The sequence below is a fragment of the Pleurodeles waltl genome, chromosome 7 (assembly GCF_031143425.1).
Source record: "Pleurodeles waltl isolate 20211129_DDA chromosome 7, aPleWal1.hap1.20221129, whole genome shotgun sequence".
In the NCBI taxonomy this organism is placed as follows: Eukaryota; Metazoa; Chordata; class Amphibia; order Caudata; family Salamandridae; genus Pleurodeles; species Pleurodeles waltl.
The window spans coordinates 1,153,031,918-1,153,532,737 of record NC_090446.1 but is presented as its reverse complement, the minus strand read 5'-3'; the positions used below and the strand labels follow the sequence as shown (position 1 = coordinate 1,153,532,737).

The 500,820-nt window shown below is 45.0% G+C and overlaps 3 protein-coding genes across 7 annotated transcripts; 2 read left to right on the top strand and 1 right to left on the bottom strand.

Annotated features, from left to right (window-relative positions):
• The first annotated feature begins 80,080 nt into the window (after positions 1 to 80,080).
• SRSF2 (serine and arginine rich splicing factor 2) lies at positions 80,081 to 83,693 on the top strand. Of its 4 annotated transcripts, none has more exons than XR_011194218.1 (4): positions 80,081 to 80,648; positions 81,187 to 81,491; positions 82,600 to 82,705; positions 83,100 to 83,693. XR_011194218.1 is itself a non-coding variant. In XM_069200243.1 (3 exons), the coding sequence occupies exons 1-2, from the start codon at positions 80,281 to 80,283 to the stop codon at positions 81,482 to 81,484; spliced, it is 666 nt and encodes a 221-aa protein (XP_069056344.1). In that variant the 5' UTR covers positions 80,081 to 80,280; the 3' UTR covers positions 81,485 to 81,491; positions 82,600 to 83,693. The 4 variants fall into 4 exon arrangements, 1 of the variants encoding a protein (XP_069056344.1); XR_011194219.1 differs by having other exon boundaries at positions 81,187 to 81,844; XR_011194217.1 differs by having other exon boundaries at positions 81,187 to 81,844; positions 82,600 to 83,693.
• A 114,367-nt stretch (positions 83,694 to 198,060) lies between these two features.
• Positions 198,061 to 416,421, bottom strand: METTL23 (methyltransferase 23, arginine). Of its 2 annotated transcripts, XM_069200242.1 has the most exons (6): positions 416,212 to 416,421; positions 274,874 to 274,978; positions 244,713 to 244,950; positions 199,468 to 199,552; positions 198,683 to 198,729; positions 198,061 to 198,329 (listed from the first exon to the last, which is right to left on the bottom strand). In XM_069200242.1, exons 1-6 carry the CDS (start codon positions 416,308 to 416,310, stop codon positions 198,313 to 198,315), a joined length of 591 nt encoding a protein of 196 aa, XP_069056343.1. In that variant the 5' UTR covers positions 416,311 to 416,421; the 3' UTR covers positions 198,061 to 198,312. The 2 variants fall into 2 exon arrangements, with proteins under 2 accessions (XP_069056343.1, XP_069056342.1); XM_069200241.1 differs by lacking the exon at positions 198,683 to 198,729 and having other exon boundaries at positions 416,212 to 416,418.
• A 511-nt stretch (positions 416,422 to 416,932) lies between these two features.
• On the top strand, positions 416,933 to 484,947 carry JMJD6 (jumonji domain containing 6, arginine demethylase and lysine hydroxylase). The gene is made up of 6 exons (XM_069200240.1): positions 416,933 to 417,380; positions 417,634 to 418,022; positions 423,668 to 423,954; positions 445,898 to 446,033; positions 481,100 to 481,238; positions 481,454 to 484,947. Exons 1-6 carry the CDS (start codon positions 417,252 to 417,254, stop codon positions 481,574 to 481,576), a joined length of 1,203 nt encoding a protein of 400 aa, XP_069056341.1. The 5' UTR covers positions 416,933 to 417,251; the 3' UTR covers positions 481,577 to 484,947.
• Positions 484,948 to 500,820: the final 15,873 nt, after the last annotated feature.

Here is a 500,820-nt window from a genome sequence, read left to right as displayed (position 1 = left end):
ATGTCATTTATTTTCCTCAAGTCCTGCACTATTCGGACCTTTCCACTCGGCTTTATTAATCCCATGATTGGTGAATTACATGGACTGCTTAACACTTCTTTCAGTACTCCCTGTTTTACAAACTCGTCAATGAGTTGGGCGACTTTCATGAGGGTGTCTTGTGCCATGTGGTATTGTGGGGTCTGGGGAAAGATTACATTGGGTTTTACAGTCACTCTCACTGGTTCCACTCCTTTCATCAATCCCACCTCTTTTCCTGTCATATCCCACACTTCCTTTCCGACTGTTTCTCGTAATTCAGCTGGAATATCTTCTTCAGTTATCATTGGAAAAAGGTTAATCAGAGGATATTTTTCATCGACAGTTTCCATCTCATCCCCTTCTACACTGTCCTCTTCTTCCCCATCACTGCTCGTCTGAATTCTAATTCCATCGTTCGAACACATAATCGAACATCCCAATTTGCACAATAGGTCTCTCCCTAACAGTGCTATCGGGCTTGAGTCACATACCACAAATTTATGTGACCCTTGATAGTTACCAATTGTGACTGGTACTGGATCTGTGATTGGGTTCGTCAGGTGCCTGTTTGCTACTCCCACCACTTGGACTGTTCTCCCTGAGAGTGGCAAATTTGGTACTTCAATACTCCTAACAGTTGAACGTGTGGCTCCTGTGTCGACCAAGAATGAAACGCTATGACCCATAACTCTTCCCTCCACATATGGACCCTTTTGATCAACTTCCAAGGATGCTGCAAGCACACAATTTCCCTCCTCATCTGAACTTTCACTCTCCCATACATTGTTTATTCCATTCTCACTGTGTAATGGGAACTGTTGTACAGTGCCATTTGTGCTCATCACCTGACTCGAGACCTGTGGAGGAACCATCACTTGCTGCTGATTCACTGGTGCCAAAGGTATTTGCATTTGCTGATTAGGTACCATGGGAAACTGCTCTTGCATTGGCTGCATTTGCGTCATCTGCATACGGGGCATCTGCATCTGCTGCGGCTGCATGGGCTGTAATCCCTGCAGCTGATTTATGGTCTGAAAATTTGGGTTTGGACCTCTCATTTTCGGTCCCCTCATTGTCTGGAATGCATTGACATCATTGTTTTGCTGACCAACACCTGCACCTTCCTGCACCACCATCGGGCACTCACGTTTCCAATGACCGACGATTCCGCACACGTGACACGGCATCACCCTTTTCATTGCCTGCACACCATTCGGAATTACAACAGTGTTCAAATCCGGACCATTACTCCCAAAACCTCCTCTGCCTCTGCCTCTTGCCTGTGGCTGAAACACCATATTTCCCTGCGGCTGCGGTATCTGCTGTTGGAACCCTTGCAACCCTTGCAGACCTGTCTGAGCTGCTTTAAGTTGCATCATCATCACTTTCTCCTTCAACCTTTTCTGTTTCACTTCAATTTCGTCGCTACAGTATTTCGCGTAATTCAACACCTCATCAATAGGTTTCGACTGCCAACAAATCAAATGCGTCTTTATCATCTGACTTATCTCTGGTCTCAGCCCTTCCACAAATCTAAACACAAAATGAAGCATGTCCTTCGCCTCTATTGTTTCCGTGCCACTGTAGTTCTTGAACGCCTTCAACAACCTCTCATAGTAACCATGAATCGACTCTTTAGCCTCTTGGGCAGTTCGATCAATCTTCTGCCAATCCACATTTTTCGAAGCAACTTTCGTCTTCAAATGCTCAATCACCTTATAGTACAAGCTCATCACCATAGGTGATGGTGCACCCGTATCCCTGTCTCTCTCTGGTTCACTTGTCGGCCAACCTACAGCCCTTTTGCAGTCTTCCCACAAATCTGCCGGAACCACAATCTCAAAGAGGGTGTTCAGGTCTTCCCAGAGACATTTTGCAAGCTTCACAAACCTATCAGTCTGTTGATACCATTCTATCGGTTTCTCTCTCAGTTTGGGAAAATCATCCGTAAAAGACTGAGGGGGTCATTCTGACCCAGGCGGTCTTAGACCGCCGGGGCCAGGGTCGGCGGGAGCACCGCCGACAGGCCGGCGGTGCCCCGCAGGGCATTCTGACCGCAGCGGTAAAGCCGCGGTCGGACCGGCAACACTGGCGGTCTCCCGCCAGTGTACCGCCGCCCTTTTGAATCCTCCAAGGCGGCGCAGCTAGATTCCGACCCCCCCTACCGCTATCCAGTTCCCGGCGGCATGGGCACTGCAGGGGCCCCCGTAAGAGGGCCCCTACAAGTATTTCACTGTCTGCTTGGCAGACAGTGAAATACGCGACGGGTGCAACAGCACCCGTCGCACCTTCCCACTCCGCCGGCTCGATTACGAGCCGGCATCCTCGTGGGAAGGGAGTTTTTCCCTGGGCTGGCGGGCGGTCTTTTGGCGACCGCCCGCCAGCCCAGGGAAAAACTTAGAATACCCTCTGCGGTCTTTCGACTGCGGAGCGGTATTTCGGAGGGGGGAACTCTGGCGGGCGGCCTCCGCCGCCCGTCAGGGTCAGAATGACCCCCTGAATGTCGCTCCTGTGCCACGGTACATGTATTAATTTTCCCCCTGCTGTCTCCCTCATTGGTAACATGGTTATTGCATCACTACTCTGTGGTCTTTTCTCGTTATGCTCTGGGACACTGTCTTTCCTCTTTTCCTTTCTCTTTGCCCACCTGCTTTCCCATTTGTCTAAACACCTCCACACTTGCGCACTCTGCAGCAATTCTCTAAGGTGCGTTTTCATGCCTGCTGACCTCATGTGTTCAAAGTCTGTGGTCCCGAAATCCAATCTATAGCTCCTGCTCAAGTGTTTTGTCTTGTCTATCTCAACCCCGTTTTTGTCAGCTATTTCTTGCAACCTTCTATGTACCTTGTTAACTTCTCTCGTAATCCTGGGACATAGATACCTCAGCTCTTCTTCCGAGTAGGACTCTAACCTATTCACCCCCATAGTCCCTTCCACCAATTCTTCTGCTTCCATGTTCAACCTGACCCTATTCAGATAGTCTTCTCCCTTCCCACTGTCTGAGCTTTGTGTGGAATTCAGACTGTTGAACCACTGTGTCAGCTGTTGCGCATTCAACCCCATCAGTGTAGCATTCACATTGACTGCCATTGATGGTTGCGGCAACTTTTCAGTGTTCGATGATAGCGGTATCATCAGTGGGGGACTCGACCTCACCATTGTTGACTGAGCACATATGGGACTAAACTCCATCAAGGACCCAGATCCAGTTGGCAGAGCCGCTATCGGAGTTGTCCCTGGAGTGTTTTGTATGCACCTCCTTTCCATCCCACTCTGCACCATTGATCCTTGACCGCTCATACCTGAGTTAGGCTGAATGTACAAAGGTACCGGTGGACCTACAGTAATGGGTAGGGATATCGCATCTACGTTCTGTCCATTCCCCATGTTCTGAGGCATGTTCATTCCCACACTATGGGTCATCATTGCCGGCATGCCCATCTGACTCCCCGTCATCTGAGCATGTGCGGTTCCCCCCCGCATCTGCTTTTGAGGCATCAAAAACTGAGTTGATTCAGCTTGTGCCAATGTTGGGTTGCGACCATTCTGTACTCCCATTACGGTTGGATCTAGGGTCATTCCCGTACTGTTGTCACTGCTGTAGTACCCTGGGACCTGCGGCTGATAATTTTCTGCTGTTTTCAGTATAGGCACATCTGGATATATTCTCCTAACCTGCGGTATCTGCGGGGTGAACAGTAAACTCGGGTCCTTAGATCTCGATGGCGTTCCTGAACTCGGGGTTTCATTATTCTGTACCAGTGCCTGAGGGGCAGAACTGGTACTTGGACCTCGTCCACTCTCTGCATAAGGTGGTGGACGGTCGTTCAGCAATTGCATGATTAACTCCTCATCCTCTAACTCCTCTTCTCTCCTTAACTTTTCCTCGTCCTCTCTATCTTTGGAACACCTCCTGTTTGTCTTACAGGTAACTTTCTTGCCTGTCGCCTCTTCTTCCTTAGTAATTGCGGGAAACAATTTTATCCCCTGCAATACATCTGACCTCCACACCTTCTGTGCATTATCCCACCTAGCGTCCGCTAGTGTCTTTTCTACCTTTCTTATCCTGGTCTCGAACTTATTTTGCTGTTGCTGTCTAGCCATTAGTTCCCAAATCGCTAGAGCCTCAAACTGTGCTGGCCTTGGAGGTACCTTCATGTCGTACATTGCAAATCTCAAATTCTCTAGGATCCTTATATTGAATGTCCCATGGATCGGGAACGCTACGCTCCCATGTTTCTCTGTCAGCTTGTGCCATTGTTTTAGCCAAAGGCACGGAGCTACCCCTTTTTCCTCCATTACAATGTAAGCCGGTGTACCTTCGGGCGGCGTCTCCTCTCCTACGCTCGCTTTAATGTAAGACTCCCCCTTCATCGCACTCTTTAATGCTTTAAAAAATTTCATTTTCTCGTCTTTTATTTCACAAAGTTTGTAATCAATAAGTGACTTTAATTCCCGGAATACTCTTCGCTTGCCTTTCCCCTTCCAATCGAGCCCCACGGACTGCGTCCAATCCGTGCACGACCCTTCTCTGCAACCAACCTATCCCAGCGCGGCTCCTAGTGACGTCACACTCACACACACTGCGGCTGACAAAGCCTCGCGGTTTGTCCTCCTTCACTCAGCTCCTCTCGTAACAACTTCTGGCATGTATCGCGAGCAACCAAAAAAATAATAATAAAACAGATCTGTCGGTTTACTACAGGAAGGGTAACACAATCGCTTCAGGACCTTAGGGATTTTTCACTAGCCTCGGCAGTTATTCCATCTTTCTCGGTCCCCACTTTCGCAAGCAAATCTGACCCGCAGACTCTGCTCTCAACTTGTCAATGATCTATTCTAGTGCACTTAGAATTTGTCAAAGCCCGAAGTCGAAGTTTTCTTTCACTCCCTTAACACACGTACCGACTCGTTGACCACGCCCGGTCAACCTACTAAACCGACCAGACCACAACATAAAACAAGTGTCTCATACACTTTTCAACATACTCCGGAGTCTCTTGACCTCGCAGGGCCCGTCTCAACAACAACAACCACGTGGACCTTTTTCTGCACAAAGCGCCACATGCACATGAAGTTCGACGACTTCCCTACTCTCACACTCGGAGTCGCACCTCCGCTATTCTCTAAAATCCTCGGAGTCGCACCTCCGCTATTCTCTAAAATCCTCGCAACCTTTTCAAACAATCTGCGGCAATAAGCTGTGCAAGCGCAAAACCCTGACTTCACTCATACCGTCACTAGTACCGCCAACGCCGATTTCACACCTCCATTTCCTCCATTCGCAAGCTCCGAGATCCCGGGAAAGTCGCGGGGGACTTAGCCCATCATCATTCTCTCAATCTGTTTTATCCAAGAAAAATCTAATTCAACACCATATACCTCTCGAGTGGGGTCTCAAAGTCTAAACCATCCTCTGCTACCATCTACTGATAGAGCGTTCCTCCCTAATAATTTACCTGTGTTTGGACGCTCTTCGGGTCGATGAATCTTTTGACTAAGTGGGACTCTCTTCACCCGAGATCAATCAATTTAATCTAATCAATAATCAATAACGAACATAAGCAATACCCTGATCAACATAACACTTAACAATTAATCCAGAAAACATTTCGGCGAACCATGACCTTTCGGCCATGAATAACCACACCAGTTTATTCAAAGTTAATGAATTTATTTCCCTATATTAACAAAGCTAGCACAATATAAATGTGTCTCAACACCAATTGATATATGTAAATGAACATTAATAGCTGTCCATAACGGCGGAAAAGATGCAATCTATGCAGTATTTGAATAACAATGCATTCGATAATAGCAACGCAAACCACTAAAACTATAATCTGTAATGAGCTAATTGAATACATTAGTCAGCATAACAAGGTCTCAAATTGCATCGTGCACCAATGATTCCTCATCTAACCTCGAATTAGCATCTGCATGTGGGACTTCATGCAAAAACAATTTAGCAACATTAATTTAGAAAACTCCTAGCTAGGGCTCTTATCAAAATCAGCAGTTGGTTACCTAAAAGAAACACAATGCAATTGTACAATTTCCTTTCATATTTACCAATTACAATCAGCATTCAAGGAAGTCTTCGTCTCACAGGTACCGGTTTCTCGATCAGCATGGGACGGGGCAAAGGGGCAAGGTGGACGGGGCAATTGCCTCACAGCGGCAAGATAAAAGGACAAAACTACTACTTCATGCAAAGGGGCAGTTCAAAGTTAAAGTCTCTAGGGCAAGAATTTCTTAAGTCTCTTTCTCTCGATTAGAGAAAGCATCAAAGTCTCATTCAAAATTGCATCGGACATCAATTGGCATCGTAGAAGATGGCAAAATGACGAAGTCGGCAAGATGGGCCATAATGGCTGCAATGTCCTGCAAAATGGCGGGTATCAGGCTAATGGCAAATGTCTAATGGCTAAAATAGCTATAATGTCCGATGGGTAATGGCTGCAAAAATGGCTGGTAATGGCTGCTTTCTTCTCGTGCACCGGGTTTAAATAAACAACAGTTCAAATCATGTAGGGTCTTCCATTGGAGGGTTCATAGGTTGGCTTCAAATTGTCCAATCAAAAACTACAGTTCTCAAGCTTCTACCTAGGCATACATTATCCTTGGAGACAGGTACGTAAGTTGCAACATATTATACCAATTAACTCACTTTCAGAGCGTCCATTGTCTGCACCTGCAGATTGACCTTGGAGCAAAGAAGAAGATGCCAGGCTGGCACGAAACCTTAAAGATAAGCATGTGAACCGATCTCACTGGAAAAGTACAGCTTCAAGCAAGAATACACGTTTTACTAGCACATTGGAAAAACACGAGCATCTAAACCGTGAGACAAGGCAACTAGGCCAAAGCCTCCACTAAAGTTATGCTAAGCTAAAGCATTTCAAACAAGCAAATCATGGCACACGTTTACGATTATGGCAAATTCGTACAATTCTAATACATCACGTTATATAAAGCACGCTTATAAATGTTGGCAAACTACTCTGAGGGCACATTTGTCCCCGTACAATCTTTATTGTTTCGATTAAAGTCACACTTGATTATTGCAGCACTACGTTTATGCGCTAATAAATGTAAAACCTTCATTTCCGCGTCATCAATGGTCTTCATAGATATCACAGGCTTCCATAAGTGATGGCACTTTCCAGCACATAAATGGCTGACGTAATATTGGCACACAAAAAAATATTCTTGTCGTATGAAATACCAGAAACCAAGAAGTCGGTCAGTGGCATCCTTATTCAATGGCTATAAATGTGCAGACGTAACGAACAATGTAGGTTTCCAGTATTATAAATGTGGAATTATCCATGTAACGGGCGATGGCCGAGGCGGTAACAAACCCTCCCCAAGGAGGGACAAACGTAAACCATTTACCAATGTCATCAAAGGCTCAACCTAATAACACTGTTGTGGCCACAAAAAAATGGCACTCTAAAATGAATCACAGCCACTTTGAAAAAGATCACATAAATTGCCAAGATGACATCACAATTTATCACAAAAGTGCTTTGCCAGTCATTCAGGAATTACTGCAAAACACTTTGTGTGAATGCCATGTCACCGACAGAACTGTTTCTGAAGAACAAGATTCACACCACTATTCTTTAAGAAATAGGCCCTCATTCTGACCCTGGCGGTCTTTGACCGCCAGGGCGGAGGACCGCGGGAGCACCGCCGACAAGCCGGCGGTGCTCCAATGGGGATTCCGACCGCGGCGGTAAAGCCGCGGTCGGACCGGCACCACTGGCGGGGTCCCGCCAGTGTACCGCGGCCCCATTGAATCCTCCGCGGCGGCGCAGCTTGCTGCACCGCCGCGGGGATTCCGACCCCCCCTACCGCCATCCAGATCCCGGCGGTCGGACCGCCGAGATCCGGATGGCGGTAGGGGGGGTCGCGGGGCCCCTGGGGGCCCCTGCAGTGCCCATGCCACTGGCATGGGCATTGCAGGGGCCCCCGTAAGAGGGCCCCTACATGTATTTCACTGTCTGCTGCGCAGACAGTGAAATACGCGACGGGTGCAACTGCACCCGTCGCACAGCTTCCACTCCGCCGGCTCGATTCCGAGCCGGCTTCATCGTGGAAGCCTCTTTCCCGCTGGGCTGGCTGGCGGTCTGAAGGAGACCGCCCGCCAGCCCAGCGGGAAAGTCAGAATTACCGCCGCGGTCTTTCGACCGCGGAACGGTAACCTGACGGCGGGACTTTGGCGGGCGGCCTCCGCCGCCCGCCAAGGTCAGAATGAGGGCCATAGTGTCCTACATCTTCCAGGGTGGTATGGTAAAAGCTGAAATCCTAACTAATACATTTTCATTGATTAATAGTTAAGAATTTACATGTATGAGGCTAACATAGAGAAAATTTAGGCCCTCATTACGACCCCGGCGGTGGGTGGAACACTGGCGGTAACAGCACCAACAGGCTGGCGGTGGTCCGCCAGTGTATTATGACCATGGCGCATTTGCCACGGTCATACTGCCGGTCCCTCCAATATACCGCAAGGCCTCTGGATTATGAGTCCTCAACCGCCAGCCTGTCGATGGCAGTAAACACCGCCATGTAAAGGCTGGCGGTAAGGGGGACTCGGGGTACTCCTGGGGGCCCCTGCACTGCCCAGTGCTGGCGGTATGCTTGGCCCCCTATTATGACATTTCCGCTGTTTCCATCCGCTGGCCCAGCGCAAAAGTCACATCAACATTGCAGCCAGCTCGTAATCGAGCCGGCTGCAATGTTGATGTGCAGCGGGTGCAACAGCACCCGTCACGCATTTCACGAGCAGTGAAATGCGTGACGGGTGCTGTTGCACCCGCTGCACATCAACATTGCAGCCGGCTCGATTACGAGCTGGCTGCAATGTTGATGTGACTTTTGCGCTGGGCCAGCGGATGGAAACAGCGGAAATGTCATAATAGGGGGCCAAGCATACCGCCAGCACTGGGCAGTATGTTGGCTCCCGTGGCTTTGGCGGTCTTTTTCCAAGACGGCCGAGGTCGTAATGAGGGCCTTAGTGTCTTGGAAAATGTGCCCACCATGACGTGTACAACATTAACAAAGAATTTACATTATTAGTTTAAATAATGTGCACATGTAGAAGTAAAATGTATTAATGGATCATACTAATGTATTAATGTTATGTATTTGCTTAAATGTATTAGGCATTGAATAATTATGAGATTGTGAGCCTAGTCAACAGAGCCTCTTGTTAAGCTTCATGGCCTAAATAAATGTTCGTAAGTGTTTTTTGTAAAAGCAGAGAATTAACACTTGTTCATTGTTCACGCAGAGCTGACCAAATAGATTTGTAACCTTGCAATGTTAAACCAATTGAAGTCTTAAACTTTCTTGTGAGAACCATGAGCTGTAATACCGTGTCCTAACTGAAGGCACACTTGTATCTTTTGTGCATGAGAAGCTAATGTTCTCAGGCTTTAACAAAGAATTAACTGACTGGAGCTATGATTGCAACTAAAAAGTTACTTGACGAAACTGGTGATGGGAAAAGGAGCAGAGGAGCCAATCATCGATGTGTGAGAGACTAGTTAAATCACTGATTTAGAAATCAATGTTTATTGGTTCTACCATGAACACACACTATTCCAACCATTGGCGACATAAGAAAGTATTTTATGGATTTAGTTTAACCCTGGCTACATGGAGAGGAAAAAGCAGTTGCTGTTTTTAGTTCTTTCCTATCCTGTCGATGTTTCAGTCCCATGGAGGAGCCCAGCAGTTCCTGATGCCCTTTTCCTAACTTTAGCCTATAGCTTTATTGTAAATGATATTGATGTTGTTTCTTAGCTTGATGCCCTTTCCTAGTTGGTTCAGTTAACTTAGAGCCCAACCGTGGCTGAGCCATTCCCTTTCACTGTCCTTTGTTGAAGCTGACCAGATGGATGCCCAACTGATGAAGAAATCACAGCTTGCTGATCCGTTCAGGAGACGCATAACAGAATGCTATTGTTTCTGTTATAGATTTTTGTTCTTTTCTTTTAGGTATCAACCACTATTTTGATAGAGCCCTAGATAGATGTTTTCCAAATTAACTTTTGTGACTAAAAATATTTTTTCATGAAGCCCAAACATGCCATTATAATTGGAGGGTTAGTTAAAATGCCACGTGTTAACAAATATCATTAACAGGGAATTGATATTGCTCACCCGTTGAATCTAGATGTATGCCATTTCTATTGCTCAGTTATTGTAGTTATTGATTTGTATGGTAACTCTTGAATGTTTAATGATAAATGCTTTGGTTAGATTGAGATTCTTTTGCAAATTTGGTCAGCCTGTGTTGTTTGTATATGTCTATCATTTGGTATTGAGATTAATTTATTTAGCATTGTTAATCTAGGGAAATAAACTTTCTAACTTTACTAAAAGGTGTGGTTATTCATGGCCACATGGGTCATAGTGCGTGAAGATTACTGACTAAAGGTTTCTGATAATTGATTTGTTGAACATGTTATATTGTTGCAGGTTAAATTATGAGTAAAGGTTGTGTACATGGTGGAATCACTCTAAGCGTAATCAAAAGGTCCATCGAACCTCTAACGCCTCCCTTTATATATAAATTACCAGAAACCAAATATGGCCAGATGTGCTCACAGTAGTCAAGAACTTCAACTGCCACACAGAAAATGACTTCATGGAATATCCATGCAAGAAAAGAAGGGCCACAACATCCTGCGTTGATTAACAGGATCTGGTGCTAGCCATGGCAAAAGATTCATGTAACAATAACTCATTTGTCAATCATTCGCTTTACGCCTTGACCAACGATCAAGGTTCCATGGTCATTGCAAGAAGTCAAAACCATGACCTGATGCAAATGTTGCCAGTTTTCAGACTGCAAAATAGGAGCCCCCAAAGATGTTTAATCTAAAAGTGAAGATACTCATTGTAATTGGATACCGGGTAAAGGACTTCCAGAACTGGACTCATAATAGGTAAAAACATTTTCCATAAGTAAGTGGGGGATGCAGCATTTTGAAGACAACATGTCTCAGATGGACTAGTGATGACACCTGTTATGGTGCACACATTCTCAGAATGCAAAAATGGAAATAGGCCTGGGTGGAACTTGTGGAGTTTCAGGCCATATGTACCAACGCATTTTCCCATAGACACAGAATGGGTAAAATCCTTTGATACATCTGGCCCTTCACTCCATAGATTCTGCAGAGTTACACAGAAACTCTGCAAGATTCAGCAGAATTGCACAAGTGGGTGGAATTGAGCACGTTGTGTTGCTCATTCTGATTTGTAGCAGCAGGAGTTTCTTCCACACTATAAAATCAGTGCAAACGGCACCACAAGGCGCACCAGAGAGCACTGCTTTTTTCTGACACTGGAGTAGATTTTCTACTCGAGCAGCAGCTTTCTCAATGCAAACAGTTGTGGCAGGTCACGACCGTCCATGTTGAGAAATCTCGCCAGGAGGCGTTTTAGCACCTGAAAATCGGGCTAAGGGTTGCAAATTCTTGCTCTCCAACTTAATATTGGCAAGCCACGAGTGAGAAATTACTCTGCCAAGAGGCAGTTGGAGTTTTGCTAGAACTCCGCGCTCAAAGCAGAATGGGCAAAACTCCATAAACTCTGTCGGCGGAGCATCATTTTTCTCCCACCCCTAATGGAAATGTGGGGGAAGAGCAGATGCTTGATGCTCGAAGCTGAAAGAGAGAGAAAGACCCACCACCATACTGCAAAAAGAAATGCTGTAATCAAGTTAGCACTGTGGTGGGGCGTGGAGGTGATACGGAGGACTCCGAGACTGATTAAGGGGAAGTATTTACTTTATTATAGAAGTTTAAGCAATAGGTGAGCAAAACAAAGCAAATAATGAGATTTGGTAGGTTCCTTCCACCAGGCTTCTCTCTTTACGGGCGTTTTCTCCTTTGTCTTTTATAGGTGCTTCTTTGTTTGGTGTAGAATCACACGGGTTCTCGGGTACACCAGAAAACAAGAAAAACAAAGGAGTGGAAAAAAGAAAAGGTAAGTTGGGTGAAGGGACGTTATTTACGCACACAAAACAAACAAACAAAAAAAAACAGGGAAGAGAGGAAGAGAGAACCAGAGAGAGAGAGAGACCGACCTCCGTGTATGAGGGGAACAGTAGGAACACGTGTGTTTGTCAAAACCTCTACTAGTGCTTTCCCATAGATCCTGTAGGCTTTTAGGCTGGTCTCCCTGATGGTTCCCGTCAAACCCCCTCCTCAAACCCTTTCTCTCCCGTCCCACTCCCCTCCTCCCTGTACCCTGTTAATTCTAAGTAGTTACGGCGTCCTTGAAACAAGGACCGTACCTTGTTAAGCAACGTCCCTCCAGGGCCGTGGCGGAAAATGCTTGTTTCTCGGGCTTTGGCTGGCTTGGCAGGCTCCCATCAGGTCCCGGTATTCTCTTGGTATTCGGCCGCGTCGTCTCCTCTGGTTCTCCGTCCTTTGCTCTCCTGTCTGTTGTCGTGCTCTCATTCCGAGGATGCTGAAGGGAACTCCTCCTCCCTTTCACTGAGTCCATCCTCCCTTTTCATGCCCGGGACCCGGAAATCCCAGGCGTCTGTAGGCATTCCCACGTTGCCGTGGGAACGCGATACTTCCCCGACCGAGGCGCGGGGAAGACGCCAGTCGGAGGAGTTAACAGACGAGGTGGATGACACCTGCCTACACTCCCCATCCCATGATCGGGACTGGTAGAGGACCGAAGAATCGGGAAACCGTGAGAGGAAGTCGGCAGGACCCTGCTGAGCCCCCGGAATATGCCGGACCTGGAAGGTAAAAGGTTGAAGTTCCAGAAACCAACGTAACACCCTAGCATTTGAGTCCTTATGGGAGGATAACCAGGTCAACGGTGCATGGTCCGTAAACAATATGAAGGGACCGCCCAACAGGTAATATTGTAAATTCTCAACAGCCCACTTGATAGCCAGACACTCCTTCTCAATAGTCGGATAGTTGCATTCCCGGGGAAGTAGTTTCCTACTAATATATACTATGGGGTGTTCCAAACCCTCACCATCGGGCTGAGTGAGGACAGCACCCAAACCCACATTGGAAGCGTCAGTATATAAGTGAAAGGCCTTAGAAAAATCGGGGCACCTAAGAATGGGCTCGGTTGTGGGGGACCTTTTCAGGCGGTGGAAGCTAGCGAACTGGGAGTCGGAAAACATGGGTAATTTAGAGGGCTGGTGCTTTTTCAATAGGTCAGTCAAGGGAGAGGCAATAGTGGAGTATTGTGGAATAAATCTGCGGTAATATCCTACCAAACCTACAAAGGAGCGAAGTTCCTTCTTGGTTTTAGGCACGGGCACCTGTAAAATAGCCTCAACCTTATTTTTTTGGGGTTGTAGAAACCCATTACCTATAAAGTAGCCGAGATACGTTATGTGTGTGTTTCCTAATACACATTTTTTGGGGTTGGCCGTGAGGCCGGCCTCGTATAAGGTGTGGAATATCTTATGGAGATGTTGTAAATGGTCTACCCAGAAGTCACTGAAGATTACTGTCATCTAAGTATGCTGCGGCAAACGCTTGGAAGGGTTTTAATAGTTGATCCATCAAGCGTTGAAATGTGGCTGGAGCACCATGAAGGCCAAAGGGGAGCACAGTAAACTGATAAAGGCCTGACTGGGTAGAAAAGGCAGTTTTCTCTTTGTCGGAAGGGGCAAGTGGAATTTGACAGTAACCCTTCGTTAGGTCCAGGGTGGACATATATCGGGCATTTCCCAATCGCTCCAGTAAATCGTCTACTCGTGGAATAGGGTATGTGTCAAAGAGAGAGATGTCGTTTAGTTTACGAAAGTCGATACAGAACCTGACAGAACCATCTGGTTTAGGGACCAGAACCACCGGAGAGCACCAGGGACTTGTAGATGGTTCAATAACTTTTAGGGCTAGCATTTTCTCTACCTCATCTTCAATAAGATGTTTCCGTGCCTCAGGAATTCGATAGGATCGTAAGCGAATGGTTTGTCCCTCCGGTGTTCTAATGTGGTGTTGAATTAGCGTAGTTCTACCCGGTATCCCAGTAAAAAAAACATGAATGGGTTTTTAGAAGGGCAGTGAGTTGGGCTTTCTTGGTTTCTTTCAGAGAGCTGTTTATACAGGGGCCTTCCCCTTGTTCTTCTCTAATGGTGGGATATAGATCCATCCCTAAAGCAGTGGTCGGGGTGACTAAAAACCCGGTAGCAGTATTAGAGGTAGTCTCTTCTGGTTCCTCCCACTTTTTCAGTAGGTTAACATGATATATTTGAGTCTTTTTTGGGTGTTGAGTCATTTCGATTAGATATGTAACTGGTGAGACTGATTTTATAACCCTATAGGGTCCTTGCCATCTGGCCAGGAGCTTGTTCTCGGAGGAGGGTTGCATTATTAGAACTCGATCATTGGGCTGGAAGGATCGTAGTTTGGTCCCTTGATCATAATAAGCCTTTTGACTCCCCTGAGCCTTCTCTAAATGTTCCCGGACATCCTCCCACACCACTTGTAGTTGGTTTTTTAACCTATGGACATATTCTAACAGGGGTTTTTCTTCCTCCCCTTCTTCTTCCCACAGTTCTGCGGCCATGTTGAGTAAATTACGGGTCTGCCTTCCAAACACTAATTCGAAAGGACTATGGGGGTTATTACAACTTTGGAGGAGGTGTTAATCCGTCCCAAAAGTGACGGTAAAGTGACGGATATACCACCAGCCGTATTACGAGTCCATTATATCCTATGGAACACGTAATACGCCTGGTGGTATATCCGTCACTTTTCCGTCACTTTTGGGACGGATTAACACCTCCTCCAAAGTTGTAATAACCCCCTCTGTCCCGTGGAGGCTTGTTCATGGGTTCGAATGGCATATAAAACTAATGGTAGTTTCTGGTCCCAGTCTCTCCCTGAATCCTCAACCGTTTTCTTTAGTAAGGTCTTTATGGTGCGGTTATATCGTTCGACTAAACCGTCAGTTTGGGGGTGATATACTGAGGTTTTCAACTGTTTGATTCCTAGGACTTTGCAGATCTGTTTCATGAGGGCCGACATAAAGGGTGTCCCTTGATCTGTTAGAATCTCCTGAGGGAACCCTACTCTAGAGAAGAAGGTTATCATGGCTTGGGCGACTGACTTCGTGGTCATGCTAGGTAAAGGAATGGCTTCTGGGTATCTAGTAGCATAGTCTACCAATACTAATATATAAGTATGCCCCTTTGTAGAGGGTAAGAGTGGTCCGACCAGATCCATACCTACCCGACAAAAGGGTATATCAATGATAGGTAGTGGCTGTAAGGGGGCTTTCCTTAGAGCTCCTGGGTCTACTAGCTGACAGCGGGGACACTGTGCGCAGTATTTCCTAATTTGTGCATAGACCCCCGGCCAATAGAATCGCCTTCATAGATATTCCTCTGTCTTTTCCCGACCATAATGACCACCCCACCGGTTGGTTATGGGCCCAAAACAGGACTTGATTGCGGTAGGGCTCAGGTACTACCAGTTGTTTCTTCTCCCCTCTTGTGGACGTGGTGATCCTATAGAGTAGGTTTCTATGTATTAAGAAATAAGGACCCACCTCCTCTGTAGGTTCGGTTTTGGCATTTTTCCAAGCGTGACACAGAGTGGGATCCTCTCGTTGTCTAGCCCGGAAGGAAACAGTGGGAGCGCTTATACTGGCTACCAATTTTCCAGGATTCTGTCCCGAACATGAGGTTCGATAATTCTGTTTTTCTTGTTTTTTCTCCCTTCTAGACAATTGTACTCGAGCGGGGACTTCCTCAATATGGCTATTTGAAAAAGGTGCTTCAGACCACCAGTCTGGGGACAGAACGGGGAATCTTGCTTTATCTAATAAGTCTGAGAATCTTACATAGTCCGTACCTATGACACAGTCTTCTACCAGACGATCCATGATTCCCACAAGAAGAAAGTCCTCATAGTCCTCCAATTCTAATCTAATCTGACCCAGTGGATAATTAGCTTTGTCCCCATGGATACAACAGATAGTAACCCATTGGTTTGGGGAATAGTCCATTTGGCTTAACAGGTCTCCACGTATTACCGACTGACTACACCCTGAGTCTATTAGTGCTTGTATGTTGGTCCCATTTATTTTAACAGATTGTTTGAACTTAGGGTGTCCCTTGCCGGTACACAGTACCCTACCCCTGGTAACCCCGATTTCCATGGGTTCTACCCTGTTGGTTTTCCGTGGGCACATCCTAGCGATGTGGCCCCACTCTCCGCAGCTAAAACACTGGGGCTGTTGCATGGGATTTATTTCACTGGTCCTATGGTTTCCAGGGTCTTCTTGAGGTCGACGTGGGGGATATTTGGGGGGGGGGGAGTCGTACGGGAAGTTTGGTATTACTTTTAATTCCCAGGTTTTTGAATTCAGTAGACCTGTGATAGGCGCAGGCCAAGTATATCGCCAGTTCAGTGTCTATTTTGGGATGTTGTCTTATCCAACTCCTCGTACTGCCTGGGAGGGAATCCAAGTATTGCTCTAAGATAACTGCCTTAATGATGTCTTCACGTTCTGTTCCTAGCGGGCCCAGCCATTTTAACCCTAGATCTTTTACTTTGAAGTAAAAGGTACGGGGATCCTCGCTCTGTCCCCACATCACTTTCCGGAATTTCATCCTATAGTATTCTGAGTCATGGCCCACCCTTTCCAAGATACTGCTCTTAATATCTTTGTATGGGGTCGTACCCCCGGGATTGGCTGCTTGGTAGGCAGTCTGTATGAAACCTGTTAAGAGAGGAGCAATGTATTGACCCCAGCGTTCTTCCGGCCATTGTGCTGAGGAGTCTACACATTCGAAGTTTGTGAAGAACGCGTCAGGGTCTTCACGTTCTTGGAATTTTTGCAGGACAGAACTCGGTACATTCGGATGTACTTTGCTGGCCGCGATGGTGTCCGTTAATTTCTGGAGTGCAGTTTCATGGACAAGTTGATTATTTGCCATGATAGTAGCTTGGCTTTTTAGTGCTGTTTGTAAGGCCTCTCGGTCCTCTTTTGCCTCCCTTTGATGAGCCTCCCACACTAACTGGAGGTGTCGCTGCCCTTCAGCGAGCTGCTGGATCATATCCTCCAGCGTAGGTTTATCCCCCATTCTGGTCTCGCCTTTCCGTACCACCTATGTGCACATCCCACTTCTGACACCACTGTGGCGGGGCGTGGATGTGATACGGAGGACTCCGAGACTGATTAAGGGGAAGTATTTACTTTATTATAGAAGTTTAAGCAATAGGTGAGCAAAACAAAGCAAATAATGAGATTTGGTAGGTTCCTTCCACCAGGCTTCTCTCTTTACGGGCGTTTTCTCCTTTGTCTCTTATAGGTGCTTCTTTGTTTGGCGTAGAATCACACGGGTTCTCGGGTACACCGGAAAACAAGAAAAACAAAGGAGTGGAAAAAAGAAAAGGTAAGTTGGGTGAAGGGACGTTATTAACGCACACAAACAAACGAACAAAAAAAAAAACAGGAAAGAGAGGAAGAGAGAACCAGAGAGAGAGAGAGAGAGAGAGAGAGACCAACCTCCGTGTATGAGGGGAACAGTAGGAACACGTGTGTTTGTCAAAACCTCTACTAGTGCTTTCCCATAGATCCTGTAGGCTTTTAGGCTGGTCTCCCTGATGGTTCCCGTCAAACCCCCTCCTCAAACCCTTTCTCTCCTGTCCCACTCCTCTCCTCCCTGTACCCTGTTAATTCTAAGGAGTTACGGCGTCCTTGAAACAAGGACCGTACCTTGTTAAGCCACGTCCCTCCAGGGTCGTGGGTGAAAATGCTTGTTTCTCTGGCTTTGGCTGGCTCAGCAGGCTCCCCGCGGGTCCTGGTATTCTCTTGGTATTCGGCCGCGTCGTCTCCTCCGGTTCTCCGTCCTTTGCTCTCCTGTCTGTTGTCGTGCTCTCGTTCCGAGGATGCTGAAGGGAACTCCTCCTCCCTTTCACTGAGTCCGTCCTCCCTTTTCATGCCCGGGACCCGGAAATCCGAGTCCCAGGAGTCTGTAGGCGTTCCCACGTTGCTGTGGGAACGCAATACTTCCCTGACCGAGGCGCGGGGAAGACGCCAGTTGGAGGAGTTAACAGGTGAGGTGGATGACACCCGCCTACAAGCACATTACTCATTTTTATAAATAAGAACGTTTTGGGCTCCTGCTTCCTAAAAGCGTTAGTATAATTTATCAGTAAAGTACTGTGGATTCTTATATGGTGGTACTTTTCACTAAAAGGGGACTAGCTTCCTGATTCCACAGGTCCATTCGTGCATGTTTTACAACTTTCAGAGCAGGTAGAAATGCCAGGCCAATGTCCCAGTGCTAACAGGTTCTGAAGCAAAGAATAGCTTGCCCACTTGAAAATGCAAATACTACTTACTGCACCATCAGGACACCTTATGGTACTGCAAATGCACTTTACTTTAAGCCTACTGACATTCCAGACAAAGAGCCACCCTGAGTCAGAGTGTCTCCCACTTGGTAAAGGTGGGTGGGCTAGAGCCTGGCTCTGCCTAAAAGTTGGCTCTGGCTCAGCTGTAGGTGTCTAGGAATGCAGAGTCAAATTAAAGATGAAGCAACATCACTGTCCTTGCTTTCTCTTCCTCCCATAATGCAAGTTTGAAAAGAAAAGCAGTTCAGCGCGCTGTGAAAGACAGCTGGATCACGTGCTGTTCAAGGGCATAACATCACTTTGAGAAAAGAGTGTTTCTGTGTGAACTTCTTCCACTGTGAAAGTAGTTTAAATGCAGACAAGTCTATCTGAGGACTGTAGCTACACAGGTTGTCTGAGTACAAAGTTTCGGGAACTTCTGAGGTCTCCTTGTTTTGCTAATCTATTCTTTTGCTTTTTTTGAGATGTGTGGTTCCTCTTTTCTGCATACAAAATGCATCCTGACATTACTACACAAAATAATATTTATGCACTTTTAGTTAATGGTGGAACTGCCAGTGCTTGCACAGGAGGCTTCCACAATTAAGAAACAAGCATTGTCACAGCCAATATGTCTACCGTTGTCTGTCAGCATTTTGGCAATTCTTGTTTTGTTTTTTTACATGGTTTTTGCAAAACATTATAGCTTGGGAAGCTGCCGGGCATTTGTCAATCTAAACAAAAAGAAAATTGACAAAAAGCAAAAATGGTCTTAAAAAATAACACATTACTATAGTACTCCCTGACACTAAAGATAACTGCTTTGTGACTGGATGTGCTACTTGTGAAAGGGCAGAATGCTGTAACTCACATGGAAGTCAGCCAATGGCTACAGTGGGGTGACACAATGCCACCTGATGCATGTTGAAGTGGGTTGGAGAAAAAAATGTATTAACATAACCATGGACAAATTAACAAAGTGTAGCTAAAAATCCATATAAGTAACTAGGTCATATACATAATTTTAAGGTTTTGGCTAACACAGACCTTAAAAAGCCAATCGTTCTGCCAGTGGCTGCCAGACTAGTGCCCTGAAGAAAGAAAAAAAGAACCAAAGAAACAAAGCAATAACAAAAGAAAGAAAGAAAGAAAGAAAGAAGGAACGAAAGAAAGAAAGAAGGAAAGATGATGGAAGGAAGGAAATAAAGAAGCAAAGCAAGAAAGAATAAATCAAAGAAAGAGAGAATCAAATAATAAATACATGAAAGAAAAAGGGAGGAAAGAAGGAAAGAAAAATAACAAGGAAAGAAAGAAAAAACAAAAAAGAAAGGCAGGAAGTGCTGCAAATAATTACAATAAAGGAAGTTCGTTTTTTCCTGGGCAAAGTTTATTAAAGCACCATTGGTGAAACAGAGGCCAGAACAGTGTCAGTTTCTTCTCGGGGGGGAGGAGCATCGTTCCCCCTGCCCGCTGCGAGCACGCAGGAAAAAATAAAATGCCACTGAAAAGATTTAATTGGTATAATATTTTTATAGGTATGAGCAGTGCACACCGCAGCAGCACCAGCCCCGAGCCCAGAGACATGCTGGGCATGTTCTCTACTGTCGGAGGGCAGCAGAATACTGAAGCAGGGCTGACTGGATGCTCCAAAGTGAACATGTCACTTTGGCCAGCTGTTTTGCGCCGGCCAAAGTGACATGCACACTTTAAAGATCTCCAACAAGCTGTCCTAAAACAGCTGGATGAAGACCGAGCACAGGCCTCCAGGGCTTGAAGGAGCGTCCAGCCAGCCCTCTCCATCCTATCCAGGTGTTTCTCTCATGCTGGTTTACACTACGAGAGCAGCGTCTGGATTGGTTAGGGGCGCTCTTCATGCTTCGGAGAAGGAAAAAAAAAACGAGAAGGACACACAGCCCATGGGTAAGTGCCGAATATTTTAATTTTATTTGATATGTGTAATGCATGTTAGTGTAGTGGTTGTGTTTTATTTTGTAGTTAGTGTTATATTTTTATTTGAGCTTTTGGAGGGAGAGGGTATTTTATTTTGGGCTTTGGAGGGAGGGGTGGTTTACTTTGGTGTTTTGGAGGGAGGGGGTGTTTTATTTTGCTTTTTTTTTGGGAAGTGGTGGGGCACTTCACTCGCCGCACCACTTTCAAAGGGTACCAGTCGCTCCTTGTCCAGAACCAACCTGTTCTGAAGAATTGTCAGATCAGAAATTCACATGTATAATATGGAAGTTACAGAACAGTTTCAAACAGACACAATTTGTTCTGCTGTGAAGTCAGAAAGGACACTCCAAAAGGAATTTACAACAGCATTGGCAGGGGACAGTAACTGATGAAGTGTGGAATGTGACCTGTGATCACATTGGTCATAAAGCATACTGCTTTCACATTAGGCTCCAAACAGGTGACACTAAAGCAGTTATAAGGCAAAAAGAAAAGCACTGGCACTGAAGCAGGGGCTTCATGAACCCCTCGCTTTATCAGTTACAGTGGGAGAGGTGTTCTTGATGGGCCTCGTCTGTCTGCAATTCAGCAGATAAATGCTCATAAATAACATGAAAGAGTGGGTGAGTGAGCGTGTGAGTGAAAGTATGGGTGGATGGATGGGTGTCTCAGTGAAAGGATGGATGGGTATGTGAGTGAAATGGGGGGTGAATGAGTAAAAGTGTGGGTGGACAGATGGATGATGAAAGGATGAAAGAATGAGTGAAACGATGGATGGGTGAGTTAACGGAACATGGATGTATGGATGGGTGGAGGATGGATGGATGAATGGATGGCTGAAATGATGGATGTGAGAGTGAAAGGACGGATCGATGAGTGAAAGGATGCATGGAAGGATGGATGGGTGAAAGAATGGATGATGAGTGAAAAGGTGGATGGATGAGTAAAAGGGAGGATGATGGCTGGATGAATGAAAGGATGAATTGATGAGGGAAAGGATGGATGAATGAGTGAAGGGATGGATGTAAGGATGGGAGAGTGAAATAATGGAAGGATGATTGAATGAAGGGTGGATGAATGGATGGATGAAAGGGTGGATGGATGATTAAAGGGTAAATTGGTGGATGGATGAGTGAAAGGATGGACAGATGAGTGAAAGGATAGATGGATGGGTGAAAGGATGGATGGAAGGGTGGATGGATGAGTGAAAGGATGGATGGCTGAGTGGAAGGATGGATGGATGAGTGACAGGGAGGATGAATGCATGGATAGGGTGAAAGGGTGGATGGCTGGAGTGAAAGGGTGGATAAACTGGTGAGCGAAAGGATGGATGGATGGATGGATAGATAGGTGAAAGGGTGGCTGGATGAGTGAAAGGATGGATTGGTTTGATGAGTATGTTTGGAGATGGATGGACAGGTTTGGATATGGTTGGGCAGATGGATGGACAGAGGAACAGAATGTTGAAAGACTAAAATATGGATGAAAGAATTAATGGATGATTATGTAAATGTGAAATGGAAGATACTAACTGGTGCATGGAAGGATGAAAGGATGAAAGGATGATTGGATTGATGTTTAGATGGAAGATACGAGAGTTCTTCTGGCGAGGGTGAGGATGACTTGCTTTGAGCACTTGGTTGCCATAAGTGTTTTGGTTCAAAGTGGGTGGTATTTTCATTTTCTGGCGACTCCTTTGCACTGACTGGAAGTACCTTGTGTGCAAATGTCAGAACTGAGAGAGTAAAACGCAGTCACTCAAAGGGAACTTAAGCAGTGGTTAAAGTAGGCTTACCCACTGCACAATGCTGTATACTGTAGTGGCTGGAAGCAAAAAGTGAGTTACACAGCAAGAGACTAACGTATGAAGAGAGGTGGCTGAAAGTCCATTTCAATAAGCATATTGTACATATAATTTAGTAAAATCAGATGGTCTTGGCTAACGGCAGAAGTGAAAAACATGAGTCAATGCGGAATTGCTTTGGTTCAGCCCCTATCCCCCTTCTTTGCTTCCTGCTCCTATCAATGACATCAGTGTGATAGATTCACCCACCAAACGATATGAATGTCAGCAGTAGGTAAGATGTGCTCCCCACATTCAGTGGGATTTTATCCCACATCCAGTGGGATTTCTCCCGCAGTGGGCTTCTTTATTTTTGAGAGAGGCATAGCTAGAAAGGGGATAGTCTGTTTTTGGAGAATCCTCTCTCAGAAGGATTCCTGTTCATGGAGCGCGACACCAACAGGAAGCCCCACTAGACAGTAGGGGCGTTTGTTTCTGCGGGGGTATTGGCCCTGTGGTACGGGTCTGCCCTTCAGAGGGCATAAATAAATGTTTGGCATTTTCCCTTCCCCAGGGGTGGCAACTTGGCCACTGAGACGCAATTGAGTTACTGCCGCCCCAAGGAATGGAAAATAATGGTGATCATTTTGTTTTTGGGTGTACCTGCCTGGGGCCTCTGGGTAGCTCTGGTCCACCCCCAGGCAGGAACCTTGACACATAGGGAACCACAGGAAGGGGGAACCTCCACTTTGCAATGGTGCCCCTTTGACATAAAGTTCTCTGCTCAGAGATTGTGGCAGAGACTGCAATCCATGACCAGGAATCCCATTAGACACCAAGTCATTTTTTGGGAGCAAGGGGAACAGGACCTCCCTGAATGGGTCGATCCACCCGTGGGTCACTTTATAATTTGGTTTGCCCCCTGCAGCATGGGCCCATGTGTCAGCCCACATCAACCATTGGCTAACTACACTATAAGTGCCATCAGTCATCTGTTTCATACGGACCATATCATCACACAAAATAGTTCCCTTGAGTGCCAGAGACTACTGTGGCAATGTGCACCCCCAAATTTATTTTTTGCTTAGCAATATTTGCTTCTAGGTCTTGTGTTAAACACCTTTTAATTTAACTAAAATTATATGTATAATGTATTTCCTTACTCAATGGTGTTCGCTACCTGGTTATTCATCTGGCACACACCAAACAAAACCTTTAAGAGCTGAACATCGGCAGAGTAGTGGAAGGGCTGCGTGCATCCATCTGGTTTTGGAGGGATCTCTCTCTGTCTCTTATTGGCAGAATCACCGTCCTAAAAATTATTATTATTCCTGGGTGTCTTTATGCACTCCAGGGCACTTTCTACTCGATCCCGCAACACTATTTGAAACAGCTTGACAGTCTCATCGTAGATCTTCTATAGACAAACAAATGGAAGTGAGTGGCGTTATCTACTTTAAAGTGATCCTAGAGCCTTGGGGGTCTGGACAGGGCTGGCTTTAGCACTGGCGGCACCACATGTGACTATCTTTTTTTGCACCCATGACCACCTTCTTGGATACCCTAACTACCACCCAGAAAATATGCCCCTCGTCTCTCCATAGCCCCCTTTTCACATACATTCAAATTTTTTTTTTTTATAAACAAATTTTATTGTTTTCAAAGAATTATGGCAACAACCTCTTAGCATAGGTACAACCAGACATTTCAGTGTTATGCATTTGTTATGTATATGGACTTCCCCTTCCTCTTGGGGGAGGGCATGTGTATTACCCTGCTCTCGCTCGGTGGGGAGGGAGACATTCCGGTCTAGTCTATGACAGTGTTCCGAGCCAAGGGCCCCATATCTTTTCATATTTACGGGGGCATCCTCTTGATTCATATATTTGTTTCTCTTGGGCTGCGCACCAGTCTACTCCCTTTCTCCATTTCTGCAGGGATGGGCCGGCAGACGAGGTCCATGCTGCAGCTATGTCTCTTTTGGTCACCAACAGGGCCGTCCCGATGAAAGCTCGGTTGGTCCGTGATCTCAGCCCCCCCTCCATGATCCCCAGTAGCACCATGGTGGCGGAGAGTTGGAGTTCTGTCCCTATTGTCTCATTTAACTCATTTAGTACCTTTCCCCAGTAGATCTGTAGAATCGGACAAGACCAGACCATATGGAAGAAGTCTACGCGTTCTATGTCGCAACGGGGGAAGCGGCTGTTCGGCCATAGTCTGGCTCGTGAAAGCCTATTAGGTGCCAAATATGCTTTATGTAGGTAGTAAAATTGTACGGTGCGTAGGTTTGCCGATATGGCTAGTGTTTTAGGGGCTTCTAGTGCTTCTGCCCATTCAGAGTCTTCCAAAGCCCCGGTCCAAGTCTCCCACCCAGTCCTCATCGAGTTCGCATCTCCTGGCGTATTGTTAATCAGCATTCTATAAAGTTGTGAAACCCCTTTCCCTCCCATATTTCCCATTAGTGTTTTGGCCTCAAGGGGGCTAAATTCCGGTAGCGGATTCTTGGGGAGTTTTGTTCCTATGGCATGTCTGAGTTGAAGATATCTAAACAATTGTGTTCGGGATAGTTGGAACTCTGTCTGTAGTTCCTGAAAGGATTTTAACATTTCCCCCTTCCATACGTCTCCCACCAATGAGATCCCCAATATGTCCCACTCTGCAAATCCCTCTAGCGCGGCGGTGGCCCTCATCCATTTCCCTCTCCACAGCGGGGTCTGCAGGGTGATTATTGCATTCCATTGGGTGTGTCTCAGCACAGCTCGCCACTCTAGGAGAGCAGTTCTGGTTGTCTCTCCCATACAATGGGGAAGAGGTGCCCCGTATAGCGCATCTAGGATGCGTGGGAAGCCTAGAGTGTTCAGTTCCAATTGGTATGCTGGGTCTGACCATCCTCCGTTAAACCAGTCATGTACTGTTAGAATCTGTGTCGCCAGGTAGTATAAGTATGGGTCAGACATCCCCAGGCCTCCCTCGTGTGTTCCCCTCTTAAAGTACTTTGCGGCTACACGATGTCTGGTTCCGCCCCAAAGAAATTGTATTGTCGCTGTTTCTAGGTTTCGAAACCATGAGCGCGGGATGGGGAGGGGGAAGTTCTGAAAGGCATATAATAGTGTAGGTAGGATCATCATTTTATACAGGGCCGCCCGCCCAATTATGTTCAGTGGTAGTGTCTGCCATTTTTGTAGGTCTGTCTTGACTCGTGTTAACAGCGAGTCTAGGTTTTTGGCCCAGGTCAGTTCTGGCAGGAGGGTCACCCAGATATTTAAAGCTCAGTCTGCAGAGGGGTATTGTGTCCTGCCAGTCGAAGCAGTCTCGGGTATTTACTAAAGGGACCAGGACCGATTTGGCAGGATTCATCTTCAGGCCTGAAGCCGTTGCAAAGCTCTCAAGGAGTTGGAGGCTGCGTGGGCCAGACGTGCTAGGGGTGCCCATATAAAATAACACGTCGTCTGCATAAAGGGCTATTCTATCTTCTGTAGCGTGTTTCCATTTCCAGCCACAATATTTCGGATCTGTCCGGAACATCTGGGCCAGGGGTTCTATAGTTAGGGCAAAGAGGAGGGGGGACAGCGGACATCCCTGTCTTGTTCCCCTTCTGACTTCAAAGTGTGATGATAGAGTTCTGTTAATTTGTACCCGGGCTGAGGGGTCTGCATACAACGCTCGGGTAAGTTGGCAGAAACTCGGTCCCAGTCCCGCCCTCTGCAACACCATGAATAGGAAGTTCCAGTCTACGGAGTCAAACGCCTTCTCAAAACCAATGAAGAGCAGTGCTAAATCTCGGGGTAGTGTGTGTCTCCCGTTGAGGGCCACATGAAGGCGGCGGATACAGTGACGGGTGCTGCGGGCTGCCATGAATCCACATTGATCTGCATGGATCAGCTGTGGCAACACTCTTTTGAGACGCATTGCGAGTATATTTGCTAGGATCTTGACCTCGCAATTGATCAATGAGATCGGTCTATAGGCTGCATAGTACGGTGATGGGGGATTAGATTTAGGAATAACTACTATGGTGGCTTCATCCAGCCCTTTCGGGAAGCGCCCTTGCTGTTCTACTTCTATGAAAAGGGCCATCAGATGTGGCATTAGCTCCTTCCTGTATCTCTTGTAATATTCTGCTGGGAAGCCATCGGGGCCTGGAGTTTTCCCGGCTCTCAGTCCTGAGATGGCATTGTTTATCTCTTCCTCTTTCAAAGGCTCGTCTAGAATCTGGATCTCTGGAGGAGGCAGTCAGGGAAGGGGGATTGTGTCTAGTAGTCTGCGGCCGTGGGCTGGGTCGACAGAGTCTGAGGCCTTATATAATGTTTTGTAATAGCGGGCACAGGCCTCTGCTATATCTTGGTGTTTCTCGACCTTGCCCTGTTCTCCGTCCCATATTTCGGAGATAATGGCTGAAGCTCTGTGATAGGAGATCAGCCAGTGTAGTTACTTCCCTGTTTTGTCCCCCCACCCATATATTCTTGCTGTGCTTGCTCGCCAGAGAGCTTTTGCTGCCTCTAGGGATAGGTCTCTGATTTCTTCCTGTATCAGGGATAACCGTCTTGCCCCCCTCTCGTTGGGGTTCACTTCTTGTGCTTGTTCTTTCTCTGCTGCTTGCTTCTCTAGTGATTCAATATTTTGAGGTTTTAGACGCTCTAGCTTTCTTATCAGGCCTCTGGCTGACACTCGTAGGACAGCCTTGCCCGCGGCCCACAAGATGCCAGGCGAAGACACTGATCCCTCGTTTAGGCCAAAGTAGTCATTTTGTGCCTTTTGTAGCTGTTCTACAAATTCGTCTTGTAAGTATCAAGCGTTTAGCCTCCACTTGGGTCGGTTCGTCCGTCGGGCCTGACCTAGAACCAAGCGCAGTGGTGCGTGATCGGATATACCTCTTGCCAGTATTTCAATATGTGATAAGGCACTACAGTCTGCACTGGGTAATAGTATCAAGTCTATTCGGGATTGTGAACTGTGTGCTGCCGAGGTGTGAGTGTATTGTTTGTGTCGTGGGTGTCGCAGTCGCCATATGTCACTGAGTCCCATTGCTGTAATCCAATGCATAAGGCCCATCGTCATGTCCCTTCTGTGTGTGGTTATTGGGCCTTCCACGTCTAGTTTAGGATTTGGGACTGCGTTAAAGTCGCCTCCTATCACTGTCAGCCCTGAAGGTAGATCCAGGAGGAGTCAGGTTAGTTCTTTAATGGTTCCTCGTTGTAGGGTTGGGGGAATATATATACTAACTACATTGATTGTCATTCCCTCTATTGTTCCCGTGATGGCCACAAATCGGCCTTGCTTGTCTTTCCAGGTCTGTATCACCTTCAGGGGGAAGGACCGGTGCAAAAGGATCGCTACCCCTCTCGAGCCCCGCATGAACCCGGCGTGATAGACTCTGTCAAATCCCCTTCTCGCTAGGAAGGGGCAGAGCTCTCTGGTAAGGTGTGTTTCCTGCAGGAGGAGTATTTCAGCCCTGTGCCTATGGATGAAAGTAAATACTGCTGTGCGTTTAATCTTATCTAACAGCCCATTTACATTCCATGAGATGGCTTGTGTTGGGTACATCAAGGTTTGTGTGTCCAATTGTCTTGGCTTTACCCTGCGGGCGTGGTCGTTTTAGGTTTAGGGTGTTTCCCTCCCCGGTCTCCCAACGTGCCTTCGAGAGCTGCGCTGCATTATTACTGTTTGTCTGTTGGTTGTCCTGTATTTTAGCCATATTTAGAATCAGTAAACATGTCAACGTGACATTAAGCAATATCTTACCCTTTGCTAATAGTTGTAACGTTTGAAACCCCCCAACTCCCTCCCCACCCCATACTTCCCCCCAGAAGCATCTGTCACCCTTACCCCTGAACATCGGCGCCTTGAACCCGGCGAGATGATACCCTAAACTAAAACTAACTAACTGGTTGGTTGAGCAGTGGCGGACCCCTCCATAGTGTCGGATCAGTGAATTGAAGGCGTTTGCTGGTAGTTATTTGTCCGCGATATTAGTACTTTAGCATGTTTTGCCTTTCTCCCTCTCCTCTCTCCCATCCAAAAGATCCCTACCGAGCTCCCTGTTATATTATTGGGCTTCAGGACAGGTCCGTGGTTCCCGGCGAGTCGGCCTCGGCTCGGGATGGACTCCACTGTTTCAAGTCTCTTTCATTCTGTTCAGCTGTCTGTGGCGATCTCTGGCCTTTCGGATTGGTAGATATGGGAGCCGCATTCATCAGTGGGGAGTTCGAGCGGGAGCTCTGTCACCCCCGCAGCGTCTTGATCTCGTACGGTGTCCCTTGGTGAGTGTTCGTTTTGGCCGGTGGTTGGGTTTGCTTTTGTTCAGTGACCATTCAGTTTGTTCACCGGCCTGTCTGAGTGGCAGTTCTTCTGTTAGCCATGTCCATGCCGCGGTTGGTTGTTCGAAGAAGTGTGTTTTGTTCCCATGGACTACCCTCAGCTTCGCAGGGAATAGTAGTCGGTATTGGATGTTCATTGCTCTTAGTTTTTGCTTGACTTCTAGGAAAGAGCGCCTCATTTGTTGTATGTCCCGTGTGTAGTCAGGGAAGAGGAGGATTTTATCTCCATTGCAGAGGAGGTCTCCCCTGGCGCGGGCTTCTTGCAGAATCATGTCTCTGTCCTTGAAATTGAAGAGGCAGAGGATTACTGGTCTCAGCGGGGATCCCGGCAGAGGTCTCATCTGGAGGGTCTGTAAGCTCGTTCAATGGCGAACCACGGGGTGAGACGGCCCTTCGGAATCCAGGAGCTAAACCATTCTTCCAGGAATGTGGTGAGGGACGCTGTGGCTGTGTCTTCCGGGAGCCCAACCACTCTGAGGTTGTTGCGTCTTGACCTGTTTTCGGCGTCTTCGGCTCTTCGGTGCAGCTCTGACATTTGAGATGTGAGTATGGCCACTTATGTTCTTAGGGTCTTTACTTCGTCCTCCACCGTGGATATTCTAGCCTCTGCCTCTGTGATTCGAGCCGTAGCATTGTGTAGGTCTTGGCGCACCAGAGTCACCTCCTCTCTGACCTCCCCGACCCTGGCCTCCACCGCGGTCTGGGATTTGTGGATGGCTTGAAGAATTGTTTCTAGGTCTCTGGAGGTTGGTGCTTGGTTTTCTCTTTCACCCGAGGTATGGGCCTCTGTTCGGGGCCCGTTGCGTTTGTGGCATACTGTTCTATCTTTGTCTGGGCTGTCGATTGTCTTGACGTTTTGTCTTTGCCCATGGTTTTATTATGTTGTTCGGGTCGGGGTCAAGAATAGCCCTTGTCTAGGTTCTTGTCGTCCCTGTATAGCAGATTATGGCGGATTTCCACCTCAATCTCCCGCTGCCTCCGGCTGTTCGTTGTCTGGGCTCAGGATGGGTCCGCTTTTGCCAGGTCTCTCACCAGCACCGTCTCGGGGGTATCCGGCCCCCCACCTCCAGCCCCTCGTGCAGTGTGTGTCCAGGCGATCTGTGTTGTGGGAGTTGGCGGTTGGTTCTGTATCGCTTCCCTGTCGTGACCCCGGTCCATAAAACATGGGTCACGAGTCCAGGAGCCAGTGGGGCGGACCCCCATCCCAATCCTCCGCCGCCTCCGGGTGGGTCTGGTCCCGCCAGACCTCACATCTGCTCCGTCTTAAGGGCCTCCGGCCTCTCACCCTCAGCCCCTCGCGCAGTGAGTGCTCAAGCGATCTTTTGTTGCAGGGGTTGGTGGTAGGCTCTATGCCATCTTCCGGCCGTGGCCTCAGTTTGCCAAGCGCGGGCCACGGGCATGAGAGCCAAAAGGGCAGCTCCCGGTGTCTGACATTTCTCCCCCGGGGGGGGAGGTAAGAGGATGTAGGGACAGTGGCGGGACAAAAGCAGTGGGGGGCGGAGGGGTTGTGTATCAAGAAGAGGAGGGCCTCTTCATCAGGGTGTCTGTGATCTTCCCTCCGCCCCTTTTCCAGTCACGATGGGGGCCCCCCAGCCCCAGTACCTCTGCCTGTAGTTATTCCGGTGATGGGTCGTTCCTCTCCGTTCCTTCGGCCCCCTCCTCCCGCGGTCGCGGTCGGGCCGATCTCCGCCCCGCTGAGCGTCCCAGCTCCGGGTCTCATCTCTTTCGATGTGGACTCTGGGTCGCTGGAAAGGGGGGCGGCAGGGGCGAGGGCAAGGGGCAAAGGGCCGGAGATGGCTCCCGTCCCTCTCCCCGGATCCGCTTCAGTGGGCTCCACCCTCATACGGGGCCTTTGCGCCCCTGGCATTCTCAGTCCTTCCTCGCGGCCGTCCGTAGGCCGCGATTTCCCAGGTCTGTCCAAGCCCTCGGATCGGGTCCCGTTTTCACCTCTCGTCCCGGGGCAGGGTGTTTTGGCGTCCTCTCGACGGGAGGAAGCCACTTATGGGGGAGTAGGATTCCGGGCGGATTCAAGGCGGATGACGGAGGGGTCCGGAGCACTATGAAAGTGCATCCGCCATCTTGACGCCTTGGCCATGCCCCTCACATTCATTTGTTTTAAAGCGCTGGTAAAGGCTGGCTTTACTAATCCTCTCAGTTATCCACATAAAATATAGATCTCTTCTTTGCAGACGGCATCTTAACCCTCTACGCTACTTTATGGAGAGTCAAAGCTGCCACTAGACAAAAGCTCTCTCTCTAGCAGGAACATTAATCACAAGAGGTATCTTGACATTTTAATTGTTTCCTGAACGCTGGACGCACCAGGAACGTTTCGGCAGGTGCTTTTAAATCACAGGTTTCTAAGTTATTGCTAAACATAGTGCCCCCTTAAGGTCAGCACCCCCAATCCAGGTCAGCACCCGGTGCGGCCGCATCACTTGCACCACCCTAAAGCCAGCCCTGGGTCTGAAGGTCCCCTACCTGGAGCTCTATGACATGGTGGCATACTTGCAATATGCAGTACATTGGCTGGATGAAGAGGAAACATGAGAAAAGGCCCTGTTGAAGGGCTTTCACATGGGATACACAGTGCCTGTTTTACTGATCAGTGGATCTCAGGTTCCAGCAAACACACCCTACATCATCCGACAAGTGGCTGGGGTGTGGGAGAGGGCTGTCAGGGGGGTCCTGCATCAGGCAGCCTATACCCCATATATGCCGCTGTGGGCCTTCCGGCACTTCAACAAATAGCAAAATCCATGTCAGTGCAGAGGTGGAAACATGGAGGATGCCAAACCCTGGGCAACTTATATCCAGGGAAATGATTTGTCACACGGTAGAAGGCTGTCGAATCTTTTGCTTTTGAAGAGGGTCAGTATCTACACTATGCCAAGATCTGTGCCACAGCACGGGAGCTATGGCCAACCTTTCCAGAGACCCCCACGAATTCCAGCACCCTGGTGCCACTGTTGGGACTGGCAGGGGATCATAGATTGATCTCCCACATCTACCAGGTATTCTGGGAAGATCTTCTGGGATCACCTCATTCCATCCATGTTAAATGGGAGGACATAGTAACCGAACCTGGCATTGGGGAGGGACTGATAGCGGGTGAACGAGGAAGTGTGGACGGTTAGTTCCAACACCAGGTTCAAATTGATCCAATATAATTTTATTCACCATGCATTTCTCTCCCCTAACACCTTATACACTTTATACCCTTCACATTCAGATGCCTACCCCTGGTGTGGTACTTCACCAACAGATTTTCTGTATATGGTGTGGTGCTGCGTGAAGGTATCCTTCTACTGGCAGATGGTGTTAGTTTCCCTTAATAGGGCGGCTGGTGGCACATACTGCTAGAGATACAGCAGGTGTTGCTGGGCTTCATTTCCTCCCCCTCCAACCGGAAACGCAATAGGAAGTTTGGCATGTTTGATTTAGTGTTGACAAAACACAGGATTGTGGTAAAGTGGCTGAGTGTGGGGGCCCTAGGTTACGAGGACTTCCTCAGATGTTGCTGAATGGGCGGCTGTGGAGGAAATCAGGATGAAGCATGTCCACAGAGATAACAAGCTGGAAGAAGATTTAAGTGCCTTACAGGGGGTACCCAGATCGAGTGGGTAGGGTTAACTACACAGTTCATTGGAATGCTATGCCTCGCTGTTGCGATTAGTTAGGGCGTTTTGCAACTATGGATCGTTCAACTGTCTTTATAGCTTGGAATAATGTACTTCCTTATAGGGGCTTTCAGCCAGTCCTCTTCATCAATTGGTCTGTTATTGTGTTATTCAAATTTTCTTCTGCCCATTGCAGCATACAGAGTGAAGCAAGGCGTCAGTTCACTTCAGCCACTGCCTAACTTTATTATTAATCATTTTCTGTGTCCTATTGCAGCATTGGGCTGTAGTATGGTTAGTTTTAAGTATTCATTGTGCTTTAGCTTCAGGCTTTAGGCCTTTGTGCATTTTGCCCTGAATATATTTTATTCATTTGCTAATAGCTTAGAGCCTCTGTGCACTTTGCTCTACATGCTTTTTATTAGGCTTCGTACTGTTATTTTTCAAATAGCCAGTTCTACGGTGTTGTTTTTTATTCATATCACACTGTTTTGCCTACTTCAGCACTGGAGTTCTCCATAACATATTTACTCTGTGCTTCAGTCAAGGATACAGTCTGGTACATTGCCGATAGACGTGGTAAGAGTTTAGACTCGGCATTCCTGCGTAGGGACATTTTGTGATCACGCTGACATGTTAGTTATAAAATCACTTCCTTGTCCCAGTACACGCAAGAGGGAGATTCCGACCAGGGAACCACAACTTGACGCTGACTGCCTCGTTGCAGATGCTGAACCAAGATCACAGGTCTTTGCTCAGGTATGAGGGCTGATATCCCCATAGTGATTCTAATAGGCAAGCTAGAAGCTTAACATGCTGTGCTCTAGATAGAACAAGCAGAGGGAGAGTAGAAACTGTTTGACAATATGATAGCTTTGTTTTTATGTTTTTCTCTCCTGGTAACTATTACAATCCTACTGTGTTGTATCGTTCTGGTTATCGCGGCTCACGCCTTAATATCTAAAATACAGTCGTTTTATTAAAACATTATATAAAACTTATACTGTCTTTGTCATTTGTATATGAGATCATATTGGAAATAAGAGAGTTGGTTTGGATCTGAGTAACCACGACTTCCCTGAGAAGTTCCAAAGATGTCATGCGCTCGGCTGCCAAATCATTCCTTCCACATGGGAGAAATGAGGCACTGCTAGTTAGCCGGAGCAAAAACCGGATTTAGGGTGACAGAGTTCTTTACACGTGGGTCAGACTCAGTCCCCCACACCGTTATAGATCCTGCTACCTAGAAATCCAGTAGTCTCATTTAGAATAATGAGAGCCCACGCGACAGGGCAGTGGGTCAGCCCAGTTCAATCACTGGCTAACTTCAAACTGAATAATCGCATTCTGCCCTTTCACAAGGAGCATATCTGCATGCAAAGTAGTACTTTTCAGTGCCACTGATTACTATGGAAATATGTGTTTTTTGATTTCCTTCACAAATAATGCATTTTAGTTTGCGTATTGCCTTATTGTGTATATTGAAAGATGAAGTATTTATATTGAAGTACACTGGTAATAAAGTGTATGGACAGTCAAGCTGTTTCATATATTCATTGTTTCTGTTGTTTTTCCTGTCTCTATTACTTCCTTGATTTAAGCTCATATCCCCCTTCTGTCTCTCTCTCTCTCTTTCTCTCTCTCTCTCTCAGACACACACACACACCCACACACAGAGTCCTTGAGGAAAAAAGTTGTAGTTAGTTAGCAGATATGGTGTTTCACTGGATGACTTCTGCCTAACCCCTAGCTAAAATAAAGACAGAGAGCTCTGAGACTGGTTCTGATACTGAGACGGCAGCTAAGAAAAAGGGCCATGGATCAGAATCTAAAAGTGTTTTTTTCAGTAGGTGAAGTACCATTTGATGTCTTGTTTTCCAGTGAAACTGAAGAACATAACCACAGCAGTTATCATGTCCCTTTGCAACTACAATATGCACAGCTCTAAGACGGGGACAGTGTACTCCAATCCAGAGCACAGGCAGGTATTACACAGAGCGCAGTGTTCGTTTCACAGCAGTTGGTATTTGTTTAAAATAAAAATAAGTCACACCCATCACAGAAGGTCCCTTCCATTTCAGGGCTCTCCAGGGGCTAAAGGCAGTTAATCTCAGAAGGGGGCGTCTACTTTCAGCATTGCTCTACATCTCTCCATATACAAGAAATGAATTTGTTTGGTAGCCCTTCCATGTGGAGGTATGCAAAAGAAAAACATGGTTTGGGCTATGCATCATATATTATACTGTAGCTTAACACAGAAGCATCGTGTGCAGGGGCAGGTATGATGAGCTGACCATGGGAGGGAAGTGGTCTGTAGAGGAACGTCAACTGTATAAAAATTACTTATAGCTGCTTGCATGGGTTTTGGGATAAAATGTTCATGAAACACACAGCTGACTCTTGTAATCTTTGTGGATAAACAATAATTTTGAATTATGATATATGAACATCACCAAGAGTGTTCTGTCACTATTGTGTAGACAACAGGATGGTGATTAAGGCCTAAAAAGTGGTTTCCATTGTGTGGTGTCTGGAAGTCAATGTTCTTGCAGGACGCAAGTAATCAGGGAATGTTTGCCTCGGACTACAAACTTTGGGTTCCGCTTCATAAAGAGCATACTTTACACCACCTTAATGCAAATCTGAGTGTTTCTGGATATCCAGGCTGTCACTCTGGATATGTTTCTTCAGCTATGATTAGAAATATTGGGATATGTTGTTCCCTCTTTTTCAATGATTCTCAGTTTCAAGAGCAGAGAAGAAGCTTGCCCAAATAGATTATAAGAAGCTATGAGAAGCTTACCTGCCCACTAATCTTGATAAAATTGAGAAGGCATAGGCGAGGAATGAGTTTAAAATTCAGATTTGTAGAAACCTGTTTTGATGTGCTCACAATGACACTGCTGTTCTTCTTTTGTGGGAACATAAACACAATGAATTTACAATACATTGGATAATGTCTGCCAGTCCAGGAGTGAAGGCCGAATGTTGAGTAAAAAGTGGGAACTTGACTTTGTTGTGGAGTGATATAAATCAGTCAGCAAAATACGGAAGAAGAGTTATATCAAATGCAGATGTATGATCCGGGAGTCTATGAGGCACACAGAATGTAGGTGCTCTCGGTTTTATGGGATGATAACGAAGGGACCACCAAGTAAATGTGACCAGGCTAAGTTATTGCTAGTTCATTTTGTAGGGTATAAATTGGATAATTTTATTTATGTATTTTAAAAGCAACTCCAATATATCCTAATTCACACAGCATGCTGGCAGCACATACGGATGAGATGCACTATAGTTGAGGTGACTGGTTGTGGTGGTGGGACAGGGAATGAAGAGCATCTGTCTAACAACCCTGCTACAAGATCACACAAACACATTTGTTTTTTATTTTGTCTCTTCTATGTTGACCCAAGTCATTTGTGGGCATCAGAAAATAACAGTGACAGACTCTGGAGAAGGGTCCTTCAGAGTGGAGCGCAGGTGCAGTCCCACCACACAGGCAGTCCATGCCTAGCTCTAGCACTGGATGAAGAATAACCGTTTGCTAAATCACTTCATACCGCTTCATCTTGGTGGGGATTGTTTAGGCAGACTGGGTTCGAAAGATCCAGTGATTTCTTATAATTTGATGAGACCGGAAGTGATTGTTTCTACTCCTTCCTTTTGTCCACACCTTAGTGTTTTATGAACCATTTAAGGCTGTTTGCTTCATTTTTCTAAACTCAAGATGTTCTTCTGACAGTTTATTTAGAGACACTGGAGCTTATTTATGGGGAATATGACTATAAATAGGGCAGGAATGCACTGTATCTATGCAATACTGTGAATTATTGTCCTTTCCCCCTGCACTGGTGCACAATTAGTTGCCTAGCGCCAACACAGGCATCCTTGCACCATGGTGTAGGGTGTCTGCGTAGCATGCAGGCTTTTGTTTGTGCAGGAAGGTGCACCTTTCTGCACAAAGCAAGCCCAAGAGGCATTTTCCCTTGTTCTATCTGTGCTGCAGAATGAAAAAAGAGGAAAAAATAAGAAATAAAAATATTTCTCCTTGCTACTCCTGCCCTGGGAAGGGGTAAGGTTTTGGAGCTTCCACAGGTTTGCGTGATGAAGTAAATCTGAGGCAGCGCCAAAATCCATGGGTGTTGCGTGGGAAAACTCACTGCAACACCCATGGAATGCTTCCCTGGCGCAGAGTAAGGCAACGCAGTGACTTGCGCTACTTTGCCTTACTCAATCTCTATGAGGTCATTCAAAGACACAAAAAGTGGGTTTGCGTGGCCTCATAGATATGGTTGAGAGGTTTGCGCTGCTGGAATGTAAAAAAAAGTGACCATCCAGCGGTGCAAGCCTCTCATAAATATGTCCCAATATTTCCAGATTTCAAGATCAGTCCCGCTCGAAAGAGCAATTTAAGGTGAGCATCCTTCAGAGCCTAGCATTTATGAGACAAATGGAAACATCTAAAATGGTTCCAAGACAGAGTTCGGAAATTTTAGACTCTTGGACAGACATAGGGGGTCATTCTGACTCCCGCCGGGCGCGGTCACCGCGCGCCCGGCGGGAGCCGCCAAAATACCGTACCGCGGTCAGAAGACCGCGGTACGGTATTTTGAGTTTTCCCCTGGGCTGGCGGGCGGCCTCCAAAAGGCCGCCCGCCAGCCCAGGGGAAAACGACCTTCCCACCATGAAGCCGGCTCGTAATCGAGCCGGCGGAGTGGGAAGGTGCGACGGGTGCTACTGCACCCGTCGCGTATTTCACTGTCTGCTATGCAGACAGTGAAATACAAGCGGGGCCCTCTTACGGGGGCCCCTGCAGTGCCCATGCCATTGGCATGGGCACTGCAGGGGCCCCCAGGGGCCCCGTGACACCCCCTACCGCCATCCTGTTCCTGGCGGGCGAACCGCCAGGAACAGGATGGCGGTAGGGGGTGTCAGAATCCCCAAGGCAGCGCAGCATGCTGCGCCGCCTTGGAGGATTCTGACGGGCAGCGGAAAACCGGCGGGAGACCTCCGGTTTTCCTGCACTGACCGCGGCCAAAGCGCCGCGGTCAGAATGCCCTTCGGGGCACCGCCGGTCTGTCGGCGGTGCTCCCGCCGACCCTGGCCCCGGCGGTCTGAGACCGCCGGGGTCAGAATGACCCCCATAATGTAGTCTGTTCTCTAGTTTTGAGCAGAAGAGATAAAAAGCATAAGAGAGAGGTTGTAGATGTGAGGAATGTGATAACAGTGATAGGTCACAGCATAGAGGCAAGAAATATTTACAGGTGTGAACCACTAGTGATCCATTCACTGCTTTAAGGCTTCCTAGTTACACAAAGAGTAAAAAAGGAATATCTTGTCAGTAAAGGTGTCAAGGAGGACTCCTATGCATTTGAGTTGTTAGTAAGGTGAGAGATGGGATTTTTTTCAGATTCAACAGGAGACCATTCGATTGTGGGTGGATGCACACTTGCTAAGCTTGAGGGACGTGCACTAACCAATTGTCAAGGTAAGGATGGATACAAACGAACAGGATGATCTGTGGGAGGTATGGTCTCTTATAACCTCCCTTACAGACAGGCATAAAAAGGGTTTCTCTATTAGGGCTTATAGGTGCCTGTCTCAGGACTCGGTCACACCTCAGCACTAAGGGCCGGGACGAGGATGAGTACAACTCAGTGTAATGAAGATTACCTGGAAGTAATCAGAGTTTTACCACTTATATATCCTCAACAAGGAAGAATTTTTATGAAAACGGTTCAGCGAAAGAGGTGCTGTTGGAAGGCAAGAAATCATAGAACATGCACTATTTCATATATGTAGTATTGTGTAAGATGCATTACATCTGGTCAGGGGTGGTGTAAAAATATTTTAGAAACAAAATGGAACATAAACAATGCAGCTGAGTTTAGTTATATTTTGCGAGAGGCACAGCATTCCATAAAAAGTCCACTTTTAGATCCTAAAATGAAGCTGCAAGTGAGAAACCTCATTTACGATAAGCCTTGGTTACCAGAAGGGTCCTAAAGATGACTAATCCAGTTTGGTGAATTTATGTGTTTGCTGCCTCCTGTGTTCCATAGCAAGCTTAAAGCACTTTTGTGCACAGGCAGTGGTGTCTCTGACTCGACTCTAGCTTGATTTTTTATGGTCTGCTCACCTCTATTTAGCACAGTAGCACATTAGTACACTTGTGTAAATGTAGAACCCCAGCCTCACCGCTCAGCGCCACTCATTATGCAATCAAGCTGGCTCTGAAAGAATGCTCCATCTTGTTGTTGATGAATGATATATTCCCATATATAAACAACTGAAAAGGCAGTCAGAGCAGAAGAACTCACATGGGAGTTATGTGCTCCTTTCTAGGTCAAGGCATTGTTCTAAAAAAGACATGCACATTATTGGTCAAATTGGATGTCTAGGTAAAGAATCTGATTCGGTCTTCGCTCTGACTGTCTATTCTATGTCATTGAGAACCCCTTGGTGAAAATTATAAATTCCAAACAGAGGCTTTCTCATTGCACTGCTAGCAAATTCATAATCAACTATAGCTACCCTATCTGTATTCCACCATTTCTCCCTCTGCAAACACACTAAGTTGGGCACTTGCTCCATCACCTCGTCAGACCCAAACTTAAACTACCCCTTTGATTTCCTCGCAGAAGTTATGGACATCATCTTATCAGCACATGGACTCTCCACTACATCTGCTTACTCTGTACATTGGTCCTGTTGTGTTATATGGCGTGTGCTGTGGAGTAGGGTGACGCCCTCAAAGTGCATCTTTTAGATGGTTCGCACTTCGCAGTGGGCAAGTTAAAATGCTATTTTCTGCTCTTCCTTTGTTTTCCTGTTCAGTTTGTCATCTAAATCCCCCACTGCTATGTGGTTCCTTACATGACTGACACATGTTCCCTCATTCATCTTTCATAATAGCTCAGTGAGACATTCATTTGGAGCTCACTTTTTTGACAAGATCACTGTTCAAGCAGATGCGTAGCTGCACATTACATTTGTTGACAACAGGTTTCCTGATTGCCATTATCTTAGCTCATTGTCAGCAAGCTGCAGACCTTATGTGTCTATCCTCCATTCACATCTTTCTGTGTGGACAAGTTGTTTCTGAGAACAAAGGACTCTTTCCTTCCAAATGGTGGGCAGTCTATTACTCTGCCTGCCTTTAATCTGTAGATACAAAGCCACTTCAACCTCTTGGTGGACCTCTTACCCCCCACAAGGAGGAGGAAAGGCCGGCTACTGCCCACAGGGCCATTAGATTCTATGGGGATAGGACCGGGGAACTCAAGATTGATGATCAGTTGTTCACTGAATATATTGGTGCCAAAAACTGCAGCCCTATGCAGAAGAGAACACATTTGAGTTGGATTGTGTTGTGCATTAAGATCAGCTACTCTCTTACTAAGAAGGAGCCTCCGAGGGCATCTGGGCCCATTTCGCGAAGGCTATTTCTTTTGTGTTGTCCACAGGTGTTCCTATTCTGAACATCTGTCCTGCTGCAAAATGGGCTTCGATCCACACTTTCACCAGGCATTAGTGCTTTGACTCTGCAGTCTGCAGTGATGGTCACTTTGCCATATTCTTCTGGTGTATACTCTATCCTCCTGCTGATTCCTTGCAGATTATCAGTCTAGTTAACCTCATCTATGTATCTTTGGGTGTGGAAAAATGGAGAAGGAGTAGATGTTGCTGCAATATGGTGGTGCTCATATGGCTCGAGTGATGTCGTGTCTGGGTGGTGCCCGACTTTGAGATGGGAGTTGAACACCATCTGTTGATTCATGAAAGCGGCTGCAATTTTCACTGATTAAGGCCCTCATTCCGAGTGTGGTGGTTTCAAGACCGCCATTTTTGCAATGGCGGTCGGACCACCCTATTATGACCATGGCAGATGGGCCACGTTCTGGCCGCCGGCACCGCCAGGTTGCCACCTGTCGACAGCCTGGCGGTCTCGGCGGTCGCAATCCACCAGGGCAGCACTGCAAGCAGAGCTGCCCTGGGGATTACGAGTCCCCTTGCTGCCAGCCTTTGCATGGTGGTTTCACTGTCATACAAAGACTAACAGAAAGGGGGCATTGGGGGCCTCATGGGGGCCTCTCCACTGCCCATGCGCTTGGCATGGGCAGTGGTGGGGACCCATGGACAGCCCCATCGTGCATTTCACTACCTTAATTATGGGTAGTGAAATGAGCGACGGGTGCTGTCACACCCAACGCACCACAACATTGCCACCAGCTTGATTACGAGTCGGCGTCAATGTTGTGGTGAGTTTTCCACTGGGCCAGCGGGCGGTAACGGTGTTTGAGCCCACTGGCCCAGCGGAAAGCTCCTAATAGGGCGGGCAGCATACCACCAGCACTGGCGGTATGCTGGCTGCAGCGGCTTTGGCGGTCTTTGAAAAATACCCCAAAGTCTTAATAAGGGCCTCTGTCTGGTGCATGGGAGATTCAAAAAGTGAGGAGTCTGTAGGTAGAATTAGCCATCAGAAAAAATGCACCATTTCGATAGTTATAAATTCACATCCATTTGAGACTCATCTTGCTGCCTATCTACTAACTGCATCTTTCTCACATACACAAACAGTATGCTCCACAGTAGATTTTACTTTCCTACCTGATCTGAGTACCATCCCCAAAAGTCTTTGGACAACCATTTTATAATATCCTGCTATTTATGTGCTTCACATACCTTCCCATGTATGTTTTCCCCCTAACTCTCTTCATGCTTTTAACAGTACAATGAGACCTATTTTGACCCCAGTAACAGGAACGTGGGATAATGTTTGGATCGATGAGTGGTCTTGACAGCCATACTTACTCAAATGTTTTTATTAGAGATAACAGGTATGTGATTAATGAATAAATTCAAAACAATTTCACCTGCTATAACCTCAGCTATGGGATTGCTACAAGATGTATTGTCAAAAAGCACACATTTGTGGCACACACTCAATCATGTTTATCATGATAACCTGCAACTCACATCCCCCAGAGAATATATTTAACTTTTTTTGGTACTTGCCCACAAACCCCTAGCAAAATAACCCATCAATCCTCAACTGCTGCATTTCTCTTTTAATGCAGGACAGAATTTGGAATGTGCATATGTCTTGTTGACCCATGCCATAGCACTCCTTACTCAGATTTACATTAGAATCTTGATTGAATGGTATTTTTTAACCTCAAGCCTTCTTAAAATATTGAGGAATCTGAATCACACAAACAGGTTTTCCTCCATTATTCTTGAGAACCTTCAGTTCTTTCACTGACTTCTCCTTGCTTGTCGCAATCCTAACTGCATCCAGGAGTATGGATGTAGCTTTATAAGAGATTTGCTGGCAAGGCCGCTCAGGCCGTAACAAGAGGGGGGGCTGCTTTTGGTACAGGAGAGGGTGAAGCCCACTAGACACCAGGGAATAATTCTTTAAAGGGGAGTGACCTCGTGGGAGGCATTTTTTTAAAATTCCGCCCTCCCACTAGATACCAGAGATTATGGGCCTCATTATGACTTTGACGGTCGGACGAGCTGACCGCCAAAGCCATGGTGAGGAGGTGGCCATCATACTGGTGGCCTCCCCAGGAGTCATACTATGATGTTTCCACTGGGCGGACCGAAAGACAAATCATACTATGATGTTTCCTCCGGTCAGACCAGCGGAAACAGTGCCACGGCATTGGCCTCGGCTCCCATGAGGGGACCCCTCCATCAAAAGGTTAGCGGAAACAGGACTCGTGATCAACATTCCAGCGCTGAACTCAGCACTGCTGTGGCTGAGACTGACTCTGACCGCTGCCAACCCATCAGAATCCATGATCCTGGAGTCGGTCCTCTGGCAGTCGGACCTCCAGGGTCATAGTGTACCAGTGAGACCACCTGGCGTGTGGTAGTCCCACCGCCACTGTGGGTTTGGCAGTCCTTGGACAGCCAAACTCATAATGAGGCCCTATGTTTGGAAAGGGGAGCTCCTCTTGGGGTGGCCATATTGTTTTTTTTTTTTTTTAGTGGTTGGGCCATGTGGGGGGTAACAATTGAGTCACCCGGGAATAAGGTTATGTATGTAGTGAGAGTTCAGCTTCTGGGGTGAGGTTACTTCAATCTGTTGGTGTCTTTTTTTTTGCCTTTGTCATGCCTCCTTTTGGGGGAACATAAGTGTCTTTCGATTAATATTTTATTAACATTTTTATTTGTGTTGTAATTTTCTTTTCTTTTTTATTGTAGAGCCAATTGTATCCTTTATCTTGTTGGTGAATCCTGTTTGCGGTTACAGGTCTGACAGATCTACAGTTTGTGGATTTGTGGGTAATAAACAACTCATTTTGTAATCTTTTCATCTAATGTGTATCCTTGGCCTGTTTGTATAATTTTTTTGACTGCTGTTTTAATGTTGGAATAGTTAGCTTTTTATGAGATTGTCTTTCAAAGTAACGTATTGGTTTGTGCACGTTTTTTACTACCTTGAGATATGTATAATGTTTTTTTTACTTTCCAGTGTGTGGACTGGCACTTGGCTGGCAGTGTGCGTGGACTAGCACTTGGCTGGCAGGTGTGCGTTGACTGGCATTTGGCTGATGCTGTGTGTGGCTGGCGGTATGTGTGGACTAGCACTTGGTTGATGGTGTTTGTAGACTGACGCTTGGCCTATGGTGTGCATGGACTGGTGTTTGGCTGGCGGTGTGCATGGACTGGATGTGTGCTGGTAGCTGGTAGCCAGTATGTGCATTAACTTGAATGAGGTGTGTTTTTCAGTTGTCTGGTTTTTGGGTGCTTGATGATGTGATTGGTGTGTTAGTCCTGTTGGAGTATGAGAGTGATGGGACCTTGAATGGCGTTGTGTGTAACGCATGAAAGGCACAGTGAATGGACTGTAAAGTGGTTAGTGCCTTACCGTGGCTTTACAGGTCACGGGCTGTAAGTCAGTGGTTCTTTGTCCTAATGTTGCAATTATTAACAATGACGTTTAAGGACTCTATTTTGTAAAGTCGTTGCTGTGTAAAATTTTCAAACTCACATGCAACAGCCAACATCTTGAGTGCTGCCACATACGTCATTAGCCTCCCTTGCAATGTTTCTCCTTTTAAAAGAATGCCTGCCTCTTTACTGATAAGCTTTTCGGCACATGAAAGTGATTCACAAGATGCTTCACAGATTCCTCATATTCGCAAAGTTCTTCCCCACTAATGGTTCACACATCAGCTTGGATCCAAACGTAATCGGCACGTGGTTACCTAAGCAATGATCTAGGATGCACTTCTCCCTAGTTGGCCAAAAACGGATCCAATCAATTGCCTGAAGATAAATGTTAAAAGCTCTAAACCAATTCTTCCAACCAATCTGTGGTTCCCTTGGTTGTAAAGAGATGGAAGGGTGCAGTAATTATCTCCCACAGACAAGTAAGTCAGCAGCCATTTTGACACAACAACTTTACACATCACATTTGGAAATCTACACTTGGTGATAATGCAATATTCGTTGCTGTTGTCTACCACCAGTTTTCGCAGGTATTTTGTGCATTTATGTGAGTATTATTTATTTTGAAGTTATTTGTGACATCTTGCAGCAGCTCCTCCAACTTATCTCTCTGCCACATCAGCAGTTTGACAAATTAATAGGACCCCGTCTCATCAGTTTGTACAACCACAGCAGTTTCTTCGGCATCCTGGTAAACAACAAAATAAATGGAGGCAATGACGGAGATTTTTTAAACATATCTTTGAAGCCATTGAGGCCACAAACTATTTACCTGCACGCAAACTATCACTGTTATGTGGTAGTCTTTGCCATGGTGCTCAGGAGGTTTTTGACAATTTATCAGTCGTAGCTGCTGCTCATGGAGAGTCAGGTGATGGCAACTGAAATCAATACAAGGAAGCCATTGAGAGATTACTTAGACAATATTCTGAGGAACCCATTATTATTTTGGAGAGATATAATTTTTTTCAAATGCAAGCAACATGCTGAGGGAAGTGTTGATGAATATGTATCAGCAGTAAATGTGTTTGCAGCAACCTGTGATTTTGGAGCAAATGTTGATCTATACATTCGTGAACAGTTTGTGTTCAACTGTTAATCGAGGAAGATTACTGGCTTGTCGCAATCCCACTCTTCTGGAAGTCATTGACTTAGCCAAAGGGACTAAATGATGCATGATTTCTTCAAAGGCATTAAATGCAGATGGTCCAGTGAATATGTTATTTACAACTGGTCCTCATACTGGCAATTAATCTATTTGTGAAGTAAACACGTGTAGCAAAAGTGGAAAAAATGTAGCAAAAATTTCCACTTATGCTTGTTACAGGTGTGGATCTAAAAATCACCTCAGTAATAATCCTTCTTGCCCAACTACTAGAAAACGTTGTGTGTTATGCAAAAACACTTCTAAATATTATGAAGAAGCAACAAAAGTCCAGTACAAATCAGTAGTGTTGAAGTGGCTAAGACTGACATATCTGACACTTGTTCTGAGAAAATCGAAATTCTTTATTGAGAAACTGAAGCAACATCTTACAAAATGCAATGAAGCTAGCTCATCTCACTGTAACACCTACATCAATAAACATCAGTGGATAAATACATCGCCACATATTACCACAAGAAAAGAAGAAGAAGAAGAAGAAAAAGAAGAAGAAGAAGGAGAAGAAGAAGAGCATGATTATGAATCCGGGGATCTACTCCTAACAAGCGGGGAGCCTGGCACCAGGAATTCAACATGGCTAGTATCATTGGGTTGGCAGGTCGGAGCAAGGTAACTCCAGTGCCGTAGAGCATACTGAGTCCTTGTGAGGATTATGCCTGCGTGCGTTCAGTCTCTACCCACAGCGGTGAATCTAGCACTCCCGGGAGCATATAGGCAAATTGGGAAAGATGTAGAGCCAATGCATAGTCCATTCACGATGAGCTATGAGTTTAGCTCTACATATCCATGGTCTCATCAATCCCCATAGGAAAGCGTGTATGCATCCATCCACCGCTCTGAGCATAGGTAGAGGGACTTGTAGTGGTAACATCCCAAGGACATATGTATATCGTAGTAAAGTCACCATATGGACCGCCTGTACCCTCCCCCACAGGAAGAGACCCAGGTGGAACCATTTTTCAAAATCCAGCTTTTTGTGGGTAAGCAGTGGTTCCAGGTTGTCTGTCACCATCTGTTCCAGGCCTCTATTAATGTAGATTTCCAGGTACTTAAGGCGTGACTGTTTCCAATGAATCAGTAATTCTGTTAAAGTAGTGCTTGTGGTCACAGGGGACAGAGGAAGCCCTTTACTTTTATCCCAATTTATTTTCTATCCCGACAGTGCTTCAAATTCGGCCAAGATAGATCGTAATGCTGGGAGTGAGTAGGTGAGCTCCGTGAGTGTGAGCAATATGTTGTTGGTGTATAGGTAGATAGTGGAGTGGCCGCCAGGGATGGGAATGCCGGCAATGAGGGATGACCGTTGAATAGAAGCTGCCAGGGGCTCGACAGCTAGAAGAAACAGCAATGGCGACAGTGGGCACCCTTGCCGAGTTCCCCGTTTAATGGAAAATCCATTTGAAAGGAATCACCCACAGTTGACCTGTGCCATGGGTGAGTCATATAACCAATGGACTTTGTTTATGAACCCATCTCCCAATCCGAAACGTTTCAGGGTCTTAAAAAGATAGCACCACCCTATCCTGTTGAATGCTTTCCCAGCATCCAGGGAGAGGGCCAAGTCTTCGTCTCGTAAGTCCCTGGCTGTCCAAGGAGCATGTGCCAGGATACAGAGGTGGTTCCTGGAAGACCGACCGGGTACAAATCCCACTTAAGTATTATGGATAAGGGACAGTATAACTTTCTTAAGGCCGGGCACCAGGACTCCAGCCAGTATCTTGATATGCCGCTAAGGAGGGAAATTGGATAATAGCTGCCTTGTAGTAGACGGTCCTTCCCGGGTTTCGGGGATGCCTCGGAAGGCCTCATACATTGAGTCCACCGTCTCTGCTCTCGACCATTAGTAGAATTTCGCCTGGGAGTCCGTCCTTTCATGGAGCCTTATCATAAGGGAGTTTGGATTTTGCCTGCAATATCTCCTCCTTGCTTATTTCCCCCTCTAACAGTCCTCTGCCCTCATCGGTGAGACTAACAATGCGAACACTCTCGAAAAACGCTGTGAATCTAGTGTGATCCACCTCTATTTCGGGTGTGTATAGGGTCTGATAGAAATGCCCAAACTCACAAGCTATTGCCTGGGGCTGAGTAAGGATCGTGCCATCTGTGGCCCGTATGGTCGATAAGGCTAGTGATGCTTCCTGCTGACCTAACTGGGCTGCCAAGGGGCGGCCTGCCTTTTCCCTTTGTTCATAGTGACGTAACTTCATCCTCTGCAGTGCATATTCTACCTGGGAAGTATACAGGGCATTGAGTTCCATTTTGGTCTTTTTGAGGTGGCAGCGTGTGAGAGGGGAGGGGGGTCACAGTGTATTTGCGGGTGCATGTCGCTATTGATTCCTCCAGTCGGCGAGAGTCTTTGGGCATTGGCAATGGTGGCGTCTCTCATGAGCTGACACCTTATTGTCGCCTTCGCTGCTGTCCACAAAACCTGGAGGGAGGATACTGATCCTTATTTGTTGGCTACATAGTCAGAAGCTTGGCAGCGTAATTGGTCAATACCCTGTGGCGTGCAGTATCGCAAGGAATTCAGGCGACATGGCTTGTGCCCTGGGGTGTCAAGGCCCAAGTCTAGTGCCCATGGAAAAGAAGAGTGGTCTGACAAAGCGGCCTCTAGAATCTGGGTCTCCCTGACCAGGGGAACCATTCTGTGGGTAGTGAGAAAATAATCCAACCTAGATTGTGTCCATGGACCGGCGATACAAAAGTGCATTCTTGGTCGTGCGGGTGTAAAAGACGCCAGTGGTCTACCAGCCCATGGTCCAATAGTATGTCCCCCAGTAATGCTCTAGCCGCATTGTTGCCTATGTCTAACCTGCCTGTTTGGTCAAGAACTGCATCACAGGCCAAATTCCAGGCTCCGCCTAGTAGATCTTGGGAGGGTCCAATCTCCGTCAGGAGAAGACTGAAAAGGAGGAAGAAGAGGCATTTGGAGCCCATGGGGGCATTTAAGGAGCCAATGCATATTGTGCAATCCCCGAGTCTGAGTTTGGCGAGGATATAATAACCTTCTGAGTCAGACCACGTCTTGAGTACTTTGAATTGTAAGGATCTGCGGAGGAGAATCGCAACCCCGCATTTTTGTGCTGAGCCAGAACCCCCTGACAACGTCGGTAGGCCGCCACTATCGCGGTGCAGTTTTCTCCAATTCCAGAGAGGAAAGGTGTGTTTCATGCAGTAGGGCAATGTCTACTTGTTTGGATTGCAAATAGGACAAGACCTTTTTTCTTTTACTATAGTGCATGAGGCCATTAACATTCCATGATATGGTGTTCAATGGGAGTGTAGTCACCATTCCTATATAGGGCATGTGAGCATGCAGAGGGAGAGTAACCGCTCCCGGGTCAAGGGCGCGAAGTGGTGGCAAACGCAATCAAGGACATTATAAGGAGGGGAAAGGGTTCGAGGGGTGGGAATGGAAATCCCACGGTTGCGCAAGGAAAGAGTCAGACCAGATAGAGAGAAAGAAAGAGGGATAGAAGGAGAGGAAAAAAGGAAGCAGAAGAGGGGAGAGAGAGGAATGGAACTTGCAAAAAAAAGAAAAGTATTCTGGAGTCGGTTTGAAACTGAGGGAGATACCTCATGTGACCTAGATACTGTTGATCTGTGGGTCTAATCCTGCGTAGCCCACGAGCCGGGTGCGTCCAGGGGGGAGGCAGAGAGCTGACAAAGAGAGTAGCTGGGACAAATCAGGGCCAGCTTTGAGAGGGGGCTGAGGAGGGGCATATGAAAGGGATAAGGGGGAGTATTGGTGGAGAGGGGGGCAGCTATCCACAATCATCAGGGTGAGGAGAGGGTAGGGGTGCCCCAGGGGAGTGTAAAGTATCCGAGCCCGCATTAGGACACCAAGGACACCAAAGGAAGAGATGACATGGGCAAGCGGCGTGCTTGTGATGGCCAAGTATACCAAGAAACTGTACATCCTGGCCAAGGGCCCAAGAGGGAAGGGGTATATAGTGTTAACATCAACAGGGGTCTAAGGGGCTAGGGGGATCTTCGTTACTAAGAAGCCTAGTGGAGGAGCCACCATCGGAGTCGCCTAGGTGTTTCTGGGTGTCCATTAAAGGTAGTCAGTTACGGGTAGGCGTGGGTGTTGAGATGGGCTCAGGCAGGAATGGCAAGCTTGGATGAGGGTCGGGATAGGGGCAGGTGTGAAGTAAATGAGAGTGGGAGGAGGCGGTTGTAAAAGGGGAAACGTGCGATGATGATGAGTGAGGGTGGATAAGTGGGGGGGGAGAAAAAGGGCATACTGCAGCTGTCATGCGAGCCCCTGTGTCTCAGTGGTAGAGGACTTATGCCAGTCTAATGGGTGGTGATGAAAGATATACATAAGAGGGCTCTTTGTAACACCCAGTCGGGCAGGGCAGAGAAACAGGAAGTCCAGTATTGGATAATAAACATCTAGCAATACAAAATTACAGAAACAAACATATAGCAGACATGGTATATCAATACTTTAAGCGTTATTCAGTAAGCAGTAATAGGACTGCCACGAAAAGGCCCTAGGCAAATATAGAAACCAAAGAAAAGGGATCATGCAATAAGTCAACTGCAATAACAATATCAGTGAAAAGGTACAGGCGGGATACTTAGCCATTCGGCGTGTGAGCATCCTGAGTGTCCTCAAGCGGTTCATCAATGGTCCCCTAGTTTGCGTGCAAGTCAATCAGCAGGGGGAGGAGGTCTCAAGGGAGATCGCGATTAGTCCCTGTGCAGGTCCTGCGTAAGGGCCACTACAGTTTGTAGGGCATCGTCTCTACCATCTTAAGACCTTGGTGGTCGTTCAAAAGTCCTGCCTCTTTTCGGTGATACTGAGTTGCTGTGATGATCACCGAGGGCGGCTTGTGAGGGAGAGCCACCTACTACTGAGGAACAATTCTGTGGGTGTGTAATCCATGGGCTGGGCAAGGAGGCCATCCAGGAATGAACACAGTTCGGTCGGGTCGAAGAAATCCCTGGACCTGCCATCCTTTGTTATCCACATTCGGGCCGGCTCAAAGAGACCAAATTCAATATCTGAGTTTCTCAGTTGAGGTTGGAGGACTAGGAATGCTTTCCGCTTCTCATTTGTTTCTTGCAAGCAATCTGTAGCCATGCGGATTACATGTCCCTCGTAGGTGTATGGGCCATGGTCTCTTGCAGCAGTTAGCAACTGCCGCACTTGTTCGTGCCTAAGGAAGCATGCTATGATGGGGTGTGGTTTCCCAGAGCTGTCATTATGGGAGTGGGCGATCCTGTAGGTCCGTTGGAATTCCAGTATGGGGGAGAAGACAAGGCCTGTGAGTTCTGAGAGGAGGTCCCTGAGGAAAGCTCTGACGTCTATGCCCTCTTTTTGTTCCAGTATTCCAAAAAAGCGGACATTATCTCCAAGGCTCCTATCTTCTAGTCCGTTAGTTTGTTTAGGAGAAACTGCAGTTCTTTTCCCTGTCTGGCAGGACTTCTAGTCTGCCTTCAACATCAGTGAGGCGATAGTCGAGCTCCGTGACCTTGTCCTGGAAGCCAGCTATGTCTGCCCAGATCGATTTGGAGTCCGTGGACAAGTCCGTAATCTTGAAGTCCATGGCTTCCAGACGGCAGCCCACTGCAGCAATTTCCTGTAGTATGCGCTCCATGGCAGTATCTGAGCGTGTACCTACTGAGACGTCTATGGAGCCTGAGCCAATAGGAGCTGGCCATGGGTCGTGACTGCAAAATAGCTTCTGAAAAAAGCAGCTGTCGAGTAGATTTACCTGTTACTTTGCCGGTGGACATCGCTGTGCAGGAGAAGGCCACTGCCGATCCACCAGGGGGGACACTGGAGTTGGGTAACCCAATTCCCCCCCATATTAGGGAGGGTGGGGAGTGGCAATCCCCTGGTCTGGGCAGAACCAGGGGTGTTTTACTGCCTGGTCAGCCAGCCAGGTGGAAGGTGAAATTCTGCTTCGTGTTCTGTGGCCCCACTATCCACTGTTGTGCAGGGGCTGGAGGTCACTCCTCTTGGTGGTGTGTCCAGGGCTATGGTGGTCAAGCCTAGTCCAAGCGGGTGGTCGAGCAGACCATCAAGCCCCCCCCAGCACCTTCTCTGTAGACATTGTTGACTGGATGCTGACAAATCGAGCACACGGTTTCACACTATGCCGCAGGCACAAATGTTGGATCCTGGGTGACGTGGTCCCCTCCAGTGATCCTCACCGATGCGTGAGGGTTCAGTGTGTGGTCTTCTGGGGAGGGGGAGGAGGAGGAGGAGGAAGGTGTGCCCACAGTCATTCCGTGACAGTGGGCCCTCAGTGGCTGCATGCGACGGAGCGCTGAGATGAGAACCACTCCTGCAGCTCCACACTATGCCACAGGCCCCTATTTAGGCTCTCGGGCGGCGGTGTTCATTCTGGTGGCCACCCGCGCGGGCTCAGTTCAGTCGTCCCGGGCGTGGTGGGTGGGTTGGGGGGTGAGGAGGAATGAGGTGTGCCTCCAATCACCTATTGGCTCTGCCAGCCATCAGGCCACTCCGTGGGGTCCTCGTCAGCCATGGGTGGAGGAATGCTGATGATCGGACTCGTGGCTCCACACAATGCCCCAGGCCCAGATAGCTGCTCCTGAGTTTCGGGGTCTGCTCTTATGGCCCTCCCCGTCTGGTGAAGGTGCAGTCCGGGGGGGGGGGGTTGAATGGGGAAGGATGAGTGCCCTTAGCTATATGACAGCTGCCTGCCAGGCTGCTCCGACAGACCCTCCATGGTTGCATGCGTTCAGTCGTCCAAAATTGAGCCTGCTGCTCCTCGCTGTGCCGTAGGCCGCAGAACCGCTACAGCACCCCGGTGTCCTCGGTGATCTCCCCAGTCTCTCAAGGGCTCGCTCGGAAGGGTGGGGGAGAAGAAAATGTACCCCTAGTAGCTCATTGGCTCCACCGTTGTCTCACGGCGAACACTGGCGCATGGAGCACTTCAATCAGGCGGCCATTCTTCCCGTGGCCAGACCACACCCTGCAACCCATGATTCTTAAAGTTTGTCCAATTCATTTTAGCATTAGGGATGAACTTAAGTCCAAAAATCACTATGGTTGGAGGGCATTATTACGCCCACAGAGTCTTCACAATGGATTTCTCCATAGCAGTGTGCTAACTTATGCACCTTGAAGAAAAACATACTGGTTTACTGGTTGATTGCCATCCCCTTCCTAAAACACATGATCTATTAGCTAATTTGGGAGGGGTAAAAGTATTTTCCTTAATTGACTTGTGTTTGGAGTAACATCAAATTGCTCTAACACCCGAGTTGCAAAAGCTGATGACTTCCATAATCCCTTTTGGTGCATACAAGTATCTTAGACTTTGCTTATACATGTTGCAGGGGGCTATGTATGAGATACGAAGAAATGTTTTCCAGGAACTTGATTGCCTATTGGTGGAACTCCTGTGGGCTGGCAAACATCGTAGGGTGAGCCTTAAAACCCTCCAGAGGGAATGGGACAAAGGGGGGATGGAACTGTACTACCTAGCAGCTCACCTGCAACATGCATTACACTAGCTAGATGGAGCACCTAACTGGCAAAGAGCATTTTTGGAGGGAACTGTAAAGGCCACCAACCTGGGGTGCTATTGATGCGTGGAGGAATAATGTCAGATGTGTTCCCACACTTGATCTGGCAGATGGGCCGGTTGTGGGAGAAAGCAGTACGATGAGTATTAGGTAGAGCATTATATGCCCTTGAACTAGACATGTGAATAGTGCGCCCCTTTGAACAAATGTCCTTAGTGATTACAGTGGACCGATGGCAGAAAGGCAGATGTATTATGTTGTGGGATCTATACCCAACGGACCACTTTATAACCCTGGCAGATGCAATGAAAACATTTGGTCTGGGGAAAGGTCACTTTCTCCGATATGCTAAAATAGTGCCATGGCAAGACAGTTTTGGCGGACGTACCTCGAGGCCCCTGATCCCACACAAACACTGGTCACACTACTCTCAATGGTGGGGGGATGCAAATTCAGAACACATGTCAACCGAGCGATACGTGTGGATAGGAAACTTGCACCACTCCGCATAGAGGAACAATGGCAACGCGATAGCCGGGAAGCCTTTACAGCTAGGGACTGGTTCAAGATACACACAGATGTTTGCAAGGTCTCCATTAGTGCAAGATTTATTGTATTGTATTGTAATTGGATTGTAATCGTATTTATATAGCGCTAACTACCCCTGACGAGGCATCAAAGCTCTTTTCGGTGAGTAGCACGCTACTCTGGAACCCAACAAGAATTAGTGATGGATTACTATCGGGAAATAATGAGTACAGTTTTAGTATTAGTATGAGTTAATTTGAGCCGCGGATATGAGAGTTTGTTAGTTAGACTGACTGGAGTAATGGAGGGGTGGAGGAGGAAAGAAGTCCAGCAGTGTTAATTGGGAGTATATCCTTCATTTACTCAACCCAAAGGCTTGGGATAAGTAAAGGGGGTTGGAGGAGGGAAGAGTATGTGGAAGGGTTAGGGAGAGCATAGTAGCAGGGTGAGATAAATGCGGGAGAATTTAGTAGGGTTGTGTGGGAGGTCACGGTAGTAGAGTGAGGTTTGGTGAGTTAGATGTGGAAGCGGAGGGAAGAGCTTAGGCAGAGTTATTTAGGAGATGAAAGTAGTAGAAAGGATTTGGGATGAGTCAGAGTGAGAATGGAGGATAGGTTGATAGAGACATGACATATGATGATGGGTAGATAAGCGTGATAAGATGAGAGCAGGAATTTATAGATATCTAGTATAACAACCCACCCAGGAGCCATGCAATGACCCACGAACAAGCCAAGCACAGAAAACAACATATACACATACATACATACATATATATATATATACGTACACACACACACATGAATACACACACATATGCACATACAATACATAATTAGAACCATGGGTAAAATATACTTAGTCAAACAGGTTTAAAGAGTGTGTGTGTATTTTATTGTTATGAAATAGTAGCAATACATATTTCCTAAAGAACTATACATAACTAGAAATATACACATAATCAGAAAAAAATATTTATCAACATAGGCATATGCAGTCCATAGTTGTTTGAATATGGTGGTTATGAAGGAAAGAGCCAACTCTTGAGTAGTTTTCTGAAGACAAGAAAGTTATCTGTGGCTCTTATTTTTGGGGGTAATGAATTCCATAGTTTGGCTGCTTGAACGGAGAAGGATGTACCACCTATAGTCTTTTTCTTGTATGGTGGTGTTCTAAGGCAGGGTGCCAATCTTGAGCGAAGGTTTCTTCGTTGGATGTATTTGGTTATTTTGTTTCTGATAAAAAGCGGTCCTGTTCCATGTATAGCTTTGTGGGTGATACAAAGCAGCTTGAAAGTGCATCTTCTGGCAACGGGTAACCAGTGTAGTGCTCTCAAGGCAGGGGAGATGTGGGCTTGCAGCTTTACATGTAATAGTAGCCTGGCTGCGGAATTCTGGATACGTTGTAGTTTTTTCATAATAGATAGAGATGATCCATGGTAGAGGCCATTGGCATAATCCAGTTTGGATAGTACAAGCAAGATAGTAGCTTGCACCTTGTGTGGAAATCCGAGGTGGGGGAAGATGCGTCGTAAAGTCTTCAAGGTGATGAAGCTTGTTCGTGCTAATTTGTCCACTTGGGCATTCATAGTTAACTTGGAATCCATGGTGATTCCTAGGTTTTTAACTTCCTTGGATAATTGAGGAGGTGGTCCGAGATCGTCAGGCCAGACGCAGAGAGGGTCATAATTTTTCCAGTCACCACATATGAGTATTTCTGTTTTGGAATATATATATTATAGATCTATATATATATATCTATATATATATATATATATATATATATATATATATATATATATATATATATATATATATATATATATATATATATAGATATATATAGATATATATATTATTTTTTATTTCCACTGAAAAAAACAAAGGTACAGGGACGTTGTAGTTAGGTACTCAATTTACAGGCATAAACCCATAGAAATTCAGCAGTTATAGTTATCTTAAGTGACTATAACTCGTGCCTTAAGGTAACTTTAACTTGCACCCGCCTGGGTGCCCTGGCAACACCCAGGGCACCCAGTTTAAACTGATGGAGACAGTGGGGGGAGCCTCAAAGCCCCCTAAGTCCCGGCCTGTTCCCTGCCTCCTGCAGGAGCTGGCATTGCTCTGGCACACAGAGAGCTGCTAAATAAGCAGCTCCTGCGTATGGGAACAATCTTTCATCTGTTTCCCTGTCCGCATACCAGCAGGCTGGGAAACAGATGAAAACACTGTTCCAAGGGAGCGGGAGCAGTTTGACAGATCCGGCTAGCTTGGAGCAGGTTTAGTGTTTGCTATCGCTTGGCGGGGGAAGTCACAGCTCCCACCAAGTAAAAGCAAACAGTTATCTCCCAAGGGTGGGCACCTCAGGAGATAGCAGGAGATAGCCCTGGGAGGGGTGGTGTTTCCCAGGGCGATTAATGACTCCAGGAGGGTGGCTGTGCTGCCCCACTTCTTTAAATAGCATGGGACGGCCCCAGGAAGGTCGTGGTCCATAGAGCCGTATGAGGCCCGGGAGGTTGGGCCGCACAGCCCCTGTTCCATTTTTAATATGTATCTGTCTCATGGGAGATAGAGACTCTCAGGGGTCCGCACGACTCCCTGCACTAGTGTTTATTTAGCCCCAGGTAGGTGGTGGTTCCTGGGGCATATCAAAGCTCCAGGAGTTTGTCTGAGCGCCCCACTCCTTATTAAACAAAAGTCCCCAGGAGGTCCCCGGGCCTCAGTGATCCCAATGGAAGGGGATCCGCACGGACCCCCATTTCTTAATAAAGCCCCCGGGAGGTGGTGGTCCAGAGGCTAAAAAGAGCCCTTGGAGGGATGTCCTGTGCGCCCCCCTCCAACATTTTTAGAATTACCTCATGCCCCCGGGACTTGGCCCACTCAGGGGTGTTTCTGTATACAAGCGCAAGAGACCACGCTTGTTTTTTTTTGCCGCAGATTCACAAATCTGCCACAATTTTGTGGCAAACATTATTTTTAAAATGCTTTTTTGCCCTGGCAGAGTCCCTAGGGACACCAGAAAAAGGCTAGAGGTTCAGGATATTCCTACCCTGCCCCTTTTCTTTTTTTTAAATCTTTTTGTTTGGGACTCAGCTGAGTCCGAGTCCCAAAATGGCTGGCAATACTTCCTGGTTGAAGAGTTGGCAGCCAGCCAGATCTCTGCACAAGATCTGGAGGATTTGTGAAGCGTTTGTGCCTCTAGATATAAAAATTTAGTTTTCTTTTAGTATCTCAAAAACTACTGAACTGATTTAGAAAAAAAGGGTGCTTTCTGGACCAAAAGCTGCCTTTCTGCCAAATCTGTTGTAATGTATTAAGGAACGTAAAAACTCACCCGATGCCAGGTTCAGGCTGTAGTCATGTCTAAAATCCCTATGGGAAATTGCATTGGAAAAAATCATTTTGTGATCCCTCTTTATCTCGGCGCCCGCTTCACGAATCACCCTGAAACTTTCAAGACAGCAGCTGAACTGAGCATTGCACTACTTTGGAACATTTTGTGAAGATTTCTCAAACAGCGCCTAAGTTAATGGCAAAACAAAAAACATCTTTCCTATGGAAACTAGGTCCAAACTATAACTACCTACTGGCGACGACCAGTAGCTAATAAATATATATATATATATATATATATATATATATATATATATATATATATATATATATGTATATATACACACACACACACAAATACAATAACACTTTAAAATGCAAGCGATGACCTAGCACCTCGACTGAGACCTCGCACCCCCAGTGCCCAGATATCCCCAGGGGTGACAGTGCTGCACTTTGAGAATGATTGATAGAGCGAAAACTACATAAAATCCCTTGGAACTATTTTTTATTCAGTACATTTTTGGGGTGAATAGCATTTTAAATACCGTATACATAGAAAAGAAAACAAACCCTATTTAATTCACCTAACTTTCAAATAACCCATTCCAACATATTCTCCCCAGAATTAGACAAAACACCAATCTTACTATTACATAGCTCATTCATCATCTCTTCATATACCGGGCTGACCCTACATCTATGTTTATGAACATAAAACAGAACACTTCTTTCACTTAAAAAGTCTAATCAAAATCATATTTAAAAGCAAGTATTTATTGAAAAACAAATCAAGAAAGCTGCTCGCTATGGATTAATGACTTACATCAGCAGGTCTTTAACTTTCTGCGTCCTAATAAGCAAGCTATATCATCAGGGATCACCATTAAGTGGCCACTATCAGTCAAGGCACTTCTGGTATATTTATGCAATGGCAAGCCAGCTGTAGGACAATAAAGAATATCCCGAGTTAATGTTTCCAAATTCAAGTCGGACGGATCGACAAGTAGGACACATTCGGAATTCAATAAAAAGAGCCTTTACATCTAATTAGAACCACGTTTCTAGGTGCTTTCTAGATGCTCTCAATGTAGCACTTTTCACACGCAGCGAATCTTCCCCAAATTATCTCAGGCACTCCACGGTGATTTACTAATAGCTTGCGGTATAGACGAAAACTGCCTTTCTGGAGGAGGTAGGTTCCCTGGGACCACAATTGAGCATATTAAGGAACGTAAAAACTCACCCGATGAAAGAAAATCATCCCCCCAGCCTGTGCCGCTCTTTCTGCATGATTTCATTGAACTTTTCAGCCAAGCAGCTTGGATTATGACCTCTCCGAACATTGTGGCCAAGCGGCCTCCCCGTCAGGCAAGGACTTGAACTGCAGAGGTCAATTACAATACTCATTTTTCACACTCTTCATGAATTTACATGCCTGAAATGGAGCTTGTGGGTGTTACCTAGCTACATCACCCAGCTGTTCATCGACTTCAAGGACATTTGTTTTAGACGAGTAACATTACTAACGGTAGTAACTTGTTTTTAAGCAGACTGTGTTGCCGATACTGTAGTTTCATCATGGTATGAATAAAGTTGATCTCAGATTAGGCACATGAAAGGCTGAATCAGCGCCACCAAACTTTAAAATCTGTGTCTTACCGGCCGCGCACAATTTAATGAGCAGACGCCCCAATCCTCTGGCCGATCCATCGTGATGCCAGTAGTGAGAGATACCTCGAAGATTCACTTGGCACGTTTAAACTTTAATGGCGCTCATCACAGATAAATAGCTCATGTAAAGTAACAGAAGCCAGAATGTGACCACATCATAATGCAGCTTTATGAACCACGGCACTACAAGGCTCTCCCTGTGTTCTTGTTGCTATGCACCTGGCAAATACAGATTATAAATAAGGATCCCTGTTCTGTACAGACAGAAAACAAAGTTTTCATGGTTGTATTTATTTTTAAAATGAAAAAATACAGAAAAGTCTGTTTCTTTTGAGAGACTTTCCATACTGTTTTCATTAGCTCCGAGCCAACCGCTAAGCAGATATATGGCATGGAGAGTTAAAAACAAGATGAGATTTGCTTATATTGCAACATGTGTCAACATGCATTTGTAGTATAATGCTAATATTTAGCTACGGGTGGATGGATATGTTAAATTTGGCTGCTTAATTTGCTAAAACACAGCAGGCGTCACAGTATAAGTGCACGTTTATTAGTTAAAAAGATGTGGAAATATACAATTTTACACCTTAATTTATTCACAGAACACCAAATAAATATGGATAAATACTGATAAGACGGCCCAAAAATAAATGTGGAAAAAATACAGACGGAAATGTTAAATAAAAAAAATACCAAAAAACCAGGGGCCCTAATTATAAATCCTTGGAGAGGATTAGGAATTTTTGCACTGCTTTATCAATCTAGGTAGGCGTGAATAATCATGTCAGACCCCATTCGGGATGCTAGAGGGCAGACAGAGACTAGAGGGCCTCAATCATGGAGGATGAGGTAGTTTGCCACTGATATCCTGTGCCTTCCCTACTACAGCTTTCCTACAACAGGAATAACAGAAAGGTCAAGGCATTTGCAGCCTGGACTGGGCTTTTCCTGGTTGTTACCATGAATGTGGGAGACCAGGAGACAAGCACTGACATTGGCTCTCAGACTGTCAGCTTTCTCTACATGCTCCTCCAGCCAGGAACACACTGGCTTTCACTTTCTGGACAGTCTCTCACCCTGCAGTGTCAGAAAGACTCCTTTCCTCTCTCAGGAGGCAGTCAAGCCTCAAGGCTGTACACAGAACCTCAGCCCTTACAAACTGGCTTTCTGATGGATACATTTAACTGCAGATTCCTCACCTTGTGAATACACTCCAGGCGTCAAAACGGATCTGGAGAGTTAGCTCAGCAATTCCCTCACACAGGTATGTGACATTGACACTGTCCCACCCTGGAAATGATGCTGCAGCCAAATATAGCTGCCAGCCCTGTGTTGAAGCAGATATGATGATTAGAAATATTAATGAATGTTTATGCGTTTTGATTAACAAGAAGTTAATAGAAAATTAATTGTAGAAAAATTAATGTGCACGTTTGAAAAATGTGCCCACGGAGAGTGACAGCCAGTTATACGAACTTGTATTAAAATGATTAAAAATGTGTGGAATAATGAAAATATTTAATAATAATGTAGTACTATGTCATATTAAGATGTATAACCTATATTTTGCATTATATTGTAGAAGTTAACTTAGCCAAAGTTGTGGCCTCGTTGACAGGCCTCATGCAGAAGCTGAATTATTAGAGCACACTGGAGGAAAGCAAACATGTTGAACTAACCTTGACCACCTGTGTTAATAAAATCTGCTTTGCTAGAGTTTTCTGCAATGTACCAACGGACAGGAGACGAGGGAACTAAATATGTTACAATATGGTGTAAGACAGACTCAATGTACTTTCCCAGGACTCAAACAATAGAGACACTGACTGGAGAAGAAGATGCAACATTTTCGCTACCTGATGAGCCGGATGATGACGACATCGTACAGTGAACCAATTAATGAACTGAGAACGGAGAAATATTAGAATTTATAGATTTGCAAAATTAATATTATAGGATAGAGCCATAACTGCTGAATAATTGACCAATTGGGAATTAGAGGGATGGACTGAAAAACTCTAATAAAAAGTCATGACAGAGGGCAAAAACTTCAGATGAAATGCGAGATGTGAGGGGAGAATTGATGACGTCAGAGACGCGGTTCGAGATTCTGTCATTGGGCTCATGCTCTTGAGAGCCTGATGCGTTGTTGATCGATTGATGACCTGAAGACGAAGACTGACTTTGTTGCTGATCCATTTGGTCAGTAGTTCCCAAACTTGTTTGACCTGTGGCTCCCTTGACCTATTGGCCATTGGCCGTGGCTCACCATTATCTTATGGTTTTTTGGCAGGTGGGGGATGTAAGCCTGGCTTTGGGTGTGCTTCCATTTTCCTCCCTGAAAATAGTTGGGATGAAGACGGTGAAAGTATTATAATCATTATGCACTGCAACATCATTGAGGCAGTTCGGTTTCCCCCCCCACCTGTGAAGGATTGCAGAACACAGTGGCCTTATTAAGGCATATTTTGGAGAAACCTGCAGTTTTTGTTTCAATTTTGCCAGACTACACATTTTAAAACGCCCACCTTCTTTTTCTGAAATAAATGTCTGATGCCTCTGAAATCACCCTTCAAAAAAAGCCCTTCAAGTGGAGGAAAGAAGCTTGGTAGGATGAAGAGAGAGAGAAAGGGAGGGGGAGAGAGAAGGGGGAGAAAGAGGTAGACAGGGGAAAAGAGAGAGAGAGATTGTGTGTGAGCGTATGTTTCATCTGTCTTCTAGGTTCCCAAACCATCATGAAGCATAAAAATTGCTTAGTGACGCCATATGGGTGCATTGGTGCCAAGGTGTCAGCCTGCTTATGTGTGACATTTTGGGGTTTTTAGTGTGTGTGTGAGTGACATTCTACTGTCAAATGGTTGACACTTAGAGTGGCATTTTCTTTCAAGTAAATCAAAGCAGTAAGTAGTACTCAAGTGCTCTCTGTGAATTTTCTATACTTGTATCTAGACATATTCCAAAAGTGTACACATGCTTGAAACAAGTCAGACCTATTGGCACTGCTAACCCTACACGCTTGAAACAAGTCAGACCTATTGGCACTGCTAACCCTTGATAACAGTAGCAACTATGTGAATCAAATAATAACATTTGAAAATATTTAGAGCATGAAAAGATGTAAATGTGATTCAACATTCCTAGGATTTGTGAAAGGGCTAGTGGTCTTCGGAGTTTCTCAATCCGATCACTCCTGTGGTCTCTTTAAAATACTCACATCCGCTATGTTTCACTGTTAGCCACTTACACCCTGTTTTTCCTTGCATCTGAAATCATCTTCTGCACACCTTAGATGTTGTCTCTTTCCTCTTCATCACTGTTTTTTTACTGTGTCCTAAATAACTATTTTGGGCGGCCCCCTTCACCACACAACCACCCACCCTCTCTCCTCACCTGTAAACATACCATTTTCTTTTCATACTGCCAGTATTTCAACATCTATGTATTACTACTTGAGACACTTTCATATAAAAATAAAGGTTGCTATTGCCACATATGTGAACATCACTCTGCAGAAAGGCCGAAGGGTGGACAGGCTGATCACCTCTTTGTTATCCACGGACAGGCACTGTGAGAAGCTCTGGCCATAAGCTTTAACTGACCCAGACACTATAAATACTCAAAAAAATACAACATTGTCTGGAAAATTCAAATGCTTTTAGGGTGCGTTAGTGAAGGTTTTTTAAGGTTTGGATTTCCTGATAATGCATCAGCAATGGAACCGCCTGAAACCTAGGTGAAAAAAACTTGCAGAGTGCGACAGGTTCATTTCTCTATCAGACCAACCCACCTTGGGGAGTGGCCCAAATACCTCGAGTCAAATCATGGGGGTTATTCTAACTTTGGAGGAGTGTTAATCCGTCCCAAAAGTGACGGTAAAGTGACGGATATACCACCAGCCGTATTACGAGTTCCATAGGATATAATGGACTCGTAATACGGCTGGTGGTAAATCCGTCACTTTTCCGTCACTTTTGGGACGGATTAACACCTCCTCCAAAGTTAGAATAACCCCCCATGTGTCTTATCATGATTCTCTGCCATGATAAGAGGTTTCCACAGCATCTTCCGTGCAAGATAAGATCTGCCTTAGTGGAGATAGTGCAGCGCACCCTGCTATACACATACACTAGCAGCCGCCCTACAGGATCATGCAGCTGATCACGAACAGCATGAAAAAAAACCAGAAGTAATATTACCTAAAACATGTGAATATGGAGCGCAAGATAACATTAAAAAATGGTTTTATTGCTGAGTTACATCACTAGAGGCTGCTGCTGCCAGTTTCAATTTCGTTTTGGAGCTGAATGCAAATATTTGTCTTTGACCTGCTCTCTCATCGGAAATTCACCGGGTGTGAGAGGGGACCCGAGAGGCACTGACCAGGAACACTTATATAAAATAATTGCAGTAGAGCTGGAACCATCATCTGAGACTGGGCTTACGCTTGATATTAGTTTATCTAACTCTGTCACAGTTTAGCCACCCCTCAGTCCGGTGCACTTGGTGCCTCCGAGGGGTTGAGCCGCCAGAGCACAAATTATTTTTGCCGCACAACATAACACAGCAACTGCTGCACAGGCTGCTTTCATTCAGCCTGGAAGCTCCTCTTGTGATCCTCCTCTGCCTTGAGGAGCTGTTAGGCCAGTGGTTGTTAAACTGTGTGCGGCGCCCCTGGCTAGTTGTGATGGCGCACCAGGGTGCCGCGGCGCACAGATTGGGAACCACTGCATTTGGTGGATAGGTAGCTATGACAATGTGACTGATTAACTTTGTGCCTTTCTTCTAGGTACCAACTGCACTGTTTTTATAGTTTATCTTCTAGTTAATGTTTTCCAAAATTCATGTTCTAAATTATTTTTCGCATGAAATCCCACATGCTAATGCTAATTTGGGTTAGGCAAGGTTCCCTTGGGTGACTTGACAGTAACAAATGATTGAAAAACTGATTGCTGAAATCCGCTATTAATGTCCATATATTCATCTTTGTTAGTTTATGCTGAAGCCTTGGGGCATATGCTTTCTCAAGTTGTGATTAGATTATGTTATTGGTGGTTGCTAATAAACTAATCCTGAGCTGATTGAATAAAGTTTGAATTAACCGATGCCATTAGAATTGTAACTAATAGGGAAATAAAAATTGTTAAACGTTTATTGAGTTGTGGTTATTCCTGAAATGGTGATATATTGTCTAATGATCAATGATTCTCTTAGTGATTGTTGATTGGTTATAGTGCATATTATTAACACTGGTCACTACATGGCTAGGATACTCCATGCGATCCAAAAGATTCATCGGCCTATACATGTCCCCTTGTAAGTTTACTTACTCAGGACCAGGCGCGCTAGCTTTTTTTGGTAGCAGCTTGATGGTTAGTTTCCTTGGAGAACTAGTTATATGGTGATTAGTGGTTATGATGGTAGTGTAAATCAGGGTTAGTTGTTCATTTTTATGAGAGTTTAATTTTGTTTTTCTGAAATGGCAATTGTAGCAAAGGTGATGTCCCCTTAAGCCCAGAAATTATTTTCCCAGATACTGGTTCCCGCTAGTAGAGTTGGGTATGTTCTTGGCGTATTTGTGATAGTGTGAAAGTGGTAGGTTGTGCTTGCAAAGGATTATGCAAATCGCAGATGAATTGTGATGTGTGAGATGGAAGTAGTGAGTCTGCGTATTCCAGTTGAGGTTTAGTAGGAGTGTGCATACTCCACAGTATGAGAGTAGGGAAGTAGTCGAACTTCACATGTGTGTCGCACTTTGTGCTAAAAAAATTGTCCACTTTGTTGTTGGTGATGTACGGACCCTGCGTGGTCTAAGATTCTGGAGTATATTAACAAGTGTAGGAGACACTTGGTTATATGTTGTAATCTGTCTGGTTTAGTAGGTTGATCGGGCACGGTCAACAAGTTGGTGTGTGAGTTAAAGAGTGTAAGAGAAAATTTCGACTAAGATTTGGCGAGTCCTATGCTCACCAGGACAGACCAATTGATCAGTTGAGAGTGAAATTTGCGGGTCGAATTTTACTTGCGAATGTGGGAGACTGAGGAAGAGGAATGGCTGCATGAGCGAAAGGGCCATCAGTGAAAATCCGTAAGGTCTCTGAAGTGACTGTGTACCTTCCTGTAGTAAACCGGCTGATTTATTTTGGTTATTGGGTTTTGGTTAGTGCTCGCAATATATTGCATTAGGTTTGTGGAACTGAAGATTAGGAGGACAAGCCGCAAGACTTTGTCAGCCGCAGTGTGCGAGTGTGACGTCAGAGTGAGCCGCGCTGGGATAGGTTGGTTAGTGAGAAGAGTAGCGAGTGGATTGGCAGTCGTCCGTAACAGGCAATTAGTTGAGAAAGAGGGTGAAGGGAATCTTGGGAGTGAAAGTCATTTCCTTATTGAATCGAATAAAAACAACAAAGAAAGATGACGTTTTTCAAAGCGTTTAGGAGTGCCATGAAGGGCGATACATACATTAAGGCAAGAGTGAGGGAGCCGACCCCACCGGACAATTCTCCTGCATTTATTGTAATGGAGGAGAGAGGTGTCGCGCCATGTCTTTGGTTAAAGCAATGGTGCAAATTGACCGAGAAACAGGGAACTTTGGCGTTTCCAGAGCATGGAACGTTTAATTTGAGAATTTTGGATTAGTTACAAATGACACTATATGAGACTAAACCACTTCCAAGACCAGCACAGTTTGAGGTTTTAGCAGTTTTGGAGCTCATAGCAAGACAACAGCAAGAAATGGAATTCCAGAGGAGAATAAGGAAGGTAGAGAAGTCCTTAGAAGAGGCAAGATGGGATTCGGAACATAAAAATTGGAGAATGACGACATTGCAGGACGTTAAGTTGTTTCCTGCTATCACAGAGGAAGATGAGTCAGAAGAGAAAGAGGATACTAGCAAGAGTGATAAGAGTTCGTAAGAAGAAGAAAAAGACTTATGTGGAAGAGAAGATTCAGATATTGAGGATCTCATTACGCAGGTGTTGAGGGACCGAACTCCGCCACATGCGACGCATGAAGAGGGTCCGAGTACTAGTTCTGTTTCAACCGCCCCAGGTCAAATGTCAGGGACAGTGGGACCAGTGCAGACAGATAATGGACAGTGCAGACAGATAATGGTACCATGGGTGCAGACAGATAATGGGTAGTGCAGAGTACTCCTAATGCAGTGACTACTTCGGTGGACCAAGCGCAGATGCACCCACCACTGGTACAGAGAATTTATCCAGAAGTACTAATTCTTGAGACAACTTCAAACTTAGTGGTGCCTACGGAGCAAGTGGTTCCGAGGCCAATGCTAGTCCAGACTGAGCCGACTCCAATGTTGTTGCCTCAGGCACAGCCACAGGGTTTGCCAAAGTTCACACAGATGACAGGGACACCATCAGATGTGACACCAGTGATGAATCAAAGTATGGGAGTAGCCCACCACAAAATGTGAATGTCAGAGCAGCACCAGATGCAATATCGCTGCTGATTACTGTTGGTCCAGCTGTACCATTATTTGCACAAAAGAAGTCAATTACAGGAGAACAGGGTGAAATGTCACAGAGCTTCGTGAGGTGGGGAGTAAGAGATCATGTGAAGGTGATATCGTCTATGGGTCAGACCTTTGATGGATCTAGACCGTTAATGGATTTTAGTCCACTTGTTGCACTTCCAGACGCAGTAAATGGCCAGAGTGTAAGTCAGAGCTTGAAGCTTTTGACTCCAAACTCCAGGTGCAGTGGTACAACAGGTGCCATTTCCAAATGCAAGTGACATCTCATTACAGGGATTGACAGCAATTGAATGAGTGGTTAGATAGTCTGAATTCCCCATGAAATACATCTATGGGTGAAGAGCAGATGAATCGCGTAAGGTTAGCTACTGAAATAACTGAGCTAATTGAAGGAACGATGGGAGTGAATAGGTTAGAATCCTATACAGAAGAAGAGCTGAGATACTTGTGTCCGAGGATTACAAGAGAAGTGGGCAAGATACATCAGAAATTGGCAGATCTGGCAGACAAACATGACATAGAGATTGAGAGAACAAAACACTTGAAAAGGAGTTACAGGTTACACTTTGAAGCAAAGGATTTTGAACACATGAGGTCAGCAGGGATGAAAGTGCACCTTAGAGAATTATCGCAGAGTGCTCAGATCTGGGGAGCATTAGAAACATGGGAAGGAAGATGGGCAAAGAAGAAGGATAAACGAAAACAAGATTCACAAGAAGGGTCTGAAGGTGTTCAGAAAGAAAAGCATCCAGTAAAGATTTTACCTATGAGGGAAATTCCAGGAGGGCAATTTGTTCACGCATAGGAGTTATATTTTGTCATTCACAAATGATTATCCAAAATAGAGAGATAAACCAGTGGAGTGGTACCAGCAGACAGATTTGTGAAGCTTTCAAAATGCCTATGGAAAGACCTGAATTTTCTATTGGAGATAGTGGTTCCAGCTGATTTGTGGGTTGAGTGCAAGAGAGCAGTGGATTGGCCGACGAGTGAACCAGAAAGAGATAGAGTTATAGGTGCACCATCACCTGAACTAATGAAACATTATTATAAGGTGATTGAGTTCCTGAAGACGAGAATTTTGCCTAAAAATATTGATTGGCAGACGATTGACAGGACAGTGCAGGAAGTAAAGGAGTCGATACATACCTATTATGAGAGATTGCCTAAAGCGTTCAAGGAGTACAGTGGTGAAGAAGGGATTGAGCCGAAAGACATGTTGCACTTTGTGTTCAGGTGCGTGGAAGGATTGAGACCTGAAGTAGGTCAGATGATTAAGAGTCATTTGATTTGCTGGCAAGCAAAGCCACTTGATGAGGTATTGCAGTATGTGATATATTGTAGTGATGAGATTGAATTGAAGCAGAAAAAGTTTAAAGAGAAAGCAATGGTGATGCAAATTAAGGCAGCTCAAAATGGAGTGCAGGGAGCCTTAGTGCAACAGATGCTGCAACAGCAGGAAACTATCATGTTCCAACCTCAGGTGAGAGGAAGAGGTTGTGGAGTCAATATGAATTGTGGTCAGGATTTGAGTACTGTGGTGGTCCAGAATGATGTGCAAGGGATGAAAAAGATGTTACTGTGTTATCTGTGCGGAAACGTGGGACACTGGAAGCAGGTCCCCCCATCCATGAATGTCCACCAGGGGTGGGCGAGGGTGTCCCTGGGTGCGTTCAAGGACAAGAGGGAATTGATGTCAGAAGAAGATAATACATGTACAAGTTTTGCATTGAAAGTGATTGATACTCTGTAAGAGTTGAAAACATTGCAAAGTAATGCTGATAAAGAAGAGAAATGTCTCTGGTCCAAATTAAAATGTGTCCAACGTCCTGATGAGATTTTGGTTTGTGAGGAGGGTCAGGTGGTCCTGCCGAATAGTTTATTGTTACAAATGGCCCGTAACTACGATGGTCAGGCACACATTGGGAGGGATGCCATGGTTCGATTGTTCAAGATTGACTGGTTTAATACCAAGTTTGGGCAGGCAGCAGAGGCAGCATGCCATCGCTGTATAATTTGTCAGCAGCTAAACGTGGGAAAAGGGACAGTGGTGAATGTGAGCCACATTGGAAGAGGAGGAGGTCCATTCAGCAGAATGCAATTAGATTTCATTGAGATGCCTGCGTGTTGAGGTTTGAAGTACGTGTTGGTGACAGTGTGTGTTTTTAGTCACTGGAGTGAGGCAATCCCTACAAGAAGGAAAGACAGTCTCATAGTAGCAAAGCTGTTACTTAGGGAGTTGATACCACGTTTTGGGTTTCCGATCTCTTTAGATTCAGATAGGGGAACTCACTTCAATAACAAGGTGATTAAACTCTTATGTGCAGCATTAAACATTAAGCAGAAGTTGCATTGTAGTTACCGCCCTGAAGCATTAGGACTGCTGGAACAGATGAATGGTACTTTGAAATCAAGAATTGCAAAGATGTGTGCAGCTACAAATTTGAAATGGCCAGATGCATTGCCTTTGGTGTTGATGAGAAATACACCTGACAGGAAGACAGGGCTGTCGCCCCACGAGATCCTCATGGGCAGGGCAATGAGATTCCCAGCAGTTCCAGCCAATGCACTTGTAAACATTACAGATGATATGGTGTTGGACTACTGCAAGGGTCTGGCTGATGTGGTTCGCTCTTTCTCTCAGCAGGTGCCGGCCGCCACCCTGCCACCCATCCAGGGCACAATCTGTGAGCCGATGACTAGGTCGTTGTCAGAAAGCATGTTCGCAAGACCTGTTTGGAGCTGTGTTGAAGAGGTCCTTATCAGGCGGTCTTAACAACTACGACAGCTGTGAAGTGTGTAGGACTTCCAAACTGGATACACGCGAGCCATACCAAGAGAGTGGTATGTCCACAGGATCATGAAGAGGTGTTGTTGCAAGCACCAACAACAGCGAAACAGGTCACAGCACCTGAACCAGAAAAAGAGTCAATAGAGCCTGAAGTTGAACCAGAGCTTGTGGAAGATGGTTTTATTACCCCTGTAAGAGATGAGAGTGAAGAATTACAGGAGGGTGTGGATGATTAAATCTCGACGGATGCAGCAGGAGAGCCTAGCTCAGCAGAGTTTCTCCCAGAAGCAGACGGTACTGAAAAGCAGACAGGGAAAGTGACAGACCAAGAGGGGGAAAGAGTTCAGACGGATCAAAGTCAAAGTGATCCGACTCCTCCTGAGCCTGTTGCAGGTCCATCAAGAGAAAACACCATAGAGAAAAAGAAAGAAAAGAGTCCAATCCTGAGAAGAATATTGACAAAAGGATCAAGAAAAGGAGATAATTGACCTGAGTCACAGATAGGGAAGAAAAAGGAACTGGTCATAAACGAGACAATAGAGGAAGAAGGGGATACTACTAGAAAAGAAGAATTGAGTGAAGGAGAACTAAGTGGTGACCGAAGGTTGAAAAGAAAGAGTAGCAAGTCGGCGCTACGCAGGTCCTGAATGGGCGTATGCCACTACAAATGAATGGCAACACAAGTTTATATCTTTTTGTTTTGATAGAGAAGTCCTTAGTCAGTACTTTGATGTAACCTGAAAGTGATCAAGAAGCTGAATAGTTGAACTAATCTGAAAAACCTAAAAGTAGACTGTTGAAAATAAAACTGAAAGAGACATTGATAAACTGATTTGACCTTAAAAACCAGATGTGACAAGCTGCTACTCGATTTTGACAAGGAAAAAGGTTCCTGAGTGGAGAGAAGAAATTTTCTTTTGATTTACTGCATTTTATAGAAGAGTTACTTCTGCTTTCTGATTCTTTACAGATCATGGCTGAGCTAAATAATCAAGATAAAAATGCTAGGGGCTGTAGATACCTGAGTATTGGATTGTCAGTTATGTGTGGAATCTTGTTTATAGTGATGATTGTGGGAATGTCTGTTCATGATATGAGAAGAGCCACTTTTACTTCTGCTCCTGAAACTACTACACTAACTGCTTTAGAGAGGTTTAAATTAGATGATAAATACTTGCATGATTATACTAATGCACAAGGAGAGCTTTCTTCTAATGTCTTCTATCGCTTTTTGAGTATGTTGAAACAATGGATGCAAAGAGGTGTCTTGTGTGTACGCAAATTCCTTCATCAGTAGAGGAAGGAGTTAGGTATCACAGCTTACCTTTAACATGGAATAAGCTGTAGCTTGCTACTAACAAGGTTCTATAACCCAGAGTACATACAGTATTTTTATTCAAACCATGATGTTGTGTTTTCATTTGTTCCTATTATTAGATATCTGAGTAAAATAGCTAGAGAGCATGATATAGTATTAGTTAGAGGATTCTTTGAGCCAACATTAACATTTGGAACTGCCTACGCGCATAGGAACAACCTAACATGCTTGCCTACAACTTTAGAGAAGAGCTTCATAGGGCATACTAATGATAGGAGAAAAGCATTAAAAGAAAAATTTGAAAAAGGTTTAGAGAAAAGAACTTACAAGAATGATTATGCTTACACTGCTATTAAGATGCAAGGGAAGTTAGCATTAAATGCATTACACATAGGGAAGCTTTGTATACATAGGCCACAATGACGCACTGACACTTTATTTGTGGGAACAAGTGAATGTAGGCATGTGTTTTTGTTTCAGAGTAAGTGGGTTTTATTGCTGAATGGTCAGGACCCTGCAATTCCTGGGACTTATTATATTTGTGGACTTAATGCTTATTACCGTCTTCCAAGAGGATGATATGGGACATGTTATTTGGGGATAGTTTTCCCTAAAATGTATCAGATAGATGACTTAAAGAAGTTTCCAAAATTGACTGAATTACATCATAAGCGACAGAGGAGGGAAACCTCTTCTGCAATTGTGGAAGATATCTTTGGTGCAGTGATTCCTTCAGTGGGAGTCATCCTAAATTCAATCAAGATACGAAAGTTGTCTACTATTGTGGATAACATGCTGACAAATTTTACAGGAGCAATACCCCTGATAAATACTGAATTAGCCGCGGATAGAGCTATGACGCTTCAAAATAGGCTTGCTTTAGACATTCTTTTAGCGAAAAATGGCGGACTTCGTAAAATGATTAGTGCTAGGCATTGTTGTTCATATATTCCGGACAATGATAGTGAGATAAGAGATTGTCTCACTAACCTGACTAACTCAAGTAAGGATTTGAAAGAATTGAAGGAACCAGGTGTTTGGGAAAGGGTTGGAAAAGGATTTGCTTCAGTGGGAAATTGGCTTAGTCAAATTTGGAATAGGGTATTATTAAAAATCATACAGAGAATATTAATTGTGATTGCTTGCATATTAGGAATATGGGGTTCATGTAAATTATGTCAAAAGATAAAATTGAAAAGATCTAAAAATAATCAGAGGAGGGAAGAACGAAACAGAGAAAGAATTTATAGAGAAGATTTGAGAAGGAGACAAAATACAGCAGAAACCGAATTGTGAAATGATGGTGAAGGAAGGTGTGATGACATATTTAGTCATCAGAGGAGGGACTGTTGAAGCAGATATGCTAATTAGAAATTATTAATGAATGTTTATGTGTTTTGATTAACAAGAAGTTAATAGAAAATTAATTGTAGAAAAATGTATTGCACGTTTGAAAATTGTGCCCACGGAGAGTGAGAGCCAGTTATACGAACTTGTACTAAAATGATTAAAAATGTGTGGAATAATGAAAATATATAATAATAATGTAGTAATATGTAATATTAAAATGTATAACCTATGTTTGACATTATATTGTAGAAGTTAACTTAGCCGAAGTTGTGGCCTAGTTGCCAGGCCTCATGCAGAAGCTGAATTATTAGAGCACACAGAACCTCAGCCCTTACAAACTGGCTTTCTGATGGATACATTTAACTGCAGATTCCTCACCTTGTGAATACATTCCAGGCTTCGAAACAGATCTGGAGAGTTAGCTCAGCAATTCCCTCATGCAGGTATGTGACATTGACACTGTCCCACCCTGGAATTGATGCTGCATCAAAATATAGCTGCCACCCCTGCATGTCGATGTCAGTTCCTTTCTTTCTGCACCTTTGGTCATGGTTCCGGAGTTAGCGCTCTCATTTTTTGTCACTGATGGGAACATTTTTTTAAACTGTATACAGTGTGCAAGGGCTATATCTCCCCATGAAACTACAGGAATTTATTCTTGCACGGACTGTCACAAACTGTTCATGACAGACCCACACCAAGTTTCTCTCCGGTGCCTGGGTTCAGCGCGCGACTCCAAGTTGGGTAAGGCTCTTGACAGGATGAACCAGAAGGCTATATATTGCTGACCATCACTGTAAGGGCTGAAAGGGCCGATATTGCTTAAAGCCACGGACACATTCCCACTCTCTAATACATCCTCAAGAAAGGCTTTCTTTCCATTCCAAGTTTTCAGATAAGTCAAAATCCAAGAAAAACACAAGAAGTTGAAACTGACTCCCCTTCATCATGCCACTCTTGTCAGGAGAAGCCGCATGGATGTCAAGATGCCTCCCGATCTTAATCCCGATCCCCTACCAAGGAACTGATCCCCCAGCTCATGCCAATCTAACCCAAATTTACAGGTCCATATGCATCTCTGTATCAGGTTGAAGCCTTCAAAGAGCCCAAGATGTGCATACTTGGCACTCTTCAGGCTCTCTTTGGTGCACCAACAGGCCTCCAGGATCCAAGGTGACCTCCAGCAGATCTGTTCCTGATGCCATCTGTGTCTCTTGGCAGCAACTACAGGGCCCACCCTGACTCCGGGCCAACACCCACCTCTGCTTTGAACCCAGGGCCAAGATCCTTCTGGATTCCTGCTCGTCACTGCAGGCATTGACACTACCATCAATTGTCCTTTCAGGCTCAGAAGTGAATTCTCCATGACCTTGGTCAAAGTCACTCCAGGTTCAATCTCAGGCACAACCGATTCAACCCCATTCGTACTCAGATGCCCGCTACTTTTGCCTAGATACATGCATTTGCCTTTCGGACTCTGAAGTGAATCCACCATGACCTTGGTCGAAATCAAATCCGACTCGACCTCAGGCACAACCGATCCAACCCCTTTCAGATTCAGATGCCACATAACCTTTGCCTAAACAGTAAATCAATAAATGTAACTGTTGTAAATGGTCATTTTTGCAGGGTTATCCCCAAACTTTTCACCTTCTTCCTTATATTTTTTAGGGGCCGTTTTTGCTGGTTTATTGTCTCTGCGCACTTTACCACTGCTAATCAGTGCTAAATTGCAAATTCTCCCCATATAAATTGTACTGTGGATTGGTTTATCCCTGATTAGCATATTTGATTTACTAATAAGTCCCTAGTAAAGTGCACTAGATGTGCCCAGGGCCTGTTAATCAAATGCTGCAGCACTGGTTGTGCCACCCACATTAATAGCCCTGTAAACATGACTCAGGCCTGCCACTGCAGTGTCTGTGTGTGCAGTTTTAAACTGCCAATTCGACTTGGCAGTTTACCCATTTACCAGGCCTAAACCTTCCCTTTTACTACATGTAAGGCACCCCTAAGGCAGGCCTTGGGTAGCTCCATGGGCAGGGTGCAGTGTATGTTTAAGGTAGGACATATTTTAGTGTGTTTTTATGTCCTAACAGTGACATACTGCCAAATTCGGTTTCCACTGTGCAAGGCCTATCTCTCTCATAGGTTAACATGGAGGCTGCCTTTAAATATCCTTAAAGTGCAGATTCCCTTTAAGAGCAGGTGCAAATTTGGAGTTTAGGGTCTCTGAACGCACAAATGCCACTTTTAGAACCTAGGCATTTTCTTGCTTAAACCATTCTGTGACTCTGCCTGTTTGTGGATTGTCTGTCTGGGTCAGTTTGACAGTTGGGCTGTTTGCACCTCTCTAGACAGTGACACAAAAGGGGGTGGGGGTGTAGCCTGCATATCCTAATGAGCCATCTGAGCTAGAGGGGAGGGAAGAGTGGTCGTTCACACCTGAAATGGCTGTGCCTGCCCTCACACAATGCAGTGTCCGACCCCCTGGTGTGCGTCTGGGGACTAGCCTGGACAAGGAAGGATCTTGCAATCACTTGAGACTTTGCTTTGAAGTTTGCCAACTTTAAAGGCAGAACAGGGTATAAGAAGAAGACCCAAACCCCCGAATTTAAGAATCTTTCTGGAATCCAGAGAAACCTCTACCTATGAGAAGAGATGAAGAGCTGAAGGAGGAGTACTGTCCCTTTGCTGTGTTGCTTTGCTGGACTGACCTGCAGTTGCTGCTTCTGCTTGAAAAGAGTGCAAAGGGTGAACTTTGCTGTGTGTCCTGCTTGAGAAAGTTCTCCAAGGACACAAGTAGAGCTTGCCTCCTGTTGAAAGTCTCAGGGACACCAAAGACTTCAGTTTCCTCAACCTGCAGCACTGCAAACTGTGTGTTTTGTGCTGTTCAAGAGGAGAAACCACTGCGACGCCACCAACGAAGCCGCTGGCCGCCCGTGACATGCCGCCGCCGCACGGAGCCGCACTGCCCCGCTTCGCACTGCGACCCTGGTCTCACTGATGCCATCATCAGACGACTTCACCGAGCCACTGCTCGCACAGCGACCTCCGGGCCCCGCACTCCGGCATTGCCTGCTCACACCGCAGCTTGCGCCTCGCTGCCGCTCCTACTGACACCGGTGCCGCTGCCTGCACTGTGGCCACCACTCGTGAGGTACACGAAGCACCATCCCGTCCCACACCGCAGCCCCGGTCCACCGATGCCAGTGTCGTCACCAGGCATCCCTGCTTGCACCGTGGCCTGTGGACACCGTTTGTGAGGGTCACGAAGCACCGTCCCGCACCGTTGGCATGGGCCTACCGATGACAGCGCTTCAGCAACGACGACGATGCTGCCTGCACCGTGACCTATGGACACTGCATGTTGCACCGCCTGCTTCACACAGCAGCCCTGGTCACACCAATGCCGCTGGACGCCGTCACCGAGCCACTGCCTGCACCGTGACCTATGGGCACTGCACGTAGCATCGTCCTGCTTTGCACCGCAGCCCCGGCGCCATCAACGCCGGTGCACCTGACTTCATCAACCCGGAGTTCGATCCGCAAGGCGTGTGACTTCAAGGGCCCAACGACTGCTGCACCAACTCCAGAACCGACACCGCAGCGCTGCTCTCTGGAGCTCACCGCGAGGATCACGAAGCGCTGCAATTCAAAAGATATTGTTTGCGGGTCTTCCCAACACTGTAGCTGGCCCGCGACGCTGTGGCTGGTCTAAACTGTTGGTTTTGTTGATCATGATTGCCCCAGGTGGAGCTATTGAATTCAAGGAACTGTATTTTTGAGTAAATCTTGCAGAATTCATATTTTTTTTTTCTGTATGTTGGATTTTTATCATTTTGGTCTTGTTTGATATAGATAAAAATTTGCTATTTTTCTGGAACTGGTGTGGTGTCCTTTTGTAGTGTTTTCACTTATTACTGTGTGCTATGTGCAAATGCTTTACACATTGCTTCTGAGATAAGCCTGGCTGCTTGTGCCAAGCTACCAAGGGGGTGAGCAGGGGTTATCAGAGCGGGTATCTCCCTTATCCTGACTAGAGTGAGGGTCCCTACTTGGACAGGGTGCAAACCGACTGCCAACTAGAGACCCCATTTCTAACAATCAGATTAATTAAACCAAAAGCATAATACAGAACACTTCATCCATATATCATTGTTCCTTGAAAGGGACGTGAGTTCCACGAAAATGACAAACCAGTAGAAAAGAAAAGGCCTCATGCATTCACCGAGTCCAAAGCTGTTCGTATTGTAAAGACATGTACAAGTAAAGATGTGAAACCAAGAGATCTTGTTCTATAGCCTATGAAAGCGGGTACTATCTTAGAAAATAACTCATTTTACAGCTCATTTGGTGTGTTTTACAGCCTGTTTTGCAGCTGCTTTGTATTCAAATGCAACAAACTAATTAGGCGGGCAAGGTCTCAAACGATAAAGTGACGTAAATGCAATATAGGCATATTGCAGCAAAGACTAGCCACTTTACAACTTGCATCCAGCAGTTTTTGTAGTTGATAAATGAATTTTCCAAATCTAGCTAGGTCAGTAGGTTCTTTCATATTAAAAACCAAGTTTATTGCTGGAGTGCACGTTCTTAAGCCTTGGCTTAGAAAGAAAGGTTTGAGCAAAGTGCAACGTGCAGTCCTCAGTGCTGGGAAACAGCAAAGAAGATGGCTAAATGATTCAAATTTATACCCGCAAAGCCTGCAATTGGTGATCATAGAAAGGGAGTGCCATTTTACGTTCATCTCTTAAATCCTCAGGGCCATCAGCCTTGCAGCAATGATTTGCGACGAGCAGGCTTTTCCAACCACACCCTTTAAGTATGGCTGCTCTGTCAGCGGATGCGGGCAAGACTCATAAGATCAGGGCCACTACCACTGGAGAAGTATTTAATTTAGCCAGATCTGTTGTCATTAAATTAGATCTGATCTGTTTCTTCAGAGTTGCTTTGAGGGCCGATTGCGTGAGAAGCAGCGAGTCTAAAGCTGATTAGTTAATTTGTAAGGCTTGAAATGCAGTGCGTAGAACGTTCGACCAGGGATTACCATTTAGGGCGAAGATGGAGTGGATTGCTGATTTCAATGTATCAGGCTTAGCTGTGGCAACTCTGTAATAATATTTTAGAGAAGCACTCATATGGGCCCAATTCTGGCTTTCTAGTCCCAGCTCTAGTCTTACTAGGCAACCTCTTATGTACTTTGGAAGCTTAAACACCCTTTTATAGGTTTTAATTTGGAGTTGGTCCACTCAATTAATAAACTGCTCTGGAAACACTTAGGGCCTGATTCAGACCTTGGTGGACGGCGGAGGCCGTCCGCCAAGGTTCCGCCGCCGAATGACCGCACCACGGTCAAAAGACCGCGGCGGCCATTCAGACATTTCCGCTGGGCCGGCGGGCGCTCTCCAAAAGAGCGCCCGCCGGCCCAGCAGAAATGCCCCTGCAACGAGGACGCCGGCTCAGAATTGAGCCGGCGTAGTTGCAGGGGTGCGACGGGTGCAGTTGCACCCGTCGCGTATTTCAGGGTCTGCAAAGCAGACACTGAAATACTTTGCGGGCCCTCTTACGGGGCCCCGCGGCACCCCCTACCGCCATCCTGTTCCTGGCGGGTTTCCCGCCAGGAACAGGATGGCGGTAGGGGGTGTCAGAATCCCCCATGGCGGCGCAGCAAGCTGTACCGCCATGGGGGATTCTAAGGGCAGCGGTAAACCGGCGGGAGACCGCCGGTTTGCCTCTTCTGACCGCGGCCGAACCGCCGCGGTCAGAATGCCCTGCGGGGCACCGCCGGCCTGTCGGCGGTGCTCCCGTCGACCCTGGCCCCGGCGGTCTTAGACCGCCGGGGTCAGAATGACCCCCTTAGTGGCCATAGTTTAATGCTGGCAGGAGGGCAGCTGCAAGCACTCGTCGAATAGTAACTGAGGAAGGACTCTCAATCAGATTTTTGAGCTGGCACACTCTTGCAATTATCAAGTCAGCCTTAGTTTTAAGATGGCAAAGATTAACTTTAGCCCTCAAGTTTCCTGTCAGTCACACCCCTAAGTAGTTGTATGACTTTGCCCCAATAATCTTCAAGGGGCCCATAGACCAATAACGGCTCAGATTTTAAAAGGCTTTCCCGAAGGCAACTACCTTTGTTTTGGAGACATTCGCCCTCATCTTATTCATATTGTTACAGTTATGACGAGCAGATAATGCTTTTTGAAGTCCTACTCGAGTGATCTAGCAAGACAATTTTGTCACTGTACTGAAGAAGTGTTATTCTTTAATTCCCAATTCTGGGTGGGATCAAGTTAGTGCTTTTTAGAGCTGACATGTCTGCTGTATACAAAATTAAAAAGGAGCGGGGCAAGAACACATCCTTGCTTCAAGTCATTGTCCATGATGATCTTCCTGCTTAAGGCAGTTGCAGACAGCATGACTCTTATCCAAGTCTCTGTGTAAAGTAGCTCTAGCGACTTTAGCAGATTACTGGGTAAACCCCAACCTTGGAGTTTTGGCCACAGATGGTTTCTATAAACAGAATCAAATGCTGCGGAATAGGCCACAAAGCAAGAATAGTGTGGGGGTGGGGGAGCTTTTTACTAGATGCTTGATGGATTAAGTAGGAAAAGGCCACTATATTATCTGTTTTCTCTGCTTTTGCCCTGAAACCTGTTTGTCAATTAGGGATTATATTATTAGCTTCTGCCCAGCTTTCTAGCTCTTTTAACAGCATAGAGGAAAAGACTTTAGCCTCAATATCAATAAGGGTGATGAGGGGGTAATTTGTCAGGTCTTGTCTATCCCCTTTCTTATAAATCGGGTGTAAGATGGAACCCCTCCAGCTGTTTGGGATCACAAGCAGGCACTGTACAGAGTGTGGATGACCACAAGTTGATAATGTATTTAAACAACTGGGCCCAGAGGCACCTGACGCCCTTATTTTTTGCAGAAAAGTTGAGAAGTCTCTGACCTTAGGAGCAGGAGCGAGAGGTTGTTGCTGTGCTTGTTGACTACCCTGGTACCCTGGGCTAGCATAGCAGGGGAAGAGGTGTTAGTTACATACAACTTGCTTACATGGTGCATCCAATTTTCCTCATTGATCGTGTTAGATCGCAGGCCTCTTGACTCATCTTGCTTTTAATAAACCTCCATAGTTCTGCTTGATTACGCTTGCCCAGAAGAGAGTAAATGTGGAGCCACTTGTTTTTCGTCTGTGTGCGTTTAAAAGACCAGACCAATTTCTTATGTTGTTTCCTAAGGGCTGGAAGTTGTGCCAGGAGTTCAGAATTAAACTGCAGATTTTTCCTTTAATGGCATAGACTTTGTAGCCTACGAATACACTGTTTACTGTCCCTTATCAAAGGTGATTAAAAGGCACGAGGTATCACTCTTTGAGGTGGAAGAGTAGAGCCTAAGTTGTGCAGCAGATCTTTGACTATTTCTGACCAGTTATTCAGCAGATTCCCACCCGACTGTAGCAGAAGTGAGGGACCCTTGACCAGTTTCCAGATATGCAACTTTTCCAGGTAGAATGGCCCCCATTTATGCGACGTGTGACCTGTAAGTGAGAGTCCAACGGTCAGCAAGGTGCCTAGCAGAGTCGGACATACACAACTTAACTTAAGAGTTGCAACAAGTTAGAATGGTTCAAGATATCGTGGCTGCCTTCAGTTTTATTTTGTGGCAATTTGACAGGCACTGAGTGATCAACAGTTTTGCTGAACCGCTCAACCTTTCGTTGACTATTACTGGATTGCCAGTTATTTGAATGCACTGAGCTGTTCCTGCTGGCGGTCACAAGTAGTTGAGCCTGCGTAGTGGGAGGCTCTGGCATATAGAAATTTGCTTGAAGGCTTATGGGATTGGGAAGTGTGAGCTGTGAATTCGCCAGCTCTTCAGCTATCGTATTTAGCATTGGCAAATTGCAGTGATTTTGTTGCGTCCAGCCCTGAGCTATGTCAAGATGTTCACCAGGCGAGAGGCAAGTTACTTGCTTATGCAAGATTGGTTGCGTCCGAACCTGAGATGAGGCAGACTTTGAAGGGGCAATAGCCATATTAAGGACCCTTATCGTTAAGCATTGAAGAAAGCTGAAGGAGGGGTGGAACAGAAGAAATCATATGGTCCGTATCTTTTTATCACTCTTCCTGTCCTTAAAGATGGAATACACATCTGTTGAATTAGATGGAACAATGTTTTGCACCTTCAACGTCTGAGCTTGCAGCTGTTTTGCGGCTTTTTTTTTTTTTTTTTGCCTTTTTCAGTCTTTTTTTGCCTTTCCTTGAAATAGCACATGACCAATACCGAATCCTGACCAGGGTCAAGGTGTTGATCTAGGGACCATTTAGGCCCAGTCTGCACTTGTTGGACAATACCAGCAGCTTCGATGGAAGGCCTGGCCCCGAAGGGTTGGAAAAATTGAGATGTTGTGATTTTATAACCTTCTGAGGCTGAAACCCCGCAGATATAACTTGCTTTACTGGGGCCTGGTGCTCCAAATGAATGTTAAGTGCAGACTCGGTGTGCATGTTTGACAAGGCAGTAAGTGCTAATTTAGGAAGGTGCTGCTTTGCCAAGAGGGCTTTGTAGAACGCTAGCTTCCAGTCTGACATCATGAAGGTAAGGATCTCAGGCAGAGTTGAGAGTTTATCCACTATCCATACCTCAGTTCGCTATCCATTGTCGTTGCGGTGTGTGTTCCACTCGAGCAGCCACCACCCAACAGACTCCTCCGCCTGCTTGTTGGTGGGTGCCTGAGCTGTCCAGGCTTCGGCAAGGAATTGACTGCCACGCAGTCTGTGCCTCTCCTCTACAACCCTGCCTTCCGACCTCTCACAGACCTATCACTGATAGTGACAATGATCTGTAGGTAGTTAATATAATATTTAACTATTGTGATAGATAAATAAAAAACAGACTCGTGCATCTAATCAACTAACTTATATAGAAACTATGCAATATTATGTACAATGTACTACTAAACCAAATGTTCTTCGGTGGATTACTGGTATTTTTTTTAAGATGTACTGGGTTTTTAACATTTTACATCTCATACTAACATACCAGTATTTAAACAAAGTTCCGAATACTCCTCCCCACCTCACGGCAACCAGTTGTTTTTATGACTGTGTAAGACCAAAGTTTAGTAGCAAAAATTAAACTCATGCCACGCGATACATTCACTCTCAAAACTATGAACGTGCCTCACTTACACATAAGATGTTCTCTGTAATTGTGGTATCTTAACCATCTGAGAGAGTGACTACTTCGATAAACGATGAACTATTCCTCGGTCCCAATTTTACCTACTGGTAGACTGCCTTATATACACTACCTGCTTCGCATCACATCAGCCAGTTGTGTTTTTTTTAACATGGAACGAATAAAACTCAACAATTATGTGCCATCGTGTGGTACAATCCCGCCAGCGAGGCGGACGCTACTTCGTTATCTTCCGGGGCAGGAGGGACAGCCTCAGACCGGCCACCAGCGCCTCTCCCACCCAGCACACCTCAGTTACCGATGGAAACACAAAACCACAACAGGATGATGTTCGGCCATTATACGAGGAGTTAAAACAATAGATGTTGGTTATCACGTTAGTGAATATAACCATTGTTCAAAATGTGTACCGAAAAATGTAAATGGCCAGAAACGCTTTAATCGATAATATATGTAGCTCTAAACGTTAAATGTCGGTGTACATTTCGATTAAGTTTGTAGTCTCATGTGCAAAAATATACTGCGTTTTAATATCACACAGAATATTAACGAAGGCGGGCAAGCGCCTACTTTCGAACACTGTCTCCACCTCTACCCTCCAGCGCCCTTCTCACTGGTTCTTAGAGATGAGAGGCGTGGTTGTCCGCCATTTTGAATCCACCCGAGGAGTTAAGTAGAGAGTGCGCGCGCCATTACCCGCGCATTTCCCATCCAACCGTCATCTTCGAGGCAGACGTTCTTGTGGAGACAGCTTAGCGCCATACGTCTCCGACCGCAGCGCCCTATTTTTTGACTGAACTAACTTTGGCTGAAGCTCCAGTCAGCGTGAGCGCCCACGCCTAGAGGCCACCGATTTATTTAGGTTGTCCACTCGTCCTTTCCGACGGGTTCCCCAGAGATGAGTTACGGAAGACCGCCGCCTGACGTGGAAGGCATGACGTCCTTGAAGGTGGATAATCTCACCTACAGGACGTCGCCTGAAACATTGCGAAGGGTTTTCGAGAAGTATGGACGAGTAGGAGACGTCTATATACCCCGTGACCGCTATACGAAGGAGAGTCGCGGTTTTGCCTTTGTACGATTCCATGACAAACGTGATGCCGAAGATGCGATGGATGCCATGGACGGAGCAGTTTTAGATGGGCGCGAACTTAGGGTGCAGATGGCGCGTTACGGAAGGCCACCAGACTCGCACCATAGCCGCAGGGGACCACCACCCCGAAGATATGGAGGCAGCGGAGGAAGTTATGGACGCCGGAGTCGCAGGTGAGGCATATTTTTGAAATAACTAAAATGGCGCTGGGAGGAGATATGGGTGGGGACGAAATCCCCTTACCCGAGGTTTGCGTGTGCTCTACATTTGTAGAGCACTTCACTTAAATTTACAGTCTTGGTGTACTTCTGACTGGTACTATCTGTCGGTGCGTGTAGTAAACGTTTGTGTTATGTTCCGTAAGTTTAAATAAGGCCTGATTTTGTTCTGTAAGCAGTTGAGAACAAGAACAATGGGCCCACTCACACGTGCCACTCCCGCAAGATGGCCGCCATCTGTACCCTGCGCGTGGTTTTCAAAATGGCTGCCTTGGACTAATGAGCAAGCGCCGGAGGCAGTTAATGATACGCCGCTTAATAGCTTTCCCGATAGTATTCTTTAAATGTTATGCAATTACTTATGTGATGCACGGTATTGTTGCCACGCAGTACTTTATGTCGGGCCTATTTTCAGGAGTTAATTTTGATTAAAACAGCGTTCGGTAAACTCTGAATACACCGTTTAGTTAACATCTTGTGTCTATATTTTCAGTCCCAGGAGGCGTCGTCGGTCGAGATCACGCAGTCGAAGCCGTTCCAGGTCCCGCAGCAGGAGTCGCTATAGCCGCTCCAAATCCAGGTCTCGCACACGCTCAAGGTCTCGTTCCTCATCGAAGTCGAAGTCCCGATCAGTCCGAAGATCGAAGTCTAAGTCTTCCACCGTCTCCAGGTCCCGATCGAGATCCCGTTCAAGACTGACGCCGCCGCCTACCAAGAAAAACTCACCGTCCAGATCGCGCTCTGCGACTCCTCCAAAATCACCAGAAGAAGAGGGAGCAGTGTCTTCGTAGTACCACGGTAAATGCAACGCTTCTAGTGGCGGAAAGGGCGCAGTTATGACGCTGTGAGACTTATGCTTTAGCAACAGTTAGTCCAACCAGTTGTTGGTTGCCTAAGCTTAGGGCTGCAAGGTGAGATATTAACAGTGCCTGAATGTCCTTGCCATTGTTTATTTTACGCTGACTAACTTTTAAAATCCAATGCTATTTTACTGTTTTTACCCAACATCTGCATTTTCCCCCTTTAAAGCTGCGGGTCTCCTGTTTGCGGGTCTCCTGTTTGCTAACAGAATATTGGCCAGTATTGCAGATTTTAAACTGATTTGACCTGATCTTCCAGGGACCAGTTTCTGTGGGCGTATATTGGAGCAGGTTTGTGTTCACATGTTAAAGATGCACTATCCTTCGTTTTCAGAAGTTAGGCGATTGTTGAGCAGCAAGTATTGACTAATACGACGGTCACTTGGGGAATGTAGTGAGGGGCCTCTCCTAAGTAGGTGCACAGTGAGATAGGGAAAGGATAGTGCGTCTTAACATACCTCAAATTTTTTGGTATACGTACATGTACCCGGTTGAGTACAGATAACCTTCCTGTAGGTACTGCCGTCTAAACCGAGGTAACGGTTTTAGAACTGACTTTAAGGGCAGCTAACAAAGGTGTGGTCGAGCCACACGTTCGCTTCAATACAAATCGAGTGGGATTTACAAGACTACATTAAATTTGGGACACAAATGACTGGTCTTTGACGGGGTTATCCTTATTCTCGGATCACGCTGTTGTATATTCGACGTGTAACAAAATATGGCTGTATTGGTCATTACGCGTCTATAAACTTTTAAAACTTTTATTTCGCACCCTTTCTCATGGATATCGCATGGATTAGTTATTTGTGCCCCGAATTGCCACCTTAGTCTTGATTGTCACCCAGTTTGTGACAGTATTTTCGCGTACATACACGCGTATTTTTCCACGGATATGCGTGTGTGATCGCCTTGGTCACTTGCTCCATCACGATGTATTGGCTTAGTGCTGGAGGTCATTAGTTGTCCCAAAACACACCATATAGGCTGCATGTGGCACGCTTTATTATGTATTAATAACTAACGTTCTTCCTCTTCCACTTTAGATTCAACAATGAAAGACACGTCTACTTAATGGACATTGGGGAGAAAACGATAACAGGACCGATCAGTCAGTTCTAAAGCCCCTGGCACAAGTAACCTGTTGAAAAGGTGGTTATTTGTAACATTTTGCTAATAGTTCTGTTTATCTTTTTACTTGTTTAAATTTGAGCCTCAAGTGATAGACATTGTTTTTCATGTGCCATTGTCGCTGTTATTCCAATTTTTTGTAATTTAGTGAAGTGAACGTCTACAGATATCTCTATTGGCTTGGATATTTGAGGTAACATTCAACTTTGTTTATACACCGAGTTCTGGTAGATGGAATAGCTGTTGGCCCTAAATCACTGACATTCTCCCTCGGTTTACAAAAATCCAAGTTTAATTTCAAATGTCATTTTCAATCCAGTGGTACGAGCTCACTGTTCTAAATGTTTCAAGTAAACTTGTACAGGAATTGTGGTCCGGAATCTAATCTCTTCTCTTGTGTATTTTTGTGCACTAGGCGCAGTTGTGTAGCAGTTGAGTAATGCTGGTTAGCTGTTAAGGTGGCGTGTTGCAGTGCAGAGTGCTTGGCTGTTTCCTGTTTTCTCCTGATTGCTCCTCTGTAAACGGTGCATTGGCGTGCAGAAACAAATGGCGGTCCTGCTAATTTAAGTGCCCGACCTACTGCATTTCCAGTCACAGCCGGGCCCTGCCTAAAACGGAGCATACAGTGAGCATCTGTATCTGGTGAAATTACACCCCAATATATTTTTTTCCAGGATGATTCTGAATCCAAAGTAACCTTGCTGTATAAATGTTATAGCAAACGATCCATTCCCTTTGTAAGTATCCATGCCGTGCTTAAGACATTCTGTACGAAAACCACTTCCTGTAGTCTTTACACATTTTTCTTGATGAAACATTTCCTCAATTTTAATGTCAACTTTTTTTAATTGCTTGTTAGTCTTGGTGTGAATGTCAAAGCTGCAAGTCATGTTCACAATGTTGCTACTTGGAAGACTTGCACATAAAATGGGATAAAGATGGCCTGTGCATCAAAGCAGACTGGAATATTTCGGATACTGTACATTGTTAATAAAAAAGTGTATTGCTATATTCACGTAAGTTGCATTTCTTTGTGTCGTGTTTATATTCTCTACATGTGCTTTGTCTATCATGTGAGTGTTGGGGGTTCAATAAGGCAGGCTTGCTGGCAATTCGCCTTCTACCATGTTTGGCATGGTGACGGTACGTTTTTGTTTTTCCTCTCCGCGCTGATTTCGCTGCATACTGTACAATTCAAAAGTCGCATCTTGATTGGGTGCACCTTGTTGCTTACCTGTAGACAAGCAAGTAGGAGTCTGTTTATCGTATCCCTAAAGAGGGTATTGCACGTTGGGTTGTGAAATTATTCTAATTGGCTGTGTTGAAGCCAAATTAACTGTGGCAACACTTCCACGTTCTACTAAAGATGCATCGATGGCTTGCTTAATACCATACCTTAAGCTGATTTTTAAAGCAGCTACTTGGGCAAATCCACACCACATTTTGTTCACTGAACACTACTGCGTGGATGTCTAGGCAAGGCAGCAAACTCGTAACAGTACTACAGCTGTTATTTCAGGTATCCGCGCACTTTGATGCCTGGGGGCACTGTGTGAAGAGTAGTGCTTTAAACTATGGCTAGTATGTGTATCTGCAGCAAACGCATGCTACTAATGTATGGCACATGTTTTGTAAGCATTTCGTGCGTACTGGTGCAGATTCACATGCACCCTCTTAAGCAGGCATTCACCGGTCAGTTGTATTATACATACACAAACTTTTACATGTTTTTAGTTTTACACACGTTCATACTTTTGTTACCATGCAAAATCATGACTCCAAGTCTGCGTCACCCCTGAAGCATGCCTGAGCTCTAAAGGCAGGGTAGGGTGCACCGTTGCACCTTTTTATTGTGTTAACGGTAACGAGCACTGGCAAATACATGTCTTGCCTATGCAAGAGCTGTTGACTTTGCCAATATGTTTTAGCCATGGTGCTCCATGGCTAAAATGTTTGTGGCATAGTGGAGTGTCATGGAAAGGTTAGAATGTTAAGTGGAAAGGCGTAGAGTTGTGGAGTGGCAGAGTGGAGTAGTATTGGCATGGTCTTAAGTAGTATTGTAGGATGCATTGGTAGTTAAGTATTGCAGATTGTATTGGCATAAAGTAAAGCTAAGTGGTGCAGTATAGAATACAGAGGCGTAAAATAAGGTGGTGATATGCAGAATAGTTGTGGAGTTCAGTGGCGAAGAGTGCAATCTTGCACAAATGTCAAGTGCAGTGGTGTAGAATACATTGGCATAGATGACCGTAGAGAGCAGTGCAGAGCAGCCTAGTTTTGACCTAGACCGGAATGGTGTAGAGTGCAGAAATGCAGTGGATTGATGTAGTGCAGCAGAGTGGGTGCAAAGTAGAAGAGTGACAGTGGCATAGATTATAATGTTTCGGAGTAGTGAAATCGTGCAGAGTAGCCTAGACTGGAGTGGCGTATGGTTGTAGGGTGGGGCAGAGTTAAGTGCAGCAGTGCTTAAGAATGAAAAGAATTCAGTGATGGAGGAGAGTAGACTAGAGGAGAGTTCTTTGACAGTATAATGGTGTAAAGTGCAGTGGTGTAGTGTTGGTTTTGAGTAAAGTGTAGTGCATCGGTGTAGTGGTGTGCAGTGCATTGGAACAGACTGCATTGTCGTCTAGATTATAGTAGTGTAGAGTGCATTGGAATTTGTAAACGGTTCCACTGATAAAAGTATCCAGCACACATTGTGCAGGAAGGTAATCACTTAAAGTATCGATTAGATTTGTTTCCACCACACTTCATAAATATGAAAGTGTGCTTCATTTTTGCTTTCGTAATTCAGATATATTCGCATAGTTGGACATTTTAGATTGTATGCATTAGGAAATAAACCCTGTACAGCTGTCCAGCTTTCTTGCAGGACACCCTTGGTATCCAGCATGATAGTCAAATAAGGCAATTAACTTTGAAGTTGGAGAAAAAAGTGAACACCAAGCGGTCTCAGAAGACAGCCTGATATTTGACTTCTGTCTTTTAGTGCATAGCAGATCTTGTAAAAGGAATATTTGAATTCTGTTTGCAGAAAGGGGGAACTCGGGATGCAGTAAAATGTGAGTTGGGCCACAAAGCCAATGGGTGGAATGTGTTTCCAGGGAAGCTTTTGAATATCTTAAGCAAACCAGACCGCTGTGCTGTCTGCTAGGAGTCAACTTAAAAACCACTAATGTTTTTACTGTTAATAGGGTAGTATCCCAATTGGCAAGTGTGGAGTTGTAAGCTGGCATCTCAGCTCTACTTAATTCTGAATGGAGGGCTGAAGTTGGTTCTTCAGGGTATTGAAAGGTTTCTAGTGACGGTTTACAGTAGTATACAAAGTTTTCTCCTATAGACTGGCGTCCTGGGGAGAATTGTAAATGCCTCCCAGAAAAGCCTACACAGGATCTGCCAAGGAGAGATGTTACCGCCTCTAGACAGGAAAAACCGTACATGGTTGGTAGTGTATTATATAGTGATGTCTCACAGCCACACCATATAATGCGCCCAGTTTCCCACGCAGGACAACAGCAGTAAGGCAATTAGGAGTGACTATTCAGGACTGGGAAAGGAGTGGGGAGCAAGAAAGATGGGGGTAGAAGGGTGTATGCAACAAGGACGGGAGACCGCACCACAGAGAAGGGGTGGGTGGTAGAGTAAGCAGCATCAGTTAAAAAAAATCTTTAATCTCACAGTATGTACAACGGGAAGAAGGTAGAATCAATCTGTGCTATCTATGCGCCAGAGAAGAAATATAAATGGTGATGCCTGGCCTGTGTTGTCCAATTAGAGGCATGGTTAACATGGCAGTCATGGTTTTATCACAGCAAGCTTAGACTCTATGGTCCTTGGTGGTCTGGCCACAGCAGCTATCTTCCGATTTTATGAACTGCCCAAACGATTTGTCCTACATGCGCAGTGCTTCAAAGCCATGTTGCTGCTTCACAAAGCTATGTGGAGAATGCCATTGGCTTTGCAAACATCTTTTAGCCATGGCTTTGCTGTACTAAATTTCAAAAAGTAAAGTCTGGAAAACAAAGTGCTATAACGCGACCAGCAGTGGCTTTGTAATATGGCATTAAAAATAATGAAATGTCTTGGGCCCTAGATTCATGGCCTTATCATTCATGACACCACGTTGATTTCTGAACAATGAATGTGAAAATGTTGAGGTAATGTAGGTGGACTATTTAGTTCATGTGTTTTTTCCCCCTCGGGTTTTACTTAACTTTGTATTGCCTAAGAGTTGGCTATTTCCACAATGTTTGCGTGTATTTTTTGCTTCTTTCTACTCTTTGCAGCGATTGAGAGCTCTGCAATGCAGATGAAGTGCCTACCTGAAAAGCATACAGAACAATGGTCACATACTCCTATTTACAATGGACATTTTGTGCAGATGTGTGTGAAGTGGGTATGCAGTTGTCAAAATAATGACCGGGCAAAAAAAGTGCATACATGTTAGTGGGTGCAGTGTACGTTTGGTGGGTTGTGAAGTGACAGATGTGAGGAAATGCATTCAGGAGAAAATAAAGAGGATGCTGAAGGGGAAAGATGTTTAAGGTATGCAGCTGGATGAGATGTGGATAGAAAAAGGGCAAAATAAATGTCTTACAAAGTGCACATAATTGAAGACCAATCCAGATTTGCCAATATTCAAATTTTTCTCAGGGGAGAACCCCCTCGAGCCCATGGGGAAGATTACATTGACACCACGCATTCAATATTGTAATAAAGATAGCGATTCGACACCACAGCATTGCAATGCACGTTGTTGAGGAAGAAAGGGACTCGACTGAATTGTAAAGACTCGGTCAGGACCTGGGTAGTTGCACCTTCTATTCAGAAGAAATGCAAGCCCTTTCCCAAGTAACCTCTTTACATCAGGAGACAGGTTCCAGAAGACTCCTGTGGATCACATTTCCAAAAAGGGAGCAGGACAGGTCACAGGGCCACAAAGGGATAAAGAGAGCAAGTGAACAGGTGTGGAGGCACGCGGGAAGTGCTACTATACAGTACATAGTTACTTTTGCCCTGTGCTAGAATCCATTGGGTGGAAATCTCCCTGAGGCCAACGTGAGCGGGGTGAGGAGCTTGTAGAGGGTGTCCGCTTGTTAATTGATCGTGCTTCTTACAAATGTTTTCTTCTGAAACGGGCCATGGTATTAAAAAGTTTCTTTATCGTTGCTAATTCGAGGAGTGACGGGACTCCACCTTGTGTCCACTATTATGCATAATGTAATAACTACAATCTGAGTTTGGAGAAGTGGTGGCACACCCCTGGTCAGATGTTGTCTGAGTGAGAGCAAGATAATTGTTTCGAAATTCAGTGATGTTGGGAAACTGGGGGCTAGAAAGCTGTGTAGAAAAGGTCCGAGAGGGAGATAAATCCTTGAACTTTAAAAATGTTCTGGTAGATGCTTATTGACGTGATAGGTGAGTGAACTTCCTCATTCAGAAAGGGGCTCGGGATTCCGGGGCAGGTGCCCTGAAACTGGGCTCTAATGAAGTTTCACTTTTTGTGGCACTAGATTTGATTTTTAGATATGAGTGACCGTAGATTGATGAGGCACTTATACAGAGCCATTACCCTTGTAAATAGTCTCTGGGATGTTGACAGACCAAAGGGAAGGGCTCTGAATTAACAATAACACCACTGCAATGCAAACCCCGAGATAGGCATCTTGAATGCCCAGTCATCAATTAACCCCAATAAAGAATTCACCTATTAAAGTGTTGTCATTCTGAAGGAGTTTTCAGAATAAACCGTTTAAACACTTTGGTGCCTATTTAAAGCCTCGTGCCGCCGGTGTCACTTTTCCTCGCACAGGGTCTTGTAAATAAGTCCCTTTATGTATTTCTGTATGATCTGGGTACGAGGAGCAAGATTGAATAAACTCCCTACTTTCTTTGTGTAATAGGAATCTCCACTGCTGCTCCTTTTGTGAGCTCTTCCTACCGCTTTCAGCATGTTTTTTTTTTTTTTAAACTGGATCCTTTTCCCGAAACTAAGGATGTGGTTCTGTTTCCATTCGATGGAATACAATTTTTTTTTACTATAGCAAGAACCCACTTGTCTGCGATTTAACCACCCCTTTAAATTGTCCAGGTAGCTGGAAAGGCTAACATTCTCTCTGCTAGTCAGAATTTTGGATTGTGGTTTTGTCACCTATGGTCAGGATTTCTTGCCCTGCCCGCAAAAGGGTCGTCGAGCAGCAACTGTGGCACCTTTTTTTTATATAAAAAAAAAGGATAAAGAATCCTTCTCATTGAAAGACTTAAAGGGTTTGAGGATTTTCTTCTCCGTCTTCGTGACAAGGTCGTTTAGACCTGATCCAAAACGTTTCTGACCCGTGAAGGGGAGAGGATGACTGGATGATTTCTGATTTGCATCCAGTTTCTACACCTTGAGTCATAAAATCGTTCTGGCTGCAACAGATGCCCAAGCTGCTGTCTGATAACACACTTAATCAAATGTGTCCCCGACAAGAACTATGCTAGGAGATACATATTATGCTGGATTTCATTAGGATTGTCCCCTCCAGCGATTAACAATGATTGATTTGCAGCATAAGTTGAATACGGGCTGGGTTTCATAGCAAAGTTAAATGCTTCATAGGCTCATTTGGGAGTACTATTGGGACAGAAATCTTTTTTAAAAAAAGGGGCGGGGCAAAGCAAGTTAGGTGGTATGCAAGTCACATCAGGACACGCAATATCACAGTGCATGACATAGTGTGGCATCACAACCCATGACCTCACAGGAACTGACATGACGAGAATTGTCATGGGTTCATTGAACACCTTGCTTGGGCACATATATTTTAGCTTAGCTTAAACCTGTGCCCTTTCACCTACATATGTGCTCTGATTTAATTTATACATTTTAGTTAGCCTGCTTTTCAGCAGAGATGTTTTTAGTTTTCCCAATTTAGCTGTGATTCTGCAAATGCATTATTTCTGTGCATGACATTTCACCATGTACCTCTGTCTAAGGCTGACGAACAGTACATGATAATCCAGCTAGCATTGTCAACACAAGTATGTAAACAGTCCGCCACTTAAGCACATGCCCACGTCAGGCCTTTTTCACAGAACAGAAATATGTTTCTTATAAAAACACTACAGGTCAAGGGACCACATGGAGGTCATTCCGGCCAGGATATCCATCCAAGCTGCATGCCATTTCACTGCTGACCTCAGCACTGTTTCTACAACCAGCCAATGAGATAGCGGGCAAACCCCTATTTTCCAGGTAATAGAGGGTAGGTGCTCCTCTCATGGACTAAGTACAGGCAGATTGGGCTATCACCACTATGCTCTCGCTTAGGTAGCATTCATATATGTATTTTATTCCAATATTCTGGGGTTGTTTATTTTCTTCTCATTGGTCACAACAATCTTAATCCTTTTATGTCTCATTGCAGCTCATATATTTTATCGGAGATTACATCTTTTGTTTGGAGTATGTGTGTATACAAGACCTTTGCTAACAAGAGAAAGTGGTGATATTAGTCAACCACAACTTCTCCTGAGAAGTCACGGAGTGTCGTGTCAGACTGCCACAAATCACATTTTCCTCGATGTTTTCATGAGGTGCTGCTAGCTAGTCGAAAAGGGTTGAGCTGGCAGCTGCCAACACTGGGATAGACAGTTACTCACAGGAGAGTCCTACAGCAGAATTGACATCAGATCTTAAAGACCTCAAACATGTTTATCAGGTCTATCATGAGTGCATTTGAGCGCATTACAATATGTAACAAATTAGACTTTGCATCGGGGTTGTTGCCAAAAAAAAGTGAGACAACCACTATTGGGTCTCAACTTTTACATTTATTTCATAAAACTCTGCCACAAAGATATTGGCAACAAGGGAAACATGGCAGTAAATCTGTTCTGCTTAATTTGATGCAAAGTCTGCATTTTAAAATATCTTATTGGGTTATGGTACCTGTTGAATATATCTTTGTGTGAAAGCGAAATCTCTGGGAATAATAATAATGGGTAAGGTAACTCTGGAAAATAATATTTGCTGTAGAGACCTGTGTTTTTTTCTAGTCCTAGTTTTGAATCAAAGTAGCATGTAGGGTTAATTTGTCTCCTGCAAAGCACATCATGTAACTCGCAGATAACAGGTTTTTATTTTAGGCGACTGGGTGAGTGAGTTACTGCTTTTAACACAAATATCCCTTTGTTACTTGTAGTTCATAATTTGTATTCTTCTAATATAGCACAGTGAGCTGTAAAGTACATTTATTTCCTACAGCTTGTAACTCTTACTGTCTTATGTAACACATCCTGTACATTGATTTACATACACATAATTTATTGTAGCTGTGATGTAAAGCACTCTGACACCCTGCACTGGGATGAGTAGCACTATAAAGGAAATAAACAAAACAGTGGTGTTTAAATTGTTATTTGGGTAAATACTGGTACAGACCAACACATCTGACATTCTTACAGTGCACAGGGACTAAACAAAGTCAGAAGCATGTCTCTTGTAAGTACCTGTCAAGTGATAAAATGTGTGCCGTTATCTCCACCCCCCCATTGCATTTAGGTGCAAGGCTTCTGATCGCTCCAAGCCAGGATACTTCAACAAAATGGGGCCTGATTGCCCCATAACTTTGGCCTTTGCTGCTCGGAATGAAAGCAGACAATGTGCAGGCTCTGCTGAATGTGTTTCAGTGCTTGAAAATTACACTGGGACAGACTTGGGATATTTCTCTAGGGCCCAAACTTAATGGCAGTGTATATGGCATCCACCCTGTGCAAATAGTGGGTAGATGTCATCTACCTGTGTGTACCCGCAAATCGTGCACTGGGTACTATTCACTTTTGTGTCACAAGGATCACACAGGAAAGCCTCTTTTCATGCCAGAGGAGGATGAAGCCATGCTGGACAAAATTGACTTGACCTTTGCAATCTGTGCAAAGTCACTATCAAATTTCTGCACACAATACCTTTTCCCAAAGTCCTAGGGAAACCAGTTTTGTCAATGTCTTTCCATCACCATATTGCTTAAGACATTGTGCAAAGTGGCAGATTTTGTTATTGTACATAGAAACCTTTCAGTGCCTCCTGTGCTGAAGAATCAATTCCCTGCACCTCATATTTACCAGCATCTGTTGGAAATGTGTTCTCTGAACATTTTTTGGCCAAAGGACCAGTCACCTGTTGATCCTCTTTAGAACATGCTATTAGTTTATTTTTTGTTATTGTTGCAAGCTTATTGAAGGCTGAAGCCAGAGCTTCTTGTTTTTTATTTTATTTAAAGACTAAGCTAGCGGGGGTGACAGTGTCCTACTCCTCCTCCTTCATATGATGCTTTTTTGAGTCTTCTTTGCAGACTCCATACAGCTTCTATTTTACAACACTAGAGCAGTGGCTTAATGTTTGATGAGGGTTTCTATAGCAACCAAGGGGCATATTTATACTTTGTGACGCACAACTGCACCAGCGCAGCTGTGCGTTCAACATTTTACCTCCGGCTAACCCCATTCCAACGCGCCATGCAGGTGCCTTATTTAAGGAATGACGTTAGCCGGTGCTGCGGACTGGCCTGAGTAAAAAAAAAAAAATGACTCTCACCAGGCAGCACCGGCGTAGGGGAAAATGGGGGTTGAGCGTCAAAAAATGGTGCAAGTCAGGTCTGAGGCAAAAATCATGCCTCAAAACCGGACTTGCACCATTTTTTTTTACGCACAATCCCCATTGACATAACTCCTGTCTTAGCAAAGACAGGAGTCATGACCCCTTGCCCAATGGCCATGCCCAGGGTACTTCTGTCCCCTGGGCATGGCCATTGGGCATAGTGGCATGTAGGGGGGCCCAAATTAGGCCCCCATATGCCACTTTAAAAAATCTTTAAAAAAAATACTTATCTGAACTTACCTGGGATGGGTCCCCCCATCCATGGGTGTCCTCCAGGGGTGGGCGAGGGTGGCCGGGGGTGGCACCTCTGGACTCCTTTCGAGCCCACAGATCCCTTCCCTGACCCAGGTGTTAAAAAACGGCGCACAACAGGCTGTGCGCCGTTTTTTAAGGCTCACCGCATCCTGTGCGTCAAAATGACGCCGGGGTATAAATAAGGCACACCGCCTTAAAGTCTTTTTTGGGGCGCAGGCGGTGGAATTTTGACGTCCAAGGGGTCGGACATCGGTGTTTAAATATGGGGCAAGGTTTGCACCGAATGTGCGGCAAACATTTTGACGCACATTCGGCGCAAACAGAGTATAAATATGCCCCTAAGTATCTTGTCACAAGACTGCTGTTATAGAACCCCTTAACAAGGTGCCCAGACTCCCTGCCTCTCGCGCACAACAATGTACAGATCACCACATACGGGGAGAGAGCCGACCTTACCAACCCTTCTACTTTTCTTCCCGCGCCCCAGCTCAGCACATGGCCGTGGGGCGCAGACGGGAATTTGTGGCTATTTTCATCTTGATTGTTAAGTCAAAGCAATACCACAGTAAGTGAACTTTCAATTTACTCAGTGAATCCTTTAATGGCCACATTTCAATATATAAATAAATAAAAAAGAAGCAACAAAAGCGTGCTTCCCAGTCTGCATTGTGCCAAGGAAAATACAAAGGAAAGACTCCTATGCGTAAAGGACTGTTGGCCAAACAGGAGCTCCTCTTAAGGTAACGACTGTGAAAGGGAGGACAGGCTTTAGGGTAATGGCATTCCAACAGCTTTTGCCTCTTTTTCAGTCCACTTGCAAATTACTAGTAACAACTAAAATGGCAATGCTGGTTATGATGCTATCATTTATAGTAATTGCCCAACATGCCAGATTACATGTGCCCCTTGCAGCATTTCCTCACCAATCAGTGGTCACAAGCAGAGTGTCTAGTGTTGATAAAGGCCAGCACTCAGTGCTCTCTGCAGTGGTGGAACACCAACAACCTGTTGTTAGGCAGGCCATTCTTGGATTTGCTTCCGCAAGATACCATTACTACCAACGCATTGTTCATAGAGTGAGGTGCCCATCTGGGCCATACCTCTTGAGCAGACAAATAAACTACCTGGAGTTAGTAGCCATTTGCCTAGCACTCAACACCTTTAACACAACTGTCTCAGTGGCAAGGTAGTCCTTATAAAGAAAGGCACATGACAATATAATACATAGAGAAACTGGGGGCATGTGCTCCCCTCATACTAACTACCCCAGATGAGCCTGCTAAGCAGGGCGCACGTCCATGATGGGAAAATCCACCCTCAAGTCCTAAAACAGTATTTTTACAGGTGATGGACCTCTTTGAAACTCATGAAAACACAAATATGCCCAAACTTTGCCTCCAGTTACCCATACCTACAGTCCATCTGCAATTCCCTATGGATGAGCTGGTCAGTGATATTTGTATGTGCTTTACACCTCTCCCACTGATCCCACATGTGGTATGATGAGGCACCTGCCCATACCCTCATTCTTGTGACACCAGCCTAGGCCAGGTAACCATGGTAGTCAGTGCTGCTATCTACCCCGTGAGAACCTGCACCAGAGGCTGAAATTCTCACACATCAGGGACACTTAGGCACCAAATAGCTAAATGTAGCTTTTTGGGGTCCAAGTTGTTAGAGTCAAAGTTTTACTACTAGACTGTATGGTTGTTTTGCATGAGGCGTGAGGACCTAATGCAGCCAAGTGGAAGCGATTTGCCAACTAAAGCATTGTGAATCAGCTTCATCCCTGTACAGGATATCCTTTCCTACTGCTTACATCTTTAAAAGTCAGAGTTGGCACCCTTGGTTTTGCATTTTCTAATTTGCAATTCCCTAATAAGGAAAAACATTTGCCTGAAGGCCCACAGGGACGAATGGAGTTGCATTTCTTAATAGCGATTCCCTAACTGCGATTCTGTTGGAAATCATTATTTTCATACATACCATTTTGCATTTCTTAACTAGTGATTTCTTAAAATTTGATATTTAAGAAATGTAAAACAGTACTTTGATAGAACTGGCCCTTAATCTTTAAAAATTCATATCTTGACTTCTACTTATTGGAGTTTTGTCGTTTTGGTCTCGTTTTACTCAGATAAATATTCTCTGTTTTTCAAACTGGTGTGGATTTGTTTTGGGGTGTCTTTCTATGTGTTACTGTAATTAAGTGTTGCCTCTTAAGTTAAGCCTGCCTGCTTTGCGGCAAGAGGGTGAGCACTGTTTAATTTAACTTGGACATGGTGCATACCTCTGCCAACCTTCTAACAATGATATTAAAGAGTGTGATTCTATGTCAAAAGCGTTCTCTCCTGGCTGCCTGCTTAGTGGTAGCATTGATGTTGTGTACATTTTGCTCTCCTGCTGGTTGTCGAACACCACTGAGAACACTCCTGTATGGCAATTAGGTAGGACTAGGACTGTAGCCACGTGGGAATTATTAATGAGTCGTCCTTTAATGCACAAAAAACAAGTTACCTGTACACTGTTCTTCTCCAGTATTGATATCTTTCATGGATTCACATGCTTGAATCTTTCTTGTCGTCATGGTGGGAGCCTCACAGTATTTAGAAAACAAGCAGTACCATGTAACTACATTAATAAACTTAGAGAAAGCAATTGACATTGTTAACCAATTCACATTGCTTTAATAGACCAAAACTTCAGCCCAGCAGGGACAAGACCCTGAACCCCTCTTCCCCTGCAAAGCCACCAGACCTCAGATTTTGTGCATGAGTGTAATAATTTATATATATATATCAATGAGGTATAAAAGTGGTGAGCCTAAACGGAGAGGTGGGGGGATGGGGGAAAGAGGGGTATTGGATTGCGTGTGAATCTATGAAAGATATACTGGAGAACAACAGCAGTGACTAAAGCTAGGTCATCAGTTTAAGGCCATATTCCCACATAAAGATGACAATGGTGATAGATCTGATGGATTTCCTTGCTGAGTCCTTAAAATCATACAGAAACCATTCTGTTTGCTTCACTGGGAAACGCACATCAGACTTCTTGGAAGCACGATCCAGTAGTTTGTGGAACCCGCCTATGTCTTCAGGAAGAGAACTTGCTGGCGAAGTTGAAGGGGCAATGTAATCATCCCACTCCTGACGCTAAGTAGCTGGGCCTCCAAGTAGTTCTCCTTCCTCAGGTTGATCAATGGATTGCTATGTAATCATCTCTGATTGTGATTGGAGGTAATGGTGTTCTATCTTCCTGCGTGCAAACAGGTAATGGACTCCTAGGCTAGGATGTCATGCCAGGAGCATCTGAGTGACCTGAGTGATAGGTGTTGGCGCATTTGCTTCTGAGAAGCGCGTGTAATAGTCATTAAGCACGTGTCTCAAGTTGTTGACCAAAGAGATAGACACCGAGATCCCTGGTGTTCCTCAAAGGGCTCTTCATCCAGGTAGTGCTCTTGGAAAGAGTCATAACACTGGGACACAGCCTGTTAGTGTGAAGTGAAAGAATAGTCTCCTTTTAGGTAGGTGGAAGTGTCCCTATTAGTATTTGTCTGTCTCCTGGCACTTTACCCTTAGTTGAGAAGGGCTGCATGCTGGACCGAAAATTCCCTAATCTCCTGACTTTGCTATGTCAAGAAGATTCGTTGGAGGCAACGTGGAGACCTTACTTGGTGATGTCAAGTCTGGTCGTAGTTGTAGCAGAGAGTGCAGCTTGACAGGCTCATCGACAATGGCCCCGGCGACATAGAGGTGATCTTTTTAATTGTTATGGCCATCGATGAAGGTCTCAATGACCGAGATTTAAAAACAGAAATTGAAACAATAGTCGTTAACAATGTCATCGATGAAGTGGTCAACGTCACTGATGCCGTTGACGAAGCTGTTGTTGTTATTGACATTATTTGAGTGACTGTCATCACCATAGAGAATGGAAGTGACAGGGAACCATTGGCGAAGATCTCATTGATGCAGCTGCCGTCAATGAAGGGTGCATCGATGATCTAAATTTCGGCGATGATGACTTTCTGAGGAGTGACAGACACAGAAGAAGAGATAGAAGATCTCTGTGGAACCTGAAAAAAAAACCTTAGTGACTGATTTTCCAGTAGCTTTTGGACTTTTAGGGTCCTTGATACATGAGGTAGGGCCCTCATTTTTGCTTTTACGCTCAGGTGGTGAGCAATGTGGATCCTCCTCACAATCAGATTCCGTTCTGGATTTTTTCTTCTGGAGCGATAAAAGTAGACTGGCTTACCTGTTCTTCGGTGTATTGGCAGAAAAGGTTCTGCAGTATCTACATTCTTTAGGCTTGCGATGTTGTTGTAAAGAGTACAGACATTCTTCATGGGGATTCTTTGAGAAAAGTCTTGGCTTTCTGCAAGACTTGCATGTTCTGAAAAGCCTTTTCTTCAATCCCTCTGACACAATGGAAAAATACTGAATAACAGTACCTCACAGCAGTCCTATGTTTCCTTCTTTGAGGGAAGAGAAAGGTCAAAAGTTGACAAAACTGTAACAACTGAGCAGAGCTCGGCATGACTTCCTCACTCACAATGTGCGGTTACAAATCTGAGGTATGGTGGCTCTGCAGGCTAAGAGTGGTTCAGGGTCTGGTCTCTGATTGGCTGATGTTTGGGTCAGTTAAAACAATGTGAATTGGTCAACCTTGCTGATTGCTTTCTTTACTTCTTTTAATGTACTTACATGGTACTGCTTGTTTTCTAAATACTGTGAGGCTCCTACCATGATGATGGGGAAGATTCAAGAATGTTAATCTATGAAAGATTCAATACTGTACTTAAGTCTTATAGAAGCTTTAGCCCATGCTGTCAAAGTAAGAATGCCCGCGCCCCCAAAAACCTGCATGTACTTTCTAAAGTACCGTATTTTCCTGCGTATAAGATGACTTTTTAACCCCTGAAAATCTCCTCAAAAGTCGGGGGTCGTCTTATACGCCGGTATGCGGCGTGCCGAAACTTCAGGGACAGGCGCCCTGTAGCTGAACCACCGTACGCTGCATTTGGAAATGAATTCCAAGCGTACGATGGGTTCCGCGTCCTCGCTGGCAGTTGTCTGGGCAGACGCGTGTTCCTGCGCGTGCCCCAGGCTATTCAAAGCGCGCTATTACGGTACCATAGAAACAACATTTGTTTTCTGTTTCTTTCTTCTCGCGCATGGCACATGTTAGGAGATTACCATATAGTAACGGCCATTATGGATTGGGATATGACAATATTATGAAAAAATATATATTTTGACCGCATTTAACTTTGGTTGTACTGCAGTTTCAACAATCTTAAATGTAATATTCATTCTCCGTGATTGGCTGGTTGTTGTATTGGTGGTGATTCTGAGGGAAGGCAATCTGGTGAGCAGATACATGTGGTGGTGAATACAGTGCAGCACAGCACCAGTACCAGTACCAGTATCTACCAGTTCAAACTGTACAGCACCAGTACATACAGTATACAAATGGCTAACAGACAAGAAGCCAGTTTCAAACTTAAAGTTGTAAACTTTGCCATGGAACATAATAACTGTGCTGCTGCAAGACAATATGGAGTAACAGAAAAGATGGTTCGGGACTGGAAAGCAAATGAAAAAGCATTAAGGAGTATGCCAAGGGGTAAGTGTGCATTAAGAAGAGGCACCCCACATTGGCCAGAACTCGAAAAACATGTAGCAGACATGGTGAATGAGCATCGCCAAAGTGGTTATATAGTGACACGAAATCAAATACGTTTGTTTGCCCTTCAGTGGGCCAAATCTAACCCAGATCACAGCAACAGATTTAAAGCCACTGTATCCTGGTGTACTAGATTCTTTGAAAGGCATAATCTGGTACTGAGGCAAAAGACGAAAATTGCACAAAAACTACCTGCAGATCTTGAAGCCAAAGTAAATAGTTTCCATCGATATGTGATACAACAGCGCAATAAACATGGCTATGCGTTAAGTAGTATCGGAAATATGGATGAAACTCCAATGAATTTTGATATGGTTGGAAATAGAACTGTCCATCCAAAAGGTGCAAAAACAATTTTAATTAAAACAACAGGACATGAGAAGTCCAGTTTTACAGTGGTACTAGCATGCACAGCTGATGGTGCCAAACTGAGACCAATGATTATTTTTAAAAGAAAAACAATGCCGAAACTCAAGTTTCCTGTTGGTTGTTTTGTACATGTACATGAAAAAGGCTGGATGGATGAAGAAGGGGTGAAGCTATGGCTTGATAATGTATGGAGCAGGCGGCCAGGTGGACTTATTCAAAAACGTAGTCTACTGGTGTGGGATATGTTCAGGGCTCATTTAACTCCCAGCACCAAGCAAAGGCTGGCAAGAATAAACACAGATGCGGCAGTTATTCCTGCAGGATTGACATCGTTGGTACAGCCACTGGATGTGTGCCTAAACAAGCCATTTAAAGATCGCATTCGAGAACAGTGGAATGAGTGGATGGTTAGCGGCGAAAAGTCATTCACAAAAGGAGGAAACATGCGTGCTCCACAGTTGGATGTTTTGTGCAAGTTTGTCATAAAAGCCTGGAATGATATAGATGCAGAAACAGTAATCAAGTCTTTCAAGAAGTGTGGCATATCAAATTCATTAGATGGTATGGAGGACGACTACTTGTGGCAAGATGAAGAGAAAGCCGAAGATGAGACCACACCATCTGATACGGAATTAGATCCATACGATGACTGCCTTACAAATGTACCACAAGATGTAATTGATTTACTTATGATATCAGATGACGAACAGGAGGATTGTGAAGGCTTTTAAAGAGAAACTGTCAAGCCAGCAAGTCCTGTAAAAATAGCTTGGAGTTATGATGGGCGTTGCTGACTCCCCAGGATCTTGCCCGGCACTTGCTCTCTCTCTCTGTTTGTTTGTTATCTTCCTCCTATCATCTTCAGTTCCAGTGTGGTTGACAGCTTAGAAAACAAACAGCATGGCAGTTCCCATGGGTTTATTGTCTTATCCTTCCTTTCAGCTTTAGAGTGAATTAGGAAAAGTTTAATCCACTTGCACTGTTTTATGTTTACATGTTTGATGACAAACAGCCTTATGTTTATAAGTGACAGTTTTCCTACTACGTACCTGCATGTCAGAAGCATTTGAATTAAAATTACCATATTAAAATCAAATCTGATGTTTTTTTATTTTTATTTGGTGTGCGTTGGAAGAGGGGTAGTCTTATACGGCGAGTATAGCCCAAACCCTATATTTTAACAGGAAAAGTAGGGGGTCGTCTTATACGCCCAGTCGTCTTATACGCCGGAAAATACGGTAGTCCTTTTTTTAGAGATACACATTATACTGCCCACTGGGTCCAGTGTCCACTGCAGATATATCTGCATGTCATATAAATCTAAAGTATAAATCCCTACATGGACAATGTAGGTTTTTATCATTGAGGGGTTAAACATATATATTGTGAATTATGCAATTATGGCAGCCACTGTTCAAAATTCCAAGAGGTCATTCATTTTGTGGTGTATGCTACAGAAATGCTGTAATCAAGGTTCAGCAAGGAAGAAGTGAGAAAACTGCTCATGAAAGCAAGCAAGATCACACATTGGACTGCTCTTACTGCTACTAAATGTTGTGTTCCAACATCCGTTCAGCACAAAGAAATGTATGCAATTGACTAGAGGACATTTAAAACCAGGCATTTCTCTGTAAAATATTTACACAAACTCTGAAAGTGCATGAATGTTTGAACACTTTAAGCAAAATTTCATAGTTGTGATATAGAAAGAATGGAATGGCATAAGCAAACCTATGTACAATAGAAGCACATGCATCTTGCCAGCACACAAGTATGCAAACAAGTTCGTACATAAGCGCAAGTTAATACACTCAAAAGCAGATACATTGTCAGCAAGAAACTAAGGCAAGAAAAAAATTAGGCCAGTTCAGTGCATGATAAATTATTTTATTTAATTTTTGGTAAAATAAATGTTTGACATAAATAACACATGCATTTAATGTTGCATTATAAAATGCATATTCAATAAAATTATATGACAAAAACGATGCTTCAGGAGTGTTCAGCCATATTAAATCAGAAGTCCAGGTAAGGGGCTTCCTAGACATCAGATGCACTGTGAAATAATTCATATATCTAATGCTCATCGCTGCTTTCCTACGCTGATGTTGAAAAAAGAGCCTGAATGTAAACACTCCTGCTATTGACTGAACAACTAAATGATGCTCCCATACTTCTTTTGACCAGAGCACACACATGGAGAGAAGATTACTAGAAATGTGGGTCCTCGTTAGTGTGAGGTAGGATTTGTGTGAGAAGTATTTGGGATTATGTGGAGATTTGGTTAGGAAACTCAAGCTAGAATGAATTTACTTATCCTGTAAATATCGGTGTGTAGTGTATAATGCAGTAGATTCATGTGTCTTATAGTCCTGTCTTTTAGTGTTGAGTCCAGACATTACAAGTGTTTTTTCTTCAAAGTAGCTTTGAGTCACAGGAAGTAGTGATTTAATCCACGATGCACATAGCCACTAATTCCGCCCTTAGAATGTTTTCCACACAGTAGGGAAAAGGTGAAAATGAATTGAAGCCTATTAGTAAGTATATGCATCCTGTGCATTGTAGGCAGTTCAATAAATCATGCAGTCAGTGCCCACTTTCAGGGAAAATGTAGTGTGCATGTGAATCTACAGCACTGCACACTATGAACATATACTTCTCTCGTAGGGGATTTCCATGTATAGTCATAAGCTTAGAATAATTCCCCGCCCGCCTGCGGGGACCCTGGAGCACTTTTTCCAATATCATTTCTTAAGTGTCGCTGTTCGCCTCCCTTCAGGAAGGCCTGTCAAGACACTTAAGAATGTTCCCATGCAGCCTATAGGAAGGGCTACAGTGTTCAAGCTCCTGCATTCAGATTGTCCTGGAAGTAAAAATATTAAATATTTGTCAAATAAAAGCCATTTTCCGGACCAGCTACTTCCAAAAACCTCTTTTATTTCACAAACCCCTATAAAGGAGTGCAGAACAGTGTAGTCCATAGGCTGCCACTAGAAATGAAGAAAAAGGGATACTGTGCCTTTAAGAACAGCCAGTCCTCCAGTATCCCATCATGCCTAGAGAGAGGCTGTTACCTCAGTTCTTTTTTCCGGCACCTGCTGACAGGACCCTGGAGCATTGAACTCGACCTTTTAAAGTTTTTTTCCTTCAAAATTTCAGTCAAAAGTTCAGGAAAAAGGCTTCATTTTACGTCTTTTGTCTTTCTCTACTACATTTTGAAGTTTTCTGACAGAACTTTAAGACTTTTTTCAACAAAACGCCTTCCTTGTTTGACAAGTGCCCTAAATGTGGCAGAAAAAAGGCTAAAACAGACCCTCATGAGCTCTGTATTATTTGTCTACCCTGGTCTCACATTCCTGCCTCCTGCAGCATCTGCAAGACGTTCTCCAGGCGCACTTTATGTGACAGAGAGAAAATTCGCCTTCAAGGGAGAGCAGAAAGAAGAAGACAAGGAACCAGTGGGACCTCTGAGCGAAGGGAAGGTCAGTCTCCCACCAGGGCTCATAACTCAGCCTCCAGTGGTCGGGGGAGGTCTGAGAAGCGCTCGTCAGGGCGAAGACAACATCGGAGAAGGTCGACGTCGAGAGGGGGTACAGCGCCGACATGTTCGCTGTCGAAGTCCGGTTCGACGTCGTTCAGAGGCCACCAGTCGGCGTCGAGGCATCGCACGACGTCAAAGACCCCGGGACGCACGACGTTGAGGAGCAGTTCGGCATCGTCAGGGTCGACGTCAAGGGTTCGACGTAGGCATGGTTCATCGCCACACAGAGCGTCGACGTTGAGATGGAGAGGCAGATTAACGTCAAGGTCGACGTTGAGAGGTCACAAGAGGCAGATAATTTATTCCTCATCGGAGCGCTCTTCCTCAGTAGTGCTGCTGCCTTCATCTCCTTCTTCTCGTCCGTCTCCGCCTCGGTTCCCTCCTACAGAGCTTCCGGCAACGCCGCCTCAGCCAACTGGCCAGGAGGCGCCGCAACCAACGTCACTCCCGGCGCCTCAAGATCCAGTTAGTGTACTGTCTAGACCGAGCTCTGCATCGCACCATCGTTCACGCCGTGAACGGGACTCCTCCAGATCAAGATCACACCGCTGATCGAGGCGTACATCAAGTTCAAGGGAGCGTGACAGAAACTCTTGGTCCTCCACCGGAGACTATTTACCTACACTGTCAGACTCGCCTCCTCCTCGGTCCTCTCCGGTGGATGATATTAATACCTTTCACAAGGTTCTAGTCCGAGGAGCGTCGAAACTAAGTATACCGATGGCAGCTCCTACGCCATCGACATCGATAATTTTTGAGACGCTTCAACAGCAGTCAGGAGCCAGGCCATTGCTACCTCTAGTGCCAGGCCTCCTGGAGCCCGCTATGGAGGTCTTCCTCTCACCGGCAGTGACAACACCTGCACCGTCCAGGCTGCAAAAGAAGTATCGCCCTCTGGAGCAAGATCCGCTCTTCTTGCATTCTGATCCGCCACTGGACTCAGCCGTTATTTTGGCAGCACGCAAGGCCCACGCAACTTCTCCATCCTCCACTTCTCCTCCAGATAAGGAGAGTAGGCGACTGGGCTCGACAGGTCGTAAGGTCTGTGGCTCGGCAGCGCCCACAATGAAAATGGCGAGTGCCACAGCCCTTTTGGGCAGGTACGATCGCTCCTTGTGGGACTCCATCTTGCAGTTTGCAGATCATCTCCCAAGAGACCACAGAGAGGACCTTTTAGAAGTTGCCAAGGAGGGCGCTGTGGCCTCCAACCAAATAATAAGCGCGGCAGCGGATGCTTTGCTGCTTTCAGCACATGCGTCCTGCCATGGTGTAACTCTCAGGAGGCACTCATGGCTGCGACCCACGTCGTTAAAACCAGATGCGCAGCAAAGATTTTTAAATCTGCCATTTTCAGGATCCACGTTATTATCGCACGTAGACGACAAAATGGCACGAATGAAAGCGGAGGTGGACACATTAAAGGCAGTAGGATTAGACAAGCCTAAGGAACAACGCAAGTCCTTCCGTTCTTTTCATCGCTGTTACACCACGCTGAGGGTTCAAGCCCCTCAATGGGCCTCTACGAGGCCTCACCAGCAGCCCTACCAGCAACAGCGTAAGGCGCAGAGGGGGCGATCAGCCCAGCAGTCCACTCAAAGCACCCGACAGCCCACCACCTCAAAGCCCTGAGGATTTCCTCCCCCCCAACTTCGTTATCCCCTCCGGTGGGGGGAAGCTTTACCAATTGCCTGGTAGAGTGGCAAAAGATTACAACAGACGCTTGAGTCTTAGACATTGTACAGAATGGATATTGTCTCAGATTTTCTTCACCACCTCTGGCCATCCCGCCAAAGCAGACGACTGCAAACCTCGATTTCCTAAAGGCGGGCGTTTCCATCCTCCTCGAAAATAGAGCAGTGGAATCTGTTCCCCTCACCCAACAGGGGAAGTGTATCTACTCAAAATACTTTCTCATCCCAAAAAAGGACAAAAACGAAGTCAGACCCATTTTAGACCTCAAAACGGCCAACAAATGGATCCGAAAAGAGAAGTTCAGGATGCTATCCTTGGACCAGATATATCCTCAGATTCGGCAAGGAGATTGGCTTTGCTCAGTGGATCTACACGATGCGTATTTCCACATCCCCATTGCAAAGAAACATCGGAAGTTCCTGAGGTTTTGGTAGGTCAAGATCACTTCCAGTACACTGTCCTGCCATTCGGTCTCAAATCTGCTCCCAGGACCAAGTGCATGGCGGTGGTGGCAGCTCACCTCCGGAGGAAACGGATCTTTGTCTATCCGTATCTTGACGACTGGTTGATCAAAGCATCCACGTATGCAGAAGCAAAACGGCATTTCCAGCTGACCTGCGACCTGCTGTACTGGTTAGGTCTTCATATCAACTTTCAAAAGTCAACAATAGTACCAGTCCAGAGGCTACATTACTTAGGAGCTATCATAGACACACTGCAGGCAAAAGTGTGTCCTTCAGAGGAACAACGCTTATCTATTCTCCAGAAGTGTCGGAATCTCTAGACAACGAGTCACCCAATAGTACGGACAGTCTCCTCACTCCTCGGATCCATGGCATCCTGCATTTACCTGACACCCAATGCTCGCCTCCACATGCGTCCACTTCAGGAATGCCTGGAGGACACGGGGATCAGTGGTCGGGGAGCTGGGAAGATCGCATTCGCCTCACCACTCATACAATCAGATCTCTAACATGGTGGTGATGTCCATCCAACATCCTAAAGAAGATGCCACTCCAGGCGCGGCCTCCGACGCAGACTATTGTGACAGATGCCTCTTTCCTCGGATGGGGAGCTCATATGGATCACCTGCAAATTCAGGGCTGATGGACACAGAAGGAATCGTTATACCACATCAATCTTCTAGAGCTACGAGCGGTACACCTAGCTCTCAAGGCGTTCCTACCCTCAATCACGGCAGACAACTTGCTGGTGCAGACGGACAATACCACCACTACCCATCTACCAGGGGTTCAGAACAGTCAAGCGGATGCCCTCAGCAGAGCTCTGGAAGAGAACCACGAGTGGGTGCTCAACGAAGACGTCACTCGAGACATTTTCCGTTTGTGGGGTACACCTTCTATCGATCTATTCGCCACAGAAGAAAACAGGAAATGCCGTGACTTCGCTGCCAGATTTTATCATCCACAGTCGTAGGGCAATGCTCTGTAGATAGACTGGTCCAACAAATTTCTGTATGCCTTTCCACCGATTCCGCTGATCCCAGCAGTCCTCCTCAAACTGTCAATGACATCAGCCACAAGGTTCTTCATTGCACCGGAGTGGCCGAGACAGTGGTGGTTCCCAGAGCTTCTTCAGAGATCACTCCAGCCACATCTCAGGCTACCCTGCAGGCCGGACCTCCTAAGTTCGGCGGACAATTGAGGCATCCCAATCTCTCATCTTTGAATTTGGCGGCATGGCTCCTGAGCTAGTCCAGTATGGTCATCTCAACCTGCCACAGGATTGTATGGACATTTTTAAGGAGGCGAAGAGGCCATCTACGCGTTCAGCGTATTCCTTTAAGTGGAAACGATTCTGCATTTGGTGTTCCTCAAGAGGGATAGATCCTACATCTTGCAAAGAAGATGTTATTCTGCCATGTTGCATCTAGCACGATCGGCCCTCCAGCTTTCCTTCATTAAAGTGCATTTAGCAGCATTAACTGCTTATAGAAAGACTCCTTCACAGACCTCTTTCTTCAGAATCCCAGTGATAAAAGATTTTCTAGAAGGGTTAAAGAAGGTCTTTCCCCCAATTAGACGCCCCTCATCACCATGGGAACTTAATGTGGTCCTTTCACGTTTAATGCAGGCCCCATTTGAACCCATACATAAGGCATCCCTCCAACACCTCACTTGGAAGAGAGCGTTTCTAGTAGCGATCACTTCAGCACGAAGGGTCAGCGAAATCCAGGCCCTCTGTGCTCATGAACCTTACACAATATTTAATTCTTCCAAAGTAGTCTTACGGACACATCCAAACTTTCTACCTAAGGTCATATCCGACTTCCACATTAACCAGTCGATTGCCTTGCCCACGTTCTTCCCAAACCCTTCCACTCCAGCTGAGAGAGCTCTCCATTCCCTAGATGTTAAGAGAGTATTGAAATTTTATCTAGATAAGACTACTCCTGTACGGAGAACTACACAACTGTTTGTTAATTACGGACCTGTACGAACTGGCTTAGCCACCTCCAAACAATCAATAGCGAGATGGATTGTCTCTTGTATTTTATTGTGTTATCAACTAGCTAAGAAAACCTTACAGGGTAGGCCTAGAGCCCATTCCACCAGAGGGAAAGCGGCTACCACTGCTCTATTGCACAATGTTCCTTTAGCAGAAATTTGTAAAGCTGCGACTTGGAAGTCAGTTCACACATTTACTAAACAATATTGTTTAGATTCGGACGCTAGAGCAGATGCTCGAGTAGGCCAGGCTTCGCTGAGAAACCTTTGTGCTTGAGTACACATGAATGGTTTACTCTAACTGCTCCTCCGCTGATGGTGGGGATGGGCTTGGTATTCTATTCTAAGCTTATCACTATACATGGAAATCCCCTACGAGAGAAGGTATAGTTCATTACCTGTAACTCCAGTCTCTCGTAGAGGTATTTCCATGATAGTCATAAGCAACCCTCCCTCCTCCCCGGGAGAGCAGTTAGATGTCTTCATATGTTTATTCTGATTGTCAGCCGGTAACTACCTGCAAAAAGAACTGAGGTAACAGCCTCTCTCTAGGCATGATGGGATACTGGAGGACTGGCTGTTCTTAAAGGCACAGTATCCCTTTTTCTTCATTTCTAATGGCAGCCTATGGACTACACTGTTCTGCACTCCTTTATAGGGGTTTGTGAAATAAAAGAGGTTTTTGGAAGTAGCTGGTCTGGAAAATGGCTTTTATTTGACAAATATTTCATATTTTTACTTCCAGGAGAATGCAGGAGCTTGAACACTGTAGCCCTTCCTATAGGCTGCATGGGAACATTCTTAAGTGTCTTGACAGGTCTTCCTGAAGGGAGGCGAACAGGGACACATAAGAAGTGATATTGGAAAAAGTGCTCCGGGGTCCCTGCAGGCAGGCGGGGAATTATTCTAAGCTTATGACTATCATGGAAATACCCCTACGAGAGAACTGGAGTTCCAGGTAAGGAACTATACCTTACAGGGTAATATATTACATTTGTAGCATGTGCAGCTGTAGATACACATGCTTTGCATCAACTATAAAGCATTTTCATTTGAGCTCTGGCTAGCAGGCAGATGCCCGAAATAGTTCTAAAAACAGTTTGGCCAACCATAGCTTGCTGCTGGGGTAATATGTCTACACAGTAATGATTTGTGAATGTGTGTGGTGTTGACCCTTTTGGTGCCTCGTATATATCAGCTATGGGGATGTTACTCAGGAATGCCATGGTAGCTCCATCCTTATGTGTAGAGTGTGCTTTAGGGGATATTAAGGCATCCTGACTGCACCTTAGGATCAATCGTGGAGTACCTGCATTACAAATTGCCCCGTCTTTGTATGGTTTTGCTTAAGCCACAAATGCTGTGTAGTGGTAAAAAAAGATGTTGTCCTATCAATATAACACATGAGTGTTTATGCCTCTGTGTGTGTGGGTGGGTGTGTGTAAAGCTGTCTGTGCAACAGAATCAGGTTGTGGGAAGATGAACAGTTCCTTAGTATGATTCAGATGGAAAGGAGAGACTACCTCAGGTAAGATACCACCTCAGGTAAGATTTTCAAATTAACTGAACCAGCAGTTGTATGTGGCAACTGCTGCTAGTTGGAGGGATGCAGTATGTATTTTTGAAAATTGCACATGGTTACCACCAACTTGGAGTTGGTGGTAATTGCATTTCCTAAATGCTCAGTTCGCATTTAGGAAATGCTTGATACATGTGCATAGGAAATTGCAAATAGCAATTCTCTATTTGCGATTTCCTATTTAGGGGATCGCAAATTGCAATTCCCTATTCAGAGTCCCAATTTTAGGGAATCACAAAAAATTGTGATTCCCTAAAATTGCACTACGATTCCTTTCATACATTGTGAAAGGCTGCTGGAAAATGGATTATTGGTAAGGCCAGGTAAGTACCTACACTTAGCAATAGGCCACTTACCTCCACTTAGGTCCAGTTAGGTCTGAATAAATTAAACCCAGCTCAACCCTTGGTAGCTTGGCAACGAGCGACAAGGCTTAACTTAGGAGACAATTCTGTAAAGCATTTAAAAATCACAAAACAGTGAGTGAGTAAAAGACAATAAAAACCACCACCAATTTATAAAAATAGATTATATTTTTATCTTTAAAATGACACCAAAACTAATAAAATCAGATAAGGGGAACAGGAGATATGACTTATTAAAGAATTAATGCTTTTGAGCACTTAGAAATGAATAGCGCCAATCTGGTCGCACCTTGACCAGGGCAAAGTCAAAGTTTAAGGCCGACCATGATGGAGCCCTGCTCGGCTACAGCCCACTGGAGACCTCGGCCAAAAGTTTACCTTCAGACTTAGTCATTTTCCTGAAGATTTTCTTCAGCTGGACCAATCTGAACTGGAACGGTTGAGGCAAGCCGGCTAAAGTTGCCACGGTGGGTCGGTCCCTTTATGGAGCGTTTTTCCAAAAGTTCTCCAGACTTCTGGATCTTCTCCCAGATGTTCTTTTATGCCTCTTTTGAGGTCCACAGCTCCCCCCAAAGGTTCCAGAAGCTCTGAGATGCTCCTTGAGGGTGAAGACTATAACTCCCAGAATGCAACCGGCCCAAACTTCAAAACGGCCACTGGACAGTGGTCAGCTAGTCAGTTTCTTCAGGGGTTGGTGCAGGGGACTCTTTGGTTAGCAATTTTTCACCTGTAGCAAACAGGGAGTCCCTCCTTGAACCAGTTGAAGACAGGCAAAAGTCCTTCTTGTGATGAAGCCCAAGTGTGCATCTGGTGCAGCCCTCCAGAGTGCAGTGTCCAGGTGCAGGTCAGGGGTCAAGCAGGGCAGTCCTTTTCCTCTTATAGTTCTTCCTTGTTGGAATCTGGTAGGGATCTGAGGTGTGGGTGCAGGTCTGCCAGTTTTATCCCTGCTCCTGGGTGAAACATGGGGGGTCCTGGTTCTCCAATCAGGTACAGGGTCCTTCCCCCTATGATTACCACTTTGAAGTGTGGCAAAAATCAATCCCAGAGAGCAACATTCCTCAAAAATCCATCATGGCTGAAAGTGATTATTGGAGATTACATCTGGCTGTTGCTAAAAATCTTAAACACACCCTTCTGCACTCTTCTAATCTAATCAGGGGGGCACCTAATTGTCTGGGTTTGCAGGACGTGAGGGAGGTGCTGGGTTGCTCCAGATGTCCTTTTCTGCCTCTGAAGACTAGTTTGGCAGCCCGTCCCCTTCCCCTTCCTGCCTCTCCATGTGCTGAAGGAAGTTCTCCTCCCCAGGCACATTCCTTTGTGCTGAGCCCAGGCTACTTCACACCTCATCAATGCAGCCTGGCCAGGCTTCCAGAGGCTGGCCAATCAGAGCGCAGCACTACAAGCCTGAAGTTGGCAACTTTTTAGGTAGAGTTTAAAACTCTTTATCTGCACAAGTTATATTAAATCCAACAATTGTAAGTTGTGGGATTTATTATATCAATTAATTTGATACCAAACGTAAAGTATGTGACACTTAAGGGGACGTTATAAATTCAAATAAAGTCTCCCCATTCTAGCCTATGGAGGCCATTCACTACAATGAGGGTAAAACGAATTTGGCTGTTTTACTTCACCAGTGCTTATAAAATGATTTTATATGGTCCCTGCTTATAGTTACATGGCACCCAGCCCTAGGGGCACATAGGGCACACCTTATGGGTGACTTATATGTAAAAATAAGGTAGTTTAAGACTTTGGAACTACTTTTAATTCTAAAGTCGAATTTGCATGTAACTTTCATTTAAAAGCAGCCAGCAAAGCAGGCCTGCCTTTAAAATGGCACTGGGCCTCTCAGCAGTGCACCTATGGGTGCACCACCTATGCTGTGGTCCCTAAACCTACATGCCCTACCTTATACTAGGGACTTATAGCTAGGTTGACTTAGCCAATTATAATTAGCCTAATTTGCATACTCATTTTATACAGAGCACATGCCCTGGGACTGGTTAGCAGTACCCAGGGCACCATTAGTCAGGAAAACACCTGCAACAAGTGAAAAATGGGGGCAAAACGTTAGGTGGCCTTTGCAATCAGCCCAGTTTTCTCACAAAGGCTATATTTAGCATTCACAAAGTATTCAACCTTGCAATTTGCAACACTTGCGATTGCAAAATGTCTTGATACATCGAGCCCTAAATGTAAAAACAGTGCTTAGAAGTCACTTGTGTTTGTAAGCAGTGCTTGAAATGGAAAAATTAAAGTGCAGGTACTCTGTGCCAGAGTACCTGCTTGTTTCTGAGAAGTGCCGGTACTCTCCAATTAAAAGTATTACGGGTTTCTTGAGATGTGCCGGTACTATCCCTCTCAAAATAAAAAGGTGCCAGTACTCAGTACCGGACAGTACCGGCCCATTTAAAGCACTGTTTGTAAGGTTACTTGAGGTTGCGAGGGGCCGATGCAAATCCAAAGTTCGGACTGACTGCAATGGAGAGTATGCAGGATACAGAACTCAAGCAGGGTCCGCTGAAACAGTACCTTTGATGGAGCACAGCTCTGACTTCAAGGGCTCAATGCGGCAGTATTTTCCACGCAGTTGGGTCATTGCTTCATAGTTGTGCTCTAATGAAGTGAATGTGATGCGTTGTCGTCGAGCTGCACAGAGCATCATTATTAGGCCACACAGGCTGTGAATCTGCTCTCATCGAACAGCTGCTGCATTCACGTCGAAGGACAGATGCAGTGGAATTTCTCACACACTTGAGGCGATATGTCCATTTTTGCAGGGATCAGATGCAGAACCCACTTCTGAGGACCAGGACTGGAGAGGGGCACCTAAGACAAGGATAGAACTCAGAGATGGCAGAGTGCAGCAGCACCCGGAGAGTTGCAGGCAGTCTTTGATGTTCCTGAGACTGCAGGAGAACAGGGACAAGTCAACAAGCCCTTGGAGAATCCCGGGTCAAGGATGCAGAGAACAGGTCCAGTCCATCTGACTCCGGACCAACACAGCAAAGCAAGGAGCAAAGTGCCTGTCCCTCCTACAGCACAGCACATAATAAGCAGTAGGCCAACACAACAATGCAGTTGAAGAGTGGCAGCCCCTCCTGGCACCACAGCAGTCCTTCCTGGCATAATGTCCTTGGTTCCAGAAGAGTTCTGATTTGGTGAGGTTTGGGGTCCAGTACTTATACCCAGTTGAGCCTTTGAGGTGGGGAGACTTCTCAGAGAGGCCTTTGAAGAGCACATGGTCCCTGCCCTTCCCTCCCTGGCTCCAGACACTCTGCAAGGGGTTGTGCAGCCCTGTGGGGAGAGGCACAGTCCTACTCGGGTGTAAGTGTCAGCTCCACCTTCCAATCTAGCCCAGGAAGATCCATCAGCCTGGTGATGGGCCATCGGTATACAAATGTCACACACCAGCTCCCTTTTGTTTGTAGATGAAATGCACAAAGCCCAAGTGTCACATGTCCCAGACATGTTTTCAGAGAAAGGCTTAGGCACAGAATGGTTAAGGTAAGAAAATGCTAACTTTCTAAAAGTGGCATTTTTAGACTTGCAATTTACACTCAATCAATCAATCAAAGGCATTTGTATAGCGCACTGCTCACCCGGAGGGTCTCAAGGCGCTGGGGGGGGGGAACGCTACTGCTCGAACAGCCAGGTCTTGAGTTGCTTCCTGAAGGCGAGATGGTCTTGCGTTGTCCGGAGGTGGATGGGGAGGGAGTTCCATGTCTTGGCTGCCAGGTAGGAGAAGGATCTTCCTCCGGCGGTGGCTCTGCGGATGCGGGGGACGGTGGCGAGAGCGAGGCTGGCGGAGCGGAGCTGGCGGGTGGGCTTGTGGAAGGTCAGGCGGCTGTTGAGGAACTTGGGGCCCAGGTCGTGGAGGGCCTTGTGTGCGTGGGTGAGGAGTCGGAACGTGATTCTTTTGTTGATGGGGAGCCAGTGCAGGTCTCTCAGGTGTCCGGAGATGTGGCTGTGTCGGGGGATGTCCAGGATGAGTCGTGCTGAGGCGTTCTGGATCCGTTGGAGTTTCTTCTGGAGTTTGGCGGCGGTGCCGGCGTAGAGGGCGTTCCCGTAGTCCAGCCGACTGGTGACGAGGGCCTGGGTGACCGTCTTCCTGGTCTCGGTGGGGATCCACCGGAAGATCTTTCGAAGCATGCGCAGGGTGTTGAAGCATGAAGATGAGACGGCGTTGACTTGTCTGGTCATCGAGAGGGAGGAGTCCAGGATGAAGCCTAGGTTGCGAGCGTGGTCCGTTGGCTTGGGGGTGGCTCCCAGAGCGGGGGGCCACCAGGAGTCGTCCCAGGTGGAGGGTGATGATCCCAGGATGAGGACCTCCGTCTTGTCTGAGTTCAGTTTCAGGCGGCTGTTCTTCATCCATTCAGCGACGTCTTTCATCCCTTCGTGTAGGCTGGCTCTGGCGGCGTCCGGGTCGCTGGTGAGGGAGAGGATCAGCTGGGTGTCGTCGGCGTAGGTGATGATCTTAAGGTTGTGTTGATGTGCGATGGTTGCGAGGGGGCTCATGTAGACGTTGAAGAGGGTGGGGCTGAGCGATGACCCTTGTGGAATGCCGCAGATGACTTCGGTGGCCACTGACCGGAACGGGGGGAGGCGGACTCTCTGGGTTCTTCCGGCGAGGAATGAGGTGATCCACTCCAGGGCCTTCTCCTGGATGCCGGTGTTGTTCAGGCGCTGTACCAGGGTGCGGTGGCAGACAGTGTCAAACGCTGCGGAGAGGTCCAGGAGGATGAGGGTCGCAGTTTCCCCATTGTCCATTAGGGATCTGATGTCGTCTGTGGCTGCGATGAGGGCGGTCTCCGTGCTGTGGTTGGCTCGGAAGCCGGATTGCGAGTGGTCGAGGGATCCGTTGGTCTCGAGGAAGGCGGCTAGCTGTCTGTTGACGGTCTTCTCGATGACTTTGGCAGGAAACGGGAGGAGCGAGATGGGGCGGTAGTTCTTGAGGTCGGAGGGGTCTGCAGTTGGTTTCTTCAGCAGGGCACTGATCTCGGCGTGTTTCCAGCACTCCGGGAAGGTGGCGGTGCTGAAGGAGGTGTTGACGATGTCGCGGAGGTGGGGTGCGATGATGTGGTCGGCCGTGTTGAAGATGTGTTGTGGGCAGGGGTCCGTAGGGGATCCGGAGTGGATGGTGTTCATTGTGCGTGTTGTGTCTTCGGTGCTGACTGGGGTGCAGGTGCGGAGGGTGGCGGTGGGGGGCATCGGTTCGGTGGTGGGGTTCGTGGTTGGTGGGCCGAAGCTGTTGTGAATGTTGGCGATCTTGTCGTGGAAGAAGGCTGCGAGGGAGTCGCAGAGGTCTTGCGAGGGAGTGATGTCATTGTTTCCGGCGTCGGGGTTGGAGAGCTCTTTGACGATGCTGAAGAGTTCCTTGCTGTTGTGGGTGTTGTTGTCCAGTCGTTCCTTGAAGGCTGTCTTCTTTGTGGCGCGGATCAGTTGGTGGTGTTTGCGGGTGGCGTGTTTGAGGGCCGTCATGTTGTCTGTGGTCTGGTTGGTGCGCCAGGTGTTCTCCAGGGAGCGGCAGTTCTTCTTGGAGGTGATGAGCTCGTCGGTGAACCAGTGAACCAACTCAACTTCATCATAAGTTGTGATTTTAAATTGTGAGTGTGAGTCCAGAGACACCAAACTCAACATTTCTGTCTTTTCCCAATTGGAAGTTACCTTTAAATGTTGCCTCAAGGTAACCCCAATGCTAACCTATTGGAGAGATAGGCCACGCAGTGTTAAGAAACACATTTACTAGTTTTTCACTACAGGACATGTTAAACTTAAAGTACATGTCCAGTATTTTAAATATACTGCACCATGCCCTTCAGGCTAACCACAGCCTACCTTAGAGGTGACTTATGTATACTAAAAAGGAAGTTTTGGGCCTGTCAAGCGGGTACAGTTGCCAGGTTGAAATGGCAGTTTTAGGCTGCATACACAGGCTCTGCAGCGGCAGGCCTGAGACATGCTTAAAGGGCTACTGTAATGGATGGCACAATCAGTGCTGCAGGCCCACCAGTATCATTTAATATAGAGGCCCTAGGCACATATACCAGGGACTTACAAGTAAATTAACTATGACAATTATGGATAGACAAATATCACCATGTTTAGAGTAAAGAGTACCTGAATTTAAGCACTGGTCACCAGTGGTAAAGTGCACAGAATCCTAAAGCCAGCAAAAATAAAGTAAGAAAAACATGAGGTCAGAGGGCAAAAGGTTAGGGGAAACCAGAATAAGGATGCCAGGTCTAACAATCATCATATTGCCTAGTACAGCAGACACATTCCCAGTCTTTAGCTTTAGTTCCTAGAAAGTGGGGGTCATGGAGTAACATGCCAACTCTCCTCAAACAGGTTGAAACACAGACAAATTCCCCACTCCAACCTGTGCATATTATTTATTTCCTGAGTAGTCATTTTCTAACTTATACTGTTGAACAGCCACAACTCACTCAGTTCTGTGTTCATTCCTCCTTCCCCCTTAAGGGTGGTGTTAGCTGTACAAAAAGCAAATGAAGAAAACAACAAGCATTGGCAAAGCCAATAGGCCTAGGCAAGTGCTACTGTCTTTGCCAATGTGTTTTAGCCATGTTGTACCCTATGGTGGCTGCCGTTGAGGATGGATAAAAGTTAGTGATGTAGAGGAGAGTGGCATGGAGTAGAGTGTTGTAGGGTGGAGTAGACTTCTGTAGAGTGGAGTGGCATAGAGTGTTTTAGAGTGGAGTAGCAAAGACAAATGCAGTAGAGTGAAGTAGAGTGTTATAGAGTTGATTGGGGTGGGCTGTCGTAGAGCACAGTGGAGTAGGATATCGTGGTGTGGCATGGAGTAGAGCGCCATAGAGCATAGTGTAGTAGAGTGGAGTGGCTCACAGAGGAGGAGAGTGTCAGAGACTGGAATGGAGTAAACTGTCAGAGTCAAGTGTCATACTGGAATATCATAAAGTGCAATAGTGTAGAGTGGATAGTCATAAAGTATTAGAGTAGAGTGTCAGAGTGAAGTGTATAGTGGCATACAGTGGAGCAGAGTGGCATTGAGTGGAGTGGCGCAGAGTGATTTAGAGTAGTGTGGAGTATCAAAGAGTGGAGTGAAGTGTCCTAGAGTGGCCCAGAGTGAAGTAAAGTGGCATAGAGTTGAACAGTGTAGAGTGTCGTAGTCAGGTGGGGTAGAGTGGAATAGAGTGGCACAGAGCAGAGTGTTGTGGAGTGGCATACAGTGGAGGGGAGTGGCGCAGAGTGAAGTGGCATAGAGTGATGTAAAGTGGAGGGGCATATAGTGGAGTGGGTTATAGTGGTGTAAAGTGGCTTGGAGTGGTGTAGAGTGCAGTGGCATAGAATGGACTGGTGTAGAGTGAAAAGGCATAGCATTTCAGAGAATGGAGTGTTAGAGTAGAGTACAGCGGCGTAGGGTGGAGTGGAGTGGTGTAGAGCAGAGTGAAGTGTCATTGAGGGAAGTGGCCTGAAGTGAAGTGTCAGAGTAGAGTGGAGTAAAGCAGCATGGAGTGTCAAAGAGTGGGGTGGTGTAGAGTGGAGTGGCATAGATTAGAGTAGAGTGGATTGGCGTAGAGTAGAAAAGTGTAGAGTGTCGCAGAGTGGAGTAGAGCGGCGCAGAGTGGAATGTCGTGGAGCGGCATAGAGTGAAACGTCATGGATAGAAGTGACGTGAAGTGAAGTGGCATAGAGTAGAACAGAGGGTAGTAGAGTGGAGGGGTATAGCATGGCAGAGTGGAGTAGTGTTGTAGAGTGGAGTCATGAAGACTGGAGAAAAGTGGTGTAGAGTGGAGTAGCACAGAGTGGAATGAATCAGAGTGGATATCGTAGAGTGAAGTGGTGCAGAGGGAGTGGTACAGAGTAGAGTGGAGTAGATACTGAAAAGTGGAGATGCACAGAGAGGAGTGGAGTGATGCAGACTGGTACAGTGGACAGGAGTATAGTTCAGTAGAGTGTTGTAGGGTGGAGCTGTGCAAAGTGGCGTGTCTGAAAGAGGAGTGTTGTAGAGTGGAGGGACATTGAGTAGAGTGGAGTATTGTCAAGTGGCATAGACTGGAGTATAGTGGAGTAAAGTGGTCTTGTGTAGAGTGGAGTGACATACAGTGGAGTAGAGTGTTGTGGTGTAGTGTCAGAATGGAGTATTATGGAATGCCATAGAATGGAGTCTTGTGGAGTGGAGTTTAATAGATGGGAGTAGAGTGCCAGAGTGGAGGGAAGAAGAGTAGCAGAGTGAAGTAGTGTTGTAGAGAGGAGTAAAGTGTCATGGAGTGGCGTAGAGAGGAGTGGAGTAGAGAGGGGTGGCATAGTGTATAGTAGCATGGAGTGGTGTAGAGTGGAGTGATATAAAGTGGAGTGACGGAGAGTGGGTAGATTGTTGCAGAATAGAGATGCATAAAGTGGAGTACAGTGTCAGAGTGGAGTAGAGTGCAGCATCGTAGAGTGGAATATAGTGGCATGGAGTAGAGAGTGGTAAAGTGGAGTGGCGCATAGTGGAGTGGTGGAAAGTGGAGCTGCATAGAGTCAAGTGGCTTAGAATGGAGCAGAGAGGCGTAGAGTGGAGTGGCATACAGTACTGTAAAACTCACAGGAGGTCTTTTTGTCACAGGAGAGACAACGGTTGCAAACACTGCACCTGGATCTGAGGTGGATTCCAATGGAGTTCCAGTAATGGATCCTTCACAGTGGCAACCACTCAATTCGACTACAAACCAACACCTATCCCTCCTCCAGATCTCGCCTCATCCCAGGATCTGACCCTGCCTTTGGCGTTGACTCCACTGGCTTGGAGATCAGCACCATGCCTGGTTACATCTAGGCAGTCGAAACAGATGCCAGATCCAACAGTTTTGTGGTTCCGGAAAAGAATCCAAGCAGACACTCAAAACCAGAAAATACTACACAAGATGATTAAAGTGATGTTTTTCACAATGATGGAAACATTTTTGAAGACCTACAGAACACCAGTGGTATGGACACCTCCCCAGACATTGGTCTTTTCTTCCCAAACCGGCCATAGCTATAGAGGATTCTGCCACATTTTCCACAGTGATTAGAAGAGTGGCAAAATCATTCCTAGACTGAATTCAGCTAACAACATAAATCAAAACTAATGTTCTCATCGAAGTCCTCTACTCTGCATATACAAACCAACAACCCCTCCTACCTTTCAATGAGGCATTGACGGATGTGCTGGAAGGCACCTGGGCAAAGCCAGGATCTTGCCCGCCCCCCAGTTAGCAGACAAATGAAAAGGCAGCACAGACCTACTTATGGGGTTCCAGATTTTCTATTTCAGCATCCCACCCCAGAGAGCTTAGTGTTGTAAGCTCCACCAGCTGACCAAACCTGGATGCCTTCAAAACAACCCCCTCTGATAGTCAAAGCAAATGGAAACATTCACAAAATGTTTTGCCTTGCCCTAGAATCAGTGAATACATTTTGCCTCCTGGAAGGGTATGTGCATGCAATGTGAGACAAAGTGGCAGAGTTTTGCCTGCTGTACCCAATGACATCTGAGTCACATTGCAACAACTAATCTTGGACGGTCAGGATGCAGTGAAACATGCCATCAGGTATGGCCTGGACACAACCGCCTACGTAGAGCAGTCGCCAAAGGCTTTTCTTCAGATATCTAGCAATCACTTATGGACATGCCATTAGCCTGTTCACACCTGTTTGGAGCAAAGGCAAACTCTGCCTTGGAATGTCCTTGGAATGTTTCAAAGAAAGTAAGGCCACAGCTCGCTCTTTGGGCCTAGCTCAGCCTGCAAATCAGTTTCCTAACACTACTTACCATTTTTTAAACAGTAAACCTCCCAATACTTTCAAGGTAAATGCAAGGGAACATGCCACCCTCAGGGACAATGCTTTACCCAAACCTCTTTTTGCTACAGCAGCTGCAGGAAAACTGCTTTTATTTGCCCTTGTCAGCATGCGTCCTGCAGGAGGCCACATCACCTCTCACTTTCCCGGATGGAGAAGCATTGCATCTGACCAATGGGTGCTCAACATCGTAGCTATTCTCTAGTTATTCCCTACATTCCTCTCTGTCCCTCCAGATACACCACCCACACCACAAAACCTCCTAGGGGTCCACCTGTCCATACGCCAAGGAAATGTTCTGGCTTTCATGGCCAAGGGAGCAGAAGGGAGGGTGCCGACATCAGAGATAAGGACTGGTCGCTACTCCTGTTATTTTATTGTGCTAAAAAAGGACAGCGGCCTCCTTCTCATCCGAGATCTTTGCCCTCTGAACATCCTTCAGAAGAACAAGTCGAAGATGAGCACCCTGGCCCAAGTTCTGTCTGCCCACCCTGGCCCAAGTTCTGTCTGCCCTGGACCGTGGCCCTTGACGTGCAGGATGCTTATCTTCACATCGCCCTCCTACAGTCCTGTAGAAATTATCTGCAGTTTCAGGTAGGTCACACGCTTTTCTAGTTCCTGGTGTTCTGTTTTCGCCTGACCAGTGCCCCCCTCAGATGTTCACAGAAATCATGATTGAGGCTCATCTGCAGAGGTTAGGAATACCAGTCTTCCCATACCTCAACAACTAGTTGCTGAAGGTGGGCTTGACTTAAACAGTCGTAAACCACAGATGATGGTCAACCTGTGGATATCAGTTTTTCACACCTGATTCATTCACAGCCGCTCCCCTTCATCGGAGCCATTGTGGATAAAGAGTTTTTCTCAGCCATACATAAGCCTCAACGAGTCTAGAACATTCAGGCTATGATCCCTATGTTTTGATCTGCAACCTAGATTTCAATTATATCAGCTCGAAGGCTTAACTTTGAGGCAATGTGTAAAGTACTTATGCAGCACACAAACAGTAGTAAAGTAAAAACACAGCACAAAAAACTCAAATTTATTTTTAGAAAAACACAGTGACATTTAGTAAATTATTTGACATTAAAATGACAACAATCCACTCAGTAGAACTGGAAATATTTTGAAGATTTCACAGAAATATAGCGCCTCAAAGCAAAACGCGCCACTCACGGTTACCTAGTTGTGTGAGATTGGGTTAAAATTCACATGTTCAGGCCGACATCGAAGGAGCACAGGAGGATACAGGGAACAAATTAGACCAGCTGAAAACGTTGCCTTCTAAAGTCCAGCAAAAAGAGTTCCATTTGTGGTGGAGGACACTGCAAGGAATAGGGAGATTGTTGGGGGTCACAGAAGGCTGTTGATGCTGTAGCACAAAGTGCAGTTCTCACATTGCCAGTCGTCGATGGTTGTCGCTCTAGCACAAAGAGTCAGGTTCACTGGAGCTTTGCATCAGTGTAGGTGGCAAGGAATCTACGCAAACTGGCTCATCCATGGTCACGAAGAGCCCAAAACCTCATGATTTCTTCTTTTCTTCAAGAAGGAGCTCAAATGATGCCAGACCAAGGGTCCAGGTATTGGAGGCACCTTTTGGGAATCAGAAACTCACTCCAATAGGGCTCAGGCAAGTTCAGTTACAAGTCAATTGGGCAGTTGCAGACAGACATCTAAAGCTTGTTGTGTCCCTGTAACTCAGAATAGGAGGTCAGTCAGCTGATCCTTGGAGTCACTGCAGCATGGGCTATCTACTCAGACAGTAGAAAAGGCAGAAAGCAGCAGGGTAGTCCTCTGGCAGCAGGACAGTCCACACTCAGTAGTATTAACAGGTCCATAAGTCTACTCAAGAGTGGGACCAAGGGTCCCATTTTTATACCTGGCGCCCCCTTTGAAGTGGGAGAAGCTTCTGAATTTTTCCTCAAAAAAATGTGCCTAGAATTTCCTGATGCTGTATCCAGGTCCCTGTCTGTCTGTCTGGGGGCACAATGGGCTAGTGCAAAATCCTTTGTGTATGAGCTGAGCAATTTTGAAACACAAGTGTGACAGGTGAAAGCTTAGCCCCTATCACCGAGTCAGGAAGACCTAGTCATGTGACCATGGAAAAAGGCTGAAGGCATAAAATGGTTAGGACAAGATAAAGCCACCTTTTTAGAAGTGGCATTTTTGGAATTGTGACTTAATATCGGAGTTTGCAATTAAAGAGGGTTTTAAATTACAACTCCTCAGACACCAACCATGAAATTACTACCTGCTCCTGAACAAAATTATCATTTAATAAATGTAATAAGGTAAAATGATGGTAGCCTATGAGAGAGGTAGGCCTTGCAAAAACTAAAAATGAATTTGAGAGTTTTTCACTACCAGAACTTAAAAATGCCTGTCCAACTTTTTAAATACAACACTCCCTGCCCTATTGATGGTTTAGGGACTATATTATATGAATTATATATATTAAAGAGGAAGGTTCATGTCTGGCAAAAGTTGATTTTGCCAGGTTGAAATGGCAGTTTAAAACTCCACACACTGGCAGTAAGGCAGGCCTGAGACACACAAGGTGCAGGAGACCCTCTAGTACTATGTAATGTACATGACCTGAGTACATTTAGTACCACTTTATTAGGGTCTTATAAGTAAGTTAAATGTGTCAATTGGATGCAAGCCGCTTTTACCATGTTTAAAGAAAAGAGCAGACAGGTTAGCACTGGTTAGCAGTGGTAACATACACAGAGTCATTAAAGCCACCAAAAAATGAATTCAGCAAAACAGGAAGGGTGAAGGCAAAAAGTTTAGGGGGGACCCGGCAGAGAGGGCCAGGTCCAACAATCGGCCAGATGAGTGATTAACTGCAGGCATTGTCTGGGGTACCTTTGTATACTTTATTCTTCCCAGACAAAGGGACAGTCATTCCCTTTCACGTAGGGGAATCCAATACCTTACCTGCTTCCTGTGCACTGCCTCATTCCCTCAAAGAGGAAGAACAGCCCCACCCTTCTTGACCCAAAAAGAGCCTTTAGCTTCTACTTTGGTTGTTCACAGGAATACTTAGCAGAATTACCAACTTTTTGTTCACTTCGTTTTTTAAAACAAACTTCATTGGAGTTTTTATCAGGTAATAGTCACATTATGACATGTACAACAACATTCACAATTGTAACATATAAAATTACAGTTTAGCGCTATCATCAACTTATACAGAGAAGGGTAGTTGTCATCTTGTACATTAAATTGTTGTCATGTTCAAGAAGGTATCCAGTATGTTGCATTATAATACACATTAGAATCAAAACAATATGTTGTGCAATAACGGTAACAATCCCCCCTCCCTAACCCCAACTAAATAACTGTTGTGTGCGGTTGAACTTTATATGTGGATATTATAACAATGTCTAAAGAAGAGGTTGGGGGTAAGGGTGGAGGGTGAGGAGCTAACAAAGAAAAAGCGGTGCAAAAAAGAAGTATCTCTCGACAGATTGTACTACGCCTCAAGATCTGCTATGGACTGGCCAAGAAACAACTGCCTAAAGGCTGCTACCAGTGTGCTGGCGCACAGTGTGCCAGTCTTGGACATCTGCCAGGTTGCTATTTGGACATCCACCCATATGTTCGCTAAGCATTACTACCTGGATAGCCAGGTCAATTGGGAGGCACATTTTTGCTGATCTCTCCTGCTTGATTTCCTGGTCTGAGCTATTTCGTAGGCGCACCATCTGTGGAGGTACTGCTTTGGTATCAATTCACAAGGTGAGAAATCTGCAGTCAGAAGTCTATCAAAACAACAAGTTATCTACCCAATGCAACACCATTTCTGGCACAGACTCTAACTGCAGATCCTTTACCGACCCAGCCTCCTATCCGTTCTGTAGAATGGACTCAGATAGTCTACTTATAAGATTCTAGCAACTGAAAATATCTGCACACTGTCACATGTTGATTGCTATTGACCCTGTCCTTTGACCTGGACAGAGTTCAGAAATTGATGTCAGTGCAAGGATGTGGCACATATATAGGAGCTGGACACTATATCCCGAGCGGGACGAATCTGTTGTGGAGCCACATGATGCCACCTACCAAAATGCGAGAGAATTGCTAGGAAACTTTGCGGATCCCATCTGACACTTGGAAATATTCGCATGGTGAGGAATCTGCAGTTTAACAGAGTCTCTACCAGAAAAGGTGTTGCTTAAGGTAAGTAAGTTGTTCTTTATTAACCAATTCACTATTTTCTCTACTTTCTGCTTTAATTGCTTTGGCACATTGCTTTGATTACTCTGTTTTTTTACAGTGTCCTGTTACAATGACCCACAACTTATCTGTTGAACTTCTGCACTACTGGTTTGCATGTAGGACTGCTTTCTAATCATTCAGACTCCCAAATCTACATGTTAAAAGTATAACTCGCACACCCTGATTATGAGCAGCCTGTTAATTGGTGTGATATTTGTTGCATCTCATAAAATCTGTCTGGTGGAGTTGAAATGTAATTTACCGGGTGTGATAAATACCATCCAATTATGAGTTTTTGATGCATCCAAATCTGCATGTTCTGATGGATACAACTACCTGTGGATTCCTCACCTCATGAATACTCCCATGGCGCCAGCATTCGACGGAAATCTTCTTACTAGTCTCTGCACGTCGACGAGGACGTCACTGTCTCGCACGCGACGCCGTCTGACGTCATACAGGCAATAAGAGGTCCTCGATGACGTGCAGACGTCAGTTCCCTTTTTTCCGTGCATTCGAAACGGTTATCTTCGAGGGAGCAACTGTTACTCTTGCGGTTACAGTGTATATCTTGCTGCGTACTCTTTCTCTGTGGAAATAATGTCGCAGAGAAAGTCTGGATTTAAGCCTTGTCGTGAGTGTGGAGGCAAGATGTCGGTGACGGATCCTCATTCCAATTGCCTTTGGTGTTTGAGCTCCGACCACGACGTCTCGACTTGTGATTCATGTCAGCACATGAATCCGAAGGCCCTTAAAGAACGCGAGGCGAAGCTGTTTATGGCCAAGTCAAAGGAGAAGCATCACAAGAAAAAGTCTTCTCCAAGACATCGGCGTCATCGAGACTCCCGGCGCCGTAGAGAATCTCGGCGTCATTCAAGGGAGGCTCGTTCCAGGTCTCCGGATCGGCGCCGAAGAACATGGGAGGTCAGCCCCACGGTGACGCCGCATCCTTCGACGCCGTTGCCCTCTCCGGCGTCTCCAACTTCGCCTGGACAGGCGTCGGTGATTGAGGTATTGGAGCCTCAAGTGTTTTCTCCGGCGCAGACGCTGAGGCCGGCGTCGGGGTCGCCTCCGAGTCAGGCACCCCAGTATCCGGCTTTTCCCACCCCTGGAGCCGATAGTTCCGCATTCTTGAATGCGATGTATGCCATCTTCCAACAGATGGCTCCAGGGGGTGCTCCGGCTGGGCCTTTGGCCTTTTCTTTGGGTGATCCTGCGCCTCTTCGGCCGGCACCCTTTATGCCCTTTCTCCAGTTTGGGAACGTGGGCTCGGCGCCAGTGTCGGCGCCGGTGGCCGCTCCGGTGGCTTCGGAGGGATTGGCCCCAGGGATTTCCATCCCGTCGACGTCGAGATTTCGGCCTGTGACTCCGGTGGGTCCATCCGTTTCAACTGCTCTTCAGTCGGCGCCGAAGTTACCTATGGCGCCGGATGCGGCGTCGGTGGCTTCGGAAGATCGGCGCCGATCTCCGACTTCGGCGGAGGTATTGTCGACTCCGCGGATTGAGCAACGACTGCATTCAAGGAGGCGTGCTCTCCGGGTACTAGAAGAGCAGGAGTACCAACGAGCCCTAGAGGAAGGAGAGCTAGAGGACTCGGGTGATGGGCTGCGTGGACTGGAGTCGGCCAGTGGGCTGGACACTTCCTCTGAGTGGGACCTTTCGTCCCCGGGGGAATATACCGAGGAAGCTGCTTCCTTTCATACAGTGGTACGGAAGGCATCTAGTTTTTTGGACCTGCCTTTGCCGGTGGTGGAGGCGAAACAAAACCTTTTGACAGAGGTGTTGCATCCGGCCTCAGCCGCGGCGGAGCCTCTATTACCTTTTAATGACGCTCTGCTGGATCCGGTTTTAGAGGTGTGGAAGAAGCCGGCATCTTCCCCAGCAGTTCACAGAGCCGTGGCCAGGAGGTATCGGACGGCTCCAACTGATCCTGGTTTCCTATCTAGGCACCCTACGCCGGAGAGCTTGGTTGTGCAGGCCTCCTGTTCGTCCAAGTCAGCGCCTGGTTCTTTTCCGACGGTGCCTGGGGACAGAGATTCAAAAAAGCTGGAGGCGCAGTCGAAGAAGATTTTTTCGTCCTGCAATCTGGCATTAAAAGCCACCAATGCAACCTGTATCCTGGGGAGGTATATTCATGCTCTGATGGATGACATCTCCTCTTCGTTTACAGAGCTTCCCCAGGGTCTTTTGGATCTTGTCTCTGATGCCCAGGCTGCTGCGACCCAAATTATCCAGACGGGACTGGATACCACCGACTCGGTAGCCAGAGCAATGTGCACAACTGTGGTGGAAAGGAGACAGGCCTGGCTCCGTAACTCGGGCTTTTCGGCAGATGTACAGTCCACATTGTTGGATCTCCCGTTTGATGGGGACAAACTGTTTGGGGCTAAGGCTGATTCGGCCTTGGAACGGTTTAAGGAGAGCAGGGCCACGGCTAAGTCGTTGGGACTCCAAGCTCCTTCTTCCACGGCCTCTTCCAGATTCTTCAGGAGGTTTTGTGGATTTGGGCGTGGCTCTTCCTCCTCTTCCTTTCGGGGAAGATATCAGCAACCTGCCTCTTCCCATCCCTATAGATCTTTTAGGGGGAGGGGTAGGGTCCGCACCAGGGGAGCTTCTCAGCAGCACTCTGCCTCTTCCTCATCCTCTGGCGGGGTGCAGCAGGGGAAGCAGCCTTAGGCTTCCACCATTTCCCACTCACTCCTCTCCTGTAGGGGGAAGATTACAGCATTTTCTCACCAAATGGGAGACTGTTACGTCGGACACTTGGGTTCTCAGTGTTGTGGGAAAAGGCTACACCCTTCCCTTTCGGGAGTTTCCGCCCCTCATCCCGCCCCGCCCTTCGTATTGTTCACAAGAACACCTCCTGTTGCTAGAACAGGAGGTAGAAGTCCTCCTTTTAAAGGGCGCGGTGGAGTTGGTCCCGGAGCAGGAAAGGGGTCAAGGAGTTTACTCAAGGTATTTCCTGATTCCCAAGAAGGATGGTCGTTTGAGACCAATTCTGGACCTGAGGATCTTGAATTGGTTCCTCAAGCAGGAAAAGTTCAAGATGCTGACCCTAGCACAGGTGCTTTTGGCGTTGAACATGGAAGACTGGATGGTGTCTGTCGACTTGCAGGATGCTTACTTTCATATCCCGATACTCAAGTCACACAGGAAGTATCTCCGGTTTGTGGTGGGATCGCAACACTACCAGTTTGCGGTCCTTCCGTTTGGTCTTACTTCAGCACCTCGAGTCTTCACGAAGGTGATGTCGGTGGTTGCGGCAGAGCTCAGAAGGAAGGGGATAGCAGTATTCCCTTACTTGGACGATTGGTTGATCAAAGCCAAGTCCCCGGAGCTTGTGTTGCGTCATCTGCAGTCAACAACCCAGTTGTTGTTCGACCTGGGCTTTTCGGTGAACGAGCCCAAATCTCACCTAGAGCCCTCTCAGCGCCTCCTGTTCATAGGGGCAGTACTGGATACAACATTGGGTCGGGCCTTTCCTCCGCCTCAGCGGATTCAAGATATTCAGGATTTGGTTCCAATGTTTCGAAATGGAGCGGTAGTTCCAGTCCTCAAGGTCCTTCGTCTGCTCGGTCTTTTTGCCTCCTGCATTCTGTTGGTCACGCATGCTCGCTGGCACATGAGGGCTCTTCAGTGGTGCCTCCGAAGGCAGTGGTCTCAACACAGAGGGGATCTAGAGGGTACTGTCAAGATCTCCAGAGATGCTGCTGTGGATTTGAAGTGGTGGATTGCAAGCAACAATCTTTCACAAGGAAAGCCGTTCCAGCAGTCGCCACCAGTGGCCACAGTCATAACGGATGCTTCCACTCTAGGGTGGGGAGCTCATCTGGGGGATCTGGAGATCAAAGGTCTTTGGTCTCCAGAGGAACAGATTTTTCACATCAATCTGTTAGAGTTACAGGCTGTACGTCTGGCTCTCAAGGCCTTCCTCCCTTCCCTTCGTGGTCAGTCGGAACAGGTCCTAACGGACAATACTACCACGATGTGGTACATAAACAAGCAGGGAGGAGTGGGGTCGTACCTTCTCTGCAGAGAAGCTCTTCGACTATGGTCCTGGGCAAAGGACCATCGGATTTGCTTGATAGCAAACCATCTGGCCGGAGTTTTGAACGTGCGTGCGGACAGTCTCAGTCGCCACTTCTCGGCAGACCACGAGTGGCGTCTCCATCCAGATCAAGTCCGTTTAATCTTCCAGAAGTGGGGGTTTCCTCGGGTAGATCTGTTCGCCACTCGAGAGAACGCGCATTGTCCGTTGTTCTGCAGCCTTCAGTATCCGATGCAGGAAGCGTTGGGGGACGCGTTTCAAATGACCTGGTGCGGCCAGTTGCTTTACGCGTTTCCTCCCATACCCTTGATTCCTCGAGTATTGAGGAAGATTCGCCAAGACCGGGCTCTAGTAATCTTAATAGCTCCGGATTGGCCAAGGAGGGTGTGGTACTCCGACCTTCTCCAACTCTCAACGTGCCCGCCGCTCCGTCTCCCTTTCAGGGCAGACCTCCTCTCACAGTCGCAGGGGCAGGTTCTACACCCCAACCTCCAGAGTCTGCACCTACATGCCTGGAGATTGAACGGGGCAACCTGAGTTCCTTCTCTCTCCCGCCTGAGGTAGTGGATGTTATATTAGCGGCCAGGCGACACTCCACTAAATCTATCTACGCTAATAGGTGGTCTAAATTTGTTGCGTGGTGTGGAGAGAGGCAGATTGATCCTTTACATGCTCATCTATCGGACGTTTTGTCTTTTGCTCTATCTCTGGCGCAGAAAGGTTGTGCAGTGGCTACCATTAAAGGTTATTTATCGGCCTTGTCAGCCTTCATATGTCTTCCAGACCAACCATCTTTATTTAAATCCCCTATTGTTATCAGATTCTTGAAAGGTCTTCTAAATCAATATCCTCCAAAGCCATTCGTTATGCCGCAATGGGATTTGTCCTTAGTCCTGACTTTCCTTATGGGGTCCCCTTTTGAACCTATGCATTCTTGCCCCTTGAGGTATTTGGTTTTAAAAACAGTCTTCCTGATAGCTATAACATCAGCAAGGAGAGTGAGTGAGTTGCAGGCCTTATCAGTAAAACCCCCTTATACAACTTTTTATGGGGATAAGGTGGTGTTGAGGACCAAGGCTGCTTTCCTCCCGAAGGTTGTTTCACCCTTCCATTTGGCTCAGGCAATTACTTTGTCCACGTTCTATCCTCCGCCTCATCCTTCCAAAGAGGAAGAAAGACTGCACCGTCTGGACCCAAAGAGAGCGTTGAGCTTCTTTATCGATAGAACAAGGGATTTCAGGCTGGAGGATCAGCTGTTTATTGGATACGTGGGCAAGAGGAGAGGAAAGGCAGTCCACAAGAGAACACTATCCAGGTGGGTTGTTCTTTGCATTAAAATATGTTACTCTTTGGCAAAGAAGGATCCTCCTGAGGGCATTAGAGCTCATTCCACCAGAGCTAAGTCGGCCACTTCGGCCTTAGCCAGAGGTGTTCCTGTGGTCGACATCTGCAAGGCCGCAACTTGGTCGTCCCTTCACACTTTTGCAAAACATTACTGTTTAGATTCTGAGGTTAGAAGGGACGGACATTTTGCACGGTCAGTGCTGCAGGATTTCTTGGTTTGACCATTTAGGCACCCACCGCCAGGCGTGGTACTGCTTTGGGACTCTATTCATGAGGTGAGGAATCCACAGGTAGTTGTATCCATCAGAAGAACGAGTTACTTACCTTCGGTAACGACTTTTCTGGTGGATACATTAGCTACCTGTGGATTCCTCACGGTCCCACCCGCCTCCCCGTTGCCTTTATGGTCTTGCCAAGTAATCCTTGAGTGCGCTCCTCTTGGTCTTTGAGGGTGCAATAGATGTATATATAATATATTTATATATATATATATATGTATATGTGTATATATCTTTATGTATATACTTGGTGTGTGTATATATTTTAAAAGAGAGAGTTTTATATATATATATATATATATGTACATAAAAAGATTTACAGTTATTCATACAATGTGGTGTATTTTTACAATATAATGGATGTTGCCTTGCTCTTTCATTGCATTGCCTGGTTGTTCTCATGCACGTAAAAAATGATTGGTACTGACGTCTGCACGTCGTCGAGGACCTCTTATTGCCTGTATGACGTCAGACGGCGTCGCATGCGAGACAGTGACGTCCTCGTCGACGTGCAGAGACTAGTAAGAAGATTTCCGTCGAATGCTGGCGCCATGGGAGTATTCATGAGGTGAGGAATCCACAGGTAGCTAATGTATCCACCAGAAAAGTCGTTACCGAAGGTAAGTAACTCGTTCTTTCGGTAAATAGCAAGCATTTTCCATGATAAATATCTGCCAATTTCACCTACTGATATTTATCTCAAAAACCTTAATTGTGATATGTGTGGTAACAGACATATCCCAATTAACTGGTCCATAGTTGTCAATCATTTCATCCTTCCCTTGTTTCCGGTTGGATAATTTATAATAGGTAATTGGAACACAGCTTCAGTACATAGTATATGTCAAAATTTGATGTGGCACTCAAACAATTTCCTTTCTCTAGCCCACCTTTCCCTTTTGGACCTTTGTACACTCTCTGGCATCATAGGGTCAAAGAGTATAGAATTACCTATTGTCTGGTGACATTTGTTAATGTATACGCATTGCTAATTCCAAAAGTAATCTTGCCATTTCTTCCTTGGCATACTAAAATCTCTTTCTGTGGGAAGGAACTGCTGCGCAGTGTTAAATGCCACACTTTGCATATTCATATGCTGAATTAGTAACTGTGGTCCTGTGAGTGGAACAATGTTCTAGTAGGCATAAGGATGTACACCTCCTTGCTAAACTATACAGTACTAATGCTGAGACTCTTTCTCACCACCTGCTACTGTATAACGACTAACACAACGGAATTATGTCCAGGTGAATCGAAGTCTACATGCACTGGATGAATTACAGGAAATCACCTCCAAAAGTCTACTGAGGGGAATACATTTTCTGAATATTTAAACTATAGAATATGTCATTAGGTCAGCAATTACAGAACTTTAGAGAGTGATTCTGCGGTTACCTATGTCCAGAGAGGAGAAGAGCAGCATGCTAGCATTCATTATCTTAAATAAACAGACTATGCTTGTTTCTCCTTAACAGCTGGGTCTCCCCTCCTCCCCTTTTTGGCTGTTCAGGGTAGTTCGTGCTTATGCTACCATAACTTTTTTCCATATAGGGCATCCATTCCAAATTGGCATTATTTTTTCCATCATCCTGGGGATTCTAAAGGTACCCAGGGTTTGTGGATTCCCCTAGAGCAAATGAGAAAACAGGCAAACTAGGAAAAAAGTGCTCCGGTTAAAAGTAGCTGTTTTCCCCCCTAAAATGCCATCTTCTTGCTGTGCTAAAGTCACCATCTTCCCAGCTTTCAGGAACATGCAGAACTGAATAAAAATATTTTTTACCACAGTTTTGGTATTGTTCAAAGAGGTAGGCCACTTTTCCTATTTTTGTGCTCTCAACCTACTTCCAGTTTGTGGTGAAAACCAGTGAAACCCACTGGTGATACAGGAAAGCTACAGATTTCTAAAAAGTATACAATATTCCGAATTCAGTAAGGGGTCACATGTACAGATCCCTCAAGGTTTTCCCCAAGAAACTAACTGTTGAAATAAAGAAATATTGAAATTGAGTAGGAAAAACAGACATTTGTGACAACGCTAGACCCTTCTGGTTGTGAGGTTATATAGGGTTTGTAGGTTCTTCAAGAACCCAAGGTACTTAGAGCCATCAACAGACCTGCATTGTACAATGGTTTTTCATTGTGTACTGAGTATAGACCAACTGACATAGTGAAATATGTAGAGTGAAAAATAGGTATCAAGGAAACCTATGTATTTTTTAAATAAACACAAGATACAGAGTTTAGTAGCAGTGGGTATTTGTACATCTCTGGATTTGAGGTTACTCACACTAGCATATGATTTAGAGTGTATTTTTCAAAATGTCTTCTTTCTTACACACTGGCTTACATTTGGAAGGGACAACTGCAGCAAAGTCCAATAGGTAATAACTAATGTTCTGCTATTCTTTGCTCCCACAAGCATCCTGATCCAAATGGTACCTCACCTGTGTGGGTAGGACCAGTGCCCGAGACAGGAAACTGGCCAAAACACAACATTAGCACCCTTATTTCCAGTGTAGGTGGCTGTGGAATTTCGACAAATGCAAAAACAACAAGTGATGGACGGAATGCTGAACATTGTCAAACATTCACCCCCAGTCACAGATCTGGGTTTAATCCATCGTTTTTTTGCTGCCCATGCCCTTCCAGTTTGGACCCAGCCATATGCAAATCAGTCCTGACCCTGTTCCCCATGGGAACAGTCCAGCCCGAACTGCTAGGCCAGGTCTTCCCTGGACTAGAAACAAGCATCCTGGGACCGGTTTCGGGGTTTCACCCCTCATCAGCCAGGCTAGCTTGAATCCAGTGGCATGGGAAGCATGGGACCCACGTCTGGGCATACCCTTCCCACTTAGGGCGACAAATGCAAAAACAACAAGTGATGGACGGAATGCTGAACATTGTCAAACATTCACCCCCAGTCACAGATCTGGGTTTAATCCATAGTTTTTTTGCTGCCCATGCCATTCCAGTTTGGACCCAGCCATATGCAAATCAGTCTTGACCCTGTTCCCCATGGGAACAGTCCAGCCCGAACTGCTAGGCCAGGTCTTCCCTGGACTAGAAACAAGCATCCTGGGACCGGTTTCGGGGTTTCACCCCTCATCAGCCAGGCTAGCTTGAATCCAGTGGCATGGGAAGCATGGGACCCACGTCTGGGCATACCCTTCCCACTTAGGGCGACAGTGATGGACGGAATGCTGAACATTGTCAAACATTCACCCCCAGTCACAGATCTGGGTTTAATCCATCGTTTTTTTGCTGCCCATGCCATTCCAGTTTGGACCCAGCCATATGCAAATCAGTCTTGACCCTGTTCCCCATGGGAACAGTCCAGCCCGAACTGCTAGGCCAGGTCTTCCCTGGACTGGAAACAAGCATCCTGGGACCGGTTTCGGGGTTTCACCCCTCATCAGCCAGGCTAGCTTGAATCCAGTGGCATGGGAAGCATGGGACCCACGTCTGGGCATACCCTTCCCACTTAGGGCGACAAATGCAAAAACAACAAGTGATGGACGGAATGCTGAACATTGTCAAACATTCACCCCCAGTCACAGATCTGGGTTTAATCCATCGTTTTTTTGCTGCCCATGCCATTCCAGTTTGGACCCAGCCATATGCAAATCAGTCATGACCCTGTTCCCCATGGGAACAGTCCAGCCCGAACTGCTAGGCCAGGTCTTCCCTGGACTGGAAACAAGCATCCTGGGACCGGTTTCGGGGTTTCACCCCTCATCAGCCAGGCTAGCTTGAATCCAGTGGCATGGGAAGCATGGGACCCACGTCTGGGCATACCCTTCCCACTTAGGGCGACAAATGCAAAAACAACAAGTGATGGACGGAATGCTGAACATTGTCAAACATTCACCCCCAGTCACAGATCTGGGTTTAATCCAGCGTTTTTTTGCTGCCCATGCCATTCCAGTTTGGACCCAGCCATATGCAAATCAGTCTTGACCCTGTTCCCCATGGGAACAGTCCAGCCCGAACTGCTAGGCCAGGTCTTCCCTGGATTGGAAACAAGCATCCTGGGACCGGTTTTGGGGTTTCACCCCTCATCAGCCAGGCTAGCTTGAATCCAGTGGCATGGGAAGCATGGGACCCACGTCTGGGCATTCCCTTCCCACTTAGGGCGACAAATGCAAAAACAACAAGTGATGGACGGAATGCTGAACATTGTCAAACATTCACCCCCCAGTCACAGATCTGGGTTTAATCCATCGTTTTTTTGCTGCCCATGCCATTCCAGTTTGGACTCAGCCATATGCAAATCAGTCTTGACCCTGTTCCACATGGGAACAGTCCAGCCCGAACTGCTAGGCCAGGTCTTCCCTGGACTGGAAACAAGCATCCTGGGACCGGTTTCGGGGTTTCACCCCTCATCAGCCAGGCTAGCTTGAATCCAGTGGCATGGGAAGCATGGGACCCACGTCTGGGCATACCCTTCCCACTTAGGGCGACAAATGCAAAAACAACAAGTGATGGACGGAATGCTGAACATTGTCAAACATTCACCCCCAGTCACAGATCTGGGTTTAATCCATAGTTTTTTTGCTGCCCATGCCATTCCAGTTTGGACCCAGCCATATGCAAATCAGTCTTGACCCTGTTCGGCCATTGCTCAGCATGCACCTAAGGAAACCTAACAAACCTGTACAATGTTAAAAACTAAACACCTAGGGGAATCCAAGGTGGAGTGACATGCGTGACTCTCGTTGTGACTCATTTTTTACTGAGAATCCCTTACAAACCTTAAAAAATGACTAAGCCACAAACTATCTTCCACCCAGCATTCCCCCAAGTGTCCTAGTAAAAGTTGTAGCTCATTTGTGTGGGTAAGCCTAGTGCCCTGGCCAGTAAACGGGCCAAAATACAACATGGATACATCACATTTTCCCACTCACCTTTTTTTTTTTTTGGGCAAAGTGTTTGGCTGTGGATATTAGGCCCTCAGCCAGCATGTAGGGAAACCTAGCAGACTTGCACATTTTTCTAAAACTAGACCCCTGGACGAATCCAGGGTGGAATGACTGAGTGGCTCTCACCAGGTTGTTTTTATACACAGTGCTGCTTGCAAACCTCAAAGTTTTACCAATAAACACATTTTCCTCATATTTCTGTGGTTGAAAGCTCTGGAATCAGAAGGTAGCCACAAACCTCCTTCCCTCTAGCAGTCCCCCCCAAGTCTCCTGATAGAAAAGGTACCTACCTTGTGTGGGTAGACCTTGTGCCCGCAGAAGGAAACGGCCTAAAACGCAACATTGATATTACATTTTTACACTAAAAAATGTTTGCAAAGTAGGTGGCTTTGGATTTTGGGCCCTATCTCAGCCAGCACATAGGGAAAACTAGCAAACTGGCACACTTTTGAAAACTGGACATCTGGAGGAATCCAGGGTGGGATGATTTGTGTGGCTCGTACCAGGTTTTTTTATACACAGATTTGCCTGCAAACCTCAAACATTTACTGAAAAAATATATTTTCCACAAATATCTGTGATGGAAAGTTCTGGATTCTGTTAGGAGACACAAACATCCTACCACCCTGCATTCCCCAAAGTGTCCCAATGACACCTCACTTGTGTGGGCATAGTGCCTAGGACAGCAAACGACCCAAAATGCAACATTTTCCCACCGAAAACTTATCCTTTTTTTGCAAAGCAGGTAACTGTGGACTTTGGTTCTTGGCTTAGCATGTATCTATAGAAACTTGCACAATTTGTAAAACTAGAAAACCAGGATAGTCCAGAGGTGCACAACTTGTGTGGCTCTTACCAGGTCAGTTTACCCAGAAGCCTTTGCAAAACTTAACATTCTACAAAAAACACACATTTTCCATAAATTCTTGTGTGGCAAACTTGTGAAATCTGCTGGGAGCCTAACATTCCTACAACCTAGCATTCCCCTAATTCTTCTGATGCAAATGCTACTTCATGTGTGTAGCTAAGCCAAGTGTCCGTGACAGAAAAGGGCCAAAAACACAACAGACATCATTTTTACACTGAAAAAAAACAACATTTTTGCAATTTGGGTAACTGTGAATTTCGGGCCCTAGCTCAACCAGCACCTACGTAAGTCTAGTATTCCTACACATTTTTGATAACTACACAACCAGGGGATTCTAGCGGTGCTGGACTTGTGTGGCTATCACCAGGTAATTTTACCTAGAAGCCTTTGCAAACAACAAACTTTGGTAAGAAACCCACATTTTCCTTACATTTCTGTGATGGAAAGTCAGGGGTGTAGCTTGACCATTAGGATTGGGGGGTGTGAGCTCCAAATTTCACATAGGCATATGAAAAATGCATTATTTGAGAAGTACAACATGAGAGGGCTTACAGGTCAGTGGTAAGGGATAGCAGTGTGGATTGTTAGGGTTACATAAAAGAAAATATGTTGTAAATTAACAGTTCAAAACAGAAAGGATAGAGAGAGTATGTTTTTGACTGTGTGCATGTAAAAATCTACAGCCACCTTGCCATACCTGGCTGAAATCATCTGTACCAAACTATTTACTAGAGAACACATTTATTATGCAGTGGTAACACACAAAACATACCACCTCCCTAAACCTATGCACCTGCTAAAAGTTCTGGAATCTGTGGGGATTCCCTGAGTTTCCACACGTCTCCTGATATGAATGGTACCCCAGTTGTGTGAGTCACGACACAAAAGACCCTATAGCGCTACGTTGAGAGATCAGCAATAGGGGTAGCTGCTGTATTTGGGGCCGTGCTGCCCATGCAGATATACACATCACAGATATTTTTGACACCTAGACAACCAGGGGAATCCAGGGAGGTGTGCCTTGCTTTGATACCACAAGGGTTTCTTACCCACAGTGACCTGCAGCTACTCTCAAACATTGCCTGAAGCAATACACTTTCCTTACTGTTGGACCTGGCCCTTTCTACAAGGTCATCCCCAAACTTTGTGCCTACTTTTTGCTGAATTCGTTTTTGTTGGCCTTATAACTCTGTGCACTTTACCACTGCTAACCAGTGCTAAAGTGCTTGTGCTCTCGCTTTAAAACATGGTAGAATTGGATCATACTTAATTGGCACAGTTAATGTACTTGGTCCCTGGTAGAGTGCACTACAAGCACCTAGGGCCTGTAACGTAAATGCTAGTAGAGGGCCTGCAGCACTGATTGTGCCCCCAATGCAGTAGCCCTCTAAACATGTCTCAGGCCTACCACTGCAGAGTCTGTTTATGCAGTTAAAAACTTCCATGTTGACCTAGCAAAATAAACATTTGCGAGGCTCAAACCTTCCTCTTTAATACATATATCAGTCTACGGTACGCCCTGGACAGCCCAGACGGCAAGGCGCAATGTATTTAAAAAGTGGAACAAGTACTTTTAAATTTTACATCGCCTGGCGGTGCAAAACTCTTAATTTGTTTTTCACTGTTGCAAGGATTCCCATAGGATAACATTGGAGTTTCCTTATTACATTTTATAAGTGTAAATGGGAAGAGATAACCCCTTCAAGTATGATATTTCTGGAGTCCTACTTTAAAATCCCAACTTATGGTGAAGTCTGATTTTAAATTACAATTCTGAAAATGCCACTTTTAGAAAGTAAGCATTTTCTTGCCTTAGCCATTTGGTGCCTGGGTCACATGACTGGGCAATAGTTGGCAGCTGGGCTTTGTGTATTCCTCCTAGACAGCCTCACACAACGGGAGCTTAGGTGTGACTGAATGGGCCATCACTGGCAAAATGAGAGGGAGGAGCTGGGCCTAGCCTCACTTACACCCGAATAGTCTGTTTTCTGTCTCCATACAAAGGGCCTAATGACCCTGCACTGTCACTTCAGCCAGATTGTAGGCAGGGGACCCAAGACTGCTGTAGACTTCAAAAGCATGCCCCTAGAAGCTTCTTGCCACTTCAAAGGCACACTTGTGTATAAAAGAAGGGCCTTAGACACAAGCAGGACTGCCACTCTGCTGGACTGCTGCTCTACAAGGAACTGCTCCCATGCTCTGCTGACGTGGTGCCTCTTGCCTGGGAAAAAAGAACTGGTCCTGCAACTCCATCTTGAACCCAGGAACTCACAATGACTCAAATGAATAGTCTGCTAGCCCCCTGATCTGAGCCTCAGGGATGAAACAGGCTCCTCAACTACTCCGGGACCCATATTCAGCAAGTTCCTTACCTCCAAGAGGCATATCTCAGGTCCTGGGTCCTTGGTGTGGCTCTTGAGCGCTTACATTCAATCATCTGGGTTACTGGTGACCAGGAATAGGCCCATTTGCACAGGAACCATGCAGCTCGCACAGAGAACTAGTGTGAGCCACCGCAAGTGCATCTGTTCGCACAGCACCAATCGCCTGCATGGACCACAACACAAGGCTCCAGCCTTCCCGTCCACAGTGCTCAGCTGGCTCCTCGCTCCACGCTGAACATCACCAGCAACAGTCTTGTTGTCCCTGGCAAACTTCTTCCACACAAACATAGCTCTTGGCACAAAACTTGAGAAGGTAAACCTTCAGCAGGACTAATTTGGGACTGTATCTGACCCACATTCTATCGCAGTTGGCTTGATCCGGTCCAGCACAACCAGATAGCCGTGGTTGCACTTTATGCTTTTAGGCACTATATTGCAGTTTCTTTTTAAAAATTCATCTGGTTCTACTGATTGGATTTTTGTCATTTTAGTCTTGCTGTCTTTATTAAAGATTGCTCTGTGGGACTCTTTTTGTGTGGTGTTTTCACTGTTTTACTGTTTGAAGTGTTGCACAAATACTTTACACATTGCCTCTAATAAGTTAAGTTTGACTGCTCTGTGCCAAACTGCCACGGGGTTGAGCTGTGGTTAATTTGGGATTTGCTTGTGCCCCACCCAATTTCTAGCACTGACATTTCTGTGATGGAAACTTCTGGAGACCGCAGGAATCTACAAAATTCCTACCACCTAGCATTACCCCACTTGTGCCAATACAAATGCTGCCCCACTTGTGTGGATGGGCCGCTACAGAAATAGATCAAACCAGGGTCAATGGGAGGTCTCTGGTGCATCTGGCTGCTTAAATGTGATGTGTCTAAGTTGCAATTTTTGCATTTTCCAATCATGGGCGCAAGGCCACCCACAAAAATTGGGCTACATTTTTATTTGGAAACACATGGGAACGCTGGTTGCTTGTCAATTTGTGGATCTCAACAGATTACAAAAATTTCCAACATAATGTAAATAAATCAGTCATCTTAGTCATATATGCACTTTCACATTTTGTACGGCATTATGGGAACATGGACAGACTCAATACAAGTTACACCACGCTGGTCACTTCTGAGTGGTTAAATTACAAAAAAAAAAGAGGAGTTCTTAGTAAGGGCCAGATTTACATATTTGCATTTTGGTGGACACAGAAGACTCTGTCGCCCTGGAAGGGGACTTAACGTTTGCCATGCTGAGACTACTCTGCTCAGCACATTTAGAAATAACAGCCAAGCTGGTAGTCAATTCAAAACATTGGCAGGATCTGCCATCACAGCTTTTTCTGTCCACACCTTTTTTTATGTTTAACACATTACGCAATCAACATGACAGACTGTCCATCATTTTTGTTTTAATTTTCAGAAACAAAATCCTGAAGCCAGACTTTCTCTTTGAAAAAAATGACTCTCTCACTATGGGAGTTATCTCCCAATGCAAGGGAGCATTAGGCAGTTTTCTCTGCCACTTACCACCATGGTTTTCAGGCCTGTATGTTCGCACATCTAAATTAGGAGGGCAGACATAGAGGTGAACTGCAGATGGCTGTTACTCAGTCAGGACGTAGGAGGGGGCAACCATGACAGAGATGGAGTAGTCTTCCCCAGGGATACACCAATGGTCTGTCCCCATACATATTGGGAGGGGAGGCCATTAGCTTCACAGTAAGGATACTCTGTTGCCATTGCGATGGAGTATCCTTACCTCCACAGATATAAATCTGGTACTAATTTTTTTAAAGTTAATCCACCACTTACACTGGCTAGTTTTAGCACCTCCAGAAATGCTAGCTTCAAAGTAAAAATACTTATCACAGTATCTGAATATTGAAACCAAGACTACTGAAGATAAGCCATAAAGCGAAGTCAAAGCACCAACTGCTTTATGGTCAGTTTACATGCCATTCAAGCACCACACACAAGACAGATCTGTGCACTCACATCAACATTCTGCTGCCATTCAAGGGTCCATCACATTCATAAACCACAAGACTGAATCCCCATTCAAGACAACCTCTCAACCAGTCATCAACCAAACTGCACACAAACACACCACAAACGACCTCTAGAAACACATATGTCCAGACATATTGTTGGCTGGTGCATCCACAACCTTCACAAATAAATAAACATTTTGAAAATATATTTCTACCATGCGTCAAATACCAGCCTCTATTCTGAACATTACTGAACGCATGCCTGATCAACCTTTACTAATGGCTCCTATGACATCCACATGAGGCTCAGGAAGACATGTCTTATATGTGTCTTTAACACACTCACTGTGGTAAATCTAACTCCTTCCAGTATGTGGATGCAAGTTGGGGGTGTCTGAGAAAACCTACATTCCTTGAAAGGAGTGAGCATATCTATCTTTGAAACTAAGGCATACATGCTGGGGAATACTGCCTAGGTTCCCTAAAGAGAATGTCAAACTACAAAGAATGTTAGTTTTTGACACACATGGTAGTTAGTGAGAATGTAGCATGTGACCCATCCACCATTATGTGGAGTGCTGTGACTGTAATGCATTTGTCATACAGCAAACTGAACATCTACTAAATTCTGATGGAGGATAAACGGCAAGTAGAACAAACATTTTACCCACACATGTAGCATTAGGTGAAGATTTCTTTGTAATGTTATGATTTTTTTGTAAAGCGCATTTCCACCCGGGAGGGCATCTGGTCGCCAAAGCATGAACAATTAGGGCTGATCCATGGAGCAGTTCATTCTGCCCTTTTGGACTCAATTAGGAGAAATCACTTCTCCTTGTTCTGGTGCTGTGTATGCATGGAGTGTGTGTGAGTACGAGTCCAGCTGAGTAAAGGGGTCTGGAAGGTTTCTGAAATCTGAGGTAGTATTGAGGTATACTGGACCAGCGCTTTGTAGGGCTTTGAATGTGTTTGTCAGGATTTTGAAAAGAGCTCTGATTGTGGAGTCAGTTTGAAGAAGAGAGGGCGTGCGTAATAGGATGTTGGGGGAGGAAGCTGCCTCCTGTGTTCTGTATGGCTTGGGGTAATCTGCTTAGTTGAGTAATGGAGTAATTCAGTATTTCGTGAGGGCAACACCAATGGGTTTGAGTCCGTAGGTGAAGATGAAGTGATGGCATGTGTATTTGTGCTACCCTGACTATCTGCCTTCTTCGTGATATCCCTGGGAAAACACACTATTCTAAGCTTTTCCTTCCTGATTATGTCTGTCCTCATAAATGTCCTGACTAATCCCATATACTTGCAAAATATACCTATACTAACACCTTTTGTCGCTAGCTACTCGAAGCTCAATAGAACCTGTCTTTCATGCTCGTACAGCGCACTCACTGTGCTAAATCCAACTCCTCGCAGTTTGTAGATGCAAGTTGGGGATGTCTGAGGATACCTTCAGAGGCTTACATTCCTCAAACTGAGTGAGCATATCTACCTTTGAAACTTAGGAGAGCATGCTGAGGAAAACTGCTAAGTTCCATAAAGTAATAACCCAAACAAATGTCCCTTGGGACTCATTCACTGACACTTCTACTTTTGCTTTGGAAGTGTGAAAACTCAATTAGCTACATGTAACATAATCAATGTTATTGAAAAATGGTACAGTGCACGATAGCTTGTATGATGACGATTTTCAGATTTTTTGTATAGGGACAATATCCATTTCATTATGTATCAACGTTTGTGCAGACAACACACTGCTCATAACAGTGAACAAATATATATACAACAACATAGACACTAAACAGATGCCAAGGTTGCATAGGATTTTATATCAAACAAAACATAGGCGAAGAGCCTGACTGTTCATATATGGTACCTCTTGGCGAATCGTAACATGTTTTGAAAGCAACTTAAGAAGGGGATGCCAACGTTTTGACCCCTAGTTACTTTTCAGATCTCATTAGGACAAAAGTTTTCTTACTAAAGTTCCCTACAAACATTCACTTTTCACTTTAGGTAAAGTTATATCAAATGCACTAAAAATGGGAGTGTACAAAAGACATCAACATAAGCCACAGTAAGACGGCACTCACTTTTACTTTCATTTCAGGTTTTTGTTTGCTAAATATTCCTGAGTTGTGTAAATTTTAATTCTACCTAATCTTTTGTGGCTCATAGATCGAGGGGGCTGTTTTTAATAGAACAAAATGGGCTGAACTGTTTTGGGTGATATAGTTTTTAACTTACTGGAACTGCTACTGAAATGTTACACTTGGAGACCATTTTCACTCTTTGAAGTACTGGCATTTTTGGTTGGCAGGGATCTAGTTCTTGGGTTTGAAGGGGATGCACACTCACCTTATAACCAGAACTGTAGCATGGATGTGCTCGTAAGACGGCATTCACTTTTACTTTCACTGCAGGGTTTTTACATGCTAAATTTGCCTCAGTTATGCAAATCTGAATCCTACCTAATCTTGTGTGGGTCGTACAAGGAGAGGGCTGTTTTTAATAGAAAAAAGTGTCTGTACTATATTGAGTGATATGAACTACCGGGTTTTTAACTTATTGTGATTGCCGCATAAAAGATATATTTGGCAGCCATTATTACTCTTTGAAGTACCAACATTTTTGATTGTCAGTACTTTAGTTGTTTTGGAGGGGATGCACGCACCTTATAACGAGAACTGTAGTACGGATGTGCAGTGGGTGCATCACTGGTGCGCCAAACGTGCACCAAAGGTAAGCCCGTCTGTGCCAGTCCACATCTGGCCCACATCCTGTGCTAAGCTGGCCATTTTGATACTCACCCTAAACCTAGACCTTAGTGCTGGCACAAGAGCTATGTAACTTGAAGCCTCGGAGGACGTTCAAGTGTGAGATGCAAGTAGATCCATATCCTTTGCCCTGAGTCTGCATCTTATTTGCCTTGGGTCAATCCTAAAATGGGGAGGTCACTGGAAATTAGTCAACAAACAAAACTCAGAACAGATCGCCGGGAGACACATACAATTCTGTTCAATGTTCCGCTGTTTTACAAGAATACTTTGTATTTTATATGAACTGCTTAGTAAGGAGTAGGTTGATTTATTATTCCTAACAGATGTGAATTTACAAAAGGCTAATGACATATAGGCCCTCATTATGACATTGGCGGTAAATCCCACTTACTGCACGCTGACGGCCACCAACATACCACCGCGGTGGCGAATATCCGTTCGCCATATTATGACACACACCAATCTGACAGAATACTGCCACATACACAAATCTGCCAGCCCAAAGGTCAGTGCAAAAGTGGTGGTCCCAACACCCATACCATTACGCCAACAAAACAACGCCCATCACATTATGACCCACGAATCACCACGGGTGACATTCAACAGGGGTAAACCATTGGTGGTAAATACCGCCGTGCACTGAATGGACACCCACATACAAAACAACACTACATTGGTCAATACTAAAAATACACACATGACACTCATATACACACACCACACCCACACCAGTATAAAACACCCACCCACATTAACCACAACCATTTACGAATACAAATCATTGCCACCAGACTGACACCAAGACCACTGTGACAACTAGACACACACCACTTACACCCATACATCCCTCAATCACCCCACATCACACACACCACTACATTACTCAACACACTCTCATCAACACACACCACACAACACCCATGTCCCCACAAAGGCACCCCCCTTTCACTGATGAGGGGTTAAGGGTCATGGTGGAGGAAATTGTCAGGGTAGAGCCACAGCTGTTTGGAGCACAGGTACAGCTGATATCCATTGCAAGGAAGATGGAGCTATGATGGAGAATCATGGACAGGGTGAACACCATGGGACAGCATCCAAGAACAAGGGACGACATCAGGAAGAGGTGGAACGACCTACGGGGGAAGGTACGTTCCATAGCAGCAAGGCACCAGATCGCCATCCAGAGGACTGGCGGAGGACCCCCACCTCCTCCCCTACAGCTAACAGCATGGGAGGAGAAAGTCTTGGCATTACTGCATCCTGAGTGACTCGCTGGAGTAGCCGGAGGCCTGGACACTTGTAAGTCAACATTTACCACTTATCACCCCCATACCTGCATGCCATCACACTCCCTCACCCTCACTCCCATCACTCCACTCCATCCCACACACTGCACCTACACATCTGACTAACCCCAATGCCAAACCCTGCATGCCATACCAATGCATGGACAGTCCTCCCAGCCCTGCATGGACACACATCACTAAAACATGCACAGCATAGGGAAACGAACAATCCCACAATACATCACCATACACAGGCAAAAGGTGGTAGGGCAACACCATCGATAGAGGGGAAGCCAGGGATGTATGATATGTCATACACATGAAGCATAATATATCACTTACATCCCCACAGGTACCCCAGCCAATGTCAGTGGAGAGGAGGTGCCATGACTATCCAGTCCCCCAACAAAAGATGCCCCCAGTGATGACCATAACTCTGGACTTCTGGATCTGGATGACCTACCTGGCCCATCAGGGACCACTGGACAGCTGGTCATCCAAACCCACTCACAGACCACCACAGAGCCTCCCCCTTCAGTATCCAACACCACAGCACCAACCCAGCGTACCCACACCTCTGTCCCCAGGACAATTCAATCAGCAGTGTGCCCACCTGTACAGGGACCCCAGGCCATACTTCACCCCCAAGACAATCAGTGACCTCGGGTCAGTGGCAGTGGGCACACCGTTCAGGGAACAGAGGCACAGGCCAACAGGGACACTGGGAGGACTGCTGTGCGCCAAGGGGAGGACAGGACCAGGGAACCAACTCTCCAGAAGGCACTCTCTGAGGCCCTGGGATCCTACCAACATTCCCAGGACACAATGGGCCAGATCCTTGACAATGTGCAGAAGAACAGGCGGCTGCAATAGGGACAGTATCAGGGGATCAGGGAGGACTTGCAGGCCCTTAACACCACCCTGATCTCCATTGCAGGGGTGCTGGCAAACATGGTCAACATCATGAGGGAGGCAACAGCACAGCAGCCCCTACCACTAGCCAGTCCATTGACCAGCCCTCCCACTTATGCTGCCGCTAGTGGGCAGGAGGCCCCACCACAGGATCCACAGGCCACCAGCATCCCTCCCCCTGCAGAAGGTGAACCACCCCGCAAACGTTCCCTGCGACCCAGACAGAAGCCAGAGACACTTGCCAAGACCCCCGCCAGGAAATGAGACTCTCCTGATTGTCCCCCTTGTGTCCCACTCAGTCACCTTGTCCACTTTGAACTGCCGTTGCTCCCCTTCCAATGGCCCCTTGGACACTGCACCTGTGCCACAAACAGACTGGAACAATACCCTGGAATTTCCTCCATCATCACCCCATTCCATTGCACTTTACCCTCAATTTCTTAGCACTACAATAAACACCCTTGAACACAACTTGACTACTAGTATTTTATGTGTTGAAAATGTGTATTTATGGAAACAGTGACATCCATTGCAAATGAACTGTACACTGTGAGAGCATAGAGATAATGACCTGTAGCTGGCTGTGGTCAGCACTTCAGTACACAGTTGTTATATCACCAACATCTGTAAAATGACAAACCATAGGTGACAGTGAAGATGAAAGGAAGTTAATGCCATCATGCTACAGCCACACAGAATACACCAATAGTCATAGAAATGTGCAGTTGCACTGTCTCACCTGTGTGTCATTGGACGTACTGACAGATAACTGATGTTCTGTTGTCCTCATCCTCAGCCTCTTCATTCTCGCTGTCCTCAAGGTCTACTGCTGCCACAGGCGCATCCCGTCTCCTCCTCCTGCAGAAATCGGTAAATGGCGTCTGAGGGCCAGGTTGTGCAACATGCAGCAAGCCACTACTATCTGGCAGACCTTCTCGGTGAGTAGGACAGGGATCCACCTGTACGATGGAGGCACCTGAACCTGGCCTTCAGGAGGCCGAAAGTCCTTTCGATGAGCCGTCTGGTTCGCCCACGTGTCTCATTATAACGTTCCTCTGCCCCTGTCCTGGCATTCCTCACAGGGGTTAGCAGCAACAACAGAGTCCCCTGCAAGTATTGAGGGAGCACATTTAGCCTCACACAATCCTATGGGGTTAACACCGGAGGCATACACTAACATACAGTGGGTGGGGACCAAGGCTCACCTATTAGCCACACCCTGTGCCTCTGTAGCTGGGCCACCACATTTAGGATGCTGCTATTCCTCAGAACAAAGGCATCATGCATCGACCCAGGATACTTAGCATTGACGTGGGAGATGTACTGGCTCGCCAGGCACACCATCTGCACATTCATTGAGTGGAAACTCTTCTGATTCCTGATCACCTGTTCATTCTGCCGGGGTAGGAGGGACAAACACAGTATGTGTACTGTCAGTCGACACAATAATATTGGGGATATGTCCCACTGTATAGAATCCGGCCATCACAGTGGCCAAATCTTCCACCTGGGGGAAAGCAATGAAGCTGCACGTGTTTTACCAGGGAAGACAACACTCTTGCCAGCAAAAATGATAACATTGGTTGTGACATTCCTGCTGCCAAGCCCACTGTCACTTGGAAAGAACCTGTTGCCAGGAAGTGGGGCACTGATAGAACTTGCACAAGAGGAGGTTCCCAGATGGATGATGGATAGATGAGATCAGGTCTGGCTCCAATTGTGCACACAGCTCTGTGAATGTGGCCCTGTCCAGACTATAGGGGAGTATAATATGCCTGTCCTCCAGTGTAGCTAAGTCCACCAGGGGTCTATACATGGGGGTATGTCTCCACCCCCTATTCATCCGCATTGGAACAATGAAACCACAATTGCAGTCCACATGTACCGGGACAATGTTAATGGCGAGGTATGTGCCAATCTAATCTGTAACGCAGTTATTGTCAATATTACTGTTCCCCTCCACCCCGAAATGGCGACCGCCTGTCCTGTATGTAGGGATAGGTGGAAGTGAGGTAATTCCACCGACGTTGGGCATCGTGGCGGAAGGCGGTCTTGCACCACCGTGCAATTCCTCATTGGATAATATAGGGGTCTATGGAGTACAGTGGTCAATGGGGATCTGTGGTGACGGTGTACGCCGCCACGGATGTGACCGCCATTTTCTATCTGATTCCTCACGTGTTTCCTGACCTTCAACAAGAAAACACCTACACTGCATGTGCTGCTGTGACCTGTTCCTGGAACCCACCATGGCTGGTGTGACCTGGGAAAGGGCCCCTGCCTTCACTTCAGAGGAGTTGGAACAACTGGTGGATGGGGTCCTACAGTACGGACGGCTGTATGGGTCTCCAATCCACCAGGTGCAATTTGGGTAACTGTGAATTTCGGGCCCTAGCTCAACCAGCACCTACGTAAGTCTAGTATTCCTACACATTTCTGATAACTACACAACCAGGGGAGTCTAGCGGTGCTGGACTTGTGTGGCTATCACCAGGTAATTTTACCTAGAAGCCTTTGCAAACAACAAACTTTGGTAAGAAACCCACATTTTCCTTACATTTCTGTGATGGAAAGTCAGGGGTGTAGCTTGACCATTAGGATTGGGGGGTGTGAGCTCCAAATTTCACATAGGCATATGAAAAATGCATTATTTGAGAAGTACAACATGAGAGGTCTTACAGGTCAGTGGTAAGGGATAGCAGTGTGGATTGTTAGGGTTACATAAAAGAAAATATGTTGTAAATTAACAGTTCAAAACAGAAAGGATAGAGAGAGTATGTTTTTGACTGTGTGCATGTAAAAATCTACAGCCACCTTGCCATACCTGGCTGAAATCATCTGTACCAAACTATTTACTAGAGAACACATTTATTATGCAGTTGTAACACAAAAAACATACCACCTCCCTAAACCTATGCACCTGCTAAAAGTTCTGGAATCTGTGGGGATTCCCTGAGTTTCCACACGTCTCCTGATATGAATGGTACCCCACTTGTGTGAGTCACGACACAAAAGACCCTATAGCGCTACGTTGAGAGATCAGCAATAGGGGTAGCTGCTGTATTTGGGGCCGTGCTGTGGTGCTGCCCATGCAGATATACACATCACAGATATTGTTGACACCTAGACAACCAGGGGAATCCAGGGAGGTGTGCCTTGCTTTGATACCACAAGGGTTTCTTACCCACAGTGACCTGCAGCTACTCTCAAACATTGCCTGAAGCAACACACTTTCCTTACTGTTGGACCTGGCCCTTTCTACAAGGTCATCCCCAAACTTTGTGCCTACTTTTTGCTGAATTCGTTTTTGTTGGCCTTATAACTCTGTGCACTTTACCACTGCTAACCAGTGCTAAAGTGCTTGTGCTCTCGCCTTAAAACATGGTAGAATTGGATCATACTTAATTGGCACAGTTAATGTACTTGGTCCCTGGTAGAGTGCACTACAAGCACCTAGGGCCTGTAACGTAAATGCTAGTAGAGGGCCTGCAGCACTGATTGTGCCCCCAATGCAGTAGCCCTCTAAACATGTCTCAGGCCTACCACTGCAGAGTCTGTTTGTGCAGTTAAAAACTTCCATGTTGACCTAGCAAAATAAACATTTGCGAGGCTCAAACCTTCCTCTTTAATACATATATCAGTCTACGGTACGCCCTGGACAGCCCAGACGGCAAGGCGCAATGTATTTAAAAAGTGGAACAAGTACTTTTAAATTTTACATCGCCTGGCGGTGCAAAACTCTTAATTTGTTTTTCACTGTTGCAAGGATTCCCATAGGATAACATTGGAGTTTCCTTATTACATTTTATAAGTGTAAATGGGAAGAGATAACCCCTTCAAGTATGATATTTCTGGAGTCCTACTTTAAAATCCCAACTTATGGTGAAGTCTGATTTTAAATTACAATTCTGAAAATGCCACTTTTAGAAAGTAAGCATTTTCTTGCCTTAGCCATTTGGTGCCTGGGTCACATGACTGGGCAATAGTTGGCAGCTGGGCTTTGTGTATTCCTCCTAGACAGCCTCACACAACGGGAGCTTAGGTGTGACTGAATGGGCCATCACTGGCAAAATGAGAGGGAGGAGCTGGGCCTAGCCTCACTTACACCCGAATAGTCTGTTTTCTGTCTCCATACAAAGGGCCTAATGACCCTGCACTGTCACTTCAGCCAGATTGTAGGCAGGGGACCCAAGACTGCTGTAGACTTCAAAAGCATGCCCCTAGAAGCTTCTTGCCACTTCAAAGGCACACTTGTGTATAAAAGAAGGGCCTTAGACACAAGCAGGACTGCCACTCTGCTGGACTGCTGCTCTACAAGGAACTGCTCCCATGCTCTGCTGACGTGGTGCCTCTTGCCTGGGAAAAAAGAACTGGTCCTGCAACTCCATCTTGAACCCAGGAACTCACAATGACTCAAATGAATAGTCTGCTAGCCCCCTGATCTGAGCCTCAGGGATGAAACAGGCTCCTCAACTACTCCGGGACCCATATTCAGCAAGTTCCTTACCTCCAAGAGGCATATCTCAGGTCCTGGGTCCTTGGTGTGGCTCTTGAGCGCTTACATTCAATCATCTGGGTTACTGGTGACAAGGAATAGGCCCATTTGCACAGGAACCATGCAGCTCGCACAGAGAACCAGTGTGAGCCACCGCAAGTGCATCTGTTCGCACAGCACCAATCGCCTGCATGGACAACAACACAAGGCTCCAGCCTTCCCGTCCACAGTGCTCAGCTGGCTCCTCGCTCCACTCTGAACATCACCAGCAACAGTCTTGTTGTACCTGGCAAACTTCTTCCACACAAACATAGCTCTTGGCACAAAACTTGAGAAGGTAAACCTTCAGCAGGACTAATTTGGGACTGTATCTGACCCACATTCTATCGCAGTTGGCTTGACCCGGTCCAGCACAACCAGATAGCCGTGGTTGCACTTTATGCTTTTAGGCACTATATTGCAGTTTCTTTTTAAAAATTCATCTGGTTCTACTGATTGGATTTTTGTCATTTTAGTCTTGCTGTCTTTATTAAAGATTGCTCTGTGGGACTCTTTTTGTGTGGTGTTTTCACTGTTTAACTGTTTGAAGTGTTGCACAAATACTTTACACATTGCCTCTAATAAGTTAAGTTTGACTGCTCTGTGCCAAACTGCCACGGGGTTGAGCTGTGGTTAATTTGGGATTTGCTTGTGCCCCACCCAATTTCTAGCACTGACATTTCTGTGATGGAAACTTCTGGAGTCCGCAGGAATCTACAAAATTCCTACCACCTAGCATTACCCCACTTGTGCCAATACAAATGCTGCCCCACTTGTGTGGATGGGCCGCTACAGAAATAGATCAAACCAGGGTCAATGGGAGGTCTCTGGTGCATCTGGCTGCTTAAATGTGATGTGTCTAAGTTGCAATTTTTGCATTTTCCAATCATGGGCGCAAGGCCACCCACAAAAATTGGGCTACATTTTTATTTGGAAACACATGGGAACGCTGGTTGCTTGTCAATTTGTGGATCTCAACAGATTACAAAAATTTCCAACACAAAATGTAAATAAATTAGTCATCTTAGTCATATATGCACTTTCACATTTTGTACGGCATTATGGGAACATGGACAGACTCAATACAAGTTACACCACGCTGGTCACTTCTGAGTGGTTAAATTACAAAAAAAAGAGGAGTTCTTACTAAGGGCCAGATTTACATATTTGCATTTTGGTGGACACAGAAGACTCTGTCGCCCTGGCAAGGGGACTTAACGTTTGCCATGCTGAGACTACTCTGCTCAGCACATTTAGAAATAACAGCCAAGCTGGTAGTCAATTCAAAACATTGGCAGGATCTGCCATCACAGCCTTTTCTGTCAACACCTTTTTTTATGTTTAACACATTGCGCAATCAACATGACAGACTGTCCATCATTTTTGTTTTAATTTTCAGAAACAAAATCCTGAAGCCAGACTTTCTCTTTGAAAAAAATGACTCTCTCACTATGGGAGTTATCTCCCAATGCAAGGGAGCATTAGGCAGTTTTCTCTGCCACTTACCACCATGGTTTTCAGGCCTGTATGTTCGCACATCTAAATTAGGAGGGCAGACATAGAGGTGAACTGCAGATGGCTGTTACTCAGTCAGGACGTAGGAGGGGGCAACCATGACAGAGATGGAGTAGTCTTCCCCAGGGATACACCAATGGTCTGTCCCCATATATATTGGGAGGGGAGGCCATTAGCTTCACAGTAAGGATACTCTGTTGCCATTGCGATGGAGTATCCTTACCTCCACAGATATAAATCTGGTACTAATTTTTTTAAAGTTAATCCACCACTTACACTGGCTAGTTTTAGCACCTCCAGAAATGCTAGCTTCAAAGTAAAAATACTTATCACAGTATCTGAATATTGAAACCAAGACTACTGAAGATAAGCCATAAAGCGAAGTCAAAGCACCAACTGCTTTATGGTCAGTTTACATGCCATTCAAGCACCACACACAAGACAGATCTGTGCACTCACATCAACATTCTGCTGCCATTCAAGGGTCCATCACATTCATAAACCACAAGATGGAATCCCCATTCAAGACAACCTCTCAACCAGTCATCAACCAAACTGCACACAAACACACCACAAACGACCTCTAGAAACACATATGTCCAGACATATTGTTGGCTGGTGCATCCACAACCTTCACAAATAAATAAACATTTTGAAAATATATTTCTACCATGCGTCAAATACCAGCCTCTATTCTGAACATTACTGAACGCATGCCTGATCAACCTTTACTAATGGCTCCTATGACAGCCACATGAGGCTCAGGAAGACATGTCTTATATGTGTCTTTAACACACTCACTGTGGTAAATGTAACTCCTTCCAGTATGTGGATGCAAGTTGGGGGTGTCTGAGAAAACCTACATTCCTTGAAAGGAGTGAGCATATCTATCTTTGAAACTAAGGCATACATGCTGGGGAATACTGCCTAGGTTCCCTAAAGAGAATGTCAAACTACAAAGAATGTTAGTTTTTGACACACATGGTAGTTAGTGAGAATGTAGCATGTGACCCATCCACCATTATGTGGAGTGCTGTGACTGTAATACATTTGTCATACAGCAAACTGAACATCTACTAAATTCTGATGGAGGATAAACGGCAAGCAGAACAAACATTTTACCCACACATGTAGCATTAGGTGAAGATTTCTTTGTAATGTTATGATTTTTTTGTAAAGCGCATTTCCACCCGGGAGGGCATCTGGTCGCCAAAGCAGGAACAATTAGGGCTGATCCATGGAGCAGTTCATTCTGCCCTTTTGGACTCAATTAGGAGAAGTCACTTCTCCTTGTTCTGGTGCTGTGTATGCATGGAGTGTGTGTGAGTACGAGTCCAGCTGAGTAAAGGGGTCTGGAAGGTTTCTGAAATCTGAGGTAGTATTGAGGTATACTGGACCAGCGCTGTGTAGGGCTTTGAATGTGTTTGTCAGGATTTTGAAAAGAGCTCTGATTGTGGAGTCAGTTTGAAGAAGAGAGGGCGTGCGTAATAGGATGTTGGGGGAGGAAGCTGCCTCCTGTGTTCTGTATGGCTTGGGGTAATCTGCTTAGTTGAGTAATGGAGTAATTCAGTATTTGGTGAGGGCAACACCAATGGGTTTGAGTCCGTAGGTGAAGATGAAGTGATGGCATGAGTATTTGTGCTACCCTGACTATCTGCCTTCTTCGTGATATCCCTGGGAAAACACACTATTCTAAGCTTTTCCTTCCTGATTATGTCTGTCCTCATAAATGTCCTGACTAATCCCATATACTTGCAAAATATACCTATACTAACACCTTTTGTCACTAGCTACTCGAAGCTCAATAGAACCTGTCTTTCATGCTCGTACAGCGCACTCACTGTGCTAAATCCAACTCCTCGCAGTTTGTAGATGCAAGTTGTGGATGTCTGAGGATACCTTCAGAGGCTTACATTCCTCAAACTGAGTGAGCATATCTACCTTTGAAACTTAGGAGAGCATGCTGAGGAAAACTGCTAAGTTCCATAAAGTAATAACCCAAACAAATTTCCCTTGGGACTCATTCACTGACACTTCTACTTTTGCTTTGGAAGTGTGAAAACTCAATTAGCTACATGTAACATAATCAATGTTATTGAAAAATGGTACAGTGCACGATAGCTTGTATGATGACGATTTTCAAATTTTTTGTATAGGGACAATATCCATTTCATTATGTATCAACGTTTGTGCAGACAACACACTGCTCATAACAGTGAACAAATATATATACAACATAGACACTAAACAGATGCCAAGGTTGCATAGGATTTTATATCAAACAAAACATAGGCAAAGAGCCTGACTGTTCATATATGGTACCTCTTGGCGAATCGTAACATGTTTTGAAAGCAACTTAAGAAGGGGATGCCAACGTTTTGACCCCTAGTTACTTTTCAGATCTCATTAGGACAAAAGTTTTCTTACTAAAGTTCCCTACAAACATTCACTTTTCACTTTAGGTAAAGTTATATCAAATGCACTAAAAATGGGAGTGTACAAAAGACATCAACATAAGCCACAGTAAGACGGCACTCACTTTTACTTTCATTTCAGGTTTTTGTTTGCTAAATATTCCTGAGTTGTGTAAATTTTAATTCTACCTAATCTTTTGTGGCTCATAGATCGAGGGGGCTGTTTTTAATAGAACAAAATGGGCTGAACTGTTTTGGGTGATATAGTTTTTAACTTACTGGAACTGCTACTGAAATGTTACACTTGGAGACCATTTTCACTCTTTGAAGTACTGGCATTTTTGGTTGGCAGGGATCTAGTTCTTGGGTTTGAAGGGGATGCACACTCACCTTATAACCAGAACTGTAGCATGGATGTGCTCGTAAGACGGCATTCACTTTTACTTTCACTGCAGGGTTTTTACATGCTAAATTTGCCTCAGTTATGCAAATCTGAATCCTACCTAATCTTGTGTGGGTCATACAAGGAGAGGGCTGTTTTTAATAGAAAAAAGTGTCTGTACTATATTGAGTGATATGAACTACCGGGTTTTTAACTTATTGTGATTGCCGCATAAAAGATATATTTGGCAGCCATTATTACTCTTTGAAGTACCAACATTTTTGATTGTCAGTACTTTAGTTGTTTTGGAGGGGATGCACGCTCCTTATAACGAGAACTGTAGTACGGATGTGCAGTGGGTGCATCACTGGTGCGCCAAACGTGCACCAAAGGTAAGCCCGTCTGTGCCAGTCCACATCTGGCCCACATCCTGTGCTAAGCTGGCCATTTTGATACTCACCCTAAACCTAGACCTTAGTGCTGGCACAAGAGCTATGTAACTTGAAGCCTCGGAGGATGTTCAAGTGTGAGATGCAAGTAGATCCATATCCTTTGCCCTGAGTCTGCATCTTATTTGCCTTGTGTCAATCCTAAAATGGGGAGGTCACTGGAAATTAGTCAACAAACAAAACTGAGAACAGATCGCCGGGAGACACATACAATTCTGTTCAATGTTCCGCTGTTTTACAAGAATACTTTGTATTTTATATGAACTGCTTAGTAAGGAGTAGGTTGATTTATTATTCCTAACATGTGAATTTACAAAAGGCTAATGACATATAGGCCCTCATTATGACATTGGCGGTAAATCCCGCTTACTGCACGCTGACGGCCACCAACATACCACCGCGGTGGCGAATATCCGTTCGCCATATTATGACACACACCAATCTGACAGAATACTGCCACATACACAAATCTGCCAGCCCAAAGGTCAGTGCAAAAGTGGTGGTCCCAACACCCATACCATTACGCCAACAAAACAACGCCCATCACATTATGACCCACGAATCACCACGGGTGACATTCAACAGGGGTAAACCATTGGTGGTAAATACCGCCGCACACTGAATGGACACCCACATACAAAACAACACTACATTGGTCAATACTAAAAATACACACATGACACTCATATACACACACCACACCCACACCAGTATAAAACACCCACCCACATTACCCACAACCATTTACAAATACAAATCATTGCCACCAGACTGACACCAAGACCACTGTGACAACTAGACACACACCACTTACACCCATACATCCCTCAATCACCCCACATCACACACACCACTACATTACTCAACACACTCTCATCAACACACACCACACAACACCCATGTCCCCACAAAGGCACCCCCCCTTTCACTGATGAGGGGTTAAGGGTCATGGTGGAGGAAATTGTCAGGGTAGAGCCACAGCTGTTTGGAGCACAGGTACAGCTGATATCCATTGCAAGGAAGATGGAGCTATGATGGAGAATCATGGACAGGGTGAACACCATGGGACAGCATCCAAGAACAAGGGACGACATCAGGAAGAGGTGGAACGACCTACGGGGGAAGGTACGTTCCATAGCAGCAAGGCACCAGATCGCCATCCAGAGGACTGGCGGAGGACCCCCACCTCCTCCCCTACAGCTAACAGCATGGGAGGAGAAAGTCTTGGCATTACTGCATCCTGAGTGACTCGCTGGAGTAGCCGGAGGCCTGGACACTTGTAAGTCAACATTTACCACTTATCACCCCCATACCTGCATGCCATCACACTCCCTCACCCTCACTCCCATCACTCCACTCCATCCCACACACTGCACCTACACATCTGACTAACCCCAATGCCAAACCCTGCATGCCATACCAATGCATGGACAGTCCTCCCAGCCCTGCATGGACACACATCACTAAAACATGCACAGCATAGGGAAACGAACAATCCCACAATACATCACCATACACAGGCAAAAGGTGGTAGGGCAACACCATCGATAGAGGGGAAGCCAGGGATGTATGATATGTCATACACATGAAGCATAATATATCACTTACATCCCCACAGGTACCCCAGCCAATGTCAGTGGAGAGGAGGTGCCATGACTATCCAGTCCCCCAACAAAAGATGCCCCCAGTGATGACCATAACTCTGGACTTCTGGATCTGGATGACCTACCTGGCCCATCAGGGACCACTGGACAGCTGGTCATCCAAACCCACTCACAGACCACCACAGAGCCTCCCCCTTCAGTATCCAACACCACAGCACCAACCCAGCGTACCCACACCTCTGTCCCCAGGACAATTCAATCAGCAGTGTGCCCACCTGTACAGGGACCCCAGGCCATACTTCACCCCCAAGACAATCAGTGACCTCGGGTCAGTGGCAGTGGGCACACCGTTCAGGGAACAGAGGCACAGGCCAACAGGGACACTGGGAGGACTGCTGTGCGCCAAGGGGAGGACAGGACCAGGGAACCAACTCTCCAGAAGGCACTCTCTGAGGCCCTGGGATCCTACCAACATTCCCAGGACACAATGGGCCAGATCCTTGACAATGTGCAGGAGAACAGGCGGCTGCAATAGGGACAGTATCAGGGGATCAGGGAGGACTTGCAGGCCCTTAACACCACCCTGATCTCCATTGCAGGGGTGCTGGCAAACATGGTCAACATCATGAGGGAGGCAACAGCACAGCAGCCCCTACCACTAGCCAGTCCATTGACCAGCCCTCCCACTTATGCTGCCGCTAGTGGGCAGGAGGCCCCGCCACAGGATCCACAGGCCACCAGCATCCCTCCCCCTGCAGAAGGTGAACCACCCCGCAAACGTTCCCTGCGACCCAGACAGAAGCCAGAGACACTTGCCAAGACCCCCGCCAGGAAATGAGACTCTCCTGATAGTCCCCCTTGTGTCCCACTCAGTCACCTTGTCCACTTTGAACTGCCGTTGCTCCCCTTCCAATGGCCCCTTGGACACTGCACCTGTGCCACAAACAGACTGGAACAATACCCTGGAATTTCCTCCATCATCACCCCATTCCATTGCACTTTACCCTCAATTTCTTAGCACTACAATAAACACCCTTGAACACAACTTGACTACTAGTATTTTATGTGTTGAAAATGTGTATTTATGGAAACAGTGACATCCATTGCAAATGAACTGTACACTGTGAGAGCATAGAGATAATGACCTGTAGCTGGCTGTGGTCAGCACTTCAGTACACAGTTGTTATATCACCAACATCTGTAAAATGACAAACCATAGGTGACAGTGAAGATGAAAGGAAGTTAATGCCATCATGCTACAGCCACACAGAATACACCAATAGTCATAGAAATGTGCAGTTGCACTGTCTCACCTGTGTGTCATTGGACGTACTGACAGATAACTGATGTTCTGTTGTCCTCATCCTCAGCCTCTTCATTCTCGCTGTCCTCAAGGTCTACTGCTGCCACAGGCGCATCCCGTCTCCTCCTCCTGCAGAAATCGGTAAATGGCGTCTGAGGGCCAGGTTGTGCAACATGCAGCAAGCCACTACTATCTGGCAGACCTTCTCGGGTGAGTAGGACAGGGATCCACCTGTACGATGGAGGCACCTGAACCTGGCCTTCAGGAGGCCGAAAGTCCTTTCGATGAGCCGTCTGGTTCGCCCACGTGTCTCATTATAACGTTCCTCTGCCCCTGTCCTGGCATTCCTCACAGGGGTTAGCAGCAACAACAGAGTCCCCTGCAAGTATTGAGGGAGCACATTTAGCCTCACACAATCCTATGGGGTTAACACCGGAGGCATACACTAACATACAGTGGGTGGGGACCAAGGCTCACCTATTAGCCACACCCTGTGCCTCTGTAGCTGGGCCACCACATTTAGGATGCTGCTATTCCTCAGAACAAAGGCATCATGCATCGACCCAGGATACTTAGCATTGACGTGGGAGATGTACTGGCCCGCCAGGCACACCATCTGCACATTCATTGAGTGGAAACTCTTCTGATTCCTGATCACCTGTTCATTCTGCCGGGGTGGGAGGGACAAACACAGTATGTGTACTGTCAGTCGCCACAATAATATTGGGGATATGTCCCACTGTATAGAATCCGGCCATCACAGTGGCCACATCTTCCACCTGGGGGAAAGCAATGAAGCTGCACGTGTTTTACCAGGGAAGACAACACTCTTGCCAGCAAAAATGATAACATTGGTTGTGACATTCCTGCTGCCAAGCCCACTGTCACTTGGAAAGAACCTGTTGCCAGGAAGTGGGGCACTGATAGAACTTGCACAAGAGGAGGTTCCCAGATGGATGATGGATAGATGAGATCAGGTCTGGCTCCAATTGTGCACACAGCTCTGTGAATGTGGCCCTGTCCAGACTATAGGGGAGTATAATATGCCTGTCCTCCAGTGTAGCTAAGTCCACCAGGGGTCTATACATGGGGGTATGTCTCCACCCCCTATTCATCCGCATTGGAACAATGAAACCACAATTGCAGTCCACATGTACCGGGACAATGTTAATGGCGAGGTATGTGCCAATCTAATCTGTGACGCAGTTATTGTCAATATTACTGTTCCCCTCCACCCCGAAATGGCGACCGCCTGTCCTGTATGTAGGGATAGGTGGAAGTGAGGTAATTCCACCGACGTTGGGCATCGTGGCGGAAGGCGGTCTTGCACCACCGTGCAATTCCTCATTGGATAATATAGGGTACAGTGGTCAATGGGGATCTGTGGTGACGGTGTACGCCGCCACGGATGTGACCGCCATTTTCTATCTGATTCCTCACTTGTTTCCTGACCTTCAACAAGAAAACACCTACACTGCATGTGCTGCTGTGACCTGTTCCTGGAACCCACCATGGCTGGTGTGACCTGGGAAAGGGCCCCTGCCTTCACTTCAGAGGAGTTGGAACAACTGGTGGATGGGGTCCTACAGTACGGACGGCTGTATGGGTCTCCAGACCACCAGGTGAGTAAACTTTGGGCACGATGCATGTGGGAAGGACGTATGGAGATGTGTGTGCAAGCATTGTGAAAGGGAATGGAAGGGGTGAGGTGAATGTCTTGTGGTGGTGTACTTGGTGTGCTCTGGGCGATGTGTGTACCCATGGTGATGGAAACGGGTATGGTGGGCCAATTGTGTGACAGGCTGGACTGTTTGTTTAATGGTGTTCTCCTGTCTGTATTGCCTCAGCAGGTCAGCGCCGATCAAGAGTAGGGAATATGGCGTGCCATAGCCAAGGACGTACGGATCCTGGGGCTCTATGGCAAGTGGAGCATCCACTGTCGGAAACGGTGGGAGGACCTGAGACGCTGGGCACGAAAGACCGCGGAGGCCCAGCTAAGGATGGCCTCCCAACGAGGAAGGGGTGCCCACCGGACTCTGAACCCCTTGATTTGCCCGCATATTGGCGGTGGCCTACCCTGAGCTGGAAGGGAGCTTGAGGGAATCACAGCAGCCACAAGGGGGTGAGTACAGTGGGTATCATTACATATTTTGGCAGGTGAGGTGGTATCCGGGTGGTGGATGTGTGTTAGTGGGTGCCCCTAAGGCCAGGCCAGACATTGCAGCGTGGGCCATCTGAAGGGTAATGGGTGTATGGCAAATACAGGTAACCTAGCTAGTTAGCAGTCCATTTCAGACAGGGCATCGTGGGTCCCAGGAGTGCTGCAGTTGGTGGTGTTTGGTCCTCATCTTGCCTTAGTAACTAGCTATATCACTGGTAGTGCAATGCATAGTGCTTAAGCCTGTTCCCTGTGTGTGACGGTGATGTGTATGCCAATAGTGGTATTGGTGCAGTCATTGACCCAGTGTATCCTTTGTCTCTCTCCCCCCCTTTTTTGTTTTGTCATCCTGTCCTTGTGTGCATTAGCATCAACTGGGGAGGAGCAGGAGCACCAACGACAGAGGGAGCTGCATCCCACAGGACCCAGGAGGCAGAGACCACCGACGCCTAGGGAACCAGTGGGACGGAGGGCGAGGGGAGCACCACGGTGGAGACAGGAGGTGACAACACCGACTCTTATACTTCCTCCGATGGAAGCTCGCTGGTGGTGGTGGACACCTCTGTGGACCACCCGAGCTGCATATACAGCTGCCACCCCATACCAGCACTGTAGCCCCTCAGTGAGTTGCCTGTGCCCGCTCACCCAGGAGGGTGGGCATCTCCTTCGCCCCAGGCACCTCAAGCCCTGCCCCAGTGAGCCCTGCTGCCCTGAGTGAGGGGGGCTCTTGACCTCCTGAGATCCATCTCTGTAGGGCAGTCAACCATTGTGAATGCAATCCAGGCATTCCCAGATGCAGCAATGCAATGCATTCCTGGAGGGCATTCACGGTGGATCGGTGGCCCAACAGAGATTGATTCAGGCTCTGGCCTCCTCTCTGATGGCAGCCATTGTCCCTGTTTCTACCATCCCCCCTCCAATTACCACTTCCCTGTCCCATTCTCCACAACACCAACCCATCCCAGGCACTCTTACAGACGAGCATGCACACAAGACCACACCCAAGGGTGGCAAAGGCAAACACAAGCACTCACGCAAACACCATACAGTTGCAGACACAACAACATCCACTGCCTCCAGTGTCTCCCCCTCCTCCTCCTTCTCCACCTCACTCCCAGTCATGTCCACACTCACACCCGCATGCACTGCATCAACATCCACCACCAGCATCACCACACCAAGCAGCACATACACCTCACTAGCAGACACCTCCACAACAGCCATGCACGTGTCCCCTCTTTCCTTTCCCACCCTGCCTGTCCCCCCTCCTAAAGGACACAAACGCAAGCACTCACACACCCAACAGCCATCCACCTCACATCAGCATACAGCCCATGCACCTGCACCGAAATCCAGCAGACATACACCTCCTACAACCACTCCCTCTGCCTTCACTCCCATCACTCCTCCCTGATCCCACCCCACCATCCTTAAAAAGCTTTTCCTTGCCCAACTGACCTCTTACCTCCGCCTCCCCACCGTCCTACCCGTATGAGCAGGGTACCAAAGGCCCAGCCCAGCACCCCAGCCAAACAATCCACAAGGACAGTGGTGGCACCACCTACTAATGGTGGTAAGGATACCAGACCTCCAGGCAAGAAGGGGAAGGAGCCTGCCATCGAAGAAGGGGAAGGAGCCTGCACCGCCATCCAAGAAGGGGAAGGAGCGTGCATCTCCATCCAAGAAGGGGAAGGAGCCTGCACCTCCATGCAAGAAGGAGAAGGAGCCTGCACCTCCATCCAAGAAGGGGAAGAAGCCATCCACCCCTGCCAGGAAGGGTAAGGAATCCACGCCCCATGTAATGGTGGAGGCAAAGCCCTCTACTCCAGTGGAGGCTGTAAGGGTGATACCTCCACCACTACCAGCTGTCACGGGGCCCCCACTGCCAGATGAGGAATTGCAGCCATCACCAGCTGCAAAGGCTGCACAGGAGGCACCTCCATCCACCACCACACTGCAGCCATCACCACGAGCGGACCCCATGTAGGCAACCCTCTGGGGGCTGCTGTACAAGGGGCCCCCTCCAGAACCAGTGGGAAAGTCACCCACCTGAGAGACTGTGGCCTTGCACTCCCCAGGACGAAGCAATGGGTATGTTGCCCTCTTCAGAACCAGTGGGAAAATCACCCCCCTGAGAGACTGTGGCCTTGCACTCCCCAGGACGGAGCAATGGGCATGTTGCCCTCTCCAGAAACAGTGGGAAAGTCACCCACCTGAGAGACTGTGGACTTGCACTCCCAAGGACAGAGCAATGGGCATGGAGCCCCATCTAGAACCAGTGGGCAAGTCACCCACCTGAGAGACTGTGGCCTTGCACTCCCCAGGACAGAGCAATGGGCATGTTGCCCCATCCAGAACGAGTGGGGAAAGTCATCCACCTGAAAGACTGTGGCCTTGCACTCCCCAGGACAGAGCAATGGGCATGTTGCCCCATCCAGAACCAGTGGACAATTCACCCACCTGAGAGACTGTGGCCTTGCACTCCCCAGGACAGAGCAATGGGCATGGAGCCCCATCCAGAACCATTGGGCTTGTTCCTGCATCCGGCTGAGGTGCTCCCCCCTCCCCCCTGAGGTGCCTGCCCGCTTGCAAACTGATGCCCCTGCAGAGTTCTATCCGGATAGACTCAGGATTCGAGTTGGGCCTTAGACTGTGCCCTGTGGCCATGTGGGCCCTTTGAACATTGGACTGGGCAGTGTCCGTTTGTGTACATGGGTACATATCTGTTTCATTGACAAATCGATAATTGTTTTAGATGTTGAGTTGAATACAATCACTTTCATCCATTCCTGTTGTCCTTGCATTATTCTGCTGTGTATCGGGGCAAATTGTTTTTCGTGTGCAGCTGGTTGCGTGTATGGTGTGTGTGTCTGTGTGTGTGTGTGTGTGTGTGTGTCGTGCATGTGTGTGTCCCTCTTGTTTTCCTCCCTTGTGTGCTAGGCAGCTGTACTCACTGTCGTCGTCTTCGTCAACGTTGGTGTTCCAGGTGGAGCATAACATAGAAGATCATCAGGAAAACTTGCAGTTCGGGTTCCATGGCAGCATTCTTCTTTCCTGTGTCTCCGATGGTGAGTCGGTTCTCTTCAGTGATGTGTTTCTGCCAGGCTTTTGATGGCATTGGTACCGCCCCAGAAAAGGTGGAGGTTTGCAGTGTCTTAATATGGTGGGCGGTACTTTGTCTCAAGCCTGGCTGTTGGCGGCTACCTCCGTGGTGAGGGTTGCTTCCGCCCTGGCGGTTAGTGTGGTACATTGGCTGTCTATGGGAGTTATCACCGCCATGGTCTTAATTTGCCGGTAATTACCGCCAGCCTGTTGGCGGTATTACCGCCACTTTATCACTCACCGCCTGGGTCGTAATGAGGGCCATAGTGTTCAGCTGCTTTTATATGCCACCACACAGAAAATGGAAGTGGACGGCAATTCTTATGCACCAGCTTTTCTAAAGCATGTGATGAAACAATACACCTTTTTTACATGCTGTTTAAAATCCTTATACATTGTTTTTTTAAAGAAGTGGATATGTGATTTGCAAGTCTGAAATCAAGACAGAGAAATACGTTTTATAGTTAAATGAATGTGGACGCCTAATAAGATATACCTCAGTATGTATCATAGGTGCACAGCGTCTTATGTTGGTGTCTACATAAGTATACTCTATTTTTTTATTTTTTTTATTTGATGTGACTTTGCCCAAAGTAAAACTTGGATAAGTTATACTTCTGCTTATATCATAGATATTGATAAAGTGTATATATTCACATATGTTGACAATCTAGTAAACCTAATTTTCCAATTAATTTCTATGTGATGTCATTCAAAGTGAAAAGCAAGATTGTTACTCTTGTTCCTTTCGCAGACAACAGACAATTCATTTTATGTGCATGATTTTTAATTTTATTGTAGAAAATATCATATAAGTTTTCTTTTTTACATTTACGTAGTTTTATTTTATCTAACCTACAGCCCAAAAGACGTTCTGTAAGAAAGTGTAACGAAACACGTTGGCTGTTTTTGTCGTATGGAATAAAAATAAAGAAAGAAAAGAATACCGAGATTAGATTGTTACATTTTTTAACTAAACACATAAAAGAGGGTGTTCTATCCTATTGTGAATTTGGAGTCCTCTGCGAAAATCTCTTGCAGTGGTACTTTTGGCAGCTAGGTACTGAGTGAATGAGCATTTACATAGAGGACTAACTGCAGAGAGTAACTACAGGAAGTAACCTTAGTGAGTGCTGGCTTCTTTGTTTCTTCCTTTGTTCTTTTTGCTTCCTTGGCCACAGCTGCCAACTGTGTCCAGGTGGGCCGCTGGACTCTGTGATGACCTTGTCACGTAGCCCAGAAGTTATCAAGCAGAGGCACATGCTTATGCCAGTTTCTATCCTGTCTTTCACACCCTCAGATGCAGAGCAATTTTGACAAATTAGAGATGACAGTGAGCTGAAAACCTAACTGGAGACCTTTTTAGCAGGGGTAATAGTCCACTCAACAGAACTGGGAAGTGTTAAGGTAGCGAGGAAACAAGTTAGATGAGTATCCACCACAAAGAGCCTTATCGAATATAAGAAACATGCTCTTCTGAACGATCCTTTTAACTGCAGATCCCACACCTTTAGAATAGATCCCAAAGCAGTACTTACCCACAGGTAGTGTGTCTGAGGAGTGAATTGAAAACTAACATTCCAGCAGCTCTGAGTGGACAAAATGTCTCTCTCTGCTGACCTGGCTGTCAAAGCAGTTATGCTTTGTGTGCATGGATGCCCATGTTGGAGTTTGACAGATATCAAGGACAGGAACACTGCCTTCTAATGCTGTTGTAGTGGTGGGATAGGCCAGTAGACCCCTGGGGATGAAAAGGGTCGGAGAAGCTGGACAGGAGATTGAGGGGAGGAGCTCCATTTTGGGCAACCAATATCATGGCCCTCATTGGCTGTACCACCCTCCTATTTTTGGCAAAAGTCACAAAACCCTGGCCATCAACACAGTACTCCTTCAAAAGCATAAAGTTCTCTTGAGATCCAGCTGATGGAACCTCTCCTTCGCTCTTGAGAGATGTGGCTGAAAGGAAAATGCTGGAAGGGTAATGAATTGACCCACAAGGAAAGGAGATGCTTCCTTAAGTAGGACAAATATAAGCAACAGGGACAGCCTGTGTAGACCAACTCCAACCATGGGCAAAAGACATTTTACTAAACAGCCGTTTCTAGTGGACTAGGACATAACATTAACACCTTATTTATAATTTAGAGCAGTGCTTCTTAACCTTTTGACTTCTGTGGACCCCCACATAATGATTACTGGAATCCAGATTGCGCCCCTCCACCCACTGAGTCCGTGTTGCAATCTGGGGACCCACACTGAGTCATTACTGGAAGCCAGAGACCCAGTCTATGCATTTTCAATTATATGAACAGCAAAATAATGCACAACAAATACAGAGACAGGCATTCATCAATACACACATGATAAAACATTTTATTTAAGTAACAAACAAATACAAACAAATCTACATTTTGATTTTGATAGGAAGGTTGGAGCTTTTCTGAAACTAAATTGAGGCCGCTCATTGTCCATACTATATTCTGCTTGACGCACTTGCACTGCTCTCACCAATCAATAAGAGGACTTTAATTCAATGTTTAGTCTCTAATTTCAAATGTCCTCACATTTACAGAATGTTAAAAAAATTCCAGTTGTACATTTTACTTCTTTCTTTATATACTCTTTATTAATCTGTTAATATTATTTAATTTTCTAAGAAGTTGTGGGCCCTCTGAATAGGCTTTGCAGATAGAGGTCCCCAGACCACAGGTTAAGAACCACTGATATACAACATAGGGATAAATCAAATGAATGCCTTCAGCCCATCTCTGCATATTGGAGTTTCCTTCTCTTGTTCATTCTTATTGAGAGGCTGATTTTGCCTCCTAATATCTCTTAATTTGAACTTGACTATTCGCAGGAAACTTTGACACTGCTATACACATAGGAGTTTTGTCAGAATTGTTTTCCCTTGGCTCCTGTTCATGTCACCACCACACAATTGTTTGGCAGGATCTGGCAGTTGTGTTACATTGTCTAAAAACTTGGTGTTGCCGCTTTCTGTTCAGTTTCTGCAGCGTTCACAATGTAAGCATGTAGGTGTGGATTAATTTCCTTAATTCTACTGAATGCAGTTTTTGGAGGAGTACTTTCCCAGTCATCACCTCATTCTGAATCATGTCTGGCCTGATACTGGACAGCAGCACTGCCCACGGAAACTATTGTGCTATAGTGAGGTAGATGAAAATATTGCTCCCCTCATCAATGACTACTATCCTGATGATGGCCCTCAAATCACAATAGGTAGAAACAAAGTTAACTTCTATTTGGACAGTGGACTACACTCATCTTTCACTGACTGTGCTGTATTAATGCAAAGGACTGTTCCCTTTTAAGGGACTAAGTATAGCAACGAAAATGTTTGTGTACCAGTGCCTTATCTGTACTCTACACACACACACACACCAAGATTCTGTTTGCACTTTTTCTTCTGCGCTGTGTGATCACTTGAGCACTTATTATGAACAGTTATTTTGCATTCTGTACATCAATATTGCTAAGTCTAAATGTTCTTGTGTTGATGATTAATTCACTTGATTTATTCCTATGGTCTATATTGTAAATAAGGTGTTAACCTTATGTCCTAATCTACTAGGAAGCACTGTTTATTGAATACCTTAAATAGGAGGGGCAGCCCAGGCCTTTGGCATCAACTTGCCCAGAAAGAAGGTGGTATGTGGAGGCTGTACTGACAACTCCTGCAGTTAGCTAGCGTAAGAAATAGCATCTTACTAGTAAGGAGCCACAGGAAACAACTGCTTAGTTGCAACCACAATAAACTGAGGACCAAGTTAAGGCTTCATTAAAGCATGATGAAGGGTTTCGGAGGAAACATGTCAAAAGATTCAGAAATCATATCCCAAAAGGTGATTTTAAGAAGGGAAGCTTGGTCAGGCAGACATATAACCTTTACCTGTACCCAACTTAAAGGGTTACTAGCCAAAGGCACAACAAACAATAAATCATTTGACAACTTGACCTGCAAGAGGTCAACATCACAGCCCCTCCACCAGGCCATAAACCTTTGCTTGAATATATGGATTTGGCTGAATTCCCTCTGGCTGCAAGGATGAAACTCACCACTTAATAAGGCAAGTCAAAACTGCTCAGTTGTCACTGTTCAATATACACACATGGGAGTGTAGAAAATACAGACCCAGGTATCAGATTGGAGAGACAGGAAGTCTTCCCTGAAATATTAGTTGAAACGGAGAGCAAATGATTGTATTCAAGAGATCAGGGTGTCTCACTCTCCTGGCCCAATTCAGAGCAAACAAGACGACTTGTATATGGTCCTTCCTGACCTTTGTTAGAACTTGTGAAAAGGCAGGAGTGGAAATGCATGCAAGAGGCATGTGGTGCATTGCAGGCATAATGCATCCCCTTGCGACTTTCCTGGAGGAGGCGCCTGTATGCAGAGGTCTCGACACTGCATGTTCACAGTGGTAGTAAAAGGATCCAGCCAGAGCATGCCTCATAGGTCAAAGATCTGCTAGACCACCGAGGGACAATGACACCGTTCGTGATCCGTCAGTCGATGCCTGCTACATTTGTCTACTCAGCTGTTCAGAGACCCTGGCAGGCGGTTGACTACTAGAAAGATCCCTTGTTGATCCAAGCACTTATAAAGGTGAAGAGCTTCTGACACGAGGTTCAGATCCCAATTAGGCCTCATTTGTTGCAGTATCACAATGCAGTGGCATTGTCCATAGAAATCTGCATGAGTCTTCCTTTGAAGGTTGGTAAAATGTCTTTACAATGCTCTAGCAGGTTGATGTGAAGCCGATGCTCTGTTGGTCACTATGGACCCCTGAACTCCATCTCTCACAGGGGACCTCCCCAATCCCAAGACTATGCATCTGTCACTAATATGAGCTCTGGGTGAGACAGGGAGAGGAGAGCAGCCGTGCGCAAGACAGATTGTTGTCCACTTGCCACTACTGAATGTACTGACCTATCTCCTCAGAGCTACAAACAGTGTCAGTCAGACTGCTCCCATGTTGCAGCCCGTGGAAAAGGAGCTTTCACTGCAGGGCATGCAGATGCCATTTGTCATAAAGGAGAAGGAGGATGTGGCGTAACGGCCTGAGCTTCCGACTTCGGAGCTAGGGGAACCAGGTTAGAGTCTCAGCGTCAGTGTCTTGCTTAGCATCCTGTGATTCTGGGCAAATCACTTAATTTCCCTGTGCCTACAATGTAGAAAGAACTTCCACACTTTACTCGTACCAAACGTCCTCATTCAGAGTTGCTTCCAGACCGGACACAAATTGGAGTAGCTTTTCACTGTGTATAAGAGCAGGCAAGAGAACGTATGTCACCAGGGACAATGCAGATCACCAAGGGCCAGATGTAGGTAGGAAAAAAATAGCGACTCGCAAATTGCGATCATGTGCGACTCGCAATTTGCGAGTCGCTAACTGCAATTCAGGTAGAAAGTGCGCGGACAATTTGCGACTCACACCCGGAGTCGCACCGCAGATAGCGAGTCCGCTGTTTGGGAGGTCGCTTTATGCGACGGCGCAAAAAACGGACTCGCAATTTGCGAGTGGGTGTCGCAAATTGCGACTGTGCTGAAAATTGAAAGCAGGTGCTGCAGAACACTCTAGAAATCACTTCAGAACACTCAGGAAAACACTTCCTGGCACATGATGATGACATCACAGCCAGGAAGTTTAGAAATACACCTGGGAGGAGGGAGGACCACACCCTTTTTAACTGCAGCACAGCTAACAGAGCACCAGCAACCATGGCTGACACTCCCAGGAAAAGAAAGCTCAAGTTTGCTGAGAAGGAGTTGGAGGTGCTAACAGATGAGTGCTGTCAGCACCATGATGAGCTGTTTGGCAAGGCAGCCCTCACTGTGCCAGATGCAGAAAAAAAACGAATTTGGCAGGATATCCAGGACAAGGTAAACTCCCTGGGGGTCAGCCACCGGAGTGTGGAAGAACTAAAGAAGAGGTGGTACGACCTCCGCTCCCGGACCAAGGAGAGGGTGGCAGAACGGCTCCGGGAGATGAGAGGCACAGGAGGGGGACCATCTACCATACCACCACCCACACCCCTGGAGGAAAGGGTTGAGGAGACCCATGAGCTGGAGGCTGTCACTGGAATTGGAGAACTGGACACCTCTGAGCCCGGACCCTCAACCGGTGAGTACCATGTGATATGCTTGTACCCCCATCAATGCCATACCCCCACCCACCATGTACACAGAGGCATGCACAACCAAGATAGCTCCATTTCAGAGTAGCAAACACTAGAATGATGCATTATGGGCAATGTAGTCAAGTAGGCATTTCATAGGCAATTGTTTATTAGGAAGTTTTTAACTGATAGTAGACACTGACAGTGTGTTCCCCATGTCCCACAGGTCTCAGCCCAAACAGCCAGGTGCCAATGGTCAGCCAGCACAGAGAGGAGACAACAGGACCAGCCACCACTCCCACCTGCACCACCAACACCATCCCTTCTCTGGAAACACCTGTTGCAACTGTGGTGTTGGAGCCTGCAGCAGGTACAAGCCAGAGTGCCACATCAGACATTACAGGGCCTCCACCGCTGCGCAGGCGATGCAGGATGACAACAGCAGAGCAGCAGGCAGAGTCAGGGCTTCCCTCCACAACACCAACGGAGGCCCAACTGCTACGGGGTCAGCGCCTGCAAAACCAACAGTTAAGGAGGATTAGTGGGGTATTGCAGCGCTTTGAGAGGAACCATGCCAACAGCATGCAGCAGGTGCATTCAGAACTGCAGGTCATTGGGAACAACACAGGTGACCTTGAACTGTCTATGCGCGAACTGGTGGCTGGACTGCTAACGCAGAGTGACAGTGCACGGCGCAGGGACCGCCAGCTGCTGCAACGCCTGGACAGGATGGCCTCCTCTATCGTTAGGCTGGCAGTTAACACAACTGGGCTGTCTAGGAGAACAGTCAGCCTCCAGGTTGACATGGGCCACTTTGCGGGTGATGTGGCACGGGGACTGGGCCAGATCACCCATGCAATAGACCTAATGGAGGCACGGCAGGTGTCCAGGGGCACAGGTGACACCCCACAAGACAGTGAGGAGGGCTCCACTGTCAGCAGTGTCTCTGCCGGTGACACCAGGGTGCTACGTAGTGGGAGCACAAGGCAGAGCACTGCTGACCCACCTAGTACCAGCCAGGCTGGCCGAGCCCGCCATAGGGTGTGAGCTAAACACTGTCCCTGGGGTTGGGGCACATGATGGCAATGTGTCCCATGCCAGGTGGACTATTGAAGGCCCTGAACTGTTTTTTCTTGTATATAGTTTGGTTATTTGCACTTATTAAATCATTTGTTCTTTCCACTTAACAAATGGACTGTTTGTTCTATTGGTGAGTATGGTAGAAGTTGGCATGTACCTTCCAAAGTATTGGTTTGCAATGTGTTCCCGTCTCAGTCTGCCTTGATTTGCGATGCTCCTATCCCCATGATGGCGATGTGGTTGCTCTTGCTCTTCATCCTCCGAATCTGGGTCTTCAGGGGTGAGAGGTAGCCCACGTCGGGTGGCAATGTTGTGCAGGATAGCGCATGCGACAACTATTTTGAATGCCATTATTGGGGTATACTGGAGGGCACCTCCACTTCGGTGGAGGCATCTGAACCTTGCTTTCAGCAGTCCGAAGGTTCTTTCGGTGATGTTCCTGGTCCTCTTATGTGCACTGTTGTATCGCCTCTCGCATTCATTGCTGCGTGTTAAGTACGGAGTCAGTATCCATGGACGTAGTGCATATGCACTGTCACCTGTTGGGCACAAAACGTACACTGTTAGCAAGGCATGGGTGGTTTGCACATTGATCTGTGTGCATGTCTTCAAGGTGTATTCAGCTCTACCTAGGAGGTATCCGTCTCCAAACTCCCCACGTTCCAGGCGTTGGTGTATCCCATTGTGCCTAAAAATGTAGGAGTCATGAGTACTGCCTGGAAACTTAGCAACCATGTCAGTGATGACATAATGGGCGTCACATACCACCTGAATATTGAGTGAGTGGGTACACTTCCTATTGCGGAACAGATATTCCAGGTTTGCAGGAGGGCATATTTGAATATGTGTCCCGTCTACACACCCTATGCCATGGGGGAAGTTGGCAATCCGGTAAAAGTCCAACTTGCTGCTGTTAATTTCTGCATCATTCCTGGGTAGGTATATGTATCGGGACATGTGTGTGAGTATGGCATCTAGGAATGCGCTGAAGAACCTTGATAGTGCACTTTGGGATACCCCACCTGCCACAGCAATGACCCCCTGATAGCTACCCGAGGCCAAGAGGTGCAGTGAGCATAGCACTTGCACATGCGTAGGGATGGCGCAACCACGCACAGTCTGGCGTTCTAGCTGTGGTTTGAGTAAATCTATTAAATCTAGTATAGCTGCGCTGCTAAGTCTATATTTGTCATATATTTCCTCCTCAGTTTGCTGGAAGAGTGTCAGCCTTGTTCTGTAAATCTTCTCCTGTCTCTGGCTCCTCCTTCTCTGCTGGGCTGCGTGGGCTCTCCTCCTCACTGCTATCAGGTATATCTCCGCCATCTTGAGTAACCCAGATTCCTTCTGGGTCTCCTTTTATACTTTGGTAATGGTTACCACCTGCTCTGAGTTAGTGGTAAATTGGAAGTGCAAAATGGGACTAGTCGCAATTTGCGAGTTGCTATTGCATATGGTTTGCGACTCGCAAATTGCGACTTCCTATTTGCGGGTCGCAAAATGGGGTCGCAAATTTTGCGAGTCAGTACTGGCTCGCATCGCATTTTGTGAGTCGGAAATTGGATTTTTGCATCCCATTTCTGATTTTGCGGGGTCGCAAATTGCGATTCGGGCCATTTGCGACTCGCAAAAGTTTGCTACATCTGGCCCCAAATCACCAAATTCTCCCCATCATGAATGTCACTGCTCACCAAATCACTTCTTCAAACACATTCAGTCATGCCTGGGGATGACTTGACTCCATAATTCTCAAGGGTGATTTTAAAATAATGAAGACCACTCCTCATAATAAAGGTGTGTAATCTTCGACATCCTGCATCAACGTTCTGCAGTATCAATAAAGTAAAGTGCAAAAGTTCCTCCTAAAAATTTAGATTCGGGTATCCAAACATCATGGAATTTTAATTCAATTTTTTTTAAGAAAGATATATATGATTTTATCTTAAATCTCCACTGGCATTCAATGGCAGATTGGCAAAGAGATGAAACGTAATTCCTGAGCCACTTTGCTGCCAGAGATATTTTAAGGCATGGGCGAAGTGGCCTCGGGCCCAGGGCTTCAGACTTTCAGTGGGTCCCTTAGCAGAGTCTTCTCAGCTATTCACAGAAATATCTCTTATTCTGACAGTCCCGCCAGGATAACCTGAATTTGTGCTTAAACATAAATGTCTTACAATACCATTTCTTTTAATTTATAAATATAGTAAGGGGAGACTGGGTGATGTGGGAGTTCATTATAGAAGTTTTCAATATATGTGTTTTTATCCCCTCGTAACATTCATAAAAACATTTATTTAAAGCTAAACAATGTCTTTCATGAATAGTGTGCAGGTACAACTGAGAACTTTTCTTATAACACTAGTAAGTTGCAGTTTTATCACAGTACTGAAAACTTAAATGATACTGTTTTGCCTGATGGAACATGAATTTGAACATTATGGCCCAGATTTACTAACACTATAAGCCTGGTTTGCATTACTTGTTTAACACAAACTGAATCTAAAGCACTGTGGTGGTATTTAAATTCAAAATAAATCAGGAATGAAAATGGAAAGTTGGAGCCAAAGTAACGCAAAGTTTTTTTATGTGCTACTTTGTATCAAGGAAATGTACTATGGGTGTTCCCATGCAGCCACCCTTGGGTTTTGATGCTAATCCCTAACTGCTAACAATGTTAGATGGTGATTTGTGCCAAAAACTTACACCTCCTCGAGGAAGGAATAACAGAGGAGAAATGTTTTAATTTCTTCATACTTCTTGAGGTTTACATGTGTGCTACATTGGACTGCATTCACACACAAAGTGGAAAAAGTATTAAACCATAATGTTTGCACTGTAAGGGTCTCTTTCCAGTACAAAACCTAAGCTTGAATGAACTCGCACATTTTTTGCTCAATGGTGAAAGGGTGTGTGAGTTGGCACATGGTAGCCTAAGGTGTTTCAGCGCTAAGGGAGAGAAAACAGCACCATATCTTAGTAGATTTGATGCTGTTTTTCACTCCCCATTTGACGAAACTCACAGAAGTAACATTGGTTGCTTTTCTGCATTGTGTCACACTTAAGTACGTTTTCCCATATATATAAACATATTTGAAACACAGAGAGATGTAGGACAACAGTTCTATTTGTTTTTCTATAGTACTCCTCACATTCTTCATGTTTCACATTTATTTATAAATTGGCATACGGCGCGCTCATTACAAGAGCTTCGTGAACAAGAGCACCTTTTCTACAAGGAAAGAAAAACACATTCAGGGCCCAATTCACAACGGGAGTCCGCACTCATGGCTTTGCCCCGCACTTGTGGCAGAGGTCCCGCACTTGTGGCATTACCTCCGTTGTGCATTTACAAATTGTGGAGGTCACTCCACGAGTGCGGGGCCTCCGCCACAAAGGCAGCCCTTTGTGAATTTGCCCCTCAGCCTTTATTCTACCTGCAAGAGTGGTGCATAGGTGGTCTACTCTATTTGCTCATACTTTGCCACTTTGTATGAAGGATGCTTGCTAGATGTCTGTGCATATGTAGAACTAGCACTGCCTGTGAAGCCAGTTTGCAGTAGTGCGGCTTGTGATGTATCCCCTCTATGTGTGAGAGAGGGTTGCATTTGTGGCTGCCTGTTCTGTGTGAAGGATGCTTGAACTTCATGTTTGGGGAACGATGGTAAAGCTGCTGACCACATTGGTATTCTGTGCATGTGCCTGTGAAAGAGCCTTACAATCTTGATACTTACTCTGTTCCACCAATTATGTATCTGGGAAACCTGCACTGGTGATACCCCTTCTGTGTCTGATGTACCCTTTCACTATTACCTCCTGTTCATTTCTGTGAGTGATGTTTGCACTAATATCTGGGCTTTTAAGTGACCTTTCCTCTGCTGTTGCTTGCACTATGCCTGTACTGTTTATTCAGGAAGATTACAAAGCTGCTGCTTTATTGTGTCTTCATCATAAAAGGGTAGAATCCAGTTTTCCTAGTGGTAAAACATGTCAAGGAAAAATATGTGTCCCCTTTTAAAGGCTGCTTAAAACATTTGGCCAACAATTGTTTTTTCTTGTTAATATTGTTTGAGGTTTTTGGAACATTAAAAAAGTTTACCATTTATAATAGTTTGTCATAATCTCTTCTTTAGAGGTAGCAGATGTGTGAGTATGTTTATGTCCCACTGGGATAGGTATTTTCCCAAGTTAGGACTTAAAGGTAAGATATGCCTTCAAAAGTATCCCTGTAACCTGAGGAACAGTGCTTCTTACAGATGCAACTTGTGTTAGATACAGGTAACAAAAAGCACTGATTTCCTATCAGTGTCCCGGCACTGATATCTGTTTAAGACAGATATTCATATCTTGAAGTATAGCTGTGTGTTTTTTTATTTTTAGATGTCGGAGCCTGCAAAACCGTGCAGGAAATGACAACTCGGGTCCTATATAGGTGCCACCCCGGCGCGCTGACATCAGTTTCTTTTGCAGACTTTCCATGCCAGAACCACAGAGCCATGAAGAACACTGACTACTGGTGCATCAAAACTAAGGCCCTGAAAGAGGAGTCCATCAGTACACAGAGTGTTGAGGATGGGTGGGTGTCTGCAACTAGAATATGTCTCTACCAGATAAGGTGTTACCGAAGGTAAGCAACTAGTTTATGTGACAGAGACTTCTAGTTGCAGATAACTTACCTTTGAATAGATATCCAAGCAATACCATCACCGGAAGCGGGTCTGTGAACCAAGATCATACTAAAAAAATCCAACAGGGCTGAACCAGCAATCTACCTGTCCCTACGGACCTAACTGTCCAGGCAGTAGTGTTTGGTGGGCGTGTGCAAGGATGCCCATGTTGCCGCCTGACAGATGGCAAGGACTGGAACTCCACATGCTAATGCAGTGGTCATGGCCGTAGGTCGGGTAGATTGAGCACGCAAATCTTCAGGTAGTTGCTTTTTGGTAACTGCGTAGCAGATTTTAATGCAGAGCACGGCCCATCTGGAGATGGCCCACCTTTGCACTACCCGACCTTTCTTCGCACCCACGTAACCATTAAAGAGTTGATCATCCACCCAGAACTCTTTTGTACGATCAAGGTAGAATGCCAACGCTCTTTTTGGGTCCAGGTGGTGGAGTCTCTCCTCTTCCTTAGAAGGATATGTGGGGGTGCATAAAAAGTAGACAAGGTGATGGATTGGCCGACATGAAAGTGTGTAACGACTTTTGGTAGAAATGAGGCCCTAGTGTGGAGCACCATTTAGTCTGGGTAGATGGAAAAGTAAGGCGGCTTAGATGACAATGCCTGCAACCCAATCTCCCGGCCGGCAGATGTAATGGCCACAAGGAAGACAGTTTTCAAAGTGAGAAGACTGAGAGGGCAATTGTGGAGAGGCTCAAAAGGAGAGCACATCAGAAAGGTCAAAACTAAATTCAAATCCCATTGGGGCATAACGAACAGGGATGGAGGAAACATGTGTAAAGCCTGTAAGGAATCTAAACAAAGAAGGTTGATCAGGCAACGTCAAAAATGCAGAAACTGCAGACAAATAACATTTGAGGGTGCCCTTGGCAGAGCCCTGCTGGGCCAAAGAAAGTATAAACAACAAAATCCCTGAGAGAGGGGCAGAAAGGGGGTCAATAGACTTGTCTGTGCAGCATGCCACAGATTTCTTCCAACTGCAGGTATATCCCGTTTTGGTGGAGAGACACCTGACTGCCAAGATAAAGTTACGAACTTCAGCCAGAAGGTCAAAAGCGGTCAACTGCTGCTGCTCAATCTCTATGCAAGAAGGCAGAGAATGAACAGGTTTGGGAGCAGAACCCTCCCATGCTGTGTGACAGAAGATCCTCCCACAGGGGCGGTCTGATTGGAGGATCGATGGACATGCTCAACAGTTCGGGCTACCAGACTTCCCGTGCCCAGTCTAGAACCAAAAGGATTACTTGGGTCCAGTCGTTCTTGATCTTCTTGAGAACTCTGGGCAGAAGCGGTATGGACAGAAAGGCATACAGGAGGCCTGAGTTCCACTCAAGACAAAAAGTGTCTCAGAGAGATTCCCCTCTTGGAAACTCCAATACACAAAACTGCTGACGTGCATTCTCTGCGGAGGCAAACAGATCTAACCAAGGCTCTCTTCCCTGTTGCAAGAGACCTTGAGCTACCTCTGGATGGAGATGCCATTTGTGATATAGTAGGCATTTTCGGCTGAGTTTGTCTGCTGTGGTGTTGAGAGAGCCCGACAGATGTTGAACTACCAGGGATATGCCAGTAGAGCCTCTTGACAAAGTGTCCATAACTCTACCCCGACATGCCTGTTGCAGTACCACATGGCAGTAGTGTTGTCTATGAACACCTGCACCATCTTCCCCTTGACAGTGGGAAGAAATGCCTTCAATGCTAACTGGATTGCATGGAGCTCCAACAGGTTGATGTGGAGTCCGGACCAGATGCCTCTGAGCTCCATTTCTGTCAGAGGGCCACCCCATCCCAAGAGTAATACATATATCACTACTGTCAGATCTGGTTGGGGAAGGGGGAGGGATCTGCCTCTGACCCAATGGCAGTTTGTTATCCACCACTGCAGATCTTGTGCAGTTCCCTCCGAGATCTGGACCTTGTCGCGGGATTCCACTGGAATTTCAGGTCCCACTGCAGAACCTGCATATGCCTTCTGGTCATGAGACCTAGCAGCCTCAGAGTCATTCTCACCAATGTTCAAGATAGAGACTGAAACATCTGTATCATTGCCTGAATATCCCGGACTCGCTGCTCAGGAGGATAACCCTGAAACTGCACTGTGTCCAGAACAACTCCAATGAAAGGAAGGATCGGAAAGGGAGTCAGGTGTGACTGTGGTACGTTTATAGTAAACCCCAGCAAATGTAGGAGGTCTACCGTAGTCTGGAAGTGGGAGATGACTGCCTTTAACAGTCAGTCGTTGAGATATGAGAAGATTGAAACCCCTGATCTGCACAGATGAGCTGGAACCACCATCACCTTGGTGAACACCCAAGGGGCGCTGGCAAGGCCAAAGGGGAGCACGGTGAACTGAAAGTGCTCATGGCCTACCATGAACTGCAAGTGACATCCGTGGGCAGGCAGGACAGGAATATAAAAATAAGCAACCTGCAAGTCCAATGCTACCATCCAGTCCCCTGGGTCCAGGGCAGATAAAACCTGAGCCAGAGTGAGCATTTTGAACTTCTCCTTCTTGGCTTGGGAAGAGATTGAGGGATTGAAGGTCCAGGACAGGGTGAGGCCCTGGTCCTTTTTGGGCACTAGAAAGTAGCAGGAATAGCAGCCACGACCTACTTCTGGCATGGGAATCCTTTCTATGGTTCCCTTGGCCAAGAGAGCTGTAACTTCCTCACAGAGAAGGGACAGGTGATCGCCCGTCATCTGATCGTATGATGGTGGAATGGATGGAAGAGTAGTCTCAAAGAGGAGGGAGTAGCCCCTTCAGACTATCTGCAAAACCTACCTGTCTGACGTTATGAATTGCCAGTGGAGCATATGATGGTGAATCCTGACTCTGACTGGCCCTTCGTGGGGAGTCAGACTAGGAAGGCTTAGAGAATGCTGCAGAGGGGGCGGGAAACTGGCCAGACCGCTGGCGCCCTGATCCAGGAGGTTGCTGGATCCCACACCCTCAGTCACAAAGAGGCTGGTGCAGCATGCACTGCACAGTGGCTTGCTGAGAATGGGCATGGCTGGAGTCCCTTCCGCAGCCACAAGAGGTGCAAAAGGCAGACTTGGGGGGATGAGGTGCCGCCACGAGGCCAAGGGACCTGGCCGTAGCATGAAAATCCTTGAAGTGCACAAGTGCAGAGTATGCCTTGTTTCCGAAGAGGTAGGTGCCATCAAAAGGCATGGCCATCAAAGTAGTCTGGACATTCCACAAAAAGCCAGATGATCTCAACCAGGCGTGGCACCTCAGGGCCACTGTCACAAAACCTCTCTGCCCAGTAAGTTGGCTGTGTCCTGTCCTCAATCGATAGTGAACTTTCCTGCATCTCTCCAATCGGTGACTGCCTGAGAGAGTACAGCCTGGGCCTCCTCCAGGACCTGTGGCAGCACGTGTGCAACCATATCCCACAGAATAACGGCCCACAAGGCATGCGATACTCACAAACCGCAGCACTAGGTTGGAGGAAAAAAATGTGTATCCAATCTTTTGGATTTCTGATACGGGGTGCGGAATGGAATGCAACCTGGGAAGAAGATGATTGGATGACCAAGCTCTCAGGGGTGGGGTATTGCGCCAGAAACCTTGGGTTTCCCAGAGCGGAGCAATGGCAGCGGGAAATTGTCCTGTGCTGGGTTTGGAGCAGGTACCCAGTAGGACATCTGTAAGGGCTTCTCTGAAGGAGAACACGGGTTCCAAAGGCAACTCAAGTTCCAAGGCCTAAGCTGCTCTTCTCACCATAACTGAGTGGTCACTGTAGGAGGGGAAAGCATGCCAGTATCTGGAGAAGTATCCAGTCTGCTAGCCTCACTCAGGTCTGCACGTCAGCCCATACGGTCCTGGAGCTGGTATTCTAAAGGGTCCAGCAACCCCTCCCATTCCTCACTGTAACCTAGCCCATAACAAAGGGGATTAAGATCTGACATAGGAGGCAAGGCTCCTGCTGGTGTTGTACGACACCCATCTGGCTCCGTGTCCGAGTCAGCAATGAGAATGGGGATGGCGCTGCCCATGGGCGTGGGAGGCACCAGGAGCATCGGGACCGGTGTCTAGAAAGGTCGAGGTCGTCTGACCTACGCTGGTCCGGATCCAGGACCAGATCCATGGGTGCCCCCCGGCGCTGAGACAAAAGCTGTTGGACAAGAACCCGAAGAGTCCCCTTCCGACTACGCGGGGCCAGACGGCACTCTAGTGGAGTAGGGCTGCCCAAAAAAGGAGGCACATGGCCTCATAAAACTCTTGAAGTTGGGTAGGGGTCGCTCTGGTTCCTTGGGGAGGCACAGAGTCGGCCCAGGCAAAGGTTCCTCAGAACGAGGCCTAGAGCGCCAACACACTCTCGTCTCATCGGCCGACAGACAAGGAGAAGTCGAAGAATACTTCAGCTTCTTGCTGTTCTTCGTGTGCCTCGAATTTACCCATTTGTTCCGAGAACTTGGAGTGGAACGGTGGAGGGCTTCGCAACTTCTCCCAGGACTTTCCTCTCAACTGGGACCTCGACTTGAGCAGAGTTGAGCATCAGGCTGCCAACAGCTTTGGAAACCAATCCCTTCAAAGACTTTGGATGCATGGCTTGACACTCGGAGCACAACTGGTGGTTGAGCTCCAGGCACCAAAAACACACAAGGTGCAGATTTGTCACCGACATTGCCCAATGACACGACCCGCAGGGCTTAAACCGAGCCTTCCTTACTGACATCCTGGACACAAAGGGTAGAAGGCTCAAGGAATCTTTGACAAAAAGTAAAAAAAAAAAAAGACCAGTCTAAAAGTGACTGACGGATAGCTGTCTTTGGATCGTGGCTAGCTTGCGAAGAAAAAAAGAAGTGACCTAGGCGAACCTGGTTAGCACCTATAAAGGACACGCAATATAATTTCTGACACGCACGGCGCTGACGACGGACGTGGAGCTGATCAACGCCACCAAACGTCACACAGGGGAACTGCTCAGAAAATTCATCAGATCAAGCTGACGCCTGGGGGAATTCAAAGATGAGGAATCTGCAAAAGTAACAAATCTGCAACTAGAAGTCTCTATCAGATCTGAGAGATAATTTTGCTTTCAGATACTTTAATGTGTATTATCAACATAACCTGAAAGCAACCCTGCTGTAAGAGGGTTCAGTGTCTAAGATCTTTATAATTAGAGGAATTTTGATGATGTCAGACATCTAAGCTTGAAAGATAGCTGCAGCCTAAGAGACAGAACTGATGTCTGAGTTTGAGTCTGTAACATCTCTGTAACATGTGCAATAGGTTTGCCTTCTGAGGGTCTGAATTTGCACAATTGTAATCGGACGGATGGCTTAGAGGCTCGAGTTTAGAAGATGTATGCAACCTGAGGAGTTCCTACCAAGGCCTATGAAGCATATTAAAACTACAGTATAACATTCTTATGTTACCATGAGCCTGTATTGAAATCTGTGTAAATGGAAACAGATCTGTGTAACTGGAGACATTGTTTTTCTGACAAAGCTATAACATGTATGATCCGTCTTATATAAACAAAGCTTAGTGTTGGACCTGGCCCTTTTTACAGGGTCATCCCCAAACTTTTTTCCTCCTTCCTCCTATTTTTCATGACCTGTTTTTGTTGGCTTTTGAACTCTTAGCACTTTACCACTGCTAACAATTGCTAAAGTGCATATGCTCTCTGTGTAAATTGTACTGTTAATTGGTTTATCCGTGATTGGCATATTTGGTTTACTAGTAAGTCCCTAGTAAAGTGCAGTAGAGGTGCCCAGGCCCTGTAAATCAAATGCTACTAGCGGGCCTGCAGCACTGGTTGTGCCACCCACATGAGTAGCCCTGTAATCATGTCTTAGACCTGCCACTGCAGTGTCTGTGTATGCAGTTTTAAACAACTCTAAATTCAACTTGCAAAGTGTACCCACTTACCAGGCCTAACCCTTCCTTTTTCCTACATGTAAGTCACCACTCAGGTAGGCCCTAGGTAGCCCCATGGGCAGGGTGCAGTGTATGGTTAAGGTAGGACATATACTAATGTGTTTTATATGTCCTGACAGTGAAATCCTGCCAAATTCGGTTTTCACTGTTGCAAGGCCTATCTCTCTCATAAGTTAAACTGGGGGCTACCTTTAAACATGATTAAAGCGTAGCTTCCCTTTGGAAGCAGATAGACATGTGGAGTTTGGGACCTCTGAACTCACAATTTACAAATACATCTTTTAGTAAAGTTGGTTTTAAGATTATGTGTTTGAAAATGCCACTTTTAGAAAGTGGGCATTTTCTTTCTTGAACCGTTTTCGTGTCTCTGCCTGTTTGTGGGTTCCCTGTCTAGGTTCGTTTGACAGTTGGGCTGTTAGCACCTCTCTCCAGACAGTGACACAAAGGGGACTGTGGTGTAGCCTGCATATTCTGATGAGCCATTTGTACTATGGGGGAGGAGTGGTCACTCGCACCTGAAAGGGCTGTGCCTGACCTCACACAGTGCAGACTCCAACGCCCTGGTGTGTGTCTGAGGCCTTGCCTGGGCAAGGCAGGATTTCACAAACAACTGAGACTTTCCTTTGAAGTAAGCCTACTTCAAAGGCCAACATGGATATAAGAAGAGGACCCAAATCACAGGCTTTAAACACTTCTTGAGGTAGACACTCTACTGCACAGACACATCTGGACAAGAAACCTGCTGGTGAAGAATCGCTGAACCAGACCTGCCAAGAGGAACTGCCTGGCTGCCCAAAGGACTCACTGGGACTTCTTTTCTGATAAGGACTGCTGCCTTGCTATTGCCCTACTGCCTTGCTGCTCCCTGGCTGTGCTGAAAAGTGCTCCCCAATGGTTTGGAGAGAGTTTGCCTCCTGTTCCCTGAAGTCTCAGGACCAAAAAGACTTCACTCCTACAACTGGACTCTTTGTGCAGTGAAAATTTGACACACAGCCTGCTAAAAATGCCTCACAGCCTTCCTCGCAGTGACAAATTCACTGCATGCTGAACTGGAATGACGCAGCCCAACTTCGCAAGGAGAAGATCGACAATGCGACTGGAATTTCGACGCACGGCCCACCGGATCGACACACAGCGACCCGGAACGACGCAGCCCGACTTCCAGAGAGGAATCGACGCAGCGCCTGCCGTGCAGGAGAAATTTCTACGCAATGCCCACTGGGTCTACGCAGCACTTGTGACTTTGCTCCGCAAGCCCAGGATTCCACGCACAGTCACAGGGGAGCCAGAAAACCCTGCAACCCGAAGAGGAACCAAGTCCGTGCGCCGGAAATCAGCGCAAAGCCTTCCCCTGCGTGGAAAATAACAACACAAGTCAGTGTGCGAAGGAGCGAAACTGACACACATCTCCCCGTTTTCCCCGTATCGCCTCCTCTGTGGTTCCTTGCAGAGACTTTGAACGCAAACCTGGTACTTTGTGCTTGCAAAAGACCTTTATTGTTTTTAAGACATTTATTTGGTTTGCAAAGACTTAAGACACTTTATATCACTTTTACAGTGATATCTCATCATCTACTTATTGCATTTTAATTGTTTTGACCTACATCTTATCAGATAAATATTACATATTTTTCTAAACACTGTGTGGTGTATTTTTGTGGTGCTATATGGTGTTGTGGTATGATTTATTGCACAAATACATTACACATTGCCTTCTAAGTTAAGCCTGACTGCTCAGTGCCAAACTACTAGAGGGTGGGAACAGGATAATTTGGATTGTGTGTGACTTACCCTGACTAGAGTGAGGGTTCTTTCTTGGACAGAGGGTAACCTGACTGCCAACCAAAGACCCCATTTCTAACACTTAGGCCCTCATTACAACTTCAGCGGTTTTCCAAAAAGACCGGCGAAGCTGTGGGAGCCACTATACCACCAGTGCTGGAGGTACTTGTGGCACCCTATTATAACTTTTCCGCTGGGCCAGCGGACGCAAACAACGTTTCCGTCCGCTGGCCCAGCGGAAAAGTCACATCCACATTGCAGCCGGGTCATAACAGAGCCGGAGACAATGTTGATGTGCAGCAGCACATTCTGGCGGTGAAATGCGCGATGGGGCTTTGCCTGGTGGCCCCTGCACTGCCCATGCCAAGTGCATGGGCAGTGCAGGGGCCCCCAGAGTCACCCCGAGTCCCCCTTACCGCCAGCCTTTCCATGGCGGTGTTTACTGCCATGGACAGGCTGGTGGTTGGGGATTATGACTGCCAGGCGGAAGCCTGGCGGTATGTTGGAGGGGCCGGCAGTATGGCTGTGGCTAATGCGCCACAGTCATAATCCACTGACGGATTACCGCTGGCTGCCAGGGTGGTAATGAGGCCTTTAGTTTTTAAAATCCAGACTCAGTGACATTTATGTTGGCCCCAACTAGCTATATTTCAAAAAGGTGTCGAGTAACTGGAGGTTTAAGAAACATGTGCAGTTAGCATGAAATGTTCCTGAAAATACTGCAATAAACCCCACATCTATCTTAAACAAATTACATTTTTTAAAACAAAATCCTTAATGACTTTCTTAGTTTTAAGTCTACTGACGTTTAAGTCTCTCTCCTTTGATGACCTTTAACTGTAGTTCTTGTAATTCAATGACTTTTGAAAATTGTAGTTCTTCTTGCGTAACCAGGAATTGGTATGGGTCTTAGCATTTTGGAAATGTGTGATTATTAAGTATAAAGGGCCTCATTGTGACATTGGCAGTAAATGCCACCTACCACCACGGTGACGGACACCAACATACTGTTGCCGTGGCTACCAGCTGGCAAACACATTATGACCGTAGACGGAATACAGCCAGAAGGCTGGCGGTAATACCGCCAGAAGGCTGGCAGTATTCCGTTGACAGTCATGGCGGTGGACTGCGGTAAGGTGGCAGCAGCGCCATGCCAGCAAAACACCGCCTACCGTATCATGGGCCATGATACGGCCTGGCGGTGTTTTGCTGGCGGACGCTGCTGCTGGCAGCAGCGCCGCATCCAGTCTCCTGCCAGAGGACCCCCCGACAGGAGAAGAGGGTGGGGGGTGTTGTGTGGTTCTGTGGGGGGTGTTGCGTGTGTATGTGTGGGTGGATGTTTGTCTGTTTTGTATGCATGCATGCAGGTGTGAGTCGCGTGGAATGCGCGCGCGCGTGAATGAATGAATGTGAGTGTACGTGTATGTTGTGTGTTGTGAATGCGTGTGTACTACAAGGTATGCTAGTGTGTGTTGCAGGGTGTGGGTATGTATGCGTGCGTGCGTGGGTGGATGTGGGTATGCGTGTGTTTGAGTGTGTATGTGTGTGCATGTGGGTGTGTGAATGTCGGGGGGGTCGGGAGAGGGAGGGAGAGACCCCTATCAGTGCCAGGGAAAGAATTCCCTGGCACTGATAGTGCCTACCGCCATGGTTTTCGGGCAGTAGATTTGCCACGAAAACCATGGCGGTAGGCGGGGTCATAATCCCGAGGGTGGGATTGCGACGGCCGCCTGGCTGGAGACCAAAGTCTCCAGGTCGGAGGCTGTTACCACCCTGGCAGATGGAGTGGTACAATGACGGTTTGGCTTGAGCCAAACCGCCAATGTAATAATTTGGGAAATGGTACTGGCAGTACCTTTTCCCAAATTACCACCGTCCGCCAGGGTGGTAATGACCCCCAAATTGTTTAAACAGGGGTCCCCAAAATATGTTGCTGAGCAGTGCCTCAATAATTCATCAGATGGCATTGCCTGTGAACCGTCGTACGAGAGTGTGAGTGCGCTGAAAATGGATAATAAATTTAAAGTTGTTCTGAACAGGAGGTTCCTCAATAAATTTGGCCCAAAATCCTTAAAATGTCCTTCCTTATTAGGGGGGGCCATGATTGGCCTGCAGAGCATGGCAGCATCTAAAAAGTGGCATAGCTCTGGCACATCACGCCACTGTGAGGGAAGAATATCCTGATTAAAATACACCTGAGCTGGCTCAGGACTCTCGTTTGGAAGGGGGCCGTCACGCCAAACATGGAAGGAAAGCACCCCTCTGCAGGCGGTGAGAGTGGAGAGTTTGGTGAGGCATCACCACCGTGACCTGGCTTCTCAAAATGGTGCAAATGCCTCAGAACGAAAAGACTGAGAAAATCTATGCTGTGGTGACAGGCTGCAGCTTGGGTGCTCGATCAGAGCGGGACTGAAAACCAAGACCTGACTGCTACAGGCTGACAAGCAACTTTGTGGCCTCCATACATCCCCTACCTAAGATGTACATTAAGGCCTATGTTAAAGAGAAATTGCCCAGGGATTGAAGGACGGCAACAGTAATTGCTATTCTGAAGCCAGTGAAACTGGCGGATAGATGGGATTCATTAGACTGATATCGTTGCTGAATGTGGATGCAAAGATATTGGCAAAGGCACTGATGAACAGACTAAGGGGAGTGATCTTAGATCTAATACACCAGACCAAAACGCCTTTATGCCGCATCGTTCTACTTGCTTTAATCTTAGATTATACAATAATATGGCGGCAGCGGCAAGGCTGCAAGTAACACTGGTGGTGGCCTCCCTATATGCTCATAAAGCATTTGATTCAGTGGAATGGCCCTATATGTTTACAATTGTAAAACTAATTGGATTTGGCCCGAAATTCCTAAAATTGATTCATTTATTATACACCGCAGCGCAAGCGAGAGTGAAGATGAATGGCATTCTATCCAATAGATTCCTGATAAAGAGGGGAACGCACCAGGGATGTCCTCTACTGCTGTTACTATTTGCATTAACCATAGAAATACTGGCAGAAAGGGTGCAATGTGACGCACAAATTGAAGGCTGGAGGTGGGATTCTTCCTGGGAAAAATGAATATCCTTATTTGCGGATGACCTACTGCTAGATTTGGCTGATCCTGATTAATATTTCAATTTAAAAAAGGCAATAATTGGTATAGCGTGGCACATATCCCCACAAGTGGCAACAATAGTAGGACTACCATACAGTTGTGCTCAAACGCTACTTGCACATCTGTTGCCAAAGTATGAATCATAGATCAGGAATAAATAGTCATAAAGGCTGTGTGGCGGAGCACTGCATATTATCAAAAGCAGTTATGTTGATAGCCTCTTGAATCAAATACAATGTAAGTTTCTTAACAATATAAAAAAAATCAAAGAGGCAAAGTAGTCCCAATCTTTGTGTATGGGTCATATAAATGTTTTACTTCTATATGAGAGGTTATACCAATCAACATACAACGTTTATAAAGAACTCATCACAGTAAATGTCTTCGGCTTGATTCCATGAAATGTCCATGTTGCAAAAATTTAAAACAATACTCTTTATGAAGGAAATGTCAGCCGACATGCGTTTCATTCCCTTCATGGGACTTTCTCAAGGTTGATAAAGTTAATGGCGATTGGAAACGAAGAAGGAAACAGAAATTGTAAATGTGATCATTCTTTTGCATCATTTTCTTAAAAAATTGTGCAACCCATCACTGATCTAATCCAATGGGGAAAATTTGTGGAAGGGGAAAAGAGGTGTAAATCCTCATCATGGACCATCCAAGTAACCAAATAGTCCATGCCTGATCAAGGATTATTTTATATAAAATTTTCTATTATGGCACTGGTCTTCAAACTTTCTGGAGTCTCTGATAGGTAGTCACAAGTGTAATGCAAACAGTGTTTTAACCAATGCGAAGAAAAATAAAAAAATACGAAATAATAACAAATAATGGAGGAAAATTATGTGGCCATCTGGTCTGGCCAATAGCGTAAATAACTAACAAGAAAGGCTAGATGGCACCAATTAAGTAAAGGTATGTCCAAATTCACCTTCGTTCTAAAAATACATTGTGTCTCATAGTATTGTGATTCGGAAGGTTTGTGAATATTGTTTCACAGCTTGCTCTTTGGATTTATCATGGTCTGAAGAAGAGGGACTACTCACTCGGTGATACAGATACCTTCTGAATCAATTGTTAAGAAACTTACGTTGTATTTCTGAAGTTGTATTTGACTCAGGAGGCTACTGATGTAACTCATTTTGATAATATGCAGTGCTTTGCCACACAACCTTTATGACTGATAAATAGACCGGATTAGAGAAATGTTTGAGATTTATGGGGAATATTCCAGTCTTCATAATAACTGGGATAAATCCTTGATTTTTCTAATAGGCACCTTGGAGGCGAAAACACCTCTATCATTGCCACTCAGGATCGAAAGAATACATTTTAAATACCTGGGCCTTTGGAGATCCAAGTCCCCTACTATGCATTATGATGACAATATAGCACCCCTAGGCAGGGATGTTAAGCATTGAAAAGGGCTGCCTCCTTCCCTAATCGGGAGGGTGGCAGTATTTTAAATGGTGGCACTTCCCAGGTTTATTATTATATTACAAAATACCCCTTATAAGTGACCTAAACATTTTTTTACTGAGGTAGATACACTTCTGCGGGCTCTCCTCTGGCAGGGAGGAGCCCCACGAATAGCACTGGCCAACCTACAGCGCTCTACATATGAAGGAGGGACAATCCTACCTTATGTGAAAAGATATTATGAAGCAGTGATATTGGGGAACACCCTATGGAGTCCTCTCCATTAGAATATTGATTATCAGATGGTCCATTAAACAAGAAAATGTTATTGCTCACAAACCATCTGCATGAGAAATATTCAGAAAGACTTAGTTACACTAAGAAATAAATGGCAAATTGACATTGGATAGATGGAAGAAAATGACTGGACAGAGGCGCTACAAGTAGCATTAAATCTTGTTATAAATTAATACAACTAAAAATCCTTTGCAGGGTCTACTACACTAAAACACACTTGCACACAATCAGGAAAATATCGGATTCCTCCTGTTTACGACAGTGTGGGCAATCATAGACCTTCCTCAACACGCTTTGGGACTGCCTGGTATTGACAGTTGTCTGGGAAAAGAACACCATAGGCTAGCGATGGCCACTGGAGTTGGACATGAGAGGGAGGCGCCACAGGCCCTACTGGGATTATGGACTGATTCTGATGCAACTTCAGACAAACAAACATTTATTAGTCTGGGGTTCCTTCTAGCCAAGAGGGAGATAGCTCACATATTGGGAGCTGCAGGGACTCCAAAGACAGAAGATTGGGAAAGGGAATGGCTCCGAGTTATATGCAGGAAAAAGCATTATATAAAAGCAGGGTATGTCCCATGAAGTTTGAAAAATATGGAGAGGATGGAATTGCGATATGTGAACAGTTAGGTTATCGGCAACCTGGGGTGGGTTGAGAGTGGGGAAGGGGTGAGAAAGGGAAAGTTGGTTTTGATTTATGTCTGTATGTTATATCGTTTAAAACCTATTAAAATGCTTTACCAAAATAATACATTAAAAAAATATGTCCTTATTTGCTTCAGCCATCTGAATATCACTTTTCCTCGGGATCCTACATGCACTTTAACATTACATTCTGTTGTGGCCTCTTTCTATCTTATGCATTCTCCCTACTACCTTAATGTTCCCTGCTGCTCAGCCAGGGAGTGAGGTCATAGTATGGTTGGAATGTTGACCGTGTTTGTGCTCGGATGAGTGGACAGTTGGAGTGAGAAGGGCTGAGCTGCAGGATGCTGCTCCTGGTGGGGCTTTATCTGTAACCTTCAACTAAGTTAATAAACCTACTTCTGTTATATTCTACGAGCATCCATCTTTGATTACAACACTGGTGACGATTTAAGGAAGAACCAACGCGAGAAGAGAGATTGAAAACCTGAGAGAAAAATGGAAAACAAAAGAGACTGAAGTGAAGAAGAATGCCCTGGAAGCCCCACCAGTGTCTTTTCTACCAGACAGCCTGTACTCAACAGAAGTTAGAGGGCGAGTGACCTGTTTAACTTCAAGGCAAGCTGTTTAGTCTACTAGGTATGCAGCAAACAGGGAGTGCAGTGGCCTGAAGATTGAGAAGGTGGGCTGCTCAGCTGTGCATGAAGCCAGACCTGTTGTACCTGCTTGTATGGACTGGGCATATTGAGGAAATGGTCTGCTGAACTGCCTGTGTACAGAGCTAAAAATGTACGGCACTAAAAATTTGGTAACCTAGTAGAAAGTCAGATGGAGGAACAACTGGTGTCAGCATTTAAACACTATCTGAAGAGTGATCAGTGAACCTGCGCAGCAGCCGCTTGAAGCACTGTCCTTAGGGCACACATTGTGAGTAACAGTTACAGTCTACCTGTTGACTGGGTTGCTGAGTTTCCCCATCTCCTATTCTACAAGAGAGATCATTGGGTACCTGATCTGTTTCCAGGAAGCTTTCTGAGAGGAAGACTACAGCGCCGACCTGGCACATGGGAACAGCTCATGTGTAGTGAAGAACATGTGTGTCAATTTTTCGTATGAGGATAAAGAACTGTGCGTTCATTTAAATGGGATAAACTGTACAGTGGCAATGTAGTCGGGTGAGAAGTCGCTCACCGGCGTGGAGTATTTGAATATTTTCCTGGAATAATTTAACTTTAGGTTTACTGTCATGTGCATTTTACTCAATACCATACATTGCTTGAGTGTATTTTTCAGTACTGCTACCCTCTATTTTAAAGATGCATTGGGTTGAATTGAGTAATGTTATGTTTATGCTGACTTTGTTTGCTCCTGCTGAAATTCATTTTTATTGCTGTGCTGAATTGAGAAATGTTATGCCGTTACTGACATGTTTTAAAGTTGCTGAGTCGTGGCATGTATGTTACGCATGGGAGGTGCACCCTAATGCTATTTTAGCATGACATTTTGCTTACCATATTTTGCGTGTGCATATTGGCCTGAAGTTTTAAAGCCATGCTTGATTTTAGAGATGTATAATTTGAGGTTGGATGCTAGAGTCACGTGCAGAGTGACATTCTTATGTTGTGATATTAGTATTTTGATCCATATTTGGGATTGTGTTTTTGACCATCCTTCCTAAGGGGTTAAGGATGTGGGGGCAGTGTGTTAAGCCCAATGTTAAGGGGGATACACCCCAGTGATATGTGTCAATCCTTCCTATGGGGTTAAGGATGTGGGGGCAGTGTGTTAAGCCCAATGTTAAGGGAGGTACACCCCAGTGATGCGTGTCAATCCTTCCTATGGGGTTAAGGATGTGGGGGCAGTGTGTTAAGCCCAATATCAAGGGGGGGGTACACTCCAGTGATATTTGTCAATCCTTCCTATGGGGCTAAGGATGCTGGCAGTGTTTTAGGCCCAATGTTAAGGGGTTATGTAGTTACATCCCAATGCAGTAGAGGGTAGGTGAAACCCTGGTCCTGTTCGAGTATAGGGTGATGGGAGTATGTGATTACACCCCAGTGCAGTAGAGGGTAGGTTAAACCCTGGTTCTGTTTAAGTGAATGGTGATAGGGGTACATGTTTAAACCCCAATGCAGTGGAGGGTAGGTGAGACCCTGGTTCTCTTTAAGTGAATGGTGATGGGGTAGGTGGTTACACTCCAATGCAGTAGAGGTGAAATAAACTCTAGTCCTGTTGAGTGGTGAGTTGTGGAAGGCAACAGGTTGGTCCTGTTATAGTGTGCATGATGTGGAGGGGAACAGGTAGTGTTCTCTGTTGGGTGAGCAGGGAAGTTTTGTGTTATTTGTACACTTGTATTGTAAATTTGTGGAACGTATTGATTATCTGTTTTTTACCTTCTTACATCCCATTGGAGTATTGAAGTTATGCAGAGTGAGCGTTTGTTAACCTGTACTGTTTATTTCGATGGGGTGGTACTCAGTTTTGGAGGAAGGTTGATGAAGGGTGTTTTGACGTTTTCCGTTCTGTTGACTATTTCATTGTTTTGTTAAGGGGGAGATGTTTTGTGGCCTCTTTCTATCTTATGCATTCTCCCTACTACCTTAATGTTCCCTGCTGATCAGCCAGGGAGTGAGGTCATAGTATGGTTGGAATGTTGACCGTGTTTGTGCTTGGATGAGTGGACAGTTGGAGTGAGAAGGGCTGAGCTGCAGGATGCTGCTCCTGGTGGGGCTTTATCTGTAACATTCAACTAAGTTAATAAACCTACTTCTGTTATAATCTACGATCATCCATCTTTGATTACAACACATTCCCTTCTGCCAAACCTCAATGGAGCCGGCATATAAGCAACAGGCTTAAATGAATGACACGTACAGCTAATTGGGTTCACACCCACTTTGTGTAGTTCTTTCTTCTTTGACCACGTCTCATATACATTTAGTGATAAAATCATCCACCACTTCCTAGGGTCAAACCATAACATCCACTTCTTTCCCATTGATCTTAATCATCTAATGAATAAAGTAGTGCCTGGTGAAATCCTAGTCTACGTTTACAAAAATATCACTTATGTACCGAAACATACTGCCTAGATATTACAAAAGGTAACATAATTAAGTGGCCACCATTACCTAGATGGTTAACTGTGGGAACAGGAGGGCCAAAAATGATTGTCGCACTGGGCGCCACTAGCACTAAAGGCTGTGATAATGTGTTTGTGGCAAGGTAAAGTAATAGTGTGTCTTTTTTGTTTATTTCAGTGTCTTTAGAGAACCGGCTAACTTGAATGAAGAAGCGAAGGTAAGGTGACTGACATTTATTGTTGCACACATCACACACACACGCCCAACCAGCAATTAGGCTGACACGATATCTGCGTTCTACCTAGGCTAGTGTTTTAGAGGGACAGTTTAGGCAGTAGCTGGCATGGGGTCTCGTTGGATGACTGCTGCTGAAGCAGTAACTTGGGTTATGGCGGACAGCTCTGAGGCAGGATCAGAGACTGAGATAGCAGATACTGAGACAGCATCTGAGGGACAGAATAATGGAGCAGAATCTGGGAGTGCTTTTTCAGTGGGTGGAGTCCAATCCGACGACACCTCTTCCAGTGATTCTGAGGGAGACGATGAGGACAGTCATGCTGTCCCTTTGCAAGCACAGTCTGTGCACTGGGACAATAGCAAGTCAGACCAACCCAGAGAGCAGGTGCATGCAGCGGCAAGCATAGACAGAGTGCTCTCTTGGCAGGCACCCAATTGCATTCAGTCCCATATTCCACCTTTTGTGGGTGATGCTGGATGTAAAGTCAATACGGCCAAATTTTTGCCAGTCGACTACGTCCATCTCTTTGTGGATGTTCACACCCTTCAGCAAATTGTGCAGCAAACAAATTTATGTGCAGAACAATTTCTGAGAGAGCATGGAGGCACTCTAGGGCACGCCAGTGTACTCCCTCTTCACTGGCTAAGTTGAAGTTATTTTTGGGCCTTATGCTCAAAATGGGGTTAGTGCAGAAACTCACCTTGCAGTCCTACTGGACAACTTGCACGGTTTGGGTAATCCCCATCTTCACACCGTACATGAGCAGATATTGTTTTTTGCTATTGCAGCACATGCTGCATTTCAATGACAATTCTGCTGCACTGCCCCGGGACCTTTCAGACCACGACAGGTTGTTCAAAATTCGGCCTGTTGTGGAACATTTGTCTGCCAGCTTTCCAGAGATCTATAGTCCTGGAAAGAATATAGCAGTCAATGAGTCTTGATCCTGAAAAAAGGGCTGCTGCTGTTCAGACAGTGCGTTGCAAGCAAAAGAGCTCGCTATGGCATCAAGGTGTACATACTGTGTGAGACCTCTTCTGGCTATGTGTACAGCTTGGAAGTGTATACAGGGAAGGACTCCACGCTAAACCCTATAGGTTGCCCTCCACGTTAGGATTCACAGGGAAGATTGTATGGAAGCTTGTTCAGTCCCTCCTTCACAAAGGTTATAACGTTTATGTGGACAATTTCTATACAGGAGTAGAGCTGTTCAGTGAGGTCTACAAAGCTGGCACTGTGGTCTGCAGTACAGTTCATTGTAGCCGCAAAGGATTCCCGCAGGAGCTTGATTGCAAGAAGTTAGAGAAATCCCAGACTACTGCGTTGCATTCTAAAGAACTACTTGCACTCAAGTTCTCGGATAGGCATGATGTATACATGCTCACTACAATTCATGATGAGAGCACTTCCTCCATCACGGTTTGGGGTCAGATGGCAGATGGCCGAAGTCCACAAGCCCACCTGTATACTTGATTACAATAAGTTTATGGGTGGAGTGGACAAGCACGACCAAGTTCTTCAACCATACAATGCACGTCATAAAACTTGCATTTGGTACAAGGAACTGTTTACCCCCCTGATCCAGATGGCAACATACAATGCATATGTTGCTTATTGTCAGACAAACACACAGGAAGACTCATGTCTTTCCTCGACTTCCAGTTGTCTGTAATTGAATGCCTCACTGCTGCTACAGAAGCAGCAGCCTCCACTTCATATGTTCTGGAGGATGAGGTAAGGCTGCAAGAGCGACACTTTGCCGATCGCATTCCTAAAACAATCCAAAAAGGATTGTCCATGTCGTCAATGCAGTGTGCTCCAAGCATGGAAAGTGTTAGGAGAGTAGGTATTACTATCCCCAGTGCGCATCTCAGCCAGGCATCTGCTTCCCTACTCGCTTTACGTTGTATACTAAAGCAAAGTTCTGGGAAATCGACTTATGTGGAACTGCAGTTGGGTAAACCTTTCACTGGCTGTGCATGGACACCTAACATCCATCGGCCACTGGTTTGTTAGACAAGCAGCCACAGAATTTTAGTTAATCTACTTCAGAAAATCATGGACTTCTATATGGCCTGCTTGACACCTTTATCCACTGTCGAAACGTGGTAGTGCATTATAGTTCCCACACTGCACATAATAGTGGACAGAATATATGCCACATTGTCACAGAGTACCCTGGGTGGCAAAATGTTAAAGGAGTGACTGAATTTGAAAGTGCTTATTAGAGAACTTATGTATGATACACAAGGACCACCACGATTGCCAACGAGAACCAGAGTAAGTGAAATAAGTCAAGAAAATGTCCTGTGGGACATATTCACTAACACTTCTAATTGTTTGGAAGTGTGCAAAGTCAATGTGTAGCTTCACTTTCAAAGCAAAATTAGAAGTGTTGGTGAGTGAGTCCCACAAGATATTTGTTTGACTTTTTACTTTATAGACATTAGAATGTATTCACTATCATGTCTATCTTACTTTTAACGCTAGATATGCTTGCTCAATTTGAGGAATAGGCCTCCCAAGGCATACTCGGACACCCCCAACTTGCATCCACAAACTGGAAGGAGTTGGATTTAGCACATTAAGTGCGCTGATAACTCATGAAAGACATGTTTTCTTGAGCTTCAAGTAGCTAATAGCGGAAACCATTAGTAGAGATTCACTTGGCAATCATGCAGGATTAGTCAGGACTCTGATGAGGACAGAGACATGAGCGGTTAACAATAGCTTATGGTAGGTGTGCTTTCCCAGGCATATTGCACAGGTAGAAGGGAGATAGTAAAGGTAGTACAGATGCACATCATCTACACCAATGGATTCAAACCCACTGGTGCCACCCTGGCACTGAAGGACAATGACACATATGGGTCAGTGTTTGACCTGCTTGCCATGTTCATTCTCCATTAGAACATTGTAGATATTCAATTTGCTGTATGATAAGTTCATTACAGTCACAGCACCGCACATAATGGTAACTGGGACATATGCTACATTCTCACGGACTACCCTGTATGCCAAACACTACCCTTCTTCATAGTTTATGACGTTCTCTTTAGGGAACTTCGAGAAAATTCCCCAGCATGTCTGCCTTAGTTTCAAAGGTAGATATGCTTACCTCACAAGGCATACTCAGAAACCCCCAACTTGCATCGACAAACTGGAAGGAGCTGGATTTAGCACAGTGAGTGCACTAAAGGCGCATGAAAAACATGTCTTCCTGAGCCTCGTGTGGCTGTCATAGGAAACATTATTTAAAGTTCCTTACGCATGCCTTAAGGTAATGATCAGGGAGAAGGAGGCAGCTACTTGATAGGTGATAAAATGTAATCAAACTTATTCCGTCCTGTGGTGTATAAATGTGATGGGCCCTTGTCTGGCAGCGGTAAGTTGATGTGAGTGCAGTGATTTGTTGGATTTGGCCCGTGGCCAGAGGTATGAAAGTGTTGTGTGTTGTGCATGAATGGCGTGTGAATGTACCATAAAGTGGATGGTGCCTTTATGGCTCACCTTCAAAAGGCTTGGTTTCAATATTCAGATACTTTGATAAGTATTCATGCTTTGAAACCATAATTTCTGGAGGTGCTAAAGCCAATCAGTGTGAGTGGTGGATTAACTTTAACATACTACTACCAGGGGAGTCCAAGGGTGCAGGATGTGCGTGGCTCTCACCAGTTTTCCTTCTCCCAGAATCACCTTGAAATAACAAACCTTGCTTAAAAAAAAAACACATGTTCCTTGCATTTCCATGAGGGAAAGTCCTGGAATCTGCAGGCAGCCACAAATCTTCTACCACCCAGCGTTCCCCTAAGTCTCCAGAAAAAAGTGTTGCCTCACTTGGGTGGGTGGGCAAGTGACCATAACAGGGAAGTGCCCAAAACATATTGTGGAGACATCAAAATGACCTATCACAAAACAGCCTGGTTTTGTAAGACGGTCACCTATGTATTTGGTCCTGGGCTCGGTAGCCATATAAGGAAACCTACCAAACCCAGACATTTCTGGAAACTAGACACTCGGGCAGTCCACGAAAGTGTGGCGTGTGTGGATTCCACAAAATGTTTTTACCCAGAATACCCTGCAAAGCTGAAATGTTGATTAAAAACACTATTTTCCTTCCTTTTCCATCATGTAAACTATAGGAATGTGCAGTGATCCACAAAATTCCTACCAACCAGTGTTTCCCCACTTGTCCTGATAAAAACACAACCCCATTTGTGTGCCTGTGCCTAGTGCCCACGTCAGGAATGGATCACTCCAGGGGTCAATAGTAGCCCTCATGCAAGGACTACCATTCACCTTTGGGTGATCCATTCCTGTCATGGGCATTAGGCCCAGGCATACCAGTAGGGTAGCATTTTTGTCAGGACAAGTTGGGGAACGCTAGATGGTAAGATGCTTGTGGATCCATGCATATTCCTGTAGTTTACTTCACAGAAATGCAAGGAAAAATACTGTTTTCATTCAACGTTTCACCTTTGCAGGGTATTCTGAGTAAAAAAACTTTGGGAAATCCACACAAGCCACACCTCTGTGGACTCCCCTGGATGTCTCTTTTTTTATTTGTTTTAGAAATGTCTGGGTTTGGTAGGTTTCCCTAAATGGTTATAGATCCCAGGACTAATTAGTATGCTTGTTGTGTAGCCATTTTAGTTATAGCTCCATGCATGTTATTTTAACATACTAGGCCTGCCGCTGTGCACTTTAACATAGAAGTATTTTATTCGGCTTTGCTTTATTATTGTTACAGTAGCCACTTTTACGGTCTTGTTTTATTTTCTCTCTATCTGACTGTTTTTGCCAAGGCCAGCACTCTGTTCTCCAACAAGACATTCTTGCTCACTCTGTGCTTCTTTCAAGGCTACAGCAAAATAGGTTGCCGGTGAACGTGTTATAAGTTTAGTCTCTGACATTCATAGAAAATGCACATTCTTAGGTAGGGACATTTTCTTAGAACACCAGCTGTTTTATTATAAAAACACTTCCCTGTCCCTTACACGTTAGAGGGAGATTCCAGCCAGAGAGCCACAACTGTATGATGATTGCAGAATGCTTCGCTACAGCTGTTTTGAAGACTTCAGGCCTTTGCTCTTTGCTCAGGTATGGGGGATGATGTCTTCCCAGGGGAACCTGAAGGGCAGCATTAGGGCTTAACACGCTGTGCTCTAGCATATCCTAGGTTGGAATTAGTCTGTTGACTCTAGTGATAATATGGTAGCATTATTTTTATGTTTGTTTTAGTCTCCTTGTCACAATTTTAATCTTGTCATGCTGTATAGTCCTGGTTATTGCAGTCCACTCTTTGCTATCTAAGATGCAGTCGCTTTATTAAAGCATTATTGAAATATACACTGCCTCTGTTTGTCATTGTGTATGTGAGACTAATGTAACTGAGAGAAACGGATGAGACCTGAGTGACCACGGCTTCCTTGAGAAACCAGTTATGTCATGCGCTGCCCTTGGGTAGAGATGAGGCACTGCTAGTTAGCTGGAGCAGATCACGGATTGGAGAGACAGGTGTCACCTGTAGTGGGTTAGACTCAGTCTCTCACACCGCAAGCGATTCTGCCACTCAAAATCCAGTAGTCTCATTAGAATAATGAAAACCTACGCGGCACACTCACCTCAGTTATCATTATCACCACAGGACGTTTTGGGCCCTTCCCTGTGGCAGGCACTTGGCCTACTCAAACAAGTGAGATACTATTTTTATCGGGAGACTTGGGGGGAGTGCTGGCTGGAAGGAAGTTTGTGGCTTCCCCCATATTCCAGAACTTTGCATCGTTGAAATCTGAGGAAAATTTGTTTTTTTAGACGATTTTTTAGGTATGCAAAGGATAATGGGTGACAGAACCTGGTGAGAGCACCACAAGTCACCCCATTCTGGATTTCCCCTGTGTGTCTAGTTTTCAAACACATATAGGTTTGTTAGGTTTCCCAAGGTGCCAGCTGAGCTAGAACCCAAAATCCAACACGTCAGTTTTCTTTGGATAAATGTGATGTGTCCACGTTGTGTTTTGTGGCGTTTCCTATCATGGGCACTAGGACTAACCACACAAGTGAGGTACTATTTTTAATCGGGAGACTTGAGGGAGTGCTGGGTGAAGGAAAATGTGCCTTCCCTCAGATTACAGAATTTAGGATCGTAGATATGTGAGGAAAATGTGTTGTTTTAGCCAAATTTTGAGATTTGCGGAGGATTATGGGTAACAGAACCTGGTGAGAGCCCCAGAATCAGCCCATTTTGAATTCCCCTATGTGTCTTGTTTTCAAAGACGTATAGGTTTGCTAGGTTTCTTTAGGAGCTGGCTGCGCTAGAGCACAAAATCCACAGCTAGGCACTTTGGAAAAAACACATCAGTTTTCTTTAGAAAAATGTGCTGTGTCCACTTTGTGTTTTGGGGGATTTCCTGTCATGGGCACTAGGCCTACCCACACAAGTGAGGTATGATTTTTATCAGGAGACTTGGGGGAATGTTGGGTAGAAGGAAGTTTGTGGGTCCCCTCAGAGTCCAGAACTTTGCATCATTGAAATGTGAGTAAAATGTGTTTTTTTCAGCCACATTTTGATGTTTGTAAAGAATTCTGGTGAGAGCCTCACAAGTCACACCTTTCTGGATTCCACTAGGTGTTTAGTTTTCAAAGACATATTATAGGTTTGCTAGGTTTCCCTAGGTATCGATGGAGCTAGAGACCAAAACTGACAGCCAGGCACTTTGCAAAAAACGTGTCCGTTATCTTTGGAAAAATGTGATGTGTACATGTTGTGTTTTTGGGGCGTTTCCTACCGCGGGTACTAGGCCTACCCACAAAAGTGAGGTACCATTTTTTTGGGGAGACTTGGGGGAATGCTAAGTGGAAGGAAGTTTGTGGCTCCCCTCAGATTCCAGAACTTTGCATTGTTAAAATGTGAGGAAAATGTGTTTTTTTAGACAAATGTTGAGGTTTGCAAAGAATTCTGGGTGACAGAACCTGGTGTGAGCACCACAAGTCACCCCAGTGTCGGTTCCCCTGGGTGTCTCGTTTTCAAAGACATATAGGTTTGCGAGGTTTCCCTTGGTGCCGGCTGAGCTAGAGCCCACAATCTACAGCTAGGCAGTTTGCAAAAAAATACGTCTATTTTCTTTAGAAAAAATGTGATGTGTCCACGTTGTGTTTTGGGGCATTTCCTATTGTAGGCACTAGGCCTACCCACACAAGTCAGGTACCATTTTTAACCGGGAGACTTGGGGGAATGCTGGTGGAAGGAAGTTTGTGGCTCCTCTCAGATTCCAGAACTTTGCATCACTGAAATGTGAAGAAATCTTTTTTTTTTAGCCCAATTGTGAGGTTTGCAAAGAATTGTGGGTGACGTAACCTGGTGAGAGGACCACAAGTCACCCCTCTCTGGATTCCACGTTGGTTTTTTTGGGGCGTTTCCTGCCGTGGGTACTAGGCCTACCCACACAAGTCAGGTACCATTTTTATGGGGGGACTTGGAGGAACACAGAATGGAAGAACAAGTATTATTGCCAATTGTGTTTCTTTACATTTGTGCCTTCCAAATGAAAGACAGTGTGTAAGAAATGTCATTTTGAGAAATGCCTTGTAATTCACATGCTAGTATGGGTACCCCCTAATTCAGAGATGTGCAAATAACCACTGCTTTTTAACTCCATATGTTATGCCCATTTAGGAAATACATAGGTTTCCTTGATATTGATTTTTCACTCTTTATAGTTTACCAAATGATTTGCTGTATACCAGGTACACAATGAAAACCTATTGCAAGGTGTTGCTCATTTTTTGGCTCTGGGTACCTTGGTTTCTTGATGAACCTCCAAGCCCTATATATCCCTGCAACCAGAAGGGTTCAGCAGACGTAACGGTATATTGCTTTAAAAAATCTTCCAGAAATGGAAAAAGTTATAGAAGAAAATGTAGAAAGAAATTACTGTTTTTTTCCAACTCAATTTCAATATTTTCTTATTTCAACTGTTATTTTCAATAGGAATTCCTTGAAGGATCTGCACAAATGACCCCTTGCTGAACTCAGAATTTTATCCACTTTGCAGAAATGTTTAGCTGTCTAGGATCCACCAATGGTTTCACACCTATTTCGGCCACTAAGCGGAAGGAAGCTAAAAGCACAAAAAATAGTACAAATGGGGTATGTCCCAGCAAAATTTGGTTTTCTGATTCAAGTCTGTTTGTCTGTCTGTGGGGAGGTGGTGATTTTAGCAGCACAAACCCTTTGTTGATCCCATTTACAGGGGAAAAAAACCGATGCTTTGTTCTGCTGCACTTTTTCCAATTTTTCCCCAAAAGAACATATTTTAGCTGTATTTTGGCTAATTTCTCAGTTTCCTCCAGGGAAACCCACAAACACCACTGGGTACCTTTAGAGTCCCCAGGATGTTAGAAAAAAAGGACGTGAATTTGGAGTGGATAGCTTATGTGGACAAAAGGTTATAGGGGCCTAAGCGCGAACTACCCCAAATAACCCAAAAAGGGCTCAGCAATGGGTGGGGAATGGATTGCGGGGGGTTAACACTGGAGTGCGCCACCTGTTCCGATTCTTTGCACTCACTGCAGGAGATTGACTGATATTTTGGTTACATTTAGATTTATTAAGCAAGATTATAGAAGAAAATGCTGTACAGCCACTCTCCAAAGGAAATACATTATCAAAATAACTTATTTCACTTACTCCTAGGTTTCACTTATAGTCTGCAAGTGACCATTAAAAAGCTAAGCACAATAGTCACAATTTCCTTTTTCTAAATTCTGAATTTGGTAGCGGCAGAGATAATCTGGTTTGTAATTAGCCACCCAATTATCAAACCCCTGGCTTCTGCTAGAAGCCCATCAACCACTTTTGGCACAGTTCAGTCAATAAAAATGCAGGAGGCAAATAAAAAGGTAACTGTTGTTTTCTTAGATGCACGAAGAAAATCAGTCCTTCTGTCGGGCAAGAGACTGACACAACCATTTTATGCTCCCTTCTCTTTCCACTGACATATTTTAAATATTCCGCTCAGTAACACACATCCAGCACTCAAAATATTCACATAAGATCAAACCCTAATTACGATAGTAGGTATGTCTGTTTCCTGCAACATATACTGATACATTTTTATTTCACATTTGTTAGGTCAAGTTTGTAAATACACTGCATCTGAATCAGAAATGTGTCCATACTTATCGAAAACAGTTCATATAGGTGGGTCTGAACTATTGGACGAAGTTAACACGATCATTTCAACAGTGTGCCTTCCTGGAAGATCGGAGCCAGCCAAGTTAGCACTGTCAGCACCAAAGGACTTCAGTGGAATGTGGACGCACTTCAAATCCCATCTGTGAAGTAAATCCTCTATTGACCAGTCAGCGCTAAGGGTAAAGAATACAAACGTTTTCCTTAAAAACATTTTTTTTTTTTATTCAAAGACGCTGTACAGCTTTTGAAATGGAAAGGCGCCTCTATATTCCATTACCTGTATAGATGCATGCGTGTGCTACCACGGTCACAGAAAGATAAATATTAATGTTAATTGTTGCCAATAGTTGTACAGTTAAACTGCTTTTCCGAGAACACCGCACAGCAGCAGGGACCTTTTTTTGCCAAGCTCTCTATTACTATTAGCAACAACGTTTTAAGAGTCTCCATTTAGTCCACAATCTATCAAAGCCACACAACTCTCATGCATCACTTTATGTTCAAGAGAGAAAGGAAGTGAACCTACTTCTGGTGCGGTAGATAGGAGTGGTCTGGATGGATGGACAGAGAAGACTGGAATGGAAAGAAATAGTGGGATAGGAGTGCTAGCGTATGTATAGTAGACATGATTGTGGCTTTCTTTAGTAAAAAAAAAAAAAAAAGTAGTGCTAGATAACAATGATTTATCTTTTACTTTTATTCTTTATTAAATTGTATGGTTTGCAGAAGCCCACCCTAAAATTAATTAATAGCTAACGTGTTTCGCGACATGCATAATAATTATACTGCTTCATCAGGGCTTACAACTAGCAAACATATTTTCTACAAGAGAAGCCGTTCACATAGCATCTTTTGAATGTTCAAGTCTAATTTGTGTTATTCCATATGGTAACATTTATCAGTGCATTATAGACATGATAACCTTCAGATCATTCGCTCAGCACTATGGATAATTGTTTTGCATTAATCGACAAAGGCTTTGGTTGAGTGCGCATGTGACCAAACAGTATATATGCTAAAAAGAGCACTAGAAAATTATTCAGTGACTAAAATGTAATGCCTTACTACTTTTACTTTTCTCTCCAATTTTTTGGATGCTGGAACGGAAATCATGGTCACACAATCTGAATATCTGAACATTCACTCAGAACTTCAGCAATCTAAATCTCCTGTGTGTGAAAATTAAGAACATCATCCGCAGAGTATAACAGACATACAAGGATGTACATTTTCTGTCTGCCTTGAAATGGTTGGTATGCCTTGGGACTATAGTTACTGGACAACTGGGAGAAGACGCCTACATATATTTACCTTCTGACTTGGTAAGACGTCCAGAACTGTGCACAGGGATTCTTTTCTAACAGGAAGCTCACAGTTGTTAGAATATCTTCAAAGTCTAATAAGAAGAATAACATTCTTAATTTCACAAGGAACTGTCCCCCCAAATAAAAATATGACAAATAAAAAAAAATATTAAATACATTAATTGAAACTGAATTAAGTTACACAAGGGGATCATGACAAGTTTGAGTAAATGGCATAAACGTAGCTTATTATATGTCCTCTAACAATATGTCTGTGGTGTTTTAGAAACCAAAATAACAGAAAGATAGACTCCAATTGTCAGACACTGCTGATACTCGATGTGCTTCCATCAGTATTTCCTCTCAGTCCAAACTGCAGGACTTTCAGAGCTCTAACCGGCACTTGACTAATATGGGGAGGATCTTGATAAAACTCATGAGGGAGAGAACCATTTTAAATGCATAAAATAAATATCCTCACCGGCCAGTAATTAATCATGATTACTGAATTCAACAACATCTAGACCTTTTTCAAAGTGATGCACATAGGTTTTTCAATGATTTGTCAGTGTTCAATATCAGCACAAACTGACATGCACCAATTAAAGTAACACATGTAAACAACTGACTTTCAGACAGTAAGTTTTGTGAGTACTTGACTCTTAGACAAATGATCTTGCAATGTCAACATATACCATATACAAAAAATACATTTGAAAAAGCATAAACAACAACTAATTGGAGTCCCATACGAAGACTAAATGATGATGCCTGAAACTGGGATAAGGTCATCACAAATGTTCCATTGTCCCAGATACTTAAAATTGCTCCTCGTGTGCCTTGCGAACCTGTTTCGACTTCTCTACATAGAGGATAAACTTAATTGTGGTTTTCAGGGCCTATGCTGGATTGTATGGCTAGGGCACTGATTACAAGAAATTGTTGTAAGTACCTGTAATATTAGAATATTAGAAGTTACTATAAAACTTTGACTAATGAAAAGAATTGACATAACAACCATAATTTGAAGTATCCAAAAATTCCAGGTGAATCTACCTAAGCCCCTCGTGACGTCACTAGAGCCATAAAGTGCCGCTATTAGCATACTGACATAAGTTCAATCCATTTTTTAGCATGCCTTCGAGGTGAAAGGATGAAACCAATATCTTAATCAGATAACTGGAGTTTTCAGTTATATCAAGATCAATAGTACATAACAGGATTATTGGTATATACAGCCACACAATATGGAGGTAGGTGGGACAATGGGGAATCTGCAGGTAGACAGAGTATCCACCAGCAAAAGCATTACCTGAGGTAAGTAACTTATTCATCTGATGGATACTTCTACCTGCAGATTCCTCACCCTTTGAACAGATTCCCAAAGCAGCCTTAGGGGCTCATTATGAACCCCGGTGACTCAGACCGCCATGCCAGCGAAAAAGACCGCCACCGGCATGGCGGTCTGAACCGCCATATAATAAACACAGGGTGGCGGCCCTCCGCCACCGCCAGGCTACCACTGCCAGGCAGCCTGACGATGGCGGATTACATTATCCGAAAGGGCAGCGCTGCAGATAATGTACCCTGTGTCCCTCAGCCTTTCCCATGAGGGAAAGGCTGGCGGAAGGGGTGCTCTGAGGCCCCCGTGCAGTGCCCCGTCGCACAGGTCGGGCAGTGATCTGCGTGACGGGTGCTGCTGCAGCCGCCACACTGAGGCATTGCCGACGGCTCCATGTGGATCCATCAGCAATGTCCTGGCCCAGCAGAATGTTCTTCATGCAGCTGGTGGGGTCTCAAGGGGGCTGGCAGTCTATAGAAAGACCGCCAGCATGAACACGGCGGTGTTTACCATGTTCATAATGACCCCCATAGACCCAGAGGTGGGTGCACGGCTGGCTATTACAAAAAAAATCCTGCAGAACTCAGGGAGCAAAGTGACCATCCCTCCTCACTTTGGAATCCAAACAGCAGTATTTTGCAAAAGCCTGACGGGACAACAAGGTTGCAGATATTCACCAGAGGCACTCCCCTCTCCACTGCTGACGTAGAAGAGTTGCCTCTGATAAAATGAGCTCTAATACCTTCTGAAGGATTCTTGTGTGCCATGGTGTAGCAAATCTTGATGCACTGGACTATTATGACAGAGTTCGTTTGTGGGCTGCTTTGCCTTTCATATTTCCAAAATATGCCCAAAAAATGATTATTCAGACTGAACTTGTGTGTCCTATCCAAGTAAAAGCTGGCTGCTCTGTTGAGATCAAGACAATGGAGTCAGTCCTCCTCTTTATTTCGATGAGGAGGAGGAGGATAGTAGGTGAAAAGAGTAATAGATTGTTCTATGTGGGAAGGAGTGACCACTTAAGCCAGGAAGGCAGCCCTAGCACTCAACATCAGCTTGTCAGGGTTAGTAGGAGGACGAGGAAGGTTTTCTACTCAAGGCTTGTAATACACTTACTTTCCCTGCTGAAATGCCAGCAATGAAGAAAACAGTCTTAAATGTCAGTTAACTTAAGGGACAACTGTGTTCAGAAGGGGAGCACATTAGGTAAGTAATAACCAAACTGAGATTCCACTGCAGCATAATAAAGGGAGTGGGGAATACTTGTTTGTGAGACCTTTGAGGAATCTTACAACAACTGGAGATTTAGAGAGAGATGGTTGATCTGGAAGGCATAAGAAAGCCGATATGACTGATAAATAACCTTTAACAGTTGAAACTGTGAAGCCCTGCTATGCTAGTGAGATGGCAAAACAGAGAACATTTCAGGCAGATGAGCACGAAGCGGATCTATGGATTTGTCTGTACACCATTAAAAAATGGCCGTCTTCCAGAATAGACTGTTTGGGTTGAGTGTCCTCTAAAACACCAAATTACATCCACCACTTCAGGGTGTAAAGAAAATACACTTAATATCCTCTGCTCCATCTCCAGACATCTAGGTGAGGCTCAGGATGCCAGTATATAGAACCTGCCTCGGCGTCTGCAAAAAGAGGTCTACCCTGTGAGGCAGAAAGAGCAGCTGGCACAGGGTAAGATGAATAAGGGGAAGATGAATAAGATATGCATACCACACCCTTTGTGGTCAGTCCAATCAAATTACTTAGGCCCAGTCAAGGTGAATCATCTTAAAATATGAGGAATTTTAAGGGTAGGGGAGGAAATAGGTAATGAAGTGTTATGTTCCAGTTCAAGTGAAATGTGACCCACCCCAATCCTCCAAGCATCGGATACTAGAGGGCAGTAAACATTATCTTGAGTTGCAAACATGTCTATCTGAGGAATCTCCCATAGCTGGAAGATGTTCTGAACCACAGTTGAATGAAGACGCCACTTTTAATTGCAAGATGGCACCGGCTGAGATTGTCCTCTCTCATGTTGAGCACTCTAGCCGTGTGATTTGCCAAATGTGATGGTCCACAGCCCAAGACCAGTCATAGAGCTTCTCTGCAGAGAAGATGCAACCCCCCATTCCCATGGCTGGTTGATGTACTACATTGTGGTCGTATTGTCCAGAAAGATCTGGAGTGATTGACAGTGAATGGAAGAGAAGAAGACTTTGAGAGCCAGATGTATCACCTACAACTCCAACAGATTTATCTGCACCTTCGGTTCATCTGGTGACCAGAGGCCTCTGATCTCCAGTTCCTCCAGCTGAGCTCCTCACCCTACAGCGGAGGCATCTGTGGTCACTGTTGCCACCAGAAGAAGAGGGTGAAACAGCTTTCCTTAAAAAATCTTGTTGCTTACAATCCACAATTGTAGATCCACTGTAGTGTCCCTGCAGATCTTGATACAGGCTTGTAGAGCTCAACTGTGTTGGAACCAGTGCCTGCGGAGGCAGCACTAGAGGGTTATCATGTGCCAGAGTGCATGGGACACCAACAGAATGCTAGAGGATAGCAGACTAAGCAGGCTTAAGGCCATCAGGACTGGAATGATCGAAACATCCTGAAATATTTGAATCATAGCCTGAATGTCTTGAATCCTCTGAGAGGAAAGGAAGGCTCAACTCGCTGCAGTATCCAGTACTGCCCCTGTGAACAGGATATTGCAAGAGGGCACTAAGTTAGATTTGGGCTTGGTAATCGAAAGACCACATCGAACAATAGCTGTGTTGTTGTCTGCAAGTGGCGAGACACCATCTCTGGAGATCTGGCCTCGATGAATCAGTCATCTAGGTAAGGTAAGAATCTTCACCCATCGGAGATCGGCTGCAACCACTGCCATCACCTTTGTGAGGACATGAGGTATGGAAGTGAGGCCACACAGAAGGAGCACAAACTGATAATGTTCAAATCTCACTATGAAGTGAAGGAACCTCCTGTGGGACTACAGGATAGGGATGTGCAAGTAAGTATTCTACAATTTGACAGGCACAATTCTGTCTTCTGCTTCGAGCACAAATAGAACCTGAGCCAGGGAGGGCATTTTGAACATCACTATATGCACCTGAGAGATCAACAGTTACATGATGGTTTCCTTCTTTTCTGAGTTGCATCTGACCAGGCTGTGTTGATGAGCTCAAGAGCCTGTTCTGAAAGTCCTGCACTTGCTACAGTGTCCAGAACTCCACACTACTAATCTCAGGTGGTGATGAGTGACCAGTGAATGAAGGCTGTCTAGAGGGTCTGAGAGTAGTTTCGGCAATTGAGGAAAAATGATAGGAAGATTGCATGAGATTGCCAGAAGACTAAATCAAATTTGTGTTCTCCATAATGGCACGATTAAGATCAGTTCTGGTAGTTGTGGCTGGACTACGAGGGCTACTCTTAGGATCATGGAAAAGGGTGGGAAGACATCATTCAGTCTGTACAATTCTGTTCCATAGTCATTGCCGAGAGGATCTGGTCACCAGCTGTAGAACAAGGGTAACTGGAAAGTCAGCCAAGCTGCAACAAGGTCTACATGATAAGGGTCCCATTTTGCCATTTCCTTGGAGGATAAAGTCGAGTACAACTTCCATTCGCTGGAATCCCTGAGGAAGCAAGAGCTCCAGTCTGCCACAGAATTTTGTTTGCTCTGGAGATGCATGGCCATTACTGAGAACTTATGGGTCGCAGACAGAAATGCAGTGACAGAAGTCCTTGGCAATCTCTTCTAAAAGATGGAACCTCATTCCTCCAAGGTGGTTGATATATTGGACCACTGAGATGTTGACCATTTAAAAAAAAATACAACAGCTGGTCCACTGAGGGAAGAATTACCAGATCATGAAAGAGTGTTCAAGACACTTGACGTGCAGGAAGAATTTTCGTCTTTGGACCACCTACCCTCAATGGATAGATTTCCGCATCTTGCAGCCCAGCTGTGGCAGCTCACATACAACTGCATCACTAGGTTTGGAACGAGACGGAAAATGGCCCTCTCGTTCCAAGCATGTATGTGATTGAGTCACCACTGTAGTTCCTGTAGAACCTCTGTGGTTGGACTCAGCCTGAGTAAGAAAGATCCTTCTGTAAATGCCAATTACGATAAGGCAGTGGGTCTGGGAAGATTGACTGAAAGTAAGAGGCCAGGAGAACTACCAGTCTGGCATACCAGGGAAGAATGAAGGAGCCCTTGGCTCTCAAAAACTCTGTTACTGGATTGAGCAACTTGGTGAAGCACCGAGGGACTAAAGTGCGAGAAATTCATAGGTAGTTTGTCACCAATGACATTGGAGAAAGCAGCGATGAAATGAAAATGGAAACCATCAGGTAAGTGCCCTTCAGGTCTAACTTGACCATGAACGTCCATTATCTTAAGAGGTCTCTCAACACATTTTGAAGTGCCTGTAAAGGATGCAGGCATTAAACTCATTCATGCGGATAACCAGACGAGATCCCCTTCCTTTTTTGCCCATGAGAAATGCATTAAACAGAAAACCCCGAGGATAGGGATAATAGGGAAATATGGCACGTTTTTGGTGTAGAGATGAGCTATCTATGAGCTGTCTTCTGTCTCTAGGCTGAGATAAAAATATGAATGGGGGTATGTCTGAATGGGGGTTGTGTAAACCTTTAGGTGAAACACCCTGACCGTCTGAAGCATCAAAGTGTCTTGTATGATTTGTTCCCAATCGTGAAAGGTGTTACAGATTCCCCCCTCTTTCCTGTTTTAGACAGGAAGGAGGGGAATGATTCCACTTAACAGGATGTGTTTACAGGTGAGACACGGAAGCCTCCGCACAGGAAATGGCCTCAAAAGCCCATGGCTCTTGAAGGGAAAAAGGAGGTTCCCCTCTGGTTGTCATTTCAGGTGGATCAGTATCAAGAATTGTTAGATTGAGCCCGATAGACAAAGGGACCCCTGACCCTGCCAGTTATGGAGAAAAGGTATGGCTGGAAGACTTTCTTTAAAGCTGACTGTGCTTTGCCTCGGGACGTAAAAGTGTTTACGAATTGTACTACCTCCTTAACAAAGGGATTGATAAAAAAAGCCTCTCTACTGCTGGCCAGCTTTGTTGATCACATAGTTTGAGATCAAAAGTAGTATGATGCAGTAGTGACGTTCTAAAGATAAGTCTCAATACTGGTACAAGTAATACATATATTAAGGATAGTAAATATATTTGCCCTGTAGTGGATCTCAGATATCAATGATTGCTGCAGCCCTTTCAGAAAGTATAACGTGTCTGTAAATTTATTATTATTGCACCCCTGCAGAAGGGCGTCAATTTAAGCAGACTAAAGCTGGTGGAAGTAAAGGGCTATAGGGATGTGAGAATGCACCACCTGTAACAGCAAAGCCATTCCCAATAGAGTGGACTTTAAGGTTGTAAATATAGAGGAACACTGCAGCAGGAGGCTTGCTGGGGACAAGCTGAAGCTGGGTTCAGGTTCTAGGAGACGAGCTCCTGAGGAAAGGGAAGCAATTCACATCTAAGGTAGGTGCGGAATTCTGGCAAAAGAAAGGCAAGAAAAATTCACAATACATTAGGCAAATTGAGCACAAGTGCAGGAGCTCTGCAACCACCGTCAGATCCAGGGGTGGCTCCTCCACAATGGCGGAGGAGCATCGCCTTCCTGGCCAAGAGCCAGGGGATGAAAAATAAAACGATAATTCCACTATTGTTTTATTTTTTATCTGCTGGCTCAGGTACGCAGTACAGGGAGGGGTGCGGCTGGGCCACGGGAAGTGGGAATGGGGAGGAGGGGAGAGTGCACTTAAGTGCGCATGTGTGTCTGGCCGGCCATCTGAGGCCAGCCAAACACACATGCGCACTTAGGTTTTTCCAGGCCAGCTGTGTGTAACAGCCAGGCTGGCGAAACTGCAGAGACCTCAGGGCTTTGTCTGAGTCACTGCCGCTCAGACCAATCCTGACGCTGCTTTCATGCTAGCTTTTGCATGAAAGCAGTCCCAGGATTGCTGGGGAGCCTGTGGTGGTGTATCAGTGAATGCTTGGACACCAGAAGTGGTGAAAGGCAGCAGGAGGTAGGTTTAAAAAAAAAAAAAGTTTTTTTTGTTTACTCCCCTTTCTAACCTCCCCCCCCCCCCCCACCCACCCTTGACATTTGTGGTGGCCACTGTTGGCCGAATCTCCAAGAAGTGGAGGTCAAAATGGCAATGGCACGTGACAGACACAAGCATGTCTGCGAGTGCTTTAAGGCAAATCACCTGTACTAACAAGGGGACAAAGATGAAGAGCCTCCGAAGAACAGAATGTAAGTGTGGTAAAGGAGGCTGAAAAGCAATTTTTTTTTTTGTAATCAACACAATTTTAATGGGACAACATGAACAGAATATTCAGGACTAGGGCGCGGCAACAGCAGCGTGGCCAGCTTCCCAGGACCCCGTGCCTGCTCACATCCACGTGGCCTCACACCAGTGCACCACCTATTAAAAGACATGGTTACAAGACCAAGCCAGCAGCATGGGGCACCGGTAGGAAGCACAAATGAGTGGGGATGAGGCCCTCTACTCTGGGCCTTGCAGTCATGGTCTGAAAGGGCTCAGGTATCAGACTGCTGCATCTACATGAGAACAGCCAGGGCCTTTCCTAGCATTTGTGGGGCCCTGGGCAGAATGGGGACATGTGAGGCCCCTCTAATTTGCATGAGATGTAATATCATGGGACATGATATCCCAGGAAATAACATCAATTGCCCATTAATTATCTGGCATTGTTGAAACAGCTTTGCAAGAAGCTCCTTATTTAGCGTGGCTATCTGTAAAATGGCTACAAATACAAATATTAAACTTTATTAAAGCTCTGTTATGTGGAAATATAACACATTAATCAAATTGGATGGAAAACCTAGGCCTGGGTCACTCTAAAACTGATAGGTTTACCATGATGTATTAATTGTTTCCAGACAGACTGTCCCAGAACTACACAATGGGTCTGCAAGGGAATCACCAACCTTTCCATTACGCCAGTGAAGTTGGACGATAAGGCATATGGTTATCAGCATTCATGGGGGAATCAACACAAAGGGATACATGCTGGTTTGGGTGACTGACCTGGAAGTGCTGCAGCAAACAACAGAAAGAACAGACTGAGGAAGAAAAGAGGACGAGATGGCATGGATGAAACACACAGGTGGGGTGGGTAATAGGCTGGCAGGCAGGAGCACCAAAGGCTGGCTCTCACATGCACATTGATCACATAAACACAGCAATTACTCCCAAACTCCACTAGTAAGAAATGCAAACAGCTGATGTAACAAAGATATAAAAAAAGAGGTGGCTAAAAGGTGCAGCAATTTATATCCAGGGAAAAAACTGCCAAAAGCTACATTGGAAGCTAATCACTAGGGGAATTATAGCAGACTCAGTGAATTAGTCCCTTATAAGGAAATTATATCTTGCTACATGGAATAAAGGAATGTAATGGGAAGAGGTACTTGACTTTAAAAATAAGGAGATAATCCCAGAAATTTGGGGTTTTAAAAATGTTAAGTCACGTCCCTAATATCTGAGAAGGCACACCAAGGTTTCAGACCTAAGTCGCTCAGCTCATATTTAGCTTAGGAAGTAATAACCACATTGCTCTTGTCCTCAGGTAAATCCACTGGATCTTGATTAAAGAGATAATTGGAAGCAAGACCCTTGCAAGACCATTTCCATCATCCACAAGTCGCTTCTGTCATGTCCCAGGCCACCTAACCTAACACATTTGGTTCTTCAAACCTCCAAATATATGCTTTGCTTCCCTGAAAGTTACTGGCGTCCAACTGACATAGGCTCAGTGACTTGCTGATCACTCCTTGTGCATAGATGTACTCTATGGAATGTCTCTGAGTCAGCCCCATGCCACAGCTTCCCTTTTCTGTACACTCACACTTCTCCTCACCTCCCAAACAAGGCCAATTTCCCCAGGCCTCACTGTCACATCCTAAGATTTGTGATAATGATCCAATTGACTTTGTGGGCATGGCCAGACTGACTCTGTGAATCAACCTTTTGGGTTGTGCATCAGCAGCCCAGTCAGGGGACCAGTATATCCACAGTAATAAAAAAATCACCTCATCAGCTGAAGCTACCCACAGGGCTGTTAGTCAACTGTTGATTCTCTGCCTTGCCTATGCAAAATTTGACACTGGAAGACTTTACCAGGTGATTTTGAGACTATTAGTCAGAGAATGCATTTTTGGGTTTCTCATTACATAACTACCTTCTCTAAATCTATGACAACGCCTTCTATGCCGGAACCTCCAAGAAGAACCTGAACAAGCTGCAACAAATTCAGAACGTCGCCGCCAGACTCGTCTTAAACATGCCCCACCAAGAACACAACACAGAACACCTGAAAAAACTCCACTGGCTCACCGTCAAGAAGAGGTTGGACTTTAAACTCCTCATACATGCCTACAGAGCCCTCCACAACAACGGAACCAGCTACCTCAACCACTGCATCACCTGGTACTCCCCTTCCAGACCTCTCAGCTCATCCCAGCAGTGTCTCGCCAACGTTCCCCGCATAAAGAAGTCCTCGGCTGGAGGAAGATCTTTATCATACCTGGCAGCAAAAGGTTGGAACATCTTACCTCCTCACCTCAGACTGTCACCATCGCTGCCTCAGTTCAGGAAGGACCTTAAGACTTGGTTCTTCACCTGATCTCTGAGGACACACCCCTCAGCACCTTGGGACCCTATGGGTGAGATGTGTGCTCTAAAAATATATGATTAATTAATTGAGTGACTGAAATCAGACCCTAATGAAAGACATACTAGGCTTGAGGGATAAGGTGCATTCCGAGTATCATTCATGTGACATATTGTATTTGAGTTCCAATACCTTTACCATCCCCCCGTAGTAAGCCTTGACAGCTCGCTATTGCCATCTTCAATGAGACAAGATTCCAAAATGAATAATTCTTAGTCTTATTGAAAAGCAATCAGATAGTTTTAAGTTCTGCAACAGCAATCGTACACAAAGGTTTCTACCACAGATGCTGCCACTTAACCATCTATTGCCCCTGACTCAAAGTAAAGGTATCACAATATACTTCTGCCTTTTTCCTATTGCATAACGGTATTGGTGCAGCTTAAAAACATGCCCAATACAAATAGCGAGTGCAGTAAAAATAAAAGTAAGTTGAAAGGACCTCTAACAAGATGGGCAATTCATTGGAGTGGGCAAACATCACCAATAGATGTGGCGGAGTGGTACATTTTGACCATAGAACTTAGAGGCTTTACAAATAATCTTAGCTTTACCACCTTACCCAAATATGCTTTAAAACCTTACACTCCTTACCCAAATATAAGAAGAATGTATTATAAAAGGGAAATTGACCAAGCACATGGTAACAGTTCCATTGGAAGGGTAGTTTCTTGGCCCTGCCAGCAGAATTACTGTCACTCCAATTGTGGTCCAGGAAACATGGTTTGTAATCTCAGCCTTCCCATGTGGCCAAACTGTGTGCTGTTTGGCAAACACTTTTTGTTCTTATTTTTCTGCTTGTATTTTGTACCAGGAATGGGCATCTTTATAACAGTGTAAAATCTAGTAAGTGTATGTGGTGTACAAAAACAACTGGGCTGAATATTACTTTGGAGTTTCATCAGTGCCCAATCTCATTATCTGTTCAAGAGAAATATGTAACAGGGCGATACAAGTAGAGCTTTTGGAGCCTGCTGCAGGACTGCATTGCAGTCTCAGGGACTCCTTTTTAAATATATTTAACTTTTAATAGAAACAGAAACACATGCTGGATGTCCCACCAGTATTCCCAATTGTATAAAATCAACAGATATTGGTCAAAGAGTCAACACAACATGTAGCCCAAAGACAAGCAGAGCAAGAAGTACACTTTAAAAGTGAATCTAACCAGACACAGATACTGTGAGCAATAAACAAACATCAAGCTCTGAATAGTAAACAGTGAACAGTAAACCTTTTCTTCCTCACTTCCTCACCTTCCCTCTGGTTCAGCAGGGATAGCACATGACAGCCCCCCAGGCCCAAGCCACTCATGTGGGCAGACAAGACCCCAATTCCCACTTTCGTTGTGTTCTCCCCTATGGTCATAAAGGCTAACGCGGTCGGAAACCTAGCCTCCACCCCCAGGAAGGTCATCCAGACCCTGTTTTCGATTTCTAAGTTTTTACTAAGCTCTGGCCGAGGCAAGGGGTTCCCAGATCTGATCATAAAACCTGATCTGGTCACTCATCCTATAAATTATTCTTTCACATACAGCTATTTTGGACATCTCCAACAACCAGAATACCTTATCTGAAGCCATCTGTTTACTCCAAAACTTCAGGATGCATAACTTCACTCCAACAGGTTATGAAGTACCGCCAAGCTAATAAAGGGGACAAGTGTAATGTAGTCAGGTTCCATAAGCAAAGTCCATATGTAGGAAGTTGGCTCTGTATGTGCTATTTCAAAGTAAGGAATAGCATGCACAGAGTCCAAGGGTTCCCCTTAGAGGTAAAATAGTGGTAAAAATAGATAATACTAATGCTCTATTTTGTGGTAGTGTGGTCGAGCAGTAGGCTTATCCAAGGAGTAGTGTTAAGCATTTGTTGTACATACACATAGACAATAAATGAGGTACACACACTCAGAGACAAATCCAGCCAATAGGTTTTGTTATAGAAAAATATCTTTTCTTAGTTTATTTTAAGAACCACAGGTTCAAATTTAACATGTAATATCTTGTTTGAAAGGTATTGCAGGTAAGTACATTAGGAACTTTGAATTATTTCAATTGCATGTATACTTTTCAAGTTATTCACAAATAGCTATTTCAAAAGTGGACACTTAGTGCAATTTTCACAGTTCCTGGGGGAGGTAAGTTTTTGTTAGTTTTACCAGGTAAGTAAGACGCTTACAGGGTTCAGTTCTTGGTCCAAGGTAGCCCACCGTTGGGGGTTCAGAGCAACCCCAAAGTTACCACACCAGCAGCTCAGGGCCGGTCAGGTGCAGAGTTCAAAGTGGTGCCCAAAACGCATAGGCTAGAATGGAGAGAAGGGGGTGCCCCGGTTCCGGTCTGCTTGCAGGTAAGTACCCGCGTCTTCGGAGGGCAGACCAGGGGGGTTTTGTAGGGCACCGGGGGGGACACAAGCCCACACAGAAATTTCACCCTCAGCGGCGCGGGGGCGGCCGGGTGCAGTGTTAGAACAAGCGTCGGGTTCGCGATGTAAGTCAATGAGAGATCAAGGGATCTCTTCAGCGCTGCAGGCAGGCAAGGGGGGCTTCCTCGGGGAAACCTCCACTTGGGCAAGGGAGAGGGACACCTGGGGGTCACTTCTGCAGTGAAAGTCCGGTCCTTCAGGTTCTGGGGGCTGCGGGTGCAGGGTCTTTTCCAGGCGTCGGGACTTAGGTTTCAGAGAGTCGCGGTCAGGGGAAGCCTCGGGATTCCCCCTGCAGGCGGCGCTGTGGGGGCTCAGGGGGGACAGGTTTTGGTACTCACAGTCGTAGAGTATTCCGGGGGTCCTCCCTGAGGTGTTGGTTCTCCACCAGCCGAGTCGGGGTTGCCGGGTGCAGTGTTGCAAGTCTCACGCTTCTTGCGGGGAGTTGCAGGGTTCTTTAAAGCTGCTTCTTGAAACAAAGTTGCACTCTTTTTGGAGCAGGTCCGCTGTCCTCGGGAGTTTCTTGTCGTCGTCGAAGCAGGGCAGTCCTCAGAGGATTCAGAGGTCGCTGGTCCCTTTGGAAGGCGTCGCTGGAGCAGAGTTCTTTGGAAGGCAGGAGACAGGCCGGTGAGTTTCTGGAGCCAAGGCAGTTGTTGTCTTCTGGTCTTCCTCTGCAGGGGTTTTCAGCTAGGCAGTCCTTCTTCTTGTTGTTGCAGGAATCTTTAAAGCTGCTTCTTGAAACAAAGTTGCAGTCTTTTTGGAGCAGGTCCGCTGTCCTCGGGAGTTTCTTGTCGTCGTCGAAGCAGGGCAGTCCTCAGAGGATTCATAGGTCGCTGGTCCCTTTGGAAGGCGTCGCTGGAGCAGAGTTCTTTGGAAGGCAGGAGACAGGCCGGTGAGTTTCTGGAGCCAAGGCAGTTGTTGTCTTCTGGTCTTCCTCTGCAGGGGTTTTCAGCTAGGCAGTCCTTCTTCTTGTTGTTGCAGGAATCTAATTTTCTAGGGTTCAGGGTAGCCCTTAAATACTAAATTTAAGGGCGTGTTTAGGTCTGGGGGGTTAGTAGCCAATGGCTACTAGCCCTGAGGGTGGGTACACCCTCTTTGTGCCTCCTCCCAAGGGGAGGGGGTCACAATCCTAACCCTATTGGGGGAATCCTCCATCTGCAAGATGGAGGATTTCTAAAAGTTAGAGTCACCTCAGCTCAGGACACCTTAGGTGCTGTCCTGACTGGCCAGTGACTCCTCCTTGTTATTCTCATTATTTTCTCCGGCCTTGCCGCCAAAAGTGGGGGCCGGGGCCGGAGGGGGCGGGCAACTCCACTAGCTGGAGTGTCCTGCGGTGCTGTGACAAAGGGGTGAGCCTTTGAGGCTCACCGCCAGGTGTTACAGCTCCTGCCTAGGGGAGGTGTTAGCATCTCCACCCAGTGCAGGCTTTGTTACTGGCCTCAGAGTGACAAAGGCACTCTCCCCATGGGGCCAGCAACATGTCTCTAGTGTGGCAGGCTGCTGGAACTAGTCAGCCTACACAGATAGTCGGTTAAGTTTCAGGGGGCACCTCTAAGGTGCCCTCTGGGGTGTATTTTGCAATAAAATGTACACTGGCATCAGTGTGCATTTATTGTGCTGAGAAGTTTGATACCAAACTTCCCAGTTTTCAGTGTAGCCATTATGGTGCTGTGGAGTTCGTGTAAAACAGACTCCCAGACCATATACTCTTATGGCTACCCTGCACTTACAATGTCTAAGGTTTTGCTTAGACACTGTAGGGGTACAGTGCTCATGCACTGGTACCCTCACCTATGGTATAGTGCACCCTGCCTTAGGGCTGTAAGGCCTGCTAGAGGGGTGTCTTACCTATACTGCATAGGCAGTGAGAGGCTGGCATGGCACCCTGAGGGGAGTGCCATGTCGACTTACTCGTTTTGTCCTCACTAGCACCCACAAGCTGGCAAGCAGTGTGTCTGTGCTGAGTGAGAGGTCTCCAGGGTGGCATAAGACATGCTGCAGCCCTTAGAGACCTTCCCTGGCATCAGGGCCCTTGGTACTAGAAGTACCAGTTACAAGGGACTTATCTGGATGCCAGGGTCTGCCAATTGTGGATACAAAAGTACAGGTTAGGGAAAGAACACTGGTGCTGGGGCCTGGTTAGCAGGCCTCAGCACACTTTCAATTGTAAACATAGCATCAGCAAAGGCAAAAAGTCAGGGGGCAACCACGCCAAGGAGGCATTTCCTTACACCATACATCATTCCAAATGTACACAAGCCTAGGACAACGCCACAATATTTTGACCTTGTTGCATCCAGCTACTCCACATCTCCAGCAGAGTGTGTGCGGCAACAGACCAGCTGGATTTAATTTAGTAGGGGGCAATACTAATTATGGAGGAGTTTAAAGTATGAACATTTCTGACTGGATTCAAATAGCAATGAGTCATGAGATGACATCAGTGCAGACCAGGCCTCTGAGAAATATTTGTGCCTCACCATGCGCTGCCAGTGCTGTTTAGAGTCTCCTAGAGTCAGCTTGGAGAACAGATAGTCTATGAGGAGTCCGTAGATATCCCAATATGACCCCTGGAAAGAACTACATTTGTCTAGGTGGGAATGGATTGGAGAGGCAGCAGAACTCAGGGGGGTCTTTGCCAACGCACTTCCCAAGGCCATGCACCATCCCAGTATATTTCCATAACTGCTGTTGCCCTACGCCATATTCAGTGCTCAGTTCTGGGAAATGTGCAGCATTGCCCCCAGAAAACAGCTGATCAATAGTGTGTTTTCCTTTTTCTTCCCAGTCTACACCACTGTTGTGCCGCCCATGAACTGAACCACATTGCACCAAAGGGGAGCCAAAGCATGAATCCAGAGGTCAGTGTGTAATGGAGTATGAATGATTTCATACCAGGTGTGTGTCCTTAAATGCATATATGGTATTGAATCCTTTCACCCAGCAAATTAGCCTTGTTCCATAGCTTACCTCATGTGGAGGGGTGTCCTTAATGTTAGGTAAATGTTAGACCTGACAGTCTTAGGGTGGTCATCCCCCAACTTTTTGCCTCCGTCCCGCCATATTTCTGACCCTGTTTTTGCTGGTTTAGGACTCTGCATACGTTACCACTGCTGACCAGTGCTAAAGTGCATGTGCTTTCTCCCCTAAACATGGTAACACTGGCTCCTACCCAACTGGCATATTTAATTTACCTAAAAGTCCCTAGTAAAGTGCACTAGGTGTGCCTAGAGCCTGTAAATGAAATGCTCCTAGTGGGCTGCAGCATAGATTGTGCCACCTCCATAAGTAGCCCCTAAACCATGTCTCAGGCCTGACATTTAAAACGACTTGCCAAGCCTTGCACTCTCCTTTTTCTACATATAACTCACCCCTAAGGTAGGCCCTAGGTAACCCATAGGGCAGCGTGCTATGTAAGTAAAAGGCAGGACACATACTTATGTGTTTTACATGTCTTGGTAGTGAAAAACTCACAAATACGTTTCTTACTACTGTAAAGCCTACTCCTCACATGGGCCGGCATTAGAACTACCCTTATATACTTTTTAGTGATAAATTCTAATCTGAAAGGAGTAGCCTGTCATGTTTAGTATAGTAACAGAAAACCTTGCTTGCAGGTGAAGTTGGATTTAATATTACTATTTTAGAAATGGCACTTTTAAAAAGTGGGCATTTCTCTGCACTTACTGCCTTCAGTGCCTTACAGTCGGTCTCCAATCCACCTCTGGGCTGTGCTGGTTGACAGTTCCTCTTGTGCATTTCACCCAATCAGCCCTAAACACAGGACACTCAGAGACATCTGCATACTGAATGGGTCTCCCTGGGCAGGAAGGGTGGAGGGACTCTCACTTACACTTCAGAGGCCTGTGGCCTGACCCCACACAAAGGACTGATACCCCTGCCCCAACACACACACAGGAATCCTGGAGACAGGCTGGGTTGAAAGGGGGAACTTGTGCACTTCAAAACCACTCTTTGAAGTTTCCCCCACTTTAAAGGCACTTTTGGGTATATGTACTGGGTCTCGGACCCCACCAAATCAGACAATTCTGGACCTACCACTGGACTCTGTCAGATGGACTGTCTGGCTGCCCAAAGGACTCATCTGGACTTCTTTGCTGGAAGGACTGCTGCCCTGCTTGTTGGCCTGCTGGCTGCTGGCTGCTGGACCCTGACTCTGCCTTCCTCCACAAGTGCTCCCCAAGAGATTGAGCTTGCCTCCTGTTCTGAAGTTTCAGGGCCAACAAAGACTTCAGCTACTAGCTAGATCACCGACTTCAGCGACTCTGGAACCAGCGCCACTGGCTGACGTTGCACCGCTTCCTGCTCCGGTTCCGTGCTCCTCGCTGAGTGCAACAACCGTGGCCTGCAACTTAAGTCCGATGCTGCTGAAGTTCTGAGGTGTGATTGCGACACTGCGAAGTCGATACATCACATCTTGATTGACTGAATTCATGGACCCCACCTGGTCACAGGGAACTAACGCCTCACCACTGATTCCGCATCAGCTCTCCTGCAAGCGGACTGAACTGACACCTTGCCTCCCCTGCCTCGTAGTAAGGAACCAGCACCTCACCTCCCCAGGAGCAGTAAGAAACCAATGCCGCACCAGCTCCAGCGACGCCTGACCTCCCCGACTCCATGCAACATCTTTGTTTAATTGTTTGCAAAGGTATTGTACATGCGGGTCGGTGCGACTCCATGACTGGCGCTGCACTCCATCACGAGTGGCGTCGGACTGCTGGGAACGACTCTGTCAATATCATGATAGCCCAAGTCGGAAGTATTGTGTTTCTAAGCACGTTATTAGGATTTAGGCCCTCATTACAACCCTGGTGGTCGGTGTTAAAGCGGCGTTAACACCGCCAAGAGGCCGGTGGTAAAAAATAAATAATGGTATTTGGACCCTGGCGGTAACCGCCATCAAAGACCGCCACTTTAACACTCTGACTGCCAGTGTGGTAACGGGCGCTGGACTTGAGACTTCGGTCTCCTACCGCCATGGTTTTCGTGCCAAACTTACCGCCACCAAACCCATGGTAATAGGCACTATCAGTGCCATTGAATCCCTTCCCTGGCACTGATAGGGGTTTCCCCCACCCCACTCCCCCTCCCAATAGTCCTTCCCCACCCTCCCCTTCCATCTCCTGCCCCCCGCACATATACACACCCGCACCCATATACACACATGCACACGCATACCCACCACCACCCACGCATGCACACATACATACCTACACACCGCAACACACACCAACATACTGTGTCACACACATGCATTCACAACACTCACAATCACTCATTCACGCATTCATTAAACGCGACTCACACCCGCATGCACGCATTCTAAAACACACAACACCCGCCACCCCCTCTCCGGTCACAGAACCCAACTTACTTGCTTGCAGGGGGTCCTCCAGCTGGAGACGGTCCGCGGCGCTGCTGTCAGCAGCAGCGTCCGCCAGAAAAACACCGCCAAGCCATATAATTCGTCATGATACGGTTGGCGGTGTTTTGCTGGCGTGGCGGTGCTGCTGACAGCAGCGCCGCCTTACTGCCGTCTGCCGCCATGACCGTTGGCGGTGTTCTGCCAGCATTCTGGCGGTATACCTTCGGCGGTCAATGATACGCGTAGACCACTGGGAGCCACGGCGGCGGTATGTTGGCGCCCGTCGCCGTGGCGGTAGTTACCGCCAATGTTGTAATGAGGGCCTTAATCTTTAAAAATTTGTATCTTTGCTTGTGCACATTGGAGTCTTGACATTTTGGTCTTATTTTATTCAGATAAATATTACCTATTTTTCTATACTCGTGTGGAGTACTTTTTGTGGTGTTTTCACTGTTACTGTTATGAGTTATTGCACAAATACATTACACATTGCCTTCTAAGTTAAGCCTACCTGCTCTGTGCCAAGCTACCAGAGGATGATCACAGGATAATGTGGATTGTGTGGGGCATTGGCAAGGGGGACATGGCGGGCTGCGTCGTGGCCGCAGCTCGCTAGACGCACCTTCCGCCGTTCCTGGGGGCGTGGCACGCACATACAGCGATCGGCTGGATGTGCCGCGCGGTCGCTCGAATTTTGGAAACCCGGCTGCTTCAGAGACCGGGTGAGGCATCCGGCGAGAGACTCCGGCACTGGGGGCGTGCCGCGCTGGAGCTCCACCGGGTGCAAAGAGGCTAGATGAGGATTCCCCTTCGGGGGAATCCAGGCAGAGTCAGCACCAGTAAGGCTCCTGGGAAGGTGTCCCGGGAGCCTGATAGCGCGGTAACGCGTGTATCTTCGTCTTTGCCGAATTTGGAAACAGCAAGTAAGGTGGTGGGCATCGCGGGGGCCGGGGGCGTTACCAGCGAAGGAGATAAGAGTTCTCCCCCACCCCAGCCCTCCGTTAACGCCTTGCAGGCAGGGGGGCTGGGGCCGAGGGGGGAAAAAAGGGATAAGGAGGTCAGTGGGAGACAGGGGAAGCCTAAGGGCAGAACTTTGGACCAAGCGAATCACTTATTCAAAAAAAAGAAAGAAGGAAGTGAGGGGAGACCAAAAAATAAGCACAGATTCACACCTTCACTAAGAGTTCATTTTAAGGCTAGGCCGGAGGATATTGTGCTGGTACCAGGACAAGGAAAAATGGATAACTACATGACTAAGTACACTAGAAACAGCGTAGACTCAGGCGAGGGGGGTGAAAGTAACCCTCCCCCCTCAACTAATAATTTGGCTCACCAGGAGAATATACAAGCCGGTTTTGATGTTTCTCTGAGTCAAGGTGGTAATCTATCTATTTTGAGACAGGAGGAAGGAGTTTCGGCAGAAGCGGTTACTAGCCCTCTCCTTGCTCAGGCTCTGGCCCCCGACCCAAGACACAGTCTTTCCATGGAGGAGGTGATTCTCTCCATTTCGGAGGATATAAAAAAAGGCTTTGCAAGTTCGGAGAGCAATCAAGGGGAAATCAGAGAGGCCTGTGAGGTACTGGAAAGAAAATGTGAAAATTTAATGGAGGATCCAGACATTGGAGGAGACGGTAGGGGGGATGAAGGAGGAGCTGAAACATCAGAAGGATGAGATTCAAGACTTAAACGAAAAAGAACAAGGATTACAAGTCAGGATTGAGCAATTGGAGAATTATTCGCATAGGAACAACATAAAGTTGTTAAAGGTCCCGGAAGGAGCAGAAGGGGCAAATTTGAAGTCATATGTGGTTTTCCTAATCAAATCTGTATGTGAGTTGGAAGAGAGTAGGGAAGAGATTGAAAAAGATATTCAGAGAGTCCACCGCGACACCTTTACAAGGCGGCCAAACAGTACTAGACCGAGGAAAATCCTGGTTAATTTCTTAACCTATCATCTAAAGGAAAAAATATTGAGTAGCGCATTAAAACGGAAATCATTAAGGGCAGAAAATGTGACATTCGAGATTAGATCCGACCTATCTAAGATTACAATGGATAGGCAGTGGGAATTGGGAAAAAGGTTGGATGAATTCAAAAAGCTAGGAATTACGGCACAGTTGAAGTTTCCAGCATTCTTGCGAATAATGTACAACAACAAAATGTATAATATAAGGGAAACAGATAGGGCGGATGAATTGTTAGATCTCATAAAAAAAGAACAGACCGATCATGTAAAATAATTTGTTTTTGAAATCTTAAGGCTTCCAGGTAGACGGGGTGCTCTAAAACCAGGCCCATGGTGGCTGATATAGTGGGGGGGTCCCCCATGGGAGGGAGTAGCGAGGGGAAGACATTAGGTGTTTTTTTTTATTTATTTTTTTAGTTTTGCATGGAAATAGTTCCTTATTCACCTAGGCAGAGGGATGGCGGGTTAGTTTTGAATGGTTAGATTTGGTAAAGGGCAGGGGGAGGGGAAGTTCACGATTAAATTACTTTCTTGGAATATTAATGGTTTAAGGACTAAAACAAGACGGAACAAAATTCTACAATATTTAAAAGATTCACCGGCACAAATATTAATTTTGCAGGAGACTCATTTGGCCGCAGATGAGTGTAAGGAGTTATTTAAAGCCCAAAAATGGGCGCAAATGTGTTTTTGCACTACCCATAATTTTCACACAAGGGGAGTAGTTATTTTGGTTAAACAGGGGCTACAAGCCAGACCAGAAATTCTCGAAATAAGGGTGGATCAAGCTGGTCGCTGGGTCATAGTAAGAATACAGGTTGATGAGGTAACTCTAATATTGGTTGGATTCTATGGCCCAAACTGTGATGATATTGAACCTCTTAAAAAGGTTTTTTCTCAGCTAATCGAATTCTCAGATTCGGTTATTATGACGGGAGATTTTAATGTGGTGCTGGATAATAGATTGGATAGAACGGATACTTGCAGATCCTTAGGCATGCCAAAATCACAACATTATCTAAAGAGAATGATGAAAGATCACGGTTTGTGTGATATTTGGCGAAAGAGGGAAGGGGAGGCCAGAGTCTTCTCCTTTTTTAACAAGAAATATAGCCACGCCTCACGTATCGATTATTTTTTAGTTGATGACAGGTTGTTGGAAAATGTCGAAAGGTTTGAATATTTACCCCCACATTTATCAGACCATGCAGCGGTAGTATTGCATCTGACGCTTCCCCAGAGAAGAATGTTTAAGAGGTGGACATTGGAGCGTGCACTATTGTTAGATGAGGATGTCTTGGTGCAATTACGTAGAGAGACGGAATGTTTTTTCAAGGTTAATATAGGCTCAGCATCATTATCAACGGTTTGGGACTCCTTTAAGGCTGTAATACGAGGGGAAATTAAGAGTATCTCATGTCATAAACGTAAAGTGTTTAGAGACTAAATAAACACTCTAGAACAGGAAATGTTAATAAAAAGCGAGAAGCTGGTTGGTAAAGGTAAAGGTGAAGGGACCCAGGAGGAGGCAGGAAGAGCGGAACTGGCCGAGCGAAGAACACGATTGGCAAATATTTTACAGGCGCGAATGGTTAAGAGATGGGAGGTTAGTAAACTAAAAGATTTTGAATATGGGGAGAGTTCAGGGAAACTGCTTGCCTGGAAAGCTAAATCAGATCAGGTTAGGGGTCTTATTAAGGAAATAGTGGTGGAAGAAACTGCCACAAAACTGCTTCGTAGGGAAGATATTGAACAAGGGTTTCAAGACTTTTTTACATCCCTGTATACGGAGCATGTGGAGGTGCGAAAAGAATTGGTGGAGGACTGGCTAGCTCAGAATGTGTTAGCGGAAATTTCGCAGCAGACTCAGGAATCTCTTAACGGCCCTATTACGGTTGAGGAAGTGCGGGCGGCTTTAGCTGGGGGTAAAGAAGGGAAAGCCCCGGGCCCTGATGGTATTCCGGTGGAACTGTATAAAGTATTAGGCGATGTAATTACCCCGATTTTGGTTGAGCTATTTGGTAAGGTTTTTTTAAATGAGATAGGTATGCCTTCTTTGTGGAATGATGCAGTTATTACATTGATTTTGAAACCCGGGAAAAATCCGACTAATCGCTCTTCTTACAGACCTATCTCATTATTGAATAGTGATTATAAGCTGTTTACCAAAATAGTGGCGGATAGATTAAACAGAGTAGCAAATAGTTTAATACACTCTGACCAGAAGGGCTTTTCGAAGGGTAGATATTTGTACGAGCTGACATATGAATTAATCGGGGCCATAGATATGGCAGTATCTTTTGATTCCCCTTTGGGGATTATTACTGTTGATGTTGCGAAAGCCTTTGATCAGGTAAATTGGGTTTATTTGAAACTCTTGCTAAAAAAAGCTAAACTGGGAAACAATCTCTGTGGGGTAGTTAATCAGATATATAGGGCTCCTACAGCTGGAATATTAGTGAATGGGAACCTTACTAGCCCGATTGCTATAGCTAGGGGCACTAGACAGGGTTGTCCGTTATCTCCTGTACTATTCAATTTATATATGGAACCATTTGCGAGGAAGATTCTGCGGAATACGATGATTTCTCCTTTTTGTTGTCAGGGATGGGAGAGGAAACTTGCTTTGTATGCCGATGATCTTTTGGTTTACACAGATAATTTAGTAACTGCATTTCCTGAGACTCTTAAGCTGGCTGAGGAGTTTGGTAAGGTTTCTGGCTATTAAGTGAATGTGGAAAAAACAGAGATTATGGCTTGGAATATGGAGTATAAATCTGTTTACTGTAAAAAGGAAATCAGATATTTGGGAATTCTGATACCTCAAAATATTAATCAGCTAGCGGAGAGGAATCAGTTAAAATTGTTGCTGGAATGTAAGAGTTTACTACAAGGTTGGACTCATCTTCCCTTAACGATTATTGGCAGAGTTAATTTGGTAAAAATGTCTATCCTTCCGAAGTGGAATTTTTTGTTTTCTACTTCCCCACTCCCCATGCAGAAAATTTATATAGAAAAAATGCAGCGCCTTATAAGCGATTTTATTTGGAGTTCTAAAGGTGTTAGACTTTCTCTGAGGAAGTTACGTCGGTGTAAGGAAAAGGGCGGTTTGTCATTACCAGAGCTGCAATATTATGCATGGGCTTTTCTTTTGAAAAACTTTAGAATTTTGTTCCTTGCCTCAGACTCCACGACTACGGGTTTAATGCTTAAGATAAAAGTTTCTAATATCAAAGGCGCTTCAACCAACTTTATGTTTAAATTTGGGGACCCTAAATTCTTCAAAAAGATAAGGTTGAAAATTATGCGGGGGCTGGCAGAAAGTTGGTATCAGATCAGGCAATCTGCAAAACTCACCTATTATAATTTTGACGCACCTATCTGGGATTCCCCGGGTACCCCAGAATGTTTTCAAGATATTTTAGTGCTACCTATAAAACAAGCAGGATTAGAGCATTGGGGAGATTTGTTTTCGGAGGGGGGTTTTCTCCCCTGGGAAGAATTGCTGTCGAAGACGGGTGGTACTTTGTCTAGGTGGAAATTTTTACAAACAAGAAAATGGGCTCAGGGGATTAAGGAAGGTGTTGGTATGTCCAACTCATTGAGTGAGATCACCCCGAGCCCATTAGGAGGTTCCCACAGAGTGTCTGCTTGGTATTGGGGGATCCTAGAAGGGGTGGATGGCGAGTTTGTACTTCCCAGTGACTTGTGGAGGTAATTTTTCCCAGAAGAGGCAGTTAAGAGGTGGTGGGAAGAGTCATTAAAAATGCTCTTTCGTATTGTGAAACCGGCTACTCTTAGGAAAAAACATTATTTCACAATACATAGAGTTTATATTTCCCGTGAGAGGCTATCTAAAATGAAAGGAGGGCAGGAGGTGATATGTCCAAAGTGTGGTTTAATTCAAGCAACAGATATTCATATGTTTTGGGAATGTCCTGATATCTGACATTTTTGGGAAGGAGTATGTGAAACAATCTCGAGTATATTAAACCGGGAAATCGAAGCTTCTCTCCAGTTAATAATTTTTGGTCAATTTCACGATCGGCAGGGGTGGCCTGGTGGGGATACAAGTGCAGATATGAAGTTTGTATTTTATGCAATATTGTTGGGGAGGCGGAAAATATGCAGAAAATGGATTTCAAAGACCCCTCCAGACCACTCACAATGGCTTAGGGATGTTTTTTGTACAGCAGAATTGGATCAAATGATGGGGGGAAAGGATAGGATGCGGGGGAATTTTTGGGTACCATTATTGAACTGGAAATCAGGACATTGATGTATATAATTTTTGCTTAATTAATGCTGGAATGGAAATGTATTTGTGTTATTTGTCCAATGATTTCACACCTTACTCTGAAATCCTCATGGAACTGGGACAGTCTGAGGATTGTTTGAGAGGAAAGGGCAACCCCTGGCCGAGGAAAACTTCTCTCGTCTTGGTTGAAAAGAAAAGGAGGTTTACATAAGGCCTAGGGTGAATGAGGACAATAAAAGAAAAAAGAAAAAAAAAAAGATAATGTGGATTGTGTAGTGACTTACCTTGACTAGGATTAGGGTCTCTACATGGACAGGGTGCACACCTCTGCAATCTTGAGACCCAGTTTCTAACAGTAAACAACCAATTAGGACAGGTGGTGTGCCAGGTAATAGGTGCCTATGTGTGACATTCGTAAACCTCTGGCTTTGGTACGCGGTTAGAGTTTTAACATCCTAAGTCTAAGCCAATCCCGACCCCATATAAAAAACTTAGGGCCTGATTTAAAGTTTGGCGGACGGGTTTCTCCACCACAATCATGACGGATATCCTGTCTGCTGTATTATGATTTCCATAGTAAATAATGGGATCATACTATGGCGAACGGGATACGATCACGTTTGTAATGGAGGAACCCCCTCTGCCAAACTCTAAATCAGGCCCTAAGTCCCCTAATCTATTCTATGTAACATGGTAAGCAGTATGAAGATGGGTAAGATTCCTATAACATAGTAGTAACGGTGAGCTGTAACCATGTTAATGGCCTGTACCTCTAGCGGTAACCGAATTTGGACTTAGCTGTAAGGGGCAATATATTGCCTTCCATCAAGTATGGCAGCCCCTTGTTCAATATAATACTCAGGTATTTCATCCCCTAGGGGACCCATGACATACAGGCTGTCTCCGTGTCATTCAACAGGGGCATTACCTCACATATTTCCCAATTAACCCTATACCCTGAAAACACAGAAAAGGAGTCCAATCGTTCCTCCAGGGCAGTAATGGAAGAATGTTGGTTTTACAGAGTCTGCATAAAGAAAGGATTTAATACCTCCTTTGTTCATAGGGATAGCCAAGATCTAGTGGGAGAACTGTATGGCCATTGTAACTGTACCCAGTATTAGGTCAGGAAAGATGATGCTTCATCCATACACAAGGGTCCTTGGTTTCTAGGTGCTAGATAGGCTCTCAGCTTAAGGTCAGCTTAACTGCTGCACCTGGTGGCAGGAAGCTGCAACTGACCAGAGCCTGCCCATTTGCCAAATGAGGGACGACACTGACCAAAAGTTCGGGACCAGAGGATTACATGAAGGTATACTATCTCTATGAGATATCAGAGAAGGGTACCACCACAGTCAAAGGGGTGGTAGCAATAGGAATAGCAGCAAAGACATTTGCTATTTCTGCACTTTTAGCTGAGGGGAAGGCAAAGATGTGCATGCTAATGTACTTTCTAACGTTAAACAGCCAGAAAGGATACAACTGTCTTCCATTAAAGGTAAATCCATGTCAGCCTTCCTTCTAAATACACGGTTCCTCCAAGGCAGTGGATTCTCACCAAAACATAGGGCCAGCTGTGTCTCATGCAGCAGTAATTACATCCAAAGTGGTGTAGCACTCTCCTGCCGGCCCTTTCACAGTCTCACCTCCGGCATCCAGATGTGATTAGCAGCCTCGAAGCAGGCCTCCACCAGAGACTCCACTTTTCATGCTCTCAGCCTCACCACTGGGCATGTCAGTATAATGAGCCTGAAGAAGCGCTGGACAATGTATGTGATTGTACTAGAAAAGGTGGAAACACCCAGTCTCTGTCAATGTTGCAGCTGAGGCATCTGACTACCTTCCATACAATCCCTCTCATGCATTCAGGTCTCCTCACCCTCAGGCCTTCCTCTAAGGTGCACATTTACCAAGAAATCACTCAACTACTTTCGTTCTCCTATCTAAGCACTGCCTTTCATCTTTCCTTCCAGTCTCAACTTTTTTTCACTAGTTCAGTCATCTTTATGTTTGCTTCTCCCCCCCATGCTCTTCTCTTCATGATTCATCTTTCTCACTTCTATCCTCCTTTTGCTGGTTCTGCCTCTCTTAACATCGGCCTCTCCTCTACACGTGCTGCTATTCACCACAGTTCTTCCTGAGCCACTTACCTTGCTTTAACTCTTCTGCAGGGGCACAACACAGGCCCCTGCGGAGCTGGCTGGCCCCCACCACTTCAGGGGGCCCCAGCCACCACAGCGCCCCCATTCAGCCCAGGGGAAATGAATATCTATAAGACGGGAGGCTCAGGCATTCACCATACATCCCTCCTAACATTCTGCTAAGGCATAATTTTGTGTTATACCACTGCCCTTGTGTTCCATTAAATCAGTCTCTCCCTTTCCACACTCCTTCTTTGTGGATTCTGCCTCTCTTACATGTCTCTCTTTTGTATGCTGTTCTTTCTACCTCATCTCTCTTGAACTCTTGCTCTGTTACTGCCTCAGTCGTCCATTATTTATTCGTTTCATGTAAACTACACAAATGTAAAAGACACTGCTCGCTTATGCGCAGCTACAGCTAATGTTTATCTATAACTATATGTAACTTTTGGCTGCACATGTTTGTTTGAAAAATACAATGAAAGAGACTTGTAAAACAAAATACCTTCTCCCTCCAATCTTTGCTCTTCTCCTTTTAACTTCAAACAAGTTGAGCAGAGCCTAATATGATTCGAGGTCATTCTTTCTTTTGTTGCAGCCTTGCAGGATGCCATCCTTTCCATTCATGCAGAGCAGGACTCACTTCACAACTAAGGAAGCTTGAAGTGCTGTGGCTAATCGCTGTCAGGCAGATGCAGCAATTAGGCCGATAGATGGGTGCCAGCAAAGCAAGTTTGGCAGGGACTGTCGTTAGAAGTGCAATTAGAACTGGCAACTGACAAGGGGCTGAGGCGATCATTTTGCCCTTTCATCCCATAGCTAAGGGACCCAGGAAAGGAAGCCTACCTTGTCTTGGGCCACGCAGCGGTGCACCGTGGCTGGAAGGCGCAAGGGTGGGGCCTCCCCAACTAGAACTCTTAAGACTGATACCTTTATAAAGGCAGTGCTCTGGTGTGGGACCCTGTAGGTTTGAGCAGGCACAGGCCCTTGGCATCTGTCTACGCTGCCCTTGCCTAGAGCTGACCCTGAGCACAGTGATTAGATAATTACTTGAAGTGCCCCCTGGTGTGAAGACAGCCCTTCCTCTGCTTGACTAAAAATCCGGGTATCATGTAGGGCTCACAATAAAAGAAATAACCACATCAGATCACAATGGGCACTGCTCACCCAGGATGAAGTAAAAGAGAATGGAGAGGTAGTGAATATAAATGAGGTAAGACTAAGCAGCGGGGAGAGATTTTAGAGGAAAAGTACAGCAGAGAGAAAACAAATGAACATAATAGGGGCAGAATCAGCAACAAAGACCAAGAGGTTGGAGGAAACACGCAGCAGAAGAGAACCAGTGTGTGGGATGGGCAGAATCATTGTGATAATGGAAGAGTCTGGGGGTATATATTCTAACATTTTACGCAAAAGTGTTAAAAGTTATGCAAATTGGCACAAAGTGTTTATTTGAAATTTACTTTCCAGCACAATACTTAATTTGCGCTGGAAAGTAGCATGAAAGTAGCACGAAGCAGTGCGTAACACTGCCTTGCATTATTTTGCATTAAGGGAGTTTCATAGGTGGTATGTGGGTGTTCACATGAACCACCCACGCTTTTGAAGCAAAACCCTATATACTAAAATATGTAGACAGAGTTTTGCATGAAACAATAGCACCCTGGCATTATTGAGGAGAAATGTGTTTATTAGTCCAATTTTCTCTGACTGTGCATGTGTGCTGCACTATAGCACATACACAAAGTAGGAAACGTTTCAAAGTTAGTTCAAGCATAGTATTGTGTAATGGAAGGGTAGCCTTTCAGTAGAAAACGGATGCTAGACTTGACGCAAACACTTTTATTTGCTTCAAGTCTAGCATAATAAATATTTTAGTAAATATACCCCCTTAGAGAGAGAGGAATTGAAAGTTAAGTATGTGGAGGTGGCCAAGACAACAAATTACCAGGGACAGCCAAGCCAGAACTTAGTCAATAAGTCAAGCCTTAAAAATAGTTCGCATGTACATCATACAACAAACATAATTTTACAATATGATAACAGGTCATCAACATTGAAAAAAACATATTTCTTTAACTCACAGAAGCACTTCACCTTAGTAGATCAAATTATATCACTTCACTGAGCAGTATTTATTAAATGTAATAGTTTTAAAACATGAACGGAGAAACATTCCTGCCCTAGAACTGATCATAATGATATTTGTGGACTAAGGTGCATGACAGGGTTCATGTGTACCTTGTATGTGGGCTAGATTCTTATTATACATGGAGCAAAATTACAGTCTATTACATCCTGAATATAAGCGAGGCAGAATCAGCAAGGGAACATAAACGGAGTGGACAGAGAGAGACAGTGATGAGATATGGATGGAAGAGGGCAGAACAATCGAGAGATAGTAAGAGGTTGGTGGGGGAGGGAGAAAGGAGTCGAGAGGAGGATCTTAACAGGCAGAAACAGCAAAAAAATGTAAAGGCTTGGTGAGCAATCAGGGAGGTAGAGGTTGATGTAAGAGGTGCAGAATGAACAAGAAATGTTAAGAGGAGAGAGGGAAGGAGGAAAAGAGAGGTCTGTGTAACAGGGGCAGAACCAGCAAGAGGGAATAAAAGAAAAGGGGAAAGGAAAAGAAAATCAGTAAATTTAGGATGGTAGAAGTGGTGGAGAAGATAAAACGCTATATGGAGAGCTGAGATGTGAAGAGAAGAATAGGCAATGGAGACATGAATGCAAGAAGAGTTAGACCCAGCAAGAGAAAGTGAGAGACTGGGTGGAAATATGAGAGGTCAAGAATAGAAGGGAAAGATGGCTGTAAGAATGACAGAATCAGAGAGCTAAGATGCTTTAGGAGAGTTGAGAGATGAAGAGGGGATAATAAAGGGGTGAAGTGGATATTAGAGAAGCTGAATCAGCAAAGGTAGGTGAAGGACTAGGCACGAGTCCTGGAGTAGAGGTAAAAATGTCTTTGAACCAGTAAGCCAAGCCCATTGCAATTTTCTATCTCTTTATTTTCCATGTAAAAAAATAGGCAAAAATCGTTTTAGGTTTTAGATGCATCTGCATCCTTCACAAAGGCTTTTCACCTGGAACCGCCCTCGACGTTTCTGTGGAATTCCAACATCATCCCTGCGTACTCCATTACTCCTCTTCACCATTCCATTAAATTTTGCTTCCAATGGAGTCCTGTCCTCCCTATGTCCTGACCGGAGATCAAGAGATCATAGTAGCTGCCCTGAACCTTCCTTCTCAGTATCTCACTTGCCTCGTCACTGGTTCCTACCAATGCAAAAAACACTGCGGTTGTTCTGCTCAAACATCCTTCAGCAGGCTCAAAACTTCTCAGCATCTTCTGACATCTTGTTGCTGCCTTTGCTTGGAAATCCCACAATATTTGCATGTTATAGGAAAAAGGCAGAAGTATATTGTGAGACCTTTACTTTGGGTCAGAGTCAATGATTGAATGGCAGTGTCTTTGGTAGATGCCATTGTTTAAAACTGCTCTTTCAGAACTTAAGACTATTTTATTTCATTTAGATAAGAGTTATTCTCCACAGGTGACAACAACGAGGAGTCAAAGCTTTCTTCAGGAGGTGATAAATGTAATGGAACTTAAATACAGTATATCACATTAATCAGACCTGATAAGCACTTTTTCCACCCAGCCTCATTTTTTAATTTAAAAGATACCGATTTAGAGAAGGTGGTTATAAAATGAAACTCACAAAAATGGCTTCTGTAACTAATAGCCCCCAATATCCAACAAACCTTTTTTGATGTCACTGTGCAAAGTGTCTTGCAAAGTGATAATGGACACTAAGCCATTCTGCATGAATTAAGTATTTTGAGGTCCAGGGAAGAGGTCTAGGCTCAGACAGAAAAGATGGAGAACCTCTTCGATCGACTGGCCTGTGGTCGGGGCCAGCTGGTGGGGCAATTTTTTATTACTGTGGGTAAACTGGGCCCCTTGATTGGAATGCCCTGGCCTTTGGTGCACAACTCAAAAAAACACTGCTGCATCCCTATGTTTGGCATGCACCGAGTGAGTATGACTGTGCTCACAAAGCCAGCAGGCTCACTGCAGCTTGACAGTGGACTACCCTGTGCAAGCACAGTATGATGTATGCCTCCTCGCCCTACAAAAAATAATCCCAAACCTCAAGGAGTGAAAGCGAGGCCTGGGGAAACTGCAGCTTTTTTAGGAGGACAGTTAAAATTGGCCTAATGTGGGAGGTTAGGAGAAGAAAAGGAAGTGTACCGGAGAAGGAGGTTGCATGGGGGGTGGGGAGCTGAGGAGGAGAAGTGAGGAGGCAATTCCATAGAGTACATCAATGCAACTGAGTGATCTGACAATCATTGAGCCTATCAAGAACGTTCAGAGAGGCAGATAATGCATTGCAGGTTGGAAGTGCAAAAGTGTTAAGTAGCCTGGAAGAGGTAAATGGAGTGATTTGTGGATGATGGAAATGGTCCTGCATTCAAAAATCTCTTTAACCAATATCCAATCAATCTATCTGAGCACAGATACAATTTGATTACTACTTCTCAGGCTAAATATAAAGTGATTGGCATGGTTCTGGTCCTTGTGCAATCTGGCAAGTGTCTACTGAGATTCTAGAAATACGTGACTTCAAATTTTTTAGGGTCGAGCCTGCGTTGCATGCGCTCGCGCATGAGTATCGCAGCGAGACGCTTTAGTTATTAGAAAAGGGCTCGGAGCCCTGTCGTCGTCACGTTAGTGCTTTTTATTGGCTCGTGGGCTTGCCTAGTAAAATCTGCTTGCTTTCATTAGTCGAAGGCATGCATACGTCATGCCTTTTCCGGTGGCTAGCCCTCCTCGAGCGCATCGACCAAGTACAGAAAACATGCGAGGCTTGCTTTCTTCTGTCGGATCGTGGACTACTTTTTCTCTATTTTCCTAGTGCGATTTCGCTTGGCAGAAGTCGAGCGCTTTACACAGTTAATTTCACTTTTTCGGGTTACGTACATAAAAGCACTTCTGCCGATAGATGAAAAGTCGGGTTAGGAGTTTACAACGCGCTCAGCTCTAACATGAGCAAACGCGAGACCCGTTGTATTGCAAATGCTTGTTTAAATTGTAAATGTCTTGTTTTATTTTAGCTTCATTTTGCAAGTCAAGCACCACCCCCAACCTACCTATTTCACATTGCTACATTTCTTTTCCTCATAGGTGTAAACTGCACACAGCGTACTATAGTAATTACCTCTTGTTTTGTTGTTTTAATATACTACTTGTCTCTTTAGTGATTGTCTCACAGTGTACCTTTTGGCAGTGTTTTTTCCCCGGCAACACATTGTTTACACTTTTTAGCCATTTCTTCAATATATCTTCAAGTTATTTCAGCTCTTTGTTCAGAGTAATTGCTGTATTTAGGTTCTCAGTGTGCAGGTGAGGGGCCAGCCTCTGGTTCTTCTGCCTGTCAATATATTAGCCATTCCACCCATATACGACATTTGTGCCATCTCCTCTTATCTTTTGCAATCTGTGCTCTGTTATTTGTTATATGCTTGTGTGAAAGGAAGGCTGGAGAGTCACTTGATGTCCTGCTATGTAGCTCTCGGACAATCTGTCTTGGACTTTTGATAATGCACTAATCTGGAAAGAATTAGTGAACACTGGAGTAATCATATCCGTTTTTGAGAGACCTATGCCTAGCTTATGACATAGTCTGATTAATGTAATATATTTACACTTAATACATCTTTAAATATATGTACTTATTTTATTAGGGTTATTTATATGTTTGCAATTTTAGTGATATCCACACTAAGTAAGCAGCTTCTTGCAATTCTGCTTCAACAATGCCAGAAAATGAATGGTCAATTGATGTCACTTCCTGTGATGAGATATTACAGGGCCTCGTATGTTTCCATTCTGCCCAGGGCCCCACATCCTAGAATCGGCACCGTGAACTTTCAATAGAAAATGGCAAGAATACTTAACATGGCCGCCGAGCAGCAAACCGCCAGATTACATGATAATTCAACTGTTTCAATGGCCATCAGCACTGTGACTAGTGAGTATTGCATACAGTTTTTTTGCAACCTGTAATTTCTTACCTTAGCATTCTGAGTACTTTCTGCCCCCCTTGTCTTTCTTGTTGTGTTACGTGGCTGCTATGGTTAATAAAGCAGAGAAGATACTGCATAATCTGAAGTCTTCAGTCCTGACAGAATCCGGCCACCATGTGTTAGAGATAACCTTTTAAGCACCTCATGTAGCTCTGCACGGGCAGCCCCCAGTAAATATCAATGCCTCCAAATCAATCAGCTTTTTGGGTACTTATGTGCATAGAAACCCAGTATTCTACTATTACCGCAATTTTCTTTAATATATCTGTGGCAACCCATTTATTTGTATACAGAAAATACACAGATTATGGTATGAGAGGAGCATCACGCGCATAGTGACGGATTAAAGACATGGCCAAAAACGTACACAGAATACCTCAACCATGAAATAGATCTTTTACATTGAACCACATGTTGATGATGGTAACCTGCAACTCCTGCTTCAAAACAGAAGACTTCAGCAATGCTTGGTTGCTAATGGAAATGCCAGTGTTTGTCTACTCTGCACCCACTGGTGCCACACCTTTGTTCTCCAGGGCACCCTGAGAAGTGGGAGGGTCCATTTACTGCAGCGAGCACTGCAGCACCTCAGAGCCCACTGCCAACAAAGCTGAAAACCTGAAGGAGGCCCATGTGCCTCTGCCCTCCATCTCAGTGGGTTTGTCCCCTCCCCCACTAGGAGTAGCCTCTACTGCAGCTTTAGGCGCATTTGCCTCCGCGGCACCCATTCAATTTGCTGAAATGCTGATATGATAGAGAACAACACAAGTTGCAGGGGAGAAGCTCACTGCCTGTCACTGTTACAAAATGTCCATAAAAGTTGCGGGCTGGAGGAGGCTGCCATCACAAGAGAGCACACCATCACCACAGCTGATTTGAGGTAAGAGGTTGCTTTCACCTAGAGACAAATAGGTGTCCGGGGCAGGTCTGGGTACATCAGATGCGAACATGCCCAGTCTGAGCTGCTGATCTCTAATGAGAAGGAGCTGTACTGGCAGCGGTGGGCCGTATGTCCTACTCAGGAAAGGTTCCATATGAACAGGACGTTTCTTGCTTCTAGGTTGTGTACAATGATGAGGTACGTTACAGTGAGCCAGCAGAACTATTATTTACCCAGGCACACCAGAACATTCTGATGAAACCTGCTCACATGGTTCCTTTGTCTGGACCCCTCAGGGTCAAAAGACTATGGAGAGAAGAGTTTCTTATTTGTAATGGCCTGGAATGTCCATAGGAAGTGAGCACTCCTATTGCTCCTGTACTACATGCAAAGTGAGTGGTAAGTCTAGAGAGAAAAGACAATCCCAGTGTGAATGACAGTGGTAGGAATATCTTTTGAGAGGGTTGAGACTGGTAAGTTTGGTCCCCCATATTCCTTTACAAGTTCTGGGAATAGAGTGGTCCATATGTTAAGACAGCTAGAATGTTGTTGTATTGAGAAGCCTTAATATCCTTGTGGTAGCCAAGGTCCTGATTGGTACTGTGAGTAGATTGTGTAGAGATAGCTGCAATCCTAGTAGCCAGTAAAAAAGAGAAGGACAGTGAGCTTTTAAGTACATCCAGAGGATGGCACAAGGAAGGCTAATCAACTTTCTCCAGATCTGACACATACACAGCAAAATTAGTGGAGACTGCACTGAGGCAATGCTCACATTTGTTTTCACCGATCTCGGTCTGACACAGAGATGCATGTATAACATCAACACTGAGGGCACTCTTCCTTTGATAAATCACAAGTTTAAAATGTTAAGTCCCTACATTAACTGACATTGAGGCAGAGGATGTAAGGATGCTGGACATCACGGTTGTTGAGAAGTCTTGCTCTTTCCAATTTCTCCAACACTTCTCTTAAAATGTAATCATGTTGTTCTTGTTTTATATTCTCACCCCAAATCACCACACCATCCTGGAATACTAATACCTTCTTCAACCCTTCCTAAACTCTTTGCATGACCCTTTGAAAAACAGCTGATGCTGTGGTGAACCCGAAGGGCATAGGAACAAATTGACACACACCTTCTGGTGTTATGAAGGAAGTTGATTGCCTTGATTCCTTATGTAAGCATATCTGATGATATGCATTGGACAAGTCTAAGGTAGTGAAATATTTCCTATCCATCACACTTGCTAACATCTCCTTTATGCATGGAAGGCGATGTCGATCTATGTAAATGCACCTATTTAAGTCCCTTAAACCCACACACGTGGAGCTTTCCATTAGGTTTCTTTGCAAGAATGATCTGACTTAACCAATCAGAAGCCTCAAGGGGTTCTATTACTATTTAATTGATTCTCTCAATGCTAGAGGAATATTCTGCACCTTGTGCACTTTGGGAATTGCTCCATCTCTTAATACTATGCGATATTTGAATTTCTTTAAACAATCAAACTTTTGTTTGAATACATTTGGGAATTTATTAACCCATTCACTTTTGTTGTGCTGTTCAGTTAATAATACCTGTTTGGGATGACTGGGGTTGAGAATTATTCTACCTGCCCATTGTCCCTTCCATCTCAACAATGATCTTCCCTTCTCCAGTGCATACACCTTTCCTTCAGTTTTTCTACCTTGGAACTCAATTTCCATCATAAAATGGCAATTGGACACCACAATATCCTTCAGGTTTAACATCACTTGGGTGCAGTTCTCTCAATTCAATTCTCTCCCAAATTACTTTGTCAATGAAAGTAAAAGGCGAACATGGATCTGCCCACAAAGTTATTTCACTCCCATTGATTGTGATCTCATATTTTGGTAGGCGATAAATATGATTCCTTTCACGTAAATGTTCAGCCCTTTGTTGTTCCATCCCACATGCAACCAGTACCTTTATATCATCAACTTCTTCTTCCTCCCTTTTATCAGTTTCTCCTCCCTTATAGTTCTTCCCTTGCTCACTAAATTCCCCAGCTCCCAGACCTAAACACCCCCCTAAATTTAGTATTTAGGGCACCGAAGAACCCAGGAAATGAGATTGCTGCAACCTGAACTAAGAAGAAGGACTGCTGACCTGAAAGCTCTGCAGAGACGATGGAAGACGACAACTGCTTTGGCACCAGCCCTACCGGCCTGTTTCCTGACTAGAAAACCTGCAACAGCGACGCATCCAACAGGGACCAGTGACCTCTGAAGCCTCAGAGGACTGCCCTGAACCTAAGGACCAAGAAACTCCAGTGAGCAGCGGCTCTGCTCAGCAAACAGCAACAATATTGCAGCTTCTTGCAACTTTTAAAGGACTTCACTCTTCCCGCCGGAAGCGTGAGACTTCACCCTCTGCATCCGACGCCCTCGGCTCGAGCTCCAGAGAACCAACATCACAGGGAGGACTCCCAGGCGACTGCGACCTCGTGAGTAGCCCGAGACGACCACCCTGAGCCCCCACAGCGACGCATGCAGAGAGAATCCAGAGGCTCCCCCTGACCGCGACTGCCTGTAACAAGGAACCCAACGCCTGGACCAAGCACTGCACCCGCAGCCCCTAGGACCATAAGGAACTGAACCTCAGTGCAGGAGTGACCCCCAGGCGACCCTCTGCCTAGCCCAGTCGGTGGCTGGCCCGAGAAGCCCCCCTGTGCCCTGCCTGTCTTCTAGAGTGACCCCCGGGTCCCTCCAGTGAACCAGACGCCTGCTTTGCACACTGCACCCGGCCACCCCTGTGCCGCTGAGGGTGTGTTTTGTGTGCCTATTTGTGTCCCCCCCAGAGCTCTACAAAACCCCCCGGGTCTGCCCCCCGAGGACGCGGGTACTTACCTGCTGGCAGACTGGAACCTAAGCACCCCTGTTCTCCATAGGCGTCTATGTGTTTTGGGCACCTCTTTGACCTCTGTAACTCACCGGCCCTGAGCTGCTGGTGTGGTAACTTTGGGGTTGCCCTGAACCCCCAAAGGTGGGTTGCCTATGCCCAGGAACTGAGACTTGTAAGTGTCTTACTTACCTCACAATCTAACCAATACTTACCTCCCCCAGGAACTTTTGATTTTTGCACTGTCTACTTTTAAAATAGCTTATTGCCATTTACCAAAAACTATATGTGATATTGCTCTAATTCAAAGTTCCTAACTTACCTGTGTGGAGTACCTTGCATTTTATGTATTTACTTCAAACCTTGAACTTGTGGTTCTAAAAATAAATTAAGAAAATATATTTTTCTATATAAAAACTATTGGCCTGGAGTAAGTCTTTCAGTGTGTGTTCCTCATTTATTGCCTGTGTGTGTACAACAAATGTTTAACACTACCCTCTGATAAGCCTACTGCTCGACCACACTACCACAAAATAGAGCAATAGAATTATCTAATGTTGCCACTATCTTACCTCTAAGGGGAACCCTTGGACTCTGTGCACACTATCCCTTACTTTGAGATAGTATATACAGAGCCAACTTCCGACATTGGTAGATCAGCGGTGGGGTCTAAGACTTTGCATTTGCTGGACTACTCAGTCAATACCTGATCACATGACTAAATTCCAAAAATTGTCATTAGAAACTGATTTTTTAAATTTGAGCTATTTCTCTAAATTTTTAAAAGTCCTGCTAGGGCCTTGTGTACGTCCCTGTTAGCATTTCTTTTAGAGTTTAAAAGTATGTAAAAGTTTGGACTTAAGTTCTAGAAGTAGTTTTTAGATTCTTAAAAAGTTATCCCAACTTTTAGCGAAATAATGTCTAGCACAGATGAGATGATGGTGGAACTAAACCTCACCCCTTACCTGCATCTAGGGATGTCAGAGTTAAGGACTCTCAGTAAGCTAAAAAATATAAAGACTGGGTCCAACCCTACCAAAATTAAGCTCCAAGGGCTTTTGGCAAAGTTTGCAAAGGACCACCCCTCTGAGGATAATCCTACAGAGGGAGAAATTAGTGACCAGGAGGATGATTCCCTCCCTCCTGTCGTAATTAGGGAGACCAGGGTCCCTCAAACCCTCCCCAGGGGAGACCAGTAACTCTGGAAGCATTGAGGGCAGCCTCAATGAAGATGACCTCCTGTTAGCCAGGATGGCCAAAAGATTGGTTTTGGAGAGACAGCTCCTAGCCATAGAGAGGGAAAGACAACAGATGGGTTTAGCTCCCATCAATGGTGGCAGCAACATAAATAGGGTCAGAGAGAATACTGATATCCTAAAAATCCCCAGAGGAATTGTAACAAAATATGAAGATGGTGATGATATCACCAAGTGGTTCACAGCTTTTGAGAGGGCTTGTGCAACCAGAAAAGTAAACACATCTCACTGGGGTGCTCTCCTTTGGGAAATGTTCACTGGAAAGTGTAGGGATAGACTCCTCACACTCTCTGGTAAAGATGGAAAATCCTATGACCTCAGTAGGGCTACCCTGATTGAGGGCTTTGGATTCTCAACTGAGGAGTACAGGATTAGGTTCAGGGGGGCTCAAAAATCCTCGAGCCAGACCTGGGTTGATTTTGTTGGCTTCTCAGTCAAAACACTGGATGGTTGGATAAATGACAGTGGTGTAAATGATTATGATGGGCTGTATAGCTTGTTTATGAAAGAACATCTTTTAAGTAATTGTTTCAATGACAACCTGCATCAGCATCTGGTAGACCTAGGTCCAATTTCTCCCCAAGAATTGGGAAAGAAGGCAGACCATTGGGTCAAGACTAGGGTGACCAAGACTTCCACAGGGGGTGACCAAAATAAAGGGGTCACAAAGCCTCCCCAGGGGAAGAGTGTTGAGACATCCAAGGGAAAAAGTAAAGCGTTTTCTACAGGGCCCCAAAAACCTGCTCAGGAGGGTAGGTCCAAAGCCTCTTCACAATCCTCATTTGGGTATAAGGGTAAAAACGTTGATCCCAAAAAGGCCTGGTGTTGCATCTGTACTCAGCATGGACATCAAACTGGAGACAAGGCCTGTCCCAAGAAAAGTCCCACAACTACTACTCCAGTTAGCACTGGAATAGCCAGTCTCCAGGTGGGATCAACAGTGTGCCCAGAGCAAATCAGGGTTCACACTGAAGCTACATTAGTCTCTGAGGGTGGGGTGGACCTAGCCACACTTGCTGCCTGGCCGCCTAACATGCAGAAATACAGGCAGCAGCTCTTAATCAATGGGACTAGAGTAGAAGCCCTGAGGGATACAGGTGCCAGTGTCACTATGGAGACAGACAAACTGGTTTCCCCAGGACAGTACCTGGCTGGACAGACATATCCAGTCACCAATGCTGACAATCAGACTAAAGTCCATCCCATGGCAATGGTAACTTTAGAATGGGGAGGGGTCACTGGCCTGAAACAGGTGGTAGTCTCTTCTGCAATATCAGTAGAATGCCTGCTTGGAAATGATCTGGAGCACTCAGCATGGGCTGAGGTAGAACTCAAAACCCATGCAGCCACGCTGGGTATCCATGAACTGGTGTGTGTCAAGACAAGGGCACAATGCAGGGCTCAGGGTGAAAAAGAAGTGTTGGAGTCTGGAATAATGGCCCAACCTTCCAAGAGAAAAGGAAAAAAGACTGGGGAATCAGCTTCAACACAACAAAAGAAGCAGAACCTCTCTTCCCAGGAAGATGTTCTATCCCCTGAGGGAACTGAGTCCATGGAGCTAGGACCTTACCAGGTTGAGCTCTTGGGTCCAGGGGGACCCTCAAGGGAACAGCTGTGTAAGGGGCAAGAAACCTGTCCCTCTCTTGAAGGCCTAAGACAGCAAGCAGCTGACCAAGAAAAAGGAAATGTCAGTGGAACACACAGGGTCTATTCGGAAGATGGACTCCTTTACACTGAGGCAAGAGACCCCAAGCCTTGTTCCACTAGGAGAGTGCCTCAGGAGTTTAGGGAGTGCATTCTGACCTTAGCCCATGAATTCCCCTTGCTGGGCATTTGGGACAAACCAAGACATGGGAGAGGTTAGTCGACCATTTCTATTGGCCCAATATGTCCCAGAAGGTAAAGGAATTTTGCACCTCCTGTGTTACCTGTCAAGCCAGTGGTAAGACAGGTGGCTACCCAAAGCCCCTCCTCATTCCACTTCCAGTGGTAGGGGTCCTTTTTGAGAGAGTGGAAGTGGATATATTGGGTCCACTAGAACCTCCCACAGCATCAGGGAACCAATATATCCTAGTAGTAGTAGATCATGCTACTAGGTACCCTGAGGCAATTCCCGTTAGGTCCACCTCTGCCACTGCAGTAGCCAAAGCACTCATAGGTATCTTTACCAGAGTGGGATTTCCTAAGGAGGTGGTTTCTGACAGAGGTAACAACTTCATGTCAGCTTACCTGAAACATATGTGGAGAGAGTGTGGGGTGACTTACAAATTCACCACACCATACCATCCACAAACCAATGGCGTTGTTGAGAGATTCAGCAAGACATTGAAGGGCATGATCATGGGGCTCCCTGAAAAACTCAAAAGGAGATGGGATGTCCTCTTGCCATGCCTGCTTTTCGCCTACAGAGAGGTGCCTCAGAAGGGAGTAGGGTTTTCCCCCTTCGAACTTCTGTTTGGCCATCCTGTTAGGGGACCACTAGCTCTTGCAAAAGAAGCCTGGGAGAGACCTCTACATGAGCCTAAACAAGATGTGGTGGACTATGCATTAGGCCTATGTTCAAGGATGGCAGCGTACAGTGAAAAGACAAGCAAAAATCTTGAGGCCAGCCAACAGCTCCAGAAGATGTGGTATGACCAAAAGGCTGCTATGGTTGAGTTTCAGCCAGGGCAGAAAGTCTGAGTTCTGGAACCTGTGGCTCCAAGGACACTTCATGACAGATGAAGTGGCCGTTACCCAGTTCTTGAGAAAAAGAGTCAGGTCACCTACCTGGTTGACCTAGACACTAGCAGGACCCCCAAGAGGGTGATCCATGTGAACTGCCTCAAACTCTTTCATGATAGGGCAGATGTAAACATGTTAATGGTTACAGATGAGGACCAGGAAGCTGAGAGTGAATCTCTCCCTGATCTCCTCTCCACTGACCCTAAAGATGGCTCAGTAGATAGAGTGATCTATTCAGACACCCTCTCTGGCCAACAGCAGGTTGACTGCAGGCAAGGCCTCCAGCAGTTTGCTGAGCTCTTTTCTTTAACCCCTGGTCAGACACACCTGTGTACCCATGATGTGGATACAGGAGACAGAATGCCTGTCAAAAACAAAATATTTAGACAGTCTGACCAAGATAAGGAAAGCATCAAAGTGGAAGTCCACAAGATGCTGGAGTTGGGAGTGATTGAGCACTCTGACAGTCCCTGGGCTAGCCCAGTTGTCTTGGTCCCCAAATATCAAACAGAAGATGGCAAGAGAGAGATGAGGTTCTGTTTGGACTACAGAGGGCTTATCTCTGTCACCAAGACAGATGCTCACCCCATTCCAAGGACGAATGAGCTCATAGATACATTAGGTGATGCCAAATACTTGAGTACCTTTGACTTGACAGCAGGGTACTGGCAAATAGAAATGGCACCTGGAGCAAAGGGGAAAACAGCATTCTCTACACCTGATGGGCACTACCAGTTTACTGTGATGCCCTTTGGCTTAAATAAAGCCCCTGCCATCTTCCAAAGGTTGGTGAATCAAGTACTTGCTGGCTTGGAGTCCTTTAGATGAAGCTTATCTCGATGAAACTGCAGTCTTTAGCTCCTACTGGCAGGATCACCTGGTCCTCCTGAAGAAGGTTTTGCCGGCCCTGCAAGCAGCAGGCCTCTCTTTCAAGGCATCTAAATGTCAGACAGGGCAGGGTACTGTGGTTTACTAGGGTCACCTTGTTGGTGGAGGCCAAGTTCAGTCACTTCAACCCAAGATCCAGACTATTTTGGACTGGGTAGCTCCAAAAACCCAGACTCAAGTCAGGGCATTCCTTGGCTTGACTGGGTACTATTGGAGGTTTGTGAAGGGTTATGGATCAACAGTGACACCCCTCACAGAACTGACCTCTAAGAAAATGCCCAAGAAAGTGAACTGGACCGTGGACTGTCAAAAGGCCTTTGACACCCTGAAGCAAGCAATGTGTACAGCACCAGTTTTGAAAGCTCCAGATTACTCTAAGCAGTTCATTGTGCAGACAGATGCCTTTGAACATGGGATAGGGGCAGTCCTGTCCCAAACAAATGATGACGGCTTTGACCAACCTGTTGCTTTTATTAGCAGGAGGTCACTCCCCAGGGAGCAGCGTTGGAGTGACATTGAGAGGGAGGTCTTTGTTGTCGTCTAGTCCTTGAAGAAGTTGAGACCATACCTTTTTGGTACTCACGTCATAGTTCAAACTGACCACAGACTTCTCCGATGGCTAATGCAAATGAAAGGAGAAAACTCTAAACTGTTGAGGTGGTCCATATCCCGACAGGGAATGGACTTTGTAGTGGATCACAGACCTGGGACTGCCCATGCCATTGCTGATCGCCTGTCCAGGTTCTTCCACTTAGAAAATGAAGACTCTCTTGGGAAAGGTTAGTCTCATCCTCTTTTGTTTGGGGGGGGGGTAGTGTAAGAAAATGCCTCCTTGGCATGGTTACCCCCTGACTTTTTGCCTTTTGCTGATGCCAAGTTATGATTGAAAGTGTGCTGGGACCCTGCTAACCAGGCCCCAGCACCAGTGTTCTTTCCCTAAACTGAACCTTTGCTTCCACAGTTGGCACAGCCCTGGCACTCAGATAAGTCCCTTGTAAATGGTACCCCTGGTACCAAGGGCCTTGATGCCAGGGAAGGTCTCTAAGGGCTGCAGCATGTCTTATGCCACCCTGGGGACCCATCACTCAGCACATGCACACTGCCTTACAGCTTCTGTGTGCTGGTGGGGAGAAAATGACTAAGTCGACATGGCACTCCCCTCAGAGTGCCATGCCAACCTCACACTGCCTGTGGCATAGGTAAGTCACCTCTCTAGCAGGCCTTACAGCCCTAAGGCAGGGTGCACCATACCACAGGTGAGGGCATGTGTGCATGAGCACTATGCCCCTACAGTGTCTAAGCAAAACCTTAGACACTGTAAGTGCAGGGTAGCCATAAGAGTATATAGTCTGGGAGTTTGTCAACACAAACTCCACAGTTCCATAATAGCTACACTGAAATCTGGGAAGTTTGGTATCAAACTTCTCAGCACATTATATGCACACTGATGCCAGTGTGGAATTTATTGTAAAATGCACCCAGAGGGCATCTTAGAGATGCCCCCTGAATACCAATCCGACTTCTAGTGTGGGGCTGACCAGTTTCTACCAGCCTGCCACAACCAGACGAGTTGCTGGCCACATGGGAAGAGTGCCTTTGCCACTCTGTGGCCAGGAACAAAGCCTGTACTGGGTGGAGGTGCTTCTCACCTCCCCCTGCAGGAACCAAAACACCTAGTGGTGAGCCTCAAAGGCTGACCCCTTTTGTTACAGTGCCACAGGGCATCCCAGCTAGTGGAGATGCCCGCCCCTCCGGCCACTGCCCCCACTCTTGGCGGCAAGGCTGGAGGAGATAATTAGAAAAACAAAGAGGAGTCACCCACCAGTCAGGACATCCCCTAAGGTGCCCTGAGCTGAGGTGACCCCTGCCTTTAAAAATCCTCCATCTTAAGTTTGGAGGATTCCCCTAATAGGATTAGGGATGTGCCCCCCTCCCCTCAGGGAGGAGGCACAAAGAGGGTGTAGCCACCCTCCAGGACAGTAGCCATTGGCTACTGCCCTCCCGGACCTAAACACACCCCTAAATTTAGTATTTAGGGGCACCCATGAACCCAGGAAATGAGATTCCTGCAACATGAACTAAGAAGAAGGATTGCTGACCTGAAAGCCCTGCAGAGATGACGGAAGACGACAACTGCTTTGGCCCCAGCCCTACCGGCCTGTCTCCTGGCACGAAAACCTGCAACAGCGATGCATCCAACAGGGACCAGCGACCTCTGAAGCCTCAGAGGACTGCCCTGATCCTAAGGACCAAGAAACTCCTGTGAGCAGCGGCTCTGCTCAAAAACAGCAACAATATTGCATCTTCTTGCAACTTTTAAATGACTTCATTCTTCCCGCCAGAAGCGTGAGACTTCACCCTCTGCACCCGACACCCCCAGCTCGAGCTCCAGAGAACCAACATCACGGGGAGGACTCCCAGACGACTGTGGCCTCGTGAGTAGCCTGAGATGACCCCCCCTGGATCCCTACAACGACGCATGCAAAGAGAATCCAGAGGCTCCCCCTGAATGCGACTGCCTGTAACAAGGAACCCGACGCCTGGACCAAGCACTGCACCCGCAGCCCCCAGGACCAGAAGGAACCGAACCTCAGTGCAGGAGTGACCACAGGCGACCCTCTGCTTAGCCCAGTGGGTGGCTGGCCCGAGAAGCCCACCTGTGCCCTGCCTGCACCGTTAGAGTGACCCCCGGGTCCCCCCATTGAATCCAATACAAATTCCGACGGCTGCTTTGCACAATGCACCCGGCCGCCCCTGTGCCGCTGGGGATGTGTTTTGTGTACTACTTGTGTCCCCCCAGGTGCTCTACAAAACCCCCCTGGTCTGCCCCCAGAGGACGTGGGTACTTTGGCAGACTGGAACTGGAGCACCCCTGTTCTCCATAGGCACCTATGTGTTTTGGGCACCTCTTTGACCTCTGCACCTGACCGGCCCTGAGCTGCTGGTGTGGTAACTTTGGGGTTCCCCTGAACCTCCAACGGTGGGCTGCCTATGCCCAGGAACTGAGACTTGTAAGTGTCTTACTTACCTCACAATCTAACCAATACTTACCTCCCCCAGGAACTGTTGATTTTTGCACTGTCCACTTTTAAAATAGCTTATTGCCATTTTAAGAAAAACTGTATATGATATTGCTCTAATTCAAAGTTCCTAACTTACCAGTGTGGAGTACCTTGCATTTGATGTATTTACTTCAAATATTGAACTTGTGGTTCTAAAAATAAATTAAGAAAATATATTTTCTATATAAAAACTATTGGCCTGGAGTTAAGTCTTTGAGTGTGTGTTCCTCATTTATTGCCTGTGTGTGTACAACAAATGCTTAACACTACCCTCTGATAAGCTTACTACTCGACCACACTGCCACAAAATAGAGCATTAGAATTATCTAATTTTGCCACTATCTTACCTCTAAGGGGAACCCTTGGACTCTGTGCACACTATCTCTTACTTTGAGATAGTATATACAGAGCCAACTTCCTACAGTAACCAATGCTCCTTGCTGGCAGGCACATCTCGACGTGTTATGTGTACTTGCGACCTTTCGCTTGAAACTGTCCTAAGTGGAATGCTGTGCTTGGAACAGAGGATCACAATGCTGTGCCGGAGGAGCGCAACAATCTTGAGCGCTCTTCTCAGCTTTCAAAAGTACACCACAAGGTAGAACGTTACTTGGTTATATCTTTGAGGCCTGACATTACCGCCGATCGAGGACCAACAGTCGCCCAGATATGCTCACCCACATCACAGTTGATAAAGTTTCTGCACCAACGCACACTGATCACTCCCGTCTTCCTCTCTTTGTAATGACTTTCTGTGCAGTTTACATGCAGTATTAGTACCGAAAGCTCAGCTACCTTTAGAGTTGCTGCAACTGAATGCCTTCTTTATGCAACCTAGAGCAGCCAGTTCAAATTTTGCCCAGAGTTACCTTTCTCTTTTACACTTGTCACGCTCTAGGTCAATGAAACGTGGCCTGGAGTCATCACGATGATTTGTGCTCACGTTGGTGTCGTTTTTCAACAGTATCCCATCCTCGTCACCACTTCTGGGTAAAACAACACTGCTTCCAATTCCTTTTTGAGTGATTTATTAAGTATCTCCCAATGATCCCCAGCCAGGTATACTCAGCAATTGTCTGCTCCACAGCTTCTGCCAATCCACACTTTAGATTCCAGAAGTGGAAGCACACCATTGCTAAGCACAGCATCACCAGTTCTGACATACTGAAATTCTAAACACAACATGAACAACAATGTATTGCCAAAGAGATGATATTAGGTAGTTACCTTCAGGTTCGTAAAATACGTCGGATCCTAGAATAATATCCACAGGAGGCAGAGTCAATAGCTCAGGTGATATGTCGCCCCAGGTGAATCCACAAACCTTCACCCCGTGGAGGTTATTCATCTGACAGCTACGACGACAATTTTCCAGACATTCAGGAAGCTCTGCGCTGTCCGATAATGTTACATCTGCACCACATTTTGCAGCAACAACACCTGGTAAACTCACACCAGCTCCAAGCTAAGCACAAAGAGAAATCATTATGTGCAGTTTTCCATGTATATTGCAGGCACTCTTTAAATAACCGAAGGTTTAACTTTACCTCTGGTCCCCATAAACAGTCAAGGTTACTGAATATACAATTCCTAATTAACAGAATCTGACTATGTGACAGCAAAACCTGAGAGACCCTATGACAACAGCTCTCCTAATCCAGGCCTATCACTCCTCTTTCAAGCCTGCCCAGAAACTTCAGGCCCTGTTCAAATTTGTTCTTTGTTATCACTAACAGAAGAATGGTAAATACTTATTTAAGAGTTATAGCGGTTCCCCCTGTGGTATTGTATACCAAAAAAGTGTAAAAAAAAAATACAAGAGTCTGGTCACAGACCAGACCTTGTGGCCAACCACCATTATGCAGGCCATGCACGGTGAGGGTTGGGCATCTGCGGTGAGTTGGGTGCAAGGTCAACCCACTGCTGTACACAGCTGAAGACTGTGTGCTGCACCTTGAAGGGGGAGGGGTTAGCTGCAGATTGTGGTGCTGGTCCTGCTTTTATTAGATTATCAATAATACACATTAGAGAATGGTATGGGACTGTATAGAACTGTAATGTATAATAATACACAAAGTACCTGTATATGGTTATATCATAATGAGAAATGTCTGTTTGCTGGGAGCATAGTCCAACATGCCGACTAATAGTGATATGATGTACGAGAAAGGCATGGAAGGGAGGGAACGGTTTGATTATCTAAATCAGTGTGGGTGTCGGCACTTTTAAGTCACTGAGCTACAGGAGTTGTGGTATATTTTTGTTGAATGTCTAAGGAGGTTTCTGAGGAATCAGATTTGTCAAGTGTCCTCTAAAGCTTTTAGAGAGTTTGAACAGAGGAATTTCTTAAGAGAGTTATCAGCCCCTCTAATAAATTGGGTCCAAGCTCTTCATGTGTGAATGGAGAGTTGCCTGAATTCGTTCCCCTGAGAGGATGGATTTGAGACTGAATGTTATAGGTATGTCTAACCGAGAAGATTTTGTATAACTTTGGGAGGGAAGATACTAGGTGCAATGGTGGATAGGCCTGAGGTCCAGGTTACATATAAGATATGAGAGACGGTGGTCACTATGCCACTGAATTCAAACTAGCCTGACTGATGAAGGGTGATAACCCTTCAACTGGTCACAGGATGCTTGTTTCCAATCCAGGGAGGACTGGCCTGGCAGTTCAGGCTGGACACTTCCCATGTGGAACAGGGTCAAAAATGATTTGCATATGGCTGGGTCCAAACTGGGGTGGCATGGTGAGAAAAATACTTGATGGATTAAACCCAGATCTGTGACTTCGGAGAATGTTTGATTGGTTCCGCATTCCGTCCATAATTTGTGTTTGTTGGCTTGTTGTAAGGTGAAGATGCTGGATAGGTGTCCATTGTTATTTATTTTGCCCGTGGTTTTGTTATATAGGGCCAATGCCATTTTGCTAAAATAGGCACCCAAATTGAAGGTATTTAGTGGTACAAGCAGAAAGGTCCATGAGTGTCTAATGTTATAGTTCATGAAGGGTTATCAAGAAGGATCGCTTTTTCTATGGCACGGCTGAATGGTTATCTAAGACAAACCTATGTTCTATAAAGCCTGTAAGCCTATTTGAGATGGTTGGACGACTAATTTGAGAACTGGTTTGAGTCTGCTCACAAATATAAATATAAATAAAAAATATATATGTATATATTACCTACTTTTGGTCACCAGTAGGTTGTTATAGTTAGGACCTACTTTCCATAGGAAAAGGGTTTGCAGGGGGCTGCAGTTAAATTAAGTGCGGGAGCCCAAGCTTTTTATTTATTTATTTAAAAGTTTCCCTGGATCCCCCACAAATTATGGTGAAAATTAACAACAAAAATGCTTTTTTGCTCTGGGGTCCCTATGGGACCCCAGCACCAGAGCTAAGGGGTCAGGGTGACCCTACCCTGGCCACTTTTCTTATTTTTGTACTTTTTTTTTCTGGGACTCAGCTGAAGCCGAGTCCCAACATGGTTGCCAACACTTCCTTGTTGAAGTGTTGGCAGCCAATCAGATCTCAGCACGAGATCGGGAGGGTTTGCAGAGCCTTTGTGTCCCTATATATACAAATTTGGATTTCTTTAATTTCTCTACAACTATTTACACCAAATAACAAAAGGGGCTCTTTCTGGACCAAGAGCTACCTTTCTGCCAAATTTGGTGTAATTCCTTCCTGTAGTTTAAGCAATATCACTGTTCAAAATCCCTATGGAAAAATGTGTTTTTGACGGATCACCCCAAAACTTTCCAGACAGCAGTTGAAGTGAGCATCGTATTTTTTTGGAAAAGTTTGTGAAGAGTCATCAGACGGCACCGAAGTTCTTAGCAAAGCAATAAACACTTTTTCTATAGAAACTAGGTCCTTACTATAACAACCTAGTGGCGGGTATATATATATATATATATATATATATATATATATATATATATATAAGAGAACGTAGCCTCTTTCTAGCATTGTTCCCCCCATTGTTTGGCCTGTTTGTCAGTGTGTTTGACTGTGTCATTGGGATCCTGCTAACCAGGACCCCGGTGCTTATGCTCTCCCCCTTTAAATCTGGTTGTTGGATATTGTTAACACAGTATTTCATTCAAAATACTGGTGCCACCTTATAAGTCCCTAGTATATGATACCTAGGTACCCTTGGCATTGGGGTTCCAGGGGATCCGTATGGGTTGCAGCATTTCTTTTGTCACCCATAGGGAGCCCATGCAAAGGCTTCTACAGAACTGCCATTGCAGCCTGTGTGAATGCACCCTTTCACTGCCATTTACACTGCACCAGGTCACTTATAAGTCACCTATATGTCAGGCCTTCCAACCGTGAAGGCTGGGTGCAGAGTAACTGTGTGTGAGGGCACTCATGCACTAGCAGAGGTGCCCCCATGTCGCCCAGGATCATTTTCCCAGACTTCCTGAGTGCGGGGATGCCATTTTACGCGTGCACTGTACATAGGTCACTACCTATATACAGATTCACAATGGTAACTCCGAATATGGCCATGTTTGGTATCAAACATATTGGAATCATACCCCAAGGCTTTTGCAAGCATTGGTTGTATGATTCCATGCACTCTGGGGGCTCCTTAGAGGACCCCCAGTACTGCCATTACAGCCATCTGAGGTTTTCCAGGCAGCCACAGCTGCTGCCACCTCACAGACAGGTTTCTGCCCTCCTGTTGCTCAAGCAGCTCGAGTCCAGGAAGGCAGAAGAAAGCATTTCCTTTGGGAGGGGTGTTACACCCTCTACCTTTGGAAATAGGTGTTACAGGCATGGGAGGGGTAGCCTCACAGAGCCTCTGGAAATGCTTTGAAGGGCACAGATGGTGCCATCCTTGCATAATCCAGTCTACACCGGTTCAGGGACCCCCCCCCCTTTGTCCCTGCTCTGGCGCGAAACTGGACAAAGGAAAGCGGAGTGACTACTCTCCTACACAACCCCAGGGGTGGTGCCCAGAGCTCCTCCAGAGTGTCCCTGGGTTTTGCCATCTTGGATTTCAAGTTACCAGGGCACTCTGGGAGCATCTGAGTGGCCAGTGCCAGCAGGTGACGTCAGAGCCCTCCTCTGATAGGTGCTTACCTGTGTAGGTGACCAATCCCCCTTTCAGGGCTATTTAGGGTTTCTCTCTTGGGTGGTTCTTCAGATTCGGATTGCAAGACTCCAGCAGCAATCTTCTGCATCCTTTACTTCACCTTCTTACCGACGGAACTGCATCTGGACCCTCCATGAACTCTACAAACTTCGACAAAGAAGCAAAGACGACTTCTGCAACATTGTCACTTCAGCTCCTGCCAGCAACAGCAACTGTTTCCAGGTTGTGCATCCTCCAAGGACTGCCTGTCTTCAGCCTGCACCAGAAGAACAAAGGAATCTCCCTGGAAGTCAAGGAGTCACTTTCCTGCTTCAGCAGGCACCCCTCTGCAGCGACAACCGGTGGGTTGGGTCCCCCCTCCTAAAGAAGTGCGTGGATCCAGCAACATGAGTGGTGGACTGAAGTGGTCTCGACGGTCCAGATGTCCAGCTTTGGCGGAGGTAAGAGCTTGCCTCCCAAGACAGTACCCCCGTGCACCATGTGTTTTGCAATTGCCAAAGCTTGTTGGCATCCTTCCACAAAGTTCTTGGTGCACCATGCAGCTCCGGCCCCCAGGACTCTATCCTGCGATGCACAGCTCCTGCGTGACTCTCCGGCAGCGTGGGATCCCTTTGTGTAGTGCTGCGTGGGCCTCCTTTTGCACCTTTTTTGTCCCCGTGCTCTGAGACTCCTGTGCGTGCTGCCTGGTCTTCTGAGGGCTCTCTGAGTTGCTGAGAGCCCCCTCTCCCTCCCCTCCTGGGTAGAGTCCACCTGGTCCCTCTTGGTCCCAGGCAGCGCCATTTTCCACTAACCGCGAGCTTTGCGTGTGCCAAGGCTTGTTGGCGGAATCCAGCGGCACAAACCAGACTGCAATCATCCATCCGGAGTGAGACATCATCTGCACCAACCAGGAACTTGCATCTATCTTCTTGGGTGCAGGACTGACTGTTGTTCTTCACCGGTGGTTCTTCTTTTGCACCTTCATTTGGGTTAGCAGGGGCTCCTGTTCTCCCTGGACTCTTCAGTGCTTCTTGGACTTGGCACCCTTCTTCCACAGGTCTTCAGGTCCAGGAATCCATTGTTGGTGTCTTACAGTCTTTTCTGGTTCTTGCAATATCTTCTATCACGTGTTCTTGTATGTTCTAGGAAAGTTACTGTGATTTACTCCTGTTTGCTGGGCTCTGGGGTGGGTTCTATTACTTACCTTTGGTGTTTTCTAACACTCCTAGCGCCCCTCTACACACTACACTTGCCTAGGTGGGAAACCGACTTTCGCATTCCACTATTTTAGTATACAGTTTGTTTTCCTCCTAGGCCCATTTCTAACAATTGTGATTTTCACTATTTGCACTGTTTTTCTAACTGGTTTTACAGCTACTTCTGCATACTAGTGTATATAATGTGTATATTACTTACCTCCGAAAGGAGTATAGTCTCTAAGGTATTTTTGGCATTTGTGTCACCAAAATAAAGTACCTTTATTTTTGTAACACCGAGTATTTTTTTCATGTGTGTGAGTACTGTGTGACTACAGTGTTGCTGCATGAGCTTTGCATGTCTCCTAGTTAGGCCTTGGCTGCTAATCCACACTACCCCTACAGAGCCTGGCTTCTAGACACCGACTACATTTCACTAATAAGGGATAACTGGACCTGGTATAAGGACCTTTGGCACCCACTACAAACCAGGCGAGCCTCCTAAGATATATATATATATATATATATAGTACTCAAAATATCTTGCGCCACCGTCATGCAGTGCTTATGACCTCACATATTATTCAACTCATGGCATGTTAGATGTGTGTGTGCTATAAATATTACCATGCAAGATATAAAATGTAAAGGGAAAGTATAGCTTGGTAGTACAACTTGATGTAAAAGTAATTGTTATGTAATTATCAAAATGCAATCCACAGCATTGAAACAACCTATGATATAACAACTGAAATTCCTTGAGAAGAACTGCTTGCTACTTGTCAGTGTGGTGAGTCTTAATATTATAATCTTGCTTCAGAAGATAGTTATCTTTACTTTGAGACAGTTAATCTTGTGATCACCTAATACATATAAACTAAATATTTAACAGTCCCATAATGTAAATGTAATTTTTTAATTCATTCAGGCAAATATTGTATCACAGACTAACTGCAGAATGCTCTTGGTTTCTTTATGAGGTATTAACCACTACTTCCAATGCACAACACCCACATAGTGACGTGCTATTTATTAATGAAACAGATGCCTCTACCTACATGAATGGAGTCATTCTTTCTAAAAGGGATTTGGATACAGGGGTGGTTCATCCAGTAGCATAATTCTCTAGAACTGTAACAGCAGTAGAGATGAATTACACTATCTCCGATGAAGAACTGTTGGCCATAAAAGATCTTTTGGACCATTACAGACATTATTTGGACAGGGCTCAGATTATGAATGTTATTCGGGCGGACCATACATATTTAGGCTATTTAAAGTCTATGAATAGTGAGAATCTTAGACATGCAAGATGATTACTGATCGTTACCAGATTCAATTACAAAATCACCAATAGACCTGGTAACAGACATGGAAAGGCAGACGCTCTGTCATGACAGGCAAAAGAGCACACCCAGACCATAAGTCCTCCCTCTATTTGGTGCTCAAAGAAAGAGAGGCTAGGAGAGGGTAAGCATGTATATTTTGTTTTTGCAGTCCCTAAAAAGTGATATATGTATTTGACTATGTCCACCAACACACCCCACTGAAAAGACTTCATAATATCAGAATCCCTGAAAATGTTTAAAATGGATTGCTTCTTTTCTCACAGACAAAGTGTGGTCTTCCTACCCTCTTTTGTTCCAGGGGGGTCCATTATTCAGCATCCCTCTAATCCCTTACCAAATCTAATCAAATCTTATAACCTTACCTGTTAGATCTATGCAGATGACACCCAAATCATTTTTAAAATAGATAGGCCTGAAGACTTTTACAGTTCAAAAATTGATGACTGCCTTCGAGCCATAAACACATGGATGATGAAGAACCAGCTAAAGCTCAACACCACAAAGATTATGACATACGGAAAATGGCAAAACTACCAGCCTAACACCATATGGCCCAAGGAACTTGGAGCCACTCCGAAAACATCAAGAGAAGTAAGTAGCCTAGGAGTAACCATTGATTCTGACTTATTACTGATAGCTCATGCTGACAATATCACAAAGAATGCCTTCCATACAATGAAAACACTATGTTACATCTTTCCATATTTTGCATATCAACATAAACTGTAAATTACCTTCACGCTTGTGTTCTCAAAGCTTGACTGTGCCAACAGCCTACACCCTGGCTCACCAGCATTCATTTTACCCAAACTCAACGTATCCAAAATGCTGCTGCAAGGCGTCTTCTTCACGTTCACCCAAGAGAACACATGACCCTAATCCTGCACTCACTCCAATGGCAGCCAACAGCTAGAAGAGCAATGTTCAAGGCACTCTACATTGTTCACAAAGCCTCCCAAGGAAAAGTACTGCTATAGCTACAAGTTGAATTCCAGCAATATAGCCAGAACAGATACAATGCGTTTCAGGCTTGCACCATTTATATTCGTAAACCTTACCCTATAAAGTCAGTTGGAGGCACTGCTTTTTTTCAGTACATGCTGCCAAGTACAGGAACTCAAAACCAGTCAGCATTAGAAGCACCCAGGAACATATACACTTCCAAATGTTGAAAACTTGGATATTTCCTAGATAAAAGCACCACCTGCAGACAGTTAAAAGAGCCCAGAAAACAGTCACACCCTCAAGCACAATCCTCAGCTTACAGCCCAGGAGCTGCAAACAACTCAATAAGCAAACTGCTTTCACTATGCAGGTAAGCAAAAACCTATGGGCTGCCATGAAATTATATAGTTATGTACTTCCACATATAACTGTTATGGCCACAATAATGCTAAAACCATAATACGCAGCAGTCAGCAACAAATTGTAACTTATACCTATGACATTCAAGTAATACATATTTGCTTTGAGGGTTGTGCATCAACAGCATGGTACAGCCAAAAAAAAAAAAACATCACTAAATGAACAGGCATGGAAAAACTGAAGAGGTCTGTCACACATTACTGGTCAGTTTTAGAGGACTTTAATATAGTCCATTTACTGCAGCTTCCAAATAGCTATAAAATCTGACTGCTTCATTACATCTCACAAGGACACTCGAATAGGGGATGATAATAAAAATACCCAGCCCTACAGATCTCTCCACTTCTCTCGCCCTTCAACAATGCCAGCTCAGGACCACAAATGTACACAAACTCTCAAACAACCCTGTGCAGTAACCATCTAAGTGTAGTATATCATATGGGACCTGCAGTGTTAGTCAAATCTAACAGCATACTGTAAACCATAAAACTATGTGTCTATCTCTTACAATTCATCATCCACCACACTGCTACGTGCTGCATCCCATAACACGATAACTGCACCTCGCTGGTAATCATTCACAACATGGATACACTTTCCACATAGGATCAAAACAAAAACAACATCCTTCCAACCACACACCCTACATGGTGTAGCATGCTACTCTTGTAGGCAAGTGCGTCAACGCCACACAAAGAGGTTGTAAGCACTATATAAATGCTCAATACAATACAATACAAAGTGCCAGGATGGAATGCTGAAGACCTTACACAGAGGAAACTGAAAAAATACCTTTTTATGGAACAGTAAGTAAAATTGTTGTCCAAGAACCAACACTAAGGAAATGAGTACGCAGATGGGGATGTGAAACTTTGGTAGCAGGTCATTCTAGGGTTTGCAATACACAAGAATTAGTAAATCGTCAATTTTGGTGGCCTGAAATGAGAAGAGAGCATTCAAAATTGTTCAATAAAGTGTAAAGATCCCCAAAGAAATGTTATTGCAACTCTTGTCTACACCTCAGCAGCCTTGGTCAATGATGTCAATGCTTTTTGTAACTGATCTGCAAACTTCACAAGGAAAGGCTGTGTTACCAGTAGTCCTAGATTACCTCACTATATGTATTCATTTAATTCCCTTAGAAAAGATCTCAACTTCTCCTACATAGGCCTGTGTGTTCCTAGATTTTTTAAGGCCTTGGTAAAACAGCTTGGGGCAATATATTTTTTATCCACTAGCTCCCATCCTCAGATGGATGTGCAAGAGACTAACTCAGATATTCAAGCAGCATTTGAGGTGTTTTGATGAGTCACTCTGAACAGTGGCTGCAGTCGATTTCAATTATGGAATGTTCTTACAGCAACAACCTTCACACATCCCTGTGGTACTCCACCTTCTTTTGTTCCTCCAGGTTCAATCCTCACATTTGGACACCTACTTATCCTCTTCCTCAGTTCCCTCTTTACGATCACTGCTGAAAGATATACGCAACATTCAAGGTTCCACTTCAGTAGATTTAAAATTATGGTGGCCAAGTCAAAGACATTTACAGTTAGGAGGTGTAGTACTGGACCAGTGCTTAAAGTGAGAGAAAATGTCTGATTATCAACAGACTATTTGTTCATTTTGGAGTCTCAGTACAAGTTTGGTAAAAGATATATGGGCCCCTTTTCCACCATTAAGACTGGTAGGACAATACATACTACAGCTAAAATTGCCTTTTTACTGGAGGATCTTCCCTTTGCTTCATGTGTGGAGGGTCAAGAATGCCAACCTAGGACAGAGGAAAGGGTGAGGAGGTTGTTTGGGGTGGTGGTGGTTTATGGTGTTCTAGGAGCGGGTTTTGTGAGGTCTTTAGGAAAAATCATCCCACAAAAGAGTTAGGGAACATCATAAGTGGAGAAGGTGGACAAATGAAATGAAACCTACAGTCATGGAAGACAGAGACTTCCTGGGTTGGATCGAAACTATGCTGCCCCAGCCACTACAGGGTCGGTACTTGACTTCTAGGTCAGATGAGGCAAAGGTCCATAAATCATCCGGCCCAAAGACTATTGTCTGGTAAATTCGTTGTTTCAACTCCTTCGCTTTTTGTAGGAGTTCACACTCGTACTTTCATCAGTGACCTTTGTTATTTTCCTTCTTGTCAGTTCCCTCCGGCTCCCTGTGTTTTCCTTCCTAGATTTCCTGAACCCTTCTAACTTAAAGACTTTCTTGATCTTTTACTTTGGACCCAATTTCTGTGTTCAGCACAACATGGATTGCCTGAGGGGGTTACGGTGCACCCCGTGCTACACAGAATAAGCTTCTCAGTGTTATCTGTAAATCTCTCGTACTTGTGAAAACCCTTGTTTGTCTCTTTGTATTAACTGGATTCTGTCTTTCTGTCTCGACCAATGTTTTGCTTCATGCATCGTTACTGTAACACAGGCCATCCCATAACTTTAGAGTCCAGTCCAAGTCTCCCAAAACATATCCAGCTGAAACAAGTGTCTCTCTCTTTCTTGCTCATATACACCCTTTTCCCTTTACAATAGGTTCTCGCCACTGTACATATAAACAAGAAGTGGGTTAACCTACAGAGGGGAGTGTTCCAAGGGTCGTGACTTGAAGGAAGGGGAAGTTGTTAGGAAGCAGACAATAATCACACTTTGTCAGTTGTTGCAAATATAGTTTGGTAGTTTGTTATTACATCTGTGTAGTAGTTCCTAAACAGAAGCCTAGTTTGTTACTTGCACAGAGAATTTCATGTTACATGGGAAGTCTGTCTGTTTGGTAAAGTATGATTCTAGGGTTAGGAGTCTGCTGGGCCTTCAGAATGTCTGAAGAGGCCCGGTATCCTAAACAGCTCAGACTGAAATCTTTCTTGGTGAAGACCATTTTGGGCTCAATTAAGGTGGCTCTGAAAGGACCTCTAAGTCTTTATTTTGTAATCCTGTCCTGAAATGTTGCAGTGAGTCTTTCCTTGGTGTATTGAGTCCAGTTTGAATCTCCGTAATTGTCAAAAAGGTGTTTCAAGGGACTTCCATAATTGTGTAATAGGGACCCTGCCTGCAAGAATCACCAGGCAGCCTAGATTGGATTCTTAAGTGTATTCTCCTGCATCCTCTGTATCATCACATAACAATAGAGGATCATGTGGTAGAGACAAACTTGTTTTACCAGACATCCGCTGGAGTATATCAATCCAAAATTCCTCTACCCTCAGGCAGAACCACTGCAAAAACAACAAATGTTTCAATTAATTTTAAGCACTTTCAATCACTCTGGCCACACTCCATTGGTTTTGTCCACCATGTCATCTCGGCATGGACTAAGCCATATGCAATAAATCAGTCTTGACCTGCTCTATCAGAAACAGTCTAACCCCAACTTGCAGGCCCTCCTTGTGCATGGACACAAGCAATCCAAGACCGGTTTTGACCTTCGGGCAGGATCACCACGTGTTCCAGCATGCCTCTGAGGACCCATCCCTTCCACTATGTGTCTGAAATCCCATGCCTAGCCTCTGAGCGTAATGGGGTCATAAACCACCTTATGGACATTTTATATGCATTTTCTCTATGTTTTGTGTATACAGGAGTCCTATCTGCCACAGGCCAGATGATAAACCATATATCTTCAGAGATGGAAAGCCCAAATTCTTCTTCCCTTTGTATTTTTGTGATTCCAAGAGACTTAGCAAGAGAACATCTTTGTACAGTGAACAGACTCCCCTCTTAGTTCTTCCAGAGCAAAATAGTTTGTCTATTCAAGCGAGATCCTTGAAACGTCCCTACCCGTTCTTAGATAGTCTTGTCCATTGTCGTAATTGTATCCATTGGAAGTTATCTCCAGGAGTAAGGTGGAAAACAATCTATGCATGTCTCTTAATTCGCCTCCATTGAACAGGTTTTCGAACATTAAGGGGGTATCCTGTTTCTATGTTTGAAATTTGAAAGCTCATGTCCATGAGGCCCCAGAAAAAAGTCTGGATTAAATGTTGTTGGGCCACAGGGGATGGATGCAATATAAGGCCGTTAGGTTAAGTAAACAATGTAGCATGGTGGGCATGTTATAAATGGAGTTGCCTATATCTTTCCTATATCTCTGGGCAGACATAGCACGAGATGTGTGACTATTCTTGCACTAAGAGTCCGGAAGGTTTGCGCTCAATCTAAGGCTACCGTTAAACTGCTTGAGTCAAGTTTTCTATGTGGGGAATTACCAAAACCTCCAACATCTGTGGGTTGGTATAAGTTCATCTGTTGACCAAAAGTTCTCAGAGCATGCCTCGCCTCACCGTGGACACGGCAAGCTTATATAAAGCCCATCAACTACGGGTAGGTTCAGGGATTAGATATTTACAATTAAGATTATAGCTATTGTTACAGTTCACTTTAACTTTTTAGAAAATTAGTTTTAATTTAATGTAATTACTAACATTAATTTCACTACAGGCAATGTATTTACATATTTAAACAACATTTACACTGATAAATACTTTGATAATGTTGACATTCTTCTTTTTTAATATAGTTATGTTTTTCTTTTACTTGTTCAATATTATAAGGATAGTTTTTGTTAAGCTGTTATTTTGAGAAAAGTATTAAGTTAATTTAATTTGTTTTGTACAATACGTGTTAAGGATAGGTTCAGAGCTAGGATTAATATTAGGATTGAAGCAAGTTTAGAATTGGGAATAAGGTAAGAATAATGATCAAGTGATGGGGTCATAGTAAAGAGCATTTACAAGTTACAGATAAAGGGGGGAAGTGATAATATTGAAGTAATGGCCACCTTCAGTGTTAATGATAGGGGGTCAAAGTGACAGTGGCTAGTAGAAAGGGGAGAACACAATTGTTGGTAACCAAGAGGTTCATGAAGATCCCAAGAAGATGTACAAACTGGCACAGCTGATGGGTTATTTGAAAGGTCAAATGACTGACACGCCCACTGTTATACAACCTGCAGATGCAACAATAAAAGAATGTCACTCTCAACAGGATTTGGGTGGCAGGTTGTAACAGGTCCATAGTGCAATATAGCTGCCACAGTGAAGAAAACTAATGTTGCTGCATTTTCATCCCCACATGGAAGCTAAAGTACACAGATAAATGCTGAGTCTCGAATGTGTCTGATTCAGACCAGGCTCATCCTCAATCAATTTATACAATCTTCACAATTTTAAGTACAGCGGATCCACCCTGTGTGCATCTATGACGTAATACAGACTTAGAATGACAAGGTTCTGATGTCTTTCCTAAAAAAATTCCAATTAAACTGGGGCCTTGAACAGGAGCAGATAGAGAATTCCAAAGCTTGCTGGTTAGAATTTAAAATAAAACTTCACTTCCCTTGGCTTTCAACCCTCATGGCTTGTCTACAAGTAGTCAATGTTCTGAGCGTAATGATTCTGTTTGGAGTATACAGTTTAGGTATTCGGTTCAAGTACATATATTCCTCAGTAGGACAGAAATTGGGCCTTAAAATGTATCTAGGCCTCAACCAGGAACCAATGTCAACGCCGTGTCATCATTATGCTTCCACACCCTCCGACTCCTGCAAAAGATTTTCAAGTGGATATCCTCTGACACGAGGAAGACAGTCACCCACGCACTTGACACTAGCAACTGGACTACAGCAACGCACTCTATGCCGGCATCACCAAGAAACTATCTTGACTATAAAGAATCCAGAATTCAGCAGCCAGACTCATCCTGGACATCCCCTGAAACAGCCACATCTCTTCTCACATCAGAGACCTACACTGGCTTCCAGTCAACAAATTAATCACATACAAACTCCTGATCCACGCCTACAAGGCACTGCACAACATAGGACCGGCATACCTCAACCACTGCTTCGCCTTCTACGTACCCAACAGACATCTCCGTTCTTCCCAGCTTGCCCTCGCAGCCATTCCCAAGAATAGGAAAAGTACAGCAGGAGGAAGATTCTTCTCCTACCTAGCAGCCTGGACATGGAACACGCTACAGCTCAAGCTCAGGCAGACCGCATCACTGAAGCAGTTCAGGAAGGACCTCAAGACCTGGCTCTTCGACTGAGCAGCACACCCACAAACAGCGCCTTGAGACCCTACGGACGATTAGTCACTCTTGACAAATCACTGATTCATTGATTGAATGTAGCATTTTTTAAAGCAGGTCTGTGTTCCTTCTTGAAAATGTTAACCACCACTCTGTTTCAAAACACAAGTAATACAGAAAGCCACAGGAAACCAACCTATGGAGAAGAGCTACATACAAGGAAAGTTAACACGGAGAAAGAACTACAATGAAAGGTAACACCATTGTTTCATTATTACATTCTATTAGTTCTCTGTTCCTTTCACAGCACATGGTGTGAACCAGGTAACAGCCTTACATGTGTGTGCAAGTGGTATGTCTAGGCACACTAACAAAATGTTCTTTTTTTTTTTGTTGGCATAGCATACCTGAACACATTTGACTAGCCATCTTGTAAGGCCCGACCTGGAGACTGGATTTACAAAAAGTTGCTTTGTCTTGCAAATGGATTTGGTATGGTAAATATAAAACATTAGAGTTTGTTTTGACATCTAGTTGTAAGCAGTGCACTTTCTGCTATTGTGTGAGGTTGTGGGAAAAAAAATAGACAAGTAAGTGGTTTGACTGATGGGCAAGGGGGAGGCAATCTTTGACATTAAACGTGGATCTGTCCTTAGGATGGCACAGTTCAAGGAAGTAATTGCTACTTGGAAAGCTATCTTACATGAAACACATTGCATCTGCCACGTATGTTATTGCATAAAAAGAAGGCCCATTAGTGTTGTGAGAACGACATAAAGTCCCCGTGTATAGGCTAATGGTGTCTTTAGGTAAATAACTCTTTTAAAACCCTCCGTGTATGATTTGACCACTGGTATTTTAAATAAAGATATATGCTGTCTATTTTATATGCAAGCTGCTAAATGCAGCCAAACAGATGTGTATGCTATTTTGTAAATGCTAAAGACAGCAGATAATACCCCAAATCGATGTTCGCAGCAGTTTTGTAAGTCTATATAAGCAATAATGGAAAATGTTTTCTTCTGGCAGCATTGCTAGCTTGAGTGATTAGTTTTTGAGCCTCATGCAGAACCAGCATGCATTCTCCTGTAAGTGGCAGATATTCAAACTCTTACACCACAGGGACCGAATTGCAAGGTTCATTTCTTTGAGATTTGGATGCCCAAATCAACTGTTATGCGGAATTAGGTCTTCTCTCGTGGGTAACTTTTCAAATGGTGTCTCAAATGGGTGGGTAGACATTTTCTGTCCCACTGAATACAATAGTGCGTTGCTCCTTTCGAAGCAATAAGGAGTATCTCAACTAACTCTCTACTTAATGGATTATAGTCAAGGGAGGTATAAGAAAGATGGGAAAGATCTAGGACCATTTCATCAAGGGTGCATTGTGCATGGAATGTGGGCATCGGGAGCAACGATCTCAGCATTTTGAGTTTTTTGTGGTAGCAAACTGACTGACTGTGGACGCCCCCCATTGGTGAAAGTACTGCTGAAGCTCGTGGGGATTTATCTCCCACTCGAGTACTTGTTCATGCGTCCTGATTACCAAGTCCACAAAAGTGTGATCCATCGCTGGCAGATGCTCTGCCAACAGCAGGATTTGGAGATAAACGTCATAGTGCCATAGGGATTGTGCTAATGCTGACAGATGAGGTGAGCGAATGCCTCCTTGCTTCTTGATGGCATATTGTCTGTTTTCATTGGTACTTTATTGTTGCGAATTACCATGTAAAATGCTGTAAGTGCTAAGCAGACCGTAGTCAATCCTACAAAATTGACGTTTACTTTCTGTTGCATCTGGGTATCCTGAACAGTCAGGTTGTCTAGATGTGCTCCAACTGTACGAGTAAGAAAGCTGTAGTAATGGTCACCTGGGATTGAGGGTCAACAAATTATCTGCTCAGTAACAAGTTCCATTTGAGACTGTACTGAACTCTGTGCTATCAACACAGGAATCTTCCATCGACCCATGGATTGTGGCCACTGCCTGGACAGATACTCCTATAGTGGATGCATATATAGCCAAGCATGCTGCACTATTGCATGCATATAATTTCCAACAATTGCCTTATCATTCTCACTAATAGGGATCATGATGTCTGAAAAAGAGAGAGCAATCTCTGAAATGCCTTCATCCTCTTCTGTATACCATAGGCTATAATGTTACTGTGATCAATTACACATTTGAAAAGGGTTTTATCTCCCACGGCAGAGATGTGATGTTTTGGTATTGACTGCAAAACCTAACCTGTTAAGAAGTAACACAATCATCTGAGTGTGTGCTAAATATTGATGATGGCCGCTGCTCTTTACCAGCCAAAGAGATATGGAAAGGCAAGAATGGCAATGTTCAACGTAAGCATGGGATAACTGAGAAGCGGCCCTGCGCTCTCACCCACAGTAGTCAGTTTATCCCCCTGACTAAATATTCCATTATACCACAGAATCGTGGGGAGAAAAAACTCAATACTAGAAACATTTACACAAAAACAAAATAAATACACCACAAATATTAAATCATTGAAAAATAATTATTATATTATTCAATTAATGCAAATTCATCGTATCAAAAAGACAAGACAAACCACTATGTCTATCATCTATCTGATCATGAGAATTGTTTTCCATATAACATTTTCAGCACTGAAATGCACCAATAATATTAATTACATGTACATCATAATTGCACATTTAATGTTCATAGCATGTACATCGTATATTGACCCGTTTTGTGTGGAGGAAGAGGTTCTCTAGCACCCTCCATGAGTAGTGCTTGTAATTCTTCTTGCAGCAGATGTTCTTGACTATTTGGTTGAAGGTAAGGTGGTATGCTGGTAAGAGACGTGGTGAGAAACTGCAAGCAGTATCCCTACTGGACAGTTGACATAACCCATAGGTTCATGGTTATTTCCCACCACTGTGGAAGGAATAAAGTGATCTTTCCCTCGACTGTTGTGTGATCGTGAAGTGGAGGTGAACTGTTCGACAAGTCATTGCTTGGAAGAAGTGGTGCCCTTTTCTTGGCTGTCTCTATCCTTTCCTTTGCCGTTACCCCTAAAGCTGCCTCAGGTGTAGATTTTTTTAGACTGTCCTGCCTGAAATGCTTTAAGTCAGAACGCTGTGGTATTGCTGCAGGTTTAGCACCTCCTCTTGCCTTTGCCTCTGAAAAACATTTTTACCAGGTTACTTTTGGAGTGCCCCATGAATTTAGTTGCATCCTTTTCCTTTTTTTCCACTCATTGTGTCCAATAGTGTTCCAACCAAATGTTCAACATCAAAAGGGGCATTGATAATGTGCTGCTAGACTTCAGGAGTCAGGCGTATTTCCTCAGAACGCTCTGGTATTCATTTATGTAGAGGCTGTGTCTGCTGCATCAAATGTACAGCAGATGTCCACATTAAATATGATTTTTCTCTCCTGAACCAACTCTATGCCACATTTGCAATATGCTGGGGGTAGGTGTTTGGCCAACTGCTCCACCTCCTTCCAATGGAACCTGTCATACCTTCAGAACAGGCCTACAGAGATGGTTATGTGCGTCTTCATTGCTGTTCCTACCACAACCTGCCGGCCACCTTGATTCACTGTCTGGAGGCAGTGCATCACTGGTATCCTCAATGGCATGCAGCTTCACCTTGTGGTGATTTACTGCCCTTCAAATAATTGTGTTATGCCTTTTGGTGTCATCGGCTTGAGAAGCATTCATTGGATAGGGTTCGAAGTCAGTATCAATGTGTGGGTCCACACCGTAATACTGCCATGTATCTTATCTCCTGGGATAAACTCATGTTACTGGTTTTGTGGGTCAAACTCAATATCCTGATCTGACTCAGTGTGTGCTGAGTGCTGCAGTGGAGGTAAAAGATGTCCTGACTATGGTGGTTGAGGAACAGGGCATGTTGGTGGGTAAGGAACAGAGCTTCTGCCTGAATTTCGTTGGTAAAGAGAACATGTGCAACTCCTCAGAGAAAGCCTCTTAAGACATGTTGAGACAGTCTCTTGCTGTGGAGAGCAAGCTAGAATCTTCCCAGGTCGAGGATGTATCTAAAGCACACGCTGCCAGATATCAAGCTCTTCTGGTAGCCCACTGATGGGGTTTTGTCGCTCAATGTCGAGGCTGGTGTTGAAACTGCCCTCAGATGAGACCATGGGGTTTCTGTGCTGATAGCCCAAGGATTCTTCCGGTTTAGAGTTTAGCAGTCCATTCCGAACATGCATGGGAACAGTAGATGGCTAGAGGGAACTGTTGAGGATGTCCTGGCTTTGTTTTGGGACTCAAAGTTTGGGTCTCTCAAGACTGGTGCTTGCCCTGGTTTTGAGACCTTTTAGAGGTCAGATCCTGGAAAGATGATCCTTGAAGGATGTATTAAGTATTAGGGTCTTCGATGCAGTCTATGGGGTCTTTGTTGCAGTCTACTTCCTGGGGACAGGTTTTTCAGGAACCCCTAAAGTCTGTTCTCCAGTATTGGATCTTTCATAGATTCACATGCTTGAATCATCCCCATTGTCGAGGTGGGAGCCTCACGGTAACTTTAAATACACAAAGCAGTAAGTTTTAAAACCAGTAGGCCTCAGTATGCCCCATAGGATATGTTATAGCCTATCCACCTTGTTTTGTGAAAAGACCCAAACTTCAGTGCCAACCAATCAGGCTTCAGCACCCTCCCAAACACTCCCAAAAGAGGCTGATTTCCCTCAGATTTTCTACCGCACATCATGTGAAGGGAGTCTCCCTGAGCTCTGCTCAGTTTACCTTTTTCTGACAGAATTATTTTTCTCTCAGGAACCCAGCTTTCCAGCTTTATCATGTCTCAAAAGACAAAAAAGGGTCTGTTCAGAGACTGTGGCAGTTGTGGGAAGAAGAGACTACATGTTGATGACCCCCACAAAAAGTGCATCTACTGCCTCCATCCAGACCACAAGGTGAGAGACTGCAAGATCTGTCGCACCTTCAGTCAAAAAACCCTCAAAGACCGTGAGGGTAGGCTTCTCTTGTGGCTGCAGAAACAGAAAGCCATGGAGCATCCTTCCTCAGACGAAAGCGAAGCGTCATCTCATGCTTCTCACTCCCAAAAAAGAACAGGTGAGAGAGGAAGATTGCCCGATGAGCCACTGAGGAAGATGGCCAAAAAGATGAAGCAGGTCTCTACTGAGGCAAAAAAGAGTATTTCCCATTCAGAGACCCACACAAGTTTGCCAAAAAAGGTTCATTCAGAGCCTACTTCGCCTCTACACAGGAAGAGTACCGCGAAAAGGGCATCCCTGTCTGTCACCGCAGAAAGATCCGGTAAAGTTCTCTTCAGAAAAAAAGCACCCTTCGACTACCACCCCGTACACGACGGTGACATCAACGACAGTGTCGTCGTCGTTTACAACGGCTGTCTCGCCGATGATCATGATGTTGTCACCATTATCGGCGACGACGATAATTATAGCTAAGATATTTAAAAAAGCTTCATCGACGAACATGTCGTCGACGGCGGAGGCATCGTGGGTCCACCAATCGACTAAGGCACTTCCGTCGACGAAGCACCTGTCAATGAGGTTTAAGAAGGGCATACCGGCGATGCCGACAGGGGAACCGTGGACGAAAGTACCGTCGACGAAGGAGCCGTCGACGAAGGAACCGTCGACGAAGAAACCGTTGATGAAGGAACCGCCAACGAAGGAACCGTCGATGAAGGAACCGTCGACGAGGGAACCGTCGACGATCATATCGTCGACAGCAGTGACTATGTATAAACCATCGACCCTCCTGGGTACTTCACCGGACCAATCGTCAACAATGATGGCTTACTCTCAAGAGGATTCAACAAGATTCTTGCCTCTTTCACTCATCACCATCTTCTGATATTCTTCCAATCCATACCTCCCCGAGCAAAGTATTGCCATATCCCCCACAACATCTCTTGGATGATGATGATGATGCATACTCCCAAGATGAGGGAATGTTTGGTGCAGGTAGTAGCCCGTCTCAGCTGCATGTAAAATGCCAGGACTTTGATGAGGAAGATGAAGGGCAGTACCAGCCCAACTATGCTTCAACGTCATACCCCCCAACAGAACAACAATTAGCCCTCTCCATGCCAAGCACATTGGTGGCAGACCTTCAATGTATGCTCAACGACTACTACAGAAGATTTCCACCATCAACACCTACCACACCACCCAGGCCTGAAACCCACCAGACGCCTCGTCAAACCCCGAGGACCAGTCTCCCGGAGACGCCGCACACTGGCATACCATTGAGTAGCCAAACGCAAGAAGGTCATCCCTCGTCGGATGATGAGAGGGAAGAGGGTGAGTTAAGAGATTCAGTGACCAGTGAATGGGATGATTACCTCGTCCCCACACCATCTCCACCTCCAGCAGGTCCAGTGGATTCGCCTCCAGAGGACATAGGAGGTTTTCATAATTTGATCGAGAGAGCGGCAAAGCAATTTGGCCTTTCTATTATTTCTCATGAAACAGAGTGCTTCCTTTACGTTTTCAAGGAGCCATCAAAAAGATTGGTAAAGGCGATACCAATAGTAGACTTCTTATGGCAGGAAGGGTTGAAGGCGATGAAGAATCCAGCGACAGTGCCTTCACAAATGCCAAGGCTAGAAAATAAATATAAGGCCCGGATGATTCTCCGGCCTGTTTAGTGTCGCAACGGAAACCGGATTCGGTGATATCGCAGGCAGCGCAACGACGTTCTAGAAACCCTTCCACACCTATAGCATCTCCCCCAGACAAAGAAGGGAGGAGATTGGATAATAGCGGAAAGAAATTCTCCTCGGTAGCGGCGATCACAGTCAAGGCAGCTAATTCCCTGGCCATCCTAGGGAGATATGATCGCCAGATGTGGGCAGACATGTCTGCTTTCTTGGATCTCTTGCCGGAGGATGTCAAGGTGGAAGCTAAGAAGGTGTTGCAGGAAGGGGAACGGATTGCGGCAGAGATTATAGATAGCGCAATAGACATTTCTTTAACTGGTTTCAGACAATTGGCTGGGGCAGCAGTCTTACGTAGGCAAGGATGGCTAAAAGCTACATCCTCTCGACCGGAGGTCCAGAGCCGGGTTCTCGACATGCCTTTTGATGGTGAAAGCCTGTTTGGAAAGCATGTCGACGACATGTTACAAGCCATCAAAACGGATACGGATACGGCTAAATCATTAGGTACCCTACGGTATAAAAAGCAACCTTTTCGTGGAGCAAGGGGAAGAGGTGGTTACTCCTTTCGAGGGGGCTACCATCAGTACAGACCCCAGTATCAGTCTTCCTCCACAGGATCCTGACAACAGTACCACCAGCAACAGCAGTATTACCGGTTGCCACCGTCCGCGGCCTATAAACATCCAGCGAGAGGAAGAGTGGCTGCCTGAGGAAGGGATACGGGCAGGAAACAATGACCTACCAGCATTCTTCCCCTCACCAATCTCTAGGGTTGGAGGTCGCATCACTTCTTATTTCCTTCAATGGGCAGCAATAACATCAGACAAGTGGGTGCTCGATATAGTGGCCAGAGGCCATACTCTGGAATTCACACAGACACCACCAGCTGTTCCCCCATCAGGCCCTCCGCCCCCGAGGGTGAACCAACTCCTCAAGGAAGTACAAGTGATGCTGGGCAAAGGAGCAATATAATTGGTCCCTTTTTCTCAGAGGAACAGGGGATTCTATTCCCGCTTCTTTCTCGTAAAGAAACCCTCTGGGGACTGGCGCCCCATTCTGGACTTAAGAGCACTAAACAAGTTCCTAAAGAAGCAATCGTTCAGGATGGTGACACTACAGGATGTCTTGCGCCTTTTAAATACTGGAGATCTGATGGCATCCCTAGACCTCCAGGATGCTTACTTTCATATTCCAATACACCGCAACCACCGCAAATTCCTCAGGTTCAAAGTAGCTGGTATGCACCTCCAATTTCGAGTTCTTCCATTCGGTTTGGAATCGGCCCCCAGAATTTTCACGAAAATGTTGGCTCCTGTAGCAGCACATCTCCGCCAGTCGGGCATGCAGGTTTTTCCCTACCTAGACGACTGGCTCATAAAGGCACCTTCAAAGCCTCAGGTGGTACGTCATATTTCGGTTTGCCTCCAATTGTTAAACAGCCTAGGGTTTGTCGTCAATTATCAAAAATCTCAGCTTCATCCCACACAGGTATTAAATTTCTTAGGAGCAATACTAGACACGGTCCACAGCAAGGCATATCCGTCTCACGAAAGGAAGCAAAAACTAACCTCCTTGGCACGCAAAGTCTCTACCAAAAAGTTTGTTTCAGTCCGCACCTACAAATCCTTGCGAGGGATGATCTCATCATGCATTCCGCTAGTCCCAGATTGCAGGCTCCATATGCGACCCCTGCCAGAACAATTGGATGTACAGTGGACTCAGGTGCACGGTTCGTTCGAAGACAGAATTCGCATAACACCTATAATGCAAACCACCATGAAGTGGTGGGCAACGCTGACCAATTTGTCCAACGGACTCACATTCCTTCATCAAGTACCCAGTTACATAGTAACAACTGATGCTTCTTTCGAGGGATGGGGTGCACACTGCCAAGATTTGCAAATCAGCGGATCCTGGAATGCAAAAGAGGTTCGGCTCCACATAAATCACCTGGAGCTCAAAGCGATAGGCCTAGCTCTCAAAGCTTTTTTACCAAAACTTCAAAACTCAAGCGTCTTAATCAGAATGGACAATACAACCAGCATGTTTTATCTAAACAAGCAGGGGGGCACACGATCTCTACAACTCTCGCAACTGGCTCAGGATATCTGGAAATGGGCCATCAAGCACAACATTTTGCTCTAAGCAGAGCATGTGCCAGGACAGACCAAAGTTCTGGCAGACACCCTGAGCAGGACAGTGATACCATACCACGAGTGGAAGCTAGACCAGGAACTTCTCGATCGACTCTTCCTTTTATGGGGCAAACCAAATCTCGACCTGTTTGCCACATTCGAGAACAAGAAATGCCAGTATTATGCAAGTTGGCTTCCCCAGAAAGGATCTTGGGGGAATGCGTTTTCGATGAGATGGTCAGGGGTCTACGCCTACGCTTTTCCTCCGATCCCACTCATAATGAGAGTCATCAACAAAATGAAGACGGAGGGGTGTGGCCTTCTGTTGATAGCTCCCAGGTGGCCCAGACAGGTCTGGTACACGGAGCTCCTAATGCTCTCCGAACAGCCACATTTGCAACTCAAACAGAGGCCAACCCTCTTGACAATGCACCAGGGACAAGTCAGGCATCCAGATCCGTCATCTCTTAACTTGTCGGCTTGGCTCCTGAATTCAATGAGTATGTAAATCTGAACATTTCCTCAGAGTGCAGAGAAATCTTAGCCAAAGCTAGAGCTGACACTACCAATAAAACGTACAAACTTAAATGGAAACGTTTTTGTATATGGTATGCAGCGGAAGGTATACATCCTATTTCTTCTCCTCCAGAGCAAATACTACCATATCTGTTGCTTTTATCAAAGTCAGGCCTTTCATACTCCACCATTCGAGTGCATCTGGCAGCAATCTCGCGATACCGTAGATCAAAAGACATGGTCTCATTATACTCCACCAGGATTGTGAAACAATTCATGAAGGGCCTGTTCCGTGTTTTCCCACCAGTCCGGAAATCTCCGCCGCTATGGTCCCTGAATATTGTCTTAATGCAACTCATGAAAGCTCCTTTTGAGCCGATCCACAGACCCGATCTCAAATTCATCTCATGGAAGACCGCATTACTACTAGCTCTTACTTCAGCCAAAAGAGTCAGCGACATTCAGGCCTTCACTACTAAAGAGCCTTTCCTCCAATTTACAAATTCCGGTGTAATCCTGAGAACAAATCCTAAGTATATCCCAAAAGGTACTTCAACTTTTCACTTGAATGAACCAGTCATCTTAAAAACCTTTTTTCCAAATCCGCAGACAGTAGCAGAAAAGACATTACAATCCCTGGATATAAAAAGGTGTCTAAAAGTTTACCTACAGAAAACACAAGTCATACGTCAGTCTGACCATTTATTTGTTGCATTTGGTGGAACAAAAAATGGGCCACGCAGTGTCCAAACAGACTATAGCCAGGTGGATTGGCCTGGCAATCCAATTCTGTCATGCTAAGGCTAGTAAACCGCTCCACAGCAAGGTGAGAGCCCATTCTACAAGATCGGTAGCCACTTCGGTTGCACTCTTCGCTGGGGTGCCACTGCATAGCATCTGCAGAGCGGCCACATGGTCCAGCCAGCATACGTTTAAAAAACACTATTGTCTCGAAGAAACAAGTAACATTGATGCAGCGGTGGGGCAGGCAGTGCTGAGGCATCTATTTCGTTAAGGTGAGCCTCTTACAACATCCCACCACCACACTCAAGGTATGTTAGATATGGTTCTTCAGTTTCTTTAACATCTAATTTTATATTACAGTGCTGATTACTCTAATATTTTGCTTCATACTAGTCGTAATACCAACGCTTCTTGATATTGTGTAAAAATGTTGTAGACTTCAAAATAACAGCGGTACATTTTGTAGCAAAATATTCAGACATACAGTTTTCTCGTATTACTGTTATATTTATTAATGTTGTTGATATCAGTTGGAGAATTACGATAAAACAACATGCAGATTAATTCACTAATTCTCCAACATTACTGCTCGTTACTCTGATTCAAGCATGTGAATCTATGAAAGATTCAATACTGGGGAAGAAAATTAGTTACTTACCTGTAACTGCAGTTCTCCAGTATTGGTATCTTTCATAGATTCACATGCAAATCACCCTCCACCCCTCAGAGGCTCCCCTAATATACAGATACTGAACTTCACACTTGTACTAGAAAATCGGAGGGAAATCAGCCTCTGTTGGGAGTGTTTGGGAGGGTGCTGAAGCCTGATTGGTTGGCACTGAAGTTTGGGTCTTTTCACAAAACAAGGTGGATAGGCTATAACATATCCTATGGGGCCTACTGGTTTTAAAACTTACTGCTTTGTGTATTTAAAGTTACCGTGAGGCTCCCACCTCGACGACGGGGATGATTTAAGCATGTGAATCTATGAAAGATACCAATACTGGAGAACTGCAGTTACAGGTAAGTAACTCATTTTCTTCCTCTTCATAATCAGAGTCCTCTGAATATAGGGTTTGTGGATTCCAAAGTGGTTGGTCCCTGCAGTAACAGACAGGCTTTCCCTTTCTGAATAGGATCCCTCGATGTGTTCAGGTCCTACAACCACTGAAGGCCCTCTATGGCCGGACACAGAATTTTGTAATGCTTGTACCACCATTATTTTCTCTATGTGTATTTTTGTTTTTGAAGGCCTGACAGGCTGAGTAGCTTGATTCCTTGTGGTCTTTAGACAATCAACTATTGCAAACCAAGATAGAACTGGCAGTAACAGATGGCGTTTCCTGGGAGGCTGGAAGGGTGGGGGGGCGCATTTCTTACTGGGGGGGAGGGGTGGAGGCGTTTGCAGTGCAGCCGTTTTAAAAGCACTGCAGAGTTCCTTGTATATCCAACAGATTTCAGGCATTCGAAATTCTGGTAATTAATTCACCTGCTGGAGAGAGATCTGAGTTTCCCAATTTGGACAGCTGTTGTTTGTAACTCAACAGACTCAGAGGTCCAACATTAGGTCTGAACCCCGATCTTGGGAAAAAAATACAATCTGAGGTGGAGTCTCTCTCTTAGTGCATTGAGAGTTTTGGGAGAGGTTACGGGTTATCACAAAATCGAAACGTATACTTCTAAGAAAAATAAGCAGCAACAGACAGGACAGGCATGTGCAAAGCATGTGGGCTAAAAGTGCACATGGTGCAAACATAGGTTATCAAACTCAAACCACGATAAGAGGCACCCTTGCTTACAGACCCCTGGCACCCCGACCAGCCTTTTTGCGACACCATTTTCAATCTCATCACCCCTTAGCCATAGACTCCCATCACTATATTGTACTTGGCAATCTCAATTTCCACCTCGAAGATGCCAACAATGCAGTCACAGCTCCTAAAAGGGGTGGGGCGGGTGCAGTGCGACATGGAGGGGAAGGGGGGACAGAGGGAGGTGGGAGCGAGGGGAGGATAAATCCATTCATTTATTTAAAAAAATAAGTACAAACCTTACCTTAACTCGCAGCGTGCTGCTCCTCTGTCTCTGCTGCCTTCTGCTGCAGGCACAGACTCACAGCCTGCTCTGTGCCAATCCTGACGCTGCTCGTCAGGATTGGCTGGGAGTGCCCAGCCAGAGCGTTACCAAGAAGACTGGAAACCTGTGCAGGCTCTCTTGCTGGGCTGAAGAGAGCCCACTGCGCATGTGTGTTTGGCCAGCCCAAGACATAGTTTATCATCCTTTTGTTCTTAAAGGTTTGCAGGAGAGGGGATAGGGGGAGGAAGAGACGCTCCTCTGTCCATATGGAGGAGCCGCCCCTGCAACCACACCAACTCCACCATCCTCCTGGAGAACCTTAATAACATTGGCCTTACCCAACTGGTCACCGAACCCATGCACAAAGCTGGACACACACTCAACGCCATTTTCACCTTCAACGACAGAATCAAATTCACCGACATCACAGAACTAACCTGGATCGACCACACCATTGTCCACTTCAGAATCTCTGATGCCCAATACACCATCGCCAAGCACCCCAGTGCTGCCCACCGCAGCTGGGACAATGTAACCGAGACCCAGTAGACACAGGCCCTCAGCACCACACAACCCAAAACCTCAGCTGCCCCTTGACCAGGCCATCCAAAACATCTCCGCCTTGATCACCAACTGCACAGACAGAGACGCCCCTCTCAAACCAGTTGAAGCTAACAAAACCTAAAAACAAGCCAGCTGGTACACCCCAGAGCTCAGAACCACCAAGCATAACTGCTACTCACTCAATAAGCGTTGTCGCATCACTAAGGACCCCTCCGACAGAGCCAGTCACAAAGCAGCCCTCAGCTACTAACACCTGCTCTTTAACGGAAGCCAAGAAACCACCCATCACTGCCCGCATTGACAACACGGCCAACCACACTAAGGAACTCTTTAAAAGAGTCAATTAATTCTCCAACCCTACTGCCGCAGAGAACACCATCCGCCCCTCCCAAGAACTCTGCCACACCCTCTCCGGCTACTTCCACAGCAAGATTGCCACCATGTACAACAACTTCGACCCCCAACCCACCACTCTCAACCTTGACAACCTCAACCAACTAGCGAACGCCAACTGAATGATCACCACCTGGTCGCCGCTCACTACCCAGATCACTACAGCATTGTGTTGTCCATCCACTCCGGGGCACCCACCGACCCCTGCCCCCATACTACCTCTTTAACCTCAGAACAAACCCACTGAGCGTGGAACTCACCAGCATCTTCAAGACCTCCATCTCCACAGCAACCTTCCCAGACAGATGGAAACACGCAGAGGTCAGACCCCTTCTAAAGAAACCCTCCGCTGACCCCAACGACCTCAGAAATTACTGATCGATCTCACTGCTCCCCTACCCAGCCAAAGTAATTGAAAAAGCAATGAACCATCAGCTCAACGAAAAATTGGAACATTACCACCTACTTACAGCCTCACAATCAGGATACTGGGTCAACCACATCTCTGAGACTGTGCTCATTGCTGCCACAGACAACATCAGGGCTCTTCTCAACCGTGGAGAAATGGTGGCCCTGATCGTCCTCACACTCTTGGCTGCATTCCACACTGTCTCCCACCACACCCTCATCGTCTGACTCTACAAAACTGGAATACAGCAAAACACTCTCAAGTGGATTGCCTCTTTCAAGACAGGATGCAACAAAGAGTATCTGACTGCCTCTCTTCACCTCTGCACCCAAGAACATCATATGCAGTGTACCTCAAGGATCATCCTTCAGCCCCACCCTGTTCAACATCTACATGTCCTCCTTCGCAGACCTCCTTCGATCCCCAAGACATAATATAATCTCCTACACAGGCGGCACTAAATGAATCCTCTTGCTCATCGAGGACCCCCCCAAAGCCAAAACGAACTTCTGCATCACCATGACCAACATAGCCAAATGGATGAGAGACAGCTGCCTCAAACTTAACTCCAACAAACAGAAATACTGATCTTCAGAAAGAACACCTCCACTTGGGACCAGAGCTGGTGGCCAGCAGAACTCAAACCAACACCCACACCTACAGACAATGCACGCAACCTTTGCATCTTCCTCGAATACCAACTCACCATGAAATGAAAAGTCAACACAGTCGCCTCCTCCTGCTTCCACTCCCTTCACAAGCTCCACAGAATCTTAGAATGGATTCCAGTCAACACCAGAAAAACCATCACACAGGTCCTCGTCACTAGCCGCCTTGAATATGGCAACACTCTATGCAGGCATCTCCTTCCAGCTCCTCAAAAGACACCACGTTATATAGAATGCTGCAGCCAGACTCATTCTGGACCTCCTGAAACCGACACACATTACTCTCCACCTCAGAAACTTCCACTGGCTCCCCATCCACAAGAGATGCCAGTTCAAGATCCTGACTCACGCATACAAAGCCCTACACGATCAAGGACCGTTCTAAATCAACCATCAAATGAACTTCCATCAGCCTGCAAGAGACCTGCGCTCTGCCTCACTCGCCCTCGCACACACCTCCCTCATCTGTTGCAGCCGCATCGGGGTCCGCTCCTTCTCCTACATTGCTGCTGAGACCAAGAATGACCTCCACCTCCGAATAGCACCCTCTGTGATGGACTTCAGAAAGAAACTCAAGACCTGGCTTTTCAACAGAGACACAGTGCCCTTAGCGCCCAAATACACCTTGGGGTGAAAGTGCTGCACTATACAAATGCTGATTGACTGATTGAGTATAGTGTATTCATTTATTTACCTATATCCTGCAGTGTAGTCAGCCACTTGTAATATTCTAATGACTCAGGCTACTTCTTATTCACATCCATCGGATATACCAAAGCTTCCTTGTACTCCAATGCTCTGCAGGCCCACGAGGTGACTTTTCAGTGACCTCGTCTTGATGTTCCCTCAAAGATCACAGGAATGTGCGATAGCAATTTACAAATAAAGACACGCACAAAAAAATAGGTCAGCTCCTGCAAAAAGCTTGCAGGCTTTTGCATATGCCTTGAAACCAGAGTACTGCCACACAAGCTAGCAGAGGAAAGGAGAAAAAGGAAACAAGCATTTGCAATGCAACAGGTCTTGCATTTCTCTGAGTTAGAGCTCTTAGCAGTTGTAAACTCCCAACCGGACTTTTCTTGCCATATTAAATGGAAAAAAAGAGCACGATTGCGCTGCTACAGTTCACTCATAGTGAAACCTATCGGCAAAAGTGCAATTATCCACGTAGCCGGCAAAAGTGCAATTAACTATGTAACAGGGTCGATGTCATGCAAAGCGCTCGACTTCTGCCAAGCGAGATTGTGCTGCGAAAAAAGATTAAAAGTAGTCCACAAACCGGACGGAAAACAGCGAGCCTCGTATGTTTTCAGTACTTGGTCGCTGTGCTCCAGGAGGGCTAACCTCCGGAAAAGGCATGACGTATACATGCCTTCCACTAATGAAAGCAAGCAGATTTTAAAAGGCAAGCCCACAAACCAATGAAAGACACTGACGTGACATGGACGGGGCACCAAGCCCTTTTCTAACTACTAAAGCGTCTTGCAAGCGCATGCTAGCGCAGGCTCGCCCCTAAAAATTGCTAGAAACTGAGTGAGCATGTATAATAAGTGCCTGGGGTAAGGAATCCTGCTGAGTCCACACCAGTCAGCAGAATAAACTGATTGTTAGGGGCTCCCTATACCTACTCCCATATATATGATACTGGCAGTGCAAATCATTGTATATAATAGATTCCTCCACTAGTTGCAGAGTTCGCACACAAGATGGGAACAGGCTTACATCTGCAGACAAGGAGTAACTGAGTCAAAATAAAGGCAGCTTTTCCATTGGCTTGTTATCGGAATAGAGGAAGGCAGTCCTGCTTTATCTGCAGCGTAGCACCATGACGGGAAGATATTGTTTTTTCTGAGCTGCATCCTAGCCAGTACATTCTCGAGGACAGGCTGATTGTCTGCAAGATGTTATATACCTGACAGTCGTTGATGTTAATCAAGGATGGGTAGGTTAGAGGGTGTTCCCGTTGCATAACGTGACACTCAGTAACTCTATATTATCATTATATTAAAGATTGGACAACAGTGGCCAGGAGGTCAATTTTAAATCCCAGAGACTCAATCAATGTGTGAACGAGTTGCTTATGTTTTTAAGTGACTTTGGCATGACTCATGAATAAATTAGCACACAAAGTGGAGTGAATGTAGGTTTGCATACATTTCTAAATCAGTACTTAATAACTGAAAATAAGCAGATTGGCCCTTACCTCCAGAATTCTCTTGTCAGCAAGGATTTCTCTGTGGAACCACACGTACTGGGCAAGCACGACAGCAGAGGGCCACACGTGCATGCCATACTGGGAATCCATGACCTGGAAAGACAAATGCACTCTATTCAATAGATAACACAAGTAAACATAGTCTTTGTGTGTTCTGGAAATTCAAATAATTTTCCAAGATAGCATTATCTGTAAATACTTGTGAATTATTGCGAATAGCTACGCATTATTCCCACTGTGCCCCTTTTGGAGGAGGGGTCCCAAGGATTTACTGGTAACCTACACAGCATTGTGCAGCCAGGCGACAACCACCCAGCCTTGGCCCTTCTCCCACCTTTTTAAATGGTGGCTGTACTCAGGAACCCAAACCGCCCTTGTGGGGCGTCAGTGGGCCACATGCACACAAAACCAGAGCTGTGGCAGTACATGTTCGTGTGTGTGTGTGTAGTTTGGGCACACTTACACACAAACAGGGAATGTACATTCATTTCAGTAACCTGGCTGTCTGTCGACTCAAACAAAAGAATCCCAATGCGTTATATTTACCTGCAAGAACTGATTATTGAACTGCTGAGCTGGGTCATTAACTAGAACACCAGTCTCCTGGTTATCTACTTGGCAAGAGCCGACTTTAAATTTCCAGAGCTGGTTTGCTTTCTCCTATCTTGATTGGGCATTTAATTCCGTAGTTTCCATAGTCTTTCAAACATGTGTGTGACCTCACCAGTACAACATTTTGCCACTTTGAGGAATATGAGGTGCCTTCATTTTATATCATGGATGTACAAAATTCCTGGTACCCAGAGTGATGTATTTCTGATCACAAATGACATATAATGACATACAATTCATCTATGGTATCCATGTATGCTGGTTTTCAATAAATACAAACGAGCATTACTCAAACAGTGGTGTACAGTGATTATAATGGCTACTAGTGGGCTCAACATAATTATGGTACGTGACCCATCTGAAGATCAGCTGCTTTCCTAAGGTGAAAGTTGAACCACTTTAACCTGCAGAAGGAGTTGTTAATTCACACCTCACATAAATTTCTGACCTTGCTCAGCTGATGCCTGAAGAGTTATTCCGCAGCAAGTGAAAATTATTTCAAGGAAGGATTATGTTACTCTGTAGGGATCTGTTGTGGCATGCAGTGCTGTAGATTCACATGTTCTGCATACTCCTGCCATTCAGTGTTGGGTCCAGAGTGGTGCAAGTTGTTTTTCTTCGAAGAAGTCTTTCAAGTCACAATATCGAGTGACTCTTCCTCTTTGTGATACTGTGCATTGGCATCATTAGATTGTTTTTCCGCAGGCAGGTGAGAAAGGAGTGTAAGTTAGGAAAGTATAGAGAAAGATGTTGATGCAAAAATGTAAATACATATGTACTAATTAATACAAATATAATGTAACTGCCACGACCACAGGGGTCCGGAGAGGAGGGAGGGCACATGTGAATCTACAGCTCTACATGCCAGAAACAGGTGCTTACAGGGCAAGTCACATAATCCATTCAATGGCATGTGTGGCTGTAGATACACAGGCTTGGCAAAGGCTGTAAAGCAGTCCCTCCATAAAAAACGGTGGATAGCATGTAGGAGTTGCAGCTGACCAGAAAACTATACATAGCACAGCCTGACCTACAGTAGCCTGTTGGAGTGCTAGCACATCTACAAAGTAATGTTTTGTGAAAGTGTGTGGTGTATACCATGTAGCCGCCTTGCAAATGTCAGCTAAAGGAATGTTTCCAAGGAAAGCCATAGTAGCACCCTTTTTTCTAGAAGTGTGCGCTCTAGGGGTAACAGGCAAAGGTCCCTTAGCATAACATGTCTGTATACACTTGACTATCCATTTGGCTATGCCTGATTTAGATACTGGGTTACCTTTATAAGGTGGTGAAAAAACTAAAATACTTGCTTGGTTTTCCTAAACTCTTTGGTTCTGTCAATATAGAACATGAGTGCTCTTTTGACATCTAGGGTGTGAAAGGCACTTTCTGCAACAGAGTCTGGTTGCGGAAGGAAGACTGGTAGTTCAATGGACTGATTTATGTGAAACTATGAAACCACTTTAGGGAGAAATTTGGGATTAGTGCAAATAACTACTTTCTCTCTATTAATTTAGAAGAAATGCTCTTCCAAGTACCTGGAGCTCACTAACATGACTGAGTGAAGTAATGGTGACTAGGAAAGCCACTTTCCAAGACAGGAACTGAAGTGGACATGAATGGAGTGACTCACAAGGGGGACCCATGACTCTGCCGAGCACAATGTTGAGGTTCCACAATGGTGCTGGGGGTACCCTAGGTGGAATTACATGTTTAAGGCCTTCCATGAAAGCCTTATAGACTGGGATTCTGAACAGGGAAACATGTTGTCTATTTTGAAGATCTGCAGCTATGGCTGCGAGATGTACCCTAATAGAAGTGAAGACTAGACTTGCTTTCTGTAAGTGAAGCAAATAGCAAACAATTTCTTGAACTCTAGCTTTCATGGGGTCAATATGTTTGGGTTGGCAGTAGCAAACAAAACATTTCCATTTTGCAGCATAACACGCTCCAGTAGTAGGTTTGCGGGCTTCCTTAAGAATGTCCATACACTCTGCAGGCAAGACTAGGTAGCCAAACTCTATGACCTCAGGAGCCATATTGCCAGGTTGAGTGACTTGGAGTCTGGATATCTGATCTGCCCTTGATTTTGAGTGACAGTGTGAGAAAGTAGCCTCTTTCTAGCCTTGTTACCCCCACTTTTGGCCTGTTTGTGAGTGTATGTCAGGGTGTTTTCACTGTCTCACTGGGATCCTGCTAGCCAGGGCCCAGTGCTCATAGTGAAGACCCTATGTTTTCAGTATGTTTGTTATGTGTCACTGGGACCCTGCTAGTCAGGACCCCAGTGCTCATAAGGTTGTGGCCTATATCTATGTGTTCCCTGTGTGGTGCCTAACTGTCTCACTGAGGCTCTGCTAACCAGAACCTCAGTGGTTATGCTCTCTCATTTCATTCAAATTGTCACTAACAGGCTAGTGACCAATTTTACCAATTTACATTGGCTTACTGGAACACCCTTATAATTCCCTAGTATATGGTACTGAGGTACCCAGGGTATTGGGGTTCCAGGAGATCCCTATGGGCTGCAGCATTTCTTTTGCCACCCATAGGGAGCTCTGACAATTCTTACACAGGCCTGCCACTGCAGCCTGAGTGAAATAACGTCCACGTTATTTCACAGCCATTTTACACTGCACTTAAGTAACTTATAAGTCACCTATATGTCTAACCTTTACCTGGTAAAGGTTAGGTGCAAAGTTACTTAGTGTGAGGGCACCCTGACACTAGCCAAGGTGCCCCCACATTGTTCAGAGCCAATTCCCTGAACTTTGTGAGTGCGGGGACACCATTACACGCGTGCACTACATATAGGTCACTACCTATATGTAGCTTCACAATGGTAACTCCGAATATGGCCATGTAACATGTCTATGATCATGGAATTGCCCCCTCTATGCCATCCTGGCATAGTTGGCACAATCCCATGGTCCCAGTGGTCTGTAGCACAGACCCTGGTACTGCCAAACTGCCCTTCCTGGGGTTTCACTGCAGCTGCTGCTGCTGCCAACCCCTCAGACAGGCATCTGCCCTCCTGGGGTCCAGCCAGGCCTGGCCCAGGATGGCAGAACAAAGAACTTCCTCTGAGAGAGGGTGTGACACCCTCTCCCTTTGGAAAATGGAGTGAAGGCAGGGGAGGAGTAGCCTCCCCCAACCTCTGGAAATGCTTTGTTGGGCACAGATGTGCCCAATTCTGCATAAGCCAGTCTACACCGGTTCAGGGGACCCCTTAGCCCTGCTCTGGCGCGAAACTGGACAAAGGAAAGGGGAGTGACCACTCCCCTGACCTGCACCTCCCCTGGGAGGTGTCCAGAGCTCCTCCAGTGTGCTCCAGACCTCTGCCATCTTGGAAACAGAGGTGCTGCTGGCACACTGGACTGCTCTGAGTGGCCAGTGCCACCAGGTGACGTCAGAGACTCCTTGTGATAGGCTCCTTCAGGTGTTGCTAGCCTATCCTCTCTCCTAGGTAGCCAAACCCTCTTTTCTGGCTATTTAGGGTCTCTGTCTCTGGGGAAACTTCAGATAACGAATGCAAGAGCTCATCCGAGTTCCTCTGCATCTCTCTCTTCACCTTCTGATAAGGAATCGACTGCTGACCGCGCTGGAAGCCTGCAAACCTGCAACATAGTAGCAAAGACGACTACTGCAACTCTGTAACGCTGATCCTGCCGCCTTCTCGACTGTTTTCCTGCTTGTGCATGCTGTGGGGGTAGGCTGCCTCCTCTCTGCACCAGAAGCTCTGAAGAAATCTCCCGTGGGTCGACGGAATCTTCCCCCTGCAACCGCAGGCACCAAAAAGCTGCATTACCGGTCCCTTGGGTCTCCTCTCAGCACGACGAGCGAGGTCCCTCGAATCCAGCGACTCTGTCCAAGTGACCCCCACAGTCCAGTGACTCTTCAGTCCAAGTTTGGTGGAGGTAAGTCCTTGCCTCACCTCGCTGGGCTGCATTGCTGGGAACCGCGACTTTTGCAGCTACTCCGGCCCCTGTGCACTTCCGGCGGAAATCCTTTGTGCACAGCCAAGCCTGGGTCCACGGCACTCTAACCTGCATTGCACGACTTTCTAAGTTGGTCTCCGGCGACGTGGGACTCCTTTGTGCAACTTCGGCGAGCACCGTTTCACGCATCCTCGTAGTGCCTGTTTCTGGCACTTCTCCGGGTGCTACCTGCTTCAGTGAGGGCTCTTTGTCTTGCTCGACGTCCCCTCTCTCTGCTGGTCCAATTTGCGACCTCCTGGTCCCTCCTGGGCCTCAGCAGCGTCCAAAAACGCTAACCGCACGATTTGCAGCTAGCAAGGCTTGTTGGCGTTCTTTCGGCGGGAAAACACTTCTGCACGACTCTCGACGGCGAGAGGATCCGTCCACCAAAGGGGAAGTCTCTAGCCCTTTTCGTTCCTGCAGAAACCTCAGCTTCTTCTGTCCAGTAGAAGCTTCTTTGCACCCGCAGCTTGCATTTCCTGGGCATCTGCCCATCTCCGACTTGCTTGTGACTTTTGGACTTGGTCCCCTTGTTCCACAGGTACCCTAGATTGGAAATCCACAGTTGTTGCATTGCTGGTTTGTGTCTTTCCTGCATTATTCCTCTAACACGACTTCTTTGTCCTTAGGGGAACTTTAGTGCACTTTGCACTCACTTTTCAGGGTCTTGGGGAGGGTTATTTTTCTAACTCTCACTATTTTCTAATAGTCCCAGCGACCCTCTACAAGGTCACATAGGTTTGGGGTCCATTCGTGGTTCGCATTCCACTTTTGGAGTATATGGTTTGTGTTGCCCCTATCCCTATGTTTCCCCATTGCATCCTATTGTAACTATACATTGTTTGCACTGTTTTCTAAGACTATACTGCATATTTTTGCTATTGTGTATATATATCTTGTGTATATTTCCTATCCTCTCACTGAGGGTACACTCTAAGATACTTTGGCATATTGTCATAAAAATAAAGTACCTTTATTTTTAGTATAACTGTGTATTGTGTTTTCTTATGATATTGTGCATATGACACTAAGTGGTACTGTAGTAGCTTCACACGTCTCCTAGTTCAGCCTAAGCTGCTCTGCTAAGCTACCATTATCTATCAGCCTAAGCTGCTAGACACCCTATACACTAATAAGGGATAACTGGGCCTGGTGCAAGGTGCAAGTACCCCTTGGTACTCACTACAAGCCAGTCCAGCCTCCTACAGACAGTCTGGCCTGTTGGGGAGCCTCTTGTGTGGGACCACTGAGAGATCCAGGAGTGTGGTGAACCATGGCCGCGTGCCCAGGTGGGAGCCACAAGGATCATGGTGAGAGAAGTTTAACTGATCCTCCAAACCAGAAATGGAATGAGAGGGAGAGGTGGAGAAGCGTAGGCAAATATCCCTGACCAATTCATCCACAGAGGGTTACCCTTGGATCCTTGGATGGAGGGTGTGGGTACCTGGAGGCGAAGTTTGGCCATTTTGCATGTTCTGCTGTGGCGAAGAGATCTATGTGAGGAGTTCTCCACTTTTTGAAGTGTGTGTGGAGGACTTGTAGGCGCATCCTGTTGAGCAGGTCTGCAAAGTCGCTGTCCGTCCTGGGCAGATACTCTGTCATCAGGTGAATGTGGTGGTGAACAGCCACTTCTACATGGTCAGAGAAAGTTGTGAGAGTTGAGAAGACTGTGTTCCCCCCTGTATCTGTAAGTAATACATGGCGGTTATGTTGTCCGTCTGAACTAAGACAACCTTGTGAGACAGGTGGGGTGGGGAGCCTTTCAGTGCTAGGAATACTGCTTGAACCTCCAGGCAATTGAAGTGTAGGGACAGGAGACTGGCATCCCAGAGGCCCTGTACTGTTAGGTCTTGAAGGTGAGCACCCCAACCTCTAAGTGATGCATCTGTGGTCAATGTGACTTGAGGCACAGGGTCTAGAAAAGGCTGCCCTCTCAAGATGTTGTTGGTGTTCCACCACTGCAGAGAACAAAGAGTTTTGCAATCTAACAACACTAGATCTTTCAGGTGACCTGGTGACAGAGACCATTGGCAAGACAGACACTGCTGTAGGGGACAAATGCGCAGTCTTGCATGTGGAACGATGGCGATGAAAGAGGCCATCATCCCCAACAGACACAAAATGGTCCTGTCTGTGTAAGTATGGTTGACCTGAAATTGAGGGAGGAAAGTCTGGAAATTCTGGATACGAGCCGGGTTGGGGTATGCTAACCCTAACTGCATTCAAAATGGACCCTAAATAAGGTTGCACCTGCAAGGGCTGGAGGTGAGATTTGGGAATGATGTGAGTGAAACCCAAACTATAAAGGAAATCCACTGTCAACTGAGTGTGTTGTTGGCACTGACGTAACATGCTGGCTTTGATAAGCCAGTCGTCGAGGTAGGGGAACACATGAACGCTCTGCCATCTCTGTTGGGCTATGACTACTGCTAAGCATTTTGTGAATACCCTGGAAGTCGTAGTGACTCCAAAGGGAAGGATCTTGAACTGATAATGTTTGCCTGCAATGACAAACCTTAAGTATTTGCGATGTGCAGGATGAAGAGGAATATGAAAGTAGATCTAGCGCTGTTATAAAGTTGTCTTGCTGAAAGAGCAGGATAACATCCTGAAGGGTAACCATGTGGAAATGTTCTGAAAGGATGTATTCGTCTAGAGGCCAGTATGGGACTGAGAGATCCGTCATTTTTGGGAATCAGGAAGTACAGGAAGTATACTCCTGATCCTTGATACTGTGGCGGAATGGGTTCTATGGCCCTCTTGAGAAGAAGGACTTGGACCTCTTGTTTGACAAGGGTTAAATGTTCCTGAGATAGCCTGTGAGTGGGAGGGGGAATATTTGAGGAGTGGTGATAAGCTCCAGACAATAACCATGTTGGATAATGGCAAGACCCATTGGTCCACTGCGGTAATGGTGTCCCAGGTTGAATAGAAATGTTGGAGTCTTCCACCAACAGAAGTCGGGTGATCAGGGTAAGATGGAGGTAGTCACTGCTTGGCAGTCGAGGAGGACTCACATGTTGCGATGCTCTATCCCATACCTTTATTGTTGGTACCTCTGTATAACTCTCTTTAGAACCCTCTAGTATAGGTGGACTGAGCCTGCCTAGGATGTGAGGTAGACGTCTCTGAGGTGGAGGACTTGTATAAGCCTCGAAACCTGGAGCCACGAAAGGAGCCTCTTTATGTAGTGGTCTGAAGGGCACCCATGGCTTTGGTAGTCAGTGTCCTTTTTAAATTTCTCTCAGGTGGTGTCTACCTGCAACCCAAATAGGTGCTCCTTGTCAAAGGGCATATTAAGAACTGCCTGCTGGACTTCATGTTTAAACCCTGAGCAAAGCAGCCAAGTATGACATCTTAGAATGACACTAGTGTTGATGCTGCATGCTGCTGTGTCTGCAGCATCTGATGGAATTGTTGGAGATGGTTTGACCCTCCGCAACAATCTGTTGTCTCCTTTTACGATGCTCGTCAGGTAAGAACTGGAGGAGCTCCTCCATTTCGTCCTATTGAGCCCAGTCGTACCAGGCCACCAGGGCTGGAGAGGTAGCTATGCACCAGTGGTTTGCAGCTTACACTGCCACTCTCTTCCTTGCATCATCTATTTTCTTACACTTCTTTTCTGGGGGTGGAGGATCCCCAGTGGCCTGACTGTTGGCTTGCTTATCAGCTGTGGTTGCCACAATGGAATCGGGTGGAATTTGAGCCCTGGTGTAGAGTGGATCAGAGGAAGCCATCTTATACCTCTTGTCCACTCATGACGAGATTACCCTGGGGTGGACAGGCTCCTTAAAGGTATCCTCTGCATGCTGGAACATGCCAGGGGGTATAGGGAGGTATTGTGTCTCCCTGTGAGTGGTTTTAAGGGTGTCAAACAGGAAATCCTGCTCAACTGGATCTTTATGCAGCTCCACGTTGAAAAAACGTAGCTTCCCTAGCAACTACCTGTTGGTAAGAGGTATTGTCCTCTGGTGGTGAGGGGTGTGCGGGGTAGAGGTTAGGGTCGTTGGAGGGAATAGGATCAAGATCATAGGCATCCCAAGGGATGATCCCCTAAACCCCCAGTGAAAGACTGTGGAGAAACTGGAGATGTGTAATCCTCCTGTATGGGTGATGTGGGGGCGTCTGGATGGGAGGAGGAGGAGGAAAAAGAGGAGGTGGTGGAGGAGAAGGCCTATGTGAAGCACTAGTAGCCTTGACTTTGGTTCTCCACTCCAGCAGGGATGGGGGACATCGAAAGCCTCTTGAAAAGACAGTTTGCATTTAGGTAACACTGGAAAAGAAGAAGTGGCAATGATCCGACATGTGCCCTCTTGTATTTAGAGTCTGCTCTGATAAGTGTTTATTTTCTCCAGACTTGGCTCAACTGGAGATGGGCTGGTGGAAGACTGGCCCAAATCCCTTGGTTCAGAAGATTTTGGCACCAAAGCTTTGGGTCTGTGCAGTTTGGTCAGTGCCAAAGCAGAGGCCGGAAGCTGTCAGCTCGGTCCTGAGATTGAGATCGAAACAAAAACAATCTCTTAGTCCGAGAAAATGGAGGTCGAAGCTGAGGACGCAACTTTGGTCTCATGACCATTTTCAGTGCCAAGCCAGAGGGCAGGTATCTAAAGCAGTTTTTCGGTACTGACCATGGCCTTGTGGCAGTGGCGGACTGGTGACATCAATAATAGGATGGACAGTCTTTTTAAAAGTCTTTGGTGGGGTAATAGGGGCCAAAGTACTCACATCCTGGGCAGAATCAATCTCATGACTTTCGAATTCGGATTCAACGCCCGACTCGGAGCTGTCTTGTATGGAAATGGCCTCCTGAGCATGCCCCTCTCTGAAGATGCCCAGGGTGTCATCCAACATCTTCTGGGCCATCTCTAGCTAGCGAGCTCTTTGGTCCCAAAGCATCTTCTTGGAGCGGAAGGACTTACAGGCATTGCAATCGGCCTCGCGATGGTCCGGAGAGAGGCAAAGTTTGCACACAAGGTCTTGGATGGACTGCGGGAACTTGGTGTGGCATCAAGCACAGAAGCGGAATGGAGTTCATTCCACCAGGGAATCATTCCCGTCAATGCCGCGTGGAAGGTAGACCAGAGGATGGCGTTGGTGCCCTGCAGGACAGCCGGTCGTAACCCAAACCGACAGAAACGACAAGAGTGCTAAGATAAGTAAAGTAAAGCACAAATTATAACAATAACATCGAAGTGAGACAAGCTGGAAAAAAATTAACCAAAGAGAGTCGACAGACCGAGTGAAGGCACACACGTTCGAACCCGATGGCAAGGAGAAAACAATCTAACAAAAGAGTCAATGTCCATGCGCATTATCACCAAGAGGATGAGTCACTCGATCCCGAGTATTCAGAACATGTGTATCTACAGCCAAACATGCCATAAAGCATATTGTTTTTCTTTCTAGTTCAATCGGGTAATGGGTGTATAGGCAGTAATCCAAGGGGAGGTATTTCATGACACCAAAGTTATCAAAGCGTGTAGCAAGGTTGATTACGAGGAGCAGGCGGGCAACAGAGAACAGTGATGATGACGGTAAATCTTGTGAGGGAACACAGTGTGACATCCATATGTTGGTTGAAGAAGATTACATTCATATCACCCCTGTGCATAGTACAGATTCATGTTAGTCTTAAACAAGCAGAGAGAAGGTGATCATAGAGTCTCAAAATGTGCATTCATCAGACTATCAAGAGTACAAGGTATTACAGCTTAGAAATATAGTAGAGCATGTGTCACAAGTCACTGTAAGCAATTGCAATGAGCAATTTGTTTTTAAATGCTGAAAGGAGGTATAGATCTTAGGAGAGAGGAAACAGTCTTTCATATTTTAGGAGCATTTCATGAGAAGGGCCAACTGAAGGTGGCCTCTTATAAATAAGGAGGCATTGAGAAGGAGTAAAGACTCTTTAATGCTCTGACATGGTTAAAATCAAGTTTCTGTGAGAGGTTGGATAGAGAGTTATAGGTTATAGCCTAGTCAATGGATAATGTTGTCTAGTAGCTTGAGTAACAATCTGTAAGTAGACATTTGGGGGTGGCAAGGGAAACAACGTATGTTACTTATTTTGAGGATAAACAGGGTCATCAGTATTATATTTACAAAAGATCTCCCCAAGGGATCACCAAAGTTGAAAAGCCAGGGGTAAGGCTGGAGCACAGGGCCCATTGTGCACAGTGGGGTGAGTTCATACTGAATTGTATATTTTAATATATTGGAATCTGTTGATTAGTTAAGTTCCAAATGGTCCTTCAATGTTCTTTCTGTCACTTACAGTGTGTACATGAATGCTACGGTCAATGGTACTGAGGGCTGCAAACAAGTCAGGGAGCATTAACATCTACAATCTGCATCTGGTAAAGAACTGAAGAATTTGGTCTGTGATCTCAGGATGGCCGTTTCCATGTTATGACTCACGGCCTGATTACGACCTTGGCGGAGGTGATTACTCCATCATAAACGTGAAGTATATCCCACCCGCTGTATTACCAGTTCCATTATATCCTATGGAACTTGTAATACAGCAGAAGGGATATCCATCACGTTTGTGATGGAGTAATCCCCCCCGCCAAGGTCGTAATCAAGCCCTTAATTTTAACCCTGACGGAAACAGTCCAAGTAATTGTTAATGTTCCTAACTTCATGACCACACACCACTCCATGAGTTTTGCAATGAATGGCAAGATAAAGCTGGGCTGTCAGGATCACCAAATGTACTTGTTCAATTAGAGACTGGATCACCACAGAGTTAGAGGAGGAGAGAGGAAAATATGGAAGTAGCTGGGTTGATGTATTTGCACGGGGATGGATGTCATTAGGTGTGTTGAAGGATGTCTTCAGCTGATAAGTGGTCATGGTTGCAAGGCCTAGGGAATGGTATGAGGTTAAGATGAAGTGCTGTTGAAACATCAAGGCAATGAAGGTTTCTGTAGGAGAGAGGGTGTGTCTCAGGTGAGTGATCAAGAGGCAATGTTAATTTGTGAGGGGATGCAAAGTCTTCAGAAAAGGGAATATGTTGTAAATGCTTTTGTGAAGACCACCATTGTGGTCACAGTATCCAGCAACAGACAGCCTTCTACACTTTGGTATTTTTGTGTTCCTAGAATCTGTGAAAAAACTGCAAACATTGAGATTCAGCCAATGGTGTCATTAGTTAAACAAGCATTATCAAAGCCAATAGGTCTCACCTATTCAAGAGCCATTGGCTTTGGAAATGTGTTTTTGCCATGTTGTACACCAGTGTGGCTGCTGTGGAGCATGGTTATTGTTGTTGAGTAGAGTGGAGTAGGGGGAGTAGAGTGTTGTAGAGTTGAGTGTTGTAGAGTAGAGTTCAATGGTTCAGTGGCAGAGAGTGTTGTGGCATGGAGTGGCGTGGGCTGGAATAAGGTGGAGTGGGTTGATGTGGATTGAGGCAGTGGGGTGGACTGGAGTAGAGTGGGGTAACTTGGATTGGAGTAGAGTGTGGTGGATGGAACGGAGTGTTGTGGGTTGGAGTGGGGTTGATATGGAGTAGTGTAGAGTGGGGTGGGTGAATTGGACTGAAGTGATAGGACTGGGGGGTAGATTAGAGTGGGTGTGTAAGATTGTATTGGTGTGATTTTGAGTGGGGTGAATTTGAGTGGGGTGGATTAGACTAGACTGGAGTGGGGAGGTTTGGAGTAGACTAGAGTGGATGGATTAGAGTGGGAAGGATTGGAGTGGGATGGGGTGGATGGAGTGGATTAGATGGAACTGGGGTAGAGTGATTGGACTGGGGTAGAGTGGAGTGGATTGGAATAGAGTGGGTGGGTTGGACTAGACTGGAGTAGGTTGATTGGAGTGTAGTGAACTGGAGTGAAGCGGGGTGAATTGGAGTGGGGTTGAGTGGATTGAATTGGGGTGGGTGGACTGGACAAGGGTGGGTTAGATTGGGGTTGGGTGGATTACAATGTGGTTGGGTGGATTGGAGAGGGGGGACTGAATTGGAGTGGGTTGGGTTGGACTGGAGTGGGATGAATTGGATTTGAGTGGGCTGGATTAGATTGGAATGGAGTGCTGTGGATTGCATTGGTGTGGAGTGGGGTGGATTGGATTGGAGAGGATTAAGGTGGTGTGGGGTGGATGGCAGTGGGGTGGATTAAAGTAAACTGGATTGGACTGGGGTGGATTAGAGTGGAGTGGGGTGGATTGGGTTGCACTGGACTGGTGTGGGTTGGATTGGATTGGAATGGTTTGGATTGGAGTGGGGTGGACTGGAATGAATGGAGTAGGGTAGGTTGAACTGGAGTGGGATGAATTGGTTTGGGGTAGATTGAATTGCAGTGGGGTAGATTAGATTGCACTGGATTGGACTGGTCTGGTTTGGGGTGGATTGGATTGGTGTGGGGTGGACTGTGGTCAATGGAGTTGGGTGGATTGGATTGGGGTGAGGTGAGGTGAGGTGGACTGGCTTTGAGCAGGGGGTCTGGAGTGGGGCACCCTGGAGCCAGGCAGATTGTTTTGGACTGATGTGGAGCAGATTGTTTTTCATTGGAGCGGGGCAGATTGATTTGGATTGATGTGGCCAGATTGGAGAGGGGCAGGTTTTTTTGGACTGGAGTGAGGCAGATTGTTTTGGATTGGAAGGGGCAGATTGTTTTGTGCTGCTGTACTGGAGTGGGCAGATTGCTTTGGATTGAAGTGGGGCAGATTGAAGTGGGGTGGGTTGGGAGTATTGGAGTGTGGTGGACTTGAGTGGGCGGACTGGAATGGGGCAGATTGTTTTGGTTTGGAGTGGGGCACAATGCTCTGGATTGGAGGGGGGCAGGCAGGAGTGGGCAGCTAATTTTAGATTGGAGTGGGAAGATTGTTTTAGATTTTGGTGAGGCAGATTGCTTTGGATTGAGGTGGGGTAGATTGTTCTGGATTGCAGTGGGGCAGATAGTTTTGGATTGCTGTGTTGGAATGGGGCAGATCATTTTGGATTGGAGTGGAGCAGGCTGGAGTGGGTGTTGTATGGGAGGATTGGAGTGTGGTGGATTGTAGTGGACTGGAGTGAGTGGTTTGGATTAGAGGGGGTAAACTGGATTGGAGTTGATTGAGGCATACTGCACAATTATGTGTTAAAGCATAATTTCGAAAATTACACATAAGAAAGAAACAGTAATGCTTTGCAATATTTAGAACAAGATAATAGTCATCTTTTGAAATCAGTGCCCAAGAGCAAAAACAAAGCATGAGTGCAAAGTGAGAAAAAAGTCTTGGCAAAATAAAAAAAAGTGAACTAAAGAAAATGCAACTTTGTCATGTTGTTTGTCCTGCTGGGCCTTCTGTTTGCAGGGCACTAGAAGTTTAAAAGAACAAAATGCTACCTCAATCAGGTTGGGAGCAGCAGACGGGTACTAATTATGTTGGATCAATCAGTGTTTGCTCCCTGCTCCACACACAGTAATGGAAATGATGACAAATCTTAGCTAATACACTACATTTGCAATACTGAAATAATTCTGAGGGTGGTCAGAAAACCTTCCAATGAAAGGCAGTGTAAGAGCAAGAGGGAAAGAAAATGCAACCTCCTAAAATATTCACCAGACAGACAGACAGACAATGTTCTTCATTTAAATATAAGACATGGATGTAGCAGCCTTTGTTATTGCTTTATTGTAAATTAGTTGAACTGATCTATTGTTAACGCAGATATGATAATCTGTTGATCTCATTTTAAGTGTGAACACAGGTATACTAGGCTGGCATAAACACAGTAGCTCTGTTACAACATTAACAACTAATGTTCTTGAATGTCATTTTTTTAATACATGAGATAACGTGTTGCACCGCCACATCAGGTGATTACTATTTCTGCAACTCATTGCACAAGTATATGACGATTGTACATATATGCATATAATTTTCGAATGCCTAACCTGTATTCCAATAAGCGCGTCACTGTAATAGATTTGGTGAATCTAATGATTGATAATAAAACAGATTCAAACAAAAAATTAAATATATGACATGGATAAGAATTGTGTTGATCCAGACTTCTGAAAAGTCTACCCAGATGAAAATTACTATATCGTAAAACGGGTGTGTTGGAAGAGAACTATTTTTATAAGACACTTTTCCCAATGATTTATTGAAGTGCAGAACTCAAGACAGGTCCTCATAAGGATAGTGAGGCAGTTATTATCACTGCTTATTTCCACTAAAGTATTATTTCATTTTCACATCAACTAGGAAACGTGTCTTATAGCACTCTTTCTATAACTTTATGTAGATGCAGAAAAACATTGCCCACTACCACCCTTTTCATAAAGCTTGGTGGATTGAGTGATTTCCTTCATCTAAGAATGTTTTATTTTACATTTGTGCTGCCTCCTAATGGCATACATGTGCATGTGGTTAGTGAACCTTCAATGTCTCATAACAGTGATACTGTTTGTAAAACCAACACAAGGATTACTAAAAAATGTTTTTCTAACAAGATGTGCTGGACACAAACTCTTAATTAGACACGTACGTCGGTCATGCCTTACTTAAAAACTTATTTGGTTAGTACTTCTCTCTGTTTTTCGTGTGTTTTGTGTTTCTTTCCATCTTGCAATCTGCCAAACCCAAGCTCACTATATAAATGTCTTCAACTTTTGGCATGGAAGGACAGAAAGAAATCGAGTTCAGTACTGGTGGGATGGGTACGGCGATGGATTTTCTCTGCACGAGTTGGCATTTTTCCAATACTCCATTTTTCTCCAGTATTTCACTAGTATGGAGGAAGGAGGAAGTGCAACAGTCACAATTTATTATTTATTTAGGTTCTTTTTAAAGCGCCAAGCATGTTACCTTGCTTGGTGTTTTAGCAAGTACACTTTTTTTTATGAGAACAACAAATGTCAAGAGAAATTCAAGGACATAGTGCAAAACTGTGTTTAGTAGCTATGTCGACTAGCGTTTCTGCTCACCAACCGATTTTGGGTGGGTCGGAAAAGTCTGAGTAATCAATTAAAATGCCTTTAAATTTTGTGTTTGTCTTGTCAAATTTCCAGAGCTTTAAAGACAACTAAAATGTCAGGCTTTGTCTTCTGACAAATTGCTGCTTATTCTTTGAACATGGGGGCTGGTGTTTCCTTTTCTTTCTCCGACCGCAAAGTGAGAGAAGGTTTTAAGTGAATTATGTCACAAATCGTGCTGGCAATAAGAGAACACGTTGAGATTTGTTGACAATAACTTAGGAGTCCTGAGAGGGTATCTCTGGGAGGGCTTACAATGACAAGGAATGGCAGAGTATAATAGAATATCCACAAAGAAATGTCGTTTCCGCTTTATCCAGTTGAACATGTTGCATAGGGCATACCTCACACCATAGAAAAGCATCCTTCCATACACAAGGGCGGCCTCCTCTGTGCTAGCTGTCACTACTTCCCTGTAGATTTTCACCATGCCACCTCGGACGGCCCCCTCCTTCAGGAGTTCTGGAACAAAGTACAGACCACACTCTCAACAGTCACTGGGAAAACAAAACTGATTACTATGGAGGCATGCCTGCTAGCCAAGTACCAGGGGTCCACTAAGGCTAAGGTCCCAACGAAATTCACAGACCTGCAGATGTTCCTGGCTAAAGGCAGTATAACTATGCACTGAAGATCTGTGCACCACTCTAATGGGGCTGCCTGGAGGCTTGCCGCACTCTTCTGGGCTGAAGCACAGCGGGACCCTCCACATGGTAAGGAGATGTGGCCTACAACGACAACCAATTGCAGCTCTATGGGACGCCCTGGAGATAGATTTGAAGCACTATGGAGCGGACGACAACAAACCCCCATGAACCTGTTCCATGTACTTTATAGCTTACGCTAATAGACTTGATGACCCTTGCTAAATGACTAGCCACAAGCATACCGCAATACCTTATCCATCCATACCAATTCCTTTCTCCTGCAGCCATACCTGTCTGAACAACTCCCTAACTTTCTACAGCATAAACACCCCGGTGTTTGTTGGGGGTTCACACAGATCTAAAATGTCCTAATTTGTAGCGACATTCCAGGAGGGGTGGATGGGATATTATTTGTTATTGACTTCCTTGATATTTATGTCTTGCTATCCTATCAATGACTGATGTCTGGCATAAAAACATGCATGTATACTTACACTATGCATAATCCCTGCAAGCACTTATGGGCTGCAGAACCAAGGTAAAGGCCACTCATCTGTTTGTTCAAACTGTTGAAACGTCTTGGACGGTGGATTATGAAATCTCAAGGAAAATTAGATAAAAAAACGCGACAGTGTTGCTAGAGTACAGGGAGTTTGAAAGGACATGCTGTAAGATGCTGTTGTTTTGGAACACACAACAAAATGTACATACTTGTAAATAAACTGTGCTTATTCTGCTATTAATAAAGCAAAAACAGAGCACATTTTGTGGTAGTTTTGAAGTGTGCTGGAAGCAGAGATTGTAATAGGATCAAAACAAATCAAGACATTCTACTTGGTGATGCAGAAATGAAAAATATTCTCAGAAACCCGATTTCCACACATTATCATTTATGTGCTATTTAGTTTAAACAGTAAAACTGTGCCTGTGAAAATTTCGGGGCCAATTCAGTCGCAATTGTGCTGCCTGTAAACGGCAATGTCGTATTATACGATGCTTTATTTACGTTAAAAAAACGCCCAACATCGTGTCCATTAAAGGTAGGCTGGGCGCTAAAGTTTATCGTTCTAAAAACTGGGTTGCAGTTCTAAAACGTTTGAAAAACACTGAATGTATACAGTTTATCATCCTGTGGCTCACGTACCGTGGTACAATAAAAGAAATTGGACAGCATGTTACTGCCAAGAATAATCATTTTACATATTTAAGTTTTACATAGGTTTTGATAAATGAAATTCTTAATGAAAATAAACTATTTAATACAGAAAACAGTTCTTTTGGGACTTCTAAATATACTTTGTTGCTAGAAATGCTCCGAATGGGCATCTGTTCAGACATGGTTGATTTGTTTGTTTTTTGTTAGTATATCCATATTCATGGTGATTGTATTGACTACAAACTAACGCAAACCAACATCTGGAGTTCGATACAGGTCATTCGTTTCTTGGCACATTTAAAAAAAAGGAAATTGTGCATGTCCAGAGATCGTTTAATCCCCTATCTGTTCTCATACATGAGCATAAACTAAAACAGGAAAAAAGGCCCCAATTATAATTTCTAAAATAAAATTAAGTTGCATGTTGATTACCAAAGTTATTGAATGTCCTCAATTCAATAAATTAAATATAAAAAACAGCATATGAAACATGATAAAATGCTTAATGGAATCAAATAAAAATGATTTTTTACATTACTGAGGTATTGTTATTGGTGAACAAAAACAAATCGGGCAAGTCTAGCCAATTGTAATGGCACAAGGTTTAGTTACTCCAGCTATTACTGGTGAATTTCAGTGTTTTTTTTTTTTAGTTTAAACTGTTATGTTTTAACTGAAATTGTCACCTAACCATAACGTCACTTTAACCTTTGTGTTTCAGTGAAGTTCTGAGTTCATTTTTTAAAGTAAAGTAAGATTTAATTACCATACCTAAGTATAATGTTGCTTTAACCATTGTTTTTTGAGTGAATGTGTAAGGTTTTATTTTTGTTAACTTTAATTAATATTTTATTCCCATGCCTAACTATGCCAGCCTCACGCTACACTTGGCCTGTGGTCAGGCCCTGCACCCAACAACCCACAGGCGGGCAACCCCTGACATGCACGGTGGGGGGTTAGTAGCAGGTCCTGGCCTGCACAATATAAGAGGTGTACTTCTTATTACTAGCTTACTAGCTTTATCGGGGGTCATCACGTCATCATATATAAAGCAGATCTACTGGCTGTGTCAAAAGGTAACCACATTAGTAAATTGTAATCATTATTCAATGCATTCATTATTAATACATACATTACAGTGCTCATTAACAACAATTATAACTAAAACAATTTAGTTTCAATAAAAAAATACAAACATGTTTGAGTCTTTAATAGGCATATTTTAGGTTTTATAATGCAACCATGGGACCAACCACAAGGGTTACCTGTACTCCAGATGAAGACCATACAGTTCCAGCCCGGAGTGCTTTCCAAATGGTAGTAAGTGCTCCTGACTTCATGTATTCAATGACCCTAGCATGTTTTCTTTAAATGTTTTACCCCTGCCCACACTTCATCTTCAACAAAGCCGATGACATCATCGCCCCGCATCTCCAGACCATCATCAACAGCTCGTTTGCTTCTGCCACCTTCCCCGAGAGCTGGAAACACGCAGAAGTCAACGCCCTACTGAAGAAACCTACGGCGGACCCCAGCGACCTGAAGAACTTCCGCCCCATCTCGCTCCTCCCCTTCCCTGCCAAAGTCATTGAGAAGACCGTTAACAAGCAACTGACCAACTTCCTTAAAGACAACAACCTACTTGACCCCTCTCAGTCCGGATTCCGAGCCAACCACAGCACAGAAACCGCCCTCATCTCAGTCACAGACGACATCAGAACTCTGATGGACAACGGAGAAACAGTCGCCCTCATCCTCCTCGACCTCTCAGCTGCCTTCGACGCCGTCTGCCACCAAACCCTAACATCCCGCCTGCGCTCCACCGGTATCCAAGGACTGGACCTGGACTGGATCACCTCTTTCCTCTCCAACCGCTCCCAAAGAGTCTACCTCCCTCCATTCCGCTCATACCCCATCGAGATCATCTGAGGCGTCCCACAAGGCTCCTCGCTCAGCCCGACTCTCTTCAATGTCTACATGAGCCTCCTCGCCGACATCGTACGCAAACACAATATCACCATCACCTCCTACGCCGACGACACTCAGCTGATACTTTCCCTCACCAAGGACCCCACTGGCGCCAAGACCAACCTGCAAGATGGAATGAAAGACGTCGCAGAAAAGATGAAACTCAGCCGTCTGAAACTGAACTCAGAAAAAACAGAAGTCCTCATCCTCGGAAACACCCCGTCTGCCTGGGACGACTCGTGGTGGCCCACGGCCCTAGGCACCGCACCAACCCCCTCAGACCATGCACGCAACCTCGGTTTAATCCTGGACCCGCTTCTCACCATGACCAAACAAGTCAACGCGGTATCATCTTCCTGCTTCCTCACTCTCCGCATGCTCCGAAAGATCTTCCGCTGGATCCCCGCCGACACAAGAAAAACTGTGACCCACGCCCTCGTCACAAGCCGCCTGGACTACGGAAACACCCTATACGCAGGAACCACCGCTAAACTCCAGAAACGTCTGCAGCGAATACAAAACGCCTCCGCCCGCCTCGTCCTAGACATACCCCGCAACAGCCACATCTCCGCCCACCTGAGACACCTGCACTGGCTTTCCATCAACAAAAGGATCACCTTCCGGCTCCTCACCCATGCACACAAAGCCCTCCACAACAAGGGACCCGAATACCTCAACCGTCGCCACAGTTTCTACACGCCCACCCGTCAACTTCGCTCCGCCAACCTCGCACTCGCCGCCGTCCCTCACATCCGCCGCACCACGGCAGGTGGGAAATCCTTCTCCTACCTGGCAGCCAAGACAAGGAACTCCCTCCCCGCCAACCTCAGGACCATCCAGGACCACCCTGCATTCCGGAGGCAGCTCAAAACCTGCCTCTTTGAGCAGCAGTAACCCCCTCCCCCTAGCGCCTTGAGACCCTCACGGGTGAGTAGCACGCTTTATAAATGTTTTGATTTGATTTGATTTTAGGGGGCTGCTGCAGTCCCTGCAGCCCTCCAAAACATTTAAATAACTTGCCCCTACTTGGGAAACCAAAACAAAAATAAAAATGCAAATATAAATCCATTGCAGAGAAATATGTGGTGTTGCCCTCTAGAGTAGTGAATAGTTGATGAGAGGCTAAGCTTACTGCCCATGTTTATGAAACCTTGTGCAGTTTGATGTGGGTGCCTCACCAGGGCATCCACAACATTTTGTCTTGTTGACATGTGTTCCAGCATAGTTGTCCTTCTTCAGTAGAAAGCAACACATTTTTTAGGGGGTGCTGGAAATGCTGCTGAAAGTCTCCTCAGGTATCTGTACCACTTATCAGGAGCAGATGCAACAGCAAGAGCTCATCAGTTCAGATGAGCCTTTTCAAACAAAAAGAGAGTGAGAGCACACTGCCTCACATCAAAGGACTCAGTTTCCCAAATGAATCATTCAGAAGAGTTAGCAGAATGTTGGCCAGTTTGTAATGCAGAGTTCCAGCCAAATGCCACCAACCGCCGCGTGGCAGAGTTTTCTTTAATGCACTGCTCACCAACGATAAGTTGGCGAGCAAGAAGTGGTGTACTCTAGCATGATTTTTGGGTGCTAGGAGGGCACCTGGTGAGATTTTCTCACTGTGAACGGTCACCAGCGGTCGCAACCGTTCGTGGCAAAAAAGCTGCTGCCCAGGTAGAAAATCTACTCGAGCTGCAGCAAAATCAACTTGAGCAGCAGCACCATCTGGCACACCGCATGGTGCGGTTTGTGCTGCTATTTCAGCATGGAATGAGTTCCCGGCGCTAAAGATCAGCGCATCAGTCCGATTTCCGCCCATCCGCAGAACTCCACGAATCTCACAGAGTTTCATGGAAATCTGTGGATATGCAAGTTCTGCCCACCCATACCTGGGACCCCCTTTTGTCTGGGCACCCCATTTGACCAATCACCACAAAACATTCCAGGATGAGATGAGGTAGCTGAACCTTTTGTTTTGGGACGCTCTGTGAAGATTCGTCACAGTCACTAGCAAACTATCCATTTCCTCTGGTAACTCGTCCTAACTATAGCTACTGAGTGATGGCTCCTTTGCCCAGTGGCTATTTTTATAACTTTGCATACTTTTGTATACGGGCAAAACAACCCACCAGCCTTTTTAGAGTAAGGACTACAGAATCTAAAGGAACCATTCAAGGTATGACAAAATATACCCAGTAGTTGGTCACATCAAGATCTGTCATAATAGGAATTATAACACTCTAAAAGGTGCAGGTATGTGTGTACAATATTGGTGGGAATTGTGAACTGTGTCTGAGACAACTGGAATGCAAAATTATTATTTCACTATCTATAGAAAAATCTCTGAGCCTTAACACTGAAGAAGGCTTATGTAAATAGCTTCAAGAATGAAAAATAGTACTGTTACCTTAATGAAGGTCTATGTGATTGTCTTCAAGAAGCTTTAGCATTGTCTGGTTACTTTTGAGATACAAGGGTGTGTATAACGTTCTTCAGATGCAGTTATTCTGATAGTTATTGTGCTATGTTGAATAAAACACGGTTTTGTTTCAAGTTGTCACTATAGTGATTACATATATAAGTAATGATCGTTGTAGAGTAACCCTGACCATAAAATCTACTACATGATTCTGATTTTCTCATGAAGAGTCTTATGACATTGTATTACATAATATAATGAACAGGTCCTCTTTTCCATTCATGGTCAATTGTAAATGACTGGTCCACTATAGGAAGAATTGCATTATTTTATGTCAAGCAAGTATTCCTTACAACCATAAGCTTTTTAAGTTATATTAAGTGTTAGGAATTGGTTAATTTGTTTAATAAGCGCTAGTTTATTGTTTGACAACAATTTGCCATATTATTCTGTAAGTATTTAAGGAAGTCAGCTGATGTATTTCATGATATTAACAAAGTCCACAAATTGTGGTTAAATATTGGCAATGTGTGGTTGTCCTCACCACTTTCTGCACCTTGCATTTTATTGATGATGGAGATTAAATTAAACAGTTTTGTATCTTGGCATATCCTACAGTGTTTGCTCTGGTCACCAGACAAGAAGCATGGACCATATGCAGCACACTTCAGTGTGTTGCTTTATCTTGTCTGAAGGTAAATACAGACTGACCCCTAAAGAAAATATTAAAGGCACGTCTCTGTTAAAATGAGCAAACTGATATAATAAATAAGAGGAACTCCTTAATCCCCACTATTTTAACCAATATATCTACTATAACTCTCCAATAACAGTTCATGTACTTACACAAAAGTTGTATTAACCTAATCAAGATTTAACTCCGTATACTAATTAACTTTAAGAACAGATAAGCAAAAATGTTGGGGATTATACTAACACTATAGCAGACAAGTAACATGGAACACATTTTTCAATCACTTTCTCCAGTTTAATATATTTAGGAACAATGCAAACATAAAAACAAACACATTTTCACAATGGTAAGCTTTGATTCAGTTGCCTAGGTACAGTGTTTTACTTCTGCATCCTGGTATTCTGAACCAATGGGTACCCTGCAACCTAGTGATAGGGCAAGGGCTCTAAACATTATTTTATTGCAAAAGAGCAAGTAGCAATGTAGCTGAGTGTGATTTAGTAGGAGGAGGGGGGGTGAAAATAGGGACCCCCTCCCCAAACCATCCAGATCACAATGGAATGTATCAATGGTTTGCAACCAAAATAGCAACTGTTCAACTAAGGAAGCTTGTTGATCAGGGTCTGTGGTGTTCTTGACTTATGGAAAGCAAGATACACTTTTATTCATATGCATAGGTGTCCTCGTTTTTAAGAATGAGCAATGGATCAAAAGTTTCATAACAGGGTATATCTAACTACCGTACCATGAAGCATTTTGCATTTTTATATTCTATTTAATTTTATGTGCTTCTTTTACATTTATATTGAATTTAAAAATGTTTTGATGATGAGGATGATGACTACCAATGCTTGTGAAAATGAATTGACATTTCATGAATCCTTGAAATATTCCAGCCTATCAACCAAAGATGGACCCGGAACACCAGACTGTATTTTCCACTTTCACCCCCAGATTTAAAAGTTGAGATATAAAGGAAAGTAGTAATTTAGAATTGTGTGAGCAACAGTCCTGCAGAGCACAGGTGTCTGGGTGGTTGGTGGGAAGAGATGCGACTGTTCAAGTAGGTGGGACCTAAGTTGTGTAGCAACTTGAATGTTGTTTGGTGATCCTGGCATAGAGGGTGTTTGTAACCCAATTTGCTGGTAACCAGGGCGTGAGTGATAGTTTCTAGTGTTGCTTTACAGACATTTCAAAATCTTCCTTAGCATCATCACGGGGTGGAAGCAGGATGCAGTGACGGCGGTGACTTGTGCAGTCATGCCCAGTTTGCTGTTGATTATTTTTAGGTTTCTGGTAAGCAAGCTGGGTGTGGGTCCAAGTTCGGCCAGCCAGCTACTGGAGTTACATGGTGAAATTGTCCTGTAAAAAGAGATCACTACTTCTGTCTTGTCTGTGCCAGCTTGTGACAGTTGGCTTTTAACCAGTTAGCGACTTTGGTAATGCAGGCGTTGAACTAGTTTCTTGTGTTAGGGGTCTTTTCCAAGAGGCATATTATGAATTGCATGTCATCGGTGTAGGAGAGGATTTTAATGTTGTGTGGGCAGGTGACATTAGCCAGAGGGATCATGTATGCTTTGAAGAAGGTGGGTCTGAGCGATAAACCTTGAAGTACTTCACAGATGAGTTTGCGGTCTTCAGAGGATAAAGGTGCCAGAATAACAGCGTGTGTTTTTCTGTCAAGAAGGAGCAGAACCAGAGGACAGCGGGTCCTTAGATGCCAATCTCATGTACGTGCATGATGAGGACAGGGTTTGAGACTGTTAAATGCTGCAGACAGGTCCAGGAAAATACGGGGCTGTCATGTCTTCTCTGTCAAGGATCATGCAGATGTTGTCTGTGGCGCCGATGAATGCTGTTTCTGTACTGTGCTTGTGCCTGAACACGAACTGCGTGGCATCGTGGAGCTGGTGGGTGCTGAGGTGGTTCGTGTGGCATAGGTTAAGAATTCATTATTTATGTAATCCCATCACCAGAATTGGAATAACTACTTATTATGCTTAAAGCAAGCTTTACATAATAAACAATTAAAACGTTCTGTTCTGCCAAGATAACCAACAGGATTCCTCATATAAAAAGTTTTATCTCGTTAGCTAGGGCAAAAATACAAAAGACCAGCCACCATTAGCAGATGGAAATTAATTCTCATTTTTTTTTTTAATTTTACACAAAAAGAGACACATGCACATTTTTTATTGTGTATGTTTCAACGTCCTACATTTTTGTCTAAATGCATTTTTAATTGGTTAATTACCTTTCTCATTGTTGCCTTGGGGCTTCCCTTTAAATTTGGGTGGTGAAATTGGATTTAAAGGATCCTTGAATGTTAGTTCCTTCCTATCCGTCTCACAGGCAATTACGTCAGAACATTCTAGTTCAAGTCTTGTCCTTACAACCTATCTGCAACCAGTTAGCACTCTAAGAAAGTTCTCAAACCAGTAATGGTCTTATTTATACTGCACAGCGTCCAACTGTGGTTTATTCGTACAACATTTTGATCACGTCTAAAGAGAGAGGGAGGTTATAGTTTCAAATCAGAGTGGGGGTGTCATTTCTTCAAAATTTAAGTTTTGTCATCAATTGCAAGAGTCCCTCTTGGGTACATCTCAGACAATTCAGTTTCTAGGTTTCCCTGACAGACTAATCAAAGCTTTCTCGTTTCCTTTTCACTTCAAAGAAAAGGTTGATAAAGGAAGAGATTCGCTCTGTGCTGAAGATAGACAGGTTTTCCCTGAGGTTTATAGCCAGGGGTTCTTGTCTGCATCCATTCAAGCAATTTGCCTTAATTCCCCCCCCACCTATAAGGAAATATGGTGTATTATATGGTGTGGTTGTGTGACCTCGTCGTGGAATACACTCACATTATCGGCTTGGGTCAAGTCAGGCTCATTTTCTAAAGCTTAGTTCAACCCTTGATAGCTGTGACTTTGAACAGTTATGCTTAGCAAAGTAACAAGTGTAAAACATTTAGAAGTACCAAAACAAGAAACCAAGAAAGTCATGGAGCATGAAAGAAATCCAAAACCATTTTTTATTTTTATTGTGTTTACGTTAAGTTTTAGACACCAAAAGAAGCAAAATCCACTGGAGAGTTTCGGAGATATAGAATTTTAAGTAAAACGTAGATCTCAGCTTTTCACTAATAAAATGTGAACAAACACTGGTAACTGTAAAGTTTGGCAACTTTCTAAAACTTTTAAAGTCTTGGTTTAACTAACTTAGCTCACACTCGGGGGACCAACTCTGACAAGGTTATGGTCAGGGGGACTAATGAAGAGTTGTATGACAGTTACCTTGGCACCAAAGTAGTCTTGCATTCAGTTACAGGCTCGATGGGCGAACAGCTACAGACTTCAAAGGAGTGGTCCAGATGCAAGGGATACAGGATGCTTAAGATGCTGTAAGATGCTGAGGATGCTGTGCAGTTGACAGGGGTCTTCCTGGGGCTACTTCTCATTCCATGGTCCAGGTGGGGCAAGTTTGGCCAAAGGGACTGATGTTACTTGAAGTCCCCTTTGGTGCAGCAAAAGTCCAGCTGCCACTGGACTACTGGTCTCTGATCACACCTAAAACAGCAATTCCCTTCAATGAAGGCTAGTGTCCACCTTGGGTGACCAAACTGTGTTGTGTAGCCATTTTAGCTGTAGTTTTATACATGTTATTTTAGCAAAACTAGGCCTGCGGCTGTGCACTTTAACCTAGATATATTTTCTTCACCTTTGTTATATTATTCTAACAATAGCCACATTTGAGGTCTTGTTGTTATTTTCTCTAGCTAGCTGTTCTCTGCCTAGGCCAGCACTGCGTTCTTCAACAAGACAGTTCGTTCACCCTGTGCTTTTCTCAAGGCTGTAGTAAGATAGGTTGCCAGCAAAAGTGGTACGCTTTGTCTCTAATGTTCTAAGAAACATACGCCATTTTACTTGGGGATCCTTTCTTGGAACATCAGCTGTTTTATTATAAAAACACTACTTCGACCCATGTACGTTAGAGGGAGATTCCACCAAATGACCACAGTTGTATGCTGATTGCAGAGTGCTTCGCTGTAGCTGCTTATGTAGACTATAGGCCTCGTGCTCCGGTATAAGGGATGATGTCTTCCCAGGGGAACCTGAAGGGCAGAATTAGAGCTTAACATGCTGTGCTCTAACATAGCCTAGGTAGGAACTATTCTTAACAACCATAGTAACAACATGATAGCGTTATTTTTGTGTTTTACTCTCCTTGTCACAATTTTAATCCTATTGTGCTTCATCGTCCTAGTTATTGTAATACATGCTTTATTATCTAAGATGCAGTTACTTCAATAAAAACCTTATTGAACTATACTCTGTCTCTGGTTGTCCTTGCATATGTGAGACTAATGTAAGTGAGAGAAACGGATCAAATCTGAGTCACCACGATTTCCCTGAGGAGTCATTTGTGTAATGCGCCCGGTTGCCCAATCATCCTTGCTCTTGGGTAGAGATGAGGCACTGCTAGTTAGCCGGAACAAAGCCCAAATTAGGCAGACAGGTGTTACCTGCTGTGGGTTCAGACTCAGTCCCCCGCAGTACAAGTGATTCTGCTGCCCAAATCCAGTAGCCTCATTACGATAATGATAACGCGACATGCTGCTGCCAAAGTTTGGTCAGGCACTAAGTTTCAGGTCCTCCTGAGTATCTCTGTCTCACTACATGCAAATACACCTTAGTACTATTTACAGAGACGTCCGTGGTATTGAGGAGTTTCCTCCTCAGCTAAGTAGGGAGTACCTAACTAACACTGTAGGTTGTTCACGCTTGAACCCTAAAAGGATAATCCCCATTTGGTGTGCTCATCTCTGAAAACTTTTTACCATTCATCATGGCGAACCCGCAACGGGTAGCAATTGCAGCAACATGCATTCACTCCTTCCTGCACTTTTATTGACACATGGCTTAACGGCCCAGGAGGGTCCTGTTATATTTGTTATTGAGGCTCATCCAGCCTATAGAACAAAAAAATTTCCATTCTTGGGTCACGTTTCCAGCAGCTGATGGGAACACAAATACATTTCATCACTATACACCTGCAAACATACCTGCACAATATAGAGCATATGCATATCTAGAAATACCTCTATCTTAAAAAGAACATAATAATTGGCTTGATGGCGCCCTACCACATACAATCCTACATGTTAGGTTAGGTCCTCTAAGTAATGATGGTCCTATCTGGCCTTTATTGGCCACATATACACTACACCCTGATGCAGCAACCTTGACGGTAGCTGAAGTCCACCGCTTATATGCTGACCTGATGGAAATATATAGACGATTAGTACAGTTTGTAATGCAAACATTAAATACAAACCCAGCACGTGCTGCCCGGTGCAACCACATGCAGTAACACCAGGCATTAATCCTGCGACTGTACATTCAATCATGGGTAAAGTTCCTGCCAAACTAAAAGAGATTCTGTTTTGGTTAGCTCAAAAAATAAATGCACTGGAAGCAGTATTTCCCCACACGGGACCTCAGGATAAACACAGAATATTAACTATGTGCTTGCCACTTGGGATGGTTCCCACAGTAGATAACTGCACTACTTGGGGCACGGCATATGGCCACGCTCACACGATAAACCGACACTTGCCAATCTTCAAGAAGTGTTAAAACAAATTCAAGATGAATACGGGGCTGAGCCGGCCCTAGACTTGGGGATGCAACACATGGGCAATTTTGCCATTGTGTCTCCAATTATAATAAGTAACCTTAAAGGGGAAGCAGTTGCACTAGCAGTGCGGCTCCGGGACCTACCTCCACAGTATCAAGAACACGAGCTGCCAAAGATTATCACAGAGATCTACTCTAGTATTGGTCAAGATAGTCTGGGGGCCAGACCCACAAAACCACAGTTTCAGGGTAAATCTAATAAAGATTCAACCAAGCAAGCACCTGAGGGTTTAAAAAAATGCTGGGATAAAAAACAACAAACACCTAAAAAAGAAAGGGGAGAATCTCCGCATATGGAGAGCCCACAGAATAGATATAATCTCAGAAATAGAGATAATATTACAACGCCTGACAGATATCAACATACTGATACACGCCAATCTCGTTCCTTTCAGGACTCATCAGAAAACCGCAGTGAGAGAGGTGGGCGATCAGAGCGAAGAACTGAGTACGTGAAACCAAGACAGGAATCACAACGCTCTACAGAAGTTTCTGTTAAAAAAGAAGAGAAACTTCCCTAACAAAAACTACAATTCAAAAAGAAAAATTGGTAGCAGTTGTGATTTGTCATGCCACTCAAGAAGAGGGCTCTATTAAAGAACAAGGTGTGGGCGCTAGCTCTGCTAGACAGCGCAGCAGAGGTCACAATAGTTCGCCGGAATCTTCAACAGCATCTGGAGGTGAAAGCAACTGATGACTTCTTACAAGTTGAAACTGCGGACATGCGCGTCTCCACACCTGATAGGGTGTACAAAGTAATGTTACAGTTAGAAGGAGAAACTGAACGCACAATCGACGCAATCTTTTGGGGCCGTGTCGTAAACATTTATGATATTCTACTGGCCGAAAGGGATTGGCCACCTGAATTTGTCCGTAGTTACCCATATGGGGAAGAGGTTATCAACCCATCTTTCTCACCTCTTATTCCCGATGAGCTCGCAGAATCCTACGCCACTGATTGGTCATTGGCGTAGGCACCGGTGTTATATTGCAACCATTTAGTGTGGGATAAGGACTCCCTGTAACATGTAATTCCAATTAAAAATCAACCCCAACCTCAACCCCAAAACCCAATAAAACATGATGCTAAAGCAACTGTGAGGAAAATCCTCATACAATTAGAGTACCAGGGCGTAATCGAACCCTGTGTCTCACCAATGAATAATCCCTTATTCCCTGTAGCTAAACCGGACCATTCATACAGAATAGTCTTAGAATACAGACACTTAAACAGTCACACACGCACATATGCTATACAAAACTCTCATAGCACAGCACTTATGAACAAAATGGTGCACAAAAAATACAAAACAACACTGGATATTTCCAATGGTTTCTTCTGCCAAAATATAGTGCCTGAGAGTAGAGACCTAATAAGTTTCAGCGCACTAAGCTCCCAGAAAACATTCTGTCGTTTACAACATGGGTATAAGAACAGTCCAGGATTGTTCGCGGCTCATGTAACTTCAATATTGCACGACATTGACCCTGAGGCATTGTCCTATGTAGATGATATCTACCTTACAGACTATGAACTACTGCAACATTTAAGACGGGTAGCCTGCATTGTTGTAGGATTTGCAGAATTCGGCTATAAATTCAACTTAAAAAAAAAAAAGCCTTTCTTAGAGCCCTGTTTCTGGGATACGAATTATCAAGTGTGAAGGAAAGAGCCTTTCGCCACAATTCTTAGAAAAATGCACACAGTTCCAACCTCCAAATACTAATAAAAGCTCCAATCGCTATTGGGTTTTCTAAATTTTGGCAGAACACACATTCCAGATTACGCATCACACATCAAACCCTTACATGACTCAATATGTCCTGACTTTTCCAGTAAATTCTGGAAGTCGAACACACAAGCATTCTCAGAGCACTGCAACCAGACATGTTTGCAGCACAACATTTACACACAAAGGACAATAAAAAACATCTGGTCATCAGGCTAATTCCTGGTGCCATTGGTTTCACTTATGTAACATTCAATGAGGGTGAGACAGTCCCGACTGCATACAAATCACATTTGTACTCTATAGCAGAACAACGTTTTGCTCCTACTGAGAAAATTCTCACTGCTGTTCAGGTGGCTGTCATAAAAAAAAAAGACCACTGGCCCAGGGGAAACACATTATTGTCATACTTCCAATCCCAGCCCTTGAGGCTGTTACCAAAGCCAGCGTTCCAAACGCTAAAGCATTACATCCACGTTGGATCCAATGAGCAACGTCTCTGACAGCCACTGATTTTGAATATATTTTTGACCCATAGTTACAAACTCAACAGTTTTTGCAATATGAACTAGAATACATTGCCTATTGATCAATATCAAAGAGTCATGTATACCGATGGCTCAGCACAACCTGCAATAGGCACAAAGCATCAATACTCCGCTGCTTGCGCAGTCGTAAGTGGCTACATGAAGGGTAGTAAATTCCATCCACAACATACCTTTACGCAAACCCTAGGGATTTGCAATGCACAAGTAGCAGAGCTAAAGTCTCTGGTGATGACACTGGAACATACAGATCCTGCACAGCTTATTGTTTGTGATTCTTACCTTTGTGTCCAGTACTTCAATGAATATCTGCATTACTGGCGCCAAAATGGGTTCAGAGATTCCAAAGGTAACACCATCAAACACAGACTTCTGTGGGGGAAAGTAGCGGATCTGAAGGAAACGCTACCTAATGTCCATTTTGTACATACACTTGGACACTAGTGGGTTGGAATACACATTGCTGGATATACACTGGCTGATGAAGCCGCCAAATCAGCAGTAGCTACGGCTTCTGTTGCTTCAGTAACTCGTTCTAGAACAAAACCGGATCATGGCATATGGGCTGCCGTGAAAGCCACGGCTGAAGGCACGCCTTTACCAAAAGCATTTCCTGCTACATATTCCCACCGAATGGGAGGCTTCTTAGACGCAGAAGTGAAAATATCAAGCGTCGGAGTTCAAGTAATTTCCAATAAAGACCTAAGACCAGGGCTGATTAAAGCAGCGCATGAGGGAGTTGCCTCTGCCCATGCTGGTGTGGCAGCTACAATATCATTATTGCAGGCTCGTTATTGGTGGCCAGGTCTATACAAACAGACCAAGCAGTATGTCCTTTGTTGTGACATCTGCCAACAAATTAAAGGGTCCACCATTAAACGCCCACCACAGACACCCCTCCTAAATTCAAACAAACCCCTTTAATGTGTGTACTTGGACCATTGTGCCCTGACACCAGACAGTGCATACAAATACATCTTAATTGCTGTTGACTCCTGCTCCAGAATTCTATGGGTGTGGCCACAATGCTCAGACTGTTATTAAAAATTTGCAAGTCTTTATCGGCACATATGCAGGTGCGTCTTTCCACTTGGATCAGGGCCCTGCTTTCGCCTTAAGGGCATTCAGGGACGCCATGGCTTTGTTAGGGGTCCAACTCCATTACTCGTCTCCTTTTCATCCCGAGGGAAATAGTGGTGTGGAGTGACGAAACCGAGATTTAACGCAATCCTTAACAGCCAGTATTAGGTACAGGTCATAGTGGGCTTAATCACCTGTATGGAGTCCAGAGAGCACTTAATAATCTGCCTAGAAGGTCCCTGGGGTGTCGTACTTCATATGAGTGCCTGTTTGGAACTCTAATGTATGTTCCAGATCTTAATGGTCCTGGCGTGGAGGCGGCAGAAACACCGTTTGACATAAATGAACGTGTCACTGTCTTGCAGGAATTACAATAGTTCTGTGGCGACAACGATTCTGCCAGTGGTGCCACCGTAAGAATTAAGGATGTACCAATAACATCTACCGGCTGGATTCCAAAGGTTGGAAATATGTGAAACAATTGCGGTGAAAAAGGAGTTTGATCCTTCCTATCGTGCACCGGTCCCAGTCCTGGGAATACACGGTACCAGAACTGTCATTCTACCACCACTGCCTGGTGCTAAAGAAAACCACTTTGTCCCCATCAACAATGTCAAGTTACACCATGTGGCCGATCCTGCACCGCAGACCAAGAGGAACAACCGGTAGTACCCGAATCCCTCTCACTACTGGTGAAGATGTCCCTCTACAAGTTTCAAGCAGCAATGCTGACAGCTCTCCGAGCATGGGGAGGGTGGAAAATGATCTTGCATTTGTTCCACTAACATCTATTACAACAAGCAACATGGAAATAGATGATCAATTTGATTCAACTTCTACACAAACAGATGGCATCATTTACAGTGAACCACCACAGGAGACCCCTAAAGGTTCTCCTCCTTCAAATACGGCACCAGTTTTTGCACGAACTGCTTCTGGATACTTTGCCAACATCATTTGCCTCTTCTACACCTCAACTGCCAAAAAGACGTAAGCTGATAAATTGGCTTAAAACAAATTACTTTATTTTCCCATGGAACTATCTGTGGCTTTCCTTGACTAGATTAGCTTTCCTCCTTTGGATTGGCGTTGTTAGTACTTTCTTTCTACTGATACATGGTCATTACCTTCCTGAACGACCAACAGTTGAACTGGTGGATGAGGTCCTGAAACCCCATTTCTCTTCTCACAAGGACCGCAGAGGTTTGTCTTTCGTGAACGTTTCCGCTATACCAATTCCTGGTGGGACTGTTTGGGATAAAGTCACTTTTGATATATACGGCCCGATGGAGGTCATTCAAATACCATATGTGTTTATACTTTCTAGGAATGATGTACTAATACCAAGAGTTGTTCTGAGGACTGGGATGTGAAAACTGTTGATTCTATGATGATTGAGTTACAGTATTTTACTGTATTCGAAAGTGAGGATGTTTGTCAATCCAAAGAGAATTATGGTGACATGTTTTGCTATAATTATTATGGACACCATTTCATTCACAGAGCAAGTACCCCAAAGACTACATTATTTTTAACTACACACAATGGGAACAATGTCCAACTCCACACAAGGGAATTCTAAAACATATTCTGAAAAATGTGCATATTTCTCTGGCCACAATGTTAAAAAAAGCTGAGACATATTATTTCAATGGAAAATGTACATATATTGTTGACAGATACAAAATTCATCTATTTGGATTCCTTTGTTTCCCGGTTGGCTATGGAAGGCTATGAATATTGGTTGAAGTCGACTGACTTAAAAAGTGTGTGGGGAACAAAAAATTGGCAAATAAGGAGAAAAGAAGCTTTATTTAGAGCATGCCTGATACCTGTTCAAATGATATTTTTAAATGAAACTGTACAACAGACAAGCTGTTTAGGCTTCGCAAAAATTAAGGATTTGAATACACCCAATATTCCTGCCCCTGCAAACTTTTACAAATGGCAGAAGTATATAAATGCAACTGAATATCAGCTCAATGAATGGGTCCAAAATGGCACGTTTAATGCTTCACTTTCACGTCCCAGAGGGTGGTTATTGTGGCCAATAGATACGAATGGGTGTCATAAACGTTTATAGACTCCACGGGGGGTTTTAGAACAAGTAGGCCTGACCCTCGCTATGTGTCATCTGAACAAGCGGGTATGGTAACAACATACAGCGCAGGGAAACTATGCCAGCAATGGTTGAAGAGTTCCTCACTAGATGCTGTTAGAGAACACCTCAGTCTCCTGTCTAATAACACTGACTTACAGAATTTCCTGTTAGGCCCCAGAAAACAACGCAGAAAGCGCTTATATATGCAGTGTATAATGAAATTTGGAAGCTTTCTCAACAAGAAGCTGCTGCCCGGTTAAGGCAAACAGATCAGGAAAACTTACAGAAGGCATTAGCTGTTGTAGATAATGGGATTAATACCCTGTCTGACCGAATATACACCTTAAACAACCTTGTTTCTTTTGCAATAGACATAATACAAAGTGACATGTCCTCTTTACACCATGGACAGAATCAACTAAGGTTCATTATGCAGTTAGGTTGGACACTACAAACACTGAAGGCAGGTCGTGTTCCCTGGAAACAAGTTAGCGCAAGGGACATATTTTCCACATTTAATTTAACGTGACAACAACTAATGGCTAAAAAAGAAGCGACTTATGTCATATTGAGAAATTAGAAAAGTTGCCCTTTACTGTGGCTGAAATACCATCTGCTGAGTGGTTAATACACGGGGTCATCAATCGACCTATGTCAACACTTCAATTCACATCCTGCTTAAAACACATTCCAGTGGCAGATATGAAAGGCTAGGAGATAGTTACATCCATGAGGTGTGGGAGCTGCCCTTCTCGTACAAATGTCTCAGTGGCATGAAAGAGGTCTTTCTTAGCGTAGCGAGTTCAAGACTTCTGTCAGCCATTCAATGGTTTGTAAACAACGCTTTGGCAGCGAACTTGGCTTGTTATCTGAAGGGAATCCCAATCCCCTTGATTAGACCTGCGTTCCAGGTGCTCTCGAATGGCAGCTATGTCCTCCTCAATAGTGAAAGCTGTTGTCGGATGCGAGCAAGAAAAGTTTACTTCGTTTCAGTCTCTAAGATTGTTACATGCTCCGGGAATGTACTTTTTCCTCCTACACGACAGAGGGAAGTAGCTGAGATCTGGACCCATATCGCTACTTCAAATGTGAATTTTGACAATTTGAGCAGACTCAAAGCTTTATTTTTTCAAAAACATGTGGCGCTCACATCTGCACTCGAGACCTACGCGCTTGAGGTTGCGAGGTCATCCGCAGAGATACAGTCCCTTTTAAGTACTAATTTTCCGAGACACTCTGGTGAACTTCTGGGATGGACATTTCATGCGTCCAGTACTACTGGAATAGCAAATTTCTTCAAGGCTGTTGGTTCTGGTTTTGTTCACACCTTCTCCTCTATATTTAGCTTAATACCTTCAGCCATCCACTCAATATTCTCCAGTATTTTTGGGGGATATCCAATAACTTTGGCTATAATAGGTGGCATCTTGCTATTGCTACTTCTGCGCAATGGCTGTCCTGTTGCAACAAGGAGAACTGAAAGCGCTTCCACCAGCACAGCTGTGCCATGAACGCATGATGCAGTACTTTGGAGCATCACTCCTGGAGCAATTGGAGCGTGACCGGTTTCTGTTATTAAGCCCGGTTTTACATTGTGTGCAGCCTGTATTTCGGGGCCTTTGGTGCCCTTTTGAGTGTGCATTGAGAGTTTGTCTTTCTACGCAGCGCTTGCTTTCATTGGACACTGATCTGTTGATGTTCTCGCTGAGGGCTTATTACCAGACATGTGCGTTGAGGGTGCGTTTGCTACGGGAAGCTGTTTGAGTTGCCCTTTGTGAATCATCAAGCTCTAAACTCACTGTTGGGCATACCATGGAATGCTGTTCCCTCGGCTTTAGCTCAGGCTTTGGAACACGAATGGTCCTTGGTTTTCCTTGGCGATGAATTTCCTACTTTACCACCTCCAGAAGTGGAGGATTTCCTGTCTTCAATTATCCTGGATACGATTGGCGACTTTAAAAATGACTTGGACTTTTGAAATTCAGCTTTTTGGCCCCACAATTAACATTTTAAATTGTCCTTTTAATACACGCTCAAGTGTCCTTTAACCTGTCATTATTGACATTCCCATATATATGTGCCTTAGGTTGAATTTTATTAGCTTTTATACATAATTAGGCTTTGAACCACCTTTGAACCAGCAAGGGGATGGTGTTGTGTAGCCATTTTAGCTGTAGTTTTATACACGTTATTTTAGCAAAACTAGGCCTGCTGCTGTGCACTTTAACCTAGATATATTTTATTCAGCTTTGTTATATTATTTTAACAATAGCCACATTTGCGGTCTTGTTTTTATTTTCTCTATCTAGCTGTTCTTCACCTAGGCCAGCAGTGCATTCTTCAACAAGGCAGTTCTTTCACTCTGTGCTTTTCTCAAGGCTGTAGTAAGATAGGTTGCCGGCAAAAGTGGTATGGTTTGTCTCTAATGCTCATAGAAACATGCACACTCTTACGTGGGGATCCTTTCTTGGAACATCAGCTGTTTTATTATAAAAACACTACTTTGACCCATGTACGTTAGAGGGAGATTCCAGCCAGATGGCCACGACTGTATGCTGATTGCTGAGCGCTTCACTGCAGCTGCCTATGTAGACTAAAGGCCTCTTGCTCAGGTATGAGGGTTGATGTTTTCCCAGTGGAACCTGAAGGGCAGAATTAGAGCTTAAAATGCTGTGCTCTAACATAGCCTAGGTAGGAACTATTCTTAACAACCATAGTAACAACATAGTAGCATTATTTTTGTGTTTTACTCTCCTTGTCACAATTTGAATCCTATTGTGCTTCATTGTCCTAGTTATTGCAATACATGCTTTATTATCTAAGATGCAGTTACTTCAATAAAACCCTTATTGAACTGTACTCTGCCTCTGATTCTCCTTGCATATGTGAGACTAATGTAACTGAGAGAAAAGGATGAGATCTGAGTCACTGCGATTTCCCTGAGGAGTGATTTGTGTCATGTGCCCGGTTACCCAATCATCCCTGCTCTTGGGTAGAGATGAGGCACTGCTAGTTAGCCGGAACAAAACCCGGATTAGGCCGACAGGTGTTACCTGGTGTGGGTTCAGACTCAGTCCCCCGCAAGTACAAGTGATTCTGCTGCCCAAATCCAGTAGTCTCATTAGTGAAAATGATAACCTATGTGACAACTGCACTCTGACAACACTCCTGGGTCTCACAGACTCATGCAACATCAGGACTTGGTTGTCCGGGCTGCACGTTGGTGGTCAGTGGTGATCAGGCGATTGTGGCTACTGACTGGCCATAACAGGCTTCTTCAGCTTTTGTGGACCTGGTGCTGTAACAGGATGTCAGTCAACTGATTGTAGGAGTTCACCTGTTCTGTCTGGGGTTCGAGAGTGACTTTTCCACCAGCCAGGTACAACAAACACAGTCTCCTTTTTGCAAGGATCAGCATGTGCAAGCCACATCTTCAGTGCAGTCTATATTTGCCAGGCCTGGGGAACAGCAGGGCAGTCCTTCTTCAGTCTTCTCTCCAGTCCAGAAGATATAGGAGGTCTATTTATTTATGTATTGCCATATTTATGTCCAGGCAGCAACTTCAGTGGAGGTAACAGTTAACTAGCCAATGTGCTACTTGGACCCTCCCCTACTGGTGACAACTTTCTGCGTTGCATCTAGCAATCCCAGACTGCACTATTCTGCCCACCCCCAAGGTGGCAGGACCCCTCTCTCGGTCTGTGGAGCTTCGTAGTCCACCCTAGAGGTGTGGATACCTGAGGGCTCCACACCCAGGGATAAAACGATTCAGCAACTGGTCTCCCCTCTCTTTCCCAGACACCAAGCCATCTACCACAACAGAAGAGAAGTCCCTTTTGTATGTGTTCATTATTTACCCAATAAAAGGTGGCTTTCCCTTTAAAGCTAGTCTTTTCGGCTCACATCCTGTGTGGCTTCCTGCCATGGAGAGATGACACCTCTTCCAACAGCAGGCATCTACTGTTTGTTCTCATGGGAGTCATTCAGACTTCTCCTCAGGAGGGCAGAAGGCTGCCTTGTGGCCAACACCTGTGAGTGGCCGCAGGACAGCTTTGGAAACAGAGTGGCAACTTTCTAAAAGTTGCATTTCTTACAAAGTACATAAATTTGACTTAGGCATCAAGAGGGGTTTAATGCGGTGTGGGGGGCTGTGGCCAGATGCCGAAGTGACAAGACATGGCTCCCGGTGCTCCTCTCTGCTGATCCCCCATCTATCGCCATCTCCCATCCTGCTGGATTCAGGGAGCCCCAAAACTGTTGTCAGGTGAGCAGATCCTAGTCTGCAGAACGCAAGACTGCTTTGAGTGCCTGCAAATATACCCTGCACCGCAAAGCAAGGCTGGCTGCTGTCCGCATTGGGGACTTTGGTAAATACAAAATCCCGCCTGTAAGCGGATGAGCACCCAGCCACCTTTTGTGTGGCCAGCAAGAGCTGCAGTCGGTGGGGAACCCACTGTGCCTACCACTCTGTGAAGAACTTTGGACCCAGAGCGAGTCGGCGATCGGAGTTGGGCTCGCCCCGATCTGTGGCGGGTCCAGCGGCCTACCTCCTGAGGAACGGGTCTACCTGGAGCGCTCCGAAGATCCTCAGTCTGAATTGAACAGTGGCATCCCCCGGACTCTGCAGGACCCCCTGCGACATAAGTGCTCCGCTGTGGAGGTTGAACCCAAACCCTCACCCCCTCATGCTGTGAAATTGTAGTACTGGGTGGCCTGCGGGGACCCCTGCGATGGCTGTCCTGCTTGGAGGTGGCCTGCAGTTGGCCACCTGCAGAGACACGTGGACCGGCTGCCCTCCTCTGGCCTAAGACATAGGTGGGTGGGGGGCCCTAGGACCAGCCCCTAACTCACCAACCCAGCACACTGCCCCCCCTCCCCGGCTTTGAGGACCCCGGCACACATGGGGGCCCAGCTGACCTTGAAAGACTGCTGATACCACTGCAACAGAGAACAGGGATGGGGCCTTAGAAGCCCATTCATCACTGAGCAGGCCTGGTGTGTTTGAGGCCCACTGCCAGACCATCAGAATTTTCCCTGAAGTGGACGGCAGTGCGCGTAGCTGAGCTGCAAAAGGTACCTAATCATCGGTCAGCCCAGTGAAGACCATGGGGCCTTGGCCACTGCAGAGGTGCAGGAGCTGTGAGTGGAACCCGTCCCGACCGGAGCACCAGAAGTGGGGCAGGTGCAGTGGGCCCCGGAGAGAGTGGAAGGCATCAGGACAGTGGACATAAGGTGAGGAGAGTGCAGTGGTAGCTTGGGACCTCAACCCTGCCTCTAGTGTGTGGTGGATACCCTCTCCCTTCAGTGCCGCCCCTGCCGGGCCCCTGCATGAGTGGAGTCGACTAAAAGGAGGACCCTGCCTCTGTCCCACGCAGAGAGCGCAACCAAGGTAGGGGTGGCAACAGAGGACGAAATTGTGGGGGCTGCTCGGAAGGGAGGGCCCGTGGAGCAGTGCGTTGCTGCGACCATATTGCTGCGTACTAATTGCTCAGACATATCACATCGGAGGGAGGCCCCACACAGCATTTTCATCCAAATACAAACTTTGGACCCACCAATACATTTAGGGGAGGCATAGATGGGGAAAGCCTCTGAAAAGAAGGACCAGCACACTAGGCCCAGGGTGCAAAATCACTGGACATGGAGAGGACAATGATGAGCCAGGAGGACTCGCCGTCCCCACTAATGGCAGAGCCCACATTACAAGACATTCTTCAGGCCCTTACGGCCTCACGGGATGCTTGTGAAACCAAAACAGATGCCCTGGGAGCCGACCTCAGCCTACTCAAAGATGACCACAGAAGGTTGGTGGAGAGGGTCACAGCGGAGGAGAGACTAGTGGCTAACATTTCTCCTGATCTACTGAGGATGCAGGAGTGCCTTACCACCCTAGAATCCAAGGTCCACAGGCTGGAGGCTAGAGCAGAGGACAGTAAAAATAGATCCCAAAGAAAAAACATTCCAGTTATTGAAATTGAAGGCTTAAAGATGGTGGCATTCCTGGAAAAATGACTGAGGGAGATGGTGGTGCCTAAAGGTCTATCCTCCTTCTATGCCCCGAGCGAGCTCATCGAGCACACTCGTAGCCATCTGCACCTGGGGAGCCCCCGAGTCCAGTGGTTGCCAGATGACTGTACTGCGGGTATCGCAATCACATCTTAGCGCAGGCCAGATCTAAGGAAATATCCAAATCAATAAAAGTAAAGTCATGATCTTCCCTGATTTCACAAGAGAAATTCAAATGCAAGTGCATCCTTCACAGAAGTCAAGAAACAGCTTTGCGCCCAAGGTCTGCAATATGTGATGCTATTCCCAGCCAAACTATTGAGTGATCATGCCGCAAGTTGTGCAATTTCTTCACACCCTTGAGAAGTGTGGGACTGGCAAAGCTCATCCACAAGCTTGCTCGAGTGCCTGGGCAGCTGAACGTTCGCCGAATCATCACAAGCAGAGACAACCAATTAAAAGACCAAGACAGAGCGCCCCGTCTGATGCAAAAGCACATAGAGAGCTGAGGCGGGCACTGGAATCAATAGCAGCAATGTGCAGAGGCGACATTAGCCCCACACCCTCGTTGGACCCAGACCATCCTGGAAATTCAGCAGCCACGACTTTCTCTCGGTCCAAGACTTTGAGGAAGCACGCACTTACCTATAATAACCCCACAGATGGCAGACGAACTCCTATAAACGCTCTGACCACCTGCCCCCTACATAGAACAAGGGGAATGCCTAGTAACACTGGCACAACATAGCTGGCTACAGGTGGTCGCTCCGACTCATTGGGCTCCCACGAGGCCCACTGGCATTGGACCAACAGCTGGGCCAACAGCTCACTGGCTATGTGGGGAAATTGCAGGAGCAGCGTTGAGTGCTGGCCAGACTGTCACCCCTCCCCCACAGACTACTTGAGTGTCTAGGGGTACAAGAATATATGATTATTGTTTTTTTAGACGTTTGGATGAATGAGGTTGTACTACTTGTCCTAGGGAATGGGAGTTGGGATGTTAATGTTCTTGTTGAAGTGGGGATTTCTTTGCAACACGCCTTATTGCTACAAATCATGCCTGCCAAGAGGGGCGGGGTGTTTCCTACTGGAGGGGAGACCAGCTCTGCTGCGACCACCGGCCACAACGCACTTCACTCCCAGTGGCTAACCCATTAGAATACAAAGTATTAACATGGAATGCAGAGGGATAAATTAGATGACCAAGCATCATAAAGTGTTCTCACATCTCACTAGGCGGGGGATCTAAGTAGCTCTCCTTCAGGCGACCTATCTAGATGTTAAACAGGGATTAGCACTATAATGGAGGGGCCAAATCTACTACACAACCTACTCCACCTATGCAAGGGGGGCCCTCATTTGGATTGGGAATTGGGATTGGAGATCCCATTCCAGCACACCAAGTCCCTCATTGACCATTTGGTTTATTACATCATAATCACTGGGAAATTGGATGTGCGGAAGGTTACAATGGGAAGCATATATGGCCCCAATACAAACCAACCAGGTTTTCTAGCTTTTCTATCTAACCATTTGGCCTTGCACTTAGCAGGGCCGGTCATTCTGGGAAGGGATTTTAATTGCATCTTGGACACAGCCTTGGATAGATTACACCCCCACTGCGGGTCTCGCCTGTGCACGGAAATGCCAAAGCTTTCCTGGCTTGGCAATGAGAGTGGGGACTCATTGACTCATGGATGGTCCATCACCAGAGGGAAAGAGATTACTCTTTCTTTTGTCCCTTACATGAATGCCTGGACGCATTCCTGTGCTCACCAGATGTGCATGAGATGGTCAAGATGACTGAGTATCTAACTAGAACCATCTCAGACCACAAACCCCTACTCATGGGCCTTCGATGGAGCAGACTCTGACCTCCCATACCCACATGAAGGCTGAGACTAGAACTACTGCAAGACTAGGTCTTCCGTAATACATTTGGTGTCACCATAAAATCCTATTTCGTGGACAATGAGGGTTCCATGGCCTTGCTGTTGACGGAGTGGGAAGCCTTTAAGGCAGTGGTCCGTCAGCACTGCATTTCAGCTGCCATCTGTGTCTGCAGGACACTGCTGCAGGATATGATAAAGGCAGAAATTAAACTGAGTGTGCTTGAATCGCGCCACCCGATGACCCAAGACTCCAAACTGAAATATTAGAGGCCAAAGAAAAATGTGGCAGAGGAGGTTGAAAGACTATGCTGTTATGATTATAAGAACTACATGACCAGGTGAACCTCTCTTGGCGTGGCTGGCAAACCTGGCAAAAAGAGGGTCACTGATTGCTGAGCTGCAACTGTCCCCAGACTGCACTATTTACCCACAGGCGGATATCAATCAGGAATTCTGTAGCTATTATTCGGATTTATACTGCAGAAAAGTTAGCCCAACAGGCATGGAAATCTGAGATTTCCTATCGCAGGTAGACATGCCAACCCTTGCCTCTCAAGACTCGGAGGCCCTAGGGCAGGACATCACACTCCCACAAGTTCGAACGGTAACCGAAGACATGGCCAGGAACAAGACCCTGGGTCTGGATGGCCTCCTAGCTGAATTTTTCTCCGCCTACGTGGAAGACCTGGGCCCACATCTGGTCGCTATTTACAAAGACGATAAAGAATGAGTTCACTTGAGAAGCACTCATTATTCCCCTCTAAAAGCCCAGAAAACAGGTGATGGACATTACTGTTTATCGCCCGCTCTCTATGCTGAGTATGGATTCTAAAATACTCAGAAGGATATTAGCCACCGTCTGCTTCGGCAGATGCCCTCCTTGGTCCATCAAGATAAGGCAGGGTTCATACCAGGCTGTAACAGCTGTTATTATCCACAGACTATTTTCTATTCTATATGCAGCCAGCTGTGATAAGAGCAGCGCTGCATTTTTCACTTTTGATTTTGAAAAAGCTTTTGACAGTTTAGAATGGATATATCTTTACGAGGTATTGCGTCAATTCGGACTGGGTGAGAACTTTGTAGCCTGGACCCAGTTGTTTTACACGGTGCCGCAGGCGAGAATCCACACAGGTAGGACCATCTCTGAGAGTTATGCAGTAGAAAGAGGAACACAGCATAGCTTTCCGCTATAGCCCCATTCTCTTTGCCATTGCCATTGAGCCTCTCGCTTGTCAGGCCCACACAGGGGAGGCTTACAGAGGCCTGCGCGCCAGGGAACGCGACCACTATATAGCATTGTATGCTGATGAACTCCTCTTGCTCCTGGAGGACACAGAAGGAGCGCTATGAGGGGTGAAGGATTTGCTGGACCGATTCGGTTCCCTTCAGGACTCAGAGTGAATTGGCAAAAGTCTAGCTTGTTTCCTACAGTGATTAACAGAGCTGCCCCAGCTGGGATTGGTTCTGTAATGGGAGCAGCACCACCTCTGTTACCTAGGAGTACATATGTACCATGCCTCCCTGGACCTTCTGGAGTGAAATGTGGGTCAGGCATTGCACAGCAGCATGGCCTTTTGGAGTTCACTGCCCTTATCTGTAGCACGTCGAGAAGCCCTTCTAAAAATGATAGCCTTGCTATTTTTTCATCACCCTTACACTGTGGATACCAGTAAAGTTCTTTAGGGAGTTGGATTGCCTAATCATTAGCTTCTTATGGGGCTCAGGCTGATGGAGAGTGGCTCTGCACTTCAGAGACCTGTCATGGATGGTGGACTGACCATCCCTGACTTTCAGTCCTATTATTTAGCGGACCAGTTACAGTGGCTGACCCACTGCCTAGCGAACCAAACGACACCTGAAAGGAAGGTGAGCCCCTTCAACCCGGCCCTCCCAGAGTTAGTTAAAACATTGTTCCGTCTCAATCCCCCTACACTTTCGGCACCACGGAACTAGTAGTGTTGCACCACGGTTGGCTGTGATGTCTCCAGAGATCAGGCTGCTCAATACCCTATCAATGGTGAAATTCATAAGTAAGCAGCTTCTTGTTCCAAGGATGTTGCATATTTGCATATTTCGCCAATGATTTTTTCAATATTTGTCTAGAGAGGGGTAATGGTTCAGGTGGAGTTTTTTTTCAGGCATCCCCAATTATTTTTTAGTAGACTTGTGTTACATATTTTAACAGGGCGCAAGCAACTGAGCCTTGGAACCATTAGTTTATACACATAAGTTCTTTCTGCAGTCCATTTCAGATGTACTTTTTTTCTTTCAGGTTCAACCTGAAGCTCCTATGTTTGTTTCATCCACTAGTGATCTGATCTGGAAGGAGAGGCAACGGATGCTTTTCTTCTGCCTTCTGCATCCCTCCCAGGGTGGTGGGAGTATATTTCCTCTAGTTGTAGTAGTCATCAGTACCATGCATGTCAGAACAGACATGGTGTTGCTGGTTGTGATAACTCGGTTTCGGTCGACACCTCAACCTCTTCCCTACATTTGTTTTGTTGACATAATATGCATTTTATGCTTAACATGTATATAGGTCACTGCATAGTTCATAATAAACAAATGTATCTAGAAGTGCTTCACTACTAAAATATTGGGGAAAATATGAGAGAAAAAATAAATATAAGCACATTAAAAATAAATAAACAAATACATAAATAAATTAGCTTTATATGCAGCAACATTTGAAAGTCTGAGTTTCTAACTATTTACCCATACATGTATATTTGTGACTTTATATAATAAAACGTAATATCTCTATTATTTTCCATACAAGTATATACCTTTCTACGTAGTTATATATCTAGATATTTATTTTACTCCAACTGTTGAAAAATAAATAAAACCAATAAAATCATTCAACTCTTTTATTCAATACTCTATATGTCTCATCCTATGCTTCTTTCAATATATCATCTACCTCCACTCTCTGACTTTTCACAAACATCACTCTACTACTATGAGCTTCCTTATAACCCTTTTTAGACTCTTTCCTCCTCATTTCTCCTCTGACTCATCCCAAACCTAATACTAATATGATCTCCCAAATAACAGTTACTAGACTGTCCACTCCTTTCTCCCACCTTTGACTCATCCTAAACCTCATTTTATTACTATGGTCTCCCAAATAACATTTTCTAGACTCTTCCTATCTCTACCCCCCCTTTATCCTAACCAATCCAACTAACAGGCTCACATCTCTACCAATTGAATTAACAACTTAACTTTCCCTATACTAATCCACTTTGGGTTCCAAAGGGGCGTGCTACTCGCTGAAAAGCGATTCAGTGCCTCGTCAGGGGTAGTAAGTGCTATACAATTACAATTAAAGTCTTTGACAAACATCTTCAGCAACAGTTCAGAAATGAGGATTAAACCAGTACATTTCAAAGAGCTTGACTGTCCATACATTAAACTCGCCCTCCGCAGTATTTAGGGAATCTAGCAAGACAAATTTCCCATCACCTATATATATCTCCACAAATCATCCTCATTTTGTTTACATTCTGAACTTTCCACTTTTTCATCTCTTTTTCCGAAATCTCATTTTGTACATCACTTGACTCATCAAATGTTTGTACTGAAACACAAGTAAAGACATTTTAAATGTTTATGATTCAAATCTGTTTATTCGTATTTCAAGCAATACAACATAAAACCACCGACATCCAACAGCTGGTGGGTAAAACATGTATTAGACCAAGGGTAGGAAACAGGGAGGTTAGGGGGTGGGAGAGGAGGAAAACTACATTAAACAACCTCACAAAGTGCTGCTTTAGCCTGTAGCTTGGAGCATGAGAGGACAACGGAGGTGCGGGCTCCTTCCCGCTCATGAGGTAGATGTGCCACAATCACATCTCTGCCCACCTCAGATCCCTACACTGGCTTCCCATCAACAAAAGGACCACTTTCGAAATCCTAATCCATGCACACAAAGCCCTTCACGACACCAGACCAGCCTACATCAACAAACGAATCAACTTCCACATCCCAACCCGACAGCTCCGCTCCGCCGACCTCGCCCTCGCAACAGTCCCCCGCATCCAACGCACCACCTCCGGCGGCAGATCCTTCTCCCACCTCACCGCCAAAACCTGGGACTCCCTCCCCACCAACCTACGCAAGACCCAGGACATCCTAACTTTCAGAAAGAACCTCAAAACTTGGCTCTTTGAGCAACAACACCACCCCCCCTCCCTGCCCCCACCCACCCACAGCGCCTTGAGACTCTCTTGGGTGAGTAGCGTGCTTAAGAAATTTGATTGATTGATTGAGGCGATTGTGTGAGGCCTAATATGCATTAGTAGGTAGGGCAGGTGGGTTATCTAATTTCGACAGACAGGAAACGCACACAGCTTCTCCACGTTTTCTCGAATTGTGGCAAACTGTGTGCGTTTCCTGTCTGAACAAGTCATACTGACATGCTGGGGGACAGACCATACTCCAACAAATTTCCCACCACCTATATATCTCCACAAATCATCCTCATTTTGTTTACATCCTGAACTTTCCACTTTTTCCGACATCTCATTTTGTAAATCACTTGACTCATCAAATGTTTGTACTGAAACACAAGTAAAGACATTTTAAATGTTTATAATTCAAATCTGCTTATTCGTATTTCAAGCAATACAACATACAACCACCAACATCCAACAGCTGGTGGGTAAAACATGTATTAGACCAAGGGTAGGAAACAGGGAGGTTGGGGGGTGGGAGAGGAGGAAAACTACATTAAACAACCTCACAAAGTGCTGCTTTAGCCTGTAGCTTGGAGCATGAGAGGACAACAGAAGTGGAGGCTCCTACCCGCTTATGAGCTAGTGTGTGGGATCGTGTGAGGCCTAATATGCATTAGTAGGTAGGGCAGGTGGGTTGTCTGAATTCGTCAGACAGGAAACGCACACAACTTCTCCAAGTTTTCTCAAATTGCGGCAAGCTGTGTGTGTTTCCTGTCTGAACAAGTCATACTGGCATGCTGGGGGACAGACCACACTCCAACACACTTGAAATGGATCCACAAACTATGGGATCTTCTGGGCATGGAACGGTTAACGACCTGTTTAGCTGCGCCCAATGCCAAGGTGATTGCTCGCCCCTTTGGCAAAGAGAGTGGGTATGTGGGTTCGGTTGGCCCAGAAGAATGTAGCTAGGGAATCACTGTAGATCTGTGTTCCAAATGTTGTTAATATCGGCCAGCACTGCGTCCCAGTAAGACCGTAATTGGGAGCAGTGCCACAGCACGTCCACCAGGGTGCCAGGCTGGCCGCAGTATCTCCAACATAGCCCGTCCGCACCCCTCTTCCAATTAGCCACTCTGGCCGGTGTGCAATACGAGTAGTGAACTGTTTTATTCAAGGTCTCTTTACTCATCGCAGTAGTTGTCGATCTGTGTGCTCTGCGCAAGATATCTCTTAATTCCTTGTCTGTGAAAGTGCGCTCGCAAAGACATCTCCCAGCCTCTTGCAACCCGCTTTCTGCCAAGCGTCAAAGGAGGTGTTTTGTTCTGCAGGGGAGGAACTCTGGGTTACCTATAAAGGGAGTCAGGGGTGATATGCGAGAAGACAGGTTGTGACATGTCTGGACTGCATCCCAGACTCCTAGAGTGGCTCTTAGGACAGGGGAAATATAGACGCCCAGTGGTCTATGGGGCTTAGGCAGCCAAGGTACCTTCCATATGTGGATGCTGACCATTGCTTGATCGATGAAGCACCAGTGCTTCTCCGTGCGGGGTCTGGCCCACTCCACCATGTATTGCAGTTCAGCCACCTGGTAGTAGTTCTTTAAACATCATATGCCCAATCCTCCCACCCCCTGAAGCCAGATACGGGTATTTCCCCGTGATCTGCGCCCTTTTGCCTCCCAAAAAGAAATCTTCTATTAGCTGTTGTAATTCAGCAAGGATTGAGGGGGGGCTGCAGTGGCAGGGTTTGGTTCAGGTACAGCATCTTTGGAAGCAGTGACATCTTAACTGCCACTAATCTGCCCAGCCAAGATAGTAGATATTTGTTCCAGGATATTACGTCTGCCCTGGCTCCATGCAAGAGCTTCGTATAGTTGCTATCTATCGTGTGCCCCAGGGTTGGGAGTATCTGGCGTCCCAAGTAAGTAACTCCCTGAGGTGCCCACAGGAAAGGGAGACGTTGTTGCAGGTATGTCTGGTCGACCTTCGGAAGCGTGATGTTAATGATGCTAGATTTCGCATAGGTGATTCTAAAACCTGCGGCCTCCTCGAATTTCTCCAATTCCCCCATCAGTGGGGGTAGGATGGACTTGGGATTCATCAGCACGAGCATCACATCATCAGCATAAAGCGCTAGTTTGTGCTCCCTACCGCCCATCCTCAGACCCCTAATGTCCTGATTGAGTTGCACCCTGGTTGCAAAAGGCTCCATGTAAAAAGCAAACAGTAGCGGAGAGAATGAGCAGCCCTGACGGGTTCCCCTGTTGATAGCAAAGGAGGGCGATGACATCCCATTCACCCTGACTGCCGCTCTTGGGGTTTTATAACTGGCCCACACCCATCGGCTAAATCTCTCTCCCAGTCCCATTCTAGTGAGAACCAGCTGTAGGTCCGACCAGAGTACTCTATCAAACGCTTTCTCTGCGTCAACCGAGAGAAGTTCCATGCGGGTGTGGGAGCAGTGAACGTTATTGACCAAGTGACACAAGCGTTTAGTGTTATTACTGCAATTCCATTCTGGGATAAAACCTGCTTAGTCTGGGTCAATTAGGTGTTGCATATGGGGGCCCAGCTGCGCCACCAGAATTCCTAAATAAAAACAAAGTATTTTGGAATGGTTGGAGATCTCTGTCTGAGGGGGAAATACAGAAAACCATTTGGTCAATGAAACCTATCACAGAGTTCGATGATCCCATTCCTTTACAACTACTGAAAGATATCCTCCAGTCCGTCACTCCCTTATGGACATAAATTATAAATGCATCTCTCCAACAAAGATCCCTCCCAGAATGCCTGAAGATGGGTCAAGTTTCACCCCTTCTAAAAAAACTTGGATCTGACCAGACAGACTTAAGGAACTTCCAGCCAGTATCCAATCTGCCTTTTTCTGGTTAAATTGGTAGAAACATGTGCCCACGATCAGCTATGTGAACACATCGAGAATTTCAACCTTATAGATAAGCAATCAGGCTTTATACCTGGACACAACACAGAGGTCTACATTCTAAACATCCTAGATGACATATAAACATCACTAGACCAAAATGAATCCTGTCTTCCAATACTTCTAGATCTATCTGCGGAATTCCACAAGGTCGGCCACAAACGCCTCAGTGAAACACTTGAATTCAAAATAGGCCTATTAGGAGTAGTTCTTAACTGGTTCACCTCATTCTTGCAAGACTGACAACAAAGAGTCAAAATAGGCATCACTCTATCTGAAGCAGCAGCCATCAACAGGGGCATTCCACAAGGATCTTAAATCTCACCAATGTTCTTCAATCTCTACTTGGAACCACTCACTGAAGTTCTACAACTATCAAAAATATCATACCACATGTATGCCGACGATACTCAGATCTATATCAAACCATCCTCTCAAGAGGATATGAAGGACTGGATGAATCCCTGATGAAAACACAGAACTGTCTGGCACACAACCAGTTAAAACTAAACCAGCTGAAAACCGAATTCATTCGTTTCTCCCCACCCTGTAAAGCCCCCAAAACCATTACCGTGGTCTCTTAACCTCAAATCGCTAAACTGCACTCCAACCATATGCCAATCTGTAAAATCACTAGGCACCACACTAGATTTAAATCTAAACATGGAAGCTCACATACAAGTTGCCACCAGAAGCGGTAACATACATCTGCACATTCTAAGAAAATTAAAACCCCTCATACCGCCAGGAGACTTAAAAATAGCGGTTCAATCTCTAGTGCTTTCAAGACTGGACTATAGGACTATCACACTCTTAGGTCTACCTAAAGCCATACTAGCTCCAATGAAAGTGACAATCAATGCAGCAGCAAGACATTTAACAGGCATAAGTCGCAACAATCGAATCTCTCTATCACTCAGAGCTGTCAATTGGCTCCCAGTTGAAGCCAGGATCCAACTGAAGGTGGCTTGCATAACACACAAAGCCCTTTGTGATTCTGGCACTAAATACACAGCTAATAGGATAAAGCTATCAGGAGGTGGAAGGGATTCTGTAAGTGCTAAATCTCTCATACTTAAACCATCCAGATTCAAAAAACAGAAAACGCAGGGCAGCACTTTCACCGGATGTGCCCCAAAAATGTGGAACTCCCTACCACCCTCAATGAGAGCAATTACCTCACTCAAGCTTTTAAAGAAAGAAGTCAACGCTGTACTACTAGAAAGACATGTTGCATAAAAAAACTATTTTGAAACTTTCCTCTCCCAATACTTGATACTGTATCCTATTGTGTTATACCTTGCTGGTCGAATTCGGTGTACAATGTATCCTAAATTGTTCAATGCAATCATGTTCTCTTTCTTGTTTGTTCTCGTCATTTTCATCTTTCAGAAGTGGCAAACAGTAGCAGGGCCCAATATTTCACTTCAAGGTTCAAGATTACATTTTAAGATGCCATTATCATTTGCTCATATTTAGTCAATCTGCTGTTTGACAAGTGCCGACTTGTGCAGGTCAAAAGTGTCTCCACTGATTCAGGCACTAACATGTTTAACATGTGACCCATAACAACTGCTTCTCTTTTACCAATGGCTATGGCTGTTGCCACGATTTTATACATCCAGGCAATAGGGTAGCAACTGGATCATGGATTTTAGAAAAATAAATCAGGCATTCTTAAACCGGGTGTGATACATAAAATGTGTCTTCGCTCCAGGAAGGCTTTCATGCATTAATCATTCCAAGGTATCGGATCTATGACATCACTATGAATCAATCTCTGTACTTCTTTTGAAATGAAAGAAAAGCTGGGAATCCAGTGACAACAGTAGCCAATTGTTCCTAGAAGCACTGCCACGTCTCTCTGTGTTTTGGTGGATTCCTTTTCAGAATCTCAGAGATGCTTTTCTTGGACACCTTTTTAACTCCTTTGTGAATTTGATGTCCTAGATAAATAACTTCCACATTACAATACTGTTGCTTTGTGGGAGAAAGCTTATGCCAATTATCAGCCTAAGGAATTTAATAATGCAATGGTATTCAAAGTACAGCCCTCTTTTGTTTGTGCTGCAATCATCAACTTATCAACGTATTGCAGCAAAAGCGACTCACAATGACACATTAAGGATTCCAATAAACACTTGAGAGATCATAGAGGAACTCTTGTATGCCCTGGTGGGATTATTTCCCAAACCAACACCTTAGTTTTAAATCTAAATGCAAAAAGCACTAGCTATCCCCAGGATTGGAGAAAAATGTGGAACACAAATAAATTACTGTGAACCACTCTGCATCTGTTGAAATCTGATATAAAAGCACTGCTGGATTCAGTACCATGGAACTACTATCTCATTAATGGTTCTCTAATCTTGAACTATCCTCCACTGTAATTGGTTAGTTAAATGGGCTTCACACAACATCCTTTAGAAGGTCCTTGTAAGAAACTGGGTTGTTAATTGCAAACAATGTGATTCTTTTACAACTAATAGGTCTACAATTGTCTAATTACTAGGAACCCTACGGGTACACTCACCTTCTGCACCATCATGCTGATGTCGCACCAACCAACCAAACCAATGACTAGGAAGTCAGGACTTCAAGGGGCTTCATGGGCACACCCCAAGGCTGGTACAAATACAGTGCACCAGACAAGAGTCTGCTAAGGCAGAGGCTCTGCTGCCTGTCCTTTTGACAGCTCTGAGTAACAGTCCGAAACAGACGTGGTTTCCTCCCCATACACTGATACTCAGGATGCTCTCCCTCAAGAGTAGATACCACTCGACCACCTGGATGTGTCATGGTCGGCTCAACCAGCTCCTGCACACCCTCCAACTATAGAGCTTCTGCACCTTGTTAAATAGGGTCTGACTCCCACAGGGCCCACCTGACTGGAAATCAGGGTGGGCATTGTCACATATGCTACCTCTGATAATGAGTAAAACAGTCTCTAGGATGACATCCTTCATTGTATTTCGGCATCCAGGGGGGTCTAGGGAGCCCACTAGCCCCTCTCAGATCTACTCAGGGTTAGTCATTAACTCACCTGGGAAAATGTAGACACTCACTACCCATGCTTTGTCTCCTCAGGGTACACCATCGAACTACTGGGCCACACACCACGATGGGCCACCCTAGGACAATTAACCTCTCCAACACACAACCTATGGATACTGTGGGAATCATGACTTTTTTTTTTCTCGCACTCCTTATCATGGGGAAATTTGTCAGGGTAATTCTGCCTGCAACTCTGCCTGCTCTGCAAGCCCCATAATTTCCTGGAGACCCATAATACACTAGAACAATAAAAAGCAGGGCCCTCCCCTTCTCCTAAATCTATGCTGTGGGTACACCTGTTGCAGTCCCTGAATCTATAGGGAAGCACCCTTCTCATATAGGCCTAGCGTGTAGTGTTGGGGTTCAAAGGACGCTATGGCATGAAAACACTCTGTGAAAGCCCAACCCACCATTACATATTTTTGAAAAATGCAAAATGGTCCTGTTAAACACAGTTAGGACATCAACCATCAATGTCTTTACATGGAATAAGGGCCCTTTCCTTATTGAGTTCACACAACCAAACGTTTGAACACCTCTCAGAGCCTTGCACTCTGATATTTATGCATTAATGCATAGGTAATGTGCACAAAAAAAATGTTAATAGAGTATACTGGAACTGGATACTATAGATCCCAATGCTGGTAGCTAGTGTAAGAAATTGGGTTATTACTTATGAAGAATGAGCGCTTCACAAGCAATAAGCCCACAATCGTCCAATTACTGGGAACCAAGTACCCCACTGCAGCACTCATCTTGCTCAGGATAGCAAAGCAGAGCAGTCCACAGCCTACTCGAGAGCGGAGGCGTGGGCTAGTAATACTAATTCGCTAGCACACAACACCCCTCAAATTGATTTAAAAAAAGCAAAAGTAAACTTACTATACATACACACTACTAAATAATACACATTATATTACAAATATACACATCAGGTCGAAAGAACTACCTTTGGTGATACCCTCATACATATCACATTTTACCCCTAGTGGTTCCTGAGACCCATAAACACAATACCTCCCAGCTATACCAGATGCCACATTACAATATAAGAGGTTGTCATTTTAAATAAGGCAGAGCTACTGGTTTTGTCAAGGGATCATCACATTAATAATAATAACCACATGTTATACATTGTCAATGTAAATCATTATAAAGGGTGTCAATTTAAGTAATATAGGCCTACTGGCTTTGTCAGGGTATCACCGTGGCGTTCTGGGTGGTTTGGAGTTGGGGTAGACCATGGGCAGGGATTCCTAAGAAGAGGGTGATCCGTACTCAAGTTTACTTGTTATAAGAGCCTGGGTGACTGTTCATCTGGTGTTAAGTGGAATACACTTGAAAATCTTGCATAACATTTGCAGGATGTGGAAGCATGATGAGGCGACAGTGTTTATCTGTCTGCTCATGGAGAAGTTAGTGTCTAGGATTCAGAGGTTCTTGTGATGGTCCACAAGGGCAGGTGGTGGGCCAAGTTCAGAGGGACGAAGAGGCATCCAAGGGGGTGTGGTTGTTGCCAAAGATAAGGAACTTGGTTTTGTCTGTGTTGAGTTGGAGGCAGTTGTTGTTCATCCAAGCAGTGACATTGCTCATTCAGTTGGTGACGTTTTCTTTGGTGGTGCTGCTTGGGTCGGGAAGGGAGAGGATACCCCTAGTGGTTCCTGGGACCCATAATCACAAGCTGTTTGTTGTCGGCGTAGGGAAAGTATGTGGATGCCATGGGTTCTGACGATGACCGAGAGAGGCGTCATGTTGATGAGTGTTGGGCTGAGCGACGATCCTTGAGGGACTCTGCAGATTAGTTTCTTGGGTTCTGAGGTGTAGGGAGAAGTCTAACTTATTGAGTTCTGTCTGTGAGGAAGGAGGCAATCCACTTGAGGGTTGGTCGCAGATACCCAAATGCTTTAGCCTTCTCTACTCTGTGCTTCTTGGTTCTGCGGGGTGAGAAGGTAAAGAGGCTTTGCTCCTCAACTCTTCTTTTATCATGGGTGCCCCAGTCCCACCCAAGGCACCCACATGCCTTTGGGTTATTTATATTTTTCTATTTAGTGGAAGTGTTGGGCCATCTCGTGTTCTGCTGCTCCCACCCATGTTCTGATTCCCGCAGGCAGGGAAAGCATTTGATCCCCATTTTCCTGCCCACAAACAATGCAGGCAGGGAGATGATGTGCTGAATGCCTCTTGCTCTCCATAGACGTGGGAATGGGGAGGGCACCCAGCAGTGTGGGAGCACTCAACACTCATATAATAACTTCCATCTTCTTCTTTGGCTTTGTCACGGGGGCTGGGATCCCCTGGGACAACAGAATCAGCATGGCCCCCAGGGGATAGGGACCAGGAGAGAGTCAGAAAGGGAGACCCATGCATACCCCCACCCCATTTTAGCTGAAAGCACTGAGTCTGCGCTGACTCTGGTGGTTTGGCCCACCCCGGGGGAAATTTCTCAAGCATGGTCTTATTTTGCTTCTGGTGGGAAGGCCTAGACATTAGGTGCATTTTCAACAGGTCGTCTGGCCTCTAAAGAGGTGTGTTTTTACAAGAACCTGGATTTTTTTGCTCCTTGCACCACCCTTCTGCACTGCTGAGCTTCTGGTGCTATTTCCCTGCTGGTGGGGGTATCTTGTATAGCCCCTCCACAACCAGCTAGCAAAGCATCCTCCTGGCTCCTCTTCCCAGGTCCCAGTGCCTACTAGAAATTATGTAGGGCACCTGTGGGGGGCAGTGGAGTCCAGGTCTTTTCCCTCAACTGGTCCTCAGGGGGCATAAGAAGGCCATCCTTGTCCTGGGTCAACACCCTTAGTCCATCTTTGCAGGCATCAGATGGCTTCTTTCCAGCTGGGCATCCTTTCCATGTCATCATCTACCAGGTCCTGGGTCTTCTCATCTCTTTCTCCCTTGTACAGGGTTTTAAGTGGGGGTGTAAAGCTTTAGGGGCCATGACCCACTGGCTAACTCTGCCATGCCACATCATCCTTCCACCTTTGTCCCATCCCTCCTACACAGCATTCTGGGACAATCCAAAGTGGCAGCTTCATGTTTTCTCTACAGAAAACTCCTCTGGAGACCTCTGCTGGCATCACTGCCTGATCCTTTCCCAACAAAATTTCAAAGGCGAGCCAGGCCTCGAAAAATCTACTCACCCACGCGCTATGGCTAGTCAGATTTTATCAGGTCGAGCCATTTTGTAGGACCTACTCACCCTTTCTAGCGATTTGACAAAGAACAGGTGTTCTGTTCAGACAGAAAGTGAAGGAGCAATAAAGACACCTTTAAATCATCTTCTTATCTTGTCACATTTGCTCTGTGTTCAGAGAAAGAGGTCAAAAGTTAGTTTGTCTTCTTACAATTACTTTTCCTTCTGACTGCAGAGTTCCAAGTGAACTATCTGACCTGCTGCACAAAGTGTAAAATGAAAGGCTGTAGGGTGTCAGATCTTTCTTAACTAAGGGTCTGATTTAGAGTTTAGCGGAGGGGACTACTGTGTCATACACGTGACGGATATCACGTGCACCAAACTCTAAAACTGACCCTAATTCAACAGTACAAACATTTCAAAATATATTTCAGTAGTTGTGAAAGCCAATTTTGTGTACTTCTGTGTGGTGAAAAAAATATTTAATAGGATGAATGCAAACTAGAACTCTTTACTTGGTGGTGTGCAAATGGTAAATATGTTTTCTGAAACCCACTTTTCACAGATTATTGTTAATGAACAAGTTACTTACCTTTGGTAACAGAGACATTGGCCCTCATTATGAACATGGCGGTAAACACCGTTCCCCGCCGTGGTGACGCTGAACAGAATCCCGCCATTGGCGGTGAACAAAAACCCACCATATAAAGATGCAAATATCAGAATCCAACAAAAAATTCCCTGCCACCAGTCACCGCCAGGGCCTTGTCGGCGAAAATGCTGGACATCCCACCCCCCGCACCGCCGAGCAAACAAATTACCCGCCCTCCAAATAATGAAGCACAAATCACTGCGGCGGTCAGTAGAAGTCAAACGATCATTGGCGGTACAGACCGCCACAGCCAGAAATGGGACCCAACATTAAGAATTGCACACATTGACAAGTTTGAAACCCACACACCTGACACACATCCACAACACCATAAAACACTCACAGACACACCCCACAATCCTTTGCATCGCCAATAGGACAACTGAGATTGAGAACTCCACAAGAGGACACTGAACACCACAACACACGATTTACACACCTAACCACACAACAGCACCTTCGCCTAGATCCACACAACGAATCACTCACAACACACACCATGTCACCCCCCCAAATACCCACGCTTCACCGAAAGGTAGCTAAGGACCATGGTGGACGAGATACTTAAGGTTGCGCCACAAATATTCGGGCCCAGGTCCAGCACACACCCTTTGCCAGGAAGATGGAGTTATGACAGACCATTGTCAACAAGGTTAATGCAGTGGGAAACCATCCACGCACGAGAGACGACATCCGCAAGAGATGGGACCTGCACTGGAAGGTGAGGTCCATGGCATCCCGGCACAACATTGCCATCCAGAAGACTGGGGGAGGACCTCCACCAACACCACCCGACCACACTGACTGGGATGAGAAGGTACTGGCCCTCCTGCACCCGGAGGGCCTCACTGGACTCACTGGAGGAATGGACTCGGGTAAGTCATCTACAATTACCCCATATCTGCCACACCTGTAATGCATGCACCACCTCAGCCCTCCAACAGCCACCAGGACCACTACCTCACCCAGGCCACAATCACAACATCCACTTACCCTGCATGCCCACAAATCCACCAAGAGGCCCGCATTAATCCCACTGTGCACAGCCACCTACCCCTGCAAGGGATCACAATGGTACTACACCACCCACAATGCACCTCCACATCACAAGCAAAATGCAAGGGAACCTCACAAAGGCACCCTGCATGGCTCAACAGTGGAAAACCTGCATAAAATAGCCCAGCACACCCCATCTGATTTTGCAATTGTAACAGACATGTCCATTCCCCCCAAAAGGCACCAACACCTATGCCACCCTGACGGACAGGACAAGGAGTGGCAGTGCCCCACATGGAGATAGAGGCACCACCCAGGACACTGGAGAGGGAACCCTGGACAGTGAGGAATACCCTGGCCGCTCACACAATCCTGGACTGTCACCATCCAGCAGCCCCACCCAGGACACCACTGACACCCCTACCACCCAGCCACCAACATCAGCCCAGGGCAACCGGCCCCACACCTATGTATCCAGGCCACAGACTGGTGGAACACAAGGACAGAGGCCACAGTCACCACCTAGCAAAAGGCAGGAAGACGCTGGCCCCAGTACAAGTGGTACCGCCAGACCTGTGCAGGGGACACAGGCACAGGGGGCTAGGCCCAGTGGGAGGGCACCAGTGGCCCAGGGGGGAGGACACAGGATGGATGCTGCAGCCCAGGACGTGATCTCTGAGGTCCTGGGAACATACCACCATACCCAGGACAGATTGGCCCAGATTGTGGCCACCATGGAGCAGAGTCAAAGGCTGCAGATAGCCCAACACCAAAAGACCATGGAGCAGCGGAAACTGCTCAATACCACCATGGCCACCATCGCAGGTACACTGCTGCACCGTGTCCCAACCCATCCTGAGACCCCCACAGACCAAGAAGCCCCTACTACAGACCAGGATACAGACCAGCCAGCAACATTAGCAGCAGCAACTGGACTTGTGCCACCATCTGAGGACACACAGGAGATCAGCACCTCAACCCATATAGGCCAACACCAGGCACCCAAATGGTCCCTCAGGCCCAGATATGGCACTGGGACACCTGCCAAAACCAAGGACCCCTCTAAGACGTGACTCTGACAAGAACTGTCCCTCAAGTGTGCCACTGAACCACCATCCCCACCATTCAATAGCAACCCCAAAACTTGTAAATAAAAGATGGACACATTACCACTGCCAACAATCGCTGAGACCATGTAGCCAATATGGACATCCACCAGTAGCCCACCCCAATCCCTGTAAAGAGCACCATGGCATCCCTGACACCAAATGAAGCACCTGTTCACCAATGTAAATGTCCCCTGTCAGTATGCTGAATCAAATCGAAGTGTGCATGCAATTGTAATTGAAATCATTTATTTATATCTTTATTGCAGGAATGGCACCCCACGCATTAAATGGGGTGGTGCCAACAGAAATGTCTAACAAGTTGTCCATCATGTCACATGTCCCATGCAAACCTGGTCACAGTGACAATGTCTATAGGCCCAACACTCCCATAGAGGATAAGACATACCGACAGTATGCTGCATAGACAACAACAGCACCAAATAGTACCTCTTAGTTACTGGAAGTACAGTTGGATCAGTTGGATCCTGGAGTGTACATCTTCCCCCTCCTCATCATCACCATAACTCTCATCCCCTCTCAGAGGAAGCTGGTCTGGATATACAGCACCATCCTCCTCCAAGAGGGGAATAGATTTCCTCACAGACACGCTGTGCAGAAGGCAGCAGGCCACCACTATTCTACACACCTTCTCAGGCTCATAGGCCAGGGATCCCGCAGAGATATGGAGGCAACGGAATCTAGCCTTTAGGAGACCTATAGTGCACTCTATCACCCTCCTAGTATGTCCATGGGCCTCATTGTAATTCCTCTCAGCATCTGTCCTAGGATTCCTCACTGGTGTCAGGAGCCAATGCATATTTGGGTAGCCAGAATCACCTGCAAAAGTGGGCAAAACAGGACTGTCACTGATAACCCTCAGTTGCAGACAGCCTGGCTGTCAGCTATGTGGCAAAAAGTGTCAGACACACTTATCTATGATCCATCCTCTGTCCCCTTGTAGTTGTTCCATCATGTGTGGCACACTGCTGTTCCTCAGCACAAAGGAAATATGGACTGATCCATGGAACATGGCATTCACATGTGAGATGTACTGATCTGCAGTTCACACCAATTGAATGTTCATGGAGTGAAAGTTATTCCTGTTTCTGTACACCTGTTCACTTATTCTTGGGGGGATGAGAGCTATGTGGGTTCCATCGATGGCACCTATTACATGGGGAATGTTGGCAAAGGCATAAAAGTCTAACTTGATGGCAGGGAGTCAGCACTTTGGAGAAACCTCACATGGGACTGCAGGTGTCGTACAAATGCATTCAGGAATCTGGACAGTATGAGGCTAAACATTGGCTGTGAAAAACCTGCACCCGTGCCCACAGTCACCTCAAATGAGCCTGTGGCCAGGAAATGGAGTGGGGAGAGCACTTGCACTTCAGTAGGGATGGCATGCTGTTTCCGATTAGCCGGTCTCAGTGCTGGATCCAGTAATGCACAAAGTTCATGAATAGTAGCACAGTTGAGTCCCTAATTGATAATGATGTGACACTCCACCATGGTCCCCAAATCAACAAGTGGTCTGTACACCGATGGGGCCCTCCCTCGCCACAGGGGGCCGTACCTAGGAGTTGAGAACACATGTGAGGAACACACATACATCTGCCCAACATGTTAAATATTCAGCACTGATGGTATACAAGTCGATGACATATGCATAGTAGGATGTTAAACTGGAGTGACATGTCCTCAATAATACATTAGGATTGTTGTGGTGAGTAAATGTATATTTGTTCATGCCTATGGGGGTTGGAGACAATAGGGCCTAAATGGGGCAAATGAGAAATTAATAACTGCGTAGTAATGGCCAAAATGTCTGCCCCCTGTAATCCAATAATGTTGTAGTGGAAGTGACCTCATACCGCTAGCGGTTGTCGTAATAGCATAAGGCGGTGTTCACCGTTGTGCGACCATTCATTGGTTAACATGGTTGTCAATGGGGAATATGAGCATATCATGATCGGCGGTGATGGTGCACACCGCCGCAGAGCGTACGCCATCCCAAGTTGGTATGACACCCAAGGGAAGCTGGTAAGGCCAAAGGGGGCACGGTGAACTTAAAGTGTTTGTGACCTACACGAATCACAAGTAGCTTCTGTGGGCCGGCAGGATGGGAATGTGGAAATAGGCGTCCTGCAAGTCCAACGCTACCATTCAGTCTCCAGGGTCCAGGGCAGACAGGACCTGAGCTAGAGTTAGCATTTTTAACTTCTCCTTATTGAGGAGGAGATTGAGGGACCAGATATCTAAGACAGGGCGAAGGCCCTTATCCTTTTTGGGCACCGGAAAGTAGTGGGAATAACAACCTATGACCTACTTCTGGTGCAGGGATCCACTCTATGGCTCCCTCGGCCAAAAGAGCCTTTACTTCCTCGCAAAGAAGTGTCAAATGATCCTCCCACAGATGATCGAATGATGGTGGCATCGCTGGAGGGTAAGTCTTGAAGGGGAGGGAATAGCCACTTCGGACAATTTGCAACGCACATCTGTCCATGGTGATGGATTCCCAGTGGGGCATCCTGCCACCAACTGGTTCCGGATGTGCCAATGGAATAGGAAGCCTTGGAGGCAGAGGAGGGGTGGGGGGGGACTGGGTGGACCACTGGCTCTCTGATCCACGAGCATGTTGTATCCCGCATCCACGCAAAAATGGTGATGCATGCGTGGGTTGGGGGGCGGGTGTATATGAACGTGGTTGGGTGCCCCTTCCCGTAGCCACAAAAGGGGCGAAAAGCAGACTGTGGGGGGGTGAGGAGCAGCTATGGGGTCAAGGGACCAAGCCATGGCCTGGGAATCCTTATAGCGCTCAAGCGCTGAGTCTGCTTGGTCTCCGAAGAGATGGGTGCCATCAAAGGGCATGTCCATTAAATACTGGTGGACATCCACTGAAAAGCCAGACGTCCTCAACCAGGCGTGGCGCCCCAAGGCCGCTGTCGATGCAACCAATCTACCTAGTGAGTCGGTCGTATCCAGTCCACAATGAATCATGAACTTTGCTGCATCTCTCCCGTCTGTAACAGCTTGGGAGAAAACCGCCCGGGACTCTTCCAGGATTTCGAGCAACACTTGCGCAACGTATCCCAGAGAATATGGGAGTATCAGCCCAAAAGGCATGCGGTGTTCACAGACCGCAGCGCTAGACTGGTGGAAGAAAACATTTTCTTCCCAAAGTTATCCAGACTTTTTGATTCCCTATCTGGGGGGGGCGGAAGGGAATGGGCCAGAATTAGAGGACGCCTGGATCACAAGGCTTTCAGACGTAGGATGTTGAGTCAGGAATTTTGGGTCCGTCAGCGCAGGCCAATGGCAGCGGGCAACGGTTCTATTCACAGGAGCCCCTGTGCTGGGTGTGGACCATGTACCCAGTAGGACGTCCGTAAGGGCTTTATTAAAGGGTAGGAGGGGCTTAGAACTGGAAGTCACAAGATGAAGCACCTCGGTCAGGAGGTTAGTCCCGACTTCCACAGAAGGAAGCTCGAGGTCCAAAAACTCAGCAGCCCTTCTTACCACCATGGAGTATAAAGCTCCCTCCACTGTAGTCACAGTAGTTGGAGAAAGCATGCTATCATTAGGAGAGGTATCTAGTCCGCTAGCATCACCCGTGGAGTCGACCTACGCCACCTGACGGAGTTCAAGGGTACTGCTAGAAAAGAAATCTGTATAAATGTTTCTTTTCTTGTCCCATTCTCCGTTTGTTTTATTATATATGGCTTACAAGTTATTTTGTTCAAATATACACCCATTTCGTTTGCCACTCTTTTAAGTCTCTCACGAGCACCCACAAGAACGTTTTTCTGGTTTCAAATTTAAATGCACCAGTTCATCAAAATTCAATTTCATTCCCCTATTTTCATCAGCATTTGAATCAATAATTTGTAGTAAATTTGTAGTAGTTTACATGTTGAAGCACCACCCTGTTGAGCAAGTATAGCCCCCTCTTCGGTAAAAATTCTCATACTGAAATTGGAATCTCACAATTCTAATTTACTAACCTCATTTTAAGGTGGTGGAGGCATTACAGTCAAAGCATCCATCAATTCATCCTCTTCATCCAAATCACTCTTTTTCTCATTTTTTTAAAAATGTCTTTTAATTTGTCCTTTACTTAATTATTGGTAATCAGAAGCAATGCTCCCACTGTTCCAACATTTCAGTACACTATGGTTTTTCTGTAAATGCAACCTGGTATCCACCCAATTATGTACTGTCTTACTAACCTGACTTCTCAACATTTTCTGTGGTGCCTTCATATTAGCTATTAAATCCCATTCATACATTGCTTCAAAATGGGCAGGCCTTGGTTGTGAATATGTGTCAAACAATCTATGTTTCAAGTAAGCTTTCTCAGGAAACATAACTTTTTGTCATTTGCAATAGCTTTGTGCCACTCATTAAGGAAGTATGCATACCAGAATTTATAAGCGTCTCATAAGCTGGACTTCTAACCGCTGGGGGAGTTTGCTCTTTTGTAAGTGAGCTCTTTTGAGATGTACCCAGATTTGCACCCATTGTAATTTCAAACGCTTCAAACCACACCATGCAATCAAACACTAATGTAATCATCAAGGAATAGCTACAAAGACAATAATTCATGAAGCAAAACAATAAGTGATAAAGCCTGTGCCTGTGTACCAGGAAACAGGACAGAAATCAAACTCACCACAAGAGGAAAGTTGTGCTTTACCACATACACACTTAGCTAGGCTTTGACCTCTGATGACCTAACCTGGATGCAGTATTTCTGGTTGAACAGAATAAACACCCCTCCTACACTCTTAATTAGTGCTCACTTACAAGTCGATTGTTAAGGAATTAATAAATTTAAAAAAACCTTGGTTCCACTATTAAACTTAATCAAACACTACACCTAGCTCGATTTCTCTAAAAAAACCACCCCTATATCGTCACAAAAAATACAGTGTCAAGACAAATCATCAAGAAATTTTAATTATGCACCTTCATCAACAACAGACGATAATACGCCATATGTTGTGCATGTCAATACCCAAAAAACAATACCATAACAAAACATGGACGCAATCACCAAAACACAAAAAAACCTTGTCCTGCGAATGCAATCTTTTTGAGATGGGTGCCAGACTCAGACTCGGAAACCACTGTGCAAGACATGCTTCCCTCTTAATACTCAGCAATCCAAACTTCTGAACTGCACTGCCAGATCAGCTTCATCAGATTTCAATTTCTGAATACTCATTCATTGTCCGCACAATTCTCTACCGAAAACCGCTGACGCTCCACTCCTATTTAAATAAGGAGGGTCGGTATGGAGGGTCGGTATGCAGGGTCGCAGGCAGAAAAGGGAGAAACCTGAACTTTAACACTCATTTAAGACCATAAAAATGCACAACAAGGCTTTCAAGTTCTCAATATTTGTAAATGTATTCAAATAGTTGCAAAAGTCAATTCATTAACCTCTTAGCTGCTGGGCCTTTCCCACCCCCAGTGCTGAGCCCTTTTTTGGCTATTTGGGGTAGTTCACGCTTAGGTCTTCATAACTTTTTGTCCACATAAGCTATCCACGCCAAATTTGCGTCCTTTTTTTCCAACATCCTAGGGATTCTAATGGTACCCAGAGTTTGTGGTTTCCCCTGGAGGAGACCAAGAAATTAGCCAAAATAAAAGAAAATTTAGTTTTTGTTTTTAAACAGAATGGGAAAAAAGGGCTGCTGAAGAAGGCTTGTGGGTTTTCCCCTGAAAATGGCATCAACAAAGGGTGTCTGGTGCTAAAATCACCATCTTCCCACCTTTCAGGAACGGGCAGACTTGAATCAGAAAACCACATTTTTCAACACAATTTTGGCATTTTACTGGGACATACCCCATTTGTCTATTTTTGGTGCTTTCAGCCTCCTTCCAGTTAGTGACAGGAAGGGGTGTGAAACCAATGCTGGATCCCGGAAAGCTAAACATTTCTGGAAAGTAGACAATTCTGAATTCAGCAAGGGGTCATTTGTGTAGATCCTACAAGGTTTTCCTACAGAAAATAACAGCTGAAATAAAAGAATATTGAAAGTGAGCTGAGAAAAACAGCCATTTTTCTCCAAGTTTTACTCTGTAACTTTTTCCTGCAATGTCAGATTATTTAAAGCAATATACCGTTACGTGTGATGGACTCTTCCGGTTGCAAGGATATATAGGGCTTTTAGGTTCATCAAGATCCCTAGGTACCCAGAGCCAATAAATGAGGTGCACCTTGCAATGGGTTTTCATTCTATACCGGGTATACGGCAATTAATTTGCTGAAATATAAAGAGTGAAAAATAGGTATCAAGAAAACCTTTGTATTTCCAAAATGGGCATAAGATAAGGTGTTGAGAAGCAGTGGTTATTTGCACATCTCTGAATTCCGGGGTGCCCATCCTAGCATGTGAATTACAGGCCATTTCTCAAATAGACGTCTTTTTTACACACTGTCTTACATTTGGAAGGAAAAAATGTAGAGAAAGACAAGGGGCAATAACACTTGTTTTGCTATTCTGTGTTCCCCCAAGTCTCCCGATAAAAATGGTACCTCACTTGCGTGGGTAGGCCTAATGCTCGTGACAGCAAACGCAACATGGACACATTAAATTTTTACATTGAAATCTGACGTGTTTTTTTTGGAAAGTGCCTAGCTGTGGATTTTGGCCTCTAGCTCAGCCGGCACCTAGGGAAACCTAGCAAACCTTGGCATTTTTTTTAAATCTAGACACCTAGGGGAGTCCAAGATGGGGTGACTTGTGGAGCTCTGACCAGGTTCTGTTACCCAGAATCCTTTGCAAACCTCAAAATTTGGCTAAAAAAACACATTTTCCTCACATTTCGGTGACAGAAAGTTCTGGAATCTGAGAGGAGGCACAAATTTCCTTCCACCCAGCGTTCCCCCCAAGTCTCCAATAAAATTGATACCTCACTTGTGTGGGTAGGTCTGGTGCCCACGACAGGAATAGATCACACAACGGTCAGTGTTGGTCCTTACATGAGGCAGCTGTTGACCCTGGGGTGCTCCATTCCTCATGCAGGCACTAGGTATAGCACTCAAGTGGGGTAGTGTTTTTATCAGGACAGGTGAGGAATCACTGGGTGGTAGGTATTTTGTGGATCCCAGCATATTCCTGTAGTTTGTGTGACAGAAATGCGAGAAAAATAGAGTTTTTATTCAACATTTCAGCTTTGCAGGGTATTCTGGGTAAGAAAACTTTGGGGAATCCACACAAGTCACACCTCTGTGGACTCCCCCGAATGTCTAGTTTCCAGAAATGTTTGGGTTTAGTATGTTTCTCTATATGGCCGCCAAACCCAGGACCAAAAATACAGGTGCCTGCCTTACAAAACCAGTTTGTTTTGTGATAGATAATTTTGATGTCTCCACAATACGATTTGGGCGGTGGAATTTGGGGCTGAACTAAATTGGGGAGCTCCCAAGAGAGCACTCTCTCTCTCTCTCTGCTTGCCGCCACATTCACCTGCTCTCTGGGTTGGGCTAACCCACTATTACCCCATTGCACAGACTGTGCTTGCGAAGGGACAGCAGGACTGTCCTCATCACCTCACTCATAATTTACTGGAAGAGGAGTTATCGAATGGGACTCCTCCGACTGAAAAATCACTCCCAGAGTCTGCGCCATTGTCCTATCCCTCAGATGCTATCTCAGTATCTGATGTCTCAGTCTCTGATCCTATGTCAGAGCTGTCCTCTATAACCCGAGTGATGGCAGCAGTCATCCATCAAGATGCCATCTCTGCTATTGGCTAAACTGTTGCTCCAAAACACTAGCCTACGTAGACAGTCACAAAATCGATGGTGTGCATGAGATACGTGCAAGAGTAGAGGCCACCTTACCTGCGCTTCTTCCCTCAATCAGCACGTTCTTTTAAGACACTCAAAAAACACCTTGTCACATACCATTCGTCACAGTCTTTAGCACCTCCTACGCCCAGTCCAACAATCATTACTGGTGCTCCCACTCCCTCCTCCTCGGATTCCCTCATTACCACCCAGCAAAAGTGCCCTTCATCTCTCCATAGCCGCCCCTCACCCGCACATACATTTCATTTGTATTATAGCGCAGGTGATGGCTGACTTTACTAATGTACTCAGCTATTTACATAAAATACAGATTTGTTCTTTGCAGTAGGCATATAAACCTTCTGCGCTTCTTTATGGCACTAAAACTGCCACTAGACAAAAGTCTGATCCTTTTGTAGCAGAAACATAATCAAAATACTTACTTGACTTTTTTATTGCTGCCTAAAAGCTACAGTTGAAATGCGTCAATTGAAGTATGTGCATTACTTTGAAGACGCAAGCTGCAACTGCAAGACAACTGGTGGCAAATATATATATATATATATATCTATATCTATATCTATATCTATATATAGATATATATATATATATATATTTATATAGATCTATCTATTGATATATCCATGTAGATAGATATATCTACATAGATATATCTAAATATATAGATCTATATTTTTTTTAGTAGTTGTATGGTTTCCTTGGGGGCCAAAATGGCCCCCAGGGAAACCCTACAACAACAACAACAACAAAATTGCCCCCACAGGAGGTTGCCCTGCCCTAGCCCCTGGGGGGGAGGGGGCGCGCGATCGAGAGCGATCGCGCCACCCCCACCCCAGGGGACACCTACCTTTTTTTTTTTTTAAATATGCCCCGGGGGGGGGGGGGAGGGGGAGGTGCAGCCCGTTTTCCGAGGGGGCTGACCCCCCCAAGTGAAATCCCTGGTGTCTAGTGGTGTTTCCTGGCACGTAAGAAAGGGGAGAGTCTCCCCTTTCTTATGAGGCCTTCCCGAACGCGGGGAAGGCCGTTTGGGGCCGTTTTCCCCATCGGAGCAGGCCGCTTCCTGCTCCAATGGGGAAATCAACAAGGTGACGCACTGACGTCACAAAGGGGCGGGTGGGGGGGCGGGGGGAGACATGGAAAAGCTTCTGTGTCTCCCGGGGATTAAAAAATAATAATAATAAATCCTCGGGTGCAACGCACCCGAGGATTTATTAACCCCCTCCCTGGTGTCAGCCACACGTCGTGACACGCACCAGGGAGGTAGTGTGGGCTTCGGCCAGTGGCCGACGCCCGTATTTAAAGGGTTAATGGAATCAGTATAGAACGAAAAACAATAATAAATGACATAATGCAATGTGCATTTAAGATGTTACGTATGACTGCATATCTGGCAATCAAACAAATAATAGTAAATAAGCCCTAAATTCAGGATGGACCACAAATATCTAGCAATGTTCAGAAAGCAGAATGTCTTGCAGCTTTTGAAAAATCACGTCTTATTATCATGTTTTGGACAAGGAGGGCACACAATTTTCAAAGCACAATATTCTCATTGGCTAATAGTACTCTTAATTTGTTTCAAAGAAGAAATCATATGTTTTACTCATGCCAAATACGAGACAAACAATCAACAAATGAACTGCTTTTGCACATTAATAATATCAACATAATTAACCTATATAGTGAGGTGTTGGCCAATTGCCGACAACCGCACTCTCTCCCTAGTGTGTCTGTCAGCCACTGGCCGACACCGGGTAGGGTTACAAATGGTACTCTGGTACTCACACAGGAGGGTTCCCTCTGCTTTTTTTAAAAAAGGGCCAGGGTGATGGGGAATCGTTTTTGCATCAGCGCCTGCGCCCTGAGACATCAGTGCACCTGCGAGATGTGCTGACATCATAGATGTGACACCAGTGACTGAGAAAACAACAGGGGAGTCCATGCTCCACCGTCCAATGCCTCTGCAGGTTTCAGGGAGGAATTGTTGGAAAGGGGAGACGCTCCCCTTTCCATTGATGCCTTCCTGACATGTTTTACTGGCTGTGGATTGCTGGTTGACCTCGATCTACAGCCAGGAATACCACTAGGCCACCATTTGGAGGATTGGCCCTTGTGATAACGGACCGACACCCACCCTTGGGGGTAAAAAACATATAAAGAAATAAAATGGTCAGGGGGTCTGTTCTACTGCCATATGGGCTGACACCCCCTGTGGGCCCTAATTGTTTTGTCCTGAAAATGTGGGAGAAGTATGCCTCTGTATTGTGTAGATAAAGTGGTCACACCTACACATACAAGAGTATTCCCAGCCAAAGCCAACAATGCAAAAAAGGACTGATTGGTTCCTTGCACAGTTCCCTAGAGGTAAATGATTACTCAGGAAAAACACACTTATGCATGATCTGCTATAATGTTGGTTAAAGTTCCCTCACCAGGGGGCTCCCACTGGCACTAGGCCCAGCCACACAAGTGGGGCACCGTTTTTATCACCACAAGTAGAGTAATGCTGCGAGGTAGGAATTTTGTATATTGCTGAGGATTCCGTAAGTTTCCATAACAGAAATGTGAGGAAAATGAGTTGTTTCATGCAAAGTTTTAGGTGTGCAGAGCATTATGGGTAAGAAAACTGTGTGCGATCCATGCAAGTCACACTACCCTGGACTCCCCAGCTTGTCTAGTTTTCAAAAAAGTCCGCGGTTTGCATGGGTGGTGCACAGCACTGCCCCAAATACAACAGCTACCCCTATTCCTTATCTCTCAATGTAGCGCTCTAGGGCCTTTTGTGTTAGGGTCTCCTGGCCCACCTCCACAAGTGGGATATCAGGGTGATAGGAAGCTTGTGGCTCACCGAAGACTCCAGAACTTGCTGAGACCACAAAAAGGGAAAAATGGGCTACCTCTTTGAAAAATTACAAAACAGTGGTTAAAAAAATAGCTTCTTTTTTATTCAGCTGTGTATGTTCCTGAAAGCTGGGAAGATGGGGACTTTAACACAGCATAACATTCATTGATGACATTATTAGGAGAAAAGTAGACACTTTATATCTGGAGGATTTTCTCCTCTTTTTTTTTCTCCTAAAAAAACCCTGAAAACTCAGCTATATTTTTGCCTATTTTCTCGGTCACCTCCAGGGGAATCCACAAACCCTGAGTACTTTTAGTACTGCCAGGATATTGGAAAAAAGTATGTAAGTTTAGCAGGGATACCCTATGTGGAAAAAACCTATGAACCCCTAATCACAAACTATCCAAAATAGACCAGAAAGGGCCCAGTGGTGGTCGGGGAGGGGAGGCGGGGCAGCAGGCAGCAGTTAGGGGGCTAACAAAGACTCAGCTGAGTGGCTTTGCAATTTTGCAACATCAGACCATCCTTTCCCAGTCAAGCTAGTGAAACATTATATTGTTACATGCAAATAGAAACCATGGCACAAAGCTGAATTTGAAATCATTTTCTGAAAGCAAAATAAAAAAAACGTGCACAGCTATTTCACAGCAATATAAACATGCACACTTTTGTAATGTGGCCTAGTTATGTTAATAAAAGCTAATCTAAATTTGGCATTATTATTTTAATACAAAGCCAGACTCGCACAATGGTGTTGTAATAATAATGTCAGTGTTAATGATTATGAGTTGACACATACTGTATTTTACTGTTGACTTTTGGTTTTGGTACACTCGCAAGTCAAGTAGAGTGTACGTGAAGGATTACGTTTTGGCATGCGAGGTTCCCAAAGTTTAAATTACATGATTTTATGATTTTCTTAATGGTCAAGGTGAGGGTCTCCACTAATGTTGAATAGAATAGTGGTAGTAGTTGACCTGTGTAAAACGGATAAATTATCTGGCCTAAAAAAAATCTATTAGTACACCAGATATGGCATCAGATTTTATCAGTGCAAGCTATTTTTAGGACGACTGGCCTGTTCTGACACTAAAGCTTGAGTTGGCAAAGAAGAGGTGTTCTGTTCATTCAGAAGGCCAATGAGCAATAAAGATGCCTTTCTTGTTTTTATTTTGTCACATCTGCTGTGGTTCAAAGGCAGAAGTCAAACGTCAGCTTATGTCCAATTACAAATCTCTGCTTATTATAGCCCAGAGATTGGTGTTTACCTTCCTTTCTCTGATTGCAAAGTGAGAGGATTTTGTAAATTGAACTGTTTGACAATGGTGCTGGGGCACATGGAGTATGAAAGGCTGTAGGATGTTAGTGTTTTTCTAACACACATTTAAATAACTTGAAAATTAACTGTGCAAATATTTCAAAATATATCAGCAGTTTGGAAAGCCCAGTTTTGTAATTCTGAATTGTGATGGAAACAAAGATTTTTATAGGAGAAAAACAAATCAGAACACTTTACTTGGTGATATGCAAATGGTAAATATTTGTCGAAACTCACTTTACATTTGTACACTATTAAGTTGGATCAATAAAACTGCATGTCAATGGGAATGAGTGGCCATTTAAATGGAACATGTGCTGTCTGTAAATGACAGTGGACTACTACAGCATGCCTTAGTAATTATTTATTAAAAGTGAGAGTTTTTAAATATGAACTGAGAAGCCTTCCTGACAAGCCCTGATGAACTATTAGTGAACAAGAGACAAGTCAGGGGTCATGAGTATCCTAGATGTGGGCTGGATTCTTATTATACATGGGGCAAAGGTTTAGTCTATTAAGTCAATTAAAGAGTACTTTTTGCAACAGACAAGCTAACCTCACATATTTGAAGGTGTTTACACATCTGATAATGAAGAAAAAAGTGACTTAGTGAAATGAAATATTTGCCTAAAATCACACATTTTGAGTCCAGTTTCTGGGTGAAGAGCATTACAGTTAGGTCAAGTAGATTATTCAAGGCACTAGACCTGCAGGTCTGGTAACATTGAGGCCTGACTGTTTTTGGTCCTGAGTAGGTTGTTGTTGGTTGAGGCCTAGCTCTTGGTGTGTTTATCTAGTGCTTCTAAACCCTATTGTGATTAGATTTTCTTTCCTGCTTCTCTGTGATCACAGACACAGCTGTTAATTATTATTTTAGAATATATGTTATTTTGCAAGGCATTGTTTTGTATTTATTCGCATATACATGTATTTGTTTTGCACTTGTCTGAAATGTAATTTTAACAATGGTTGCGAAGTCTGGTAAGCGACAGAAGTTGCTTGATGAGACATAATTTTCTCAGGCGCTGAGAACCACAGTTCCTGAAATGCTTAATAAGGTTATACTGCATATTTGTTTGTGGGTGAAACAATGGAACAAAGCCCCAGAGAATAATAAAAGGTTCAGTTTCCTAAGAATGCTACATCTAATTGAAAAAATTGCAGTTCTGCAACGTTGTTTGATTTGAAGTGTTTTCAATTGTAATCCAGAGGGATTTGTGGTTTGAATGCAGGACAGTGATTAAATGGTCAGAAAAGGAACCTGGAAGAACTGCATCAAGCTATCAGCCTTCTCCAGAGATTATGAAAAAATTGAATAAGGTTCTTGTTCATTCAATGAAGGATCCATTGAGGCAGGTGAATTGGTCAAGAGAATGATCAAGAACGCACATTAGTCAGTTAATGTGTATTATGAGAGATTGATGCAGGTGTACTGGCAATATAGTGAGATGGAGGATACAGCTGAAGAAGGTGCATTGGGTTGTGTGTGCAAAATTGTAAATATTTACACCATAGCGGAACACAAAGCTTCAACAAAGTTTGATATGCTGGCAAGCAAAGTCAACTGATGAGATTTTGGCCTATGTAAAATATTGTAGTGACTTTTTGTCAGCAAGGAGGTCAAGCATCAATACCCCAGAGAAATTATATAAAATCTCAACCCATTTTATCTCATGGTGTTCAAGCTACTGGTCCTTGAAGAGGTGGAGACAGGTGGCCCCCTGCACTGTCTTTCTGCCAGCCTTTCCATGGCAGGGTCCCCACCATGAAAAGGCTGGTGGAACCAGGACTCATGATCAGAGAGGTGGCACTGAACTATGACTCCAACTGCCATGCTGCCAGGAACCAGGCTCCTGGTGGGGACGGCAGTCCCCTGGCAGTCCAACCGCTAGGGTCGCAATGTGGCAGTCCGACTGCCTGCAATGAGGCGGTCCGACCATCAAGTCACCAGACTTGTAACGAGGCCCTCAGTTTGTTGTGGGTTCATTTTAGCATTTTGCTTGGGTACATTTATTTTAGCTTCGGGCCTGTGCCCTTTTATAGTTCATTTAATTTATTTCTTTTAATTATTTTAGCATGGCTTCATTTTAGCAGGGATGTTTTAATATTTTTATCAGCTGCCTACCCTCACAGGCATAGTTATTAGTTCCTCAGTGCAACTTTCATTGTGTACCTCTGTTCAAGGATGTACATAATAGTTTACCAAGTACTGCCTGTCCAAGAGTATAAAGTCAACTTTACACATAAAGTCGCGTTATCACATCAATCCAGTTCTCAGAAAACAACACGTTTTATTATAAAACACTACACTGGCAAAATAAGGTTAGAGGGGACATTCAAGCCATCCATCTTATAGTGTACCATGTCGTCGCAGCTCTGCTGAACTCGGCCTCAACGCTCCAGCCATTTGGGAAGACTGCCAACAGACCACTGGCAAACCCCTGCTAATTATTCAGGTAAAAGGCTGAGGGGGTCCTTCCAGGGATCAGTACGGGCAAAGAAGGGCTATCATTGCTATGCTCTCACAAAGATGCTTGAAGTGCAGGTAGGATTTTCACATTCATTAGTGTGTCAGGATGCTGGGACATTTCATTTGTTTCATGCTCATTTTCCATATAATCGCATCTCATGCTTTTTTTTTTTTTTTACATAGAATGCAGTTGCTTCCATAAAACATATTGAAACTTGTCCTGCATTTCTGTGTCTGTCTTCATATGTATGAGACCTTGTGCAAAAGAGAGAAAGGGGTAAAATCTATTCTACCATGAATTCTGGGAGGAGTCACAGCGTCAAGTGTCAGTAGTATTAGGGCAATATCTTCCTCAGCTAAACAGGTAGTACCTATCTTAAGCTGTAGGGTGTTCAAGCTTGACCCTCAAAAAGGATTTGCCCAAACTGGTGTTTCTATCTCTGAACCGACCATGTTTTAAATATGCCGGACCCTCAACAGGGAGCAATTGAGTAAACATGAGACAATCTCTCACACAACATCTATTAAATCATGGGCTCACTGAAGAGGGTGGGGAAGTTACGTTCGTGGTTGAGGCAAACAATGCGTACAGAACTGACATTTTCTATTCCCGGGTCACCTTTCCAGCAGTAGATGGGAACTCACGTACATTCCACAATTGCACAATAGTAAATGCACCTCCACAATAAAGCCCATATACAAATTTAGAAATAGCATTATCTTAGCAAGAACACCAAAATTGGCTTGATGGCACCCGACCACACGTTCCACAAAACGTTAGAGTAGGTACTTTAAGTAATGAAGGACCTACATGGCCAGAATTGTCCACATGTACACTGCATCTTAATGCAGGAAACATGCCAGTAGCAGACGAACAACGCTTATATAATCATCTATTAGGAATAGATAGATGCCTAATGCAATTCATAATGCAGACTTTAAACACTGCCTCATTGAGGGCTGCTCCAGCTCAACCACATTTGGCTACAACAGAGATAAATCCCCCAACTGTGCATTCAAAAATGGATAAGGTACCCACTAAACACGAAGAAATTCTGCTCTGGTTAGCACAAAAAATAAGCGCACAGGAAGCACTGTTTCTCCATCCGAAATCCCAAGATAAACATAGAACTCGCACAATGTGCTTGCCCTATGGGATGGTTCCCTCAATTGACAACTGTGACACTTGGGGTGCAGTATTTGCTGCACTCTACACTACCTCACACAGTACACCAACACTTGTGAATCTTCTGGAAGTCTTAAAACAAATTCAAGCTAAAAGGGGGCTTCCCTGCCCCAGACTTGGTGATGCAATTAATGGGCGATTTTGCCACATTGTCCTCAATTATATTAAGTAATCTAAAGGGGGAAAGCAGTAGCACTGGCAGTACGCCAGCAGCTATGGAATGTTCCTCAACAGGCACAAGAACGCAAGCTGCCTAAGATTCTAGTCAAAAAGTATACTAGTATAGGTAGGCATAGTCTGGGAACCAGACCAGGTACACCACAATTATAAGGTAAATCCAATAAGGATCCTAACAAACAAGCACAAGAGGGTTATACAAAACGATGGGATAAACAAAAGCATAGCAAAGATAATCAAAACCAAAGAGGAGAAGCTTTGTGTCTGGAGACCTTTGAAAAACGATACAACGTTTAAACTAGTGAAACTGTAAAGACTCGTTCCAGGACTCACCCAGCAAATGCAGTGAGAGAGGAGGGTGGCTAGAACACCAAAACGAGGTTGTGAAACCAAGAAAAGATTCACAACGCTGATCTGAAGTTTCAATCAAAAAGGAAGAGAAACTTCCACAACAAAAACCCCAATTCAAAAAGAAAAAGGCTGCAGCCATTTCGGTGAAAACTGCCACACATATTGTGAACTTTACTGAAGAACAGGATGTGGGCAGTGACTCTGCTGGACAGAGAGGCAAAGGTCACAATAGTGCACCAGAATCTTAATCTTCAATAGCTTCTGGACCTGACAGCAACTAATGACATTTTGGAAGTTGAAACTGCGGACTGACGCGACTCCCCACCCAATAGGGTTTACAAACTTAAAATTTAAATTGAGAGAGAAATAGAACGCACTAATAAAGTTATATTTTGGGGAAGATTAACTCTTAGTTATGAGATCCTCCAAACAGAAAAAGACTGGCCAACTGAATTTGTCACTACCCTCCCCCCAGGGGAAGATGTCATTTTGTCTTCACTCAGTCCCTGTTCCAGATACAGCAAATGAAGTTTACACCGCAGATTGGGCATTGGTGCAGGCTCCTTTGTTGTACCACATTCATATGGGGTGGGATAAGGAATCCCCTTACCACGTTATACCAACTAGATCAGCTCAACAGATCCAACTACAATACCCCATTAAAGATGAAGCTAAAGCACCAGTGAGAGAAATACTCTCACAACTCGAGTACCATGGAGTAATTCAACCCTACGTATCACCAATGATTAACCCCCTGTTTCCCGTAGCTAAGCGGACTATTCCTATAGAACAGTCTAAGATTACGGACACCTGAACAGTCATACACACACATTTGCAATACAAAATGCAGATACACTTGTTAACAACATAGTATACAAAAAATACAAAACAACCTTGGATATTTCCAAAGTTTTTTCTGCCAAAATCTAGCGTCTGAAAGCAGGGATCTAAGTGCCATCACTGCTATTGGCTCTCAAAGGAAATTTTGTCGCCTCCCCTAAGGGTATAAAACAAGTCCAGGATTGTTCTCAGTCAGTTTAGCATCAATATTCCCGGATAGTGATCCTGAGGTATTGTTTTATGTCAATGACATCTATCTCACAGATGATGACCTCAAAACACATTTGGCCAGGGTTACAGCATACATTTTAGGACACACTCATTCCTCACTCCTCATACCTACTTCTCATCCGTACTTCTAATCCATCATGCCTATCGCTCATCCCTAATCCCAATTTCTCTTTCATCATCCCTCCGTCTCATCCCTAATCCCTACTTCTCTTTCATCATCCCTCCTTCTCATCCCTACTTCTCATCCATCATCCCTACTTCTGATCCCTGCTTCAAATCCCTACCTCTCATTTATTATCCCTAGTTCTCTTACATAATCCCTACTTCTCACCCCTAGTTCTCTTCCATCATACCTACTTCTCAACCCGGCTTCACATCCATCATCCATCCTTCTCTTCCATCATCCCTCCTTATCATCCTTACTTCTCATCCATCCTCCCTACTTCATCATTCCTAGATCTCATCCATCATCCCGACTTCTCATCCATCATCCCTACATCTCTACATCTCTTTCATCACCCCTCATTCTCATCCCTACTTCTCATCCATCATCCCTATTTCTCATCCCTTATCTCTCCTTCTCATCCATCATTTCCTAATTCTCATCCATCATCCCTACTTCTCTTCCATCATTCCTACTTCACACTCCTCATCCCTGCTTCTCATCCCTACTTCTCATCCATCATATTTACTTCTTATCTGGTATCCCCATTTCTCATTCATCATCCCTACTTCTCTTCCATATCTACTTCTCATCCCTCCTTTGCATCCATCATTCTTACTTCTGATTTCTGCTTCTCATCCTCACTCCTCATGTATCATCCTTACTTCTCTTCCATCATCCCTACTTATTATCCCAGCTTATCATCCATCTTCCCTAATTTTCTTCCATCATCCCTACTTCTCATCCATCATTCCTACTGCTCATTCCTAATTCTCATTCATAATTTATCATTCCTATTTGTCATCCCTACTTCTCATGAATCATCCATCAACCCTACTACTCATCCATCTTTAATCATTTCTACTGCTCATATCTCATCTAACAACCCTACTTCTCATCCATACTCCTCATCCCTCAGTCATACCAACACATTTTCCGTGTTGTGAAATGCCCCATCACACTGATTGGGCGGCAACATCCAATCAGACGTAACATGGAGGGCTGCATTATGTTGGTCTATCCACTGGAGAAAAAATAGCCTTCTCATTGCAGGTGCTGAAGATGGAGGATAGGAAATACAACTGCATGTTTGTTTCAAGTGAATTCAAAGCTGTAGAGCATGCCATTTTATGTAAGTGTTTTTCTGGTTACACAGGACTCTGCATAAAAACCTGGTAGTTTGGGGAAGATAAGAGCCCTTGCTTGGGCCATAAATCAGCACTTGGAGAAAGGGTTATACAGTTCATCTAAAAACTTTTCTGGTTTCAGTTTCTTATATAGGAAAGAACATGTTTAAAATCAACACCAGAAACAGAGCTATCCAATTAACTGGAAACCTTTTCTGGTTTCATTTTTATTTGTAAGAAATAAAATGTTTAGCCTGAGGCTGTTTTAAGCTCTTAGAGCTGTTTTTCTTCTTTTCTTGTAGTTTGCAGATGTCAGGCCCAGTTGTACTTCAACTGTGTAGTAAACCATGAAAAGCAAGTTTTGAGCAGAGGAAAAGTTCAAGGTAGATGCAGATTCAATAAAAATAAAAGCTAGCATGCCTTTTAAAATATTTAGTGTTTTCAACCCCTTAATGTCATTGGTATGCACTGTGAGGTAACATCCTTTATTTGCTCATAAATAATGTGTATTTTATTTCTTGATGTATTTAAAGTAAACATTGAAGTCAGGGAGAATGTTAGCTAATTAGGGAAATTCCTACCTTCGTGTTTCCCTTTTTCGTGTGGACACACTGCATCTGAATTGTGTTTTAATCTCTTCTTCCCTAATTGCCACATATTATGTTGCTTTCTACATTCAACCTATTGAGAGTGTATTTGTAATGACGTGCATGAAATTATTAGTAGGCATCAAATATACAAAGTATAGCCATTTATTAAATCTCACCTCCAGATTTTGATATTTTCCCAGCAGATTTCAACATTTTGCACCAGCCAGTTGCATGGATATGTTTAGCTTCTTGTCTATGGTTTTGTTCAAATCTGAGTTTCACATCACAGAAAGATTTGCACAGTGATTAGGATACACATTTTACAGTACAGGATTCTATTATACCTGAATTGCTAATTAATATTTAAAACATTCACTGTTGGTGTCTTTGAAATGGTTAAGTAGATGTAAGAGTAAATAATATTCATTAATGTATCTGTCTTTGAAAAAAGGTGCTGATAATAAAACATTGAATCAACAACAGGTTTGACCTTTATAGTAATACCATTTTGAAAAAAAGAAAAGAGCAATAAATGTGATATCTACAGGCCTTGAAAAATTATAAAATTGTTCCTAGACCTGCAGGTCAAGTAACTTGAATAATCTACTTGATCTAACTGTAATGTACTTGACCTGTAAACGGGTCTCATATCGTGTGATCCTAGGCAAATATTTTATTTTATAGAGTCACCTTTTCCCTTCATTCTCACGAGTGCACCTTCAAATATGTGAGCTTAGCATTTTTACTGTACAAAAAACTCTTTTGATTAAATAGACGAAATGTTTGCTCTATAATAAGAATCTAGCCCACATATCGGGTACACATGATCTGTGACTTGTTTTAGTTTACTAATAGCATTGCTATCAGGGCAGAAGTATTTCCAGTTTATGTTTAAACACTCACTTTTAATAAATATATTACTAAAGCATGATGTGGTAGCAAACTCATTTACAGGCAGTACATTTCCAAGAAATGTCCACAAACCTTCCCACTAACTTGCAGCTTTACAGATAAAACTACGTAGTGTATTAATAATCTGTGAAAACTGAGTTTCAGGAAATATATTTATCATTTGCACATCAGCAGGTAAGGTGTTCTTATTTGTTTTCATCCTATTGAAAATAAATGTTCATCACACTGAAGAACAAAAAATGGTCTTTTACAGCTACTGGCTTATTTTGAGATGTTTGTACAGTTGACTTAGTTATTTAAATGTTGTGTGTTAGGAAAAATCCCACACAACCTTTCATTTCACAGTTTTTACAGCAGATCAGACAGGTCACCTAACAAAATCCTGGAACTCTGCAGTCAGAATGAAAAAAGACAAACTAACTTTTGACCTCTGTCTGGGAACAAAAAGCAAATGGAACAAAATTTAAAGGTACCTTTTCTCACTTTCTGACTGAACAGAACACCTGTTCTTTGTCAACTTGCAAGAAGGAGCAAGTAGGTCCAAAAATCGCTGGACTTGATAAAATATCACTTGCCATAGTGAGTGAGTGAGTAGATTTTTCAAAGCCTGATCTAGAACAACTGTTAAAACCATGCTGGGTAAAACAGATATGGCACTTTCTGCACATCTGACAGGACCTATAGAGTGGGAGTGAATGACTTGACCTTTTTTTCTTCTAGATCTATGCATAAGAGTAGCGTTATTTGCACTTTGTAGCGGCATTTGGTCCTCTTGAAAGAATTATCAGTTTTGGCAGTATTTGAAAGGAAAGAAATAAAGTGATCCAAAGGAGAACATAGGACAAACTTTGTTCAGCTGAACAAAGATTGGTATGATGGGGAGTTGTGGAATAAGGTGTCCAGTTTACATTAATAATTACTGTCATGATGTCTTAGAATGTACAGAAATTACATTATCTGGCTTAAGCCACACTCCAGAAATTGCTCAAAAAAGGTTTCAATAAAATGATGTGCAAACAGAGCACTTGTAGTTTTCAAATGAAATAGAAAGCTACTTAAGAACTGAACTTCAGCTCCGCTGTTGAAGCCCTCATATTGGGGCACTACGATGGTGTCAATCCCTTGCTCCAGGGCCTCCCAGACTATCCACTTACTCTTGGTATATGCAGCAACATAATTAATGAAGGCCTGACAAAATATGACCACATCACACCAATCCTGACTGAACTCCAGTGCTTCCCCTTGCCAGCTTGCACCATCTTCAAAACCAGAGGCATCATGAACAAAGCTACCATGGCTGGCACCCTGCCGATCTGTATGACAAGATTAACTTCTCCAGCAGCTCTCAACAGAACTACAACTCAGACAGTATCTGACTGATGATGAAGTAGTGCTAAACAATCTACAGGCCTTCTCAGTCTATGTACTCAGGATCTGTAATGGGATAGCCCTATCTATCACAATGCCACAATCCTGGTTCAATTTAGGAAAGAGCTTAAGCTGCTCCTCTTTAGCAAACACTATATCATGATGTAGCAACAGTTTACTATTACCCTTAGATTCCACCTGCACCTCCAAACAAATGTAGACTATGCATATACCTTATACTCTGTACACTACCTCATGCCTTAATGGCTAAGTTTTTGCCATATTTCAACCATTTACATACATATAGGGAGGAGGTACACTCAGCAGTAGAGTCAAAAACTGGTGTTTCTACTAATAGTAACTGTCCTATTGTTTATGTAAACAAGATCACAATATTTAATCAAAAGGGGAAGACAGGATTTACCGAAGTCTCATGGTTCCATGATCCTCCAACATGTGGAGTTAGGGAAACATAGATTAAATCTGCAATCTCAGTGGTACACTTACTCCATTTATGTCAAATCTATTGGCTATAAAAGAAAATACTCATTCAAGGGCTCTAAGAAATGTGAACTAAATGTAAATGGCTATGAGGAATACAAGTGAAATACAACTTTCTTTCAGTTCTCATTGGTGCATCAGATATTGTCTTTCTGATTTGTAGGATAGCACATTACATGGCATGTGCATTCATCTTATGTAAGAAGTTAATTTAAGCTATATGAAGCTACTCAAATAAATGCCCTGCAAATAATTCTATTCAACCCTGCATGAGTTTCCTCCCCTCAACTAGCCCTTTTTTGCTTTATTCTACTCCGTGTTTTTTGCCTTTAATAACGTAAATGGTCTTCTGGGTGACTCAGAGTTGCTTAAATGGTTCCTCAAAAAACAATCAGTGAGTATGCCAAAAGTTTATGATTCTCAAAGGGCAATACTTTAATGTGATGAATATGAATTTCTAGTTGCTGTTAACTGTTGTAAGCGTTTGTGTGGGTATTTAGCCTGGCCTGGGTACTGCCAGATACATCACAACCAAATCTAGTTACAACCCTCTTAACAACTTTGGGTGATAATGTGTGATTTACCTATTCCTTACTGCTGGCGCACTCCTGGATTACAAGGAGAAAGTTACAATTTCTGATGGCATGGAAACTTGTAAATCAGCCACTAAGGGAATCATTTAGGATTTGGCAATGCCTATGTACCACCATAAATTGGCAGGTCCCTTGGTCCACCACATTTGCCAAAGCACTATGTTTATGCTGGCATCTCATCCAGTAGCTTCATGAACGTAGACGTATAACCTGGCAGCCCTTTCACCAAAGGCTGCCATATCACAGTGATAGCTACCATTTATTAAGAGTCATCAATTATTTTCTCTGTGTCCAGCATGTTTGGATCACAGACATGGGCTGCATAAATTGTTACTTGCCTGTACACACACAGACAACTTGATTTCTGTTTACCAAAAATAAACTCTAAACAAAACATTTGAGGAAGAGGTCACTGAACATGGCACTCATGAGGCAAACTGGAGGTGCTGTCTGTGGGAGCTGCTGTTGCGACAACTACCTCAACGGCACAGCTATTCCGATCAGGAAGGTGGAAGATCCACACCCAGTGTGGAGGAGGACTTAGACTCAGCACCAATGGCAGATGGTTCACTTACATTTTCAGGCCTATATTTTGTTTTACAATGTAAAACAATTTTCTCTGTGTATAAACAAATAAACATAAATGTAATGCCCATATTTATTCTGCTCTTTGTTTATCTGCATTGCTAATACTCCATCAATCAATGCAGGCCTATTACATGATAATAGGGACTAATGTCCGGCAGGAGCTATCGTACCTACTTATTTTGTCCATACCCATGCCTTCAGGAATATCAAGGCGTATACTTAATAATGAGGTTTTGTCTTTGCTCTCCCACAAATCTATATTTTTCTTATGAAAACAAATTGGCACAAACTTAAATTTGCGTTCAATCCAGATATGAATCATCAGTCCTAGTATATCCCCATTATGAGTTGCAGGGAGGAGGGTGCAAATATTACACTTTATCTATAATGGGGAATTACATGTAGATTTTGGTGTTTCTTACTCCAAAATCCATATGTCCAGGTACTTACAGGACATATTTCTTCCGTTATATTCGGGAAGGTTTGCAGCCTAAATCCAAAAGGGTGCCTACGCTTAAAACCATCCAGTAATTAACAGGTGTGAAAACGTCTGAATAATGCATCTGTCCTATCACTTCAGCACTGGATCCTAGACTACTGCATGTACTGGTTTTTTTTTACAGTAAATTCAAAGTACACCTCGAAACGAAGGCTTTAGTCTCTATGGGTGTTTTGCACTTATAATATCATTACTTTAAAAATTGAGAGGCAAAAATAATTAAATACTGAATCTAGACGGAGATCTACAGGGCCAATATATGCAAGTACTGCTGACTCAAACCATTATAAGAACTGCAGCCCACAGATGACTTTGCAGATTAGAAGACTATTCAAATATTTATACTGCCACCAAGATGTATTTGAAAAAAACAATATGTGTGGCAAGTAAGGAAGAAGAGATCAAAACATCTTCAGATGCAGTGTGGTTACAGGAAAAAGGCAACCTGAAAGCGAGAGATTTCCCCTAATTAGTAAACATTCTCCACAATGCCAATGTTTACTGTACATACATGTAATCTATGAGCAAACCATGTAAACTGCTCCCCCAATGCATGCTACTGACATTATGGTTTACAAATAAAAAAAGATAAAAATGACCAACTGTGCCTGAAATCTGCAAATTGAAAGGAATAAAAATAGCTCTTGAGCTAAAAGCAGACTTGGACTTTAAAACATTATCTTTGTTAGAAATAAAACTGAAGCAAGAAAAGGCTTTCAATGAAGCCTATTGGACTGGCTTTGAATGTTGGGTTTAAACATCTTCTTTGCTATATATGAAACCGAAACCTGAAAAGTTGTGGAAATAACTGCATAACTCTTTTTCCAAGGTACAAATTTGCGGAGGCCTGTGTAAACAGAAAAACACTTACTTAGATAAAATGAAATGCTGTACTGCCTTGACTTCACTGGAAACAAACACCCACTTGTATTTCCTCTCCCCTCCTTTTGCACCTGCAATGAGAAGGCTAGCTTTTCAGTGGCTAGACCAATATAATGCAGCCCTCCCTCTTAACTCTGATTGGATGTTTCCTAAGAAATCAGTGTGAAGGGGTGTTTCACAACACTGACAATGGGTTGGTGTGACAGAGAAAGGGAATGAGGAGTAGGGATGATGGGTGAGGTATGAGAAGTAGGGATGATGGAAGACGAGAAGCAGGGGTGATGGATGAGAAGTATGGATGATGGTGAAATGTCTGGATTATGGATAAAAAGTAAGATGACGGATGAGAAGTAGGGATGATGGATGAGAAACAGGGGTGTGGAATTTGTATAGCCCTACTCCCAGGACATATTGTTTGGGGTCAAGAGCCACAAGTTTTCATGTTTATTTTGTCTTTGGGACAAATATGCCCAACCCCAAGCAGCACAAACCCTCTGCCAGTTTACATTAATACATTATGGATCAGAGTAGGGTGTTGTCTGCAATTAAGGCAATATTTGTGTCCATAGGGTAATGCTGTTCGAACTTGTGTTTATGGTTCATTAATGCAAAGCCTTTATTATTAGGGTGAGCACTCTCGGGAAATGTAAGCTCTGACTGCACTGCTGATAGTAGTCCCAGTATAAGTATGCGTACACGTTTGCAAAGTTTAACAACATGAGGCTATGTATAATGCTCCCAGAATGCTCTCTGGTTAGATGCAAATATTTGCAAAAGCTTGAAAGCAAGATTGGTGAGTCCCTGCTTTCAAATGAATTGTTCACAAAAGTGCAACTAGGGAAAAAACGTTTTGTTAAACTACTGTGAAATTATAGTTACCATTTCTTTGAAGCACCATCTACTAAAATGTGTTGATGCATGCTAGTATTACCAAAACAATATTCATTATGGAAACTCAGTGCAACCAGTTTCAACAAGATTATGGGAAGCATGAAAATAAACAATCATTGTCAAAGCCAATAGTTATGACATTGGTGGTCAGCCTTTTGGTTTTGTCAATGCGTGTCTTGTTTTGACATGGTTTTTGTAACACTATTGTTTTGGGATCTGGCAGGTGCTTGCCATTATAACAAACATTGGCAAACAGCAATAATATTATTTGTTCTCAAAAAGCACACATTGACACGGTAGTCTTTGGAACTGAACAAAACAACTATATGCTCCTTGTGAAAGAGCAGAATGTTGTCACGCACAGTAAAGCCAGTCTACAGATATACACATTTTTTAAACAAACAAAAGGACTTGGCTACCTTAAAACCTAATGAGAGGCCAATGCTTAAATGAAGTTACAAAAGTGCACCCATGATATATGCCCTTTCATTAGAGCAGATTTACAGTTTTCATGAATTCACAATAATTTACAGAAGTAGGCCAGGAAATCGTACTTCCAGAAAATATTTGTGAACTACATGCGAAAATCTGTTGAGCGTTTACAAGTTCACTTTCCCTCCAACCATTTACCCCCCTCCCCAGTTTTATTTCTGCCCTTGTAAGGATGAAATTTCCAATCTTTCTCAGTATGGGAAAAAGAACAGCTGGTGAAAACCCCTAAAACATGGAAGGTAGTAAGTTTGCACAGACTCCAAAGTCCTCTCCAACTTTGGAACTATCGCTTAATACTATCTCCAGCCTTAATATGGAGATCTGTGAAAGGTGGTAAAATGATGGAACTGGGAGAATGAATTCAAACCATACTACAATATGAGCCCTAACATAATCAGAGAGGCTATTATCAGAGGTCTTATGTAATGCGATAATGCCATAATTTATCGCTGTACTATGTGACACCAAAGAAACAAGTGGATTTATTTTGCAGGACAAGTAGATTTATGAAGCAACCTGTCCCATGGACAAATAGATACTTTATTAATTTCCACACCCCTGAAAAGTATGGATGATGGAAAAGAAGTAGGGATGATGGATGAGAAGTATGGATGGGAAGCAGGGATGAGGAATGAGAAGTAGGGATGACAGATGAGAAGTAGGGATGAGAGGTAGGTATAAGTAGGTATAATGGATGAGAAGTAGGAATGAGAAGTAGGGATGATGGATGAGAAGTAGGGATGAAAAGCTGGGATGGGGCATGAGAAGTAGGGATGATGGAAGAGAAGTAGAGATGAGGGAAGGGAAGGGAAGTAAGGATAAGATTTGAGAAATGAGGATGTCCTAAAACGGATTCTGTGCTGGGTGGATGGCATTGTTCTGGGATTTGCTGCACAGGACTACGAATTCAACTTCCAGAGTACAAAAATTGTTTTCTTAGTGCCTTATTCTTAGATACGAATTATCGGACCAGGAAAAAGAGCCTGGCACCCCACTTTCTAGAACAATGTGTGCAATTACAACCTCCCAATACCAATACAGAATTACTGGGCTTTTTTAAACTTTGGCAGAACATACATTCCAGAATACGCACACACATAAAACCTCTCTATGACTTAATTTGGCCATATTTCTCAAGCAAACATTGCACACCTGAACATACACGCATTCTAGCAGCATTACAATTCGACATGCTTGAAGCTAAACACTTACCCACATGTGAAAAAACAAACTTGGTAATCAGGATAATTACTGGTGCCATCTGGTTCACCTATGTAACATTCAATGAGGATGACCTCGGCTCCTGGTGTGCTACCCTACCTATAGGATGTTCATTATAATAGTTGTAGTTACCGGTCCTGGGGAACGGGAGTTGTAATATTGGGATTTTAGTTGTATATTTTATACGAGTTTTGCACTCATCACCATAGCATTAGTTATCCTTCACATTAAAGAAGCACTGCTGAGGTTCAATCTTCGACACCCCGAAGACAAGAACACACCAATTGCACACTACATTAAAACTTTATGGCTACCACCTTGAATTATAAAATTGTTACCTGGAACATCAGGGGTTTGAATAGCATGTGTAAGAGATATAAAGTATATAACCACCTAAGGAGAAGTGGGTTCCACATAGCCATAATACAAGAGACCCACCTCATAGAACATGAGGTCAAAGCCCTTGCGAAGAGATGGCGGGGACAAGTATCCGTGACAACTTTCTCAGCTTTTGCGAGAGGAGTACTAATATGGGTTCGCCCCAGGGTGCCCTTCCAGAAGACACACAAAATTATAGATAAAGAAGGGAGATATGTCTTATTGGTTGGGAAACTAGAAAGTAGAGACATCACAATAGGGGGAGTATACGCACCGAAACAGGAACAGGGACCCTTCCTTAATAAACTATCGCTGGAATTAGGTCCCTATTTTACACAATATACCCTAATAGGAGGAGACTTTAACTGTATAGTAGACCCTGTCTTGTATAGGTCGCACCCTCCCTTGCCACGCTCGCAGACTATAAAAATAGCTAAACTGTTCGCGGAATGGCAACAACAATGACGATTTGGAGATAGCTGGAGACAGGTCCACCCCACAGCCCGAGATTATTCTTTTCACTCTACATTACACTACTTACACGTTCGTCTAGATACATTTCTTGCTTCCCCTGAAGTACTAAGCATAGTAGTAACGGCTGAATATCTATGCCGCACTATCTCAGATCATAACCCTTTGTTTCTGTCACTGGCTTGGAGCAAGGACAGACCAAGTATCCCAACATGGCGTCTCAGAGCTGAAATGCTTGAGGACGAGGCGTTCAAACACCTGATGTCAACTACTATTAGAGATTTCTTTGTCTTCAATTCTGGAACAGAATCTTCCAGGGCAATTGAATGGGAGACATTTAAAGCAGTTGTCAGAGGAATATGCATAAGTGAGAACGTGGGAGTCCGTCGCTCATTAGAAGTAGAAATCCAAAAGCTTGAGGATTCTCTTAGGGACATTGAATGTCAGAGACCAAATAATCCTGATTTGACCCCTCTTCTAGCAAAAACCAAAGAAGAGATTGCAGAGGCTACTGAAAAACTAAACCGGTTTGACTATAAAAAGTACCTAGCTAGGCAGCACGCAGAAGGTGATGAAGCAGGATCACTCTTGGCGTGGCTGGCAGCACCGCAAAGACAGCAGATAGTAATAGTAGAAATTGAGGATGCAACCGGTAATCAAATTTATGGGCAGAAAGAAAGAAATGTGCGCTTTGCTAGCTGTTACTGCCAGCTCTATGCTTCACCCGCTGAGGCTCTTAGCTGATCCCAAATGGAAGACCTGGAAGAACTCAATCTTCCACAACTGAAAGACGAGGACAAACGGGTCCTCGCTGAACCCATATCGATAACAGATATTAAAGCTGCTATCCAAAGTATGGCTAGAGGTAAGGTCCCACGAGCAGATGGACTACCAGGAGCAATTGGCCCCACAATTATGCACCCTATACTCAGAAGCGTGGGAGAAGGGATCGTTACAACGATCTACAAATGAAGCTGCCATGATCCCAATACTGAAACCAGATAGACCTGCGGGAGATGTTCACTCCTATCGACCACTGTCCATGCTTAACATGGACTACAAGATACTTAGTCGGATACTGGCTACTCGTCTTTTGCCCTATATGTCCCAACTGATCCATAAAGACCAATCAGGCTTCATCCCACAACGCAGTACAGCACAGAATATAATTGATTCAATACTGCACTCTGCACCCCCAACTTTGAAACAAGCGGCGATTATATCGGTGGATATTGAAAAGGCTTTTGATAGTCTTAGATGGGATTATTTAGAGAAGGTAATGCTGAAACTAAGCCTTGGACAGGACGTTGTCCGCTGGACTCAATTGTTATATATGAATCCCACAGCGAGGGTACGAACGGGCAGAACTATATCAGATCCTTATCAGATTGGTAGAGGCACTAGGCAGGGCTGTTCCTTTTCTCCTCTGCTGTTTGCAATGGCTGTGGAGCCTCTTGCCCAAATGGCTAGAACAGGCAGGTATTTCGAAGGACAAAGGGTGGGACTGCAGATACACCACATTGCACTTTATACAGATGATATGCTGCTCTTCCTGGGGAACTCAGAAACTGGCCTATCAGGAGCGATGGCCATGATGGAAGATTTTGGAGGGGCCTCAGGCTTGAGGATAAATTGGCAGAAGTCATCTGTCTTTCCACTGCTCGAGGGTGCCCCGAGGTTTAGGACACGCGAGGGTTGCCCTGGACTCCTATTACATTCCGATACCTAGGAGTGAACATATATCACAAACCAGAGGACTTAATAGAAGGGAATATACATAGAGCATTGAGAAAATTAAGATCAGACATGTGATTTTTGAAAACACTCCCACTGACGGTCACAGGAAGAGTGGCATTATTAAAAATGATAATGTTACCTAGATTGTTGTATTATTTCTCTACCCTACCACGGGTTATCCCATGATCAGTATTTAAAGATATTAACTCCATGATTACAGGTTTTATTTGGGGTGCAGGCAGGCACAGAATGGCATTGAGTACTCTTCAGAGACCCACCTCAGAAGGAGGATTAGCTGCACCAGATATGGAAATATATTATTGGGCGGGCCAATTGCAATGGCTTGCAAGACTCCTGGGTGAAATACTAGTAGACCTGGATCTGAAACATACCTTGAGTGGGTCAATAGTAGAAATCCTTGAGTATCTTGCTGAACCCAAGAGGGAGGCAGCGGCGGCTCCCGCTGGAATTGAACTCGATGCGACTATGCTGGGAACATAGCCTGAAACGCACACACACAATAGTCCCCTACGCCCCGGAAATTCCAATAGTATGTCTGATGCATGTGATAAGGGGTCGTGCCCTAGCAGGGATAAAGAAACTAGCAATAAATAACATTAATGGGAGACCTGTACTATAATGGGAAGCTACGCACCTTTTCCGAGCTGAAAGAACAGTTTGAAGTCCCATCAGAAATGTTTATTATGTATAATGCAATTACTAGGATAATACAAAAGACGTGGAAAACGAGCTTACAAGAACCACCTGTACATGAGGGATGTAGAATTATTTGTACGGGGAGAGCACAGAAGGGCGATTTCAGCAATTTATAAAGCCTTACACAAAAACACGTCTTCTCCTCTGAATAAACTTAGGTTGAAATGGCAAACGGAGCTGAGTACCCCCCATAGATGAACAAAAATGGGCTAGGATCACTACCCAAATATACCCAGCATCCAGGAATGCCCGCTTTAAACTAATTAACCTCTATATATATCACAGAGCCTACTTGACCCCTCAAAAAATTTCAAAGATGTTCACCACTGGAGGTGGAGGTTGCCCTACATGCCCAGAACCAGCAGCAGGGTTGGAGCATATGTTATGGAATTGTCCACGAGTGGGGCTTTATAGGGAGGAGATATTTAAACGTACATCTGCGGCCACTGAGAGAAAATTTAAACTGTCCCCCTTGACAGCACTATTGGGAGATTACCCCCACCCCTCAGCTAAAAAGACAACAACAAATTTTATTGATCTGGCACTAATATTGGCTAAAAGGGAGATTACCTCCCATTGGAAGGATGCGGAGGCCCCCACATTCAGAGATGGCAAGATGCTATGATAAAATGGGCAGAAACTGAAGGCAATATCTTACATCAAGAAGCAGCACGGGAGAGAGGATCAAGGGACACGGCAAGACAAATGGGAAAATATATTAGATTGTATGAAACACCCTGATGACACAACATTAGACGATTCAAGAATTACATCAGAATCCGATATAGAAGATACCTCTGACACATGAATTTAAATACACTTGTGAAGGTGGGGAACTAGAACAACCTATTGGACATAGTATGATTAATGAAAATAACAATGGTTGATGGATGCAAAGGAAGAGGGTGGGTTTGGGGAAGTGTTAAGTTTGTTAACTAAGATGATTATGTGTTTATTATTATGTTGATATGGAAATTAATAAAAGATATTCCAAAAACAAATTTCAATGAGGATGACACCATACCCATAGCATACAAATCACATTTGTACTCCAAAGCCGAACAGCGTTTTGCACCCACAGAAAAAATACTGACTGCTGTCCAGAAGGCTGTCATAAAAGAGAGACCTCTTGCCCATGGGAAACACATCATTTTTGTTACCCTAATACCAGCATACTGTCACCAAAGCTAGTGTACCAAACCCAAAGGCATTACATCCATTGGATTCAATGGGCAACGTGTCTGACGGCCACGAATGTTGATTATGTTTTTGAACCAAAACTACAGACCCAACAATTCTTTCAATATGAACTTGAATAACCCATGTCCGCTACCATCTTGCCTCTGGAACAATACTGGATAATCATTTATACTGATGGTTTAGCCCAACCAGCTCTAGGTACCAAACACCAATACTCAGCAGCTTGCACAGCTGTTTGCGGGTTAATGAGGGAGGGTAAAATCTTCCCTCAACAAACCTACATGCAGACCCTATGGGACTACAGAGCACAAATTGCAGAACTTAAGGCTCTAATCTTGGCACTGGAACACACAGATCCTGAACCTTCTACTTTGTGTGTGATTCGTACTACTGTGTCCAGTCCTTCAATGAATACTTATAGAACTGTCATCTAAACAGGTTCAGAGATTCAAAAGGATACGCCATAAACAGCAAATTCTTTTGGGGGAGGGTAGCAGATCTTAAAGACAAGCTACCAAAGGCTTAGGTATTTGAGGAATTGGGTCACCGACGTGTTGGAATGCACGTTGTAATAAATAATTTGGTTGATGAAGCAGCCAATCTGCAATAGCTATGGCTTCTGCTGCTACATACGAGACTGGATGATGAAACACTGGCTGCTGTGAAGGATTAGGCTGACAGCCAGCCCTTACCAAAAGCCCAAAACATTGCATTTGCAAAAATACCAGGGGTAGGTGATTGTGTGATCCCAAACAAAGGCCAGAGATTAGATCTCATCAAAAAAGTGCATGAGGGGATTGTTTCTGCCCATGCTGGTGTGACACTACCATCTCACTCTTGCAAAAACACTATTGGTGGACAGGTCTATACAAACAGACCAAACAGTATGTCTTTTGCTGTGGCATCTGCCAACAAATTGAAGGGTCTCAGTTTCCAATAAACCACTTGAATGTGTGTACCTAGACCATTGTGGTCCCTTACAACCTGATGGTGCATACAAATATATTTTAGTTTCTGTTGACTTATGCTCCAGATTTCTATTGGTATGGCCACAATGATCGACTGATGCTCTGTTATTAAAGGTTTGCAAGTCTTTATCGGAACATATGCTGTTGCAGCATTCCATTCAGACCAGGGCCCTGCTTTTGCCTCCAGGCATTCAGGGTTACCATGGAAATGATGGGTGTTCAACTGCACTTCTGGTCTCCCTACCATCCCCAGGGAAATTCGGTTGTGGAGTGGAAAAACTGAGACTTAAAGGTATTAGATATAGGTCGAAGTTGGCTGCACCACCTGTATGGAGACTAGAGAGCACTGACCAATCTGCCTGGGAGGTCTTTCGGAGGACGTACACCATACAAAGTCCTGCTTGGAATACCTATGTATGCCCCAGATCCTGAGGGCTCTGTCGCGGTGATGGCAGAAACACCTATTGACATAAATGAATGTGTCACTGTCTTGCAGGAAATAAAACAGTTTTATAACAAAAACTCCTCTGCACATGCCGCCACCTTGGGAATAAGGGGTTTGTCAACACTCACTCACTGGCTGGATTCCTAAAGTTGGGGATATAGTTGGTGAAAACACTGCTGTAAAGAAGGAATTTGGCCCATCATACAGAGCACAGGTTCCAGTCTTATGAATACACGGTACCAGAACTGTTATCCTACCACCTCTGCCTGGTTCTAAAGAAAACCGCTTCATTTCAATTGACATTTTCAAATTACACCATGTGGCCAGTCCTGCACAGTAGACCACGAGGACTCCTGGGTAGTTCTTGTATCCCTCTCACTGCCATTCAGGATGTACCACTACAAACACTCAACAATAATGAAGATACTTCCGCAAGCTTAAGAAGGGTGGTAAATGATCTTTCATTCAAATTCAAAATTATACTATTCAAAATCAACACAAACCGATGGAATTGTTTACTACAAACCACCAAGGGATACATCTGCAAGTTTGTTTTCACCTGCACCGGATCCAGTTTTTGCACAAACTGCTTCTGGTTACTTTGCTGATGTTAACGACTCGTTTTCAAACTCTTCAGCATCATTTGTAGCACCTGTATCAAAAGCACGTCAGCTCTACATGTGGCTTGAACATAACTATTTGATACGTCCAGAATCTGTGGATACTTTTGACTTTGCTTGCTTTTCTGTTTTGCATTGGTTTTGAGATCATCTTTTTCTTGCTGATACATGATCATTATCTTCCTGAACACTCTGTTGTTGAACTGGCGGATGAGGTTGTAAAACCTTACCTATCTTCACATAAGGTTCGAAGAGACTTGTCCCTTGTTAACATTTCAGCTGCTCCAATACCTGATGGGATTGCCTGGGATAAAGTAACGTTCAATATCATTGGCCCTACAGAAATGAATCAAATTCCATATGCATTCAAAGTTTCAATGAATGATCTTATAACACCAGGGGTTGTTGCTGATGACTAGGATGAAAAAACAGTTGAGTCTATGCTTTCTAATCTTGAATATTATACTGTACTTGAAAGTGAAGATGTTTATATGACAACAGTGAATTATGGGGAAATGTTTTATCATCACCATTACGGACACCATTTTCTGCACAGAGCTAGTACCCCAAGAATAGTTTAAAATTACACTCAATGGGAACATTGTCCGACTTCACTAGAAGGGAGTTTAAAAAAAATATGTAGAAAAGTTCTCTTATTTTACTGGACATGATGTTAAAAATCCTGAATCTTATTATTTTAAATTGCCACCTTCACAATTACAGAACATTTTGTTAACTGACACAAAATGTTATTATTCTGATGACTTTGTTTCCCACTTGCCTGTAGATGACTATGATTATTGGTTGAAGTCAACTGACGTAAAAAGTGTGGGGGGAACTAGATTGGCAAATACAGGGTAGAGAAGCTTTATTTAGAGCATGCCTTATTCTATTACAAATTATGTTTCTCAATGAAACTGTACAACAAACAAGTTGCTTAATCTTGGCGAAAACCAAAGAATTGAATGTGTTCAGTATTCCCTCACCACCTAAATCTGATAAATGACAAAGATTTTTAATGTCACTGAAGAACAGCTCAAAGAATGGGTTAAAAATTGCACCTTTATCACTTTTGTGACCCAACCAATAGGCTATTGTGGCCAATGGGCAATAATGGATGTCATGCGTATTTCGTCACCACCACACAGGGTTTTAGAGCGAGCAGAACTGACCCTTGCTATGTCACCACACAACACTCTGGCATTGTTACCACATATACCATGTGCAAACTATGTCAACAATGGTTAAAATCTTACACACTAACAGCTGTTAAAGAACACCTTAGTCTCCTGTCAGAAGATGTGGAATTGCAAGATTTCTTGGTAAGTTCCAGGAAACCACACACAAAATGTTTCTTATATGCAATATATAATTAAATTTAGAAGCTTTCCTAAAAAGAAGCTGCTTCCCGGTTGAGGCAAATAGATCAGGAGAATTTGCAGAAAGCTTTAGCCGTTATCGATAACGGTATGAACACACTGTCCAACCACATTTACACACTAAACAACATTGTGTCATCAACAACTGACATAATTCAAAATGACATGTCACTTTTCCACCATGGATAGAGACAACTTAGGTCCATTATGCAGTTGAGTTGGATGTTACAAGTTCTTAAAAATGGTTGCGTGCCCTGGCAGCACGTTAACACTAGGAAGCTTTTTGCCGCATTTGATATGACCCGGAGGCAACAGATAATGGCTAAGAAAGAAGCAACTTACATCATGCTTAACAATGAAAAGTTAGAAAAGTTGCTTTTCACTGTGGCTGAAATTCCATCAGCAGTGTGGTTAATGCATGGAGTAATTAATCTGCCCAGTTCAACATTCCAGTTTACTTTGTGCTTAAATCACTTTCCAGTAGGCAGATCTGAGCAGCTAGAAGACAGTTACATTCATGAGGTATGGGAGCTACCCTTTGATTTCAAATGTTTCAATGGTGTGAAAAAGGTCTTTCCTAGCGGCAGTTAATGTGAGACTTCTGTGAACTATTTGATGATTTGTAAACAGCTGCTCTTGCACAGAGTTTGTAATGCTTCAGTAGCAAACTTAACTTGTTATATGAAGGGTATTCCTGTCCCTTTGATTCGCCCAGCCTTCCAGGTGCTCTCAAATCAGAGTTATGGGATGTTGAGAGATGGAGGCTGCTTTGATATGAGGGCAGGCATTGCCTACATGGTTTTGGTATCTCAAATTGTGACTTGTTGCAGAAATGTGCTCATAACCCCACCCCACCCCAAGCAAGAGATAAAAGTAGCAGACATATGGTCTCATACTGCTGCTTCTACTGTACAGTTTGACAAGCTGAGAAGATGGAAGGCTCTTTTGTTTCAAAAACACGTGGCAATTACATTGGCCCGCAAAACCTATGACTGCCAAGTAGCACGGTCAGCCGCAGAGGTACAGTCCCTAATAAATACCAACTTTCCAAAACATTCAGGTGAATTGATTTTTGCATCTTTGATGCGCCTAACACCATTGGGATTGTGCACTTTTTTAAGGCTGTTGGTATCGGTTTTGTTAGCACCTTTCAAACAGTCTATGGAGATATACATTCAGCCATTCACTCAATATTTTTTAATGTCTTTTTGGGGCTTCCTAATAACGTTGGCATTAATTGGCAGTATTCTACTGTTGCAGTTTTTCATTCGCAATGGCTGCCCCATCACAACAAAGAAGAATGACGGAGCTTCCACCAGCCCAAATGTGTTGGTAACACATGATGAAGTACTTTTGAGCTTCAGTCCTGAAAGAGCTGGAGTAGAACTGGTCACTGTCATTCAGACCGGTTCTCACCAACATGCAGCCCGTCTTCAGATGCTTGTAGTAACCATTCGAACATCCAGGTACTAGTAAAGGCAAATAAGGGCCATCACTGCTATGCTCTCAGATAGAGGTTAGAAGAGCAGGTAGGGATTTCAGATTTATTAGTATGCCAGGATGCGGGGACGTTTCATCTGTTTCACGCTCAGGGTCACAATAATAATTGTATTATTTAATTTTCCTAATAATCGAAGCTCATGCTATTTTTTTTTTTTTTACACAGAATGCAGTTGCTTTAATAAAACATACTGAAACTTGTCCTGCATTTCTTGGTCTGTCTTTACATGTATGAGAACTTGTACAAATGAGAGAAAGGTGTAAGATCTGTTCTACCACAACTTGTTTAGGAGATCAGAGTATCATGCATCAAGCTACCACAAATCACCTTTACTCTCTAGGTTTAGGTGAAGTGCTGCTAGCTAGGCAAAAGGGTTAGGCCGACAGCTTCCAGACGGTATAGGATCGACTCAGTCACACACATGCAGTGCTGCTGCCACCAAAGACCAGTAGTCTTGCCTCCATGGTAAGAGTCCTGCAACAGTCCACCTCATTCACAGGTTGATGTGAGACTGTTCTTGGGGATAGTGGGCTACTGTTGTCAATAGATTTAAATTTCCCCCCGATTGCTAAGCCATTGGATAGACTGACAAATAACAGCATGATTCACCTAGCTCCTAGGATAGGGAATGCATGAAAACCTTCCTGTAGCTAATACACACATTGTCTACAGTGCAGGAGTGGAAATTTTATTAATGATTTTATTAATCAATAATGTACTGATCATTGATGAATTAATATGTGAAAAATTGGTGACTTTTGTAAATGATCACCATAATTCATTTTGTTTTCTACTTAGGCTAACTTTAGCTAACTTTTGCAGATGTTTTCCATTGCTCAGTGCTTACTTAAAAGAGTGTGATTAATAGCTTATAGACGTGTAAACTGCTACCCCTAGTGGGTTTTTGCGTTATGTCTTACAAGGTCAGATTTATTAGGTCACTGATCGAGTTTGACAGTTCTATTGTTTAAAATTGTCACTAATGTGTGGTTTCTTCCTCGAGGATGGAAGTAGATGTTACATTATGAGACGTTTCTTCCTGAGAAGTGAAGTCTTGATGAGATGGAACAATAGATCCACAGACGAGACGGAAGAGGAGAATAAATTGTTATAAATTAAGTCTAGCTAATAATTACGTAAATGTAATCTTAACAAATGAGAATTGGGGGGGCGTGGCCAACATGGCGACCGGGATGGCCGCATAACTTGCAGCTCCAATCCCGGCCTGAGTTAAATATCCTGTTTCGGATGCCTACACCCTTTAAAAGTGTGAGGCGCCGCCTGCTCTAAGTGGGGCACCAACATCGCTCTACATTAATTCTGGATAAGACGCCTCGAACATTGGTAAACAGGCTGCGACTCCGAGAGAGGCCGAGACGAGTGGAAGAGGGTGCAGCCCGCCTGCCTGCACCACTGGATCGTGACGCCGCCCTTCGCTGCCGGAGCCGGGACGGAGGCTGGAGCCGAGATCCCCATGCGATCGGGGGACGTCCCGCTACCGGGATAAAAGTGCTGACGCCGGAGCAGGTGAGGCTGTACTAGTGCCCCTGCTCCGGGGCTTCACCCCTGAGGTAGCCGCGCTCACCGGAGGGTGCGGCCGGCTCTGCGGTGCGCTCGGGGCGGGGCGCCTGGCTTTCTGTGCCCGACCCGTGAGCTCACGGTGCTGAGGCTGAATGTACTTCGGGGCGCTGTAGTAGCCCGATGCAACTCTGATTGCGACCGGATCGAGTTGCTACTCAGAGACGATGCGGGACATGAATACCAAAGGGCAAAAGAACTGGGAACGCACCAGACCCAGTGCCTAGGCAGATCCACAGCAGTGAAACATGCCCTTCAAGCAACAAAATAAATAAAAGGGCACAAATCTATGCCTTCCCTTTGCGCTTTATGGGCGACATTAATCGAGTCGCAGTGCACTCAAAAGACTTGGGGGTTTCCATTATAAAGTATACATAAAAACATCAGATAAAAAGCTATCTAAAAACAGATCTGTCTAATTTAGTCTGCTAACTTTACTGAAACAGCCTGAGATTTTGGATACTTACCGAGTATTTTTGCTAGAGCGCACACTACGCAAGTAAAGTACCTTCACCCAGACCTTTCTACTCCAAATAGTACCTGCGGCTTCGAATCTACGAGCCATGTGCCCCCACCACAACACTTAACCCTGCTGGACACTGCGCTCTAGAAGCCGAATGTGGAAAAACGTTTCCACCCAACACGCAGCAAGCTTCCTACATTAAAGGGACAAACCTCTGCAGTCCTAACCAATTGAAGCCGTGCAAAATACAATTGCCAGCAACAACACAGTTACGAAAACAATCAATGGGCAAACCGAAGACCCCACGCACACCCCCCAGGAATATGGACTCTAGAGCACCACCCCCACCTGTGGAAACCTCGGTCACACACCAAGACTCCAAACACACACAAATCAATTTGAAAAGATTCTACAAGCTATACTAGACACTAAAACCACCTTGGAAGCGAAAATAGGCTCAGTAATTGAAGATGTTAATCTATTGCGCACAGATCAACACGCGTTGGCTGTAAAGGCTGCAGGTTTGGAAAAAGATACGTCACACCTTTCACCAGCGGTAATCAAACTCCAGTCACAAATGAGGGCCATAACGGCAGAGGTGGAAGCATTGAAGCGCAGAGCTGAGGACGCTGAAGGTAGATCTCGACGTAACAATATCTGCTTTGTGGGATTCCCTGAACGTGTTGAGGGCCCGAGCGCAGAACTGTTCATTGAGCAATGGTTAACAGAAACGGTATTGAAAGACAATGTCCCGAAGTTCTTCTCTGTAGAACGTGCCCATAGGGTTCCTGGAAGACCCTTGCCACCCGGTGCTCAACCTCGCCCACTAATAACAAGACTCCTTAATTACCGCAATAGGGACCTCATATTGCAATTGTTTAGTAAAGCAGGCCCAATACGCTTCGAAAGTGCGCAAATATCGGCCTACCCAGACTTCACAGCAGAGGTACAGAAAAAGCGCAATTCATTTTTTCGGGTCAAAGAGCGATTAAGAGATCACAACATCAAATACGCTCTGCTGATCCCTGCCAAACTCTGTATACAGGATGACACCCAAACCCTTTTTTTTGCCTCACCAGAGGATGCATGGACCTGGCTACACGCAAAGGGACTTGCCGATCCGATAAACGTAAGAAGACCCACGGACAAAAGTCATCCCCTCAGAGACAAACGCAGATCCCGTAGGCAACATCCCTCTTCGCTAATACATCTCCAGCGTCTATGTCAACACAATCGGAAATGGAACCCGATTTAGGGGTAAATTCTGACTCCACGGACTCCGCCTGCGGCCCCAATCTCACTCCACGGACGGCAGAAGACATCTGCTAGCGATTATTAGTCTCAGATACAACGGCACAGAAGGGGCCACTAATCGCTTGCTGAAACGTTTTGCAGCCCGCCGGCTTTGCCCTTGTTTCATCAACACCTCTGGCCGCATCAACGGGCCCACGGTTGCTCCCTGATAGTAGCAATATCAACAAGAGTACAACGGGCCGGGATCATCATTGACTTGAAACACCCCCCGCACCATATGGACCGTTCCACCTGGTTGGCAAGTATTATATCAACACTGTCCTTGCCACAACCACAGTTATTTTTAGATATAGTTAATGTTAATGTTTTAACTAAAAGAGTCACAACCCTGATGCATATCTTAGCTCATAGTAATCGAAGTAAATGTCATTATTATGTTAGCAACAGGTACATACCAGGTAACTACAACACAAACTGCCTAGGCGTAATAGGCATGAAGTATATTATTTGCACAAATAGGGACGGGCCCGTAAATCCTCAAAGTGCATACACAAATTCACAAATACTCCATGGCTTCCCAAAGACAACAGTATATCCCACAATATAAAATACCTACATGGAACATAAGAGGCATGGCAACCCCGCGTAAACGACAACAGATCTATGCATACCTTAGGAGACACCAAATACACTTCGTCATGCTGCAGGAGACACATTTGGCTAAGTCCTCTCTGGAGAATACAAAAACAAAATGGAAGGGGCAATTATATGGTACTACCTTCTCAACATATGCCCGGGGAGCAGCGATCTGGATAGCCCCTGGGGTCCCTTACGTTATGTCTTGCGTGCAATGCGACCCAAATGGTCGATATGTGCTCCTGGAGGGCGCCCTAGATGGTAATCCCATAGCACTGGCAGCAATTTATACCCCCAATTCAAATCAATGGGAATTTTTACGGACACTCAACAGTAGCAAACTCAGCGATCCGGAGATAGATACCATATGGGGTGGCGACTTTAATTGCATATTAGATACTCAGAAAGACCGCTCAATCCCCCCGTTAGACAATACTCCAGCTAAATGTGCCTCACTCGAACTCGCAGAATGGCCCTCCAATAACAGGTTAAGAGAAATTTGGAGAACCGGCCACCCCACACTCCGCTAATACTCTTTCTACTCTCCAGTGCACAAACTACATACTAGAATAGATATGTTATTCGCATCATTTGACATACTCCCAAAAATAACCACATCAGGCTATCTGGCCCGTACTATATCAGACCACAATCCACTCCAAGCCACCTTGAGGGGAGGCCTCATACACACTTGTATTCCAACATGCCCTCATAGACCCTCCTTTTCATGCTGAACTAACTAAATGCTTATCTGACTATTTTGCCTTAAATAAAATAAAATAACAGCACGCGCCATGGAGTGGGACGCTCACAAAGTAGTAATACGAGGCTACTGCCTAGCAGCCTCGGTAGGGGTCAAAAGAATGCTTAATAAGGAACTACTAGAGTTAGAATCTAAAATGCGTAAGGCAGAGATTGAGGTCACTACAAACGTGACCTCGCTTGAAACATTAAACTCGCTGAAGGTTGAACATAGAGAGGCTGACACCAGACTCAGCAGACACGACTACAGACATTTTAGAGTCCGACAGCATGCGGAAAGAGACAGGTCGGTCAAATTGTTAGCATGGCTGGTGCGTCAACCATCACAATCCTCACCCATAGGCGCAATTAGAACACATTTGTGAGATATGGTTAACACTGAAATCAATAAGTCCTTTCACAGGTATTATCGATCCCTATATCAGCCCACCAATTCCCAAAATGAGCAACAACTGACTGAACTTCTATTGTTGATTACCCAAAACTTAAATATTATCAATAGCGCAGATACACTAGATGGTCCCATTACTATTGAAGAGCTCCGCTTAGCTCTTTCTCAAATGGCACACAGCAAAACCCCTGGATCAGACGGAACTACCAATGGAATATTATAACTCACTATCCACCCACCTCCTGCAGCCTCTGATCGAGGTATTCAATGAAGTACGAAATAGAGAACAGCTACCAGACTCCATGCGCGAAGCACTGATAGTGGTACTGGCAAAACCAGGACGTGACCCACTTGATGTTAAATCCTACAGGCCACTCTCTCTGCTAAACACTGACTGTAAACTTCTAGGGAAAATCCTAGCAAACAGATTACTTCCTTATCTACCAAACTTAATTCACCATCACCAATCGGGATTTATCCCAGGGAGGAACACTTTTCTAAATATAAGGCGTCTAATCCGCATAATGCATAGTACCACAGAAGTAAAGTCAGTGGCAGTATCCTTAGACATAGAGAAGGCATTTGATACGCTTGGATGGGATTATCTCTTCCGCACTCTTAAAGCGTTCGGCTTTCAAAATGGCTTCATCAGCTGGATTGCCACATTATACTCCAAACCAACAGCCCGCGTTACAACGGGTCAAGTGATATCGGAGGCGTTCCCCATTGGTAGAGGCACCAGACAAGGATGCCCTCTGTCTCCTTTAGTATTTGCAATAGCTATGGAACCATTGGCAATTAAGCTCCGCAGCTGCGGCCACAAACGGGTCATCCAAGAATTCAACGCATACCATAATTTATCCTTATATGCGGATGATGCCTTAATATACTTGCGTAACTATACCTCCTCCCTTACAGGGGTTATGCAAATCCTAGTTAACTTAGCCCTCTCCTCTGGCTTACGTGTTAATTGGGCAAAATCATGTATTTTTCCTCTTACACGTATACCTAATGAGCAGCAAATGACACTACCGTTACACCAACTGACATGAGCACATCAGACTTTTAAATATCTAGGGGTTCATGTATATCATTCCATGAGAGACCTACGGGAGGGCAACCTTGATAGGCTGCTGCGCTCAACTCGCGGGTCCTTGTCATTTTGGAGCTCGCTTCCTCTATCACCCATGGGCCGCACGGCTATAGCCAAAATGTTAATATTACCGAGATTTTTATACTACTTCACTGCGCTCCCGATATCCCTACCACGCTCGTTTTTTAATAAATTACACTCTTTGCTAACTGATCTGTTATGGGGCAGGGACAGACGTAGGGTAGCGCTAGACATCATACAATACCCACAAGAAGAGGGCGGACTCAGCATGCCAAACTTTGAACTATACTACGCAGCAGCCCAGCTTCAATAGATAACCATGTGATTTAACGAATCGTCTACCCCAGAGTGTACAGCGATAACGGCTTATACGGCACCACAAACGATACTGACATCTCTCATGGCCGGGCCTCCCTATCTGCCTAATAAAACTCCCCTATTGGATCCGGCCAGATACTGCTGGCGGAGATATGTACAGGGCAGAACCCCAACTCCCCCTTACTCACCTTCAATACCACTGGCTCAGGTACCGGGCGTCCATGCTCCCTCCTATCATTATGATATAGGTGTAACCAAAACACTGAACACGGGGGACCTGTTTTCGGGCTCTAAAGCAAGCACTTTTGCAGAGCTTGTGTCTACCGGAATTATGCAACCTGGGGCCTTCTTAACATTCAGCGCCTGTAAGGAAATGCCTCCTTGGTATGGTTACCCCCTGACTTTTTGCCTTTGCTGATGCCAAGTTATGATTTGAAAGTGTTCTGAGGCCTGCTAACCAGGCCCCAGCACCAGTGTTCTTTCCCTAACCTGTACCTTTGCCTCCACAATTGGCACACCCTGGCATCCAGGTAAGTCCCTTGTAACTGGTACCCCTGGTACCAAGGGCCCTGATGCCAGGGAAGGTCTCTAAGGGCTGCTGCATGTCTTATGCCACCCTTGGGACCCCTCACTCAGCACATACATACTGCTTGCCAGCTTGTGTGTGCTGGTGGGGAGAAAATGACTAAGTCGACATGACACTCCCCTCAGGGTGCCATGCCAACCTCACACTGCCTCTGGCATAGATAAGTCACCCCTCTAGCAGGCCTTACAGTCCTAAGGCAGGGTGCACTATACCACAGGTGAGGGCACACGTGCAAGAGCACTATGCCCCTACAGTGTCTAAGCAAAACCTTAGACATTGTGAGTGCAGGGTAGCCATAAGAGTTTATGGTCTGGGAGTCTGTCATACACGAACTCCACAGCACCATAATGGCTACATTAAACTGGGAAGTTTGGTATCAAACTTCTCAGCACAATAAATGCACACTGATGCCAGTGTACATTTTATTGTGAAATACACCCGGAGGGCATCTTAGAGATGCCCCCTGAAAACATACCCGATTTCCAGTGTGGGCTGACTAGTATTTGCCAGCCTGCCACACACCAGACATGCTGCTGGCCACATGGGGAGAGTGCCTTTGTCACTCTGTGGCCAGGAACAAAGCCTGTACTGGGTGGAGGTGCTTCTCACCTCCCCCTGCAGGAACTGTAACACCTGGCGGTGAGCCTAAAAGGCTCACCCCCTTTGTTACAGCGCCACAGGGCATCCCAGCTAGTGGAGATGCCCGCCCCCTCCGGCCACGGACCCACTTTTTGCGGCAAGGCCGGAGAAGATAATGAGAAAAACAAGGAGGAGTCACTGGCCAGTCAGGACAGCCCCTAAGGTGTCCTGAGCTGAGGTGACTCTGACTTTTAGAAATCCTCCATCTTGCAGATGGAGGATTCCCCCAATAGGATTAGGGATGTGCCCCCCTCCCCACCGGGAGAAGGAACAAAGAGGGTGTAGCCACCCTCAGGGCTAGTAGCCATTGGCTACTAACCTCCCAGACCTAAACACACCCCTAAATTGAGTATTTAGGAGCGCCCAGAACCAAGCAAGATAGATTCCTGCAACCTGAAGACGAAGAAGGACTGCTGACCTGAAGCCCTGCAGAGAAGACAGAGACACCAACTGCTTTGGCTCTAGCCCTACCGGCCTGTCTCCCCACTTCAAGAAAAACTGCAACAGCGAAGCATCCCCCAGGGGTCCAGCGACCTCTGAAGCCTCAGAGGACTACCCTGCATCTAAAAGGACCAAGAACTCCAGAGGACAGCGGCCCTATTCCACAAAGACTGCAACTTTACAACAAAGAAGCAACTTTTAAAGACCACACGTTTCCCGCCGGAAGCGTGAGACTTTCCACTCTGCACCCGACGCCCCCGGCTCGACCTGCGGAAAACCAAAACTACAGGGAGGACTTTTTGTGCTGACTTGTGTCCCCCCTGGTGCCCTACTAAACCCCCCTGGTCTGCCCTCCGAAGTCGCGGGTACCTACCTGCTGGCAGACTAGAACCGGGGCACCCCTATCTCCATTGGAGCCTATGCGTTTTGGGCACCACTTTGACATCTGCACCAGACCAGCCCTGAGCTGCTGGTGTGGTAACTTTGGGGTTGCCCTGAACCCCCAACGGTGGGCTACCTTGGACCCAACTTTGAACCCTGTAAGTGCTTTACTTACCTGAAAAACTAACAAATACTTACCTCCCCCAGGAACTGTTGAATTTTGCAGTGTCCAATTTTAAAATAGCTTATTGCCATTTTTGCCAAAACTGTACATGCTATTGTGATGATTCAAAGTTCCTAAGATACCTGAGTGAAATACCTTTCATTTAAAGTATTGTTTGTAAATCTTGAACCTGTGGTTCTTAAAATAAACTAAGAAAATATATTTTTCTATATAAAAACCTATTGGCCTGGAATTGTCTTTGAGTGTGTGTTCCTCATTTATTGCCTGTGTGTGTACAACAAATGCTTAACACTTCCCTCTGATAAGCCTACTGCTCGACCACACTACCACAAAATAGAGCATTAGAATTATCTCTTTTTGCCACTATCTTACCTCTAAGGGGAACCCTTGGACTCTGTGCACACTATTTCTTACTTTGAAATAGTATATACAGAGCCAACTTCCTACAGCGCCATTATCAAACTTCTACATAACTTCTGGGGGCGCAATCCCAATGAACCTATCAAATCCCTTCTACTTACCTCATTACTCACTATAGGAAACACAAAGGGCATCATTACTAAATTATATAAAATACTCCTAACAGATTCCTGCACTGCTTTGACTCAAGTCAAAAGCCGCTGTGATGCCGTCCTTCCTACACCAATCACCCAGAAATCCTGGGAAGCAGCCCTCACCACAATTAAATCTGTATCCCGTAACGTGAGACTGAGATACACACAATTTAACTACATTCACCAAGCATACCGGTCGCTGGCTCGTATCAATAAAATATACCCAAACTCTAAACCAGAATGCCCTAGATGCGCTACCCCCGCCGCTAATTTCTACCATATGGTCTGGGACTGCCACACAATAAACACTGGCTGGTGCCGCATCACCGAGACCGTAGCAAATATAATAGATAACACGCTTGCGCCCACTCCGGAATCCTGTTTGCTGGGTATACGACACCAGGGCAAGAATGAAAAACACACTCACAAGTTTATAGATATTTGTAACATACAAGCGATTGATCGCTACACACTGGAAGGCCCCTAATGCCCCCCCTTATTCTGCCTGGCTTAAAGTCCTGCACAGTTCCACACTGGCAGAGGCTCACACACTAAGGCAGCTGCAACATAAGGGCCATATACCAGAAGGTGCTGAAAACTGGGATCACTTTGCAGTAAAAATAGTCCAGAGACGATATGTACCCCCCCCCCGAAACACGAGGTACACGCAAAAAGTCCTCCTGGTCATATCATACTTGCTGCACTATCTCCGCTGATTCTATCATATCAGACCAAAACATTAAAGTAGGCAACAAACGAAGATCCACCCAGGTGTGAACATGGGAATCAGGAGTGTGTGCTACTAACCCGTTAGCCCGCCCCGCCTCATCACTAATCACATAGTACGCAAGCAAAGCATAAACATCTTTTACGCCTACACAACCGAATGTTACCGTTATTACTTAGAATACCTTTATATATACTTAAGCAAAACTAAAGATATGTCCATTGTTTTAAACTGCACCAATTTAAGTTGTATGTCAGTACACTAAAATGTAACCGTATTGTATAGAAATTACAAGTACGTGAAGATGTACATGAAAAGAGAAAATGTTCACTCTCTTACTAATTTAAGGGAAATGTACTGCTGTTTGTGAGTTACGTTTAATGAACAGATTTAAAAAAAAGCACAAATGAGAATTCAGTGTATTATGAATGTGTAACTTTTGGTTATCTAACTTTAGTTTTATTGGCTGAATCGTATAACACCCCATGTGTTGACCAATCATGAGTTTTGCAGAAAATAATATAATATTCTGTCACCTATTCTTGGGTTGGTTCTGGGATCGGGGGGAAACTATTGTCTCCACAGCAATGTGTCAGTACAGTATGACAGCAAGATTCGAATGCACAGTCTAATGAGATTTGTTTAAAAGGCTTATCTGCAGAAGAAATAACAAAGTGGTTAGAAGACTTAAGTAATTCAAAGACTTTAGAGAAACAGAACAGAGAGGAAGACTCAATAGACAGAGTGGGGTTGACAAAGGGAGGAAATTAACTTCTTGAAGGGTTAATGGATGTGAATAGACTTGAGTTATATACCGAAGCTCAGTTAAGATACTTATGTAAGATAATTACAAAGGGAGCAGGAAAAGTACACCAACAGTTACAAGAAATGGCGGACAAATATGACATTGATCTCACAAAACTGAAAAGCCTGAAGAGAAGTTATAGGTTAAATCTTGAAGAAGAACACTTTGTACACATGAGGTCTGCAGGGATGAAAACACATCTTAGGAAATTACTTGAAAGAGTGCAGGTTTGGAGAGAATTAGACAAATGGGAAGGCAGATGGGTCAAGAAAAGGGAAAGACCAAAGAAAGGAGACATGGCACAGACAGGAGACTCAGTGAAAATGTTGCCGATGAGGGAAACACCAGGAGGGAATTTTATACATGTACCTTGGAGTAGGAATGATATCTTAATTTTTACGAATGATTACCCAAGATTGAGAGAGAAGCCAGTAGAATGTTATCAGCAGACAGATAGGTTTGTGAAGCTTGCAAAATGTCTGTGGGAAGACCTGAATACTCTCTTTGATATTGTTATTCCAGCAGATTTGTGGATTGATTGCAAAAGGAGTGTGGATTTGCCGACAAGTGAGCCGCAAAGGGATTCGAAAACAGGTGCACCATCTCCAGAAGTAATGAAATATTACTATAAAGTTATTGAGTTCCTAAAAACAAGAGTTTTGCCAAAAAATGTTGATTGGCAACGCATAGACAGAACAGCACAAGAAGCGAAAGAATCGATTCATGCATACTATGAAAGGTTGTTGAAGGTGTTTAAACAATTTAGTGGTGCGGAGACAATCGAGAAAGGGAATATAAATCATTTTGTGTTTAGGTTTGTTGAAGGATTGAGACCAGAAATTAATCAGATGATTATGAATCATTTAATTTGCTGGCAAGCCAAACCAATTGATGAAGTGTTGCACTATGCAAAATACTGTAGTGATGAGACTGAAATGAAACAGAAAACGTTGGAGGAGAAAGCAATGGTGATGCAGATTAAGGCTGCACAGACAAGAATGCAGGGAAATTTTCAGCCGCAATTGCAAGGAAATGGCATGTTTCAGAGTCAAGGCAGAGGCAGAGGTCGAGCTGGAATGATGCTTCCGGTGGTCAATAGAAATGTGACAGAGACATTGAAAATGTTCATTTTGGCACGTGAGGAACAACAGAGTATGTTTTGAAAAAGCTGAAATTGAATAAAAATACGTGCTTGAAAGAGACATTGATAACTGAATTTGACAAATTGATAACTGAATTTGACTAGCTGCTATACCGGATTTTACAAGAAGACTGTCTTGTGTGAATGAACTTTTGAAGAAAAGAAAAAAAAAATTAGGTGGGATTTTTGTTTTTGAAATTATTATTATTATTTTTTTTCCTAATTCTTCAGAGACCATGAGAAACTTTAGTAACCAAAACAGTAGAATTAACTGATGCAAATGTGTAGGTATTGGTTTGGTGGTAGCAAGTGTGTTAATATGCTTATCATTATTTGTAGGTGTGATTATGAGACGAATGGAGCCAACCATACTGCAGAGATTGACAATTCTTTGGAGACTATTACTACATCACTAACAAAAGATAAGTTTAGAATAGATGTCAAATACTTACATGAAGAGAAAGAGCTTTCCTCTAATGTTTTCTATCGCTTATTGAGTGAGTATATTGAGGTGATGGACGCAAAAGATTGTTATGTTTGTACGCAGATTTCGACTTCGGTGGAAGAAGGAACTACTTATCATAGTTTGCCTGTGAAGTATGCTATAAGTTGCAGTCTTTTACTGACCCGTTTTTATAAGCAAGAGTATATCCAGTATTTCTTTTCTAACTTTGATGTTGTGTTTTTGTTTGTGCCTGTCATTGGTTATTTGAATAAAATAACCAAGGATAATAAAATAGTTATTATGAGAGATTTCTTTGAGCCTACTTTAACCTTTGGAACTGCTTTTGCTCACCGGAATAACTTGACCAGTTTACTGACACGTATAGAGAAGAAATTGTTAGATAACACAGAAGATAGAAGAAGAGAAATAAAGGCGAGGATAAATAAGGGAATGATTAGTCGTAGGCCTGGGATTGATTATGCTTATACTGACATTACTAAACAAGGTAAACTAACACTGGATGCTGAACATGTGGGAAAGCTTTGTATATTTAGGCCACAGAGTAGTAGTGATAGAGTGTTTGCGGGTACGAGTGAATGTAGGCATGTGTTTATGTTCCGGAGTAAATGGGATTTTATGATGAATGGACAGGACCCACCAGTGCCTGGTGTTTACTATATTTGTGGAAGAAATGCTTATTACCGTCTTCCTAGAGGATGGTATGGCACATGTTATTTGGGAATAGTCTTTCCAAAAATATACCGGCTGGAGGACTTGAGTAAATTTCTAAGATGACGAGAATTCAAAGGAGACACAGGCGAGAATCAATTTCTAGCATTGTGGGAGACATTTTCGGAGCTATAATTCCTTCAGTAGGATGAGTTCTAAATTCTATTAAGATACAGAAGTTGTCTACAATAGTAGATAACATGTTGACAAGTTATTCTGGAGCTATCATTCTTCTAGATCCTGAATTAGCTGCTACAAGAGCTATGGCTCTTCAGAAGTGCCTTGCGTTAGACATTCTTTTGACGAAAGAGGGCGGAGTTTGCATATTACTTGGTTTGAGTCATTGCTGCATGTATATACCAGATAATCCAAGAGAAATTAGAGGTTTGATTAATAAAGTAACAAATAACAAAGATGATGTAAAATAACTAACAGAAACTACGATCTGGGAGAAAGCTGGCAAGGGAATTGCAACTGTGGGGAATTGGTTTTGCAATCTGGGGAAAGGAATTACATTAAAAATAGTAAAATGGGTTTCAATAATTGTGTTTTCTCTAATTGGAGCTTGGGGAACATATAGATTAATCAAATGGGTGAAAAAGAAAGGTTTGAAAAGAATCAGAAAAGATTTGACGTTCAAATGAATACATTTTATGGAAAAGGTAAAGGGAAAAAGAAAATTAATGTGGAAATGAAAGAAAAAAGATTTTGAAGTTTTGAAAATAAAATAAATGAATTTATTTGGGTTTGTGTGATGACATAACTTGTCATCAGAAGGAGGGATGGCAGGAGTGGAAATTTTATGAATGATTTTATTAATTAATAATGTACTGATCATTGATGAACTAATAAGTGAAAAACGGGCGACTTTTGCAAATGGTCACCATAATTAATTTTATTTTCTACTTGCAGTTGTTTTCCATTGCTCAATGCGTTTTCCATTGCTCATTGCTTACTTAAAAGAGTGTGGTTAATAGCTTATAGAGGTGTAGACAGCTACCACTAGTGGGTTTTTGCGTTATGTCTTACAAGGTCAGATTTATTAGGTCATTGTTCGAGTTTGACTAACGTGTGGTTTCTTCCTCGAGGATGGAAGTCGATGTTACATTATGAGAAGTTTCTTCCTGAGAAGTCTTGATGAGATGGAACAATGGATCCACAGACGAGACGGAAGTGGAGAAGAAATTTCTATAAATCAAGTCTAGCTAATAATTATGTAAATGTAATCCTAACAAATGAGAATTCAGTGTATTATGAATGTGCAACTTTTGGTTATCTAACTTTCGTTTTTTTGGCTGAATTGTATAACACCCCATGTCTTGACCAATCATGCGTTTTGTAGAAAATAATATAATATTCTGTCACCTATTCTTGGGTTGGTTCTTATTGAGGGAGCGTTTAGTGCAGGTTCTTCTTGGGAAAGAGTCGGATTAGTGATGTTGGTTTAGCTGTTGATGCAGACCAGACTCTATGAGACTACTGATGGTGTCTGTCCCCTTGCTGAAGCAGACTGCATGTGGTTTTTCTATGGGTAATGTATGAAATTGTATTGTATTGTTATATGTGTATGTTGTTTTACAGGTACCAGCTGCAACTAATAAATTAATTGCAGCATAATGATAATATTCTTTTACTATAACACAAGCTAAATTTGTGTTTCTAAACTCTTTTTACATGAAACCCAACATGTTAATGTTAATTAGTTGGTTAGTGAGGGAATTTGTCTTTACATGCTCGTGATTTATATTGTCATTCTTTGATCTTTTGCTCAAATGGATTCTATTTCACTGTTGCAAATATTGGTGTTATTAAGTTGTGGTATAATACTTGAGATAATTTGTTTCTTTGATTTGATTAAACTCAGATATATAAGACGTTCTAATCAGCCGTTGTTGATTCTGTATGCTTATCATTTATGTCTAAGAATTATTTTGTTAATATAGGGAAATAAATTTATAACCCTTCTTAATAAACTGGTGTGGTTATTGAGTGGTGATTAGATCATTGGTTTCTCAGTTATTGGTGTTTATTATGACATACATCCTTGACATCCCCTCAAATCAATGTTGTGTTGATCCTTTGGCCTAAAGTGCGAAATCCACTATTTTATTTTGAGGTAATAGTTATGATTTCTTGGCGCTGGAGCAACAGTACATGCTCCAAGAATGCTGGTTTATGAGAAAGAGAGTGTACTGTCATTAAAGAGATAAGTGCTTTCTTTCGGTTCTCACTCAACAGAACAGAGGTGGGGAGAGACCTATTAAATAGACCAAGTTGCAGTTGCTTTTCCAAAGTATTTGTGAATGGTTGCAGCTGCTGCTGTAGCCATCACCCAAAGTGATTCAGTGGTTTTGGGTCATATGTTAATTGTATTTGTGCCACATTCAGTGGAGAACTTTTGACTCGAAGCAGGACTCAACGTCATACTAATCCAATAATGACCAAATATGAGCTGATAATTCTTGCAGCCCCAAATAAGTAAACCAGAAAATTCTAGATCTGTTGTATTCTTTAAGATCACCATCAAAAAATTGCAGTTGTGAAATGTACATCTCATGGACATGGAAGTGATTATGTCATTAAAGAAAATAGTACAGATTCAGTTACATGTTATTATACAGCACTTGGAACTGCATTGACAATGTGCATCGGTAATGACCCGGCACCAGTTCTTACTTGTGTGTCATTATGAATATTGGATGAGTTGAAAGAAGTACAAGATGCAATGTCAGTCAAAGAAAAGAAAGAGTGGGAAAATGAGAAATGTAAACAAGAACAGGACGGTTTCTGGGAAAGTAATGATGAAAGATTTGTCTTGCTAACTCACTTTTAACACAAATGGTGAGTTTATTCTACGGACCTACACATGTGGGAAGAGACTGGATGGTTAATACATTTATTCGCTGCTAGTTCAACCCCCACTTTAGAAATAATGCAGAAGGTAGTTATCAGAGCTGTACAGTGGATCAGCAAAATATTTTTTTAAGGAAAACTCATTTAGTCATGCTTCATCTGGGAAAGCACATCATCCCTTCAATTGATTACTGGTCAAAATAGTGGAAATGCTACTATTCAATAATCTCTGTTGCACATTAATAGTGGTGTGCATGTTTATCAAAGTGGGTTGAGGCATACCTGACAAGATGTGATACACTGACAGCTGCAAAATTATTGCTCAGGAAACTGATTGCAAGACATGAAATGCCAATTATGAGTGAACCAGACAAGATAATACACTTTAAGAATGACTTCAAGAAGGTGATATGTGATACATTAGATGCTGCTCAACGGTTTTATTGTAGTTACTATTCACAATCTTCTGGTGTTGGCAGACTGAATGGCATAATTAAAAACAAGCTGTCAAAAATGCATGCATCGACCGCTCTGAAATGGGCTCTAGTATTACTGGGAATAAGATGTACTCTAACTAAAAAGACTGGTCTAAGCCCTCATTAAATATTGATGGGTAGACCAATGCGGATTTCTGGAATTTCATCTGCAGCAGTGCTCAATATTACAGATGACCTGATCGTTCTCTATTGTAAACGTTTGACTGATACACTGTGCTCTGTCTCTCACCAAGTGGAGCTTGCCACCCCCTCTGTGCCATCCGTTGCATGTCACGACCTACAACCAGGACAGTGGATCATCACAAAGAAACATGCAAGAAGGGACTGTCTGCAGCAGTTTTGGAGCATTCCTTATCAGGTGATCCTGCTACCAAACACGGCTGTTACATGTAAAAGTCCACCTTTTTAGATTCATGCCCCCCACACTCATTTTGTGTGAGTATCAGAAAGACTGTTATCTCGAATTGTTGAGTCAGGGAACTAGATTCAGAACGTGCATAAAGATGGGGGGGGACACAGAAAAATGGTGTGAAAAAAAAAGTGAAAGCCAAAGTTCAAAAGCAAATAAACAAATAGAAATCTGAGTGGAAGTTCGGTTGCACGAAATCAAACCCAAGAAAAGAAGTTCAAACTGAAGGTGAGAGTTCACAGAGAAGAGCTGTGCCAAATAATTTTGCACTTGGTGGTTGAAAAGTAGTTGAAGAAACAAGATAAATTGCTACTGGAGAGCCTTTTTTGAGTGCAGAAGACGTCTTACAGGGAGGTGAAACATGTAAATCAATGAGGCAGAAAAAGCCAAATAAGAAGTATACATCATCTGAATGGGTGTATTTAGGAAGAATTGAACTAGAAGACATTAACTTGAAAGATCTTTCATTTTTATTTAAAGTTTCAAAAGAGCCACCACCTGAAAAAAAGAGAATAAGAAATCCTCAGATGCTGAATAGGTTTTCCTGAGAAATAAGTTTACTGATGGAAAATGATGTTGAGTATGCAATCCAACTTTCTCAGGGAAAAAGGTTTCATTAAACATGACCTACCATTATTGAGGTTAAAAATGTCCACAGTCTCTCTGGAAGCAGCACCTCTAGACCCCATAATACTGGATTGAAAAGCGAAAAAGGGCATTATGACAGCCTCTCAGTGCACAGAAGGAAGGTCTGAATAACTTCTGCTATGAAGGGCAGGCAGAGTCGGCTCAGCCTCAGCTGGCCTTTCCAAGCACAATAAATGACACCTTCCTCAAACTCTATATAGCCTTTTCTAAGGAAGTCAATTTCTGGACATCCTTCACTAATATGTCTTCAAATAAATGCTCATTAGCATCAGCTCAAAGTTGTTTGTCTGATATGTCAGCTAATGTAGAATCTATAAGTGGGTTTTCCTGCATTCCTCTGAGGAGACCACATTACTCAACAAACAATTTGCATGTTGACTTCAACTTTTCAATGTAGTATGATTCAATTGATTTCCAGATGCTTTGGCCTCTTCTGTAAGTTCTACTATTTATCAGAGTTGAACTGAGATATACGGTAACATATTGTGAAAAATCATATTATCAATTCACTTTTTGGGGTTCTTACCTTCTTCAATGGGAAAATAACCACTGCAGGGTTAATAACCGGTGTTGCTACCAACTTATGGAGATGAACTGGCCCGGGGCATTCTAAACCCAACTTCCATTTGGTTGGTACACATCTAATATCCCCCAAAAAACTCAGTAATGGAGGGAGAGGGGTGCATCCCCGAGATTTAGGGTGTCTAAAAATACAAAATACAAAATTTTCTAAATAGAAATGTTTAGGAGCATTTAAAATCACATCTTCTGAACCAACAGGGATGATGTGATTCCCTTACGGAAGGGAATTCAAATAAAGTGGAAGACCCCCAGTCCCATTCATCATCAGTGTCTTCTACTCAGAAAACTGGAGACAAACTAAGATCATTTTCAGGAGCCACCAAGGGGAACTTAGAAACCTGCATATGCCTAAAAGAATATCCTAACAGATCAATAACTTGAATCTTCTTTTTGGAGCCCTGAGATGAGACTTATTTCCTCCGGAGTCTGAAGATATACAAGTACTACCCACATACATAAGTAATTCCTGCATCTTATTTCTGAGGTGCCTCAGAGTAAATTTATTTGTCTTTTCTTTCTCTTTTATACTTTGTGTTCAATTTCTTAAAAAGACATCCAAAATTTCAGAGAAATGTATGCCTAATCTCATGAACATATGAGCAAAATTGTTTTTTTTCACATGATGCCACTTTGGAACTTCCAATAGCCACATGTGTAAACCCATAAAAGCGTTCACAGCTGATCCTGCCCCTTAAGATGGGCCTCCTCTTTGGGTGCCCTTCTAAAGAAACCTTACTGTCCTCTTCCATGGAGTAATCAGAACACGTGAAAGTGCTACATTAATATCAACATTCTTGTAATCCAATATAACAAGATGAGCATGCCCTAATTTATTAAACAGTTATAATACAAACAAAATTAAGAAAATACTATCCCTAAAAAATATATGAATTACAATAAATCGAACAATTTTTAACATGAAGGACACCAAAAATATGCCTCCTATTTAAACTAAACCTTCAGTGAAAGAATAATTCTGAAAACCCAAAAGAAAATGCAATGTAATGTGTCCGACATATTCGTCTGGGGAGGCAAAGCACCAAAAACCCAAAAGCTAAAATGGAAGAGGAGTGCACGTGTTGTACGAGTGCAGCCATGCAACACTTTTTTTTATACTGAAAGTAACCACAACATTGCAGAAGACCTAACAAGATCAGAAACCATGCGACAGTCCCTGCCTAAATGAGAAACAGTTCTAGAACAAGCACCGACAAAGCCAATAGGTCTCTCCTATACAAGAGCTACTGGTTTTGGCAATGTGTTTTGCCATGTTGTACACCAGGGTCGCTGCTATCCAGCATGGCATCATTCACCGTGTCAAATATTTTTGTTAGAGGACTGACGATGTACTGCAACTTTTCTTGGCATGAACACCAAGACCAGTCGATCCCTTTTTGGGGATCCCTCACAAATTTCACCAAAAAGGTGGCCATCTTAATGTCAATATCTGGTGTGGGGGTGACCTTACCCTCCAATGAGGGCTTGGGTCATTCTGCCATTAGGCAATTATGGACCTCCTTATCCAAGGCCTTCCTGGGGTGGCTTGCCACATGGTGCAACTCTCGGAGCCGGAGTACCACGGCATGGGTCGAACAACTCATCTGGGTCCAGCATATCAGAGTGTGTGGATGGAGGGCCCTGCTCCAACATGTGCTCCTCGGCAAAGGAGGACAAAGTAGCAGATGGACGCGAAGGCCTCAGGTTTTCTTCATCGCCCTCTCCATCAGTGGCTGACGGGGAATCAGATCCGTCCCCAAGTTGTAGGATAGCCTTGGAGGTACTCTGAATGGGTGACGGAGACCTCGGCAGGGGGTGGACTTTCTTTAGCCTTGTGAAGGCAGCTCGGTCTACCCCTGTTTTGAGTGAATGTTTGCACGTCGTTTCTGATGGTGCCTTGGGCTGCCCTAGAGGTGTGTAGGCCAAAGACCCAGTTAAGTCTTCCCTCCTCAAGAAGGGTTGTAGACACTGAGTTTGTAGGTGGAGTCATTTCCTCTCCAACGGCACAGCCACTTGTGAAACTGCCTTGAAAATTGACATATCCAAGAAATGACAGAACTCACTATCAATGGGGAGGTAGGTGATTTCTTCCTCCACCAGGTACTCATGGGAGTCCTCACCTAGGTAATCAGCAGAATCCTGCAGTGTTGTTTGGGCAGGCAGGTGCCAGCAAATACTTAGATAGCAATGTGTGTTGGTCTGAGACCAATTATTATCTAGAAGGTTAGATAGGTACCAGGCCTTCCTCTTCTTAAGGTCTCTGGGACACACAAGCACCCTGTATACTTTAAGGGGTTCATATTTTCAACTGGGTCGAGTCCCAGAAAAAAAAGGGACAACAACTTGCATCCTACCCACTGTAACAACAGGTGTTGGGACTTCCAGGTGGGGCTGTAAATACGATATTTACTGAGAAGTCAGCCCCCGGCGATATTTGGAGAGTGGCTGGCGTGTTTCACTATAAAACTGACAAGTGAAACTGGTGCCGGAGGTAGACCGGCTTAGTGCAAAGTAATTTGGTTAGCGGACCTCTATCGGTCGGCTGACCGCGTCTCGCCCAAGAGCCCAGACACACAGATCAAAGGAAAAAGTTACAGAGAAGGAGCGACGAGAGTTCGCACGGCAGTGCTACCAGGAATCAGTACTACGCAGCATAACTGTACAAAATACCGCTGCACCAAGCAATTACTGTAAACACACACATTCGCAAATAAAAATAGTCAAGGCAAGGTACTTAACCTCACAGCTTGCTGGAGCAGCAAAGAAAGAGGAGGAAAAAGCGTTCGGAGGGGCTGCTGAAGGGAACGGTGCTCGTGGATCAGAGGAGTCTCTTCCGTGGATTCATGGGACTTGTAGTTTTTTGTTGCATTGTTGATATTTTCCATGTTTCTCAAAGGCTGTTGGTTAATAAAAGCGATGAGAAGAACAGCCTAATGCATGCCTCCGGTCCTGTCATAGTATCTCACATGTAAAAATGTGCTAGTCACATTTTCCCAACAGTAAATATTGGAGCATAGTGACAAATATATTTACCAATCCTTTCAAACCCATAATTCCCCCCCCCCGTGTGTAAAATAACTAACTGCGGTTTCCTCACAGGAATCGTGAAAATACATAGCAGGTATATGCAACAGAAATTTAACACCCATCATCCTCTATATAGGAAATCTATGCCCATTATTCCAGGTGGAATAAGTTAAACACTGTGCTCTGTAATCTGCAACAGTCATTTACCACTCATAATCTTCCATGTAAAAATTAGCAGGAAACATTAAGACATAATGGCAATATATTTACTGGCCCTTTAAATCCCAAGACCCCCATGCGTAAAATAGTTAAGTACTATGTGCTGACAGGAATCACGAAAATACAGTGCCAGGTATATGCAGCAGCTATTTATCACCTATCATCCCCCGTAGAGACAATTGCTATGCTTATTATCCTAAGAGGAATAACTAAACAACCATGCTCAGGATAAGTAACAGTCTTTTATCACCCATAATCACCCATGCAAAAATTAACTATTTTATTTTTCCTATAAGGAACCGTTAGAATACAATGAAAATAGTATTCATAAGCCCTTTAACACCTATATTCCCTAAAACAGAAAGTATCTATTACTATTTGCTTATAGGAACCATGAAAAACAGTGCCATGTATATGTAACAGCTAATTAACACCCATCATCCCTCATGTAGAAAATTGCTATGTCCATTAATCCATGAGGAATAAATAAAACACTGCTGTGGATATGTAAGAGCCTTGTATCACCCATGATCACCCATGTACAAATTTGCTATCCTCATTTTTCTAAAAAGAACCATTAGAATACAATGGAAATGGTATTCAACAGTCATTTAACATCCATATTACCTTAAACAGATATTATCTATTACCATTTCCTTATAAGAATCACAAGAATACTGTGCGAGGTACATGTAAGCCATTTAAAACTCACCATCCCCCATGTAGAAAACCACTATGCTCATTACCCCAGGAGCAGGAAGTAAAACACCATTACTGGGATAAGTAAAAACAATTTACTACCCATAATCCCCAATGTAAAAATTACCTAATCACGTTTTCCTAAAAGGAACCATTAGAATACAATGGAAATAGTATTCATCAACACTTTAACACCCAGAATCCCTGAAATAGAAAGTGCCTATTACAAATTCCTTCCAGGGATCATGAAATACAGTGCCTTGTACATTTAACAACTGATTAGAACCCATCATCCCAGATATAGTAAATAGCTATACCCCATTATGTTGTGAGGCGTAAGTAAAACAGGGTTCACCAGGTATGTAACAGCCATTTACCACCCTTAAATCGCCCATGTTAAAACTAGCTATTCATATTTTCCCACAAGGAAATATTGGAACATCATGACAAATGTATCTAACAGACCTGAAAAGCCCACAATCCCCCATGTCTTACATAGTTAAATTACCATTCTCTTGCAAGAATCAGGAAAATACAGTGTGAGATTATTGCAATAGACATTTAACACCCATCATACTCCATGTGAAAATCGCTATGCCCATTATGGCAAGAGGAATAAGTAGACCACTAGGCCTAGGATATCACACTGCCATAATCCCCCATGTCAAACAATGCTATTCCCTTTTCCTGACAGGAAACTTTAGAACTTAAGGCTACATATGAAGCATTTTTGAGGTCACAAATGGCCTGATTCACAGAATCGGGCTTTGCGGCCTCAAAGATGCTTTTTGATATGTACAAAGCTCAAATTGCGATTTGGTAACTTGTTGATGAATAGGAATGTGCGTTTTGGATTTTGTAATTGGAAGCGGCGTATTTGAGGGCGTCCCTCCCTAATACCAAATCAGAAAGGTATGTACAAAAGGTATGTACTGAAATGCAGTTGCAAAACATTTGCAAACTTACTGCTAATCAAACGTTGGTGGTAACCCATTTGCAAATGGGAAGGGGTCCCATTCCCTTTGAGAATGGATGAGAAGATGTTTTTTTAAGAGCAGGCAGTGGTCCCAGAGACCACTGCCTACTCTTAAAAAAATTAAACTTCAAAGTTTCATTATTTCTTTTTAAACACATCCCATTTTCCTTCAAGGAAAATGGGCTGCGTTTAAAAAAAAAAAAATAATAATAATTGTTTTATTTCAAAGCAATCACAGACATGGTGTTCTGCTGACTTCAGCAGGCCACCGTGCCTGTGATGGCTGCAATTCCTAATGGGTCGCATACTGCACCTACCTCATTATTATTCATTAGGTAGCTCTATTTACGACCCACTAGGAATTGCTAATGAATCTCTAAAGAGTTTCATGCATTCGAAATAGTGATGCCTTATTTGCGATTCACACAAAATCGCAATTAGGAAAAAGCTATTCGCTGCTTATGTACATCTAAGTCTACAGTGACAAATGAATTCAACAGTCCTTTAAATCTCATAATGCCCCATGTGTAGAACAGTAAAATATTTCCCTAGAGGAATCCTGAAAATATAGCGCCAGGTACATGTAAAAGCCATTCACCACCCATCTTTCCCGTGTAACAATTAGCTATTGCTAACAGGAACTATAAGAATACAGTGGGAAAAGTATCCATCAACCCCTTCATGTCCATAAGCCCACATGTGCAAAACAGCTATTACCATTCCTAAAAAGAATCATGAAAACAGACCTCAAGCTCCGTAACAGCAACTTAGTAGCCATTATCACCCCTGCAGAAAAGCTTTACATAGAAACAAGTAAACTACATACTAGATATTTTGAACGCTTATTTACAACCATAGTATCGCCATGTTAGAAATAGACCACGTGCCCTTTACATATACACTTCAGTGCCAGGGATATGATAGAGTCATTGAACACTCTTAATTTTCCATAAAGAAAAAAGATTTCTAAATTTTCCTTGTAGAAAATATCACCTACATTGCCAAATATGTGTTACAGTCATTTAACATCCATAATTGCCTATTACTTAAGTCTATTTGAATTCTCTGTTCTGTAAATTCTAGCATTGTGTAAATGCATTGTATAACTGTTGATAATATCACATATTTAGTCAGTCTTCCAATTAATTTAATAAAGCAATATTCATTGCTAATTACATGTTACTGCCAGCCAATTATTCCTCTTAGCTAAAGTATATCATGTGCCGACTACCACTGAAAACTGCTCAACTGCAACTGTCTTTGATCAGCAATGTAATAATTAAACCAGAATATAATATTCAGGAATGTACAACAGAATAAATAATCATAGCATAAATTGTAAAATATAAAATTTTATATAGAAGTGAATATATCCACAAAGGTACGCTATGTGACTATTTACCAGCAAGGTAATGATTAATGAAAAATATGTGGACGGCTGAGATATGCCATGTAAACATATAAATAATACATGTCCTAAGTGTTTCCTTCATATATTGTGTGCCTTTATGTTTAAAAAGGGTGTGCTTGCCAGACATTTGTAATAATACAAAAAAAGACTTGCTAGCAAAATAACAAATGCTGAAGACTGGGTGAATGTCAATGTGTATGTGTGAGCATTAAACTACACTTTGGTGTACACCTAAGAGAATACAGCCCATATTTATATTTTATCTTTTTCCCCCTCACTTCATGGTCCCTTTGGTTTCGCCCACAGACCTTTGGTTAAAAGGGTGGGTTTAAGTGACTGCTCCTACCCTTTTTACTCACACGCCTTTGCTCTCTAGATATACTTTTCTTAATAAGCCTGTTTATCTTTACCTTTGTGTTAGTGTTGTTACAAGCTAACTTTTTGGCCACAAGGAATGAGGTCACTAAACACTGCTTGTCCCAGCATCTTCTCTGTTCTGATCCAAATGCTGCAATCGATCCCCGAGAGCAGAACCCTGGCATAAAATGTGATGCTTCCCTGCCATTCCACCCCCAGGCCTTGGCAGTTGCAGGGACTTGTTTAAACCTAATCAAAGCTCTGAAGAAATTTGTTGACCTTCGGCCCATCTCAGCCAAGAAAACCGTAGCCTGTGTGCTCATCACTTCCAGGCTAGACTACTGTAACAGGCTGCATGTTTGGTCTTCCAAACAGACTGTTCATAAACTTTAAGTTGTTCAACATACCGCTGCCAGAGCAGTCCTCAAATTACCTATAAGATCATTGGCTTCAGCATTTTTAAAAACTCTTCACTGGCTGCCGGTTCACAAAAGTTATTTTTATAATTCTCCTAATGATCTACAGAGCATTTAATGTGACTGGACCTCAAAGCTAAGTTCACTCATTACACGACTAGCAGAACCTTGAGGTCCTCATAGGCCAATCTGCTCAACCCAGCATCTTTTAGATTGAAAACCAGAGGGGGTAAATCTTTCACCGCTTTAGGGACCAAAGCCTGGAACTTCCTGCTCAGACATCTAATGTTTATACATGCGGAAGTTAGTTTTCGAAAGCAAATCAAAACATGGATCTTCGAGATCCTAGGCCCTCTATGTTGTTCCCTCATCTTGTGAGCACTTAGCTCGCCTTTTTGCCTGGACTCTCCCCTCCGCAGCAGATCTTTTCTTCAATTGCGCTTAATAAATGACCAATAGAATAGAATAGATTAGAATTAGGGATGAAATGAAAAGCCTAAAAAAAAAAAAAAAAAATGAGGTGTCAAGGGCTTTGGCAGAAATGCTACAGGATGTAATGGAAACCATTGTTGAACGCAAGCTGGCAAGAAATAAAAAGAGTCCACGCATAGTGGAATGGAAAGACAGGCAACGATGCCCAGAAATTAATAGGACAAAGGGAGGGCAGGAGACTGGGCTAGGGCACAAGCAAGCTGGCAAGAAATAAAAAAACAGTCCACACATAGTGGAATGGAAAGACAGGCAACGATGCCCAGAAATTAATAGGACAAAGGGAGGGCAGGTGACTGGGCTAGGGCACAAAGTATGATATTAAAGCCGCTGCCTGTATGCCAAAAGAGGGTTTTCGAGAGACACGCAAGGGCGCCATGGTTCCTAATTCAGGCAATGAAAACAGGCCTCCCATCCCCTCGTTTAGTATTCAAAAACAACTCTGTTTAGATGCAGTAGACCCCTCAAATCCTTGTGCCACTGCATCTGTTTCACTACTGATAACTATGCTCTGTGGGTATTGGCTGTGTGCTGACAACTAGTGTGATCTACCTGCCATAAGTTCACGAAACAGTTGAATGAGTGTGTAAGGACTGAGACACTGGAGACAAGTTAGTACAGGAAAAGGTTCATAGAGTGTGGGAGAAGGGAGAGGGCTAGGGCATCGCAACCGGTGCATATCGAGGGCTCTGTGGGACTAGAGAGTGGATTACAATGATGAAGTAGCTACACATGAAGACGAGGATGAGCAAGGAGGGTGCTGGGGCAGGCGTGGTCCGGAGAAAATGGGAAGTGGGAGGCAGGAGGAAAGAAATTGTGGTAGCAAAATGACTAGACATGGGCGACAAGAGGATCCGAGGCAGATAGATAGTATGTGAGAAAGTGCATAAGTCGAACATCTGTACTTGTAAAGTATGGCCAGGGCCACTGGAATTATGCACTTGTGCCACCTCTACATTTTTCACATACTTATGGATTTGCTGTATTTGCCACATAATCCACCATCTGCTGCCTAATCTGCAGATTTTTTAAAAAAAACTGTTTCTAGCTCAAACGTTTCAAAAGATACTAAAAAGGCAGCAACACATTTTGCTGCGCAGTGGAAGGCCGTTTTCAAAGGCTGGCTGGTCCACTTTCTATTTCTTATTGCTATATTTGGGTTATAATCTGGCAGTGATGAGGTACAACCTCTGCCCAGACAATGCTAATGAGTCTTGAAATGACAAAATAATGTAGCAATACTATCACAAAATGTGCCGCATTCCCCTGCATAAGTTGCCTTTCTTGACGCATTGTTTCGGCAATCCTGCTGCATAATTTGACCCTCCTATGCCATATAATTTCAGTGGCTCTACACGTGGCACAGTGTTCTGTCATCTAACCTTCTTTTCTTGGCAAGATGCCCAGAGCCAGATTATTTCTGGTAGAGGGAAATCAGTGAGGTTAAACAATGGAAAATGTGTTTTATAAATGCTCTCAGGAAGCTAAGTATAGCATCCCTGGCGGCAGCAGCCTAAGCGCCCAGCAGTCTGATGAGTACAGAATAACAAGCATTTGTAATGCAATGGGTCTCACGATTGCTCAAGTTAGAGCTATTAGTGTTGTAAACTCCTAACTGGACTTTTCTTGCCACATAAATTGAAAATATAAAGTAAAACAGCTCACTTAACCGCCCACACACCCTCCCTGGTGCAGGTCACGACCAGTGGCCGACACCAGGAAGGGCATTAATAAATCGGATTTTTTTATTTTATTTTTACTCCCCCCGGGAGACACGGAAGCTACCGTGTCTCCCCCCACCCGCCCCTTTGCGGCGCGCTGACGTTTCAAAGGTGTTTTCCCCATCAAAGCAGGAAGCAGCCTTGCGGCCGCTTCCTGCTTTGATGGGGAAAACTGCCTTTTCCACGTTCGGGAAGGCCTCGTAAGAAAGGGGAGACACTCCCCTTTCTTACGAGGCCTTCCTGAAAGTGTTTCCTGGCCCCCGGTCGCACCTGTGCTGCGATCGGGGGCCAGGAAACACTTTCAGGTTTCCTGGCCCCCCCGATCGCAGCACAGCTGCGATCGGGGGGCCAGGAAACACTTTGAAAAGGCCTCGTAAGAAAGGGGAGAGTCTCCCCTTTCTTACGAGGCCTTCTGAAACGGTTTCCTGGCCCCCGATCGCAGCACAGCTGCGATCGGGGGCCAGGAAACCCCACTAAACACCAGGGATTTCACTTTTGGGGGGTCTCAAGGCGCTGGGGGGGGGACGGGGGGAGGGAAAGGGGCTGGGAGGTTCACTGTTCAAAAAGCCAGGTTTTGAGGCCCTTCCTGAAAAGAAGTAGGTTTTGGGTCATGCGAAGGTGGGTTGTGAGTGCGTTCCAGGTTTTGGGTGCAAGGTAGGAGAAGGATCTGCCCCCGGTGGTGGTGTGTTTGATGCGGGGGACAGAGGCGAGAGAGAGGTCAGCTGAGCGGACGTTTCGTGTGGGGGTGTGGAAGGTGACTCTCGTTGAGGTAGGCAGGGCCTGTGTTGTGGAGTGATTTGTGTGCAAGGATGAGGATCTTGAAGGTGATCCTTTTGTCAATGGGGAGCCAGTGGAGGGATTTGAGGTGTGGAGAGATGTGTTCGTGTCGGCGGAGGTCGAGGATGAGTCGTGCTGCTGAGTTCTGGATGCGTGTAGTTTGCGCTTGAGTTTTAGAGTGGTGCCGGCGTAGAGGGCGTTTCCGTAATCAAGCCTGCTGCTGATGAGTGCGTGAGTGACAGTTTTTCTGGTCTCTGTGGGGATCCATTTGAATGTTTTTCAGTATACAGAGTTTGTTGAAGCATGAGGAGGTAAGAGCGTTGATTTGTTGGGTCATCGAGAGGGAGGAGTCTAGGATGATGCTGAGGTTGCGTGCGTGGTTGGCGGGGGTGGGTGCAGGGCCTAGCGTGGTGGGCCACCATGGGGGGTCCCAGGTGTTTTTGTGTGGGCCAAAGAGGATTATTTCGGTTTTGCTTGAGTTGAGTTTCAGGTGGTTGGCTGTCATATATATATCACTTTTGTCAATATGTGTGTGGTTTCCCTGGGGGGAAAAGGGTCCGACTTGTCTAGTGGCAGTTTTAGTGCCATAAAGAAGCGCAGACGGTTTATATGCCTACTGCAAAGAGCACATCTGTATTTTATGTAAATAGCTGAGTACATTAGTAAAGTCTATGGAGAGATGAAGGGCACTTTTGCTGGGTGGTAATGAGGGAATCCGAGGAGGAGGGAGTGGGAGCACCAATAATGATTGTTGGACTGGGCGCAGGAGGTGCTAAAGACTGTGACGAATGGTATGTGACAAGGTGTTTTTTGAGTGTCTTGAAAGTACGTGCTGATTGAGGGAAGAAGCGCTGGTAAGGTGGCCTCTACTATTGCACGTATCTCACACACACCATCGATTTTGTGACTGTCTACGTAGGCTAGTGTTTTAGAGCAACAGTTTAGCCAATAGCAGAGATGGCATCTTGATGGATGACTGCTGCCTGCACTCGGGTTATAGAGGACCGCTCTGACATAGGATCAGAGACTGAGACATCAGATACTGAGACAGCATCTGAGGGATAGGACAATGGCGCAGACTCTGGGAGTGATTTTTCAGTCAGAGGAGTCCCATTCGAAAACTCCTCTTCCAGTACATTATGAGGGAGGTGATGAGGACAGTCCTGCTGTCCCTTCGCAAGCTGTTCGTGCAACTGGGTAATAGTGGGTTAGGCCAACCCAGAGAGCAGGTGAATGCGGCGGCAAGCAGAGAGAGAGAGTGCTCTCTTGGGAGCTCCCCAATTTAGTTCAGCCCCAAATTCCACCACCCAAATCATATTGTGGAGACATCAAAATTGTCTATGGCAAAACAAACTGGTTTTGTAAGGCAGGCACCTGTGTTTTTGGTCCTGGATTCGGCGGCCATATAGAGAAACACACTAAACCCAAACATTTCTGGAAACTAGACATTCGGGGGAGTCCACAGAGGTGTGACTTGTGTGGATTCCCCAAAGTTTTCTTACCCAGAATACCCTGCAAAGCTGAAATGTTGAAAAAAACCTCTATTTTTCTCGCATTTCTGTCACACAAACTACAGGAATATGCTGGGATCCACAACATTCCTACCACCCAGTGACTCCTCACCTGTCCTGATAAAAACACTACCCCACTTGAGTGCCTACACCTAGTGCCTGTGTCAGGAATGGATCACCCCAGGGTCAACAGCTGCCTCACGTAAGGACCAACATTGACCGTTGTGTGATCTATTCCTGTCGCAGGCACCAGGCCTAACCACACAAGTGAGGTATCATATTTATCGGGAGACTTGGGGGAACGCTGGGTGGAAGGAAATGTGTGGCTCCTCTCAGATTCCAGAACTTTCTGTCACCGAAATGTGAGGAAAACGTGTTATTTTAGCCACATTTTGAGGTTTGCAAAGGATTCTGGGTAACAGAACCTGGTCCGAGCCCCACAAGTCACCTCATCTTGGATTCCCCTGGGTTTCTAGTTTTCAAAAATGTGCTGGTTTGCTAGGTTTCCCCAGGTGCCGGCTGAGCTAGAGGCCAAAATCCACAGGTAGGCACTGTTTTCTATGAAAAAATTTGATGTGTCCACGTTCTGTTTTGGGGCATTTCCTGTCGCGGGCGCTAGGCCTACCCACACAAGTGAGGTATCATTTTTATCGGGAGACTTGGGGGAACGCCGGGTGGAAGGAAATTTGTGGCTCCTCTCAGATTCCAGAACTTTCTGTCACCGAAATGTGAGGAAAACTTGTTTTTTTAGCCACTTTTTGAGGTTTGCAAAGGATTCTAGGTAACAGAACCTGGTCCGAGCCCCGCAAGTCACCCCTCCTTGGATTCCCCTAGGTCTCTAGTTTTCAGAAATGAACAGGTTTGGTAGGTTTCCCTAGGTGCCGGCTGAGCTAGAGGCCAAAATCTACAGGTAGGCACTTCTCAAAAAACACCTCTGTTTTCTTCCAAAAATGTGGATGTGTCCACGTTGCGCTTTGGGGCGTTTCCTGTCGCAGGCGCTAGGCCTACCCACACAAGTGAGGTATCATTTTTATCGGGAGACTTGGGGGAACGCCGGGTGGAAGGAAATTTGTGGTTCCTCTCAGATTCCAGAACTTTCTGTCACCGAAATGTGAGGAAAACTTGTTTTTTTAGCCACTTTTTGAGGTTTGCAAAGGATTCTAGGTAACAGAACCTGGTCCGAGCCCCGCAAGTCACCCCTCCTTGGATTCCCCTAGGTCTCTAGTTTTCAGAAATGCACAGGTTTGGTAGGTTTCCCTAGGTGCCGGCTGAGCTAGAGGCCAAAATCTACAGGTAGGCACTTCTCAAAAAACACCTCTGTTTTCTTCCAAAAATTTGGATGTGTCCACGTTGCGCTTTGGGGCGTTTCCTGTCGCAGGCGCTAGGCCTACCCACACAAGTGAGGTATCATTTTTATCGGGAGACTTGGGGGAACGCCGGGTGGGAGGAAATTTGTGGCTCCTCTCAGATTCCAGAACTTTCTGTCACCGAAATGTGAGGAAAACTTGTTTTTTTAGCCACTTTTTGAGGTTTGCAAAGGATTCTGGGTAACAGAACCTGGTCCGAGCCCCGCAAGTCACCCCTCCTTGGATTCTCCTAGGTCTCTAGTTTTCAGAAATGCACAGGTTTGGTAGGTTTCCGTAGGTGCCGGCTGAGCTAGAGGCCAAAATCTACAGGTAGGCACTTCTCAAAAAACACCTCTGTTTTCTTCCAAAAATTTGGATGTGTCCACGTTGCGCTTTGGGGCGTTTCCTGTCGCAGGCGCTAGGCCTAAACACAAAAGTGAGGTATCATTTTTATCGGGAGACTTGGGGGAACGCCGGGTGGAAGGAAATTTGTGGCTCCTCTCAGATTCCAGAACTTTCTGTCACCGAAATGTGAGGAAAACTTGTTTTTTTAGCCACTTTTTGAGGTTTGCAAAGGATTCTGGGTAACAGAACCTGGTCCGAGCCCCGCAAGTCACCCCTCCTTGGATTCCCCTAGGTCTCTAGTTTTCAGAAATGCACAGGTTTGGTAGGTTTCCCTAGGTGCCGGCTGAGCTAGAGGCCAAAATCTACAGGTAGGCACTTCTCAAAAAACACCTCTGTTTTCTTCCAAAAATTTGGATGTGTCAACGTTGCGCTTTGGGGCGTTTCCTGTCGCGGGCGCTAGGCCTACCCACACAAGTGAGGTATCATTTTTATCGGGAGACTTGGGGGAACGCTGGGTGGAAGGAAATTTGAGGATCCTCTCAGATTCCAGAACTTTCTGTCACCGAAATGTTAGGAAAACTTGTTTTTTTAGCCACTTTTTGAGGTTTGCAAAGGATTCTGGGTAACAGAACCTGGTCCGAGCCCCGCAAGTCACCCCTCCTTGGATTCCCCTAGGTCTCTAGGTTTCAGAAATGCACAGGTTTGGTAGGTTTCCCTATGTGCCGGCTGAGCTAGAGGCCAAAATCTACAGGTAGGCACTTTAGAAAAAACAGCTGTGTTTTCTATTAAAAAAATAGGATGTGTCCATGTTGTGTTTTGGGGAATTTCCTGTCGCGGGCACTAGGCCTACCCACACAAGTGAGGTATAATTTTTATCGGGAGACTTGGGGGAACATAGAATAGCAAAACAAGTGTTATTGCCCCTTATCTTTCTCTACATTTTTTCCTTCCAAATATAAGAGAGTGTGTAAAAAAGACGTCTATTTGAGAAATGCCCTGCAATTCACATGCTAGTATGGGCACCTCGGAATTCAGCGATGTGCAAATAACCACTGCTCCTCAAAACCTTATCTTGATCCCATTTTGGAAATGCAAAGGTTTTCTTGATACCTCTTTTTCACTCTTCATATTTCAGCAAATGAATTGCTGTATACCCAGTATAGAATGAAAACCAACTGCAGGGTGCAGCTCATTTATTGGCTCTGGGTACCTAGGGTTCTTGATGAACCTACAAGCCCTTTATATCCCCGCAACCAGAAGAGTCCAACAGACAAAACGGTATATTGCTTTCAGAAATCTGACATCGCAGGAAAAAGTTACAGAGTAAAACATAAAGAAAAATGGCTGTTGTTTTCAGCTCAATTTCAATATTTTTTTATTTCAGCTGTTATTTTCTGTAGGAAAACCTTGTAGGATCTACACAAATGACCCCTTGCTGAATTCAGAATTTTGTCTAGTTTTCAGAAATGTTTAGCATTCCGGGATCCAGCATTGGTTTCACACCCATTCCTGTCACTAACTGGAAGGAGGCTGAAAGCACCAAATATAGTAGAAATGGGGTATGTCCCAGTAAAATGCCAAATTTGTGTTGAAAAATTTGGTTTTCTGATTCAAGTCTGCCCGTTCCTGAAAGGTGGGAAGATAGTGATTTCAGCACCAGAAACCCTTTGTTGATGGCATTTTCAGGGAAAAAACCACAAGCCTTCTTCGGCAGCCCTTTTTTCCCATTTTTTTGGAAAAAACAAAATGTTCACTGTATTTTGGCTATTTTCTTGGTCTCCTCCAGGGGAAACCACCAACTCTGGGTACCATTAGAATCCCTAGGATGTTGGAAAAAAAGGACGCAAATTTGGCGTGGTTAGCTTATGTGGACAAAAAGTTATGAAGCCCTAAGCGCGAACTACCCCAAATAGCCAAAAAAGGGCTCAGCACTGGGGGGGAAAAGGCCCAGCAGCTAAGGGGTTAAGCGAATCGATTCAAAGAGCCACCGCTGCCATGAACACGAAGGAAAGACACAAAAGGAAAAAGACGTTCGCTCGCAGTCAAATGTGCAATTATCCATGGAACAGGGTCGATGACCAAGGCGGTAACAAAACTGCCCCATGGAGGGACAAACGTAAAGCATTTACTCATGAAAACAAAGGACTTTTGTAAGGCAAGCCACGGATGAGTGAAAGTGATGGGCATGAGGTGGGCGTGGTTAAAAGCCCACATAGATACCAGCACGTCGGAAAAGCAGCGCTTGTGTGCTGCTATGGTCAACCTAAAAAGGAAGTATATCAAAATGGCCTCCAGAAAACACACAGCCCCATAATCTGCATACACAGTAGTGAGTGCTGTAGTTTTCTTTGTCAAAGGAATTTGCCTCGCAATCAAGGCACAAGCACTATATAGTTAATGCACTGTGTCACTGATGAACAAAATACCCTTCAGGCTCAGAAATTACAGATGAATATACTGAAATAAGCAGTAATCGGAGATTCAAGGCATAAATGCTTTAAGGCAGGCTAAATAGCTCCCCACCTATTATGTGAAAATACAATAAAAACTGTACCAGTTTAGGAGGAGTGGCAGCTGCACACGGAGCTGTTCTGATCAGAGTAGAGTTCCGGAGCCTGGCTCCACAGACACTTTTCTTCTGCAATGCAAAGTCCTGGAGCAGACACCTGCTGCGGGGCTCCCTGGACCTCAGATGCAAAGACCTGAGGCAGAGGAGTGCTCGTCGGCTGAACATGGACCGGGAGGCCGCTGCAGCGGGAGCAAAATAGTGTCCTGCTGCGGCCTAGCCACTCGGCCAGAAGCTCGGTGCGGCCCAGCTGAGGCCCAGTAATACAGGATTTGACACACTTCAGCTCCTCTCCCCCAGACAGGAGGCATCTTTGAGGAGACCCGGGGGCCTTTGCGGAAGCGCTCCTGAGGTGCAGTCAGGTTCGCACAGGAGCAGTGGTACCGGCGGTTCACAGCCGTCAGCCATGCAGACCCGGGCAGGGTTGCCCAAAAAGAACTGACCAGAACTCCCACCCCCTTGGAGTTGCGGAGGTGAACGACGACTGCATTGGCAGGCCACCCCCTGGTGAAGGGTAGAGGCATCAGGCTACACCTGCGCAACCTGGGGGAGGCTGCAGGAAAGTGCTGAACACCAGCAGACAACGGTGACCTGGAGGTGCTCGTGCTTGCTGGGGGACTGCGACTGTCCACTTGGGGTCTGGTCTGCTCTGTTGCCTGGGTGCTGCCCATGGGGGCTTAATAGTTGGCTCCTGGGGGCCAGGCTCGGGACAGTGATCCCCATGATGGAGGCCCAGGTGGTAAGACAGAGACTGTTGTGGCTATGAGAGACTGGAAGGAGGGGCTGAGACCAGCCCATGGGGGGGGGGCCATGATGAGGATGCAGACAACAGGTCACGACACAACAACAAATGGCTGGTGGGGCTCCCAGAGAATGCAGAGGGTGCGAACATGGAGCTCCTCCAGAAGGACTTGTTACAGTTGACCGTCCTGGGGGACAAGACAAGACATCTAATTTGATCACAATGGAAAGGGCCCACTGGGTGCCAGGTAAGCCACCTGCACTGAGGGCACCCCCCCATCCGGTCATGGCCAGACTTTTAAACTTCTGAGACCAAGACCATTTCCTACAGTAGCCTAGACACACGGCCCTTGAGAACTGGGTAGAAGCACTTAGAATATACCAACACAGTGCAACCCCAGGGAGAAACCTTCCTAGCTGTGAAATGACTCCGCCTGCCGTATTAAGAGCAGTAATACGAAGTGGCGGTCCTGATGGTGGGGAACTGCCGGCGGTGGACGCACCTGTTCCCGTTTCCTGGTGGAAGACCTCCTCGCCAGACAAGGTAAGTCAGTCGTCCAACAAGGGGGGGTGAATGGGGATGTTGTGTGTACGTGTGTGAGTGGGTGTTGTCTGCGTGTGTGAATGGGTGTTTGAATACATGTATGATTGTTGAAGTGAGTGTGTGTTGGAATGTTTGCGTGTATGTATGCGTGAGTGAATGAGTGCATGTTTGCGTGTGAGTAAATGTGTGTATGTAAGTGTTGGTGAATGAGAGTCTGCGGGTTGCGTGTGCGTGCCTGTGGGGAGGGCATGGTTGGGAGTGCTGTTATGGAAAGGGGTGGGGAAGGGGGGTGCTGTTATGGAAGGGGGGCAGGGGTATTGAAATTACAGGGGGGGGGGGGGAGTCATCTGCCGGTGAGAGGAAAGACATTTCCTGTCACTAATAGCCTTTCCTCTAGGGTTTTCATGGCGGTCCTAAAGCCACAGAAACCGTGGCAGAAAGGAGACTTGTGATACCGCCGGCGGTCTTCAGTGAACCACCGGGTCGGAGATGCTGAACTCCGGCCCGGCCGCCCAACCGCCCTGGCAGTACCAGCGGGGATGTAATGTGGCGGTCTTCATCGTCGGCCCTGGCGGTCTAAGGGCCAGCAGGGTGGTAATGAGGACCTAAATCTGAAATATGCAGTGCTCTTCACAGTGAAACTAAGAATAATCGACAAAGATGGATCTAATTTCTTTAACTCAGAAACCAAGCCATGGAATTGGTTTGAAGCGAAAGGACACCCTGAAACGGCAAGAAGGGGTGGAAGAGAGGGGCTTGCAGAGACAACAGCAAAAGTGAAGACTGCGTTGGGGCTGCGGGCTGTCCCATTGAAGGATCTGGCAAAGACAGAAAGGGCCATGGTGGTTGCGGACATTAAACACCGTCAATCCTTACACTCTGGAAACCGCTGGGCTGGCATGGCAAATGACTCAGAGGCATCGACGGAGGACTTAAAGGCTTTTAATGGAGACCTGCAGGAAGAGCCCCCCCACGGGTGGTCACCCCTATGATAGTGGACACTTTGGGCTGAAGAGACCATGCTGGGCTCTCTGTCAAACTAGGGAAGTAATCCTTATGACAGCCCTGGAGACGGGCTTGGCTTAACAGATGTCTGTATTTGTTCCAAGAGGCCATGTTCCCCCTACTTAGATACCAGAATACTAGTTACTACATATGACGCCAAGGTTCACTAACAAACTGCACTTGTTTATTGTTGAGGCGACAGACTCCTCGAGCACTGGGGTGGCAGGTAGTTAGGAGTCCGCCGCAGGGAGGGGAGGCAGGGAAGTTTGGTTGAATCATGCTTGTTCAGGTGACACATTCAAAACAACAGAAAGATACAGTTTGACACATGCTGGAAGCTACAGAATTTCAGCAATACAAAAGGATGATGGACTGAGTGCTGAACAATGCAAACACTCACCCCCAGTCACAGATCTGGGTTTAATCCATTGTTCTTTTGCTCACCATGCCACCCCAGTTTGAACCCAGCCATATGCAAATCAGTCTTGACCCTGTTCCTCATGGGAAGCTACAGAATGGCAGGACACATATCTAAACAGGTAACCTTGGGTTTGATCCTAAAAATACTCTCTTGGAATTTCAATGGCCTGGTCAATAATCTCAAGAGAGGGGTAGTGGGGAAGTATCTGTCCAGACACGACCCAGACATAATTCTCTTACAAAAAATTGACTTGGTGGGCAAATGTTGTGGGTTTATGTGCAGCGGCAGGTAAAAATTACTGGCCCATGCGTGGTTCTTTAAGGAATCCAGAGAAATGGGAATCCTAGCTTGTAAATTCCTCTTGCTACAGGTCACTCAGTCCTGGGTGGATGACCAGGGGTGCTGGGCGGATGAATGGGAAAGACCTAGTGCTGGCATCTTTTTATCTGCCCCCGGGCCTGCAATCACTGGGGCTGTATAGACTGGGGAACTGGGCAGTGGGGCTCCTGGACACCCTCCTATTCATTGGAGGAGACGTAACCTAGTTGCAAGGGGTGAGATGGACCGGATGACTGTAACAGGGGAGAAATCCTGGATGGACCTGTCTGTCTCAGTTCCCGGAGGCGTTGCGCTGGCTGTCTTTTGGTGAGAGGAACACCCAATGGAACACCAGTACTCCTATGAAGCTAGCATGATGTGCACCTTGTCCAGGCTAGACTACCTGCTTGTACCATGTCCCCAGCAGCGGCGTTTCATGAGAACTGCCTTGTTGCCATGTGATATCTACGACCAGTCTCCCATTATTACATATCTAACCACTAACGTCCCTGGACTGAAAAGAGAATAGAAACTTGACCTGGAGGAACTGATGGACTGGAACAATAAGAACCTAGTAACCGAGCCAGGGACCAACTACTTCCTAGATAATAGAGGGATGGTAGCCTCAGAGGTGATCCTCTGGGAGCTATATAAGGCACTTATAAGGGGCCAACTGAATGAGCATTTACTGGGGAAAAAAGAAAGAGAGAGATAGGAAATCTGGAAAGATGGAATCCACACTGATAAAATGGGAGGAGGAATATGTGGCAGCTCACTCCCTGAGCCTGGCACATAGGATAGAGAGGGGCTGAGGGCAGACCTGAGGCACACACCCAAGAGGCGAGGGCAAAGTTCTGGATACAGCAGGGCTGATTGAACAAAAAAAGGAAAAATGCAGGGAAACTACTAGTCTGGCTGTCACACAGAGGAAGGGCAGCATTGGGTGTGGACGGCCAGGACATCTGTAGGCAAAGTGGCTGAGACACCAGCAGCGATCGCACAAGTCTTTACCTCCTACATGGCGGAGTTATACCGAACCCAGGCTAAGAGTGAAGAGGGAGATTTGAGAGACTTTGTGGTGGATTCCTCAACCCTAAAACCAGAGAGAGAGGCGAGCAGAGGACTAGAATCAGAGATTATAGAGATGGATATCTCTGAGGCTATAGGCCAAATGAAAGGGCGGAGCTCCTCGGGCCCTAATGGTCTCGCTCCCCCTCCTCATTTGTTTTTAAATGTATTCCATTTTGCATTGTAGGACTAATGCAGGACATGTTCTACAGGGCAAGGCGGGATGGGACTGTTCCAAGTTATCTGAGAAGGGCAACAATAGTAATCATCTAGAAGCCAGGAAAGCCCCTGAGGAATGTGCCTCATACAGACCAGTATCCTTGCTAAATTCTGATACCAAGACCTTGGTGAATGTGTTGTCGAACCACCTGATGCGGGTGATAGACTTCTGGTGGAGCCCGACCAGTCAGACGACTGGAGGGATACCTGGCCCAGAGGTTCCAAATAGCTGAACCGGCCATTTTGCTGACCCTAGATGTCAAAAAGGCATTTCACTCCCTAGAATGGCTGTACATGTGGTTTTTTTTGCATAGATAGTATTTAGCCTTAAATACCTGTCGTGGGTGCGTCTGTTTTATATTAACCCAGTTGCAAGGGTAAAAGTTAATGGTGCATTCTCTATGGAGATTGATCTGGGCAGGGGCACCTGCTGGGGTGCCCGCTATCCCCCCTGCTATTTGCAGGGGCAAATGAACCGCTCGCAGCATGGATACGCCGGGACACGCACCTCCAAGGACTGCAATGAGAGCTGGGGTGGGAGGATGTAATATCCCTCGTTGCACAGATGACATTCTGCTTTACCTGACAAACCCAGGCCAATCCAAATCCAAAGTCCTTCAGATTCTGGAAGTGTCTGCGTCTTATTCAGGATTCTGCATTAACTGGTGCACTTCAGTTGCCTACCCATTATAGCGTGATGGCCTCAGCAGTGATTGAGCTATTCACCAAGATGGCAACCAACCAGATTCAAATATCTATGAATCTTTGTGTCCTCCATCCAGGAGCTCTTCATCCGGGAAAACCTCAGCAGGGTACTTGATAACTATAGAGACTACGTGGTTCGATGGTGGAAACTCCAGTTGTCGCTAATGAGACAGGAAGATATTTTACTGGGCGTACTTCACAAGGATCAGGTTGTCTCATGTGGGTAGTAAAGAGAGAGACCTCTGTGTACAGGGTTGTGGGCAAAGAGGTACACTACAGCACACGATCTGGGGATGCCGGAAGATCTGGAGTTTCTGCGGGGGTGGGGAAGTAGCATCTCGGCAACTCTAGACAGCACAACAGACCTCACCTCATGATGAGTGGGGAATGACACAACCTCATGAGACTCATCTGGGAGCCCTGGCTGAAGGGGTGGACTGGAGTGGAAGGAACATCAGGGTCTAAGCATAGTGAGCCTTTCTACTGGATGTTGCTGCTAGGGTGTGTGAGTGCCGATCTACATTCACATTTACAGCTACAGGTTCTTATTCATATGTGTCTCGGGAAATGGAAATGTATTAATAATGTCTGAACTAGCATCAGAAAGGTGTTTGTTCCTGCCATCACTGTTGTAGTGTTTAAGATGTCGAAACTCAATAAAAAGATTTTAAAAAAATAAAAAATTCAGCAGTGCAAGTATGTGAATATTATAAAATGCACGTAGTTTTCACTCCATGTATCTTTAATTAGCAGTTAATTGATCACCTGTCTGCTATTTTTAAAGTGCTTTACTACCATATGTTGCTTGGAGGTAAAAGTGGTGGTGTTAATCACAGGCAAAGTACTACATAATCGCTACAGAGGTAATGATAACACACTTTAAGATAATAAAAAAAAATCTAGCATTCGCGCTAAGAATTTTTCAATTCTATTAAGGACACGGAGGCGAGGATTATGCTTCTCTTTCCATGCTTTATTTTTTACAGCAGCCAATGAAAATCATGGAAAGTAAAAACTACATGACCCAACATAGGTCATATCACGTGATAAACTATAGAGGAGGAAGCCTATAAAGTGTTGCATCACACCTAGCCACTCCTCTTTCTTTGTCCAAAATTCACAACAGAAAAAATCAAAGTCTTAATGAAAACTTGCAACGAAAATCCTGAAAACAGATGAACTGGCATCCCACTTGACTGGAAGAAGAACGATATCGCGGCAGTCCGTACTACTTCTCATCATTTCCTAGGAAAAATGAAAAAGGTCCAGGCCATAAAAACTGAATAACATAAGGAAATGCTTATATCAACTATTCAATAGGGTGGGATAGCACTGAAAAACAGTATATTGCTTATAAAATCAATAAAATAACATGAAACTCTACAAATATATATATATATATATAAATAAATAAATACAGTGCGGTGGGATAGTCCTCGCCTCCGTGTCCTTAATAGAATTGAAACATTCTTAGCGCGAATGCTAGAATTTTTTTTATTCTATGTCAGGACCGGAGGCTCAGATTATGCTTGTTCAAAGCTGATTCATAACCACCGAGGCTATATCAACAATAGGTTTATAATAAAAAGTTTTAAATATCGAAGGTGAAGACCAATCTGCTGCCTTTAAAATGTCCTCTAATCGAGAAACCAAAGCCAAAGACTTCGATGCCATAGCACCTCTGGCAGAATGTGCACCAAATTCAGAAATATCAATGCCTGCTTCACTCAGCAACCAACGCATCCATCTAGCGAGAGTGGCTGAGGAAACAGGATGAAATTACTTAACTAAAGAAATGAGTAATTGACCCCCCATATCAGATTGAAATTCTTCTGTACTCACCTTGTAAGCTTTAAGACACTGCACCACGCAAAGTTTGGGGTTATCTACAAAACAGGGATAGGAAACGGACTTCAGATTGCATTGAGTCCTACGTGAAATGGAAAAAGAGACTCCCTCAGGAGAAAAAACTCTCCCAGCCAAATCCAGAGATCTAACATCTGATACTCTCTTACACGATATTAAACAGAAACAACATAGCGAGCTTAGCTGACAACTGTTTTCTAGATAAATATCTATTAGAAGGCCAGGATTCTAAAAAACGAAGGACAATATTAACATTCCCAAAGGGACGAATAACGGGAGCGAGGAGGATTAGCTAATCTGATACCCCTCATTGACTTGCACACAATAGGGGACTCACCGATGGGTTTACCTCTTGTGAAAGCCCTGGGATGCTCCATCTTTCCCTGAAAGACGCCATGCCATCAGAGATAGCTGGCCCGACAGGATCAATGGGTGTAACAAACCCTGAGGGTCCTGGAGGAGATTCTCCCGGAAGGGAAGACGGATCGGATGATCGCAACTCAACTCCATTGCCACCGGGAACCATGCTTGAGACCTCCAAAGGGGAGTCACCAGAACTAACTCCGCTTGCTGACGTCTGATCTGGGCCAATACCCTGGGTCTCATTAAGAAGGGAGGAAAAGCATAACTCTGTTCTTGAGACCAGTCCTGAAGAAACTCATCCGTCTTTGATGCCTCCGGATCCGGCCTCCAAATGAAAAAACGTTTCATCTGCCGGTTGAGGTGAGATGCAAACAGGTCGATCGAAAAGGGACCCCACCTCGCAGAAAGAGTTCTGAAAACTCTGGGATGTAGCCTCCAATCGCTGAAGTTTCTCAGGTGACGAGAGTTCCAATCGGCCACCAAGTTGCTGACCCCAGGGAGGTACTCCGCCACCACTGAAATCCTGTGCTGAAGGCAAAAGTGCCAAAACTCCTTCGCTATCTCCGCCAAAATGCGGGAACGAATTCCCCCCAACTTGCTGACATATCTCACTGCTGAGATATTGTCCATGCGAAGGAGAATACAACAATTCGCTCTGATGGGAGAAAGACTCTTGATTGCGAAAGAGCCGGCTAGGAGTTCCAAGCAATTTATATGGAGACTCAACTCCTCGTTGGACCATCTGCCTCCGGTGGACACCGTTCTGCACCGGGCTCCCCAGCCCCAACGACTGGCGTCGGACTCTATCACTACATCCGGAAGAGAGCTGAATATGGCCCTGCCGTTCCAGGCTTCCATATGATCGAGCCACCAATGCATCTCTGCACGGGACTCCTCTGACAGGGAAACCTGATCCGCATAACGAAGGCCCTTCTGAAGATGAGAAACTTTCAATCGTTGAAGGGCTCGGTAATGCAAAGGACCCGGAAATATCGCCTGAATCGAAGAAGAAAGCAGGCCCACCATGCGAGCAATTGCTCTCAAAGAAACAGTCTGTTTGGATTATAGACACATCAACTCTCTCTTGATTGAATGAATCTTCCCGGGAGGAAGAATCAGGAGCGACTGTAATGAGTCTATCTGGAACCCCAGAAAGTCTATCCGACGAGAGGGAACCAGAACGGATTTTTGGGAATTGACTGTAAAGCCCAGACTCTGGAGCAGAGACACTGAGCATTCCAGATGCTCCAGCAGAAGGTCCCGATCCTGGGCCATGATAAGGATGTCGTCTAGGTAGACCATTAACCTGGCTCCTTGGGAGCAAAGGAATTCCACTACTGGTCGCATTACCTTCGTGAAACACCAAGGGGCGGAGGACAGACCAAAGGGGAGAACCTTGTACTCGTAAAATTCGGTCTCCCAACAAAACTGAAGGAACCTGCGATGAGGAGGAAAAATAGGAATGGTCAGGTAAGCGTCCTTTAGATCTAAACGGACTAACCAATCTCCCTCCTGGAGGACATCTCTCAGCAAATGAATGCCTTCCATTTTGAAATGGCGATATAGCAAAAAAACGTTGAAGTCTTTTAAGTTTAGAACTAGGCGTGAACCGCCACCCTTCTTGTCTATAAGAAACACTGGGCTGACAAAACCTGAAGGATGATGGGGGACCTTGATAACGGCCCCCTTCTTGACTAGGGCTGAAATTTCTGCGGAAATGAGGTTGTGCTCTTGAAGGGAAAAATATACCTGCCTGGGCAGGCATAGCTGATACGGGAACTCGTAAAATTCTAGCTTGAATCCCTGCACGGTTTCTAAGACCCAAGCATCCGAAGAAATTAGGCGCCAATTCTCCAAAAACTTCTGAGTTCTGCCCCCCAATATTACTTCTGAACTCAAGACCAAGCTCACCTGTGGCTCCCGACTCCTGGGAGAAAGATTGTTGTCCTTTGGATCTCCCCCTGCGGAATCTGCCTTGACCATACCTAGGTCTTGACGGGTAGAAGGTCGACGAGGAGGAGTCGTAACCCTGATAGCCTCCTCTTCCTTGTTGGAAGGATCCACGATGGGGGCCTTGTTGATTGAAACAGCCGAAGGCACGCCCTCTGTAGCGTCCAGCCCCTCGAAAAAGTGGACGTAGCACTCTCCGGATGGATCTTTGTGCCTTGTCCAGACTGGCGTAAGTGGAAACAAACTTAGAAAGTTCCTTCATGAAGGGCGACCCAAAAAGCAAACCCTGGGCCACGGGGCCTGATTCCGATGCAGCGAGGTCTGCCAGCTTGGGATCTAGCTTCATCAAAACCGATCTGCGTCGCTCAGATGAGATGGCGCAATTAGTATTGCCCAAAAAACATAGAGCTCTCTGAGCCCAGCCTACCAGAATATCCGGGTTAATAGGATCACCCGATTCCTTGGCTTGAAAGGCCAATTCTAGGATCTTAGTTAGGGGTCCGGAAATGTCTAAAAGTTTATCCTGGCATCCACGCCAGGCGCGATCGATACCCTTTTTAGGATCCTTAGCAGGTTTCTTGAGGAAAGTTACTAGGGTAGGATCCAACTCTGGAGTCTCGGTAACCTTGGAGGGAAAATCAGGTCTGGGGCACTCAGATCTTAGTCTAGAGCGAATATCTTTGTCAAACCTGTGTCTAATATGGGCCTCTACATAATCCGCCACCTCAGGGGGTGGTAACCACAGAGAAGACCTGGGATGCACGATGTCCTCTGGCCCGAAAGTCAACACCTTAGGGGTAGGAACTTCCTGGTGGTGAGCTTTCTTCTTGCGTTTACGAGGAGGTGCGTCATCCTGCTCGCAGGAGTGCTCAGAGGAAGAAGAAGCTGGATCATTAACAGCTTTCTTTTGAGCCCCAGCATTGTAATCATGCTCTCTTGCCACATTCCTTATAAGGGATTCGAAGTCCGCAGCATGCGGGTTAGAAGACTGTTTAGCAGGTTGCGGGTTTGCCGCAAAGGAAGGATCTCCCATGGTAGGGGCGTTCACAGGGGCTACCCAACCCTGTTGATCTACCAAGCCCAAAAGATGGTGCTTGATGGGGTGGATGGCCTGAGCCAAGGCCTGATTAACTGAGTGACGCACACCTGCGTCTAGAGCATACACTAGGTCCTGGTCAAACGAGCCAGCAGTATCATCCATATAGTATAATTCTTCGGCTTGGTCCTCATAGCCAGCCATACTGAGATACAGCAGAAGGGAGCTCCCGAGGAGCAGTATCACAAATAAAATAATAAATCAGGGCAGTAATCAAAATGTCAAAATTTCAGATTTGGAGGGAGCTGCCCTGAAGGGGTTAAACGCCCTTGAACCAGGCCCAGCCTGAATAAGAATTGTTCCAACCCCTGTGTCCAAGCACTGGGGTGTAGATGGGAGCTGAGCCGGTGGAGATATTAAATAGAGGGACTTAATAGCGCTGTAGCGCTTTGCACACACGAGGCAGAGCCTCTAATAATAATACCCTCGTGTTGAGGGACCTAATAGCGCAGAGCGCTTAGTACCGTCGAGGCAGAGCCTCAATAATGCCCTCGCGAACGTAAAAGAAGGAAAGAAAAATCCTGATGTGTGCTCCGGTACGAGCGCTGAAGGCCGGCACCCCGGGGCGTGAAAACTATTTGGTTCCAACGCTCCGACGAGCGTGAAAAATTTCCAAAACGACACTCCGAGCAAGCGTTAACAAAGAGGCGCCCCGGGGCGGGGGGGACAAATGAAAAATACTCAGCCCGGCAGGAGCGATCAGGCACGAGGGGCAGGATGTTCTGAAATCTCACACGCGCGTAAGAAATGCACACGCGGTGAGGACGAGGAGAAACAGGGAATGAAAAACGACGTGGAGCCCATAAAACGCGCTCACGCAGAGCGCGGGTCATAAAATAATAAAATAGAATGGAATGGATAGTATCTCACCGGCATAACAGGACTGCGCGAAAGAGCGCAAGTCCTTGCTCCCTTGTTCCCACTACATCGTATAAAAAAGTGCTCCAATGGACGCTTATAAGGAGGGGAAAAGCCCGCTCCCAACACGTTATAAATAACAATAAGAAAGGAAATCACACTTATCTGGCTGCGAAGCAGCAAAGAAAGAGGAGTGGCTAGGTGTGATGCAACACTTTATAGGCTTCCTCCTCTATGGTTTATCACATGATATGACCTATGTTGGGTCATGTAGTTTTTACTTTCCATGATTTTCATTGGCTGCTGTAAAAAATAAGCATTGGAAAGAGAAGCATAATCTGAGCCTCCGGTCCTGACATAGAATTGTATGCATTAAAAACTGCACAGCTGTGGGTGGGGGGGTGGATACCGCAGCATAAGCCAGGGGAATAATCATTCCCGAGAGATATGGTGTCTGGGGAAGAGAAGGGGTTGAAAAGGGATGTCAGACAGACACTGCAGGCAGATGGAAAGTTTACCAAAATAAATGGGTTGTTGGGCACGCATCCAGCACACTAAGTGAAACAGATATGCAGAAATGGAATGGGAGTTGTCAGCCTGCTTCTGAGCTGTTGACCATTTTAGACACTGCATATGCATCAACAAGTTTGTCTTACAAACAGACCACAAACGCTTAGACCATATTCTACCTCCTCTGGAGAGTTAAAATCAACAACTGGAATTGCTAGGCTATGTCCCAAACTGCAGGAGTATGTCTTATATACCATGAAAGTGTAACCAATGTGCAGACAGTTTATCGAGGTTACCCTGTCCGACTGTTGAGGCAAAGATTCAAAATTATAATGAGCTAGATGTAGTTGCAAATGTGAGAGAGATTTACATTATGCAACAAATGACTTTGACTAAGGACTTTTGGTTTGATACTAAAGACAAGAATAGTATCACTAAAGTAAAGGAATACACGTCCTGTTTAGCCACCGACTACGAGTTTAGAAGGTACTTTACACTTGTTTGCTCAGGAAGCCAGTGAAGGAAATATTTACGGAACGACATTCTATTTCATAATGACAAATATGTGCCACCACGAGCGGTCAGAGATGTGGCCTGGTATGGATAAGGAAGTGGGCTGCTTTTAAAGACGGTAGAAGCGAAACAAACCAGTTCCAATATGAGATACGACCAGGTACAATGAGCAAATCCACCAACGTTGAGAGTAGGACATGCTGTACTAATAAGGCTTACTGAGGGAGTGGAGAAGGGAAATTCTAAATACTCTAACCAATCATAATTGTTAAAGTAAACACAAAAAGCTTAATTAAACAAGCTGGGAAATAACAGAGTAAAAAGGATTGTCAAATGTGCGAGTGACTATTGAGGTTGCAAGAGGATGTATGGTAGATGAGGATTGGAGTATCGTTCTGATGAGTTGAATAAATCTGCCTCCGGAGCAAATGTACACAACAGTAGTGTTAAAAATTATATAAATTCCGAAGGTAATTTTGTCCACACATGTGATGACCCAAAAACACACTATAGCAGATTGAGTTAAAATGACTCCTAGGATTACAGCTCCTCTGGAAGAACTATTCAAGATTGATCTGCTCCTCTCCTTTTCTTATAGGGGAAGGTGCGTTGTATATTTTATCCTTACCCCCTTACTCTCCCCCACTCTCTTCCTGTCCTTTTGGAGTGGCCGTAGAACGGTCGGCCGAACCAAACGTTAGGTTTAAGTGTGTTAAGTTGGGTTTAAGTGATTGTTCCTGCCTTTTTTCCTCACACTTCGGTGTTCCATAGTTACAGCTTTCTTATAAACATGTTTATTTCTACATTTCGGTCACCGTTGTTACACTATCGGCCCAAATGATCCTTTCCGTATGTCACCAAACTGATAGAAACCTCTTGTACATGTAGTTTTACATTTCTAAGGTGTGAAGGGAACTACTTTGCAAAGATGCTACATCATATTAGAGCACCATGAATCGGGAAAAAGCTCCATGAGCACGCAAATGTCGCACATTCGCTCCTACATCTTTTCCCCACTATACAATGATAAACCTTCTCTCATTCAATACTTTAGTACCCTGTTCTCCGTTCACGTTCCCAACTACGTGCTTCAGCAAAGCACAGCAGATTTGTGATTGCGACGCACCTCTGGGATACACACTCGCAGATCCTCTAGTTCATCCGTGCTCTGCTGAAAAGTGTAGCGTCGCACTGTGCGGACTCTGAGCGCCGTCGTTTCCCCCATTGTTTACCAAAGTGTCCACGAAATCAGGCTTCTGCTCCTTGCAGTTGGTAAGAGTAGATATTTTGCTCAAGTGTTGATTCAAATGAAAAACTGTTTCATCATGGCTGCCGTTTTGGAGTGATTTTATTTCATCGTCTTTAAAATACACATAAGCAAGTTATTTGAGCCCTTTATAGTTGTATGATGCGGCATTACCTTACTTACCGTTGCAACCATACAAAAGGTTGGCTATCTACATATTTTAATGACCACATTTTGCTAAGACGTAAACATTAAAAATATGAAGTACCCACTAAAAGTTACCCGGAACTGGAAGTACGCGGTAGCGTAGTGTTGTCAACTGAGATAACTCACACAGGGCATGTGTTGAAGGTCAAAAAGAGGGTGGCCATCTCGGAATCGCGAAGTTTGAATTAGAATATACAGTGTGTTTTTATGGTTCATTTAATTGCTATTCAATTCTATTTGGAGTCAGTGGGATTATTAATAGTATCAGAAAGCATTTAATATCAGTAGCTGTTCCTTACCCAATCCAATATGGCCGAAGTGCACGTGCTTTACGTGCCATTCTGTATGGAGTGTTAGTCCTGTTTCCATGTTACGGAATGACGTCACAGAGGCTGTGAGATACTGGTCAATGATGAATTAGAACGAGAAACAGTCGGCGGAAGTTTCTAGAAAGAAAAGCAGTCTTGAGAAAATATAGAAAAAAGAAGTAGACCGGCTTGGTGGGAGAGGAATTGCACCAGTTTTTAACAGTGAACCCCGGGGTCGGTGAAGTGACACCCCGGGGAAGCGCGGGGGTAAATAGGAAATATCTGCAATTTCAAAGTACAGCGGCCTGTGCTCCCCACCAGCAACCTCAGCCTTTAGCTTGCGAACTGTGGGGTGTACCAGAGCTTCCACTCCAGGATTACTGAAAGACGCCACTGATTCCGGGGATGAACCACAAGACCAAGAAGCGAATACGAGAAGCCAAACGCAGTGCCCGGCCCGAGTTACGGGAACCGCAGGACTGGAGCCGACGGGAGTATAGCCGGACTTTCGACCTCAGCCACAGCACAGTGCGGGTAAGGCTACCTGGGAGAGGAGTGATGTGTAACTTCGTTGTCTAAGGCTACCGTCCACAACAAGTTGAGTGTTTAAAGCTGGGTGATCCTAAGCGCATGACGGCGCCTATGTGTTGGTGACGTGAGAACTGGGCTCTGTAGCTAGATAGCGTTTCAGATTTTTTTGCCCCATCCCATTGTGTTCGCTCTTGAACGCTGTTAAGCTTTAAATTGTTTGATGAATAACGTATTATATTTTATGTAAACTTGGCAGGATAATGTGGAGCGTGCCGATTATCGCACCTTGTCAAGTGAAGAGTTTATTGAGCGGTACGAAAAGCCTTACAAACCGGTGGTCTTGGTAAACGTAATCTTAGACTGGCCTGCAGTGGAGAAATGGACCATCGAGCGACTAAAGCGCAAGTATCGGAACCAGAAGTTCAAGTGCGGAGAAGACAACGATGGATACTCCGTAAAGATGAAGATGAAGTACTACATGGAATACATGGAAACCACGCAGGACGATAGCCCACTGTATATCTTCGACAGTAGTTACGGAGAGCACCCAAAGAGAAGGAAGCTTCTGGACGATTATACAATTCCGAAGTACTTCCAAGATGACCTATTCCAATATTCGGGGGAGAAGCGTCGCCCTCCCTATAGGTATGTTATCATGAACCCAGTTATGCTTGTTGAAAGTGTACTCTGGAACACCGCACCTCGAATTATTATTATTCTAAGAAATCTTAATTTTCAAATTATGAGACCGCAGGCCTTTCGCTCCTGGGAGGGTGCATCATAGCCGGCATTGATTAAGTCTGGTTGCTAATAAACGTCTGCAATTGCACATACACGGGGTCTGGCACTCGGGACTCATCATATGATACTAAAGCAAGCATATGCAGTAAGTCTCGCATTCGGGAGAGTTAGAGCTGTTGGCGTCTTAAATGACAATGTCCTTTACCTATCTATATGTTTTTGACTTGGAGTGTATTGGATGTATGTGTTGTGGAATTAATTGGGTTGTATTGGAATTGTTACTTGTGGAGTGGAATTATGTGGCATGGTTAATAGATAGGGCTGAGAGCTGCACAGAACAGATAGAAAGGAAGATAGAGAGGACTAAGTAGTTTGTGCAGCAAGTGGTAAATGAACTTGGGACAGAGGAGAAGAAAGTGTGTGTGAGAGAGTGAAAGAAAGGGAGAGCGGGCTGTAGATGCATAAAGAGGGAGTATCTGTGGACGCATAAGACATCTTAAAAAGAGGAGGAGAGCGTGGGTTTGAGGGACGGAAACCTTAAAAAGGCAAGGAAATAAACTGCTTGGCATGTGTGAGGAAGCAGAATAGAGAGGCAATACAGAATATGAGGGAAGAAAAAGTGGGATTGTAGGATAAGAGGGAGTAGTGGCAGTGTGAAGTAGAGATGAGAGGGGCAAGAGGTGTGGGGAAGAGTTGACAGAGTTGGTGGAACTGCAAGGGAGAGATGTGTTGGATTGGAATTTTGTTGTGGGATTCTGTGTGCTCTGTCAGTCGCACACTGCCACAAGATGATTATGGTAAGAGAAAGCACTCATTGCCCTTGAGAAAGTTGCGTTAACAAGAACTGTCTGCAAAAGTATTTTTGTTGTGAGTCGTTTCACTTCATTAGCTCGCAATATCTTTTTATTACCCCTCTTAGCTGCTGGGCCATTTATTTGGCTATTTGGGGTGGTTCGCGCTTATGCCTTCATAACTTTTGTCCACATAGGCTGTCCATGCCAAATTTGTGTCCTTTTTTTCCCCCCAACATCCTAGACATTCTAAAGGTGCCTTTCAGGAACGGGTAGGCTTGAATCAGAAAACACATTTTTCAACACAATTTTGGCATTTTACTGGGACATACCCCATTTTTAGTGCTTTCAGGCTCCTTCCAGTTAGTGACAGAAATGGGTGTGAAACCAATGCTGGATCCCGAGCAGCTAAACATTTCTGAAAAGCAGACGCAATTTGGAATTTAGCAAGGGGTAATTTGCGTAGATCCTTCAGTTTTCCTACACAAATTAACAGCTAAAATAGATTGAAATTGAGGTGAAAAAAAGAACCATTTCCGGCCACGTTTTCTTCTATACCTTTTTCAGCTGTTGCGGATTTTTGAAAGTAATATACCGTTACGTCTGCTGGACTCTTCTTGTTGCGGGGATACATAGGGTTTGTAGGTTCATCATGAACCCTAGGTACCCAGAGCCAATAAATGAGCTGCACCTTGCAATGGGTTTTCATTCTAGACCGGGTATACAGCAATTAATTTGCTGGAATATAAAGAGTGAAAAATAGGCATCAAGAAAACCTTTGTATTTCCAAAACGGGCACAAGATAAGGTGTTGAGAAGCAGTGGTTATTGCACATCTCTGAATTCTGGGGTCCCCATACTAACATGTGAATTACAGGGCATTTCTCAAATAGACTTCTTTTTTACACACTGTCTTACATTTGGAAGGAATAAATGTAGAGAAAGACGAGGGGCAATAACACTTGTTTTGCTATTCTGTGTTCCCCCAAGTCTCCTGAAAAAATGGTACCTCACTTGTGTGGGTAGGCCGACTGCCCGGGACAGGAAACTCAAGATGGACACGTCACATTTTTACATTGAAATCTGATGTTTTTGCAGACATGTCTAGCTGTGGTCTTTGACCTGTAGCTCAGCCGGCACCTAGGAAACCTACCAAACCTGTGTATTTTAGAAAACTAGACACCCACGGAAATCCAGGATGGGGTGACTTGTGGGGCTCTCACCAGGTTCTGTTAGCCAGAATCCTTTGCAAACCTAAACATTTAACAAATAAAACACCTTTTCCTCACATTTTGGTGATGGAAAGTTCTGGAATCTGAGAGGAGCCACAAACTTCCTTCCACTCTGCATTCCCCCCAAGTCTCCCTTGAAAAATGGTACCTTACTTGCGTGGGTAAGCCTAGTTCCCGCAACAGGAAATGCCCCAAAATACAACATAGACACATCACATTTTTCTAATGAAAACGGGCATGTTTTTTGCAAGGTGCTTGGCTGTGGTCTTTGGCCTCTAACCCAGCCGGCACCTGGGGAAACCTAGCAAACCTATACATTTTTGAAATCTAGACATCTAGGAGAATTCAGAATAGGGTGACTTGTGGGGCGCTCACCAGGTTCTGTTACCCAAAATCTTTTGCAAACCTCAAAATTTGGCCAAAACGCCTTTTCCTCACATTTCAGTGATGGTAAGTTCTGGAATCTGAGAGGAGCCACTAATTTCGTTCCACCCAGGATTCCCCCAAGTCTCCTGATAAAAATGGTACCTCACTTGTGTGGGTAGGCCTAGTGCCAGTGTTGGGAATAGATCACACACTGGTCAGTGTTGGTCCTTACATGAGGACAACTGTTGACCCTAGGGTGATCCATTCCCGACGCAAGCACTCAAGTTGGGTAGCGTTTTTATCAGGGCATGTGGGGAAACACTGAGTGGTAGGAATTTCGTGGATCCCAACATATTCCTATAGTTTGTGTGACAGAAATGCAAGAAAAAATCGTTTTTATTCAACATTTCAGCTTTGCAGGGTATTCTGGGTCAGAAAACTTTGGGGAATCCACCCAAGTCACACCTTTGCGGACTCTCCCGGACGTCTAGTTTCCAGAAATGTCTGGGTTTGGGAGGTTTCCCTAAATGGCCGCCGAGCCCAGGACCAAAAACGCAGGTGCCTGCCTTACAAAACCAGGTTGTTTTGTGATAGATTATTTTGATGTCTCCACAATACGATTTTGACAGTGGAATTTAGGGCTGAACTAAATCGGGGAGCTACCAAGAGAGCACTCTCTCTTTCCTTGCCGCCGAAGCACCTGTTCTGTGTGTTGGGCTAACCAGCTATTGTCCTGCTGCACAGACTGCTTGCGAAGGGACAGCAGAACTGTCCTCATCACCTCCCTCATAATCACTGGAAGAGGAGTTATTGAATGGTGCTCCTCCAATTGAAAACTCACTCCCAGAGTCTGAGCTATTGTCCTATCCCTCAGATGCTATCCCAGTCTCTGATCCTACGTCAGAGCTGTCTTCTATAACCCGAGTTAGGGCTTGAGAAGCAGTCATCCAACGAGGTGCCATCTCTGCTACTGGCTAAACTGTCGCTCTAAAGCGCTAGACTACGTAGACTGTCACAAAATTGTGGTTGGGTGGGTGTGAGATACCTGCAACAGTAGAGGTCACTTACCTCCGCTTCTTCCCTCAATCAGCATGTTCTCTCAAGACACTAAAAAAAAAAACACTATTACTTCATCTTGTCACATACCAATCGTCGCAGTCTTTAGCACCTCCAGCACCCAGTCCAACAATCATTATTGGTTCTCCCACTTCCATTACCACCTCCTCAAATTCCCTCACTACCACCCAGCAAAAGTGCATTTCCTCTCTCCATAGCAGCCCCCCCCGCACATACGTTTAATTTGTATTATAGCGCAGGCAAAGGCTGGCTTTACTAATCCAATCAGCCATTCACATAAAATACCGTTTTGATCCTTGCAGTAGGCATATAAACATTCTGTGCTACTTTATGGCATCAAAACTGTCACTAGAAAAAAGTCAGATCCTTTTCTAGCAGAAACATAATCACAAGAATTGACTTTTTTTTTACTGCACATTTTAAGGGTTTTCACCATCTCTTCTTTAATCTTTTGCCACACTGAGAAAGTTTAGAAATTTACTCTTGCTGAGCAGAAGTAAAATTTGTTCCACAGTTGGGAGGAAAAGGGGCTGGAGAGAAAGTGAACTTGTAAACGCTCAACAGATTTTCACATAAGCAAATGAACCATGCATATTTCCTCATGCAAAAATGCAGTTCACAGATATTTTGTAGGAGAATGGTTTCCTGACCTACTAGTGTAAATTATTGTGAATTTGTGAAAACCATAATTCTGCACTGATGCATGGACATAAACCAGGGATGCACTTTTGTGAGTTTCTTTAAGAATTGGGCCCATAATTAGGTCTGGCATGAATCAAGAACTTTAGTTTTTTTTATTCTCCTCTTTCACAAGAGGCAACTCTGCACCCAGAGTAGTTTTATTTAGTGCTAGGAACATTATGGCAATGTGTACCTTTTTGAGAACAAAAAATATTTTTATTTTTGCTAATGTTTCTTCTGTAATGGTGAAGACTGAGCAGCCCCTACAGCTATAAAGTTGTGCAAAAACCATGTCAAAATAGGACACTCAAAGACAAAACCAAAAGGCTGACCGCCAATGTCAGAAATTTTGGCTTTGCCATTGCTTGTTTATTTTCATGTTTTTAATAACCCTGTTGAAACTTGTTACTCTGATTTTCCATTAGGGATATTTTTTGGAAATACAGCATGCTTCAACACATTTTACTTAACGATGCTTTAAAGAAATGGTACCTAACATTTCTCAGTGATTTAGCAAAACGTTTTTTTTCCTGGTTCCATTCACTTTTTTTGTGAACAGTTTATTTTGAGAGCAAAGAATCATCACATTGCTTTCAAGACTGCAAATATTTGCATCTTATCAGAGGGCATTAGTGTAGCATTATAGTAGCAACATATTGTTCAACTTTGCAAACGTGTGTGTGTGTGTGTGTATATGTTTTTAGACAGGAAACACTGTCAGTAGTTCAGTCCAGGGGCTTAATACATTTCTTTAGGGCGCTCACCGTAATACTAAAGGTTTGGCGTTGATGAACCATAAATAGAAGTTTGAGTAGCCTTAATATATGAACAGAAATATTACCGTAACTGCTGACAGTGCTCTTCTCTGATCGGTAATGTACTTTGAACTGGCAGCCACAGGGTTTGAAAACCTGTTGTTCCTGACACACAGACAATATGTCCTGGGAGTCGGGCTATCTGATTTCCACATCCCTGCAGTGACCACATGTTTCTTCCTCCTGTGCTGTTCACTCCTCAGTGTGCTTATCTCCCGTCCCCTACATTCCATGTTGCTCTCTTCCTTGTCTGCTGTTTGTCCCACCTCCTTGTTTATTTTTCTCCGGGGAAGTCTTATTTAACACACCCAGAGAACTATTGTGAACACCATCGTTTTTGCTTCCTGGACCAGCAGGCCCCATATTTGTCATCGTCACCCCAAGGCAAATTAAATGTACCGTTTCGATGGCAGGAGTGGCATTTGTTCTTGAACAATTAAATAATCATAAATTGTTAAACATTTATCCAGTGTTCTGTGAACTCATTGTAACTTGCATGTCACTTTGCGTTCTTGCTATAAAAAAAATTCAAACAGTTAATAGCTTACTCAAAAGAGACATAACCATGTTTGCTGCATTTTTTGGCAGATGGTTTGTGATGGGACCTCCTCGATCTGGCACAGGAATTCATATTGATCCCCTTGGAACCAGTGCTTGGAATGCTTTGGTTCAGGGTCACAAACGCTGGTGTCTTTTTCCCACTAACACTCCTCGGGAGCTGATAAAAGTGAACAGAGAAGAGGGGGGAAATCAGCAGGATGAAGCCATCACCTGGTTCAGCATTATCTATCCTCGCACCCAACTCCCTACTTGGCCTCCTGAGTTTAAACCATTGGAGATTTTGCAGATGCCTGGAGAAACTGTTTTTATACCAGGTAGTGTAATGTGGTCTTCTGCATTAATTTTTTGCTTTCCCCAGAGAACAATTAAGTTTAAAAAAAAAAAAAAAAAAAAAAAAATACCATTACAATGTGTATAAGTTTTGACAGTGCAGCTGTTAACCAGATGTGTTGCTGACACTATTTTGAGAGTGAGATTTGGATTTGCCGTTTTCAGCCATTGTCTTTCTGGAGCCAGCCTTACTCTGCCATGGTCTTGAAACTTTATAAATCACATCTCGTCCCAGTCCAGTGGCATTATTCGTGTCCCACTTAATGATATTGGCTGTTTGAATGTATCCTTCTGTCTCTACTCTGGAAGCAGCCTTTACAACACAGTAATTTGCCCGTAACACCTTTACTGCACATTTTATTTTTACTACGCATGCCTTTACCGCACATGGAACGCCTATTTAAGGTAAATATAAATGTACGTGTATGTATGTACTGTGTGTGTATAATATTATCATTTAAGGATTTATTTAGGTTTGGGTACAGGGTTAGGTTTGGGGTGGTAAGAGTATTTTTAGGGGTAAGGTGTGGGTCAGGGTATTGGGTGGCAAAAGTATTTTTAGGGTTTAAGGGTGGGTAGGGTATTGGGTGGTACACATACCTTGATTCATAGTTATTTGCGTGGTCAAAGGCATATGCTTGGTAAAAGCATTACATTGAAAAAAATACATGGTGAAGGCAAGCGTGTTAATTGACAGCGTTGTAATGTATTAGAACCCTCCACTCCAGGGTTGCGTTGTGAACTGCCACCTGTTATTACACCCAGCAGATTAAATCCAGTCCTATTAGCTTTGCTAGTTTTGGTTTTGTATTGCACTCTTAGTTGCTGCTGTTTTACTGACTAAACAAGGTTCAAAATCGGAGGACACACAACATGTATACTATGCCGTTTGTCATGTTTGTGGTGACGGTGATCCTAAATTCTTATTTTTCTTTACCAAACACCTTTAAACTGGTTCTCTGGCTCTTCACCGCTTCCATCTTGCCCTTTTATTTATAGTTTGAGTAGCTTGATTAGGATGAGGTCGCCTAGGTTTTTTTTTTTTTTTGCATGGTTGGTACGGTTTATCCTCCATTTATCAAAACTAAAAGTCAAGATCGTGTCTCCTCCTTCTCCCTCCTTCTCCTTCTTCTCCCTTCTCCTCCCTTCTTCTCCTTCTCCTCCCTTCTTCTCCTTCTCCTCCCTTCTTCTCCTTCTCCTCCCTTCTTCTCCCTCCTCCCTCTCCTCTCCCTTCTCCCTCTCCTCCTCTCCCTTCTCCCTCTCCTCCTCTCCCTTCTCCCTCTCCTCCTTCTCCCTCTCCCTTCTCCCCCCTCTCCCTCTCCCTTCTCCCTTCTCCCCCCTCTCCCTTCTCCTTCTCCCTCTCCTTTTTTCTTTTTTCTCATGGTCTTTTATATTTATTTTGACTAGTAAAATGTCCTGAGTAATAATCTGCACATATACCTTTTTAAGTTGGGAGTTTTGTTCTTAGCTGTCTCTAAGCGTTGAAGTGCTTTCAAAGGGCTAGCTTTAAACATGGGTGCATTTTTCTAATAGGATACAACTCTTTCCTATAGCATGCTTTATTAGGTTATTCTGCCCTTATATCTTATACCCAGCATTCCGTTAAAACTTCATATCTGTAGTTTGTGGTTGTTAGCGCTACAGTAGTGTTGTGTGTGTATTTCCTCCAGTTCACGTTGTATAACAAGTTTTTTAAATTGGCTATTGCACTTTTGGAACCATTTCGGATGACATCTTGTGTTGCCGTGTTAATGCAATTTCGGTGTTGGTTTATAATTCTCAAATTGCTATCCTACAGTTAAAATACAAAAATCAATGTTGTTTTTTATTTTTTTGTGTGTAGTCTGCATGGTTCAATATGCTTGCCTGATGAAGCACCTCTGGTCAAAGAAAAAACAATTGCAAGAAAGTGTTCAATAGGTATCACTTTTTCACTTTGGTCGAAATGTTAAAGGGAAAATAAAATAGGTATTTCCCAAACTGTTCTGTCTGTATGCTCCATGTGGTCAACTAACCGTGTTTTTTAAAATTTTTATATATATCTGTGGAACAGAAATCCTTTAACACACTGTTGCCCATTAACTCCTTCGCTGCCAGACATTTCTAAAAACTAGACACCCCAGGGAGTCCAGGGAGGAGTGGCTTGCATATATCCCCCAATGCGCGTATTATAGTCTAAAATGCACACAGGTTTGTGCACTTCAGCAACCTGACCCCAAACAGTCTTGGGTGAGGTACTTTCATCGTGGATTGTAGTCAGCATGTAGATATCTCTCCTGTATGCAAATGTCACAGCTAAAAGTTAATTACGCACTGCACTGTCCGCTACAGGTGGGTTTTTTTCCTTTTTTTTTTAAATAATACAAAGCGGATTGTGCCACAAGCAAGTCTCCACTTTGACCAATCCCCCGGACAGTTGCACATCAGTGTAGAAGTTATCTACATATAAATGGTGAGCTTTGTTGAACAGGGCTAGTGACTCGCCCACAGCTCTTTCCCTAGAACATAGATCTCTGAAAAACGATTGACAAAGTGATCGAGGACAGGCTGAATCTTAAAAAGACTGTCACAATCAGGATGATCTTGTGGCAACACTAAAGCATTATCAACAAAATGCAGCATCCAAAGCAGAAGGAAATACCAATTATGGCTCATGTTTGCAGGAAATATAGGTATTGTCATCAAGGGACTAGTAGGCCAATGAAGACGGTGACGGCTGCCTTATCAGGCACATCAAAAAAGTTTAACCCAAGAACTTTTTCAACTCATCCAGATTTGTAGGAGCCTATCAGGTAGCTTGAGTAGGGCATAAGTCTGGCACTGTCTTTCACATACTGTTCAGCGTACAAATAAGTCCGCTCAACAATCGCATTAAAAAATACACCATCCTTAAACAACTGAAAAAATTATAGGCAAAAAGTTTTCTGTATTCATTCTACACCTTACAACACCACTAAAGGCAGGCAACAGTGGCTGCACCATGTGTAGGACAACCCAGAGTCCAGTACTTCCTGTGGGGAAACCTCTCAGCTCCAGGCTGCAACCCAGATGCCTTTTGCTTCACTATCAGCACATAAGTGCCTTCCTCTATCAGTGTCTTCCTCTAAAAGCGGAATTTCATCTGCACTAAGAATGACTTAATCAGATGATTCCTCTCGGACTGAAAATTCTCTGCCAGAATTCTGACCTTCCTCCTCTGGCTCACGTACAGACTCAGTCTCATAATCGTGGTCAGAGGAAGACACAAAAAGCATACCAACAACCTGTTGAGCAGTCATCCTACAGCTAGCGATAATCCTTCCTAATAAAAGTAACTTTACAAATAAGTCAGTCAGGCAAAGAATCTTTATTCGGCAAATGCCATAGAAGTACAATGCATTTCAAACAAAAAAATTTTATAATCAAAATACAGTACAAATATTAAAAACAAAGATACAAAAAACATCTTCAATCAACATTATCACAAAATTCTAAACATTGCCATTATCAGTTAACCCTATAAATACAAACGTGTACAGTACAAAGGTAAATGCCCAGCATCAGAATAAAAACATACATTGCCAGATTATACCAATATGTGTCTACTTCGATCAGTTCATATTGTTTCGTAATGGCCATAGCCGATTTAATAAAACTTAAAACAGGATGGCACAATTGTATTGAAGAGAGTTTTTGAATAATAATCAATGCCTCCTGATAAGATGTAGTTTGCAGTTTATTTAAAATTGGCAAGATAAAAATTTGTCTAGGTGCATAGTAGAGTGGACAGAATAAGAAAAAGTGGCACGTGCTTTAAGAGATTATCAAAAGGGCAGTTTGGGAGCATTTTATGCCAAGTACATTTCTTTGGAAAAGCCAGTCTAAAATGTATAAGAGTTAATTTAAATAAAACAAGGAGAGAATATAATGAGAAGCTCGAAAACCAAGTTAAATGTGGTTCTACCACTGTGGAGGTAGAGATTTCAACGTAGGATTCGAACGTTTTCAATTTTGCTGCCTCTTGATATCTGCAATTTGCAGCATACTCTATATATTGTGATTTCAGCAATTCCTTAGCATTAGTAGGTAGAGACCCTGGATTAATAAACATGTTCTCTAGCCCTAAATTCCAAAAGGAATTTTGAACATAAGTGAGCCACGGAATTCTAGTTGATTGGATACAGTCAATAATGCAGTCTTGTACCAAGCTGGCCGCAGGGTTTGACCAAACTTTTAGCCATAACAAAAGTGGGGCAATACCAACCAAATCCTCAATATACCGTACTCCCAACTCCTCATGGCAAATAATATTTGCTACATTCTTAGGTACCAAAAGCAGCCTGTGTAAAAATGTATTCTCAATTCGTTGTAGACAGGCTGATTTGATGTAACCCCAAAGACCCGCCCCGTACATGGCTGCAGAGATGCATTTAGATTTTATAAAGCATAATAATCTGATGAACTGGCCTATGGCCCAGTTTGCAGGCAAAACTGAAGATCGCCTATATGTTTCACTCCATTTGTTGGATCTTGAAGTTAAGATGGGGGTACCATGACAGGGAGGAGGTTAAATGTAGTCCTAAATAGCAAAACTCTTTCACTTTAGTTACGATATTTCCATCCATAGTAAAACATCTGGAACGTGTGTTTCGAGGGCCAAATGTCATGATGTGTGACTGTGCAAAATTAACTTACAAGTCAAGATCCTGCATAAAAGTTAAAAAAAAAAGTCTAATAAATTCTGAAGACCAATTGCTGTACGGGCAATCAAAACAGCATCATCAGCATACAATAAAACCGGGGAGTTGTCTGGATCCCATCCTAGGATAATCCTTACCATTTTGTACTAAAAAACAATCAAGGCCATTGATATATAACAAAAATAAAAATGGTGCTAAGGTGCAACCCTGCCTAACTCCACGTAAGGATGGAAAAGGAAGGGATCTCTCACCACACTGGCCATATTGAACTGAAATTGTAAGGTCGGTGTATAACCGTTTAATTAATTCAAGCACATCCTGGCCAATCCCCATTATATCCATGAGTTGCCACAATTTCTCTCTATTCACCAAATCAAACGCACTTGATGAATAAAAGGTAAGTGAATAGATCCTTTTCTGATCGTGACATATTTGCTGAGAATAAGATGTAAATTTAAAGCCTGCTCCACTGTACCGATGCCAGGTCTCAAGCCATATTGGATTGGAGAGAGAACTTTTGTCTTATCTGCCCAGTCCTCAAGCCGGGTCAAGATAACACTTTCCAAAATCTTGGCAGTAGAATCTATTAAGGAAATTGGTCTGTAGCAGATTGGATCTGGTCTATCTCCCTTCTTAAAAATAGGAACAATTATTGCCAATTTCCATGAAGAAGGAATATTACTTTTAACTGCACTAATCAATACATTTGTGATTAATGGTCCCCAGAGGTCTGGAATAGATTTGAAAAGATCGACCGGGACACCATCCAGGCCAGGGGCTTTCCCCAATTTCGATCGTTTAATGGCTGCAATTACCTCATGTAACTCAAAGGATAAATTGTTCGTATTCAAATTTACTGCCACCACATTTGAATTACTACAATCCCCTTGTTCGTAATGGGAATCATTTGCAGGCTGAAATATCTTCGTGAAGTGTTTCACCCAGACCCCTTCAGGTATCAGACACTCGCCCTGTTTATTATCATATTCCAGAAAGTAAGGGTGATTAACTACTTTCCAGAATTGTGCAGGGTCCTTCAATTCCGTAGCCGCAATGAGTTCTTCCCATGCTCTGTTTCTAATTTAATTTCTCCTTTCCTCCAGGGCTGTCTTATATTGGCCCCTTGCCCGTCTAACTAGTTCCCGACTAAACGGGATTTTTTTCAGGACTGATTTTTAACTCTTTATGGGCGGCTGTACAGGTTTAAACCATTGCCGTGGCTTGAGACAATGAGAAAGCCTATTACTCACTGAAGCCTCAGAAATGGCATTGCTTAAGGCTTCATATTCTAATACCAGATGAGGATATGAAGGCTGTGGCATTAAACACATGTTAATGGAATCAAGATTTTGCTCAATAATTTGCTTATGAAAGATTTTTGAATCTATATGTTCGATGGCATCTGTCGCTGTAGATACGCATGTTTTGCATAGCTCGCCATCTGGTGTTGGGTCGGAGTGTTACAAGTTGTTTTTCTTCGAAGAAGTCTTTCGAGTCACGGGACCGAGTGACTCCTCCTTTTGTCTCCATTGCACATGGGCGTCGACTCCATCTTCGATTGTTTTTTTTCCGCCATCGGGTTCGGACGTGTTCCTGTCGCTCCGAGTTTCGGAACGGAAGATTAGCTAATTTCAGAAGATTTTCGTCGGTATTGTTGCGTTCGGGATCGGCGTAGTTAGAATCAACACCGCATCGAAGATCGAAGAGCTCCGGAGCCCTTCGGGGTAGTTTTCGATCCCCCGTCGGGGCCTGCTCGGCCCGACCGCGTGTAGAAGAACGCTGATGGAACGGACCCCGTTCCGTTTCTGTCCCAAATGCCACAAAAAATACCCCTATACAGACCAACACTTGGTCTGTAACCTGTGCCTGTCACCTGAGCACAGTGAAGACACTTGCGAGGCCTGTCGTGCGTTCCGGTCCCGAAAAACACTCCGAGACCGTCGAGCCAGAAGACTTCAAATGGCGTCCACGCCGACAGCCCACCGAGAGTTCGAGGTACAGGAAGAGGAAGAAACCTTTTCGATACACGAATCGGACTCCGAGGAATTCGACGATCCACGAACCGTGAGTAAGACGTCGAAAACCACTCATAAGAAGATTGTCAAGGCCCAGGGGACGCCACTGCCACCAGGCCATGGCTCCACCCATAAATTCGGTGACCGACCGTCGGCACCGAAAAAGGCCCAATCAGTGCCGAGACCGTCCGACTCCGGTCGAGACACCGGCACGCAGCCTTCTCTGGACCGAGAAAGTGCTGGAGACATACACCGAGATAGCGGTGTAGACACGGCTCGACGCCGAGACAGCGGCACCGATGAAGATCGACGCCGAGATGTTTCGACTCCGAAAAAGAAAAAAGTCACCTCGGAGCCGAAAAAAGATGCAGACAGGGTTTCGGTGCCAAAACAACCTGCAACCGACCCAGTTTCAGGCTCTTATACAGAAGAGCAATCAATGACCTCCCAAATGCGAAAGCATAGGTTTGAGGAAGACCTGCAATCCACCGATGTAGACCATACGCAGAAACGTATTTTTATACAGCAGGGGACAGGAAAGATAAGCACCCTTCCCCCTATTAGGAGAAAGAGAAGACTGGAATTTCAAACTGACCAAACACCACAAACAAAAATGGTGAAAAGGGTTACTCCGCCACCCTCTCCTTCACCTATAATTCACGTCTCACCAGCACAAACTCCATCACATTCCCCGGCTCACACCACCATGAGCCAAGGTGACCAGGATCAGGACGCATGGGACTTATACGACGCCCCTGTGTCAGATAACAGTCCGGAGGCATACCCTACAAAGCCATCACCACCAGAAGACAGTACTGCATATTCTCAGGTGGTGGCTAAAGCAGCACAATTCCACAATGTAAGCCTCCACTCAGAACAAGTCGAGGATGACTTTCTATTCAACACCCTCTCTGCCACCCACATCTCCTACCAAAGCCTGCCTATGCTCCCTGGTATGCTTCGGCACGCAAAAGACATCTTTAAGGAGCTGGTCAAAAGTAGGGCAATCACACCAAGGGTGGAAAAAAAGTATAAAGCGCCTCCTACAGACCCTATTTTCATAACTTCACAGCTGCCACCAGATTCTGTCGTTGTAGGAGCAGCTGGGAAAAGGGCCAACTCCCACACATCTGGGGACGCACCACCCCCAGATAAGGAAAGCCGCAAGTTCGATGCAGCTGGAAAGAGAGTCGCAGCACAAGCTGCAAACCAGTGGCGCATCGCTAACTCACAGGCACTTCTTGCGCGCTATGACAGAGCCCATTGGGATGAGATGCAACATCTCATTGAACATCTACCCAAAGACCTACAAAAGAGGGCAAAGCAAGTGGTTGAGGAAAGACAGAACATTTCAAACAACCAGATACGCTCCTCCATGGACGCAGCAGACACAGCTGCAAGAACAATAAATACATCTGTGACCATCAGAAGGCATGCATGGCTACGAACGTCTTGGTTTAAACCAGAGATTCAGCAGGCAGTTCTCAATATGCCATTCAACGAAAAAGAACTGTTCGGTCCAGAAGTGGACACGGCGATTGAGAAACTTAAAAAGGACACGGACACTGCTAAAGCCATGGGCGCACTCTACTCCCCGCAGAGCAGAGGAAATTACAGCACCTTCCGCAAAACACCCTTTAGAGGGGGGTTTCGGGGTCAGGCCACACAAGCCGGCACCTCACAGGCAACACCATCCAGTTACCAGGGACAGTACAGGGGAGGCTTTCGGGGCCAATATAGAGGAGGGCAATTCCCTAGGAATAGGGGAAAATTTCAAAGCCCCAAAACCCCTACAACTAAGCAGTGACTCACATGTCACTCACCCCCTCCACACAACACCAGTGGGGGGAAGAATAGGTCATTATTACAAAGCATGGGAGGAAATCACTACAGACACTTGGGTTCTAGCAATTATCCAAAATGGTTATTGCACAGAATTTCTACAATTCCCTCCAAACATACCACCAAGAGCACAAAATTTATCAAAACATCATTCCGAGCTCCTGGAGATAGAAGTTCAAGCACTATTGCAAAAGAACGCAATCGAGTTAGTACCAAACACACAAATAAACACAGGAGTTTATTCACTGTACTTCTTAATACCAAAGAAGGACAAAACGCTAAGACCAATCCTAGACCTAAGAATACTAAACACATACATCAAATCAGACCACTTTCACATGGTCACACTACAAGAAGTGTTACCATTGCTGAAACTACACGACTACATGACAACATTAGACCTCAAAGACGCGTATTTCCATATACCAATACATCCATCGCACAGGAAATACCTAAGGTTTGTATTCAAAGGAATACACTACCAATTCAAGGTACTGCCTTTCGGTTTAACAACCGCACCAAGAGTCTTTACCAAATGTCTAGCAGTAGTCGCTGCACACATCAGAAGGCAGCAAATACATGTATTCCCGTATCTAGACGACTGGCTAATCAAGACCCATTCGTTAATAACGTGCTCAACCACACAAATCAAATCATACAAACCCTCTACAAACTAGGGTTCACAGTCAACTTTGCAAAATCCAACATTCTGCCGCGCAAGGTACAACAATACCTAGGAGCCATAATAAACACAACAATAGGAGTAGCCACTCCAAGTCCACAAAGAATTCAAAAATTCAACAACATCATACAACGCATGTATCCAACACAAAAAATACAAGCAAAGATGATATTACAACTCCTAGGCATGATGTCTTCATGCATAGCCATTGTCCCAAACGCAAGACTGCACATGAGGCCCTTACAACAGTGCCTAGCATCACAGTGGTCACAAGCACAGGGTCACCTTACAGATCTGGTGTTAATAGACCGCCAAACTTACCTCTCGCTTCTATGGTGGAACAATATAAATTTAAACAAAGGGCGGCCTTTCCAAGACCCAGTGCCACAATACGTAATAACAGATGCTTCCATGACAGGGTGGGGAGCACACCTCGATCAACACAGCATACAAGGACAATGGAAAGTACATCAAACAAAACTGCATATAAATCACCTAGAACTGCTAGCAGTTTTTCAAGCACTAAAGGCTTTTCAACCAATAATAGTTCACAAATACATTCTCGTCAAAACAGGCAACATGACAACAATGTATTATCTAAACAAACAAGGGGGGACGCACTCAACGCAATTGAGCCTGCTGGCACAAAAGATATGGCGTTGGGCAATTCACATCCAAATTCGCCTAATAGCACAATTTATCCCAGGAATTCAGAATCAACTCGCAGACAATCTCTCTCGAGATCACCAACAGGTCCACGAATGGGAAATTCACCCCCAAATTCTGAACACTTACTTCACGCTCTGGGGAACACCTCAAATAGACTTGTTTGCGACAAAAGAGAACGCAAAATGCCAAAACTTCGCATCCAGATACCCACACAGGCAGTCCCACGGCAATGCCCTATGGATCAACTGGTCAGGGATATTTGCCTACGCTTTTCCTCCTCTCCCTCTCCTTCCTTATCTGGTAAACAAACTCAGTCAAAACAAACTCATATTAATAGCACCAACTTGGGCAAGGCAACCCTGGTACACAACGCTGCTAGACCTATCAGTAGTACCCCACATCAAACTGCCCAACAGGCCGGATCTGTTAACACAACACAACCAAACGATCAGACACCCAGATCCAGCATCGCTGAATCTAGCAATCTGGCTCCTGAAATCCTAGAATTCAGACACTTACAACTTACCCAAGAATGTATGGAAGTCATAAAGCAAGCCAGAAGGCCATCCACCAGGCACTGCTATGCCAGTAAATGGAAGAGGTTTGTTTGCTACTGCGATATTAATCAAATCCAACCATTACACGCAACCCCAAAACATGTAGTGGGTTACTTGCTTCACTTACAAAAATCTAACCTAGCTTTCTCTTCCATTAAAATACACCTTGCAGCAATATCTGCATACCTGCAGCCTACCTATTCAACTTCCCTATATAGGATACCAGTCATTAAAGCATTCATGGAGGGCCTTAAAAGAATTATTCCACCAAGAACACCACCTGTTCCTTCATGGAACCTAAATGTTGTCTTAACTAGACTTATGGGTCCACCTTTTGAACCCATGCACTCCTGCGAAATACAGTTCCTAACATGGAGGTTGCATTTCTCATCGCCATTACCTCTCTAAGAAGAGTAAGCGAGATTCAGGCGTTTACAATACAAGAACCTTTTATACAACTACACAACAATAAGGTCGTCCTAAGGACTAATCCTAAATTTCTACCAAAAGTTATTTCACCGTTCCATCTAAATCAAACAGTGGAACTTCCAGTGTTCTTCCCACAGCCAGATTCCGTAGCTGAGAGGGCACTACATACTTTAGATGTCAAAAGAGCATTAATGTATTACATTGACAGAACAAAGAGCATCAGGAAAACTAAACAGCTATTTATTGCATTCCAAAAACCTCATGCAGGAAACCCAATATCAAAACAAGGTATAGCCAGATGGATAGTTAAATGCATCCAAATCTGCTACCTTAAAGCTAAACGACAACTGCCCATTACACCAAGGGCACACTCAACCAGAAAGAAAGGTGCTACCATGGCCTTTCTAGGAAACATCCCAATGCAAGAAATATGTAAGGCAGCCACATGGTCTACGCCTCACACATTCACCAAGCACTACTGTGTAGACGTGTTATCCGCACAACAAGCCACAGTAGGTCAAGCCGTATTAAGAACATTGTTTCAGACTATTCCCACTCCTACAGGCTGAGCCACCGCTTTGGGGAGATAACTGCTTACTAGTCTATGCAAAACATGCGTATCTACAGCGACAGATGCCATCGAACTGAAAATGTCACTTACCCAGTGTACATCTGTTCGTGGCATCAGTCGCTGTAGATTCGCATGTGCCCACCCGCCTCCTCGGGAGCCTGTAGCAGTTCGGAAGGTACCTTCAACTATTTGTATATATATTATTTTAACCTTAAATAGGTACATACTTAGTCACTCCATTGCATGGCCACTATTACTACAATACAACTCCTACCTCACCCTCTGCGGGGGAAAAACAATCGAAGATGGAGTCGACGCCCATGCGCAATGGAGACAAAAGGAGGAGTCACTCGGTCCCGTGACTCGAAAGACTTCTTCGAAGAAAAACAACTTGTAACACTCCGACCCAACACCAGATGGCGAGCTATGCAAAACATGCGAATCTACAGTGACTGATGCCACGAACAGATGTACACTGGGTAAGTGACATTTTCATTTCCCATTTCATATGCAGACCAAGATATTTGTTAAAAAACTGAACTGCTCCTACGTCTTACACTGAATGAAGTTGAATTATTATAAGAAACCAAATTAATACACGGGGTTATGATCACTGGCACAATGTGGTATTATCTTAAAATCCGAAATTAAATGAAAATCTGGGGAGCTAATTAAAATAATGTCAATTATGCTACCTTTTAGAATTAGAATTTCCCGTATAAGTGGGTATCTTTTGAATGTGTAGCAGCCTTCTCCCTAGCAAAAACAAGATCAAGTTTATAAATAAATGAGAGTATTTATGGCTTCGCCGAGGTTGGAATGAATAAAATGTGTTGACATCTCTCTCCCCTCTATAAAAGTGCCACAAGCATGTGGTAATTCCTGATTACATAACGGCACATTAAAATCTCCAACCCAAATCGTGACTAGCTCACTGTCCTGATACTTCCCATAAAAGTCAAGGAAATCCATTAACTCCTAAAGACTTACATTCAAGGAATCACTGGAAGTATTTTCCTGTACAAATGTCATAGGCATCTCCACATTTAAGTCACAGTAAGCCATAGAAGAGGGGATAGGTGAAGCGATTAAATCATAAAAGAAACTCTGAGGATGAATTTGAATCCCTTCTTTCCTCTTGGCATGGTATGGGTATGAAAAATCCATCAGTAAACAATTAACCAAATGCGGGTTGGCAAAATTAATAACAGTACAGTTACCGTCATATACCTTCTTTGAAAGACCCACCCACTTCACTCTGCATGCCATAAGAATCTTATTATTTGAGTCAACTTGATAGCTAAACTTTTGTCTCAGCCAATGGGTACATTTCCTCATTAATGCCATAGTATCTTCCCTACATGAAGATTCGAGGGGAGGAACATTAGCTAAGACCAAAACGTAAGGCATGCAGTCTGGTGGGAGTTGCAAGATTTCAGTTTGGACATCAATAGGGTTAATTCGAGGGACCGTTATACAATCTGCTGGTGTTCCATGAACACCTGTGAGGTGAACCTTGGGTGGATCATAGGAAGTCAATCAGTCAATATGCGTTGCTTCTTGACATTCAGACAAGACCGCCTTCTTTGCCACCTCTGCAGGAGTGACTTGAGTAATCTGTTCAATCAAGTTCTTTTGCAAATGTTCAAATTTTTTTGTTATCAGAGTTACTAACATCTCCTCCAGAGCTGCAAAAAATGGTTTGAGCATGGAATCTATTTTATGAGCATAATCATCACAGATGACTCTCTTTTCCCTTGTCTGGGTCTAAATCCTCAGTTCGTGAGCCTGCGGCGGATAATAAATCGGCTGGTGGATCCGGAATTAAACAAGTGTTTCCCATACGCCCTGTAGTACACTTTGAAGATTTAAAATGTTTTGCACAGGCTCCTTCTTTCCTTTTTTGGGGGGGTGGGGAAGCCGGAACAAAGCGATCCGCAGTATCTTCACGTAGAGTAGGCATTTGTGAAGAGGGAGCGTCGAGTTCAGACTGAAATAATTTGTGATTTCAAGAGCTCCGAGAAGAGTCTTGAAGCTCTGTACTGGGCAAAATGTGAACCAAGGGCTCAAGGGGAATTTTCTGAGTAAGTTTATGAGTAGCCCCAATCTTTTCTTCGACCTGGACAATTTCGGTTTCGATGGCCCCAATCACCGAAGATAAATAACTTCTAGTCGGTTGGGAGTGTGGACCATGAGCACCATCTCCCCATTGAGTAATGTTTTTCCTTTTACCCATTGTATAGTGGGGATATGTAAAACGAAACCACAAAAAAATCAAGCCCTAAAAGGTATTATGGAGCAGGGGGTTTCCCAGAAACCAAGCTCAATATTAGTCCAGCACTACATAGCTTTAAAGTAAGATTAAACTGAACATAAATGTGGGGCTAAGATATGCTCACAAACTGCTTACCACATTGCTCCCCACAGGGGAATTGTTAGGGGGGTGGCCTATCCCAGCCTCTTCCGGGCGATGATGGATGCGTGCGTCTCGGTTCTGCAGAGTGTGGCCCGCCCCCAAGACAAAGTCCCCAAACAAATAAGTAAATAACCAACACTGTGTACAATACGTAATGAACAAAGTGTGGTCTGATCAAACAAAAGTAGAGCTACTGGCATTTACCAGCTGCAAGGTCAAGTCAATCAAATCAAAGCACACACAGGCCTAGACACTGTAAATACCACTCACTTGCCAGAGACAGCTAGACTCTCCAGCACCTACTCTGAGCAGACACAGTAAGCAACAACGATATCCCACTAGAAAGGAAAAACAAAACAAAATTACACACAAGGCAACACAATACACATTGTGCACAAATATGAGGAAAATTTCACACACATTTAAACAAAAGGCTAAGTAGGCTGCTATTATTAAATTTGCAACAAAAAAAACACATCCATGAAGGTCATTGATACTCATTTGGAAGTAAACAGTACAAAAAGTTTTTTTAACACTTGCAACAACACAAACTGCAGATCTGTCAGTGCTGAAACCGCAATCATGAGTCACACGAAAGGAAAACAAAAGCTTTGCACTAGAATAAAAAGGAGACATAAAACATGATCACAAATGACAAAAACTAAAACAGATAACATTATTAAAAAAATGCTGAAGTGTGCCAATCATGATTCAGATGCCAACTACACACATAGCTAAACGCCATTCCATGCATAACCCCAACCAAGCGCCACTCCACGCACACCGCCAGCCAAGGGCTAGCCCACGCACAGCATCAGCCAAGCGCTACTAGACTCACATTGCCTGCCAAGAGTGCGCGCACACTCACTCCTGATCGTGTCTACTAAATTTTTGCGCCCATACCAGCCGGGTCAGTTATGGCCTTAAAATGTAGCCGATCTTGCCACCGGGGAGGGGGGGTTGAATGGGGCAGAAATGGCCAAAATATATGTGCGCATATATAATATACCTGTTGGCTTAGTGCCTTTTGCCCCTCTTGGGAGCTCAGGGCAAAGTAGCTTGCTAATTATATCCAGGGGCACTGGAATCATGCGGCAGGATAGGGCTCAATTATGCGGCAGGGTTGAGCAAATTATGTTGAAAGAAAAAGCAAATTTGCAGTAATTTTTGAAATAGTATTACTACTTTATTTCGCCATTTTCAAACTTGGTAAGACTGTATGGGCGTTGGTTGTACTTGATTAGTGCCAGTTTAACACCCAAATACAGCAATAAGAAGCATTAAGGTGACCAATTAAGTTTTGCAAAGGGTCTTTGTAAAGAAATGGCTCCCTGTTGCAGTTACCCCCCACTTTTTGCCTGATACTGATGCTGACTTGACTGAGAAGTGTGCTGGGACCCTGCTAACCAGGCCCCAGCACCAGTGTTCTTTCACCTAAAATGTATCATTGTCTTCACAATTGGCACAACCCTGGCACCCAGGTAAGTCCCTTGTAACTGGTACCCCTGGTACCAAGGGCCCTGATGCCAGGGAAGGTCTCTAAGGGCTGCAGCATGTCTTATGCCACCCTAGGGACCCCTCACTCAGCACAGACACACTGCTTGCCAGGTTGTGTGTGCTGGTGGGGAGAAAATGACTAAGTCGACATGGCACTCCCCTCAGGGTGCCATGCCAACCTCACACTGCCTGTGGCATAGGTAAGTCACCCCTCTAGCAGGCCTTACAGCCTAAGGCAGGGTGCACTATACCACAGGTGAGGGCATAGGTGCATGAGCACTATGCCCCTACAGTGTCTAAGCAAAACCTTAGACATTGTAAGTGCAGGGTAGCCATAAGAGTATATGGTCTGGGAGTCTGTCAAAAACGAACTCCAGTTCCATAATGGCTACACTGAAAACTGGGAAGTTTGGTATCAAACTTCTCAGAATAATAAACCCACACTGATGCCAGTGTTGGATTTATTAAAAAATGTACACAGAGTGCATCTTAGAGATGCCCCCTGTATTTTACCCAATTGTTCAGTGCAGGACTGACTGGTCTGTGCCAGCCTGCTGCTGAGAGACGAGTTTCTGACCCCATGTGGTGAGGGCCTTTGTGCTCTCTGAGGACAGAAACAAAAGCCTGCGCTGGGTGGAGGTGCTTCACACCTCCCCCCGCAGGAACTGTAACACCTAGCATTGAGCCTCAAAGGCTCAGGCTTCGTGTTACAATGCCCCAGAGCACTCCAGCTAGTGGAGATGCCCGCCCCCTGGACACAGCCCCCACTTTTGGCGGCAAGTCCAGGAGAGATAATGAGAAAAACAAGGAGGAGTCACTGGCCAGTCAGGACAGCCCCTAAGGCAACCTGAGCTGAAGTGACTCTGACTTTTAGGAATCCTCCATCTTGCAGATGGAGAATCCCCCCAATAGGGATAGGAATGTGACCCCCTCCCCTTTGGAGGAGGCACAAAGAGGGTGTAGCCACCCTAAGGGCTAGTAGCCATTGGCTACTGCCCTCCCAGACCTAAACACACCCCTAAATTCTGTATTTAGGGGCTCCCCTGAACCTAGGAACTCAGATTCCTGCAACCTAAGAAGAAGAGGACTGCTGAGCTAAAAAAAACCTGCAGAGAAGACGGAGACACCAACTGCTTTGGCCCCAGCTCTACCGGCCTGTCTCCCCCCTTCGGAAGAAAACTGCTTCAGCGACGCTTTCCCCAGGACCAGTGACCTCTGAATCCTCAGAGGACTGCCCTGCTCTAGAAGGACCAAGAAACTCCCAAGAACAGCGGCCCTGTTCACCCAAGACTAACTTTGTTTCCAAAGGAGCAACTTAAAGACAACAGCGTTTCCCGCCAGAAGCGTGAGACTTGCAACCCTGCACCCCCGACTCGACTGGTGGAGAAACAACACTTCAGGAAGGACTCCCTGGCGACTCCGAGACTGAGTAACCAGAGTTGTCCCCCCTGAGCACCCACAGCGACGCCTGCAGAGGGAATCCCGAGGCCCCCCCTGACCGCGACTGCCTGACTCCCAGATCCCGATGCCTGGGAAAGACCCTGCACCCGCAGCCCCCAGGACCTGAAGGATCGGAACTCCAGTGCAGGAGTGACCCCCAGGAGGCCCTCTCCCTTGCCCAGGTGGTGGCTACCCCGAGGAGCCCCCCCCCCCCCCCCCCCCTTGCCTGCCTGCATCGCTGAAGAGACCCCTTGGTCTCCCATTGATTCCCATTGAAAACCCGACGTGTGTTGGCACACTGCACCCGGCCGCCCCCGTGCTGCTGAGGGTGTACTTCCTGTGCTAACTTGTGGCCCCCCGTGCCCTACAAAACGCCCCTGGTCTGCCCTCCGAAGACGCGGGTACTTACCTGCTGGCAGACTGGAACCGGGGCACCCCCTTCTCCATTGAAGCCTGTGTGTTTTGGGCACCACTTTGAACTCTGCACCTGACCGGCCCTGAGCTGCTGGTGTGGTAACTTTGGGGTTGCTCTGAACCCCCAACGGTGGGCTACCTTGGACCCAAACTTGAACCCCGTAGGTGGTTTACTTACCTGCAAGAACTAACAATTACTTACCTCCCCTAGGAACTGTGAAAATTGCACTGTCTAGTTTTAAAATAGCTATATGTGTTTTATTTGAAAAGAATATATGCTATTGTGATTATTCAAGGTTCCTAAAGTCCTTACCTGCAATACCTTTCATGCAAAGTATTACATTTAGAATTTGAACCTGTGGTTCTTAAAATAAACTAAGAAAATATATTTTTCTATACAAAAACCTATTGGCCTTGAATTGTCTCTGAGTGTGTGTTCCTCATTTATTGCCTGTGTGTATGTACAACGAATGCTTAACACTACTCCTTTGATAAGCCTACTGCTCGACCACACTACCACAAAATAGAGCATTAGTATTATCTCTTTTTGCCACTATCTTACCTCTAAGGGGAACCCTTGGACTCTGTGCATACTATTCCTTACTTTGAAATAGTGCATACAGAGCCAACTTCCTACAGTCTTCCACTCCGTGGCAACACATGTTGCTGCAATTTTTTGTAACTTTTCAACCGTTTGAGCTAGAAACTTTTTTTTTGTTTTTAAAATATGCAGACTATGCAGCAGATCGTCTTGGTTATCCAAACAAATAGGTCATATATGTTATGGTATGGCCTTTACATTGTTTGCTACGGTATAGCGTGCTCTTCCGTCTCAGACGGGTAATTTTGAAAGCCTTTCCCCTGTTCTGTGACTTTGCAGGCTGTGTATCCTTTAACCCCTTCGCTGCCAGGCCTTTTTTGAGCTATTTGGGGGCAGTTCGTGCTTGGACCCTCATACAGAGTTTGTGGGTTCCCCTGAAGGAGACCAAGAAATTAGCCAAAATACAGCTAACATTTAGTAGGTTTTTTTTTCCTCCAAGTTTTTTTGGGGGTGGGGGGCCTGCAGACGAAGGCTTGTGGTTTGTTTCCCTGAAAATGGCATCAACAAAGGGTTTGCGGTGCTAAAATCACCAGCTTCCCGGCTTTCAGGAACATGCAGACTTTAATCAGAAAACCATATATTTCGCAACTATTTTGGCATTTTACTGGGACATACCCCATTTTTACTATTTTTTTTTTTTTGTGCTTTTAGCATCCTTCCAGTTAGTGACAGAAATGGATGTGAAACCAGTGCTGGATTTCCAGCAAGCTAAACATTTCTGAAAATTAGGCAAAATTCTCAATTCAGCAAGTGGTCATGTTGTGTGACCCTACAAGGTTTTCCTACAGAAAATAACAGCAGCCATACAAGAAAACCCACCAAAGCCAGACATTTCTGAAAACTAGACACCCAGGGGAGTCCAGGGAGGTGTGACTTGAGTGGATTCGCCCTGTGTTTTTTTTACTCAGAATCTTCAGCAAACCTCAAATTTAGCCACATTTCTGTGTGGTATTACCGCACTGGGCCACATTTCCTACCACCCTTCGTTCCCCGCAGTCTCCTGGGAAAAACAATACCTCACTTGTGTAGGTGGGCCACGTGCCTGTGACTAGTAAGAGACAAAAACCTGTTGAAATGGAGGGGGCACCAAAGATAGTCAAAAAGGGCAGTTTGGGAAATAATAGAAATAGGCCGATCTGCCCCTAAGGAGGGGCAGAAAGGGCCTAAAAACAATTGCTCAAACCCCCCTACCCAGGGGGCGACCTTTGCCCAAGGGGCCGCTCCCCTTATACAGAAAAACAAAAAAAAAATCCCTAGTGTCTAGTGGGCATTTCTTCTGCCCGGTCGCAGGCCTTTCCTCTCCTTTCATGCCTCTCTCGCCCCCTCCACGTGATCAGAGGAGAAATGCTATTGCATTTTTCCTCCGATCCGCACTGGAAGCTGAGGTAGGCCTCTGATTAGGTCAGCACTCGATTGCACACTGACCTCATCAGATGCCGCGGGGGCAGGGTTGGAAGGGAAGCGATTTTCCCCTTCCATTCCTGCCCAGTGAAGGGGGTTGCGAAGGCCCCTGGGGGAGCACTAGCTCTTCCCCCAAGGGCCCCTACCTGGACGTAACTGCTGCTTCCTGGCACCCGAGCGGTGCCGCCCAGGCCGTAACAGTTACTTCCAGGGCACCACAGGGGTTAAAGTAGACAACATTCTTAATATTTTTTCTAAATTTACTCACAAACATTACACTTTCTCACATCAGTTCTTACATTCGCTCTCCCCTGCCCTTTTATTTCGCCTTATCCTCAATCCCCTTCCTCTACAGTAATTCTGCCAGTGCTCTTCCATCCCAAACTTTCACCGCTCTGCTTTTTACTCTTTCCTACCCTATTCACGTCTCCTATACTGTCTCGCTCTGTCACCAGCGTTCTCCTGTGCCTTTTCTTCATTGCTCTCCCTTACATTTCTTAAATTGACACCTCTTAACAGCATACCACATATCCCTATACTGTTCCTCAGTCCATTCCCCTTTCCCTTCCATTCCTCCCGCTAGTCCTTTATGTCTTCCATTCTCCTTCACTTCTTCGACTGCCTCTTTTTGCACTGATCTACCTCCTGTAGTGTTCTCCCCCGCCATCCTCTTGTTTGTGTCTCTACTTGCACTGTTTAACAGCAGTCTTCTTATTTTGCAATCTTTGCTGTTCCTCACATGCCTTCCCCTTTGACTTTTTATTTAAGTTAAATCTTTCATAATTCATTTTTTAAAAGGTATATTTTCCTGGATGTAGGTTAATGTAATCCCGTGAGTGAAAATACACTGTCCAAATATTTAGTAACTAACACATTTTACAATCATAAAACTAACACACCTAAACATAATGACAGATGGCAATTACATACTTTTAAACCATGCAGAGCACACACAGATATACAAAGCCAACAGCTCAGCACACACTTACAAAGGCGAGATCTATTTGCTATGTCAGTGCTTGTTGAAAAAAGCCTCACGCTTTTTGTGCCCCACCCCGATCACACTCCTCACACATGATGCATCACCCTCTGCATAAGTCTTGCTCTGTTACCTTCTTTACCCCAAGAGCATTTCATGGCCTTTTTAAATAACCAAAATATACTAGCTTGTAGTAGTTCATTAGAATTCATAGACCCTTCTCCGAAGCGCCCAGTGCAAAGCCCACTTATACTTATTTGAATGCTGCAGTACATAAGTTGTGTACAGTAAACACTGGTAAATTGCCTTACTACGCTTTTGTAATTTGCTCATAATTTAAATATGCATGCATTACAATGTATTTTTTTGGCTTAGTAACTTCAGCCTGGATAAGCATCACAAGTAGTTTGCTAGTGCTAACAGCACACTGCAAATGGCTGGTGGAAAGTGCTTGTAATAACAGGTCTTAACATTACTCAGCACAGTAGTAGTATATCATGGAGCAACCTGGATTGGCATGCTGCTATAATCACACATCTCTGAGAGCCAGATTGCATAGAACTGTTTTCCCTCACAACGTCTGCACATTGTGAACTAAAACAACTTTAATGAGCACATTTAAAATGAAAAATGCTAGAGGTTGTGTCATGTTCAAATATGCATTAACATAAAAACTAGGCCTAGAAATGGGACGTACAGAAATCATGTTGTACAATGATCTGGCACAAGTGATCCATATTTGGGCATGTTTATAGAGATTCATTAGCATGTAAAAGCCAGAGCTATTGGTTTTGCCCAATGCTTGTTTTCTATTTGAAATGGTTTTCTAGGAAAGACATCAAGCTCAGAATTGCCCAGTAGTGGTCTCTCCACCCCCCCCCCTTTCTTTTTTTCCTCCACTCGTATTATTGAGGGTCTTTCACTGTATCACGCACTGTTGATGGGTCAAGAAGGATAAGTAAATGCACAGTGATCTCTAAGGTTTACAGTATAGCTGTTTCTTTGCTTCTTCCAGGTCTGTAGTTAATCAAATAGGTCGTCTCACTCTTCAATGGATTATCAAAGGCAACACAATTTGCTGGATTTTGGATATGAGGTTCACTATAGGGCGAACATTTATTTATTGGTAGCGTCTGGTATTTTATTTTTCTCTATATATTGAATCATTGACCTAACTGAGGAGTTTATCATCATCGCCCAGCATAGGTTGTAAAAAAAAAAAAAAAAAGGGCTCAGCTGTCATTAAAATAAGCCGGTTTATGTTTGTCTTCAGGAGCTCACTTTCTGTGACTTCGCTGAAATTGTTCTTCCCCACAGGACCTGGAAATAAAATTGGTTGGAGTTGGGTGGGATTGTTACTCATAACTTGATCAAGTGTCATGGCTGCAGACAGCAATTTGAACCACTATTGTATTTTTAGAGCAACACTGTTACAGTGTAACCTTTTTTTTGTAGAGTTCATGTTGTGGGGGAACGAGTTTCGGAACCCATCAATATGAGTTTGGGAGGGAGGAATTAGAGGGGGTGGATTTTGTCACTTACAAATGAACGGCATGGAGCGGTTATGTCTAAGAATTTAAACGGTGGGGTTGTGTGTTCCTTTCATGTATTCTTTTCTTAAGAGTTGTTGCATATTACAGGCTTTTTCCATTTTGGTATGGTTTGATGGTAGGGGTGTACCTTATTTTAGGTTTTGAAAGTACTGCCATTTTATGTGGTTCTTTGAATCTCGCAGGTGGCTGGTGGCATGTGGTTCTCAATCTGGATACCACAATTGCCCTGACGCAGAACTTTGCCAGTAGTACAAACTTCCCAGTGGTGTGGCACAAGACCGTAAGAGGGAGACCCAAATTGTCAAGAAAGTGGTACAGGTGAGGTACAATTGTCATCTGGAGTTGGTGAGAATTCACTGGGCCAGGGACAATGTAATGAGCAAGAGGTTCTCTGTGTTGCCAGTTATATTTATGGTTTTTGTGGCTGTAGCTCAATATTGTTTCAAGTAAGTACATGTTCGAGGTATGTGTTTCTGTAGATGCACATGCTGTGCGTACTCCTTCCATCTAGTGCTGGATCACGTGGTACTGTGACTGCTCCTCTTGGCAAAAATGCACATGGTCATCAACTCCATTTAGTTTTCTTTCTGCCATCTGGTTCATAAGTGTGCTCCTGTGCTCTGAGTTGACACTGTTGCAGTGCTTTTTCTATTCACACAGTTCCTTCTTTCCTTCCATATTGAACTTTGATTGTGTCTCCCTCAGATCAACAATTTGATTTTTTTCAAGTGGATCTCGGCGACCACAGCCACTCCTGGGCATAATCCGCCTGGGGCCTACTCGGTGTTTCTCATAGAGTCTCTCCGCAATGCCGGAACTGCGATGGAACATATGCCATTTCATTATTGTGTTCTCTGCCAAGACGTATTCCCTCGGACCGATCTCGATCAGGTCTGTCATCTGTGGCTGTCGCCAGTGCACAATGGGGACGCCTGCAATGCTTGTCTCTCTTTCCACTCCAGAAAGACACTTTGTGACCATTATGCTCGGTGACTCTAGATACCAAGTAGTGGTAGAGACAGCACCCCACACCTCTTTGGTCCAGAGAACATCGAGGGAAAACAAAATCCTCAGCCGTCTGCTGCGGATGAAGAGGCTTTCTTCCCTGGAGAAAGTTCTGGCTCCGACCTGGAGATGGGGGGGACCTTCCAGTAGCTCAACAGTCTGTGAGAAGGGCACCTCCTCATCCTGGGCAGCCTTCAGCAAAAGGACACTCTTGTCTCTGGTGTTCCAGAGTGGCTGTCTTTCGGATTGCAACTGCCTTTGGGCCATGGTCGGCACCAACAAAACGCTGTGGATTCCCCGCCCAGCTCCAGCTTGGCGCTGAAGAAGCCTTTGAGACAGACTGCTTTATTGTTTGCCACTCTGGCACTGAGCTGACCCTCTCCTGTGACCACATCTGCCTTGGCACTAATGTGAACTTTGGTGCTGAAACTGAAGATACCCTTGGAGTTAGACTTCAGAGTCTGACACTGGTGTGAAGGGGGGGGGAGGTCTCTATAAGGTGCAGCAGCAACTTGGCTTATGGCAGAAACACCTACTCATCCAGCACCACACAGGGTGCATTTTTGCTTGCCCTTTAGGCCCTGCTGCTCCACCCTTGAAACGTCAGCTGTTCTTCCAGGATGACTTAGACATTCCGTTTCTGGCAAAGCAATACAACAAAGCAGATAAGGTTACCAGTCCTTTAACCCATGTGCCGCCATCACCTTCCTGCTCCTTAGCCTTTGTCCTCTCGTCGGCTTCTCCAGGGGACCTCCTTGACATCACACCTTATGGGTCTCTATACTCTGACATGGGTGCCCCTTGGGGGGGGGGGGGGCGGGGGAGAGTGATGAAACTCACCAATAGGATGGCCAGCAGAACTCCTGTTATGTAGACCCACCAGGGTCCATAAGCAAGCCACCTCAGGCCAGCGGGGCTGTCCATCCACCAGATAAGAAAAGCAGGCACACAGATGTAGCAAGGAAATGGGTGTCTGCACAATCAGCCAGCCACTGGTGCTTTGCTAATTCTGTGGGTCTTCTTGCAAGATATGATTTTACCCATGGGGACAAAATGGAGAAGAGTCCTTCCAGTACCTGCCTGAATTGCATAGAAAACTGGGTCAGGAGATACTGTCTGAGGGCAGGCTGATCTCAAACAACTCTAGACGCAGCTGGCAGTGCTGCCATAGGGGTAAATTCTAGTTGCCTGCTAAGCAGACACTCTTGGCTCCTTGTCTCTGGCCTTAAGCCAGAAGTTCAGCAGAACATGCTAAACATGCCCTTTGATGGTTTGGACCAAAGAGGCGCTCAAGTGGACCAAGCTTTTGCGAAAGCGATTGGGGCCATTGCAAACACCTGCTCCCCGCAGCGCTTTTCACTGCACCCCTTATGTTGGAGTCCCGAAGACTTTACTAAATCTTCCACATCTTATCACCGTAACCAGGACTAGCATTCCTTTCCCAGGGGTTATTTTAGCTGGTCCTATAGGGGGAAAAAATTGCAGAGGCAAGGGTAGCTCTGCGGCAGAAGTTACACCTGCCAGCAAACCCTGACTGTCTTCTTACCCTCGACCACACATCTGTTGGGGTGCCCACAAGGCTTCTTCCCTACATGGCAAGCCACCACCTCGGACCAGTGGGTGTTGGATATTATCCAAAATGGTTATTTTCTGGAGCTCACTTCCATGCCTCCCACAACTCACCTTGCAAACACACTCACAGGAACATCAAGACCTACTCACGGAGGAGGTCAAAGCCCTCCTTCTCGAAAGGGTTTTTAGAACATGTCTCTCGACATCAGCACGGTACGGGGCTGTACTCACTGTACTTCCTAATACCTAAAAAAAGACAGGGTCCCTCGAGCCCCTAAACTAATACCTCCCATTGGAGCATTTTCATATGCGACCCATCAGGATGTCATTCCACTTCTCCAGCAAGGCAACTTTATGGCCACACTCGAGGTAAAGGATGCCTATTTCCACAGACCAATACACCTGACTTACCGCTGGTATCTCAGATTTGTGGTCACTGGAAGACCATACCAGTTCAAAGTGCTCCGCTTTGGAATCACTGCTGCACCTTGCGGAGGTGGCTGAATACATGCGCAGATAAAGTGTCTTTGTTTCCCATATTTGTACGATTGGCTTATCATAAGTACCACCCACCAGCAGTGCCTCAAACACACACAAGTCACAGTATATCTGCTTCATCGCTTTGAGTGTACCATCAGCGCCTCCAGATCCAGCACTACCTAGACAGTCTCAACTCGTAGGTTTTTATAACCTATCCAAATCAAGCCAGGATCCAGTCCTTTCATGCACTGCTCCCCTTATTTCAACCAACTCAGTCAGAACAGTTGTGTGCCTCCTAGGCATGATGGTCCTCTGCATTGCCATAGTACCTCATGCCAAGCTTTACATGGGTCTGTTGCAAGACTGTTTTATGCAGCAGTGGTCTCAAGCTGAGGTCACTTGGATGATCTAGTGTTGATTGGCTGCCGCACTCCTCACTCTCTCCAGTGGTGAAACACCAACAACCTGTTTCAGGGGCGGCCTTTGCTCACCCATTTCCGCAGAGGATTGTTACAATGCACGCCTCTCTTGCAGAGTAGGACGCACAGTTACAGGAGCTGACTGTACAGTGTTGATTGGAAACCAGTACCAGGGGCTCCACATCAACTACCTTCAACTTGTAGCTGTTCACCTGGTGTTAAATGCTGTCCTACCTCAGTTAACAGTCAAGGTTGTTCTTGTATGGACTGATATGACAGCTGTGTATGTCCGTCAGGCGTGACATGCTCTCCACTGCCGTCTCAACTCTCCCAGAGCATTTCCCGTTGAGTTCTGCCACAAAATTCATTTGTGAGCTGTGTACCTTCCAGGGAGGGACAACAATTTTGATGACTTCCTTAGCATGCAGCAACAAGTCCAAAAGAGAGAACTCCACCCAGAAGTCATCCTCTGTTACTTTCACAGATGGCGGTTCACAAAAATACACCTGTTCTCAACAGTAGATGATAATGAACATGGCGGAAGAGACCGCCATGCCGGCGACGGCGGAAAAGACCGCCACCGGTATGGCGGTCTGAACCGCCACATAATCAACACAGGGAGGGGCGATTTATAGGCAGTGCTCTGTGCGACGGGTGCTGCTGCCTCACTACAGGTCACTGCACCAGGTCGCTGTAAGTTGCCCCTAAGGCAGGCCCTCCTAGCCCAGAGGGCAGGGTGCAAGTAACTGTGTGTGAGGGCACCCCTGCACTAGCAGAGGTGCCCCCACAAACTCCAGTCCCATTTTCCTGGACTTCATGAGTGCGGGGATGCCATTTTTTGTGTGCACTGGACATGGGTCACCACATCTCTCCAGCTACATAATGGGAACTATGAACTTAGGCATGTTTTTTCAAATATGGCAAAATCATACTCCAGTACTGTTGCCAGTATTGGAAGTATGATTTCATGCAGTCCTCCAGGGCCTTGCTGGTCCCCGGCAGCTCCACTTTTGCTTCACCGTGACTTCTGCCTTTGCCAAGACTTGTTGGTGGCCTTTCCACGCCACTGACCGACTGAAATCATCCATCCTGCATAGGAACGTCGGCTGCATCCTCCAGGAACACTTCACCTGCTCCAGGGCTGCATTCCTGACCGTCTTCGTCCTACCATCAACCAACTCCTGCAACCACAGCTCGGTTGGCAGTAGCTCCTACTCCTCCTAGACCAGAGGTCTTCAAACAGGGGGGGGGGCTCAAGTGATCCCAGGGGGATTGGGGAGGGAGGGTTGGAAGGGGCATACTCTGGCCAAAAGCAGCTTTATGCAGATAACAGGCCTTTTGTTTTAAGCCGAATCAGGTTATTGTATTTTCAAAAAGGTAACATTACTTAACTGCAATGTTTATATAGGTCTAGGCATACTTAAACAGTGCCATCTTTATAAAATTAACTAGATAACTAGTGTACATATTTAGTGTGTTTACTTACCTCCTATTGGAGGGTTGCCTCTCTAGTACTTTTTGGTATTGTGGCACTAAAATAAAGTATCGTTATGTTCGGTGGCATGTGTAGCTGCAGATACACATGCTGTGCATAGTCCGCCGTCTGGTGTTTGGCTCGGAGTGTTACAAGTTGTTTTTCTTCGAAGAAGTCTTTTCGAGTCACGAGACCGAGGGACTCCTCCCACTTCGGTTCCATTGCGCATGGGTGTCGACTCCATATTAGATCGTTTTATTTCCGCTGTCGGGTTCGGACGTGTTCCTTTTCGCTTCGTGTTTCGGGTCGGAAAGTTAGTCAGTATCTCGGAAAAATTTGTCGGTATTGTTTCGTTCGGTATCGCCGACAGGACAACAACGGTTCGAGGAGGAGGAAGAAGAAACTTTCTCCATCCACGAGTCGGATTCTGAAGAATTCGACGTCGAAGAACAACCAACCGTGAGTAAGACGTCAAAACAAAAATCACACGAAAAAACTGACAAAGCCCAGGGGACGCCACCGCCAACAGGCCATGGCTTAACCCGCAAAGTAGGTGACCGTCCATCGGCACCGAAAAAGGGCGAGCTGCTGTCGAAGTCATCCGACTCCGGTCGAGATACAGGCATGCAGCAATCTCGGGACCGAGAGAGTGACGCAGAAAAAATTCGACACAGCGGCACCGAAGTTGGTCGGCACCGAGAGGGCACGACGCCGAAAAGGAAAAAGATCTTGTCGAAGCTGAAAAAATCCAGAGACACGGTGCCGAAACACCCGGCAACCGAACCGAAAACTGGTTCCTACTCAGAGGAACAGGGACTGTCCTCTCAACTAAAAAAACACAGATTTGAGGAGGAATTACAAACAATCGAGCCAGATCACACGCAAAAGCGGATCTTTATTCAAAAGGATACAGGGAAGATTAGCACTCTTCCCCCAATCAAAAGGAAAAGGAAACTTGACTTCCAGCAAGGAGACAAGCAACCACAAGCAAAGGTGGTAAAGAAGGTAACTCCACCACCCTCTCCACCACCATCAACTCATGCATCACCGGCACAAACTCCACCATTAACACACTCACCAGCTCATACCACAATGAGCCAGGATGATCCGGATGCATGGGACCTCTACGACGCTCCAGTATCGGACAATAGCCCGGAGTCGTACCCAACTAAGCCGTCACCACCTGAGGACAGTACATCATATGCACAAGTGGTAGCTAGGGCAGCCGAATTCCATAATGTCTCGCTACATTCGGAGCCTATTGAGGATGACTTCCTCTTTTAACACCCTGTCCTCCACCCATAGCCATTATCAAAGCCTTCCCATGCTTCCAGGAATGCTAAGGAGCCAGTTAAAATCAGAGCCATAACTCCAAGGGTGGAGAAAAAATACAAGGATCCGCCCACAGACCCTGTTTTTATTACATCACAACTGAAACCAGACTCAATAGTTGTGGGGGCAGCTCGTAAGAGAGCCAACTCGCATACATCAGGCGACGCACCACCTCCGGACAAGGAGAGCCGCAAATTTGATGCAGCGGGAAAAAGGGTTGCAGCACAAGCGGCAAATCAGTGGCGCATCGCCAACTCGCAAGCACTCCTGGCGAGATACGACAGGGCTCATTGGGATGAGATGCAACATCTCATCGAACACCTCCCCAAAGGGTTCCAAAAACGAGCGCAACAGGTGGTGGAAGAGGGACAAAGTATCTCGAACAATCAGATACGGTCTTCCATGGATGCAGCGGATAAAGCTGCAAGGACAATAAATACTGCAGTCACGATAAGGAGGCACACATGGCTGCGCACATCTGGGTTCAAACCCGAAATACAACAGGCTGTGCTCAATAAGCCGTTTAATGAACAGCAATTGTTTGGGCCGGAGGTCGACACTGCAATTGAAAAATTAAAAAAGGACACTGATACAGCCAAAGCCATGGGCGCACTCTACTCCCCGCAGGGCAGAGGCACATTTGGCACATTTCGTAAAACAACTTTTAGGGGAGAGTTTCGAGGTCAACCCACAGAAACCAGCACCTCACAAACAAGACCACCTACCTACCAGGGACAATATCAAAGGGGAGGTTTTCGGGGACAATACAGAGGGGGCCAATTCCCAAGAAACCGGGGAAAATTTCAAGGTCCCAAAACCCCTCAAAATAAACAGTGACTCACAAGTCACACAACCCCTTCACACAACACCAGTGGGGGGAAGACTAAGCCAGTTCTACAAATCTTGGGAGGAAATAACAACAGACACTTGGGTCTTAGCAATTATCCAACATGGTTATTGCGTATAATTTCTCCAACTCCCTCCAAACGTCCCACCGAAAACACACAATATGTCAAAACAGCATATAGACCTTCTAGGACTAGAAGTTCAAGCATTACTGCAAAAGGACGCAATAGAACTAGTACCACGTCAACAAAAGAACACAGGAGTTTACTCACTGTACTTTCTAATACCAAAAAAAGACAAAACTCTAAGACCAATACTAGATCTCAGAACACTAAACACCTACATCAAATCAGACCACTTTCACATGGTCACATTACAAGACGTAATCCCACTGCTCAAACAGCAAGACTACATGACCACATTAGATCTAAAAGATGCGTATTTCCATATACCGATACATCCTTCGCACAGGAAATACCTAAGGTTCGTATTCAAAGGAATACATTACCAATTCAAAGTGTTGCCATTCGGAATAACAACTGCGCCAAGAGTCTTTACAAAATGCCTAGCAGTAGTAGCTGCACATATCAGAAGGCAGCAAATACACGTGTTCCCTTACTTAGATGATTGGTTAATCAAGACCAACACGCTAACAAAGTGTTCACATCACACAAATTATGTTATACAACTCCTTCACAAGCTAGGTTTCTCCATCAACTAAGCAAAGTCACACCTTTTGCCGTGTCAAACACAGCAATACTTAGGAGCGACAATCAACACAACAAAAGGGATAGCCACTGCAAGTCCACAAAGGGTTCAAACATCTCACAAGTTAATACAGGCCATGTATCCAACACAAAAGATACAAGCAAAAATAGTATTAAAACTCCTAGGCATGATGTCTTCATGCATAGCCATTGTCCCATACGCAAGGTTGCACATGCGGCCCTTACAACAGTGCCTAGCATCACAATGGTCACAGGCACAGGGTCAACTTATAGATCTGGTGTTGATAGACCGCCAAACATACATCTCGCTTCTATGGTGGAACAGTACAAATTTAAACAAAGGGCGGCCTTTCCAAGACCCAGTGCCAACATACGTTATAACAACAGATGCTTCCATGACAGGGTGGGGAGCACACCTCAATCAACACAGCATCCAAGGACAATGGGACATACATCAAAGAAAGTTTCACATAATCACTTAGAACTGTTAGCAGTATTTCTAGCGTTGAAAGCATTCCAACCCATGATAACCCACAAATACATTCTTGTCAAAACAGACAACATGAAGACAATGTATTATTTAAACAAACGGGGGGGACACACTCCACACAGTTGTGTCTCCTAACACAAAAAATATAGCATTGGGCAATTCACAGCCATATTCGCCTAATAGCACAATTTATTCCAGGGATCCAGAACCAACTAGCAGACAATCTCTCTCGGGATCACCAACAAATCCACAAATGGGAAATTCACCCCCAAATACTGAACACTTACTTTCAAATTTGGGGAACACCTCAAATAGATCTATTTGCAACACAAGAAAACGCAACATGCCAAAACTTCGCATCCAGGTACCCACACAGGTACTCCCAAGGCAATGCTCTATGGATGAATTGGTCAGGGATATTTGCGTACGCTTTTCCCCCTCTCCCTCTCCTTCCATATCTAGTAAACAAATTGAGTCAAAACAAACTCAAACTCATACTAATAGCACCAACATGGGCAAGACAACCTTGGTATACGACACTACTAGACCGGTCAGTAGTACCTCATGTCAAACTACCCAACAGACCAGATCTGTTAACACAACACAAACAACAGATCAGGCATCCAAACCCAGCATCGAGAATGTATGGAGGTCATAAAACAAGCTAGAAAACCTTCCACTAGACACTGCTATGCAAGTAAATGGAAAAGATTTGTTTATTACTGCCATAATAATCAAATTCATCCATTGCATGCGTCTCCAAAAGATGTAGTAGGATATTTACTACATTTGCAAAAATCCAATCTAGCTTTCTCTTCCATAAAGATACATCTTGCCGCAATATCTGCTTACCTGCAGATTACTCATTCAACTTCCCTGTTTAGAATACCTGTCATTAAAGCGTTTATGGAAGGCCTAAAGAGAATTATACCACCAAGGACACCACCTGTTCCTTCATGGAACCTCAACATTGTCTTAACAAGGCTCATGGGTCCACCTTTCGAACCCATGCATTCTTGTGAAATGCAATACTTAACGTGGAAAGTTGCATTTCTCATTGCCATCACATCTCTAAGCAGAGTAAGTGAAATACAGGCGTTTACCATACAAGAACCATTTATTCAAATACACAAGAATAAAGTAGTTCTAAGAACAAATCCAAAATTCTTACCAAAGGTTATCTCACCGTTCCACTTAAATCAAACAGTAGAATTTCCAGTGTTCTTCCCACAGCCAGATTCAATAGCTGAAAGAGCACTACATACATTAGACATCAAAAGAGCACTAATGTACTACATTGACAGAACAAAAGTAATTAGAAAGACAAAACAACTATTTATTGCCTTTCAAAAACCTCATACAGGAAATCCAATTTCAAAACAAGGTATTGCCAGATGGATAGTTAGGTGCATCCAAACCTGCTATCTTAAAGCAAAGAGAGAGCTGCCTATTACACCAAAGGCACACTCAACCAGAAAGAAAGGTGCTACTATGGCCTTTCTAGGAAATATTCCAATGAACGAAATATGTAAGGCAGCAACATGGTCTACGCCTCATACATTTACTAAGCACTACTGTGTAGATGTGTTATCTGCACAACAAGCCACAGTAGGGCAAGCCGTACTAAGAACTTTATTTCAAACTACTTCCACTCCTACAGGCTGAACCACCGCTTTTGGGGAGATAACTGCTTACTAGTCTATGCACAGCATGTGTATCTGCAGCTACACATGCCACCGAACGGAAAATGTCACTTACCCAGTGTACATCTGTTCGTGGCATTAGTCGCTGCAGATTCACATGCGCCCACCTGCCTCCCCGGGAGCCTGTAGCCGTTTGGAAGTATATCTTCAACATTTGTAAATATATTACTTTAACCTTAATTTGGTACATACGTATTCATTCCATTGCATGGACACTATTACTAGCATACACAACTCCTACCTCACCCTCTGCGGGGAAAACAATCTAAGATGGAGTCGACGCCCATGCGCAATGGAACCGAAGTGGGAGGAGTCCCTCGGTCTCGTGACTCGAAAAGACTTCTTCGAAGAAAAACAACTTGTAACACTCCGAGCCCAACACCAGACGGCGGACTATGCACAGCATGTGAATCTGCAGCGACTAATGCCACGAACAGATGTACACTGGGTAAGTGACATTTTCCTTTTGTAACACTGATTGTTTTCTTTCATGTGTGTAAGTGCTGTGTGACTACAGTGGTATTGTATGAGCTTTGCATGTCTCCTAGATAAGCCTTGGCTGCTCATCCACTGCTACCTTTAGAGAGCCTGGCTTCCAGAAACTGCATGCACTACACTAATAGGGGATTCCTGGACTTGGTATAAGGTGTACGTACCTCAGGTACCCACCACACACCAGGCCAGCTTTGTTCGTGAAACAAGCCCTAGGTACTAGGTTGGTAGAACCAGACCATTTTTTGTTGCGTTCGCCGATTACCCACAAAGGGAAGGCTTTATCCAAGTCAGGCATTACAAGATGGATAGTTAAAAGCATCCAGACATGCTGTGCTAAAGACAAAAGGACTTAACCCACTTCTCCTAGAGCACACACTACTCTGAAGAACAAAGCTTCTATGGCCTTCCTGGGGAACATCCTGATAGCTGATATATGCTGAGCCACTTCATGAACCATCTCTTGCCCAGTAACTGATATATGCAAAGCAGTCACCTGGTCCACGGCGCACACTCTCGGTGTGTGGATGTCCTAACCTGCCCACAAGCTAATGTTGACCAGAAAGGTCTTCGTACACACTTTTGATCTACTGCAAATACCCACTGACTAGCCACTGCTTTTTGGGAGAAGTGCTTTGCAGTGTCCAACTACACATGCCTCAAATCGAAAATGTTACTTACCTTATAAGCATTTGTTTGTGGCATGGAGTGCTGTAGATTCATGTGCGCCCACCTTCCTTCCCAGACGCCTTTGGCTGTTTCAGTATCTCTTTTTCACTTGTGCATAGACATCTCTTTACACATTGCTTTAAATTCAGTCCTCATTCGTCAAGTGGGAATACAGTCTAACAATCGAGTCTGTGACTGTGCATTATTGACAAGACGAGAAGTCGCAGTACCTTGTGACTCAAAAGACTTCTTCAAAGGGAAACAACTTGCACATATTTGGGCTTAACACTAGATGGCAAGAGTATGCACAGGATGGAAATCTTCAGCACTACATGCCGCAAACATATGCTTACTGGGTAAGTAATATTTTCCTTATGCTCAATCTCACTTGCCCTAGGTGCTCCCCTTACCTCTCACTTTTCCTCTGCAAAGGGCAAAGTACTATGTTACGTTTTCAATAAGTCAGTGTTGCAAGTTTATGGAATCATCACAGAACATTTTACGGTTAAAGGCAGTAGAGCACCCAAGTTTATGGGAGAACCCTCACATCTGTTGTGTTGTATTCACTCTAGGTGGGACCAAGAAAAGCTTCTCCAAATCTGCTGTCAATTTTAGCAGATTACAAGGGTCATATAGCCCTTCAAGCCTGCTAGCTCCATCTGGACCAGCAGCAATAATATTGGGTCTCAACTGCAGACTTCTTTTAGCTGTCTGTGGTCAACATACCTGTGGATCATACTGAAAAAAGTAGCTTGATCTATGCCATTTCTCACTATCAGTTGCCTTTCTGGTCATTCCTATTTGCTTGCTTTTTACTAGCTGGCTTTAGGTCATCTTCTTATCTTGGCCCTCAGCTGGTGCGTAGTTTTTTTTTATTTATTTTTTACCTTCATTTAGATTGGATGACTGGTATCTGCCCTCATCGAACATTCGTCTGCTCACCAGTCCAAGGTTCTTTTACTCTCCCGCCTCTACCTGCCTTACCGTTAATGTTTGAAACTCCAAACAGAATTTCCGGCCTGGTCTAGGTCATGGGGGCATTCTTCTTCCCTATCCTTGGTTCTTAAAGCGCAGTTATAAACCACCGTCCCTGCAAGGTTTTCTCATATAGTTTTCATTGGCATGGGGCCACAGGCCACAAGCTGAATGATCCAGAGTCTGGCAAATCTTTCTCCTTGGTGTCCTTCACGCCCATGACCCATCTCGTGCACTGTTCATGGTGCTGTAAATAATACTCATGCTATGTGCAGAGTATCTAACCGATACATCGTCTGTTATGGGTCCCTATTGTATCCGCATTGCCATTCTTCCCTATTAAGTTAAAGAATTTACGGGAATGTCTGTTTAGGGTCCCCTTTCCTCTGTGGGAGTTGAATATTGGCATCACATCAGAATTGATGGGTTGTCTTTTTTTCAAACCTGTGAACACATTTTCTCTTTGCTCCTTTCATGGGAAAACTACCTTCCTGTTGTGGTTCGCTCCCACCCTCATTGCATCAGTTAGCTGCATGTATCATGCTACATGTTATTCTACATGTCAGGTTTCATGTTCGAAGCTCTCTTCACTCAGATCAGTGTCTTTCACCAGACGTTGGCTACAGATTCCCATGTGTATTCAAGCTATACCTTACAACTTTTTTCCAGTCAACCTTCCTCAAAGTAGAGATTCTTTTAACACTATCGATAATATTACGCTTAGAAAAAAAAAATAAGTTCTTAAACTGAAAACAACTTTTTAACTATGGGTTTATCCCTTTTTTTCGTTTCTTCATGTAACCAGGAGGCTTACAACCATACCTCGCCTAACAATCCGTCCATACATTTAGCAGGGACTACTGTACTGATTACGGCCCCAAGACTGACGCAGGTTAGTCAGGCCTCTCTGTATATGGGTTAAATATAATTTCTTATTTTCTAACCACACCATAAGGTTTCTCTTCTCTTTCGTCAGCTCCTGACGCAATAGATTGTTTAAAAAATGCCAGTGAAGATTGTGTGTTGGAAATTTTAACATACCTGGAATGCTTGTTCTCCGTCGTGAAATTTTCTTTGACTTCAGAAACGGCCTTACTTTTCATTAAACTCTCCAAAACACCATGGCTTCCAACTGCAATTATGTGTGTTACTTGACATTTGACTACTGTGTCCCCTTCAAACAGCATTGCTGAGGCTTATATTTTAAAGGCAGTTATCAGTTTAGTTCCACACCTTAAATTTTATATGAACATAGCATTCTCCCCACCCCCCCCCCACCCCTTTTTTTTTTTTTTTTTTTTTTTTTTTTTTTTGCTCTTAAAAAGTTAAAGAAATTTGGTTAAAGTATGGATGCATAGCCTCTCCTTTTGAGACCATAAACTGTACCTTTACTCTGTTATAATCGCTCACCTTATTGCTCTCTTCTATTTCCTCATAACATGCAACACGCATTTGACTACTTCACTCGTAACTGGATTCAACCTTTCCTAACTCTGTCATTTTTTTATCGTTGAGACTTTGGCTATATAGCAAAGTGAATATTCTGCATATGATGTGCATGTGCAGAAACGCAACAGTAGACTAGTTATGAACTATCATAACTGTTGCCATTCGCCCCCTTCTTTTTCATCATGCCAATGGAGATAGACATTTCTTCCAACTACTTTTTCCGACCTGTGATTAGTCTCCACATGACTTTAAGATCATTTAAAACAGAGTTTGTACATATAGGTTTTCAGGTCTGGTATGGAGGAATGGTAGTAAAATACACCTTTGGGAAGGGGGAGATACTTTGTTAGGACAACAGACTAATGCACAAGCCAAGACTAAATTTGATTGTAGTAACCTAGTGTTAATTTAAGCTATATGTCAAAATTTCGGCATATTCAACATTTGACATACCGTGAAGCTCTTAGGGCAACCACGTCTAACACAGATATATCTCCCAATATGGCAACCTTTCCTAATGTCTAGTTGACAGCTATGGATACCCTACTTAAAGAACTCATAGAAATTAAAAACTTAATATCTTCGGTCAATAATGCAGTTTCAGTGACCACTCAGGAAGTACAAACTCTTAGGGTCAAAGTGGCTCAGTTTCACTCAAACATTCAACCAATAGGCGCCTCACCAAGATTGAAACACTTGTTGACAAGTTTACCTGAAAATAGTCATGACATACAGTATCGTCAACAAAAATCTGGTGAATTGGAAGACTGTAGTAGAAGAGAATGTCCGAATCATTGGTCTTCCAGAGAAATTGGAGAAAGATGACATGATGCAATTCCTCACTAGCCTGATTCCCACCTGACGAACCTCACTTTTTTCTCCACAAGATAGATTCCACATAGAGAGTATACGATTCCAATTCATTTCTCGACAGTGAGGAGAGTATGCGTCCAGAAACCCTAAAGGGGCTATAGTACACAAAACATCTTTTTTAGGACTTCATCATAAAGAAAAAAGACAGCCCCCTCTCCACCTCACCACGGGGTACACACATAAAGAATATCTAGCATTGGTTCTAGGAAGCCATTCAAGGTAGTATAGGACATGGGTGGTGATATTAACTGTAGCCATCTGCCACTCTGATTTAGGAATAACATGCAGATAACACTCCGAGCCGTAATGGATTTATTCTAGACACACATGTCGAATGTTGCAAGATTAGAAAACAGGGAATGAGCCTTATTTAAGGTATTGTTTACCCTCTCCAAGATGGCGGCTCGATGTGGACGCGATCTTGTAGGAGTAAGGAAATGCTGCATAGCACTGATACGCAATGGTGTGGGGGTCTACGTTTCTTTAGATATGGTGGATAGTGAAACTTCCCGGTGCCATGAGAGGGAAGCAAGTTGCTGATGTTGGGCGGTGTCGACACCATTGACGAAGTAAAGTAGCAAAGTTCAGTATGAATGGACACAGTGCTGAGGATAAAGCTCGTAAGTGACTGACACACATTTACTGGTCTGGACACATTTCGGAGCGGTTACCTTGGGAGTAACAGTGGCGTGTTGTTTGGGGCTCGAACCCCCTGGGGTAATGCGTGAGACAGATGGACAGTAGAGGTGGGCACAGTGCTGAGGCAAAAAAACTGAGGGGTAGCAGAAATGGATGAGCTGGTTGAGGTCCATTTTGGAGCAAACTGTCATACTGAGGTGATCGGACACTGGGTGGGTGCATTGGTTATGGATCACCCATTCTGTCTGAATGGCCCACAATATACATAGAAAGGCAGTAGCAAACGGAAATAAGGCCGGGCTAACTGACATACTAACGGTCAGTGGTGCTCGGTCACTGGGCTAGTGCATTGGTCACGCATTACCCATTTTGTCCAAAAGGCCTGGAATGTACATAGAAGGGTAGTAGCTAACAGAAATAAACTCTGGAGCTTTTGAGCAAAATTGGGGGACTATGGATGGGAAAGGCCAAAGAATTCTAGCAGACAGGATTGTGTGGTTTGTCTTCGTACCATGTGAGCAACCTCTTTGGTATGAGTTGCTTGAAATATATCACAGATGGGCATTGACACAACAAGTTTTTGGCTGTATGGTATGAATGCAAACAACGAGGCCCCAGACACCTGGTAAGAGCCCGGCAGGTAGTGGAGATGAGGGCCACAAGAATTGAAAATGTAGAATGTGAACCCAGAACATTCTCAATCCCACTCTTTGAGGAGCCATGTTTTGGAGAGTGGATTGTTAAGAAGGGGGCCTTGCTAATGTAACTATAAATGAATGAGACTCTGGTGTAAGGGTGAAATGTCGAGAAAAAAATCTTAATTTGAAATAGTGTTTTAAAAAAAAAAAAATAAATTTAAGCATTATGTACATTTGTTCTGTTTCTTTAGAGTGTGACTATATGGCGACGCTCCCACTTCATCCCCGTTTTAAAAATAAGACTTAACCTTTGGGTGCAGCACGATGGGGAAGCTGCTGTCACCATGATCACCTTGTGAGCACTGGGGTGACAATGGTATATGTAATGATTTTTTTAGGTGGCGGTGGGAATTGTCATGTTTTTGTCGCCACTGGAAATACTGAGGTGTAATGGTTGCACGTTATATATTGTATTGTAATTGTATTGTATTGTATAGTATTGTAATGGTATGTTCGATGGCATCTGTCGCTGTAGATACGCATGTTCTGCAATAGCTCGCCATCTGGTGTTGGGCCGGAGTGTTACAAGTTGTTTTTCTTCGAAGAAGTCTTTCGAGTCACGGGACCGAGTGACTCCTCCTTTTGTCTCCATTGCGCATGGGCGTCGACTCCATCTTCGATTGTTTTTTTTCCGCCATCGGGTTCGGACGTGTTCCTGTCGCTCCGAGTTTCGGAACGGAAGATTAGCTAATTTCGGAAGATTTTCGTCGGTATTGTTGCGTTCGGGATCGGCGTACTTAGATTCCACAGCGCATCGAAGATCGAAGAGCTCCGGTGCCCTTCGGGGTAGATTTTCGATCCTCCGTCCGGGCCTGGTCGGCCCGACCGCGTGCTGAAGAACGCCGATGGAACGGACCCCGTTCCGTTTCTGCCCCAAATGCCACAATAAATACCCCTACACAGACCAACACTTGGTCTGCAACCTGTGCCTGTCACCTGAGCACAGCGAAGACACCTGCGAGGCCTGTCGTGCGTTCCGGTCCCGAAAAACACTCCGAGACAGTCGAGCCAGAAGACTGCAGATGGCGTCCGCACCGACAGCCCAACGGGAGTTCGAGGAACAGGAAGAGGAAGGTACCTTCTCGATCCAAGACTCAGACTCCGAAGGATTCGATGATACACAAACCGTGAGTAAGACGTCGAAATCCACTCAGAGGAACATTTACAAGGCCCAGGGGACGCCACTGCCACCAGGCCATGGCTCGACCCATAAATTCGGTGACCGACCGTCGGCACCGAAAAAGGCCCAAACAGTGCCGAGATCGTCCGACTCCGGTCGAGACACCGGCACGCAGCCTTCTCGGGACCGAGAAAGTGCTGGAGACAAGCCTCGACACCGAGATGCCGGTGTGGACACGGCTCGACGCCGAGACAGCGGCACCGAAACAGATCGACGCCGAGAGGTTTCGGCCCCGAAAAAGAAAAAAGTCACCTCGGAGCCGAAAAAACACGCAGACAGGGTTTCGATGCCGAAACAAACTGCAAGCGACCCAGCTTCAGGCTCTTATACAGAAGAGCACTCGCTAACCTCCCAAATGCAAAAGCATAGGTTTGAGGAAGAGCTACAAGCAACTGATGTGGACCATACGCAAAAGCGTATATTCATACAGCAGGGGACAGGAAAAATAAGCACCCTTCCCCCCATTAGGAGAAAGAGAAGGTTGGAGTTCCAGACGGAACAGACACCACAACCAAAAGTGGTGAAAAGAGTTACCCCACCACCCTCTCCTCCGCCCGTGATTAACGTCTCACCAGCACAAACTCCATCACACTCCCCAGCTCACACCACCATGAGCCAGGGTGACCAAGATCAGGACGCATGGGACCTATACGACGCCCCAGTGTCAGATAACAGTCCGGAGGCATACCCTACAAAGCCATCTCCACCAGAAGACAGCACCGCGTATTCTCAAGTGGTGGCTAGAGCAGCACAATTTCACAACGTAAGCCTCCACTCAGAACAGGTCGAGGATGATTTCTTATTCAACACACTCTCTTCCACCCACAGCTCATACCAAAGCCTGCCTATGCTCCCTGGTATGCTCCGGCACGCAAAAGACATCTTTAAGGAGCCGGTCAAAAGTAGGGCAATCACACCAAGGGTGGAAAAAAAGTATAAGGCGCCTCCTACAGACCAGGCTTTCATCACTACACAGCTGCCACCAGACTCTGTCGTTGTAGGAGCAGCTAGGAAAAGGGCCAACTCTCACACATCTGGAGATGCACCACCCCCAGATAAAGAAAGCCGCAAGTTCGATGCAGCTGGTAAAAGAGTCGCAGCACAGGCTGCAAACCAGTGGCGCATCGCGAACTCCCAGGCACTACTTGCGCGCTATGACAGAGCCCACTGGGACGAGATGCAACATCTCATTGAACATCTGCCCAAGGACTTACAAAATAGGGCAAAACAAGTGGTTGAGGAGGGACAGACCATCTCCAACAACCAGATACGCTCCTCCATGGACGCTGCAGATACAGCTGCACGGACAATTAATACATCTGTAACTATCAGAAGGCATGCATGGCTCCGAACGTCTGGATTTAAACCAGAGATTCAACAAGCAGTTCTCAATATGCCTTTTAATGAAAAAGAACTGTTCGGTCCAGAAGTGGACACATCGATTGAGAAACTCAAAAAAGATACGGACACTGCCAAAGCCATGGGCGCACTCTACTCCCCGCAGAGCAGAGGGAATTACAGCACATTCCGTAAAACGCCCTTTCGAGGGGGGTTTCGGGGTCAAAGCACACAAGCCAGCACCTCACAAGCCACACCGTCCAGTTACCAGGGACAGTATAGAGGAGGTTTTCGGGGACAATATAGAGGAGGGCAATTCCCTAGAAATAGAGGAAGATTTCAAAGCCCCAAAACCACTACTACTAAACAGTGACTCACATGTCACTCACCCCCTCCACACAACACCAGTGGGGGGAAGAATAGGTCATTATTACAAAGCATGGGAGGAAATCACTACAGACACTTGGGTTCTAGCAATTATCCAACATGGTTATTGCATAGAATTTCTACAATTCCCTCCAAACATACCACCAAGAGCACAAAATTTAACAACACACCATTCCAATCTCCTGGAGATAGAAGTGCAGGCACTATTGCAAAAGAATGCAATCGAATTAGTGCCAAACACACAAATAAACACAGGAGTTTACTCACTGTACTTTCTGATACCAAAGAAGGACAAAACACTGAGACCAATCCTAGACCTCAGAGTAGTGAACACTTTCATCAAATCAGACCACTTCCACATGGTCACACTACAAGAAGTATTGCCATTGCTAAAAATACACGACTACATGGCAACGTTAGACCTCAAGGATGCTTATTTCCATATACCAATACACCCATCGCACAGGAAATACCTAAGGTTTGTATTCAAAGGAATACATTACCAATTCAAGGTACTGCCTTTCGGATTAATAACCGCACCAAGAGTCTTTACCAAATGTCTAGCGATAGTCGCTGCACACATAAGAAGGCAGCAAATACATGTGTTCCCATATTTGGACGACTGGCTAATCAAGGCCCATTCGTTCATACAGTGCTCAAATCACACAAATCAGATCATACAAACCCTCTTCAAACTCGGGTTCACCGTCAACTTTACAAAATCCAACATTCTGCCGCGCAAGGTACAACAATACCTAGGAGCCATAATAGACACATCAAAAGGAGTAGCCACTCCAAGTCCACAAAGAATTCTAAATTTCAACACCATCATACAACGCATGTATCCAACACAAAAGATACAAGCAAAGATGGTATTACAACTCCTAGGCATGATGTCTTCATGCATAGCCATTGTCCCAAACGCAAGACTGCACATGAGGCCCTTACAACAATGCCTAGCATCACAGTGGTCTCAAGCACAGGGTCACCTTCTAGATCTGGTGTTAATAGACCGCCAAACTTACCTCTCGCTTCTGTGGTGGAACAACATAAATTTAAACAAGGGGCGGCCTTTCCAAGACCCAGTGCCACAATACGTAATAACAACAAATGCTTCCATGACAGGGTGGGGAGCACACCTCGATCAACACAGCATACAAGGACAATGGAACGTACATCAAACAAGACTGCATATCAATCACCTAGAACTTCTAGCAGTTTTTCAAGCACTAAAAGCTTTCCAACCAATAATAGTTCACAAATACATTCTCGTCAAAACAGACAACATGACAACAATGTATTATCTAAACAAGCAGGGGGGGACGCACTCCACGCAGTTAAGCCTGCTAGCACAAAAGATTTGGCATTGGGCAATTCACAACCAAATTCGCCTAATAGCACAGTTTATACCAGGGATCCAAAATCAACTCGCAGACAATCTCTCTCGAGATCACCAACAGGTCCACGAATAGGAAATTCACCCCCAAATTCTGAACACTTATTTCAAACTCTGGGGAACACCTCAGATAGACTTGTTTGCGACAAGGGAGAACGCAAAATGCCAAAACTTCGCATCCAGATACCCACACAAACAATCCCAAGGCAATGCCCTATGGATGAACTGGTCAGGGATATTTGCTTACGCTTTTCCTCCTCTCCCTCTCCTTCCTTACCTGGTAAACAAACTCAGTCAAAGCAAACTCAAACTCATATTAATAGCACCAACTTGGGCAAGGCAACCCTGGTACACAACGCTGCTAGACCTATCAGTGGTACCCTGCATCAAATTGCCCAACAGGCCAGATCTGTTGACACAGCACAACCAAAAGATCAGACACCCAGATCCAGCATCGCTGAATCTAGCAATCTGGCTCCTGAAATCCTAGAATTCGGGCACTTACAACTTACCCAAGAATGTATGGAAGTCATAAAACAAGCCAGAAGGCCATCCACCAGGCACTGCTATGCAAGTAAATGGAAGAGGTTTGTTTGCTACTGCCATATTAATCAAATACAACCATTACACACAACTCCAGAACATGTAGTGGGTTACTTGCTTCACTTACAAAAATCTAACCTAGCTTTCTCTTCCATTAAAATACACCTTGCAGCAATATCTGCATACCTGCAGACTACCTATTCAACTTCCCTATATAAGATACCAGTCATTAAAGCATTCATGGAGGGCCTTAGGAGAATTATACCACCAAGAACACTACCTGTTCCTTCATGGAACCTAAATGTTGTCCTAACTAGACTTATGGGTCCACCTTTTGAACCCATGCACTCCTGCGACATACAGTTCCTAACCTGGAAGGTGGCATTTCTCATCGCCATTACTTCCCTAAGAAGAGTAAGCGAGATTCAGGCATTTACAATACAGGAACCTTTTATACAAATACACAAAAATAAAGTCGTCCTAAGGACCAATCCTAAATTTTTGCCAAAGGTTATTTCACCGTTCAATCTAAATCAAACAGTGGAACTTCCAGTGTTCTTTCCACAGCCAGATACCGTAGCTGAAAGGGCACTACATACATTAGATGTCAAAAGAGCATTGATGTATTACATTGACAGAACAAAAAACATCAGAAAGACTAAACAACTCTTTATTGCATTTCAAAAACCTCATGCAGGAAACCCAATTTCAAAACAAGGTATAGCCAGATGGATAGTTAAATGCATCCAAATCTGCTACCTTAAAGCTAAACGACAGCTGCCCATTACACCAAGGGCACACTCAACCAGAAAGAAAGGTGCTACCATGGCCTTTCTAGGAAACATCCCAATGCAAGAAATATGTAAGGCAGCCACATGGTCTACGCCTCACACATTCACCAAGCACTACTGTGTAGACGTGTTATCCGCACAACAAGCCACAGTAGGTCAAGCCGTATTAAGAACATTATTTCAGACTACTTCCACTCCTACAGGCTGATCCACCGCTTTTGGGGAAATAACTGCTTACTAGTCTATGCAGAACATGCGTATCTACAGCGACAGATGCCATCGAACTGAAAATGTCACTTACCCAGTGTACATCTGTTCGTGGCATCAGTCGCAGTAGATTCGCATGTGCCCACCCGCCTCCCCGGGAGCCTGTAGCAGTTTGGAAGTTACCTTCAATTATTTATATATGTATCATCTCAACCTTAAATAGGTGCATACTTAGTCACTCCATTGCATGGGCACTATTACTACAATTCAACTCCTACCTCACCCTCTGCGGGGAAAAACAATCGAAGATGGAGTCGACGCCCATGCGCAATGGAGACAAAAGGAGGAGTCACTCGGTCCCGTGACTCGAAAGACTTCTTCGAAGAAAAACAACTTGTAACACTCCGGCCCAACACCAGATGGCGAGCTATTGCAGAACATGCGAATCTACTGCGACTGATGCCACGAACAGATGTACACTGGGTAAGTGACATTTTCATTATATATCGCTTACTACCCCTGACGAGGCGTCAAAGTGCTTTTCGGTGAGTAGCACACTACTCCGGAACCCAAGAGGAATTAGTGGTAGATTAGTATAGGAAAATATGAGCACAGTATTAGTATTATTAGGAGTTCATTTGAGCAGAAGATATGTGGGTTTGTTAGTTGGATTGACCAGAGTAATGGAGGGATAGAAGAGGGAAGAATCCAGAAGTGTTAATTGGGAGTTTATAGTAATAGGATGAGGCTTGGGGAGAGTAAGGGAGAGATGGAGGAGGGAAGAGTCTGTGGAAAGGGTTAGGGAGAGCATGGTAGCAGGAGGGGTTTTGGATGAGTCAAAGGTGAGATGAATGAGGGAGAATTTAGTAGGGTTGTTTAGGAGATCATGGTAGTAAACTGAAGTTTGGGGTGAGCTAGATGTTATATATATATATGTGTGTGTTCGATGGCATGTGTAGCTGCAGATACACATGCTGTGCATTATCACACACAGCATGTGAATCTGCAGCGTCTCATGCCACGAACAGATGTACACTGGGTAAGTGACATTTTCCATATATATATATATATATATATATATATATATATATATATATATATATATATATATATATGTTCGATGGCATGTGTAGCTGCAGATACACATGCTTTGCACATCCCGCCATCTAGTGTTGGGCTCGGAGTGTTACAATTTGTTTTTCTTCGAAGAAGTCTTTTCTAGTCACGAGACCGAGGGACTCCTCCCTTTCGGCTCCATTGCGCATGGGCGTCGACTCCATCTTAGATTGTTTTTTTTTCCGCCATCAGGTTCGGACGTGTTCCTTTTAGCTGTGTTTCGGGTCGGAAAGTTAGTTAGAATCTCGGAAAAATCGTCGGTATTGTTTGCGTTCGGTATCGGGTTAGTTACAACAGATCGACACCGACTTTTGAAGATTGACACCGACTTTTGAAGAGCTCCGGTGGCCCTTCGGGTTTTTTCGATCCCCCGTCGGGGCCTGGTCGGCCCAGCCACGTGTCTCTTCAAGGTTGATGGAACGGACCCCATTCCGCTTCTGCCCAAAATGTCACAACAAGTATCCGTATACAGATCAGCATCTGGTCTGTAACTTGTGTCTGTCTCCAGAGCACAAGGATAAGATACTTGTGAAGCCTGTCGAGCGTTTCGGTCGAGGAAGACATTAAGAGACCGAAGAGCGAGAAGACTGCAGATGGCGTCGGCGCCGACAGGGCAAGGGCGTTTCGAGGAGGAAGAAGAAACCTTCTCCATTCAGGAATCGGACTCAGAAGAGCTTGATCCCGAAGAAATGCCGAAAACCGTGAGTAAGACGTCAAAACATAAAACTCACGAGAAGACCACAAAAGCCCAGGGGACGCCACCGCCAACAGGCCATGGCTTAACCCGAAAAATAGGTGACCGATCATCGGCACCGAAAAAGGGAACGCTTGTGTCGAAGTCATCCGACTCCGGTCGAGATACCGGCACACAGCAATCTCGGGCCCGAGACTGCGGCTCCGAGCAGATTCGGCACTGAGACAGTGGCACCGAAACGGGTCGGCACCGAGACACCATGACGCCGAAAATAAAGGAGGTTTCCTCGGAGCCCAAAAAGGCGACCGAAAAGGTTTCGATTCCGAAACATACAGCCTCGGAACCGAAAACAGGTTCCTGCACAGAGGAACCGAGATTGTCCTCCCAAATGCAAGGACATAAGTTTGGAGAAGAACTTGAATCAATGGAGCCAGACTACACTCAAAGGAGGCTCCACATTCCAAAGGACACAGGGAAGATAAGCACTCTTCCCCCAATTAAAATGAAAAGAAGACTTGCCTTTCAAGAAAAGGACAAGCAGCCACAGGCAAAGGTGGAAAGACAAACAACTCTGCCACCATCTCCACCACCATCAATGCACACATCACCGGTAGCCACTCCACCACTGATGCAGTCCCCGACTAATACTGCAATGAGTCAAGATGATCCTGACGCATGGGACCTTTATGATGCTCCGGTATCAGATAACAGCCCAGACTGTTACCCTGCGAGGCCGTCGCCACCTGAAGACAGTCCATCCTACACGCAGGTGGTCTCAAGGGCAGCGGCTTTTCATAACGTCACCTTGCATGCAGAACCAATTGAGGATGACTTTTTGTTTAATACACTATCCTCCACTCATAGCCAATACCAAAGCTTACCTATGCTCCCTGGAATGCTAAAACACTCCAAACAAATATTTCAGGATCCTGTAAAAGGCAGGGCCATAACTACAAGGTTGGAGAAGAAGTACAAGCCACCACCAACATTCCCTGTTTATATTACGCAGCAATTAACACCAGACTCTGTGGTTGTCGGGGCAGCTCGCAAGAGAGCAAACTCTCATACCTCGGGAGACGCACCACCTCCAGACAAGGAGAGTCGCAAATTCGACCCTGCGGGGAAAAGTATTGCAGCACAAGCAGCAAACCAATGGCGCATTGCCAACTCACAAGCACTTCTGGCAAGATATGATAGAGCTCATTGGGACGAAATGCAGCATTTCATAGAACACTTACCCAAAGAGTTCCAGAAAAGGGCACAACAAGTGGTGGAAGAAGGACAAAGTATCTCCAATAATCAGATACGGTCAGCAATGGATGCAGCAGATACGGCTGCAAGGACAGTAAATACTGCAATAACAATAAGGAGACACGCATGGTTGCGTACGTCAGGATTCAAGCCGGAAATACAACAAGCCGTGCTGAATATGCCCTTTAATGAACAGCAGTTGTTTGGGCCAGAGGTGGACACTGCTATTGAGAAACTCAAAAAAGACACTGATACGGCTAAAGCCATGGGCGCACTCTACACCCCACAGAGCAGAGGCACATTTCGCAAGACACAATTTAGGGGAGGGTTTCGAGGTCAACCTACAGAAGCCACAACCTCACAAGCAAGGCCCACTTATCAAAGCCAATATCAGGGGGGAAGTTTTCGGGGGCAATATAGAGGGTGACAATTCCAAAAGAATAGAGGGTAGTTCCAAAGCCCCAAAACTCCTCAAAACAAACAGTGACTTCCAAGTCACACATCCCCAACACATAACACCTATGGGGGGGGAGACTAAACACATTTTACAAACATTGGGAGGAGATAACAACAGACACTTGGGTACTGGCAATTATCCAGCATGGTTATTGCATCGAATTTCTCAATTTCCAAACGTCCCACCGAAAACACACAATATGTCAAAACAACATATAGATCTTCTAGGACTAGAAGTCCAGGCATTGCTACAGAAAGGAGCAATAGAATTAGTACCAATCCAACAGAAAGGAACAGGAGTTTACTCTCTGTACTTTCTCATACCCAAAAAGGACAAAACACTAAGACCTATATTAGATCTAAGAACATTAAATACCTACATCAAATCAGACCACTTTCACATGGTGACATTACAAGACGTAATCCCACTGCTCAAACAACAAGACTACATGACAACACTAGACCTCAAGGATGCATATTTCCATATACCAATACATCCTTCACACAGAAAGTACTTAAGATTTGTATTCCAAAGGGTACACTACCAATTCAAAGTGTTGCCATTCGGAATAACTACTGCGCCAAGAGCCTTTACAAAATGCCTGGCAGTAGTAGCTGCGCATATCAGAAGGCAGCAAATACATGTGTTTCCATACCTAGACGATTGGTTAATCAAAACAAACACACTAAAACGGTGTTCACAACACACAAAGTACGTCATAGAAACCCTACACAAACTAGGTTTCTCAATCAACTACACAAAGTCACACCTTCAGCCGTGTCAAAAACAGCAATACTTAGGGGCAACAATCGACACAACAAGAGCGATTGCCACGCCAAGTCCACAAAGAGTACAAGCATTTCACAATGTAATACAGGTCATATATCCAAACCGAAGGATACAAGTCAAAAAAGTAATGAAACTACTAGGCATGATGTCCTCATGCATAGCCATTGTCCCAAACGCAAGATTGCACATGCGGCCCTTACAACAGTGCCTTGCATCACAATAGTCACAGGCACAGGGTCAACTTCTAGATCTAGTGTTGATAGACCGCCAAACATACACCTCGCTTCAATGGTGGAACAATATAAATTTAAATCAAGGGCGGCCTTTTCAAGACCCAGTGCCTCAATACGTAATAACTACAGATGCCTCCATGATAGGGTGGGGAGCACACCTCAATCAACACAGCATTCAGGGGCATTAGGACTCTCGGCAAAAACAATTTCACATAAATCACTTAGAACTATTGGCAGTATTTCTAGCGTTAAAAGCATTTCAACCAATAATAAGCCACAAACACATTCTTGTCAAAACAGACAACATGACAACAATGTATTACCTAAACAAACAGGGAGGAACACTCAACACAGTTGTGTCTCCTGACACAGAAAATATGGCATTGGGCGATACACAACCACATTTGCCTAATAGCACAGTTCATTGCAGGGATTCAGAATCTATTAGCAGACAATCTCTCTCTGGATCACCAACAGATCCACGAATGGGAGATTCATCCCCAAGTACTACACACTTACTTCAAAAATTGGGGAACACCACAAATAAACCTGTTTGCAACAAAAGAAAATGCAAAATGCCAAAACTTCGCATCCAGGTACCCACAAAATCAATCTCTGGGCAATGCGTTATGGATGAGTTGGTCAGGGATATTTGCATACGCTTTTCCCCCCTCTCCCACTCCTTCCAGATCTAGTAAACAAGTTGAGTCAAGACAACCTTGGTACACAACACTACTAGACCTCTCAGTAGTGCCTCATATCAAACTACCAAACAGACCAGATCTGTTAACTCAACACAATCAACAGATCAGACACCCCAATCCAGCATCGCTGAATCTAGCAATCTGGCTCCGGAAGTCTTAGAATTCGGACACTTAGACCTTACACAGGAATGTATGGAAGTCATAAAACAAGCTAGAAAACCAACCACTAGACATTGCTATGCAAATAAGTGGAAAAGGTTTGTTTATTATTGTCATAATAATCAAATTAAACCCTTACACGCATCTGCTAAAGATATCGTAAGCTACTTACTACATTTGCAAAAGTCAAAACTAGCTTTTTCATCCATTAAGATACATCTTACCGCAATTTCAGCTTACCTGCAAATTACCCACTCAACTTCACTGTTTAGGATACCAGTCATCAAAGGTCATATTTACTTCCAAGTGAAAATGGCTGTAGACATCGTCGATAGGGAGCTGATCTGATGTCTAAGCACAAACACAACTGCGTGGCCCATCTTTAGAACTTTGTGCTTTATAGTCCAATGTAAGTCAAGCCAAGGTTAATCAGATGAAAGGCCAAATGTCAAGGCCTAGTCTGGCTCATAACTTACATTATTGCTTGAGCCCTTAGAAAATGATGTCTTCGCTGTAACATAATCTTCAGTGGACTGTAATAGTTCAACCATGCAGAAATTAAAGTGTTCTACTTCAAATTCCTTCTTTAAGATAAAACCATACACAATTATTCTGAATGGTAAACAGAAATCTCATCTGTACGGATCCCAGCATCTCTTGAGAAACTTAAGGTGGCCCCTTTTAGGCTGCTTGTTAAACTATGAACAAATGACCTCCAATTTGAAACATGATAATCTCTTACTGATTGCAAATTTCTCTTCCAGGGGATCCTCATCAAAGTCATAAACATTGAATATTCCCGCCCTCGTGCGGGGACCCCGGAGCATATATATATAAAATACATACATATTATCATGTGTAAAACAGCAATGCAGGCTATAATCATAAATAGGCTAAAATGCTTTATTTCTATGCAAGTTTTTTTTTTTTTTTTTTTTTATATTATAAAATCACAATAGATCATAAATATCTACCTAAGCCCCAAAAGCTGGACTTAGGGAAGTAAACAGCAGTAAATATCAGAGAAAAATAGAAAAAACCACATTGAAAAACAATGAAGCATTCTTAGCCAATAGGCTGCATGCAGGTTAACACAGGAGAACCATAAAAACTTTGGCACCGTGCCTTTAAGACCCTGAGCACCTCCAGTATCCCACCATGCCTCAGGGGTGAAGGGAAGGTGACAGTTGGTTCACAGTTAGGTCAGTTCTTTTTTCCGGCTTCTTCTGAGAGGATCCTGGAGCATTGAGCTCTCAGTTTTTCTGAGTTTTCCTCAGAAAAATTCTTTAAAAAAGCGTTTTTCACTTTTCACTCGACAAGTAATATCTTTGTCTGAGCTAGGAAGGTTTTTTCTGACAGAAAAATGCCTTCTCTTTTTGTAAAATGTCCCTCTTGTGGGAAGAAGAAAGCCCAGTCAGACCCACACTCTCTGTGTATTGTCTGCCTGCCACAGAGTCACTGTCCTGACACCTGCAAGTATTGTAAGAACATGTCAAGGAGGATTCTCAAAGACAGAGAGAAGATCAGGCTACATGGGCTTCAGGAGAGGAAAAAGTCAACATCCTCTTCACTTCCCAGACCCACAGCAGAAGGAATGGCCCGATCGACGTCGACAGGTAGGATTGTACCTGTTTGTTCTCCATCGACGTCATCGGCACCACCGTCTCACCGGCATAGATCGCCGTCGACGGCGACCAGACCGACGTCGAGGGACAAAACGTCGAAGCATGGACACAGGGGTACATCTCCGTCGACGGCAGGCCGCCGTTCGGCGTCGAGTCATCTCCGGCGCTCCCGTTCGCCGTTGAGAGCGTCTCACCCCTTGGCGTCGAAGGACACAACACCAAAAACACCTCGACGGCATGAACATCCGCCGTCGACCACTCGCCACTCAACGTCGAGACACACGACGGCGAGTAGGTCCAGGTCCCGTGATAGGCGATCGGCGTCAAGACACTCGACGGCAAGACCTCCGACGTCAAGACCTTCGACGTCGAGAGCAGACCAGCCATCGCAACCTTCGACGTCGAGGATGCAATCGACGTCGGCACAACCTTCAGCTGTGTCACAGGCAGTAGAGCCAGCGGACAAAGCTCCCTCACCGGTGGTCTCTATAAGGAGTGCATCATCCCATTCCAGAGCATCGGGGCATGTTTCTCCCATCACAGCATCCCCGGATTCACAATACTCGAGGATGTATTCTCCTACTGCCTCATTACCGAGAACGCCATCGCCTACAGCTAGAGCAGGACGGGCTCGTTCTGCTTCTCGTCAGCCGACCACAAGACCTGCACACTCTGCTACAGCCTCTCGGAGCAGGTCCCGTTCCCGAAGGAGAACCAGGTCACGAACACCACGCAGAAGATCACCTTCTTGGTCTTCTTCAGGATCGTCTGTGGGGCGCTACTCCCCCACACTCACAGATTCTCCACCTGCTAGGATTTCCCCGGTGGATGATATCACCACTTTTAATGAGGTTCTTCTAAGGGGAGCGCAGAAGCTAAATATTGAGGTACCAGAGCCGGCCACCTCATCCTCAGTTATCTTTGAGACCCTACAACACAGATCAGTCTCGAGAAAACTGCTGCCACTAGTACCGGGTTTGCTGCAACCGACTATGGACACTTTTCTGTCTCCAGCCACTCTCAAGTCTGCCCCGGCTAGGATTCAAAAGAAATACAAAGCTCCGGAACAAGATCCTTTATTCCTGCGGAAGGATCCGCCACCGGACTCTGTGATCTTAGCCGCAGCCAGAAAAACACACTCTGTGGCATCATCTTCCACAGTCCCCCCGGATAAGGAGAGCAGACACCTAGACTCTCTGGGGAGAAAGATGTGCGGTACGGCGGCATCTGCTATGAAGGTCTCCAGCGCCTCAGCACTTCTGGGCAGATATGACCGCTCTCTGTGGGACTCACTCCACAGATTTACAGAAAAGTTGCCCAGGGAAGATAGACAGGATTTCCAGGAAATCTTGCAGGAAGGAGGCCTAGTATCTAACCAGGTCATCAGCGCGGCGGCGGACGGGGCGGATTTGGCTGCGCATGGGTATGCGCACTGAATCTGCGCTAGGAGGTCTTCCTGGCTACGGCTCACGGGTCTGAAACAGGAAGCACAGCAGCGCATTTTGAACCTCCCATTCAGCGGGAGTTCGTTGTTCGGTACCCACGCAGATGAAGAGATGGCCCGAATGAAAACGGAAGTCGACACGATGAGGGCAGTGGGCCTGGAACGTAAAAAAGACTTCAGGCGGAGGTACAGGCCGTATGACAGACGACCATTCCAGCAGAGGGTTCAAACCCCTCACTGGTCTCAAAGGCCACAAAACGACAGGGACGTCCCCTGTTTCAGGCACGTAGACCCACAAGAGACAGAGGGTCAAGTAGACCTCAACAGTCTACAGCAAAGACACCATCAAAGCAATGAGGCATTGCTTCCCTCAGCACTGTGCACCACTCCGGTGGGGGGAAGTGTTACGCATCATCTTCGCGAGTGGCACTCAATCACAAAAGACAAATGGGTGCTCAATATTGTCGAACATGGCTATTCTCTCCTTTTCAAAAAACCTCCTCCACACTTGCCGCCAGCAAGGTGTTTTCCTTCTCATCTCAGCCTGCTACGCAAGGAAGTTCTCGCACTCCTACAAAAGAAAGCTGTAGAAAAGGTTCCTCCGGCACAAAAAGGAAAAGGGGTGTACTCCCGTTACTTTCTGGTGGCGAAAAAAGGTCAACAGGGCCTCTTCAGACCAATTCTGGACTTACGGCTCCTGAACAAGTACATAAGAAAACAAAAGTTCAGGATGCTAGCCCTTCACCAGATTGTCCCGCAACTGCATCAGGGAGACTGGATGTGCTCCATCGACCTACAGGATGCATATTTTCACATCCCAATAGCAACCAAACATCGGAAATTTTTACGTTTCCAGATAGCGTCACAGCACTACCAATTCAGAGTCCTTCCATTCGGCCTGAAGTCTGCACCCCGAGTCTTTTCAAAATGTGTAGCAGTGGTAGCGGCACACCTTCGAAGACCAAAAATATTCGTCTACCCCTACCTGGACGACTGGCTAGTGAAGGCCTCATCTCCGGATCAGGCGAGAAAACATCGAGATATCGTTCTAAGAACTTTCGAGTCTCTAGGTCTTCAAATCAACCACGACAAGTCAACCTTGATTCCAACACAAAACCTCCACTACCTGGGAGCGATACTAAACACAGAGCTCCAAAGAGTGTATCCTTCGGAGGAACGACTTTTATCAATCCACAGGAAGTGTCAACATCTATTAACAGCCGATGCACCTACAGCTCGTCAGGTGACATCGCTTCTGGGCTCCATGGCTTCATGCATCTTCATTGTCCCGAATGCCAGGCTACGCATGAGGCCCCTTCAGGAGGCATTAGAGAACAATTGGAGCCAAAAGACTGGTCACTGGGAGGACAGAGTTCGACTACCAGCAGTGGCTTTTCAATCACTACAATGGTGGATGCACAGACCTCACCTGTCGATAGGTTCTCCGTTTCACCAGACAATTCCAGTCGACACTCTAGTAACGGATGCGTCTCTTCAGGGTTGGGGTGCTCATCTGGGTTCCTTCCAAGCTCAGGGTCTTTGGTCCGACAAGGAAAAGAACTATCACATAAATCTACTGGAACTCAGAGCAGTCCATCTGGCTCTCAAATCTTGCTCTCCATTGGTTCAGGGGAAATCTATCCTAGTTCAGACAGACAATACAACCACAATGTATTACCTGAACAAACAGGGGGGAACAAGATCACTACCTCTGTCTCGAGAATCCCAAACGATATGGCATTGGCTCCTGGCCAGGGGAATGTCTATCACAGCGGTACACCTGCCAGGTCAGCAAAACGTAGAGGCAGATTTCCTGAGCAGACATCTGGAAGACGCGCACGACTGGGTGCTACACGACGAAGTCGTCGAGGACATCTTCGGTCAATGGGGTCGACCTCAGTTGGATCTCTTTGCAGACGAAACAAACAAAAAATGCCCAGACTTCGCGTCCAGGTTCTGCCGTCCGGGATCTCAAGGGAATGCCCTGTTGATCAACTGGTCAGGGACATTTCTCTACGCCTTTCCACCGATTCCCCTCATACCGACAGTAATCAACAAATTTTACAACTCCAGAACCAGAATGATTCTGATAGCGCCACAATGGCCCCGCCAATTCTGGTACACGGACCTACTCAACTTATCGGAAAGACCTCACAGGAGGTTGCCGTGCAGACCGGATCTCCTGAGCAGAATGGAAGGCAGAATCCTACATCCCAACCTTCCCTCTCTGAGCTTGACAGCATGGCTCCTGAATTCCTACAGTATGGGCACCTAGGGCTCTCACAGGAGTGCATGAGCATCTTGAAAGAGTCAAAACGACCTTCCACGCGGCGTTCTTACGCTTTTAAGTGGAAGAGATTTTACATCTGGTGCTCTCAACAAGGTATAAATCCCATACGAGCTCAGGAGGACGTCATACTATCCTATTTACTTCATCTGGCGAAGTCTGGTCTGCAGGTATCTTCTATTAAGGTTCATTTATCTGCAATTACAGCGTATCGTAAGTCGCCTTCTCAGGAATCCTTCTTTACGATACCTGTAGTCAAGGATTTTTTAGAAGGCTTGAAAAAGGTTTTTCCTCCCATTCGGAGACCTTCTCCTCCATGGGAACTGAATGTAGTCCTGTCAAAACTTATGGGCCCTCCCTTTGAACCTATCCACAAGGCCTCTTTACAGCACCTTACGTGGAAGACGGCTTTTTTGGTGGCCATTACTTCAGCGAGGAGGGTCAGCGAAATTCAGGCTCTGTCTTGCAGAGAACCGTACACGGTTTTTCACGATAATAGAGTGGTTCTGCGAACTCACCCATCTTTCCTTCCGAAGGTGGTGTCAGAATTCCATATCAATCAGACTATATCTTTACCGACTTTCTTTCCCAATCCGGAGACTCCGGCTGAGAAAGCATTGCATTCTTTAGACTTAAAAAGAGTGCTGAAATTCTATTTGGACAAAACAAAACCGATTAGACATTCTAACCATTTGTTTCTGAATTATGGTCATTTAAGAACAGGAGAGGCAGCGTCTAAACGAACTATATCAAGATGGATTGTGTCTTGTATTGTTAACACTTACCAACTGGCTAATAAGCAATTACTGGCTAGGCCAAAAGCGCATTCCACAAGGGGAAAAGCGGCTACTGCTGCCCTCCTTAACAATGTACCAATTTCCGAGATTTGTAAGGCTGCTACATGGAAGTCTGTGCATACCTTTACTAAGCATTACTGTTTAGACTCGGATGCAAGAGCGGATGCCCAGGTGGGGCAGGCCTCTCTTAGAAATCTATTTGCATGAATATGTATTCTTTCCTGCACTTCTTTCGGACAGTCCGCAGAGTTTAGGGATGGGCTTGCTAATCTATTCAATGTTTATGACTATTGATGAGGATCCCCTGGAAGAGAAGGATTAGTTACTTACCTGTAAATCCTAGTTCTCTTCCAGGGGTATCCTCATCAAAGTCATAAACAACCCACCCTCCTCCCCGGACTTAAGTCTCCTAGAAGTGCAGGACAGATTATCTTTCTGATCAGTTACACAGATTGTCACCGTAAAAAAGTACTGACCTAACTGTGAACCAACTGTCACCTTCCCTTCACCCCTGAGGCATGGTGGGATACTGGAGGTGCTCAGGGTCTTAAAGGCACGGTGCCAAAGTTTTTATGGTTCTCCTGTGTTAACCTGCATGCAGCCTATTGGCTAAGAATGCTTCATTGTTTTTCAATGTGGTTTTTTCTATTTTTCTCTGATATTTACTGCTGTTTACTTCCCTAAGTCCAGCTTTTGGGGCTTAGGTAGATATTTATGATCTATTGTGATTTTATAATATAAAAAAAAAAAAAAAAACTTGCATAGAAATAAAGCATTTTAGCCTATTTATGATTATAGCCTGCATTGCTGTTTTACACATGATAATATGTATGTATTTTATATATATATGCTCCGGGGTCCCCGCACGAGGGCGGGAATATTCAATGTTTATGACTTTGATGAGGATACCCCTGGAAGAGAACTAGGATTTACAGGTAAGTAACTAATCCATATCTGCTAAAAGTTATGTCTTTTCAGTTTAATGGGACATACTTCATTCATTGTCTCCCAACTCTAAACTGTGTTTTTTGGGGTTTTAATTTTTTTATTTTATTTTTTTCTCCTTGGTCACTGTTTTTGTTAGTCAGCCTTAACAAAAAGCAAATAAAGTTCCCAAGGGTCCCTTAGAGCTAATTCAGCAAGAACTAAAGTTGATAGGGCAGGAGTCTTAATAAAACAGCCTTTTGACTTCAACCTTTGAGGTTGCAACACACGAGTCACTACTGATTCTAGAACCACCCTGATTCTTTGACACCAAGTTGGGAAGCTCCTGCTGTTTTTGTCATGTCTAGGTTAGAATAATGCCATGATATATATTTTAAAGTCATGAATCTAGAGAGGATTCCTTTCTGGAGAAGGAAACATTATTCTCCCTAACAGTAGATCTCAAAATAAGGTAGTCCTTCCAGATTCACAACTGATCCTCCTCTTGTTGGATGCTTGTCTTTTTATTTGTATTTTTCAACCAAAAAAAGTAACTATGGTGGCTGCAGTTTGGCTAAGCCATCTGGGGGAAATGGAAGCCAAATGACTAAAAGAAAATAATAAGCAGCCTCCTCCCCCCCCCCCCCCCCCCCCCCAAACTGCTGTACTTTCAGATTGTACTTCTCAAAGGACTGAAATTGGTGAGTACTGATACGTTAGTATAGCCTTTCCGAGGTCTGCTATTTCGTTTTTCCCATTTGTATTTGTTTGTGGTCTTTCCATCCTGTTCCTGTATCGGCTTACACGAGCAGCAGCGCCGGCAGCTGTCTAGCTTGCTTGTCTTTAAATCACTGTAACCGGTTTTGTATTATACATCAAATAAAATACAATATCAAACATGTTTCCATCACTCCATTTTTTTAAGGGTTTCGATGTCGTGTTATTTCTGTTACTGGAGATATAAGCCCTTGTTTTGTGTTTTTTCTGTATATTGCTTAATTGAAACAAATGTAATAAACGTACCTTTGCCTCAAATCTTTCAAGTTGTGAGTAACTTATAATTCAATGTTCCATTCATGAAATAAATTCAGTACTATGAAAGTGTTCTGTATTGTAGATACAGTCTCTGGTGCTTTACTGTTGCTTTTTGCTAGCCGTTTGTTTACAGTTACCTAATTGCAGAATGCAAACATGTTTGTACTTCATTGTGTATTTTAGGATCCTGAAGCAAGAACGCCCTGAGTTGGCAGCTCTGGCAGACTCTGTGGACTTGCAAGAATCAACTGGCATTGCTTCGGATAGCTCCAGTGATTCTTCCAGCTCTTCTAGCTCTAGCTCCTCCGATTCTGACTCAGAGGTGAGTATTCTCTGCTTGAGTAAGGTCTTTTTTCTATGGATTAACTACGACTGGGACACCGCATTGGACAAAAGCGACAAAAAGCACAACATTTAAGAAGTACTATGTATTGTTTGAGAGTCTGTTTTTTGAATTGCCATTAAGCAATTTTGCATACTTTTCTGGATGCATTTTAGGTAAACCATAGGATAACAGTGATTCTTTTCGTTCTCCAGGGAGACTCTGGCTCTGAAGCAGATGGAATGACTCATCGCAGGAAGAAGAGGCGAACTTGTAGTATGGTGGAAAATGGAGACACTGTATCACAGGATGATTGCGTAAGCAAAGAACGCAGATGATTGCATGCGCCCTGCTTTCCAAGACTGAAGACTGAACACTGCATAAGCAAAAAAATAAAAAAAACTCAAGGGGGTTATTGGGGAGGAGAGTTGCAGAAATAATAGAAATTTCGATTTCTTTCTAGAAACCAGGTTGGGATTTATATGTGCCATGGGGATCATTGCAATGTTTTAAAGGCTGAGATTGTAGATCGTTTTTACCACATGTATATATAGTCATGTTTTATTGTATTTCAGCCAGGTCTTAACCAATTTTTCTCTTCTATAACTTGCAGTGTTCTTTTAGGCATTGGATAAAAGTTTTGTCAGTCAACGATGTATTTAAAATATGCAATATTTCAGGAACGCTATAAAAAATTTTTGTCCAGCAAGATTAGTCCATTCTATAGGCATTGTGACAGTTCATACCACCTTTTTGTTTTTCCCAGAGACAGGAGTTCTTGTGCTGCAAAACTTGGGTTGTGAGGGAAACAATGTGTTTAGTTGGGGCCCACCCACTGCAAATACATTATTTTTATCTATCCCACCACCAGTCTGAAAGCAACTGTAGAAGATCCCTAGTCACTAGTGTTTACCCTGGTGCTCTTGGCTCATTCAGTAGCAGTATATGCTGTGACATTCACCCGTTGCAAACCCACCTGAAGAAGGTGTCAATTTTTTACTCTTGATCTTTCACCCTGTGGGTTGAACCATATAAAATCTATGCCCAAAAGGAGGTGGCATTGTTTGTTCTCTACTTTCATAAAATGTGTGTTGCACTGTAGCTTCATGCCTTCATTCACAGCTGCACTAAAATCTCAGTTCTGGCCACAACCAGAAGGAGGTTGCATTCATCCACACGTCATATTTTGTTTCCTTAGATGCTTGGCCAACCCAGAAAAAGGCAGCATTGAGTCTGAACTTGGTTCTGTGGTGTATACACCGTGATGTGATCTTGCCCTACTGCAGCCAACAGTAGATTGCACTGTGTGACATTGTAGTAGCCTACAGATAATGCTGTTGCCTTAGTCCCTTTTTCCCTAGTACAGTGCTGTACTTTTGAACTATAATCACTTCTGCATCTAAAACGAGAAGGCCGTGGTTCAAACTGGTCAGAGTCCTGTCTGCCTCATTATTTTTTATTCTTGTTCTGCTAGGCTGTGACAATGCCCTTAATTTTTTACAACTAGAAGGTGCTTGCACTGTGACATCTGTCCATATTGCACTGAGCATTAGTCTAAAAACACTAAATCTTGTGCACCCTGTAGGAGCAGGAGTTAGCAGTGTGACTACTGTCCCTTCGCTGCAGTAGAAGACCTGTTTCTAATACATTCAGCAGGAGGCTGCAGTAAGTGACATAGGTCCCTTTCGCACTCAGCAGGAGGCTGCACTATTTGACCTCAGTCCCTTCCGCACACAGCAGGGAGGCTGCGCTAAGCGACCTCAGTCCCTTCCGCACACAGCAGGGAGGCTGCACTAAGCGACCTCAGTCCCTTCCGCACACAGCAGGGAGGCTGCACTAAGCGACCTCAGTCCCCTTCCGCACACAGCAGGGAGGCTGCACTAAGCGACCTCAGTCCCCTTCCGCACACAGCAGGGAGGCTGCACTAAGCGACCTCAGTCCCCTTCCGCACACAGCAGGGAGGCTGCACTAAGCGACCTCAGTCCCTTCCGCACACAGCAGGGAGGCTGCACTAAGCGACCTCAGTCCCTTCCGCACACAGCAGGGAGGCTGCACTAAGCGACCTCAGTCCCTTCCGCACACAGCAGGGAGGCTGCACTAAGCGACCTCAGTCCCTTCCGCACACAGCAGGGAGGCTGCACTAAGCGACCTCAGTCCCTTCCGCACACAGCAGGGAGGCTGCACTAAGCGACCTCAGTCCCTTCCGCACACAGCAGGGAGGCTGCACTAAGCGACCTCAGTCCCTTCCGCACACAGCAGGGAGGCTACACTAAGCGACCTCAGTCCCTTCCGCACACAATAGGGAGGCTGCACTAAGCGACCTCAGTCCCTTCCGCACACAGCAGGGAGGCTGCACTAAGCGACCTCAGTCCCTTCCGCACACAGCAGGGAGGCTGCACTAAGCGACCTCAGTCCCTTCCGCACACAGCAGGGAGGCTGCACTAAGCGACCTCAGTCCCTTCCGCACACAGCAGGGAGGCGGCACTAAGCGACCTCAGTCCCTTCCGCAGGGAGGCGGCACTAAGCGACCTCAGTCCCTTCCGCACACAGCAGGGAGGCGGCACTAAGCGACCTCAGTCCCTTCCGCACACAGCAGGGAGGCGGCACTAAGCGACCTCAGTCCCTTCCGCACACAGCAGGGAGGCGGCACTAAGCGACCTCAGTCCCTTCCGCACACAGCAGGGAGGCGGCACTAAGCGACCTCAGTCCCTTCCGCACACAGCAGGGAGGCTGCACTAAGCGACCTCAGTCCCTTACCGCGCACACCACAGGGAGGCTGCACTAAGTGACTTCAGTCCCTTCTGCAAAAGGCTGCACTATATCAAGGTCACTCAGTTCTGTACACCGCTAAAGGTTGTGCCTTTTGGTCTCAGTTCCATAAGCACACAGCAGGAAGCTACTTTGTGATCTCCCACCTTTCTACACACAGCGAGTCACAGGAGTATGTGGAGCTCTGTCCCGCCTGCAAATGCTTCTGGAGGCTGCACTGTGCGAACTTTGTCCCTTCTTGGATCCATCTTCAATATCTGCCCCCATGAAACCCTTTGCTGACTCCACTGGGAATAAAACTCACGTTTTTAGGATTCTTAGAATAGACCTACATAGAATGTCCTGACACTCTTTTTCTTTTTTTCTCTGACAACATTCATGACCTGTGTAGCATAACCACATTAAAGTGTAGCGTTTACCCTACCAATCTCATTTAGTATGTTGCTTTCAGCTCTGGTGGGTTATTCTTTTTGTGATTAAGAACACATGAGTCAAAATTCATTCATAATTATGGGTGTCCGCTATTTCTCTCATTCTTGCCCAAACATCTAACATCTGTATTTTACCTTTAACAATGTTAAGAAGTGAACTCTTCATAAAGCGCAACCCTGCTGGCAGGATTAAAAAGTGTGCATTCGTTGGCTTCAGGATAATATTGTTTCCTAGATAAGACTTACTTTGTTCTTCAGTGAACAATTACATATTGTGGAGGAAGGAACAGGAGCTCAAAATGTGATGTAAATAATGCCAAATGCTTAAGAACTGCTGAATTGTAGTCTGCATACTCAACTTTGAAATTTGTGACGATTGTATATAAAACATTTATGATGAATTGTGTTGCATTCTTTTCTTATTCTGACCTCACAGAAACAGTTTCATCTAAGTGATGTCTGCATTGACCATGCCATATTTTTAAATTAATAAATAAATATGCAAAACACGTTTTTGAGCACACAATTGCTTATTGAAGTATTACAGCTGTTGCAGGAAGTGATGGAATGCTTGTTAAGCTATTTATTCTGTGGTTGTTGGGCTCTCTAATTTTCGGGGATGGGCACTTACTTTCGATATCACGAGGCACACACTGCAAAGTAGCAGCACACCAACTGTTCTCACTTCTGGTATTTTCTCCGATATCCTGAAGTGGTGAAAGGGGTCACCAAAGCCACTTGTGCAACATATATTTCATTTTAAGAAAAATAGGTGAGAAAACATACCTAGGAGAGTATTTTTCTTTCCCTTTTTGATTTAAAAATAAAATAAAAACTGAGGTCTGAGAAAGTAATCCTCTTACCAAGTTTGTGAGAAAACAGGGCTGATTGCAGAGGCCCCATAACTTTTTGCCCCATTTTCCTCTTTTTGCTGGTGTTTTCCTGACTTTGATGGTGCCCTGGGTACTGCTAACCAGTCCCAGGGCCTGTGCTCTGTGTAAAATGGATATGCAAATTAGGCTAATTATAATTGGCTAAGTTAACCTACCTATAAGTCCCTAGTATATGGTAGGGCATGTAGGTTTAGGGACCACAGCATAGGTGGTGCACACCTAGGTGCACTGCTGAGGTGCCCAGTGTCATTTTAAAGGCAGGCCTGCTTTGCTGGCTGCTTTTAAATTAAAGTTATATGCAAATTCGACTTTGGAATTAAAGGTACTTCCAAAGTCTTAAACTACCTTATTTTTACATATGTCACCCCTAAGGTGTGCCCTATGTGCCCCTAGGGCTGGGTGCCATGTAACTATAAGCAGGGACTTTATAAAAATAGATTTATAAGCCCTGGTGAGGTAAAAACAGCCAAATTCGTTTTTCCCTCATTGAAGTAAATGGCCTTCATAGGCTAGAATGGGCAGACTTTATTTTAAATTTTAAAGTCTCCTTAAATGTTACATACCAAGAATTTGGTATCAAATTAATTGTTGTAATAAATCCCACAACTTCCAGTTGTTGGATTTAATATAACTTGTTCAGGTAAAAAGTTTAGACTTTACCTAAAAAGTTGCCAATTTCAGCTCTGCATTGTTTTTGCTGCTGTGCTCTGATTGGCCAGCCTGCAGCAGCTTCTGCCAGGCTGCCTTGATGAGGTGTGAAGTGGCCAGACTTCACACAAAGGAATGTGCTTGGGGGAGAGAATCTCCCCTCAGCAGATGGTGAGGCAGGAAGGGGGAGGGCTGCCAAACTGGTCTTCAAAGGCAGAGGACATTTGCAGCACCCAGCAACACCCCCACATCCTGCAACCCCAGACAGCTAGGTGCCCCCTTGATTAGATTAGGAGAGGGCAGGAGAGGGGTGTGTTTATGATTTTTAGCCACACCAGTGGGTGGGCTCAGCCAGATGTAACCTCCAAAAATCAGATTCATCCATGTTGGATTTTTAGAGACTGTTGCCTTCTGGGATGGATTTTTGCCACACTTCCCAGGAAGTGGTCATCACAGGGGGATGACCCTGTCCCTGATTGGAGAACCAGGGCCCCCCTGCTTTTCACCCAGGAGCAAGGATAAAACTGGCAGACCTGCACCCACACCTCAGATCCCCTCCAGAATTCAACAAGAAAGGAACTAAGGAGAAGAAGGACTGCCCTGCTGGACCCCTGGCCTGCACCTGGAACCTGCACTCAGAAGGACTGCACCAGCTGCACACTTGGGCTTCACCACAAGAAGGACTTTGCCTGGCTTCAACTGGTTCAAGGAGGGACTCCCTGTTTGCTACAGGTGAAAAATTGCTAACCAGAGTCCCCTGCACCAACCCCTGAAGAAAGCGACCAGCTGACCACTGTCCAGTGGCCAAAAAGGAGTTTGCGCCAGGTGCATTCTGGGAGTTGAAGTCCGCACCCCCCAAGGACCATCACAGAACTTCTGGACCCTTGGGGTGAGCTGTGGACCCCAAAAGAACCTTAAAAGAACATCTGGGTGAAGCCCCAGAAGTTTGGAAAAGATTTGAGAATTTTTGGAAAAAAGCTCCAGAGAGGGACCGACCCGCCGCGGAAATTCTAGCCGGCTTGCCTCAACCGCGACCCGGCCTGACTTCGTGGTTCGTCCTGGTAAAGAAAAACATCCAAAAAAGAGACTAAGTCCGAACGTAAAAAGTTGACCGGGACCTACCAGCCATCGTATCCGAGAAGGGCTCCACGGACGTCGGATCAAGATCCAGGTTTACCCCGGTCGAAGGATCTTCATCTCGAAAAAACGACTAAGTCCGAAGGTAGAAATCACCACCGAGGAAACCCACATCGCGTATCCGGACAAGGGCTCCAGGAGGTCGGATTCAACTGGCAGGTTCGTCCCGGTGAAGAAAAAACTTCAAAATAAAGACTAAGTCAGAAGGTAACTTTTCAACCGAGGCCTCCCGCGACTTGTAGCCGAGCAGGGCTCCATCGCGGTCGGCCTGAAACTTTGACTTTGTCCCGGTCCTGGTGCAACCAGATGACCCGATTGGCGCTTTTTGTTTCTAAGCGCTAGAAAAATAATAATACTTTAAAAATTCATATCTCCGGTTCCCCTGAACCGATTTTAATCGTTTTTGTGTCATTTTAAAGATAAAAATATAAACTATTTTTATAAATTCGTTTTGGATTTTTAAACTGTTTCCTGTGTTTTATTTAATTACTGTTTTGTGATATTTGAATGCTTTACACTTTGTCTCCTAACTTGAGCCTTGACGCTCGTTGCCAAGCTACCAAGGGTTGAGCTGGGATTAATTTACTGAGACCTAACTGTACCTAGGTGGAGGTTAGTGGCTTGTTGCTAGGTGTAGGTACCTACCTGCCCTACCAATAACCCATTTTCCAACAAAGTTCAACTCCATTTTTTTTTATTTTATTTTTTTCGGACTGATGCTGGAGGTAATTGACCCTGACTGTGCCCTTAGCTCCGTACTAGATTCACCCTCCCAGCTAGGGGAGAGAGGGAAGGCTCCCCTATTGGGGGGGGGGGGGGCTGGGGGTGGAGGGGAACCAAAACTGTCCAGTGAAGAGAGAAAGCTTAAGGCTCATTTGGAAACCCTAGCTGTAGAAAAGAAGAGGTGGTGTGGAAAATGGATTCCTTAACTTGGCGTGAGGGCTCCATTTTGTCTAACCTTTAACTCCATTTCTGTATATGCTACAAGCAAAATTGTGTACCTGTTTAGTTTCTTAAAAATGTGCTGGTTTCTCTTACATGTTTTCGAAACTTTGCAGATGGCCTAACCGCTCCTCTCGTTCTCAGAAATGTTATTTCTGTGCTTGAACATCCTGTTCTTATTTTTCAACGGTGTTACAGGAAACGCTTGCTTGAATGTGTTTTGAATTTATGACACATGTAAGACATAGAAGTGAGGGGAGAGGGGACAGGTCAGTTGCACTTGGCCAGAGAGAGTCATGGGCACTCCTTGGGTGTGACCCGCTGCAGCAAAATAAAATACTATCTTGAATCCTACTCTGAATCCTTGCATTCTGTCTTGAGGACATCAGCCTCCTACAAAAAAGAGGCTTGCAAATTTACTTCACAAATTTGGAGGCACTGCTGAGGCCGTCAAGGAGAGAAATTTGACAGAGTAAAAGGCTTTGATGGAGGAAGGAGAACGCAGATCGTGGGGGCCCCTGCTAAAAGACCAGTTTCTTGCAGCTGCCACCCGAGGTTGCAAACTTGCATCCCCTGTAAAGAATTTCTCCCACTGAGACCCAGTAGAAGGCAGAGGAGACATTTGACCTCAAGAATACGAGGATCCGGACTCTGCCTATTTGGGGAGACTGTTCTGTGTCACTTGTAAACTTGTATCCTGTGATCCTGGTACTTGTTTGTGACCTTCTCTTAGGTACAAATATACAAAGAAAGGGGTAGACAGATAGTGACCATTAAATGGATCCTTTGACGATAAAAAATTACATTTTTACAGCAGACATTATTTAAGAAAAATGTTAGACAATGTGGGACAGTTATCAGACCTAGGAAAAAGAGTCTAGACAAAGGGCCATGAAAGAGGCCAGGAATATGAAAAAGAAAAACAGCCAGCCTTGAAATTAAAAGAAAATACTGTTGCTAACAACGAACAGAATATTGAAGAGGAAGACAGGGAATTTAGAATGACTAAACATAAAATGTTTCCATCTCTGTCAGAGAATGACATGTGACAAAAGACTGCACAGGACGAATTGTTGGACAGGATTTTGGACAATACTCCGCCTTATGTTCCCGTACAACACAATGTTCCAGTGCAAAATGTTAATGTTCAGATCCCTAATCCCGCTCCATTCCTCCTCCCCCTGGATCTGCCCCTAATATCCTCAATGTTGGCAGTCAGGTTCTTGGCCCTCAAATATTTGATCTGGGCCAGACTATAAACATTCCTTCCAACGCAGTCCCCATGTAAGCAACACAAAATGCAGCTATATTAAACACTACTATAGGAGGTATACCTCAATTGAATAGTACTCAAAGTATAATTGTGACTCCACAGATTCATTTTAAGGAACTGTTTCTTATATCCCACAACATTCGCCATATATTAGTAACCATACTAGATCTAAGAAATCTAAGAAGGGGCACAGGCCCTCCTCTCTGAAAGAGAAAGACTAAGTAGATCCTGAACTGGTGCCACCCTACCAGTCACTGTAGACAGGTGAATGACTGATGCGCCCTATACAAATTCAGCTATCACTTTACATGAACTTAAAAACTATAACAATTTTCAGCAACACTGCCTTTTGGACTTGATAGCTAAATGGATCAAGAAAGAATGTTCTGAAAATGGTATAGATGTACCAACTACCATAGGGCTTACCCAATATCATGATGGCACACTTTAACATGGCCCTTTTTGACAGAATAAAGGCAGCCGAGGAGTTGTTAGACACTGCACGTCTACTAGATGAACTTCTTAAGCCCCAGGGGATGATAATAGTCTAGATGACATAACACACCAGAGACCCACGAGGGAGATCCACCCTAGACCTGATCCCGTCAACCCCAAAGCAATCATTTCACAATATGTACATACACCCTGGCAAAGATTTGAACTTCTTAACATATGAAAGGGCCTTCCCAAATACAGAAAAAATATGTCCAAATTTCATGAGGAACTTGAAGCCGCTAGCAAATTGTGTGTCGTGACTTTTAAGGATATTGAAATGTATTTTTGGCACTCTTTTTTACCTATCTCGATATGGAGACAAATACGGGACGTAGATGATGTGGCAAGGTACATGGCTACTTGGAATGTGTTGGAAGAGGATGACGCCACCCGAGCAGCTGGCGACCTCCCTTCTCAGCACCTTTGCGACTTGCCTGACCGCATCATACAACACCTCCAAACACTCCTACCTATAAAGAATGTAGATTGGGACAAAATAACAGTTTGTACACAGAAAAATAAAGAAATATCTGATTATTTTACTAAGTTTGAAGAAGTGTTTCATGACCGTAGTGGACAAGATATCAGTACACAGGCTGGCCAACAATTGTTTGCAGATAAATTCATTAACATGCAAAAGGACGTCTGTGACTATTAAACATACTGAAAATACAGGACCAACTAAGAGTCCCTCAGAACTCCTAGTTATGGCCACTTATTATGAAAATGTGTTCAAAAACAAGAAAGAGGTGTGGGATAAGAAAACGAAGGCTTTGAAAACAAAAGTGTTAATGCAACAGGCTTTCCCTAATCAGGCCCAAGATACAGGACAGATGCATAAGGCAAGAGGACGTGGATGGTGGGTTGGCAAAGGGCAGACAAATACTCCTGCACAACGGAATGAGTCATAGGATATAATACCTGTGCATATTGCCAACAAGAAGGGCATTGGAAAGACACTTGTCCAGATCTACAAAATTCTGGCCAAGGAATGCACAGAGGGATGGGGAATAGGATAAGGCAGGGAGGAAGAGGTGGACCATTTAGACAAGATTTTGCTGCACATTCTCAACAAACAGATGCGCACTCATTACTTTTACACAGCACACATGATAAGAGCATGTGTGGTAAACGACCAAGTTGACAATATGGACTAGGGATACCCACGAGAGGGCAAAGGGAGATTGGCAATGCCAGTAAATAAATGACCGTATGTAGACATGCAGGTGTGTGGTGAAGAGTAGTTTTCTTTGTTAGACACTGGAGCTATTCGCACCTCCGCCAACAACAGCAGCCTTCCTGGGGCTCCCCTCTCTGGGTCTATTAACACTTCACTTGGATTTGCTGGAATGCCTGTACGAAGCCCCATATCAAAGCCTTTGGATGTCAATGTTGGACCTTAAAGTTTTCCCCATTCATTGATTCTCACTGAAGCCTGTGACGAAAATCTGTTAGGGTTGGGTTTGTTAAACAAAGTGCTTTCTCGTATTTATTCCCCTGATGGAGTATGTGTGACAATTGCTAATCCTTCTATTTCAAAGAGTTACCTTGTTCTTTTCGCATCTAATTGACCCCCGTAGTTGTCACATATAGGTCTGTCTCTTTAGGCTACAGAAAAAAACAATGTGGATTTCATAAACATGGAACCAGTCAGGATATGCATTAAAGAAGGGGCATCCTTACCCCACATACCACATTACACGTTATCCCCCAAAGATGAGGAAGGACTTTTTTCTGTAGTACAGGACCTCCTTGATAAGGGTATTGTGAAGGAGAGTTATGGTAGTCCCTGTAATAGCCCCATACTTTCCGTCATCAAGAAAAGTCCTACTGGACAACAGACAGAATATAGATTGGTTATTGACCTGCGAGTTATTAACAATAGTCCCACAAAACCCAGTTCTACACTAGATGCCACTACTGTTCAACATGATTACACACACTGCCAAATGTTTCTCTGTAATAGATTTAAAGAATGTTTTGTTTAGTATATCAATTGCGCTCCAAAAAGCCAATTGGACACATTTAAAATTACCAGATGGCAGTGTTCTTTTACAATACTTTGATGAACTCCTCTTTGCGTGTGACACAGTTAAACAATGTGAACAGGCCACTTCAGAATTGCTGTCACATTTAGTCACACACGAACACAAGGTCTCCCTATCCAAGTTGCACTATTGTCAACAGGAGGTGTCCTATTTAGGGCACTTCCTGTCAAAGGGGGGTAAAGGACTAGACTCACAAAGAATATCAGTAATTTGCAACTTACAACACCCACAAATACATAAAGATGTTCAATTTTTGTTTTATAGGTATTACCTCATATTGCAGACAATGGATACTCAATTATTCCCTCATAGCGAAACATTTGGTTTCCCTCACTCTCAAAGATGTACATGTACCAACCACTTGGAATGAGGAATGTGAAAGCCTTCTGTGAATTGAAAAAGGTTTTGTGTAATGCACCTGTGTTGGGCACCCCAGATTATCAGAAACCATTTACCCTATTTGTACATGAAAATGAAGATTGCAGTCTTGCATTACTGACACAATCATACGAAGACAAAAACCGGCCATGTGCTTATTTTTTGTCTACCTCAGACCCAGTAGTATGAGCATTGCCACGTTGTCTCAGGACTGTAGCAGCAGCAGTGAAACAGAGTGACGGATATGTGCTTGGATATCCATTAACAGTGATGGTACCCCACGCTATAGATGTACTACTGAACAAAACACAGACACAACATTTGACAAATGCTAGGTTGACAGGCTATGAATTCACCTTGTTTTCTCCCCATAGCACAATACAGAGATGTAATGTCTTGAACCTTGCAACTGTTACCTATACCTAATGAAGAAGTGCTCTCAGAAGAAATGCATGAATGTATTATCAGAACAGAACAAGAGACCAAAGGTAGAGTGGACCTCACTGACAGGCCATTGGAAGAGTGGGATGACGAACTGTATGTTGATGGTTCCTGTTAAAAATTATCTGATGGGACCACAGTTGTAGTCTGCTGTTACTATGTTACAGACTATAATTGAAAGCAATAAGATACCTTACAACTCTGCATAAGCCACGGAATTGATAGACTTGAAGCGAGCATGTGAATTGAGTGATGGTTTAAAGCTTAATGTGCACACTGACAGTCAGTATGCTTTTGGCAAATTGTGAAAGAAGAGGGGATTTATGCCATCTCATGGAACACAAATACATCATGGTGAACTCATTGTAAGGTTGTTAAATGCTTTAACCTTATCTGAGAAATTGGCTGTGGTAAAATGTTCAGCTCACAAGAACATTGAGCACGATGTAGGAAAAGGAAATGCATTTGCAGACAGGACAACGAAAAATACTGCACACGCTGAGTACAGTACCATGTATCTGACAGGGACAGCTAGATGGTTACCAGAAGTTGGCACGATGAACAAGACAATAGACCGTGTAAAGGATATTCAGGACAGATCTATTCCGGAGGAACTTGCTGAGTGGTACCGTTGTGCCACCTTAGATAGTGAAGGATGTTGGGTAGATAAGTCCAAGAAAAGGAGATGGATGTTAACTAATGCTTATGTGAATGCCATAGTTTCCTCAGCACATGTACCTGCACATATTAGCGCTCAGGGAATAGGTGATACATTGGATCATGTGAGCCATAACAAGAACATACTGAAAAATGCACGTTCTCATGTACAAAGGTGCATCATATGCAAGACATACAATGTAGGAAAAGGCACTCTTGTCCCTAAGGGAAATTTTGCACCACCGGATTTGCCATTTTAATTCCTGCAAATGGATTTTGTAGTAATGGAACCAGTGAACAACAAAAGGTCAAAGAGGCACTGCCCAGGAGATTTAAGGGCTCTGGACACCATTAAGCCAGGAGATTGGATTTTTGTAAAGAATTTCCAAAAGAAAAAAAAGCCTTGAACACAGGTGGAAGGGGCCCTAGATTCATGCATCACATGTGGAAAAAGTGCCCTTTGCCTTTACCTTATGACCAGTGGGTATTAAGACAATTGCCTGGATACTGAGACTGGGCACATTCTGTACCAAGTTCCTTTTGGGAATGGAGAAGTGATTTTAAATGGTGCAATAAGGACACCGGAGGAACACACTGACAAATCTAATTCTCCCATCTGAACTCTTTGATTCAGAGATATATGGACCTAGATATGATTTGAGGAACAGGGTATGGTTGAACTATAAAGAGTCTTAAAGGAAGAAACAGTCCCAGGAGGGACTGCACCCCATGCCAGTGGTCAAGACCGCCAACGTCCGGACCAGTACATAAGTTTGCCAGTGAGGCTTGGAAGTAAAGGACACTGGGGATTATTATATCTTCTGTCTGTCAGAGTAGATAGGGAAAATGGTTAGGTCTGACAATATCTCGGAGGAGAAAAAGGTAATGAACAAGAAAAGACGGAGTATCGTAATATGTGCTGCACTGCTTTTAATTTGTTTACTCAAATTGGTGATACTTTGATTGCTTGAATGGCACAAAATGTTTGCCTGGTGGCAAAAAGGGCAGTTTGTGAAAAATGGATTTCTTAACTTGGCGTGAGGGCTCCATTTTGTCTATCCTTTAACTCCATTTCTGTATATGCTACAAGCAAAATTGTATGCCTTCAGCAGCTATGCTTGTTTTGTTTCTGAAAAATGTGTTGGTTTCTCTTAAATGTTTTTGAAACTTTGCAGATGGCCTAACTGCCCCTCTTGTTCCCAGAAATGTTATTTCTGTGCTTGAACAGTCTGTTCTTGTGGTTCAACGGGTGTTACAGGAAACGCTTGCTTGAACGTGCTTGGAATTTATGACGCATCTATAGTGTTGTAAAGTGGGTACTGCAATAAAGACATTTAGAGTGGAGGTAAGAGGTCAGTTGCATTTGGCCAGAGCAAGACATGGACACTCTTTGGGTGTGACCCCCTGCCTGGAGATAAAATACTATCTTGAAGCCTACTCTGAATCCTTGTATTCTATCTTGTGGACATCAGCCTCCTACAAAAAGAGGCTCATGAATTTACTTCACAGTGGGCAAGGGAAGAAAAGAGAAGAAATGGTGGCAGTGACCATGAAGAAGGTGCTGAGATGCCCAAGGGGAGGTTTAATTCTCCAGTAATAGATCTTTCCTAGATTCACATGCTTGAATCATTCCTCGTCGTTGAACTGGGAGTCCCACGGTATCAAATAGCAATACAGAGAAACTTCACATAGAAAACAATGCTAAAGTGCATTTACTTTTGCAGCTTATTTACATCATTAGAAAAGACCTGAAGTCCAGGCAATCAGACGACAGCACCCTTTAGAGCCCTCACCACAGAAGCTCTAACCTCTCAGATTTTCTACTGCACGTCATGTGAATTGTCTCCCTGAGCTCTGCTCAGTTTTTTTTTTTCTTCTTCTTAATTTCAGCTTCTGAAAGCATCAAGATGTCTCATACTTCAAGAAATGGGCTCTTAAGTTCTGGAAAATCTTGTAGGAAAAAGAGACTACATGTGGATGACCCACATAAATACTGCCTATATTGCCTTGATCCTCTGCACAAGGCAAAGGATTGCAAGGTATGTCCTACTTTTTCTTTAAAGACACTAAAAGACAGGCAAGACTTATTTTGTGGGTCCAAAAGGTAAAATTACAGAAAGATATAAATTCAGTTGAGGAGAGCGACACCTCTGCTAAGTCTCGCAAATGAGCAAGGTCCCACAACCAAGAGACCTCTGAGGTAGCCAAGAAGGCCCAAAACCTTCCCATCATTTGTCTGGCAATAATAAAAAGGAGAAAGCATCAAAATTATCCTCAAAAATGTTTTCCTCTGATTCTACTACTCCATCTATGAAGTTTCCATGCGTCCGCCTGCTTCCTCTGACCCATCAACAGCCTCAAAAAATCCATGTAAAGACACCATTCAGATAGTCTCTGTAGACAGTAACAACTGTCTCTTCGAGAACTTCAACGGCGACTACCACCATTGACACTCCTATCTCGTTGACAAAGATCTCTTGATGAAGACTCGGACACTGCAATCTACGAGACCATCATTGAGACCACCACAGTCGACAATCATGTCATTGACATATCTCTGTATTCCCTCGTCGGCGACACCTTCTATGTTGGTAAAAGTTACAAAGACTTTTTTGAAACCTCAGGACACTTCCCCCAGCAAAGTTTTGCCATATCCTCCTAGCACTTTATTTGAACTGGAGGATTCTGAAGATGAAGGCCCATTTGGCCCTGTTCACAGCCCATCTGAGCTACAGGTTAAGTAATCGGGAAGATAATGATGGGGGAATGAGAGGACTCCTATTATACTCTGCAAGCCACACACCAATGACCACCCTACCAGGACTATCCAGAACATCCACGTAAACGGAGTGAAGTGCAAGTACCTCTTTTGTTGGTAAAAGATCTTCAGGCTATGCTGCAGGATTACTGTAGACTGTTTCCAGAACCCTCACAGGATCTGCATCCACCTCCTCCACCAACGGTCCCATGGCGACACCAAGGCCTGTTCGACCAATGACTTCAAGAATGGCACCAACCTCTTCTATTGCAACACTACCAAGAGATGGTCCAGTGTCATCGGACGATGACAGGGAAGAGGGTGAGACACTGGTCACTCATCCTCCTCATGATTAGTGGGGTGACTCCCTCATTCCCACTCCATTGCCTCTAGCACTGCCTCCCTCAGACTTCCCTCCTGAGGACATCAGGGGTTTCCACCATTTAATGGAAAGCTGCAGCAAGGTTTGACTTACCTGTTTTGCTAAAGCAGTCAGATTGTTTCCTTTATTACTTCAAGGAACAGGCATGGAAGTCTATTCGGGCGGTCCACATAATTGATTACATCTGGGAAGAAGGTATAAGACTGATGCTAACTCCAGCAACTGTGCTTGCAGTGATTCCACACATCAACAAAGTATAAGGCCCCGAGGATTCACCTGCCTGCCTTACAGGACATCCCAAGGCAGATTTGGTGATCGACACTCAAAGAATCTGTCTACCCCAATTTCTGCTCCACTTGAGAGACGGCAGGCGCCTAGATAACATCGGGAAGCGCTTCTCCTGTATGTCTGCCATTACAATTTGTGTGGCATATTCTTTAGCCATCTTAGGCAGTTATGATAGGCAAATGTGGTCAGATATTGGTGCCATGATGGATCTAGTCCCTGAAGACAAGAAGTCTGAAGCACGGAAAATACTACAAGAAGGGGAGCGCACATTCTCTGAAATTATAGACTGTGATGAATATCACCTCCACGGGCTTCTGACAATTGGCAGGAGCAGCTGTCTTACGGAGGCAAGGCTGGCTAAAATCTACATCCTTTAGGCCAGAAGTACAATCAAAAATCCTCAACATGGCATATGATGGTAAGACGGTTTTTGTCAAACACATTGGTGGCACCCTACTCGCCATCAAAACTGATACAGACACTGCAAAATCATTGGTCACATTTCATTTATGTAAATTTCCCTTTCGAGGAGCATGCTGTAGAGGTTTTTCTACCTACAGAGGAGGTTACTAACGTTATCATCTAAACCAGCTCTTTCAATCCCAGTATAGACCTGCTTAACAGCAGCAACCGTACTGTCCGCCACCATCATCTGCTTAAACAAGGAGGCAGCAACGTGACGTAAACAACCCACCCAGCTCAGGGACATCACCCATAAACAATGATCTCAACCGGGTCCCAGCTACCATCATCTTACCACATCCCATGGGTGCAAACATCTCGAACCATCTTCACCAATGGTGAGAAATAACTACAGACCAGTGGCTACTAGGTCTGGTCACCTTTGGTGATACCCTAGAGTTTATACAGAGACCGCCTGATATGCCACCAAAATGTGCCTCCTCCTGCCCCATATCTTCACTTGTTGGGGAAAGAAGCCCTTGTCATGCTTGCCAAAAGAAGAGATTGAGAAAGTACCATTTAACCAGAAGGGTACAGGTTTCTACTCTCACTTTTTTACCTCTTAAGAAAGAAATCAAGTGGAGACCCATTCTGGACCACAGAAAACTCAACAAATGTAAGCAATCTTTCTGCATGGTTTATATGACTACTCTGGACTTGCAGGATGCACATTTCCACATTCTCATACACCCCAAACACCTTTGCTTCTCTGTAGCTGTCACCCATTACTAGTTCAAACTCTTCCATTCAACCTCAAACCAGCACCCCTCATTTTGTAACAGGTGCCTGGCCCCAGTTGCGGCCATCCTCAGGAAATATGGTCACCTGGTATTCCCCTACCCGGATGACTGGCTGCTAAAAGCGCAAACACCTATGCAAGTGTCCAAGGCGTAAAATGATTGTATTGCACTGTTTCCCGAATTAGGACTTACTCTAAACCTTCAAAAGCTGTCTACTGTTTCACTACAAAAAATAACATTTATAGGCTCCAGCCTACATACCAGACAGGACAGAGCATTTCTTTCCCTAGAAAGGTAGCAAAAATTGACTCAGCTGGCCTTCATGATTTCCAGAAAAAAGTGTGCTTCAGTGCGTCTGTACAAGTAATTTCTAGGGATGATGTCATCTGCAATCAATCTTGTCCCCCAGCACGCCTGAAGATGAGACCTTTGCAAGAGGAGATACAACACCAATGGATCCAGTTAGAAGGGGCGTTCAACCTTATTAAAATAACTTCAAGAACGGTTCAAGCTTTGGAGTGGTAGTCTCAAACTCCTCACACCTCCAAGGGCCTCATGTTTTTGCCATTAATACCAGACTTCACCATAATCAGTGCCTCTGTGTAAGTTTGGGAGGTCTTCTCCAAGACCTAAAAATCCAAGGGAAGTGGGCTGCCGCCCAAAGGCCCACGAATATAAACTGCTTGGAACTCAAGGCCATCTTTCTCAGTCTTCAGGCGTTCACAACCCAAGAGCCTGTCTTCCAGGTCACAGACAAGGGTGTTATTCTGAGGACTAACCCAAAAATATATTCCTAAGGTGCCCTCGCAATTTCACCTTAATGAACCTATCATTTTACAAATCTTTTTCTGAAATCCTGGCAGAGCACTCTTTGCACACACTGTTGGAAATTGCCTTTTTTGCAGGGTCATCCCCAGTCTTTTTGCCTCCTCCCTCCTATTTTGTCTGACCTGTTTTTGTTGGCTTTAGGACTCTGGGCACTTTACCACTGCTAGCCAGTGCTAAAGTGCATATGCTCTCTGTGTAAAGTGTACTGTTGATTGGTTTATCCATGATTGGCATATTTGATTTACTGGTAAGTCCCTAGTAAAGTGCACTAGAGGTGCCCAGGGCCTGTAAATCAAATGCTACTAGTGGACCTGCAGCACTGGTTCTGCCACCCTCATTAGTAGCCCTGTAAACATGGCTCAGACCTGCCACTGCAGTGTCTGTGTGTGCAGTTTTAAACTGCCAATTCAACTTGGCAAGTGTACCCTCTTGCCATGCCTAAACCTTCCCTTCTACTACATGTCAAGCACCCTTAAGGTAGGCCCTAGGTAGCCCCAGGGGCAGGGTGCTGTGCACATTTAAGGTAAGACATATACTAGTGTGTTTTATATGTCCTAACAGTGAAATACTGCCAAATTCGGTTTTCACTGTGCAAGGCCTAGCTCTCTTATAGGTTAACATGGGGGGCTGCCTTTAAATATCCTTGATGCGCAGATTCCCTTTGAGAGCAGATGAAAAAATGTGGAGTTTAGGGTCTCTGAACTCACAATTTAAAAATATATCTTTTAGTGAAGTTTGTTTTTAAATTGTCTGTTTGAAAATGCCACTTTTAGAAAGTAGGCATTTTCTTGCTTAAACCATTCTGTGACTCTACCTGTTTGTGGATTGTCTGTCTGGGTCAGTTTGACAGTTGGGCTGTTTTGCACCTCTCTAGACAGTGACACAAAAGGGGGCGGGGTGTAGCCTGCATATCCTGATGAGCTATCTGAGCTAAAGGAGAGGGAGGAGTGGTCATTCGCACCTGAAAGGACTGTACCTGCCCTCACAATGCAGTCTCCGACCCCCCTGGTGTGCATCTGGGGTCAGGGCTGGACAAGGAAGGCTCTTGCAAACACTTGAGGCTTTGCTTTGAAGTTTGCCAACTTCAAAGGCAGTACTGGGTATAAGAAGAAGACCCCAAACCCCAGACTTTTAGAATCTTTCTGGAATCAAGAGGAACCTCTGCCCAGGAGAAGAGCTGAAGGAGGAGTACTGTCCCTTTGTTGTGTTGCTTTGCTGGACTGGCCTGCAGTTGCTGCTTCTGCCTTAAAAGAGTGCAAAGGATGAACTTTGCTGTGTGTCCTGCTTGAGAATATTCTCCAAGGGCTTGGAGTAGAGCTTGCCTCTTATTGGAAGTCTCAGGGACACCAAAGACTTCAGTTTCCTTGACCTGCAGCACTGGGAACTGTGTGCTTTGTGCTGTTCAAGAGGAGAAACCACTGCAACGCCGCCCACGACACCGCTGGCATGCACCGTGACCTGCCGATGCCACATGGAGTCGCATTGCCCTGCTTCGCACTGCGACACTGGTCTCCCCAAAGCCGTCATCAACCAACTTCACCAAGCAGCTACTTGCAGCGCGACCTGTGATCCCCGCACTCCAGCATCGCCTGCGCACACCGCAGCCTGGGCATCCCGACGCCGCCGCTCCTGCTGACACTGGCGCCGCTGACTGCACCGTGGCCTCTGGACACCACTCGTGAGGTACACGAAGCACCGCCCCGTCCCGCACCGCAGCCCTGGTCCACCGACGCCAGCACCATTGACTCCTGTGTCGTCACCAGGCATCCTGCCTGCACCGTGGCATGTAGACACTGCTTCTGAGGGTCACGAAGCACCGTCCTGCCCGCACCGCTGGCTTGGGCCTACCGACGACAGTGCTTCAGCAACAACGATGCTGCCTGCACCGTGACCTGTGGACACCACACGTCGCACTGTCCCGCTTCACACATCAGCCCTGGTATCACTGACGCTGCTGGACGCCGTCACCGAGCCGCTGCCTGCACCGTGAACTGTGGGCACCCCACGTCGCA

Coding starts and splice junctions, on each gene's coding strand:
- SRSF2 (XM_069200243.1), top strand. CDS start 80,281: ATGAGTTACGGAAGACCGCCGCCTGACGTGGAAGGCATGACGTCCTTG. Junction 80,649..81,186: donor TATGGACGCCGGAGTCGCAG/GTGAGGCATATT, acceptor CTATATTTTCAG/TCCCAGGAGGCGTCGTCGGT.
- METTL23 (XM_069200241.1), bottom strand. CDS start 416,310: ATGGGGGAAACGACGGCGCTCAGAGTCCGCACAGTGCGACGCTACACT. Junction 274,979..416,211: donor TGCGAGTGTGTATCCCAGAG/GTGCGTCGCAAT, acceptor TTGTCTTTCCAG/GTCATGGATTCCCAGTATGG. Junction 244,951..274,873: donor CTGACAAGAGAATTCTGGAG/GTAAGGGCCAAT, acceptor CTTTGTGCTTAG/CTTGGAGCTGGTGTGAGTTT.
- JMJD6 (XM_069200240.1), top strand. CDS start 417,252: ATGAACCACAAGACCAAGAAGCGAATACGAGAAGCCAAACGCAGTGCC. Junction 423,955..445,897: donor AGAAACTGTTTTTATACCAG/GTAGTGTAATGT, acceptor TGAATCTCGCAG/GTGGCTGGTGGCATGTGGTT. Junction 446,034..481,099: donor TTGTCAAGAAAGTGGTACAG/GTGAGGTACAAT, acceptor TGTGTATTTTAG/GATCCTGAAGCAAGAACGCC.